Genomic DNA, 470,983 nt, shown 5'->3' with positions numbered 1-470,983 from the left:
TTTCACAAGGTTTGTCGTCAGACCAGGGGCAACGTGTTGGGGTTGCAAAAAGACGCCATCGCATCATTTTTGGGTGCATGTGGAAGGACCCACCTATGAAACGCTGTCACCTTCGAGCCCACCGAGCAGCTGTTTAACTCTTTGCATCAACGGCTCCCAGTAATGATAGAGCGCGGGAAGCGAAGGAGATTATGTCACGTAAGAAACCGCAGGAGGGGGGATTTGAGACGGAGATTACTTGAGCTGGAATCCGGCCAGGTCACTGGGGTTAACCCCCTTGCTGTTGCGAAATGCCGTGGGATCTTTAATGGACGTAAGTGTTGAGGAGCTTGTCTTTCACATCTCATCTGATGGCAGGAGAGCGGGGAATTATTAGTTTACTCTCTTTAACGCTGGGCTTCTGTACTGCAAGTGTCACAAAGGATATTTCTTTGCAGGCAGATGTCGGCTGCCAGTGGGAAGCTGAGAAATGCCAGTTTTAATTAAAAGCTTTATTTTCAAATACAATTCAGAGATTATAAGCGGTAAGAAGGACTTCTCCGCTGGGAGGCTTCAATGTGCGGCCCTGAGCAAAACAGCAGTAATTGAAAGACAAGGCCTAATTCCCCTTCTCCCAGCTGGGTCTAACCACGAGGCAGGGACATCAATCCAGCCCTTGAAGGAGGGCTGGCAGCATCTCGGATTTGTCATTGCCTCTATTGTCGGAGAGAAGGAAGCCAAAGCAAGGCTTTTAGATCTTCCTATCCCTTTTCTCTAAAGTTGGCTTATGAAGAGAAAACAAAAGAGAGGGGCAAAGCTGCTAGAGGAGAAGGCTGAAAGGCACCTATCTATCTGACACATCTTCGTTGCCTGCCCAGATTCCCGTTATAAAATTGTGTTTTCACGTCATTTGGGTGTACACTAGCCTAATCCCGGGCACTTGCACCCACCTTAATCTACCTGAGGATGGTTCTGGGTGACAGGGAGGCTTTTCTGGATTTGGCTTGCTATGGTAGCCTCACCCATTTTCCACCCCAAGCGAAGGCATAGCTGAAAATGGGACAGCACCAGGTATGGGTGCTCTGTGCTGCCTTTACCGAGTTGGCTAGTCTCCAGGGCTTTTATTGGCCATTTTTAAGGAATTCACTGCTTTTAAACAAAAAATCAGCTCATATCAACAATTCCATCTGTTCTACAAATCAGCCTCTCCCTACCCGCCCCGTAGATATTTTTTGTGGTGCCTGCACATCAACTTCTAATCTCTTGATGGTTCTGTTTCATTACTCCTCACACTTAATGAAAGTAAAGATAATGACTAGAGAACAAATTATCTCCTTTTTGGCTGTAATATAATTCCTACTTTCAGTTATCTACACATGATCTTTTTGTGCAGGGACAAGTTTACCAGCAATGACCAAAGTAAGTGTTCTTCGCAGTTTAGTATCATCCCATGCAATGCCTGCTCACACACCAGTAAATTTTGGTTGCCACCATGTGACTCTCCATCTCCATTCTTCAAGTCAGAGCAGAGTGATGCTCACCTTGGGTGTGTCCACCAAGTGGAAATGGAGCTGTTGCCATCCTCTCAGTGGCAGCAACTGTGTCTTAGCTGCTCCTACGATCTTGTAGAGTCGCTGATTCACAGAACCGTTCAGGCTGGAAGGGGCCTCAGGAGGTCTGTACTCCAACCTCCTGCTCAAGGCAGGGTCACCCTTGAGATCAGACCAGGTTGCTGAGGGGTTTGTCCACCCGCACCTTGGAAACCTCCAAGGATGGAGCCTGCACAGTCTCGCTGGGAAACCTCTTCCAATGCCTGACTGGTCTCATCATGACAAAGTTTTTCCTTATTTCCAGGAACCTTTTCCTTATTTCCACTGAACCTCTCCTGCTTCAGTGTCCACTGTCTCTGGTCCTCCTACAACACATCACCATGGTTAAATTGGTCAGGCATGATTTATGCTTGGTAAAGCCATGCTAACCCTTCCCGATTACTTTATTCTCCTTCCTGTCCCCAGAAATCTGTTACAAGAAGAATCACACCATGATTCTCCCAGGGACCAAAGTGAGCCTGGCCATCCTGTACGTCCCCAGATCATCCTTTTGGCCTTTTATATTTTTTGTCAGCCTAATCTTGGTGGAAATTCAGGTCATCTTATCTACCAATTTCCGTTTAAATACGAGAACAGATCTTAATAACAACAAAAGCACGATAACGATGCAGGTTTTACTGGACTGATAAAAAAATATGGATTTGCTTTTAAAGCCATTGTACTTGGGCCAACGCAGCAGGGACATCAAGAGTTAAAAGCATGAACTGCAATGGCTTTTGTAAGACTTACGGATCCTTAGATGAGTCTGTAAGAGGGTCAGATGTGCCGTGGATTTCTGGGTACATACATCCCCAGGTTGTGCTTGCGCTACGCTATACACGAGATGCGTATGACCCTTTTGCCCGAGACCCGGTTCTTAGTTTATAATGGTGTGAATTTGGAAAAACTAAATTAGGGCAGATCTGCAGGGCTTACCCCAACGTATCAACGTGTTACCTGCTTTTCCTCCTTTTTCTCCTCCTTCCCGGACATTTTTCCTTGCCTCTTTCAAGCCCACTGCTCTTGTACTATATCAAGTTCTGTACCTATATTTAAATGTAATAAGATAGATTACAAGAATTGACTTTCCCCAGGGTCAGGTCGATAAGACTGCATAAGCAGGGAATATACAATGGTTCAGAAAGAGCTAGCTGTAGTAGATTAATTAATGATATGCAGTATAGAAACATCCAAGTAACCGTAGCTCTTCTCAGCTCACCTGAGCTATTAGCTGAATCTCTTGCAGGATTGAACGGCTTGCTGCCAACCTAAAATATACAAATTTCTCTCGGAGAAATCACAGCAGTGCCAGAGCTTTTGAAGATCCAAAGGTTACTTCGCCCTTACTCTTTCAAGGAGAAATCACAGCGTGAAGTAAGTAAACTTTTGAATAGCACAGCGCTGACCTGCCTAATCCTTATTGCAATCTAGCAGGGAAAATAAAAAACCTGCTGTAAATTCTTACCCGCTTTTTATTTTCCATAGATATTCAGCTTCTGGAAGCAACAGAAAAAAAAAAAGAGAGAGAGATGCTGCTTTCTGGCAGTATTGGGAAAAAATATATCGGATCATCTGTATGAACTAGTATGTTTTTATTAAAGTGGTCTGATGGTTGGAAGAGGATTAGGAGATGTGAGTCCCGCGTTCCCTTCCCAGCTCTAGGAGACACATGATTTACAGCTGGAATCTAGAGGAGGGAGGAGAGAAAGCTGGGGTACACGCTGCATCTCCCTTACTAAATCTCAAATTCATGTGCTCAGAACCAAAACTGGACGTTGCATACCTAAATCTTTGTGAACGCACTAAGGCCAAGTGTCTTAATGGGTTTGTGGCTCTGACCCAGATCTTATAATCACAGCTTCAATGAAACAGCCTAAATAAATGTATTGTTGTGCCTTCAAAAATGTTTAGAATAGATTGACTCTGTCAGAAAGTGTTCCGTATAACTTTTTTTTTTCCCCCAAGTTTTGTTTTTTGGAAAATATAAAATGAAACTAAAAATAATTTTAAAAAATTAAAATAAAATATGTTCTTGGTGCAATAAAACCAATAAGTACAGTTTCCCAGTTTTGGTGTGTGGGCAACTTTTGAATCTTTTGCCTTTAGTTCTGCTTTTAAAAATACAGTGGAAGATTTTTAAGGATTGGGGTTCAGCTTCTTATTTTATTTAAACAAGTTCAAAACCAAACATCTTAAAAGACTTCTGCAAGCTCTAATAAATATCGTCTATCGGAGAACGTCGTCCAACAGTGAACTGCACTGGTGATAAAGACTTGGGAACGTAATTATCACAATAGCTACAGCAAAGGGTGAGATTTGATGTAAGAAGAGAGGAGCGAGGAGATAAATGGTAATGAGAGGTGGTTCTAAACACCCATAATGACAAGCGCTGAGGGTGGTTGTGTGGGAGCCAAACTGTGACAACCTCAGAACTCCTGGAGAAATCTCTGACCTTTGGGGATCCCACTTAGCTCCTACAAGCTTGGCTCCCAATTCCGTATTTTTTAAACTGTCTTTTCTTTAAAACCTACTCTTAAAGTGCTGCTTTCAATGGAAAAAATGAAGAAATCAACAAATCGTATTCTTTCCTGTTTAAATTTTAAGCCAACATTTTCTCAAAGGTTTTAATTATATTTTTGGTGGCCAGTTCCAGTTCTTGTCTCTACTGTAGCTTTTTCCCTTGGCTGTTTTTTTCCCCAATAAAATATTTGTTTCCAAAGTTTTTGAAAAATTTCCCATAAGAGGAAAAGATGTGGCACTTTTTTAAAGAGCAAAGCATTCTTATTGAAGACATCGCAAACCTCACCAGTAAAAATGGTTCAAAAGTTTTGCCTAACCCAACTCTGGCACGCCGTGCAGTCACCGCAGTTTCAGGATCATTTCCGATTTCAGCAAGGACAGGGTTTAGCAGCATGAACTGGGGGGGGACAGATGGACACAAATGAGCCAGAGCTTTAATACTGGGTTTTCCTACCGGCCGTGATTCAGCAAGCTCATTCACTGAACGGTAAGATTTTCCTAACAGGTTGCTTGACCTTTTCATTACTATTATTTATGGGCCAGTAATGTGCAACACTTTTTGAACTCTTAAATGAGCGCTGCTGGGTGAAGGGTTGATATTTTAAGGGAACTTTCTTCTGCTTAAAGTTTATTATCGCTGAATGTAATGCGGTCGACATCTGACATTTATAGAGTGTGCTTAACCTCTAGTAATCCCTGAATATTTTGCAAATGAATGAGCCAGATGCTCAGCTGCTAGAAGTTTTCATACCTTTGCCAGTATCACCAGAGACATCCCAATTTACACCAAGGCAATGTATGTGGCAAAGCGAGGCAATATCCTTAATCAGAACACCTGATTCATCCGTAGGAAACAAACCTTTGGACACATAGATGCTTCTTTATGACTTTGCGTGATCTCCAGGAGAGCTGGGGACCCCCAGACCTTGCCTGTTTCTTCCAACTTTGCCAGTTTGCCCAACAAATTTATCACCATTCCCTCTCCCTTGACCTCCCTCGTATCCTTAGACCGTCACAGCAGCTCAGCGCACCTAAGATGTATCTCTGAAGCTTCTGCCTGCAGAAGGTTTATGCTTTAGGAATGGAAGTTGCTGTAAGATCCAAGTGTTTCTTCATGTTTGGTGACTGGTTCAAACCGAGAAATAAATATTCTCAGACTCTGGGAAGTGTTGGATATGAATCTGCAGTGCAGCTTGCTGTCCCAAGACCATGTAATTCATAAAATATCAGAATCTTTTTTCCAATATTGATGTGCAAACAGCTCTAACCCTATATAATAAAGCTTGGGAGAGGACTTAAATAGTCAGGCCATTCTCAGCTTTGGGAAGACCATTGACTACTCTGGGGTGGGGTCTGCAATGACATTTGCTACCTAGGAGAAAGTAACAACACCAGCTCCATACCTAGAAAAAAAGTACAGAAGAAAAGCACCAAGATCCACCACCATCCAGCTCCCTCATGAATGCTGCCTGTGGAAGAGGTCCCACCTTCCAGCTTCTGGTTTCCACTCTCTCCTTGCCTGCTGGAGAAAAGGTAAATAAATCGCCCGCAAACTGTGATCGAGCCTTCTTCACCTTGCGAGAATTTGGCCCACCTCACTTTCTGAAAGAAGCTATTGAATCTGATACGGTGGTCGTATATCCTGATACCCTCTGTCTCCCAGTCGAGACTTGACAGTGTTCTTCTCTGTTGGGTTAGCAAGCACAGCCCCGGGGCTGCACTTTCGCCTGATGCCTTTCTTGGCCAGCGCTGTCTGTGCTGTTTGGTCCAAATTCTCCCCACGTTCCCTGCACCTACCCGAAGCAGCTCTGTTTTTCTGATTTCACCCTTTGTGAGCAACAGGTGAGTAAAGAAACAAAAATCAGCCATAGCAAAAGGAGTTTCTTACTCAGACATATTTCAAACGTGTGAAGCCAAGAGCCAAGCAGGGGAATAATTTTGCTGTCACTACTTTCCAGACACAGATTATTGCCAATACAGTAAAACACAGCGCCTTGGAGATATATACAAGCCAGCTATAGGCTTCGCAGATCAAGCACCAGAAGTCTGGCTTTTCAGAGCTGCACTTCACAGGTATGTATTGGGCTCTCCATTGTGAACTCTTCACCGAGCCATGGAGATATACTCCAAATTTTAAAGCATCAAGCTCCTAAAAGCATTTCAAGGCTCGCAACCAAGTTGAAGTGAATATTCAAAAAGGAGCACAGAAATAGGAAGGATGGGGAGAGCGTCTGCGGTGTTCCCGGGACCCATCTCTCAAAGACGAAATATAATGCACTATTTACAAAGCTAACGGGGAGTTCATACAAGGACGCAGTTTGCAGACATGAATTAGAATGCGCTTGTCAAACGTCTCACTGTAAGGCAGATTTTTTGCATTGCTCTTGCTCTTTTCTTTACCCTTATCATCTTGTAACACCCTTTGCAAAGTGCGGACGTCAGAACTGGCTGCAGATATTCAGTAATGGTCGTGCAAATGTCCTACGCAGAGGAAACATTGCCTTTCTTCCATTCCTGCTCCCTGCTTGTGTACTCAGGGATCATATCCTCTCTCCAAGCTATGGCATCACACTGTGAGCTCACCTTCGAGTGAATCTCTGTTTTTGCCTCAAGGTGATTGCGGCATCGCAGATTCTGTCTCCCGTCTTGTCAGCATGACCTGCGCTCTTCAGAGCTGGATGCACGACCTTGCGGTGACTCCATTCAGGGGCAGGCTCAAGTCAGCCCATCTCACCAGGTCACGCCAGCTCGGTCATTATTGACTTCTTCAATTTTGGAGAATTTCTAGAGGCTGGGAGAGCATACCAAGGAAGTCTGTTCGGGTGCTTACTCTCAGAAGCAGGATATTGAACAAGATACACCTTTAGTTTGAGTTGGGATATTTGTTCTCATGTTCCTGTCTATGCACGTGCAAAATTCAGGTCCTTAAATGGGTAGGAAGAGGTCAAGCCGAACCATTTTTCTGCAGTGAAACAACTCATTTTTCCCCATTTTTCTGTGGCTGCTTTAAAACAGAGACCTGGCAATTGAGATACATTTCGTACCGAAGCCAAAGTCACAATTCACAGCCTAAATTGGAGTAACAGGACCACTGGGACGTCTTCCGAATGGGATTGTTGTAGCGCATTTGATGCAGACCTCAGGTTCTTGGTGTAATGTGTTGCTCCATCTAGGAAATGCTCCATTTGTCTTTTCTTCCCAAAGGTGATTTTACTTGGTGTTTTCGTTCTGGGTTTTGAAAGCAAATGGTGGTAGCGTGACATGAAATTCAGCAGCTGCGCGTCCATTCTGGGGATGTCCGCTTTGTTCTGACTAAATTAGTTAGTCCCCAGTTGCAACTGCAAATAGAAAAAAGAAAGAGCTGCTAAGAGAAGAGCTCCATTTTATTTTATTTATTTTACTGCCTTGCCTGACTAAGTGCACTGACATATTGCCACATGTTCCCAGCATGTAACATTAGGGTAACACAGTCTGTTAAGGTGGATCTCATCAGCCTAGGTCATAATGGCATCTAACATGACGTGTTGCAACACAGAGCACTTCATTATACACTGGAGTGCTTAACTTCGCACACAGACGCATCTCCATTTAGACCAGACCACGCTTACGCTGGTTGTGCTATCAACGAGTATTCCTTGCGAGGTATCCGCATCTCCACGTTAAACCCGACAAGCTGGGAAGCTGATCTTTGGTTTCTGCTGTGAAGGAGGAGAAGTTCTCTAGTTTCACCGAACTTCAGCTTCTGCTCAGCAAAGCCCTTGGAGAAGCCAGTCTCTCTCCACTGCCCGCAGAGACAAGTCAGTCAATGTAAATACATCAGCGGGCTTTTTAGTATTTGGATATACGTTGCAGAATAGTAGTATCAAATACGATACCTAAACCAGTATTAGCCAGGCTCAGTATCAATGCAACGAAGAGGAATGCTGTTGGTCTTCCTCCTCCCTCTCCTCATTTCATCTGGTTTATTATACCACTATTATTCTGGGTATCTTAACTGCTTGGTTGCTACTGAAAGTTAAAGTACGGTGTTCGCGTTCATGTACGGTGCACCTGCTGTTTTGCTGAATATATCAAGCATGTCCGTGTAGAGTGCACCTGCTGTGCTGGCCTAATGGCAACAGGATACCACTGACACTTCTGATCCACTCCAGCTGTTCTTGGCGCGCCTCCGAGAAAGACGTCTTTGATGGGTAGACGTTAGAAAAGTTGGACCAAAAAAAAGGCAGGAACGGAGACTAAAATGATCGCAAGGCAGATTGTCTAGGTTACATCGTTATTACTTAAATTACCCACTTGTGGAAGCAGCAAATACCGTTCTGGGAACAACGTGGTCCAGGTGGAATTAAGTATGAGACACCTCCTACACTCAGAGATATCTGACTGTATCTGGATCGAGCACGTGTAGGAGCTACTGCTTTCTGCCAGTTGACATTTGAAATTATTACTACTATTTGTCGCTCTCCTAGTCATAAAACAAGTTACTGAGCGTTTTGCAGAAAAGAGACGTACCTTGCCCAAAATAGATGCACCTGGGACACTTATAATCAAATCAGTAATCCATTACAGGATTGCTTTTCCCTGGCTGAGAATACCAAGCAGAACCAGAAAATTAAGCACATCGTAACCTGCTCTATGGCTTTTGACCTCCCAGAAGTCACAAAAAGCAAGAGAAGCATCTCAGCGTGCCTAGAGGGTCTGGGCAATACGGGACACAGATCAGGATGCTTATGACTGATTAGTGGCTCAGCATCGGTTGCGTATCTCAACATACTTCGTTCCAGGAATAGCATGTGCCTTGTCATCAGTGCTGCGATAGCAAAATTTTAGGGATCAATGAAGCAAAGATAGACGGTGACGTATTGATTTAGGAAAGGTGGGAAGGTAATTTAGCTGTCAGGTCAAATAGGGGAGGGGTGGATTTTTGCAGCATTAAGTAGAATGGGGGAGAAAAGGGAAGTCAACCGTGACCTTCAGTTTAATCAGCCAGAATGCAAGAAAAAGAATGGTGTTATTAAGTGTATTAGTTAACAGAGGCAATAGAAAGAGTTTAGAGGAAAGTGAGTCCTTTGGGAAGCTCGATCTGAATTCTACAGTTTCTGAAGTGCCCCAGTGGAAATTCAAATAAAGTTGTAAACAACTGCAGATGAGTGAAAGGTGAAAATCAATGATGGAATAAACATGGCCCTGACTATGAAATGAGGTCTGCCAAAGCAGATAAATAAGACACCTAATTTGTGCTCCCCAGATGAAATAATATGCAAAATGAGACCTCAGAAAGATGGTGGAAGATGCAAATCAGAAGATTTGGACTGGAGAACAGAAGACAGATCCCTGCAAGCCATTGATTTGGCCCCTCACTACAAGAAGGACGTTGAGGTGCTGGAGCGTGTCCAGAGAAGGGCAACGAGGCTGGTGAATGGTCTGGAGAACAAGTCTGATGAGGAGCGGCTGAGGGAACTGGGGTTGTTTAGCCTGGAGAAAAGGAGGCTGAGGGGAGACCTCATCGCTCTCTACAACTCCCTGAAAGGAGGTTGTAGCGAGGTGGGGGTCGGTCTCTTCTCCCAAGTAACAAGCGACAGGACGAGAGGAAATGGCCTCAAGTTGCGCCAGGGGAGGTTTAGATTGGACGTGAGGAAAAATGTCTTTACTGAAAGAGTGGTTAAACATTGGAACAGGCTGTCCAGGGGAGTGGTTGAGTCCCCATCCCTGGAGGTATTTAAAAGACGTGTAGATGAGGCGCTTAGGGACATGGTTTAGTGGACATGGTGGTGTTGGGTCGATGGTTGGACTCGATGATCTTAGAGGTCTTTTCCAACCTCAATGATTCTATGATTCTATGATTCTATGTCCAGGACAGTTTCAAACCTGCCTTAGACTGAAACGACAAGTCGATGGGTAAAAAAAAACCTGGAGAAGAATTCCAAAATACAGGAAAAAGTGGGAGGAAGAAGGGGATAGCTGGGGAGAGAGAAATACTCAGAGAGCACCCAGAGAGATGACAGTGACGCCAAGTCGCAGAAGCCAAGAGAAAGCAAGAACTCAAAGGGAAAGATCATGAACGGGGAATGAAAATGAAGCAAAGTTTTGGCCCCTCGCTCAGGTAGGAATCATTCCAGAGTGGTTTCCATGGAGACAGAGGATACTGGCTGGAACTGGGGAAATGGGGAGGGAAAAAATGAATACAGGAGAGGTACACAGGTAAAAGGAAGTGGAGAGAGATGGGACAATAGCTGGAAACACTAGCTGGAAAATCTAGGAGAGTGTTTTTCGTGAAGGCAAGAGTGTTTTTGAAAGTGGAATTAAAGTAGGCAAGGGAGAAGAAAATGTTTGTAGAGCAGACTAGAGAGAGCCAGGGAAGTTGGAGCTAATTTTAAGATTTGAAAGTGAGGTTCATGCAAAGTTAATTTAAACCAACACGAGAGATGCACAGCTTCAGAAAGAGCAGGTCCCATTCGCGCACGTCCTATCTGAAAAAAATTAGGAAAAGCCACATCTGCACACAGATGAGATTTCCGACCAAACTGTTTTCAGCTCTGTTCCCATCCGATGTCCATTCTGCAGTAAGCTGACCGTGGCAACGTCTGCTTGCTGGCAGCTGTGGGTCTTTCCGAGTCCCTCTATACTTAAACCGCAGTCCAAATTTCATTTAGAGAGCCCAGATTATCATACATTGCGCCCAGACAGAAAAATTTGCTCTCCTCTTCTGCGTGCATCAAAAAGCAGCAGTGGTTGGGCAGCCACGGAGAAGCAATATCCCCAGGGCCTTGAGAAGCAGGGTATGGATTTAATGTGTGATGGAGAGCAGAGTTTAATGAGGGCTTGTTGGACAACGATGGTCAAGGTACTTTCCAGGGACTGGGAAAACCTGACTGAGCGGCCACCAGCTCTTTTCCCCTGCAACTCACAGGAGCAGATTGCCCGAGGCGTGAGCCCTGACCCTGCGACTGCTCCACGTGGACAACGGCAAGGTCTCTACCCTCCCCAGCCAGGATTTTCCTTATTTGTTTCAGTAAGGACTCAACAGAGCAGCCAGCATGGGCAATATTCATTTCACCCTGTCCCTTCCAAGAACTAACACACTGGTAGTAACTTGCCGGCAGAGAAGCGTCACTTGGTGGCTTCCAGCTGGAGCAGTCTGGGCTGGGGCACGGCCAGGATGAAGATGCAAAAGGAAGAGCATGCCACCCGTAAATCCCATTATACGCTCTGTGATTAAGCCCAAGTGCCAGCAATCAGCAGCGTGAACATGCCACGTCGCTAGCGCTGCCATGACCAAAGCAAGGTGCTAAATTGCTCTGATTTAGCTGAAATCACTAGTACATCTGACTAAAAAAATACATGATTATAACTGCTCCTCTGTGTGTCTTTCCATGTTCATTTGGAAGAAGTACGGCAGATCATAAAACACGGCAACATCCCCCAAGCCCAGAGGGTTTAATGAAGAATTAAGGAGATTGTAACTGCAGAGCTGAAATAATAGGGAGGAAATTGAATTATTCCACCCATATTAAATGCATATATTCTTGAGCATTTCTGCCAAAATTACTTTGCTAACCCAAGGTGTGAAATACAGTCTGTTTTCACATGGGTGCATTAAACAAAGATGCCTGCTACAGTACAACAGCTTTGAAGAGAAGGGAAAGGCATCAGGATGAAAAAGCGCTCCCGACGTACGGTTATATCAGCTCTAAATTGTCTCACAGCTGTTTCTAGCTCCATTAGATGGAAGACTGGGTAATTTATAGAAGTCATTTTTAACAATTTGATTGTTGGTATATATCTGCTGAATTGATTGGCTGGGGAGACAGATCTTTATTTTTATAATAGCAATAACATCCTTTGCAGATTACTGCTCAATTTATCCCTGATGTTAACGGTGCTAGCCAGCAACTATCCATTTATATTATGCTGTTATTTCTTAATTATCAGTCTAATTGTAGAGAAGAGCAGAGCCCAGGATGCAGGAGATTGGCTGGGCTGGACAAGAAACCACAGAAGCTAGGGGTCCAGCTCTTTCTCTTTTGATATGCTCACAGCTCTGGCTGAGATCAGTGGGATTTAAACACTCAAGCTTGTGCTTTTTTTTTTTTTCTTTTTTTGAAGTTCACTAATCCTGTGTGGGGCTAGTGTGATATTTCCCACTGAAGTCAAAGGGGGTTTGCTTACAGACGAGACCAACTTACACAATGTCCCCGCTTTGGCATCTAACGATGCGGGAGGTGATCATCTTGAAAAAGAATGAGCTTCCTATTCAAATCAGAAGTCTTTGATAGGCACATGGCGAAGTTCATAGGTGGCCAGACCAGTGGGCTGTGTAGTTTCTGATGCTGACTTTGAGGGTAGCCGGTGCCACTTGACTCCCAGGTGGCTCAACTGTGAACTGTTGTGTCTTGGGACGAATTCATTCCCGGCCTCTGAGAGTCAGGATGTGGTTTATACCTTGAGGCTTGAAGATATATGGTCTTCTCTGAGCTCTTTTGGAAATGTGCATTTATTGCATCTGCCTATTTTAAGTTGACAAAATAGCATCCACACATTGGAATCACAGAATCATAGAATCATTAAGGTTGGGAAAGACCTCTAATATCATCGAGTCCAACCATCGACCCAACACCACCATGCCCACTAAACCATGTCCCTCAGCGCCTCATCTACTCATCTTTTAAATACCTCCAGGGATGGGGACTCAACCACTTCCCTGGGCAGCCTGTTCCAATGCTTAACCACTCTTTCAGTAAAGAAATTTTTCCTCACGTCCAAATTTGGTTTGAGTTTTGGTTTTTGAGTTTGGTTTGGTTTGAGTCCTCCAAATCTCTGGGCCTCAGCACTATGCTATGGCAGCGAGATTTGCAGATTAACTAAGCAATCTTTGATAAAATACCTTTTTACCTCAACTTTGAATTTGTCACCTCTCAGTTTTGTCCCCCTGTTCTCACGGGATAGGGAACAACTGGAAGTCTCACTCTGCTCTCCACAGGCTTTTTGTTTTTCTGCATATTTCTATCATCATTAGATAGATTATAAATCTGAGGTGCAGTCATCTTCTGCCTTTTTAGTCACTTAAGAGGAGACATCACTCGGTGGAATACATAGAAAGCTCAAGACTTCCCCAAATACCAGGCTAACTTCCTATGTTTTGTGCTGTTCAAACTCCAGTCCTCAGTAGCTGAAATTCTTCTCACAGGTGCCAGTTTCAAAAGCCAAATCCCAGGAATGGTATTCAGTGTTTTCCTGACCTCGGTGAGTGTTTTGTTTAAGCAAGAATATGGTGAGAGAGGGTTCAGTCCTTAGTCTGGTAACCAAGGGAGTCTCTGAAATACTCTGGTTTTATCGGAATGAAAGGATGGAGGAAAGGGGGGAGGGAGTCTGCTGCAGGTAGATAGCAAACACTGAGAATTAATGGATTGAACAATTTTTTTCTCATTTTGGGCTTTGGAAATTTTGAAGCAAGAAGGAAAAGCTACTAAACCAGCAGCTACTTATCCCCCTCTTGCTCGAAGGAGTGAGATAATAGTAGTTTCATAGTGAGCACTTAAAAACAGTGGAGTCATTTACCTTCGGTGCTATTTCTGGAGAGGTCTTATCCCTCCCTTTTCATGTCACACCCAAGTTTCTTCCACTCAGACAGACGGTGACACTGCTAATTTATGTCATACGCTCTTCATGCTCTTTCATCTTTTCCTCAAGGGGTGAACTGTTATGTGTCGGCAAGTATTTTCTTTTCAGAGGTTATTATTAACCCTTAGATTCTTTGAGGATAGTTGGGAGCAGGATCAGAGACTTGTTTTGGTTTTTTTTATAGGCATGTATTCTGTATGTATTAAAAAGAATAGTGTCCACGTCGCTTAAATGTCCCCAAGCCCAGCAGGCTTATGGTGACATCAATGGCTTGAATATATACGTGGGCAAGCTCCCCTGGAGTTTATCAGCGCAGATCAAAACAGTCTCCACTCAGCTGGTAATCCACGGCTTGTAAGTGATACTCAAATCCAATTTATTAAAAACACATTTGTTTTTCAAGCACACCAGATTCCTGATTAATTTCCAGCACCGTGGGTTATTTAATGCTGTAGGTTTCATTGTCATTTTTGATTTTCCACAGAGCGCTTGATTGATAGAAGCTATTGTGAGCCTGTTCTTTGAGCACATTGTTCTTGTCACATAACAATGCACATCTTATTGATGAAAAGTCAGTGTGCCTTTTATATATGGCAAAATCATCATGCAAGCTTTGGGACCATGTGCCGAGCATATGCACAAATGAATGAAGGAGTGGTAAATTACGCCAGGAAAGTTTAATATTGTAGAGGAGTTACCGTGCCAGTTGAATAGCTAAATTCAGCTGGCGTAACATACCCCGGCAATCCTTGACTCAGACGTTAATCAGTGTTAGATGCTCTTTTTATTTTTATGCTACCGCTGAACGTTACAAAATCAAGTGTCTTGTACCAAGAGTGCAAATCAATTTTAAATTAAATTAGCCTTTTGTTTGGAGGGCACTTGGGATTTCTTTGGGTTTTGATAGCTGCCCCCAGCAATGGCTTTGTAAATCGCAGGTGGTAGAGGGGAAAAGAAGACTCTGCCTGGTCTTTTGGTTCATCCCTAGGATTGCACCCCGTACAAAACATCTCCTGTGCCCCTTGGAGAGCCAAATCCCCCCGTGTGCTCCCTCCTCTGCTCTGAGGTGTTGCAAGTGAAGGGAGTGCAAATCGCATCTTACGGAAGCGGTGAGATCCTCAAGCATGAAAACCCGAACTGACAGTGTCTCTGTGCGTCCGTCAAAGTAACCTCGCGACTCCATGGGCTGTGACACCGATTTAACCCATCAGACTGCAGATATAAAGGTCAGACAAGTTGGAAGTGGAGCTATAGTCCAGAGGCAGAGGTTTCTCACATACAGAATAGTGACACTTAATAGTAGAGGAAGTAACATATGAGTATCAATAGGCACCTTCACAGGTCTTCCAGCTAATGATATCGTATGAGCTACAAAAGTAAATATTTACCTTTTCTCCTCTTGTTAAGGATAAACACAGATACATTTTTGAAAAGTTGGTTGTAAACTTTACATCTGTAAAAATGGAAGGCGTGTCAATCATAACCAATGACAGTGTCAGGTTCATCCTAGAACAGGTACAGGGACAGTTTACCTCTTCCTCAGCCAGCTCTCTTGCCCCAGTATAAAAATCCATAAAGGATTATTTCTGTTTTCAGGTCAAACTCTGGAGACACTCATCTAATACTTGATGTTCTTGGCAAGAACAATGGATTCACACAAATAGACATGAAAACAAAATTCAGTTTTCCATCTCCACTCATGTAGGAGATAGCTCACCTTTACCTCCTGCCTTTGCTCATGCACCTTTTGTGGGTGTTCTGCTAAGCAAAAGTCGAGAGTCCTAAAACCAAATCCTATCCTGGCCATTTTGTATCATCATCAGCCTCATCTTCATCAGTCTTATCCTTTTACCATCCTATATCTCTGGCAAGCAAACTGTCCTCTCTTGAGGCGATGTCAGAAAGACTGCCCTGTGCAGAAGGAGCTTCTGGGAGCATTTAGCACTTACTTAGAAATCTTCTTCAGTACCGAGCAGTGTCAGCTTAGTGCAAAGCGAACTCCAATCACAAGCCCCAAGACCATTTCCAGAAGCAATGGTATGGAGCTGTCACTGGAGGAAATGTGATTTAGTTGAGGACAAGGAAGCTGAGAGATCTACTGACATTGAGTTAACAAAAAACTGGGAACAGAAAGAGAGGGATAAGAGAGAATCTTTCCTTAAATGCCTTCTGCCTGTCGGAAAAGGACCTGGGGGTGCTGGTCGACAGCCGGCTGAACATGAGCCGGCAGTGTGCCCAGGCGGCCAAGAAGGCCAATGGCATCCTGGCCTGTATCAGAAATAGTGTGGCCAGCAGGAGCAGGGAAGTGATCGTGCCCCTGTACTCGGCACTGGTGAGGCCGCATCTCGAATACTGTGTTCAGTTTTGGGCCCCTCACTACAAGAAGGACGTTGAGGTGCTGGAGCGTGTCCAGAGAAGGGCAACAAGGCTGGTGAGGGGTCTGGAGCACAAGTCTGATGAGGAGCGGCTGAGGGAACTGGGGTTGTTTAGCCTGGAGAAGAGGAGGCTGAGGGGAGACCTCATCGCTCCCTACAACTCCCTGAAAGGAGGTTGTAGCGAGGTGGGGGTCGGTCTCTTCTCCCAAGTAACAAGCGACAGGATGAGAGGAAACGGCCTCAAGTTGCGCCAGGGGAGGTTTAGATTGGACGTGAGGAAAAACGTCTTTTACTGAAAGAGTGGTTAAACATTGGAAGAGGCTGCCCAGGGAAGTGGTTGAGTCCCCATCCCTGGAGGTATTTAAAAGACGAGTAGATGCGGCGCTTAGGGACATGGTTTAGTGGGCATGGTGGTGTTGGGTTGACGGTTGGACTCGATGATCTTAGAGGTCTTTTCCAACCTCAATGATTCTATGATTCTATGATTCTATGAAATGTGGTACGTTTTAGCCCTAAGCATTTTATTAGTGGGTTTTACTACGTGCCATGTCCTTTCTCTGTTTATCTGTCTCAGGTTGAAGGCTTTTCGTGGCAGAGACAACATTGTTTGCTGAGCTTGGAAAGAATACCCAGAACCTGTTATAGGCAAATAGATAGTAATGGTCTCATGGGATGGTGTTGCCAAAGTCTCCGTAGTTATTATTTCATCAGGTAACAACAGAGATGAACAATTTGTAGGCAGATGCTAATAAAAGTACGTAAGACATCTATGCGCTTTTCATCTTCAAAGGGCTTAAACGTTCTTCTCACTCTAATCCCATGTGATCAAACGTAGGACGGACAACACATTAGAAGGTGGAGGACAGGAATTCAATTCTTTATATTAGAATCTGGGAAGCTGTAGAAACAGCAATATTAACTTTTTCTGTCTTTTTCTGCACTTCTAGCAGGATGCCTCTGGACCATCCTTGCAGGACCAGGGACTTTGCAAGACCAAAGACTTTGCACTGAGAGACAGCACAAAGGACAAGAGCAAAGGTGCAAGGACCAATCTGTCAGGTACTTGAACAGAGCCAAATCATCATCGTGGATTGGCAGTTGTGTGCCTGGGAGAGGGGCTGGGTAGGCTGTTCTGAAATGAAAGCAGATGAAAACACCCAGAGTGAGTTGTGGTGGCAAGCGAGATGGAGCAAGTACTGTATCCCCGGGACAGGCTGGCTGAAAGAGAATTTTGTGATCAAAATCGTTTTTCTTAGACAAATTGTTTTACTTAGACAAACTATTTCCTTAATCTGTGTGCTTAGAGCAGGTCGGGAAATCTTGTTGATCTTCAACCTAAGTCCTCATCCTTATGCCACAGCAAGTCCACTTCATAGGGACTTTTTAATATTTGGTTTCATTTCCATGAGTGGATCTATCTCAGCTTGACCTTCGGCAGTTCTTACTTTCTGACCTCCACGATGAAACTTTCTTGGCTGATCAAGCTGTCCATAGAGATGACAAAAAATTTATTACTTCCACTGCTGTCAGCCGGGGGAGGCACACATTTTTGGAGCTGAAAAGGAGGGTTTGCTTCCCTACTATTTGGGTATGTGAGGGATTTACTGCATCTATTTGCCAAACATGGGTTTGTTAGCAGGATGTCTGAGTCAGAATAAGAAAAATGGCTGGAACAACTCACTACCTATGGAAGAAAATGGCTTAAACCTCATCAGCTACAACTCAGTATCCTTGACTCGGGGCTTAGCTCCTGCGTGCAGATTCTGAACTTTCCCTTATGAATCACCCCCTTTCCACAGCGGCTTTAAGCTTTGACATAAAGTTGTATAAATCTCCCGCTAAAGTTCGTGATTTTCCCAGTGCTGGTAAAGGAAGAACATTAATTACCTGAAATCGTTTCTGCTCCACTGAGGCACAGCATTTGCCTACAGCATAGCTCATTTTCCAGTGTGAAAGCCATTCCAGCAGATGCCTTCCTTTCCTCTTTACTGTTACCCACGCTTCTTAAAAAATCCCCCCCGTACCCCTCAGCATAAACCCCCCAAACTTTTAGATTAATCAAGATATAAATTGCACTCTTGGGAGACAAAAATTTCTCCTTGTCCCGAAAAAAATCCACCCTTGCTACTGTGCTGCAGTCCAGCACCTAGGCTTCAACAGGCATGCAATGAACTAAGACCAAACAGATTGCCTCCTTTTAAACTGAGACACAGCAATGCATCAAACATGCAAATCTGGTCTGGTGCTGCAGCTCCTTTCTAGGGTATTTGCCCAAGGGAGCCGAGCAGCTGCCTGCCAGAGCCTTTGATAGTTTTAGCACAGAAAATCTATTATTCATACACACACACAAACACATACACTGAACCAAGGATTAATTTAGCTTCAAAGTTGTGCAAGGATGTTCCAATACTATTCTAAACAAGAAAGGAATCACCAGCTGAAGTAACAGGGTATGACTGGGGTCAGCTTTTGAGAGAAGCAAAGCGTGATGTCTACCAGGTGCCACTTCCCGCTGGATGACCATCTTTCCGAGAAGCTGTTGGTGCGAGCATGCTGACTGTGCTTCGTTAACCCTGCGACGGAGTGAGATGGAGAGCTGCCCTCTCCTTCCAAACCTCCATTCGTGTGTCTCCTCCTGAGATCCCTAAACCTTTCGCATGTTTTCTCACCCAAGGCACCTTCAGCAGTGCAGATAACACATCTTCACACCAACACAACTGCAGTGTGTCCATCCAGACACAGTTCAGGTGCTTGTATCCAGAGATAATAGACAGTTTTCACACTCCACGGCTGGCCTACTTGAGTATCCCAATGTTTAACCCATGTATTCATACTTCTGCCTTGTATTATTGCCTCCATTTTACAAACAGACACCAGCAAAACAGAGGAAACCACAGGATCACAGAATGGTTGAGGTTGGAAGGGACCTCTGGAGGTCATCTGGTCCAACCCCAGTATCTGAAGTAATGAAGTATTATTGGAGGCCTTTGGCTGAGTAAATGATTACATCCCTGTGTCCTTAGTCATGCTAATGTGAGGGACTCTAAAGGGTCGCACAAAGCTTAATTTTATAACAAGCGGCTTCTTAACAATGAATTATGAGACTATGATGAGTTACAGAGGTTGTTCCCATCATCCTGTCCCATGGCTCCCCAAGGACTGTCCCTGCTTCCTTATACCCCAGAACTCTTGCTCTCCGTCCTTTTTCTTCCCACAATACACTTATTTAGCGTGCTTCCCATCATACAGCTTCCCCTATGCCCCCTTGCTGTCTTACCCTATTCAAGTGGTGGGAGGTGTGGAGCATAGAGGTGGGAAAAATGTGAGCTGGGTCATGAGGGAAGAAGGGTGTGTGAGAAAGGGAGACGTGAAGTACTATCTGAAAGGTACTGAATTTTTCTTGGAGCTGGAAAGGAGAAGGGTGGTGGAGCAGAGCTCCCTCCTGGCAAGAATCGCACTCCATCTGAGCACTGCGAGTTGTTCAGCTGATAACAGAGGGGCAAACCAGGCCAGAGTGATGAGATCAAACGGCCAATACCGCTGTCATGCTGATGTCCTCAAATATGTCTCTCAAATAATCAATGTTCACAGCATGCTTCAGGGCTCAAGAAGTCACTTTGGATGTGCAGCACTTGAGGAGACCATGAGACCCTCATAGCACAAATGAGAATAAATTAAAAAAAGCCTGTGTGGGGTCCTCTAGCCTTGGGTCCTTCCTAAACAGGACAGATGAGGCTGGCATCTTTCTGTAAAAGCTTTTTGACATTCTGATGCATCCTTTCTAATTCATCAATAAAACCCTATTTATTTGATCATCTGAATTTCCCTGAAATCCTGATTTCCCCAGAGCATCTTGCTAAAAGTGCAAAACTAAAGGAAAAAAAAAAAAAGAAAGGAGAACTCACTAGTTCTTTTCTCTTTAATGAGTTCATTTGCTGGCATTCAACTCACAGATTTGCTATTAATGTTAAATTAGCTGGTTAAATTAGCTAATTATGTAAAATGTGTACAATACTCTCCATTTGGGACAACTGGCAAAGAAGGGCTACTCAGCTAAACTGGTGAAGAAATTACTTTTTAGACCAAATGAATTAGAAATACTGGAAACATTCAAATCAATTGGACAGTGCCCTCTGTCCAAAATCCTGATGAATGAAAAGGCCAATGTGTTTTCGAGGGAGCTGGATTAATATGCTATATATTTTCACATTTTTAACATGCATAGCTACAGATTGTGTATATGTTTGCACTTACTCTATACATTTAAGTAAGCAGGAGAGTCCCTGTTAGTCCGGTGCTACGGGGCACTCAGGACTTCTGGATTCTTTTCCTGGCTCTGCCACCACCCTGTGGCCCAAACTTGGGAAAGTTGTTGTGATGTTTTGTGTTTCTGCTGCCCCAGGAGTACTTTCCATTTAGATCATCAACTGTTCAAGGTCGGGCACGCATCTCTGTTTAGGGGACGTCAGCACAGCATGGTATGATGATACAAAGATGCTGAAATGGGACCTTGTGAAACTAGAAACCAGAGCAAGGAGACCTGCATCGGTTCAGCAGGGACGACTGCTAACCCTAATTAGCTCTGCAGAGAAAGGTTATTCAAAGCTAAGACATGCTTACCTGCCTGCATGATGTCATTTACATATCTGTATCTTAGCCAGCAGCATGGATATCTATATCTCACCAAAATGCACTGCTATTATACAAACAATAGTATATTCTGGGCACCCACGTATTTCACTGATGTCTTGCAGATTTTCAGTGGTTCACCTGAAGCTCACATTTTCAAAAAATGTGGACTGACATGAATATAGAACCATAGAATCATAGAATCATAGAATCATAGAATCATTGAGGTTGGAAAAGACCTCTAAGATCATCGAGTCCAACCGTCGACCCAACACCACCATGCCCACTAAACCATGTCCCTAAGCGCCTCATCTACACGTCTTTTAAATACCTCCAGGGATGGGGACTCAGCCACTTCCCTGGGCAGCCTGTTCCAATCTTTAACCACTCTTTCAGTAAAGACATTTTTCCTCACGTCCAATCTAAACCTCCCCTGGCGCAACTTGAGGCCATTTCCTCTCGTCCTATCGCTTGTTACTTAGGAGAAGAGACCGACCCCCACCTCACTACAACCTCCTTTCAGGGAGTTGTAGAGAGCGATGAGGTCTCCCCTCAGCCTCCTTTTCTCCAGGCTGAACAACCCCAGTTCCCTCAGCCGCTCCTCATCAGACTTGTTCTCCAGACCCCTCACCAGCCTCGTTGCCCTTCTCTGGACACGCTCCAGCACCTCAACGTCCTTCTTGTAGTGAGGGGCCCAAAACTGAACACAGTATTCGAGGTGCGGCCTCACCAGTGCTGAGTACAGGGGCACAATCACTTCCCTGCTCCTGCTGGCCACACTATTTCTGATACAGGCCAGGATGCCATTGGCCTTCTTGGCCGCCTGGGCACACTGCCGGCTCATGGTCAGCCGGCTGTCGACCAGCACCCCCAGGTCCTTTTCTGCTGGGCAGCTTTCCAGCCACTCTTCCCCAAGCCTGTAGCGCTGCATGGGGTTGTTGTGGCCGAAGTGCAGGACCCGGCACTTGGCCTTGTTGAACCTCATACAGTTGGCCTGGGCCCATCGATCCAGCCTGTGCAGGTCCCTCTGCAGAGCCTTCCTACCCTCGAGCAGATCAACACTCCCGCCCAACTTGGTGTCGTCTGCAAACTTACTGAGGGTGCACTCGATCCCCTCGTCCAGATCATTGATAAAGATATTGAACAAGACCGGCCCCAAAACTGAGCCCTGGGGAACACCGCTCGTGACCGGCCGCCAACTGGATGTAACTCCATTCACCACAACTCTCTGGGCCCGGCCGTCCAGCCAGTCTTTGACCCAGCACAGAGTACACCTGTCTAAGCCGTGAGCCGCCAGCTTCTCTAGGAGAATGCTGTGGGAGACGGTGTCAAAGGCCTTGCTGAAGTCCAGGTAGACCACATCCACAGCCTTTCCCTCATCCACTAGGCGGGTCACCTGGTCATAGAAGGAGATCAGGTTGGTCAAGCAGGACCTGCCTGTCATGAATCCGTGCTGGCTAGGCCGGATCCCCTGGTTGTCCCGCTCATGCCTTGTGAGCGCCCTCAAGATGAACCGCTCCATCATCTTCCCCGGCACCGAGGTCAGGCTGACAGGCCTGTAGTTCCCTGGATCCTCCTTCCGGCCCTTCTTGTGGATGGGCGTCACATTGGCAAGCCTCCAGTCGCCCGGGACCTCCCCCGTTAACCAGGACTGCTGATAGATGATGGAGAGCGGCTTGGCGAGCACCTCCGCCAGCTCCCTCAGCACTCTCGGGTGGATCCCATCCGGCCCCATAGACTTGTGAGTGTCCAGGTGGCGTAGCAGGTCATTGACTGCTTCCTCTTGGATTATGGGGGGTTCATCCTGCTCGCCGTCCCCGTCTTCCAGCTCAGGGGGCCGAGTACCCTGACGATAACTGGTCTGCCTGTTAAAGACTGAGGCAAAGAAGGCATTGAGTACCTCAGCCTTTTCCTCATCCTCAGTGACAATGTTCCCCCCCGCATCCAATAAAGGATGGAGATTCTCCTTGGCTCTCTTCTTGTCATTAATATATTTGTAAAAACTTTTTTTGTTGTCTTTAACGACAGCGGCCAGATTGCGTTCTAGCTGGGCTTTTGCCTTTCTCATTTCTTCTCTGCACGACCTAACGAGATCCCTGTACTCTTCTTGAGTCGCCTGCCCCTTCTTCCACAAGCGGTAAACTCTCCTTTTTTTCCTGAGTCCCAGCAAGAGCTCCCCGTTCAGCCAGGCCGGTCGTCTTCCCCGCCCGTTCTTCTTACGGCGTACAGGGACAGCCTGCTCCTGCGCCTTTAAGACTTCCTTCTTGAAGATCGTCCAGCCTTCCTGGACCCCTTTGCCCTTCAGGACCGTCTCCCAAGGGACTCTCTCAACCAACGTCCTGAACAGGCCAAAGTCCGCCCTCCGGAAGTCCATGGTTGCGGTTTTGCTGCCCCCCCTCCTTACTTCACCAAGAAGCGAGAATTCTATCATTTCATGGTCGCTAAGCCCAAGACGGCCTCTGACCACCACATCTCCCACCAGTCCTTCTCTGTTAGTAAACAGCAGGTCAAGCGAGGCACCTCCCCTGGTAGGCTCACTTACCAGCTGTGTCAGGAAGTTGTCTTCCACACACTCCAGGAACCTCCTAGACTGTTTCCTCTCTGCCGTGTTGTATTTCCAGCAGACGTTCCGGGAAGTTGAAGTCCCCCACGAGAACAAGGGCTAGCGATTGAGAGACTTCTGCCAGCCGCTTATAGAACGCCCCTTCATCCTGGTTGGGTGGTCTATAACAGACTCCCAGCAGGATATCTGCCTCGTTGGCCTTCCCCCTCATCCTTACCCATAGACACTCAACCGTACCATCATCACAATCGTTGAGCTCTATACAATCAAAACACTCCCTAACATAAAGAGCCACCCCACCGCCTCTCCTTCCTCGCCTGTCCCTTCTGAAGAGTCTATAGCCATCCATTGCAGCACTCCAGTCGTGAGAGTCACCCCACCATGTTTCTGTGATGAAATATGATGTATATGATATATATGATGTATATGATATATATGATGTATATGGGGGAAATGGGTCTCCTAAAGCTAGAACAGTTCCCTCTGAAGTGGGTAAACAGTATTGACAGCGTAGCAGAAAGGGGCTTTTAGCTTAGGCAAGCGTAGCCAAATGCAAGTCAATGTAATTGTTGGAGTTAACACGCTGATGAAAATGACTCACTGTATCCCTCCGTGTCTTTTGCATTCAGGCATGATACAGAACTTTCTTTGACTGGCATTTGTTGACATTTTAGCATAAATTTACACTTTTTCAAGTCTGTGAAAGCCAGCAAATCTCATTAAAAAACGATATTGATACACCATTGTGCCACCTTGCTCAGGATGCAAATCCTGTTTCTCCTTGTTGCCGTACCCCGTTGAGCAAACATATGTCATGGCCTTTGAATATGAAACTGGCAGATGTCTAATTGACCTGAATAAATTTCCAGCATATACCAGAATGGGTCAATAGAAGGTCCTAGAATCCCCCACCAAATTTTAATCAAAACTAATGAGATTAAAAAGGGAATGCAGAAATGAGTTATGTGATGCAGAAAATGCTGGGAAGCTCTGCATCTAGAACCACAGGCAACTAATTCAAACGGAATTTTCTCTTCCTGGAGCTCCAGAGAACTTTGCTGGCTGTGTGGCAGGGAAGAGGTTGAAGCAGGACCATTTAAGAAGTAGACCAGGTGGACCCCATCCTAGCAAGGAGCATGGAAGATTTCTCACTCTGGAGGGAATGGTCCTAGTTAGGAAGAAGGTACTGAGGATAGACCTGTCACGAAGTGAAGTTTCATCAAAGATCGGAGCCCGAAAGCCACTAAACCCTGCAAGACAGAAGTCCTTTGCTAGTGATGAGCTGTCTGCACCCGGAGGAGAGCCAGAACCAGACATAACCCAAATGATGTAGTCAGACTTGGGCTTCCTCTTGCAGCTACCTCCCAGCATGATGGAATGTGTCCTACCAGCCCAGAACGTTTGAATGCAGACGTAGCTGGAATATATATTAAAACATTTGTAAAAGAAGCAGGGCACTGTCGAGTCTCAATAACTGTCCTGGTTTCGGCAGGGATAGAGTTAATTTCCTTCCTAGTAGCTGGTACAGTGCTGTGTTTTGGATTTAGGAGGAGAACAAAGTTGATAACGCACCGATGTTTTAGTTGTTGCTGAGCAGTGCTTACACTAGTCAAGGACTTTTCAGCTCCCCATGCTCTACCGACTGAGAAGGCTGGAGATGCACAAGAAGCTGCGATAGGACGAGAGGAAATGGCCTCAAGTTGCACCAGGGGAGGTTTAGATTGGATGTAAGGAAAAATTTCTTTACTGAAAGAGTGGTTAAACATTGGAACAGGCTGCCCAGGGAAGTGGTTGAGTCACCATCCCTGGAAGTATTTAAAAGACGAGTAGATGAGGCGCTGAGGGACATGGTTTAGTGGGCATGGTGGTGTTGGGTCGACAGTTGGACTCGATGATCTTAGAGGTCTTTTCCAACCTCAATGATTCTATGATTCTAAGCTGGGAGGGGGCACAGCCAGGACAGCTGACCCAAACTGGCCAAAGGGACATTCCATACCATATGACATCATGCTCAGCACATAAACTGGGGAAAGCTGGCCGGGGGGCAGCGATCGCTGCTCGGGGACTGGCTGGACATCGGTCGGCGGGTGGTGAGCAATTGCACTGTGCATCACTTGCTTTGTGTATTATTATTATTATTATTATTATTATTATTATTATTATTATTTTATTTCTATTCTTAAACTGTTTTTATCTCAACCCACAAGTTTTTTTCACTTCTACTCTTCCAATTCTCTCCCCCATCCCACCGCGGGTAGGGGGAGTGAGCGAGCGGCTGTGTGGTGCTCAGTTGCCGACTGAGGTTAAACCACAACAATATCAGACATGGCAGAAAAACTTCTGATGCCGTCATGCGAGGGAGGAATTAGATCCCATGTGTGAGAGGATGGGTGATGGCAGTATTTTCAGTTGCATCCTCGGGAATCAGACAAAGGAGTGCTGTCCAGTGCATTTATTTTTTATGCTCTTAGGTGCTGGCACCAACAGTCCTCATAGCAGTCCTGGGAGACTGGTGTGACGCACAGCCCTCAGCTCTTGGCAATTTGTGTTAGGCAGTAAAACTTTGTGGATGCCACAGTCCACTCAGCGTAAGGGTTCATCAAAGCTGGATGGCATGATTGTCATTAAGGCAATCATCAGCTCTTCTGTAAAACGTTTGTAGCGACAGCATAATACAGGATTATAAGAAATTATGAGTTTGAATATGTGGGCCTGGGGCATCACACCATCTTTTCACCACCTCCCCCTACTTACACCCATCAGCTGTAGATAATTCAGCCAAGACTGATGCTGCTTCTTGTTACAGCAATACCTAGTTGTGTCAGCGCCATTGGGCAAAGCACTGTACAAACTCAGAACACGTTTGCCATTTGCCTTGAAGAGTTTACGGTCTCCATCAGTGACTCAAGGGACAAGTCGGGGCTTTTTGGAGGTACTATTAAGGGCAATGCTACTCTTGTTATCGCACCCCATCCCTGACACCTTGAGTCTGACTCTTGCTATAGCTGGTGGGGTCTATAAGGAAGTAGTAACTGAGCTCAGCACATTCTGCATGGCTTTTATCTCATGAAAATGAGAGTTTCCACTCAATATTTCTAGCTGCCAACAGTGGGTTTTGGTTTTGAAATCAGGCTGAAAGACCTAAAGGAGTAGTTATGTTTTATATTACTTTCAGTGCAGACAACAGTTATGGACGAAGGCCTGCTCATACTAAACCTTAAGCACTGTGTAAATACACAACAAATGTGCCAAAATGGTCATAACTAAGAAACTGTTGAACCTCTGAAGCATTTATTGTTTGGGTAGGTACTCTGAAAATTCAAGATTTCAGTTTGAGGTTTATATCATGTTTAAAAATGTCCTGCCTTTGGACCTTCACCTTCCAAGGAACTCATCCAAGCCATCATATTTTACTAGATAATGTGATTTTAGAGAGGGTAAAATGTTGCAGAGAGAGAGCACGAGAGACAGGAGCAAACATTCATTTCACTTGGCTGTACAGTCTTGTCACCGTGATGAACCTTAAGCGTGTCCATCTGTCTGTTTGACCAGACCTCGTCGGTGGAATATGAGTTCTGCCCCACAAAAAGTTACAGACTGCCTTGTGGTGAGAGGAACCAGACTGCTTTCTTTGCTCCTTCAACAATGACATGGAGGAACAACTCATCAATCCAAGCTAGTTATGGACTGGTGCAGACAGTACCGGTTCATAGCAAGAGAGAAGTCCAGTCCCAAAGAAGTAAGTAGATAATTCAGACAAAAGTAAGTAAGGGTGGAGAAACAAATGAGTGGGGCAATGTAGGTTCTTGCTTCAGAGCCCGTAAGGCAGCAGTACCCAAGTAAGGAAGAGGACCCAGGAGTCCTGCCCTTGAGGGGATGTGGGATGGATCCTGAAGACGTCCCAGGAAGCAGGGGATGACTGGACCAGCACCTCAGCTGAACTCAGGGTATTCTGCATAAAGGGGGAGCTTTTGCCAAATTTCATCAGGCTTAAGTGAAGATAAATTTGCCGTTTCATCAGAGTTTTTCTTTCTGTTGCAGGGTCTTGTGATTTAAGCAAGCAAATGCACAGCAAGGTGAAATGCCCTTTGAGGCTGCTGGGAAAATTTGCATCAACTTTTGACCACAAAGCCTAAGAGCTGCCATGTGACTTGAATGTGCCTTTGGGAAATTTAATCAGATCCTTTTTGTCATGGCTTCCAATGCAGAAAGAAAAATCAGGTGACTGACAGAAATCTTCCAGGTTTGAACAGGGAAGCCAGGAGCTGGGAGAAGGCAAAGCATATAAATGTGGGTGTTTTCTGTTTCCTGCATTATTGCTGCATTAGATGTGTCAATCCAACACAGTAGCTCAGAATGCAGAGAGACAGTGTATTCAGATTTAGCAAAGCCCATTACATTTACAAAGGCTCAGGAGAGATGTCCCAGCAAGACAGTGATGTAATAACTACAAGAAAATGTATTTTCAAAAAGATAGGCCCTTAGCTAAACTGTATGCACCAGGGGATCTCTCTGCAGAAAGCTTCAGTTATTACTTTCTTAAAATCCTTATTACATTTCCAGCTCTATAAAAACTGAGTAATTACTGTCTTCAATTACCTCTTGGCGCCAACTCGATTAATATCCTTTACACCGATTGCTTTTTGAACTGTTGGAGAGAAAAGATGATCTGGGTCAACTCTATAAATATTTTTTTTCAATGTCTTGTTAGCTGAAAAGTAGGGACTTGTGTTTTCAGGAAAGGGTCATCCCTTGATTGCTCTGAGGATGTGTAACGGATGGACTGGAGGGAGCCGGACTTTCAATATTGGGGTCCAAACTTGAGGTGATCCCAGTGGATCAGCCATTCGAAGTGGTTGGTTCTCTCTCTTTCCCTTCAAATGTCCTTGCTCTAAACCCCCGGGATCTAGGCTAGAAAGATGGCACTAAGTGGGAGGATCAATGGTTGTCTACACTGGCTTTAATAATTAAAGCTATTGAGCCATTATGTCTTGGATCAACAAACAGGGCTAACAGGTCAGTCGTCCTGGCCTTGTAAATTGATTATTTTTCTACAGACAATATTCGGGTCAGGGGGCTTGACTGACCCGCTCTCCCAGGTCTTGGTATAAACAACCGCTGGCTGGGACCATCTGGCCACGATTTGGCTCAAGCCATTCATTATTCTCAGAGGGAAAATACTTTCCTCCTCTAGCAGAAGTGAGCGGTGTGTCGGTACTGAGCTGTCGTCTCCCTTGAGCAGGACCCTGCATCGTGGAACGGGACAGCATGTAGGATTTGCTGCTGGTAGTGTTGTCCACTACCGCAGGATCTGATACTTCATTATGATCTTGAATTCTGTCTTCTGGCCCAAGTAATTTTGGGACTTGTGTGCTGTGAATAGCTGGACAAATGCTCTAGGAAACTTTAGCAGCTGCTCATCTCCTGCTTCAGTATCCAATGCTGACACTGATTTGGTGAGGCAAACACAGGAATTTCTTGAACTGCCAGGGAATGATCTGGAAGGGGATGGAAGGAAGGTGGGAGAGGACTGTGGCCACTTGGCCAGCATTGGGGATGCTACTGAGTGACTCAAGCTATCCTATGAAATCTCACTCTGCAACTTGGCCTCCTGCCCCGCGGAGCCCCTTTCCAGGCCCTGTTGGCATTTGGCCAGTCGCTGGGAGGAAGGCTGAGCCAAGCTCCTAAAACAGCAAAGGATTAGGTAGCCTGGAGGTCTGCTGGCTCCTTCCCTCCACACAGCAGGGAGTGATCCATGGACCACTTCCAGAATCCAGGTTGAATCTTTCCCTCACATCGCAATCTTTCTTCTTCCTTGTAAAATCAGACAAGCAATTATCTTACCTTCCTGATCCAGGCTTTTTTGGGGGCCCTTCTCTTCTCCAAAGGTTTCCACACTGCTGGCTGCTTGCTGCAGCTCCAGGGCCCCACATTGGCCAGTCCATCCTCCATAGTGCAGCCACACACAGATGCCTCCAGCTAAGGACCCCACTGTTTTCTGCCAGCTGATTTCTGAGTCACCTGGGTCAAGATCGTCAAAGAAACCAAGCTGCCAGGCTCTTGTTTTAAGCTATAGAGCCAATCACCGCTAGCACGAATTGGAGGGATACTGCGTGCTAAACACTCCAGCATTTCTGCTGTGTCTCAGGCAGGGTTTGCAACAGGCACTGAACGTCACATTGTGGATGCTGCCCTGCTCTCTGTCCCCCCAGATAGCTATTTAAAGCTCTCACGGCATATCTACATCATCTACAGCCACACTCTGATGGCAGCATAAATGTTTCCATTATAATACAAGCCTTGGAGACATATTCCAAAAACCTGTCTCCTCCTCCCACCTGTTTCCACGTGGCAGGAGAAGGTTAGCCTAAAAAGAGTTTTGCAATCCCTGAGGATTAATGTTGTTTTGTAAAGCCAAATCCAGATATGAGTTGGCAAAGATCTTCTTGGTGTAAAGGATTTTCAAGCAGAGACAATGTGAAATTTGCTCCTTGCAGCACGGTAAAACAATCCCCAGCAGAATATTATTCTGTGCTTGGGTTTCATCGTATTATAATTCCACCTGTCTTATTTTGATAGTTGGGTCTTGGTGTTTAACTCAAAGCTCTCCTGTGCACTGGCAAAGTTCTCATTCCTTCATCAGGCCCCCAGTGCCACTTTCCTCATCAAGGCTTTCTGCGTCCCTCGTTCTCGGCCTGAATTTTCTCTCTTTTCCTTTGATACCTGCATGAGTTTGGAGCACTGGAATTTTATATGCCAGATCTTGATTTTTTTGTTAATTTGTTTTGCTCGTTTTGACACAGGACCCTAGTGAAAGGATATGCTACTGACTTTCTGCTCTCCCAATTAACACAGGCAGGGTGAGATCTTCACTACCAGGGATGTCAACCTGGCATATTTCACTGCAGAGAAAAAAATTGTATATTTTTTTAAAAAATAGAAAATGTAAATATTAGGAAGCTATTGTAAAGGAAAAGCTCACGTGCATAACAAGGCATGCTCATGTGCTTTCCCTGTTGACCCTTAATAATGTGGATGGCATTAGTCCCTTCCTGAACCCCGACATCTCAGTTGCTGCTGTGTGTGCAGCCCAGGTAGACACTTCTGAATTAGCTCGCAGTGAGTTATCTCAGCTGCTGACAGCAGCCCAGCGCAAAGTAGCTCAGTGTAAGCTACCGCCCTGAGCATCAAATCAGCTTCTTGGGTGAGTTTTGCAATTCAAAGAACTTCAGGCTGGGACTGAAGAAAACATCTTTTCTTCTCCTGAGCCCTTACAGACTTCAGCGTGGGGTTGGATGTTCCCCAGGAGGTAAGGGGTTTGAAGCACCACTTGAGGCAGGGCAGGGAGGAGTGTTCTTACCCCTGTGCTACCACAGGAGGCCAATTCTTCTTTTGACAGGGGTTTAGACAGTCAGCAGACAACACTTATGATCATCTAGGTGTGCACTGGATGGGTAAAGGATAACAACATCAGATTTTTTTAAGTGAGAGACAGAAAATTGCTTCATTCTGGGTGAGAACAAGGGCAGTGAGGAGCTTTGCTGGGGTAAAGATGCTTCTGAGTTGCAAAATGAAAACTTTATGTATCAAGAGATAGTTACTGGTGAAAATGTAGGCACTTACAGAACCTGCAGGCGTTTTGAAGAAGAGAATTTTGCTGCATCCCCAAGGTCCATCCATGTGCCTGAACTCACACAGGGAGACCGTACAGAGGAGAGAGCTGGACCCATATTATCAGAGGTTTCAGGTGTGTGCCAGTCTCCCTGCCCCATTTACCGTGCTGCTAGCCTGGTGATCCTCGGTGGCTCCAGACTGTTTTCTGTGTTCACTGCTCTTTCTCAGCTCAGGGAGAGCTGAGCATCTGGGAGCAGCATGGAAACACGGGGAAAGTGTGAAGCCAAACAAAGGAAAAAACCTCTGGATTTTGTTTTCATTCTGCAGCATGTTGATTTATATTTCAAGCTGTGGTGGGTATAAAATGCTCATAGATATTCTAGCCCCTTCTTACCTCCATGGCAGCAGGGGAGTGTTATCTTTGTAAGGACTGAAGGCAGAAATACACTGAGGAATATATCTACCCCCGTGGCTTTTCCTGCCATTGCATCCCGGCAACTTCTGGATACACTGGACTAAAACCACTTCAGACAAATGGTTTCTTACTGAAAAGGCAGCAGCAGTTTTCCAAAGGTTCCAAAATTTACTGAGCTTGTAATGACTGCAGCCAGTCGCCGAGACTGTGATTGAGCGATCAAGACGTTCATAACCCAAGGCTACACACTTATTGCTTTTTCCCTTGGAAAAAAGAAAGTGAGTATGCATTATATCTTCTCTGGTTCCTTTTTACCTCGGTGAGAAAAGCACGCAACAAAGGCTGTTCACTGTTCTGCGCTTTTTGACTCTTCTTATCATCTGCCCGAATCCATCGTCTATGGCTGGCTTGTATAATCCCCTGTGAGCCCATGTGCATGGTTGTGGTGGGGCCAGTTCTGCTCCCTGGAATGGTGTCCCACAGTGACCCACGGGGCCATCTTGCTACTAATAAGGAGAATTCCAGAAGAACACAAATCTAGCATGAATATTTGTTCTCATCACATGTCCAGGTTCTGGACATGTGGATAAAGCTCAGAGAGATTCATAGCCAGATTTGTTAAGTCACATGCATTGATTATGAGATGTAAAGAGTTTGCCTCCTACATCCTATTCCTCCAAAGCCAGGTCTGTATTTCACACAGTTGTAGCACAAGCCCCCGTTTTTCTGTGAGTAACTAGGACAGCCAAAAAGGTTGTTGCATGCTGGGGAAGCGGTATACATAACATGAAGGCCCTGTAATGGGTTAACCATTCATTTAGCCTGCAATGTTCTTCACATCACACTGCCTCAGATGAAGTTGTATGAAGGAGTCGCAGGCACAGGGACAGAAGAAGGTTGAGAGGTCATCTGGAGATCTTCTGGCATAGTAAGATCAAATGGCTGAAGGCTTGGGCAAGACAAATGAAAACAGGACACATGGGACACAGTTTTAGTAAGAAGGACAAACTTCTGTCGGAACAGGTTATGATGGGACTGGGTGAGTAGCCCATCAGCAGGTCTTTCTGAGTGGTAGGTTTCTGCAGGACTCACTGCATGAAGTCCCCTGGTCTAAGTTATGCAAGAAGTTCGACAAAGTCATCACGGTGTTCATCTCTCACCTTAGGAGCAATGAAACCAATGTAAATTCCACAACTTACATTTCAACCTTCACTTAGGTGTATTTTATTATCCTGCTTAATTACGCTACATAAATCTCCACTATGCTGAGGTTAAAATGTGGCCTCTGCCCTGATGAGTTTATAATTTAAACAGATGAGACACGAGTTTAAGAAGGAAAAGGATGTAACACAGAAAGCAGCAGTGCGATGATTTGTACATTTGTGTCATTATAATTTTAAAAATATCAATGGTGTTTAGTGGAAGGGATTAGGAAAATGTAAAGATGAAAGAAGAGAGGACATAATGGAAAGGCAGGAGATGAACTGGGGAAGAATGGGGAATGGAAGGTAGTAGTGAAGGGGTAACGAAAGATAGCAAAAGAAGCAGCTGAATGGTCTTCAGCACCTGAATGGTGGTCGTCTGCAGCACTTGTTACAGATATCTATTAGTTTGTGACAGATATCTATTAGTTGTGCTGACCTAATTTTTCACCAGATCCCTGGAGCTGGATGCTCCTTGAAATATTTTTCTTCTCCAAACTCACAAAGATCATAGGAAAAACATGATATTGCATGGATGGTAGGGCCTACCTTTCCTAAAGGGGAATTGTTAAAAGCCAACACCAGTCACACCAATGCCATCTTTAAAGTAGAGATGATAAGACCTTTTAGTTAATTTTATTGCATTACATTTCATTTTATAGATGTACAGGAGGTTGAACTTCATTTTCTTGCTGAGCATTTAATATTACTTTATCAGACTTTAAATGGGAATTGCAAAACCTCTGCTGCATCGTTTAGAAATTACTTACTTACACCACCATCTCTAGGAACTTTTTGGATACAGTGACAGCTTAAATTCCTGCAACACCAGAAAGCAAATCTCCAAGAGACCCATCCTCTTTGTGTTTCAAAGGCCACCTGGACCACACTTTCGTAAGGTTATTGCGATGGACTGGCTCTACGCCACTGACATTTCTTAATCCACTGTCAGGCCTTTCGCTGACTGCAAGATTATTGACGAAACATTACAAGATGCAGTGATCTTCCATCCTAACGTGTCTGTCTCAAACCCTGCACTAGTGGTGATGGAGTTGTGGGGTTCATCTGCAAGTATCTGTCTTGCTGATTTTGTCCTTCTTGCTGACAATAACAGAAAAAATTAAAGGCATCTATCTTCAGCCTTATTCAGGGCCCACATAACACTGCTGTACAATAAAGTTGATTTAAGTCTGATCCTGTAGATTTGGTGCTTCAGTTAGCTCTTTATCACAGTGCTTTCAAAGCTGCAGTGCCTGTAGCTCTCTAAGCATCCTCACTCTTTGACTACCCACAAACACTTCATGACACCAAATATTTGGGAGTTACCATCACTGCCATCTTGCAGATTGGTTACCATTGAACAGTTTCCAATCGGAACTTTGAGGCTGCTTGATGGGCATGTCCAGAGATTTTAGATTTGTCCAGCCTGAGAGTCAAGCCAGTGACCACTTCTTCAGGGCTCATCTTGCCCACCACGCTGGAATAATTCCAAGGTGATGGGCGGTAACGTTTCTGGGCGAGGGCAGGGTCAGCCCTTCTCCATCACTTAAGCTGTGGTCCTGAGTCTGGGCACATCACACTGTCCCAGGCCAGGGCAGGGGGAGGGATAGCAACAGCGGTCAGGCTGGTAACACCAAAGGAGTTGGCTGGCACCGTCAAAGGCAACATGGAGCAAACATTGCCAAAAAACGTAGCAGCAACACCTGACAGATATAGCACCGTTGGTATCATGCACGTTTGAAGCATGCTGCTGCTCTGGTATTGTGGTATTACATTGCAGAAAGCCTGCAGGGTTTTTCATTAAAGGAGCTCCCCAAAAGAAACTCTTTTTCTGACTGATGTTTTGTCTTAGTGAAAATGCAGGACAAGAAGGTGCTGGTCAAACAGTAGGGAGGCTCAGGTTCCTAACACGCAGGAGGGCGTTGTGGAAAGCCCTTTCAGAGGCACCACAGACACTCTGTAACGTCCTTCAACGTGGCTGTCCTTCAAATGCGTTGAACTGTAGGCTGAGTACGGATCATTCCAGTTTCTCCTCCTTCTTGGCAGCAAAACTTTGAGACTGTAAGATAAGTGGGGTTTGTTGTTGAGTGCTTGATTTTAGTATCACTGGGTCACGGTTTCTCCTGTAAAATGGAGGTTATGATGTTTGCCAGTGATATATTTACTTTGTCAAAAGTGCTATAGAAGTACAACAACTGTCATGTTATCCTTCTCTTATATCACTTCATAGTAAATTAAATTTGAGGCCAAAAGGACTGTTCAGCTGCTGAAGCTTATGCCCTATTTTGTGCAAGGGAAGCCTTGAAATTGGGTGCCTGATGTCTCATTTTGGAAGGATTGATACCACTGCTGCTTTTCTTGAAAATACGAGAGTGCATTGCTGGTACTGGGAGTTTTACTTACTTCAGTTCAAGTTCTTGTTGTTTCTCTTGCCTGAAGCTGCTAGTTACACAAAACAGAAAATATCCAAAGCTGTATTCACTAGGATGAAACATTTCTGCAAGCAGTGGAATTCATGAACTCTTATCTCCAATGGGTTTGTATGTCATGCTTGGCTGTCTACAGTTTAATAAGGTGGACCTCTAATCTAAGGGTTTTTCCTGGGGTTGAGGCATTCATTACCTCTCCCTCCCATGTGAATTTGCTGGAATAGACCAGCCAAGTGGTTCCACCTCCCCCTCGGTGCCGGCAGGAATCTGGGACTTTCTTTTCTATCCAGCCACCTCTTTACCCCAAACTGTAGGAACTTACTGGCTCAGATATCAGCCGAGGCAAGTGTTGATGCCCAACACATCCACAAGTCATTACACGGAGACTGATGGTCAGCTAGACACGGGGAACTTAATGGAGCTGGGTTAAAATGAGAAGCTCGTGGATAGGATCTAGAACTCCTTACAGAAGGGCTGGGGAAAAAAAACCATAATTAAGCACAAGAGAGTCAGGATGTGAGTGTTGGTTTTTATGTCTCTTACATGCCTCAGGTTTTCCATGGTTCCAAATGAAGACAAGGCTTAAAGATTTTAATTTCAACCAGCCAACATGCAGCCTGCAGCCATTCGCTTGAACAAGATGAGGAGAGACAGGCTGAGAATTTGGAAGATATCTGAGGACAACTGGATGCCAGACATCAGTGGGAGGTTTGTCTTAGACATAAGATGGAAGGCACCATTGGTAAGTCACATTTAGGCTTCCTAAGCCCAAGGTTTGGTGCATCTACAATACCCAATAATGATGAAAAACCTGATATTCCTCCTATATGTATTGTCACCGCCAGAAAATTCTCCATTCGAACAAAGCCCTCATGCAAAAGTATAGACATGCTTTGCTGAGAAGGCTATGGAATGTGTTCAAGCTCCTGGAAGGTGAAGTCAGGCTCTGGGGCTCAAGCTGCACGCAACTCAGTAACTGTGTTAAGGCGTAACTAGATTAGAAAGCTGCTCCACCACCTTGCAATTTACTGTTTCCCAGGGAATGAGATCAATTAACAAAACAAGCCACGATAAAAGATTATTTCATGGGATCAGTTACGGGGTTTCTATCCCTTTTTCTGACATGCATCATTCTGGCCAGGTCTGAATCAGGTCACCAACTGCGTGAACAAACTGTCTGGTTCAGTCTTGCCCCTCTGTATTGTTACGGATTGCACAATTGTAAAAACAGCATTCCTTTAGTAAAGATAAGTAAAATAAAGGGGAAAAAATAAACCCCAATAATCTGGTTTTTTTAACGGTTTACAGAAGGAGAACAGCTCATCTTCTTTCATAGGGTTTTACCCACCTTTGAAGAGAAACACCTCACACTTCTGCTGTGATTTCCTTCAGGGATTGCATTACCAAAGGTTCTGTGGCTTTGACATTGGAAAAGCAGCAGTACTTTTCCACTTAGCTTAATCTTAGTTACTATTTTTTCTGCAGCAGCAGTACACAGTGCAACTTGGGAAATGTCGGGAGGCAAAAAACAATAAGAAGGCATTTGAATCATATCTCTGCCTTGATTCCCAGCATTAAGCCAGGCAACTTCTTCTCCTGCCCCATGAGTTGCTTACTTCTTATTCACAAGCTGAGAGAAAGAATTAGTGGCAGCTACGTGCTGGGAAGAGATACTGATTGTTGTCATGCAGGAAATCCAAAAAAACAACCTAAAACACCTTTAGCTCAGACTTATGTAACGGTAAATAGGAATAACAAGGTCATACAGAGGAGTGACTAACCATAGGGCCAAATCCTGATGTTTCAGCACACTTTTGTTCAGTTCTTATTCAGGCAGATTGGTGAAGCCTGATAAAGCTTCGTAAGAAAAACAGAATCAAGTATATTGCAAGAAGCAGGGGCCTGGGACCTGGTTCTTTGACCACGGACCAATTTCAGTGTAATGCAGCTGATGCCAGGGTGACAAGCTCTGTAAGAAGAGGTAATATATTTTATTAAACTGACTGATATATGCCAACTGAATTATGCTCGCTTTATACAAGCAAAACTGCTCCTGCAGTCTTAGATGGAAACTCTGGCCTTCACTCTGCTCCCATTTACACTGATGCAAGTCAAAGGTAATTTCATTATAACTAATACAAATGCATTACAGACAAGGCAATTACACCTGTAAGATATTGGTGTGAGCTGAACCCTTTTCTCTGACATTTCTACTAATGTTTGAAATGAAATAATGAGGTAAAATGTGGTATTTTTAAAAATGTTAAACCTGTGGATGAGAGACCCGTGTGTACAACAGCACTGAGCATTGGTAAAGCTGTTAGATTTAGGAATTCACAAGTAACACTTAGAAAATACCAGTGGATTAATTGCGGAAAGGGATTGCAGGTAGAACTTTGTCAGAAAGGGGGAAAGCAATCCCCTAGTATCACACAAGTCGTGTAGGAAAAGGAGCTCTTTTGCCAGTGGAGTTTGTAAAGGCTTCCCAAAGGGAGTAAGCCATATTTGCAAAAGAACTGCTCTGCCTGTGCCTGTTTAAGCTTCTTCTTGGCATAGCTCTCTGCCACTGCGGTGGTCCCTCGGGCAACTGGCCCAGTGGACAAGAAACAGCAGTGTACGTGTTCACCTCCACACCGAGCCCTTTTCTTTTCTTTCCTTTCCTTATGAAGGGAGGATGGGGAGGAGGAGTGAAACCATCCCAGTCCCTTCTGCTTTGGGGTGACCCTTTACTGATCCCCTCTAATATTTACAGACAAGTTGTGACAATGATTAATGCATCATCAAGAAAATTTTTTCGTCAGTTTAGACTTTTTTGGTTTGAGTAGCCAAGGAACCGGACATTTTACTAGATATACCTCATAGTTCTAAAACGTTATGTGAAAGAAATGTGAAAAGGAAAAGTACATTTCTGTCCCCTCATTTCCAATCCATCAGTTTTCAGGTTGAGATCCTTTCTTGCAAGTTATGTAAGGAGAAGACGCTGTTCTCGTAACCTTTCATCCTCATTGTATCATATATTATTAATGAAGAAAGACCTCAGTGTTCATGTGCTGCATCAGCCCGCACTACGCTGATGTTTTTTCTTTTGTTTAAAGAAAACATAAATTCACACCTATAGCTCTGCTTGGGTTGGGAGCGAAGGGAAAGAGCTTGTAAACGAAACAAGGCAGTGGTTTAGCAATTAGAGCCCAGGATTGAAAGTCAGCAAGGTTACAGTTCTGGGGGAGATTTGCTGTTGTTTGTCCTAATGAAGTTCCTCCTAAATGAGGTGATTATTGTAGCTGTCAGGAATGAAAAGGTAGGACACATTGATTTCATCCCCACTGCAATCTCCAGGACGTGCCGGTACAGAGCAGTCAATATGAATTGCCAATTAACAAAAAAACAATATTGGCAAGTCGGCAGTTTGAGAAAAAAAACTCCCTCCAGCCAGTGCATAAAACTCCTGCCATTCAAATCACCATCCTCGAGCAAAGGCATTAGCAAACCTGCCCAGAAAATCAACGAAGATGAGCTTTTTTGGCATAGCTGAATAGCAAACTGTAGTGCTGAGAGCCTGTCTGCACAGGGGAAATGGAGCAGAACAGCTATACAGGAACACTCTTCAAGTGCACACCCTATGTGGAGATAAAAATCACTTTACTTTGGAGTAATTATTCTGTTCTGAAAACACATTGGTTATTCAGGAATAAAGTATCTTTTATTTCAGAATTAAAGTGCCCGTGCTCTTATTTTGCCATTCTGCTAATGATAATAGATACAGCCGTTGATAATAAATAGAGATTCTCCCACAATAGCTACTGTGGAAATCTTCCCCATATAAATAAGCCCTTGGAATACCACGCTTCTAATTACCTTATATTTCAAGTACAGTTTGTATAAATGGATACTGTTGACTTACCTACAGATTTCAGCAATTTTCATGCAATTAAAATTGTTAACGTGCAGCTTTAGGCTGAAGAAACAGCTCCAGAATAGCAGCCAGGAGCAGAGTCTTTGACATGACAGAGTGAACCTGGTTTAGAAAACACCCAGCAGCTATTAGTACCTGACAGTTACTGCACTTGCTAAGGAATTCCTGCCTCTGCAGTAACAAACCTGGGTCTTGCGTGGTGATTTTAACACAAGCTCTCAAAGGACTTGACCGGAGAGGTATCGTTATCCCTCATCTGCAAATGGGGAAAGCGAGGCTGTGGTTGTAAGATGATTTGTTCTACGTTGCCCAGCAAGCTGGTGAAAAACAGCCTTTTGTTTTCTAACCCTGAACACAGTGACATACACCTTTTCTTTTCTAAAGAAGATGATCCTGTGGCAAGAGATGGGAGCACATCGATGGTAAAGCAAGACGGACTATAAGCAAGTAAGTTGGCCTTCGGTAAGTGTCGTGTGTCAAAGACCTGCCACACCCCAGACATTTTGTGCACTCACTCTGATTTGTCACCCCCCGCTGTGCAAAAACCACAATTCAAATGCAAAACTCTGACTAGGTCAGGCTTACTTTCAGAGCCGACTTCAAAGATCACCTGGGCTGTTTCAGCTCAACTCACCTCACCACGTTCCTGGGGAAAACAAGGGGAAAACTATTTTTAAAAACGCAGTAACTTAAAGACATTAAATGATGTGATGCTTCAGCAACCCCTTGTAGACGTACTTGCAACCAGAATCTGCTCAAGGCTGCAGCGTGCAGCTAATATTTAGCATTAGCTAACATGTTCGTAGGACATGTTACTGTAAGTGGCTAGCGCATTTTGTTCATTTTAAACCCTATAAATGTTTAAACCCTTTGCCGTTCAGTCCGGCGAAGGCCCGGGAGCACGTCAGGCGCTCTGAGGCGGCGCGGCCAGGCTCTGCGTGGGTGGCTTCGGTCCCTCACGCTCCCACCCCATTCTGCAGCTTCCAGAGAGAATGACGATGTTTGGGCACAGCCCTCTTGGCAGATGTATCTTGTCTGGTCGGTAATTTCTTGATCCGTTAATCAATTTTAACCGCCTTTCCAAGGCGGGATTGTATCGTCGACGGCGCGTTTCTGTCAACTCTAGGCTGAGACTGCAGCAGGCCGGGGCCGCCGCCATAAAAACTACAACTCCCAGAGGGCCCCGCGGCGCCGCCGCACGCTGCACAGCGGCTTGATGCCGCACGCCCCGCCCCTTTCGCCTTCTATTGGGTCACAGGCCCGCAGCCGCCCGCTTCCTCTCTTCTGATTGGCTGCGTCGCGCTAGCACGGGTGGCTGCCCTGTGTTTGAGGGGGGGTGCAAGATGGCGGCAGGCGAGGCGGCGGGGCGCTACCGGAGCACCATGAGCAAGAGCAAGGACCCTTCGGGGCTGCTCATCTCTGTGATCAGGTAGGGGCGGCGCGGCCCCGCTCCGCAGCCTCCCGTCCCGCCCGCAGGGCCGCTCCTGAGCGCTGCGTGGGCCCCTGGGGGTGCCGACCCAGGGGCGTGTGCGGGCCCTGCCGTGCTGTGGGGGCCTCCCCGGGCCGGGTCTCCAGAGCCTCGGGTCCTTCCAGGGCTCTGACAGCGGTGGGGAGGCCTCAGTGCTGGAGCGGGCCTTCCCCTGAGGGGTGTCCCGCCATCCTCCCGCCCTGCCCGGCTCACTCCCTTCTGTTCCCCTTGCTTTGCTGTGTCCTGGGGTCAGAGGAGTAAGTCCTGCAGTTAGCACTAGCTTTATGCCACACAGGGAGGGTCAAGGCACCATCTTCTTATTGCTGTAGAGTCCATAGTTGACCCCCATCCACAAACACACAGCAGCGCTGAGTAAAATATGGCTGGTTGGAAAAGCTGTAGGACTAGGAAGTCCTGTGTGCAGACTCCATCCTGGTTTAGGATGCGATAGTGGGAAAAGTGCTACTTCTTCTGAGTCTAACTATCTTGCAGGGCATGAAGAGAAAGCAATTGTGTCTAGTTGTGTTTAGACTATTGATTTTGTCTGCCCTTATTTCTGCCCTTATTCCTGCCCTCTCATCTCCTCTGCTAGAGGATGATTCTGTGATATACTTGGAGCTAAGCAAGGTCCTGAATTCACTCCACTGGTTTCCCTCTGCCTTCTTCAGCTGCTTGTAAATCTCTTCTATGTTGCTTATAATCAGTAGGTTGGCAGCTGATTGCCCACGCTGAAGTTTTTAAATATTGGCCTTATGCACACCCTTTAAAGTGGGTGTGGGCAGCAAGCAGTCATATCAGTATGATATTGTGAGTTGCAGTGAACTTTCAAACTTTGGTTTCTACTTCAGTGTCTTTGCCAGAAACTATAGTCATTCTATTACTTTGGAGAAGTTATTGTAGCAATAGCTCTGTATCGAGGACATGTTATGGTTTTAAAATCCTCTATGAATGATAATGTTTAGGATGAAGTTCTGTTCTTCATTATTCTGAAAACTGGTCTTTCAGATCATGCAGAACTTGAGGTAGATGGTGACTCCAAACAAAGCAGCTGGTTCACGGAACTGCTTAGCCTTTCCAGGGTTGTGACTTAAGTTTCTGAATTGTATGGTAATAGGTAACAAAGAGTTACACTGAACAATGAATGAAAGGTGATGTTTGACACAGGCTGCGGTGCCTGACTTTTCAGTTTCAAGTATATGTGGTTCATTAGTTTTGTAAGAAAAACTGTTATAAAACCAGACTTGTTTAGGTTGGAGTTGCATGTGTATATATATATATGCAGATGGAGAAAAGTATACATTGGTATGACCTCATATAAACATGAGGTATGACAGTGGTAGTAGTGTACTTTGGTGACTTTTCATTTTGTATATGACAAATATTGAAAGAGAAAGGGATGGGAAACTAATACCCAAATCTGTGACTATTAAGATGTGTGGTGTTCCTGCAAATTTTATATCCAGGCCTACACACACTCATGGGTGCAATTTGTTCATGAGGTTGCATGGACTCTTTGCATAATAAATACATGCTTAGTTGTGAAAACCTGAACAAAAAAATCAGGCTTCTCACCTGGATCTTGGGTTTTTACGGGGCACTTATACCTTATATTTGGGACAAGGATGAACAGTGTGGATTTAAAGTGTGTTGTGCTTAGTGTTTCTTTATCAGTCTCAAGTTTGAATAAGTTGGAGAGGCAAACATGGTAAGTTGTAGGTAGACAACCTTAATTTACAGAAAATACAGCAATTTGTAGACAGTGGAAGAATGAATAATATATGTGCATTGATTGCTGCATCATTTCCTGTAGTAACTGTCCCTTTTTTTTTTTCATGTTTCCTATAATTTCCAAGAGTATTTTAAGGGCCTCCTCTTGCATCTCTATTTTAATAAACCTGGACTTGTTATTTCATTTATAATATAAAATGAGAGTGAGTTCATGTTACTGTGTTCTCCAAATAAGAAATCAAGTTTGTCTAATAATCTTTGGCTTACAGGCACTGATACCTTGGCTAGTTTAGGTCCAGTGTTTAGACACAACATTGAGGTTATTGACTTTATGAAATTAAAATTATTCAATAGAACAGCCTGATAACTAAACCTCCAGAATTTAATTAGAACTCGGTTTGGATGTAGAGATTCTTTGCAGAGCTTGAAGTGTCATGTTGAGCCAGACCATGAAAACCTGAAAGTAGAAGTGACTTCAAAGGAAGAAAAAAGCGTTTTGTTAATAATATTCACGTTTCTTGGGGTTAGCCAAGTACAAAAAGCAAATAGCATGGAAATGAATTTAGATCACTTTCTTCTGTGTGTTGTTTTTGTATAGTAGCTCAGGTGAGGATGAACTCGCTAAGCAACAGGTGAAATTTATTGCTGGTTTTTATGCTCATAAAATACCATTGCAAACAGATTTAGACCTGGGTGGGTTAAACGTATCTTTCTTATACTCAGCTTCAGAAAAACATTACAAATCTTAACAGTAGGCTATTGGTTTGAAATGTAGCAAAGTTTCCTTTTCTTGATAGCTTTATTTCCAAAACACTTATGTATAGAGTCTTCTGCCAATCCTTGTGGTTTTACACTTGCATTTCCCTGTTTATTGAGAAGGTTATTTATTTCTCTCTTGTTGCTGTGTGAAAGGCCCATAAAAGGAGGCAGCGCATGAAAAGTAGCAAAACTTTGACTACATTCTTCTGCTGTAAACAAACAAAACCAGAGGAGCTTCTTCAAATATTATGATATTTTACTTGGTTATAGCAAAGACGGTTATGTCTTTCAAAAATAAACATTATTTAGGTCTGCAAAATCTATTTAGTGTCATTGTCTATAAAATGCTTTGAAATGTGAAGCTGAAAGGCCTTTTATAAATATAAATGATTTTATTAACGAAGGGATAATTTTTGATATTTGCTCAAGCTCAGTAGTGCCCTGTTGCAAGAGACTGAATAATTTACTTTCCTCTGATACCAGATTTAGGGATTCTTGTACTTATTTCACTGGACTTCCCAGGAGAATAAGTGTCTCATTTTCAGGGAGAGTATTTGGGGCCAGATCCTTGACAAAGTTTAATGAGTTGTAACAGCACTGAAATCAAGTGAGAGATGGTATTTTATGGGAGCTGGGGCTCCGGTCTAAAATCAGGGTGCTACTGCTTCGGGAAAGTTAATTGCATAAATGTCAGTGTAGCGGTGTAGGTTTTATCAGCGTTATTCATCACGGTCTCGGTATAGTTTGGAAATTTTGGGTTGTCCCTAGTCTCTACGGTGTTGCTTTTCAGCAGCTCTGAATGCAGAAAACTCTGAGATGAAAGAAGACCCAACAGGAAAGACCATCCCACTTTTGATCTCTTTTCTGTCCCTGTGAAGTGTCAGTTTTTCCTGTTGTGTTGGGGAACACATTTGTTCTTCAGGAGTTGTTTCCTGTAGGAGGATTCGTGTACTGATCGAATTCACCTTGGTTTTCCGGTTGTTGCCAAGAACAGAGAATAAAGGCAGCCTCAAGTATGGACTAATTTGGAAGAAGTTGTTTCCCAAGTGGAAGGAGATGTGCTGCTCAGTAGTTGAGTACAAAACTGAAAATAAAATCCTGGTGTTTGAGCTGAACCAGGATCTGTTGATGACGATAACCCAAGGTTGTCTGGCTCAGAGGGGCGATTTCTGGCTCTCAAGCCACGTGGTACAGATGTCTGGTGTCCGTGCTGCCCCGTAGCCCCGACTCGAGCAGACTGGCCTGTGTCCACATAGCAAACCACCCAACTCGGGTCTCATCTTGGGATCCTTGTGGTATCTCATTGGTTCCAACACCTGTACATATCTATGAACAGCAGTTCAGATTGTTTACCAACGTAAAACCTGTCTTGCAGCCCACAGGTAGGATGTTTTATAGTGTTATGCTGCAGTTGTGTTTCCTGCCCAGCATTACAGGAGCCACGAGGGCACCAGACCTCCTGGGATATTAAAAAACTGTATTTGGTGGATGGAGCGCGGTACCTGGTGCCTTGCCTGTCCTGCCTGTAGGAACGCTGTCAGGAGTGAACGATGTGCAGCACTGCCCCAGGACAGGATTGATCCGTTCAAAAAGAGCCAGGAGCTACCGGGGAGCTGAGTTATGAGGTAGTGTAGTCATACCCTCAGCAGTGCTGCTGCTGGGTTACACTGAATGCATGGGCACAGTTTCCCTCTTGTTTCTTCTAAAGGAGAAATAGAGGTTTTGGAGGGTAGGTATATTCATAACAATAAATCTTTTAGAAGTAAAGAGTGTTTGGGAAGCTTAATGCATGTTTGCAAAGTCTGCTATTAAAATCCCCCACCTTTGTTGCGGCTCAAGGGAGCCTTCCTTCTTTTCCCTGTGCTTTTAGGGGATATGAGAGTATCTTCAATTTGCCCTTGTCCTCACATTGCTGAGAAGAAATGACCATTATTTGCTACAAGAAGACATAGCTCCTGGGATTGTGACTTCTAGAGTGGGATATTGGATATCGTGGCTTTACAGCTTCTGTCCCCGTGCTTCTGCTGGGTGGTCGAAAGTGCAGCACTTGCGACTCATGCCTCAGCACACCCACTTTCAAAGTATGTGCTAATTCCTTCATGTATGAGGAGGATCCTTCAAGTTCCTTAAATAAAAGGTACTTTGTAAGGTCAAAGTGTTGTCACTGGAGACCAGGAGCTTTTGTTGTAGAAGTCCAGTACTGATCACATGGGCTTTGGCAATGTCTTTTTAAAAAATAGTGCAGAGAATGGGGAAAATTCTGCTCATCTGTTGGAGGACAACTTGGGGAATATTTTTTTTTAATCTTTCAGAGGACAAACGTGTATGGGTATTGATTTTTCTTAACCTTTTGTTTTGTTGGTAGCTGGTTGAAGCAGCTTTTTGTACTCTGAAACAAGCAACCTGGCATTTAGGAAATGCTATTTTTTTGAGAGATCTTGTCAGATTTTTAATTGGTGAATGTGTCTGCCTTTTATTTATTGTTAGGCGTTTTTCTTTCCAATTAAAGGTTGCTATTTTTTAAAACTGGCCTTTAATAGCTGCTTTAATTGGGAGAAAACAAACTTCAGCAGCTGACTGCATAAGACCTTATTGAAATCGTTGTGCTAAGCTTTCACAGAGGCAAACACATACGACAGATGTCAAGGAGAACTACACGTGAGGCAAGTTATAGTGCGTTTCCTACTTTGATGTCTGCAGAAGTTGAAATTACAGGCAAAAAACCTTGAACATATTTTATTTTTCACAAGTGGAATTCTTTTTCTTTTTGATGCTTTTTGGCCCTTATTTTCATTACGTTTACAGTGAACTTTGTTAAATGGATTCTTACTAATGACCTGGCCTTTGGTCTCCTCTTTCTGTCTAAAGCAATAGAACTGATATCCCAGTTTGTGATGTAGAGTGAGAAAGATGGATGTATAGCTGTTGCCCTCGTTGTTACATTTGGGAAATAGCTGCTACAAGAAATAAAGCCGAGTTACTCTGATCTGAATGTACTGTAACGGTCTCTTAAAACCACTTTTATTGCTAATGGTGTTTTCCAGTGTTATAAAGGTAGAGGTTCTTCTACAAGACAAGTAGCTCAGAAATGCATTGAGAATAAGTTGTGTATGGCAGAGTATGGTTTTAAACTATAAATTTTCCTGAAATGATCTTGAGGCACTTGTATAAAATGTATGCATATTTGGCAAGTGTTGGGTTGTAGCTTGATACAGATACCTGGTTACATTTAATAGCAATAATGGGTGAGGGGGCATATGTGAATACACAACCATATGCGAAAGGACCATATGTGTGACTATGCCTCGTTAAAAGCTCAAGGTACTTTATTTTTCAGCTCTTATTTTAGCTTTAGACAATGCACTGTGCTGAGTTGGAGTTTAGCCTACCCTTACAAAACTAGGAAGCAGAAATAGTCGGTTTTGTTGATAAATGATTACAAGTTCTGTGGCTTCAACTCTTGCGAAGACATTGCCTCCAACGGCTCTTCATTCCAGTGCAGTACTGAAACCTTCAGGTTAATAATGAATTTTCCAAAGCCTCTTGCTGATTCATACAGGGCTGCTGTTCTGATGCGGTGTGATTTCAAGGATGGGTTCATAGCACAAGGTGGCCAATGGCTCCGTCAATACTCAATCTTTTAATCATCCAGGTGGCAGGTCCGAGTAGCATTATCTAGCCTCTGCTCTCGCAGATTTGAAAATACTGATCCTTAGGACTTTGGTTTTCTCCTGGGAATGTGGTAATTCATGTAATAGCTGCGTTGGCTTTTTGCATCTAAAGTTAATTACAAAAAAAAGGTAGAGAGTTGGTACCTGTGGTCTCCTGCACACGGAGAGAGTCCTGGACAGGTTCTCATACAGTGGAGGGGTAGCTGAGTCGCTCTGCTTGTGCCTGGCAGCATAACTGGCATCTCATGGGTCTGTCTGCTGTCTGCATCCCTTTTCCAAGCTGGAAAACGGCGTGCCACTGGTGTCATTAGAGTTTTGCCTGTGTGCGGGATTGTTTTTTCATCTTAACGTGCTGCTGTTGGAGACATCTGAAGGAGTGTGACTTCTGTTGAAGTCATCATCTTAAATGACTGCAGTCCAGTCTTTCAGAAGACAGCTGATCACTAGCTATACCTGCATCGTTTGTATTGGTGTGGTGAAATTTGATTAAGGGTTGGTTAATTTAGCAAAATAAAGAACTCTCTGATGATATTTATTTAGGTGGCTGTAGGCCACTCAGCCTTTTCACTGCAGCTATCATGCATACATCTGCAAGTCCTCAATGATAAAGAGATCATCAGCTGCTGTTGAAAATGCTCTAACCAACTGTAAGTGGCATGAAAGATTAATGGAATGTAAGTAGGGGAGGAAGATGTTTTATAATGCTCTGTTTACTTTGTAGGTTTAACAGCATTTTGAAGAGACTCGGTTCTGTTCTTTCTTGTAGGGAAGGAGTGAGTTATTTCTTTGTTTGCACAATGGAGATCTAGTCATCTGGAGGCTGGGTACCTTGTATTCCCCTTGATGAGGATGGAGCGTGCTGGCCTCAGGATTTCACTTTTTTTTTTAAGGGGAAGAGCCTTTATAATTTTATAGTCAGTTTACAGTGATACCCCATTTCCCATGCCTATTGACTTGTACGGTGCAATTTTTTGACTACTTCTTTCCAGCACCTCATTGTCTCCATGAAGGGAGTAGTTTGTCTCCTGAACGTTTCGATGTGTATCTTCAAATCCAGAATTTCATAGGAACAATCAACTAACCTGTGAAAATAATGAGAAGGCATTCAGCATGTTGCTACCCAATTAAATTGTTAAATACCTTTTGGATTTTTTTTTTTTTTCCCTGGCTGGCTTTGTTTCATAAGGAACCAACTTTTACAATGGTTTCAATGAGACTCTGCAGAGGTTTCGAAACATGTATTATCAGATTATATGCTTTCAGGTTAAATAGTGCTGGAAGCTGTAGATCACCCCATTTGGGACTTGTCTTTAAGACAACAGTTTTCAATTATAAAATTCAAATAAGTCCATTTAGTTTATTGAACCTCTGGAAATTTGTAGAGCAGTGTAGACAGTGTGCTGAAGTATAGTTCTTGTCCTAGGGTGCTTTACAAAACTTTTTCCTTGTGCCCTGTTGAAACGCAGCTGCTTGTAAGGTCTCACAGGCTGGCACACAGACTGTGGCACAGCAGTCGGGAAGAAGAAAACCTGCTGAACTGCTCTAGACAGGCTCTTTTCCCATACAAGTTTTTTTTTTACACCCATAAAAATAAGGCTTAGGGAAAAAAAAAACAACCAAACCCTGATTTTCAGAAAGGACCAGATTTTGTTTCCTCACTTAATGTATTCTATTCTGATTAACTCAGAGGCTTAAATACTAGTAAGGTGCCTCCAATAAACATTGTCAAAATGCATGTTTGAGCTTAGGTGTTGCTTGACATTTTCACTACAAGGCCCAGTCCTTGAAATTATCAGGGTCAGACCCATTGTGTAATGTTCTGTTTCCCTCTACAGCTTTTTGGGGAGGAAAAGGTACTAGCAAATTAGTGCATTTTATCATACAGTATTTCTTCTTGCAGAGCACTTATATGCATCTTCCATGCATCTGTGAAGTCAACACTTGATCCTCCCACCAACTTGCACTTCAGACACACTGCTGCAATTCCTGGGATAATTTGCAACCTGACAGTGTCAGAGTAACTGTCTGGTTACAGTTGCTTCTGCTGGACAGCTGAGATGCGGACAGGTGCTCTCTCTCATCTCAGTTATTTTGTTCCCTTTCCCTCGCATCCTGACCTCTTATCTTTTATTCACCTGTTGTTGTTTCTTGTCTATTAGATTTCCTGCCACAAAGAGCTTGCGCCGTTGGTCTGTGCGTCTGAGCGGTGTCTCTCAATGGGGCGGCTGTGTGGTTGGCCTTTGGGTGTTAGTACACTATAAATGTCTAGTAATGATCACAACGGTTTAAACCAAAACTAGAAAGCAAATACTGTAATTGGTGTGTGGCCACGGTCATCAGCAAGAGGTGCCTTATGAAAAGTAGCTAGATTCTAATGGGTTTCTTTTTACTCTGCTTTTTTTTTTTTCCTTCCCCTTTTTAATACTGAAGTCTCCTTGGCACATTGCAGCTATTTCCTGCAGAGAGGAGACGGGTCTTTGTAGACATCCACAGTGGTCTGCTTAAATGATTATTTGTTGCTTCTAGCAACTGCTTTCTTCGTTTAACTCCACAAATCCTTTGTTGGTCAAAAATTGTCTGTGTTGGCTAAGGCCGTGCTTCGATTTTTATTTTTTTTCCTGTACCTTACAGAGGCTTGTTGTATTCTGGTTTGTGTTTTAGGTCCTTGGTATGGTGTAAAATGGAGAATAAATAAATAAATAAACCCCCCTTCTCTAATTTTCCTTCCTGAAGGGTAATTTCAATAATCTTAGTGCTGTACTATTAACTTTATTGTCCGGAGTGATGCAAGTATATATGATAAGTTGTGAAATGTATTCAGGAGAATACATTTTTATAATATTGATATGTATGTAGTACCTACCCAGCACTCTTTATCTGCAGATTTCAAAGACACAGTAAGAATTATTGTTTAACTGTTATCCAAACTGTAAAACATTGAAAACCTCGCCCGATTTCTTCGGCAGGGATGGATCATAGCGTATCCCTTAAACTTTGAATCTTGCCCAAGGCTGCAGCGTGTACTCAAGAAGCTTCTTCTGTTGAACAGATTTCTGGCGTTGTTTTTACTGGAGGAAAAGGTTACAACATAAGTGAGTCCCGTAAGTTGGCCACACTTCTAAACGTAGCCCTAGCTTTCACCAAGACAAGCTTCAAGCCAAGCTGTGTTGTGTGCAGTTGATACTGCAAGCTGTCTGTATTATCAGAGCTAAGAACTGGGAGGCTTAACAAGGCATAGGGTATGGTGCAGAGTGCTGTAGAAACAGGTGGCAGAAAGTTTACTGTGGATTGCTGTTAAAAGTGGAGCTTTGTTTGATCGCCCCAGTGGTTCAGCACTCCGTTCAATTACACTTCACTAAAATGTTCATTTTCCTGATCAGATGAGAAACATTTCAATTTGATTAGCTTGCCTTTTTTTTGTGTTGGTGTTTCCCATGGTCTTTAATGAATATTTTCATTTGAATAAGCGACACTGAGTGAAGGCAAGTGACTTGCATGCTTAAAGAAACTGATCCAGAAGTAATGGAAGATTCTTCCTGGATTTCCAAGCTACACCTGTGCATCATGTAATATTCTTTTTCTGCCTTTAACCACAAATATTTGTATATGTCTGCTCTGATATTGAGGAGCAGAGGAAGAGGGGCTCTACAGGGATATGCAGATGCTGAACACCTACAGCAGCGGTCAAAAGCAGCGGGGACTTCAACACTCCTCTCCTGCAAGAATTGTCTAGCGTGTTGCAGGTGCTAACTTAGCATTAATTTTCTAAGACGCATATTTACATTTGGCACATAGTATCTGTTCTTTCATTTTCGTTTAATAAAAAAATCCACAGAAGCATGATGCTCACATACTGTTACAACAATGTTCTTCCTGTGAAACAAATTCTCTAGTCAAGAAATTGGTAATTAAGACTCTGCTTACTATCCATAGCTTAGCAGTAATCATACTTAACAGGGCTGGCCTTCGGGTAGGTAAAATAGGCAGGCAGTTATCCACCCAGCCTAGCTGGAGGCATCAGAAAAAGCAAATTTGCAGAAATGAAACATTTATTATTCATTAACGTTAACAGTTTTCTCTTAAAATTGACAATCTAATTCTTTTGCCGTTTTATTGGGCAGGTAGGAAGCTAACAGTGGGCTGGCAAAAGAAATTACTCATCTGCCCTGGAAAACAGACTAAAGCCCTTGACAATACAGGCTGTGTGGGGAAATATGAGACTTGTCAGTGTAAACAGAAATTCTTGTTGAGTCTCAAACCTGATTCCTGCTGGAGCTGTTGAGGTTGCTGCCTGTAAATGGATAATCTTAAAGTTTAATGTTAACTTCCTCTTGCCACAGTGCAAAATATGGGGGTAAGGAGGCAACTAAATACAGGATTTGGTAGAAAAAACTCTAGTGAAGGAAATGCAGCGACAGGGTACTAGATGGAGCGGGAGTGGTGTGGATCGCACCCTGAATTCAGGTTCAGAAGACTGAGAGGTTGTGTCCCCTGTAAGGGCATTCAGCACATTGCAAAACAAAACGGTGTTGGACTGTGGGCATCTGGAGCTGAGAAATTCATGGATTTGTCTCTGACTGACCTGTTTTTGTTATTGGCCCTTGTAGAATAAAAGAGAGGGGAAAATAAAGCAGAGTTGCTTCTCTGATGCTTCAGACTGAGGTATGCTAGTTGGACGGCATATGCTAAAACTAAATCTTCACTGTCAAGCAGGAAAATAAATTTGAAAATGCAGATGGAGGATACTCATTCATTCATGCATCCCTTTGAGAGGAACATGAGCGGATTTCTTTAGGAACCCAAATTTTTCCACATTTGCTGTACATGTCTCTGTACATGAACAAAATACTCAGTTGCCTTGAAGCTTTGTGGTTCAGCAGCGCGTATCGCCAGCCTGAGCTCTTTGGCACTGCGGCTGCCTAAAGTACCTGCAATGATGCCTGTTGCTGGCTTTGCAAAGGCTTTTCCTACTGAGTGTCACAGGATGCCCCAGAAAAAGCATTTCTTAGTAACTGCCCTTGTGGCTGTTCTCAGTTTGCGCTAAGCTTGTTGATCTGGGGACTGAGCAAAGAAGTCCGTTGTGCATTTCATTTGCATCAAAGCCTATTTTGTAGTAGTTTGTTGGCGCGGGTAAGCTGGGCACATTTGTGCGAACATGGGTGTTACACAGAATAAAGATTAGTCTGCGGGTGGTGTGCTTTCTGTGGTGCTGGGAGCTGTGATGTTAAATCCTGTTTTGGGGCTGGAGTGCATCTGAAGCTCAACAATAGAGTGTTACGAAGGGAGGTGAATTGCTTCATAGTTTTGCAGCTGATCATCTCTGTATAGCATTTCTGTACTCCTGTAGTTATCTGTTGTGTCACATGATGCGTAGTACAATGGTGTTTGTTTTCTTCTGCTGTTGAATAGCTTAGTAAACATCATGTTCTTTCAATTCACAACAGTGAAAGAAATTTATTAGTTTGTGAAGAAATTATGGCTTGTTTTCTGTCCTTTTACATCATCTGTCTGTTGTTTTTCTTGTGTTGTTTGAATGCTGGAGAGTTGGCCTTTTTCTTTTTTTTCCTTTCCTTCCTCCCCAAATTAATGCATCGCACTGTAGGAGTAAATTTACAGAGGAGATGAGATTGTGTGGTAGTTCTGCAGTCCAGGCACCTGCGGATCTTGGATAGGTCCATGAAAAACATTGATTTGTCAAAACACAAAGAAATAGCCAACACTAAGTCCGTAGTGTGAGAATAACTTGTTGTATAGTGTATGGAGTCTGTCAGTGTTAGTTGTTGCTGGGACTGGATTAATTACACTGGTTCTCAGAGAAAAGTTTCTTTTATCCCTACTTAATGTGTTGCGTTTTCAAAGCACTGTATGTATTTACTATGGTAAGTAGTAGCTATAGTCTGTAGCATTTTCTGCATTATAAAAATGAGACATTGTGTGACTTTCTCAAAGCTCCTTAGTGTTTTAGTGAGAGAAGCGTTTCATTTTGCAGCTCAGAAGAAAACGCTGAGACTCTTAGGTCTGTGGGGAGAAAAAAGTTTTAACGACTCAAGTGGGTTTTCCAACTGCTTCCAAATACCATGTTGAGCATTGTCCCAGTTTCGGCAGGGATAGAGTTAATTTCCTTCCTAGTAGCTGGTACAGTGCTGTGTTTTGGATTTAGGAGGAGAACAAAGTTGATAATGCACTGATGTTTTAGTTGTTGCTAGGTAGTGCTTACACTAGTCAAGGACTTTTCAGCTTCCCATGCCACAACAAGCATTTATAGGTAAGCATCTGTAAGTCAGAAATCTTGCCTCCCAGTGTTTTGAATTACTCTTTAGCTTTTGATGGCTACAGTCTGTTGAACTGCTGTAAAGCAACAGGTGAGGGTGGATTCAACCATACTTTTGGGTCCTAGTTGTGCCAACATGTCTGACACACTTTGTTCCTTCATCTGTGGTGCTGAGGGAGGAGGACTCTGCAGGAGCTGTGGAGTTTGTTCAGTTTTCTAGAAAGGTGCAGCCTCTTGCGGAAATGATAGAGATGGCAATTATATTTGGTCAATGCGAATACATTTTCTTATGCATTTACCTGTGGAAACTAGATATTCCTGTCTTTGATGTGAACTGTTGTAGCAAGCAGTTTAAAGCTTTAGGCGTCTTGCAGAATGACAGTGCTTCAGGACTCCTGTAAAAGTCTTTCCACCTCCTCCCTGTGCTAGTTACTTGAGTTGGATGCTGGAAAGCGGAGATGAAAAATGCTTGTGATCTACAGATCAAATTCTACTGAAATGAATAGTCCCTATGGACTTTTTTTATTAATCTAATTCCAGTGTAAATTCACTGACCTCAGGGGAAGTAGCAAGGTTTGTGGGTTTGTTTTTTTGTTCTTGTATGAAATATGCAGTACATGCCATGGTAAAAACATTTCAGGACTGTGTCTGATCATCTCCTCTATCCTGTCTTGCGTATGTGGAAGTGACTCCAGTGAATTAAGCATTTTGCATTTGTGTAATCTGTATTTTCAACTATGTAAAATCAAAAGTCAATGAGATTTGGCTCAACGAATTTCTGTTTTACTGTAGCATAAAAATGTCTCTTAACAGGCTAACATCCAGTTGGAATTATTCTAATCCTATTGAGCTCTTGCTAATGAGACAGGCATATGCAGCCATCCAGCTGCCAAGTACAAATTACAGGTATCTTACAGGGGAGGCGGATTCTCATTTAGAAAAATGAAAATGAAAAAACAAGTGAACTGATCAGGGAACCCTACTGGAGATCCCCACTGAGTTCATAACCTGCACGTACTCGGTTTCTAAATTGATGTTTCCCCTGTTTATCATGTTTTGAATGCTTTTGCTTTTCAGGGAGTTCTAAAAAGCTAATGTATATTTATCATTGTTTCATAAACCTGTCCTGTTTTGTAATTCCCCCTTCAAAGTTCTTTCTGCAAAGTTCCTTTCCCAAACAATTTTGATCCTTTCTATTTGGCAAACAGTGTGTTGACTTTTCTTCCTTGCCACACGTTTTAATAGAACTGAAACAAGCAAAGATGCCCTTGGCTTACTTTTCTGCAGTGTTAGCAGGAACTTACATAATCTCAAGAATATTAAGTATTCCTTGCTTTGCTTTTTTTTTGTGCAGAGCAAGAAAAACAAATGGCTCATGTACCAAGGGGCTTAGGTAGGAAATTCAGGTGTACAAGGTAATGTTTCAGATTCTAAGTGACATCGCTCCTTTTTGTAGTTACGGATGCTGCTAGACTTGAAGGATTTAATGTTGTGTTTTTGAAGGAGTAAAATACATGGTAATGAATTACTGGAGTAGAGAGAAGGTGGTGAGTTAGTTTTGGTTTAAGTAGGTAAAGTGAGAGCTCATCTGGTTGATGCAGTGGCTTGAGAAGAACATGAGCAGAAGGGTCTTACTGGTGGCTGTAAGAAGTTGTAAGTACTCGTACTGCTTTTGAATATGCTGCAGAAATTTATGTTACAGCCATGGTGGGCAAAAATGTAAATTATTATCTGGGAAAAGGTTTAATATGATTTTTTAAAAAAAAATCCAGAAGAGGCATTCTCATTTTTATAGCACACTCATTTCTGTCAGCTTCACTTCCTCTTATTTATTTATATATTGCTATTTGCATCCATTAAAGAATGGGTTTGCTTTTCTCTAAGTGCTCTTTGATGGTTCTACAGTACATGGTCATGGGATGCACTTCTTTTCTGTTCCTCAGCCATTAATCTAGACTCCCATAATGACTGGAAATAACCAAGTCCTAAAACCAAAACCTTACACTTCTGAAACTCGCTGGTCTTTTGGTAAAATAAATGAAAAAGCAGTCTCTGATGTTGCTTTTCTCCATTTGGATCTTGGGTTGTGATTTAAACTTTTATCCTGTCCATAAAGAAATAATCTACAGGTATTTAAGGCAAACTCACGTGGGTGGAGGGGGGAAAAAACCTGTTAGGCTTAAATTCATTGTTGTTGTGTAGAATTATTTATCCCTTTTGGCATAGCAAGTGGTCCCTTTACTGCTTTAAACTAGAACAGACTAAAGGGCTGTAAATATGGGTACATTTTTCTGGTCAAAATGATGAGTATGATATTTTTAGTGGTGCTTGTTTCTACAGTATTTTCCCAAAACAGGTAATTAAAGAAAACAAGAGGTTCCCAATACAGGTGTTAATTCTGGGAAGATTTCCCAATTGGTGCATCTGACAGAGCCAGCTGGGAATCTTGGAACGTGGCAGTTGACTGAGCCTGAAACTTCCATTGAGTTCAATTCTTTCAGGTTAGGATCACAGGCTGGAAAAATACGTAACGGTGTGTTAATACGGTCTTGTCCTTGGTGAGCGCATCCCTGGGATGTACAAAGCACTGTTTCGCCAAAGTCCGTAACTCTTCCCTTGTCCCCCCTCCTGCTGCCTGACAGCACAGGGGTTTCACCTGGAACTCTGCAAGAATGGATCATGGTTGTCTTGTCTTCCTGTAGGTTTGGATGCTGAAATATCCTGGTAAGGTGAAGGGAAGGCCCCATGTTGGCACTTACTCTGTGTGTATGTTTGTGTGTACGTGCGCAGGAGTCAGGTAACATCACCTCCAGCACCTCCAAAACATTACTCAGCTTTAGGTGGTCTAAATTACTGGAGTCTTCCAGAGGCTAAGACCAAAGAAATGCTCTGTTGACGCAGATTAATGGTTCCTCCTGCCTGGTAGTTTGTCTCCAACAGTGACAATATCAAATGTTAGAGAGATGATGCAGGCCTGGCCACTTGTTCGTGTCCAGTGCCTCTATATTTCCCTAGTGTCTGCAGTTGTTGAGTTAGAGATGTTGGAGAATACGTTCCAGCTAGTTTCTTTCAGTATTTGTTTTGACCTGTTGTCTGCGAATACATTTAAGTCCTTTTTTTGAACCTGCTGATGCTGTGAGCCTCAAATCCTGCAGCAAGGTTCAGGAGTTCACTACCTAAAGTGTAAGTGTGCTTTATCCCTTTTTAAACTGATGTCCTGTTAGTTTCGACAAGTGCCACTAGTTCTAGTAGTGCATGATTTGGTGAAAAACTGTTTTGCATTTATGTTATTCATCTCGTTTCTGACTTCTGCAGACCTCAGTCATATCTCCTTTCAGCCTTTTCCAAACTGAAGAGTCTTGGCCTTAGCGTCTCTGCAGAGAACAGCTGCTTCATCCCCTCCGTTGTTTTAGTTGCCCTTCCAAGGGCAACAGAAGATGGAGGAGACCAGAACTGCACACATCACTCCAAGTATGGGCATAGTAAGGTTTTATACAGCAGCAGAGTGATTCCTTTGTCTTGCTCTCATCTTGTTGGATTCTGGGCTACCTCTGCGTTATTAATCTCATTTTTCAGAGAACTGTAAGTGTAGAAAAAGACTTAATTGGCAACTACATTCCCAGTGTGTGCTGCTGAGGTTCCTGAAGTCAGGTTGGATGGACTGGAGCTTTGAGACCTCTGTATTCCTGTTACTCTTCTTTTTAATATGGGTTGGCAATGTTTTCATGCTACTACTGGCTGTGTTGAAAAGATGAGATCTTTGGAGTTTAGACTGTGAGAAGGTGTGTAATGCTCAGCCAGATGGGCTGTTTTTTTGCCCCCTAAAGCATCTTGATTCTGCTGAAGGTGGCAGCAAATGTGTATTACATATCTAAGCAGACAAATAGCAAAATGACGACTAAAATGGATACTTTTAGTTAGACATTGTCATATCATTTCAGGAGGAATAAGCTTGTAGTATCTCACAAAGGCTTCTGATTTCCAGCTATACTAGCTTTGTCCTTCTTTCGATATGTTTTGTGGTTTCTAAGATACAAGTCCACTTGTGACCTCTCTCTCAGGCTTCATAAACATGTATGTTTTGGCTGTGCAAATTTCTAGTGTTTTTAGCAAAAAATAGTTTTCCTATAGAGTGCAAGTTAAACTAAATTAAAAGGGCAAAAAACAATGGGGCAGCACGGTTTGAATGTACTTAACAACTTCCAGTCACACCCATATTTTTAGGAAGCCTAAGTCGGGCAGGAGCTTGCTGAAGCAGTAGAAAAGGCTTCTGACATGCTCTGACACTACAGTGACACAGTCGTAGCCTTGGAGAAAGATCTTTAGCTTTTGTGACAAACTACTGGCATTGCAGATGGATTCAAGCCAAAGCTTGAACAGCTTTGGCAAATCAAGAATGTTGAACTTGAATTTTGTTTAATTAAAACGAAAAACTTCTCTAGTCTGTGATATAGGCCAATTTGGTTCCGCTTCTACATTGTCGGTAGCAATCCACAATTCTCCTGCAATCCATAACACGGGTTAGAGAGAATCAATGTTTTCATTAACTACCCAGACAAACAATATCCTTCAGCTTCAAACTCAAACAATATGTCAAGTCCTAAAAAGGATATACGTTTGTGTCCGATGTAACTGTGCTGAAGAACGTTCTTCTAGAAAAAATAAGCAATTCTTCACAAAGAAAGCGTATTCATCTGCAAGAGCTCTTAATGGAGGAAGATTTACTGCCAAACACGTTCTTGCACATGCTTTCTATTCATCTATTATAGCATGAACCCAAACTTCACTGCATCTCACAAGTACTGTATGTTTAATACTGTTGCATTAACTGTATGCTTAGCTTTGTTTTCTAGCACATCTTCATACATTACTTTGTCTGAAGTGTTTACATGACCTCTGCTAACAGCGTTGAGTGTTTCAGTAGTACTTAGTGCATGTAATCGCAGTTTGCTTGTTTGAGGAACCAGTGCTGTGTGTTCCCCAGGGGAGAAAGAGAAACTGGGCCACAAGGACACAGATCTGCCTGCTCAGCCCATTTCACTGAAATGCAGATATTTACATCAGGCGTCTGTAGTAGCTACGAGCTGTGTGTAGCTCATGCTCTAGTGTCAAGATGCAGTCTGCAATGTGGGGGAGCTGTAAGCGCGATGTCAGAGATCTGCGGCGGAGCAGAGGCTGTAACCCAGATTTCTTAATTCCAGGCTTATTTTCAAACCGCTGTACTACTCTTCTTACTTTCCAGGCCCTTTTTGCATGATATTAAAGTGCTTTGCATACAGTACAAATTAAGAAAAATATCTTTTTCTTGTGAAAATGTGGTTTAAGGCACAACTAAGAATGTTTGGGAGTAGAATATTAATGTAGTAACATTAGAAAGCATTCCTGTTTCTGTAGCTACCATGAAGCATGGAACTTGAAACGCTACAAATAAATTTTATGCATTGGAAGAAGCTACGCTGTCAGTGGAATGGGGAGGGGGGTCCTCATCTCTGCGTGTTCTTTGTGCAAGAGGAGAGGTGCACCTGCATCCCCTGTAAAATGTGCAGCTCTTGGTATTTGGGAGTGCGGAAGAGGGTGTGAGGCACCCACGCTGATAGTCTGCGGCATAACAAAAGAAAGAGGATCTCTTCTCCTCCTTTCCATGTGGTATCTGTTATGGTCTTCTGCCACTGCCATCTGAAAGTGAAAAGGAGTGTTAAAACTGTGTAAAGTAAAATACATCACTTGGGTACATTGTCTTCTTTTAGGGTGTTGTAGGATATATTTTGGCTGTAATTCCTCTGTCCTCCGTGGTACTTGAGTAGGACAAGTGTGCGTGTGCTCCTGTCCTCCTCTCGTGCCGTGTTCCATATGGTAGTACAGATTTTCTTGCTCACTTGAGTTTTCTTAGCTGCTCTTTCTGGGATCATGATCCCCTGTGAAATAGCTTTTTTTTCTTTTTCTTTTTGAAGATGGAGTCCTTGAGTAGGTGGTACAGCCTGTTGTTTTTCTTTGAAGGGAAGAAAGAGGAGTGAACTAAAAGTTTTGGGTATGTCTGTGTAGACTTTCTGAGAGGGAGGGAGGATTTCTTGTATGTTTGAGTTAAGTTCTGTGTTTACATTTATTTGTAAAATGCAAGAGCTTTTGCACTTGAGTTCCTACTACTTTCCTAATGGTATTGAAGAATTCAGAAAAATCTATCAAATGCTAACCCTTCTTGTGTCCTGTTTATTGTCATTGAAGATACTCTTAAATAAACCATAAGGAAATACGTTTCTCTCCTTTGTTATTTTTCAATGATGTGCAAGCAGTTCTCACCTTCTAACTTTTACTGTAGAGGACAAGTGACTGTTACCGCAAGAAAAATTGATATTTTCTTTCTTACTTGACAGCAGGAGATACTGGTTTTAGTTTGACTGGACCTCGTTGCTTTAACAAATCCAAAGTGAAAGCCATTATGGTACCAGAGAGTGGCAGCAGCGTTCAGCAATGGGTTTTTTGTCTCCTTCCAACTATTCAACCTTTTCCACACAAATAGCTTAAGAAACCCAGAAGAGAATCAAGAAGTTCTCTCTTACTCATGACTGTATTTTTTTCGCAGTCTTTAGGGTTGGAAACAATGGCTTTTCTAGTCTTACTATTTTTATACTCTTTCAGTGTAGCATGCATACCATCTTAAGATGGTGCCTCAGTTCAGTTCAGAGGCCTAAACTGCTGTGATTTAAGTGAAGTAATGGTCTCCACATGTTCATGCTCTATTGGTTGTATTTTTAAAGGCATCTCACTTTCAGCAAGTAGATGCTCTGGATTTCTTTGAAAGTTGCGATTGTTTCATGATGTTCAAGCACATGATCCAAACCAGTTTGTATGCAGTGATTTTTTTTTTTAATTTATTCTAAATATCTTTATTTTTTGCTTATTTTCTCATCATAAGTTCTTTAAAGTGGTTTAGAAATTGTCAGTAGAGCTACAGAATTCATCCCTGCTGGTTCTTAAGGTTGTGATATACCAGTGTTTAAGTCATAACTGCTATAACTGATTCTAAACAAATTTTCTCTTTTTCACCATGAAGTATACAGTTTTCAATGTATTGCTGATTTAAAACAGAAACGTGTATGGACCATAGCTACCCTTCCAAGGATAAAGGAAGAGGAAAAGTTAGGATGACTTTTTTGCAGAAACCAACTTTTTGAGTGCTACCTACTGTAGGAGATAAGAATATGTCTTTTTGGCTATTGCTGTCTCCTGGGTCTTTCTGGTAGCGTGATCGAGTCATTCCAGGTGTGGGCTTCTGGATCCGGTGGCAGAATGGGTCTCAAGAGCGGGTGAGCAGGGTGAAGAGAGAGAGGGAGAAAGAGAAGATTGTATTGATTCTTGAGTAAATCTCGGAAATTTGGAGTGACACCAAGAAACTTTTGTCCCCTGTGTCAGTGTCCTGGTTTCGGCAGGGATAGAGTTAATTAAACATTACCTAGGTAATGTTTACACTAGTCAAGGACTTTTCAGCTTCCCATGCTCTACTGACTGAGAAGGCTGGAGGTGCACAGGAAGCTGGGAGGGGGGCACAGCCAGGACAGCTGACCCAAACTGGCCACAGGGACATTCCACACCATGGGATGTCATGCTCAGTATATAAAGCTGGGGGAAGGAGGAGGAAGGGGGGGACGTTCGGAGTGATGGCGTTTGTCTTCCCAAGTAACCATTACGCATGATGGAGCCCTGCTTTCCTGGAGATGGCTGAACACCTGCCTGCCCATGGGAAGTAGTGAATGAATTCCTTGTTTTGCTTTGCTTGCATGTGCAGCGTTTGCTTTACCTATTAAACTGTCTTTATCTCAACCCATGAGTTTTCTCACTTTTACTCTTCTGATTCTCTCCCCCATCCCACTGGGGGGGAGTGAGCGAGCGGCTGTGTGGTGCTCAGTTGCCGGCTGAGGTTAAACCACGACAGTCAGTTTCATTAAATTTTCAACAGTTTTGTTGGAATCTCAAACTTCATCGATTTAAAAAAAAAAAAAAAAAAAAAAAAAAAATTAAAAATCTTACTAGATGATGTTACTCAGAGGTTAAAATAAATGGGGGGGGGAGGAATAAGTGCCCATGACACTTCTTTGCCGTACTAGTATACTAGTTTGAAAACAGATTGACTATTGCAAGGCATGGGTAGGCTTTTGATGGATTTCTCTATGTACTTGTGATATCCTTAGTGTACTTTTGGCAGGTAAGTAGTAGTAACTGCAACACTCCTAACAAATAGTTGCACTGGTCCCTGAGTCTAAAGTAGAATTTCTTCTTTATAGTTCTTTGTAAGTAATAAATCAGGATATATTTCATATGTTATACTGTGCCCATATTAATGACTCTCTGGAAATACGATAACTAGTAGATAACTTTCCCTTTTCATAAATCCAGTACTGTAGTAAAAAAGCTCTGAAGCATCTGAAAATTGGGGAAGCAATAAAACACAGTATTTGTTTTACTGTTTTCTTGAAGTACATTGTTCTCTACTGAACACCAGAGACGTTTACCAGAAATAAGCTTCACTCAGTGAAGAGTACAGACTAATAAGAGTTGACTGGTTTGCGGTAGGTAGTGCATTTTTTAGGCAAAGGCTTCCTGTTCTTATAGATAATTCCAGAATATCCCTATTTTTGTAATCCTTTTGTCCTTAGGACTTTATCTACCAGTGATGATGTTGAGGACCGAGAGACTGAGAAAGGCCGCCTGGAAGAAGCTTATGAGAAATGTGACCGGGATTTGGATGAACTCATTGTCCAGCATTACACCGAGCTCACCACTGCGATCCGCACATACCAGAGCATCACAGAGCGCATCACCAACTCGCGCAATAAGATCAAACAGGTGAAGTCTAGCTTTGCATGTGTTTGCATCCGCTCGATAGCGTGTACTCTGGGTACGAATCTGTGCACCTCCTCTATCTTTTTCCTGTGTACTGTCCTTTTATTGGTAGTGTAATGTAAGCTCCCATTTTAACCTTTTATTTCTCTCTCTCTTTTCCCAGCTACTTGTCATCATTCTGAACTGAACTAAAAATTGAATTGAAAAAGCACTGTTACCCACTAATTCTGAACTAGGCCTGATTTTCAAGTCGCTCTGTGGCATGGCTAGGAGTGGACCATCCTGTTCTAATGCAGTGGTCACAGGTTATGTCTTACTAGCAACATGTTTTCTATAGGATATCTCTCTGTTGTCTGAGAACACAAGTAATTGAAAAGCAAAACGAGAGATGGATGTGAAGCGCAAAGCTTTGCGGTGCCCCCTGTTCATTTATTGTCTGGACATGTTGCTATCAGGTTTTTGAAGTCTAAGGGCTGCTAAGCTAACACCTTTCCATCTAATCTGTTCATGTTTTGATATGTTGGCCTCCAACCACCTCCTAAATAGTCTGGGTGATTCATCAGCTTGCTTTTTGCTCGGAGAATATGAATTTTGCTGCTATTTCCAAACTCAGTTCTGTTGTGTGAATGTACATGAACTCTGTGCCCCCGTATCTTTCAGTATTTTGAGTGCTCACACATCGGTAGCGTGCCAGTAAATAACTCTGGCGCTCTTTGTTGTGGACTTGTTCCATCTGCTCTCTCCCTGCAGCGATAGATTAGTTCTTTGGACTCCTGTCCTATCTTTTACTTCCTGTATAGTTTGCTATACCTAAACTTTGCAAACTAGGCACCAAATTTATTCTGTGTTTTTTTTTTTTTCCCTGGCTATGTGGAGGTCTCAGCTTAAAACCTTTCACAGCAGTGCTTTAGGAGCAGTAGGCTTTTACCCTTTTGGGGCTATGTACTGACCCTTCTGGCTTTTAAAATTCATTTAGCATTTTCAAAGAAAATGAGACCATTCTGATGTTTTCCAAGGGTAAGAGTTCATTCTAGGATTTATGTACAAAGCTCAGCACTTTGAAAGCAGAGATCAATTGCACTAAATTTGAAATAAACTGTAGCCAGTGGCCTATTTTCACACAGTATACTAAGCTTTGCAGAGGTCAAAACAAACATATAGGGGTGTGACCTTTTGGTCCTGCCTAGAAGAATGACTGTAAAGGTGAAGGACCTTTTGATATTTAGGTTTTCTTATTAGGTTTGGTCAATATGTATTGAAGTAGCTTTGACCTAATCTCATGGGAGGCCCCAGATCTGGTGTGTCATCAATCTGTATTGCACTACCAGACTTTCTTTTGGTGTTCCCCTGTTGTGGAAGGTAGATGATAGCACAGGCATTTACTTGCATTGCGAACTGTGGAAGTGATAGATAGTCCAGATCCCTCTGTGTATGTACCTTTTGTAGTCAATTCTTGTATGAATTCCTGTTGGGAAAGGCTTAGTTTTGAATCTAGCTTTAGAGGTGTTAGTGCTGTAAAACTGAATTGTAAAGAAGAAACAATTTGGCCTACGAAGGGGAGGTTCTTTCTTAAAGACTTGCTGTTCATCCCTTCCCTTGCTCCAAAATGTAGATACAGTTGATTTTCCTTCTTGCAAGGACAGGAGTAGGAATGTCTTGTGAGATTCCTTCTAGCCCCACGATTGTTTTGCTGACCTAATTTGGCTCTATGTAACAGCAGTCCACTGATGGTGGTGTGCTAGGTCAGTGAAACATTTTAAATTAAGGTATTGAAAAGGGATTAAGTCTGAAATGAGCTCTGTATGCAGTTTAGTTTGCCTCTGCTTTTGCAGCAAGTTATAACACTCTTACAGTCGCTTGTCTGTTGGCTGAGGCTGAGGATTTTTCTATGTTATTCTTTTCAGAAGGACATTTCAGAGTGCAATGTTGTTGTATTGAAATCTTAGTCTCTTCTGACTCTGGATGGAGGCTGTCTTATGTAGCTATTGTTAGTTACCGGTTGTCTGTATTCTGGTCCATCTATGTGTGTCACATGTATTTTTTTAAACTGCCTTTAGATGGACAAGGGAGGAGAATGTGCAGCTGAAGTGGGATTTCTGGAGTGCTTTGAAGGCTCATTATTTAAAAATAAATTGAAGGGCCTACTTCTGAGAGTCTCTCTTCATGTGTAATGCAGTGAGAGTTCAGCCTGAGAAAAGGTTGGACCCTAAGTATTCATAACTTATCACAAAAACAAGAGTAGTGTGAAAGCAATGTGTGAAGCTGTGTTGTTAATTGCTTCCACATTTTAATATGCATTATTGATTTGCATTATGCAAGAAATGCTAGGTTATACTGACCTTTCCAGAGGATATCGGGAGAACCTGAAAGCAGGGAACGCGGGCTGTGCGTTTGAGCAGAAAGAATGGAGAAGAAAAACTCTTGATGTTTCCCGAATGGGGTAGAACAGTAGAGACTTTGCCAGAGAGAGAGAGTCTCTCTAGTAGAGACTAGAGAGGATGGCATGAGGCTTGAGAACAAACTGAATGGCAAACACCAGGGTGTTTCTCTGGGTGACGTAATGGCCTTGATAAATAATGGAAATGCTGAATTGAACTGTACCTTAATGCTATTTGTTCTGATGAAACCATATCTGGTTTCACCTGGCAAATTGGTATTGCTCGAGGTATTAGGAAAATGGTTGTACTCTTAGATAGTCAGATTTTAAGAAATGGATACCAAACTTGAAGAAAGGAGGAGATGTGCCAAAAGATTTAATAGGCAGATGGAAAATGTTTACAGCAGAAAAATTAGTAGTAGCTTATTTGCTTTCACTGAAAATTGGATTCTTGCTGTATGCCAAAATACTGAATTGATTTTTGGAAAATGTGCAAATAAGTCTTTGGTCATGGTTAATAGGATCCTGCGTTTGTTCACGTTATGATAGTTCAGTTAAATTTTCACTGGTGGTACAAAACTTGTACTAAAAAACATTTGACTATGAAAGCAGTTCCAGTTTGTATGTACTCTGTGTTTCCCTTCAGCCAAAGGAATAACCAGAAATTTTAAGGAACTTGGATTTGGTTATAGTCTCGTTATATTTTTGGAATTCCTAATAAAGTAAATGTGGGAAAGGGCTGATCTGTGTTAGAAGTGCCAGTTACAGGGACAGATTTAATTAATCTTTTGACATGTTGCTTGTAGGTGAAGGAGAATCTGCTATCATGCAAGATGCTGCTGCATTGCAAGCGGGATGAGTTGCGCAAGCTGTGGATTGAAGGGATTGAGCACAAACATGTCCTGAATTTGCTGGATGAGATAGAGAACATCAAGCAAGTGCCTCAGAAGCTGGAACAGTGCATGGCCAGCAAGCACTACCTCAACGCAACAGACATGCTGGTAAGACATGATACCTCGTACTGGGCCAGAACCCACTGGAAACGCACTGGTCAGCTGTCTGATCATCTGCAGACAGAGCTGCTGTCTGTGTTATTACTTGCTTTTTTTTTTTCCTGCTTAGTTTCTTCTTTCGTCATTTGCTGCTTTCTTATACTGGAATTTCCATTTGGTTTTGTTTTGATCCTTCCTGACTGGACTTAGGGTCACAGTTTCCCATCCTGTTTGGTTAGCTCTTGTCTTTCAGAGCTGTCTTTACCTGTTCAATTGTCGTGATCCTGATGCTTTCTGTAACCATCTAGTTCTTTACCCATTTGATCTGCACATAGGATTTCCTTCTGCTTTGGCAACCTGGTGCTTTATTTTAAAATTAATTTCCCAGACACCTGCCTGTATCATCGTCTTTCTTTATACCTTATCAGTTATTTCAAAACCATTTTTGTTGTGGAAGAGCTATCCTGTTTCTCTCCTATTTCATCTCCCAGAACGCACTCACAACTTTGGTCATTATTCAGAGGGAAGACTGTCTTTCACCGTTTAGGTGTGTTTGCCTCTCATTGTCTTCCTCTAGGTCTTTTACCAGGACTCTTAATCCTTTCTACTTATTTCCAGCTCTTTTTTCATCTTTTTTCTCTCTCCCTTTGGGTGTTCTTCCTTTTCAGTTCCATCTCTTTTATAAGCATGCCTTTCAATTCCAGTCTTGTGGTGGAGGTAGAAGTTGCCTGAACTTGTCTAATAACAATCTTTTTTTCTTTTTCTCTTGTTTCTAAACTTAACAAGCACACTTCCTCACCAGGCTCCAGTCCTTTCTTTCCTGGAACTGTCTTCTACGAGTAATTAAAATCTTCACAAGGGAGGACATCCTTCCCCTCTACTCAGTCCTGACGTGTGGAGTGCTGAGTCCTGTTCTGGGCTCTCCAGTACGAGAAGATGGAGGTACTGGATTGAGTCCAGTGAAGGATCACTAAGGTGGTTAAGGGACAGGAGCATCTCGCATTTAAGGAGAGACTGAGAGAACTGAGACTGCTTCACTTAGAGAAGAGAAACCTCGGGGAGATCTTATCAGTGGTTATAAATGTCTGATGGGAGGGTGCAAACAAAACAGAGCTAGACTTTTCTCAGTGGTGCCCAGTGACAGAAGAGGCAATGGACACAGATTGAAACATAGGAAATTAGTCTGAACATAAGAAAACACTTTTTTTTTTTTTACTGTAAGGATGGTTGAGCACTGGAACAGGTTGCCCAGAGAGGTTGTGGAGTCTCCATCCGTGGAAAATTTTCAAAACCAGACTGGATGTGGTCTTGGGCAACTGGCTCTAGGTGACCATGCTTGAGCAGGGAGGTGGCTTAGATGTTCTCTAGAGGTCCTTTCCAACCTTAAGCAGTCTGTGAGTCAAAAGTGGAGGCAAAAGTATGTCTGTTCATATTCCTCTTTGTGTTTGCCAGAGAACGCTTTTAAGGAAACCTTTTCATTGCCTTCCTTTGTTATTTTTTTTTTTAACTTTACTATCCTTTGTATTTCTCTTAGCTGTGCCTCTTCACTTCTTTTTAATAAGTCGTTATTCAACAGGATAAAGAGCTGGAAATCTTAGTGTTGTCGCCTCCTATTCTTAGAGCCCAGACTTGAACTTTAATTTCCTTCGTTCCTTTTTATCTCATTTTACCTTTACCTGTCTAAAACTTACCTTGTTCCCTCTGAAACATTTTCAACAGTTTGATGTCAGTCTCCTCATCCCTTTCTCTGATGGCATGTGTAACTCTGTCTGGATTTTTGTTGTTGCTGTCACATCCTCTTGTGTGATTTCACTCTGCTGGCACTTTCCTTTTTTTTTTTCTGTTGCTCATGTTCTTTTTTCGTGCCACACCTGGTGCAATCATCTTTCTATAATCTGATCACAATTTTCCCTTTCTTCCTTTATGAAACCATCTTCCAGGAACCCTCTCAATCTTACTCTCCTTAGAGTCTCACTGTCCTTCTAATAAGAATTATTGTCTTATCTTTCCCACCGTATTGTAAGCCGCCTGGGATGGGTAAATGTATCCATTTCTGTTGTGTAATGTAGAGTGGAATTTTTATGATACTTTATAAAATGTTATGTAAAACCTATTAGAATTCCTGAAAACAGATCAGCAATGCAATGACTTGAGGCAGCACATATGAGAAGAGTGCAGTCAGGTTTTGCCAAAACTTTTGTCAGGTTTCTGATATAGGAAACTGGAGCGTGGTGTGCATCGTGATATTTTCCATTATGAGAGATAAAGAAGTAGATGTAAATGAAGGGCGTTCAGTGTAAGGGGGGAAAAACATGGTATTCAGCGTTAACATCAGTATCAATTGAAATGTTGGTGCTTTCTTTTACTGATGTACTTACCAGTTTGTTTGGTTTTTTGTTGTTGTTTGTTTTGTTTTGTTTTTTAAATCCAGAAAAGTTCTTTTCAGAAGGAAATTCCAGAAAAGTAATTAATTTCCTGTCTGGAATATAAGATAGGAAGTGTATGAAGAAAAATAATGATACTTAGGATTTATCATGTAATATGCTTTAGAAATGGTTTGCAAGATGTGTATTTGTGATATCTTACTGGTTTGCAATATATTGTGTGTGCAGGTTTTTATATATACACTTATATACATAAACAATACGTACGTGTGTGTAGGTAAGGTTGCCCAAGGCTATAAGAGAGAGCCAATATTTGACCTTACTGAAGTATGGACTTCTGTAGTATATGATGCTGTTTTTTGTTGTTTGGGTTTTTTTTTTCCCAGAATAGAATATCTTTTCTAAGAAATCAAATGATAATAATATAAAAAGCAGTTGTTAGGGTTTTTTTTTTAATATATCAAGGAATGCAGAGAAACCTCAAGTGAAAATTGAACACACTATTTCAGCTGTTCATTGACACTTGCAATTCTCATTTGAAGACAAGTGTACCTGTAATAAAGAATAGCAACCTACCTGCATTTGGAGGTTTTTCATAGTCAAAAATCTCTGTAGGCTCATTGGCTTTTGCCATCTTCTGTTAACAGTGCCTCTGCAAGGCTGTGATGTTGTAATCACTCACTGGCTGCAGGATAATTCCTTTCTCCTTTTATATGGTATGAATATTACGTAAAATAATTACTAAACTGTCAGGGATGCAGGGATATAGATCTCTCTGTCCTTTTGTTTCATTCCTCAAGGTAAACAGATGCTCATGGCTTATAAAAACCCCAGAGTGATCTGACAAGGAGCTTGTATCCCTCACATTGAAATTGGAGCAGTGATTAATATTGTTGCCTGTAGCCTTGTGATATGTACAGTTGAAATTAGACCTTTGCAGCAGTCGTGTTAGGTTGATGCACGCACTCTAATGGCATCATTTCTGGTTGCTGTATCACATTTCTGCAGTCTGTTCTTTGTATTCCACTCACATTAATTGAAGTAATTTTGCCACTGAAGCGTGTTTCAAACCTCTGCATTTAAATTGAAATTTTAATTCTCTTATTGTTTGGAAAAGACGGCTGAAGATGGCTTGTTACAGGTTTCATTATCACTCAAAACTCTCCAGCTGCTGGTTCTAATGTGCAATGACTGAGTAATGCTGGGAACAATTGTTAATAAAAGAATGGCAGCTTTTCCCAGTAGTATGAACACAATGCAAAGGTATTTTGTGACAGCTTACATTTGTATGAAGTTAAATTTTTTAAGTGGCAGCTTTTTTATTTCTGATTATGTATCCATCTAGAGTAGCACAGATGAGCTTCAGATATCATGTATTCATGTTCTGTGTTCCTCCAGCATCTTGATAATACACACTCCGGTGAGCAGAGCTGGTAGGATCAGGTTTGTTGTTCTGTAATTGCACCTTACACAGGTTGTGTTAAAAGAACCTAGTTCCAACCTCCTTTGAATTGTGAAGCTTTGGAGAAATTAGGAGGGTCCAGAACAGATAGAACTCCTGTTGGAGATCAAATACATCTTGGTTATTGTCAATTTCTGTATACGGTTCTTTTAAAGTATGAGTTTGTACATTTTTCTGCAAAGGACCTGATTTTTCACGCATTGAATTGCTAAAAGTAATGTTCACTTTTATGTGGCAGTTGAGTACACATGCATGCATCTGTGTGTATTTTCTGTTTAACATAAAACAGAAAAAGGAAGCTCAGGGGGGACCTCATCGCTCTCTACAACCACCTGAAAGGAGGTTGTAGCGAGGTGGGGGTCGGTCTCTTCTCCCAAGTAACAAGCGATAGGACGAGAGGAAACGGCCTCAAGTTGTGCCAGGGGAGATTTAGATTGGACATCAGGAAAAATTTCTTCACTGAAAGAGTTGTCAGGCATTGGGACAGGCTGCCCAGGGAAGTGGTTGAGTCCCCATCCCTGGAGGTATTGAAAAGATGTGTAGATGTGGTGCTTAGGGACATGGTTTAGTGGTGGACTTGGTAGCGTTAGGTCTGTGGTTGGACCTGATGATCATAAAGGTCTTTTCCAACCTAAATGATTCTATGATCAGGTGCTGACAGGGGAATTCTGATGCAGAAGGAGCTTCCTAAGAAAAGGCAGTGGGCAGTCTCCAAAAGGGAGAGCAGCAGAGCTGGTGGCAGTGTCGTGGTTTAACCTCAGCTGGCAACTGAGCACCACACAGCTGCTTGCTCACTCTCCCCACCCCTGGTGGGATGGGGGAGAGAATTGGAAGAGTAAAAGTGAGGAAACTCGTGGGTTGAGATAAAACCAGTTTAATAATTGAAATAAGATAAAATAGTAATAATAATAATAATAATAATAATAAAAGAACACACAAAGCAAGTGATGCACAGTACAATTGCTCACCACCCACTGACCGATGCCCAGCCAGTCCCCGAGCAGTGCTCCCCCCCGGCCAGCTTTCCCCAGTTTCTGTACTGAGCATGATGTCCCATGGTATGGAATGTCCCTGTGGCCAGTTTGGGTCAGCTGTCCTGGCTGTGCCCCCTCCCAGCTCCTTGTGCACCTCCAGCCTTCTCAGTCGGTAGAGCATGGGGAGCTGAAAAGTCCTTGACTAGTGTAAGCACTGCTTAGCAACAACTAAAACATGGGTGTGTTATCAACATTGTTCTCATACTAAATCCAAAACACAGCACTGTATCAGCCACTAGAAAGGAAATTAACTCTATCCCTGCCGAAACCAGAACACAGAGGCAAGTTAGGGCTGGGGTATTGCTTGCACTTAGCCTGAAAGCACAAGCTTGGTTGCTGGAAGGCAGGAATACAAATTCTTCTAGAACAGACGTTTTGGATGTGCTACGCAACACTATAGTCAAGCCAGAACTTGAAGCAAAGGGCGCACAGCAGGATGGGCAGCAGTAGGCAAGGACAGAAGCTTTCTTGCTTGGAGGAAGCAGTTCCGTGTCTAGTCTCCCCCAGCACTGGGCTGTGTACTGAAGGGCAGTACGTTCTGCCTAGCAGTTACTTAATTAACTCAAGTATCGTAGAGGTCTGTGGTGTTGATCTAATTGTTCTGGCTTTACTGTTGACCCATGAGGTACCCATAGGGAGAAATTAATATTTTCCGTTTGTTTAAATAATCTAAGAGATGAAATGCTAAAAACAGTTGAAGGCAGAAATAATGTTGAATCAAGTAATTAAAGGTCATATCATAATACGATTAAATGAAAATTGCTTAGGCTACTTTCTTTGCATTTCCTGGCTTTTATGTGTCTAGCTTTGCAATTTTAATGACTGAATACCACTTTGTCAAAGTATATAGAGGTTTTTAAAAAAATCTTTTAATTCCAATAGACCATGAAACACTTACTCTGAACTTCATTTATTAGTGCAGGAGTACAGTTCCTTTGGGGAGGGATTGTATCAGGTAACAAAACACCATGAAACTGCAGAAATATATCCATAGGATAGGACTGAGGATAGCTGCTATTTCCAGTTGAAATTTTTTTTGTTAGGAGGATGACAAGAAGGAAGAACGAAGGTAGAAAGAAGGAAGTATGGAGCCCTCTGAGTAGTCTTCGCTTAAGTGTAACTTCACACTTCCTTGTGTTACAGAGCTAGGAACTGATGTGTATGTGTGTTTTCTCATGAGCACATCCTTTAGCCTGCGTGTCTTTGTCCCAAGAAATACAAAGCTGAAGTGACAGTAACTTGTTTGTCAAGAATTAGACCAGGGAACGCTTCAACACCGACTTTTCTTTCTTTTTCAATATTAAGGACTTCTATTTAAGTTGCCTTATGTCAGGGAAAGAATAATATATGTCTCCTGCTCTGCTTTCTGAAGTGAGTAATAGCTCACTCAGGCTTTTCTCAGAGCTGACCACTTTCTTACTGCAGATTTGCATTGTTGCCAGTTTGTTCAGTTTCAGGAGTCGAGCTAGTGGCTGTTATTGTTGTGGCATTCAATTAAATGTACTTGGCACGGCATCCAGCTGTACAGGAGAGGAATTGGTTTGCAGGTAAATTAGGTCATTTTCAGTTGTGCTGATGCAGCATAGTTAAAGCATACTGAGTTCAGCAGCGGTATCCTTATGATGCATTAAATGTATTTTTCTCGGCTCCATAGACTGTAAGATCTGTATTGGTTTAATTTTTTGAAGAGCATTACTTTGTTGTGAAATCTAACTTTCATATCAGGAAAGTACCAGTCTAAACTAGAGGAGGTGACCAGCTCCATTGTCTGCATGCCAAAGCATTTTACAAAAAAGAGTTTTGTTTTTCCTTTTTTTTAACTGCAGGGCTTTACAACACAACTGGGCTACTTAGTGGGTGAGAACATGGTCGAAGTTGAAGGCGTTTTAGTAAGTGGAAATGCTGTGCAAAAATGATCATAAAGCTACTGAGACAGTCAGAAGGGAGAGGTGGCATAGGAAAAGGAAATAGGCTAACCATGGGTAAGATATTTTGGAGAACAGTGTATGAGGACAAGGAACCTAGCTTGCTGTGGGAAGTGGGAGTCAAACAAGGAGCTTAAAATATTGAAATGTTTTCTCAGGAGCAAAGAGAGAATATTGCTCTGTGTGTGTGTATACGTGCGCATATTTGGCCTCTTCTTGCTCATCCCATAACGAATGTGTCCTCCTCGGTAACAGTGTCCTCTGCCTTTCTAGGCACTTCATGTTAATCCTCTACGAAGGCATTTGGAATGATTAACATCTTCCCAGAAAACATTGGATGTTTGTAGCCCTGGGCACAGTTGTTGAGGAGAGTTTTCATTTTTGTTACTTGAATGTAGCTGCTACCTGCGGCCTTCCTCAATATAGTATGAGGAGAGTCTTTCAATTAAAAGTACCGTGTAGTGAGCAGACTTCTTAGACTATAAGTAGTCTGGAATAATGAAATAAAAAAAATTGTGACGCAGTTCTCGGTATGCATTTTATTTACTGTCTGCCTTTCAGCTGGAACAATGAAAATCAATAAAAACAGTCTTTCATTTTGTTTCTGCATTTCTTATTGCAGAGCTGGGATCAGGTACTGCTGTGGAACTGTTTTATATTTTGGAATTAATGCCACAAGTGGAAATAAGAGACTTTTGTTGGTTTGGGATTCTATAGTAATGCTTTTATTACAAAATTTAAATTTTGGCCCTGCTTGAAATTATCTTTCTTCTGAATTACAAAAATAGTAATATTTTCCCAATGCTTCTTGCCTTGAAGTCTTTCCTCAGCTAACATTGTGTCTCGTCATTGTTGACCTTATTGATTACAAAGAAGCCTTTTAGAAAACAGGATTGAGAAGCTGACACGTCTCAAGGGTTGTATCTCATTTCAGATTACCTACTGAGGTCTATAAGTGTTTATGCTTAAAGGAACTGTTTTGTATTAGTTTTTAATGATTGGCAAACCTTGTGATTTCTGTTAGCTGTATGGTTGAGGTACAGGTGAGAAAGAAGGCAGCTTTGTTTTTATTAAGTTGATGTATACATAGGATATGTTCTAGTGATTCACACATAAACATGGAAATCATGAGCTTTCTTCTATGTGCTGCTCATTCATTTAAAATACTGTACGTTTACTCAGATGCTAGGATTTATTAGTATTATTTGTCTGCCTTTGAGGAGCATTGTAAAGCTTAAGTAATTAAGTTTGGTAGAATACATCTAAGTTCCTTATATGAGAAGCATTGGTGCTACTCATATTTTCTGTATATCTCTTTTTTTTTCTTTTTTTCTCTTTAAATTCTGTTTTCTGATCTCCTTTTTTTTTTTTAAAATAAACTTGCTAGGCTAGCTTTAAAGACATTAGAACGTGGAGAGTTTCTTTCCCTTTGAAACATCTTATTTTTTCCCTCAGTATACTTATCAATAACTTTACCTCATTCTTTTTATCCTGTAATTTCCATTATCTGAGGCAGTCTATTGCATTAAATTGTTAGTGCCTAATACTGCTTCATTTGTATTGACACGTGCTTGACCTCAGCCCCTCCGCTCTTAGTTAATGTACCAACAAGCACTGATATCTCTCTAGAGTATTATCATGTGGCTGTTAGCTCTACTAATAACAACCATTCATTTAAGCCAATGAAAGTTTATTAAATAAGAAAACATGCTGTAACAAAGGTGGAGAAGAGGTGTCTAGCATCTTTTTATGGTGAAAGTAAGCTGCAGCTACGTAACAGACACTGCCCTTAATGAAAGGGAGAGGCATCTGTAACGTTGTGATGTATGCTTTTGGGAATGGGCATTTCTGAACATTAAATTTAATCCTACCTGATTATAGTGTAGAGGCAGTGATGAGAAGTTCTTTGCTCAAGGCAATTGCTCCTGCCGTTTAATGATGCATCCTTTCTTGGCAGCGCTCTCCTAACAGCTTGAGAGTTTTGTGGTTTAGTTTACATTTGCTTCCTTTTTAACTCATGAACCTGGTAGTATTTCATACCTTCAGATGAATATTTCTTTTGCTGTTGATGCTGTTTGTAATTTTTATTATTAAGGTATGTTATGGACTTTATTCTGTGAGACATTTATGCTTTTATCACTTTATCTTTGAATACAGCGGATGTTTTTCTAGTAATCACTGGTTTTTCCATGAATTCTCTTTTAGACTCTGGATTGTAGAGACATAATTCTTCCCATAGTGAAATATTGGAACAAACACCAAGAGAAATTGTTGAAGATAAATTGGGTTATGGGACAATATAAAATAATCTAGATAAATCTGATTGCATTTTTGAAATGCAACTTTAAAGCTAGAGAATGGTGGGTGAAAAGGTGTAATAAATTTAGTTTTTAGTAAAGCATTTAAAACATTTGGCGTGATTTTAGCCCAGAAGTTTCCCACTGAAGTAAACTGATTTATGTCTGGTATGTCTGGCCGCACCTCGACTACTGTGTTCAGTTTTGGGCCCCTCACTACAAGAAGGACGTCGAGGTGCTGGAGCGTGTCCAGAGAAGGGCAACGAGGCTGGTGAGGGGTCTGGAGAACAAGTCTGATGAGGAGCGGCTGAGGGAACTGGGGTTGTTCAGCCTGGAGAAAAGGAGGCTGAGGGGAGACCTCATCGCTCTCTACAACTACCTGAAAGGAGGTTGTAGCGAGGTGGGGGTCGGTCTCTTCTCCTAAGTAACAAGCGATAGGACGAGAGGAAATGGCCTCAAGTTGCGCCAGGGGAGGTTTAGATTGGATGTGAGGAAAAATGTCTTTACTGAAAGAGTGGTTAAACATTGGAAGAGGCTGCCCAGGGAAGTGGTTGGGTCACCTGGAGGTATTTAAAGGACGTGTAGATGAGGCGCTGAGGGACGTGGTTTAGTGGGCATGGTGGTGTTGGGTTGACGGTTGGACTCAATGCTCTTAGAGGTCTGTTCCAACCTTAATGATTCTATGATTCTATGATAAAGTTGGCATAATGCTACCAAGTAACTTTCAAAATGGTTTGATAAAAGAAACATTGTCATGTAGACCTTGAGGAAAACTTATGCTGAACAGCTCATAAATGAAGATGTGTGGACAGTGTGCCTGTTTGAGAAGGAGGCAATGGTTGTCTTACACTGCAGTTTAATACTACCTTTTGTGAATTTATGAGTTCTGTAATAAAAAAAAAAGTTAGTAAATTAATAGGTGAAGAGCTAATTGAAAGGGGTTAAAGATTCCTTTAACAACAGAGAGATGGGACACAGGGAATGTGAAAGACTTGAAATGTCATCTTGAAGACAGCAAGAGAATCATTTTGGGAAACTGCAGGTTTGCATTAAAAGGAAAATCCTGATGTTTTACTTTAATGCATTAAGACCCCATTGTTCTAGACATCATTCATATAGAGAGAAGACTTGGGACAATGGCAATTAAGACTAAATGAGCATGCATTAAATCAGAGACAAAAAAGTATGGAAATGAAAAATGGAAGGAAAAGCCTTCTCTATTATTTTTGCTGCCTTCACAATACCTACAACTGTATTGCTAGTCCATGACAGTGCTCCAGTGAGATTTAATATAGATGTCTGTACAAGGTCAGACCAAAGGTGGTCTTAGGCCAATACCGTGTCTGATGCAGAGGATGCTTAGGAGGGAGAGTGAGGACAGAGCAAGCAATAACAATCCTTTCCCAAAACACTCTGTGAGCTTCCAGCACTTGGCAATATGCAGCTTTTGACGGAAAAGCCGGTGTCTTTTGTGTTGAATAGCACTCGATCGCTGGTTCTTCCTTGAATTTGTCCCTGTCACTTTTTGCACCAATTTAAACTTTTGGCTTCAAGGCTGTCCTTTGGCAATGAGTTCTGTAGTTGAGCTGTCTGACGTGCTTCTTGTAGATGATACTGAATCTTTGATTTGCTAATTTCATCTTACTGCCCAGGAGCTACTGAGGATTCGAGGCACACAAGTATCACAGGTACCAGGGCAATACATGTCTCCTTTCCATCGAGTTGTCACTCTGATGGAAAAAGTCTTGGGCAATTCTGTGATGCCAATAGATACTCTGACGGTCCCATTTCAGGGAAGTCATTTGACCATACTGTTGTTGAAATTGCTCATGTGTTGTGTTGAAGTCCAAGTGAGCAGTTGGGTAATCCTCTCTCATGGTTTTTAGCCACTCTGTTCCTTGAGTGCTGCTTTCGGTTTCAGCACTTTATTACTAGAAAGACATTGATGAATTACAGTGAGTGGAGGAGGAAGTAGAATGATTGATGGGTGACAGGACTAAGGCAAATTCGAAAGAATTAAATTTATGTAGCTGGAGTAAAGGACAGCAAGTGAGGAACATAATTTTATAAATATTTTAAAGTTTGTAGAGGAAAACAGAAAGTAAGATTGGGTCATTGCTGTTCAAACACTTAAGAAAAATAAAGGACATTTGCGCTTTGTGTTAATGTGTTTATAACAGGTTTGTTTTGACGTTTTCATAAAGTAGGAGCAGTAGTCTTATCAGGAAGAGATATAAAAGTAACTTTTGTAAAATATAACATAATTAAGGCAGTACTATAGTGGCAGGGAAATGGCTGTGTCATCTAATAGACCTCCTCCGTACTTGTAACTGATAACATTGAAATTTCTTTTTTTGGGGGGGGGAGAAAAAAGGTAAGACTAGATGGGATGATTGATTAAGAAACCAAAATTGTGGAGTTCGGCTTGCTGGAATATGGTTCTCCGGAAAACACTCTTCTGCTCTGTTAAGGCATTAAAAAAAGAATTGTGTTACTCCTTAGCCTTCATATATACTTTCTTACTGTTGGGCACTGTGCCATATGCCGGCTGCTTGTTTCCTCCTTTTGTAGAAGTGGTTGCATTTCAGTAATGTTGATGACTCTGCTGGTGGGAATCTTAATATAAGGTGCTATGTTTAAGAGAAAACAAATCCCACAAACAAAAAGTAACCCTTTTACACTGTTCCTATTTGTACATTTTCCCTGTCCTTCCCCCATCAAATAAGCTTACACTGACTACTTATCTCAGGATGAACTGTTTTCTTGCAACCCGAGCACTTTTTTTTGTGTGTGTAGCTCAGAATCTTTCAAGCTAGTCTTTCAAACTTCTCCCCCATTCTGCTTCAGTCATCTGTATCAGTATCCCCCTTCCTGCATCATTTGGTCAGCAAATCCTTTTATCTCAAGAAGGGGAGTGACCTTAGCTATTTCCAAAATACTGCAAAGGAATCATCTTCTTTAGTCCTCAGTCTTTTATAGCTCTTTGTTTGCTTTTAGCTTGTTAATTCTTACAAGACTGTTTAAAGGTGAACAAAATTGGTAGCAATTTCTTCCATCATCTTAATATCCAGTATGTTAATCAACACTCGCTACTGTTCATCATCAGTGTTTTACAGCTACTCATTAATCCTCACGTCCTGCGTACCTTTTCTCCTTTTCCTGTTTTCAAGGGGAAAGAGGCAGTGACAGTCAGGAATAGCTATCTTTGATCTGTGTGCTTTTCATATTTTCCATGCTTTTTAGCTAAAGGCTCCCTGCTCTGTGGCCATCTGGGTGTTCTTTAAGTTCAGGGTCATCTCAGCTAGCTCATGTTCACTGGTTTGTCTTGATACCAGTTCACGCTATGCTGTACACTGGCCTGTGGCAGTTTGGTAGCAGACAGTTCCCAATCTTTGGATTTCTTAAGTGCAGCTTGGGTGCAAGTTTTCCATGTGTCCCGTTATTTGGATGCCCCACCCTCAAAGGCAGTAACTTTTCAATTTCATCTTGATTCACCTTGCAACCAAAATAGAGAACAAATTTATAGATGAAATACAGGCTCACTTGATAAGACTTACGTCAAGCTTCTAATTAAAAAATATAAATGCAGTTTAAAAGCAGGCTTAATCGGTTACTCATTACGTGTTTCCAGCCGTGGAAGCTCAAAGTACTCAACAGTCTTCTGCTTTCTGGATGTTAGCCCCTTCCAAAAGGATGAGGAAGGGACTGGAACATCTGTCCTATGATGAAAAGCTGAGAGAGCTGGGACTGTTCAGCCTGGAGAAGAGAAGGCTCAAGAGGGATCTTAGCAATGTGTATAAATAGCTGAAAGGAGGCTGCAAAGAAGACAGAGCCAGGGCTCTGTTCAGTGGTGCCCAGTGACAGGACCAGAGGCAATGGGCACAAACTGAAACACAGGAGGTTCCCTCTGAACATCAGGAAACGCTTTTTCACTGTGAGGGTGACCGAGCACTGGCACAGGTTGCCCAGGGAGGTTGTGGAGTCTCCATCCCTGGAGATATTCAAAAGCCATCTGGACACAGTCCTGGGCAACTGGCTCTGGGTGGCCCTGCTTGAGCAGGGAGGTTGGACCAGACGACCTCCAGTGGTCCCTGCCGACCCGAACCATTCTGTGATACTGTGATTCTCTCCATCATCCATGGAAAACATGGGAATTTTGCAGGCAAAACAGCCTCGACTTCGGGAACTCTTGCATAGTTTATTGCTAGTTAACACAAACTTCTGATCAATGATTTGGGTTTTGAGGTGGGGAAAAAAGAGAACACAATCAAGAACTACTTAAGTAAACATGTTTTCTCACTCTTCTCCAGGTGCAATTTAAGTCCAACACCTTTACTCCCCTCCCTTTTCTCAACTTATTTTTTCCATGGCTTATGTTCAGTCTGTCGCAGTTCCTCTGATGAGACGATGGGTGGCACAGAAAGTCGGTGTTGTCTGTAAGGGTTTCTTTCTGCTACTGTGCTTCTTACTGGTTTCCTCTGCAGCACTTTGGTTCTTCAGGTTTTCCTCTGCTACACTTTTCCTTAGAGTGCCTGCTCCGACATGCGCCACCCACAAACTGCAGTCCCTTTGAGGGAGTCCCTGCTCCAGCATGGGTCAACCCTGTGCCACAGTCCCTCAGAGTGGTCCCCCTCCAAGAGTGTGTCTCCAGCTGCTTGCAGTTGCTGGTTTCTTTAAATATGTTGGAACAGGGGTGCCGTGTGCCACCCCAAACCAAAACGGCCCACTGGAAAATTCCTTGTCACCTGTAATTCAGCATTCTTTAGATACATTTGCAGTGTTAGAAGGTTAGAGGATCAGTTCTCTAATGCATCATCTGCTCTTAAATTTATCATGTGTTAAATTCTTTGAATAGAGACCATCATTTGTAGATATTCTGCCATTTTGCCTGGTGCAAAATCCCAACAGCTGGAGTGTGAGCACCTTTCTGTTTCTTAAGCAAACTTTTCAGGTTAGATCCTTATCTCACGCAGGTCAGGTGTAAATTGAATTCAGTGAACTGCTTGTTTAGATCTGGCTACACACATTTAAGCCATTTTTTCGTCATTTTCCTTTCCTGTACCTTTTGAAAGCGAGTTCTTGTAAAAGCGGTAGATCAATTCTCCTCCTTTTAAATGTCAGCATTGTCTTTATTCATCCAGCAAGGCAGCTGAAACCTTCTAGGTTGCTGCTATTTATTTGCTGTTTTATTCAGAGGGTTTAGCTTTTTTCCTTTTGTCATACTGCGTTTGTGTATGACTTGACTTTTTTTCCTTCAAATTGTGACCTACCACATTGTTTTCTTTTAACCTTCCTCAGTTGTTTGTTCATGTTTTCATATCTGTTGTCTGAACTCAGAATAGGCTGGTATCCCAGACAGAAAGCATTTAGTTTTCTAGTTTGAACAACCATTATTATGATTTTTTTGCTCTGAAGAAGCACCTAGTTGAGGGCTTTCATTTTATCTCTGCTTATAGACTTCCAGGATTGTGGAGGTCTAGAATTAAAAAAAAAAAAAAAAAAAAAAAAAAAGAAATTCCTCTCTGTTCACATCTATTTTACAATGCTTTTTGGAAAACTAAAATACTGTTGAAAAACCTTTTAAGATAATATGTAGGTTTGACTGCAAGCAGATTGGAAAACTTTGGCCAAAGTCAGGAAAGAGAGAAAGAAGAATTTTAACAAATGTCTTTCTAGTACTTAGGTTCTAGTTTGTTGTAAAACGCTGAATTAAAACCTTCCAAATTGGATATTATGATAGGCAAATGTTTAGCTTCATTTTCTTTTTAAGGCAATTAAGCCCTACTATAAACTGACTGTGACCTTTAAACAAGCTGCATAATGGTTCTGGTGCCACAGTTATTTTCTATAAACTTGAGAATTTTAGCTCATACAAAGCAGAGCTCTTTTTTCAGGCTTATTTCATTGATCCTTATTTTCTAAAGGGTCACTACTTATTATTGTAGGAAATAATAAGTACAATAATAAGTAGATTTTGACATCAGAAATAACTGTCAGATTATCTAAACCAAATTCTATGTAATCCAGGCCAAAATTTTTATTATTATTTGACTGAGTACAGTTATTTTGCATTTATTTAAGTATGGCTTTCAATGGGAGAGACAGACTTCTTTCAGAGTTTAAAAAAGAAAAAAAGAAAAAAAAGTGGTGGTGGGGATTACCTACCATTTCTTTTGGTACTATTTGCTCATGGTAAAACAGCTTTTTAAAGAAGGCTAACAAGATGTTTGTCTGATTCACCTTCCAGCTGTTTTCTCTTGCTGTAGCTCCTCTCTGCACCCCAAACCCTGCCAAAAGAAAAATGTTGGGGAGCTCTCTTACCTATAATTATCGTTGTGTCCAGGTACTCAAACACAATGCCGTTATCCACCCCCAGCCTCCTACCCTCAGAAAAAAAACCAACCCAGTCATTTATTCATTTCCATTTAGCTAAGCCAGGCAGGTGTAAGAAAGAGGCTTGAAGGACCCTCAGGTGCTTTTTCTGGACCCTTGCACCACTGGTAGGTCTCTTCTGTACATCTAATTTTCAGGTTCTCTGAAAAAGGCTGCTATTCCATTATCAGTCTTAAGCAGAGTCTTGTCGTGATAACTCTTCCCCTCTATACACAATTCTACACCTATTAGTCCTTCTGTTAGTATGAATAGCACACCGTAGGTAATAGGAGCATTAAAAACCAGGTAGCTACTTGGGAAATCTAGTCTAAGCTGAGGGGAGAGAGGAAAGGGGAGAAAATCTAATTAAATGTGATACCGTTGCGTGTTTTTATAGCATCTTTAATCTTCATTATCCAACGTGCTTACCACAGCGAGGATAAGGAGCAAAAAGCAGGGGTGGTGTATTAATTGCACCCTCAGTTCAGTGTATGTGCAGGGTGGCAATGACAGGGAAAACAAGGTGCAGTTCCCTCGTGGACTTTTTGGATAACACAGTATTGTGCCGAATCACACTGTGTCCTATTATTTGGATGTCCCACTCCTGTATTTGCAGGTTCATAGCCAGCAGATCAAGGCAAGTGACTGTGCACTTGTGAGGCTGCATCTGGAGCACCACATCCAGTTTTGGGGGCCCCTCTACAAGAAAGGTACATACCTTTTCTTGTACGGGAAAGGAAACATACAGTCCAGTGGAGAGTCCCCAGGGTGGTGGGAGTTAGAAGCACACAACGTGTAAGAAGATGCTGCGGTAATTGGGTTTGTTCAGCCTGCAGAAAAGAGTGGTTTTTTGCTGTCTGTGACCAGCTAAAAGAGTTAGAGGAGAAATGGAGCCAGGCTCCTCTCAGAAGTGCACAGTGAACGAATGAGAGGCGACCATCACCAATTTCTGTGGGAGAAACTGGCTGGACGTAGGGACAAAATTCTGCCCCATGAGAAGGGTTAAACACCAGGAGGAAGAGTCCAGAGAGACTGCGAATCTCCATGCTTGCAGATTTTCAAACCTTGGCTGGAGGCCCCGAGCAGCCTGATCTAACGTTGAAGTTAGCCCTGCTTTTGAGCAGGAGGTTGGACTGGAAACCTCTGGAGGTCCCTTCCAAGCTGGATCAGTGTATTATTCAAGCAACGCTATGAATGCTGATTCCTGACTTCCAGAGTTCTTTGACTTGCTCTGACAGAAAATACTGAAGTCTGTGCTTGCTGCCGTTACACATCAGTGTTGACTCAGTGGCCACAGTGTGCTTCTGAGCTACTACAATTATTTCTCATCCTAGTATATGGGGATTGTGCAGTTGTGCATTTGAGATCACTCTTTGCGAAGTGTGGATAGCCTTTGGCCTCACTGCTGTCCTTAATGGCAGGTGCTATGTAAGATGGCTCAAATGCCTTTTAATTTTGATGTACAACAAGCTCTGTAAAGCAGAGATGAATATGGTAGAAGACAGCAACCAGAGAAACTGGGTCGTTCTAGCAACGGGCAAGAGGATGGTTTATGCTACTTCTCCAAACGTAGAGTCGTTTAATTTCCCCGCACTGCTTCTTCTGAAGTGCGTGTTCAAAACACTGCTGGTGAACTGAAAAAATCCAAAACTTGCTATAATGTGCTGAAAATTTTAAAACTGATATGGAAATGTTGTAGCTTGTAAGGTTTTTCTGTTCTTAATTGTTCAAAGTAATAAAATCCTAATAAGTGATACAAATAATTAGAAGTGAAGGGCTTCTGTCTCTCTGAGGACTCCAGATAACTTTGTAATAAATGAGTGGAAAAATAGTAGATACTATTTAAATACAAAATCCCTATTTTTTTAAAGTTTAGTATTCAAGAGGGAGGGACACAGTTGCCTTTTAAGATGTGAAAAGCTTTTTATGGTTAGGAAAGGTGCTAGCAATATAAATACATTCAACCCCCAACACGTAGTTTTCTTTCTAGAATGCACCTTTTTCTTGATTTGTTCTTTATACCGTAAGCAGAGGAGCAGCATCTGCAATAAAAAATAGAAATCCAAAAATAAGGGGTTTTCTCCTAAATTAAGGTTCTCTAACTGGAGGAATCACTACTAACTTGAGGAACAGCAGTACTTTCTTGCAGAGCAGTATTTGTGTTGTACTCTGACCTGTTACTGCTTTGTGCAGCCTGTCTCCCACTCATCTAGCTCCTTTTGCACATCAGGGTTTGAAATCAGAAAAGGCGAAGAACAACTAGTTGAAATGATATGCCCAAGTTGAGTGATGAGTTGGTGACACAACAGTAAATAAATCTCTATGATCTTCAAAGTTGAAAGTATTTTTATCATACATTTGGGTCTCTTGCATAATACGAGTGATGGTGTGTTACTAGCCGGGTGGGGGCATAAAATTCTGGTCTTGATCTAAACTTTGCCAATGATAGACATAATCCCCGTTATGACTTAAATTTAAAAAGTCTTATTTCTTTCTAGTCTTGCTCTCAGTGCTCACCTTATTTTTCTTGGCTGTGCGTGGCATTGGCTGTGCTCTCGGCTGACCCACCATGGTGATTTTCCAAGCGCTTTTGTAACCTCACTGTTTCTCAAGATAGTTGACCATCTTGTTAACATGGCCCAGATGGATACTTGGACTTGAAATAAAGCCAATTGTAAACTACTTCTGCTTTCGCTTCCAAGTAGTCAACAGAGCTGTCATCATTATTACTGCTCTTCCTATTAACTTGCTGCTTCCCTTTCTTTTCCATCCCTCTCTGTCACTCTTTGTCTCCCTGCTTCTGGAGAGCAAAGTCTTTGTGATGACAGTGTAGTTATTTGCTGAAAATGAGTTTTAAGAACTGATCTTTCCCAGGATAGTAGGGTGAAGCACAAGCTTGTCAAGGTTTTTCTTGTAACAGTTCCATTGTTAGATCTATCTGTAGTGTATTTTTAATTTTGTGCATTTTTTGTAGATATCTTTGCATCATTTTAGTTCCTTATGCTACTGCTCTATGGTAGGTTATCCACCACACAAATTAGACAAATCTTTTAATCTCATATCTTGTATTCTGAAATATAATCTGGGGTGCTGCTTTATAGCTTGCTTGCTCCCAGGACTTAAATCATCTAATCATCTTTCTCTAAGTAAAACAACAGAAGGGAAAAATGTTTTTTTTCTTTTTTTTTTTTTTTAGCATAACGTTTATGCTTGTTGCCACCTAAACCAATTGGACACTTTACCTTGACTTCCATGAACTTGGATTGAGCCTGTGGTTACTTTCCAGACCCAAACTGTTCTGAACATTAAAGCTTTGCTCTTGCGCTCTCTCTTGATAATTGGTGGTAATGGGAAATGAAGTATTGGAAAAGAAAACAGTGGTTAAGTGAGGCTTTACTGGAGTGAGGCTGCCTTAAGTTAAAAGGCTCCAAGTGTGCATAAAGTTGAAACTTGCCTGTGTTATTTACCTGTAGAGTTCAATCACTGGGAAAGTGGCATTTATCAAGGACATAACTTCCAGCTTGTCTGACTGCAAATATGAAGTGTCAGAAAGGCCATCAAAAAAATCACCCGACAAACCCCACCAAAAAAAAAAGCAGCTTTTTCCAGAAGAAGAAAGTTCAGTGCATAAGAGTATGGGGGTTTGGGGTTTGTTTTGTTTGGGTTTTGTTTTTGTTTTTGTATTTTTTTAAAGTACAACAAATGATTGACTGTTCCTTTTGCTTTAAATTTTTGTTGCTTGTGTTTTAGACAATACTTTCCCTGTATGTCTTGGAACCTTTTTAATGTCATTTTCTTGCTTGCTTTCAGTTCTTCCCTCACTGTATTTTCATCTCTCAGCTTCTCAGTTTGACAAATGTTGTTCCTGATCTTGTTCTTGCTTTGGTGAAATTGCTGACAGCTTTCAGGGCAGTGATGAACGCCTGCAACTCCCCTGAAGTGACTGGGGGGGTTAAAGCGCCTTTGGAATTGGGAAATTTGGGGTACGTCTCTACCTGCCAAAGGAAGAAGATAAAAATTAGCACTTACACTTCTGCCAAAGGTTTCCAAGCTGTGTCTGCATGCCTGCTGAGCCTTCTCTATTTGTATGTACTCTGGCATGTCAGCTTTTTGGGGAGAAGCAAATTTGGTTTTTTGCTTCATCTGTGGTGTGGTTTTGTGATGTGTTATGGCCAAACTTCCATAACTGTTCCCAAATAGATAGTGGGAGGAAAGAGGATGGATAGTGCTTTGTGTCAAGCAATAGGAACCCTGTAAATGCTGTTGAAGTTGCAGCGTTGGTGGGTTTAGGAGGAGCCTGTTCAGTCCTCTGTGATTAATACTGTGACACAAATTCTTTCTCAAGACAGCTCTATCCTAAAGACTGGCAGCAAGTGCACGCTCTCATCTTCCATGCAGAGAAAAGACTTTCATAGTTAGGGACTTCTTGGCAAAATTTTTTGGGAGGAAGGAAAAAGTGCAGCTTCCTCTTAGAAACCATTCTTAATTTAAAAAGCCTGACTGCCCCAAAGCTATTTCAGGGTCATTCTTGACTTGGAGGCAAGCAAAGTAATACATTGTTGATAGATGTTCTTTCAGTATAGTTAATATTTACTGGTATTAGGGGACCAGACCTTAGCTTGGCTGTCTATTTACTGTATCTCCTTGCTTTTCATTTTTAATGCTTAGCCGACAGGTTTGCTATAAACTTAAATCCTGAAGTGCAAGCAAATATCTTATTTCACTAACAGTATCTTCAGTTATTAGGGAATGATTTCTTTTCTTTTTTTTTAAGTCTCTGTATGCAAAATGCTGTTTCCAGTTTCTTACAACATCAGCACTGAGATTGTGGAAACTGCAGAGGGATGCCATTATTTTTTTTTCTTTTTTTTAGTAACTGTGGAAGTGCTCTGTTAAATAGTTAGAAAAACAAGTAAACTGGGAGAGGTGCAAATTGATAGTGTTGCTTTCATGCACTGATTTGTCATTCCTGGTGTCTTTTGTCCAAGTCTTTTTTTAGGATATAAATGGAAATTAGGTTCCTCAGTCTAGTGCCCACTGGATGGTGGTCACTGTTGAAGTGCTGGTCACTATTGAAGTGCATCAGCAGAGAAATGTTACCTATGGCCTGTTTACGTTACTGCGTGTCTAGATCTCTGTTACTCTGTTGCTTGTATAAAGTTATTTTCCTTAATTTGAGCCTTAATAATCGAGCGTTAAAAAAAACCCCACACTCTTTAGAGTTCAAAAGTACCTTTGAACTAGCAATAGCTTTCATTAATCTAACGGATGTGTTTATTTGAATACTGTAGTTACATGACATAGCAGCTATGTAGGCTAGAAGGTGAGGCCTCCTAAGCTTTTTCAGCTATGTAATGAAATCAGTTTAGGCAAATAAAATTTAAGCCATTTTCTCCCGTTTATAGAATTGGGAATAATGTTTTCTTGGTGTTTCTGTAATGTAAAGAACAAAGACAATCAAACATCATTGTCAATATCTTTTTCTAACACTTCTCTACTTGATAATCCTCTTATTTTGTGATAAACTGTGCTTTGATTTTTATTTAATGAACTGTGTTTTAACTAACTTGTTTTATACATATGCTCAAAATATTTGAAGACTGCTCATTAAATCTCAGTTGTTCGGATACTGGACCCTTTTTATATATTGAATTTTCTTTTAGGAATAGAAATAAAGAAATACTATTTAAACGTTTTCTGCTTTAAAAGGGTTTATGGATAGAATCAACATGGTATTCAGATACTTGCCTAATCAAAGAGAAAAGTCCTGAGAGAGGAATGAATTAACCTTTAAAACTTGTCACATGTGTTCTCCTTCCAGGTGTCAGCGGTGGACTCCTTGGAGGGTCCCCTTCTTCAGGTGGAGGGATTGAGTGATCTGAGACTGGAGCTCCACAGTAAGAAGATGAACATGCACTTAGTCCTGATAGATGAATTACACCGTCATCTTTACATCAAATCAACTAACCGAGTAGGACAACGCAACAAGGAGAAAGGGAGAATAAGGTGGGTTTGGTGTGATGTTGAGGGCAACAGGTCTGGGAGGGAAGAGGACAACATTCTCCCTTTCATAAGTAGAAACTTTCTTGGGAGAGTGCCATCGACTTACACCTCAACCTTTCATTTTTGGCAAGCAAATTTCTCATGCTTATGGCTGTGGAGAGCAGAAAAACTCCAAATATGCTGATGCACGTTCAAGCCTGTGAACAGTCTGTTCTTGTTCTTTCACTTTTGCTTAGTGATTCTGTTGGTTTTTTGCTGCTTCCCACAGAATTACGATGAGGTCAGTTCCTTTTAGCATTCTTTTCCTTCTTTGATGTGTATACCTTTTCTACAAATGTCGTGCTCATGAGGCTCAGGTCAGGCAAAGGGAAGAACACAGGGAAAAATTGCTCATCTTTTCTAACAAACATCCAAGGTCTAAAAGACTTTCAGCTACCCATAAGGTTACTAGCCCGAGACCGCAATATTGAAGTGCCTGAGCAGTGTCTTGGCTGTGTTGTGTTTCTAAGGTGTTTTAAAGATGTTGAAACTTCTTACCTGGTTGGTGCCTCTGGTCGGTGGAAATTCAGCTTAAGTATAAGTGCCTGGCTATTTTTTCCTAACTTTGCGAATTCTAGGTTTGAGGGCAATAGAGTTGCTGGGAGGGAAGGAAGGAAGATAGTGGCTAGAAAAGAGACACACAGTATTGGAAGATAACTTTTGGAGAGTAGGAGAGGTAATAAACAGGGACGGGGAGCAACAGGGGAGCCAGCATATGATGAAGATGCAGAGGAAAGATAAATTAGCATTTTATTATGAGAAGGAATAAAAAATGAGTACCAGAAATACGAGGAGAGAGAATGAGTTATGTTAAATGAATTTATGAAATGAAGGATTGATTGAAGTTGAAATTTCTAGGAAGGAGGGTTGCTAGCAAGTCATCAGTCTCTTCCTTACTCATCCTGTTAATTAAAAACAGACACAAAGCTTTAGTGTACCCAGCCTATGCGACTGCTAATTAACTGCAGTTTTGTACGATTGCTACAGGGACCCTTATCTCTTTCTTGTTTTCTATCTTTTTTCACATTCCCTGTTGCACATCATTGATATTTGATAACGTGAACTCTTGCATCAAGGACATTATTGTTGCTTTGTTTTAGTGTGCTGCCCTAGTCTGGCTGTTGACCAGGATGCAATAATGTTTATAATTATTTCTTGTGTTGGTTTTAAGTGTGTTCTGTCTAACATTGCTAAGATGGAACGCATAGCTAATCCCTGTAAGTGTGGTATCGTAGGTGTTTAGGGAGTATAGGTGGTTCTTATGCAGGATAGTAAGCTTAGCCCTTGTCTTTGCACATTTCTATAAGCATTTTGACCTCTAAGGGAACATGCTCAATTCCATTATAGGAGCCTTCTCCACTTCTTTCTCTTAAAAATGATTTCTTGCTTGCGTTCCCCTGCCACATCCAGCTTCGTGCCTTTCATTATGCCGCTGGGGCAGCATGACACATTTTTGGCAAATACTACTATGTGAATTTATTATGAAAATGACCGAGTAGAAAGTCTTTCCTCTCTGAGTGAGAAGGTTCTTTTGGAGAGGAATGCATGTAGGTGTGCACAGAACAGGAATTTGAAGGGGAGGAAAAAGGGTGGAGGTTTCTAGTGGGAACTAGAAAAGCTTGAAAGATTAAGTAGTTGACAGAAGCCATGGCAGCGGGAGCATCTCTTCTCCTCAGTATGTAGTTTTCCAGAAAGATCTTAACAATTCCATGTTAATTTATCATCGTGCTAGCAGTAGTTAATTGTGCTGGATGTGAGTGTGTCTGTTGGGAAATAATCACGTGCTACGGCAAGCTCCAACATGCCTGTGTCCTGATCGTGTTGCTGTGACCAGTCAGACAAGTCTAGAGTGCTATTAAATTCAGAGAGGCCTTGGGATACCAAATTTTGTCTTTGATATGACAGTGTTCCCTCATCGTTGCTTTTTTGGCTTTTTCCCTTTTCACTTAAATGTGTATATATACGCACCCATTCGTATTCATCTGTGGACTTGTGCTTTAAGTTAGGTTCTGTAAACCTCTTGTATCAAAACTGCGTGTTGTGTATATCTATTGCTTAAGCTTACAAATTTAAGAAATAAATGGATTATTTGTTGTGAACCAAGATTGTAAATGATAGTAAACTGTTTGCTTTAATTCTTTCCGCTCACACAGTTCACTTGTGAAAGATGCCCCTCCTGTACCTCTTATGGATGTTACTAACTTGTCTACACCTCGAAAGTTCCTCGAAACTTCCCAGTTCAGTACTCCTGGAAGCTCCAGCAGTGAGTATTTAAATCACATGCATTCCTCACAGAATTAATTTGTAGATCTTCAGCTGATTTTACAGGAGCAGTAGTAGGCGTATCATCCCCTCTTCATGGATGGCTGCTGATGAGATGTCCTGAGACAAAAAGTTAGGAAGTTATTTGTGCAATGTTATGAAATGAGTGAGTGCTATGTCCAGGGGCAGAACTTGGCCATATCTGCATTTTTCTTTTGGCAAATCATCCTTCCTCCCTCCTCCCCCCACATCAGCTTCAGTTAAATGCACTTAGTTTTCTGCACCTGTTCTGATGTTGATCATGTTCTTGATTTCTTGGGCAGAAGAGATATTTGCAGTCAGTTCGGTTTGCATAGAGGTCTCCTCTACATTATTTAATGTAGGCAGGCAGGTATGTGTAGATGTTGCAGAAGTTTTTTTGCTGTGTTGGAGCCAAAAGGTCAAAGCTTTTCCTTGTGGGAACTTTGTAACTTTGACTAACGGTCTGTCTACACACAGGAATAGTCTAGTGGTGATCTTTGTATACCTGTTACTGCAACAAACACTGAGCAAAACACTCAGTTTCATTGGTGCTTTTGTATGAGGCTTTGGAAGTGCTGCACAGATGGGGAATTAATCCTTGTATTGTTTCCGTAGATTAATAAGTGGGGTTGTCCTTGTTTAACAAATGAATAAAATGAATAATACAGAAGTGACCTACATCTCTCCCCCCCTTCCTTTCAAAACTTGACTGTTTCAGTATTCCTCAACTGCAGAGAATCTTTCCTTCTCTTCTCATCCTTATTAATTCTCTTGTCCTTATTTTTGTCTGCTTGTTTCTGGTTTTTCTTGTCATGCTTGCCTCCTAGACTCTTTTGTTTGATCATTCTTATCTTTGCTCTTGTAGGAGTTTTTGTTATTTAGCCTTGCTCCTGTAGGGTTGGCTAGTCTCTCAGGGCCTGAGGCTGTAGTTCTACATAGTGGAGGTTTGTGAGGAGTCACTTGTGACATGCCAGTGCAAACTTTCAGAGCTAGAAACTGCAGCTTGGTCCTGGAAACCTGGAAGAGAACCACTCTGAAAATTCTGGGGAAAAAACTTAAGAATTCCTGTTCTGTCCCTGTGATCAGTGAGAAGTTCAGTTCAGTTTCTTGCTAAAGATCACATGATTTTGGGGAGCTGAGGAAATAAACCACAAAAAACTGAATCCCAGTCTCACCACTGTAAATGTTAACCTACTTCCTTTTCGGTGAGTTAGTTGTATAGTGTATTTGAATGAAGGTTCTAGGGTACAAGCAACAGGTAAGAACCACAACAGTGGTCTCTAAGAACTAAGTTGTTTATGAACATAAACGGCATCGCTCCTTTCACTCCAAATGCCTGAAAAGAAAGGCTCTGATGGCTTCTTCCTCAACTCTAGTAAATCAGTATAGGTCAGTTGAGAATCTGCCTTAAAAATTCACGCTTCTGCAGATCTGTTCTTGCTCTTTGTGCCCAGTGCACCAGAAAATCATAGAATCATAGACTAGTTTGGGTTGGAAGGGACCTCTAAAGGTCATCTAGTCCAACCCCCCTGCCATGGGCAGGGACATCTTCAACTAGATCAGGTTGCTCAGAGCCCCATCTAGCCTGACCTGGAATGTTTCCAGGGATGGGGCATCCACCACCTCTCTGGGCAACCTGTGCCAGTGCTTCACCACCCTCAAAATGTCTTACCTGGCTCCTCGTTACACTCTGTATTATTCAGTGAAGTGCTGGGCAAGTGTCCCTCAGACTGGGAAAGATGTAGTTTATAATAGAAAACATTTGATCAGCATAACGAATGCATATGGTTTTGCTTCAAGTGCACAATGTACTTATGTATATTTTTTCCACATAATTTTATTTAAAAGTAGCCTTTTCCAGGACTGCAGAACTACCAGAGAATTTAAAATCTACGTGTATGCATAACAAAAGCTGTTTCTGTCTTTTATCATTTAAGTTCTTTGGCTTTTTATTGATGAAACAAAGTGGCTGTGCATATTAATGCATGTCACTATAAAGCACTGACTCGTTCAGCCCATCTCAGCAAAGATGCCAAAATTCTGAGTCCTTTCTGCATTCACTTCCCAAAGGAGATGTTACCTTGTGCTGCAGAATCTTTATAAGGAAATTAAAGCTGTTCCTGCTGTGCTTAAAATAAACAAAACCTTCAGTAATGTTCACCTGAAGATTGTAGATATGTCAGTTTACCAGTAACATTTTCTCTTCGTGCCAGTTCAGAGAAATAAATTCACTTTTAAATTATTTCTCTGCTTGAACTTTTTGTACTCCGAAGAGTATTTATGAAGGTTCCTGCATTGCCAGACTCTTCCTGGAACTATAAAACGTGCTCATCCAGTACACAGCAAACCCAAGAGCACCCTTTCCTGAAAAATTCTCCAGAATACTTTTTAGAAATCCGACAAAGATGAGCTGAGGTGGTGACAATGAGTATTGTTATTGATGGCATATGTAAACTTTATGCTGAACAGATAATATACTTCAATGACACATACTACTCAGCTCTAAGAGAAAAATGTAACTTCTAGATCCAAGCAGTATGGTGGCTTCTAAGGTCAAGTCTAGTTACTGCTCCTGGCTCTGTTTCTTCAAGAACGCAAGTACTTCTGTGTAGGTGAAAACATGTGGAGACCTGTGAACTTGGCCCTGCAAAATACCTGCAGGACCCAGAGCTTTTGGGTCCAACTTTAAAGGTGGCTCTAAAAATGCCATTATGGCATTCTCTGTTTGTTGTCACAGTTGCTTCCACTTCAAACACGCTCAACAAATACATAAAAGATATTTTTTTCCTATTAACCTCACCTGAGGATCTGACACCAGCTGGGTGATTTTTCTGTATCATTTGTACTAAAAACTAAATGATCCCCTCGCTAAACCAGAGTTTTCCTGTTTTAGCTGTTTTGCATTTGTACAAATCCAACTGAGGACTTGATCGGAAGGTGATGGGAATCCAGCGGCGAGTCTGATCTCTCCCGCTATCATTGCAGTGCTGCACAAAAAGCAGTTTGTTTTTATCTCAGGGTAAATTTTTGTGCCTAGAATGTTTAAGAGGAAGTCTGTTCCTGCAGTTTAAGAAGGGTTTGCAACTACACAATAAACGTGAAAGTCTATGAAGTAACTTTTTGTGTGTCTGTTTTTGCAGGACCATGATTTTTCTCACCGATCCTCACTAATGGTTCGTGTTCTGACTTGATGCTAAGCACTGATGTGTGTAATCTGTGTGTGAGTTTGGGGAAGGGAAGGGAAAATTGAGGAAATTTTAGATCCTTATGATGAAGGCCAGAAGGGTAATGCTTAGTCACTCTTCTGTATAATTTCATTAGTTGTTGTTATACGTGGTCCCAACGTAAGGTATTTGACTACTGTGCGCTTATTTTTTTATTTGGAGACTCAGTTTTCATGCTTGTGTGTATTAGGATTTTGAACGTGGCTTACAGAGTTGCTTCATACAGTTTTCTCGGAACGAAATGTTGTTACAATGGATTTGAAAGAGTGGCCCTGTCAAATTAAAATGCCTCTGTTTTTGAAAGACTAACATCCTTAAAACTATAGATGGAACTGTGTGAACAGTTTTAGAAAGAGGAGATTTGCCTTGAGCCTATGAGTTTATTGATCTCTGAGACCCATTTTCTTCTGGGCTTGGTAGTAAGGCAGAGAAGAAAATTACCCAAATTTTTAAAGGACCCATTTCTAAAGTAACTGTCCATTTGTTGCTCATTGTCTCCATGCATGGGTCAGAACAAGGATTCAGCACCAGAAATTAGCACATGACGTTTCCTCAAATCTTAAATTATGCCTTTGGGGCACTATGAACTTGCATCCTTTTCACTAGAAGGATTGAAGGCAGAAAGGGTATAATCAGAAAGGACGTAAATCATGGAAAATAGAACGTTAAATTTTACTAGTTGCCCATAAAAGCACACAGCTAATGAAATCTTCTGTAATAAGTAGAAGCAAAATTTGACCATTCATTGGAATGAAAAACAAGACCCAAGAGTCTTTTCTTTAGCTGCTTTGCTTAAATGAGTTATCAACATCGGCTTTTCTGGGGATCAGGCTGGAGCTATTAAAATGCCTCCTGCGGCAGGTTTCTTTCTTGTGAAATGGCAGAACTGTACAAATGTACATTGGAACAGGCTGCCTGGGGAAGTGGTTGAGTCACCATCCCTGGAAGTATTTAAAAGACGTGTAGATGCGGCGCTGAGGGACATGGTTTAGTGGGCATGGTGGTGTTGGGTTGACGGTTGGACTCGATAATCTTAGAGGTCTTTTCCAACCTTAATGATTCTATGATTCTGTGATTCTAAATGAGGGTATCGTCAGTTGGAACAGATGTTTTTATAGGACATCGTCAAACCAGGGAGCCGTCGGGGAAGTTTCCACCTTTGTAACTATGGAGGTGATGAATCAATGATGCACATGATTCAACTTTCTAGTCGTTTAAACTGAGGGTAGGTTTTTGACTGCTTAAACATGGATTTGTGCGTTTTCAGATGCACCGCTTCAGTGATGAAAAAATTTTTGAAAATGGCTGCATATTTCATTAGAGAATGTGGCAAAGTCATCACTCCTTTAGGTTGTTGTCTTGGGAGGCTTTTGAGAAACCATATTTAAATGTTCTTCTTCATAAGTGGTTGTCAGAGATCATTAGAACAAGAAAATCATCAGGAGTAGTCAGCATGGCTTCACCAAGGGGAATTCATGCTTGACCAACTTTATAAATTTCTACTATGAAATGACTGGCCTGGTAGATGGGGGGAGAGCAGTGAATGTTGTCTACCTGCTCTTCAGTAAGGCTTTTGACACTGTCTTCCATAAGATCCCAGTAGAGAAACAGTTGATGTACAGGCTGGATGAGCAGACAGTGAGGTGGATTGAAAACTGACTGAACGGCTGGGCTCAGAGGGCGTTGATCAGCGGCACAAAGTCCAGTTGGAGGCCGGTAACTAGCAGTGTACCCCAGGGTACACCTGGGGGTCCTACTGGGTTCAGTCCTGTTCAACATCTTCATTACTGATCTGGATGATGAAGCAGAGTGTACCCTCAGCAAGTTTGCAGATGACACCAAACTGGGAGGAGTGGCTGATACACCAGAAGGTCGTGCTGCCATCCAGATGGACCTGGACAAGCTGGAGAAACGGACTGACAGGAACCTCATGAAGTTCAACCAGAGGAATTGCAAAGTCCTGCCTCTGGAGAGGAACAACCCCAGGCACTGGGACATGTTCGGGATCATTGAGCTGGAAAGCAGCTTGGCAGAAAAGGACCTGGGGGTCCTGGTGGACACCAGGTTGAACATGAGCAGCCAGCACAGTACCCTTGCAACAAAGAAGCCTGGGGATATCTTGGGCTGCATTAGACAAAGTATTGCCAGCAGGTCGAGGGAGGTGATCTTTCCCCTGTACTTGGCACTGGTGAGGCCACACCTGGAGTACTGGCTCCGGTGCTGGGCTCTTCAGTATAAAAGAGATATGGACATACTGGAGAAAGTCCAGCAAAGGGTCATGAAGATGATTAAGGGGCTGGGGCATCTGTCCTAGGAGGAAAGGCAGAGAGAGCAGGGACTGCTCGGCCTGGAGAAGAGAAGGTTCAAGGGGGATCTTAATGTGTATAAATACCTGAAGGGAGAGTGCAAAGAGGACAGGGGCAGGCTCTGTTCAGTGGTGCCCAGTGCCAGGACCAAAAGCAACGGGCGCAAACTGAAACAGAGGTTCCCTCTGAACAACAGGAAACATTTGGTTTTTTTTTACTGTGAGGGTGACTGAGCACTGGCACAGGTTGCCCAGGGAGGTTATGGTATCTCTGTCCTTGGAGATACTCAAAAGCCACCTGGACACGGTCCTGGGCAACTGGCTCTGGGTGACCCTGCTTGGGCAGGGAGGTTGGACCAGACGACCTCCAGAGCTCCCTTCCAACTTCAGCTATTTTGTGTGATTCTGTGATTTGGTGTCATCTTTGAATGGAATTAGACCGTGAAAACCACTTGAAAACATGAAGTGGTCCTGAAAGTTAGGTTTCCAAAGAGGTCAGTTTAGCTAAAAAACATTTCAAGTTATGTGTGAAACTGATCTGGAAAAGCCTCGACCAGGCTTCATGCGGTCTAGTATTTCTATTGGTTTGCATGGTGCTATGTACAAGAGTTGATAGCTGAGATGGGACAACAAAGCAGTATGTTGAAGCTGATTTTTTAGCATAAAACTGCAAATTGAAGTTTTAAGGCTTCATTATGTTGGAGAAGGGCAACTGTAATAATTTAAGTCTTAAAATATTTATTTGCTGACGTCACATTTCATTTGTTACACACTCAAGGAGGGAGAGGAAATTTACCACTTGGTATTACTGAAGAAATCCTATGGAGTTCTTCTTTGGTGTTTTCTACCCCTATTATGTTTACTATAGTGAAGCTGTTCTTAATTAAAATAGGACTTTTTTCCTTCTATTCTCTTTGATGAATCACAGAGGAGAAGAGGTTAATCAAATCAAATCTAAATAGCAGACCCACAATTTAGAACCATTTATAAAAATAATCGTTGCAAACATCCATAGGATAAATTAATTTTTCATGGCTTCTCTACATAAAGCAAGTGCTTATGGCATGAATGATGATCTTTCCTCTTTAAAGGGATGTGTGTTTCTACCCGTGAATGTAAGAAGCTAGGAATCAGTTCTGACAGTCTCCTGCTTTTGTCTTGATACAAATGAGTAACAAAATTATTTAAGAGTAAATACAGGGGAAGCTTTCACTTCTGAGAGCTGATCTGTAGGGACATCTTCCTTCACCCGTGGAGCTCCTCTGCCCACAGAATAGCATGTGGGATTGCAATTTTAAAGGTGAACTTCTTTACAAATGCCTGTCTACTTTGATGCCTTCTTCGAAGAGGTGGGGGACAGGAGGGGCTCGTTCCTGGGCCAAAGCTTTGTGGTCAAATAAGCCTTTGATAGCATTAAATGGCAGAAGAGGATGTTTGAAGTGGGGAAGACGCAGGAAAAGGATATCTTCAGTTACCTGGGGTTGGGGTCTTGTCAGATCTTACAGATAAATGGGTCCCCAAAGCTACCCAGGATACCTGTTTAATAGGCAGAATGTGCAGGAAATACGGTCCCTACTGTTTTATCAAAAGACCGGCTCTAACAAAACTTACGTACCAGTGTGTTGCTACTAGATATTGAACTATTCACTTTGCTGTTGTTTGTAAGAGATGTAAATCAATGTCCTGGCTGTTTGAGGGTGTTCAAAATTGGTTTGCTCTTTTGAAAATGGAAGAGCATTCGTCTTCGTGTGCTGGCAGAGTTCTCAGTGAGATTGCTGCCTTTAGTCCCCTTAAATGCTGTCCTCACATTTGGATACAGCAGTATTTCCTCCCTCTTGGGTTTTCATTGTGTAATATTAAGAATAATTTACAGCCTGCTTACAAAGGGGCTGCAGCGTAATGACGGGGACCTCTCCTCTAAAAGGTTGTTTGGGCTGTGAAATCTTTGCATTAAACTTGGAGCAACAAGATATTTGGGGTTTTTTTAAACAATAAGTTAAAACCTTTCTTTCTCTAGCATTTCCAGTGTTGTCTTTTCCACAGCTCTTGTTCCAAAGAGCTCATTTTCTGTGTTTGTGCCTGGCATGCTGTGTTTTTTTGAGAACAACAAGTAGCATTAACAGAGTGGGTAGACCACATACGCAGCGGACAAAGTGCTTTGCAGCCTCGTGGGTTGAAAGGTGTGCAATAGATGAGAGCTTTGAGCAGAAATATGTGTGCATCTGGTTGTTAATTTCTAATTGGTATTATTGCTTATGTGTGTTTGAAGTATCTCCTATATTATCCTTGCTTTTTTTTTTTAAAATCAATGCATTCCAGGTGTTTCTAGGTGTTTGTCTAAGCTAACCCCATAACTTGCCCAAATTACAAGTTTAAATAGACTTTAATTTGGAAAAAAGTGTGTGAGAGAGAGAGTAAAAAAACACTGTTTGACCCCCCTGATGTTGATTACCTAAAGCCTGATGTCATTCTCCATTGCGACGTGTGATGACCTCACAGGATCCATTCTCACCTCGCTCTTACCTGGTAGTGTTGCTGGTGCTCTAGGCTGAAATGCAGGAGCGTGTGAATGATGAGTTTGGTTTGAGCTAGCGGTGCCGTGTTTGGGATTACACTGACGGAAAGAAACAGTCTCTGTTGTGGAGGTTGGTGTAAGCTGACACTGAAATAAGTGTTATCTGTTTATCGTGATGCTATTTATGAAGTGGCACCTTACGGGCTCTTTGGGACATTGTTTTCTTGATCTTGTGCTAACTTACGCGGTGCTGATGCTCTTCTGTTCAGAGTGTCATAGCTTTAGACAGCTACAGGGCTGCATGCTCCTTGTGACATGCCATTTTTCATTTCTGCCATGTCATTTAAATCCTTCTGGTGGATCTTTTGACATTTATTCAGGTTCTTGGATAAGTTTTGATTTAAGTAAAAAATCTGTTGAGCAGTAGAAACCACGGGAGTCATCTGTCAACCAACAGCCCTTATCAGAGTTAAGTACCAGTAAGATGAAACAGCCGTTAGGTTTTAATTTCTGTGCAAGGGTATGGTATGGTGGATGGCACAGCTTCAGCCAGGTACTTTAGTGCTGTTTGTCCGTGTACTGCCACTCCGGCTGTTGACAAGCCGCATGACTGTAGACCTTCCGAGATGCTTTAGTTGAGTTTGCCTTGAAGACAGTTACTTCACATAAGTGTTTGAATATATTTATTAAATGTTTCACCCAGTCTTTAACAGAGACATCCTTTTGTTGTTGCTGGGTGTTATATGTAAATTAAGAAATGCTGATTAATGAACATACTTAAAACAAGCATAGTACCTCTTGCCTTTCTCTTCCTTGTCACTTAGCAACAGAATTTCTCCCTGTGCAATCCCTGTGACTTCAGGAGGACTGTATCTACAATATCCTCCCTAATTCTTTTAGCTTTTCCTTTCTAGAAGCTTTGCTAAAAGATTTGAGTAACTTCATCAGCCTCTTGACAGATGTAATAAAGCAGAATAGGATAACATCAAACAATCATTCACTTTGGCAGTATAAACTTCGCCAAATTCATCAGAAGTCTGTTAAGCTTGATAGTGTTGATAATGAAAATTGCTCTCTTGTGAAAAATATAGTGAAGAAAACCAGCTAGGTTAGAAATTTAGGGCTTTTAGCTCCTTGAAACACATTTGGGGGATTTGTAGTGATATAATTCCTTCTCATTTACAGATATCTTGATTGCACCAGACTTACTCTGTTCCCTAACTAATATGTAACTTATACCATGATCTCTGTTTCTAAATCAATCAAATGCACAGGCTGTTGTGTTTATGTATCGGGAACCCCCCAAGCAAATATCCACTGTTTCCCCCCAAAATCTGAGTGCTGCTGGTTTCCTTGTTTATTCCTTGGTTGCTCAAAGTAGTAGGAGTTCTGTGAAGGCAAAGGAGTTAATATGCTGCTTCTGCATGGTACTAAGTGTTGCTTTTAATAGTTTAAATCTTGGATTATCCTTTTTAAATCTATTCCAGTGCGAGAAACAAGCCTTCTGGAAATTAAAGAAGATACGGAACTGGATCCAGAGGAGAACAGCACTGTCTTCATGGGCATACTCATCAAAGGGTTGGCCAAGCTGAAAAAAATCCCTGAAACAGTGAAAGCCATCCAGGATCGCTTAGAACAAGAACTCAAGCAGATTGTTAAGCGGTCCACAACCCAGGTGGCAGACAATGGTTACCAGAGAGGGGAGAATCTGTCCCAGGAAAATCAGCCTAGGTAAGGATATTTCAACTGTTGAACCTTGATTGCTGCAAAAAAAAGTCTGGAGAAGGGTGTCATATCTGTTAGGTTCAATTTGAAGGAATGACAGTAATGTTTTTGCAGTAGCAGAGATCTGAAATGGTAAAATTTTCAGAAATGCCTGTCTCTCACTGAAAGACTGGTGTGCCTTGAGCACCTGAAAGGCTTGGGAATTTAAGAAATGTATTCAGAAAGGGGAGGCATTGTTGCTTCTCGGCTAAAGATGTGGGAAAGGGAGATGCTTCCTTCTGGGCTTGGCCCTAGAAGAGAATCTTTTGGCTAAACAGATGTTTGAAATGCAGATTTGAGGGTGGAAGCGCAGTAGAAGCCAGCATTATTTAACTAGCAAGAGGTGCATAATGTTAAGCACTTGAATTTTTTTTTTTTTTACCTAACCTTTTGTTTTAAGTACCTTTATAACAGATTGAATTGTAATGCTGTCTCAGATTGCTGGTATGTATGGTGTAAAGAATACTTGGTGCTAAAACAAACACTATCTTCTTGTGTTGCACTGAATCATGGCTTTACACTGGTGCTGATGCCAAAGAAATTTTTAAGTTCCTATGTAGTATGACTTGAAAAGAGAAGATTCAGCTCAGTTATTTATTTCAAGTGTAGCAGAGTCCAATTAAGCTGATGCAGGTGCAAAGCTTTGAAATCATATATGGAACTAATTATATCAGTAAATATATGGCCAAGTTTCTAATTGGTTTGCAGCCCCATTTACATTAATAGCAAGGTGTGGAAGCCAACTGAGCGCTATGTTCCCGCTGTTCTTCAGGATTCACTAGAACTGTTCTTTGGAAAATAGGACTCCATAAGGGCTAGCTATCGCTTCTAGCTGAAATATTAATTTGTGATACTGCCCGTTGTAATGATCACCATCTGAAGGGAATTAATGGTGGAAAAGAAAAATGAAAACAACAACGTGTGTCTTCATTACATGTAATATTTGTAGTGGAAAATCTCTCCCAAGAAAAACTTTAGCTTGATAAAGACTTCTTTTTGAATTCCTATCATTATCATTGCTGTGGAAACAATTATATTTTGAAGAATTCATAGAGTAATGGTACTGATAACTTGGTGAAATTACAACAAGCTTTTTGGGTGGGTCAGAAGGCAGAATTTTAATTTCTGATGCCAAGAAGGAGCATAGCGTATGCTTGATACTTGTTTTATGAACCAGTCTTGAGAGATTGTATGGCTACTGGTTGTCCATTGAAATTGATAAATTGAATCAGATCATATTTTAATGACATTAACCTTTCCAGAGGGTTGGGTAAGTTTAATGGGTTTTGGCATGTGTTTAATAGGAGTTTGTGAGCCTTTAAGATGCTTATATTCTAGAGCTATGGAAAGTGTCTTGAATTCTTGTTGAATAAGGAGATAATTAGAACTGATTCTAAACCTAAATCGCATGTGAAGTTTACAGCAAGCAGGTGAATTCATTTATATTGAAAAGAATAAATTAGAGTATGGAAAGGTATACCACCCCTTAAATTAGCTACAGTTTTAAATCAAAACTAAACAACTTTCCTGCTTTCAAGAAAAAAATAAATCTGAACAACATGGTCCTCCTATTTCAAGAGAGCTCTGTAAGACCCCAAATTTGAGCACGATGCAGTGCCCGAAAGTGCTTAACTATTCATTAGGCTGTCAGCCACAATGCTTACTTGACCTCAGGATTCAGTGAGTAAAATGTTTTTCAGTTCACCTTAAAACTAGTCACACTTGGATGCCTCTTAGTCTCTATCACTGAGCTCATGTATGCAGCTACTGTACTTTAACTGATATCTATAAAAATTGTCACTTCTGGCAAATAAAATGACTAGTAAGATGACAGAGAGGCCTGCAGTGTCTGAGGCCGTAGACTGAACCTTTTGCTGGACAAGTTCCCTGCGGCTCGTTCGGTATGCACAGAACAAGTTGTATGCATTTCTTCATTGCCGTGTGGTGGCTCTCAAAGGTTGGCTCTTATTTTTTCCGTACGAAAAGGATGGCGTTGCCCTCCACTTGAGGATTAGGATGATGATCTGCTTGTGGAGGTTCTGGTGTGACACCTTTTGGGACCCCGTGTAACAATTATGTAGAGCCCTCTCATTGTACAAGAGACAAATAATTTCTAGAACCTGGCCAGGAAAGTTGCAGATCTGATAACGGTCTTTTGAGTCTGAACAGAGCAGGCACTGATCTTGCATTCATCTTTTTTGGGGGGTTGTTTGTTTGTTTGTTTTCCCCAGTTTGACTGCCTTTTGCCTCCTTACCTAGCAAGCGCTTCCATATCGATTTGTGTGGCCACCTTTTCCATTTGTGTATAGAAACACTATTAATTGCTCCCAAATTTTTAAGATCAAGAGTTTGGGTTGTTTTTTTTTTTTTGTTATGACTCTAAAGCAACCAGCTCCCAGGGAGTAATGATGTCTTTTATGCCCCTCCGGGTGCTGCCTTCATAGAGCCAACAGGCTGTGGGCTCTTGGGTCAGCTCTTCAGAGCTTCATGAAGTCTATTTTCTTACATGGAAGTCCTGCAGCCCCTCTAAGCCTGCCAGCAGCAAGTCTTGTCCATTCTATACAAGGTGTTTTGTTTCAGGCTTGTTAATTAGCATGTACATGAGAGTGAGCAGTGATTACAATGTTGATAATGTGTGGCCCATTCTGTCGTGGGTGTGTTGTCCTTTGATCTGAGCACTCAGTCTGGCTGAAGAGAGTTGGTGTGAAATTGGAGGGGCTCATTTGCTGAAGATGGCACTAGCCTGGCTAAGGACCTCCATATAGCAGCAGAAGGATGTTTTTCACCAGTGGGGTCACAAAGAAAAGACTTGCATGGCTCTGTAACACAACTGATTTTTAGGTTTCCTAAAACATGCAACATGGATGCAGTCCTGTAAGATAACAGACTTAGAATAGGCCTAACTAGGAGGAACATCTTTGGCTGTCAGATACTTTGCTATGAATATAAACCCTCTTTACTAATGTGCACTTACCCTCATGAATGATATGAAGATGGTAAAACCTGGTAAAGGGCAGTAGTAGGTTCCTAGTAGTTCCCTGTCACTGGTGGAAGATAATTTTGAAAACTATGCTTGAATCTCACCTAGTTGCAGCTGACCTTGGCTTTAATTTAAGTGGCCTTTTTTTAAAGTCTAGGTAAGTTTTCTAACATTTTTAGATAGCTGGGTTTGGAACAAGTTTATGAAAAAGGGCTTAAATGTAGGAATTGCCATTGACTTTTCCTTAATGAGAGTCTCATTAGAGCATGCCTAGCACCTGCATGTTTAGAAATATGTATCTTGCGTTGTGGAGGACAAGATATTGTAGAAGAGGCCATGTTACGTTAGCTTGGAGTACTGCTATATCTTAATGAACCTGCGGGTCTCTTCTGAATTATGGAAGGTGGTTGAATTTAGAAGAAGAATAATCTGGATATATGCCTACTTGAGGGCCAGATTTATGGGACAAGATTTTGGTAGGGATACATTGCCATAGCTTTACTTTTAGTTGAAAATCTGGCCCAGGAAAAGGAGGTGTATTGACAATTTTGTTACTAAATCCTATCTATTGGATTCAATGCACTTTTCCCTACATGTTCATAATACGCTTCCGGCTTTTTACCTCATCTCGAGGCTTTAAACTAAATACAGAAATTATATACATGCTCTATTATATTACAACACTATACAGCATCTATACAAGCATCTATACAACACTGACCAGGCAAAGGACATTATTGCTGCTAAAATTCATGAATTGTCATTAGCGACCTCATTCAGGTGTCAGCAGTCACTCTGCATCAATTCATTCTCCATTATTGCCCAGACAACAGAAGTTGCTTCCGGGTGTGTGTCACTGTCTCTCAACGTATTTACCATATTTCTCGGTGAAGGGGTTATGAGATTGCTTTGACAAATTGCCTAAGCTGGTCTCCTGTCATTCTTTGTATGTGTTCTGCTTAGGTCACTCAGTGCTGCAACCGCATATGCATAAAATCTAGGTCATATTATTTTATGCTGTTTTGTCTTGTCGGCTGTCTGACACAGACTGTGTCCGTGTCTCTTTTGGGTCACCTTGTTTCAAAAATGACCTGACAGATTTAGAAGACTTTTAGAGAAAAGAAAATTAAGATAAGAGGTGCTGGCTAATTTGAAAACAGGGAGATGTGGAAATATGATGTTAGTTGAGAGTGGAAAATGTAATGGGGTGGTAGTTAGTGCCACTGAAGAACGTGGATTGGGGAGATTTCATGTCTATCGGTCTGTAACATGAGAATAGGAAGATATTGGCATTTAAACCCAAATAATTCTGTTCAGTATAATATTATTTCAGTAATGGCTCCATAAACAAGTTGATAATGTGAGGTGAGGCTCACTTAGGGACAATAAAAATGAATTTGTCAAACTATCCAGCTAGTTCAGTTCTGCAACATTGTACTTTCCTGGAGCAACAAGGAGGTAGATAGAGAACGAAATTTTCATTTGTAATGGGATGTTAGTAGAAGTTGGGCTCGCACTGATAAATTTTCTCAGTAGTATATAATTAATTTGCTCCCATGTTGTTGTCTTTTTTGGCATTTCAGCCAAGGCTGTATGTAAGTTCTTCCAACGTGAAATTCCTCGTCTATCCAAATTCTTCTACATCTGGTTTTCCTCCTATTTTGGTCTGGCTTCTGGCTGACCAGCCACTTGCCCCAACTGCCTCTCTGTCACTTGCTATGAGAAGTTCTAGATATCTCTTAGGGGCTGTTGAAGCAATAGTTGCCTCTCCCATGTGCATGTTGTCATTAGCGTCAATATCCCATGTGCATATTGTCCTGCTCCATGTGCAGCGGGAGAGATATGACTTAGTTGCCATCACAGAAACATGGTGGGGTGACTCTCATGACTGGAGTGCTGCAATGGATGGCTATAGAGTCTTCAGAAGGGACAGGCGAGGAAGGAGAGGCGGTGGGGTGGCCCTGTATGTTAGGGAGTGTTTCGATTGTCTAGAGCTCAACGATTGTGATGATGATACGGTTGAGTGTTTATGGGTAAGGATGAGGGGGAAGGCCAACGAGGCAGATATCCTGCTGGGAGTCTGTTATAGACCACCCAACCAGGATGAAGGGGCGGATGAAGCGTTCTACAAGCGGCTGGCAGAAGTCTCTCAATCGCTAGCCCTTGTTCTCGTGGGGGACTTCAACTTCCCGGAACGTCTGCTGGAAATACAACACGGCAGAGAGGAAGCAGTCTAGGAGGTTCCTGGAGTGTGTGGAAGACAACTTCCTGACACAGCTGGTAAGTGAGCGTACCAGGGGAGGTGCCTCGCTCGACCTGCTGTTTACAAACAGAGAAGGACTGGTGGGAGATGTGGTGGTCGGAGGCTGTCTTGGGCTTAGCGACCATGAAATGATAGAATTCTCCATTCTTGGTGAAGTAAGGAGGGGGGGCAGCAAAACCGCAACCATGGACTTCCGGAGGGCAGACTTTGGCCTGTTCAGGGCGCTGGTTGAGAGAGTCCCTTGGGAGACGGTCCTGAAGGGCAAAGGGGTCCAGGAAGGCTGGACGATCTTCAAGAAGGAAGTCTTAAAGGCGCAGGAGCAGGCTGTCCCTGTACGCAGTAAGAAGAACGTGCGGGGAAGACGACCGGCCTGGCTGAACGGGGAGCTCTTGCTGGGACTCAGGAAAAAAAGGAGAGTTTACCGCTTGTGGAAGAAGGGGCAGGCGACTCAAGAAGAGTACAGGGATCTCGTTAGGTCGTGCAGAGAAGAAATGAGAAAGGCAAAAGCCCAGCTAGAACGCAATCTGGCCGCTGTCGTTAGAGACAACAAAAAAAGTTTTTACAAATATATTAATGACAAGAAGAGAGCCAAGGAGAATCTCCATCCTTTATTGGATGCGGGGGGGAACATTGTCACTGAGGATGAGGAAAAGGCTGAGGTACTCAATGCCTTCTTTGCCTCAGTCTTTAACAGGCAGACCAGTTATCCTCAGGGTACTCGGCCCCCCGAGCTGGAAGATGGGGACGGCGAGCAGGATGAACCCCCCGTAATCCAAGAGGAAGCAGTCAATGACCTGCTACGCCACCTGGACACTCACAAGTCTATGGGGCCGGATGGGATCCACCCGAGAGTGCTGAGGGAGCTGGCGGAGGAGCTCGCCAAGCCGCTCTCCATCATCTATCAGCAGTCCTGGTTAACGGGGGAGGTCCCGGACAACTGGAGGCTTGCCAATGTGACGCCCATCTACAAGAAGGGCCGGAAGGAGGATCCAGGGAACTACAGGCCTGTCAGCCTGACCTCGGTGCCGGGGAAGATGATGGAGCAGTTCATCTTGAGGGCGCTCACAAGGCATGAGCGGGACAACCAGGGGATCCGGGCTAGCCAGCACGGGTTCATGAGAGGCAGGTCCTGCTTGACCAACCTGATCTCCTTCTATGACCAGGTGATCCACCTAGTGGATGAGGGAAAGGCTGTGGATGTGGTCTACCTGGACTTCAGCAAGGCCTTTGACACCGTCTCCCACAGCGTTCTCCTCGAGAAGCTGGCGGCTCACGGCTTAGACAGGTGTACTCTGCGCTGGGTCAAAAACTGGCTGGACGACCGGGCCCAGAGAGTTGTGGTGAATGCAGTTCAATCCAGTCGATGGGCCGAGGCCAATTGTATGAGGTTCAACAAGGCCAAGTGCTGGGTCCTGCACTTCGGCCACAACAACCCCATGCAGCGCTACAGGCTTGGGGAAGAGTGGCTGGAAAGCTGCCTGTCGGAAAAGGACCTGGGAGTGCTGGTCGACAGCCGGCTGAACATGAGCCGGCAGTGTGCCCAGGCAGCCAAGAAGGCCAATGGCATCCTGGCCTGTATCAGCAATAGTGTGGCCAGCAGGAGTAGGGAAGTGATCGTGCCCCTGTACTCGGCACTGGTGAGGCCGCACCTCGAACACTGTGTTCAGTTTTGGGCCCCTCACTACAAGAAGGACGTCGAGGTGCTGGAGCGTGTCCAGAGAAGGGCAACGAGGCTGGTGAAGGGTCTGGAGAACAAGTCTGATGAGGAGCGGCTGAAGGAACTGGGGTTGTTTAGCCTGGAGAAAAGGAGGCTGAGGGGAGACCTCATCGCTCTCTACAACTCCCTGAAAGGAGGTTGTAGCGAGGTGGGGGTCGGTCTCTTCTCCCAAGGAACTAGCAATAGGACGAGAGGAAACAGCCTCAAGTTGTGCCAGGGGAGGTTTAGATTGGACGTGAGGAAAAATGTCTTTACTGAAAGAGTGGTTAACCAGTGGAACAGGCTGCCCAGGGAAGTGGTGGAGTCCCCATCCCTGGAGGTATTTAAAAGACGTGTAGATGCGGCGCTGAGGGACATGGTTTAGTGGGCATGGTGGTGTTGGGTCGATGGTTGGACTCGATGATCTTAGAGGTCTTTTCCAACCTCAGTGATTCTATGATTCTATGTCTTAGAGTGGGTTGGAGATGACACTTGCTTAACAGCGATGGAGGGTGTCTTTCAGGTAGCCTTATCTGCATATTTTCCTGTCTCCTTCACTGATAACATTGGTGATGGGCTAACAGAAGTTAGGGAAGGAGGAAGATGTCTTTCCACAGTAGCAACTTCTCAATTTCACTTGGACAGGATTGTTATTAAGCTTTAGACAAAGCCAAAATAGAGGAGAATGGCTTTTCTTCCACACTGGACTTTCCGGTATTGAAAATGTAATGCTGTTAACAATATTAACAGCTGTCTTTTCTGGTGCTGTCTTTACCATCGTGTCCTGTATACTTCTGTTTATCCCCTGCCAGTGTCTTACTTAAATTTGGAAAGACCTGTAAAAAAGCAGTGTTTTCTCTCTTAGTACCAACAATTTTCTTTAGGCATTTGTTGCTATTCTTAAATATGAAGAAAATTGATATACACCCCAGTTTGTTTTGAGTAAAGACGTGTCTTAGTTCTACAGTCACTTAAGGTATGGCAATATTAATGTCCCTGTGTTTCTTATGAGTACCATGATTCCTAAACACATCCTTATTTTTAATATGACGTACATCTGGCCACTTGACCTGTTCTGCTGTGCCTCACTCTACCCTCCCAGACTTATCCAATGGCTCTTTTTACTGAATCAGGGTGCTCTTCTGCTTAACCATTTGAGCAGTGTAGCTGACATTATTGGTAAGTGAATGGCCCATATGAGATCCCCAAGAAATTGGTGTATAATGCTGTGCATATATATCTGTGTAAGTAAAACTGTAGTATATGAATGAGACACAGTAAGCCGATAGTGGTTTTTTTTTTTTTTTAAACAATAGCCACCTTTGTAGTGTAGTGGCTATAGTCCTTTGCAGACTAGAAGTTCAGCCTAGGATTGCTGTAGGCTCAGGTAGGTGGTTTTAGCCACAACATCATGCCAGGCCACTCTTACTGTCTGGTGGTAACAGCAGCAAATGTGCAACAGCTTCTTCATGACTCCAGTTAACTATCCAGCTGCTGGCTTAAACAGCTGATGAGAGTGGATGTATGCAGATATTCAGCACTCGGAAATGAAGTGGCTGAGGCATGAATGCACGCCTTATTAATGATTGCTAACTAACACAGAAGACTGAAGTGTGTTGGTTAAGGAGTGGGTGCAGCTCCGATTCTGCTGCAGATCTTCTGTCCTGCTCTGGGGATAGCAGCTTCTGATGAGTAGACACAGAAAGCATGTGCTAACTCCTAAGCTGCTGCAGTAAAATGTGATGGAGACTGTCTGTCAGAGCTAGAAAGTGCCTAACATATGGATTTGGGAAGTGTTATCTTCACATTTTGTTGGGGTTACATGTGTACTTGAATTGCTCATTAAGCAGCAGTGAACTTGATCAGAATTTTTTTTTCCCCCAAATAATAAAAAAATGTGATGAGTCATTGGCTTATCACAAAATATTTAGGACTTTGCAAAGGTACGTTACAATAATTGAGCGGTAAGGAAGCCATAGGAGCAGGTGAAGTGTAGTACATTTAGATGAGGTTATAGCTGTAGCACCTTCCATACAGTAGTACAATCTTGATAACTGACACAGTTGATGAGGGTTGATGTTTTAGGTTTCTGATCTTTCGTGTTGTTTAAAACCTTCCATACTACTCATTTCATAATTCAAAATAAGTATCTTATATTCTGCTTGTATGGGTAAGTCAGTCTTTATTGAATTTACACTCTTACTTCTGGAGAAAAAGCAGGTAGTCTCCCTTCCTGCCTGCAACTCTGGGAACTTAAAATGTTTGCTAATATCATGGCACTGAAGTATAGTTACTGTGTAATTACTAATGCATTTCTCTTTCCTGTACCCCCAAGTAGACCACATTAAAGGTGAGCAACTCTGGTATAGAGGAGGGAGTGAAAAGGGAGATCCTCAGGAGTATTTAGGTACCAAACCTGAGCTGCTAACAGCTGAAGTTAGTCACCTGAAGCCCAGAGAAGGTTTGAAGCTAGGTGACCTCCCTGCTTGCACGCAGCATCTGTCACAAAATAGGGTATGAAGTCACAGTCTTCTGCCTTCTGGCCCGCTGCTCTGATGTGCTGCATGACAGTGTGCCTATGGTGCCTTCTGGAAACTGAGTGGAGGTTGTCTTGATGGTTTACAGGTTACTGCTGGAGCTGCTAGAGCTTCTTTTTGACAAATTCAACGCTGTGGCTGCTGCGCACTCTGTCGTCCTTGGACACCTTCAGCAAACAGTGGCCTCTCCTTGCAGCCAGTATGATGGTGATATCAAGCTCTATGACATGGTTGACGTGTGGGTGAAGATCCAAGATGTCTTGCAGGTAAGAATCCTTGAGGTGGGCACATTTTCAGCTTGGAACAGCTTTTATAACCAGGATACCAGAGAATACTTGTCATACTCAAGAGACAGATGTGCTGGAATTTGTCTTGATTTTTGGTAAGCGGTCACATTTATAACAGACTGTTAAACTCCAGAGAGCTTAAATATCAACAAAAAAAATTCTGTGGATTAATCCTTACGGTGTATAGAAAGGTTGATTCCTTTTGCCTACCAAGTCATTTATCAGAAGCTTTTAAACAGTGACATTTTTGTTCTGTGTTACCATGTCATGCCTATCTTATGAAGTGTCACAGCTCTATTCGCTTGTCTTCTCTTGTCGTTATGGCTTGGTTATAGTCAGCTGAGACACTTGCTGCCAGCATGTTTTCAGGGGTTTCTTACTTGGTTCTTATTCTTAACTGTAGTGTACTAAAGCTGTACATTGCTTAGGCTTTATTTTGGTACCATGCCGCTCACCTTTGTATCTGAGACTCTCACAAGCAGCAGAGCTATCATCTGTCACATGTCTGTTCTCTCATTCTTGCTGTGAGGCTAACACATGCACGTTAGAATTTTTTATTTATTTATTTTGGAATTGCCTTTATATATAGTACCCAGATGTAGACCTCACCCAGTATTTGATAGAGGAGGTCAAAGAAATGAGCCTGGCATTATTTACAAGAGGTGGCAAGATTTATGATGGTCATTCCACCTCTGGCCTGTTCATGAAAAATGCTCTCTGTCTCCTACTCTAACACAGTTTTTCATTGTAGGGCACAGGTCTATTTAGCTGTTGCTCTAGAGGCTTGTTTGACTGTGCAGTGATTCACACAGTTTTTTTGCTTACACAAATACAGCCAACTGTGTGCATGGTGTGAATTTAGATACTTCTTGGACATGGTAAATGTAAGGTATGGGCCTTTGATCACATCCGCTGTCTCCTTACCCACTTATTTGTCTTTCTAGAGGGGTTAGTATTTTTATTAAAGAAATCTCGATCAGTTTTCTCTATGATACAAATTTTCACCTCCCTTCAATATTGCTCTTGCAAAAGTTTGATTGGGAATGTCATAGAATCATAGAATCATTGAGGTTGGAAAAGACCTCTAAGATCATCGAGTCCAACCGTCGACCCAACACCACCATGCCCACTAAACCATGTCCCTAAGTGCCTCATCTACTTGTCTTTTAAATACCTCCAGGGATGGGGACTCCACCACTTCCCTGGGCAGCCTGTTCCAATGTTTAACCATAATCCAGGAGGATGGATAACCATGTCCAGCCAGAGGTTAATGATGGGTTTTCTAAACAAAAGAATGTCATAGAATTGAAGCTGTCTGGCCCTGTTAAAGGGAAGAATTAAACTTAAGGGCTTGGCACGGGGTGCCTCCAGCCATCTTACTGTCATCCGTGAGGTCTAGAAAAACTTTAAGAGCTTTGAGTTCTGCAGACTTTGTTCCAGGAGGACAAAGCCTTGGGAGTAAGAATCCTCCAAGATTTTATCTTCAGTGAAGCAGAATGACAAGGCTGGTAATTCCCCCTTATCAGTGAGAGTTTGTGATGGTTTCATTCCTCGTGAGTGGTGAAATTGGGATTGAGTTATACTGGCTATTCCAAAACAACATTGATAAAACTTCTATACAGCAGCATGCGTAGGTGTGCACATACAGAGAGTGAATGTGCTTTCCATGTTGGGGAGAAAATATTTGACCAAGCTTTCTATAAAATAGATGCCAAGAAAAATATAACAATCCATTTGTAAAGGTTTCGTTGCTATTGGCCTGACAGCACAGGTGTCGGAGGGAGTCAGAAAAGCTTCTAAAAGAGCTTTTACAGTTCATAAAAGCAGCACTTTAAGATCCATAATCTCTTGCTGTTTTAGGGCAAGAGATGAGCATTGACTGACATGGAGAGGAGGAAATCTTCCATTTCTTTGTTCCAAATCTTGTGGGGTTTTTGTACGTTAGTTTCATAGGAGCGGATTTTTTTTTTTTTTACCTTACAGTGTAAGAAAACCCTTGATCCCAAGACTAAATTATTTCTATCCTGTTTTTCCGAATAAGGATAATTTTTTGAGAGGAGATCTTATGTTTGTGGCAGGGGGAGCAGAAAACTCAGTTTTAAAAGTGTTTATTTAAATGTGCCTGCTGTTGGGGGAGGATGAACATTTGGAGGAAGCGGGTTCATGGCGGGGTGCGTCAGAGAAACGATGCAATTCCTGCAGATCGTAATGAGTGAAGTTTATTCATCATGCTAGAACAGTATCACATGACTCCGCAATTCACATGGATAATCTTTTGCACGTGTACACTGTGCATCCCTGCATGTGAAATACATTACAACAAGGTTATCTCTTTATAGTTCTGTACAAAAGTAATAATGTGTGCTCACGATGGGCTGGAAATTGTCCTTTGTGGGAAATGTGAGAGTGTTGTTTTCAGCAGCTTGTTTTTGTAGCTGGATTTCTGAATGCTGCCTTATAACTGCACCGAGCACCGTGGTGTAGTATTAGATAGGTGGCACAATGTTGTGCAATGTTTAGATACTGAACATGCAGATATTATATATTTTTGACCTTCTCTGAGAATGGAAGAATTAATACTGAACTCGTCAGGACGAAAACAGAGTGACCTTTTAGAGTTGGGTACCAGAGTGCTAGAAAACAAACAAACAAACAAATCAGTTTGTCAAAATATTAGAGCAGCCTTGTTCAGGAAAACACAGTTTGAAGTTATTTACTTGTACTGGAGCCAGCTTAGCCTGTAGTTGTATTGCCGTACCAGCAGGAGAGATTTGAAACTTGTTTAAATTTTAACTTGGCATTTTGTGCATGGAGCTAATTTAGCTCTTCAGTGTAGGAGTGGGTGGAATATCCTTCTGAAGAGCGTAATGACTGTAGGACCAAGTACTCGGCTGGAGAGAACTGTGAGCTGTGTTACAACGGCAATTAGCGATGTACTGACATGAATAGTTGCTTCAGGACAATGCAGTGAAGGAATTCTGAGTTTTTCTGGCACAATTCAATGTATACGCTGCACCATCCCATCCTAAATCATGAAGGCTATGCTGTGTGAAAGGCACAGTGGTGTACAGCTTTGGAAAAAGGCAGGAGGTTTTGGGTGCGGCATAGTCTGCGTTGTTTTACTTTTTCAGTCTAGGCCAAATCTCCTTAACCCAGATAAGGGCTTTTCTGTCCTGTGGTATTGGTGTCGGGGGAGTGACAGCTGGTGGACACGCTATAGTGTTCACTCATATTTGGTGTGATGGATCTTCCTTGCTGCTATCTATAGCACAGAACTTTTAACAGTTCATTCACCTTTTCTTAGCACTGTTTTTTTGATACCACGATGAGAGAGAGGCATCTGTCCCTGCTGAATAATACCAGTGTTCATTCAGCTGCTTCAGAAATGTCGCCTTTCTAGTGATAGGATGATCACCCTGTCAGCTATTTTGTCTCAGTGCAGTACCCGTCTGCTGGAGAAAATACCAAAGACATTTCCATGTGTACTCAGAATCCTGTTATCAGCTTAGGCTGGTGCTATTTGCCTCCAAGGAAGGGTTGCTCTCTTCTTTTGTAGTAGTAGTATTTGCAGTTGATGGATCTCAATTTTTTTGGGAGTGTTTCTATTTTCTTGCTTCTACAAAAGGGAGGGAAAATCACATATATGCTCTGGGACATATATCGTATCTTTAGCAGCACAAGTATGCAGGCTGTTTGGTGGTCTGTCTACCAAGAAGACACTGACAATTATTACTTTCCTTTTTTTGGGGTCTTCTGTCTAATGCTTTTGGGCGTTTTCCAAAAATGGTGTGATTTAGCAGCCTAAACATTGTTGAAACACCATAAGGAAACTGGGACAAGAGAAACTGAAGCCTACGCTCCGCCTGCACACTACTGTTCTGCTGCTGCAGAGCTGGATATCAGAAACTGTTCATCGAGAAAGCCTCTTTCTTTGCATATGATGCTTCTCCGTCCAGAGGCTGTGTGACATATCCTTCCTTATAAGGAAGAATGACACGCGAATGCGGGATTTGAGCAGGGAGATGGAGTAGTTCTGCGGTACACAGCTAGGTCTGGTGGCCAGCACTGTGAGCGATCTCGCTGAAAAGCTGCACTTAAATTGTGTTTGCTATGCCATACTTCTCCAGGAGTACTGCTAGAGCACTTGGAGATATATTTCACGGCTCTGCTGCTGTAAGCTGAGCCACTCTGTGATTTTCTAAGTGAATTAATGGCAAAAATTATTGGTCATCTTAGGCACACGGATGAGCAGGGAAAAGACAGTGGAGTTCAGCAGTACTCAATTTACCCCACTACATCCTCATGGAAAAGGTGTAGAGGGTTCAACTCCATGTCAGTCTATGCAGATCTAAGCCAGCTGTGCTGTGATGCCATTTCTTCTTCTCCCGCAGCCCAGGATGCTTTCCTTGCTCCGGCAGCGTTGCTCATTTTCCCAACAGTAATCTAATTTGAGGGAGTTGATTTGGCCAAGTATTTTCTGCTGGCTGCGTTTTCTGCTTGCTCAGGTCCTTGAACTGTGTCAGTGTTGGCACAGGAGAGAGTGAGAGGGAATGCACCGCAAAGAAGGAAAGTGAAAGGTTTATCCTGGCAACTGCAGCTTTCATCAGCCTAAGCTGCTGTGTGGAGTGGCACCTCAAGGTACCCGCTCGTGCAAAAACAAGGTGGCTCAGCACAGGTCTGACAGCCGTGCAAAACGCTTGCTAAAATGGCTTGTGATGTTAAGAGCAGGAGCTTAGGAATGATACCCAGTCGTGAGCTCTGAATCTCCCCGCAGCCGTGATGCTGTCTGACTCTTCAGCTAGATAAGTGTGTCCTGGAATAGGTAACCAAATCTCTTTTTGCTGAGCCTTTGCATTTAAAGGATGAATGAACTATTTGTGACACAGTTAATACTTGTAAAGTAAAATAAGATTCTTGGATGAGAGGTGTTTAGTGTTAATATGCCATAAATACTGGTTGAAATGTCAGAGCAATATATGCAATTGCTGTTGCATTTGGGAAGTTCACCAGGCAATATTTTCTACCTAAAGTAGCGTTATTTTTCAGAAAGTCTCTTTACAGAAATTTAATGATTTCGTGGTGGTCCTCAAAATAATGTGTTTGACAGTCTTTCTAGTTCCTTTTAAATGGACTTAAATGTGTGGAACTGATGCCCTTGGACTCCTGACTGGTTTGTCTCATTAATGCTTGTGTCTCATTTAGCTGAGAGGACGATGGTCATGAGAGTGATTTGTCTGCAGCTTTTGAAAAGTATAGTTTCGGTCAATCTTGGGTGCGTGAAGGAGGGAGAGAGAGCATTCTACTCTCCAGGATGCTGATATTTAAAAATGGAATTTAGATAATTAGAGTAGGTTACTTGGTACTTCCCCCCCCGGTTTCTTATTTGAAGTGAACTCAGAGCATGCATTAAGAAACCCAGAGCAGTTAGCGTTACACAACTCTCTTTTTCTGCAAATACGTACTACTAAGAGCATGAGAATTTCTGTGAAAGTTTATGGTCCAGAAAGTGTGTCACCTTTCTGAATCTAAGAAGGGACAAGGTTATTTTGCAGGAAGGTATTTGTTTAAATTTTGGTCTTGCCAAGAAGTTATGTACTATCCCGCCTCCCCTCTCTCTTAAAACGTTTTATAGATTTGCTCCAACTTACCTAATAATTCAAGTCTTCTCCTTACATTTTGAAACAGAAAGTAATTTGGTACCTTTCTTAAGCGCTTAAGAAGGTGCACCTGGAATTCAAGATGGTGGAAATCGCCTTGATAAAGGTGAAAAAGTGTGTTGGCAAGTGCAAAAAGATTTCATAGCATTGGGATGTATTATGCAGCTAGAAGGGTAAAGAACGAGATAGCAATGGCATACCGTCCTTTTAAAAACAAAGAATATGAAGTAGAAATGCACAACATCGATCTGTTTTCTCTTTAACTGGATGATTCTGGCTGAACTGAAGTGTGTTTAAAACTAACTGAATTGCTTTGGTAACAGGTACCTGGAAGAGGTCCAGAGCTGAGCTGGCCATGAACATTGAATTATTGTCTTTCCCAGGAATGGTCCTTGTTAACTGAACTGTGCTATATTAGCATGGTGACACAGCAGAAGTTTGGGCGAATACTACTGCGTTAACAGCTTCTGTTTTGAGAGTAATTTTTATCCTGGAGCTGTTGATCCAATTTATTTCATAAACACTAACGTTTACTCTAAAGTTCAGAGAGATAAAGCCCTGCATAAAAATGAATTGTTTGAGCAGTGTACAGTCACTTGTGCAGTTTATTGCAGAAGAGGTCACCGAGCTTATGGTTTGGGAGATTTTAAAAAAGATTAGCTCATTTGATGAAATGTTTGCAGGTATGTGAGCAAGGAAAAAACTCATCCTCTTCTGTCCGTGCTGTAGAGCATCAAGCTGCTCTGTACTTGAAGGGCTTTTCATTTCAGGTGGATTTTCCTTTTAATAGTTGAGCATAGTTACAAAGTTATAGTTTTAAAGGGTTTTTGGAGTTGATGCCTGAATATTTAAGTAGCTAAATCCATGTGAGTTAAAAGCATGTACTTAGATGGCCTTGTGAAGGAGGAAAAAGGTGCACAAATGCTTGTAAAGAGCCCCATCAGTAAATAATTCCAAAAAGCTGTTTAGCATAGTTGTGAAAGTAGAAGTCAGCTCTGCTAGGTGTTAGGCTGAGAGAAAGTCTGCGCTGAGGAAAAGGTTGGGAACATAGAATGGGGGAATGACATGTTCCCTACTCTGATATTTGGCAGTTGGAATGAAACCTTTGCCTTTTGAGTCCTGGGTCACTGTCAGATGCTTTCTATTTTATACACAGAATTTTTTTTGCAGCCTTTCTTCCAGTGATATCACTTGGAAGCCTCTCTTTTGTGAGCTGAAAGTTTGCTGAGAAAGGCTAAGAAGGTTGTGAAATGGCCGTCACACCTGATGTGAAGTCTGTGTTTCAAATTGCCAACAGGAATATAGGTATTCTAAATAAAGCTTGCAAAATTTCCAGCCTGTAAATTGCTTATTAGCCTTCATCTTCTTGGAACTGTTAATTAATGGGATGACGTAGAAGAAATGGAAACTTGCCTGCAGATATGTGCAGTATCTTTCATTTTAGCCATTTCCCTAATTCTGGAACGGTTTTGTTAGGTCTGATGTGCCTTTTTTTTTTTTGTTATTATCAATGTCCAATGCACTTTATTCCTGCTGTCAGCTAGAATTAGGAGAGACTACAAGCAGTTCTTCAGCATTTGTAGACATGTTTTATAGGACTATAAAACCACGTCTCTTTTGATGTGCTGAGCTTATTCACACTTAGTCCCTGTGTGACTAGCTTTAAAGGCAGTGAGTCGTACTCTTACTAGCATCATAAAAATACTGTGAACGGGAAAAGGCCAAACGCTCATCATGTCCTCACTGCAAGACATCTAATCTGACAGCAGTACATGAGGGATTCATGCAGGCAAATTCCTGCTAATGTTAGAGAGTAGCTGATATCCGAGGGAAATGTTTGGAAACTGTTTTGCTTAAAAGCCTTTCTGCTTCCATGCTGTGTACTTGTTGCATTTACCATGTGTGACATTTACAAAATCGTAAGGTAAATCTTTTTTTTTCCTGAAGGTTACCAGCTCTTGCTGTTTCTTTCCTGATAAGAAATCTCAACTTTGTTTTGGGGGGCCTGCATGCTTTTTTCCAGTAATTATTTGTGACGTAGGAAACTACAGAATTGCATTAGCAAAAATCCTCTCTAAAATTTCTCTTTCCATTATCTTGCTTTCTTTGTGTTTTGCTCATAGACAGGCGTGTTTGCAGATGAGCCCCTAGCAATGAACTCCTAGGACTGAGGTGACGTACGTCAAGAAGCTCAGCCCTGCTCAGATAGAAACTGTCAAGGTTATATCTGTTAGGTTCAGAAGGGGCTGCAAGGGTATTAATTTCCTCTTTGCTTTCTCATTCATTCTGCAAGCCATGCTACTTGCCTCTTGTTGCTCTTCGTTCACACACGTGCATCCCTTTACACTTCTCCCACCATCTTTGTTCCTTCTTTCCCTTTCTTCATCAACGCCACGCTCTCAGCCTTGCTCCAGGGTCCGAGCAAGAAGAGGAGGTGCAGCATTTATGGACGTGCGTATGTGAGGACCTAACACTGTAGGTGGGACAACAGCAGCTCCTTATCACTTGCGAAGGCAACTGCAAGTCTGCGCACATACACTTGGAAGCTGTTGCTGCTGCAGCTCTGGACTCATAGGCACCACTCTGAAATGTGTTGTGTATCACTTGTAGTATACATAAAACATTTTAGGAACATCTACTTCACAGCACGCTTCTCATCATCACAGTGACTTAGTCATCTGATCTCACCAGGGTGATGCCATTCTGTATTTTACACATGGGGGAGCTAACGTTTGAATGAGTGAAACAAACGGAAAGGTTTGGAAGTATTTTTATTATTTCTGGTGTGCCTGGTTCGATGCTGTAGAAGGAGGGGAGTATATTGTGTGAGGCTTTTGTTGTTTTTCGTAAGAGTTTCTAAGGTTTTTTTTTTGTTTGTTTCTCTTGGTGTTATGGATGCTCTGTGCCACTGAGAATCAGGACATGAATATGCAAAGCACCCAGCAAAAACTGGAGATGACTGTTTTGCTGGCGATCTGCGGGCTTCGATATTTTGTTTATTTTGTACTTTTTTTTTTATGGTTGCGCTGACCAGCTGCCTTTTGAATTGGTTTTATTTAGGAAGTCTGCAAATAGCTCTCAGTGATTTTTGAGTAATATGTCATTGGGTTTATATATGTATGTGTTTCAATGGACAGTGTGAACTCTGGTTATAGATAATGAAGACTTGAGTCTGAAGTGGTTGGACTGTGATGCTTGAGGGCATGTACATGACTGGCAGGACATGGTGAGAAAGTGTTTAAGCATAGAATCAGCCTTAATATTTTTTCTTAATTACTTAGTTTGCATTTATTCTTTGGCTTAAGCAATTTCAGCTGTACAAGGCTTTCACCAAGTTTTAGCCAAAGTACTCAGCTGTAAGAGGACATAGGCTCTGCTTCTATATATATCGTGCAAATGCGTACGTACAAACCACCAGCAAGTGGCTGATGATTCACCGGTGATCTCTGGACTGGGAGAGGCTGAAGAGCTCGAAGCCTGCGTGCTTTGCAGGAAATGACAAACTCCCAATTTACGTTGAGAACAAACAACCCCCTCCGCCCCCAAATCCTCCTGTTAGGCTCAGCGGTGTTCTGGTAATGGCATTGTAAGTCAGCATTTTTTGACATCTAAACATGAATTTCAAAAAAACCCAAAACGTCCCGATTGACTTGTCGGAAATAAACTTGGGAGAAGCCGCTTTTTCTCTATTCTGGTGGCTGAAATGGAAAATCTGAATTGCACTTCATACCTCTGTTCTGTCTTGCTTTCTTTGTGGGAAGTGCCGATGTCATGTGCTTCAAAAGTGCCAATATGACACAGACAGACTTTGAAATGGCCTGGTTTTTATTTCTCTATTATAAATGTTCCGATTTCATTATTTTTTTTTTAAATGAACAAAAAAGACTATTTCAAAAATCTGAACTAAAAAAAAAATTTAATTTTGTTTCAAGTAGCTAACAATCTAGTTTTATTTTTTTGTTGGTTTTACGTGCTTTTAGACTCTTTGGAGAAGGTTTACTAATCAGTAACTGGTTTTAGCTCTCGATATGTAAAGGTATGACAGGCCTGCTGATTGGACCTTTTGTCATTTGCAACACCAAAAATCAAGTTCTAAATGTGAAATACGCACTTCTCTGCCTTATCAAGTGGGATACTGATTTGCATGATCATTTATTGGGTATTTCTCTAAGCACATAGCGTGTACATCTACATGTTTTGACTGGCCCAGAGCCAGCAGTAGGTAATGGAAATTCATGCGGGGTTTTACATAAATTCTAAATAACTGTACAGTGTGTTTCTGCAACCCCCTTTTCCCTGGCAGGCTGCGCTCTGTGGAACTCCCAACCCATATGCCTTCACCAAACACGGCCACCAAAACAGGGTTTAGAGAGATCGGGAGAAAATGAGCTTGATGATAACAGAAGAGCCCAAATCCTGAACTTGTGGAAGCAGGAAAAGGGAATTGATGTAGTCAGTGCTGCTTCATTTCAAGGTACATGATTATTTTAATTCTCAATTTGCCCCATGCTGGCCAGTCTCGTACACCGGAGCAGATGCGGAATGGGAGAAGTAAGCCTGATCATTTCCCGATATCAGTGGCCCTACAGGTTTGGTAGACCAAGGACCGCAGTGGGTTTTCCAATTTAAGAGTAAAATTTCAATATTGAAATATGCATTCCCTCTGTTTAAAGATTTAACTTTGAAGATTTGCTTCAAAAGCTGACCACTAGGAACGCTGAGAAATCAGCGTTCAGAAAGCTGAGAATCTTCTGTAACCACCCCATTTCCCCAAAAGAGAGAAAAATAATATTGATGGCACTTTATTTTTGTGGTCATTCTGTCTTCTGCCTGTAGTAAATACCTTGCATCTTTAAGGAGGAGCAACTTGAAAATGTTTTGGTTTTGCTAGATCTGTGTTTCACACTTGTAGTCTTTCCCTTCCCTCCTTTCTCAGTGTTCCTCTTGTCTTGATGTGCAAGCTTCAGAGATGGTAGGTCTCACATTGGTTTCGTGTGCAAAATTGTTCTGTTGCAGTCATCCAGCTTGGGCTTCTAGGCTTGACAAGACTGCTTTTCACTTCCACGCTACAAAATCAGTTTGCCATATTTATGGTTGATCAGTCAGCGATCGAAGTTGGTAAGACTGGATGTTGAAGCTTCCTATTTCATGCAGCAAATACAAGTGGTGGTAGCCCGCCGTAAGGCTGCTGGTAGCTGGTGGTCTGTAGACGAGCCCTTTATTTTTCTCTTCCCTGTCCTTCGAATATGCATTTTCAGCACGGCCCTATATATAGTTTCAAATGTTGCAGTGTTGAAGACCCACCTGAAGAACAGGAAAGACCCATATCTATCAAAATATAGAATACGCATGCAAAAATAACAGCAGTATTTATTCTAGAATCCACATGTTAATTGTTGCTTGTAAGCAAACTACTGGAGAAGACAGTAACTGTGTCCATGCTAGGAACCATGGAAACCCATTTTCACCTGAGAAAAGGGGGAGATGAGGGAATTAGTTAATTAAATGTGGCCTGTATACAGTCGTTCTACTCTTAGTATGTAATTAAATGCCTTGTGAAGCTCTTTGGGGTCCTCGTTTACGGGAAAAGGCCTAAGAAATGTGTGGTTGTTGGTGTACTCTCAGTGAAGCTGTGAGCTGGCAACTGATTAAAATAATAATAAAATCTGTTGCATTGTTAATTCATTCTTTCCAACAATAAAAGCTGGACTCCCTCTGCTTTGCATTTATAGCATAGGCTTGAAAAAACATCAAAGAGCAGCACTAGGAGAAGAGAATGAAAAATAGATGTGTGCTTAGCTTAGACACTGTGGTTTTGAGTGATGTGGCTCTGGTGCTTTTATTTACTGGAGTATTGCCTTTAATTTTTGGTATTACCGTGCGATGTAATGTCACTGATCAATTTTACCATGGTTTCTGTGGGTGAAATGTTGTTTCCCAAAGCTTTTTTGGTGGAAAACTTGGTGGCGGTACCTATTATGCCCAGTGTAGTAGAGGCTGAGGGGGCCCTGTAAAGTGCTGTAAAAATAACTCTGAAACTGTGCTCAACTCAGTACTTGTTTTTCTGTAGTATTTATTGAGCCATCGTATGAATTTCTGTGATGGATGGGGTTTTCCAAAAGAGCCAAAGGCATTTAGGATCTAACTCCCTTGGCAATCCAGTGGGACTTGGGCAACTAATTACTTTAGATTCTTTTGAAAATCCCAGATCTAATTTTGCATTATAGTAACATGATTTTAGAGGGGGGTAAACCTCCAAGAAAAATAACACTTTGTGTAACTTCTTTATTTTTTTTAATAGACAGGGGAACTGTTTGCCTGGCCTTGCTGATGGCCGAGTCTCTCGTGTTGAACCTCCTTTGGAAAAGGCTCGGAGCAGGAGGTCAGATGGAAGCGTGGAGGGTGAAGGGCTGGTTGCTGTCTTTTCTGAGGGCTGACCTGTGGCCTTGTGTGATACCCAAGATGAAAGCGCGAACAGGACTCTTGTCTGCCACTTGGTAGATTCATTTCAATTGCAGAAAGGTTAATCGTGTCATTAATTTTCTCTCCTAGGCTTAAGCGGTTGGAAGTTGCTGCATATGACAGGGAGAATAATCCAAATCAGTTACACCTCCCAGCGGGTCGGTAAATAGATAAATCAGTGGTCCCTTAAGCATAATATCAAAAATCTTTCCCTTTTTACTCACAAAGGACAATGAAATAAACCAGTAGATTTACACATGATTAGCTAGGACATAATAAAAGGATGATCTCACTTTATTACAATGATTTGGTGCTATATTCCCTTACTGTTTAATCAGTGTGTCACATGCCTGGTGCCCTGCTAGAAAAACTGCATTTTCCAGCCACGTTACCTGCCAAAATGATAAACGATGGTGCCTTTGACTTGTTCTCTCACGTTAACCTCTCTTGATAATTTGCCTTAATTCACGATGGTGTCGTTCCTTTAGAGCCCATCTTGGTCCTAATGTGGAAAAATTAAGATGTTACCAAAGATCCGTGGACATGGCAGCTGCGGTGGAGAGTGTTCTGAAAACTTTTGTAAGCTTTCCATAACAGTGCTGCTAATGTCTCCGTGTTAGTCTGTACGGATCCTTGCATTTGACTAGAGATTAAGCTAGTGATGTCCTTCAGTTTGTCTGCAGTGTGGTTTCATAGAATCATTAAGGTTGGAAAAGACCTCTAAGATCATCGAGACCAACCATCAACCCAACACCACCATGCCCACTAAACCATGTCCCTAAGCGCCTCATCTACACGTCTTTTAAATACCTCCAGGGATGGGGACTCAACCACTTCCCTGGGCAGCCTGTTCCAATGGTTAACCACTCTTTCAGTAAAGACATTTTTCCGCATCTCCAATCTAAACCTCCCCTGGCGCAACTTGAGGCCATTTCCTCTTGTCCTATCGCTTGTGACTTGGGAGAAGAGACCGACCCCCACCTCGCTACAACCTCCTGTCAGGGAGTTGTAGAGAGCGATGAGGTCTCCCCTCAGCCTCCTTTTCTCCAGGCTAAACAACCCCAGTTCCCTCAGCCTGAGGGAACCCATGAGACACGCAGTTCAACTCTTGCAATTCCATCCACGGAAAGCAGCGGCATGTGTGTTTGTATCAGTACGTTCTTAAAACTGTGTTGCTTGTAGCTCTTCGCTACTGTGTAAGACAAGCAGTTGTAGATTTTTTTTCTTTTCAAGTTAGCCATATTTTTACTCTAGAAGCTTCAGCTTCCTTTTGTGTTGCAAGGCGAATGCAGTTGGATAACCTTTTGTAAAGGACGCTTTTGTTTCCAGTGGGACAGGTGGTATTTTAAGGTGCCATGTTTTTGAGGCATTCATCTCAACAACACATTGATTTTTCAGTGTCCTGCATGCCTTGCAGTTCTTTGGCGCTTAACATCCGCTGCTTGGGCAATGAGAAGACAGGTTCGTAAGTATGTTTCAGATAATCTGCACTTTTGCCTTCACACTCAGAGGAAGACTGAGCAAAATAAGGATTCCAGGGGATGGGACACTTGTATCAACAGTTAAATTGTGAAAATAATTTTCGGTGCGTGGTTAGGTTTTGATTCTGCTTTTGGTGTGGGGATAGGCTGACGCCCTGGAAAACGTCACGTTGCAGTCTAAATTTGAACGTCCTTCTGATTCAGCTGTGTAGTGGGAAGTAGTACTGAAGAAGAGAGAATTCTGTCACTAACTTCATGCGTGGTGTGGTTCAAGACAGGACTGTCATACCAGCAACTAGTTAGTGCTTTGCTTAAAACAGAACTGTGATTCTCTTTATGCTTACACTAATCATTAATTTGTGATTTTCAAATCTTAGTATGTCAGGGTTGTTTGGAAGGATGAATAAAGCCTCTGCATCTCTGGGCAACAGGTACTTTAATGCATCTGAGTATATGTACATCAGAAGATGTGATTTGTAGAAATTTGTACGGCAACTTAGAAGTTAGTCTTCCCTTGACGGCAGCCTGTGTGATTCCTTTAAATTCTGTGAGGTTGCAGTTGTATAAAGCAGGTTAGAATTTGGTCCTTGTATTCCGAAATCCCACTTTCCTTTCTCAGCAATGATTCTTTCAGCATAATGTTCTTTGGTTTAATATTCTTCAGAGACTGAGTTTGAGAAATGTTCTTTGTTACTTATGCTTCTATCTACTGTTATACCTATATTCCCTTTACTTCATATATACTGCATTTTCTGAAAACTAGCTAGATGTTAATCTGAATTTTTGCATTGACAGGCTTAAATGTATTCTGTAGTCAAACACCAGCAGAAGCAAAATGATTTCCTCCTCCTTATGGTCCACCTAAACATGTATCAACATTCTCTGCAAAGTCATTTGAACGAAAATCCAAACATCAAATACCCGAGTGAAGGGATTCTGGAGGTGCAGGCGAGAATGAGATTATGAGACTTATCTCCGAGGTCACAAAAATGTGTTCTGCCTTTTGAGAAGTCTTTAGTTCATTGTGTGCTGTAACTGGTGCTACACGTTCCCAACAGTTCAGCTTCCTGTGATCAGCGAGAAGCACTAGCCTTGTATTTTCTGTTAGTGCTTTTTTAAGGCCAAGGGTTCAGGTTGAAGGTTTTGTTAAACATTCTTCTCTTTTGCATTTAGTTTTGCTGTGAGCCATATAATTAACAATTTCCTTAAAGATCGAGTTAAAGGTTCACATATTAATTGATGGTATAGAAACACAGTCTCTTGCACAAGTTGTAATAGTTCTTCATGGTCTGTGTAAGATTATTGCGTGATCTATTAGGGACATGTTCTTTTTGATGCATAATATTCTGCTGTATTAATGATCCTGAGAGCTTTTGGCTTCATTCTGAAAGATTGTGTAGAAAGAATGTGAATCCCTTCAACATCTCTCAGCTGCAGCCCCCTCAGAATTGCAACTCGATGTCTGCTAAAGGGGTAAGTTCTGGAAAACAAGAGTAGTACAGTAAGAAAATATGTTCAGGGTAGAGCAATACAGTTAACTTTAGGGGAAATTTATTAATTTAGATTTTTTTTTTCTCCTGACCGGGTAACAGACATTAGTATGTGATTTTTTTGTAGCGTAAACCAAAGACAAAACATACCTTTAATGAGAAAAAGCAGATGAGCTCGGTCTACAAGTAAAGGTCCCTCAGATGGCCCCTATGAGGCCAGCTGCTTTGCAGGACAGATGTTCCAGAGCCAGCCTGAGATGGGCAGTTTCAAGTATTGATTAGTCTATTTGCTCAATATAGTCCCGATTTATAAATACCCAAATAATTCCTGTATCTGCACACCAGTCTGCTACACAGACATAATTTAGAGCTTGGGATAGACTGCTGAAGTATGTGCAACCATGTGCGTGTTTGGCAAGGAAAGAACAAGGGAGTGGATGGTATTTAAGTGGGTTTTTTTGTGTTTTTACTCTTAGAATAACCTCTCTCGTGCTGGATGGTTTAATCAGATATATATGGTACTGTTTGCAACTCTTCCAGCTCAATGCAGAGGTAATTTAATAGTAGTACAGTTATAATCCCAATTCTGTGAAACCCTCCCTAGTGGAATGGGAATGGAGAAGCAAACTTTTTCGAAAAACTATGTAAAATTTTTGCTATCTTGTGGACAAAAGATCTTTTGAAGAGCTCCTCTACTTCTCTGCTTTCCAATTCCTTTCTGTGTTGAACAGGGCTTTTTCACACCTTCAGCTTTCCTGTCATTGTGCATCCATGCATTCCACCTGCTGAAAATGTCTTTTCACTGTAGTCCTGGCTAAGATATTGGAAAGGTAAAACTTAGAATCATAGAATCATTAAGGTTGGAAAAGACCTCTAAGATCATCGAGTCCAACCATCAACCCAACACCACCATGCCCACTAAACCATGTCCCTAAGTGCCACACTTCTTGAAGGTGTGTACAGTATTTAAAATACCTTTATGAGCACAGAATCAAAAATTTTGGAGCTCAGCTTGTTGTATGTCATCGTCTGCTTGAAAAGGCTCTACATGGTATTGAAGGAGCTGCAGTAGCCCAGTGAAAATGCTTATGTTGTACTGACAATGGTTGCAGGGATTGTTGCTCCTTTTGAGCTTCACAGTGCCAATTTTGGGAGTTTTTGGGGTGTTGTGTCTGTGTGACGCTAGGGAAGTGGGGGGAAAAAAAAGCAACGGCTAGCCCATTCAAGGGGAAAGATTGATAGTTTTGGGGTGGATGTGAACTTTTTTAGATATGTGAACTTTTTTAGATGCACTGGGCTGTAATTGAGTTCTTCATTGTCCTTTTCTTTTTTGCTTTACTAAAGAGTCTGATGGTTGTGTTAAAGCAGTATCAGTCCCAGCATCTCAGCAGGATCCTGATGATGCTGGCATTTATGCACCTGCTTAATGTGGTTTTGCAAGTAAGGCCAGCAAGACCGCCTATGAGACTTCACTTAAATTATGTGCTGGCTTATCAGAATAAAGCTGACTTGGTGTACTTAATGAATCTGAAACGATTTCCATGAAGTATTTGCTGAACCTCAGCTTATTTTTGCAGTCTTGAAAATGGCTCATTAATTGATGGGAGTCTGACCATCCCTTTGGACAAAAGAAGTTAGGTCCAAATTACAGTTGCTCTTAAACAGAGCTGACTTTCTCATTTTGATCATCAGTAGAGTGGCCCTGGGTAGTTGCATTTGTTTTAAAGGAGCCTTTGGGTTTAAGACATGCTTTTTTCTTATCTGCCACATTTTGTCTCAGATTTTCACCGAATCACACAAAATGGTTGAGATTGGCAGGGACCTCTGGAGGTCGTCTGGTCCAACCCTCCTGCTCAAGCAGGGCCACCCAGAGCCAGTGGCCCAGGACTGTGTCCAGATGGCTTTTGAATATCTCCAGGGATGGAGACTCCACAACCTCCCTGGGCAACCTGTGCCAATGCTCGGTCACCCTCACAGTAAAAAAAGTGTTTCCTGATGTTCAGAGGGAACCTCCTGTGTTGCAGTTTGTGCCCACTGCCTGTCACTGGGCACCACTGAACAGAGCCTGGCTCCGTCCTCTTTGCACCCTCCCTTCAGGTATTCATACACATTGATAAGACCTCCCCTTGAGCCTTCTCTGCTCTAGACTGAGCAGTCCCAACTCTCTCAGCCTTTCCTCATCTGTGAGGTGCTCCAGTCCCTTCATGAAGTTCATGACCCTTTGCTGGACTCTGTCCAGTATGTCCATGTCTCTCTTGTACCGGGGAGCCCAGCACTGGACACATCACTCCAGGTGTGGCTTCCCCACCCATCCACAGTCTCACCCAAACTTCTGGTTGCTTCTCCCTCAGCTTCTGAACCTGCCCATCCTTGGATTATGATCACCTTTGATAGGTTAATCTGTTCATGCTTTTAGTGATTTTACTATCCATTATATGCTGTACATTGTATATTACTGTAGGGTAAGGTCATGCTCGAACTAGAAATACTCGTGCAAGTTGTATATACAACTGTACAGTGACAAGCAACTTGCTGTTGTTGCTTCCTTGCACGGAATGAGAAGATCTTCTATTTAAATCTTAAGGATACAGCCTGTAAATTGCCCACTTTTCCAAGGCATTAATTGGTGGTTTTAGACTCCTCTTGTCTGAAGAGGGACTTGCTGTAGCAGATAGAGTATCAGGTCGGAGAACAGCGTGAGTCAGTCCCGATTCTGCATTTGGTTTTCTGTACAACCTTGGACAAGTTGCTCGTTTGAAATAAGGTGGATAGTTTGCCTTACAATAATGTGTGCTAAACCGAAGGCTGTGAAGGGCAATGTAAAGGCTATTGTGGCTTAATGTTTAAATTCTCCAGTGTGTTATTTATATAGACCCTTTGTTTTCTTTGGCGGATTTGTTCCTGTAATATCGTTTCAGATCTTTATTCTCATATGGTCTGGTTGGTGAAACAAATAGCCGTGATATTTTTGAGTGTCAGATGGATGCAGAGACTGTTCAGTAGCTATTTTGTTGTTTAGCTCACTTGTTTTCTTCATTCCCCAAACTCCCGTCTTCCCTGAATTTACTGTTCTGGTCCTTCCTTACTGCTGCATTATTGTCTGGAACACTTCCTATTGATTTTCTGTGTTGGTGATGATTTCCTCTTCTGAACACAGTTGTGAAGAATTGAAAGTAATTTGGTCAGAGAAGGTTTTGTGCTTTCTAAGATCTAGAGGTCCACTTAAAATCTTTTCTGTAACCTGATTTGAAGAGGTTTGATATTCTTGTTTGTTGAGTTGTCATTTTATTATGGTCACTTTGTGCATTCCTGTCTCTCTGGTAGGCTTTGTTTTCAGCACAGCGTGAAAAGCTGTTTTGTTTTTTGTTTAGAAAAAAATCTTATGAATTAAATTTAATATGCCATTTTGGGGTTCCTCTACAAACCATTTACTGAAAGCAGAACAGCAAAAGATTCAATTTAGTCATCGTCTGATCAGTAAAAACCTTCTTGTGCAGACTTTAAAGAAAAATGAGCGTTTTGAGGTGGAGAGAGATTTATTTGCGAATATTGACCTGCAAGTTCTGAGTTGCAGAGATAAGTGATTAATCCACGTGCCATAATCTATCAGAATTTGAATGGATTCTTGTCAAATGTTTCATTCCTGAGATAGAACTAATAGTTTAGAAATTATCTGTTATTATCTGGTGTTTAGACTGATAGAGCAGCAGTTGGGAACAGGCTTCAAGGATGCTGCTGGAGTTTTTTTGTCTGAGATTTGCATGTATGGGGTTATCAGTGTTGTCAGCGAGGTCTTGATCTACGATGTGTTGAGCACTTTGGCCGTAATCCAGAAAAGCAATTAGATGTACGGCATGATTGGGACTTCACATGTTTTAAGTTGTGTGTGTGCTTAAGTGCTTTGCTGGCTTACAGCCAGACTGCCCAGCACCTTGCAGGATGAAGATGATATTTTTGTAATAAGCTAAGGTAGAACCTCTTTCAGAAGGTGATTGCAACTGATTTCCATATCTTTACTGGGAAATAGCCCAGCCTGAATCTCCAAGGTTCAGAGTAGCTCAAGGGAGTTTTGTGTGTTTATTGAATATCTCTGTCACTTCTGGACTATGAGGATAATGAATAAAGTTGTCATTTATATTCTGTTATTTGTCAACTTGCAAATGGAGTGATCTGTGGATAACAGTTCATTATCTGTTTAACAAAATCTGTCATGTTGGGGATTAAAAATGTCATTCCTCAAAAAGTGAAGGGGTTGGGTATACTAATGGAGCCAGGCATTTGTGTCAGTGCTGTATTGTTTCCATATGTGAATGGATAACAACATTTTCTCCTATGCTTTCAGCCCTACCAATATTAGTATGCAGTGAAAATGGGGAATTGATTTTTAAGACATGGGCATCTAATTGTTCCAAGAATTTGAGTGTTCTGTGTTCATGCATTATCCTCATCAAAAGCCAGGCTGTCCGCACAGACGCACCGGGAAGCTCCCACTGAAATTGAATTCCTGTCCTGCTGAAGAGATTCCCAAGAAATCACAGTCCTACCTGAAACCTAAATAGAAAAGAGAAAGAACGGGAAGAGGAGCACCCAAGTTGATGTACAGCAAGTGCTCAAATTAAATGGAAGAACATTGAGGGAAAAGTTTGGGGGTTTTTTGTTGTGTTTTTTGTTTGGTTGGGTTTTTTTTTTTTTCTTAAATACGGTCTGATTCTCCAAACTAGTGGGCTCTCCCCCCAAAAAGGCAAGACTTTTCAAACCCAAAGGTTATTCAGCTTCTATGGCATTCATGTTTAAGGCACTTCAGAATTACTCAGCTTAAAAAGCTGAGTTGGAGCATGGTATGGGTTGAGACAATTTGATTGAGATGGAACATTTTGCAGAAAACTTGCTACAGAATGTAAGTAGCAATTAAAGAAGGCATGAGACATCTTCTTGCTAATAAAATCTAAGACAAGACTACTCGGTGACCTAACAGATTAAGGGCACAGAGTAAAGGGTATTTCTTGCTTATTATTTTTCAGAGAGAGCAAGTGGTTTTGGTTTTGTGGTTTGTTTTTTTTTTTTCCCTCCCCCCCTGAAGAGGAAAAAATGAATAATGGGCCCTTTGGGCAAGTAGAACTTAAATATGTGATCTTAAAGATAGTAGGGCAGTTACAAAGAAAACAGTTAATTCTAACATTTTCTCTCTCTGTTTCTTTACAAATGAAAATGTCTAAAATACATGATGGCTCTTCAGTCAGGGGTGGATGAACGGGGTATTATGTAGATGCATCTAGTTGTCATGATAATTTAAGAGGGACTATTTTCTTATCCGTATGAAAATTGGGTGGTGATAGATGTCAACTATTTGTCTTCAGTAGTAAAGTAAATATTTGGTATCTAACTGTCCCCATCAGTGAACAAATCACTTGCAAACAACAACATATTGCAAGAAGGAGGATGCATGAAATTACATAAAAATTAGAGATGAAGCAACTGAATGAAAACAGATACCAAATAAAACTAAAACCCAAGTTAAATAAAAATTAGGTGTTTAGATTCCCTTGTGATGGAGAAAACCAAATTATAGAGTGCGTTATGCAAAGGTGGTGAAATGACAAATGTCAGTGGAAATCTGTAAAGCTGTTTACAGACTATGCACGGAAGACAGACTTTTTGTAGGAGGTGGAGGAACATGGCTTTATTTAAAGAATTCCTCTGTCTAGTGAGATAAAAATTCAGAGTAGAGAGGACCGCATATAGGGACAAAAATACTATGCTGTAAAAATTGAAGTGTATTAGCAGGTTTTATTAGTCTGTGGATTGAGGAATGGAAATGGTGTGTAATTTTTTTTTTTTGTTTATTTAAAAAGATCAGAGACCAGCACTTGTTAACAAAATTGTGGTGGCTGCCATCCTCCATTCCTGATCTTTAAGTTGCGTAAGTGGAAGAGTCAGAACCTGTTGATGGAGACCTTGTCTTTGACTTGTAATGGCCGGTTCAAGAGCTCACGGGAGGAGGGAAGTGTCTTTTAGGTTAAATCTTGGGTTGCTGTCTGACATAGTGTACCATCGCTGGTTCAAAATTAATAATTTGAGCTGCTTAGTAGTAGTTCCTAGAGTATAATTATGTCAAGCATCCAGAGGCACAGTCTGAGTATCAAATAATAAACTGGACAGAAAAGGAGGTAAAGTAAAAGACTAAACTGCAAAATCCTAAACAGGCAAAGGAAGCAAAACTCTTAGTTGGCTGCTGGTTTTCACTTGTCCAGTCTTGGAATTATGTTCCTTTGAACAGAAAGAAAAACAACAAATAGATAAATAGTACAGCTGCCAAGTTTGGAGGTGTGTTTATTTGGCGCAAATAACTTAAAATTCAGACATCAAGCCCTAGGAAAGCTAATAAACGGAAATATTTTTTTAGAGTAGGCAGTAGAAGGGAAGTTGAAGACAACTGTTGTGGGTTATAGGGATCAAATGTATTTGATATATCTTTAGACCATTAAAAGCAAGACGCCTGCAGAAGCCATCGTGGTTTTGTTGAATTGTACAAGATTATGTGTTAAAAAAAGAAAACATTACGGGAAAGCTAAATGATTTCTCTGAAACCAGTCTTTAGTTTTGAGAATGTAGATGAGGAAGCTACCCAGAAACTCAACTCTTCTGATAATGAAGACATACAGGCAGAGCTAGAGGCTTTAGAAGGAACTTTGAAATTAATTTAAGCTCAAAGGCAGTATGCCAGAAGACTTCTTTAGGAAGGAGAACTATGAAGTCACTGAGATGCCAGAAAAGATAAGCAGCCTCTCCTTAAAGCCTCCAGCAGAGGAGTGGAGGATAAGCAGAAATGTTTTATTTACATGTACAAAAGATTCTACAAATTATTTCTGTAGGGGAAAAATTAGCTCATGTGAGTTTTGGTGGGGTTGTTTTGTTTGTTTTTTTTTAAGTTCACTTAGTGCACTCGCAAGGGATAAAGAACTTTTCAACCACTGGCTACTTTCATTTGTTGGAATGCAGGTTTTTGTTGTTTTGTTGCTTGGTTGTTTTTTTTTTTTTAATTAAAAAACTGACCAGGAGATGTAAAGTAACAATCGGTGAAAAAGTACCATAATGGAAAGAAGAAAGGTTAACTCTGTTTTTTCTGATGACCCTCGTAGTTATTGTCAAGCTTATTAGTGGTCTTCAAAAAGGTCTGTGGAGGAGGACAGCAAATTTTGACACCTGCCACAAAATCTTTTGAGTTATTTGGGACAAGAAGGGACTGATGAATCTGCGAAATGTTTAAATAAGTTAGCAAGTGTGTTTTGAGGAGGAAAACAAAATTATTTGTTGAGCTTCCTTGGTTCTAAATTAGCCAAAGGCAGGAAAGTGGGTGTCATTTTTTGAAAGCTCAGTAGCAGTCTACTCTTAATATGCAAACCATGGTCCAAACTAGGAAGATGCTAGGCTGTGTAAAGGATGGATATCAAATTAAATTTTATATTGCCTTTATAGAAATGAATGCTCCAGGCCTCGTCTGTAGGTGTCTGCCCTGAATTGTCTGTGCTCATCTTGAAGGATATTGCAGAACAAGAAGGGATTAGGAGAGGTGCAGGGGTGATCATAGCACACTCACAAACTGCCATCCGAAGAGAGGTAGAAAAATTTGGGTTTGCTTCCTTTAGGAAGAAAATAAATAACGAGGAACATGATAAAATAATGGGTGGGATGGGAAGGGTAGGTGGCAGTTCCTGTTTCTTCCTGCTCCAAGAACATGAAACAAGGGTCTTCAGCACAGCTAAGAGGCAGGTAATGGGTAAAAAGCGGTAGGTTTTTCGTGTGACTGCAGTTCAATGGAGGAACTGCTGCTTGAATCAAAACTCACTCTGCCAAGGTCCATGATCTTCATAATTTATTATCTCTTTATGGGTTTAAAATTTATAACTAGAAATGGACTGAAGAATGCCGGCATTTGGGTAGGTCTTTGGTCATAAAACATGTTGCAAAGGTCCGTCTTTCCCACAAGCTTGTTATGGGCAGATTTACACATGAAGGAAATGAATGAAACTCCTTGTCTGCTCTACCTGACAAACGTCAAATTTAAATAGAGAAATCAAATCCAGGAGTTTTAGGTGCTTGTCTGTGGGTTCCGTTTTCTGCTTGCAGAGAATTTTATCCAAGTCTGTACTAGCTGTCGTCCTACTATCCCTCTTTCTGCAGGGCCATAAATGAGTTCAAGTCTGAGGAAATCAATACTTATCTGAAAAGGTGGACAAATCTGAAGAAAATACTATGAAATCCAGTGGCGCAAGACCATGTAACTCAACAACAAAACATTTTTAATGTTTGTTTAGCATACACCTTCTTTAATGCCACTTGACAGGCACAAACTGAGTAAAGAAAGGTTGATGTGTGGGGAGGATATTGTCCTCTTATAATCTTCATTCTGGAAGGTTAGTACTGAATTAATTGTTAGAGAAGTGGCCAGAGTAAATTTGGACTGTCCAGAGAAAACAAAGACCAAGTCTTAAAGAAAAAAAAATCCAAAATGCAGAAAACATGCTGAGAATAGAAGTCACAGTTTAGATTTGGTGTCATTCTTAGCCTGATTGCCCATGTGAGAGCTTTGCTTTTGTGTTGTCTGAGTTTTCGTTCTCTAAAACCTTGATAATTCACATTTGACTGGCAGATTAAAATTTAGCTTTGGGCATTTCTACAGGTTTGGTGTAGATATGTGACCTGGTTAGTGCTGCTTCTGAGTGAAAGACTATAGGATAATAAACATATAGAAACCTACAGAGGAGAGTGGTACTGTGAGTGACCTCACCATTGGAGGTGCTTCAGCCAGAGCTTATGTTTTGTGATATACATGAGATGAATCAACTGTGAGAACCAGTGCCACAGAAAACCAGGCTTCTCGCATGCCATCTGTTAAGCAGCTGAAAAAGAAATGAATTGTGTATTGTCAGAGAAGTGTAAGAATACGTCGTGCTGTTAATGAACGACAATGCGAGGAGCCTCAGATACAAATCCCAGGCAGAACGTGTAGCAATTATGGGATAACCTTTTTCTGCAATTCAGTAGTTTAAAGGCGGGTTATGTTTTACGACATGAAAAGATACAGTGCTTCCAAAATTCACTGATTTATTCTTTCAATATGTGCCTGTATTTCTTCTTCCCTTTCCCCCCCTTTCTTTGTTACGTGCTCACTACAGACTCCCATTCTACAAGGTCTAACCAAGGATTGAGTTGCAGCAAGACTTTACTGGGCTTTCTCAGTGGGTCTTGTCCAGTCTCCCCTTCCCTTTAAGAACACTGCTGGATTTAAATGAAGGGGTTAGAGGACTTGTGGTATTTTATCTCTGTCTGTCTTTCTTTTTTCCCCCTAACCTGCCTTTGGTCATCATCATTATTCTCCCTTCTGTTCCATGATAATCATAGCATAAGTAACACCTTCATCCAAGGAGAATAACATCTTTCAAAAATCTCAGGAGATTCGGGAAAACCATAAAAAGGAAAATCTAGACACAGCCTTTTAAAAAAGGAGTCAGGGAAGCAGGGGGAGAACCCAGGGACTTCTAAAGCAGTTGTTTTAACTGTGACTTCTCAAAAAAAAAAAAAAAGTAGAAACCTGTAAACTGTCTAAGTAATATCTGAAATCAGAGGAAGAATTACTGTTGCTGTATCTCAAGCGTAAGCTGTCAACTGATTTAATTTCCTTCCGAGAGCTGGTGGCAGGGATTGTGGAGGAGGGAGGAGCAGTGGGTGGCCTATGTCCTGGCGACAGTAAGCCTTCTGCTAGCGTTTCATATGCTTTTTCTCATAACTGACTTGGGGAACTGTAGATAAAACTGTAATGAGGTGGGGTAAACAACTGGCTGGAAAAGGAGAAGTTATGAAGGGTTTGCTATTAAGGGATTTATCTAACGGCTCTTTTGGGGCTTGGTACTGTTCAATATTTTTGTTAATGTCTTGAATAATGCAGCAGAGAATCGTAAAATGTGCAAATATGCTGGAAGGTGGGGCTTGAAAGCATATGGAAGAATACAGCTAGAATTTGGAAGATCTTAATGAACTAAATCTAAAAGGAGAGGTATGCATTTGGCTATTTCCATGTATGGATGTGAAGTGAATAGTTGGGTATGTCTCATCTTTGGCCAAGGAGTTGTGTGGTACACGGAATCACAAACGGGATGTCAATCAGTACCTCACAAAAAATAAAAAGTCAAGTATTGCCCCGCTGAGTAGCAGAGGAGCATGGCCTGCAGGATGTCTGGAAATAATCCCGTTCTAGTCATTGTTGAAAAGATTTCAGGTGTGGTCCTATGTCCTCTTTGACTATGGTCTCAAGGAAGAAGCCAAAGAATAGGGGGGGAATTCAAAGGAGATCAACCAGCATGATCAGAGATTTAGGAAAAAAAATTACTTGAGTTAAAAAGGAACAATCCATGTACTTATAGATGAGAAGACTAAGGGGTGGAGGGAGGCCTTTGCTTTCAAATATATCAAGAGAGTTGAAAAGAAGAGGGGAATCGCGTGTTTTCCAGGATATGGTCGGATAGGAAGAACTGAGCTTAAAGACCGGCAAGGGAGACTTGAACATTTCTTGTCTTTATGTCTAACCTAATGGCTAGTGTGTGTAAGCAGTGAATGATTTAGGAATGTTATATTGCTGTTGTGTAGCATCCTTAAAAACTTCCAAGCATCTGTCAGGCATGACAACATAACTGGTTCTTTGGGGCGTGGGGATGGACTAGATGATCTCTTGAGGGCTCTTCCAATTTTCTGCGATTCCCGGAAAATCACTGGGATTATAGTCCTGCCATCCACAATGATGGATGAAAGGCTAGAGAGCCAATCCACCAGCTTGCCGGTTATCAAAGCTTTGAAACTTTGCCTGTTTGATTTAGTTCTAAATACTGTCTTGCAAGTTGGGGTTTGGAAGAACAAGACATTGCAATTAAATGTAGAATTAACGAAAGGGAGAGGGTATGCGTTGCATTTAACTTCACACTTCTGATTTAAGTGCCAGAATTAAAATCATCAGGTCCCTGTGTGGTCTCCTTATTTGTAAGAATTCAAGTGACATTAAAATTGGATTAGTAATGAGCTTTTGGTTGAAGGACCAATATTAAAATCAAGGGAATCTGAAGGAGAAGGGAGAGGGAGTGGTGGTTTCCTTCAGAAGTCTTCGTTGGCAGTGGCAAACTGTGTGTGTGTTTATATGAATCATAGAATCATAGAATCATTGAGGTTGGAAAAGACCTCTAAGATCATCGAGTCCAACCGTCGACCCAACACCACCCTGCCCACTAAACCATGTCCCTAAGCGCCTCATCTACACGTCTTTTAAATACCTCCAGGGATGGGGACTCAGCCACTTCCCTGGGCAGCCTGTTCCAATGTTTAACCACTCTTTCAGTAAAGACATTTTTCCTCACGTCCAATCTAAACCTCCCCTGGCACAACTTGAGGCCGTTTCCTCTCGTCCTATCGCTTATTACTTGGGAGAAGAGACTGACCCCCACCTCGCTACAACCTCCTTTCAGGTGGTTGTAGGGAGCGATGAGGTCTCCCCTCAGCCTCCTTTTCTGCAGGCTAAACAACCCCAGTTCCCTCAGCCGCTCCTCATCAGACTTGTTCTCCAGACCATTCACCAGCCTCGTTGCCCTTCTCCAGACACGCTCCAGCACCTCGACGTCCTTCTTGTAGTGAGGGGCCCAAAACTGAACACAGTATTCGAGGTGCGGCCTCACCAGGGCTGAGTACAGGGGCACGATCGCTTCCCTGCTCCTGCTGGCCACCCTATTTCTGATACAGGCCAGGATGCCATTGGCCTTCTTGGTCGCCTGGGCACACTGCCGGCTCATGTTCAGCCAGCTGTCGACCAGCACCCCCAGGTCCTTTTCCGACAGGCAGCTTTCCAGCCCCTCTTCCCCAAGCCTGTAGCGCTGCATGGGGTTGTTGTGGCCGAAGTGCAGGACCCAGCACTTGGCCTTGTTGAACCTCATACAGTTGGCCTGGGCCCATCGATCCAGCCTGTCCAGGTCCCTCTGCAGAGCCTTCCTACCCTCCAGCAGATCAACACTCCCGTCCAACTTGGTGTCGTCTGCAAACTGACTGAGGGAGCACTCAATGCCCTCATCCAGATCATTGATAAAGATATTGAACAAGACCGGCCCCAGTACTGAGCCCTGGGGAACACCGCTCGTGACCGGCCGCCAACTGGATTGAACTCCATTCACCACAACTCTCTGGGCCCGGCCGTCCAGCCAGTTCTTTACCCAGCGCAGAGTGCACCTGTCTAAGCCGTGAGCCGCCAGCTTCTCTAGGAGAATGCTGTGGGAGACGGTGTCAAAGGCCTTGCTGAAGTCCAGGTAGACCACATCCACAGCCTTTCCCTCATCCACTAGGCGGGTCACCTGGTCATAGAAGGAGATCAGGTTGGTCAAGCAGGACCTGCCTCTCATGAACCCGTGCTGGCTAGGCCAGATCCCCTGGTTGTCCCGCTCATGCCTTGTGAGCGCCCTCAAGATGAACCGCTCCATCATCTTCCCCGGCACCGAGGTCAGGCTGACAGGCCTGTAGTTCCCCGGATCCTCCTTCCGGCCCTTCTTGTGGATGGGCGTCACATTGGCAAGCCTCCAGTCGTCCGGGATCTCCCCCGTTAACCAGGACTGCTGATAAATGATGGAGAGCGGCTTGGCGAGCACCTCCGCCAGCTCCCTCAGCACTCTCGGGTGGATCCCATCCGGCCCCATAGACTTGTGAGTGTCCAGGTGGCATAGCAGGTCATTGACTGCTTCCTCTTGGATTATGGGGGGTTCATCCTGCTCGCCGTCCCCGTCTTCCAGCTCGGGGGGCCGAGTACCCTGAGGATAACTGGTCTGCCTGTTAAAGACTGAGGCAAAGAAGGCATTAAGTACCTCAGCCTTTTCCTCATCCTCAGTGACAATGTTCCCCCCCGCATCCAATAAAGGATGGAGATTCTCCTTGGCTCTCTTCTTGTCATTAATATATTTGTAAAAACTTTTTTTGTTGTCTTTAACGACAGCGGCCAGATTGCGTTCTAGCTGGGCTTTTGCCTTTCTAATTTGCTCTCTGCACGACCTAACGAGATCCCTGTACTCTTCTTGAGTCGCCTGCCCCTTCTTCCACAAGCGGTAAACTCTCCTTTTTTTCCTGAGTCCCAGCAAGACCTCCCCGTTCAGCCAGGCCGGTCGTCTTCCCTGCCCGTTCTTCTTACTGCGTACAGGGACAGCCTGCTCCTGCGCCTTTAAGACTTCCTTCTTGAAGATCGTCCAGCCTTCCTGGACCCCTTTGCCCTTCAGGACCGTCTCCCACGGGACTCTCTCAACCAGCGCCCTGAACAGGCCAAAGTCCGCCCTCCGGAAGTCCATGGTTGCGGTTTTGCTGCCCCCCCTCCTTACTTCACCAAGAATGGAGAATTCTATCATTTCATTTGAAATATTGAAATATCTTTCATTTCGCTAAGCCCAAGATGGCCTCCGACCACCACATCTCCCACCAGTCCTTCTCTGTTTGTAAACAGCAGGTCGAGCGAGGCACCTCCCCTGGTAGGCTCACTTACCAGCTGTGTCAGGAAGGTGTCTTCCACACACTCCAGGAACCTCCTAGACTGTTTCCTCTCTGCCGTGTTGTATTTCCAGCAGACGTTCCGGGAAGTTGAAGTCCCCCACGAGAACAAGGGCTAGCGATTGAGAGACTTCTGCCAGCCGCTTGTAGAACGCTTCATCCGCCCCTTCATCCTGGTTGGGTGGTCTATAACAGACTCCCAGCAGGATATCTGCCTCGTTGGCCTTCCCCCTCATCCTTACCCATAAACACTCAACCGTACCATCATCACAATCGTTGAGCTCTATACAATCGAAACACTCCCTAACATACAGGGCCACCCCACCGCCTCTCCCTCCTCGCCTGTCCCTTCTGAAGAGTCTATAGCCATCCATTGCAGCACTCCAGTCATGAGAGTCACCCCACCATGTTTCTGTGATGGCGACTAAGTCGTATCTCTCCCGCTGCACAATGGCTTCCAGCTCCTCCTGCTTGCCGCCCATGCTGCGTGCATTGGTGTAGATGCACTTGAGCTGGGCTATCGATTTCGCCCCCGGCATCGGCACGCCACCCCTCGGCTCATCTCTAGCGAGCCTGGTTTTATCCCCTTCCCCCTTCGAACCTAGTGGATGTGCACGCATCTTCTTCCTCTTAAACGCTTTATCCTCATTTCAGCCATGTACCAGAATCTTACTTGCCTTGATTTATAAATTATTTACACTTGGACTGTGATGCATTTAAACTTTTTGAAAATAAAGGTCTATATTAGTCCTCCATTTATGACTGATAGGATCAGGGGAAAAGCTGCAGACTAATGGAAGGGAATAAGGAAGCACTTGGGAGCTGCTGGCTCATACTTGACAGTGATTTGTATGTCTGTAGGTTTTAAAGTGCACAGTGTATTTTAAAATGTGCCCGTTGCCTTTTCTTTGTTTGACTGTGACCTACTCTCACCTACCATCTTACTTTGGGAGGGATTGCATTCGTAGGGGTAACTGTGGTCCTGGATTTTTTTGCCCTTCCTTGGAGCCACATTACAGATGCATCTATTCTCAAAGCCATTTTTATTTGCATCTCAGTAATATTAAGAGACTCCAGCAATGATCAGACCCCTAGTACACTTGACACTGAACAGATATTCAGCAAAAATTATCTGTTAAATGTTGCTTGAGACAAAGAATGTGACTTGAGAAAGAGAAGAAATGAAGGTTGTGCTGCAAACTGATGCATGAACTGAAAATATGCTCTGGATCTTTTTGATTCCTGGTCCAGTAGCTTTGTTCCATCCTCTGTGCTCTCTTCTAAGCCTCCCTGTTTTATCAGTTGTAAATAAAAGTGACAAAATCTCTGTCGTGTTATCCAGCTGAGTGACATAACTCCTTCCATCCTTCGTCTCTCTTTTTCTATCAACTTCTGTGGACTGTTTTTTTAATTTTACTTGTTTTCTTTTTTTTCCTTGCATTTGAAGAAATTCTGTTCACTAGATGCTGTGCACACTAAAAGGAGGAGGGAGAACTCTTTAACAGCTTTTTTTATCCATTGAAGATAGATTGGTGTCACACATCAATAAATTCGTAACTCTCATCGCTGCCAACATTATTAGATTGCAGAAGACAGTAAATTTACAGACTCCCTTGTAAGTCACAAATGTCTCAAAAAAACCTCAAGTAATTATCTGAAATGGAGACAAGTTAATGCAGGTTTTGTCTATTCGTTTCTTCTAGCTCTTGTTCACGGTTAGAAACCATGCAGTACTTTATTTTTTTAGTTATATGTATATATGTTAAATGTACCATGGCATAACTGGACACAGACTTATCTACGATGGCATTACTGAGCCAGGTTTGCATGTCCGACTGCAGTCATGTGCCATGAAGGATGGGCTTTGCAGATTACAACATAATAGGCTTTAAAATGAATGCCCAGCAGCTTGAAATGGTAGGTAGTCCCTTCGTCAGCTGAGCTGAATTTGACAGTCCTCTGGGTTTTTTTCGTGGTGTTACAGGGGATGCAAGAAGGTTGTTTTAATTATTGTGGTAGCATGAAGTGATGGCCGGTGTCTATGCAGCGTTCTGAGTAAACAAATACACTTTTATTCTCTGCAATTTGGGAGCAGGAGGGAATTGGTGCAGGGGGGTTGGTTGAATCTCAAAGGACAGAATTTGCCATGGTAGCGGCAGCTTTTCTTTTGAGAAAGCCAGCGCTTAAATGGTAGCAAAATTGGTAGAGTGCTGAAATTTATGTTGCAGCCATCTGCTTTATCCTGGCTCCACCCAGCGGCATCACCCTGCCAGTTTCACATACATTGCAAGGACTTCTGCGTGAACCTAGGATTTGATGTCAGTACGGGATTTAGTGTTGGCTTTTTTAAGGTGTTGTACAAATGCACTCTGCCTTTTTGCTCCTGTCCCAGACGCTGTAGCTTTTGTTTGGACTTATCTGTCTGAATCCCTATCTTTGATGCTGTTCAATACCATGCACCAGTAAAATGAATATTCAGAGAGATTGGAGCCAGAGCTGGAACCTGAGTTCAAATATCCAGCCCTCTGGACCAGATTGCTTGCTGACCTGATACACTGCTCTGGTTTTCTTTCATTTTTCAAAACAAACAAACAAAAATCCCCACCTCTATTGTGCAGTTGCAGTGCAACTGAAGAATGTTATCATTAAAAATTGACTACATGGCAGTAGTCTCAGGATGTTCATGTGAGCTAGAATTTCAGTAGAAAGGACCAGGTTCTGGGATTCCTGCTGGGGAAAATAAGGATGAATTCACATCCTGCGTCTCGAAGAATGAAAGAGAGGCGTTTTGCAGTAAGGTGGTAAAAGGCTGGATGGATATGTCACGGTGCTGTTCAGGAGGGGCTCCTTTCTGAGCAACAGCACCAGTATATTGTTTGCTTTAGATCCTATAAAAATACAAAGTGGTGTTTTTTGTCAGGCTCTTAGCTTTAAAATGGATTTCTGTTTCTATTGCATTTACACTTCCTTTTGGCAATCTAAAGAAACGTTTTTACTGAAGAAAACAATGACATGCATGATTGGTTTGGATATTGGAAGCCACATAGTGATTCTAGAAGCACTTACGCTTTTCTGAGTAAACAAAAGCAATGGTTGCAGGTCTTGCTGGAGAAATTTTATCTAAAATAATTTGAACACTTGCCAGATCGAATGTGTTTCAACTGGGCGCAGAGTATTCTCAGTGCTGAGAAGTACTTCAGAAATGAAGCTGGGAGGTTTAGCACTTTCCAACCGGAGGCCTCAGGTGGGATTGCAGGCGAGTTGTCCTGATGTGCAGCTGTCGGCAGAGTCCTTATTCAAGAGTCGAATGACACTGTCCGTCAGGACTGCGGAAAAAGCAGAGCTCAACTAGCATTGTTCTTTGTGTGCTTGCAGCCCCCGTGCTGTGTCCCAGCAAGGACCTTTGGCGTTTTTTGCGATGCCACTTGCTGATCTAACTGGGGGGGTCAGATAAGTGGGTGCTGGAGGGTGTTGGGGAAGAAACCGTAGTGCTATACTGGCCATTGCATGTACTGGTTTCAAGTCTGGTGCTTGGTTAAAAATGGCTTTTGTTGAGCCAAGAGCCTTTCAGACTGGCTTTAGGAAGGGTCTGTCTTTTCCTTCTCTGTTCCAGGTTTCATTCTGGTAATCAGTTTGCTTTTTTGCCTGCCATTAATACGGGAGGAAAGACAGTATCTACCTGGGAATTGAAAGCCCCTTGCTTCTCCCTGCCCATTCCTCGTCCCTACGGAGGAATTAATTTCATTGTTCCTACTGTATCCCTTTAAAGCGCGGAGTAAGAAATGTCTTCAAGGTCACATTCCTCCTTGAAACTAATGATGGTGTTTTTCCTAATCCCATTACAAGGTCCCTAGTATCATTAGATGCAAGCGTTACTGTTTAGCTTCATTTGATAAGCTGATGAAAGGGGGAGGAAAAGGCTCCCGGATGCAGAAAGGCATTCAAGTATCTACTGTAATGGAACATGTTCAGAAACGTTATAATCTGCTTAACGTTGGCATTTTGGTGGCCCGGTGCTGTACCTTTTGTAGAGCAGCATAAAAGGCAGAAGGGATAGCGATCCTGACGGGCACTTTAAAAGGCTGGAACGGCTCATGCGCAAGAGCTGTGAACAATTTGAAATTTTTATTGTTTTTTTCCCCCAAGCCTGAAAATGGGAATCTTGTCTATGCTGTGAGCTCCCCCCTCTGGCATCAGGATATTTGTAATAACGTTGAAGACCCTGAAGCGTTACAGAAATATGTATTTCTGGAATAAGGTCGGGGCACTTTTTTTGCTGAAGTGCGATATTAGGCCTCCAAAACCAGACTGCTGACAGCACTGCACTGCTGTGCACTTCCATCCATTTGGGAATGGGAGGAATATAAAACCGTACTTATTGTAAGTTTGACAAAGAGGGTCTCTAGTTCTGATGCCATTTCAAAGATGTCAGTGGCCTTATAAGCTGGGCTTGAAATGGTGGCTGCTGGGTTGATGTCAAAGGGGAATGTGCCCTTTTATCAACGTCTTGGAGTCACTAGGCTTGCTTGTACAGAAGCCTACATTTGCTGCCCTAGTATTTAGCTGCTCTTTTGTATAAACCCTTCACGCAACTGATTTTATGGGCCGTTTCTCTCTGTTAGGTGCTTTGCCTCTGGGCCACGGTTGTAGATTCAGATGTGGTTGGATCTTCAAGGATTTGGTCAACTAGAAAATGCCAACGTGTGTTTGAAGAGTCAGGGAAACATTTTTTGTTAGTCTGGTGCTTGTTAAACAGGGCTGTTTGGTGCTATCATCTTATTAAGACAGTCTGAAAGGCGTGAGATCTAAAAGTCTTCAAGTCAATTCTGACAAACGCAAGAGATGATATATGAATTTACAGAGTAGGCTTTTTTAAATGCGACGTCATTGCTGTTCCTGCGAGATCTGTTTAAAAGCTTTTTATATGTGATGAAGCAACAATGCTGGGTTTAACTATAGCAGACTTCCTTTTTTTAATCCACTTTCGCTCCTTTGCATGCCTGACACTAGTTGGTAAATCACTTTTGTGGGTAATGCCTCCTATTCCAGCAGCATATTACGAAGAGGTGGGTGGAAGTTTCCTTGCTCATCCTCTGTTTTTCAAGTCACCATGATGAAGTTTTTAATTGATCTGAAAGAAGACGAAGCAACTGGTGGCTATGCAGTTCTGTTACTCACTTTGATTAACTTTCATCGTTCCTTACACCATTTCTTGCCCACTATTTGATACCGCTTGAAGGAAGAGTCTGTCTCTACAGCTTCCACTGCTAAATTTCTTTCATGCTCTGGGTTGTAAGTATAATAGTCACCTCCGTGGTACACATTTTTTTCTTGGCTGATTTTTGTGTTTCATGCAGCACTGCTGCAGTGGACTAGCAGTTGCTGTAGCTGCTATATAGCTTACTGGAAAAATATATTCTCCTAGGATTGTAGTTTGTCATTAAAAAACAATTCAGACTTAAAGTCCAGTTTTAAATATTAATTCCGCAGCTTTGTATCTAGTTACACAAATATTCAGATCCTTCCAGTTTTTATGAATTAACATGCATGACAGTATATGAAGATGTGTGCTAATTTGTTTGCTATATAGTCAAATTACTATGTATATGAAGTAGATGGGTCAGTCTCTCTGGCAGCTGATCCCGGTGTCTGTATGACCCAAGGCAAAGGACTCTGGTCCTGACTGATGTCCCTTATTCAGCTTCTGAGATAATCCCGGTTGCAGTTGCTGTTCACTCTGATTAGAATCAGAACCCCAAGTTGGGTGAAATACTTGTTTTATGATATTTTGGCATAAAGTATCCTGTCATGGATCCCACTTAGGTCTGTTTGTGACTGCTATACAGCCCTCTATGCAAGTGCAACAAAATTCATATATCCCTGCAAATGAATTGAAATGGGAGACTGGAATCCTAGTTAATTGGAATAAATAGCAAGTCAGGTTTCAAATGGGGCTAGGACTTCTGTCTGACGTATTCAGTTTTTGAATTTGCTGTAATGAGTCTGTAGGATACGAATATGGGAGGTAGATTAATTACCAGCAGCAGCACGAGAAAGGGAGCATGGGGCTCGAACTGCTCGGTCGATGTGAATGTCCTGGGTAGCTCAGGGTTCAAGTTCAGGAACAGAAAGCAGCACTCCTGGATGCTCTCAGTAGTATTCGACACCAAAACACAGAGCGACAAGCTGCTCACAGAGCACCGTACAGACATACTAAATTTACTCCTGACGAAGAAGTTTTTATACTTTTGACTGGTGATAATTGATGGGCTGTACCCTCTCAGGAAATAAATCTCTGCAAGTCAGATTTATGAGGACCCTTATGTTTATTTGGCAGCATGATGCTTGTTACAGGAATAAATGGAGCAAACAGGAGAAAAGCTGACATGTTGAAAAATGTTGTATCCTATTTCTCAACTGGACTCCTGCAGTTTTGGAGCCATAAAACTTTCCTTCTTGTTGTTTGGGACAAGTGGCTCGGAGAACTTGAATTTGTTGGGGATCTGAGGATCGGGAGACGTGCAGGTGTTTCCTCAGGAAAGAATCCCAAGGCATTTTTGTTCTTCTGTGCTGTAGGGATATTGCACGTTTTTGTCAAGTGCCTGATTAAGTTTGACATTTGAAAATAGAACTTCACGCAGGAATAAGTACTGTACTTCTGAGTATTTAATTAAGATGTTTAGTTCCTGTCAAGGCTGGTAGTTTCTCTTTCCTGTTAAGGGCAATGCGTCTTCAACTGCTGAAATTTCAGAAACCTGTACTTAACCTTTAATCGTCATTCCATTTACATAGAAATCTGATTAACAACTTTTAAAGTTCAGGAGCTGCGAGTAAATGCAATTAAAGCCTTTTTGGAGTCTGTTATTAAGAGCTTGGCATTTAATGAAGACTGAGGGCACACTACTGTTACCATCTACACTATAGCAGGATGTCTTAAGCAATTAGTTGAAGGCATGAAATACATGAAGTGTGCTGTATTATCCATGAGTTAACATGGTTGGTATTTAAACAGCATGCTGCCTTTTCCTCCCTTTGCTGCTGCTGTGTTGTATGTGCCAGTTTGAGTAGCAGAAGCTCGGATCAGTTGGGTTAAGCTTAGCACTGTTTATCCTGTGCATTAGAATTGCACATTTCTTCCCTGGGACAGAGGATGCTCTGAAAGGTGGGTGTATAGCAGACACTAAACATGAGTGAATATATCCTCTTTCTTTGTGACTTAAAAATGTTTAGCTTTACTTCAGTTATAAACAGAAGTTTCTAACTGTATCCTCCCCACCTCCAAAATGCGCAGAACCAGTGAAGCTTAGCTAAATTATAATTGCAGAGCAGAAATCTGCACTCAATTACCTGTTCAACTCTTACACTCCTCCTTGACCTTTTTATACGCTACACGAACAAAAGAAAGTCCAGTCAAACTGAAAGACAGTGTGTTTTAATCTTGCAGGAAAAAAACTTCATTTTGTGCCGTCTGTGAAACAGGTGATAATTATGCCTTTCTGATGAAGTTCATTGCTTTTTGGTCCATTTTAGAATACTGTTGGCTAGTTATCCATCCTCAGGATTGTACTGGACCATATGTATTTTACAAGCTCTCATCAATCGTATCGGAAACAGCATGTGCTAAAGATACCTGTATGTGTGTATATGAGAGTGTGTATATATATATAAAAATACACACATGTATATACACACACATGTATTTATACACATATACACACACTTATGTTTCTATATAGTCATCAAACAGTCCTAGTAATTACAAGTTACTGCCCAGAGGCCAATTGGGTTTACTTGTCAAAAATGGCAAAAGGATTTCTTTTTCTTCTGAAGCATTGCGCAATAGTCAACCAAAAGCCTCCAAGCTGTGTGTCGGTCTCACTGATTCCAGTTGTTGTTGTGCAGATGAAACACCTGCTTTACTATGGAAGCATGCATCAGAACATGGATTTTCTTTGGAGGAAATGAATAATCCCGACTGGGTCCCCATGCTGCCCACCTTCATTCTGTTTTGTTTTGTGTTTTGTTTTGGTGGTAAGGGCCTGATACGAAAGTGAGAAAGCGGCCTTGTTACTTGGATAATTTCTGCTAGCATAATCTGTATTTGCAGAACAGCTGATGTTCCTGGAGAAAATTAAATAGAATAGAATAGAATAGAATCATTTTGGTTGGAAAAGACCTTTAAGACCATCAAGTCCAACCGTTAACCTAGCACTGCCAAGTTCACCACTAAACCATGTCCCTGAGCATCACATCTACACGTCTTTTAAATACCTCCAGGGATGGGGACTCCACCACTCCCCTGGACAGCCTGTTCCAATGCTTGACAACCCTTTCGGTGAAGAAATTTTTTCCTAATATCCAATCTAAACCTCCCCTGGCGCAACTTGAGGCCGTTTCCTCTCGTCCTATCGCTTGTTACTTGGGAGAAGAGACCGACCCCCACCTCGCTACAACCTCCTTTCAGGTAGTTGTAGAGCGCGATGAGGTCTCCCCTCAGCCTCCTTTTTTCCAGGCTGAACAACCCCAGTTCCCTCAGCCGCTCCTCATCAGACTTGTTCTCCAGACCCCTCACCAGCTTCATTGCCCTTCTCTGGACACGCTCCAGCACCTCGATGTCCTTCTTGTAGTGAGGGGCCCAAAACTGAACACAGTATTCGAGCCTGTGCGGCCTCACCAGTGCCGAGTACAGGGGCACGATCACTTCCCTACTCCTGCTGGCCACGCTATTTCTGATACAGGCCAGGATGCCATTGGCCTTCTTGGCCGCCTGGGCACACTGCCGGCTCATGTTCAGCCGGCTGTCGACCAGCACCCCCAGGTCCTTTTCTGCCAGGCAGCTTTCCAGCCCCTCTTCCCCAAGCCTGTAGCGCTGCATGGGGTGGTTGTGGCCCAAGTGCAGGACCCGGCACTTGGCCTTGTTGAACCTCATACAGTTGGCCTGGGCCCATCGATCCAGCCTGTCCAGGTCCCTCTGCAGAGCCTTCCTACCCTTGAGCAGATCAACACTCCTGCCCAACTTGGTGTTGTCTGCAAACTGACTGAGGGTGCACTCGATCCCCTCATCCAGATCATTGATAAAGATATTGAACAAGACCGGCCCCAGTACTGAGCCCTGGGGAACACCGCTCGTGACTGGCCGCCAACTGGATGTAACTCCATTCCCCACAACTCTTTGGGCCCGGCTGTCCAGCCAGTGTTTTACCCAGCGCAGAGTACACCTGTCTAAGCCATGAGCAGCCAGTTTCTCCAGGAGAATGCTGTGGGAAGCAGTGTCAAAGGCTTCACTAAAGTCTAGGTAGACCACATCCACAGCCTTTCCCTCATCCACTAGGCGGGTCACCTGGTCATAGAAGGAGATCAGATTGGTCAAGCAGGACCTGCCTTTCCTAAACCCATGCTGACTGGGCCTGATCACCTGGTTGTCCTGTACGTGCTGTCTGTTTGTTTTATGACCCAGTTACTCAAGTTGACTCTTGGTAGCTTAAATAAATTTGTCATCAGTATTTGTTCCTTTTTTATAAAAAATAAATAAATAAAACAGCAGAACTGCTGGGAAAGCTGGAAGAAAAGACCTCCCAGCTCCTGTTCTCCTTTATGAAGGCCAGATGACTAAGTTTCAGTGAAAATGTCTTAAAACTTTATACGTCACTAAACTGGACATGACCTTCATCGTGTAACTCTGTATGAACTGGTACCAGATTGTTGGTTATATGGATATTAAAGCCACTAAAGTTAGAAAGCAATTGCAAAGCCCCCCTTGAGGACTTGGAAAAGAGGTAGCCCTCTTTCAGCATCACATGCCTGCTCACATCTTGCAGAAGATAAGGTTACCTGCTGTAGTCTCTCAGCAGCTTTTTCTTTTAGCTGCTTATTTTCTGAGCCACAAGTATAAGTCAAGATGAAACTTCTAATATTGATGCGGCACAGGGGAGTGGGTTAAAGTTAGTAACGGTAAGAGGCCTTTTATCTTACGTGTTTGTCAGCGGTAGGACATAATCTGTCATGCTTTCAGAAGTTGAGAAAGTCAGTGGAAGCAAACCTCACCCTGTACCAGTCAGTGATGTTTGTCTCAGTGCTTGTAGTGGGACCAGGGTTTCGCTTTAAATCTGTTCAGTCGGATGTCACAGGGGTGTTGATTCATCAGAGGGTTAATTAGCAAACACCTGCAGAAAACACCCCTATTTAAATCGTTATGTCGGGCATTTGTTACTGAACCAAAGTCCCTTTCCTGATAGATGGGTAAGCTGTTGTGGCAGCTTGCATAGAGAGTGGCAAAATGAAATGAGTGCTGGCCGGCGCTGGCTGGTTTGAGGAACCTACAGCCTGATGTTGATGGCCGTGACACCACATAGCGGTTTCTCCTTTTGCTGTGCTAGCAACTGTGAAACCCATTATGTTAGTATATATGTCTCAAGTGACTTCAGCTCATCCATACACCAAGTAGAGTCAGAGCCTGTGGTGCTAAGGTTATAAAGTCCATGCACGTGTTATCAAAAGCTTGTGAAATGAAAAAGTTCTGGTTTTAAACTCTCCAAAGCAATCCAAGCAGGTGTACGATTCATTGCCAATTAAAACAGCTTTTAAGAAGTTGTGGTTTTAAAGTAGTTACGAGGTTTGTTCCCTCCCTGCCTTCCTCCCTGGAGGTAGACGCACATTCACAGGTCTACAGTAATAGTTGCGCTAATTGACAATTAGCGTTGATAATGAATGTAGTAGCACTGGCAATGATAGTATTATCTAAATAGTTCTGGGGTTATTTTTTACTTTTTCCCAAAAACGAAAGACAAAAGGAATTCTTGCTTCTTGTACAATAATGGAATTGGGCGATGCCTTGAGAGAATTAATTCTGGAAGGGTTTTTATTATTATGTTTCAGTTAAATTAATTTCATGGGCAACAAGAGGATTAGATAAAGCAGGTTGCACAGCATTAAACAGTATTCACGGCACCTAAAAATTGTTTTTGTTCTTTCTGACTTACCTTATTGCTTTGTCCTTTGTCGTATTTGCCATGTGTGTATTTGGCTCCTGTTCTTGACGTGGTACAACTTATGCAGAAAGCTCAGTGCTCTTAGAATTCAATTAACTGTGTGGTTTTTTTTTTTTTTTGTTAAATTCCACAATTACTGCAGGATTTTAATTATTAAGAATTTTGATACCGCAAATTACTGGGTAATTAGCTATAGACTACTGTCTCGCATAGAGTGCCACTGCTTTTTTTGCCTTATTCTGGCATTTTACTAGTAGTTACCTCCCGTCCCCAGAGCTTCAAGAATGACGCCTCATTTCATGTGTTTACAAAGAAGTAAGTGCATGTCACAGTAGTGCATCCTACTGGAACTCCCAGCTTTTTTTCTTTTCCCCAAGATTCATTTGCAGTTGCTTTCATTGCCCCTGAAATCACCTATAGCTGGATATCATCATCTCTCAGGAATGTTGTGCCTTTCCTCAGTGCATGCACCATGGTTTGCTGTCACTGGGTATTTCCGTGCAACCCCATTGAACTAGGGGATGTAGGATGATTTGAATCTGCTGTTCTGTTTTTAACCAACTTTCCTCACTGAAATCCCATTAAGAAATCTCTCTTCTGCTTTGTAATGTCGGCTTCTGATTCCTCCTGCTAGGTCTAACTAAGATGTAACTCCAAAGCTTTCTCAGAGGCTGATACAACTCAGGAGGAGTCTACAGTGCGTCGGTACAGCTGAAACACCAACATTTCTGCAGCTGCCCAGTGTGTCAGAGCAATAAGCTGAAAATAAATCTTGTTTTCAATTGCCTGTACTGCATAGCGAAATACTAGAGACATTCTCAGATGGTGAGAGTATTATTTCTGTGGGTTTTTTTGACACTTACAGTTTCCTCAAAGTACAAGCGAGGTGGCCTTCATTTGTAGTTTCATGCCCAGTGGTTGTGAAAGACAGGTCTGGGTGCGAAGTTTCTGCTAGTGCAAACCCGTTCACCAAACACAAATGTTACCAGTAGCTGTTTTTATTTCCTATATCAACTCAAAATGGTAACTAAAGATGCTGTGCAGCAACAGTGCTTTGAACACTAACGGTTCCTTCATGCAGGAGCCTGAGAGCTGGCACTGAATGGTGCAACAGCTTTAAGATCTGCAGATTATAAGGAGCTGTTGTGATCTTCTCATCTGACCTCTGCGTAAAACAAGCTATGGTACTTTCTTGAATTAATTCCTGTTTGAAAGAGGGCACATGCTTTAGAAAGGCATCCAGTCTTGACTGGGGGAAATAAAAAAAAAAAAAAAAAATCAGTGACAGACAGTACAGTGTAACCTTTGATGTAAGTGGTTAATTATGCTCTGGAAATGTATGCCTAACCGTTCGTCAAAGCCTGTCCAGCTTCAACTTTCCAGCCTTTGGATTTTTTTAAAAAATTCATTAGCGAAGATTTTTTTTTTCATCAGTTCTGTGCCCTCTGTGTTGCATGCTTGCAGACTGATCCAGTAACCCCTTAGCCTTCTCTTTGCTAAGCTAACAAGACTGAGCTCATGGCTTCTTGCTGTTTTGCTATAATTCGTGCCTTCCAGCCTTTTAATAATTTCCAGGCTTCTTTTGTGCACCCTTCCATCCGCTTTTTTCCTGATCTCTCTTTGTTTATGAATACCGGGGTTTCATTTGGCATTCCAGATGTGAGACCAATACAGAGCGATGCTGTAAACTTTTACTTCTGACAAAGCTCTCTGCTTTATATAGCCATTTCCAATTAGCTAATTTATACCCATCGTCACAGTGGGACCTTCTCTGCTGTTGATTATCTTCAATATTCCCAAATTTGCTAGAGTCACAGCTTTACACGATAAACCTATAGATCATGACTTTCATTTTTTTTTCCCTAGATGTAGAGATTTACCTCTGCTGACACTGAAATTCTTACAGTAGATTGATATTATGAAAAATAATAAGAGTAAAAAAGAAAATTATATTATTCTGTTAATGTTCTGTTCACTTTATTATTTACCATTTTCCCCCCAAAATATTATAATTTACAAACCTTCTGTAGTCATTATTTTCGTAGGAATTTGAAATGGGAAAAGTTCTGGCCCATTCAGTCCAGAAAGGGGTTGCTGCAGCCAGTCTCGTATGTCCTTTCATTGTCTGATTAAGCTTCTTCTAATTACTGTTGTTTTAGAAATTAAGATGGATCAAACTTAGGCTGAAAATTAGAAGGTTTCTATCCAACAAAAGAGAATGGTTCTGGAATAGTCTTGTATTTCCCTTGGAATACAGAGGACAAAAGGAAAAGAGGAATTCAGATTTCTGGGACCTTGCAAAATCCGGTATCGGTGGTTTCCTCATTTCTAGTTGTATGTTAAGGATCTTGTCATGTGCCTGCCTGTTTTTCTTTTAGGAGGTCCTGTGTTGACTTTTAGTGTTTTGGCTTTTGTCAGATCCTTGGTGGAAATATAAATTTATCTCTCTCTGTTTCTTTAAAGCTAAATTTGTCATCATCGTAACAATACTGGTTAGCCAAGATCTGTGTTCTGTAAATCCATGTCGCTGGACATGAATTCTATTATTCTCCCTTAATTCTTTTTTAATAGAGTCTTCTATCATCTGTTCTGTGATTTTGTCCCTGATCAATATGAGGTGGAGAGGCCAGTAATTGCCTGGTCATCCCATTTACCCTTGCAGAATTCATGGTATGGTGTTAGTTTTCATTTGATTTTCTGGACCGCCCAAATATATTAAGGCATAATGAAAATTGGTGTTGATGGTGTAGAGTTTGAAACTGTCATGATTTTCTGATGGAGCAAACTGTTGACACTGCAGCATTCATCTTAATTCAGAGTATGTGAGGATGTGAAATACCTATTTACAGCTTTTAATTGATGGAATAGAGCTTATTCAGAGCTCAGGCCTCCTCATAGAATCACAGAATAGTTTGGGTTGGAAGGGACCTCTAAAGGTCATCTAGTCCAACCCCCCTGCCGTGGGCAGGGACATCTTCAACTAGAGCAGGTTGCTCAGAGCCCCGTCCAACCTGACCTGGAATGTTTCCAGGGATGGGGCATCCACCACCTCTCTGGGCAACCTGGGCCAGTGCTTCACCACCCTCAGCGTAAAACATTTCTTCCTTATATCTATCTCCTATCGAAAACCTCACAAGAGGTACAAATAATGAATTAATTTAGCTGTCACCCTGTGGCCAGGCATGTTTTATTGCCCATACTTTGTTCATAGGTCAGTCTTGAGCATGATAAGACATAATGACTTACAGAACTTCTCGTGGGGCTCAGCCAAAGAATATAAATGTGGATCTGGAGAGTCACAGCAAGTGCAAGCAGCAGTCAGACACAGAAGGAAATTTGTTCTTGCCCCATTGCAGTTCAGAAAGTGTAGTGCAAGCTGTTATCAGATCAACGTGATAGACAGGCTACACATACTGATACGACCTTTTGAAATTTGAGAATTCAATTAAGCCTCAAAATCCATAAATATTGCTTTTTTAATAAAACATTTTATATTAATTTTCATTTCCAAAGAGCAGTTGGAGAGAGTGCTTTGTTCTCTTGCTTTATATACGGCTTTATTTGTTTGACATCGATGTAAATATAGTACATGGGTGGCAGAATTCAACCATTGAACAGAAAGTCAAAGCCCTTGTTATAGATGAATGGGATGTTGCAAACTTTACAGTCACTCATAAATCTTGCTGTATGTCCATGTGATTAATGTCTAACAAGGTTTTTGACGGATGGCTTAGCAACTATTAATCAGGTGTTATGGGACCAAATCATGAAATCCCTTACTTCGTTGGTTAAGGAAAGCTCCTGTTCACTTAGATAGGCAGGGAAATGTCTGGTTTTTCTTTTCTTTTAAGTGGATTTTAAAGTTCTAGCTTGCTGTGGCTTTTAATAAGTACACAGCCAGGCCACAATTTCTAACATTGAAATATGATACTTACTAAAATCTTCTACTAGGACTGTGAGAGCAGAACAACCAGGTAACTTTGACTGTCCGGACGTAGGGAATAAGTTGAGGCCGATGACGTTGGTGAAGGCCATGCATTGCACGATGCAATGAGAAATGAAAACTTCAGGCTGTTTTTTGAGGCAAGTAGCTGGCAAGATTTTCAGACTGGCCCACATCTTAATTGTATTGCTTAAAAATTATAAGGGTTCATGCTGCAGTTACAAGACAAATGTACTGTGCGTTGAAGATCTCTCCTGTCCTAGCTTCTCTCCTGCTTGGCTGTGTATTGTGACTGCTCAGCCATGCTTACACTTAATTACTTGATTCTGAAGAATTTGTGTAACTGTTGAATGCAGGGCACTGGAGCAGAAAGGGCTTTGATCTCTCTAGCATAGTTTCTGCTATGCCTGTATTTTATAACTTCAAGATGAACTCTGAGAATAGTTATCAAGACCAGCTATTTTCACTTCTTTTACAGCTTTTGACTTTTTCAAAGCCTTGCGTCTAACCATCCTGCCCTGCCTATCTAGTAATACCATAAATTAACAGTTTTCTCTTCTTTCTCCTAATCTGTGGTGTTTTCAGAACTGTTCTGAATATCTAACCACAAACTCATCTTTTATTTCTCTGTTCCACTTTTTAACCAACAGGGATAATTCATTATGTTCCCAGCTCAAACCTCTGTTGGCTTATTGTAATCTTGGAGGCAAGTGCTGTATTATACGCTTTACATTTCCTAGTCCCGGATAAAAAGTGACACCAGAGTCGTGGAATCCATTATAAATAGGTTTCATCCATAATGGGAGAACAAATTGCTAAGTGTTTTCCTTTTTTCTTTTTTTTTTTTAAACTTGATTAAGTTTGAGGGTTTAATTACATTTTTGTGGCAATTTTAGCATTGTGAATTCCAGTAGAGAAGATGAAATGCAAATACGCGAATACAAATGGATTTGGTAAATTACTGTTAAAAATTAGTGCAGTGACTGTTTTTGCTCTTAACAATAAGCATGCATTTTAAAAGCTTGCGCTCAGGTAAAGTTTTAATTGAGATGTTTTAGGAGTTGAAGTTTCCTTGTGTTTGTATTATTTTTTTTTTCCCAAGCTATCCTGAATTGTTTCTAATTAGGGGCACGATACCATTTGCCTAGATATTTATTCCTATGTAATTTGTTTAAACTTAGACAGCACAGTAGTGATGTATTCCTTTCATTACAGACAACTCTTTGATGGGCTTTGACTAGCTAATTATTAAAATGGAACACATTACTAATAGCCTCCGAGTAGGTAGAGTTTTCTGAAAATAAATAGAGACTCTCTGAATGCACTGACAAAAGTTAATTTTTAAGGGGTTTCTTTCCATCTTCAGACACAAGGAAATTAAACGTGAATAACTTGGAATCTGTTTCTGCTTCTGCAGCGCGGAGTTGCTTAAACAGTATCAAATATCGGGCCACCACTCAGGGCTGCAAGGGTTTCGCAAAGGGGACCCTGGTGTCAAAAAGGGACCCCCAAACCCCTTATTGAGTATACTGGGCTAGAGGAAAATCAATCCTAAACTATGTTGCAGAACTGGCAGCTGTGGGAATTCATATTTTCAATGGTAAAAGAAGCATGTTTGGTTTGGGAGCTATTAAAGGGCAATTTTTGCAGCATTCCCAGGATTTTCCCAACAGCATACGTGACCTGCAGCACGTGCACCCCAACACACGCATGGATGTTTTCTATTTCTACATATAAATATACAGAAAATATATAGGCATACATACGCATATATAAAATATGCTTTTGTAACTGAACAGATCAATATTGCTAACCTTTATGTTTTTAAGAGCTGTGGTGTGTAATCAGTCTGCAAAGGCCAGCCAACAACCCACCCACCATCTCCCTGTTGCTGCTGCTGCTAGAATCAGTTTTGGGAGCAGTGGGGACTTCTTGCAAGATACCTTTGGTAGCATCAGGGTTTTGTAGCAGATTGAGTTGGTCAAGTACTGTAAAACGAGCTTTTACCAAATTGGTGGCAGTGGTATATAAGTCACGAGGATCACATTTCTGAAAATAAAGCTAGGTTTCTGTTAATTAGAATTTTTGAGATTTTTATTAATTTTCCAGTCTTAGAGAGTACCTGAAGATCCTAGACATTATAATGCTGTTTTATTTCGAATGCTGAGCTCCCCTTCCTTCTGTTTGCAGATGCTGCTGACAGAGTATCTGGATATGAAGAACACTCGCACTGCCTCGGAGCCGTCCACCCAGCTTAGCTACGCCAGCTCTGGGAGAGAATTTGCAGCGTTCTTCGCAAAGAAAAAACCGCAAAGACCTAAAAATCCCTTGTTCAAGTAAGTGCTGGGATGATGTTAAAGCTGTGCCTAAGCTGTCTTTGGTCCCTCAAGTACTGCACAACACTGGCTGCTAATCGCAGTTTCACAGTGTGAGAAGAGTGTAAGTTTTGAGATGGAGATTTAACGCCCAAAGCTGAAGCCTCGCTAAGATCTCTGTTACGGATTCATCACTAGTTTTTAGAGTGTAGCTGTTTCCAGGGCTCATCTTGGGACTGGGATCCCATTATACAAGCTGCCGCAAAGCATGCAGTGATACATTATGCCTATCTTTGTCCAGGGTAAATTCAGGACCTGTTAAAGAGAGCGATAAAGACTGGACAAAGAGAATTAAGATAACTGTATAATTACTAGATAGACTAAGTGGTTAATCCTATCACTAACTCCTTTAATTCGGAATTCAGAGTGGAAAGAATTAAGTGGTTGGGAGGAGAGTGAGAGAGAGGGTGAGAGGCTAGGTGGCCAAGGGAAGGATTTGGGGGAACAAATTTGATGTGCAAGAATAAGAAGTGAGGAGGAGTTGTTGGTGAGCAGCCCTGTTAGGAGAGGAGAGATGGTCTTGTCATTACACCTAGATTCAGGGGAGTTGTGCTGAATTTTCATCTCTTCCCATGACTACGTGTGCTGGTCATTCTCTTTGGGCTCTTGAGGATTTTGGGGGATTCCAAAATGTGCTGTTTTGGCAGCGGGTGCTCCAAGTTCAAAGATCACAGCTTCCTCAGCTCTGCCAGCATAACTGCGTGTGTGGCTGCTCCCTAACTCAGTACTGCCAAAATAATCTTTTTTTTTTTTTGCAATGAGATTATTCAAGAACAGTTGGTGAGGGAACAAGCAAGTTTCACGGTATATTCGAGGGAACGGCAGAGTGGAGCCTTGGTGGGGAGTACCAGCAGCTTGAGGCATTGACCTTTTAACCATGCTCAGCTGCAGCAGGAGCAGTGTATCTGATGGGTCCTCAGCACCCCTCTGGACCATAAGCTGCTGCAGGGCTTCGGCTGTCTTTCACTACCCATCTAAGCGGTGCTTAGCCTTACGAGGCTCTGTTCTCTGGAGTTGGGAGAGTCCAAGGCTAAAAAAAAAAATAGTGGAATATTTGCTGGAGGGGGAGCAATTGGAAGTGAGCTAGTGTTTTCACCCTTTGTTTTGCTGGAGATGGGGATCCATGAGGTCTGGGGTTTTTTTTTTAATAAAGAACCCCTCATTTGTGATTGGAGGTAGGTCATTATATGGTGGGGAAATAATGCAGGAACTTCAGTAACGGGAAAGGCTGAGAGTAATCAGCTGTTTCAGGCAAGTGAGAGGGGAGCTTTGTTCTGCATCCTCTTTACAGATTGTTTGTTGTTTGTTTGTTTGGTTTTTTTTTCCCCCAGCTAAAACTTATTTCTTGGTTGTCCAGAACTCCCTGTGCTTTGCCCCATGGGCATGTATATCTGGTGGCTGTATTCTCATATGTCCTGGTTTCGGCAGGGATAGAGTTAATTTCCTTCCTAGTAGCTGGTACAGTGCTGTGTTTTGGATTTAGGAGGAGAACAATGTTGATAACACACCCATGTTTTAGTTGTTGCTTGGTAGTGCTTACACTAGTCAAGGACTTTTCAGCTTCCCATGCTCTACTGACTGAGAAGGCTGGAGGTGCACAAGGAGCTGGGAGGGGGCACAGCCAGGACAGCTGACCCAAACTGGCCACAGGGACATTCCATACCACGGGACGTCATGCTCAGTGCACAAATTGGGGGGGAGTTGGCCAGGGGGGGCCGCTGCTCGGGGACTGGCTGGGCATCGGTCGGCGGGTGGTGAGCAATTGTACTGTGCATCACTTGCTTTGTGAATTATTATTATTATTATTATTATTATTATTATTATTATTATTACGTTGTTGTTATTATTGTTATTATTATTTTATTTCAATTATTAAACTGTTTTTATCTCCACCCACGAGTTTTTCTCACTTCTACTCTTCCGATTCTCTCCCCCATCCCACCGGGGTGGGGGGCGGAGGAGTGAGCGAGCGGCTGTGTGGTGCTCAGTTGCCGACTGAGGTTAAACCACAACACATAGTACCTAAGGCCCCAGTTAGAAATTGAAGTCTTCTGCACTGCCTTCTCCCCCTCTCACAGGATGAGCTGTCTATGTAATCTTCTGTTATTAGAAGGTTAACTGTTGCCTGGAGGATTTCAGAGGTGCCTCCTGCCCCTGTCAACCCATGGTTATTCCCCCCCCCCCCTTTTTTTTTAATGCTCCCATGGCTGTTTGGGTTGAGAATTACATTCTTTGAATTTACTCTGACTTGTATATTGGAGCAAAATAGGGCTGTGTCCTGGTTTCGGCTCACCTTTTCATATTGTTTCTGTTCTTGGGTGTACTTGGACCATTTAAGTTTGAGGAATAAGGATGCTGTGTTTCACCTGCAGCAGTTTAAGGCTGTATATTAGTTTGTCAGCAGAGAGTGAAGGTGGGTATAACTGTTTAAAGTGAAGGTGTGTAACCTCATAGGAACAGCATGTCTCTTACCACTCATGGTCTTGTCACAGAGTCATTGCTGGCACCTCAGTGACAGCAGCACTTATTGGGATCTCTTATTTGGTTATCTGTCTTCTGTCAGCTGTCACTATATCTATGGAAATCTCCATTGAAATGAAATTTCTCAGTCTACTGAGGGATGTACATGTCTGATGGAGTGTTATTCTTGTCTCCTCTCCCATCTTCAGTGCTTTTTGTGCCACGCTGCAAGGCTCTTTTTCTTGCCTTTCCATTAGCTCCGTCCAAATCAGAGGAGCCTTCCACTTGTCATCAGAATATCTGCATTTAATTCCTCACTTCAGAAGTCTCTTAGGGCAGAGCTCCACCTCATGTTTTACTCACAGATGGATGCAGGTGTTTGTGCCGTGTCCTGTGATAGCTGGCTGTAAGCTCATTTTATAAATACTAGGTACTTTTGCTAGTTGTGTGTTCTAGCAATAGACGGAAGAATGAGGACTCTCAATTGTGTCCTGCTGTGTGGAAATCAGTAGCTAACATTTGGAAGAGACTTTGAATCGTTGTTCCCCTATCTTTAAAATGGGTGTAATTTAAACGAAAAAAAAGAAAAAAAAGTCACGATGTATTTAGTTTCATGTTGGCTTATAAAAAAAAAAACTTCAGATGAGAGGTACTTTGGGAATTCAGATAGTTCATGCCATTATAAACCTGTCTGTCTTCCCTTCCAAAAGGTAGCCAAGTGCACGTTTGGGTTGCCATCTCCCTACAGATCAGATTTGCAAGATGGAAATCGGGCATTGGTGGGAAGGGAGTGAATTGTACAAGCAGATATTGAACGCCCAATACGTTAGTCTCAGGCTTGGCTGTAATTATGTGTAATTCTATGTAAAACAAAAATATTTTGAAAGCTTTGCTGTGGGAGGATCAGCATGGGGAAAGGAGTTACAAGAGTAGAGGAGTTAAGTGTAAATAGGAACGTGGGAGAAGAGCAGATCAAGGAAACAGCAGAGGAGGGGAAATGGGAGAGAAACTGGACGGCTGTGGGAAAGAAGTGAATGTGGTGAGATCCTGCAGCAAAAGCCAGCGCAGGGCTCTGAGGAATAATCTGAGTCACTGTCTCAAGGAGGAGACTGAGGTTTACTGCTGTGGTTTGCCTTGACCTGAAGCTTCTGGTTTTGATGCGTGGAGAAGACCTCTGGGCCACGGCGATAATGTTACGCTTAATATCTCATTAGGGGCAAAAGGGAGCACATCATAAATACGGAGCCAAGAATTTACTGTTCGTTTAATTAAAGTCTTAAGTGTTTGTTGTATTTTGATAGATTGTTATTAGTTCAGTTGCAATAATACTAACACTCCCAGTCCAAATTAAAGCAGAAAAGCCTCATTAATAGTAATAACCTTAACACTGTTGCACAAGAAAGCTGACAAATGCTTGCCCCTTTTATCTGGTGTGATGCTCGTGTTTCCAGTGTCCCTCTGGGCGGCAGTAAGGCTGATTCCGTCTTCCTTAGTAGAAGGGTTGAGGAGGGGGCGAGGCGTGTTACAGCAAATCATCAACGTCTTGAGGTCTTCACCTTGAGGAGTTTGATGTTCGTGAAAGATGTCTTCCCTCTAAGTCTTGTATCCACTTTGGCTATTTGAAGATGCTTTGTCCCCACTGCCTGCTCCATTCTCCCTGGTCCCCAGTGCCAGTGGCAGAGCTGCCCAGTGCCCAGCCCGGGCACACAAAGGGCTGGTGTTTGTTGGGCAGTGCCTGCCCGGGGTGGCAGCCCTTGGCCATGTGGGGTGTCCCCAGCGCTGAGCTCAGGCAGGTCGGGCACGAGGCCCTTGGCCACGGGACACTTGTGATCACAGGGACACCCAGCTGAGGGCACGGCAAGCCCAGAGATGTCCTGAGTCCTTGTGGTGTCAGGTCAGTGCCCCAGTCTGTGGCCTTTTACTATCTGTCGCAGTTTAGCCCCAGTCAGCAGCCAAGCACCACCCAGCCGCTCACTCACCCTCCCCCCTGTGGGATGGAGGAGAGAATCAGAAGAGTTAAAAGTAGGAAAACTCATGGGTTGCGATAAGAACAGTTTAATGATTGAAATAAAATATAATAATAATAAATAATAATAATAATGTAATGAAAAGGAAAACAACAAAAAGAGAGAAAGAAGCAAAACCCAGGAAAAACAAGTGATGCAATTGCTCACCACCTGCTGACCGATGCCCAGCCAGTCCCCAAGCAGCGATGGCTGCCCCCCGGCCAGCTTTCCCCAGTTTCTGTACTGAGCATGACGTCCCATGGTATGGAATGTCCCTTTGGCCAGTTTGGGTCAGCTGTCCTGGCTGTGCCCCCTCCCAGCTCCTTGTGCACCTCCAGCCTTCTCAGTCGGTAGAGCATGGGGAGCTGAAAAGTCCTTGACTAGTGTAAGCACTGCTCAGCAACAACTAAAACATGGGTGTGTTATCAACATTGTTCTCCTCCTAAATCCAAAACACAGCACTGTACCAGCTACTAGGAAGGAAATTAACTCTATCCCAGCTGAAACCAGGACACTATCAATGGCAAAAATCATGTTTATGGGGCTACAGCAGTTGGAAAATATTTGTCTCTGCCTCTCAGATTGGTCCTTGTGGAGTATTAGAGCAATACGATAAATACTTAATAATTTTATTGCTCCCTAGTTTCCAGGAGAATGTTAGTTTTTAATTTGTACATATAGGTCAGTTAGGAATTTAGATGGTGCTAGCCTATGGCTTTGGTTTGGATTTTACCAGTTTTTGGGGCCATTCCTACGTAAATGCCTGGGTGCTCCCAGCTGATAGAGCAGAGGAGCATCTCTGTGCTTTGTGGGCAGGTCTGTGTCATGGGTGGCTGTTGCTACAGCTGTATCGATCAGAGGTGGCAGAATGTGGTGCATCAGTGATGGAGTTTTATAGGAAAAAAGTGCTTTTGTCTGCCGTGATAATTTTTCTCCAACATGCAGGGAAGTCCTTTTTGTTTAGAGCTGACTGGTGCTTACAACAAGGATGCTTCTATGGATGGCTAACCGACTGGATTTATTTTTATTTTTTTTTAATTACAGGTTTGAGTCCTCCTCCCATGCTATTAGCATGAGTGCCTATTTGCGTGAGCAGAGAAGGGAACTGTACAGCAGAAGCGGAGAACTTCAAGGTGGGGAAACAGATAATGTGCCGTTTTGGATAATTCTCTTTTGCAGGAGCTTGAATATCCTGTCCATGCTACGTCAGGGTATTAATACCTCTCTACTTTGCCACACAGGCTGTCTGAATCTCTCCAGTTTTTAAGCTCTGTTTATTTATTCTTACTACGTTGTGAAGCAGCAGGGTTTCTCTTTATTCCCTCTGCATTTTCAGCTGGAGGTTGAGGTCTTAAAAGATACTCATAAAACAATGGGTGAAATGCAAACAATCTCACCCACTCATCCACTGCTTTTGGATACTTGGAGCTAATGTCTGCTGCCTTATCTGCAGTTTGTTTCCTTATATCATATGCTGAATGTGATACTTACCCTGGATTGCTTTGGGAGCTAAGCTCAGTCGTCTCATATTTGAAGTTGCAAGTTTCTGTTGTATGGACTAAAGTGACCAATTCTTTGTCTTTTGTATAACACTTGAAGATGAAGAGTTGCAGAGTGTTTGAAAATGCTGAATTTGAAGAGTTGGACTACTCTTGCTGGTTTATATTGCTTGTGGCAAGTGCTGTGTATACACAGAGAAGTGTCCTTTCCTCTGAGCATGGCATCATTTCATGTTTTTTTCCTGAATGGTCTTAATTCACAAAAGTGTTTGTTTTGGGAGCAAAATCAAGGGAAGATCTTAAGGCTGTCATGGTAAGGTATAGCAGGACTAAATTCTTTTGTATCATCTAGTCAAGTTTCTTACTGGGCTAATCATAACAAGAAAACAATATATACTCTTCAAATGTTGGTGATGGACAAGGGTAGAATTTCTCCTTGAAATCTTACCCATGATAATTTTCAGTTAGCTTTTAATAGAGGATGTTTTATAATTTACAAAGAGAATTTTTGGATGACTTTGTGTTCACTTCCTCCTTTTGTAACTTAGTTGTCCTCAGCGACAAGTTAAACCCACAACAGTTGGAAAAGAAGCCTTGAGAGACATACAGTGTTCTTGTGGACAGATTGCTTCACTTAGGTGACTCTACAAAGATGATCTTAGTATTGATGATTACGGATATAACGATTCACTCTATGGTGAATATTCAGATACTTCTGGATGGACTGTGAAGGAAGAATCTGAGATAAAGATGTACTGAAGTTGACAGTTGTCCATGCTACGATCTGACAGCATATAGGAATAAAGTAAAGTGGAGATACCTGTCTTTTAAATTATGTTATCACCATTTACGCACACTCGGAAGGTGTTTAGCTTACAGCTCTTTACCTTTTGAGACTCAGGTTCTCACCTTTAAAATCTGTCGCATGCTCTTGTGCCCAGGATTAACGGAAAGAAGTTACCCAGTTCAGTAGGATGTTGTAAAGTGTAAGCTGTTATATTGCACCATCATTTTCTTATACCAGTTGGCAGTAGGATTTTAAGTAGTTGCTTCTCCACAGTTAATAGCTCTATGTTACAAACTGCATGGGACAAATGTGGGTTCAAAGCCAAGAATTTTGAAGCTGTTGAGAGCACTAAGTTCAGAGCAGTGATGGGGCCATCAGGGAGCCTGCAACACTTCCCTCAAAAATTTCAGGTCTTTTTGGGGTGAGTCTTGTTGCCTTCTGTCGTTTCCAGTTGCATCCACACCCTGACCTGACCAGTTGTCCATGTTGCTTTAAAAACACAGTAGAGAACAGTATTGACTCACTCCACGTCTGTGTCCTCTTCCAGGTACCTTGTGGCTGAGATCTGGGTATTTTTGTGGTTACTGTTGCTGTTAGGCTGAATTGAGGATTTGGTTTTAAATAGCTCCTTTCCTGGGTTCAGAACTCGTTACTGATGGGCACAGCCAGATTTCATGAAAGAGTGATTCCTTATTGATACAGGACAAATCTTGAGGCAGCATTTGTCATCCTTTTCAAGAGAGGAGGATGCAAAAGAGAGCTATGCAGACTTCCAGCTGCTGAGCTAGCGCGGGGTTGGAAAGAACAAAGCCTACGAGCTGACAAAGAAGTGAAGGACAAAATACGGGCATTAGTGTGGATAGGGATAGGGACAAGATTATATTGCCCTTTCTGGATGAATTGGAAGAGCTTGAACATGATGCAATAGGTGACAAAAAGTCAATGTAGGGAGTCAATAGGGACAATAGATGAGATGATTTTGCTGAGAAATCTTTGCAGTTTTACCATCAAGAAAAGTTTCCCTTTGAACGTTATCTTAAAAATGTACTGTCCTCTCTTTCTATTATAAGCTGCTGTTCCCTTTTAGGTACCTCATTCATCTTCCCGAATCCCAGACCACAGCAAGATCTGCATTTTGATTTTTTTTTTTTTTTTTACCCTTTTTAAAGAGAAATACAATTTAATTGTTCAATCAGGTTACTGGAAGGCAGGCATGTGACACTATTCTGTGAATGCCACACAGTTTCTCTTCCTGACAGCCTTATCCACAGGGATGATTTTTCAGTGGCAGCAGGGGGAGGGTGGCTTGTTAGGAAATCTTTTTCCTGAAAGGATCTTCAAAGAAACATATGCATTAAAAAAAAAAAAAAGAACTTATAAAAGTTTGGCTCATGCCAACTTTTTGAAATAAGATTTTAATTTGAATAGCCTTAAAACGTGTGAAGATCAGAGTGGTGCTTTGTCATTAACCTCTTTCATTTGGACTGAAATAGTTCAGTGCATAAGGCACACGTTATCCCTCAGTGGGAGAAAGGGACCTGCTGTAAGTGATTTAGAGATGGAAGGATTAATTCTTGTGTCTTACTCCACTGAAACTGGAGGAGGAAGACTTAGGCCATGTATTTTTCCCTTGAAGTTGGACAGACGAGTTGTTTGACAATTGTCATTAAAAAGCTGGGGGGGGGGAAGCAAGTACATAACTGAAATATCTCCTTCTAGACTAACATAGATGTGGTGCCCCAGGTTGTTATCGGAAGTACAATGTCAGAGGTGGTTTCTTCTGTACAAAACAGATAATGATCATCATTAAGCTTCTAATTTCTTGTTTTCCCCCAAGAGCACGTCTTGGCCATGTGCTGGCTGGGCAATTTACGTTTTCCTTGTTGGAGCCCTCCTGCCATTTGTCAAATATGATGTTCTTTTTATAGACTGTCTTAAATAATGGGGGTATATTTTAAAAACAAGTAAGTTTATTCTATGAGCAGCTGAATGACTGAAGCCTTGTTCATCTCAGATGTGTTTTCTTTTCTCCCTTAACGCCCTTCCTTCATTAGCCACACTTCTCACCATGTCTCTAAACCTGCTTCATCCCCCTCACTTCTCTCTTCCTGGCACCCACCAGTGCCTGCCTATGTCCCCAAACCACGCAACTAAGCAAAAAGCAGCATGTACCATGGCTGGATCAAGCGAAGTACGTATTGAGCAAGCAGCCCCGTGCCGTGGAAGCAAATGGGCTGATTGCTGGCTGGCTGGTTGGTCCAACAGCATGGAGAGCTAACGCGGCCTCACTGCAGCTTTTCCTTCTGTGGAGGCACTCGTTTATCCTGCTTTTGTCTGCACAGCTGTCTGTTTTCATAAAACCTCTAAGAATTTACTGCTTTTAAGATCTGTGCCTCTGCCACGTTTGGCAGAAATCGGCTCACGAGCTCAATTGTTGTGAGGATGGGACAGCCAGCTGGACAGACAGAAGATCAGATAACTCTTATTTTCATCGGAAACTAGGCTAAAATGTTGCTGTATTTCACTGCAGAGGTGGTTGCTTGTCGCTGACTGGTGGAATGAATCCCATGCATGCACCTTATTTCATTCCACTGCTGCCTTCAATTACCAATGATCTCTTGGGAATAAAAGGAAAAATGTGGTTTCTTGCCATTGAGGGAGGTCAAGGACTGCAGGAGGGGACAGTGGATGGTAGGAGGGTGTCACTGGGGCTGCACAGTAAGGCAGGAGGCAGTCTACAGGGGCCTTGAGGTTTTTTTCATTAAACTGAATGTAACTCGTATCTGGAAAACATGGTTTCAAGCAAAAATAAAGAGAGAGACCACTACTATGCTAGATAGTATCTATGCATGTCTGGATTTTTGATTGCGTACTCTGGTAATGTTTTTTAAAAGCACTAACCCGAGTTCTAATTTCATTGTACTGAGCATGCTACGTACATGTTGTGGTTTAACCACAGCCGAAACCAGGACAATACATGATCTGTGCATTGTATATGCCTGAAAGGATTAGTTTTCACATGATCTAGCAGACTTCACCAGCACAGTTCTTGCACAAGTGCCTTGAAATCTGGCTTCCAGGGCTTTACATGTCTACATTTTGTGTGGCTGGGGCTGGAGCAAAGGGGCAGTGGCAGGAACTGGATTCTTGGAGATGCCAGTCAATTGAAAAAAAAATTAATAAATAAATGCAAGCCAACAACATAGAATCATAGGATCATTAAGGTTGGAAAAGACCTCCAAGATCATCGAGTCCAACCGTCGACCCAACACCACCATGCCCACTAAACCACGTCCCTAAGCGCCTCATCTACTCGTCTTTTAAATACCTCCAGGGATGGGGACTCCACCACTCCCCTGGGCAGCCTGTTCCAATGTTGAACCACTCTTTCAGTAAAGACATTTGTCCTCGTGTCCAATCTAAACCTCCCCTGGTGCAACTTGAGGCCGTTTCCTCTCGTCCTATCGCTTGTTACTTGGGAGAAGAGACCGACCCCCACCTCGCTACAACCTCCTTTCAGGTGGTTGTAGAGAGCGATGAGGTCTCCCCTCAGCCTCCTTTTCTCCAGGCTAAACAACCCCAGTTCCCTCAGCCGCTCCTCAGAAGACTTGTTCTCCAGACCCCTCACCAGCCTCGTTGCCCTTCTCTGGACACGCTCCAGCACCTCGACGTCCTTCTTGTAGTGAGGGGCCCAAAACTGAACACGGTATTCGAGGTGCGGCCTCACCAGTGCCGAGTACAGGGGCACGATCACTTCCCTACTCCTGCTGGCCACACTATTGCTGATACAGGCCAGGATGCCATTGGCCTTCTTGGCCGCCTGGGCACACTGCCGGCTCATGTTCAGCCGGCTGTCGACCAGCACCCCCAGGTCCTTTTCTGCCAGGCAGCTTTCCAGCCCCTCTTCCCCAAGCCTGTAGCGCTGCATGGGGTTGTTGTGACCCAAGTGCAGGACCCGGCACTTGGCCTTGTTGAACCTCATACAGTTGGCCTGGGCCCATCGATCCAGCCTGTCCAGGTCCCTCTGCAGAGCCTTCCTGCCCTCGAGCAGATCAACACTCCCGCCCAACTTGGTGTCGTCTGCAAACTTACTGAGGGTGCACTCGATCCCCTCATCCAGATCATGGATAAAGATATTGAACAAGACCGGCCCCAAAACTGAGCCCTGGGGAACACCACTCGTGACCGGCCGCCAACTGGATTGAACTCCATTCACCACAACTCTCTGGGCCCGGCCGTCCAGCCAGTTTTTGACCCAGCGCAGAGTCCACCTGTCTAAGCCGTGAGCCGCCAGCTTCTCTAGGAGAATGCTGTGGGAGACGGTGTCAAAGGCCTTGCTGAAGTCCAGGTAGACCACATCCACAGCCTTTCCCTCATCCACTAGGCGGGTCACCTGGTCATAGAAGGAGATCAGGTTGGTCAAGCAGGACCTGCCTGTCATGAATCCGTGCTGGCTGGGCCTGATGCCCTGGTTGTCCCGCTCATGCCTTGTGAGCGCCCTCAAGATGAACTGCTCCATCATCTTCCCCGGCACCGAGGTCAGGCTGACAGGCCTGTAGTTCCCCGGATCCTCCTTCCGGCCCTTCTTGTGGATGGGCGTCGCATTGGCAAGCCTCCAGTCATCCGGGACCTCCCCCGTTAACCAGGACTGCTGATAAATGATGGAGAGCGGCTTGGCGAGCACCTCCGCCAGCTCCCCCAGCACTCTTGGGTGGAAACGAAAGGAGCCATAACTGAAAAAAATCTCAGAGGACGATAATCTTTATTTTAGAAGGTGTCTGATCTGAGCTAGTGATCTTCCTTACTCGTGGATAGCCTCGTGTGTGCGGATTCAGAAGACCCAGGGTAGGAGAGCTCTGAGAGCACGAGATGTCTTGCCAGCAGCCGTGCACCATGCTGCTCACTGTTGGCTGATAATTTCTAGCACGGTATTACTTTGTCAAAGGGGGTGTCGGTTATAGGCTCCTTCTAGATACATTGGGTATTGTTTCAGAGTCCTCTGGCCATAGGGAATTCATGTAGCTGTATATTGTGCTCATGGTAACCGTGGCCTCAGTTTAGTTTATCAGCAGAAATGGGAAAAGACATTTTTATACGCTGTGAAAATCTGAAGAGCCTCAAGGGTGCTGATCAGCATGGAAAATAGCATCCGGCTTCTCCGTTACCTGTGCGTGTGCAGGCCCTGGTAGTTCATATCAAGGTCAGCTTTGCTGGTATTGTACATCTGGGCCATTTTTAAGAATGAAATGTTAAGTGCTCCCGAGCAGCTGTTGTTCCCATCGATGTTAATGGACTCCACAGCTGCTCAGCGCCTCTTAAAATTTGGGCTTGTTATTTCTTTCACCCTGGAAGCTCAGTGCACTTCAGCATTAATTAAACTTCTCAGTGTCTTTGCAGAGCAGGATTTTATTTGGATTGTAGCTGTGCAAGCTGTGGTATGTGATGCATCGTCCTGGGAAGGATGAGGGGAGCAGAACTGGAGTCAGAATCCCAGAGTCACCTTTCAATCTTTTGTTAGATCGCACTGGTTTGAGTCTGAATACGTTATGGTATTAATGTATATTCATAGAAATGGTGGCTTGGGCACACTTGGCCCAGCCGCGCGTTGAATGAGGTGGCTCTGCAGTCCTGTGGTTGCTGCTGTGCCCAGCCGTGTGCATGCTGCCCTGCGTGGCAGCGGGAGCTCAGGAGGATGCTGCCGTGCGGTGCCCCTTCAGGAATCATAGAATCATAGAATCATTAAGGTTGGAAGAGACCTCTAAGAGCATCGAGTCCAACCGTCGACCCAACACCACCATGCCCACTAAACCATGTCCCTCAGCGCCTCATCTACTCGTCTTTTAAATACCTCCAGGGATGGGGACTCCACCACTTCCCTGGGCAGCCTGTTCCAATGTTTAACCACTCTTTCAGTAAAGGCATTTTTCCTCACGTCCAATCTAAACCTCCCCTGGTACAACTTGAGGCCGTTTCCACTCGTCCTATCGCTTGTTACTTGGGAGAAGAGACCGACCCCCACCTCGCTACAACCTTCTTTCAGGTAGTTGTAGAGAAAATCACTGCCTACAAGTGCTTTTGTGCTTTCAATCAAGAGGATTGAAAGTATTCTTGTGTTGTCATTGTGCCTTTGGGTTTTTTCTTTTCATTAGCTTTTGGGTTTGTTTTTTTTTTTTTTTGAGAAATTGCGTCCTCTCTGATCCTGCTACTTGGACATCTTGCAGATGAGTTTGTGCTCTTATTGTCATTGGAAGGTAGGGCAGTGCTTCTTGTATAAGCAAGGCAGAAAAAAGTTAAGTGACTTCACAGAGAAAGTCCTTAATAGAACAAAGAATGAAATTCATGCCCCAAAAGCTGTGTTACCCCAACTACTGGGCACATTTTGTGTGCTGAACTGAAACAGCAAAAATTCTGTATTTCCTTATGTCCTGGTTTCGGCAGGGATCGAGTTAATTTCCTTCCTAGTAGCTGGTACAGTGTTTTGGATTTAGGATGAGAACAAAGTTGATAATGCACCGATGTTTTAGTTGTTGCTAGGTAATGCTTACACTAGTCAAGGACTTTTCAGCTTCCCATGCTCTACTGACGGAGAAGGCTTGAGGTGCACAAGGAGCTGGGAGGGGGCACAGCCAAACTGGCCAAAGGGACATTCCATACCATGGGACGTCATGCTCAGTACAGAAACTGGGGAAAGCTGGCCGGGGGGGCCACTGCTCGGGAACTGTCTGGGCATCGGTTGGCGGGTGGTGAGCAATTATACTGTGCATCACTTGTTTTGTGTATTATTATTATTATCATATTATTATTATCATTTTATTTCAATTATTAAACTGTTTTTATCTCAACCCACGAGTTTTTCTAACTTGTGCTCTTCCAATTCTCTCCCCCATCCCACCGGGTGGGGGGGAGTGAGCGAGCGGCTGCGTGGTGCTTAGTTGCTGACTGAAATTAAACCACAACACCTTATGAAGTTATTTAGGCAGTTTCAGTCCAGAACATCCCTGTCATGCAGTACACTTTTTACTTTTTAAAAAATTTGTGTAAGTTCCCTTTGCTTCATTTTTCTTAAGGTTTAGATTGTCAGAGGTGATTTTAAATACCCAGGACTCTTGCGTAGTTACTTTTCTCTTGGTGGGAGTAGCAGAGCATTATATAAATTTAATTTTTAAACTCCAAAATGAAAATCTAATGCAAGAATCTCTTGTGGATTCCAAATATGCAACACTCAAATACGTCAGAGTTGGCCAGTAGTTCAGCTGTATATGTCGTGTATACGATTACTTTTTTTGCCAGCTACTGTGTGCAACGTTATCTTTCTTATCTGAATATTTCTTAATATTGTCCGTGTGTTCATCTCCTGGGTTGCAGTGGGTGTCACTAGAATTTTGGACCTTGGCCGAATGGCTCAGGCATAACTGTTGGTGCTCAGAATTACCCGATTTCTGTGAGTTTAAATGATCAAGCATGGTCCCAGTGAATCAGTAGGAGGGCTACAAAACTAAAGGTGTATCATGTCCAGCTCTGGCAAAGGATGGCAAATCGGGCTGTGAAACGAAGGTCTGTTGTAACGAGACAATAGATACTGGTTGTTTTTTTTTTTTTTTAAACCTTATTTCTTATAAGTAGAAACTGAGGATTTTTTCTTGTTGGCCAGGTGATAAATGGAAAGCCCTGAACATCCCTATGATACAAATTTAAGTTTGGGGAGTGGATTTGGGTTACTTGCCAGTATGCTGTTCATCTATTCTCGGTCCAAGCCTGAAAATTTCTTACCATAAGGTTTTAAGTAATTAAGGAATCAAAGAGAAACTCTGCTAATTAAGATTTTGACGCCAAGAAATAGCAGCGGAGGCAAATGCTATCTGATATGACAAGGGCACAATGTAAGGCCAGGTCTGGGGAAAATGCAGTTATTTGTAGGTGCCTTGTTCCATTTGGATTCACCAAAGGGCTGCCGGAGGGAGCCAGCTGTGTTCGCCGGTGACAAAAACGAATCTTGACATTTTGGATAATGAAAATTTGGTTCAGCACCTTTTAGAGATGTGTATGATAATATGTTGTCAGTCAGAGGCAATGAGGAGGGGGGGAAGCAATATAATTCTTGTCTGGTTAAAGGAGATGTCGTGACAAGTGGACAGTCCCGGTTAAAAATACCCTTTAGAAAAGGATGGGGAACAACCAGTTGAAGAATCAGCAAGTTGGTTGTGCTAAGGAGGGGGAAACTGTCTGATGTTATGAATCTCCTGTCACGCGGCTGCTTTTGTCTCCCCGTGATGTGCAGGATCACAGTTTGCTTTGAGCTTGGGGGGGGGGGTGGGAGGGGGAGAAGGGAGAGAATTGCTTTTTTGTGGTTTGACAGTATTAATGCAATCACCTAGTTCAGACCTTGTAAGCCCACTTATTATTTCCTCTGCGTGTGTTTTTTCTGGTTTAGCGGATTAGCTGCACTGTCTCTTCAAAGGCTATCCAATCAAGAAGGGGTTATTAAAACCGGGGCGCTTTATGACTGAGAATTAATTAGAGCAGCATTTTCATGCAAAACATCCAATTTTTTGATTAGCAATGGAGCAGGGCCGCAATTAACACTCTAGGAAGCTTAAATTTCCAGCATTTTGATTCTCAGGAAATGAGATTATCAAACTGGGGTCAGGCACTTGACAGCAAAAGGGGGATTATGTGTAAGAAAATAATTTGTTTCTTGATTTTGCCTCTGAGATTGTTATTAAAGCTATGGCAAATTCAGAGGGAGGCAAAAAGAGGAGGGAGGTACCTAAAAATGGAAGCAGGAGAGACCCTTTGCTTTGTTAGTGCCCTCCTCGCTGTGCAAAGAACTTTCCTCGTCCTGGCGTTAGTGAGAGCACGCTTTGCATTTGATTTACAGCAACAGGTTTTCATTGTTTTCATGGGGTTAGTCCGCTTTTTCCGATCGATGTCTTTTGAGACTCTTGCAGTGGTTTTTTTTTAAATATTCAAAATATTTGTATGCAGGGGAAGGAGGCAATGCAATCATTTTAATAGACACGTCACTTTGTCTCAGTTCCTTTAAGCGAGTATGTGGCACGTGTGTGTTTTAAAGAATTTTTTTTGATCCATTGCTGGTGTCTGAGGACGTATACTACTGCTTATCAAAGGCTGACCTTGGCCAGCCATCGGGCTCTGTGAAAAAGAAGCAGGGCATCTCTGTCACTTCTAGAGAACACTTAAGGGTTTGGAGGGGGTGTTATGTCTCCCAGTTAATTCTTCTCACTTCTCAGGGAGATGTAGGGTGTTGAAAGTCAGGCTTGGGCTGTGAAATCTCTTCTTTGGCTTGTGTCGGGGACTTTGAGCAGGCTGAGGCAGTACAAGTCATTTTTGATAGCCGGTCGATATTTGCTGACTACTGTGAGTTCAGAGCGTGCCAATTAGCATCTCCACAAGAGAGCGGGAAATCAGCCGTCATCCGTCTGCTTTTTAAAATGACCATACAATTCTTCTTATTACTACTTACTTTTGAGTAAAGTTGTTCTTGAAAGCAAATATTGTGAAGTTAATCGTTGTTGGCAGAGCCGTGTTAGCCACATTCTTGGTCCTGGGTCTCACCTGGCAGTGCCCGCAGCAATTGCATCCATTTCAGCAGCAGTCACATTATTAAGGAAGCTCATTCTTAGCTTGCACCTTTAATTCATCTTCACAGGTTGGACCTCAGGCAAGCCTGGCAGCGCACTGCAGTTGTGCTTTGCTCCCTGATGTGGCTTTGACAATGCACTCCAACCTTCAACCATGACAGTATTTTGGTATTTGGTTTTGGGTCTCTGTTCAGGGCTTCTAAATAAGTCCTCGATCTTGACTTCAAGCTCTTCTTGCTTTAGTCTTTGGCCCCATACACTGTTGTCCTCACTTCAGAGCCCAAGGACCTCTAGTAATCCACTACGCAGATTGTCAGATGCCACATGGTCCTTTTTTTAATATGAAAAACAAAAATACCAGGGCATCAAGGGGTTGTATCAGTAGAGGAGCTTCTCAGATAAGGACTGAAAATCAATGGTGATGAAATCAGTTATGAGTTCTGTCATCAGCTTGGATCATCCATCTTCACGACTCTCCTACTAGTGCTAAGCTTTGCTCCTCTATTGATATGAGGAAGCATGCTGAAAAAAGTACTCATTTTTTAAAATACCCCCACAAATGGATGCTTCAGTCTTATTAATATTGTTGGGAGGCTGCTCCGACCAGGTCTGGTTTGCGTTGTTACAGTTCTGGGCAGAGAGACTCTCAGGTTTTCTGGGACTGGCTGCGTCACAGTGCCTTGTTTGGGAAGCAATCACTGATTTTCAAGGTACTTACTTACAGCTTCTTTTCAGCTTTGAGTTTTGGATACTAAAGAATTTGAGGGCTTTGTGGTGAATTTACAAAGATGTTGTGGAATTATCTTGTATTATGAAGATTAAAACAGAATAGGTAGGAAATGTTTATGCCTGTGAACTGTAATACCCTGTTTTGTATCAATTCCTGGAGTGTTTTTTCAGGAGGACGAGGCTTTTGGAGGCCGTCTCAGCTTGATTCAGTGAGATGTTAAAGTCCTGATATCCGTTAAAATCAGTCTGTATGTTTTCATATGTTTAATTTCTAATTGGGTGTAACTTAACCTAAGTGAATATTAAGTGATCTGAATTCAGGGGCGAATAAAAGGAAGCATCTCTCTGTAATGTGACTTCTCTGAATTGGAGAGTATCTTCTCTCCTTTTTCCCTTGTATCATCCAATGCACAGCTCTCTGGGCTAGTCTGCGCCAGGCAGCGGACCGTGCTATGTCAGTGCATAAGATGTGTCCCAGGCTGGAACATAAATTGCGCTTTGCTTTTCTGAAGGACAGTGGAAACATTTCATCAGTACAGCCAGCGATAAAATAACTATGATACAGTTGAACAGGTACTCTTCTTACTGTGATCTGAAATAATATGCTCTTCCTTTCTCTCCGTATGAGAGCTTCACACTCTCCTGGAATTTGTGCTTTTGTGTAAAGTTCAGTAGTAAACCATTTATTTAAAACCGTTCTGTCTTGCTGTTTAGGATCAGGATTCTCCGATGGTATGAGCAGATCTGGTTTCTGAGAATCTACTCTGCTTTGAGGAATATTCGTTGCTGCGCTGGTGGAAGTGGGCTGCAATAACCTGGAAGAGTGAAAAAGGGTCCGTAGGTTATTAAGTGGATGGTACTGCTGTTGTCTCTTCTAAAATTTTAATCATCTGAAGCCAAAGTCCTGTTTTTGAGCTCTGGCTTTCCTTAGGACATTATTTACTGCAGAGCGATTTCCGTCACTTTTAAGTGACGGAAGTTTAAGGAATGATTTTAGGTTGTTTCCGTGTTGGGTTTTTGTTTGCTCCCAGGGCATTCCTGTGTGCCTTTGGTACCCCAGGTTTAGATTCCTACACTTACCTTCCATTATTGTTAAGGATAATAGCTTACAGCCATTTGAATTGGGGTTTGGCAATTGCTAAGTGCTAAGCAACACCATAGAGTTAGGCTGTAAAATGAAGGAAAAAAATATCCAGTGGGAATGCGGATTAGCTGAATACAATTAACTGGCTCAGAATTCGACCCGGTGAAGGTTAGCCACTTAATCCTGTTCTTTCAGAACCTTTAGCGACCAGGTTAGCCAAAACTGCAGTACGTATCCTTCAAGACAATGTCCTGTCCTAAGACAATACATACTTTTTGAAAGAGATTTATATAATGTATATTTATACTTTCTAGAATATACTTTCTAGACTGATTACTTTACTTTGAAATTGCTATGATGGCATTGTATTTTTTTTTTTTTTTTTTTTTTTAATCTGGCCTGTTAAACAGTGTAGAGTCCTAAGATGCTCTTAGGTGCTTATGTTTTATGTTGAAATCTTGCTGACATTTGGATTTTTCAGCAAGTTCTTACTTCTTTTCATACTGAAGTTTGTCCACATCCATTTTTTAATGTGGGTCAAATTCCTGTTTCCTTGTCTGTAATTTCTTTGTTTTCACCAACTTAATTAGCAAGACTGTAAATACATTGCTGAAACATTGCTTTTATTTCTACTGTTTGATAGAGTAGCTAATCCTAATTTAAAAAAAAAAAAAAAAAAAGGTCAAACAGAATTGTCTATGGAGACTGAACTGCTGCCTTGCCTTTTCTGCAAATTTTATACCCTCCAAGCTGAGACATCTCCAGAAAGCAGTTAGATATCAGAGGGCATGGCAAATTACAAAACATACCTTAAGGGTGAGTGTGGAGGCAGTAGCTGTTGCTCTTGCCTTGTCTTGTACCTGTTCAGTGGGTAAAGAAGTGTTTAATCTCTGGCCCTGTCATTCTAATGCCTCTAATCTGTATTTGAAGTCCCTTAAAAATGCGAATCCATTGTTTTTCAGGTAGCATAAAAAATGCACCAGGGACAGCTATATTAGCATTTGGATTTTCTCCTTTGGCTTTGACAGATGGATATATACATTTTTTTTTACACTGAAGAGTTTTTTATCTTGATAAAGTTGAAATGCAACTTTACAGTGACAGAGTAGTGGGCAGCTTTAGAAAGCTCTGCTTTCAAGTCGGGTTAAAGCCATTTAGGTGAGCATGAATTAACATTTCCCTTGTCTTGTAAAGGTCACCCTTTAATTGAGATTCACCACGTTCAGTCCAAAGCCTGGGTTTGAGGAGACCTCTCTTTGCAAAGAAGGCACAAATTGGCAGCATAATCTCATCAGAGGCTTAGGTTATATGGTAATAAATCATTCAATTCGAAGCTAACGAAACTGCCACGGAGCATAAAACACGCCAGATGCTTGAAAGACTTCCGTGGCTTAGAGTTTGAATAACAGTTGGAGGATCTGTAGATGTCTTGAGTTTTTCCTAATAAGGAAGAACTGTTGGGAAGAAAGTAATTCTTACCTAATTAAAGGATTAAAATATTACACATTTAGTTTTATGTTAGCTGCTATTCATTTTGTCTGACATATGAATCGAAGGTGTGTTGTCGCTATCCTGTATATCTGTTTGTGTATGATATTTCAGAAATTATTGCAAAAAAAAAAAAAAAGGCAACAGCTTTTGTATATCCATTATACCCTGCCTTTTCTAGAGAGATAAATGTGTGTTGAAAAGGTGATTCCCTTCTGTAGAATAAAGATGTAACTTTAATCAATAAAGTGATGTGATTTAGAGTTTTGAAGATACAAAGGCTAACAGTTTCTGAAGGGCTTTTTGGGCTAAGTGCATAAATTGTTGTTGAAGTTTTTTCTTAATATATCATGTATGGTATTAGAATATTTTATTATCAGAAGATAGAAACGTGTATATTTTTCAGGTGAGAAGAGTATCATAGAAGAAGGTTTTGCATCCAATGATAATGTGAGTAGGTGGATAAGGAAAAGTGTATTTTTATGGAGGCTGGAGATGGAGAAAGGGAATGCCCATGAGAAGCACTAGACCTTTGAAGCCTCCTGTCAATGGGCTTTTAAATCTCTAATCTCCTGGCTTTTTGTTGTTGTTTTGGAGCTTGAATGGAATTGTCCATTCAGGAGTGCGTGCCTGCTTGCCTGTGTGTATTGCAGCGAATGGTTTGGGATAGCAGCTTGACTGCTGCTTGTACACGTTACAGTGCAGAGACCTGGCACTTATAACTCGTGAAGAAATGTCCCTGTTCTGCTGCTGGTTGACTCAAGACCTGGTCTCTTGTACCCTCCCCATTTCACTGCTTGTTGTTTGGTCTTTTTCTTTTCATAGCAGCTCACCAGATCAAGGCCAGTGTCACCTGTAAGGACCTGGCTAGTGCACCAAATGCAAATGAACCTCATTGCTTTCGGATAGGAGTGGAGAAATCCTGCTTTCCATCTTCCCTGTTGTGCCTGTGTTCTTTCAAGTGGCTAGAGAGATGAGGTGGTGGCATTTCTGGAGTACAGGAGAGGAGCCTCATTGTTTTAATTCTATTACAAGGTCCATCAGATGAAGAAGTTGTAAAAGAACATGGTGTGCATGTTGGATACATCTTTAATAGGAGCTTGTTTTGGTTGTTAGTCCAATTTAACTGACCTCGAAAGTCTGAACTTGGATGTATTAATGGAAAAAAGATTCAATGAACAACCTTGTGCTGAGAAAATCGTACCTTCCCCTCAGACTGTACCCGAGTATCCCTCTGGCCAGGTAATGATTGTGTGATGTGCGCAGGCTCCGTGGGGTGACCCTTGTGGTCAGCTGTGCCGGCTCTTTCTTTGGGACATGTCCTGGGCAAGGCTGTTTCCTTATGTAAAGGTGAAGGCTGGACTGTGGGTTCCCAGGCCTCAACGGTTACTTCTGGACCCTATAAATTTGGTAGTAGCTTTGCCTGTCCTTTCACTGGAGTTTTAGATACTTGGGTGATCTGAGCTTGCAAGCTGCTTCTGCAAGGATATGGGGGGGTTGAAGCAGGAAGAAAGGTGCTTCAGAAGGGCTTAGAGTCTGTTCTTTCCATGTTAACTGTCACCAAAAAACAAGCTTTCAGGCAAAATGAGAGACATTTCTTTGCCTCACTTTTCCTTGGAGTGTTTGGAGCGTTAGGAATTTTCAGGAGTCCCAGGACTCTTGAGGTGTTTTCTCTTCCGTGGATACTTTCTCTCTCCAGTTCCTACCCAGTCTCCTCCTAAAGTTATGAGACTCCCTTTTTGCTTATGACAACTGGTCCCCTTTCATTAGTGGGTTCAGTTTCAGCAAATGCCTAATGCTGTCACAGGATCCTTGGGTTTTGCTTCTCCAGTGGTGATCAGGATCAGATCAGTTGGCTCATTTTGGGAGAGGAGTGCGCATGTGAAGCTTTCTTCCCAAGAATTCATCCTTCGATGATACACCGAACAAAGATTGGTCACTCTTTATAGTTACTAATGTGCCACATTTGTATCTAGTTTCATAAAGAAATGGGACAGGGAGGGTAGCCAAGCTCCATGTTCAAAGTGGCATTTGCAGTTCCTCATATGCATGTGCGCACCAGGGTCTGAATTTAATTCGTGCTCTGTATGTAGATTTCCCCAATTTTCATGCTTCCATTGCCAGTCTCTTGTGCCGTGTAGTCACCACAAAGGCGGAGAAGTTGTTGAAACCAGATTTTTCTATGTGTTTTCTCCATATAAAACTTCTGCAGCTGCCTGAAGGAGGTTGTTCCAAGTTTGCTGGAGAAACCCAGACTGTTTCTTTTTCCTCTAAATATTGGGTACAGCAAATACTCGCTGAAGATCTCATTAGTGTTTTCATATTTCATTGTAATTACTTAATAGTATAATAGCAAAGACTTGATGCTCAGTAGCTGGATTCTTTTACATAATATCAAAAATATTCTAAGTGATTGGGGGCTTAGAGTGCATCTGTGTGCCTCTTTGGGAATTTTAATTGCACTGATCATGTGGTTGCATTTGACTTAATTGTCATCAGTAGTTATTGGATGAGATCCCTTGCATAAGCACTGTATTCACTGTACCTCAATGGCATCTAGAAATGTGTGAACAAATGTAACAAATGGCACTTTCTTTGTCTGCTTAATGAATATGTAAGTGATTTCAAATGGCCTCTTCCCTAGACTCTAACTATGTATTTCTTTCATAATAGGAGATATGTTGATACTATGCGGAAAAGCTATAATTCCAGTAATAATTGGTTTATAGTGCACTCAGTGCTTTTCCCTCAGCAAGGTAAGATGCCAATTTGGCATGACCCCAGGTTAAATAAGGAAGAAGCACGTGCCCAGTGTGTGGTTATACGATATCATGATGCTTGGGGTCAGTTGCCAGCCATGGGAAATAAGCGCTAGTGCCTTTTTAGCTTCTGGGGAAATGTGAGGATTTACCTACAGTTGGCTGAAAGTTATTTGCACCAAATATTTGGTGAAATCTAAAGTCTATAATAGTTTAGGGGCCACGATGTTAAATAGTTTTTGTGGTGCGTGTGCCCAGAAGGGCGTTACTACATTTTAAAGATAATTACTATGCAAAAAGCAATCAAAACTCACTTCATCTGGAAATGTCCCTATTTTTTATGCAGGTTCAGTATTTCAGCCCAAGAGGACCACACGGTTTCTCGGTGACCTTGCAGAATCCTGAAGTAGAGAAGCATTTGGGTAGCACTGGAAGCATTTGTGAAATCCACACTGTTAAAATATTGGGTAAATGGGGAATTTTACAGCTGGAAGGATGAGCATGCAAGATTGAGTTAGAAAAGACAGTGCTCAGTCTTGTAATCTAAATGTCCCAGCCAAGAAACATGCTGTGCCCTTGGGTCATTCGGGTGTCCCTTCGTTGGGCAGGTGGTCATGTTAACATGGTAAAACTGGACATAGCGTCTGTGGAAAGTGCCTCTTCTGAAACATCTTCCAGAAGGCTTTAGGTGTGCTGAAATCGTGCTTATGATAGAGCGTGTCTTGAGAAACCTAATCAGGAGTCTCTGTATTGAATATGAAATTGTGCCTGAAGCTTGGTTTTGATGTCTGTGTTCTTAATATTAAAGTACCTAAAGCAGGCTTTTTGGAGGATCAGGGTTTATGTGCAAAAGAGAAATTTCTTAATTGTGAGATTTATTGGTGTTGAGGAGAGAAGGGAAGAGGGAGGAAAAATCCTCTGACACCTAAATGAGCCTGCAATGTAAAGCTATTGCAGATCGTATAGGAAGCAACCTTCTGTCGCTGGAATAACAGGCTGCATCATTCCGTGCATTGTTTCTATCTTTATTGTTTATCTTATGAATTAATTTGTAAGTGAAACATTGTGGTGCAGAAAGCAAAAATTAAATGATTCACCAACAGTGACTTCTTACATTATTTCCCTCTCTGACTTAAATCATAGAATCGAAAAGACCTTTAAGATCATCAGGTCCGACCGCTAACCTAGCACTGCCAAGTCCACCACTAAACCATGTCCCTAAGCACCACATCTACGCATCTTTTCAATACCTCCATCAACCATTAGATATTTCTAAATGCAACCTGCACCTCAGAATCTGGACAGCAGTGTATTTCTTGCAACCTTTTGCTTTCTAATTAGTTCCCTGCAAGAGAAGCTCTTAGGACTCTATTAGCGGTAATAGCTGGCGCGTGTGTATATAAAGAGGAGATGATGTATTGCAAGATATGTTCCCACGTAACTATCTGAGAATTCTGGTGGTGGTAATACCCGTCTGTTATCCCTAATTGATGAGTTTGGTGCTGTGTTGGGTATTTCACTTACCTGGGGGGAAAAAAAGCTCAAGAAAAGGCCTTTCCTTACTTTGTTGGCTTACTTGATAACTGAAGGAAGTCAAATGTTTATTTAGAGGTGCGATAAGGAGGTATGCTGTGTCTGAATACCCAGTTGCATTACTGTTACAAACACAGATGTCAGGCTATAATTTTTAGTTTCAATAGACCAGTGTCATTATTACATTAACCATACCAGATCGAGCACTTATCTCTACTGTTGTATTGTGTCTGTAATTATATAGTGCCTTACTACCGGTATATGCTCTTCGAGCCTGTTTGGAATGTAGAATAGTGTATTAAAGGTAAAAGCCAGGGGTGGTTTTTACTGAAAATATTTATAGCTTTTTTCCCGTCTCGTTGTTTTAGGAACTCATTTCATGTATAAAAGTTGATATAATTGCTTTAGGTCTTATCTTGGTTAGTGCTATAGTTAAATGCTCTATATTCTTTCTTATTAATAATCATCAGTTACTTGATCCTTTTTCGAAGCCTACGTTTTTCATCCAGAAATAATGACCGGTTCATACATTTGCGTGTCTGAACTATTCAGCTTCAGACCAAGGGGCTTTGTGTTTGCAGTGACACGTGGAGTTTGGGACAGGAATAACCTGAGATACTGGGCTGTGTGTAAGTGGTGCTGTGCCATCTGTGCACCTTAATTTCATTTGGTATCCTGCAGGTAAGTATCATTTGTCTAGCTAAAGGCTTTATTTTTAAGATCATTTTTGTAACTAGAGGATCCAATTTAGGAATTTAACAAAAAGTCGCCCACTGTAGCTTGGCCTTTCCCTTTGTATGACAAAAGGCACTTACCCTATTTCAGATGCTATAACTACAAAGAAAAAAAGGGGAGAATAATTTTATTTTCTCCTGTTGAGTGGGGATAGAGATCTGAAATACAGAGATACACCTGCTTGAGGCAGGGAAAAAATACAGCATCTCTTGCCTGGGAGGTAGAAGAGCAGATGCCCTATTCCCAATCGAGAGATGCTACAAAAAGTAGAGGGAGGATTGCCAGATCTCTGGATTGTGTCCTTCTCTGCCACTGCTTTTACTCCTTTGGAAAACTAGAGTCCTTGCACAGAAAACTTGGTGTTATGTTGAAAACTGATTTTAAGTAGTCTGAACATCTAAGACGCATTGCAGAGTAGGTAATATCTGCTAATATATATCGTTGTAGCATAGTTGGTGATTGACTGTCTGTTTAAAATTTGATATGCTGTCCTGGAAAGAGTTTGGTCTGTATATGCAGCAAGGCGTTAAAGTGAAGGACTTTGTAATGTATAGAGACAATCCTGCCTGGTCTGCTCAAGGAGATTGAAGCATTTGGGGAGTGTGGTAGTACGGCCTTCAACATCTTTCCCAAGGTACCATTTCTGATACGTCTTCTTTTACTTTGTCACAGAGTTTATACACATTCTCCTCAGGCAGAAATGATAAAAAAAAGTTAGTTTGAGTATTATGTTCTGCTGGTTTAATACTGTATCTTCCATTTCAGTTACTAGTCTTGGCACTCATGTAAGAACTATTCCTTTACATCCAGTTTCCATGTTGCTGTTCTTTATAATATATAATATATATTATATTATATATAATATATAATATATATTATATATATTATATATATATTATAACTTTCATAAATATCTGCTGGTTAGGCCTGGTTGCTACACTAGCTCTTCTAGTACGGAGTTATTTACTTGTTATTTATCCTGCAAGTCTTTTTTTTTTCTCTTACGTATTTCCACTAAACGATGCTCTCCTTGAAGTACCTCTAAGACGTGTGCTGTTCCCATGATGTGCTGCCTTTTACACAAATGTATCTGTTTTGGACCTTTTTTGATACAGTAATGCTTACCTACTTTAATGTCAAAACTTTATAATTTCATGGTTAGAAGAGTACAGAAAGCACTGCTTTTACATGGTCCTGAAAAATCCTAGGAAATGGTAAGAGAACTGCTATTTATTTTGTATTTCACACGGAGTCTGGATTAACCGACGCATTTAAAAAGAAAAAAACACAGCAAGAAGTTGCTGTCAGACTGCCGCATGGACTCGGTCGAGTCTCAGACTTGCATGGAAGTGAAAACTGCACATGGCCAGTTGGGAACACATCATCTTTAGTTATTTTGTACACATCACCTTTAGTTATGTTGTGCCGTCGTGAGAAGGGCTGTGCGGTACCGCGCTCGCTTAGCCATACCACTGAGAAATGCTTTAATGTATGTAAGGCTTTTAACTCAGTCCTTCTCAGCACTTGCTAGCTAACAGTACCCAAGTGTTGCATTTCAGGATATGAAGTGGCTGCTTGTGATGGCCATGGGTAACATCATACCGAGGCAATTAGTAACTCCAGTGGACTTGGTCTGGCTGTTGAATAATCAACTTTCAGAGTGCCAGCTAGGTCCTGCCAGAGGACCAGGTGAAAGAAGGATTGAGGAGCCCATGTTCAAGATTTGTGTGACATCTTATGTATACAGCCTGGGTATGATCTTGACATGATTTTAGAAATTTTAGGTTACCCTGGTGCAGATGTGGTTCTCTGTCTTCCTCTAAGTAGAGAAGCAGAGTGCAAAGCTGGAAAAACCTTAATTACACACCTTGCTTTGTTAAATATTTAGATTAGCTAGAGGTATTCTGAGAGCACTGTGAATCCTCTAGTAGAAGACCAGAGAAGAGAAGTTGGAGGTTTTAGTTGAAAATTTCTTTTAGGTTTTTGCATTCCCTGATTGTATGCTATAATATCACAATCCCTATCACCTTAAAAGAGATCTTAAAGTTTAGTTAGTCTAATTTATCCAGGAGACACTTGGTTTACTGCCTTTGCATTACTAGAAAGCAGTGCCAAGCTTTCTTTGTTAGCTGGTTTAGCAGGACGAAGCTGATCTCTCAGGGCTACGCAGAACCAGCTTTGGGTGAAAACCACAATTGATTGTGTTGTTTGGTTTTGGGTTTTTTTTTTATGTTGGCTGTTGACTTTAAATTTAATAGATCATGGAAATCATATATTATTAAGTCACAGAAGGACTATATGAATGAAGTTCCCTCCTCACCCACTGGACTAAATGAAATCCACAGTAGTCTCAGCTGATTTAATTTTTTTCCACTGTTCTGGTAGGTTATGTTGGAAATGTTTTAAGCAAAGAGCTGTTGGTTTTATGCATTGGACCGCGCGCCTGCCAGTTATTTCTCAGATTGTAGGAAATCAGTTGTCTGTTGGGGGTACAACCATAGATACCTTATCCACAGTACAGAAAATGCTTCGTTTTTTTCTTTTTTCAGTCCTTTTTCCCTTACTGGGTGTTGCAGCTTCTGAATTAGTCTAAACCAAGCATAAACCATGTCTTATGCACCGAGAAGAGTCATTAAAACTAAGTAATGCCATACAATTGAATTAAATGTGGGGAAAGAAGATTGAAACCTCTTTCTCTCCATTTTAATAGGAAGTTGATGCAAATGGCAGTGGATAAGCAAATTATAATACATTTTGATGAAAAAGTGGCAAGTTGGAGTGATAGGTTGGATTGTCTATATGGGAAGTTAATGACGCAGTTATGAAGCAGAACGAGGGGATGAATGTGGTGGATGTAATACCAGTAAATTAAGCAGGTTAATTCTAGGCCTTGATGCAAGACTCCATTACTCTGCACTCAGGGTGCAGATTATTACAGTTATCTAATGTGTTTAACCCACTTAATGCTTTCTGATCGTGCTTATGCAGAAAACCAAAGGATGGAAGTGTTTTAACTTCACTTTTTCCCCTTTCTTCTTAGAAATATGGAATTTTTTAAATTGGAAAATAGCCATATATGGTGCATTCAGTGTCCAGTGGCTGGTGTTCCTGTGGCGAGCACAGCAGGGATTTAATCTGAAAGATTTACCTAGAGAAAATTGCTGTGCTTGACTTCCAAACTGTTTTCCAGTATGGTCTTCCTTATTATGTTTGTTACTAAGCTTTTATTTTTCTTTTTTATTTTTCTAACGAGCAAAGTTTGCAGGAACATGTATAATATAACGTCAGTGGAGAGACTTCTGTTTTGCCTCGTGGGTACTAGTCCTCCCTACACGCCCTCCTCGGTTAGCACCAGCTGGATAACATCCAGTCTTCTGCATCCTGTGATGTGACTGTGAGTAAGAGGATGAGGCTGTGTTCATCCTGCTTGAACCTTCAATTAGTTGCTGGCATAGTTTATTCAGCTGCGGGGTCTGCTATTGATACTGGAGCTATGCTATAATTTTCCAGGATGGCGTGTGACTTTGTGCGAGCAGAGTTTTTTAACGTGTGTCATGCCAGTGCCGCTGGGGAAACGAGCAGGACCAGTCCTGTTAACCAAACCCCTGGAAGCCCCTTGCTTTCTGCTTCCGCTGTCAGTGATACCTGCACAGCGCCGTGGCTTTTGGCAGATTTGCCCAGATAAGACAGACTGGGAGTTAATAAGGGGTTGTGCTGGTGTTCAGAAGGAATAGAAATAGTCTCATTTTCTCTTAGTTGAACTGGTTCAGCACGGCTAAGTGACAAAACCAGTGACGGTACGTCCGTATTTGTAGGCAACATCAGTAGGAATCAAAGTTTACCGAAGAACAGGACCGTTAAAGCTTTGCCAGGTTTTGCATAAGTACTTCTCTTTGTAGACCCTGACATTGAAAATATTTTTCTCATTTCAAGTACCATCACTCATATTACATGGAGGGACAGCGTGTTAGAAACAGCCAGTTCCTCTGGAGATTTGGGCAAATAAGATGTAATCTTCTCATCATCTATTTTCCTTAGCTTATTTGGGAAGTTGATAGGACTAAATGCCAGTCCATATCTGTGTTTTAAAAGACGCTTCTGTTATTTCTAAGCTTAAGTAGGCTTAATGTTAACCTTCTATTAAGTTACTGTATTGGGTTTGCGTGGCAAGGTTTTGGTAGCGGGGGGGCTACAGGGGTGGCTTCTGTGAGAAGCTGCTAGAAGCTTCTGCCGTGTCCGACAGGGTCAATGCCAGCCGGCTCCAAGGCGGACCCGCTGCTGGCCAAGGCCGAGCCCATCAGCGACAGTGGTAGTGCCTCTGGGATAACATATTTAAGAAGGGAAAAAAGTTGCTGCGCAACAGCAACTGCAGCCGGAGAGAGGAGTGAGAATACTGAGAGAAACAACTTTGCAGTCACCAAGGTCAGGGAAGAAGGAGGGGAAGGAGGTGATCCAGGCACCAGAACAGAGATTACCCCGCAGCCCGTGGTGAAGACCATGGCGAGGCAGGCTCGCCTGCAGGCTGTCCCCCTGCAGCCCATGGAGGTCCACAGTGGAGTAGATATCCACCTGCAGCCCGTGGAGGACCCCACACCAGAGCAGGTGGATGCCCAAAGGAGGCTGTGACCCCATGGGAAGCCCGCGCTGGAGCAGGCTCCTGGCAGGACCTGTGGCCCCGTGGAGAGAGGAGCCCACGCTGGAGCAGTTTTGCTGGCAGGACTTGTGACCCTGTGGGGGACCCACACTGGAGCAGTCTGTTCCTGAAGGACTGCACCCCGTGGAAGGGACCCACGCTGGAGCAGTCTGTTCCTGAAGGACTGCGCCCCGTGGAAGGGACCCACGCTGGAGCAGTTTGTGAAGAGCTGCAGCCTGTGGGAGGGACTCACCTTGGAGAAGTTCCTGGAGGAATGTCTCCCCGTGGGAGGGACCCCATGGTGGAGCAGGGGAAGAGTGTGAGGAGTCCTCCCCCTGAGGAGGAAGGAGCGGCAGAGACAACGTGTGATGAACTGACCACAACCCCCATTCCCCGTCCCCCTGCGCCTCTGCGGGGGAGGAGGTAGAGAAAATGGGGAATGAAGTTAATCCCGGGAAGAACGGAGGGGTGGGGGAAAGGTTTCTTAAGATTTGGTTTTATTTCTCATTCTCCTACTCTGATTTGATTGGCAATAAATTAAACTAATTTCCCCAGGTCAAGTCTGTTTTGCCCATGATGATAATTGGTGAGTGATCTCTCCCTGTCCTTATCTCGACCCCAGAACCTATCATTATATTTTCTCTCCCCTGTCCGGCTGAGGAGAGGGAGTGATAGAGCAGCTTTGGTGGGCACCTGGTGTGTAGCCAGGGTCAACCCACCACAGTTGCCTGTTCATTTTAATTGTTTTCAAATTACTGCACATCGCTAGATTCTGGTGTGCTTTATTTCCTCCCTTGTGTCACTAGCAAGATGCATTTCTCAGTGTTATTAAGAGCATCGTCTCGGTGGTTATAGCTATCCATAATGTAAACAAATAGCGCTCACAGATGCTGTTTGTAATGTCTTCATTTTCTGGATAATGATAGAGACATTTTATTCATTAATTTCGCAGTGCTGGTCCTTTTATTATGCAGCTCCTCTTGGTGTCAACAAAAATAGGGTAAGTGGATCTAGATCTATTGGTTTTAGGTCACTGGTTGAAGACTGGTTCAAGAGTGACCTATAACTTCTTAGCAAACTTGGGCCACAGTGGGATAGGGCTTAAGTGCAACTATAATCTTTCTATACTCAAATTGTAGTGTGAACAAATAAAAATATAACTAACACTTGAATGCAGGCAGAAAACATTAGTTCTAGAAAGGCTTTCTTTTTCCTTTACTGCAGGTAAATGGGAAATGAATTACAGCAGATGGGAATGAACTGTTGTAACACAATTACGGTGCCATACAAGCTAGACCTTTTTTAATGACTGCCTGCAAAGACGTTCCTTTGCAAAGAGTATAAATACCTATTTTAATAACAAGACAAGCTGCTAGGTGTCAAGGATTAAAAATACCAGATAGTAATGTTTCTTGTAACTGGATGTAGAGTTGTATTTTTCCCCTTACTCCGATGTCAGGTGGAGAAGGCACCTTGACAAAGGCCGTTGTCTAGAATAAGGGTTGTGGTTTTGGAGGTAGGGGGATGGGACGCAGCCTCTCTGATGTTTAATTTAGTCCCTTGTGTTTTCGATTCACCTGATGCCAACAAGTAGCGCTGGAGCCATGTGCTCCCATTATCACCACTTAGACCCAGTTAGCTCCTTGGCTGGGTGGCTTGTATTGTTGCTGTCTTTGGGAGAGCAGCCAGGAAAGTTGGTCTCTTGAGGTTGATGAACAGAACAGATGGACGGACACGGGAGAAACGTAAAGTGATACAACAGATAGCATATTGAGAGCAAAGGAAAATGTCTTCAAAGAACATCGTGCATTAGGACAAAATGCAAGTTTCCTTTAATAGTTATTCTGGCACAGAGATATTTTCTGTCACCTTTTTTTTTTCTTCCTTTTTTGATCAGCTGGTCCCTGGTTGAGAACTTCTTTCCAAGGCTTTGAAAATCATCACTTGGAGAAAGCGAACGAGTCCTGAAAATTTGGATGCGTACTTTTTGTCTTTTTTTCTTTTTTAAAAGTGGAACCTGACTTTCAAAGTCACTTAACTGACCTGTTTTACTTTAAAATACTTCCTCAGTGTATCAGAAATGTCACAAAACACTTCTTATGCTGTGGCTTTTGTGTTCAGGTTGGGCTGAGCCCTTGGTTGCTGTAGAAATGAGGGGAAAATAGCTTTCCTCCTGTTGTGGTGCCTGATCTTTTAAGAAATACAGGTACAGTCTCTGAATTTCACTGAGTGAATCCACTGAGCAGTAAAGCAAAAGTAAAGACTTGAATAATTTTCACCTGAATTTCTAACGTGTATACATCAATTCAAATACACAAGACTGAGGATTATAGAGGGAAACAGATACTGAAGGGAGGTATCTTCTTAAGGGATATACAGGATAGAACTATGAGTTTTTGAGTTAACTGACTGGTGTGTGATGCTTTAACAGACAAATCATAGAATCATCACCGACATGGAAACACCGTCTTAGAGCAGAGGTCCTTAATTCTGTCTTTAGCAGTGGTCAACAGAAATACCCTGCCTTGCCCCTTGGTAAGAAGGGGATGAGTCAAGACTTCTTTCTTCAGCTGTGATGTTCATCAGAGGTCTCTTGCCTCCACCTTCCAGTCTTTTATGAAACTTCTAGCAACTTCATATCCTGGAGGTCTCTGCATCTTTGATTTTGGGGGCCTGAAAGTCATTGTGGGGTGCTGATAGGATTAGGAGACTGGGGTGCCTCGACAAACAGAATTGCATCAGCCTTGCTTTCCATAGAAATTAGCTAAAAATGGAGGATAATATTACAGCTCTTTTACTTAATTAACAAGTTTTATATAAAATATATAAATATGCATTTACTTAAGTTTTTGCCAGCACTCACAGGAGAGAAGTAACGACAAAAAAGAAATAGGTGTTTTAGAGCGAGGGAGGAGAAGAGGTGGCTGCTGGGGCTGGGTTGGTGTGGAATCAGGCTGGCTGCAGAGCTGGTTGGTCATGAAGCACAAGTGCTGTGAAGCCTTTCACATCTTCTGGGGTCTGCTCTGCTCTACTCAAAGAAGTGACCTTAGACACAGGCAGAACCAGATTTCTTCCAACAAAGTGGTTTTGAATTAAATTGATGGGATATTGCTGTTAGGGATTATTCAGGAAAACATATCAGAAAAATGTCTATATTCACAGCAAACTAAGCCACAGGGCAAAGACGGTTTAGATAGCAGCGATGCAGGCTCCAGCCTTTGTCTGTAATTATTTCGGCTAGTGCTGTACTCTGAACACAGCTGTCAGGGGCACCTTAACTGAAACATTTAAAAATAATCTAATCCACGTAGGTGGTGGGGAGGAAACTGCCTGTGTTTTGACCGTGCTGTTTTCTGCTCCCAGTGGATAGCCCAGAACTGACACTTTAATTCACTGGTTGACCATGATCTTTGCTTTTCTCCACATATCAAATTATCAGCTGTTTGGGTTTTGTAGGCTTTCTAACAGGACTTGCCTGTGAGATGATCGGTGCTGTGCTATTTCAGAGAAGTCCTTTGCTTCTTGAGCACAGCTGCTGCTGTTAGGTTAATGTTTTCACAGATCAAATCAGCTGTGGAAAATTATTTCCCTGGTGAGAGCAAGACACCTCAGTGTTTTCAGCTCTGCTCGGAAATTTCAGGGTATTGGAGAGGAAAAAAAAAATATAAATCTGTTCTTTGACAGGACTAGCAAATGTTCCTGGTTTCTGAGAGGCAATAGCTGTATGTATTTGCTTGGACCTTTTCTGTTTGATGCCTGCATCTGACATTCTGGACATTTATGGATGCATTTGCTTTGTCTGGCTTTCTAAGGAGACAGCCATCTGGTACTGTCAGTGTTATTGGATCGCCCTTCCAAAAAGAAAAGGAGACTTTGCTTTTCATCTTCCATTTGAAATAGCTCATTAATTAAAAAAAAACCCAAAACAATTGAGAAACATAATACGTAAGACTCTGTGTGCAGTATAACTTGGGTTGTATAGAGGAGGGCAGGGCCACTGCAGGAGTGAGTGAGGGAAGTTCAAACCTCGCTTGGCAGAAAAGAAAGACCATGAAGTCCTGTCAAACACTCTACATAAATAGTACTGGGGAGAGGGGGCAGGGAGGAGAGATAAAGCTTTCCTTCCAATTCTCTTCACTTATAATCATCTCTACTGTAGCTTGAGCATTGCATCATTTCTAACAGAAGGGCAAAACCCCCAAACCTCTTCATCTTCTGTTTCTCATACTTTCTTGATGGGTCATCTTACTCAGCTGATTGCCTTGACAGCTTCTCATCCAGCTGATAAATGAGGGTTGCATTGTTTTTATTATACTCCAATATGTTGTCTACTGTGTTGTTAATGCTTAGTGGCAGGAGAAATTCCTGCTGTATCTAATGCAGGGAATCATTGAAGTATCCAAGAGGCCCCAGAAGCAGATGTGAGGTATCTGATTTTCTCTGCTTGTTAACTTATGTACAAAAGATAAAAATGAATCTTTTTGCTTCAGAAATTCTTGAGGTTAAAGCTGTGTATTCCTTCTGACAGCTGGCAGAGAGGCTTTGCAAATCGTTAATGAAATTGTGAGCCAGGCTCCTCCAGCATCCCTCAGCTTACACCTTCAGGGTCACTTACAGGGGAACTAGGCATGAAAGTTGGTTCCTCTTGTCCTCATCTGGGAAAAGGACACTCCTTCAGACAGGAGATACAGGAGATGTTTTATACTTCTCTCCCAGTATTTAGGTCAGTGGTGGACACGTGTTTTCGTGGCAAGTCCTGTCATGTATTTCTCTACCACTTGTGTTCTTGCCCCTTTAGGAGATACCTCATTCTGGTAAACCAAGTGCTCAGCCCAGTTCAGATAAACTAGACTTTCTCACAGTTGTCTTTACTTTTGCTCTTGATACTCAATTATTTATCCTATGAATTAGGATAGAAGCTAATTTTCAGCAAAGTGCGTACAAAGGTTTGCAAAGCCAAGGCAACGTTATCCCTGTTTTACAGATGGAAAAAGTGAGCATAGTTAATTGGACCATTCTAGCAGTGCTGATATTATTTAAATTAAGGCACTGGTAGTCATGAGGTGCTGATAATACAGAGCTTAGCACAGGCTCATTTCAGCTGTTTCCAGATGAGTTTTGCAGCCTGTGGAAGTTCTCTACTTCCAGCTGGTCTTCCACTGATGGTTGGTTGAAAATGGGGTTTCTAAATCACTGCACTGTTGTTACTGCAGCAGTGTAGGCATTGTTTTTAAACCAGAAAGATGTTGAAGACCTAGAAAGTAACTGTGTACCTGTCATTTTGACTTCCAGTTCTTTATTACCTGTAAGTACTTTCCCCCTTGCTTTTAAAAAAAAAAAAAAAGGGAAAAAAAGAAAATGCACAAGATCTGCTATGTTTTATCTCACAGTAAATTCAAAAGACTATCGACCTGTCCATTGGTAAAGTCTTGTTCCATCCACCTTTGAATATTTGCCTTTTGGTTCTCCTTGCTCATCTCTACACAATGTTGACATGGGTTGCAGGGTATAACTGCTCTTAGGTGCTGAACTTCCAGTGATGTTTTTCTCCACCTGCTTTGCTATTTAAGTACCTGCTTCCATTTTATTCCTGTGTCAATTGCTGTGACAAGCACAAAGATGTTACTTAGTTCCACTTCAGCTCCTTTGTCAAAAAGGACTCATGGAGTCCAGTGTTGGAGTCAAATTGGTATTAAAAGACATATTGTTTACGTACTTGAAGCTTATCAAAAGGTGTGTTTAGAAGTACACACTCTTATGGCAGTGAACACAGGAAGGACCTTGCTGGGAAGCTCTGTTTTTTTTTTTTCCATTGACAGTGTTCAGTGGACAGAAACAACTCTGTTGTATGTGCCACAGATTTTAAAACAGATTCGTTTCTGTCCCAGGTATGTCAGGCAAACCGGAACCATAAATACATATATCACTAATTGCCGTTTTGACTCTGCTCACCCCACATCCATTCTGGCCTGCTTTTAGTAACGGCTATTGCAAGAACCACTAGAGCTTGGGATCGGTGATTCATATCACCTGAAAGCAGCTGGGAAACCCTGTTTTCACATATTATAAAGCATTAGCCTCTGACCCTACAGGTTTGTGATGTATTAGCTGTTAAAAGCATGCTAGAGCTGACATGTGTAGGGGAAGGAATGTAAGAGAGTAATCGGACTGATGGAGCAATCATATTTCATAGCTGGGGTGTCAGCTGATTTTCAAACAGCAAAGTTCAGGGGCTTATTGAGAGGTTTTCAAAGCTAATAATAGTAATAAAAAAAAAAAAAATTGGAAAGAGGTAGGTGACACCCATGTTGCTGTGTTGTTTTGTGTTCAGGTTACCATGACATTCTCCGTTTTTTAAAGACCTAGAGAATTCAGGAGTCCTGAAAGCATAAAGACTTGTAAAGACCTTCTTGCAGCCTGTCAGTACTTAAAGGGGGCTTATAAAAAAGATGGCGGCAGACTTTTTAGCAGGGCCTGTTGTGACAGGACAAGGGGGAACGGCTTTAAACTAAAGGGGGGTAGATTCAGACTAGATACAAGGAAGAAATGTTTTACACTGAGGGTGGTGAAGCCCTGGCCCAGGTTGCCCAGAGAGGTGGTGGATGCCCCATCCCTGGAAACATTCCAGGTCAGGTTGGACGGGGCTCTGAGCAACCTGCTCGAGTTGAAGATGTCCCTGCCCAGGGCAGGGGGGTTGGACTAGATGACCTTTAGAGGTCCCTTCCAACCCAAACTATTTTATGATTCTATAACATCAAAATCCATAGAGAATGATCTTCTTTCTAAATAATATTTTATATCTACATGGCCAAAGATCTAAGAGAGAACGAAAACACAAAGCTTTTGTCGGGGTGGGAAAGTTGGTTGCTCAGGTAAAACACTGGACTTGGACTTAAGGATTGATTCTGTTTCCAGCTGATGCTGGCTTCACGTTGGATTTCAGGGTAAGTACGGGTAGCCCCCGTACCCCTTGTACCTCTTACCAACATTCATTGTGGGCAAGGCAATTGAATACTGGAACTTGGAGCTTCACCCATACCCAGGCAGGCAGATGCTATGTTCAGTAGCTTGATTTAACAAGCTCCCGTGAGCTTAAGATCTAATTCTGAATTTGTAAAGGGTATTTTAGCAAGGGAAAGCTACAGCTGTATTTCATTGCGGTGCAAAGCCTGGAAATAGCAATCCTGTATTGAAGTGTTTGTGTTAATACTGTAGTGAAAATAGAGACTTAAAGACTTGCTGACAATACCAGCCATTCATAGAAGGAGAAGGTGTCAGGCTATTGGAGGAAACTTTTAAATGTTATCCTATGTTCTCTCCTATAAATATACTTTAAAATGTAGTGCACTACGAATGAATCTTGTCACCAACCTCTAGGAAACATTTCCCATTTTCAGGCAGTGTTTTATGATGTTTGTGGTAACACAGTGTAGCTCAGACAAAATGTCAAAGGAGAGAGAAGGCTTCTGACTCTGGTTGTGGAGAAACAAATTAGATTAGGTTCTTTGCTGCTATCAATCCTGGCTGATGAGTAGAGTTTAAATTTCTGGTTTGCATTGTGCACTCAATATATGAGTGTATATATACAAAAAATTAACCTATTCATTTGAGAAACGAGATTCAGGAGAAAAAAGCTGCTCCGTTTACTTGTTCTATATGCACGTATATGTTTGTATCTTTTTCTTTATGTAGTTCTGTGTTCTGGGACTGTGATTACACTGGGACTGCTGAAGATCTCCAATGCAGTGAGCACAAGTCTAATTATTTTGTTCACTAGAGGCAATAATTGGCTTGTTCAGAAGTAATGAGATAATTCAGATGTAAATTCATTTTTGAGAGGGGAATTTTAATAATGGATAATCCAGGAAATTATATCATGAATGAAAGAATATTTTGTTTATAAAAGGAACAAGTAATGTAACTACAGAAGGTTAGGGCCATTTCAACTAATTCACAGCTGGAAACGAAATCTGGGAGGTTGCTTTTGTCTGCCGTATAAATGCTATATGTTCTGAGATGTTAGCACTGGGTTTTTAACAAGACTATTATCCGGTGAATAAGTAGCTGCAGCATTCGCAGAACTTCTCTGTGGACCGGGTTGGTGTTTGTGGAGATGAACTTTATGATGAGAGTACATGAGTGGCCATACTAAATTTAAACCTTATGGAAATGTTTTAGCGAATCCAGGCCTGAGCAGTTGTGTGTGTTGATATTTTTCCTTAAATTTTTCTTTAGCGTTCCTGTGAACATCCTTCAGGCAGTTTTGATGAGCCAGTATGTGTTTCCCTTTAGAAACAGGGTTTACTGTTGGAATTCTGATTTTGAAAGGGTGGGGTTGGTTTATTTAACTTCATAATTTTATTTTTCTAATTCTCAGGCAGAACTGCTCTGTCCTGTTTCCAGATCTAGTGCTGGCTTGCTTTGGAGCTTCTGATAAGTCTTCATGCCTTGTACTTTCAGTCTTTGGGTCCTAAAGCGAAGTGCTGATGTCCAGTGAAGTCCCTAGGAGCTATAAATGTGAGTACGAGGCAGTGTGTGTAGGTACCCACCTTCTGTCTTCTACATTAACATTTTAACTCAGACTCTTTTGTCTGTTAATTTAGGGATTTGCACAAATAGAGACGTGTTATGAGGTGAGAGACCGTCAAATGGATAGAAGGCAATACATCACTTAATGAACATGTTACATGCCATCTAGGTGGCATGCCAGCTCTGTGGAGTGTGGGCAGGAGAACGGGTAGAGAGCAGACGGGGAGGCAACATCTGGCAGGTGGGACCAAGCTGGGGGGAATTTCCTTGCGCTTCTGGAAAGCAGATTTAAAGAGAGGATACATGGATGGTTTAGTTTTTGTAGGAGCATGCGAACAAATCAAAAATTGATGAATCGAGCAGTGGGAGGAAGGTTTGAGATGATGAGCCTCGTTGAAGGACCCTGGACTTAATCGGAGAACACCCTTTGTTGGCTTTCTTTAGCAGCCTTTTGCTGCTTTCCCCCCACGTTGTCCTTTGCCTCACCCTCTTCTTTCTTTTTGCTTTGGAAGTATCTGAGCTGTGAGTTATATGTCAAACCCTTCTGGTTTGTCCTGTGCTGAAGAGCTGTGGCTAATTTTAATCAAGCCTGAACTGTCATTCCGGTTCATCAATGTCACATTAGCGTCATTCCTGTTCATCAATGTCACATTAGCAGTAAATCCGAACTCCCTGATTATTAAAGTGGATGGAAATCACAGCTCTGTGTGTGGCCAAATAGCTACTCATCAACGGCGTTTTTGATGGGGCCTGATAGTTTAATGCAGGCCTTAATCAAGGGCTCGTAACTGTTTTCTCCGCTGGTTTTTATCCTCATGCTATTGAATTGCATTAACACGTGCATGTATTCCCTATTTTTGTTTAACACACACTATATCAGGACTGGAGCAGAAACCTGGTTTTAGGCGGAAGCATTTGTCATATTAATGGCTTAGGCCCTCAATGTTAATGAGGCAAAATGTTTAAGAATTGGTATTTAAGACTGTGAAGATTAGGAAGGTGGGAAATCATTAAGGAGGGAGGGAGTATGAACTGTATTTAGTGCAGAGAACCATGTGTCAGAGCACTGCCTGTTTTATTCCTGGGATAAATCTTCATTGCATCGTTAACCTGGGTGTTGCTTGATTATTGCCTCTATTTCTTCCCTTTTCCCTGTGCTCTCTACCTGCATCTCTACCTTGCTCACTTCCCCCAAGTCTTGTACTAGTTTTGACCCAAACAAGCGGTCCGGTCATGTTTACAGACTGTAGGTTATGTGTGAATTTGTTTCAGGGTGATTAACACTTTGCTCTGAAGGTACAAGGTGAAGCTTTTAGGTTTCTAGTCCAGCCTTCCCATCGTTACTTCTGTGGGCTCAGAGGACAGACAAGAGTTTCCACAATTCAGCAGAAAGCACGTTTTGGCAGGAGCAATGGTGGGATGTGATTTCAGAAGCAAAAGTGATGCTCGGGTGCGGAACCGCTGGGAGGACCCTGGCTCTGGAACCCAACGCTGATGCCTCCAACCATGCATATGTTTGCGGAAACACAGCCTGTGCCTTGCATTTCTATGTCAAAAGTTGTGAGCTGCTCTGTGCACGTACACATCAAATATCCCCCCATGCCTACAATAGCCAGTGAATGTCCTTGGACATAATATTGTATAGAATAAAAAACTGGAAATGTTTTTTGTGGATTACAAGCATAAGTGCAAAGTCTGATCATAAAATCTTACGACTGCTGTTATTCATCAAATCTTTCAGTGCCCTATTGAATTCAGAGGAGGCACTTGCCTCCCTGTGGGCCCACCACATCTCCTTTAAACAACAATTTGCTTTTCCTCGATTGGTATTTTTATTTAACTGTAGGCACAAAAGGTTCCAGTCCAGTGAAAGGAGCATTCTGGTAATTTATTAGTAATTTGCTGAAATTGCAAGTTAACCAGCAGTGGTGCCCAGTAGCATAAGAGGAGTCAGAAGTGACAGAATGAAGCTAGCCAGGCACCAAATTAAATGCCTATGTAAACCCCTAAATTTCTCCACACTGAGAAAAGTATATTTGTGCTAGAATTATATACAAAGATAGATGTTTGTGCATGCATTTAAGACTCAGTGATGGAATAAGCATTGGGCAAAGGGGTTTGTAATGCATTTTCTGCACTAAAGACCGGGCTCTTTCTAGCTGAAGTGAGTTGAGCAAGGCCTTGCTGAGTTGCAAAGGCATATTTTCCCCAATTCCTCCCTCAGCTTCTGCGTGCAGTGCTTTTTTCAAGAATTTTTGCCCAACTTCTAGTGTTATAATTGAGTCAGTACTGCCATAGCCTTCACTGGCATTAGACTTAATTAGTGACAGACCATGCAAGCCTTGTTAAAGGGAAGAAAAAAGACTGTCATGCGATATTTGTCAGTGGCAGATCTGCGTTGTCGAGGAGAGTTACAGTTAACCTTTAACCAGTTATGAAGGCAGCTAAAAGGTGCTTCCATCATCTTTAGCTGTAATCAGACCCGGTTAAAGGTTAACATCTTGCTTCTGGCACCAGGGTCCTGCCAGGGCACTGTTGTCTTCCCAAGAGCCCACCAGACCCGTGGTCTGATTTCCTAGCTATACCCTCAAAAGACAATGTGAAAATAAAAAAAAAAAAAAGAAAATGCAGGCTCCATCTTAACAAAAACAACAAAGTACGAGGGCACGCATGTGTTGGAAACAACTAATTCCTGCGTGCGGTCTTCATTAGTGAGTCCTGGATTTAACTGGAGTCCTTAAACCAGAAAGCCCTGGTGGCTTCTTTACCCTGGTGTCTTGCTTCCAGTGCTGACGTAGTCGCTGGTCAAAGAAACCACTCTTTAGGAATAAACTCAGTCCCTTGTTTCCTCCTGTGCTTTTCTCTTTTTTGGTCTGTTTGTAGGATATATTCAAAATCACATTCAAATAGTGCGCTACCTGGGGTGGGATTTGTCAGGATTCAGCATCTCCTGCCTTGGAATTCTTCCATCTGAAGAAGCAGATTAATTGAAGCTCTGGCTTAGCAGCATTGGGCGGCTGGAAGAAAATGAGAAAAGGGATGATGGAAGGAGACCTTGTGTTTGAAAACTTGCAGTGCTTAACATAGAGATGGGCTAAATGGAATACAGAGTATACAAGGGTGGCAGAGCCTGCTTTATCCTCTGAAATCTCTGGTGGCAGGGAAAGCCTTTGGTCTCAAGATCCACAGTGAAGGTGAATCGCAGAAGCTACTTGCAAAACCAAATGGACTTTTTAATTCAGGAGTGTCTTCCAAATGGCCATAGCAGCATCTGCAGGTGAAAACTTCGTAGTGGAGCTCAACAGATATAAAGGCAGGTTATAGCTACGAATTTCATGTCTGGTTCTAAAATCAGCTTAGGTTTGGGTTTATCAGCTATTGACCAGCAGTTTTAAGGCTGTAGTGGAGTCTGGAAGGCATAAAAATCAGTGTAACTCTGAGCACAGAGGGATCACCTAAGGACAGATGTATAGCGTGTTCCTTTCTCAGCATGTTTTCTGTATCTTTCATGTTGTGAGGTGTTATGGACTTGTAGTTGTATGAAAATCACTGCTACCAAAGGAAGATTGTTCTTGGAGGACAAATAACGTGTTGGTACCTGTTTGTCTAAGGCTTTAATTGAACCCAGAATCCTTATATGAGTTTTCTGGCTTCTAAATCATAAATGAGTGACATTCTGATACACTTCTTTTTTGTAAGCTGCATCATGCTTATAGATTAAAAACAAAACAACATTACCTTTTTCTTATGATATCCACCTATGGTGGAAAAAAAAATCAGGTTTTGGGACAATTCATTTATCAATGAATTCATTTATCACTGAATTGTTGCTGAGATTTTCCTAGAACCACCACACAGGGGAAATGAAAAGCAATGACACAATTTACAAACAAGAGTAATTTCAGTTGTTTATACACAATTACATCTCTGCTCCCTAAGGAAACTGTTGAAGGAACATTGTGAGTTTAAGAACAGCTTTATTTTTATAAACACTTTTTTTAATTGCTGAGTTGAAGTTGTGTTTATTACCGAAAATTCCCAAGGCTTTTTGCAAGCAGTACAATCTCCTTAACACAGGCACGATTTAGTTACGTTTTTTCATCCTCCTGGTTGTACTCTGTTTTTCTCATCTCTCTTCTTAAACTCATTTAGTCTCTGAGTTCCCATATATTATGCTAACTATCCCTGTTTTCTCTAGACCATTTCCAGCTTTATAAGTTAACAAAACTGAAAGTTAACAGAACACTTTCCTCTTAAATACTGTCCTCCTATAAGGGCTTTTGAAGTATTATAGAAATATTCCTAATCAGTCAGTGTAAGCCTTGTGTAAAGTGACTTAATGTTAAGTCAATTTTACAGAATAATAAAAGAAGGAGCAGAGAAGGCTTTTCCTTTTTTTATGTGCAGTATCAAAGGCTGTATTGTATAGACTGACTCTTTTAGCTGTCTTGGATGTGTCCTGATCCATGTCATCCAAGTGTGTTGTCCAGAATTCATGGTGCATCGTGCAAAACCCAACAGCATCTCTGCATGGGTTAAACTGCTTCCATACTTTGTTGGGTACAAAATCCTTCATTTTGGGGTCGATTACTGTGCAGTTATGGACACTTCCTGCTTGCTTTCTCTGACTTTTGTTTATTCAATTTTTATTCATAAAGGTTCCTGCCTTCTGTGTCTTCCTTTGTAGGCTTTTTGCCTGAACAGTGGAAGAGGATTGAACTGAAGGGAGAGACTGTTTTCTCTCTTCATTCCACCTTGTAGCATTCCTCTCTCTTGCGCCAGCATTTTACCATTCATCTAGGGTCCGAGTTTCCCAGGCAAAGATTAACCTAAACCCCAGGTTAGTAGCAGAGGGAGGAGGAGGAGGAGGATAGTCCAGTGCCACCTTGTAATGCAGCCTCCGCTGCTGGAGGAAGATCCCTGGATATATCTGATCCAACAGGCAGTGAATGGATGCGAAAGGACGGACTCCCCTGACTTAGCACACAATTTCTTGAATTCCCTTTGAAACCTTTCCCAAAGGATTCAGTAGGATTGTGACCTATTTTTGGTATTGCTGTCTTGAAAGAATCAAATGATACTACCCATCAGTAATCTAGGAGCTATTTTATATATAGCTACTAAAAGCAGCTGTGTAGGAAAAGTCAGCAGCTATCATACGCTTTTCTTTCTCGTTTCTGTTCTGTTGCCCCAAATATGGTACTTGGGGAAAAGCTGAGCACAAACCCATGTCTGTGGTCAGGTAAGAATATAGGATGATACCAACTATTCAATTCATTTCAGGACCAGCGGCAATTTCTTAAATCTCGAGTGACCTGAAAAACTAGTGTCTCTTTGTTTTCTCTTCTTTCACCCCAGTCCCTGTAATCCTTTCAACATGTGCATGAACGGATTTCTTGCAAAATGCTTTTTGGCACAATGACCTATCTTAGTGATTTCCACCAAACACTCAGTACCCCTTTGTGTGAAAGCCATTTCCCTAAATTCTCTGATTCCAACATCTTGATTTCTGAGTGCCTGTTTCATTTTTCTTTTTTTTTTCTTTGCCATTAACAGGAATTTCTGAATACAGCTCCTTGCAACAAATTAAATGAGGTTACAGCTCGGTGTCCCATCTGTACAAGGGCTTCAGCTCTGCTTTGTGTCTTGAATCTTTGAACTTTGGCTTTGTCCTTTTGGTTGTTGTTCTCTGAATGCTTTGGCACGAGGACAAAATTAAAAAGCACTTCAGCTGTTGCTGAATGGTAGGTGATGTTGAACCCCGTTCTTGAAATGGAAATTAAAGCCCCGTCTTTTTTACATTCCTTTTCTTAAGCAACAGGATATTGATCCGCTGGGTTGAAGTCTTTAAAAAAAATGCTCTGTTATCTTCCCAGTTTATTTTTCTGGAGGAGCATGTTTTAGTTATCTTTGCGTTTAGCGATATGAAAGAACATGTGGATCAGATTTAGGTTATTAGGGGGATAAATCTTGTGCTTCATTCTGTGCTTTCTTATTCTGCCTTGTACCAGTGATAAAAGCGAGGGGATCTGAAGCCGAGCTTTGTCTGAAAGTTTTTTAGCTGTGAAAAAGGTTCCTGTTAAATGCCCATTTGAGATTAAAGTGAGATGCATGAAAACCATTGATATGTTAAGCCCAAGCAAGTTTAGTTCCTATTTTGAGTTTCAATGTGTTGTATTACAGTTAGGCACAAATCTTTGTGCAGGATCTTTGTCCAAGCACTATGCCAACTCTTCTGCATAGTCATATTGTTCTGTTAGCTGATACGTAAGAGCGAGGTGGGAGCTTGCAAAGTTGGACCCGTTTTCGTGAGTTGTGGTGACTTTAGAGTGGCTGTTCATAGCAGCAAGCCTGAGGTCTAGGAGCTGGTATCTGTGTAGTATTGTGGCAAACGGACTGTATAAGTGCTTACCACTAACAGCATATTAAAATCCTCCATGATTTGGCTCTGTCACTCTCTGCCCAGCTCCGGAGCTTTCACATTAGTGAAAGAGGAAAAATTGGCTCCTCTACCCTTGATGCCTCGTACAGTATTTTGAATGCCTTCTCTAGCATGGGATGAAAATTTAAATACTCGAGGTCAGTTGGAGAAAGAAGTAATGCAGCGTCCCTCGGTCGTTCTGTGATCCTATCCCAGCATTCTGTCACATGCTGATACAGTGCCAAAGCATATGGATCTCCATATGGTGACTGTTTCTGGTTTTCTACCACCTGTAGTCAAGCTGATTTTCAGTCACTGAATTTGCCCAAGAGATAAAGCAAAATAAGTACAGCAGCGAAATAAGATTGCAGTCGTAAAGACTGAAGTTTTATGTGACTTACTGTTGTTACAGTAATTACTAGAAGAAGAAAGAAAATAAACAAATGGATTTAATGAGCATGTCACTAATCCAGGACCAAGTGTTTCCAGCACCTCATTAGTGGGGGTGAGATGGGCTCCATACACTTTCTTCCCTCCAAAAAGACAAAATAATTTTTGTTTTGATTCAGCTTCTGTGAGAAGTTGGAATCAAAGCAGGTTGATTTTCTTTAAAAGTACTACTGCTAACTGGTTTACATGTGTCTTCGTGGTTCAGAAATAACGATGTGATGAATAACATTTACAGTTCTGAATTATAAAAAAGCAAAGAAAAGACATCCTATGAATGATTTGCCGTACTTTTATTCTGTTAAGGCGAGTTTCTTTAAAATACAATATAGAAAATTGTATGTGTATATATGTATATTTAACATCTTTTTTTATCTCGTCTTGTTTTCGAGCAGTTGTGTTACTGCTTTGGATGATGTAAAGACATGCAGTTACATCACAGTTAATTGTTGGAATACTTATCCGATAGCAAGGTGATGGAGTAAGTATACACCCTCATTACGTTTTACTGGGCTTGCCAGTAATTCTCATCGGCAGAGTGTTGAGTAAAGAGGGAGTAATGATAAAACACTCCCGTGCCGGTACGTGCCTCCCCAGATGTCAATAAGCAGATACACGAGGCTAGGGCTGCTTCACCACATCTTTTGAACAGTTTTGGCCAACCCACCATCTGTAGTTTAAAATGTTGTTCTGCAATGCCTGTAGGATGGATTCCTTCTAGGTTTGGGGCCTTCCTCACTGCTATGGGGTCAGATCTAGCTTATACATAAGCTGTCCGGTGGTGTAAAAAGCAGATGCACAGTGTGTAGTTTTGGCTAGTGTGAGCCTTAATCTTTAAATGCCAGAGTCAAAGGATAGAATTTTGGGCAACTTTTCTTCAGTCAAGTGTGTACTCATAGATCTGCTCTAGATAGGAAGACCTGTAGATATCTCCTCTCTTTTTTATTCTGGTACCAGCATACTGCTCGCTCTGCTGCTGCTTTCCATAGGTTACTTTTCTTATGCATGTAGGTTGTTCTTTTGATATTATGGGGATGGCATAACCATTTCATGTTTTTAGGACTGTCTTTTTAAATTCTTCCATTGATAGCTGATAATAATGGTACCATCCAGCTTTGCAAAAATCCTTCCATGTTCATCACTCGCATTTTAACTACACATCTACTCATTCGATGTTAGATCCTGCGCAAAATTGCTTGCAGTTTTACCCGTACTTTAGGGATAAGCAATGTGTTGCCTTGATGGAAAGGACTTTAAGTGGCTTTAGGTAATCTTGCTATATTTACCTTTCCACGCTCATATAGCCAGAAAGAATTTCATTAGCTTCTTTCAAAAGAATTGTGCAGCTGGGTAATCTTGATTGTTTTGAGTGATGCTCCAAGGCTCTGTATAGCAGGGAGCAGACTTTCTAAAGTTCTCATAGGTACAGCTGTGATAACTATAAAGCTTTGGCTGACATTTTGATAGGGAGTTTTGAATGGGAACTTCCCTTGATCCATGCAGCTGAGGTCTCCTGTAGGTAAGAACAAGTTACCCCGTTCAGCAGGGTAGATGTAAACCGCTGTGTTAACCAGCTGTAATTCTCATGTCTCCCCAGTGTCTTTTAATCTGTGCAGGAATTGGTATCTTCCACGCGGATAAGAGTTTGATGTGACTGAATTAAATGAATCTTGGTAGAACTTCCTGCTGCTATGGCATGATGCCATCTTCGCTTCTCACTTGTGACATACTCACTCATACAAGTGAGTATTTAGGCTCTGAAATAAAGAGCCTGTGGGTGCAAGACCTTGCATTTACACCCCAGTACTAGATTCAGCAACATGTTTAGGTGCTCCAGAGAAAGAGACCGACCTTCAGAGTAAGATATAAGCTCTTTGCTTCATCTTTTCCGTAGGACAGTTCCTCCATCTTCATCATCACAACCGTTTACGCTGGCAACTAAAAATCTCTTCTAGTGATTACCCACAGTCTCCTGTGGTGCTTCTTTTCTGTTATCTTTTTTTAAAATTTTTATTTCATATCTTTCCTCAATGGCGGGTATTTATTTTGTGAGCCAGCTTAAATGCAGAAGCTGTGAGAAACTGTATTTTTGTTCAATGAAGTGTACTATGTAGAGTAAAGTGAAGCTAAGCATGTTCTGCCAATAGCTGTCATGGGTAAATATGGTTGAGATGCATTTCTGTCATCTGTTACTGAGATGAGTAGCATCTAACCTCAATATTTTGGATTCCAGTTCTTCTCCAGATCTGTTTTGTTTCTTGTCCAAATGGGTTTTCCTTTGTGGAACCAGGCTTAGAATTGGGATGGACAGGTTACCTTGACTAGAACAAGAGCCCACCCAAGTCCTTATCCTCGGACCCAAAGGAAGCTTGATCTGGAAAGTCTTTGAAACAAGCAGAGGTAAAACTTAGGCCAGTTTCTGCCAAATATATGTCGTTTGCTAACACTAGCAGTTAGGTTCTCTGTGCTGGTGCTGTTACAGCATTGTGGGTGTTGCGCTCGTACAAGAAGTTGAGCGTTGGGATATGATCTGGTTCCTGTCATAGTAGAGATTTTTTTAATATATCCCATATCTCATTTTTAACATTGGGGTTTTTTTTTTACAGAACATCATATGTGATTTTGCAATAATATGTAGTTTTGGTACTGTATTATGTTTCTTAGGTCTTGTTCTGGTGTCTGGATTGCAATGAGAGAGGTGTGCAATGTTTTATAATCCGAGGGAGGAGATCTGAAGTTCTGGTCTCTGCTTTCCAGGACTGCTTGCGGCTGGTGTTTAAATCATGCCACAGATGCTAACTGCGTGTGGCAGATACTCGTCTGTACAAGACCATTTTTAATGTATGTTGGATGGTGTTCAGGCTCTAAATGATGAAGGCAGTTTAAGGAGTTGAATGTAATAGGTAACGACTTCAAGACAAATCAGACGAGATTCTCTTTTGCTATGTCTAGACAATTATTTTGCGAGGGCCTTTCTTCCCAAGTAACTGCATGTGGAATGGAAAAATTGAAATGTGTGCATTTACTTTGTTACCTCTTATTTTATTTAAAAGCCCCAGCTTTTCTGTTCACTTCCAGCTAGAAGAATAGTTTCAGTTACATACTGAAAATACCGTATTTTTAGCTAATTGAGAGATTCTTTATGACTGAGCGTGCTCGAGGTCTTGGGGATCTGTATTTTTTGTTCTCTTTCCAACCAGTGTACCAAATATGCATTCAAGCCACCTTTTTAATGTTCCCCTCGCCCAGCAGTTTGGTGTCCTTACTGTGCATATGGAGGACAGGTTTTAATGCACCAGTCCAGCTTTCACGTATCGGGACATGTAGCTCCACTGCAGAAAAGCAGCAAATTGTTAAATTTCCCAGGAAGAATTTACTGAATGTTTTAGCTGCTCATGATGAAAACAATCACCACGTCTCCAAGGAAGGTACTGGCTGGGGTGATTCTGTAAATGCTGCTCTGTGTGTGTGTACGGCAGCACATAGTTAAGTCATTAAAAGACAGTCAGTTACCTGCACTCCCGAGCTTGCCACCAGATATGTTCTTAATGGATTGTTGTAGCTTTAATGAAATCCAGTCTCGGTGAATCACTGAACTTGCTTCCTCCAGGAAGGCTCTTTACAGGGACCTGACAGATCACCTCTCCAGTGCTTCCAGACGTCCTGGCTCTCTAATTCTTCTCCATAACGAGTTTTGTGCTGCACGATAAAATATTCATGTTAAAATAGGTTCTAAACTAATTATCTGCAGCCAGCAGTTGCCGGTGCAGTCATTTGCTGTTAGCTTGGCTCAAGTTAATGGCTTGTATTTCAGTACAAATAGTCCCTCCTGGCTGTTTCCTGTCACTGATTCTTAGCCTAAATGGAATTTCCATATGTGTCTGGAGCTAATGCTTCTGACGTCCAAAGGAGCTTTCTCCTTCTACTTCTGCACCTTGTTTCTAAAGAAGATGATGTGTTATGTATTATGCAGTCGCTGCAACTGCATTTTCCTTAGAAGCAGTCGTCTAGTAGGTCTTTTCTCTGCACGCAGTGTGGTCATACTCTGAGCTTTCTTTTACCATGTGCATTTTTAGCAAAAATAAACAAACAGATGTTCTACATAGAGTGATCATTCTGTTTGGGTGTTGAAGTCATACAGGGAAAAAAGGGAAGAAAGCTAGTGATATATCATGGGAAGATACCCAGGTAAAATAATCTCAACTTTCATCTGGATGTATCACATTAAACTGCCATCATTAGAAAATCCTGACTATGTTGATTTTGAGCTTAAAAGTGGCCTTAAAGAGGAATATGATAGATGGAGGCTGAATAAAATGGCGCTGAGTTTCAAAAGGCCTAATAACTTTTTTAATTTTCAGTATTAGCTGTATGTGGTAATCAAAACCTTCAAGGTTTTTTCTCCCTCCTTTTCTCAGAGACAAGTTCGTATCAAAAATATTGACAGATTTTAATCTCTTAATATTGCCATATGTCCACATACTGTAAAAATGTCACTAAATGTATGAAAGTAATTTTGACTAATCACATGTCCGTATGCCTAATTGTTGGTGGGATCAAGGCCTGCGAGTACTAACATGGAAATAATTTAGAAATCTTTTTTTTTCTTTTTCAAATTTTCATGTTTATAGCAAGTAATTTAAACAGCTTGCAGGAAAAAAAAATCTGCTCCGGTCTATACTAATTTTCCCACATTAGTCCTAATGGGAGTCTTGTAATCTGACACATCTAAGAAATTAATTTAGACATTTAAATTTACTATAGATTCGCAAGTGTGTATTACAGAAATACAGACAGACTCTTGCTACAGGTATCTAAAGCTATTTGATACCTGAAAAAACTATTCCGTTTTCAATTAAACTTCATCAGACATACACAGACTTCATGCAATCCAGTTGATCTGCTTCAGCTCCCCATGTACCCCACATGGGTGCACCCTCGGTGTGCTCTCTGGGAGCAGAGGGGATTCACCCGAGATCCGTTGGAAAGGAAACTTCTGCAAAATCGTCGACGTTGCAACATGTGCAGAACCTCTCCACAGTCTGCACGGGTCATTCCACCTCGTGTGAGATCCACTTGTTTTCCCATTACTTTGTGTTACTTATTGTGGCATTTCACCATTAAACCAAGGTTATGAGCTTGATGAGGCAGGGCACCATCTTTAGCTTCATGCATCTTTAAGAGCCCCTCTAAGGTCTCTCATTTGTGGAATTTGAGCTTTAGTTCAACATAAGTTTGCAGACGACACCAAGTTGGGCAGGAGTGTTGATCTGCTTGAGGGTAGGAAGGCTCTGCAGAGGGACCTGGACAGGCTGGATCGATGGGCCCAGGCCAACTGTATGAGGTTCAACAAGGCCAAGTGCCGGGTCCTGCACTTGGGTCACAACAACCCCATGCAGCGCTACAGGCTTGGGGAAGAGTGGCTGGAAAGCTGCCCAGAGGAAAAGGACCTGGGGGTGCTGGTCGACAGCCAGCTGAACATGAGCCGGCAGTGTGCCCAGGCGGCCAAGAAGGCCAATGGCATCCTGGCCTGTATCAGCAATAGTGTGGCCAGCAGGAGTAGGGAAGTGATCGTGCCCCTGTACTCGGCACTGGTGAGGCCGCACCTCGACTACTGTGTTCAGTTTTGGGCCCCTCACTACAAGAAGGACGTCGAGGTGCTGGAGCGTGTCCAGAGAAGGGCAACGAGGCTGGTGAGGGGTCTGGAGAACAAGTCTGATGAGGAGCGGCTGAGGGAACTGGGGTTGTTTAGCCTGCAGAAAAGGAGGCTGAGGGGAGACCTCATCGCTCTCTACAACTCCCTGAAAGGAGGTTGTAGCGAGGTGGGGTCGGTCTCTTCTCCCAAGTAACAAGCGATAGGACGAGAGGAAACGGCCTCAAGTTGTGCCAGGGGAGGTTTAGATTGGACATGAGGAAAAATTTCTTCACCGAAAGGGTTGTCAGGCATTGGAACAGGCTTCCCAGGGGAGTGGTTGAGTCCCCATCCCTGGAGGTATTTAAAAGACGTGTAGATGTGGTGCTCAGGGACATGGTTTAGTGGTGGACTTGGCAGGGCTAGGTTAACGGTTGGACTTGATGACCTTAAAGGTCTTTTCCAACCTAAATGATTCTATGATTCTATGAATAATGAGGAGGGCGGAAGAAATAGAGGAAACAAAAGCAGAGTGCATTAAAACTTGAAGCAACTGAGAGACTCGACTTACCGACAGGACAGTGTTACTCTGAGATATTTTTAATGGATTTTTATCATTTTATGAGCCTTAGTCATCAAGAGAGACATCAAATGACAAAAGCCTCCCCCTCGCCCTCCTGTTGCCTTAAAAGAGTTGGGGAAGGTCTGTTGAGGTTTTATGCGTGACTCATGCATCTGATATGAATTTTGTATCACTAAGGATTTGGGAGGAGGTAAGTAAAACTAATCTCATTGTTAGTTTATATGTTTTCCGTGTTGTGCAGTGGTGGTTTGGTGCATACACTTAGTGGGCCTCCAAAAAGAGGGGAGAAAGTGCTCTTTTATCTATATACTATAAAGCTGTGGAAGTTTAATGAAGTTTTACATCGTGTAAATTTAGCATGAGGAAACTTTTACTGCTATCAATCTGTTTCATCTTGATGCTGAATTTTGCACATCTTCAATATTTATGAAATTAAGGAGTAGTTTAAGGGAATCTGTTCTCCCAGCAATGCAGATTAGTATACATGTGATATGTTTCCTTTTCTCCTTGACTCTATTTTACAAATAAACCTTGTCTCTGCAGAATGTGAATATCCAGAACAGCATTAAGTGATGCGACTTGAATCTCTCATGCAAGGAACCACAGGAACGCTCCTTTATAGTGGGACTTGAGGGAATACAAGTTTTTTCCTTTATTATTTTGTATTCTTGAATGCTCTTGTTTCGTAAATGCATAGTTTACTGTATGCTCTTTCTGAAATGCTCATCCCTCTCAGAGTGTTGCTGAAGTGATGATTTTCTGCTACGTGAAAGATGACTGATAGAAGGTAGAGATTGATATCTTGATTGTGGCTGTGCTTTCAGGTATTTGATCACTGGCATATCAATGATAATTTCTTCAATATCCTCTTGATTTGGGAAAAAATAACCCTGTCTTTTTAGAAGCGAGTGGAATGAATGTTATCTTACCAAGAGATGAATGTAGATTTAAAATTCAGTTGATAGCAGCTATATTATGGTTTTAGCTTGATTTTCTAGGAAATGAGTCCTATCATAAAGGAAATGAGTCCTTTATGATTGTTCTGTCTGTCCCTCCCCGCGAATGTGATTGATATCAGCCAAATCTGAAAGAAGCAGAAGACGCAAAGACATATGCAATTCCTGGGGAAAAAAAAGAATTGTGAACATGAGCAGCTCCACAGAGGAGAAAAACAGTGAGGGAAAAGCAGGTAAAACTTGGCCGCTCTGGTTAGCAGAAGCCACTGACCAGGGATGAGACTCAGAGCTTCAAGCCACCCATGTTTGATGGTGTCTCCTGGGCAAATGATGTAGGGAACGTATGGAGATTTATGGATATTGCAGTGTGGGAAGCTGAAGGGACAAAGGAAACACATCTGTTTCTCTGTGTTGATCCTTAAACGGGTTTTGGAACTGGAAGTGGAAATAGCATTTAGTTATTACAAGGCCTTTTTATTATAGACTTTGGGCTTGATTTTTCATCTGTTCAATAGCCTCCACTGTACTCAAAGCAAACTCCAAGCAATAGAAGTGTTCAGCGTGTCTGAAAACGGTGGAACTTTATTTTTCTCAAGTCTGAATGGATTCCCTCATGCACACTTCTTTCTCCCACCCTAGAACCGTGATTTCTCACTAGCTTGTATACGCATATAAAAATGAACTCTTGCTTCTTGAGACTCAGATATCTTGTTTTCAAGAGACTTAACGTGAACAATCCAAAGGTTGCTGAGACTGCACACCATGCTGGCATTCGTTGAAGGACAGGCGCATCCTGAGGACTTCTAGCACCACTGCAGTACCCTTAAATATGCATCAGTCGAGCATTTGGCAGACGATTTTGAGGCTACCTTTTTTCTTTGAGCAGAGCTTAACATGGAGTACAGGCAAGACAAAAGTTGTGTGAATTAGCACAGTGTGGTACTGAGGTTAATTAGCTCTGGTGAGAGGCATTAAACTAGAGTTTGTGTCTTGCTGGCTGCATAAATGTGAGTAATGGGTACTTGTTTAATATGGTTTAGGCATGACCTAGGTCCTCACAGGAGTTCTTCCACCTCCATGTTGTCTCTGTGTGTAGGTATTTAGCTCATATGCCCCCTTTCCATTTGCAATCAATAAGAGGTCTTGCAGGAATAGCCATGCAGAAATAGCTGTGCTGTTTTCTTCGAGATGAGAGCGTCGGTAGAGTGCTTCATCGGGCACTCACCAGTCCAACGTTTGTTCAGGCTGGAGGAGGATGAGTCTTTTACACATGTTACATGGGAAGCAAAAAGCTTTGGCTACATGAAACATCAGGCAAACAAAAGCTGCAGCGGGGAAAATATTCTGAGTTGTAAGGAGCATCAGCTTTGACTTGACACCCCTCATTAGACAGTATGACTTAAAGGTAGTTGAATGTAGATGACTTTGGTATTTAAGTCCTAATGTTGTCTGCTGGAATACGCATGGGGTTGGCAGTTGCTGACCTTTCGTGTCTGTCTTGTCTAACTGTCCTTTGAGAGGAACCGCTCAAGTATCCTCAGCCATAATTTCCTTATCTGTGGAAGAGAAATAATGATGCTAATGACTTATAAGACCTCACTGATTGTGAAGACTGATTAGTTAATGCTTAGAAATCACAGAAAATGCTCCATAGTGTAATATTTATTAATAATGGCTCCTTCTTACATGTATGAAAACGTTGGTCTCACTTGTAGCATTTCTGTAGAAGAGTCTTAAGAGGGAGGGGAAAAAAAATTAAACCCAAGTCGTGGGTTAAACTGAGATAATCCTGGGTAAGTCAGTTAAAGCAGGAGAAATCCCTAGAAAAGAATAGCTGTATTTATACAAAGTAGTTCAGATAGTGCAAGTTATGCTGCATCTCCATTCTCATACTGATCTAACTGCTTAAGGAGTCCAGGAAAAAAATAAAAGCTTAGCATGCCATTATTAATTGTTACGGCTCTTAATAGGGGTTTTAAACTTTAATTCCTTGACTCATCCCTCTTTTTCTTTTTTTTTTCTTTTTTTTTTTTTTTTTTGCTTGCTGGCCCCCCGTGGCCTAAGCAAATACCTTCCTAATTAAATTTAATAATAGAAAGAATCAGGAGTGAGGTGTGTTGTTCTGCTGGGAGAAGGGATGGTTGAGACTGACGTGAACAAGAGAGAAATGATTTCCGGAGTTTCAGCTGAACTTCTCAAAACTCTGACCTGAAGTGATGGAGGTGCTGGCAGGGAAGGGTTAAACTTGAAGTTTGATCTCCTCTTTTCCAGGGAGTGTTTTGCTGGCATACATTACAGTAAAAGGGGCTATAAACTTTATTTTGAGAGCCCTAAAGAAAAATAAGCTTTGTGTACCAAGTCCCAAGAGTTTTTAAGAAAGTGGATCAATTTAGTTAAATTGTGAATGAGTATTCTCCTGTGAACATCTGTAAACTGTTGAGATTAATTGGCCTACAGCTGGCTCTGATTGTAGCTTTGGGGGGATTTCTTTTTTTTCTTTTCCTTAGTATCTCATTTCCTTTTCCCTGTGGTTTCCTGGTGTCATTTGTTCTTTTTTTTCTCTTTTTTTTTTTTCATGTTAAAAAGTAAATAATAACACATACACATCCCCTTCAAAGAGCTCTAAAGAGAAGTGGGCTTATCTGGTAGAGCATCCTTTTGTAGGCGCCTCCTAATGCCTGAGCATCAATGGGTTCCAGCTGCTTGTGGGGATGGAGGCTGGGTGTGAAAGGTGTTTGGGAACTTGGTTTATTAGATTTGTTTGCTTTACATTGTGGTTTTTCCCATTTTTAGATTCTTTTCAGTCTTTTTATTCTTTTTCTGAATGAGTTGACAGGCAACGTTGAGTGGTTTATATAGTGGAACTCTGCTTTCAAGAGTGAGAAGGGAAAGGACAAACTCTTTTCAGCTGACTTTTCTTTTGTCTGGCTGAGATGTGAATATAACAGTGGGGTTTTAGTACTGCTTCCCTCCTCATAGTCCATTGCAAATCATATAAAGAATGAGTTTGGTTGTCACTTTCTTATGGCCTCAATATTGTCCACTGGCAGAGAGAGCAGAATTAGATGACAACAGGATGGTACAAGGTGTAACTATGGCCCTAAATTGACCTGCCAAAGATTCATGATTTCAAAGTACAAAACCCACTGAATGGCCTAACTTGGGTTTTTTTTTGTTATTATTATTTTCTCCCCAGAGCCACTGGTTGTTTTTGCTGGCTACCAATTAACTAACCATTTGTTTTTACCATTTGTTGAACTTAGAACATTAGAAATGGCTCTGCAGATTTATATCTTTTGCTTTTTTTTTTTTCAAGGTAAAGATGTACTTTATATTAGAAAAGAGCTAGATATGTTAACATGTATTAACATTGTTAAAATCATACAATCTGTCCTGGATTTTGCAAAACCTGAATTAGAAAATTTAGTGAGAAGCACCTATAATTATGAGAAATAATATTTTTAGGGAGGATGGGTGGAGATAAAAAGCTGGGGAAAAAGCTGTATAGAGAGCAAGCCAAATATATATTTACATATATTAAAAAAAAGCCTAAAAACTTAATAACATTTGATGGAACATCTGGCAAAGTGTGTGGCATTGTTTTGCCAAAATATTTACTGTATCAAAATGAAAACAAACTTCTGTGCATTTCAGGGGTTGGAATATAATTGCATGACGGAGTAGAATATACTATTATATAAAATAGAAATATTGTTAACTGGTTTCTCTCCTAGAGATTGATATCTCCAATTAAGAATACAGGATTTGGAGGGCTGCCTGCATCACCAGATCCAGCTCCCGCACGTTTCTTAGGCGGCAAAATCATTCAATCCTGCTCATAAACTTGTCAAACTCCGTGGCGGCGGTGGCTGGGATGTTTGTCCTCCCTATTCAATTGGAAGGGTAATGCGGATCCTTGCTGCTCCCAATGGGGAGAAGCTGTTTTCTAATTTCCAGCTGAAACTTGTTAATGACCAGTTTTACTACCAGCTTGTTCTTCTGCCAGGAAGGATTAAGCTGTTTGTGGGAGGGATGAAGAACAGCTGGTGCTTTTTCTTTGGAACCGGCGGGTGATGATACAGGCTGGAGTAGATAAACCTAAATCGAGGGGAAGCTGGCATTACTTCAGTGGAGGAAGCGGTTTGAAGGCATCGGATTAGTAAGTCCAGTGTGCTGGAAGACCGCTGGTCTAAATGGTAGATGTTCACTGAGGTGGGACAGCAGTGACCCCTCTAGCAGCTGGGTCACTGTGGTTGCTGGTTACTCTGATCTCCTAAGAAATTCCCCCGTGCGATGGAGGTTCATGCTTAATTTCGGGGCGTTTGGGTTTAGTCGGTGTTGGTAGGAGGGCAGGTGGCGTAGCATCTAATTAGGAGGCCAGGATGGTCCAGCGGATGTTTACATGTTTTAAGCGTGGCAGAGTAGTTAGATGAAAACAAAAGGAATTTCAAAAAAAAAAAGGGAGGGGAAAATGAAAGAAGTTGAGATTTGATTAATGTTTGGCCTTTTTATAGGCCATGCATTTCTCTTAAGGGGAAAATAGAGCAAGGAAAAGTCAGTGTGAAATGGCTGTTGCAAAAGCAGTTGGTGGTGAGGCATAGGCTTGTGAAATAAATTTGAAAGGGAAGAGAGGAATGACTATGGGATGAAGTCAGGAGAATAAAAAAGATGCAGAAGAGCAGCCTGGAGAAGAGAAGCTGTAAATGTGTTTTAATAGATACAGATGTTTTTTGAGCACCACCCGTGAATGCTCCCAACATGAGGAGAAGATGGAGTGGTTTGGGAAAGAAGGTAAAATATCAATAAGAATGAGATTTATATTTAGCAAATCATCAAACAAGTGATTTGGCTTAACATTATTAAAGGAAGGTGGTGGAACAGATGTCAGAGGAAAAAAAACCCTTAAGAGAGGAAGAACAACATACAGAAAAGGGAAGATACACCAGAACAGGTGACCAGATGTTGCAGATTTCTGAAATCTGGCTAAACTCCGAATGGACCAAATGGAGAAGTGTGAAATGTGGGACGGGAGCTGAGCCAGCCTGTGAGAAACAGAAACCGACTTAATCCTTTTGTAATAATTAGATTTTCTTGGGTTTGGTTTGGAATAATTGCCAAGGCAAAAATTGTAACTTTTGAATGCTCAAACACTGTGAAAAAGAAAGAAGGAAAAAAAAAAAATTAAGTAATTAGTTTAACGGATTTATTTTTGGTTAGTATCTGCTTTTGCTGTATTTTATTTTAACATTTTTTTAAAATACTCTTTGTTTGTTAGCTGCACAGTATGGGAGTGTAGGAACAAATCCACGTTAGGTGACTGGTGGTGTGGAGGACTCCTATTAAGCGTTGTTCCATAGTGGTGAACATCATTATCCGTGTGCTGTGGGAAAACAAACAAGTTAAGCAAAAAATCAGTTAAAATTATTTTTAAAGATATGGGGAAGCTTCAACTAAAATAAGTATGAATATTTGGAATTTGTTAAAAACTGAAAATTGTGTATAAATATTTATGAGGAGGAATGGTGCTAGTGAGGAAGCAAAGCCATCTCAGAAGGCTTTGTGTCAATCAGAACACCCAGATTTGTTCAAGATGATTTAAATTCATAAAAAGGTGGATCACTCAGAATGAATCTTACGTTTGAAGCGACTGAGGGCAGGAAAAAAGCATCAAGGTTTGGTAGAGGGCTTTTTGTGTGTGTGTGCTTACTTGTGGTTTAATACCAAGTGTTGTAGCATCACATCTGTGAAGACGCACGAGGGTGGTGTACGGTGTGAGCTACTCCAGCATGCAGATCATCAGCTCAATGCTTTCTTGAATGGAGAGAAAATGAAAAAAGGACTGCAAATGGAAGACAGTGGCTTACAATTTGATCAAACTGATTTGTTGTATGGTGTCATGGCTGAGAAGAAAAAAAAAAAAAATATTTTTTTCAGTGAGAATAGGCACGAAAGGGAATGCAAGGACATGAACGTGAAACCTTTCACAGTGCCTGGAATAGACACTCCAAGGATGCCCCAAAGATGTCACAGGGGCTCTGCTCTGCCCTGTGGCACTGGGATATTTAAGGGGGTACGCTGTGGGGAACTGGATTTTGATCTTGGCTAGTTGTTTGTATTGACGTCCATTTCTGTCCTATACGTTTTCCCAAATTCAGCCTTTCTGGCCATTAGGGCCAGGCATGCAGGCTACGCCATTTTCCGAACCACAGCAGGGATAAGCTCTTGGATGCTACTGAAGTTCTGCAGGTTTTTTTAAGAACCTAAAAACACATCAGTGTGTTTGGAGGTGGTTGATCACACAAATCACTTTATAACCATAGATCTTGTTTTCGCTGCTGAAAAAACAGCAAAAACATTGTCACAACTTCCACAAACCTTTAAATTCCTGTTTATGTGGATTTGTATGACTTGACCCTTGGTGTGTCTCATCTGCTCCCGTGTGTTTGCTGTAGTCTACAGCACAGGTTTTACGGGAATAAGCTACAGAACTGAAAATCAAATTGCACCAAGATTTTAGAGAGAAAAAAATAATGATGTTGAGCTCCTACCCCTTGTACCTTGAAATGGTGGAGGATTCAGAGTTTTCCTGGAAAAGAGATGAGCTTGTGGCAATAAGCAAAAGGCTGTGGAGTTTGGCTGATGGGAAATGCGCTGAGAGGGACAGTTCTCCAGCCAGGGAAGATTATGACTTTATTTTTTCCTTTTTAAAAGAGGCAAAATCTGCTTGGACAGTTATTAGCTAACGTGTATCTGGTCAGTTGAGAGCAGCAGTAACAGCAGCTAGTGTGTTTTGAAAAGAGAAACTAAACAAGTGCTGGGTACTGGCAGGGATGGGAAATGTTGCGAATCACAGCTGTGTTAACTCAAAGGAGGAGGCAGATTTCTTGATGAGCAGGCTTTTGTCCTAAACTTTTCTCTGTTCCAGTTGAATAAAATGATGATCCTCATAGTCCTAACAACCATAGCTTTCTGGAAATGTAAAATTACCAGATCTCATTAATTCTGGGCTATATCATTCATCAAAGCACTTCTTATGCCTCATGCTGGCTCCTTTTCTCTCCCCCTCTTAATCTTTCTCTCATTATAACGATGTGTCTGCCCTTTGGACCTATCTGCTTCCAAGGAGTTGACACCTGCAGAGATATTATTTGGTGAAGACTTGTTAACTCTTTAATAGTTGAAATGCTGAGCCTCTGGTAGGAGAAACACAACCTGGTGGAAGCCGCTTTGCAGAATGAGCACGGCTGTAAATACCCCGGTAACAAAGACCAGGCAGATGATTGCACACTAAGGAGAGGAAATTATTTGTGTACCTGTGCAGTGCTTTCTTCTGATAAACTATTAGTCTCCTTGTCAACAGGTCGTACAAATGCAGTTAATGGCATCAGCTTTTCTGTTGCAAAGATTTTCTGTTGCTTTGGAGACTTGCTCCCAACCTAATGTGTTTTTCACATGTGCCTTGTGTGCCTGGATAACTCAAGAATAAAGATTTCAAAATAAGCCCAAATGCCATGAAATTAGACCTCGCTGGGGACAAATGCCTTTGACATGTACATGGAAACTAGTCCTCCAGATGATACTAAGAGTTCTGTAGCACCTTTTATCTAAAGAACTAAAGCACTTTGCAAACACTCACATTACAGAAGTGCTGCACTGATCAGGTATTTTAGCCAAATAAATACTGTTTATAAAGGAATTTTCGAAAGAGCTTTCAGAAATACCTGTCACTGTTTCAGCATCTTTATTCAGTGACTGAAGCTCTTATCTCTCTCAGTAGGGGATGCCAATTTACTGATGTACTTTGCAGTTAAAATCCAAGTTCTATAAGGCAGATTAGCAGTGAGAAAATGCAAGTCTCATTGGGGACAAAAAAAAAAAAGTCTTTGAAAGTTGTTTTAAAGTCGATTCTGTAATAAATGAGCCAATTTAGAAGATGTATCGGGTGCCACAAAAAAAGTCATTGGAAGTTGTTAGATCTGTGTTGTTCTGAGACCCCCACCTATCAGGCTAAGCAGTTGAGAGTTACTACGTTCATCCTTTCTACTCTGCATCCATCTGTTCTTGCCTTAAATTATATTTCCTTTGTAAACTCTAGGGGGATCATGTGTGTTTTTGTCATTACACAGTGACGAGCACACTAATGTTCTGATAAACATCTAGACTCGTAGATATTGATACTACAGTTTTTAATTGCTTAATTAAAAAGCATTCTTTCTCATTTAGTATTTGCCAAGCTCCTGACAATATTTTGATAGCTGATATTCATAGCTGATGTATCATAATAGTTGTCAAAGAATATTAGCTTGGAGAGATGTAGCAAAGTTCTGCAGGAATGAGGTTGAATAGAGACTGTTTATTATTTCAGTTAATCATCTCTAAATACAAGAAGGCAGGATTGGAGAGGCTACTTGAGTCATCCAGTCCTCTTCCAGCCATTACAGTCAATGAACCACACAAGTAGAGGAACACTTTTATCAAGCCTTGGTTTTTCTTTGTCCTCCTACTGAGAAGCAGTCCAGAACTTTGCTGCTTTGACATTTATAGACATTACTTTGATAATCTCATCTGGATTTTATTGTGGTCAAATTATATTTCATGTTTTAATAATGTCTCTAAATAATTTCTTCTCTTCCCTTGTGTTTACTTCCCTGATCTTTTTATTTATTTAACCAAACTATCAGTTTTTTCTTGTAAGATGTGCTGATGGTTCTTTTGGCATCTGAACAGGCTTTCTGCCTCTGTTCTGGTTTCTCCTCAACTTGAATTGGTATTCCAGATGGTGTCTCACCAGTTCCTTAAATATTCACGGTACTCCCCTCCTGACCTTACTGGAAATGGTACACCTGCTACATCTTGGATCTTGTTTGCTTTTATGGCTACATCGTCTGGCTGGCCCCTGGTCATTCTGTGATTGACTGATATACTTGAATTTGGCTTCTAAAATTTCAAGCCATGCAGTCTCTACCTCATGGCAAAAATCACCAACCTGATCTCCTTCTATGACAAGGTGACCCGCCTAGTGGATGAGGGAAAGGCTGTGGATGTGGTCTACCTGGACTTCAGTAAGGCCTTTGACACCGTCTCCCGCAGCATTCTCCTAGAGAAGCTGGCGGCTCACGGCTTAGACAGGTGGACTCTGTGCTGGGTCAAAAACTGGCTGGACGGCCGGGCCCAGAGAGTTGTGGTGAATGGAGTTCAATCCAGTTGGCGGCCGGTCACGAGCGGTGTTCCCCAGGGCTCAGTTTTGGGGCCGGTCTTGTTCAATATCTTTATCGATGATCTGGATGAGGGGATTGAGTGCACCCTCAGTCAGTTTGCAGACGACACCAAGTTGGGCGAGAGTGTTGATCTGCTCGAGGGTAGGAAGGCTCTGCAGAGGGACCTGGACAGGCTGGATCGATGGGCCGAGGCCAACTGTATGAGGTTCAACAAGGCCAAGTGCCGGGTCCTGCACTTGGGCCACAACAACCCCATGCAGCGCTACAGGCTTGGGGAAGAGTGGCTGGAAAGCTGCCTGTTGGAAAAGGACCTGGGGGTGCTGGTCGACAGCTGGCTGAACATGAGCCGGCAGTGTGCCCAGGCGGCCAAGAAGGCCAATGGCATCCTGGCCTGTATCAGCAATAGTGTGGCCAGCAGGAGTAGGGAAGTGATCGTGCCCCTGTACTCGGCCCTGGTGAGGCCGCACCTCGAACACTGTGTTCAGTTTTGGGCCCCTCACTACAAGAAGGACGTCGAGGTGCTGGAGCGTGTCCAGAGAAGGGCAACGAGGCTGGTGAAGGGTCTGGAGAACAAGTCTGATGAGGAGCGGCTGAGGGAACTGGGGTTGTTTAGCCTGGAGAAAAGGAGGCTGAGGGGAGACCTCATCGCTCTCTACAACTCCCTGAAAGGAGGTTGTAGCGAGGTGGGGGTCGGTCTCTTCTCCCAAGTAACAAGCGATAGGACGAGAGGAAACGGCCTCAAGTTGCGCTAGGGGAGGTTTAGATTGGATGTAAGGAAAAATGTCTTTACTGAAAGGGTTGTTAAACCTTGGAACAGGCTTCCCAGGGGAGTGGTTGAGTCCCCATCCCTGGAGGTATTTAAAAGACGTGTAGATGAGGCACTTCGGGACATGGTTTAGTGGGCATGGTGGTGTTGGGTTGACGGTTGGACTCGATGATCTTAGAGGTCTTTTCCAACCTTAATGATTCTATGATTCTATGATTATTTGTACCTGAATGCATTGAAATATGCAGTATCAAATTATATTCCGTTTCTCCAGTGGTCAAGGTGTAGAGTATCCGATCTTCTTGTGTGGTGGTAATAACTTCCGTTTCTGGTTTCATCAGTATCTGTTTTTTGCACATTAGCTTTTGTGCAGTTGTGATTAAAGAGTAAGTAGGAATATCTCCTAAACTCGTCCTTAAGGATTTTTATTAGTAACCTTTTTGCAGTCCAGAAGTTCATCTTTCAGCATAAGTAATTATTTTTTCTCCTTTAGTTCATTAACCACTGCACAGTCATGTTACCAATTTCCACCTTCTCCACCTTGGTGGTTGTCTTTATCACTGTATATTTTTATTATGGCTATAAGGTCCATGAAATGTATTTTTTAAGAAACTTGGTTCGAATGTATGTTTTAAGAAACTTGGTCACTGAATTCTTTCAGTTTTGGATCCTTTGTTCCCCAAAACTTGATTTCAGAGACTTCACAGTAATATCAGCTTCTTACAGCATCTCTTCTGGCCCTTCACAGCAGTGCTAGTAGTTCCTTCAGAGCAGTATAGGTTCTTACACCAAATAATTAATGAGGACGTAGATCTTTGGCAAGTTCTTTATTGGGGATTGGTACAGGATGTTGTTGATCACTGTGTTTATTTTGTGCCTAGTGTTGAAGTAATTTATTAACTGAAGCTACCAGACGGCCAGTCCAGTAACCTTGCCAGTACAGGGCTTCAGAAAGAGCTTGATATCCTTCATGTCCTGCTCATGGTTCGCAGAGTGGAGTAATCCCCACCCTGCACCATTTAGCATGTTCTTTTCTATTGTTACCTCGTCATATTTGGTCATTGCTGGGCTGAAACAGTGTCGTGGTTTAACCCCAGCTGGCAACTAATCCCCACCCAGCCGCTCGCTCACTCCCCCCAGCAGGATGGGGGAGAGTATCGGAAGGGTAAAAGGGAGAAAACTCATGGGTTGAGGTAAAGACAGTTTAACAGGTAAAGCAAAAGCCGTGCACGCAAGCAAAGCAAAACAAGGAATTCATTCACTGCTTCCCATGGGCAGGCAGGTGTTCAGCCATCTCCAGGAAAGCAGGGCTCCATCACGCCTAACGGTGACTTGGGAAGACAAACGCCATCACTCCGAATGTACCCCCCTTCCTTCTTCTTCCCCCAGCTTTATATGCTGAGCATGACGTCATATGGTGTGGAATATCCCTTTGGTCAGTTGGGGTCAGCTGTCCCGGCCGTGTCCCCTCCCAACTTCTTGTGCCCCCCCAGCCTGCTCGCTGGTGGGGTGGGGTGAGAAGCAGACAAGGCCTTGACTGCGTGTAAGCACTGCTCAGCAGTAACGAAAACATCCCTGTGTTATCAACACTGTTTCCAGCACAAATCCAAAACCCAGCCCCATACCAGCTACTGTGAAGAAAATTAACTCTACCCCAGCCAAAACCAGCACAAACAGGCAGCAATGCCAGTTTCCACTGTTGTTACGCAGGACCTTTGAGCCAGATAAAAGCAGCTTGTTCCTTTCCAGGCTTTAGGGTTACGCTAATTTAACACCTATATCATAGGATTTACATTTTTAATCCTTTGTCTGCAGTGTGCTCATATGGCTAGTCAGCACAGAGATGCTGCTCCATCCGCTGATTGCTGACAAACAAAATAGGTAAAAAATAGCTATAGCCATGTTAGCCACGATGTCCCCAGCATCCTGGGTACCACATGGACCTCTTGTTGTCTTGATTCACTGTGGCTGCTCTTAAGAGTGCGATCAACCTTTCTCTCATAGTTATTTAGGTTGGAGGGGACTTAAAGAGGTTTTTGGTCCTGCACCCTGCTCAACATAAGGTCAACTTCCAAGTTACATCAGGTTGCTCTGACTTGGTCCAGCTGAGTTTTTAAGATCTCCAAGAATGGAGGTTCCAGTGCTTCACCACTCTGAGATTCCCCACCCTGGAATCTCAGAGGTTCCTGCCCCAATATGAAATCAGAATTTCCCTTGCTGCAACTTGTGACTTTGCCTCTCATCCTTTCATCTGGGAAGAGTCATATATAAGGAGAGCACCAATTTGAAGTTCTCTTCTTTCTAGCTAAGTTTTATGCAACCTGTAGGAGGAGGAGCATAATGTTTCTGAAGATCCTTGATAACTTCTTCAACAAAAGCTAGGAATGGGTTCAAGTAATCACCAGGGAAAGCTTTTCTGGGCGGGTGGATAGTTTGTGCTAACCTATCCTACTAGGCTCTCTGGTAAGAGTTTTAGCCCAGTTTCCTGAGGAATCAAAACTTCTATATAACTACCCAACGATTCATGAGTGTACTTAGGCAATTTTCTGTTTAATTCTGTGGGTATTAAGATTTAGAGAGTGGAAAATGACTACACCATTGCGCAGAATGATCTGGCTCCTTTGTGAACTGTTGTCTGTTCTGACATTGGTTTTGTGCAACCAGTAACAAAATTTTACATGTGGAAGGACGGAGTGTAAACCACTCTTTCCGGAAAGCAGCAACTCTGAAGAAGATTTAAGTGGTCGTACCGATCCTGTGCCTAGACTGCTCTCTGCACTCTTTAAATAATGGTGAAAAATTGGACAGGTACAGGGGAGAGCTAATTATGGTTAAAGAATACAGAAAATACAGTCTCTCCACTGTCTCCAGGGGAAACAAAAATAACGAAAAGAAGATGAAATACCTTCAAAGGGAGAAAATACTGAGTACTGAAAGACTGTTTCTTTCTTTGGTGCACAAAGATGTAAGAAAAAACAGTAGCTCAAAGCTAAAGTGAGATATATTCAAAGTAGATGCAGTCTTTAAACATGAGCTGATGTAGCACTACAACAAAGTTGTAAGGGGAGAGACATGTTCTCTGGCTGGCTGAATCATCTCTAGATGCTACCTGGACATCTAGTTAAAAACAAGCTATTGAGTAAAACTGAACGGACTCTTATAGATAAGAGGCCAGTCTAAATGATCTAATGATCCCTTCCAGCCCTAAGCTCCGTGAATACATTTAGCTTCATGAATTTCCATTAGGAAATGTTTGGGATTTTTGTTCTGTAGGGGTTCAGGAGTTATTTAAAAAGATTATTCTATAGTCTGCTGCATTTTTTTTTTCTCCTGCCATGCTGCAGCTTAGGCTGGTGAGACAAAAATTAAAAGCAATTAGGAATGTCAGCAGTGTTCATTCTTCTTATTAGAAGATTTGACAGTTCTCTGCAGTTACAACACGTCCATGACCGTATCAGTGTAGCTGTGCTGAAGGTCAGGAAGAGGAGGAGTCTATCTGGACATGATTCTGATCGGTTATATTCTTGAAGTCCTTAAGACAAGAGTTCAACACTAAACTTCTGAGTATTGAGCTGCTTTTGCTGCTCTTGGGTGACCTTCCAACACCTTTGTAAACTCTGACCAAATCCTTATTGCCACCATCCTTAAAATGGTCTTTAGCTTTGCCTTTTGATTCTGTGTGGTTTGCTTATCCTCTCTCGCTGGGCAGGGCAGGGGATGGGGCATGAGACACCAGCACGTGTAAAAACGTGGTGGGCAACCTGATGAGCTCCAGGGGCTGTCGCAAGATTTTTGGATGGAGGTTGCTTCCCAGCCACTGCTCACCTTCTCAGGTGGAGCGGTCCCATTACCCACAAGGGCAATCCTGCTTTCATAGTCCTCAGCTTGATTTCTCTTGGCAGCCAAACTGGATGTGGTTGACAGATTATGTCTGAGAAGGGCTTCAGTAATTGCTCGTTCTGTTCGGTGACTGTGTCAATGACAGATGGTCACACTGAATGTTTAAAATGTTCGGGACCCCTGGATGATCCCTAAGCTTATGAACAACAAACTTTGCCAACATTTCTGTTGTCTATTAGCAGAAGAATTTAAAATGTTTCCTTGAATTACTATTTTTTCCCCTGTGTCTTAGGCATGTTTTGTGGGTTTGTACTTTTCCAAAACATTCTCTTTTTTAAATTTTTTTCTTATTAAAGAAAGTCTCAAGATGTTAGTACAGACTGGCATAAGTAAGTGCCAACTGCTCTTGCAGACTTGCTAACAAATTTATTTTTGCCTGAGAATGGCACATATGGCCCAGAGCGGAAATATTAGGGTCTGTAGTCTTTGTGAGGGCTGACAGATACTGTCTTTGAAGAAATAGCATTCGGGCCAGTCGTAAATTTCATTTTTATTTTTATTGCTGGAAGGGCTTCTCAATTTTTTTTTCCTGAAGTGGTGGTCTTCAATCATTTAACAGTCCTGTGACAGCTCTGGAGTTGCAAAAAAGAGGCAGTGGGAACGTAGCCAATTTATTTATGGCATCCCTGTATTGCAGTTTAGTAGCTGCAAACAAGGTAAGTCGGCTTATGTGACCCATCTGAATTTCATGGACCACAAATTGCCTGCAAACTTTGGTTTAGGATGGGTTGGCTGACCTGCAGGATGCGAGTTTGATACTTTTTCTACTGCACACTGCATCATTTTTTACAAGACTCGTAAAACTAACTTCTAAGGAAGACATACTCACTCTTACACACTTCTAATTTTTTCCTGCTTTGAAGCATTTGACATAGTTGTCTTTTCTAGGTAGCTTTTCAATTCCACAAACTCTGAAAACAAAATAGCATGTTCGTCAATGCTAGCGTCTTTCTGCAGATTCCTTCATCCCCCTCTTGCTCTGAAGAGATGTACAATGAGATTTTATGGCACGTTTCTGTCCACGTACAACTGGATTCTTGTACCATTCCTACGTGTCAGTAATATGATGCGTTTTATGTTTGTAAAAAGCTTCTGATAGTCTTTCAAAACACATCCAGGTTCTGGCATAGCGTCTGCTGCAAAAGGGGGAGCGTCAGCCAACGAGCATGGACCAGGATGGGCAAATCTTTTTGCCGCTGTCTCAGATTTTTTTTTCTTGCTCTTGCCGAGCATTGAGGTGAGTGCTGTAATAATCTTCAGGAAGTTTATCACATTGGATCAGATTTGTGTATTCAGCTAGCGTATGCGGCAAACTGGCTTCAAAATTAGTTTCTTGCTGTTGCAAGCCTTTCTGATGGATGTCTGGATAATTGTCCTATCTGCATATGCAAAAAGGAGAAGGAAGTGATTGCATCCCTGGCCTTATTTAAAGGAGTGAAGGTTGTTCTGAAGATCTAGAGGGAGGAGATTCATGCAGCTAGGAGACATTTAAATCAAATCAGTAAATTAATCAACATCTTGTTATGGTTGCGTAGTGAGCTAGACTTAATTAGGGGAAAAAAAGGAACTGATGTGTGTATATATATATGTATTTGGAGGAATAACTCGATATGGCTGGACTATGTGATTGACTGAGATTCATGAGAGAAACAGGCCAGAGGACGGGTAAGTTTGCCACCGCCTGCACCATCTGTCAGTGGGAGATGCAGGTGGATTCAAAGCTCGAGATATCTCTGACCAGAGCACATTGGCAGCTCTCGCTGCTGTTCATTCCTCTGTGTGTTGTTTTGGGATTTTGCTGTTTTGAAACGACGTATGGCTCCGTTTCTCTGTTTCTCACTTAATTTCATTGATGAATTCCTCAGCGCTGCTACTCCTCATCCTTGGCTTGGAATTTTCAGTCCCTCTGTTTATTTTCTTCATTTAGTGGGAAAATATTGGAGCAGGTGGAAGTAATCTTTGGTGCTTCTCTCAGCTGCTTTTTTATTTTTCTTTGAAGCTGTATTTTGGAAGTTAAGGACTTAGATTTCAAAGTGGCTCCTGAGCAAGTGCCTCAGTCCTGAACTGGATACTAAAATCTGCAACAATTGCATCACCTGAAGGAAATCTTGCTGCTGCCAGCCTGGAGTTAAACACACTGAAATATGTCCCCAGCTGGGAGATGGAGAATCTTTTTGTGTTTTCCTTTTCACAACTTTTTTTGATCAGAACAGTTAAAAGTATGAGAGCTTTCCCATGTTAGGGAGTGAAGTGTGCTGTTGAGACGCTCCTCGGTAGATCAGCACATTGGCGTGGCACAGCACAGCCAGGCAGAGACAGCCTTGCTTAGCTCATGGGCAGATCTGGAGGACAGTGTGGACTGGATATGACCATCCTGCTTCTTTCCTGCAGATCCAGCTTGCTCAATACCTTTGTGGGCATCTCTATACCCAGCTGACTTCAGTCGTACAGACATGCCGTAACCCGCTTTTGCACAAGCTCCTTTGCTAAAAGACTGAATAACTCGAATGACTATTTTCATCGCTTCCTCCGAGACTTGTATATGTGCTGGGATTATCAAAGATTATATTCACCTTCAGGGAAAGAAGTGATGTATAAAAATACTCATTTTGAGTAAACCCTGTGCAGGTGTTGAAACCGATGCTTGTTTGATACATGCTGGGAGGGATCTGTTCTTGCGGTACCAATTAGGAAAGCCAAACCAGACACGATGAAGCTCACCAGGAAACGTCTGAGCGTGCCAGCTTCAGCAACGATCACAGGCGTTGGCAAGACGGCACAAATACGCAGCAGCTGTTGGCCTCTTTCCATGGTATCCATGTTAAGCATCTTTGTATTGGAGGAGATTTGAAAGCTCTCTGAACACCACTGGGAAACCCTCTGTGGTTTGGCTGCCTCAAGTGCTTGTGATGCTCTTTTCTTCCCCAGCATAGCTGCTCCAGATTATTTGATCTGCTGTTTTGGATAGTCAGTCATGGGATTGATGGCTCTGCAATAAAGTCAGACTTCCAGCAAAGATTGCTCTGTTTCAGCATGCTGCACGTTGTTTCTAGATAACAGGAGAGATTAATTACTTTTGAAAGTTACTTTTTTTCCCCTCTCTATTGAAATGGACCAAATAAAGCCAAGGAGAAGGAAAAAACGTACCCATCTGGTTTACCTAGCAGGACATCAACATTGTCAAAGACTGCCATGCTCAACCCATGTCGGGAAAGTCCAATAACACCAGTCCAAAGTTGAAGTCGAGTGCTTCAGGTGTGTAGCAACCACCATGACTGTCACTTGCATCTTGGTGGCTAAGTGGTTTTACGTAGAAAGTATTCCAAGTAGGAAGCTCACATTCAGGTGAGCCGAGAGCAATGTCAGGCTTTTAAGCATCTGCTTTTCTCTGAGTGCAACTTGAAGCTATCTGCTGGGATGGAGTAGATGCTCTCTTCACAGCAGTACTGGGTTTTACTGCAGGATTTGTTGCTACCAAACTTCTTTGATTTTAAAACCAGAAGTACTTCTCAGCTGTTGCTTGAGCTTTTTGCAGTGCTAGTGTATTTTTTGGGGATGGTTTCCTTCTGTCAGCAACTGCCCACTCCTATCTGAGGTGCTGAATTGTCCTTCCCTTGCTGTGTTGTTTGGAGTCTCCAGTTCTTTAAGAGATCACGTTACGCAGAATTAGTAGAAGTTGTGTCAAGTATTGTTCTCAAATGATGTTAGTATTTAATGGTGGTCTGTTACCTGATGTCTTTCACTCGCCTCCAGGACTCTGCTTTCTCATTATGTTAGTTTTAGGAAATATTTTAATGACTCACATTCCTTATAGTGGTGGCCACCATGGTGGTGATGATGAAATAACCTACAGAAGCTGGATGACCTTAGGAACCGGAGTAAAAGAAAGGGGATGAAATTCAGTAGCACTAAATGCAGGGTCATGCACCTGGGGATTGAAAACAGAAATTTCAGCTCTAAACTAGGAGCTAATCAATTAGAAATGATGGAGGATAAGAAGTGGTACTGGTTGATTACAGAATGACTGTGAGCTGCCAAAGCGATGCTGCTCGGAAAAAGGCAAATGCGACCCAGGCAGGGTATTTCCAGCAGAGACTGCAAAGTATTAATGTCACTGTACAAGTCTCTGATTAGAAGTCATCTGAAATATTGGATGCAGTTTCTGGCTGCTTATATTGAGGGGAAAAAAGACTATTTCATGCTGGACTAAAGTAGTGTGAAAGGTGATACAGTTGCTTACAAAAGACATATTGAGCACCTAGAAGGGGTGGTAAAGAGCTATTGGCTGAAAAATGGGGTTGCCACAGATAGGAATAAACTGGCCCCCAAATAAATTTAACCTGGAAATTGGAGAAAGGTTTCAAACAAGTAGAGAAGTGAGGTCTGAACAGTGAAGGCAAGAAACTTGATTTGAGCTTGAGATAGGTATGAAGGGGGAGATGCAGGAGGTTGTATTCAGAGGAGCTGAAGGGTGAATTTAATGACCCTGGAAATCCTTTCCAGTTTTTTGTTCTCATTTGACACGCTTCAGGTTTTTTGTTCAGTTTGTATTTAAATGGGGGGATTTCAAAGCAATTACAGGGAAGACTTGCAGGAATCATCCAGAGTTTTCTGTTGTTGGTTATAGCTGCAAATGAAAGAAATGTTATATTTATTTTAGAAAACAGCTACTGCTGTTGTCTCTCGTAGAAACCAATACATTTTTGTTGTTACTGAAGCGTTCTTGAAGTCTGAGGAATGATGAAATCTTTAATAACTTTGTGCTTGCCTGCATTCTCCTGGGCTTGTGGGAAATATCAGGTGTTCGTGGTGCTGTTGAAATTAGCTTGGAAACAGAAGATGTATCATACCAGAAAAACCACCCAAATAAAAATCCTCCGAAACCGCCAAAGTCAAGAGTGGCAGATGACTTCAAAATAGTCCATAATTACTGAGCCTGCAACTGAGAAAGTGCCGTCTGCGTTCAAGAGCTCTAGTTAGTCTAGAAGGAAAAAAAAAAAAAGCTGAAAGAACCAGAATTACATAGATAATGAAAGAGCTAAAAATGCCTTGGTTTTGTAATGTAGATGAAGGCAAGGTGTCATGACAGGAACACATTTACATATTAGAATTATTTAATTATCGTATCTTGTCCTCTAAAGAAGCAAAATGGTCATGAATATTCATGTCTTCAATTAAAATATTAATGGCAGACTGAGACTTTGGTTTTTAGGTCTCCAAACACCCATAAACAGTTTTATTTAAATGCAATGAAGAGTGGAGGTCGAAAAGGAATTGCCTTTTTGTTCTCAGGTTGCAGAGAGGCTGGTGTTCTCCTTGAAGACAGAAGGACGTTATTTGCTCTGCATTTGCTCCGTGCTGGTTTTAGAAAGGAGTCTTGTGGGTACCTCTGCCGTGCCCCCACGTCTGGCTGGAGCTGCTTGCTGCTCCGACAGCATCCCGTAGCCTTGCTGAGGACTTGGGGAAATTAATTTACCCTTAAATGCAGACCCGAAACCCGCATCAAACACATTGCAGTGATGTTTTGTTTGCATTTTCAGTCTGTAGGTGCAAGTTACTGCCTCTGCCTATGATATCTGTGCAACAGAGCTCTTTCTTGCAGCTCCTGGCTAGTTTTGATGATCTGTAGTGTCTTCAACTGTACCCATTTCACCACTTCTCCAGTGTCATTACAACGAGCATGCTTTGGTGTCATCAAAGAAATTAAATTAAACTGTCCTGCTGTCTTTAACTTAAGGAAGTTGAAGGTTTCATTGGTAACTACATCTATCCAAGCAGGCAGCTAGCAAATGTTTCCATCTTGTAAATAGTTCTAAAGAGATTGACAGTCTTAAAATAGTAGCATATAATGAAAGGTTGCTCCACAAGTACTCAAGTAACCCTTACAACTGATTTTGTTAATAAAGAGCAGTTCATTAAGAGTAACCACACAGAAGAGATCCAGCATTTTTTTGTTTATCGGCAGGGAGGAGGGTGTACGTTTCATTTATATGAACAAAAATAATTAAACTGTTCAGGGTAAACAGTTAACTGAATGGATACAAGCCTTCTAGCTGTTATTTTGTGTGTAACTAAGCATACTGTAGAAATAACTGAAAAGGTGCTCTTTTATGTTTAAGTTAGAGGCTGGGGCTCTCTTTCAGGTAAAAACAGACATCTCGGGGGTTGGATCGGAAAGCAGGAGAGGCTCACGTGGCCCCAAAGGCAACAGATTTGGGGTCCGATGCAGCATCCGTAGAGGGTCCATTTGGAGTTATCTCAGAGGCTCATTGGTGACCTTAATGTCTTAAAGGAAATTGTGATAGAGAAGATTGGACACACTGCAGTGTATATTTGGGTTTTGAAATGTGTTGATCAGCAGCTCCACTCCCAGTGTTGAATCTGCATCTTGCTCCCTCTGTTGCGAAAGCCCAGATGCTACGAGGACCGATGCACTAGGAGTACATACGTAATCTATCATATCTTCTTGCTTTAAGAAGGGGAAGCAAATTCTTACGTCTACTTGATTTAGAATTTTATTTTATTTTATTTTTTACTTTTTGTGGTCAATGTTTTTATTTGCAAAAGAACAACTTTAATTCTTTATTGCCTTATGCATTATCTGTTATATAGACATGTACCACTGACAAAGCTACTGAAATAACAATTGTTTTCTTATTTGAATTTGACTGAGTTTGCTAGTACTGCCAGGCAGAAAGTAAGCAAGCCAGAAAGCTCCCTTGGCTGACAGAATGAGATCAGTTTTCTCACCTGGTCGTAGAAGAGGGACATTGAACTCTGAAAGCTTTATGGTCATTATTCTGTACAGACCCAATTTAATATACAAGTTCTAGACTTCTCCCTAAAAAGGAGTGTTCATACTATTGTTAAAGCCCCTTTTCTCAAGAGTGTACATGGAAAATAGAGATATGCCTTTATGGATGCAAATGGATGATGGTGTACGCTTCTGCCCATGGCCTGAGCTGCTGGAGGCAACGCGAGCTCCGGGCTAGAGGTCACGTTCCTGCCTAGCACACTTCTGTGCCTGAGCTAATAACACTCTTCCTCCTGCAATATCTGTATGAACTCATCCATGTAGATATGCCCATAAAGAAATATGTTTTACTTGAGCCGACACCAACTTCTACAATATCTTGCCTTTTATAAGGATTTCATTGCATGAGGTGACTGAAGACTATAGCATTTTGTATAAACGACCTGGCTAGTGAGCAAATGCTTGCTGTTCTTAAAAGTTTTGACTTTTTATAGTATTGTTGCTTACAGTGTAGATCTGGAAGGTGTGAAGCACTGCGATATCAGGAGATTTTGTGCCTGAGAGCACTTGGGATGTCTCCTCTGTTTTACTCTCTTGGTGCGTGCCCAGGAGAGCCCAGGTCCATCTTTGTGAAAACTTCTGTTGTGCTACCTCTTGGCCATGCCGCTGCAGAACAAGCCACAACTGCTTCAGCCACATTGTGTCCCAGCTGTGCTGAAGGCATCTGACAGTGCTTGAAATGAAGGTGATCTCCCACTGTTGGTATCTGGAGTGAAGTGATGCAAGGGATGGGAAGCAACTACTGCGTACTTGTTTTACATCGCCACCTCGACATCACAGCTGTAAATCAGTGTCCAGTTGTCCTAGGTGTAAATAAGTGTGGGGTTTTGGGTTTTATTTAAAGAAAAAGCTAGCAGAAGCATGAGCTGGCACTGGCAAGGATATCAGGGACACTATCCGAAATGGCTGCCACCACAAAGGCTTTTGGAGGATTCAGGAGAGCCTTTTGATTTGCTAAGCAAACTGTTGGGGAGCTTATGAAGAGTGATTCAAAAGGCAGAGGAAAGATGCCATAAGTGGTTAGCACCTAGGAGAACATTGAGATGTCTTGAACTATTTCCATATTGAGCCATTTTGCAGATTTTGGTAGCAAGATTCAGACCTTTTTGCTTGCAAAGAGTTAAATGCAGTTCTTGACAGCTAGGGCATGAATGCTGCATAGACATTCTTGCATTTGTTTTGAACTTTAAAAAAACAACAGTCTGATGAGTTGGAGCAGGTTTTCCCTGAGGGAAGACTGTAGAGTGTAATTTCATTACAAAATATAGTGCTTGGAGATGAACTGGAGTTGGATTTTTTTTTTTTTTTTTTTTTTTTTTTTTTTACCCTAAGGGATTTGACATTTCTATTTCTTGACATTTCTCTCATTGTTAGACTAGCTTCTTTGCACTGCTTTTTTTTTTTTTCCCCCCTCCCCTGGTGAAACTGTAGCTGTCTCCTTGAAGCTTGGAGTGTCTTTTCTTGTAGGTAAAACTGGTAATAGTTTGAATTAGTTCAAAAAGCAGGTAGTTGGGAAAGGAGGCTACACTCTAGTGTGTAAGTATGTAGCACTGGGACATGTGTGATCTATTACCAAAAAAAGAATGAAGCGATAGTCCCTTGAACATGGGTACGTTGAAAACTGTCATTAGGAAAGGATGTTTCGTGGTAACAAGAGATGTAAAAATAGTAACGGGTTACTCAGAGGTTTGGCTTAAGGTATGTTAAGTACGTCAAAAGTAGCACCTGAGACAGTTTTGTTCCTGGAGCCCATTGTTTTAAGACTAATGGGTGCTTGTACGATGTTTTCCTGATTTCAGCCGCTTCTCTTCACCGTTCTTTTCTGCAGACTTTGAGTTAAGTGGTAGCGTAGCAAGCCAGCTCATCTAATGCGTTGGAAGGCTTTGTCATTTATTCGCAGGGGAACAGAGTAGATGTTTTTCCACCTTCATCTGCAATGATCCCATGAAAGGCACGTCACGTTGCGTTCTGGTAATGGGCAATAGTCTTCTGGCAGAGTTGACAGCATTACAGCTATTCACAGCTTTCTGCCAGCACAGTGATGTCGGTTAGGGATGTTAGGGAGTCTTATCCTCTGCAACCGAAGTCCCTGCTGTAATCATAGCTCTACAGGCAAAGCTATAGTTTTAACCAGTTATTGCATGGCTCGCCTTGCTTTAATGGTACAAAGCTATTTTACATTAGACAGAGGTCATCATTTGAGACCTGGTGGTTTCCAGCCTTATTTTGATTCCTCCTGATATTTCACGTGGTCAAGTATGATGGAGTTTTTTTTGCAGTGGGGGGAAAATCTTCTCACCATCAGCTGATGGTGAGAGGCACAGAGTCATCTTGATGCCTAAATCCTTTGATTTTCACTGCTCTGAAAAAAAGCCTGGAAAACTGAGCCAAGCATCAGCCCTACAAAAAAAATCCCATTATTAAAAAGACTATAAATTCCTCCTTGAGAAAGAGCAAGCAACTTTTTGCTGATACTCTTATTGCTTTAATTCATATTTAATTTTCTAGGTTGAAGCATGGTCATTGCGATTGCCAAGCCCATGCTTGTTGGGCTCCTTCGCTTGCTGGCAGCTGCTGGGGTGCAGCGTACACTGAGGGTCTGTGCCTGCTCGCTGCTTGGCGTGCCAGCCGATAACTTCTTGATGCCCTGCAGCACAGCGCCTTGCCTTAGGAGTATGATACGGATCTCAAAATTCGGTGGGAGGTGGGAAACCTTTCAGATCTGCAGCTTCTCCTGTGTTGTGGGACCCTTTGTATTACTGAGTGTCTCTCCGAATAACACAACCCTTTTCCTGTGTTATAGTTTGGCTGCTTTCCTCAGTTGTAAGTAGCCCTTGTAGGGGAAAAATGCAGGGGGGGGAAGTGCTCTCTGAACACTCCCTCCATCAGATAAGGCTTCCTCTGCTTCTGATTTTTCTTGATGAACAGTAGTTTTCAAAGTAAGTTTTGTGGCTGTTTGAAGCTGAAAGGTTAGGACCACAGCAGAGGGGGACCTCTGAACTCAGTAGTCCTTTCAGATGCAGAATGGCTTACATCTATTTTTAAAGAGAGAACGATGGATTTGCAGACGGCAGTTAAAGGTGGTACAACACAGCTTGGAGATAGTGTTGTCCAGATTTTTCAGTGTTACTGCAAGAAGAAGCTTCCACGCTTGGGGAATGTACTCCGAGGCATAGGAATAACTTTGGCTTGTGCCCATTCCTCTGCCTTCTTTTAAAATATGCACTTGATGCCAAGTTTAATTTTTGCTTTTGCCATTTCTAGTTGCTCTGTACTGGTGTGTGCACTTCTGCTTCTTGTGGTTGAGCAAAAGAGCACATATTTAATTGTGAAATTATAACACAAAGTATTCCAAGATGTAGGTAAGACTCCACCTTGCTAGACAGTTACTGTTGATAGAGCCTGCTGAATCAGTAGAAACCACAAATTAATTTTTTTTTTCTGATGAAGCTGAAACATTCAAATCTTGGCTTCTTTAGCCTATGACTGCTGAATGCTTTTAAGTAAAATTTAAAATAAGAAAATTGTTAGTACTTGAATAGTTTTTTCGACATGTACCTTTTGAGCTTTTCTTGTCCTTGATACCTGCATAGCAGTAGCAACAAGTAAAAAGAAAAAAAAAAAGAACTCTCTTAAGAAATACCTGTAAAACAGAGCTCATAGGAGTTCTTGGTCATTGCTTAGGAGAAATCTTAAGTTTCCTGTCTATAGAAGTGTACAGAAACATATATGGAAAGGACTGGTCATTCTTCTTTCTAGAGTTTGTTATATTAGATACAGAGTGATTCTGACATACTGGCTCCTATGAAATTGTGTTTTATTAAAGTCGCCAGGTTACTCTTGTGGTAGCAGTGGCTTTGATTAAGCACTGTATTAGGGTCATATCCTAGAATAACAGCATTTCTAAATCCCTGGCTGCATTTGAAAGAATTGTGATTAAAGTTCTGGCTGTTTTCCTGCAATTGCTAATGTCTGCTGAGGGTTGAGTTACCCTCCTTTTTATTGGCGCTTGAGTTCTGTTACGGCCCCATGTGATTTTGTGCCAATATCAGTGACGGTCTCCGGGGGAAGCAGTTTTGCATTAAAATGCAAGAAGTAAAAGCTGTAGCAAAATTAACACAGGGGTCTAGAATTTCCAGTGTGACTTAATAGCCATGGTGTTGGTTGTTTTCTCAAGTCTAATTCATCTTTGATTGAATTTCAGGCAAAACAAAGCAAGGAGGATAAGGAGGTGGGGAAACCCATCTAAAAGAGATTATGGATGAACAGGTTGAAAAATGCTGCCTGACAGGTCATACTCTGAGCAATCTGATAATTTCTGCTGGCGCAGGGAGTTGTTTTGTGCATTTTGTGCACTGGCATGGACAATCCATTTGAGTTCCCTTGGGGAAAACCCATGTTATTAGTAGGGATCATTCTGCATATTGCTGGAAAATGAATTAATTCACACTAGTGTATGCACAGATGAGGAATAAGGACATTCTTTTGTTGCTATAAATTTATAGAGGCATCACAGTGTTGAATAACTAAGTAGGATTTATTTTGCCTTGTTTTACATGCCAGATTTGTAACGTTTTCAAGACTTGTCAAAAGATTGGCAAATTTATCTTCATTAGAACTGATGCATTCATTAATACGCCGAAAACAAGTCTATGACAGCTTTCTTGGACAGCATGATGGTTACTGTAGTCCCAGCTATGTACAGTTTCTAAATCTTCAGTTTCCTTCCTGTGTGCTCATATTAAAATCTATTTCTGTAGATGTATACTTCTTCTAGAAGACCCTACAACGTTTTACACTGTTTATTTCATTATTTCTCATACCAGGCCCATAAGAGGGGCAATAGCAAATCTGCCCCATCTCAGAAGTGGGTGAGTGGAGATGCAGCCTTGTCCAAGGTCATGCCGTGAGCCTACGGCCTCACCAGATCTATCTTGCCGTAACTACTGATTCCTTTGTCTAAAATGGCCGTGAACTTTTAAGTATTAAAAAGGAAGATGAAATGTGGGAAGTTTTAGAGTTAAATAGTTTATAAGATTATAAAACAATAAACGACTGTATGTCAAGAAATACCTTTGTCTTATTTCACTTGCTTTCTCTGTTTGCTCACTGGGTTTTTTTTCTTCTGACATTAAAACCGAATAGAAAACATGTCAGGAATATAAAAAATTCAGGTAGGACCCATTTGCCACTACAGGAGATAAGATAAAGAAAGAAAGCTTTGAGAAGAAAATAGTTGAAAAGTGAATGCAGTGTGTAATCACAGCTCATTAGCTCTAGCGTGTTTTCTGGCTTTGGATAAGGATTTATGCTGCAGCCATGCTTTGGAAGAGCTTACCTCTGTACACAGTAGTTTTAGGGAAACCAACAAAATAGCAAATATGCAAGCTGACAAATACATTAATCAAAGTGCCTGCTGCTGAGTCGCGTGGCCTGGGAAAAAAAAAAAAAGAGGAGGAAAAAAAGTGTGCATTTTAAACAATTTCTGTAGCTGAAAGGAGACTTTACATATGTGGCTGACACACTGATCAAATGATAAAGTAGTGTCGTGGTTTAATCTCAGTCAGCAATTAAGCACCACACAGCCGCTCGCTCACTCCCCCCCACCCGGTGGGATGGGGGAGAGAATTGGAAGAGCACAAGTTAGAAAGACTCGTGGGTTGAGATAAAAACAGTTTAATAATTGAAATAAAATGATAATAATAATATGATAATAATAATAATAATACACAAAACAAGTGATGCACAGCACAATTGCTCACCACCCGCTGACCGATGCCCAGCCAGTCCCCGAGCAGCGGCCCCCCCGGCCAGCTTTTCCCAGTTTATGTACTGAGCATGACGTCACATGGTATGGAATGTCCCTTTGGCCAGTTTGGCTGTGCCCCCTCCCAGCTTCTTGTGCACCTCCAGCCTCCTCAGTCAGTAGAGCATGGGAAGCTGAAAAGTCCTTGGCTAGTGTAAGCATTACCTAGCAACAACTAAAACACCGGTGTGTTATCAACTTTGTTCTCATCCTAAATCCAAAACACTGTACCAGCTACTAGAAAGGAAATTAACTCTATCCCTGCCGAAACCAGGACAGTAGAGTCAAATTGAACCTCAACCTTTTGTACAGCCTGTGAAAGTTAAGGCACGCTGCCGTTTTTCAAGGCAGATGGAGTGTGAGCAACTAATAAATCAGGTTTTGAAACATTAAAGAGCAACTTATTTAAATGCATATGGTAGTGGATCTCAGACAAGACGGTACAGGAGAGCGTAAAAGGATTGGGCATGGGAACATCAGCAGAACAATATGTCTGCGCACCAGCTATGTGACTGCATCCAAATCAGCTTCTTGTACTGAAGTCCTGCTATGTAGTAAATGAAGGGTAATGACAGTTGGTCAAAAGCAAGCAGGAAAAGCTGTTTCAGGCAGAAATTTCGGGCAGTGTGTGGTGGTGCAGTCAGTTTGGTAAGTTGGAGCCATATTCTGTGTTAAATGGAAAGCTGAAGTCTAAGCATGGCTTTAAGAACTTAAAGAACGTAATGACTTAAGACTTTAAGTGAATAAAACTTTTGTTCCTTTTTGTCTGCAGCACTTCTCAAAATAGCTTTACCAGGGGAAGGCTGGAGTCACTATTTCAATTCCACTTTTGGGAAGCTGAAACACAGAAACCTGATCAGGGTCACAGAGGCCATATTAGACCCATGACTTGAATCCAGATCTGCAGTTGAGCACTAGTAAAAACTTCTGTATGAAGTCTGGGTTGCATGATCTGCATCAGCTGCCTGTTGGTTTCTGGACTGATTTTTAAGATTTTGATAGCAATGTGTATTCTCATGGCTGGGAACTCTGTGCCTGTACAGAACAAAATGCCATACTGCTGTCATCATGGTGAGTAGGACTCGTGCTTGTGCTCCCTTTGAGCAGAGAGGCAATTTGTGGCAGTGTTGCCTCTCCTGCTTTTGGAAATTATTTTTCCTTCAGTATGGTTTGAAGCCGAGTGCATGCTCTACAAACTTGGAACACAAGCTACAGCTCTCTTCCCTTCTTTCCCATTTTTATACCTAGAAGGGATTTGTGATGGTCCAGCCATTAGACTTGACTTAACTTCAGCTGGGATTTTCAGATCATTGTGGTGACTGACGTGGTCCCAACCCCACAGCAAACAGGGTTGGTGCATATTTTGGAAGCTCTGGATTCCTGTGTCCGTACTAGTCCCCCGGCACAACAGCCCCATTGCTCCATGAGGCAAACTGAGAACCAGTGAGGAGCCCTGCCTGAATTTCTGCACATTTGTGTCTTTCCAGTGAAAGCTTGTTAGGTTGGAAAGCTGCTCTGCAACCCGTGTTAGGGCGCATCGCCCCAAACGCTGCTTCTGGGAGAATTGCTGAGATTTTTTCACTTAAGGAAATATTACAGAAATGAAATGTGATGTGCTTTATAACCTTAAAGGTCAGCTTCCTTGTCTTTCTTCCCCCACTTCACATCTTTTTCGTCTTAATTCCCACCCCACCTCTCTGTCAAAGAAGAAAAATGTTTACAAACTAACTGAAAGGATTGAAGTATATGGTCCATGTGGATCTAGGGTGTACCTGTACTTGGCTACGGCAGTGTTGGTATCTCCTGTGCAGAGTTTAGTGCCAGTGACAAGTGATGGACAGACTGGAAGCTGGGAACAGTCTGTTGCCCTTGGAGACAGTTAATCATCTCGGAGCTCCCTTCCTACCACTGCAGAGCCCTCACCCCAAGGACTGACAGCCAGTATTTTGCAAGTAGTTAGCCACCTAATTCCCATTGATTTTGGGTCTCTTGTAGTGCGGATGTCATCATCTCTCTGATCTCTGTTGATTTTGGTAGAAGATAGGGTGCCTATGTGTTTTTCAACATCAGTCCCTTACTCCTGATGGTCTAGTCTATAAATTCACAGCTGCCATGATTAAAAAAAGTGTGTGATTGAGAAGCAAACAAGAAATGCAATCTTTCCTTTGTCAGAAACCTTTGCTAAATTGCTTCTCCCCTCAAGCAAGGAAGTAATCGAGTATTGGCTGGAGCTTATTCTTGTCTATCTTGATAACCTGTGGATTTTTTTTTTTTTTGTCTGGTGCATCTCACCTCTCTCCCTCCTGTTGAGAGAGAGGGAATAGGAGCCCCACGTGCTGTGTCAGCAGGCAGGTAGGTCACTGCCAGAAACAGCAGAAACAGTGCTCGCTCTACTGCAGTTTGTGGGTGAAGAGGACAGAGGGAACATCCTTGCTACGTAGGAGCAGACAGAATAGTCTGCCTAAAATAATCCACTAGATGCCACTAGAAGATGAGATCCCTCATGTCTAGTCCGTGGAATCCTAAAGTGGTTGGTGTTTGAAGGGCTTTCTAGAAGAATTTTGTATCATTCACTTATAAATAACCTTTGCTTTACTTGGAGTGCTGAGTTTCAGTTCCACTTGTATTGGCAGACCCGTAACAGCTCCCGCCCATGGTTCATAGGAGTCCAGCAAGAAGGGAAGAGAACATGACTCAGAAACAGAAAAGCATTAACCCAGAGCTGACCTACGCCAGCAGGAAAGTGCAGTGTTTCGAGGCTGTCTGCCAAACAGTATTCTTAATAAAAGTTTAAGTCTTCAAAGATGGTGTTTGTTCAAAAGGAAGGGTCTATGGATTTGGAAGTTTAATGATTATTTTCTGTGGAGCTGGCCTGGAAACACAGGCTGGTTGAAACATGGGGCTGGACACTTCTGGGGTTTCTATTATATTTGCTCATTTGGATAAACCTAATCAGCTTCAGGGAAGACCTACCTAGATTCTGTCGCACTGCTTATAGGGCTGCCTGTCTAAGGTCAAGGCGCTTGAAGTGCTCACAAAAGCTAATCTTAGGTGCGGGATGCTGGATTCTCTATGTGCTTTGTTCCCCAGTGGAGACTGGTCTGGAGAGTGGACCAGATCCTTCCCCATCCCTTCCCTCTGCCCTGCTGAGGTCGGATGGTGTGGGAAAGCAAGTGCCAGGACAGCTGGTTGCTCAGCCCTTAATTCAAGCATGCGCTGCACCATGTGGGCTCTACTAAAGCAGGTATCTTAGAGCAGTTTGAAAAATGGCCTGAATGCAGTTAAGTTTGGTGATTCAAGACATGCAAAAGAATTTTAGAGAAGATCAATCATGTCTGTTTCCTACAGAAAGAACTTAAATGTGCATGCCAATACGTGGAATCACTGCTGCGAATCAGTATAGTAAAAACAGGACTTGATGCTTGTGTTGTGTGTGGTTTTGTTTAAGCGGGTGCAGTTGTAAGACAATGGAGTCCTAATGTACAAAAAGACGAAAAAGCAGGAGACTTCCATTACAAACCCCCCTAGTTACTGTTCTGTAACAGCGCAGATCAATCGCTCTTTTCTGTTGAGCTCTGTTTTATAATAACCTGCTTTGCTCTCTTTGGGCAGCTGTTGCTTTCTTCCCTTGCATTCTAAATGAAAACTTGTATTTCCATACCTGGAAGGTGGTATACAGGTAATAACTATGTTGTTGATCTCCACATAATCAAGAACTTTTCGGAAGGACCGTAAGGTCTAAACTGGTTCCTTTTCTCCTGTAAGTTTGCTCTGATGCTCAGAGTGGAGGAGGTGGCATTGATTTGCAAGCTGTTTTGATTGCTTGATTGTTGTGGCTTCAAAGCCTGTTTCTTTATTCTTTTTAGGTTGCATAGATTAACGTGAAGTGGCTCACTAGGAAAGGTGCTTTGATCACAGAGAGGTGCCGAAGAATTGTTCACTACGTGCCTGGAACCTGTTTAGCTGAAAAGTTTGCAGTTGCAGAGAGATTAATGAAGTTGTTCTGTGCTAACGCAGGGGATAGGAGGGGAAGAGAGCAAACAGAGGTTTGCCTACGGTCCTCATGGTTTTTGGGTGCTTGCTGTTTCCGTTGAGACCAAATTAATATTTCTTGGATGTTTTGGAAAGGGATTTACTTATTAGCCACGTATCTTTGTGTCTGAAAAAATTTTGTGTCTGATAGGATTTAAAGCATATCGGGGCTGAGGATGAAATGGACTAAGACAAATACAGCTCCGAAACAATTAGGTAATGTGTTATGGTGCTCTGAAGTGACAGTGTAAGAAATCTCACCTTTTAAAAGTACTCTTCTTAGAGACAGAGAGAGCTTTCCTTACATTGTTGTTAAAAAAAAGAAATTACTTTGTTATTTACTATGATTTTAAAAGGTGCAAGGAGCCTCTTACAAGATGCTGAGCTACCTCCTCTCTGATGTCTTCACGTCCTTCAAGGAACAGATCAAGAGAGTGAGTAGTGTGTGATTCCTCTTCAGACGTGTTGTTGAAGAGTAATAAGTTCCATATAAATCTTGGACCTTTATGGAGAAAAAATGTTTCAATTAAAAAAAAAAACCCAACCCTAAACAAAACTCAAAAAATCTAGGAAAAGGAAATATAATCACTGTTATCATCTCTGGGTTTTTTGTGGGGTTTGTTTTTTTTTTTTTTAATTTAGTGGTAGAGAAGTTACCTTGATAAAGGAGGAAATTGGAGGATGTGTCTCAGTGTGATCTTTTTTTACAAAGTAGGCTCAAGCTTTTTCTGTAGACATGGCAGTCCTTGGTCATAGAAGGTAACCAGCATCACGTTAATTGCAAAATTATGGATCAGGAAACTCCTTGCAGTGTGTTCCAGGGTTTTGTCTTTAAGTGAGGAGCCATGATTTGTGTGATGGCATGTATCTAACTTAGGGTTTGCCTTCGGTACTGTTTCAGTACGCAAAATAGGTATAGGAATACCGAGAAGTAGTTTAATTCATGTGCAAAGCAGCCGGAGATGCTTTCTGAAGAATGCTAATCCTTAGCAGTTACGTTAGCAGTAAACCTGGGATATCCACGACAAATATTTAAATTTTTAAAATACTAGGCAGAATGGAAAACTTGAAGCACTCTTAAAGTTTGTTCAGACTTTAAATGTGTGCAGAAATTCTAGTTTTCTTGGTAATCTAATGCTTTTTCATATTGAAGCATGACATTTTAGGCTCCATTTCAGAAACATTCAGCTGCGTTACTAATGGACCCGTCTCTGACTCCCACTCGCAGCGGTATTCAGGTGGGCACACTTCATTGCTAGCACAGCGTGAGGATATCATTATCTGTATGACAAATTTCACTTCACCTCAAAAGTTTTTCTTCTTTTTTTTTTTTTTGGTCTCATATTTTATTACTAGGCAGATTAAATCAGCAAGCCAATGCTCTTAAGAAGGAACGGCTACAACAATAGTACTTTCTGACAGCTGTGGAAGTTTGGGTTTTTTTCCTAGTGCCTATGAAATGTGGCTATTACAGTTTCTTGCCTTATGCTAAAAAAAAAACCCCAACAACAAAAAAAAAACCCAAACCATGCAACCCAAATGAAAGATTTCTGTAGCGTGGCATTGCTGAAGCAATGATGTATACTCGGTCCAGATGGTTATTGGAGTGCTGGGTACATCGTGATGTTGTACATCGGTGAGCATGGATGGTTAGTCCCGTAGTCAGTGCTTATAGTGAGCTGTCATGGCAATAAAGTTGAGCACTTACATACAGTTGAAAATCTTCAGTGCTCACTGGGAATTAGGCTTTACAGCTCCTTTTCCCTAATGAGGCGGATAGTTTTCTTCTCTTGGAGACTGCTCATGTGTATGTGGCATGCGTTCGGGACAGCCCGGCAGTACAGTATTTGCATGCTTAGCTCTGGTTTGAGAGACTATGCAAACTGCCTCTCTGATAATCATCTTGATAAGGAGAAAAAGAAAAACAACGGGCGTTTCTTCCACTGTTCCTTCATCTGCTACCTGTTTTCTGTGGAGCTGCCTGGTATTGGTTTCTTTGGATGAATGATCATTCACCTCCCTGCAAGAGATGCTTTTGGTAGGAATCAATAAGGATGAAGGGATATTCATGGTGTATTTTTATGGACATGTTTGTTGGGTCTCCAGCGCAGGGCATCGTCTGCAGTGGAGGTATCACGTTGGCTGGTCAATGTAAATGCACATTTCAGACCTTGATATAGTCAGGGAGAGTCCCCACTAGAGATTTCCCCTTGAATTTCCACTTGAATATCCAGGCAAAGGCATCATAAGCTCTCTCTGGCTCCAGTTTGGGCTTTTCTCCAACAGGTATCATAACAACGCTGCTGCATTGCGAGTTGTGGCAAATGGCAGCATTTGCTTTTCTGTAGTGTGGCCATGCACGAATGGAGCTGTGCTGATGTCGGGCTGTGGCAACTTAGTTCAGGGTCCACAGAGGTACGATGGCAGCGTCGAGAGAGGTAAAGGTAAGAGGTGCAGTGCAGACTGCTGGCATTAGCAAGAACTGTTGCAGTGCTGGGTTGTTGTTGGTATGTACGGGGCATCATCAGGAATAAGATTTACATCTCGGCGTATTTTTCAAGGTAAAATATTTAAATACAAACAAAATTACTTTTCCTCGTAGCTTACACCTACATGCAGAGCATTCATTATTATTGAAAGCTAAGAGCAGAAAAGATGTAAAAGCATATTTTTCTCTCAGTGCTGGTGTTCTGTTCTTCTGAAATCTTACATAATATGGCCAAGCAGATAAGACAGATTGTTTTATTCCTTGCTATGGAGTTCATCCCAGTCAATAATATTGATTAGTGCAGGATGACTTGATGTAACAAGAATAACACCCCTGTCTTAGTCTGAGCCTGTATTTCCTAGTTCATGCCTCAGTAGTTCATGCTTGGATGAATTCTTCAATAAGTCAGTTAAGACACAGACCCCACTGTAAATTGCAGGGTCTGACATTAATAGGGGAAATGAATAATTTTCTTTTCCTAGAAGTCGCGCCTCTTTTTTCCACAATTAAACTGTCACATTGTGCAAGTTAACTTTTTAGAATGCACAATGAAATTCCTGAACTTTAATTTTTTTAAGAGCCACCTCTTTCTAATTACAATCAGTAAAGCTTTATAAACTCTGTTCTCAGCTGATTCTTTGTGCTTCCCGAGCCCTTCTGTTAGTGTAGGATTTATCAAGAAGCTTCATGTCCTAACGGTGCATTTGGGGAGCTGAGTCAGCTTGTGGAAGTACTGCGACTGCAGATATCCAGAGGATGGATGCATAGATTTCTCACTCCACAGGGAATTTAATATTGTCCCTTTTACCAGCACACCGAAACAGCATCTTTGAATCTACACCAGTGCTGTGAATTCTTGTACAAAACACTCCTGACCTGGAGGGACCGTTGAGGGTATGGAAGAACTGGTGTCACTGGCCTGCTTGGTCCTTGGATGTTGCTGTGAGGTTGCTAACAGGAGGGTCGATTAAATCAAGTCATCGAAGAGCTTTTTTTTGTAGAATGGTTGCAGGTGATGGCCTAAAGCATATAAACTTCACTTTGAAAAGAAGATCGGGGTCACTTACTCATCGGTTGTGTTCTTCCTCTTAGACTTTCCAATTTGGAAACACTCTTCTTGTTTCGAGGCAGGCAGTTGTCAGGGTCAAAAAATTCAATAATCTGCTGGTGGTGTTTTGATTTCAAGTACTTTGTCATTTTCCTGCTTATAAAGCTATCATAATAATGTGATTAGGTTCTGTATTTATTATTATTCAATCATTAAGGAGAGTTCACATGCAAAATGAAAAGGACTTGGTAATATTTGGGATATACAGACTTTGCCTAAGTTCATATTTTGGGTTATTTAAGGTTCTTAGCCAAAAAACTTACTTGGTAGGATTACTTGTCAGATGATAACAGCAAGATGATGGTCTGTGCTTTGTGACGAGGGAGCATGACCAAAATACAAGGGATTATGTGCTGAATTGCTGCTAATTTCAGAATGAGATTTTTTTCTGATGCTGTCATTTGCTTATGTGTGGGGCATCTGGCCTGTTCTCCTAAAAATGTTTTCTTCTGGAAGGGTTACATGGACTTTGTTGCTATCAGGAAATGTGGGGGTTTCAGGAAATTGAGATTTGCCCTCCCCCCTTTTTTCTCTCTCAGTATCCTAATTTAAAGTATTTTGGTGTTAGGGGCTGCCTATGGAAGTAACTCTGGTTCAGATGTAATGACATGCAGGTGGGTGTTTCAGACTGGGCCTGAGGTGTACAAATAATGCTCTCTGAGCTTGTGTTTTACTACCAAGGAGTGTGCCAAACTCAACAAGTTTATTTTTCACGTAGCTGAGAGCCTGTTTGTACGCAACTGGAACTCGGGCAACAGAGACTTCTGCTAGGAAATTACAAGACTGTGTAGGACATGGACTCCTGAGAGATCCAGACCCAGTAGTGTTAAATGTAATAAATAACTTAAAATGTCGTGTCACTGGCAATCAAAACCAAGCTACCTTCCAAGGGATTGAACAGTGGCAGCATCAGTCAGAGGTGCGGGAGCCTTCCATACAGCAATATGGAAACAGCAAAATTCAGTGAAGTGCTGCTTTTAAAACCCTTTCCAAGCGTGATGTGCTTCAAAATACATCGTATCCACATGGACAAGACCTTGAGTGTTTATTACACAAGGTGAAGGCCCTCGTGCTTTTGAGAAAGGATAATTTAAGTGTGTGCTCAGGTGCAAATTAAGAGCTGTTAGTTCAGTTTTGGGCTGTTCCAAAAGCTGCTCAAGTCACTGAAACTTCAGGCTGGACGTCCCCATTTGTCAGTGGGGTGATGCTTTTGAAGAACCGTGAGGCTCAAGTCTCTTAATGGTATCTGGGCATCTCTCATCTGTGAGACAGGTATCATGTTAGCGCCTCCGGGCAGTACATTGGACTTCAGCCCAACGGAAAAATTCATCTCATGTGGCTGGGAAACTCTTCTGTAGTTGAAACTGGGTCCTGTGCTGTAGGAGACCTGCACTTATCAGTCTTTCTGCAATACTGTTGCTAACTACGGAAAGAGGAGCCTGAAGTAATGTATAACTACTATCTGTATTGTTCCTACTGCATTAGGAGTACTTTATCTGAGCAGAAAGAGGATAGAAAGAGCATATCTTCATGTTAATTACTGATCTTTCACCAGGAATGAAGCATTTACAGAGAGACCTAAATGTTTAATTATCACTTACTATCTAAAATTCAAGGGATGTTCAGATCTGTTAGACAACTTGTTTCATGTTATTTTCCAGGAGGACCAGATGATAACTTAATTGAAGGTGGCGGATCCAAGTTTGTCTGCAAACCAGGAGCCAGAAACATCACTATCATCTTTCATCCCCTCCTCAGGTAAGTAAGGCTTTTCTACATAAAGGTGCAAATAATTAGAATAAGTAGAATTAACCTACTTTATGGGCACATTGCCACTTCTGAGGTAACATCCCACAGCAATGGGCTTGCTGTAAAGTTGTTGGTATGCACACGTGTAAAAAGTAATCACTAGTTGAGCTTGTTGCTGATGCTCTTTAATCTTTTTCAAAATTAACTAGCATACCAAGTGGGATTGCTTGCCTGGGTGACCCCTTTTCATTGAACAGTGTAATTTATTATTGACCCAAGTTGGGAAAAGTTTAGTTGCAGCCTGTCACAAATTGTTTATCGCTGGCTGTCCGTTATGCTTATTAAAAAGTCAGAAGGATACTCTATGAACTGCAAGGTAAGTTCGTTCTTTGATAAAACAAGTATGGTCTACGGACTGCAAATTAAATGCCTGATCTAAAGTGCCGTGCCAGTTACTAAAATCTTAGAAATTCACAGCTCATCAAGGACTGCTGGAACTTCAAAACAGAGCAAGTCTATAATAAGCCTCTTCTCACCAAGTCACTCACCTCTGATACTTTAATTTTGCTCTCTTTACTTTGCAGTCTAACAGTTCATCTTCTTAGTTTTGCCAGAATTAAATAATAACGATGTTTTTCTCAGTTCATGTCAGTCTTCCTCCTCTGCTTTTTCCTTGCAGGGTTTTCCTTTATTGTCAGACATGTCCTTTCCTATTCAGTGCTAGCACCTTTAGAGAGCATTTCCCTCCTTGGCTCTGTTTGTATTACTCACTATCATGAGTCACTTAGGCAACAGGGCATGTTTCTCCAGCACTAAAAACAAGCAGTGATAAAAAGTAATTGGAATCTGATCCCCAGCCGAAGGAATATTCTGACTGCCGTCTTGGTAGCTGAGAAATGTGGTCATTTGTGACTTCTCAGGACTTAAAAATGCAGAGGAAAAGTGCGTAAATTCCTCCAAATTTACATTTCTGATGTCATGACACTAGATATTGGAATAATCTTGAGGACATGTTAAAATTTTTTAAGGTTTTTCAGAACTTCCCTTGAAAAAAGGGTTGCGTACATTGTACACTCTTCATTTATCACTAGATGCCCATAATGAAATGGATAATTTCATAAGCGCGTTTTGTTTCAACCTGTCTCTTTTAAAATGGAAGCAATGTGCTAAAAATAAATTTGCCAGAGCATAATTTATAGTTTTCAGCCGTTTTATTATGAGAAAAGATGGACAGTGGTTAAGATGCAATATGCTATTCAAAGTATGACCACTATGATATGGACTTCAATCTCTTCATCTTTAATGAATTTACAGGCTTCTTTCAAGCACAGAGGGGGGCGGTGATGCTCTTATTTTTATTGATGAGGTACTCCACATTGATTTAGAAACTGGTGAAAATACTTCTTTCTTTTTACTTGCCTTCCTGCTTAATTTTTCCCCCTTTTTTTGCCATCCGAGTCAAACATGAGTGCTCTGCTTTAAATAGCACTTCTCACAAACACTTCACTTTCATTACCAGCTTGCAAGACAGGCAGTAGAAATAATTTGCTTCATAAAAAATAATTGCATCAAGATTAAGGTATCTGCGTACAATATATTTTTCATGCCAACCATCTGCAACATCTTAACTTCCTTGCATTGAGTAGTTCATCAATAACTGCATGAAGAGAAAGAAAATACTCCGTGACCCAGCTTACCCTTTTCTCACTGCAGAATGGGGTGAGTTTGGGTGTAGGTGAAGACTGTAGAAACTTTTCAAATGTGATTTTACCTACCTTAGCGATTGACAGAGTAAATATCTGGCATGAGTCATTGCACTCTCAGTTTTAACTCATGATCCTCAACTTCGGCATGCACATGGTGCATGGAATGCGGTGTATCTGGGATGACCATAGGACTGGATTTCTTTTGGTGATAATGATTCCCTACAGGGAATTCTGTTCCTGATGGGAGTAGATAGCAATGACCTGTCCTACCAGCAAACTGGCTTACCCATTGACTCCTGTTAAAATTGGCTGTATGATGCTGGCTGTGGTTGTAAAATTCTGAATATGGTGGATTTGCTAAAATACTGACTTTTGCAATAATTTCTAGCACATCATCTTATGTGTGCATTCCTTGTTGGTTGGATCTTTGTCACCCTTTTCTAGATGTTATTGTATTAAGTGTCAAGCTCTCGAGGACGTAATTGCTGCAGAGGTGTGAAGTTTTCACTTGCTTTATTTTCCATTTGTTGTTGAGATTCTTTATGGCCTGCCTCAATCATCTTTCATTGATGTCGCTTGTACAGGCTTAAAATGAATCTGTTTTGAATTCAAAATTATCAATATTTTATTTAGAAGGGGGGGGTGGTGTTATTTTTATCAAGTTCACATAAACATGTTGACAGAGAAGTTTTAGCACTGTATGGGCCAGCTGATTTTATTAGGAAGCTGAGTGCTTCTAAAAGTATTAAGCTAACTGGATCACTGAGAAACCAGACACTGGTGTGATGATTTAAAGCCTGAGCATTGCGCTAAGTGATGGCTTTAAAACATAATTCAGCACAGTAATGTTAGGTGGCGTGTTGTAACCAGAGCATTCATATTCATCAGTCTGAATTTCTCTTTTTTTGTACTACTGATATGAAAAGTGTCATTGTCTATCACATCAGAGAGTTGCACAATCACAGTGTTAAGTTTACTGGTTATAATAGCCTTTTTTGGGATCCTCTTTTATTTAAAAAATGAGGTTGAGCTTGGCTCCAGAGCCTTTTGAAGAACACAGAGTCGGCAGGCTTTCAGGGGGCTGTAAATTAGCCCCCATATCTCCAGCAATGAAAGTTTGTTTAGAGAAAGTCTTAAGTTACAACCATGGAGAGTGTGAGGGCAAATACATACGAATGGTTTTCAAAGTCTGTCTTCCCTCAAATTCATTTAGAGCAACGAGCCAGAGCTGGGAAGTGAGATGTTACATTGTTTGGGATGTGGGTCCCTAATTTCCACTAGGACAACTGAGACGCACCAAGCCCCAGATTAATTACCAGGACTTAATGACACCACCACACACATAACAAATGAATAGTGAATTTTTGGAAGACAAGTGGGTATTCTAGCGGAGATGATTCCTGGGAATAGATTTTACTAACTACATATGAAAACTAATTGCACTTACAAATTGAAGAGGAATACACATCTGATTTTCCTTAATTACATATTGCGGGAGGTGTCAAAGTATAAAAGTTACCAAAAGAGTCCAGTTGCTTTCTTCATCCTTCGCTGCTAACCAGCATCTGCTTGGATCGTGAAAGCGCTGGTGTTACTGGTCTGTGGACTAACATCTCCCATTGGAGGAAGGAAACATGCGGGATCACTACTGAAGCCCTTCCGTTGTGGAATATTGAACAGCCTGAGTGATGTCTGTTGTAACATTTGTTTGGTGGGGATTTTTTTTTTTTGTTGTTTATTTGTTTCAGCTGGCATTTGAAAGGCACTTGGCTCTTCAGGGTAATAATCATTTTACATATGCTTTATAGAGTATGTTTATTACCAGACAATTGAAGAACAGATGTCTGCAGTCTTGAGGCTTAAGGGGGAGGGACAGGAGGGACCGGAGATGGAGGGGATAATGGTGTTTTGAATCGTGAAAGCATCGCTGATGCTAACTCAGTTGAACGTTGTTCGGATATTGGGTATCAAGGCCGCAAGGGTATCCATTTATTAATATCAGCCACACTTCATTAAGATCAAGCAGCAATTAAAAGGGTTGTAGGATGGAAGAGAAAGCAAAGTGTTCATTGATTTGGAAGAAGCAGTCACTTCTAAGCAAGATAGTGTCCTTGTGAAGAAGTGAACTAGAGAGGCCAAATTGACTTGGCACCCTTTGCCTCTCTATCGAATGGGCCGTGTCTGTCTTAGGGGATCTCCCCCTTTGCCAGATGGGAAGAAGCTGCAACATGTCAGTGATATTCTAGTCGCTGCCTTTGATTTCAAAGTCTGGAGAGTAAGAAAGTGAAAAACAGTGCTGATTTATTAGAGTACCAAAAAAAAAAAGGGAAGAAGGAAAGGCAAAATTACTGATTTGACTCTGCTGATGTTGTCTGAGACGCAAAGACTAAAGTTTAATGCTCAGGCATGTGCACGGTCCAAGGCATTGCAAAGTTTGCTAGTTCTTGGTATTTCAGATTGGTCAGAGTGGGGGGAAAAGAGCAGATAACAATCTGACATTTTAATTTAAGAATTAAATGATTATGTTCATTTATACTGGTCCCCATTATTTAAAGCAGTAGCTTTTTACCTGATAGCATTTTTGGAATTTCCTGTTTCTTTCTGCTTTGTTAATGGTAATAAAAGAGTGATTGCTCTTTTAATAAATAAAATAAATGCATTAGGGAATAATCAAGGACGATAGTAACTTACTTTTGCTGCCTGTTGATATCAGCATGTTCCTCACCAACTGGTGGCAATCAGCTCTGAACTGCTGAAGGTCAAATTTCAGACTCCGCTAGTAACCTGTCCTTGGGAGGGAGGTGCACAACGTACAGAGTATGTACATACACGCAGGTACATATGTATTAGCAGTGATGTTTCAGCTTTCCATGCTTTGGGAATAATCGTGTCAAGCTTCTGTTTAATTCAGGATATGTCAAGATAAAAGGTACTGTATGTAGAATTTAAATCCTCTGTTTATTTTGAAGATGTTGGGAGGGGATGGCAAAGTTGTCATCGGTTCCATGGGGCATCTAAGTCCTTTGCGAACATCAGCTGCTGCTGCAGCTGAGCAGTGTTCATAACTACCTGACTGTAATTGATACAAAACTATGTATATGACTAAGAAACCCGGTGTACCTTGGTGATAATCTCTTTTATTAGTATATATGTACAGCTATAATAATAAACAACTAATTTGATTTTAAAATATGCTGTAATATCTTGTAGTTGTGTACTATAAAATTAATATTTGATACTATGGGGAATGTGCTATTTGGGAAGCAAAAGGAGCGTGAAAATTAGATTAGTTTGTTAGTTACATTTAGTATGTTTAGACTATGTTGAATGATACCAAGTATGTTAAGAAAAATGTGTGGTATTTTATCAGTCTAAGGGGGTATATATTATTATTGAAGTAGATGGAAAATGTCAAATAATCCAGGGGCACAGACAGTGCTAAATAATGAGAGCTGATGTCTTTAGCTTTTTGAAATCAAACCTAAAATACTTGATTTTAGAGAAATCGATAAAACCGACTCAAGCTGGGAGAGGGAACTTATAATATTGACTGCTTAAAGTTTGTATTTCAGATTGAATAATGTTCAGAGGATAAGGGGTTAAGTAAAAAAAAAGTCTGAGATGCTGTTATGTACACAGGAAAACACTATTTGCAAACTTTTAAAGTCAGTGAACCCTTAAAAATATAACCATCCAGATTGCACGAATACTGTTTTTTTAAGTCTTACATTCAGACATATCCCTTATGAGGGAAAAAATATCACTTAGTTAATCTAAATCTTGCTTCTGCAAAGGAGGTGATATATTCCCTTTAGAGAGGGAGGCTATGGAGGCAGGGAGATGGTGCCTCTCCGCAGGCTCGGCGGTGCAGCGAGACAAATGGGGCTCAGATCAGGAGATCTCGACTCCTGCTTCTCGTTACGGTACCGGTAGTCGCCGCGATGCTTAATATTCCCATCTTTATTTTGGAATCGTTAATACTCATCCTTGAGTGTGACAAATGCTTGATGCAACTTTTCATACACTCGCTGTTTACTTCAATTGACCTGAATTGAAATCTTAAGGGAGCAATTTGACACCCACCTACTGAATTCCTGCCCGCCCCTGCCTCCTATCCCCCCCCCCCCCGGTTTAATGAGTGTTTAGAAGACATTTAGTTGACGAGTCCCTTGCTGTTGACATTTAGTACTTTATATCTGTCAACAGTGGGCATGAATGTTTCTTGCTTGGCGAATCCTAACTCTTTGACAAGCTCTCATAAAGTCTGCGCTGCTGAATTATACAGACGCATTTCAGAAGAGCTTGTTGTTGTGACACTGCTAGGAAAAGGTTTACTTCTGACTGAGGCCATCGCAGAAACGGGGCACATGCACGGGAAAGGGATGGGGAACAGCTTCACGTTTTGTGCTTTTTTTTCCCCGATGCTTTATGAGAACTGACAGTCTTACTCTGTGTGTCTGATTAAAGATGACAGTTTATAAAAACCTTAAGGTAAGGCTGTTCATTTTCGATGACAGAAAATAAAGCAAACCCCCCCCCCCCACCTCCCACACAAACAAAAACTCTTACACGCCAAAAAAACTCTTAATATGTGATGCATCGATTTTATATTGTCTGTCAGAGAATGTGCTTCAGCAGATCAGTCAAGTTTTGAGTTTTCAAACATGCTTCATCCATACGGGAAATCAACAGCCTGTCAGAAATTTCACATGTCTCCAGCTCCTCCTTTCCTTCGGATGAAATACAACCTGAAGGAACATAGAAATTTTGACATTTGCAAGAACTGACGCTGAATAGCTGAGAACAGTGTTAATTCAATTCCATGATAATGAATTACTTCTAACCCGTATTATGTTCATCAAGCCAACAAAGTAGTTTTAACTCATTTCTTAATGGAAGCGTTGCTTAAGTTTAGTTCTAGCATTTAACTCAAGTTCTCATGGAGCACAATTAAGATTCCCCACATTGCTGAACACTATTATTTTTATTAGAGTGTAAGCAGAGATTTATTTTGTCATAGGAGTTTTCAGTGACTTATATATGCCATTTGAATACTGCGTCACAAGACATGAGTTGTGTCTTAGAATAGAATAATTCTGTTGGAAGGGGCCTACAATGATCACCTAGTCCAGCTGCCTGACCACTTCAGGGCTGACCAAAAGGTAAAGCATGTTGTTAAGGGCATTGTCCAAATGCCTCTTAAACACTGCCAGGCATGGGGCATTGACCACCTCTCTAGGAAGCCTGTTCCAGTGTTTGACCGCCCTCTCGGTAAAGAAATGCGTCCTAATGTCCAGTCTGAACCTCCCCTGACGCAGCTTTGAACCATCTCCCACTGGATACCAGGGAGAAGAGATCAGCGCCTCCCTCTCTGCTTCCCCTCCTCAGGAAGCTGTGGAGAGCGATGAGGTCGTCCCTCAACCTGCTTTTCTCCAAACTAGACAAACCCAGTAGCCTCAGCCGCCTCTCATAGGACATTCCTTCCAGCCCCTCCACCAGCTTTGTTGCCCTCCTCTGGATGCATTTGAGGACCTTCACATCCTTCTTAAATTGTGGGACCCAGAACTGCACACAGTACTCAAGGCAAGGCCACGCTAAACGCTAAGTACAGCGGGAATGACAGCAAGTCTTGAGAGACACCAGAGAACCTTGTGTAGATCTTCTCATCTGGTTCTTTCCCAAAGAGATGGTGAGCATGGCTGGTGGATGTGGGTTAAGAAGTTGGCAAAAAGTGTTGATTTCATACTGTGCAAAGAATAACCATGGGTTTTCCCACAATTACAGTAGTTGATGTTGGACTGGAAGAAGGTTGTTTTTGACTTTTCAAGCTTGTTGTAGTGTTAAACAAAGTTTTAACATGGGCAAAAGCCAGCATGTCTTGTATATGGACCTGTGAATTTATTGTTAGTCTAACTGGTGTTTTACTAGTCTAATCAATATAGAACAATTAGTAGTAGTACATTTATGGTAAAATCAGTAGAGTTATAAAAATCTGGATTTATAGACCAGATGATCAAATTATTACTAATTCTTTTTAATATTTTAATTAAAAATTAAAATAGTTGAGTCTATTCTGCCCATGACGGTAGCTGGTAAGTGATCTTCATGCCTTTTTCTCGACCCACAAGCTTTTCCATCTTATTTTCTGCCCCCTGTCCTTGAAGAGGGGGAGTGAGAGAGCGGCTGGGTGAGGGTCTGGCAGCTGGCCAAGGTCAACCCACCACAAGAACCTACCCTGATCTTCCCAGGGTCTTACAGGTGCCAGCAAATCTTTGGAGCTAAGAAGGCAGAGGATAAATTTGATGAAATTCATTTAGTGGCTCTTCTCCGTTACCAGGTGTGGCAAGTAGTCTGGGGAATTCCTCTTATATTTCTCACATCACGTCACTGGACCAAATAATTTTATGTTAGAGTGTTTTCTTACCCATCAGCCGGCTAGCCAAGGCCTCTGAAAGTCAGCCCCACTAGCACGTTTTCCAGGCCTAAACACTTTTTTTTTTTTAAATATAAATTGTGTTTTTCCTTAAGAGAATCTAATATACCTGAAATTTTTTGGCTTCCTTTATAGCTCTGTTTCCATGTAAAACTGTGTGTGTTAGCTAACATCTAGCTAATTCTACAGTTTTACAAGGGTGTGCTCGGTTAAAGTACTTCTCTAAGTACTCGTATGATGGCTGCAAATTTATTTGGCAGAATTAAAAAGATCTGGGAAAAAGAGGGGGTTTTTTTTCCATTAATCCACACCTCTCCAACACAAACTTACAGGCAGCAGCAGTGACTGACTGATTTGCTGCCCGTGCTTTACCCAGGCAGGCAGATGAATTGGTCCAGATTATTGTAGTGGGGGCTGGCAAGGTGCGGCAGGGCATGTAAAATGCACAGCTTGCTTTCAAAAGAAACTTGAATCTTGTGTGAACTCAAACTGGCTGTGAATTATGATCGCCTGATGGCACCTTGTTAGCAGGATAGGTGCAAGAAGTTGATTAGAGATGGTGAGCAACCTTCCTTTGTTACCAGAAGGTCATCTTTTCAGATTGCAACTGAGACTGAAGGAAAGGAGCTGGTGTAGTAGAAGCACGGACCAAAAATCACACATCTTTTTTTTTTTTTTTTATTTATTTTTATTTTTTATTTTACTAGTTACATGCTAATCTGTTATACGGAACATTCTGCAAATGTTTGTAGGTGTTATATTCATTAAATGAGAGATTAAGTATGATTGAAATGGGTCTTACATGCATTGAAGTTTATAGATTTTCTTTTTTCTTTTTCCTGTTTCTTCTCCTTTTCTCCTCCCCCCGAAGCATGAGTATTGTGATACTTAAAAACCTGTTGGTCAGAAAAGTATTTAGCAAAACTGGAAGGGAAGAATGGATCCATTTATTTCATTTAACCATCTTAAGTACGAACTGGCTTAATCTTAGAATGCTTTAAGGAGCCTGAGTTACAAACCGAGATCCACATTTAATGCTTTGGCTTTTCAGACGCTATAAATCTCTTCACTCACAAGGGGAGATTCTCCTGTGCAGGAGCTAGTGCCTTTCTAGCAGCTCAGCTGGCACTGGGGACTTCCACAGCAGCTAAAACTTGTTTTAATAGCACCAGCTTTCATTTCAAATATAGCAAGTACTACTCTGACGCTGCAAAAAAAAAAATCTGCAAAGCAACAGAAAAACTCGCAAGGCAAAAATAGAAACGCATCCTTCGTTTTCGTTGTGGAAGAAAATGGGAAAAAAGCTTGACAAATTCTAAGTTTGTAATCTGTCTATGGAAGCTGTTCAGAAAATACATTAGTGAGGGCTTTCCCTGCGTATAATAGGGGGAATCCAAGGATGAAAACCTAGTGTGGCTTAAGTCCAAGTTAGAGTATTATGGCCCTGAAAAACTTTGGAGAGTGCATGTGGTTACTTTCATAAAGCTTTATGAATTTTTGGTTGAAATACAGGAGGGCTGTTGCTTGATGAGAACAGAAAAGGTGATTCCCGTAATTTGTATTTGCTGTTAAAAGCAAAGATACAAAGCCCAGAATGACGGTGCTTCTTGGACTCCATTTCCCCATCTGAAAGGAAAGGTGTTTTGGTTTTGGAGGTGGTGGTGGTTGTTATTATTGTTATTTTTATTTTACGTAAATGTCATGTTGTTTAAGCTAAAGGATCTTCTGGGTAGATCCTTTGGTAGTGAACTGGAGTTCCCTTAGCGAAGGACCACTCCTGTCGGAGCTCTCTGCTTTGTGTTTCAGCTAGACTGTTCTTGCTTGGTTTTTGCAAAGCTATTTAAAACCTTATGTACAACTTAAAATTTTGTAATTTGGGGAAACTATAGCTGTTATCCCAGTTAGAGCACGGAGGTGCATTTCAATCTCCTCCAGGGATACTAAAAGGGAAAAAAAGAGATTTTCAAGTATTTAAATTTCATCTAAGATTTCAAGGAGTGAAGTCTGAAATGCTTATTTCAACTAGTACCCTCTTCAGTTTGCTAAACAGAGCTAAAAAGAGTGATTTTGAAGTTACTTTACCAGTAAGCTGCATTTTCCTGTTCTGCTAAATCCTGTCATGGATATTACAGTGCAGGACCCTCATTTATTCCTGTTTTGTAGACTAGGTTCTTTGGGCCAGACACATCAGATGTGGCTGCACAACCACTCGCAGGGTTTTCATGCTGCCCTAAAGGCGCACGGCTAAAGGAAAGTCCTAGTAGCACCACAGGAGATGCCTTGCAGGGAAGTCAGCCCACGGAAGGGCATGTTTTTCAGACACCAGGTCACACACAGAATAACTTTTTGGTGGAATATTCCTGAGGCGTTTAATTTTAAATTCTGCTAATTTTTAGAGATCTGCAGAATAGCCATAAATAAATTTTGCAGGAAAGGCGTTGGCCTTTATTTTGGTTATTTTGGGTCCCAGGCATCTTGAATACCGGATAGATTCGCAGTAATTGCACATTGTGTAATACCGCTGCTAAGCATTTCTGTATCTCCTTTCATCTGCTAACTTCCAAGCTTTTCAGAGGCATCGATTCATTAACACGTCAGCGTGAAATTGCTCTGTGTGTGGAAATCCTGGTTATGCGACTGCCAGGGATGAAGCCGATGTGGATGAAGCGTCGAGTTGAACGGTCATAAATTCTGTGCAGACTTGGAATAGGCAGAACAGAACTGAAAGTCGTAAATTCCTGCTGTTACTAATCAAGGTCCAGATTTTCCATTTTATTGTAACTTTGTCGCTCCAGGTTTGTTTTTTGTTTTTTAAAATGGGTTTCCTCTAGGGGTGCAACAGGTCGGTGACAGCTTAGCTAAGCTCTGAGAGTCCTTCTGTAGCCTGGTAGCGACGGCTCTGCTGCCTGCTCATACTTGGGTCATTTCGTCAACTTCTGCTTGGGTGATTTAGTCAACTCTGAGGACTACATCTAGCACAAGGTGGTATGGATGCCTTGTGCAAGCTTCAAGTGGCTTTCTTCTCATCATTGCATTCCTTAAAGCCAGATTCTTCTGCTGGCTTTGAAAATGGGAATATTCTTTCTGGAGACCATGTCTGAAATCTAGATGAAATACTGGGAGCCTCTTAGCGCAGGGTTGGTGACCCCACTCCTGCGTGGTAGCAGCAAGGCCAAGTGGAAGCGATCTCAGACCAAGTGTCTGATGCCGTTTAATCACTTCTGCCTCTGCTTCCTTCTCTGTAAATTGGAGATAACTCTTATTCCACACGTCAGTTGAGTAGTTTGTCATCTGTAGATGAATAGCACTATCAGACAACTGACTGGTGGCTGTTTTGTGGTGTGGGCTTTTATGGACGGTTAAGTGCTCCTGCACTCAGGGACAGGCATGAAAAGGAGACTACGAAGCTGTGTTTCTATCGAGGTGGACTCCAGTGAATCACAGCTTGTCTAAGTGTTATGGATGTTTATTTGAGTATATGGGCACCAGTAAATAGTTTTGTTCCTGGAGAAAATCCACAGTGACGTATCACCTGGAATTTAATTTTTGAAATGGAGCTTTAGTTGCAATTGCTGCTCATGATAGTGACAACTTGAGATTTCAGGAGCCCAGTAGGACCAGTTAAAGCCATCGCCTTAGTTCTGTCTGTACCTTCAGATCAGTTGTTTTTTTAATATTTTTTTTCTGTGGAATACTAAAACATTACAAAAGAGCAGAAGCTAACAGCATCTCTTTTTTTCCAGTCTTTATTGTGACTTAAGAACCAATCCTTGCAATAATACTTAAAACTAATGGAGTAGTGGTACCAGGGATGCTAAATGATGTGATAATGCCTCTGAACAAAAAAGCACTTCTTTTTATTTAGGTTTTATTTTGGCTGCCCCAGCTGATTTATCATAAGATAAAAAGACTACAGAGAAGGCAATATACTAGCAGTGCTGTGTATGCTGTAAAATGTAATGATGATCAGGTTCTGACTGAAGCTCTTAGTGGCTTTAATAATTTTTGGTGACTTTTTTTCAGTAAACTCATTATCTCTGCAGTAACAGTAAGAGAGTGAGTGTTTTCAAAGTTAAAAAAAAAAAGTTTACACTCTGTAAGGTCAAATAACATTGCTAAATTAGTGCAGATCCCTCAAAAATTGTCTGTTCCTTCATTTTGGGATACCCAAGTTGATAATTTTTAGTCCTAAGGCAGGTTCAGTGAACATGAGATGTAATTGTTCTGAGTACAAAGCAAAATTGGAGACCTTCTAGAAATAACACTAAATACAGCAAGAAGGGAGAAATATTGGGAAGTGTCAGATTTGGTTCTCTTCTAATAGGGCTCCAGAGCTCTCAGAAGAAAGTCACCGTTCGGCTGCTTTTGGAGGAGGATGAGTGACAGCCATGGAGAGACGTGGTCTGGTGGATGCCCAGACAGTGGAGAGATCACAGCACAGAAAATCAGAACTGCTACACGCAATAGGAAAATTTAAATGCTCTGAAGTTTTATAATACTACAGGGAGGAAATAAACCCATCTTCTTTTGCTACATCTTTACGGAAGGTGGAGACAAGTCTTCAGTCTAGAATCATTCTTCCTTTTATTTTACAGGGCTGTGCAGTTTATCACTGCAATCCATTCCTCATTGTGAAAGTCATCCCTCTTGATACATGCTGTATAATTGATTTTAATGAAAATGGGTCTTGCAATTCACTCTGAAAATCAGACTGGGCCTGCACTACGTGTAAATCGTTAATCTGAACTGAGAGCAAATTGTTGTTATAAAGTAGTAAAAGTTAATTAATTGCAAGGAAGCTCTAGATTGCTAGTTGCTATCTTTTCTTAACATCGGCATTTCTCTCTCTCTCTTTTGCCTGGCTCCTAAATTAGTTTCATCTCCTTCCCAGGCAGCGTTCTTCCTAGTTCTTTAAGTATTTGGAAGTATTTTCTGCTTCCCGTTCATCTGGGTCAATCTTTCTTCTACGTAAGAGGTTCCAAACCTGTCGCTATATGATCTGCTGATAAAACAATTCATCCAACCTCCGCTCATCTGCCTTTTTCCCCAAAGTCCCCACCACTGGCATGTGTCTGGTCACACAAGAGGTACATCCATTCCAGTCATGTGAAACGCACTTTTTTGTTGTCTGATGGGAGGAGATCTGCCTTGTGCATCCCTCGGGAGCCTCCTAAAGAAAATGTTTGGCACCTCTTCCATGTGAAAAAAACAAACAGAAGTTGTCAAGGACGGAGAACTATTGTTCAAGTAAGCAGAATGGGTACTTATTATCAGTTTTAGATACGCCCAGGCCAATAGTTAAGTGGTTTTTTCTGGTTAATTTGATGAAAGGCAGTAATGGGTTTAATTGCTGGTTGTCATTTGTAATGTAGTATATGCATTATTAGAGTTATTCTGATAATGTGTTGTAATTACCTACCATCAAGCGTTTTACAATGTCAAAAATATGATCTTTGAAGTAATGTAGCTAAGTTCTTTGAATTGAAGGCAATAGCTATTGAGAGTACAATATCATTTTAAAATGTCAATCAAGTCAGTTAGATAAACAAAATGAAGGTGGTGGCGTTTTTTCCATAAATTCTTCTTGTGCCCTTAAACCTTCCCGAAAGCTTGGGAGAATAAGCAACATGCCTGGAGGGCTGATAAATAAAAGCTATTTCAGAGTTCCCTGCACACACGCCCAGTTTGAAAAGTATTGTGCGTCTTGCATAAAGCGCTATCCAGAAAGCCTCTTTGTGTTCAAACCCAAAGGGATTACTATTCATTTTGGCTTTGCTATAGTAGGAGAGAAAAACTCTCTTAGGTAGTGTTGCCCCTAATTCTGCGTGAGAAATGATCGTGCTAAATGGTAGGTGGGACAAAGTTTTTTAAAAAGGCAGAGGTTTCAATTTGCATTGACCTTATCTACGCGCACAAATGAATCAACAGATGCAAATGAAGCAGGGGAGGCTGAGCTACCAAATTTGCATGCTTAGTTGCTTTGGTCGTGTGCCTAGTCTGGCAAAGAAAGGGGGAGGGAGAGGAAAAAAAAAATCTGAAGTCTAATAAATAGAAGTGTGGCTCCCGATGACCTTTTACCTACTGTTACAATTTTGATGTAGAACAGCCAAATTTCTGAAGATGTTTAATCAGCAAAGTTGAATTTTGATGAAACCACGTGCCACAGTCCCATTACTGCTGCAGAAATTAATTATAATTCATAGCAATATTCTTGATTCATAAGGATTAACACCAGTGAACTGTCACCTTTTCACATTCTTTCCATCCTCGGTGTCACAAAGCCTAATGTAAGATAGAAGTATCCCACATTGATAAGTCAAACTCCACACCCATTCAGATGTGAAATTTATTTGGGTAACAAAGCATCGAATGAAAGATGAATTAAAACATCATGTTTATATTCTATATTTTTAACCTAGATTTTTGATTAAGAGGTTTAAATTGTTTGCATCTTTTCTGCAGGGAAGCGCATGTACATGTGTAGTCTCAGTGATGGGACTCATATCATGACCCAGAATTTCCCCTAGCCCATGGCATTTAAGAAATGATTGTTCCTCTAATTTAACATATGTTGCCAAAAAAGAAAGATGAAAAGACCAGTGGTGTGACAATAGTGACATTTTTTCTTCTTTCAAAAAGAAGATTAAATAAAATCTTTCGTATAATTCTTTCAAATTCCTGAAGCTCAGGTACATCTTGTCAGAGACATGTCTTGCCTTCAGGTGGCCTGCTGAATTTTAAAGGCAATTCTAAATATGTTGTTTTCCTCTCCTTTTCATACAAAATCAAACTGGGATAACCGGGGCTGACTGTAGATTTTTACAGAGCTTAATAGGCATAAGTCTCTCTCTGGATGGAATTAGCATCAGGCATGAAGAGCCCAGCTCGAGGAGAAGACGATGTCAGTGTCGCTAACGGGCATTTTCTAAGACTTCCCTGTGTTTGGTGGCAAGTCCCAGCAGCTCAACACAGAAAAAAGTCAAATTGTCAAAAGTCATTAGTGGTTGTCACTTCATAGACCTTCACACTGGAGTTCCCCCTTTGGAATTGCAGTGGAATGCTTTTTTTTCTTCTTCTTCAAGTAAGTAGGACAATCAGATGTTGTACAAAACGGCTGGGATTTAACCCATTCATAGCTTTTTGGTTATGGCTGCAAAGAAAGGGTGAATTTAGGAGTTTGAGGTTTAGTTCCATGCTCTGCCAGAACCCTTGCTACTTCTAGCAGGTCTTTTTATACCCAAATCTCCAAGGACACATTTTGAAGCTTGATTTCACCAGAGATGCAGGCCTTTGGGGTATGGGTAGATAAGCTTTGCTGAAACTTGTTGATTTAGGATGTACCGACTTCGGTACATCAGACCATTTGATTCATTGCATTTCTGCATTGTTTCACCTCTGGTTTTTTTTCAGGTAGTCTTCAAGCACTGTTATTTTAGTGAAGTAGCATTTTAAATGAATTGCCTAAGAACGAACTGTAGTTGCCGTGTTTCCATTGTTCTTTGTAAAACAAAACAAGTCAGTGCTAAATGATGCTGTTTGCCTCTGTTTATAAATGAGTGCCCTTTCCACGGATTTATTCCTCAGCTGCTAATTAGGAACTTCTTGATTGTTAGTTGGGACAGTTTGACAAAGGAAAGAGGAGACCGATTAAGTAGGAGGTAAATAAGGTAATATCTTGTAGTATAGGGTTTGTTGCAAGGTCTCTCAACCAGCACCGTCCAGGTAGGAATCCTTCATCACTTGTTGTCTCCTAGAGCATGAGAATTTGGTCTAGCCTTAAAGGCTTCTTCTGCACAGCTATGTCAACATGTGCATTTTCCTTACCCCTCCGATTTAGCCATTCTGGCAAAATCGCTCCAGAGCCATGGTCCTGGCTGCTTCTGCTCAAGGTCCATGTTGAAGCTATGCTTCAATAACACTCTAATTCCATCTCCAGCAGGATGTTTGCTGCTCCAACATAACCACTGAAGGAGAAGTCTGAGAGGGGGATTTTTAAAATATATTCCTTTTCTGTTCCTTTCTCTATGAGAGGTAGATTTGGAGAGCCTTATTTAGACATTTTTTCCCAGATTCTCAGATACAAAGTGGTGCCGCTACCCAAGGGTGTTGAAACTGTGGTTCATAGGGAGTTATTTTTATAGAGTATTTTTTTGCACATAGTCATGCAGAAATAGAAAGGTTTCGGTTTAGTTTATATGCTTTGAATTCCCAAATTTTAAAGGATATATTAGTAATGCTTTGATGTCCTAATTAAATACCTAATTATATTTAGAAGTTTTACAATTTTTGCCAGTTTCTGATAGCTTTTACTGTGCCGATCTTTGCTGTTTGTGACATTTAAAGCATATGTTTGAATTCTTCCATCTCCTGTGTCTTGTCATTTCGTTGCTCTTTTTTAGAACTGATATGTAACTTTTGCAAAATAATTGCACAATAAGAAACACAGTGTAGTTTTTTTGAAAGATACAGAACCAGTAGGTACACCCTCAAGAGAAAGAAAAAGGGAACCATGGTGCAGCTGCAGGTGTGCTGAGAAGGAGGAACCAGCTAGTTCTGTGAGTAGCAGAGTGGTTGGGGGCATGTAAGTAATAATCCTTTCCTTGCAGCTTTTGGTTTATAATTGCGTGTGTGGTATCCCCCTTTAGAGGCAAAATATATTGAAGGGAAAAAAGAAAAGCAAAACAAGAACATGGAAATCACTTTAAACTTGGCCTGGAGGTGCTTTTTACAGTAAATCTTTTGACATTTTTGATATCCATGTCATTACAAAGTTGGGGGAAAAATTCCCACCTTGTATGACAAGCAGAGAGCAGTTGTGTCACAGGCCATTAACGTTCATCATTACAAAGCGTAATGTGGCTTTTTTCTTTGTTCAGTTCCATCAGGATTTATCTAGGAGGTGTACAGAGGTGGCCGAGGGGTATAGCAAGAAGTGAAGTTTCAAGCTCAGGGGCTGTCTGTCTCGTGTAGCATCTCGAAAACACTATTGGCCCAGAAGGCACTTGTACCGAATTGTTGGCAAGGGGTGCGTGACTTCAGTGTCACTTTGCTTTTAATAGGGAACATCGGCTTATGGAGATAGACGAAGCCTGCGTGCTTCAAGGGAGCCTTCTGGGGCAGGAGTTAGGGTTGGCTCATGCTGGAGTGCACCCAGCGCACATGGGGACGGATACGTTGAGATGGTGTCCTCGGGCCTTTGCGTTATCAGCTTCCCTGTGGTGCCAGCAGAGACGGTCAGCGTTCCTCAGCTGGAAAATCACTGCCTTTCACAATTTACTGTACTTCCACTGCCACGCTTAGGGTTTTTTTTCCTTTGTTTAGCTATTTGCTGTGTAACAAATAGCACAGAAACATATAGGCCAAAAAGGTGCGCCCCCTTTTCCCACGTTACTGTCCCTTTTTTTGTGTATTTCTATAGAAAAATTTCTCAGTTGCACTAAGGACGCTATTAAGTCTTTGAAACACAACATAAGAACTATCAGATTCTTTTTATTAGAATGCAAGTCACTGCGGTAACTAAGTGCTGATACAGTCTGCTCTATTCTTAGGAAATCCAGAGCAGGATGAATTAAAAAGACACATGTTCATGGGTTACTAGGAGGTGCTGAGCTTTGTTAGTGTGAGATTCAAACCAAGTTTTTCCTAGAGTCCTCAATCAGCAATACCACGATGTATGCATTGCAAAAGGTCCTTTTGGCTGCATCGTCGGTCCTCAAGGGATACTTGCATTAGAAGACAGAGATGATTTCAGTGAGAGTATCACCCAACAGATGCAGAGCACTGAGGTTCTCCTACCTTCAGTTGCTGCTGCAGAACTGTAGCAGAAAAACAGCTCAGCAAGAGCGACCACAAAAAGTTAGGTCTGAAGGTGTGAATGGGAGCGAGATGCCCTGGAGCAGGTCTGCGGCTAGATCAGCCCAGTTTCACAACTGCATGGAAAGGTTAGATGTTGAGGGTTGGTTTTCTTCTCTCTATTCCCCTTGAGATGTAACCGATGTTCTTAACATTATAGATTACGAAGTAAGACACACAGCTTAAATTCCTGTCTTATTTGTAGCCTATAAGACCTTATCATTGATGCTTTGGGAGTTTGTTTCCCAATCCCCATAATTTTCAGTGCCATGGAGCCTTGCCTGTTAATTCCATGGCACGTCAGCAGGAGAAACCTCATTGGCATGTGTCGCTTCTTAAGAGGATGGACAAAGTGTCAGTCTAGGTTCTGGGCAAGGGCAGTTTTGTTTAAATATCCACAGAACAAGCCTTGTTCACCCTAAGGAAGCAGATGACTAAAACTTTGCAACACTGCTTTAACTGAGGGGTTTTTTAGCCAACTTCGTCTGTCTTACTGAACTTGCCGTCACACCCTGTTCTTTCTCCTCCTGTCTCATAGATGAGGGTCTAGAATCGGAAGTGAACCACGAGTAGTCAGGAGCACATGTCTGTGTAGGTATGAGCCTTAGCAAGGGCTCATCAGGCTGTTTACTGGACAGTCGCATCCTCATCTCGTGCACAAGGACAAAGCTCAACTGATAACGAAATCTGCACATTTTCCTTTAGGATATTTATAACTATGGTGAGAAATTTGCTCTTGCTTTGCATGTCAAATAGATGGGAATATCTATTCCCACAGTTAAATTCCATCCACGGGTTAAGTACAGTCTGAATATACTTTTCCACCTTCTGAACTGCATATAAAGGAGAGAGCACGATCTGATTCTCTGCTTACTAAAATAAATGTCAGAAAGGACTTGACCTAATTATGTTGCTTCCCGTTTTCCATCTACATGAAGTCTCTCAGCTTTGTGGGTGTTTTTTAAAACCACTGATTTTTGTCATTGATCCTAGAATTTCCATAATTTCAGTATACACCAAAGACGGCAATAAAGTATGTATGTGTATTACAATTATGTGATGACATGCAAATAATGTCTCCTAGGTAAAGAGTCAAAGATTCTGATATTGATCAACTTTAAAAAACCTCTTGGGTTAAGCTCAGACTACGTCAGTCCCAGGATTTAAAGTCCCAAGTGAAACATTAATAGATATATAGCATTTACCTCAAACTTCTTAATCCCATTTCTCATTCTGTCACTTCCTTTGTTGCCTCAACACCAAGTTGATGCTTGTAGCTCAAGGGCAAAAAATAAAGCACTTTGATGAGCCAGTCTGCAAAGGGCTGGACATTATCAACTGAAACGTTAATTGTAGGCAAAGGAGCTTTGAAAATGTGTAAAAATTTGGAGGAGGTTTGAAATGTAATGGATCTCATAACATTTACGTTGTCTTGAGATTGTGTGCGTTGTATTTACGTGTGTTCCTTCGAATCATGAGTTTATGTTGTTTATATAGATCTGACACTCTTGGGCTATGAATTGCTATTTAGAAGCTCATCAACGGATTGGTGCAGTAGACATCATGAAAGGAAATGGCCATTTGTCATTAATTTTATCACATGACAGAATTTTCAATACCCTTGAAAACAGAAGCATTTTTTTGGTTTTGTTTGGTTTTGCCATGGCGTAGTGTTGTATGTCTAGTTTTAATGGAACCTACAGTCTTCTTTCAAGACCGCATTGAAGACTCTTACATTCAGTGCCAATTAATTTTTTCATAAGGCATTTAAATATATGGAAATGTGTGTGTCTGTGGAGGAGAGGGGACAGAAGCACACAGAGGAAAAGGTAAAAATCTGCATTAAGCTTTTTATCTCTAAAGACAGAAGAACTGACAATGCTCATGTTGAGTTTACAGCTATCCCTTAGACTTCTCTAGTCAAAGTATTAAAGTATCCAAAAATACTAAGTGACCCTATTTACTGGAATTATTTGGATAATTTATTATTAGAATAATTATTCTCATTATTTTTATGCTTAAATAAATATGTTTTAAGTGGCATATTATGGTGAGGGTGAACTATTTTTATTTCTCTTTGCTGCATTTCACAACAATTAATTAAAACAAGGCTGCTTCTGGGAAGAGGGTGCTGTCAAGCCCTGTAGGGCTGAGACACCAGCGACTCATGTTAATCTTAAGTCCGGATGGACTGCATCCTCATATTGTTGTTTCCCCTCCATTTGAATCTTCCACTGGAAATCTTGTAAGAGAGGATGGGGGTGGGGGTGGGCAGAGAATGTTAGGTTTGAGATCAAATTGTGTGTAGCTGTTAAAGGCTGGTAGGACATTTGCTTTGAAAAGATTAACCTATTGTCAAAATCAGCTAAAGTGACAGCACCACCTCTGTTTCTCCTCTCCCCTAATGAATTTGAGTGTCTCAAGCCTTTGAGGTGTCAGTGAGATCTGCACCATATTTTTTTTTTTTTTTCTTTGCCTTACAAACTCTGATCCTCAGGTTTAACCGATTGGACACCCTCCGTTGACAGCACATGTCATCTTCACCCTGTGACAGTCACTGAGTGATCAACAAAAATAACTCCCTCGTTGAAGACGAATCAAAGCCATTGAAGGGTGAACGTCGCAATCGCAGCCTTTCAGCCTGCGATGTGTGCGTGCGGCGACAAATCTTGAAATCCCTGCTACTTGTCCTTTCTTTTACAGCTGAGCTTCAAAGAGTAGGGCAGTCTGATCCTTGACTTTAAACACACTTTAATAAGAAGTCCTTTCCTTCACTGCCTTCTCTGCCGTTCTTCTGCTGCCTTCTGTGCATCATGCATAAATCGCTGAAATTTCACAATGCTTTTTGGCGTACTTTTCTTTTTTAAGAGCTGTTCAGCTTTGCTGACCATTTTGGTCCAGATCAGTATCACGATTATGCTGAGGATTCGTTTCTCTAACTTTCTATTTACTTTGCTGCCACATCAGAGTGACCAGAGCAAAAGGGGGGGGGGGAAGCAAACCTTATTTCAGTAACTAATGCACTTCTAGAAGAGTTGCAGTTCCTTGTCTCCTTAATGTCAGTGCTGTCCCGCGGTGACCTGATGCCAAGATGTATTTGGTTCCCCCGACCCGTGTTACAGAAAATACTGACCTGACCTTTAAAAAAATTTATTAACATTTTATAAATTTTATTTTACTGTGTCATGTTGGAGAAATTGTTCCAGCTGGACAGGAGGAATGCTTCTACAGTGGCATTGCTTCACTCATTTGTGTAACAGCATATTACAAACACCTCCCTTTTCAGTCCTAAGCTGACTATCCTCCTCTCATCTACCCTTTCACATTTATTTTGTCTGTTCTTGCTGGTCTTTGCAGATTAGCTTTAATAAACTGCTTTTTATGATACTATCTGCTCTTTGTGGGCATCACCTAACACAGATTAGAAGTAAACTTCTGTAGACTGCGGTTGATTTTTGGTGTATTTGGGAAGAAGGAGAAGTTTTCTTCATCATTTCAATCCCTGGGTTTTCCTGGAGCGGCCAACTTCTGATGGAGATATCCTGAGCCCTGCCAGGTGATCCTGCCCATCTGCGAGCAAGACAAGTCATCACAGGAACGTCCTGGCTGTATTTTGGCTCTAAGCTGAAGTCCTCTTCCACAAGAGAAATACAGAATAAGAGCCTCCTCCCCCCCCCCCCCCCCCCCCCCCCCCCCAAACTGTGCAGATTTGGCTCAGTAGTGGCGAACTCTAAATTTCACTTCTTGCCGCCTCTCCTGAATTTAATTAGGAAGCAAAACGAAGTCTGAAGGGGGGGATGTGGTTGCTATTTATAAATATATCACATGAATAAATGCGAAGAAGGGCAACTAGCAATTTGGCCAGTGTTGGCTGAGGAATAAATGGCTGTAACCTTTCCTTTCCATCACTTGGTAAGACACAGTTTGTTGTCTTACTTTTTTCCTTGCTGCTTATTCAGGTATCTGCTGGTAACGCTCTTGGCACTTGTGTATTAAGTTGTTTGGTTTCAAAATCATTTTAATAATACAAATTAATAAAAATGGCATAGGAGACAAAGCAACATCATGCTGCTAGCTCTAAAGGACAGCTCTTCTTAAATACAGCTATGGGATGACTATTTCTGTGGAATAACCTGTTCTGGTCATTCGCTTGGGCACTTCACTTCTAGAGGTCAAAAATAAAATTAGAAGGAAAAATGAAATGTCACTTGTATGGTCTAAATACGGTATATTCCCCAGAGTGGATGGGGAAGAGGAATAGGCATCCCAGTGCCTAATTCTTGGAAGACCAACATTTGTTGAAGTAATATTTGCTTTAAAGGAGAATAACTTGTGTAATGTCTTCGTGCACAGTATGTAGAGCTTTAAATAGTCCATTCCGGGTATAAATTTCACCCTGGTGACTTGTATAATTTAAGAGTAGTTAAAGGAGACCTCAATTTTGCTTTGCAGTAAGTCTAATGCAACAGAAGGACCAAGATGTTACTCCCTCTGCATTATTGCTTTGGATCAGTTTTGGGAAACTGAGTTTATTTTTAATTCATAAGAAGAAATTTTAAATAAGGCGCACGCTTGATGTCAATCAGTTGCTTTAATCAAAAAAATGGGATCCTGCTCCTCCCAGGTCTTAATCACAGATCTCCCACTGATGCCATGTGTACCTTCAGCACAAAATGGCTTTGCTGCCTCTGCTTTGCCTCTCTGCCCCGTGAAGATTGCATCGCGTCCTACCTACTTCTGGTGTGACTAATTGCATCATGATTGCAAAATGTTTTGTGATGGAAATGGTTGTATCACTGCCTGATTTTCACCATGCTTATATTTCCTTCCCGTGTGTAGGATTTTCTGAGCCCATCTCTCCAGCAGCCACGCAATCGTTGCTTAATGTGCATGCTCTAATAATGACTGAAATTAATTTCTTAGAAATGACACTAAAATAATTAATACAGCCCTCTTGGGCTGCACGTGATAGAAGTGATCTGAGGAAGCGGAGATATTAAAGTGTCACTGTCCTTCTCCACACGTGAAATGTCATCATCGGTTCATAGCAGTCTTGCTTTTTTATGGCCATATTAAAATGAATGTTTTGCACATCTTCATAGAGTGCCTATCAAGAGCATTTCCTTGATTTAAGAAATGGCTCCAGTATGTGAATGCAACCCATTTCGATGAATAAATTTAGCACTTTAATGCTATTTATTTACTCCACGCTGTAAAATGTAATAAGATAAATAATGGGTCCCACAGGGGCGTGGGGTAAGTTGGTGATCATCCTCTCAGCAGGCAGATGAACACAGCTCGAGTAAAGAAATAATGATCAAAATTCACTGTGCTCCCTGGGATGCCATTTATATACCTGAATCTAATAAAGAAAGAATTACAATGCTTAACAACGTGCTTAGCGCTGGGATCTGAATGTAATGAGACCGGCAGTGAGGAAGGTACAGGCACAGTAGCTAAATGTGAAGCGTCACGTTGGAGGTGTGGACGGCGAGAGCTGCAAGCGATCTGATGCCCCATCAGTGTGGGATTTGCTGGCTGTCAGGATACCTGCGCTTCCTCCTTTACTGGCTAGCAAAACCCAGTCCAGGGCAAGCTTTCTTCAGAATATCTGAAGTATTCTGCTGAAGCCTATTTTGGGGTTTGGATTTTAAACCTCTTGAAACGTGTTTGGATTTTCTATCCAAACATAGTGCAGGACTCTGGCAGTTATGAGTGTACATGAAGGTTGTAGAGCTGGTCAAGACTTAAATGACAAAATTGCACGAGGCTGGCAAGTGATTGATTGATTGATTGATTGATTTATTTATTTTCAAGAAACTTGATTGATGGTTGGAGGGGGCTCTGAGCAACCTGCTCTAGTTGAAGATGTCCCTGCCCACGGCAGGGGGGTTGGACTAGATGACCCTTAGAGGTCCCTTCCAACTCAAACTATTCTATTCTATGATTCTATGATTCTATCCCTGTGATTACTCAGGTCTGGTTGGAATTGGGGGACACACAAAAGATGTCTTAGTTAGAAAGCCTGGTCCCTGTTCTGGTATAAAAGTTGGGAGTGTTGATCATGGTGTGCTTGGAGTGACCAAGGTGGGCACAGATTACCAGCTGCCACTGCAGCACTCGCACCTCTTCTGGTTTTGCACTTGCTTTTCAGAATAGATTTCTACTCAAAGGGAAATATTTAAGAATTTTACACTTGATTTAGGTTGGATGCCCAGGAAGTCTTAAGAAAAAAATACACATATAAAAGACTTTGCAAATAATTTTTCAAAATCACAGTTCAGATACTATTGGGGTAGTCTAAGCAGTCATACTTTGGGCATAAAAGTAGTAACAACCTGTCTGGAGAATCATCTCCCTATTTCTTGATCAAGCATTTGAAAAGTACAGACACGAATAACAGAGTAAAATGATAATGGAGTGCTTTGTACTTCAATTTTTATGTGCTTTTTAAGCTGACAATAATCCAGCACATCCCATGTTTTAAAGGTAAAATGTATTTTTTTGTAATCGCGGGTCTTGCAAATTAACTCCTTCTGGAGTTTGCTGCTTTCCTTCCCCTCCAGGAGCAAACGATCCTGTCCCCAGTTGTTCCTGTTACAATAACTTTTGTCTCTCCATTAGTTTCTCAGCAATGCCTTTCAGCCTAGTCCGAATCAGTGGGTATATTCAGCCGGGGGAAATAATCCTGGGCTGGAACACAAGAGAAAATGGAGCTTGGCTTTGTCTTTCAGTGATTTTGACTCTTTCAGGCTAAGAGGACGTGGTAAGGAGTCCAGACGTCCTCCAGATGTTGGCAGTGGAGTTGGTAAGATGCTAAAACTTTCTACCTTGTGGCTGAGCCACCATGGATCCTCCACCCAGGAGGATCTGCTCGGATCAAATCTCGTCACGTCATGGAAGACATAGCGTGTCTGGAGACGTACCAGAGAATTAGAAGTAGTAAAAAACGAGGCACGTTGACCCAATTTCCAGTTGGTTGAAATGTTTCTGTTTTCAGGTGCGTGCATTTGTTTTCAGCAAAACATCAGCTTTTCATGGAGAAAATGGATTCTTCTCATGAAAACAAAAACATTTAGTAGAAAATTAATTCCAGAGAAAAAAATTGAAAGATGATTTGTGACCACCCTTAGTCATCAAATCTAGTTGACTACACATGCACGCACGCACAGCAGATGCACTGAACGAGAAAGGGGCTGGTTTTGACTCGGCCCTCTTCCAACTAGGCCCACACACTAAAAGCAAATATAATTTACATATCATTCAGACAGTTGGAATTCCCAGTTGTAGAGGAGAATATGTGTCTTCTGTTCAGTTTCTTTTTCATTCTGGATAAATAAATCCTTTCCCGTGCAGGACAATAAAGCTTCCTGTATGCTTCAGTATGCAGGAGCTGTTTCACATAAGCTATTCACGCAGCGCATGAAAGGCATCTTGCAGGAATAGCCTCAATCGGTTATTTTTAGGAGGGGGAGGATGGCATCAGCAAAACCACTAGAGAGATCTCTTCTGCCGCTGTATACACATCTCTCAATAAAAGCAGCCAGTTGCTGCCTAATGAAAAGAGAAATTGGAAACCCCGCACAGGCTGATTACGGTCACACAGATGCTTTTGCCAAGATTTCCACCTTCCTGGGCAAAATTTGTTCTCTTTTTCTCTGCAGAAAACCTCTGCTACAAGAATTGTTTGGAGAGGAGGAGGGGAATCAACTGCTGGACTAAGTAAATTAGTTCAGGGACATTGCAGGCTTCCCTAATGGCACATTTATGGACGCTGGATGTTTTGGGAGGTACGGGAGTGAGCAAACTCTAATTGCTCCTTGGGAGTGAGGCTGATTTCTGTGTGTCTGCATCTGCCTCATTCTCATTTATAGAATCACGTAACTCTCTGCAGCCCTGTTGTCTTCTAGGTAGGACAACGGGATACAAAGAGCGTGCATCCAGTAAAGATGACTTGCTTGCTCCAGTATCACCTAGACACTAACAGCCTGATCTGGAGTCTGTTGAAGGAAATGCTCGTATTTCCAGCAAACTTGGCTTTGGATGAGGTTTCTTACTGTTTTTTTGTTTGAGAAGCAGAAGGTTGAGGGAGGGAAGAAGGTTATTTGCCGTCACAGGTGGGGTTGCCGATCTGGAAACGAGAGTGGAAGATGGTGATTCTGGAAATGGATTGGTGAGTGTGGGACGCTGCCATAAATGGTCCGTTCTTGGGTGTCTGAGAAGTCTTGAGTGTGCAGAATCTTTCTTAGGTAGCCATACATCATTGTGGGCAACAAAGAAGGTTCCTTGTGCTGAACCAACCTGAACTCCCAAGGAGCAATTAGAGTTTGCTCACTCCCGTACCTCCCAAAACATCCAGCGTCCATAAATGTGCCATTAGGGAAGCCTGCAATGTCCCTGAACTAATTTACTTAGTCCAGCAGTTGATTCCCCTCCTCCTCTCCAAACAATTCTTGTAGCAGAGGTTTTCTGCAGAGAAAAAGAGAACAAATTTTGCCCAGGAAGGTGGAAATCTTGGCAAAAGCATCTGTGTGACTGTAATCAGCCTGTGCGGGGTTTCCAATTTCTCTTTTTTCATGGGTTTATTTATTTTTCTAGAGAGAGAGGGTGACTCTTGGGGAAAAGGACCCTTTTTCCAGTCCTCCTCCTTTCATTCCATTGTTCGGTATCTCTGATAGTCCTCTAATGTCCATATCATTTGTGTTTCTCTTGTATCCCAATTAAAACAAAAAAAATTAAGAGGTTTTATTGTAGCCATTTGCAATTGCATGCTAAAGGAAAGGCTGTCTGGTTGGGTGTTTGTATCACTTTAGGATTAGCTCTGTGTTTAGCTCTTGCTACTTTAATTGGGGCGGCAAGCAAGAAGCGTGTGTGGAGTGTGCTCTGCAGACCTCCAAAAAATAGAAACAGAGAGCGGCAAGAGCTGCGCTACTCTCACGGAGGAGAAATCGGTTTCATTTCTTAGCTTTTCCTGCTCAGATCTAGACAAGCTGGAAATACATCGAAGGTCAAAGATTGATGTCAGAAAAAGGGGAAGCAATTTTGGCCTTTACGTGATTTTCTGCTTTCACCTACTCCTGAAAGTTAGTTTCTCTTTTCTTTAATAATGCTGTTTATTGCTGGAGATGGGTTGTAGACCTCCTAGAAATAAAACTGCAAAGCAAATGAAAACTTTCCTTTTAACAACTTGGCTGAATTGCACCTTTTTGGTTCTGCTTCTAGCAAGAAGCACGTTGAAAAAATCTGACTGTGACCAGTGAACCGTGATGGGAAAACTGAGGCTTTGCTACTTGGTTTCCAAAATATTATCTGGTGTCTTTCCATAGGCGACAAACATCTCATTGTCTTGGAGAATTGGGGTTTGTGTGGAGATAAACGTGTCTGCAGATATGTTTGCAGATACTCTTGGGATGTTTCATGGAGAATATTTAGGAATTTGACCTAAAGCCTGTCCAAATCTACAAATAGTTTTCCATTTAATCCCTTGAGCCTTGAGTCCTCCATACGGAGTGAGCTCTTCTCTGCAACAGCTTACATAGTACAGGCGTGATTTGTAGTCATCCGATTTAATAATCTACACAATTTCTAGGATAAAGTCATTAGTTTCAATGCACGCTCTTCAGAAGAATAAGATGCATTCAGGACTTCGCTGGGATCACCTTTACATTTTGCTGCTAGGAAGAAAAGCTTTTGTCTAGAATTATGAGGAAAACATCCCATCAATCCCTCTGTGAACATCACATTATGAGAGGTGCATGTGTGGGATGTAATGTGCTGTAGTAGAAAACAAAGTATTTGGGGGGAAAATGCATCCTATGGACTTCAGACTTTGAAGCATTAGATGAGAAGTATTTGGTCTGGGAATTACGTTACCTTATACAAATTTTTTTATACAAAAATTTTACAGACTTTGAATAGATTTTTGATGAGTGTTTCTGTCAGTGGAACACATGATCCTTAAAACTTTCTGGTATTTGCTATAAAGTCTTTCTAATTCCTGATCAATGAGGCATCTGAACGTTTTACATTTGCACATGTGTTAAAACATGTACAGATTACCAAGTTTAATATCTTTTTACTACAGATCAAGGGCCGTGAGCTCTGTACACACCATGTGTTGTAGATGAGGAGGGTGAGCAGGGTATGGCAGGTTGCAGAAAAGAGCAGTTGAATTGATCAGGTCCCTTCGTACAAAGACATCTGCTCCTCTTTAGTTATGCAGATTTTCACTAAGTCACCCGTTACCAGGTCTTCTGATGTCTTAATAAATTAAATGTTTTCATGCTTTTTACCCCTGTGTTTTAAGTTTAAATTTTAATTGTTCCAGGGCTGATGCCACCTTGGGTAATACTGTTGTTTATAATATAGAATCATAGAATCATAGTATCATTAAGGTTGGAAAAGACCTCTAAGATCATCGAGTCCAACCGTCGACCCAACACCACCATGTCCACTAAACCATGTCCCTAAGCGCCGCATCTACACGTATGCCATGGGACCTATGAGTGCTTTCCAGTTTTGAAATCAGTCTCGCTGAGTTCCTGCATGCATCTTGCTTATACTTTCCCCCCATGATGATTGATGTTAACTAAATTAACTGCCGTCTATGGAAAAATCATTGTATGCTATTGATTTTATATAACTTTATTTTCTGAAATATTTCACTCGGTTGGAGAAATTGTAATTTCAAAACCCATTTCTTTTGGCCTGATATAAAACTCTTCCCAACCTGTGGGTGTGCAGGGGGGCTGGATCAAATCCTTCAATGCTTCAGGGTACATATGAGTGTAACTACCAGCAGCAGTTCCCAAAATGCATTAAGAGGATCTGATTTTAATTGCTCCAAGCTGGTGATAGCGGCCCTTGCTTCAGCATTGTTTTCTCCCAGCTTTAATTGGCACACTTCAACGTCAGTGTGATGAGAACAGAGTGAAACTGCGATGATACAAATGTGAATCAGCCCCATTAGTATGAATCAAGAAGATGCTTTACCAACGCAAGACGTTAAATGTTGATGCTGCGGGAGTGTAACTGTTTTGACTCATGTAGCTTTGAGGTTCAGTTTGCTTGTAGATGTTTTCCTCCCCTTTTGGGTTTGCTGTAATATTCCATGAAAGAGAGCAAATGAGGAGTTTTATTTGTTGAAGCGTACCAAACTCTTCTTTCCTGAAGCAAAATCCAGAACAAAGAGCTGAGCCTTGAAACCTTCCCTACAGGTAAATAAAAGTGGTTCTGATGGATAAAGAAGGGGATGAGATCTACATTAAGACCCTCCTATGAAATGTACGCTGGCATCAGCTTCCTCCTTCCTAATTTTGGAAACTTACCCATGAACTGCCTTTGCTGACTGCTCAGAAAGAGGAATAATCTTTGTGGTAGTAGGGCTTCAGCTGTGGCTCAGGCATAATATCTGAAATGGAGGCTCTACAAAGAAGAACTCAAAATAGTCATGATAAAATCTTTGTGGATATGCAGGATTGGGAAGGGAGCGTAGCCTCACTTTTCCAAAACACTCAAAAAACAGAAGAAGGGGATAGGAGGAATAATGAAGAGAAAAATGCAAGCCTGAACCGCAGGCGTGCATGCTGTGCTTGGAAGAAATTGCAGTTTTAGGTCCAGTAGGAAAATAGCTGGGGGTTTTTTTACTGTTCTTATAGATTTTACCGGTAACAGTGTTGCTCTTTAGCCTGGGAAATCAAGATCTTCCATCTGTGTATTTCCATCCCTAGATGGGAGCACTGCGTGACACACCAGAAACACAAGCCAACACATCTTTGGTGGCACTGTCCACGTGATGCTAAAGATCCCTTAACGCTGATAATTAACCCAGGGACATTTCTTCCTAATTTAAAATGAGTTTTGATGTCCAGAGTTGCCTTCGGCTACTGTTCGAGTGAATCAGGATTTCAATATTGCCTCGTATTTACTAACTCACAGTAGAATGAACTTGGAGTCAGATCCTCATTTAGTTAAAATAAATGTACTTCCATGGTATTAAACAAATTTAAACCAGCAGATGATTTGGCCTGGGGGAGTATAAGAGGCTGCGTGTTGGATCAGGTTCTGAGTTGCATTATAATGAGTAAGAAACATGTAATGTGGTTGAGTTCAAGAGAAGGGGTTTATACCAGGTTGGCTTTGTACCTCGTGCCTGGTTTTCCTAATGCATAACAGAATGGAAAGAAATTAATATGCCATCAAGTTGGAGGCTGGCAGGAGGAGAAATAGTTGATACAACTTTCAAGTGCACGTTCCTTCATTTCCAGCGGGTAGATGCAGCTTATCTTTTAGGTATTTGGTGTTTGGGCCTTGTGAAGAAAACATTTCAATGAAGAAAAATAGATCAAGGGATGTTTTCAAAGTCAGCACTTCCACCAAAACCTTTCAATCTCCTGGTTCATTTTCTGTACACCGTGACCCTCTTGAATGTCATCTGCTCTTTTCTGACTGTAAAGCCTTTCTCTCTCCGTTCCTTTCCCTTGTGGATCTCCTCTCTTCTGAGCTCTCCTTTTTTCCTTTGTGAGCCTTCCCTCCTCCTCCTCCTCCTCCTCCTCCTCCAGCTGCTTCATTCTGGCTGACACCTTTTGTTAGTGTTATCAGACAGATTAGAGGACTAAGATTCATGGGGGAACTGATGCAAATTCTTCTGGGTCAACAGGTTTGTTCCCGATGATCACACTCTTTGATTGCTCAGTACAAGTGAGATTGATCAATATCAACTTTGCAGCTAAGCCCGAGTTTGAATTTGTGTGGGTTTAACTAGCTGAGTACTGATTTTGAAGGAAATGGGGGTTTGGAAGAAAAGGGAGAGAGGAGTTGGTGGTTGGGTTTTTTCCCCAAACTTTGCATCTCTTGGGGTTTTAATAGATAGTCTTTCTGGGCAAAACGTGGTAAGAAAATCATTAGAATAGTCAAGGCAGATATTTGAAGTTTTGGCAGGGGAGCTCTGTCAGCACCAGCTTGGCTTGTGATTCTTTCTAACTCTTGCAAGTAATTCTGCCAGTCCATCACGGATCCATCCCCATGGCTGGGAGATGCCAGTGGGTTGATTCCACCGTGTTATTTTGTACACTTCCTGCATTTCCCTCTTTTGACACTCGCCAGTGGTTGTCCATGTATCTTTACTGCTGGTGTTTGAATGAACATCCCTTGACCTTACACTAAAGGCCAAGAACTTGCCTTTAGATCTTTAAATTAAATTTAAATTTTTTGGATGAAACTTTCTGATGTAAGTTAAAACCAGCTCTGCTCTTCATCTGTAGTGGCATAAACATCATAAAAGATGTGTGCCTCATATTTTAGTGTAAAACAAAGACATTACAGCTTAGGTTTTGGCTGTTCAAAGCAAGATAATCTGCGCTGTGGGTCTGTCTATTTATGTGTCATTACTGAAACCCTGCTTATTAGCAAAAAAGAAGAATCAAATCTTGTTTGTTTTATCACTTTATTTCGTGCAGCTTAAAAAAATAAGGTTGTTGCAGAATATCATTATTTTGCCGTATTAATGAATGTTTACAGACAGTATGAACTGGATAAAACCGTTCACACTCTATTCACACTTTCATGGCTTGGAATTCAATCTGTGAATCAAGTCATATAATACAATAGCGGCGTCTTCAGGCAACTGTGCAATTTAATAATAGCCCTCAACAAAGTAGGCTTGCATTAGGTCTGTGCCGTGGCTAACCTTCACAAGAGATGTTGCAGAGAAGTCAGGCTATGTTTATCTGTCTGCCTCATTCGTTTCATGTTTCGGTGTTGGTGAGCTTAATAATGTCTCAGAGACTCCTGCAAGAGAGAGATGGATTTTGAAAAGGGAAGGAAGAAAGGGTGGGCAACAGCAAAACAATCTCCCTGTGTATTTTATTCGGAGTCCCAGTGGATTAGCGATAGTAGTTTGCATTAGCAATGACAGTACAGAGATGATTACTCTTCCCTAGAGACTGGCAGGGATAGAAATGGTGCTCCATTATGTTGCTCATTATTATTCTCCGTGCTAAGTGGCACAGTGACTGGGGAGCCAAAGGGCAGAGTTGAGCAGTGTTTTTAAGCTAATAAAGTTGTACGAAGCAGGAGATGGGATTGTTAAAACAGAAGCTTTGTTCCAAGGTGTCTGAAAGTACCTTTTTATTTTCTACTAAGCCGAAAATGTGTATTGATTGTGTTGGCTTTATTCAGTTTGATGGAAAAATGTTTACTTTCCCTTCTATTAGCTTTACTGAAATTTTCTATAACAAACTCTAATTGCATTGTGTTAGAAGACATTTTCCTACCCGATTCAGATTTCTGGTCTTGTTCTCTCCCCTTTATGTAAACTGAAGTGATGGAGAAAGGGCCATTTTGAGGATGGGCTTCTTTAAGAAAGTTCATAATAATCCTCTTCCCTTAGCAAACCAGAGTGACCTTCTTCCCACCTCTGAGAAATAGTTCCTGAAGACTTGTCTTTCCTTTTTGTTTAGTCTTTGCGTGGAAAGCAGGTTTCATGGTCTTAATTCCATCGTTCTCCCCCCCATATCATTGTACAAATGTGTTGCTTGATTATCCTCTTCATGGTTTATAAATTATTAGTAACTTAATTAATCTCAGATGTTGCAAAACTTTACAACTACCAATAAATAACATCTCACTGGTATTTTTTTGTAAGTAGACAATGTTGTGGATAGGCAAAGTGAGACAAAAGACTTAAGTCATGAGATCAGATGACAAAACAGCAGCAAAGTTGGTGAGCTATGCATTTTTGCCTGTCAGTAGGATGTAGCATCTCTGAATGGGCAGGTAATCTGCATATCTGTTGATTTGTGAAACATTAGCTAAGAGAGGGGTCCATTAAAATAAATTTCTTATTTATGTGTTTGTATTTATCTAGAAGTGTATCAGTTCACGTTGTGGTAAATAGAGGGTAAAAAAAAAAGGCTTAGTATCTCCCCTATTTTATGATAATGTATCTCCATTTAAAGCAGAAAATTTTGTTACAATTTGCGTAAAACAGTGGCATCATTTCAAATTGATGTTACCCTTCACAAGGAAAGGCTGACTTCCAGGACCAGGGTTGAACTGCAATGTAACATATAGCTTGATCCATGCCTGACTACATGACATTTGCCAAGATCTCACTGCCATTAGATCTACGAAGTCATCGGTGATTTATTTTGGTACAGCTCTACGAATGTGGTTGTGATTATCTTAATATATTGCATGAAGACCGGGAAATTCCTGAAGTATTTGAAAAAGGGCACCTGCCCATGCCTTACCAAAGGGTGCCTAGTTTGGAAGACACTATCCGGTTTTGTAACTTGTAAAGGTGGTGTATATTTGAAGTAGAGCGGTATAGTCTTCAGGACCCCAAAATTTTTATGCTCCAAGAAAGGAGAGGTAGGGCCGCAGTCCATCCTATGGATCTGTGATGCTGTGAGGTGAAGAAGGCATATGTATATAGGACCCCACTGAATTTTAGTAATGCATTCCTCGTAATAATAATTCACAATAATCTGTGATTTCTTTAAGCCACTGCATACCAAGCTGCAGCCAAAACAAGCAGTAAGGTCCTTAGCTTCCCTAACTAGGCCTTCACAGGGTTGGGGTTGTGGTGATCAATTGACTAAATATGCTTGCTATGCTCTTTCTAGTGAGGTAAGAGTAGTCCCTATACGAGACATCTGAGACATCCCCCACCCAGTACATCCCTTCCCTGTGGTAGATTCATGCCTTCATTCTTGATTGAAGCGTCATATCTTTTTAATGCATCTGCTTTTCTCACTGGGCCTTCAAGTTGCATCCCCTCTCCTGTCTCCTCCTCCCTTTTTAGCAAGATTTTCAGTCAAGCTGCGTGGCCTTATGTCCAAAATGTGCCTGTCGGGAGGAATGCTGGCATTATGCGGTGAGTCTGGAGATCAGGACGGGATGTGTTGAGCACCAGTGCTCCTCTACCAACTGTGGTTGATTGGGTGCACTTGGTCCCCCATGCTCATCATCTACCTCCCAGAAACCGACACATGTATGTTGACCTCTCTAAAGCCAGAGCAGATCTCCTAGTGCTGGTTACTCCTGGGCCGCATTGAGCATGTCTTCAAAATTGTACGAATTAAATCCTCTTTGCTGTAATTAAATAGGAGCTAAAATTCTCATACAGTCAGGGCTCCAGAATCTCAGCTTGAGATATGAAACTGTGATGTTTGCAATTCACGCTTACGCTGTACTTGCTGGGTGAAAAAAAGAGAGAGTAAGAAAGAGTTGCTCTTACTGGCACATTTTTAAGGTTTTCCCAGGTAATTTATGAACTGATTTAAAAATTAATGTATTTTTTTCCTATTCTGTAAAATGTTCCCCCGCTCTCTGGATTTTGAAGCTAACATTGAACTCTCTTGTCCCTCTGAAGTGGAAAGAAATCGTTTAAGTTCTGTACTTCAAAATTCGTGAATATTCACTCAACAGTCAAAGACTATTTAGAGCAAAGGAGCTCTGTTGTTCTTTGCAGAAGCTCTCAACCTCCTTGCTTATGTGATCTATCATCAACTGTGAAGTCTATGGCCGTATTCCCAATCCGATCAGCAAAGCCTAATGAAGGGGCTGGATTTGATTGTTTTTCTAGGTCTCTTCAGGTTGATGGCATTAGCCATCAATCAAAAAGCTGTGAAGGAGCCTGTTGAAGCTATGCCAGCTCCTTTTGCCCCAAACTGTGGGGCGAGCTGCCAACAGCTTGCAGGGACCCGCCAGGCATGCCAGCTCGATAAAAATGCAGATATGAAGACGGTGTAATTGAGAGCGCTCTGGGTGTACTTGGGCAGATCTGGGCAACGCTCATGCTCGAAGTGCAGATTGGTGTTTTCATCGTGAATTACATTTTTTTAAGACCTTATCTGTGGAGTGTCAGATCTCACTAAGTGTCTAAGGTCAGTTTACAAATCCTGGAGCAGGGGTATTTATTTCATAAACAAATTGGGGCTCACATATATAAAGAAGGAAAACCCCACCTAGACATCTGTGTTTGTAGAGACCCAAGTAATGCAGGTTTTCAAATACATTTCAATCCTGTCATTTTTCAGGAGCGTCAATGGGGTCGGCACCCTGGAAGGCAGCCTGTCTTTATTTACAAACTTTTGTAGAGTTGAGAAGTTTGTATTAAAAGCTAAAATGGGAAAAGCTTGCAAAGTCTATCCGATGCCTTTCTAAAACTATTTCTAAAATAAGATTCTGCAGCATGTAAGAATATGAAGGTGAAGTGTATTCTCAATTTGTATTAGACAGTGACTGAGGTTAGAATGAGCACTCTGTATTTTGTTTTCTGCTCTAGCATGTACTTAAAGGGAATTATTACTCTATTAAATCTTTTAACTCTTAAAGTTTATTCTTTGCTTGCTGCAGGTAATGGAATATATTATTGTGGTTAAAATCTTTCTCTTGGTTTTTATAATGTACTATATGCCAAGGTACATCACGAAGGAATAAACATTTTTGATCTAACCCTTATCTGTGGCACAGTTTACATGGTAAAGAGTCTGTTGTGGTGTTAAATGCTCTCATCTTTATTCATGTCCTGGGATGATTCAGCCTATGTGAATTACTGGATCAGGAGCACTTTCAAAACCTGTACTAGCTTATGCTGGCATCTAGAATAAACAGGGGGTTTGTTTTAAGGTCCATATAATATGATTGTACTCGTTCGTTCGGTTTGAGCTGAGCACTAGTGCAACTGGGTTGTTACTGGCTTTAATAACTGTTGGTGAATGCTGTGTTGAGAAGAAACTACAAGGTTTTGGATCTCACAAATTGGTGCTGTTTGTTGAGAGATGCACTCAGATGCATTGATAGCTACCGAGCTGGTACCGTTGCTGTAAAGTCCCTACCTGGATTCCCTAAATCCTGTGTAAAACCAAAATTGGGTGAGATTAGCAGCTCCCTCTGAATGTTGGTAACAGCAGGAAGGCCGGTAACTCACCTCTCTCTCAGCCATGCTAACAGTAATTACTGCATTAAGTTCCTTCTGTTTGTTCATTCTCACTGTAAATTAAGAAGTGAAGATCTGGGACTCGTCTAACATGTAACTTGATGAGGTTTGCAAATAAAGATGTGTCTTCAAAGAGTCATTTAGAGCAATTATTTTAGAGCAGTTCTTTGCTGATGGAGACAAAATAGGCTATTAAAAATAAAAAAGATAAGACCAGTGCAGCAGTTATTTTCCTAATGTACTCCAGTTTATGGCTTTTTAGTCTAGAATCACAAAAATTCTCAGTTTCTTATAACTGTTTTTCTACATTGAGTGATTTTTAATTGCTGCATCCGTTGCTCTGCTCCCCAGAAACCTTATAGCTAAAGGCCTGGGATATGATATCAGTCTATATTTAGATTGATTCTGCTGACTGCAATGGGCTGACTTGAGATCTTAATTTTAACATTTCAGTGTGTATTTTTATTCTTAGAAAGGTAGCTCTTTGCCTTTTCAAGGAAACTTCTTCCACGAGGCAAACCTGGAGTATGGCTGCAGCCACTACGTGTGAAAGGCAGCTGCAGTGGGACATATGGATCCTTCTGCCACGCTTTGATCGCAGGCTGGTGTCTTACTACAGGCAGACTGGACTAGGAGAGATTCAAGACCTGACATGTAGTAATGCCAAAGCTAATGTGATCCCCAGGAAGAGATAATGAATCACAGTGAATCTTTGTGAAGAGACAACAGCAATTTATTTTCATGTCAACTAAATGAGATAGAAATATAAATTCTGTTTTATTTGCTTCCCTAATTAGGGAGGTTGTCCACTCGTCTTTAATTCCCTTTGGGTATATCCCCAAAGGTCAATGCCTTTCAGACTCCAGAAACAACCCTCTGCTGCTCCATGGCTAAGAAGTCATTGCTCTTTGAGGTTTGCACAAAACCGCAATGTATTCCTGAGCTTCCAGGGATCGCCGAGCTGCTCTTTGCAAACAGTTCAAACATGTTTTGTGATGAATTATTACCCTCCAAAGGAGATATTAAATCCTATCTGTAGAGCCATGAGTATCTGTAGCTTTCTGCGAGAGGCTGCTAGCTTTCTTTTTTGTGGTTTTATGTAGTCCAGCCTTGGTGAAAACCCACATTCTGGCTTAGCCGTGCCAGCTTTTCTCGTTCACTGAATTGGTCTCAATGTGCTTAAATTTCCCATTCTAACCTCCATTCCCTTTTCCAGCCCATCCTGTTCATACCAGCTCCGCATTCATTTCCCTCCTAAAGATTTATACATGGCAATAGCATAATATTAAGCCAGTTTTCCTCCTTGCGTGTCTGTTGTTCCTCTCCTGTTAGAAACCGGGTTTTGATGTATTTTCAGGGACACACAAGATGTGTGACCACATCTTTTCTGAGCTAAACAAGTACTGTTGTCCAGAGCTATCCATCCACTGTCCCAAGGTTACGAGTCTTACAAAGTGACAGAAGAAATCTTGAAGGATGTGGGCAAGAGGGCGCTAAGGACTTTGCAGCTTTGACGATCAATCCAGTGTCTGTTCTGTTGTCTCAACTCTACCCTGTTTGCTTGTTAAATAAATGAGGATACCTTTGGGCAGATAAATCTCCGTTCTTTCTTATCTCTGTGCAAAGGCGAAGCAGTGCCTGGAGTGCACATCAGCTGGCTATTGTACAGCAGCGTTCCCACCAGGCTTCCTAGTCCTGCTGCCACCGGGCTCGTGCTAAGGTGGAGAAGGAAACAAAAGCCGGTATTTGTGAATGCAGAACCAAAGAAAGATATTTGCTTTCCTAGGGAATAGTGTGAAAATCCTGGGAGAAAAGGAAATGATTGTTCCAAATGACTTTATAGGTAACGGAGGTGGACACTTACGGTCCCCTGCCACCTAGCTGGGGTGTGTGCTAGGAGTTCGCAGGAGACATCTCATTTTCCCAGGCAGGTTTTTTAACCAAAATAAAAGGCACGCATCTGTACTTTTTCTCAGGTGACTAAAGAAGTGACAAAAGATTTCAGCTGCTCAACTTCTGTCTTCATTCTGCAGTTACAACAGGAGGGGGACTTGAGCCCTGAACTTCTCTCCTCTCTGTCTTCTCTCAAAAGACAGCTGGGAAAATCAACAAAAGCCTTTGGCTGTGCAAGAGGTTTCTTGCTTCATGCGCTGTAGCTTTTATTTCTAATAAGGAACCAGTATACTGCAGATCTCATCCCTTCCTTGAATCCTTCTGTCCAGCTGGTTCTCATTTAATCCCTGTGATGTTCAGTCCTTTGGTATCTGCACATCACAGGAGAAGGACAGTGGATTAAGATGTCTAGAGATGTTGGATGTCAATAGCAAATGTGAGGTCTGGACAGGAAAAGATTATTTCTGCTTGTGTAGAAGTTCTAGTGTTTGGCATCCAAACACTTTCCTCAGGGCAGTCCCAAGAGCATTGTTTTTGTGGGTTTTTTTCTTAATAAAACTGCCATGTTACTCCAAGATCCATATATCATTGTGGTGGGATTCTGGAAAGCTGCTTGCCCTGTACACGTGCCACCAAGCAGACGGTGGCTTTTTCTTTAAACCCTGGCACAATAACATGCCAAGAGCTCGAAAGAGGCTTTAGAGAAAAGTTTGGTATTGGGGGAAACTGCATGGCACTCTTCCTTCTGGGGAGAAACATGCGACCAAAAGTTTCATTTGATGCTAAAGAGCTTAACGGAGATGCCCAGAATTGGGAGGCTTTTTGCAGTGTACTGACTTCTGCTGCGGCACTCAGTACCGGCACCTCTTCTCTGTGGATTTCAGCCTGTTGTTTTTACGGGTAATTTGTTCTTTTCCTTTTTCCTTTCATCTGAATCGAAATTGTAACCCGCCAGTACCCCGCTGCTGCAGTTCATTGTTCATGGTGGCATGCGTTAGCTTGGTCCAAACTAACAAGAGATCCCTGTGCTGCTGAAGAACCCAGATGACCTTCCCTCCAATCCCACCATGTTCTGCAGTGTCCCACATCAGCTCACATTACATTTCGTTGTTAATTAAAACAGAATTTTGAGATTATGATCGTTGCTTTTCTTCTTTGACGCCCTCTACCTAAGTAGTTTTGCTTGCCAGCTTGCATGTCTGGAATTGTATATTGATAGTGGTGCTGCTGCTACCACATTTTGTAGAAACACCTCCGGAAGTTTTACAGACATGGATTAAAATCTTGTTTGAAAGCATGCGTGCAACGCCACATTAACAGTGGCGTAGGACACCAGGAGGGATTTGAATCCATGGCTACAAAATCATAAAATAGTTTGGGTTGGAAGGGACCTCTAAAGGTCATCTAGTCCAACCCCCCTGCCGTGGGCAGGGACATCTTCAACTAGAGCAGGTTGCTCAGAGCCCCCTCCAACCTGACCTGGAATGTTTCCAGGGATGGGGCATCCACCACCTCTCTGGGCAACCTGGGCCAGTGCTTCACCACCCTCAGTGTAAAACATTTCTTCCTTATATCTAGTCTGAATCTACCCCCCTTTAGTTTTAAGCCATTCCCCCTTGTCCTGCCGCAACAGGCCCTGCTAAAAAGTCTGTCCCCATCTTTCTTATAAGCCCCCTTTAAGTACTGACAGGCTGCAATAAGGTCTCCCCGAAGCCTTCTCTTCTCCAGGCTGAACAACCCCAACTCCCTCAGCCTTTCTTCATAGCAGAGGTGTTCCATCCCCCTGATCATTTTTGTTTCGCTCTTCTGGACCCGCTCCAAGAGGTCCGTGTCTTTCTTATACTGAGGGCTGGACGCAGTACTGCAGGTGGGGTCTCCCCAGAGCAGAGTAGAGGGGCAGAATCCCCTCCCTCGCCCTGCTGGCCACGCTGCTTTGGATGCAGCCCAGGATACGATTGGCCTTCTGGGCTGCGAGCGCACATTGCTGGCTCACTTCCAGCTTTTCATCCACCAGTACCCCCGAGTCCTTCTCGGCAGGGCTGCTCTCAATCCCTTCATCCCCCAGCCTGTAGTGATACTGGGGGTTGCCCCAACCCAGGTGCAGGACCCTGCACTTGGCTTTGTTAAACCTCATGAGGTTCACACGGGCCCACTTCTCAAGCTTCTGAAAAAGCAAAGCCTTACTCAGGTAAGCTGCTGTGACAGGAGTTTAGATGTCGGAGCATGTCCTGTGGCTAAGCACAGTGGAAGCTGCTTTCTTGCACTAGCTGATGTGTATAGCCTTCACATGAGTGCTGTAGCATCGTGTTTTTCTTTACAAAAACAGGCCTGAACTGAACACCGCGTCGTGTTACAGGATGTTATTGGCGACTTTTAAAGATGTACGCAGTTGGAGGAGTCATCAGTCTAACGACACGTATCAAAAAAGAGGATAAGAAAAAAATATTAGCTATGTTGTTGATGAAACAATGGGAGATATGGTATATAGCAATGTATCTATTGAACAAAAGCATTCGAAAATGAACTGTATTATTTCTCACTCACTTGTTCTGTCAGTGATTGAGGCATTTCAGAGCACAACCAGGAAAATAATAGGTTGCTTTCACAATGGTAGAAGTTTAACAAATGCTCAATCATTCATCCGACATCTTTGCTGTTGTCAGTGAGAGCTTTAGCGTGTGCTATTGATGCCTTGCTTCATTCTTATTGCCGCTTGCTTTTCGGATTCAATCTCCCTGCAATGGAGGACTGAACATTTCAATTTGCTACCTGTAGAGTTGTACTGAAATGCTCGGGCTAAAATGAGAGCGATGATTTTGTGTGAGGCTGAAAGCAGAGGCTTTGTGGAAGGCATTACACACACAAATCCTCTGACAAGACCTGCATTCACTAGCACATGTCTCCTAACCGTACATGACACAAAGCGAGTGGATGGTGTTTGTAAGTAGAATATTCTCAGTGGGTATTGATAAGCACTTTTGCATTGTGTCGATGTCTAAATCCATGTTAACCTGACGTTCCCTTTCAATAGTAAAGTTTGATTTCACGGCGTCTGTGCTTGGCAGGACTTTATTTTTGGACTTGGTACGCTTGAAAGAGCTTGGCGTAAGCTGTTCATTCAGTGTCTGTTACTCATGTCCACTTGGTTCATCCTAAAGCTTGAAACACAGTGGATGTCCTCTTAATCACTTGCTAATAATTCTGAGCGTTTGCATCTCGGCTGGTTAGTCTGCTGGCATTTAAAGGGGACAGCCTGTTTCTAAGGTGGCTTCTGTCTGAAGATTGTGAAAGACCTGGCAAGTTGTGTGTTTGGAAGGATCCACTGTCCCTTTTTTGTGGATGGAAAAGCAAAGGTGAAGCGCTGAATAACCTGGCACAGTGAGAGGTAAAACTCTCATCTCCTGCTACCCGCTCCCTCCATCTGACCTCTGTAGACCTTCTCCATTGCTGTGTATCTGAAGGCTTCTCAAGCCTTTGAAAACAATCACAGCAATAAGAGAAATAATTTATTAGTTTATACAATGTGTACGAGGGAATGCAGTCCATTAACCTGTTCTTTGTCCGAGAGGTGACCTTTATATTTAGCTTTGAATGTAAAGCTGTTAAAAAAATCTTTCCCTGCCCTATGTCCTCTGGGCTCTGCCTCTTAATTTCTCATGCACTTGTAGAAACACAGAAGCAAGTTTACTTTCGAAATGTGACTATTTAACATGGAGACTGGGATGAATTGGAAGCTGCTTTGGCTGCTGTCCGTGCAATGCTGTCCTAAGTTCTCCAGGCAGTGTGTTGCTCTAAGGGCAGCAGCAACAGCTGAGAGGCAAAGAATTGAGGCTAAGGAGAGGTGAGTGAGGATAGCCTTGATATCACCTTTCCCCAAACTGTTGGAACATTAACTTTTTCACTTCCTTCCGCTCTGATCATCGTGCAGAAGCTCTGACTGCCTTCAGAAAAACTTCTTCAAAGTAGAGATCCATGTCCGTACAGCAAAAGCAGTGGTAATGCAGTGCTCCCAGGTATTGCAGGGGGGCATGGCCAGATTTTAGCCTGGCCCATCCTAAAATGGGCTAAAAATAACTAAAGGTGATCAGCCGTAGAACAGACCCCATTAGGTGCCTAAGACGTTCACTCACCTTCAATTTGGATCCACTCCAGGGTCCTAGAGATTAAAGGCTTGGTGTGTTAAAAACCCATTCATTATCAAGCCGAGACACAGCCAGTCCTTTGAGGCTTGAATCTTAATCACCAACAGCGTAATTTGTCCCATTAGAAACAGTAAATATCTGAGCTAGCATGTGTGGTTCTCTTCAGGGTTCACTTCTGTTTAGAAATTTTGTCAATTAGTTAAAAAAAATGAGCCTTGCTTGTATTTGTCCGGAAATAAGAGCGTAACATTCCCTCTTTGAACAGAAGTTTCTTCTACCTTGATCTCTGTGGAACCCTGAGAGGAATATATGAAATTGTTAGCAACATTTTCTCTTTGTTTTTGTTTTTCCTCATTCTCATTTTTTTCATATTCCTGTGGCTCACTGTGTACAAATCAATATAATAGCTCTTTAGTTCTCATTTAAAATTTTCAGCTTTCAAAGGAGGCATTAAGTTACCTCAAAGAAGCTGTTTCGGTCTCGGTAATTTGGAGACTTGTTGCTAGCAGGTGCAATTTGTACTTTAAAACTTTGCACTTAGTTGCTTTATCCTCTTTCACTGATCTTGCTCAGTGTCTCTCCCTGCGTATTTGTGCACCTCAGTAATGTGGTGTAGAGGCTTTCTCTCAGGATTTTCACTCATCCAGTAGCCTCTGAGCGTTTTCCCTGTTCTGGCTGAGGCCATTGGGGGCTTTTCTGTGGTTTTGTCTTCCCAGGAGTCACTGGCAGCAGAGATTTCGTAGAAAGGTTTGTGCTCCCTTCTGTAGAAAGTAGATGTTGGGGCTGGGCTTTCTTGTGTTTCTTTGCCCTGTGGCTCCGGACAGCATCCTGAGAAATGGTGTCCAGAGCTTTGCACCCAGAGTCCACATTGCAGCCGAGGTCGGGAGCTGTGCTGTCAAGAGGGCCTCTACCATTCCTCTTGAATTAATGCTTACCATCTATATTTACCCTAAAATCAAGCTCATTAATTCCTCATTCTTCTAGCTGAAGAAGGGTGATCCCTGTGAAGACCCCACCTTCTATAAGTAAGTCACCACGTCACAGATGCCTGGGTGTGAAGGTCATAGCTCAGGTGTTCGGTAGATTGATGGGTGTGAACAGACTCCCTCTACTCCCAGGGCTGTCTATAGGTCTCGGAGGAATAATTCTCAGAGCCATCAATGTTAGGGCCCAAGTTTGGCAAATCTGAGGTAAGGTTGCCCCTTCCACAGCATGCTCAGTTAATTTGGGGAAGCAGAGACACAGTAGTTGCATGGAAAGGCGCTGTGACAAAAGCAAGCTGTCATCTGAACAGCAGCAACAAAAAATGTGATAACCTTCTGTTTCCTCTCCCATCAAATACAGTGCAGTAGAATAATCTCATCAGCTGAAGGAGAAAAATTATGGACTTTCCTCTGATATATTATCTGTAGATTGCTTGCCTCATTTGTTATGTCAATATTTTGCCCGCTTGCCGTGGAAGCCTTGCAGAACGTGGACATTCAATTCTGAAGCAGTTTCCATTGGCATTTCTTTAATAAACTCTCATAATTTATAGACTGTGTTTTACATCTTCTCCTCATGCCCCCAGAGTTTGTTCTAGCCGGCTATGAAGAAATGAGATATTGAGTTGTTACTCTTCTTGATTAAGTCAATAAAATGCATTTGTCTTGTTAAGTGAGTAGCTCCATTTGGCATGCTGTGCAATCCCAGATTGTACATTTTGGGGTGAAAAACAATATCCAAGACCAATGGTTAATTATCTGAAAATCAGAACTGACCAGCCAGTACCTCAGATCAGCCATGCTTGCCCACAGCTGTGCCTGTACTGTATTGCTAACGCAGCACAGTGCAGTCAACACGACGGCTTTAGCTGCAATTTCAAGGTGATGATCTGTAATTATTAGATGATGATTGCTCTGAACACTGAAGAACATTCTGTTATTTTTAGATTACAGAACTTATCTTTTTAAAAAAAAAAACGTAGCATCGCTGTGAAAGATATGAGATGGAAAAAGAAACCTGCTAAATGAGGGAGTGGTTGTATTTTGGTTCCTATAGTGTCTTTCATAAGAAGCAGCCTGAGTTCTGCTTCTTCATAGCAAATGGTCGCATTCCTGTATTACAAAGCCCCTGTCTCTTTTGTTCTCACTAGAAGCATTTGAATTTTAGTGAGAGCTTGGTTTGGAAGTGATGGAGATGACTGAGCTGTACTTGAAGCACTTGGGGATCCTGCTTTGCAACTTTGCCCAACCATTCCCATGAGGACTGCAGAGAGAGAAATCTATCCGTATTATAAAATCCTATTGTGCATTCATATTCTGTTTCTGAAGTCTTTGTGTCCTTTTGTATTGATCATATTAGATTCTCGTCGGGTTTTTTCTGCATAACTGCTTTAACTGCAGTAAAAATGACACCTCCAGAAGTAGCAACTCTTCCAAGCTCAACAGCAGCAACCAGTGAGTCCTTTCAGGTGGATTTTGGGGTATGAGCTGCTCTTTGCTACTTTCCTAATTCAGATCAGGATCTCTACCTAGGCTTTTCTGAATGTCAGCTGGTTATGATAAAAATAAATGTTGCATTCACAGTTTAGATCCTTCTAAGCTGTAGACCGCAAAGAAGTACGGAGCTGTTCTTCCAGCTTACCTCGTTGAGCAGATCAATGTTGTCTCATACTCCAAACTGGGAAAATACAGGGTGAGGAGTTTTCACAAGAGTTTGAGTGGTAGCTGTGCAGGTCAGTCATGTCGTGGAGAACCCTGCATTAGGATTTTTGAAGTCTGCAAGCCTTCTGTCTTAAAAATTTCATGAGTTTAAAAAAAAAAAAAAGGCAAAATTCAAGGTAGTATTGGAAATTGTGGATAATGGGCAATGCTGTATGTCTGAAAGGACTGAAGGATAGAGAATCTGTTCAGGATTTGGCCCATGTGCACTCCTTGTCCCATTCCACAATATTTTATGGTGGTTTGGGTTAAGTTTGAATGAACATGAAACCCACGCTTCCTCTCTGAAAATGAGCATTTGCTTTAAATACAGTGAACAGAAGAAGAGGGTTAGTTTAGAGCAACTTGGGGGGAAACCAGGGCACTCCGCTCATTTTGGGACCCCTGGTTGAGTGAGACATCCTACCTGCCTGGCATGCAGAGCTTTTTAAACTCAGACAAAAGCATTCTGAGTTGAGTTTCCCAACACTAGAGTGGATTTGGTAAATGAGGAATAGAAACATCCATAACAAATAAGGAGCACCCATTATTTTCAAGGTAAACTAGCAAAAGAGCAAACCAGATCGAAACTCAGAACATCTTGCTGCCACTTCTTCCCATGCTTTCTGCAGGCTTTGTCTTGGAAGTGGCTCTAATTAAAGGGAAAACGGGGGATGTAGAGGACGAGTAATGCATGAAACCTGTTATCCCCATCACAGAATTAGTGGCGTAGACCCTACGATGGTGTGCGGGCAGGTTGCACACAGCCTGGCTGTCTTCTTGCATCCTGATTAAGAGAGGCATCCTCACTTTGTGCCTTTATTGTCTGCTGTATCACCTTGCAATTTGCTGTTTCCCTCAGCTCACGGGAGTTTATTATAACCCAGCTTTACAATATAACTGAGCCCAGGCTTTTCATTTTTATTTTTGCCTGCTGTGATTCTCAAATTACACCTTAAAGGCCTACTTGTCAAGGATGGTGGTTCCAAATTTAATCTAGTTTAATAATAATAGTGTTTGTCTATTAGCTTTTCATGATCAGGAAGAAAGTTATTAGGCTCCCTCAGGAGAGTAATGGAATAGTATTAAAATCCAGGCTTTTCTAAGATCCCTATCGCTGCCAGTTCCTACTCCAGGTCTGTGTTTTGGGCTTGTTTGAAATCAGTAACTCCCAGAGGTTCGCTTGGAGTTATCTGTGTTTTGGGGTCATCATGAACAGCCGTTGCTAAATAACTCAAGCAGCAACAGGAGCCTCCAACTTCTAACCTTGAGCGAAGGGAAGAATCTCATCCTGGTTGCACATTCTGTCTCAATGCAATTTGGTAGAAACACTTTTCTTCATTAGCTCAATTTTCCCGTCTTCTCTTAAGCCTTCCTTTCAAGCTGTTCTTCTTAACTAATTGCATTTTCAATAATAGTAGTGTTTTCAGTTTCCTCCTGTAAGAACAAGGTCTTCCTGTCTCTGCATGGACCAGACTCGATGCAGCCCCCTCCCACAAGCAAAGCATTGCTTCTGCTGCCACTCCTGATCTGTGCCGGGATGGCAAGGAGGAGCCCAGCTAAACCCGTCAGGATTAGCTGAACTAATTTAAGGCTTCCTTCTCCATCATTACATCATGATTTTAAGACGTGATGTCATACATGCATGCTTAATGCTCTTCTGTTGATATGTCCCTCTACGCAAACTTCAAATGAGTTTTGTATTAATTGCCAGCTTTGGCCTCATTTCTCATTTCCCATTCCTGCCTGCAGCCGAGGTTTGACAGAGGGGTGTCTGCATCTCTCCTGACTTACACAGCTGAAGACCTTATCCACACACAGCTCAATAGATGTAGCCTATATGGGTATCCTTCTGCCAGCAGCATTGAGGCTTTAATAGTTTTTTAATATTCTCTAATTCTGCTGTTGACCAGGCAGGCTGTGTCTGTTGGAGGCTCGGTGTTAGCTGTGCAAGGGGAACAGCGTTCAGCTGGCGCAGCGGAAAGGAGGATGTGGAGGGATTGGAGAGATTTTTATTTATTAGTCTGTAGCAGCAGATTCCTTTAAGTCTTGGGGAGGACAGGGCCGTCTGCTAAGGGAACAGTGCCCCAGCTTTACTAAATAGTTTTTGTCCAGTTTTGAGCACTGCCAAAACCATCACGCAGGGTTGCCAGGAGCAGCAAGGATCTACCTCCTGTTGAGTTACTGCTAGATCTGTTCTGTGCACCGCGTGGTGTTAACAACCCTCACACAAAAACAGCACAGGGAGACCTGCTCTTGGTTGCATCACGACAGTAAAAAGCATAATTTTGGCTGTTCCATGTGATTATTTGACATGAGCCAGCACTGACGCTTCAAAACCGGAAGAGTTTTTGAAGACAGAAGTCCTCAAAAACTTCCTTTAACTTTGGAATGTCTCTTTCAGTGCTTTACAGGGTAAACTCCCAAATCCCTTCTGGATTATTGTGGCTTCAGGGCTGTCATAGTTTGGGTTGGCATTGTTTTGCAGGGCATTTGCAATTGCTGATTCACAGAGCAATAAACCCCCAGGACTTTGATTTTAATCTCTGAAAACAAAGTAGCATATGAGAAATGGATTTCACCTTGCAATGATTAGCTCTCAGCAAGCGCGTGCTGTCTTTCCGGAGACATTTAGAGTCAAACTGCATCCGTAGAGACGATTCATCTTTCTTTCCACTGAAACTGCAGTGCTGAAATTCCATTGTAAATCAATACAAAAATTAGTATTTTTGCTTTAGTGGGAGATTTTACATCAGATTACATTTTTAGAGCTGTATTGGAATAGCCTTTAGTCCTGTCTACTTATTGCAGAGTCACCGTAGCATTTAGCCAGTTTAACCAGTGGTAGGTGGCACAGCAACATCTGTTAAATTGAGATAATTCAGTGCTTTCTCTGATTAGGGAAACTACAAAAGCCAGAGGTGAAGAAAGCGTATTATATTATCCAACCGGTGCAATATCGCTGCTATGTGCATTATGGTAGCGAATCGGTCCTTCAACCTCAACCGGGGACCCAGCAGTGCATAGATGGAATAAAAGAGGGCATAATGTAACTAAACAGGGCAAACAAGGGAGAGAAGAGAAGGATAATTACTCCCATTTTACAGATGGGGAATGAAGACCCGGGAAGATTAAGGGATTGATCATGTAGAGCTCTGCACTCCTCTGGCCTTGATCTAGCAAATAGCATGAGCATCTGCTGATCTTTAATTCAGGAGTAGCCCTGGTGCTTTATGGATGGAAGCAGGAGCTGAACCAAAGTTTCCCAATTCCCTGTTCTGTGTTTTAAGTACAATCCCATCCGCCGACTCAAGAAATAGTTTTTCTCCCATGTTCTCTGCCGTTTTGTACAGCTTTGGTAATGTGTTTGGAGGCAGCAATCAAATATATTTTGAAAAAAAGGCTGTTTATTTCAAAAGGGAGAGAGCACTATTGTTAAAGCTGCATTTAAGTAGTTATGTGTTCTTACTGCTAGTCTGCCTTTTAAGAAGGCTCTCCAATTCAGCTTTTATTGATAATAAACCCGGTGCGGTAAGCAGAGGTGATAGCTGCCGGACTAACACATTTGGGGATACTGAAGTCAAAGAGAAGGGGGGAGATCTATGAACTATCAAAATGTTGCTGGCTTTTTATTTCAAGATCAGCGTAGCATCTCTCAGCACATCACAATGCAAAATGGCGCATAATATCACAGTCCGAAATTGTCCCAAATTATTGCATTTTTAAGCCAAGCTAGCTTTGTTTAAATAATGGCTTTGCCATGGAGACTGTCTCATTGATTGGATTACATCTGTGTGTCATAGCCAGAAAAATGAATTTCTGTCAGGCTGAATTACAGGTTTACATATATTATTTAAGCATTGCTCTTTACTTCTCCCTCTGTCAATCATCATCTCCTTGCAGATTGCTCTATTTTTAATATTTCTCAAAGTCGAAGGTTACTTTCTTCTCAAGCAGCATCTTTAAACCAAATGTTATTTCAGCAATGACGTTAATAGTAATTAATAGTTAAGCTGTTTATAAATGCATGTGTTACCATTCTCCCCCCCTACTCTACCCTCATGAGACCCCACCTGGAGCACTGCGTCCAGCTCTGGGGTCCCCAGCACAGGAAAGACACGGATCTGTTGGAGCGCGTCCAGAGGAGGCCACAAAAATGATCAGGGGGATGGAACACCTCTGCTGTGAAGAAAGGCTGAGAGAGTTGGGGTTGTTCAGCCTGGAGAAGGCTCTGGGGAGACCTTCTTGCAGCCTTCCAATATATAAAGGGGCTTATAGGAAAGACAGAGAAAGACTTTTTACCAGGGCCTGTCGTAACAGGACAAGGGATAATGGTTTTAAACTGGAAGCGGGTAGGTTTAGATTGGACATAAGGAAGAAATGTTTTACGATGAGGGTGGTGAGATGCTGGAACAGGTTGCCCAGGGGAGTTGTGGTCGCCCCATCATTGGAAGGTCAGGTTGGACGGGGCTCTGAGCAACCTGATCCAGTTGAAGATGGCCCTGCTCATTGCAGGGGGGTTGGACCAGATGACTTTTAGAGGTCCCTTCCAACCCAAACCATTCTATGATTTTACTGCATGAAAGATGCCCAGTGTGCACTGAGGGATCCAAGAGCTTGAGGCAACCTACTTTGGTGGTTTATAGGGAACAAGTTGTTTCTTCTCTTTATGTTTACTAATCAGCTGTTTTTCTGTCGCAAAACCACTGTACTTCTTCAATCGGCTGCACCCCTTGCTGTAGGATTACAAAAGAAAAAAGGAAAGAGCAGCACGCAAATGCAACTGGAACTGGAAATAAAGAGTTGGAAGTAACAGAGCTGGAAATTGGGGCTCCTGTCAGCTGTCCTCCACTGCACCTTAGACTGTCCACCTTAGACTTCTACTGTTCCTCATTTCCATGATTTTAGGAGGTCCCCAAAGAGCCCATTCTGAAGTCCTCTGAAGAACCGCATTTCTTGTTCATCAGAAGAGCAATGCTGAGCGGGAAGGAGCTGGAGCAAAAGTCAATACTTACAACTTTTTCATCAAATCTTTAAACGTTACATTAAAAATGTATTGTTTGAGATTCAGGAAGGGGGGTGCAGCAGAGAGGGCAAAGCTTCAGTAAATCTTTAGATAACAGTTTGCAGACCTTACTGCAAGGAGAAGCAATTTATTCCCTTTTGCACAGAAATCATCTGCCCCAGGTTTGTTCCTACAGGGATACAGTACATGTGCTTACTTGCAAGTGGATGGAGCGTGTGCATGTTGGTATACAAGCACGAGAGATTCATTCCCTTTGTCTTTATCTTTTGTCTAGTTTCAAAGATTTCTTCCAAATTAATTTCAAGAACCAAGGGATGTGAGAAGACCTGCGATGCTCTTATTGTGCAGTTCTCCTTCTACGTTTTGGAAAAGGAAAGACGTACAGGAGAAGCTGCATTTTTATTCTGTAGCTGTTACTTAATAGTCAGTAGTGCTTCAGGTATAGCCTGAGGAAAATAAATTCAATATGGGAGGGTAAGAATTTGCTACCACGCAACTGAGCAAGCATTCTAGTGCATAAATAGACATATTAACTACATGCATTAAGTAGTCGCATAGCATTTTTGAGGCTTAATTTGCAGCTTGGAAATTTGGAGTGGAAACTCCAGTCAGTCAACCACTGCCTGTGGCGCTGATGACTCTCTCTTTATCATAACCATTATTTTCATTATTTTGTATTTAATAGTGAAGCCCCAGAACTGAGGCACATGGAGCATCTTTTGGGTTCCTTTTCTGCCTTTCCTATGCAGTAAACCCCTTGGTTCATCATTGGGATTTTACCATACAAGGGCACAGTTGCATTTTTAGGCTGTGTCAACTTCCAGGGTCTCGTGTGAGGCTCAGAAGGAAGTTCTGCACCCTTGGGAAATACCAAGGAAAAATTACACTTTGAGTTTGGGGTGGTTTTAAACTTGTGCTGATTCTCTTCAGGTGCTTGTTTGCATGCAAGTTTATTTCCAGGGCAAATTTCTGAAAAGGCAAATGCCAGTTGGTTTGGGAGGATGTCCGGGAATGGGTGACAGGAGAGGCTGACTGCTACAGCAGCACTGGCCTCTTGGGTGGGAACCATCCATGAGCGTTCATCCAAAGTGTCACATAGTTGTTAAGCCATCGCTATTTCTTAATTGATAATTACTTGTCTAGCAGGTTCAAAACTCTATATAGTACTGGGGAGAAAAAACCTTCTTCAGGGGCAGTTCAAAACTCTAAAACAAGGAGGGTCCGGGGTGATGAGCCTCTCTGTGCTGAAATCAGCTGTCGGGAATGATTCCCCATGGAGTTACAGATCCCACTTCCCATAACATCAATTGTATCTACGCTGGAGGTTTGCACTGTTGGATAAAGCAGAGAAGAAAAGCCCTGCAAAGCGTGACTGCCTCAATATGGAGGATATTCATAGGACGAGCAAGAGCCGTTGAGTTGAGTGCCATGGTTACAACAGAAACTGAATTTTTATATTTTGAATGTCTTTGTTAATACAAGAACACAGGCTCATACCAAGGTTCCACCTTCAGCCCAGACCTACATTTTTTATTAATTCTTGCAAAAAGGTGAGATGGGTAATGGAGCCTGGGTTAGTCCCTGGAGAGTTACTGCAATGTGTGGCAGCTCTTCCAAATGGTCCCTGTTTACCAGAGCAAGAGTATATACGCTGCAGACTTAGTTTGTACACTTCAGCTTTAGAAAGCTTTAGAAAGAAAAAGAATCATGCCCATCTTCGAAAATTTTAACCACAAAGTCATAGAATCATAGAATCATTTAGGTTGGAAAAGACCTTTAAGATCATCAAGTCCAACCATTAACCTAGCCCTGCCAAGTCCACCACTAAACCATTTCCTAAGCACCACGTCTACACGTCTTCTGAATACCTCCAGGGATGGTGACTCCACCACTTCCCTGGGCAGCCTGTTCCAGTGCCTGACAGCCCTTTCGGTGAAGAAGTTTTTCCTAATAGCCGATCGGTTTCATTTCCTTTAAGACCATTTATAAAAAAGTAAATCCAAATCTAGCCGCATTGGATGTAGGATTGTGGTGTTCTGCAAAACAGAGCAATACAGCAAAACAAAACCACCATTAAGGTGGAGATGGTCTTTGCATTCCTGATACCTAAACCTTCCTTCCAGGGACAGAAGTGCAAGACCGGTGTCTGATGCCAGCTGCTTCTCATGCCACAAGGAAGCGATTTGCTAGGGAGAGTTAAAGAGGGGATGTGTTTCTAAAAGCAGCTCTCAAGGATAACACAAATAATCCTTCAATGTTAGACGGAGCAAGGGAGTGTCTGTAGCTCTCTTGACTAAAAACCCATCCCACAACTGCATTTTTGTTGGAAAAGCAGTATGGAGAAATAAAAACAGTTTCGTAGCCTGATGTGCTTCAGCAAAAGGGCTCTCTCCATCCCATGCACAACTGGCATCTTCTCGCAAGGCTGCCAGCTGGGCAGAACTGGACCTGCTCATCAACTGGGATGGAAGGTGGCTTAAAGAATGTATCTGTTATGATGCAAATGGGAAATCACTCCTGAACCAATGCTAAATGGTTGTCTCTATTTAACATTTGGAAATACTCGGATATTAGTGATTCTGTCTTTCCAATTAGAAATGCCGGCAAAATTCACTTTTTTCAACTAAAATGCCCATTATACTTTGAGCAAGAGCAATGTGTGAAAACTCTGCCTGAGTTCCAGTATCGACACGCTCTTTACTTTAGTTGTGCCTGTAGTTTCGACGGCGTGCAGTTGTGTTTGCTCAGCTAACACAAATGATAATCTTTTGTGGTGGATTGTGAAACAACTGTAGGACTTCATTTTACAACGTATTTGCAGAGGGTGAAATTGTTTGTATTGAGCTTGTGTATAAGTGCGGGGGATTTTTTGCAGGCAAAAAGTCTTAAATTGACTGTCCACTTTCCTTGTCCAGTTTCACTAAAAAAAAAAGAAGTTAATACTTGAGTTAAATTTAGTTTTAGTTTGGTTTTATAACCAGAAGGAGCAGGTCAATATTTTGTGAAACAGAGGGGAAAAATCTTCTTGGAAGAATTTTTTTCATCTAAAAGTGTGTTTTATTGTGAAGCTATATTACTTAGAGCTGAATTTAGTGAAAAGTTATAAGCACTGACAGTCCATCCCATCCCATCCCATCCCATCCCATCCCATCCCATCCCATCCCATCCCATCCCATCCCATCCCATCCCCTGCGTTTAATATCTCTGAATAATCCTGGATAGCCCGTTGCATGTGTTAATTACCCCTACATGCATTATTTAAATATCTCACTACACCTGCTGATTTCTCCCCCTGAAAAAACAGTTGGGAATAAATCATTAAAAGCATCTTAATATTATATTGTTTATCGTCTATATCTCATTAACATTTGTTCATCTGGAAAAGTGGAGTATATTTGACCTGTACCATACCCGCCGTGGCACTGCCCTTGCGTGCTGCATCCCCATCCCTGAACACTGAAGTTAGGGAAAAGGCTAATTTATTCTGTGACACAGAACACTGTATTTTCTTAAATAACTCTGTAGGAGATGTTGGTAGTATGTGGAAACTTGATGTTACCACTTACGCTTTGAATGAGAGTATTAAGTGTTTTAAGAATGGTAATTATAAATGAGGATCTTTGCCTCGTTAATAGGCACTCAGAGTCTCGGGCGGTATGTCGTGGTGGTTGGGACCTAAGAAGACCTAAAGTGGTTGGATTCATTGTCCTTTTCTGACCTGGTTTAGCAACCCAACAGTGACCACGTAGCTGTTTGGGCAAGGACAGATGTTGTTCTCATTATTCTGGTTTTTTTAAAAAGAAATAGAAAAGCAGTAGAATAAGTCTGGGAAAGTATTACATTTTATACGGTGGCGTTTAACTGGTGGCCATGATGGGAGTTTTTCACTGCTGTTTCCATACCTCGACAGTTCTCTGTCATCAATGATCCGTTTGACAAGTCTCATTGCTTAAAATGAGTAGGCTCAGTTAAAATCATCCCTTAATTATTAAAAACGGTGCTTTTTTCCCCTCCAGTGATGTAACAGCATATTGGAGTGCTTTTCCCCCATGGCAGAAAAAAGAGAAGTCTCTTATTTGAAAGATATAAAACTAATGTGGAAGTGGAGTAGATTTTTGTTTTCAGGAAGAGTGGCTGCAGTGCAGATGCATGCGTGTAAGAGAGGAACCTGTACGTGTGCGTGTGTATATTTTTGGTAGTTTAGGATCATTATCTTAAAGAAAAGGCAGTCAGACCCCCAGGTGGCTCCCCATCTTGCTGTATTGAGGGTTTTTTCTCCTTCCACCAAGGTAGTTTTGTGTTCATTCACTATATACGGCCCAGAGAGGCTGGAATGAGATACTGAAATGTAGTTGCATCTGATCCTGGAAATTGCCAAAGTTAACAACTTTCAAAACCTAACAATAAGAAAGGGCTATTTTGCAAACCCCATAATTGACGTTCTGTCAGAGCTCGCGTTTTATTTCATTTCTCTGAATTCACTATATGGATTTTTATCCAAAGCATTTACCAGGTGCCGGTGACTCTCTCCCTTTGGCTGATCGAAGATGAACGTATGGGGAGGGAGAGGGAAGAAGGGTGGTAATTTTATTTATTCACTTTTGTATTATGTGAACTGAACTGTGGCCCCAGGACAAAGCCCATCAGCTACTCAGACAGTCCTTGAAAGCCTTTCCCAACTCTCCACCCCTCCTTACACGTCACTTACAGGCTTCCAAAGAAAGAAGAGACTGAACTGACTTTCATCTTCTGTGGTCATTATTGTGTTGGGTGAGAGGAGGGCATTGTATAGATTGAATCTCCCAGTAGGATTAAACAAGAACTGGCACCTTTTAAATGAGGTTTTTGGATGGACTTTACTTGGTAATAATTTACTGTCCTTTCTGCCTATGTGTGCAATTGATACGCTCCATGCACAGTTCTGGCTTCGTCCAAGGACGCAGGTATTGTAAGCTCATTTTGACTGCAGGGGGTGGAAAGATGAGACAGTAAGTTAATGAAGGGTGACTTTTTTTTTCCTTCACTTTTTTTTGGTCATACCCCAGAACTGATTAGCAGAATCCTGACCCAGAATGAAAGCATATGAAAGTCCTCCTTGAAGCACACTGGGAACTCTCTTTAATTGGCTTGAAGTCATTCTTGAGTGGTAGGAACCTTACCTATATCTCATTTATTTAACATCGCTGAGATCATTCCTTGGCCTGCGTCAGTCTTTGGGGTCTGCTTAGTACCTGGATCCATCCACCAGCTGTCTGCTTGGCGGCAATGTGTGGTTTCTGTCCCGTGGAAAAGAAATTGTTGAATCTCCGTTGTTGTTCATCATTCTCTGACCACAGTCGTGCTGACACACTTTTTCATTTCTCTGGTTGTTGATGTCACGCTGTCCTTAAGGCTACCAGAAAAGGAGAGAGATATAAGAGAACCTCCAAATACTGACTCAGTTTATTTGGGGAATCAATGAGTTGTTTGTAGTAGTATTGTACATGGCTGCATTCAGACTTAATTGTAGACAACCATTGTTTTGCTTGTAACAGCACTTTACTACTTAATAGAATCCACATTAACTGAAGGGCTTAGAAAATATGAAAATATCTTCTTTTTCTTTGATCTGCTGTCAAGAGTATTTTTGAATAATGTGTAGTCAAGAAGCCACATGGTTCAGAAGCCACAGTAGCTCTAGCGGTGGTCCGAGTAGGAAACATAATATTAGTTTTAAATGCTAAGAATTCATGTATGGTTTATTTTCTTTTAAAACAAAAATCATTACTAGCTCTCCCTGGAATGGAGCAGTGATAAAGAGAGCGGTATCTGCTAACTCAGTAGTTCTTCTCCACTACTTATGCTTATCATATCTGAAAAAGAAAGAAGAAATCAATTCCTGCAATCCCTAGCCACGTCAAAACAGCGCTTATCAATGTAAGCCTAATGGAAGTTGCCTTGTCTGTTTGAAAGCATATGAATCTCGGGGGTCAGGATATAATTTCTTTCTTCCATTACACGTGCAGATGCTGCTATGGAATAAAGAGTTTTTTCCACTGAATGAGGGTGATAAAAATTACTCATTAAATTGTTCCAATTGAAGCAGCTCTTTAAAAATTATTTGGTGATAAGAACAGAACACAACTAGATGGCCGTTCAACATCTGAAAATAAGAACAAGTTTCACTTCGTTTTGGTGGTTGAAGTAAGTTGAGCAGGTCAAAGAACTAGGTAGATTCAGGAGGAGGAAAAAAGCAACAAAACAAACTAAACAAAACTAAAACAAAAATTCATTTGGCCACAACATATTTTGGATGGATCTGGGTTAATATGGGAATCCATAGTGCCAAGAAGGCCAGCGAAGAAATTAAACAGCACAATAAACAGGAACATGTTACAATGCATGTGATGTATTGCACATAGAGGAGAACGTCCGAGTTCTGAGCTGTGGTTTTGCAAGACAACTGGTTGGGGATTTTGTTTGTATTTTAAGTTGGTTGGCTGGCTTTTAAGGACTCTGTGTAGCAAGGCGTTGTGGTGATTGCAACCTTTCAAGGCAGGCTTTGCTAGGAGTGAAAGTGAGAGATGGCCAGTCCCCCCACCTGAAGATCATTGAAGCCAGTAGGTCATCTAGACTTGGGCTTTGGGTCAAGCCCTGGAAATACGGAATTAAATACAACCACGTTGGCCATGTAGGAAATAAAACACTCACTTTCTCTTGACAAGGACGTTGCTCCCAAGCACAGAGAGCAAGTCTGTGGCAGACTGTGGAAGACGCAAATGTGTGTGTTTTCTTCCAGGCTTTATTTTTCTTTTCTTTTCTTTCTTTCTTTCTTTCTTTCTTTCTTTCTTTCTTTCTTTCTTTCTTTCTTTCTTTCTTTCTAATCCCAAATGTTCAGCAGGATATTGGGTCACCTAATTGCATTTTGTTTTTCACTGGCTGCTGTTCTTATCACAGCAGCGCAAGACTCCGCGAGTTCAGTCAATACTTGTGTATTCACGGGAGGCGATCAATAAAAAAAATTAAAAAGGAGTCATGGTAATTAGGCTAAAGCTGCTGCTTATGAGTTTTCAATAATTACTTTAGCTTCCTCCTTTTCTAACGTCTCAAGAAAATGGTATCTGATTGAAGGAGGGGATCTTGCTTGACTGAGGACATGTCAAAATTCAACAAAGCCAAGTGGGAAGTCAAATTAGCGCTTTTTGTTTCAGCACATGAAGAGGGCTTCACAGGGAGGCAGGGAAAGAATAGTCTTGATTTTTAGATGGTGCCAGCTAGCAGCTGTGCCATTCTCTCTTACCTGTTTGTCCTCGTTTTCATGCCCTGTAACATTAGCTCCCCTGGCAATAACCCAGGAGCTTGCATTTCTCGGAAGAGCTCTGGGGAGATGTACCATCTGGAGGAACACAAAATGTTTTGAGGAATGCAGTGCTCACTTCTCCTTGGCTTTGCCACAGCCATATATTTCTGAGGCCACTTACTTCCTACAGTCGTATTCTGCTATCCAGAAGTGAAGGGGGGGCTCATGGCTTGTCCACAGCAGGGTTTCTGGTGATAGTGCTGCTATTTGGGCTGAGGATGGAAGGAAAAAAATACATAAGCCCATGTGCTTCAGCGCTGAATAACCAGCCATCTCTCCACTAAAAATGTGCCATGGCTTTTTCTGTCATTGGCTGATAACTCCCTTTGCTCAAGCAGGCTTGAATCCATCATGATGGAGAAGGGCCTGAGATCTCTGTCACTGCGTCAGCAGAGGTTTTCTGAGATGGCAGAGAGCAGGGCTGGGGTCAGACCAGGTGCGAGGGTGCCCTGTGCAAGGGGAAAAAAGCTCAAGTGCAACCTTTCGCGCCCAGATCCTGCATCACCTGGAGAGAGAACACTGAACTGATAAGGAGGACAACTGGATGGCTTGAAGACCATGCCATGGTGATGTTAAACTCATTATTAAAGGGGAAGGAAATCCCCCAAGCCCTACTGTGGCTGTATTTAGACCTGATGATTACTTACAGTAAAAATGGCACGAACTGAACGTATGTGCCATGTGTATGTACAAATGTGTGTGTGCCTAAGGGAAAGCCCTTTTGTGCGAGAAAAAGATGTCTCAGAGCATCACACTGATCTCTCCTGAGAAAGATCTGTTTCATCTTTGGTGAAGCATTGGAGAGTCTTTGTATCCACACTGGCTTCACTGTGCAATAGGTAGTCAAACAATGTTTTAACGTAGTGTGAAACCTGGGATCCTCCTGTCTGCTGGGCATTTTCTCCATCCTCTGTCTAGAGACCACATTATTGCTTCTCGGCTTCAGTGTGTGAAAGGCACTTAGTGGTCCTTCCCTGGTGAGACTGGTTAAGGCTTTCTACCTTAAACACACACCTCTGTAGTCATGCAGAGAAAAAAAAATATGTTTCATTATCTTGCACTCTCTTAGCTTCTACATAAATTGACTTGTTACTCCAGGGTTCAAAAAAGGGTCTCCTGTCCATGAATCTCATTTTCCAAACAAGCTGCACTGTAAGAGCAACGTCGTGCTGGAGAGGAACAGACTGATAACTGAACTAATTCAAAAGGGACACAGAGCCCTTTTCATCCTTTCTCTCCATCATTTCAAAGCCATGGAAATGGAGCCTGCGTCTCCTCTGTATTATTCCTGCATCCAGAGGGACTGGAATGGGTCCCACACAATTCTGGTTTGGTCCTGAGCAGCACGTTCTTATCCACCAGAGATCTTACCAGAGTCATTAAAAAAGGGAGAAAGGAGCAGGGTTGTTTTTTTTTTAATAGCGGAATCTATCACACTTTCTTTTATCCCTGTTTCCAAAAGTTCTGCTTTTTATGTGGGAAGTGTTGGAATTAATTTGAAAGTGTTAGTGAGGAGTACTGGTAGACACAGCTGTAAAAGCACTAGGACCTGCAAAAGCCCCCAAAGAGCTGTCAGAGCTTGGCTCTCTGTGGAGAAATGTAAGGGTTTTTTTTTTTTCTTTTTCCAAATGTACAGAAGCTTTTTGTCATTTCTCAAGATTCAAGGCAGCTTTTTAAAATCTCAATTTTCCACGTTCTGGTGGTCTGTTCTTGCTGTGCTGCCATATGGTGGTGACCCAGGCTTCCCTGCTTACTGTCAGTCTTGTTACACTGCAGATTCGTGGGAAAGGAGGTGAAATCACTGAATCGTAATGACTGTATCCAAGGAGTAGCCCCCTTTCACCCTCCTGGTGCACTAGCCAAGGCATAGACCATTAACAGACTGAACGCTTCAAAGGTGGGATTCAAGATGTTAGAGATGCTCAATGTGATTTGTAAGATTTTCACATAATCGCATCCCTTAATTTTCTCCTTTTAATTTATTTTGGAATCTGGAAGCCTTAATAATCAGTCAAGCTTCAGTGCATGTAGATGCTTTCTAATGAAAGAAAAAAGGTGGTCCCTTCTCCCAAACCTTCTAGTTTAGATATATATAGTTTAAGACAAAAGTTGACAAATACTTGGATATTGATGGCCTAGATGAGCCATACAAAGAAATATTGGGTCAATATTTTTTCGTATTGTAGCCACTGATCTCAAGATCCTAAAAGTTTCTCCCAGTTCCCTTTAAGATCATCTTTATTTGCTGTTGACTATAAGGCATGAGTGTAAAGATCATTCTCCTCTGAAAAGTCACTTGTTGCCCGCTGCTGTTGCCAAGACCAATTGGCATTGGTCCATTTTAGAACTGAAGAGAAAGGCAACATCAGTTTTTGTGCTAAGAAAGAAAAGTTTCTCTGAGCTTCCTTCCTGAGAGACTGGATTTCAGGTACGAGAGTTGAAGGTGCAAGAGACTTGAGATGCAGAAACTACTCAGAAAACATTTTCCCTAATGATTTAGTGAATACCTGTAGATCTACCAGATCTACTTGGATGAATATCAAGTTTAAATACAGAATTTGGTTGTATTTTAAATAGCCAGGACTACATTTAGTAGCTTTGGGGGATCCCTTCTAGTCCTGGTAGGATTTAGTAATGCTCTGAGAACAATAGGCTTCTACATGATTATTTTCTGGCATCTCTGGCAGTCTTGCAGGTAACGACAAACTTGAGGAACTTAATCAGTTTAGATATATTGGACATGTAATATTACACCAGTGATAGCCAAGGGTATTATCAGGATCGAATCACTCCTAATTCCGGGATGACTTATGTCTGTTTGAATTGACTTCTCTTTACTTCCATTGACGTAGTAGTCAGTGCACAGAGAGTGGAGCAGAGGGATAGAAGTTGTGCCAGGTGACAGAGTATGATTTGACCCAGACAAAGCAGGACCAAGTCTTGTTTGGGATTTAAGCCATTTGTGAGATGGAGCCAATCTGAAGGTAATCTTTTCACCTATATTAAACTCTGAAAAAGGATCACAATTTTTGCTGTTAAACCAGAGAAGCGGGTAGCTTTCACACTGACCATGAAACCTGGTGTCTCAGCTGTGCGTGATCACAATACCTTGTAGTAGGTGAGCCACAGGGAAGATAAAGCTGTCAGGTTATGGAGATTAGTTACACCTGTCTTCCAAAAAGGTCAGCTTAATTCAGCTTCTGGGAAAACACAGCGGCCTGAGTACACGGCAGGTCAGGTCAAACGGTTGTAATGGTCACTAAGGGCCTCAGTCTTTGTATTTATGTAAAGGGATGTGCAGTTATGAAAAAACTTCAGTTTTGTCCTTGGAAACGGACTGCAGCCAAGCAGGACTAACCCTGGCTTCCTCACAGTGCGGGGGGAGCACTGCTAGTTTTAAGATGATAAAACAGGTCAACCATCATTTTCAATGATCAGTCTAGGTCATAATGTTTTTTAGTTATCTTACCTTTGATAGAAGTATTGTATGTTAGAGACTGGTAAAATATTTCAGTTGGTGATGGTGACAATTTGCAGGTACGGAGACCTGATGAGGTCCTACTTGTTTTGGAAACTAATTTGGATCTCTCTAAGCAAACTTACTTTCAGGCACGTGAATGTTTCTTTACAAGCCCTTAAGCTGATTAATGCTGCTCATTAGGAAACTTGGTGTCTTCAAGGTGTTTCTTCCATGTTGCTCTGCCTGGGGTCGTTGCTTCTAGAGGCACAGGAGTGCTATAGTTTTGTCGTATCTATATATGTTTTTGAGGACACGCATGATAAAAACCCCAATGAAATCATAGAATCATTTAGGTTGGAAAAGACCTTTAAGATCATCAGGTCCAGTATTAACCTAGCACTGCCAAATCCACCACTAAACCATGTCCCTAAGCACCACATCTACAGGTCTTTTAAATACCTCCAGGGATGGTGACTCAACCACTCCCCCAGGCAGCCTGTTCCAATGCTTGACAACCCTTTCGGTGAAGAAATTTTTCCTCATGTCCAATCTAAACCTCCCCTGGCGCAACTTGAGGCTGTTTCCTCTCGTCCTATCGCTTGTTACTTGGGAGAAGAGACCGACCCCCACCTCGCTACAACCTCCTTTCAGGGAGTTGTAGAGAGCGATGAGGTCTCCCCTCAGCCTCCTTTTCCCCAGGCTAAACAACCCCAGTTCCCTCAGCCGCTCCTCATCAGACTTGTTATCCAGACCCTTCACCAGCTTCGTTGCCCTTCTCTGGACACGCTCCAGCACCTCGACGTCCTTCTTGTAGTGAGGGGCCCAAAACTGAACACAGTATTCGAGGTGCGGCTTCGCCAATGCAGAGTACAGGGGGACAATCACTTCCCTAGTCCACACTATTTCTGATACAGGCCAGGATGCCATTGGCCTTCTTGGCCGCCTGGGCACACTGCCGGCTCATATTCAACCCCAGGTCCTTTTCCGACAGGCAGCTTTCCAGCCACTCTTCCCCAAGCCTGTAGCGCTCCATGGGGTTGTTGTGGCCGAAGTGCAGGAGCCGGCACTTGGCCTTGTTGAATCTCATACAGTTGGCCTGGGCCCATCGATCCAGCCTGTCCAGGTCCCTCTGCAGAGCCTTCCTACCCTCGAGCAGATCAACACTCCCGCCCAACTTGGTGTCGTCTGCAAACTGACTGAGGGTGCACTTGATCCAGCCTGTCCAGATCATTGATAAAGATATTGAACAAGACCGGCCCCAAAACTGAGCCCTGGGGAACACCGCTCGTGACCGGCCGCCAACTGGATGTAACTCCATTCACCACAACTCTCTGGGCCCAGCCGTCCAGCCAGTGTTTTACCCAGCAAAGAAAATGACAAAAGTTTATCTCAGTAAGAAAAAAGATGAATCAGAACTTATGTTGCAGATGGCACACTCCTTCCTCTGAGAAACACCATATTGTTCTCCTAGTCCTAGCAGGTACATGTCCCCATGGACGAGCAGACATGATGCAGGACGTACAGAAGACCTGTGTCCGTCTAGAGTGGGATCTGGAGGCCAAAGCAAAGATATCTGAGGGCATCTCAAATAGCACTAGTTGCCCAGGTCTTGGCAACCGAGCAGAGCTTCTAACTTATATGTAGAGACCAAAATTAAGGTCTCTGCATCTGGAGGTAAATCTTACTTCGGGTAACAATTTGGAGTTCCTGGGCTAAATCTTCAATTTTGCAGTTACAGAAGGAGAAAATGAAATGAGATCGCACTCTTAGCCATCGTTTCAGATCTTCAAGGCAGAACTCAGTAATTCCTTTTGCTTTTCTGAGTGAGATTACATTCGTCTCAGTTCCCCCAAGGAATTAATCTTGATTTGGGCAGAGCAGTAGATTAAAGCATTTGGTGCTAAGGCTCCTGCTGCTATACATGTGGTTTGAGAGCTTTGTTCTGGACTATTTAACCTGGTCTCATGTGTTAAACTTTCCTACCACGTGGTTTTGCTTTGTGGACGTCTGAAGGACCAAGCAGCGATTCAGTCCCTGACGTTCTCATTAGCTGCCTGAGTTTGTTTGGTGCAAATCTTACAGGTTGATTTCTACCAAAAGGAGTCTTGTTTGTGCACGCCCAAATAGGTCTGTGAGCAGGACCCACGCAGGGAATGGGGACGATGGGGGATTCACTTCAAAACGGCGTAATGCTAATGTAGACACTTTGCCTTTATTACTGCTTTTCAACATTTACCTCCCTTTGGAGTGGCTATTTGATGCAAATCAGGTTTCAAAGCCTACCTCAAGATCCTGCAGTTTCCCTCTTAATTTAGTGGACATACTGAACTGTAGCTTTGTTGTGCTCTTTGCATTAGTGAGGACATAGATGAAGCCCTTTTAAGCTCGTCTCCAGTGATTCCCCTTTGATGTGTAAAGAGGTTTGTGCAAGTGTTTTTCCCTTGTCTGTTTACCTTTCCAGCCAACTGAATCGCAGCTATAAGTCTGCATTATAACATTTTCCAAATCACACACAATGAAGGCTTTTACTGGCGTCGCACATGGCAATAACAAAATGTGGGATTTCGGAATGCATTTACTGAGAGTGCACTTCTCCCCTCTGCACACATACTTTGTCACATTTACACAGGGAGACATACCTTTTCTCTATGGAGGCGGAGGAGTGGTGCTACCAGAAAAGCTAAAGGAGATCCTTAGCATCGGCTTTTCAAGGTGCAGAGAATACTGTGATTAAATGCCAGCCCAATCCTTTGTATAATATGTCCTGTGGTAAATGCTGTAATGCATTTTATAGATTGCTTTCCCGCTGAAGGTTCTGTAAGTGCTTTGGAAATAAATGTCCAAAACCAGACGATGTCTGAAAAGTTGTAGGTATGTAGGCTAGAATGTCATTTCTTTCAGGTGGCATCTTCTCCCTGTTCAGACAGTCATCCAAACTGCCCAGGGCAGGTGTTGGAGACTGTTGTACTGCCTTGAAATAGCAAGGGAAATACTCATCACACAAACTGCAGTTAACTCAGGTTTTGTGCAGGATACGGCTTATTGCTGCTTCTCTGTAAAAGTGCCACAGCGTCTGTAACGCCTCGGGTTTTATTCCTGTTGGGGCTGTAGAAATCTAATGGGAAATCAGAGGAACGTAAGGTATCAGACTTACATGGGATAGGGATCGCTTTGCTCTGAGATGCCGCTAATATTTCAGTGGGAGTAACTGAAGAGGAATTGCAGGACGGACACTGGACCTGAATGAGAGCAGATGCAGGCTTCAGATGACCAAAGGGCTTTGCAGTCATTTGCAAAATCTGCCCTTGGTGCTTGCAGGATATATTGAGTTCCTCCAACTCCTTGCTTTTCAAAGGAGCTTTTCTGTGTTTGAAGCTGTTAAAAATGTGCTGAACTTGATACTGCTGTGCAGCGACGATTTATTTGTATTCATTTGTTTGCATTTTTCCCCACACATGAACATCTTCTTGCAACTTTGCCATGAGATATGTTTTTTCTCTCCCTACCAATTGTTCAACAGATCTTTGCTTCATCTGCAAATGAAACCATCAAAATGTTTTAAAGGCCGGTTCATCTTCCTGTTTACAAAAAGCCCTTTAATTGCTCCTGCGAAGTATTTTCTTGCTTCTCTCCATCCCAACAAAGTGGCATTTATTAGCATTTGTGTGGTTGTTACTTGTAATTTCATTGCTGTTCCTGATGCCTGCATTTTATAATTAAATCATTTGAGATTGTAGTTACAGTGTGAAACAGCTGCACCAAATTACAGTTGAAAACATATGCTGGAAATATGCAACTCCAATTAGCTAAGTATCTGGGATGCAGCGAGGGCAAAAGACCCAAGCAAACAAGAGGCCTCGAATAGGCTGCGGCTTTCCTGCCTCTGATCTCCTGCCTGAATGCCATTTGCCATCCTCGTTAGTTGCACAATGAGGGAAACGTCCTGATTCTTTGCATTGCACTTGATAGAGCAGATCATAGAATCATAGAATCCCAGGTTGGAAGGGACCTCAAGGATCATCTGGTCCAACCTTTCATGGCAGAAGCATGGTCTAGACAAGATGGCCCAGCACCCTGTCCAGCTGAATCTTAAGTGTCCAATGTTGGGGAATCCACCACTTCCCTGGGGAGATTATTCCAATGACTGATTGTTCTCACTGTGAAAAATTTTCCTCTTGTGTCCAATCAGAATCTCCCCAGGATTAACTTGTACCTATTACCCCATGTCTTTTCCATGTGACTCCTTGTAAAAAGGGAGTCTCCATCTTCTTTGTAGCCACCCTTTAAATACTGGAACATGGTGATAAGGTCTCCCCTAAGCCTTCTTTTCTCAAGGCTGAACAAACCCAGTTCTCTCAGCCTTTCCTCATATGGCCGGTTTCCCAGTCCTTTGATCATCTTTGTGGCCCTTCTCTGGACCCTCTCCAGCCTGTCCACATCTTTTTTGTATAGTGGGGACCAAAACTAAACACAGTATTCCAGGTGTGGCCTGACAAGCGCTGAGTAGAGTGGGATAATGACGTCTTTATCTCTGCTGGTGATGCCCTTGTTGATGCAACCCAGGATCCTGTTGGCTTTCTTTGCTGCAGCAGCACACTGTTCACTCATGTTGAGCTGCTTGCCCACCAGGACCCCCAGGTCCCTTTCCACAGAGCTGCTCCCCAGCCGGGTAGATCCCAGCCTGTGCTGTGCTCCTGGATTATGTTTTCCCAGGTGCAAGACCTTACATTTGTCTTTGTTGAACTTCATAAGGTTCTTGTTAGCTCACTCTTCCAGCCTATCCAGGGTGGCTCTCCCTTCCAAAGTGTGCGCTTCCCCACTCAGTTTGATATCATCAGCAAACTTCATCAGGGTACACTTGATCCCATCATCCACATCACTTACGAAGATATTAAACAGCATTGTGCCTAATATCAATCCCTGGGGGACCCCATTTGTGACAGGTTTGAAAAGGAGCTATTTACCACCACCCTGTGAGTGCGGCCTATCAGCCAGTTCCCCACCCACTGCACGGACCACTTGTCTAGACCATAACGCATCAGTTTCTCTAGGAGGAGGCTGTGAGAATCTGTATCGAAAGCTTTGGAGAAATCCAGGTAGGCAATGTCCACCTCTCGCCCCACATCAACCGAGCAGGTTACTTTGTCGTAGAAGGCGATCAGGTTTGTCAAGCACGATTTGCCCTTGGTGAATCCCTGCTGGCTTTTCCCAATCACATGCTTCATTTGACTTATGGCAGACCCCAGGAATATTCATTCCACAGCTTTCCCAGGGACTGAAGTATGACTGAAGGCCCTATAATTTCCTGGATCCTCCTTTAAGCCCTTCTTGTAGAGGGGAGTGACATTATTAGCCTTCCTCCACTCTTCTGGGATGTCCCCTGATCTCCACGGCTTCTCAAAGATTATGGAGAGCGGCTTCGCAACGGCATCAGCCAGCTCTCTTAACACCAATGTTTATGATCTTTTCAGTCTTGGCTGTTAACTCTTCCATCACCCCATGCAGAAGGGGTGGGTGCCTGGCAGGGGCAGAGTATGCCACAGACATCTGGGTTGCCTTTTTCTTGACCGCCTGTATAGGGACAGTGGGCAGGGAAAAGCTTTTTGGCTAATAACACCGGAAATAGTCATGTCTAGGTCTACAGGGTTGGGTTGAGTCCAGTACAGAGGTTGGATGCAATAGCCAAGTGTTGGCCACATCGTTCTGGCATGATTTTCTGTATGCACCTTGGGATAACCATGGTTGTTAACTGATTGTAAAGCCTGACTTCTTCCCTCTCTCCCTTCCTGGCATTGGTAGGTAGAATGGAGTTGAAATGCTATTTCTTAACTTCAAACCATGGAGTGGACAGGGTACTGGAAGAGGAGGCTTGGCACAGCGCTGGCACTTCTAAGACACCACATGGCTTTGGGGATGGCCGCTCCCCTTCAGCCTGCCTCTTCTTTCTTAGCAAGGCACTCAGCTTGGGACCATGTCTTCTAAAAAGGTATCTTCACGGCTGTGTGTTGAAAATGGGTCACCCAAAGCCCGCAGGGTGGTTTGCTGCTTTCTAAAGAGGACATAAAAAGGAACTGCCTTCTGGGGCCATATAATACACTTGCTGTTCTTTAACACGCTTTACAGTCGTGGTTAATGGCTCTGTGCAGTCTGGTACCGCACCCCATTGCACCTTGCAAAGGCACTGGGTGATAATTTCCTCGAAATGAAGAGGAGGAGATACAGGAGAGATTGCAGATGGGCTCTCTGTCCCACCTGGGTAAGGACTTGGGTCACTGAAAATAAGTGCTACGGTAATTGCATGCATTAGCATAGATTTTTAGATGTCACCATGCTTGTTAAGCAAAATTTCCTGCAAATTTCCATTGTCCTTATGAATTCCTAATCAGATCTTGTTTAGCAAGACTATTAATAGTGAAATACTACAAAAGTTAAGGTATTTATATTTTATCCATCACATCCCTATTGCATTTACTTGATAATGTTCCTCTCCATGCTTCAGTTAAAAACTGTTGTGCAAGCTGAACAGTAAACTGCACTGCTGTGTGTTTATAATGCATTAAGGTTTTTATTGATCTATTATGCGAAACCTTTCACGCTGGTGTAGCTGGATTTCCTCTGATCACGTCTATTGCATCACTCCAGAAAGTGTGCTTTATCTAGAGAAAAAGCCATTTATCCCATTCCATGATCATCTGTTTACTTACAATAGGTAAAACAAAAGGCTAAATGTGTTCCCAGAAATCTTTCGTGCATTTTCTTGAACGTACCTGTGTTAAATTGCCTATCAGAGATTTCTCCCAGTGTGAGCGAGAGGGTAAGCAAGTGTTAACATCCTGGTTTAGCATGGCTGAGGTTGGTCTTTCTTCCGATATATCATGCTTTTCCAGGAAAGGTAGTGGATCCTGGCTTCAGAGTTAGATTGTTTCCAAGAAAGGATTTGATTCTGCTCTAAGTTATTGAACATAATAACACTTTATTGCTCTTCTTAAGCAGCTCAAGATTTCTTGCGGTGGCTTTGAAGGAAGGAAAAGCGAGAAGGAAAGGGTGTAATGAAAGATGTGGCTGAGGGCTGGCCAGGTAGAAGCCACGGAGGAAGAGAAAGACGTGGTGTGTGTTAGACAAGGTGACACTGCCAGAGTGGTGCAGCTCTGAAAAAGGCAAATGCAGTCTAGGAAACATTTTCATTAGGAAATTAATGAGGTATTAGTGAGATGTGTTAATACTGTTAAACTGGGCGCATTTGAAACTTTCCCTGTGATAACTGTGACCGATTCTGATTACCTGTCTTCAAAAAAGGTGCGAAGGAGAAGCTACTAACAGGAGCAGAAACCTCTTTTGCAGGAGCAGAGTAAAAAAAACGTTGACTGGCTTCTGTTAGCGAAACAAAGGCTGGCATGGAGGGGATGGATCTGTGCAAGCTGCAGTCTCCAGCCAGAAACTGGAGAGGACAACTCCAGGCCAAGAACTGCATAGAGACACCACTCTCTGCACACAGGTTGCCATTACTGTGTGCAGTGCCCAAAATGTGCAAATTGCTCTCCGGGGTTGGGGGTATATGTCACAATTTTTCAACACAGTCAACAAAATTGAAATTAGGGTCCATCTGAACCTGCGCCCAAGCCAAACTCTTTTATTTTGAATATTGATTTGTTATGTATTCCTGAATAAATCTTGTTATGTGTAATGATCTTAAGTTCAAGTTCTTAAATTAAAGAAAAAAAATGTCTTTACTGAAAGAGTGGTTAAACATTGGAACAGGCTGCCCAGGGAAGTGGTTGAGTCCCCATCCCTGGAGGTATTTAAAAGACGTGTAGATGAGGCGCTGAGGGACATGGTTTAGTGGGCATGGTGGTGTTGGGTTGACAGTTGGACTCGATGATCTTAGAGGTCTTTTCCAACCTTAATGATTCTATGATTCAGCTTCGCCTTTTAAGCTCTACAGGATAGGATTAAGGTGGGGGAAAGAAAACATCTTCCAAAGGTTATATTTCCATCAGATTGGACGGAGGTTGAATCTTGGTCTAATGTTAATGCTAAATAGCCTACTTGGACTTTCTAATATCATATCTGGTGGAGTTGAAAAAGGATAAAGGAGTTCTATATGATATTTCTGCTGCTGTTTTAGTTTAATTGGAGACGTTTCCCTATAAGGCAGCATTTATTAAATAGCTGCCTTATTGTCAAACCTATTTCTCCTATTGAGAAGGTCTGCGTACATCATATAAAATCAAACCTTTCGCTGTTTTTTAATATCTCATTTCTGTAGGAGGTTTATTTGCAAGACTTCCTTTCTTCCCCTAGACCAAGTTCCTTTAAGCTTTCCTTCATCAGAAACTCCCTGTCACAGCTCACCCCTTTTTTTTTGCTTTTGAAATATGCATCACTATCAAATTCTGAGAATACTTCACAGCGAAACGAACTGAGGACTAAAAGAGAACAATGACTTGGGTGTGTGGGTTATGAGATATCTGTATTCAGTGACTGGGTCTAGTTGTAAAGATACAAGAGTATGACATGGAATGGATGGTCTTGTTATGAGATGGGACTTTGGAGACCTAGATTGGGTTTTTTTATTTGTTTTGGGTTTTTTCTATTGTAAGTTTCTTTTACCAACTTTAATCCAGTAAATACTACTATTTCTCTTTGCCCCTAGTTGTATGAGCGTGGGCTATTTAGCATAGCGGGGTATTAACTTGGAGCATATTGGCTCTTCTACTTGTACCCAGTAGCTGACTGTCGTGGTTTAATTTCAGTCGGCAACTAAGCACCACGCAGCCGCTCGCTCACTCCCCCCCACCCGGTGGGATGGGGGAGAGAATTGGAAGAGCACAGATGATAAAAACTTGTGGGTTGAGATAAAAACAGTTTAATAATTGAAATAAAATGATAATAATAATAATATAATAATAATAATACACAAAACAAGTGATGCACAGTATAATTGCTCACCACCCGCCGACCGATGCCCAGCCAGTCCCCGAGCAGCGGCCCCCCCCGGCCAGTTTTCCCCAGTTTATGTACTGAGCATGATGTCACATGGTATGGAATGTCCCTTTGGCCAGTTTGGCTGTGCCCCCTCCCAGCTCCTTGTGCACCTCCAGCCTTCTCAGTCAGTAGAGCATGGGAAGCTGAAAAGTCCTTGGCTAGTGTAAGCATTACCTAGCAACAACTAAAACATCGGTGCGTTATCAACTTTGTTCTCATCCTAAATCCAAAACACTGTACCAGCTACTAGAAAAGAAATTAACTCTATCCCTGCCGAAACCAGGACACTGACCCTACTACCCTGGAGAAATAAGTTTGCATGGCTGTAAATATACATTGCCAATGACCAAGCAGTAGTTGATCCTGTGAATTAATACCTCGATTTATTAACCCCAGATTTATATGTGCTCGCTTTGGCAGCACATATACTAAAATTGGAACAATACAGAGAAGATTAGCATGGCCCCTGCGTTATGAGGAGCGGCTGAGGGAACTGGGGTTGTTTAGCCTGGAGAAAAGGAGGCTGAGGGGAGACCTCATCGCTCTCTACAACTCCCTGAAAGGAGGTTGTAGCGAGGTGGGGGTCGGTCTCTTCTCCCAAGTAACAAGCGATAGGACGAGAGGAAACGGCCTCAAGTTGCACCAGGGGAGGTTTAGATTGGACGTGAGGAAAAATGTCTTTACTGAAAGAGTGGTGAAACATTGGAACAGGCTTCCCAGGGAAGTGGTTGAGTCCCCATCCCTGGAGGTATTTAAAAGATGTGTAGATGAGGCGCTTAGGGACATGGTTTAGTGGGCATGGTGGTGTTGGGTTGACGGTTGGACTCGATGATCTTAGAGGTCTTTTCCAACCTCAATGATTCTATGATTCTATGATTCTATGATTTGCCTCACAGTAACTTTTCTGGATTTGAGCACCTTAAGACCAAATTCTTCAGGACCAGTATTGTTTCCTGGTGATGAAGCGTGTTAAGACCCAGCCTTATTGGGATTCTGTAGATGTAACACGCAACTGTCGTGGTTTTAACCCCAGCCGGCAACTAAGCACCACACAGCCTCTTGCTCACTCCCCCCACAGTGGGATGGGGGAGAGAATCGGAAGAGTAAGTGAGAAAACTCGTGGGCTGATATAAAGACAGTTCAGTAGGTAAAGCAAGAGCTGCGCACACAAGCAAAGCAAAACAAGGAATTCATTCACTGCTTCCCATCGGCAGGCAGGTGTTCAGCCATCTCCAGGACAGCAGGGCTCCATCACACCTAACGGTGACTTGGGAAGACAAACACCTTCACTCCGAACGTCCCCCTCTTCCTTCTTCTTCCCCCAGCTTTATAAGCTGAGCATGACGTCATATGGTGTGGGATATCCCTTTGGGCAGTTGGGGTCAGCTGTCCCGGCCGTGTCCCCTCCCAGCTTCTTGTGCACCCCCAGCCTGCTCGCTGGTGGGGTGGGGTGAGAAGCAGAAAAGGCCCTGACTGTGTGTAAGCACTGCTCAGCAGTAATGAAAACATCCCTGTGTTATCAACACTGTTTCCAGCACAAATCCAAAACCCAGCCCCATACCAGCTACTGTGAAGAAAATTAACTCTACCCCAGCCAAAACCAGCAGAGCAACACAACTAAAATGGCAATTTCCAGAGTCTTTGGCTTTCAGGTAAGTGTATCTTTCTCTTGCTTCAGTTCTCTGGTGTGTTGTAACTCGGCATGCTTATAGTCATGTACAGTAGCCCTTAATGTCAGCAGCTTTTTACATTTCATTAAATTGCCTACAGATTCTCCAATTCTTTTAATCACAAAAGTAGATGCTGACATGATACGTGTGGCAATCAAACATGAAAAACAAGTTAAAAAGTAGGTAGCAGCAGCTTTCTTCTGCAGATGTCAATATCTTTGACAAGCAAGTGCTTGCGTTGTGACACATGGTAATGGAAAACATCCTGTCGTGGTAAAACACCACTAGCACCCTGAGAAAAGCCTGGTGCCTGCAATACCAAATTACACGCCAAGTTTCTAAGGTCCTTGTTCAACGAATTTGATGCCAATAGGAAGCCTGATCTTCCAGTTTATGATCAAGAAAGAAAAACAAAAAAGAAAGAAAAAACCACCACTAAATCAGTGCACTTCAAAGCCTCCAGGCACTATGGTAATACCAGTAATAAATTAAGAAATAATAACGTGCAGAATAGTGGCGTTCAGCTTTAGGCTGAGAATGGGATTGATAAGCAGAGAGTTTAACATTAAGAAAAAATCCTTTGGGGCTTCAACCTTCCCTGATTGTAAAGTGTCAGGAAAGAAATTAGCATTTTTGTTGTTGTTGTTGTTTACCTCAGAAATTTAGGAAGAGACAGAGAATGAACAAAAGATGCTCCAAGGAGCCCTTCTGGAAAAAGTCCAACCATTGCAAAGTTACACAGATTAATTGATTTAATTAGGCTGTATAATACCACTTCTGCTGCGGCTTTTGAAACAGACTCATAAAAGATATTAACTGATGCATTCTGGGTATTGCGTATTTGTTTCAAAGATGCCCATGACTCTTCCCTGCTTCCTAGGTCATAAAGAGCTCTGCAAAGCATATAGTTTCCTCGTATTCTTTTTCCCTTCGATTTTCTATTTTTACTGATTAAAAATGTCTGTACTGTGGCTGGAAATACTTAAGGGGGGACAGTGGCAAAAATCCTCTTTCCTATGATGTAGCTTGTAGAAATAATTTAGGAGAAAATTACAACCCTGTAGCTCTGTACCATGCTTTAAAAAATGGAGGATGAAACTGGCGTGGTGAAAATGGGATTTTACTGCCCAAGGATTTTTTCTCCTTTGTGGAGGAGCTGTGCCTGTGTTGATGGCCAAGATGTCCACGCAAATATAAGTGAATGTTTGGAGTGGAAGACATCTTCCTTCAGACTCTTGGTGACCTACCGGTGACATTAAACTCACTGAAGTTCGTTCCACAGGTAGAAGAACTTTGTTTCAGAGTATGCTGATCAATTTTGACCATCAGCTTGCTCTTCACAAACGCAATGGTGGTTACGCTGAAAACCCAGGTCTTGATGAAAGTGGAGAGTGAGCTGGGTAGTAGGGCAATTGTAGACACTTGCAAACTTTGATCTAAAGGATACTGAAGTCATTGAAAAACCTGTTCTTGACTCCAGGGATTTGTGGATATCTCATCTAGCAAAATTAGAGGTAGGTTTTGAAAGAGATTCTCTTATTTCTCGTGGAATAAACTGCTTTCAGTTCATCATGATGGTCTGTCTTTGTGGGGGAACTGTCGAAGGATTTTGGGTTGGTTAGAGAGACTTTTTGGTAAAGCACTAATAATACCTTGAGAAGAGCACCATGTCAGCCACACTGTGTTGGAAGAAGGGTTGTAGAATCCTGTTTCATGCAAACGTTTCAGGCTTACTTGACTGTCGGGGGAAAATGCTGGGAAAATCCAAGTTGCTCCGAGCATGCTGCTATAGACTTTGTATCTGCAAGCCTGAAAGTCTTGGTTGAAGTACAGGACATTCCACTTCAACATAAGGAAACACTTTTTTACTGTGAGGGTGTCAAACACTGGAGCAGGTTGTCCAGAGAGGTTGTGGAGTCTCCACAATCCTTGAAGATATCCAAAACCCAACTGGACACCATCTTGGGCAACCTGCTCTGGCTGTCCCTGCTTGGGCAGGGCTTGAACTGGACGATCCTCCAACCTTAACTCTTCTCTAACTCTGTGTCTTGATATCAGTTTACATTTTCCAGGCTGTCAGAACACGATGAAAGGTCAGCGATGACAAGTTTGGCTTTCATATTTTGTTAATTTAGGGAAACAGGAATTCTCCTTTGTAATCCTGAAAGCCAGCACTGTTAAAAGTGTTCATGTATGTCTCTTCCAGGTCATAGAAAATAGGGACGGTGATGGAGCGATGGAGGGAATTCAGCAGACAGTGCAGTCGTTTCTGACATGCTTTGGCTTTATGGGGGTCTGTGCATTTCAGCGGGGCTGCGTAGAGCCTGGTTTGCCACTCTTGTGTAGCCAGTCGTTCAAAATTGCTTTATAATCACCGTGTAAAAACTTTGAAGTAGTAAAGACTACATTGGCAAGACATAGTACAATTACTTTGTTATGCATCTTGTTATGTTGGCATATTTGTTTAATTAAATTCCTTGCTAATTAGAGCTGTATGTACTTGCGTTAATTACTATTTGCTTAACACAATCAACAGTGTAATTCTTTTCAGAGAAGCCGCACACTTTCTAGTTAAATTAAATTACTGATTTTGTGTGCTTTCTGAAAGAAAAGTGCTCCATTTTTGTCAAATGATAGGTTGCATTCTTTAATGTGAATGAAATTCAATTTCGACTAACTAAAACTTAATATGTTATATTTTTAATTGGTGATTAAGCAAGGAGAGGAAAAAGTGGTTTGATTTGTACCTCAGCACAAAGATGTATATTTTTTCTTACTGTATTACAGAATTGGATGGGTCTGCTATTTATCACCCACCAAGACCTTTTTCCATCCAACAAAGAAAAAGTACATTTGTCTTGTTTGTCATGAGGCTTTGGAAGGGAACTACTTTCTCATGCTAGACAAATGTAACCCAGTGGAACTTCTGACCTTTTACCAAGCCCTTAATCACTTTTTAAAATGCGGAGTACTATAAACATATTATACAGCCGGGGCCTATTTGTTTTTTAATACCATGCCCATTAGCTCTAATTTTGATCTGTGAATTTATATTTAGTCCCTAAAATTGTAAGGAAAGTGATAACATAAATATCTTTAATCATGTTCAATAAGGAAGCTAATAACCAAGTATCTAATTGTTTCTGCGACTAGATGACTAGATGCTGCACAGCGTGGGTAGAGTTTGTGTATATACATACGCCCACACCCATATGTATCGTCTCTATATATATATGGCAAATTTACTGCTCTATCTTTATAGCATTGACTTCTGTAGGTTGTTTCTCATTTGAGCAGCGAGCTGCTGATCAATACTGCAAAATGTGTTTAGTATTGGGGGATCACTGAACCACAGTGTATTAATGTATTTAAGTTGAGAACCTTAGGGAAGCGATAAGAAAGAAGCAACTCAATAGACTAATGGGTAGGAGCAGATGGAAGAAATAATTCTTCTAAAGCAACATATAAACATGGCCAGGATTATGTAGCAAGATAGAGAGGATTTGTTCTCATCCCAAGAAGGGTTAGGAATGTTTCTTTGCGTTTTTCAAGACGAAATGTGCCATTGAATGAGAACCTTATCAGTGAAGGAGCAGAATATTAATGAGTGTGGTGAGCCTACAAGGCTCTTCGATGTCTTCATAATCACTGAAATGAAACTGGGCAGATAATACAAACACTCCTGAGGTCTTCCCGCAGGTTACGCAGGAGCCCTATCTGTTCTTCTTCAATATTCACTGGTTGTGGTTAATCATTTTTAACTATGCCACAAAATCAACAGAAAGAAGATTTTTTTTAAAAAGCGAGTGCAGAACTTGGCACACGGTTATGTCCATCCAATTGTAGCATTTGAATGCTGGCCTGTGACTGAGATACCTTGGGAAGAGAGTAGTAAAACCAGTAAGAATCGTGAAGTGTTTCCATGCCGTGTGCTTAAATGCTTTGCAGAACAGCGATACACATTTTCCAAACTTGTTAAAGTGCATCTTTTCTGTTCATAATCACCATCGTTAATCTACTGGGAAATAAGCATTTTAAAGAAATGAGTTATTTACTCCTCCATACAGAGTGAAGGGCACAAGTCCACCATTAGATATTGTAATTGAAAAATCATAGGGGAAAAAAATATGGAAAATTGAAGAATCACAGGAGAAAAAAAGGAGAAGTGGAAGAATCGATAGTAACAGTAATGAGAACTGCTGGAAATGCCTGTTAATGGCTCTGGGCATCACTGTTTTGGGAATCATTTCCAATTGAAAAGCAGCACTATTGCCTTCCCACTCAAGGAGCAACTCAAGAGATGTGAATCCAGTTCCCCAAGACGGACTTGATTCATTAGAGGATTCTGCTTTACAGCAGTACGTTTTCTCTCACAGGTTGTGTAAAACATCAGATCACCCACTCAGTCTCTTTGCGCTTCTGTTGTCCACCTGGAAAAGGGGATGAGAATATTTCACTATTTCAGCGTGAAGGAAAAGTTAAATAAAGATGTTAAAGACTTCTTTGCTGGAGACTTGCTAATGTTACCCTCACAAGGCAGTGACTGCAAACAAGTCCCAGAGCAGGTAGTAACCAGGTCAAAACTTCTCACAGCCATCACAAGCCTGTATGCCAGTTGACTGAATTGCTAAAATAAACATCCCGCCTACCCTTGACACTTCACAAAGCTCTCAAGAGGGTTGAAATTTTCTTTCTTTTCCAAGTCAGGATAAAAATCACAGCTACTAGTGGCACTACACATGAATAAAATTGGGGTGAAGAACCAGATTTTATAGTTTTAAGTCCTCCTTCCACTGAAGTCCATTGCAAAAACCCAATCAGCTTTGGTGGGTCCATGGCTTTTGTGTGGAGTCTTTGATTTGCACTGAGAAGAGTTCAGCTCTGATGGCTTGTACTTAGCAAAGGAGTGGAAATGTTTTAGACTCAGAGATTTTTGCTAATTTGGTAACAGCAGACAAGACAGAGAATAAAGTTAAATATATGGGTGAAAATAAATATATGAGTCAAATATAAAGTGAAATATATGAGTGAGGCAGCACGAGTCAGGCTTTGTGAAGTGGAAGCACAGAGCTATGTTTCCTTTCAGAGAACAGAAACTAAAAAGGCAGATAAAACCCCGTATTATCTGCTAGTTTCCAGAAATTAAAAAATCCCAAGGAGACTGTAAATTCTTTACCTGTCTTGGGACTAAACCTCCTGGTTATATTTGCAAAGCCTAAAACCTTCTTCCAGGAATAGCATTTTTGTGAACGTCTTCTTACTTTTCATGCTTTGTCTAAATATTACTTTCCTTCCTTTCGTTGACATGGCATAAGCAAACAGTTTATCATGGAAAGAACTCAGCTTTTAAAGAGAGGCTAATTAACGTGAAGGCTTTAGGCACACTACCCTGTGTAAAGCACTTCTAGCACCTTCATTTGCTGTATTCTTGGCCCTGTTTTACATCCAGACCTCTAAATTAATATCTTGCCTACCGGTATCTGCATAGATGAGATGCTTGAACCCAGGTCGCTGACATCTTGGGTTGGTCCCATGACAACGAGACCGTCCTTTATGTGGCGTCTTCAGCAAGCTGAAGGAAATGGAGGTACATTTAAATCACAGCTCTGGAAGCTGTAAAATATCTCTGGGCTTCTGCCTTGAGAACAGGGAGTTCGCAAGGCTCTTTTGCAAGGCCAGATGCCAAAGGATAGTGTCTGTCGTAATACTGTTTGGAGCAAGTGCTAAACTTGAGAGATTGCAGGTAGGTTGGATTTAGGTAATCGAGCTCTTCAGTATCAGCCCTTGGGGCACTATAGCTGCTTTTTGCATCGAGCTTTAGCTACAGCAAGGCACTGTATTTACAAACACCAAAAAGAGATGTGGAGCAAGGGAACTTCATGCTTTAATGATTAATGGACTCTCTGATATCCCCTGAGTTGGTATTTTTCATAGATTGGATCTTCCTTTCTGCCTGGAGGCTGTGTCTGAATTTCATTCCGTTTCTGAAATCGGGCTGCAAACACCTGAAATGTACTGCTCTGCTAAGGCACATTACACCATCCTGTGGATCGGGGAAAGTATTGAACATTTCTGTAAAGAAAGCACGTTTGGATGGATTCCGTGCACTTCTATAGGCAAAAGCTCATTTTTTCCTCGAGGGAAAGGCACAACGATAAAATAGCCAGTTTGTTGGGTTCGTTATCCTATTTTGTCCCAGTTAATGCATGTTACAGCCACTTAAGCAGAGTTAGAGAAAATCTAGTTATCTGAGGCAGTGATCATATAGACACTTTAGATTATGACAATAAGACTTTAATAGTAGGAGCTATTTTCTGTGCACTTTTTGTTGCATTATCATAACATCCTCTAATGACACCGTTCTTGTTGGTCAATTTTTACCTCTGGGAAAGAGAAAGAAGGCTAAATTGAGAAATATTCATGGATTGTGGGGTTTGGAGCATCTCATTCCAAAATTGGACTGCCCTCACAGTGAAGGTCATTTCCTAGCCTTTTAGGTATTGTTGCTGGGAATAATCAGCTCTTCATTTTCTTCTGGTGGCTGTAATCCGTGACTGGAAAAGGAAGGTCTACACTGTACAGCCTTCAGGGAAAATGAGTGGTTTCTCTAAAAAATTACGTGGATAGAATACAATTCCAGACTATGTAATTTGTCTGGGATTCTGGGAGTAATATCCCATACGCTCCAGAAGTGCCTGTGTTTCTCCAAGCGGGTTGTGCTATTAACACTAAGGTGGACTCCAACATCAAAATACACTTCCTAGTTGAATCAAGAAATGCCACTTGTAAATAGGTTTATCCAAAAAAAAGCTTCCAAATGAAATCTGACTGCTCTTAAAGCATGACATTTCATTAGGTCACATACTCTGGTGTTGTATCACGAGGGTCATTGCGTTCTTGGCATTTTCTCCAAAATTGGGTAGGGATAGCAGGTTGCTCGCATGTCAATCCACAATAAACTGCTTGTTTCAAGTTGTGCTAAAGGAGGAATTAAAATCCCCTTAGGTGGCTTGTGTCCCTTCCCTTTTACCCCACTAAATTCATGCCTGCCTCCATGCTGACAGTTGTCTTATGTTTGGTGACTTTGTGCAACAGAGGGGTAGATGTCACCAGGAATTTAATGAAGAGGTTTCCATCCAGCTCCTCCACTGTGCTTCCGCACACACATAATGCTTGCAGAAACAGAGATGGCTGAATTTATGCTTGCTCTAATTAATAAAAAAAAAAAAGAGAGAACTAAGGTCTGACTGTGCAGTGTGCTACAGAAAAAATAGGCTCCGCAAGTAATTGTTGTGGTTGTTTAGATATAATTGTTTCATTAGTCATCTAATAGTTCTGCAGACAGCTTCCACTTTCATGTCATATTTGTGTTCTAATCCTTCTCTTTAAGGCTGACTACAGTAAGGAGGAAGAAAAGAAACAGTTTTAATCCATCATTTATTCCAAATACTGAGTACCAAAGAGGAAGGAGGGTTTAGGAATGGGGGGGTAGGGAATGTTTAATAAGACAACAAAATTCATTCACCAGCTTGTTTCAAGGAGATCTTTTAATATTCTGGAGCTAAATTAGACAGCGGATCCAGCATAGGCCCCGGGCTTTGACATGTGTTTTATAATGACAGTTAATTAGATGCTGTCTGCAGCAATCATAGGCTGTCATTCCTAATACATGTCTAGTAACGTGAAGGACAGAAGAACTCCCTCCCTGCTCCTTGCCCTAATTGAAATCGGTTGCCAGAATTAACTATGAATATGTGAGACGGTAGTTTGACAGTTAACGTAGCCTTTCCCCGCATGCCGTGAAGCAGGACTATAACTCCTTCTGTGCTCTACGTGTTTTGTATGTGTGTGGATACTGCAGTGAAGTGAAAGGGATAGGAACATTTCACAATTCCTCCCATCTCCAGCCTTTCTCAAAGATTATTTGTCGGGGAGCCTTACAACATTCAAGAGGTGTCTAATCCTGCAGGTCTCCTCCAGTGGTGCTCCTCTCCTCCTCCACCATTGGGTAGTCATTATCTTAGAAGATGCGGGTCAAGCTCTTAGAAAGAGGTAATTCTGTTGTCACTTCTGCAAGCTTTTATATAATTCAGAAAATCCTGATTCCCAGCAATTTCTGGTGCTCACTGTGATGCTTCGGGAAAATTGGCTTCAGAGTAGCTGTAACATAGAACCAAGTTCTCTTCTTCCCACCTCTTCCTCTCTCTGTGTTCCTCTTTCCACTCTTTCTGCTCATGCACGTGTCCTTCGATTCCTGGTATGTAAAGTGAGGGTGATAGTTTCCGTAGACCACAGGGTGGTTTGAGGATAAATATCGTGGTATTTAGATACTGTAACTTTACACATGTAAAGAACAGAAACCAACTAACTGATCCCGGAAGCATTCATGGAGGTAGCTGAGTGTTGTTCTCTTACTGATGGAGGGCCAGGTGCAAATCAGTTGAGTTATAGCAACACTGGAAGAGAAGTGTTTGCATCTGAGTTAGAGCTCTAGATTGCTGGGATTGTACACGGGCAGTTGGACCACATTATGGTCTCGAAGCTGATATTCCCATGTAGCACAACCTTTTGGACAAACCTCATTTGTTCTGGCCAGAGTGCAAAGACAGTAGATATCAATGTTCAGGAGCTATGAGCCATCCATATTGGCATACAAGATCTTAGAAAGCATCTTAATAAAACATCGTGTCCATCCTCTTTGCCTGTCATGTATCTCTGGCCGTTGCCAGTAGAGCAGGAGGTACCATGTGCCACCATGTGATTTTGGAAGCCATGTTGCTGAGCCACTATTCTGCCCATCAGCTGGGCAGGCAAGACCAAGGACCTGTGTACCAGAATAGCTCAAGTAAAAGCATCCCAGCGTCTGAAGATCATCATCATCATCATCATCATCATGGTTTCTAGATTGGTCCCCTAATTATTGATGTATTGGCCCGTTGCTCAGCTACCCACTGTATTTGGAAGTCCTGGCTTTAAAATGAAGTCTGTTGTTGAAAGGCCATCATTTACGATGTTGCCTTGAGTTTAGGTTATGCATATTTTTTTTCCTCCTTGTCTTACTTGAGCTGAGGGCTACAAGTTCTTTGTCTGGTTTGTATGCTAACATTGATAATAAAGGTTTAGTGGGACATCTTCAGTTGATGTTTGGAAGGTACCAGCATAGCCTTCAGATAGTTCTTTCAGTGAAGCTCAGAGTGACTCTTCGCCCTCAGTTGCTTTGCACAACATAAGTGGAGGAATCTTGGGGGGGTGGGTTGGTTTGTTTGGGGGTTTTTTTGCAATTCTTACTGAATAAAACCCTTTCCAGTAAAGCCAGTTACACAATTCATTTTTTCCAGGTGAGAGCAGTCCTCTCTGCTGTCCTGTCTGATTTTCCCCTTGCCAAGGTCACGGCAAACACTTAACTCTATCCCTTTTATTACCATAGTGCCTAGACAGCTGCAAAGTGTTTTCTCCTCCTGGTTTGCCAACCCTTCTTTCCCATATTGACCACTTTCTGTCGTGATTCAGCAGTGACGTGGAAATCTCTCTCGATCTGTAAGATGCTGAACTGAAAAATCTCTGCTAGGAGTCTTAGGGCTTGGGGCAGGATAATTCACCTGGTTGGATTTCTAAACTTGAGACACTCTCTTGAAAACCACAACTGTTGGCAGGTGTTGTGCTACTGAAGAAAATTTAGAATTGTGGCTTCAAAGCAGTGATGTCGATAAAGCTCGTGTCTTTTTGCATCATTGAAAAAAAACCCAAACCTTCGCTGTAATTGCTTCATCTGATCCCTTATTAGTCTGTAATATGGTTCCTGTCATGTCAGACTTTTTTAAATTTAATTTAAATAAAATGCTAACAATATTTTGCTTCTAATTTATCCCCATCCTGGCTGCTTCAGAGACTTATAAGTAGATTGTTATGGCATTAATTATGATTTCATGGTCAGGCCCTGTTCCTCAGTACAATTTTGCCCCCACTGTGTCTTCAAACAAGGAATCTACAAACAGCGCTATGATGTCTCCCACTGCTTTAGAAGATTTGATATCATGGAGGGATGATAAAGCAATCAAACAAATCCTATTTACGCATCCCTGAGAGTATAATTCATGCATCAGTGAGCACTGTCAATAGAAAATTACCTTTGGAGTTTAAATTTCCATTCCAAAGTTACATTATAATTTTGTTTTCGTAGGCTACAAGCTTTTGCTTTTTCCAGACCGTGAAATTTATATCCAGTTGCCATTTTTACTGTACAAGCCAAAAGCTTAAATACAAAATATTTAATGTCCCTGTCTATAAATTGATATTTTTTAATAGTTCACTCAATGCTGCTGACTTTCACGTTTTGTCTCCGGTTTCTCAATAGCTCAAACTTACCATCTTATATGTGTGTGGGTTTTTTCTTAAATCTAAATAATAAAAACAGCAGCTGGAAATTGATTTTCTGGGGACTGTTCAACATCCTGCCATCCTTGTGTACTCTTTCATCACCATCCGCTTGGGGTTTTATTTGAAAAACAAAAAAGTGTGAAATAATGCAAGAAATTTTAGCCCAATTTTTTTGCTGTCAAGAACTGGTATGAAAATGAGTGCTGTTGTGTGCATATCAGGGGTTGTCTGTCATCTGGCCTCGTGTGAAAGGGTGCCTAGATTTCATTTCCAAAATCAAAGGGAGTTTCTAGCCTAGTGACCTAGGGGTCTGCATAATGAGGATGTCATTCTTGTCCATCCTCTAACTCTGGCTTGAGTTTGCCATCAATTGTATTGTCATTGCAGGAATTTTCTAATTATCTGGCTTTGAAGCTGCAGTTTCTTGTGCGGGCATGCAACATGCTCGAGGTCCGTGTGTTCAATCACAAGTGTAGACTCCAAAAGATAAAAGTTTGGGAGAAGGATGAGGGTTCGTGCATTTCTAAGGAACCAAGACTTCCAGTGGCGGTACCCTGCTAGTGAGGCGCCTGTTATTGGACAAGTGTGGTGTTACAAGGGGAGGTGCTGGGTCTTCCGTGCTTCTGTCTTTGGTTTTTTTCTTATTTTGGGCAGTGCTTAGCGTCTGTGCTGTGTGGGATCATTCTCTGGGTTTCATCCATTCATTAGTTTTTCTAACAGTCATCAATTCATAAGACGTTTTGGAAAGCCACTCAACAATTCGTTCAAATCATGTAGTACCACAGCGAAGGTCAGGAACAGGTTCAAGGATCTTAGTTTTTCCTTCTGCTTTGTTGAATGCATGATGGTTTGGTCTTCCTAAAAGTCTTTATGTGCTGAAGAAACCCTGTTTGGGAAATAGATGTATTCTCTGCGTCTCTGTAGAAGTTCAGGAGGACTTTGCTCAGTCAAACGTGACAAGGGTATATCTGTAATTATGTTCTGAAGTTCCTGTTGAATCTGTCCATGGAAACCACGTACAATCTAAGCATCTTTCATAATGGAAGGAAAACTAAGCTGTGTAGTTGGTTGATCTCCTTGATCATAATGAAGCAGCTTAAACACTGCTACTGGGTTTTGTTCAAGATGGTCTTGTCTGGTTTTGTAATCGGAAAAAATGATGATCTGGTGGTTAAAACTAGACCACTTCATACAATTACTGAGTTTTTTTGGGGGAGGGGGCTTTGGAACGAGGGGAGGTAATACTGCTGGAAATAGTACTGGGATTTTTAGGCAACCTTTTTAAGACAGGGCCTTCCTTACGTTTCAAGCAGTAATAGGGTATGTGTGTGTACAGATAGTTGTAGATCAGCTGCTTTCAGAAGTGGGCTAAGACAGAACATCGCACACAGGTGGACCCATCACTGGAGTCGGTGGCGAGAAGGCAGTACTGCAGGAATGGCTTTCCAAGCAATAAATAGGTTTTCCCTTTATTGAAGTAACATTTTTTGGTATTTACTTAGTTTTTGTTATTTCCCTGTGTTTTATATCTTGATGAGAGGTTGAAAACAGAAGGCAATATAGTAATTAGTTAGAGAGGAGTATAGTTAAACTTAAGATGTAACCAGCTTTACATGGGTACTTTCAAATTTAGCTAGATCCACGAATTGTAATAGCAAACTACACTCCCAACTGGATTTAAATACGTTCATTGGGTTTTCCCTTAATTTGTATTTCCAAGGCTTGTTTCTCCCTGTGCAAACCAAAACGGTGGTGGCATCTCCTGGAAACAAATCTCATAAAGTCCTGGTCCTGCTTGCTTGGGCTGTGGTGGAAGAGCAGTTTTGGTGAAAAGGAGCAGTCTAAGGGACCACAACAAACTAACGAAGTAGTTTTCTAATGATTGTTGTCTTCAGGCAGACTTGTCATGGATTGATTTCCAGAGCCTGAGTGTGAAGGGGTGACCTTGGTGCCACTGCTCTTGCTGCACCATGCGTGGGAATCCTGGGGTGGGAGTGGAGTTTGGGTCTCCCAAAAGTAGGCATGTGCTGCAATCCTTTTCTTTCCATCTTCATCAAATAGCCCTTCAAATCAGATTTGAAATTTGGCCAAGTGCTGAGAAGACATTTTCAGTTTTTCCGACGTGTGTGAGCTCTCATCAGCAAGGAAGAATTAATCATACGACCACTTTTTGTTCAGAGGATGGAATAATGGAAGGAAACAGCTTTTTTTTTCTGAGCATGCCTTTTCTTGCAAGACTTCAATCATCCTTTTTTCTCATTAACTTAATTTTTGGGTCCTGAGTTCTTTAAGGTAAAAAGAAGGAGGTGAAAGAAGAGAGCAGCAAGAAGGATAAAATACAAGGGACGTTATTATTTTTTAATGAACTTTTCTTGACTTCATTCAGACACTACTCTACTGTCAATACAAGGCTTTGTAAATCCAAGGAGCGATGAGCATTTTTTTGGATTGAGATCAAGTGTCAGTGCCTCTTTAATGTTGAATGCATCTTCTGTTGAGCTATAAATCCATTACCTTTCAATATACCATACTCTGATCCTAAGGTAGGGATGAATTAAATGGGTAAAAGGAATGCAGAAGGTTTTCTTTTCTATTGCTTTAATCCAAACCTCAAACCAAATCCGATTTCTTTTCTTAGGAAACTGAGAGGTCCACCACAGCTCCAGGATTCACAGTTTAAGCTGATTTCCTTAGCTGGGTCTTCAACTTTTGCAGTTATTTTTTTAATCAGAGGATCCTTGAGCTACGCATGTCTTCAGTTTTCAGCTAGTTTTGCTCAATACTGTTCAGCACTTCTGGAGGGGGTAGGAGAAGTTGAGAATGTGCTTCTCACAGCACTGTTCTTCTGTTGCTTTGATATATTCTGTATTTTGTATTCTATCTCCTCAGTCCCCTTCTCATAGGTCCAGCATCATGTCCCTTTAATATCTCCATTGGTTTAATACCCACTGTGCTGGAGGACTGTATTTTGTGCTCACTGCAGGATGGAGGCTTTCGATGATTAATAGGTTGTTTCTTTCTCCCATTCATATTATTGTACAGTGCTGCCTAGGGACAAATTCAGGGATACCTCTCACAGGTGATGGATCTATTGGGAAAGACAAAGGCACTGAATACCTACGTCTCTTCACCAAGCCCTTTCTTCCTCCTCTCTGATTTATTTGTTCTCCATAGTCACTGACCGGCAAGTTAATGTTATATTGTCATTCTGTTATTTCTCCTTTTTCGTCGCTGTGTGTCCTGTTTCTTTCCACTTTTGCTTCTATTTAATGCTCTTACTGAAAACCGCATGTCTCCAGAATTACACGCTCGGCTTTTAAAGATAAGCTGATCTCTAGCTGCTTAGGGTAGAGCCTATCTCAAATAATGTGGGTTTGCAATACAAATATATATATATATAAAAATCAGTGAATACATAGAATTGGCAGAATCTTGCATTTATTCAAAGTTTTACATAGGCCTATCTGCTGCTGCATGTATACTTCTGCTTTGCTATCTGTGCAATTACGATTATATTGATAAGTGTGTGTGTGTGTGTAAATATAGAGAGAGAGAGAGGAGCTGAGAGGAGACTAATCTTAAGCTATTATTTCATCAGGGGCTGAGTGCTGCATGCTAATGTTAAAGAGGAAAAAACCAAGGAGAAGCGAGCTATTGGATTCCTCTTTCCAGTCCCCCCTTTCCCCTCGTCGGAGTTTCTGCCTGAGCAATATGGCATAGTTTGTGACTCCATCTGGAGAGCTGACAGCGCAGGCTGGTTGTAATAAAGCTTTCAGCCTTCTTCCCTAAGTCTGTAATTAAATGACATCACGGAGTCTTAAATGCATCTGCTGTAAAAGTCAGAAGGCTAAAACATCCCATTAAAGGGAGGAGAGCGTTTCCGAGTGTTAGAGAAGCTCAAGTGTGGAACTGCTCCAGGAAAGCTGTTTTAAACCTGCTTGAGCATGGTTCGTTGTAGGAAGAGTTGTAGGCTGGTAAGTGTGTTACTGGTTCAAGTTTTTCAGACCCAAAATGTAGTTTTAAAAGAAGCCAGTTGCGCTCAGGGAGATGTAGCTGTGTGTGTCTATGTGTATGTACCCGTGTGTGCGTCCGTAATCTCTGCCTGCCTATTTTAAGCAGTATGTATGGGGGGGGGGGGGTAAGTATTCTGTATATATTGTTTGGGCAGTGGTCCAAAGGGAGTGATTGTTTATGTGTGAGTGCTAAAGGGGGAAACTGCAGAGGAATGAAAGTTGAAATTAATAGATGTATTTTCTTTACAAAGCCTGAGGAGCAGAAGTAAGCACTATGAAGTGGTGATAAGTAATTAGATAGTTTCTCTCTTTCTCTCTCTTCTCTTGAGTCATTTTTGTTGACATCAGAAGCATAACTAAGGAAATGTATTTTAAAAGTAGATTGCTTTCAATCTGACAGTGCCTCCTGGACAGATAAATGAAAAAATTATATGCAAAAAAAAAGTGACAACATGGACTATCAAATTCAGTCATCCCATTGGAAGAATTCCCTATCAAAAATACCCCAATTTCCATGTAGAAGTACTTTTTTTTTTTTTTTTTAACTTCTGGTGCTTCAAAAGTACTCAAGATACCCGAGAATAAAGGTTTTATTCTTTCTTTCTTTCTTTCTCTCTCTCTCTCTCTAACTTTTTAACCATTAGGACTACTGATTTCACAGTTGTAATTTCTAAGTTCCTCCAAATGGAAGATACCTACCACATTTTCTAGCCATGTTGGACCTGTTGGGCAAATAGGGATGAAAGTCTATTTTCAAAGATCAGGCAGGCTTGTGGACTTGTAAGATAAAGACGAGATCTACTGAGTAGGAGGGGGCTGCTTTATCATGCAGGAGGATTTCTGGCTGTAACTGCCCTTCAAGTTTGAAGCACTCAAGGCTTTACCTTATCCTGAGTCGGCATGTTTTCCCCATTTTCTTTAGTGTCCATTTTACCTGGGGTCCTAGAGATACACCACTAAAGTAAACAGATGATAAGGACATCAAAAAAATGTTCAGCAGCCATGTACACAGCCGTACTACTCTGAAGTATTTAATCATGTACTCTTTCTCTCCAGTTACTCTCGTCCCAAGCTGCTTTTCTTTCTAAACTGTTCTTCTTCTCCTGCCTGATTCATCAGAGGCTGCCACAGTCCAAGATGTCAGGAGCTCGCCCTTCCCCTCCACGTGCACATTGCGATGATGGTTTGCACCACGCTGTCCAGCTGCAGGAAGAGTGACTTTAGGCAGGACGACTGCGGTTTATGCGCAGATAAGCGATGGTGACCTGCAGTTGTGGGAAAGGAGATAGCAAATCAGAAGATATCTTAATCTGCTTCGTACAGGGTTAAGTTAAGATTTAAGTTAAGCTTTAGTATGTACCGCATCTATTTTATGCCCAAAAATAGATCAGATGCTCTCCGTGGATTCATTGGGGAAATTATCCCTTATAACTCTAATTTAAAAAAAGAAGGGAAAAAAAAAATAATCCAAAAGCTAAGAAACCCCAGGAGCTGCAAAGATACGAACAGATAAGGTTGTCCCTATTTTCAGCAAAAATGAGTAATTGGCTCATTAAGCGTGGGTATGGGCTCTCTCGTATTCCGGCTTTCCAGGCATCATGCACGCTTGTGGCAAAGACACACTCATTTAAAAATACATGGTCTGAGAAGACTTTGGGGAAATTCAGAGGGCTGACTGTCATTCAGAGCTCAGGTTCTTTGAATCGGGCAGTGCCAACCCAGAAAGGACGGTATGTATCTTGAAGCACAGGCTTCGAATAGAAAAAGTCTTGCCAAACTGGAAATAATGATGGAAAAAAAAAAATAGGATGTACTTCAAAAGCAGCAAACAAAAGGTACAAAACAGCGGTTGTGCACACTGAGAGTTGGTCTGCGCGTGGGTCGGCAATGCCATGTCCTTTAAAAAAGAGGGAAAGTCAAAGTCCTGCTGGGATGTCCTTGTGTTGGCAGGGCCCTCCAAGACACGAGGCAGTTCTTCGCCTTCTTCAGCAATAAGAGCCAGGTGATGTCTTCTGCTCACAGGCGTTGTGGTACGGATTTGCATTATCACCACCAACTCATCATCTAGGAATTTGGGAAGGAGAGGGATGGTTTGTGTCGTCTTCGTTGTTTTCTAGTCTCTATGCCTATGGAAGTCAGCTTGAAACTGTGACCGAGATGAAGCCTAAAGGCTCGTAAATAGGAAAGAAATGAAAAAGAAAGAAGCCTATTTTTTAATTCTTACAATTTTTAGATTGATTCATTTGAGTCTGACTCATTCTTTCATGTTTATGAGAGGCCGTATCGTACGTCTGTAGAGTTGTCAAGTCCAGCTGTGGTGCTGTGTACATAAAACTAATAGCAACATTTATTTTGGGACAAATATTAAAGGAACAAATCATGATACTACAGACTTTTTTTTTTTTTACTTTTTATCTTTTCTTATCCATGCCTGATCTAAAACATCTCTTCTTCTTTTTAATGACTGGAGAGAATAAATGGGATTATTTTTTGTGTGGCTTCTGCTCCAGTCACCAGTTTTGAATGTCCAAGGGAGAGCCTATAGAAGATGTGGCAGACTGCAAAAGTGTGTTCTCCCACTCTTTTTTGTTTGTTTTGCCTGTGAAAACAGTAGGGTTGTTAACAGTAGATCATGTTATAGATGCTGCAGCCATTGTAGTTGTTCTCTACTAGTGGACTTCAGTTTGGGCCAACACCTACCTGTCTTTTCTGGGTCTGTGCTACTTCACAGAGACCAAATATCATCCAATTTTTCAGCTTGGGAGACATCATTCTGTTTTTTAAAAGGTAAAAAACTAATTTAGTACATGGACACATCCCCTCCCCAGAACTGATGTGGTTCCACTAAGCTGAAATGAAATGGTGAGAAAGAGCATCCCAAGAATTGACCCCTCCACACACCTTGGCCTGGATTAACTCATGTCAGTGGGGTCAAAAAAGGCATCTTTGAGCTTTTCTCTGCATAAAATTCTCTGTATTCATAAGGGACAGAGTCCTGAAAAATTGAAAGCCTCTCTGCAATCAGCATTTTACATCAGTGCCGTTCTAGGTCCAAGATGACTCAGAAGCAAGTTGTGGGTAACTGAGCCATGCTTTGAATCTATGGCTTTAGCAAGGGAGTGGGAGGACAGGAGGCAATGAAGGGGCTGTGATCCCTGGTGATAAGCCAGGAGAAGAGCTAGATGTCACCTGGACCTTCTGAGATACCCAGAGTCTCACTAGCACAGGGACAGCGCTTCTCTGATGTCCCTACCCACAGCAGTGGGGTTGGAAGTAGATGGTCTTTAAAGGTCCCTTCCAACCCAAACCATTCTGTGATTGTGATCTCTTTGTCTGTGTTTACGCGAATGTTTAAGTGTTAAGTTAATGCTTCAGTGTAGCATACAGCTGCTAACACAAGATCCTGTCCTCTCCTCCATTCCCTCTTGCTGCTTCTTTACTGTCTCTCCACTTGCTGCAGAACTAGCACCACCAGCCCCTGGCAGACCGTAACGCCCCATTTGTGTTAAACCAGTGTTGACCATGAACATCCTGGAAGACTTTGCATGTTACGAGGCATTTTGGCCAACTGGCTAAATAACGAGTGTTTGCTAACGCAGCTCTTAAATCTGATATTGCTCCTCTGCAGCGAGAGCGATCCCACCTTGGCCGCTGCATTGTGCTAAATCAAGCAACAGCAGCCCTGAGTGCTTGGTTATTGCTGCGGGAGTGGAAAGCAGGACTTCCAGACAGAAGAAATATGTCTTCCAGTATGGACATAAGGAATCCAATCAAGGCAGCATTAGAGAAGCACAAAGGAAAGGCTTGGCTTAAGGCACCTCTGAGACTCCAACTGCCCCCAGTTGAGAGTTCTGGCAGGGAGGTCCATGGACTAAATATTCCTGGAGACTGAAATACACATTCACCCAAAAGGTGTCTTCTTCAGGTCACAGGTGATGTGTGCTGGCACAGGAATGTAGGGAAAGCTTCTCATCTTTCCAGCTGTACTGGGCTGAAGCGGAGCCTAATTATCAATGCTGATAATCTGGCTCTTTGGGGTACAAGAATAAATTCCTAGATATTTTTGCAGTGCGGTAAGACTTATGGCTGCAGAGGGTGAAGTGCAAATGCCATATTTCCAAATACAGCTTTCCATGTCAGGATTTCACCATCACAGTGCTTTAACATATATATTTTCAAATGCCAATGATGATTTGGGGCATTTTAGTTGATGATGTTTTGCCCAGAAAGCTTCATTGTCAAAAAGCAAATTTAAGTACTTTCTGAAGGTAGGGCTCCTTTAAGTTATCTGGTATATGACACCTAAAATTGATATATTCTGAAAATGTATTTCTTTACAAGAATAAATTTGGCATAATAATAAATTTGGAATAATAATAAATTATTCACAGCATTCAAGCACTATTCACATTATTAGTTAGAGAAAAAAAGATGAAATGCAGAGGACTGAAATGATTTGCACAGGCTGGCTGAGTTAGGACAAGTATTAGGATCCTGATTCCTGGTGCAGTTTTACAGTGCAGGAAAATAAAATTTGTGGAAAAAATCTAAAATAAAACTGCTGCAACATCCATCCTATCCATGAAGTTGCAGAATCTGCATTGCTACATTTCCCATAGTTGTACGCATATTTTTTCCTGAAAAATTGAAAAAAATTGAGAGTTGTAAGAAGAGAATGTGAAGAAACTGAGCACAATTTACAATGCAGTTAGCCACAAAGGTAGGATTTTATATCAGAAGAACATAGTCATATTTCATAAGATTGCTGCTGAATAATATCTTCACGGTTCTCGGTATTTATTTCCACCTATTTCGTCTTCCCAAGCTCATAGGACTTGCTCTGAGGTTTGTCATGCCTTGGAGGAATATAAACACGAGGCTTTATTTACAGGGTGACTTTGGAACGCAGGCTGGGAGAACGCCTGCCCCTATTGCTGTAAGAAACATCCTCGTAGCCCAATAAATGTGTGGGTTTTGCCATCCCTAGCAGAAGGCCACAAGCTTTGAGCTGACCCTGTGTTAGTGCTGTTGTAACTGGACTAATAAGAAGTCTTTGCTGGATTTTGATAGATAGTTAAGAGTTAATTAGGCTAACGGCTTCCTGGCTCTGTACAAGTGGTGTGTCCCTTTTGCAAATACTAAGATTCTGAGCGTAACACCACAGCCCGTCACAGTACACTTTCTAGCTGGGAAGTTGAGATACCAGAAAGCTGCCATCCCATTTCAACTGGAGTGATGCTGGCTGGCAGGGCAGGGTGGGATCGCCATGGACGAAAGCCTGTTTTATCAGCCCATCTGTTACATATCCTTAATTAGTGTAATTCCCATACAGTCATAAACAGGAGTTTCCCCATCCTTGCTGAAATTTTATGCACGTTTCAGAGGAGAGTTCCTCTTCCAACTCGTAACGTTGCAGGAGATCTCACAGATGCGGGGAAGCACAGTTCACATCACCTTATGCCATTGAAAATGATTTAACCTGTGCATTTGCAAGCATTGATATATGGTAGTGGGAGGACAAAGTCATCCGCAGAGTCACTGTTAGCGGTGCCGGGCAGTTTGTGTCCCACGTTGCGGGATGGAAAGGCTCTACAACCTCCGTAACATCTTACTGGCCTCTTCCAGCCCTGATTTGTGAGCTTGGTAAGCAGTGCGTCTAGTCGATATGCTGCGTTCAGTTCTTCTGTTCTGCATCTGTGTCTAAAGATAATTTTATCTCACTCTAAAACATGGGTCCTTTGATCTGATAGTCTGTAATGAAGAGCCGTAGTGTGCCTTAGACTGTTCTTACAGCCCCATTTTATAAAATTACATGTTTACAGAATGAAATGCTTTGCTCATCTGTGCAAAGTAATTATAGGATAATAAAACTGACACACATGAACATAAAATGACGTGTACCAGGGTCAGAAAATAGTTTTCCCAATGGCAGTACAGCCCTTATAAGTTTATGCTGTGTTTTACAGCAACTTCACTTACTTTATTAGGCTAATGAATTATGTGTGTTTTATAAGGATCACTCCGTGGACAGAAACCAACTGTCTGGGCAGAAGACATCATCTGTCAGTAATTCCTCGTTTCAATTCTTAAGATCAGGAGTTGAAAAAAATGTCATACACAAATGGAACTACACAGGGAATTAGTTTAACTAGTTAAATTAGCTTAATTTGGAAGAATGTAACTCCTGGTGTCGGAAATTGTTGAGGACATTGAAGCAGATACCCTCACTCTTTTCAGAAGAGGAATGAGATCCTTAATGGAGGTACAGCATCCAATTTGTCCAGATTTGCTGCCTCCAGTAGGACAGCATTGTTGCTCAGGTCCATTGTGATGCAAATCCATTTTCCTCATTAGCTTGGGCCAGATCCTGGATGCCAAATGATGTGGATGATCAGAGGCAATTCAGATACCTGCTTTTCATCTGTATTTACTCTGGAAGCTGTTTCTGTTTTCCCCAAACGCATTCTGCAGGCATCTTTCCTTGTAAAACAAGCCCACTGAGCCTCATCTCAACCCTTCAGAGAAATGGCGGTGGCTGCTGAAATTGTGGTGTAATTTCCCTGCCATAAAGATCTTCAAGGGCATATGGTAAACTTTCCGTCATTTCTTTTTCTGCAGCTCTGGCTCTGTAGACAAGGTGTGCACTTATTAATGACTAGAGCTTGGAGCACAGCTGGTTCTTTGATCACTTTTTCTTGCCTTCCTAAATAGCAATATTAGCGTGCCCCAATTGAGTTAAGTTTTTCTGCCAGTTTACTAATGAACATGATTAGGTTGAAGCTGTGTGTAGCTTAACATCGCCTGGCTTGATTTGTAATCTAGATCTCGAAAGTGCAATATCTTTACACTGGCAGCTATTTATACACAGGATCGTTGCGTTCCTGTGCACGTAGCTGTAACTCAGCAGCACGGACACAGCTACGTTGGGTGCCAGATCTGTGGCATGAAAGGCGCTGAGCTTTCCTCTGTGGTGTTGCATGCCCGAGGTCAGTGAGAAAGTAAAGTAATTGTGCTCAGATTGCACTCTAATATTTGTGTGCTTGCTTACCTGGGTGTCTTGGAGTGAATTGTATTGTGCATACTCTTGTCTCATAATTTTAGTGTGATTGAGTATGGCTAAAACCCAACCCAACTCAGTAGCATCTCAGGTCAGCTCTGTGCTCTACACGATAATCAGTAGGGATCCCCTTCTGTTTTCTGGAGGTTACTTGCACACATTGAGAAAAAATATCCTTGATTTGCATTATTTGATCTCTTAACTGACAAATGTTGGGAGCTGAATTAGCTATAGTAACTGAAATCTCCTCGAAGGTCCCCCTGGGTCAGACAGAGGAGTACCAGAGGCACTAGCGCATCTTTTTATTGGAGGTCAATATATTAATTCTCTCCCTGGGGCTCTCAAACCAACATCTTTCCTCACTTCTCAATTCCCTTTACAGAGCAACAGGTATTCATTACGACAGGCTGATAAGAAACAAGAATCTTCAAAGGAGTCTTCGTATTTATTTACTCATTGCTCCTAATTTTGACGTGGCCCTAGGCTTATCATGTTTGTCCTCAGAAGAGGGAAAGAATAGGCAGATGGGCTTACTGCAGAATATAGTTACTCCCTAATCAGTAAGGAACAGAATAATTTAGAAAAGATGATGATGTACTTAATGACTATGTTGTTTTCCTCAAACCAAGACCATAAAATTGTTACCCTCATTAAAGAGCTCTAAAGTTGCCTGCTTAAAGTGACTCACCACGTTAATGCTTCCCTCCTTCTCCTGCAGTCACCCCCCTGTTCACTACAACTGTGCTTTTATGGGTCCTGGTACCCTCTGGGCATTGCTGTTCATACTGGGATGGCAGAGAGTCTCAAGATCCTGCCAAATGGAGTCGTTATCCTCGGTGATGAGGAAGGCAAAAGAGGAACCCAAGTCATTGCAGCATGGGTCTGGCCAATTCCCTCATTAATAGACCTGACCATTGGGTGGTCTACGTGTTTCTTGGGTCTACCCATGACTTGGCTATGGAGACGCTGTGACCTTAGGAGGCTTTTATGGTCTCGTTTCTAGGCCTGTTGCACACATACATCCTGTTCCTGCGTGTTCAGCAATGGCTAGCTACTCTTTGCCTCAGTTTCCTTACTTATAAAAATCGCCTCTTTTACTTACACTAATATTCTATGGTGTGTGAGTAGACTTGCACCGTTGGTGAATGTGACTCTTACTGAAACACAGGGCAACTTCCTTGATTAGCCAAATATTGTCCCATCCAGATTCTCAAGTCAGGCAGTAAGGTATATGGAAATGATCTAGGATCTGTGTTGTTCTCCATCTGATGTGTTTTAGGGCCATATCTTTGACAGCTTTGGGTACAAGATTAAAAAGTGGAAAGGAGGGTTAAGGATTGAACTTGACATTGACTGGGATAGAGGGACTTAATGCTCTGCCACAGATTTCTGGGGTGATGGTGTCTTATTTCCTACGATAAAATGGAAGTGGTCTGGGCATGTGAAGAGAGCAGGGACGTCCATGGAACTGCATTTCCCAAATACTTGCAAGGACATGGGGCTGTGGCGTGTTACCATCCTACAACTGGCAGTTGGACTGGGCCTCCTGGCCATTTCTCCATGTTGGCTAAAAGGAAAGCCAACTGCTGCAGAGAGGACAGCCAGAATCACTCATCAGCCCTTCACTGTAGATGCCACAGTGTTGCGATGCCTAAGTTAGGTGCCTGCAGCAGGACGTCGAAACTTGGCTCTACGTGCTCCTGGAGGCAGTAGGTCCATCAAGCCCCGATACTCCAGGGCATCCACGGGTGAGCCTTGGGGTTACGATCTCTGGTTTGGGCTTTTCATTTGCCCCAATGTGTTTTTTGGAGTAACCCCTGATTTAAGTGATTTGTCCTACCCCCGGCCGCACGCCGGAGGCTAATCAGTCAGTTGGATGATAATGAAAGATTGCGCCATCTGTCTGCTTATTTAATGGAGTGTCAGCACATAGCAAATAGGAAGTAATTGGATTGACAGACACAGAGCCAGTTATTAGACTGTTTGCTATCTGATTGGGAAAAGCAGAGGAGCGGAGAGGTGTAGCAAAGCTCATCTGATAGTGTCTGTTGTTGTAAGCGCGCGCAATCTGCCACACCAAATTCACGGGCTTTGAAACCGCTGGCTGGTTGGAGTTGTTCCTCGCTGCCGTCCGCTCCAAAGCCATCCCTGCATTGGTATTACAAATCATTATAATGCAATCTAATAAAAAACAGTTTGCATAAAGATGGTGCCCATATATAAAGCTGTCACCACAGCTACTCTATTAATAGAGCCATTTTAAAGATTTATAGTCAGCATATGTTACTTTTTACAGGGGCCAGATTGAGAGCTGTGGGGGTTGAGCACGAAGAACGTACCGCCAGATCAGATTTAAAAATAATATGAATAATAAGTTAATTTTTACAAAGCTGTTGTGCTCAGGAGAGAACGTGAAGTTGAGGGGGGGTATCATTACGTGGTCAACAAACTGAATGTGATACGGCATTAAAGGAAATAATAGGATTTGATAATACGAAAAGCTAAAGTTAGTGAACTTCATATTTCAGATCCCTTTGTGTAATAGGATGACAGTCTATGATGGTTCTGTTAACATCTTTATTGATGCATGATGCTAAAGTGTTTTATACGCATTCAATGAAACCCGACAATATTCCTATGTGATAGGCAGCAATTCATTTAGAATTGACCGTAAAGATTGTTTAAAATTGTAACGCTTTTTAAGCAAGGCTGCATGTATTTTCTACCTTGCACAGTACTGAACTCATCAGTAGTAGTGAAATTGTGTTACCTGCTGTAGTTTCATGGGAAGTAAAGCATTGCCCTTACTTTTACAGTAAGTTAGAAACAGAAGAAGTGGTGGGATCCTGCAGATTTGACTTTGTCTCATGGGCAGAAAGTGCCTCTAAGCGTACACGTGCCCTGGGTTCACGTAAAATAAATACATCGCAGAACTTTGAGAGAGAGAGAGATTGATTGACCATGGTTAGTACATTTATCTTCTGGCTTCTGCAGGATTGGATTTAAATTACAAATGGATCGACAGTGGGTAATTTAGTTCAGTGGTCATTTTGGATTATCATCTCCATCATGAAGCAATCTCGTAACTTTGAGGCAACTGGCAGGCTGTGCTCAACGTCGGTCTAGTTTGGGGCTGGAAGCTTACGGTTTCAGGGACTGGAGCAGAGAGATTTGGTGATGCAGCTTCAGAAGAGCAAAGGGGTGGCTGGTTATAGGAGCTGTGTATATACTCGGTTCGGTATAAACTTAAAACACATAAAATAATTTTTATTTATTTTTTCAATGACAAATGATAAAATAGTAGCTCATCAAAGCTGTGTTTCGGGCTGAAGGTGAAGCGTGTTGCCATGGCTGCTGAGCTGCACATCACAGCTCTGCTGTCCCCATTCGCTGGAGGTGCAGCGTTTTACATTTTCCTCTTCCCTGGATGTGCACAGTTGGGGTTTGTTGGCATCTTCATGATACCGTACCCTTCTGCAGTTTTGACGATCTCTTGCTTTGCAAACAATCATTGCTTGTTGCAGTGATGGGGAAACTGAGGCTCTTCATACCCAAACAGCCCCAAAAAGTTCCTCAATAAATTATGAAGAGACAAAAACATTTGACCACAGGTTTTCTGCTTCCAGCCTCACATTGTAAAGAACCTGTACCTGCTCAAAAGGATTAAAAGGAGGTTCGCGGCGTATAGGGAATAAAGCTACTTTATATTTGTTCTCAAAATGAACTCAGAGGCCTCATAGCGTAGTTAGGAGTCTGTAGGGGGTGAGCAGAATAAAAGTGGAAGTCATCTCTCAAAAGCACCCGTGTAGCTTGGGCTGATACGAGACTGCATTCCACGCTGCTGTGTGTAGCTGCGCACGCACAGACACGCGCGCAGCTCCACCGAAATGCAGCCTTGTGGAGGGGAGCAAACATAACCCGCTGCTCAACGGTGACATCTGAAGAGGTTTTTGTCTCGGTGCTGTGGGGTGAGAACCTGTGTCTTAACAAATATGCTGCAGAGGGTCTTTAGGATCTGAACAAAGCTCTAGTTTTTCAGGTTTGATCTAAAAGATCTCTGCAAAGACGTGGAGCAAACTGAATTCATCTGCTCTAGGGGGATGAAAGGTCAACGCCAAGGGATGGCTTTTGCAAGGAGCCACAGACAGTATGTTGCTTTTACATCCCATACTGTGCTATACGTACCGAAGCCACCATTCTCCGCTTTATGTCGAGGTGCTCTCAGGGAGAAGGTGTGAGTTTATAGATTTCTCTGATGAGATGTACGCCTTGTAGGACAAATAAATCGCTCCAAAGCCCCAGATCCCTCCAGTATTTTTATGGGCTGGGAGTTCAGAAGGAAATGAAGAGGCCAAACTGCAGCTGTATTTTGGTTGTAGAAGACGGGCAAGTCTTCTCTTTACTCAGTGTTTGTTAGTAAGCATTGCCTTCTAATGCTTGTTGCTTAAAATGTGCTCCTTGGGGTGTTTTTTAGATTGATGCTGAAAGTCACGTCAGTGTTCAGGCATGTGCCAGCTGTGTTGTCACCCATAGTTAGGATTCTTGCTTGCTGGTTATTGCGAATAATCAAAATGTCAAGCAGTCATTCTGCCTCGGTAATAAAAAATGATGCATTGCTAAAGCAATGTTACTGATCACTTTTTAAGCAGACAGGCAACATGGGTGGGAAAATGGTATGGAAAGCAGATCAAGGACCATCAGCATCAGGACAGGGCAAGGTGAGGAGAGGACTGACAGTGAATCCTGTATCTGGGCATAGACTTGCAACAACCAAGTGACGATGACTTAGTGCCTACCAACTGCATGTTCCTGGGCCCTTTCTGGATGCCAAATAAACCATGGGTCACGCTTTAATTCCAGGTCAAACAGGGTTGGACACGTCCAACCACTTACCGCAGCTTGGCTGATGAGCCCTAACTCAACGTTGGAGATCATCTCTCCATACCAAGCAGATGGAAGTGCTTTTGCCCACATAGAGTGGGCAAAAAGACCACTGGTCTAGGTCTTTAGACCTTGGTCTAAAGCGGATCAGGTGCATCACGTGCAAGGTACTGCCCAGTGCTCATGGGGAGGGGAGTAAATCCCCAAAACCTCCACCAGCGACTGCTGCCATAGCTCCAGCTTGTGTTGTGTTCCCTGTAGCACTCATGATTCGTATTTCAGGTGCGTCTGCATTAACAGAACGAGCTGATGTGATTCATGCTTGAGTTACTCTTCTTTTGCCTGCCTTCGAAGAGGAGCAGCTGTACCACATCTGCTCTCGGAGGGAGCTGCTCATGGGTCTTCCAGACGTATAAATGCTATATGCAGATTTATGGCGCTGGTAATTGCTCTGTTTCATCTGCAGAAAGGGAAATAACATCTTTGCAAGAATGGTGTCTGGAGATAGAAGAGGAGTAAAGTTAGATTTTCGCTGCTGTAAATTCACAGACCAATGGATTGGTTTTTAACTCTGCAGACTAATGCCTTTAGAAATTTACAATTAGGCTCAAAATCTACCCAGTTTCTATTTCTTAAGTAACGTAGCCCTGTTTCAGTGGTCTGTACAGTGTATTTTCCCATGTTTTGCCCAGGACTGTGATGTTGATACACATTTCACAGCCTTCGTTTCACAGTAACGACTCAGAGTTACGCCGTTTTGTTCCTTTTGAAACTCAGTTTCTCTGAGAGGGACACAAAACTCCAGGCTGCTCCTCATTCAGATTTACCACTTTTGGAAAAATCACACCTGGCTATTAGCTGAGGTTTGGCAGCTGATGGAAATGCAGCCGCTTCTTGAAGTTCGCTTGTGCCCTCGCAAGAGATGAGAGGATAGAGACCACGAGATGCGAGCATCAGTCCAACCACTGCGCCAGAAACCTTCCATCGGGTGGTCTCTCGCTAATGTTTGCCATGCATGAATTACCTTGTGCCAGCTTCGTCGAGGAAATCATTAGTCCTGTAGATGAGATTTACCTCTGACAAGATGAAAATTAAAAGCAAGGAAGAGGCTTTGCGGCGGTGCACCCACTTCACCTCTGCTCAGCTGGATCGGAGCAGAAGGATGTTTTCATTCACGCCCTTGCTGGTTAATGAAGATGTTCAACTACAACAGCAACCCCAAAAGCAAATAAAAGTAGTTTGGAGGCCATGAGACGGGGAATGGAAATGTGGGGTGCTGTTCAAATTATGCAGTTGAAAAGGTTGAAATTAGCATGTTAAAATTTGCCTTCAAGGTTCAGCCTCCCCAACAAAAATCCACTGTGGTTCTGCTGCTGCTGCTCATGGTTCTGGCTCGGTGAGAGGCATCTGACCTGTAGGGTGTGAGATATGCATTTCTATACATTATGAAGCTTTAGATCGAATTAGTTCTGGCTCTGCATCTTACAGTCCAAATACTAGCCAATATTCCCCTCTGGAGACATCAGAAGAAATTGCACCTGGTCTGTCCTGAGGTAGTTGCACTAAGTCAGAAAGTTGTGTTCTTCAGGTGATAGGTGAGCATTAAATAAGCAATATTCTTAGCACGAGATGATAGCTAAATTATAATTTTTTTTTTCTGAGTGTGTGTTGTGTTTGTAGTACCTCAGAGGCAACGAAATACTTATTTTTATATCACACCGGCATGGGAAGGAGGTATTTCCTACCTCAATCTCATGGATGAGCAACTACAACACAGAAATCAATTCTTCAAAGCTCATATTTTTTAGCTACTGTTTAAAAAAAGAAGTTCTGGACTCTCATCTTCCAGCGCTAAAGCTGTCAGCGTTATGGGGACATACTCAGAAGCCTTCACATTAACCAAAAGAGCTATATCAAGGAGTCGAGCTTTTTTTGATGGGGGATTTCAGTTCGGATAGGGGAGGGACTGAAGTGATGGGGACTGACAGTATAATCTGGACATTTGCCCGAAACAGCCCGTCAAACTCAGCTTGGTGTTGCGGTCACCAATCTGGCTGGTACTGCCAGTAACTTGTGTTAAGCTGAAACCTTAATATTTTAGTGAAAAATGCCCAAAACTTAGTGTTTTCTGTTAACAGTAGTAGTTTTGCATTGTCGTTACCTTCCTGGATGTTTTCTATGCTATATAATATTTAAAAATAGCAGAAAATTAATGCTTTTTGTCTGATATTTGCTGGGTTTTTGTCTGTTCTTGCTAAGATTTTAAATGCACTTAGCGTAGCTAAATCTCCATTGAGTGTCTCAGAGCTGTTTACACTTTTTTATGACAATTATAATTTTAATCACATTTTGGGTCACCTAGAGAAGAGCTTAAGCCTTTATTCCTGCTGTTGTCCCCTGCATACAGCTCCCTTTGGACTTACTTCATACAGAAGCAGCTCTATTATCTTGCATATAGCCACAATATTTATCAGCAGTGTGCTCCGCAGTGAAATATCCGTCCTGGGGTAACTGATAATGTAACCAAAATAGTTCTCTGTAGTCAAGTTTTTATGCAAAATAATGTGTTTTCTGTTACTTTTGTACCCATTTGATTGCTCTTCAGTAACAAACGATCTCTGGTCTATGTGCTGCAGTGAATTTTTTAATTTCATTTTATTTATTGTATTCTGTACGTGTGTAATGGTCAACACCTTTTGGTACGGGAGCATCAGTAGGTCTCACTTTGGCAGAGAAGAGAGGAGTCAGAGGATGGGCTAGACTGCGGGACGGATGAGAAGTAGGTTTTAGTCCAACTAGATCATTATGTGAGCTGAATATACTGAAATAATTGCTCAAGAGCAGCGGTACCAGTTTGGTTGCACATAGTTACTGAAATCGCCTCTTTGCCTGGCAACTTTATCACAAGGGTGGTAAATTAGGAATCGGAGCTGTACCTTGTTGGTTATCAAAGAGCTTGGCAGGAGAACATCATCTTTGACTGTCCCTTCTGTTGACCCTCTCCCAAAACGCCCGCTGTTGGGGCGGGCAGGCTTTCTGGATGGGGAATGAACAACCGGGGATCTTCCAGGTGCCTTTCTTAGTTTGAATGTGTCTTCAAACCTTCAAGAACGTATAGTCTTGGATATTTTGTCTCTAATTCAATGGAATCTAAACAACCAGTTTGGGATTTGCCGTTCTGTCAGTAACCAGTGTCTAGTTCAAAGGATTTCTGACATTTCATCAGTATTTCCTTACTTTGTGTAAGCTCACCAAAAGGTTCATTCCAGGTACTTGGACATTTTATGACTAAGACAGAGGGAAAAGAACAGTTTAGGATCATACAAAAATGAAACAGCTGAAAGGTAAACTTGGGCTGAATGTCTGTAAAAATTTTCTTAATAAGGTTTTGGAATATTTTATTTTTTTGCTGTCAATTCATTTTTTTGAGGAGGGAATTTCAGATAATAATATCGTCATCATTAAAAAAGGAATAGTTGATGTTATGCACTTTCAATGACATGTCTTCAGTTTCATTTAATGATATTTTAGAAGACATCTGCTAACAAGAAGACAGAAGAAAGCCTAGGGAAGGTGAGAGTTGTAGGTTTCTAAATCAATCCATATAGCTTTTTTAAGTTTTATGGGTTTTATTACACACTTTCAGCCTAGGTAAGACAGTCCTCGTAGCCAATTAAGTTGTGAGTTAGAATGAATGAAATTTTCTGAAACAGTTTGCCTTCTTTTTTCTTTTTTAATCCAAATGACTGTCATTACCAAAAGATCCTTCATTTTACTGAAAGTGCTTTTCTGTCTAAGGGGAATGCCTAATTGCAGCCGCAAATCACCTCAAATGCTTTCACAGGAGGATAAAACAAGTTAAAAATTATGCATCATTTTGAAAATGCAGGTTCTGAATTCAGGATAAGACGCAGACTTCTATTTTTTTTTTCCTGTCTGCTCTCTTCAAGAACTCCATCCTGGCCAGACATCTCATAAAAGTGTCCTTCAGACCAGTGAGAACCCTACAAGCTTTTTTAGGATTTCAGGCAATTTCCAGGGCTATCTACAGTGACCGTTATCCAAAATCTGGTGACACACCTCGCTCTGCATTTTTATTCAGAGAAAGCATCTTTGCATTTTACAGGTCTGACATATACGGCGGTTATGTTAAATAACTGTAATTGTTCAGCATTAGGGGAATTTTCTATCCTGAATGTTCCACGTGGCTCATTCTCTCGTGTTTGGAGAATACACCCCATGGCATGTTAACCTTTATAGGTTTTCCTTCAGTTTTTGTGTGCCGGTGAGAGAATATTTCAAATGCAGGTGTTGATACTGTTTCAGAAACCCTACTAAATTACACCTGAATGGTTCTTTTTCGAGTAGAATAATCAGAGCAAATGGAAAGTGAATCAAAGCTGTTCCTCCAAGGCCTTCTTTATGGCCCCTTTTTACAGTGAGCCATATCTCAAATTTCACTCCTTGGAGAGTAAAAAGAATATAGTAGGGTATAAAAGGGCTCAGTGACACAGCCTTTCACCATCGCAATGTTTTTTGATTGAGTTTTTTTTGGTCATTTGGATTTACGCACGTGCGGGTGTGTCCAAAACCCGTTCAAAGAATCATGACCAGACCTTCCCTGGTGCTCCGCTTTATTCAAATGCCGAAAAGTTTTCTACACTTTGATTTTTACACGTTTTATATAAGCGTGTCTTTGACCAAAATGTGATTTCTTACCATGTACGCCGGTTCACACACAGACATAAACATTGATCTCTGGGATAGCCATGGGTCAAATTGCTTTTTTGACATCTTAATAGTTACATGGATAGCTTGTATGAGTGGGGTGGGAACATTTTTGGAAAGTACTCTTAGAATATTTTTTTAGATGCTGTTAAACATTTTTTTCTTTATAAAAGCTGAATTATGTTTGAATAAGTTAACCAGCAGTATTTGAAATTTAAATAAATAAATAGCACAGTGTGTGACTGTGAATGTATGTGTATGTGTCTGCCAAGCAGAAAATAGAGAATATCTGTTAGGTCTTTAATGCCACCCAATACTTCCCATTTTGAAAACTTCATTTTCAGTTTCTTGTAATTTGGCTGGTCTTGCATTGCCAACTGGGGCTAAATATTTTTTTAGAAAAATGTGTCTGAAATACTTGTTCTTTCTGGGAATGAGGAGAAGAAATACATCGTACATGTTGGCAAATTCTGGTGACCTTTTCTTTGGCTGGGAATTTGCATCTTCACATTCCTCAGTAAGAACTGTTGTGTAAAGGGTGCACCTTTTGCCCTTCCTCGAAAATACACCAAAATTTGGCTTAGTTATACACCTTTGAAGAAGTGTAGTGCTCACACTCTCATAAGAGGCTTCCAGTTTGCAGCAGTTGAAGTTCCTGATGGGCATGATGCTGCCCGTAGCTAACCAGGACCAAGCTAAGGGCAAGGACTTTGCAAAGGTGCTGGTCCCTGAGGCGAGGACTGCCTCCCCTTGCAACGTTTTTTGGGCTCCTGTACCTGCTGGGCTCCTGGAGGAGGATGCTTCCTGATGTAAGTGCCAAGAAGAGAGGAGAAATGTAGGATGAGCAAGCGGGACTGGGAACCAAGGAAAATAAGAGAACTGGTGGCCAAATTCCCACAAACAGGAGTCATAGGAAGAAATGAGAAGGCAGGAAGAATGAATCCTGGAAGCGATGCAAACGGCCCCATGGGACTTTGTGGCAGAAGTGTCTCACTTGGTGTCACAGTGATTCCCGCGGATGACAATTGGCTGCTGGTGTGTGTTACTCCAGTCACGCGGCAGAGAGTTGTAAAGTCCCAACGCTGTGACATTCACCGTGCGAACACTGACCATCCTGTTCCTAGGACAAGACAAGGATCTGCTGATAAGAGCAATACTGTGCCATTGTGTAATTAAGAATTACACCATGATGTCATGCACAGCAGGCCAAATTAAGGTGGCACAAGCAACCCCAATCCTTGCTTTTGACTTTGCATCCTTAATTCTCTTAAGAAATACATAAAATTAATGTTTTCCATTAGATTAATGTGTTCTTAATGGCATTCTGAATAATCCTCCCAATACAGAACACGCAGGGTGCATCACTGTTGCAATATAATGTGCTAGAAGGATTCCTGATGCAAATCTGCTGTACATCTGTATCTGGAGCCTTGTGATGCTTGCTTGGGCACCCCGGTCGTGTGCTCAGTGGGGTTTTCCTCTTGGTGGGCCGTAGCTTGGAGCTGCACGGTGGCTGCCTCAGGTGCTCCATTTGCAGAGCAGATGTGGAACTTATCCTGACCGGTGAAGACATGGTGAGGTCATCCTTGAACCATAGCAGATTATAGCAAATTGGATCTCACTTGTCCTTCTTTTAGGCTGTACTAAGTGGTAAAGTACTTGTACCATTGGAGTATCAAATTTCTGAACTCTTAGGGCTGTTCCCTACTCTAAGAGATGCTCTGACATCCATACTACATTTTTCTTTACCTTTTCTCTACTTCCATTTCCTTTGGTAGAGATCTTTTGATTAATGAAGACTTCAGAAATTATCCATTTTTCATTACCATTTTCATTTAATCACGCTATCCTTGGACATTCAAATTTAAGGTCTCTCATCCATATCCTTTAGTCCTCCATGCTGTGCACAGTTTCCTTCTTAATAACTTTTTCCTGATATCGAGTTTAAATCTGCTTTCCTAAGCTCTTGGCCATTTGTTCTTTATCACAAGTGTTGCTGAGCACTCATAAAATCTCCTCTCGCAGAGTCATTGCTATCTAGCAGCTTTCTCGTAATCTGTGATTACTTTATGGTTTGTATCAAGTAAAATATGGATATATTTTTGATCCTTACCAGTATTAAGCAAAGCACTGTTGTCTTGTTTATGCTAAGAAATTAAAGCTTATTAGAACATGTCAACCATCAGGACTCAGTTCTCTAATCAAGGTGAACTTTGCTGGAGATTAGGAGAGATGTGAAATGGTGATTAATGCCAGGTACTGGGAATCAAAAATTCTTGATTACACCTTTCGCTAGCACTGACCTTTCCTACGGCCTTGCACAAGCAATTTAGTCTCTGGTATAGGAAACACTTAGAAACACCATCAAGCTATTGCGGGATAAGGAGTTGCCGTAGGTCAGCACATCTGAGCTCTAATAGTTTGCTGCTAGTTTATACGTGACTATTCTCCCTCTAAAAGTTTTCTTCAATTTATGTTGGTTTAGCCATTTTTAAGCATGTGCTGGATTTTAAAAGTGTTTAAAAGTTGTTCCCTTCACTTCACTGCACGTTGCTCGTTTCAAATTCAAGCTGCCCTGCCTCTCCTTTCCCATCTGAAAGAGGTATAATGGTATTTGGCTGCATGGTGCAGGTATTGTAAGAGTTAATTCACCTTTTTTTGTGAGTTCTGTGCGTCAAAAGTGCTGTGTAAATAAGCTTATAAAGAAAGAGTGATTTATTGGCAGACATTAAAAGATATGGTAAGTTAGTTTAATATGGTCCCATCAACCTTGACAATGTTCCCTTACGGACATCAGCGGTTGTCACTCGAAGCTGGTGACATTAGGTCTGTTATTTCAGAGATAAGCTCGGTGGTGGTCTCTCTGCTCTCTTCCAGGATGGCTCCGCTGTTTCCCTCTTTGATAAAGCCGATTCACATTATCGATCTGTGAAAGCCAGGGAATAGAACTGCCATCCTTTGCACTTCTCTCCACGCAGCATCTCTCTTTGGAGAGGCAATCTTCAAACTTAACTGCGAATGGGTCCCCCCGCGGAAGCAATAGCTGCATCGGTCCAAATGTGTCACTCTAGACTGATGGAGTTACCTAAAGTCTGCACCTAGTCTGCACCCTAAAGCAGATGCTTTAGGGAGCAAATTGTTCAGATTTGGAAGGCATCACGCTACTAAAATTGACAGGAGCTCCTCAGTCAGTCCTCTGAAGGGAAGCTGCCTCCTCTGGAGTGCTGAACATGGAGGTAGAAAATTACGGACAATTAAGCAGACCTCGTTGAAGTGTTTGGGAAAATGGTTAGTGGTAAGGCATCTCTAATAAATGCTAACCGCGCTGGAACTGTTAGAAATGTCTTACGCAAAAAAAAAGTCTTTCCTTGTGAAGAAGAGGTGGCTTTCAGGATGCAGAGGGTGTTGCTACATATATTGGGAGATCCAAGGTCAAACACTTGCTTCTGCTGCTGCCGTGTAAAACAAAGATAAAGACAATCCCAGCCTGTCCAGGAGTGGGAGTAAAATATAAACGATTGCAAGGCACTTGCATGCATCGATGAAGAGGGCTGTGTAAACACCATACACATTTCTCCCTTTTGGACAGCATGTCTCAATCCATTATGACTCCTGATACTCAATTCCTTATTATTTTGATATGTACAATTTTGAAAAGAAGACTAATTTCATTGCCTCAGATGTAAGTTAAAGAACTGACAAGGTAATTTCTAGAAGAAACTCCAATGTGTTAAACAGATGGCATCACTGAGATAAAGATATTTTGCAGGAGGAGATGGCAAACATTTTGTGTTAAAATATTCCCAGAATCGGCATGCCGTTCTGCGTACTCAGGAATGGGATCCTAGGATGAAACAATAACACATAATAAAAATATAGCATAATGCAGACATACATAATGCAGTATGATATCAGCATAATACATATGCATTGCTTTTTTCAGTGATATCTCTAGACTTCGAGCTGGAATATACTGCTGTTCAGTTTAGAGATGGGGAACCCATCTGTGGGAATTGAGTGACCAACCCCAGAAGGAAGTTTGTCTTTTCAAAGGGATTTCTGGCATCCTGAATTTTTTTTATGGGGGGTTTATTTTTAAAAAGACATCTTTCCAGTATGTCTCAAGTAGAGCAGTCGGTGATTTTTGGACCGATAAACGCAAATCGTGCCCGGGTTGTGGACTTTCACCAATTCCCCATTTTGTCTGTTCTTCTGCAGCCGTTGAATCTTTGTCTCACCAGCTGTTGGCATTTTATGTAAATTCTGTTTTTGAAGGCTACCTTATAGACCTTTTCTACTCTTCATGCCTCGTGTCGGCGCAGTCTATAGTCATTCCCCCACTGCTGGTCCTTAGCTCTGAGATGTAGGAATGGCAAAGGCAACGCTAACACATTTAGAATAACTACATGGTTTAACTGCATTGCATTCTTCCCCTTCTGTTTTCCAGATTTATCCAGGAGATAGAGCACGCCATGGAGCTTGGCCCAACCAAGCAGTGTCCGCTCCGCGAGTTCCTCACCATGTACATCAAGAACATCTTCCTCAGTCAGGTCCTGGCTGAGATCAATAAAGAGATCGAAGGCGTCACAAAGGCATCTGATCCCCTGAAAATACTGGCTAATGCGGATACCATGAAGATCCTAGGTGTGCAGCGGCCCCTTCTGCAGGTAGGAGCTGAGTGAACTGCTAATACATCCCTTACTGTCCATGTCTAGCCACGACCTGGCTATATATCCAATGAGGAAAGACGTTGTTGGAGCGGGTCCAGAGGAGGGCCACGAAAATGATCAGGGGGCTGGAGCACCTCCCCTGTGAGGACAGGCTGAGAGAGTTGGGGTTGTTCAGCCTACAGAAGAGAAGGCTCTGGGGAGACCTTATAGCAGCCTTCCAGTACTTAAAGGGGCCTACAAGAAAGATGGGGAAGGACTCTTTATCAGGGAGTGTAGTGATAGGACGAGGGGTAACGATTTTAAACTGAAAGAGGGTAGATTTAGATTAGGTATTAGGAAGAAATTGCTGTGTGGGTGGTGAGACACTGGCACAGGTTGCCCAGAGAAGTTGTGGATGCCCCATCCCTGGAAGTGTTCAAGGTCAGGTTGGACGGGGCTCTGAGCAACCTGATCTAGTGGAAGGTGTCCCTGCCCATGGCAGGGGGGTTGGAATTCAGTGATCCCTTCCAACCCAAACCATTCTGTGATTCTGTGACCCACAAAATTTGTCTCAACACTGAGTCTGTAACTGCGATCTGTTCCAGTGTCACTGCTAGTATAGTCTTTCCTCTTCCAGTCTCTGTATGCAGGTGGGTAGGTACACATACATTAAGCGCTCTTATGTTTTGCTTGTGCAAGAGCGTATGTCTCTCTTGGTAAATATGTTAAGCTAACAGCAAACTTTGCATCTTGCCGGGCATGTGCCATTATTAAAGCAGCTTGTAGCCATCGAGAAAAATCGTTACCGGCTTTCTTACCCCCTAACCATAGAAGTTTGTTTTCAAGATTTTCAATAACGGGTGCCTCCTCTAGAAAGTTCTGGGGACATTTGCAAATCATAGAGCCGTGTCATCGGACTAAATACACGTGCCAAACTACCAGGAGGAGCAAAGATGAGGTCTGCTGCCTCCCAAGTGCAGTGTGTTTGTGATTGATGTGACGCTGCTGCAGCGAGGCAGCTGTATTGCTTCCTCAGCCAGACAAGAGAGATTTGAGAGATTCGGCTTTGAAGTTAGGGTATTTGTATGAGAAGTCTTTTTTGAAACAGCTTTTTGAGCTCTAATGTGGAGTAGTGATAATAACAACAAGCACGGTTCTCATCCCAACTACATGGGTAACAGGACAGCGTGGAAGCCCCCCCCAAAGAATTCTGAATTATATGTGTTGCGTGGGACTGAAAGGAATGAACTGACTGTCAGCTCTGACTCTTGCTGTGATTTGGGTCAAGCTCTTTTAATCCTTTTAAATTATTCCCTCTTATCTGTAAAATCGTCTCCTCGGGGATGAATAATATTGGCAATGTTCTTAGGAAGTATCACGCATCTCCCAAGGTTTATATGGCCACTTTCTATCTTAGTTTATATATGTAAAATTTGTGTATATTATAATGATATATAATAATAGTAAGAACTATTGTTGTTATTATTTGGAGGAAGTCGTTAGGATTTTTGCATGTATTAATGGTCACTAACAGCATGCCTGTCTGGGTGCCGTGGGTATGGGATGGTTCTTACAGAGGCAAAGCAAAATTAAATTCCAGCGGAGAGTTTTCAGAAGTCTTTAGAGGGGAACAGCTTCCTTAGAAGGGGGGGAACAGTTTCTTTACATGGTTTAGAAAATCTTCATGAGTTAAAATGGTGTTCTGGAGCGGCACGGTGTCCCTGAACTATTTCATTCCCAAGGTACAGCTCTACCAGCCTTCTCAGAAACTCGGTTATCAAAACCAATGAGTGGAGGAATACAACTCGTTGTAAAAAATTACCAACATAAACATTGTTTCAGCCTCAATGCTCACAGAGGATGCACGACGTAAGATGAGAACAGGGCATCGCCCCAAGAGCAGGTTATGTCTGGGTATCTCATGTTGAGCCCTCTCATGACCTGGAGGTGGATTTGATGGCATTTGTCTTTTTTTTTTTCCCTTGGCACTGCAAAAGTAGTGCCAATCAGGTGTAAGACGTAATAGTAAAAATGCAGCAGGAACGGTCATGAAACCAGAGCAGAGTATTGAAAACGACTTTAACGAGGGCAGAAGGGGTTTTGTCGATCAAGAACTCGAACGCATTGGCTGAGCGGGGATGGCAGGAGCACAGCAGAGAGGGGCTGCCCTGGCGAAGAAATTACAAAGTATGCCCTCATTTTGCAGTTATCTGCAATGCCGGTAATTCCTTACCATTGCGAGTGCCTAGGAAAAAAGAAATATGCCAAATCTGTGACACACGGAGAAGTCTTCCAAGGCTTGATTTTTCAGAACAGGGTTGAAAAAAATAAATTTTAGGGCGGTTTTGGCTTCCACAACAGGAAAAGTATCTGAAGATTGAAACTATGAGTTAAAATAGAAAGCAAAATTCTACTTATTCACGGTCAGAGGAGTCCGTTGAAGATGTTATTTGAAGTTCATTTTGAGAAATCTGGAAATAAATAGGTATATTTTCTGTTCTATTTTGTACTGTTTGCCTTTCTTTTGTTTTCTCTTATGAGAATTAAACTGAGTGAGAACCCAAACTCAGCCTGCGTGGGCATCTGACCTTATTGAGAGCTGAAAATACTTTATGGTACTATTAACACGCAAGCTTTGGAGCAGGACCATGGAGGTTGTTAACCTTACAAATTTGTTTTGGATTCTTAATGCAGTAATGTATTTTTGTGGATTGTGGCTTCATTTGTAGCCATGAAAATGTGTTCTATAATATCAATATATTTTCTTAAAGTTCATTTGGGGTTGAAGAGTCAGAATGGCTTGGAATTTTCTTGTCCAGTTCCTATAATTTGTTTCTCATGATGGATGGAAATCATTTTGAACTGGAATTATTCTTGGTCAAAATGTACATGGTCAGAAGGTCTGCCTGTTCCCGACATTATAGACGGGTAATTTTGTGAAAGAGAAGAAAAATTGCTGCCTCTTTGAACCAAGTCATCCAAATAGCTCCCTAAAATAATTTTATTGATTTTACATTAAAAGAAAAAAAAGGCTATTTCTGCATTGACAGTGCTGGAGCCTGAAATTTTCGCCCTCATCACCTCATGGGTATGATGAAAATACAGTGTGTAGCATGAATGAGCCTTGCACCTCTCTCCCAGCGCTGTGTTACTTTTTCTTGCCTTGTGTCATCCGTGGAGGGGTTCATGGTTCAACCATCCCACTCCTTTCTATCCTGAATATCTTTCTGAAGTTTCTGCGGGAGGAGCTGGCGCTGTGATTTCAACACGACTCAGGAATTTATCAGTTCCCACTGCACAGGCTGATAATAGCTGCTTTTTGATAACTATCAGCACATGTTTGAACTGAATTAGCTTATAGATAAGAGGTTTTCTGCATCCTGTGCCATCATGTCCTCACAGATGAATCATCCATTTCTGTAAAGATAATGCTTTAAAAAAAAATTGCAGCTGCCCTTTGTCAATACTACATTTAAGTAGGAGGATGGTCTTGTTTGCCATTCTTCCATCCTTAAATGTAAAATATTGTAAATCCCTTTCCTTTTAAGAGTGACTGAATAACCATGAAACTAATTTGTCTCAAAATTATTCTGCATTAAACTTCGTGCTGTAATTGTTTAAATCAATACTAAATTAGGCTACAAGCAGCTCGACAGCTACTTATAGCCTGTTCTTGTATGGTTCATGTCGAGGTGATAAATCTTTCCAGCTAGGTGGTCACTACTAATACTGGCCTTAAAAATGTATTGCCCTGTCTCCATCCAACCAAAAAAGTGCAAGTTGCTTTGATCTTTCCACTCTATAGCAGCAGAGTGGGACTTCTCCTTTAAAGCATCAGTTGTGGCCGTTGTTTCTTATAGCGGTATTGTGTAGATGATGGGCGTGACAGTTTTCTGGCCAAGCTCCAGTGGCTGAAAATCCAGTGGAAAAACTCCTTCAGAAGTCAGAGCGTGCAGCTGTTTGCAGGATAATGACTTGCTGGAGCTAATTACCCCATCGCCCGTACCGCTTATCCCATGCATGAAGTCACTCGCGTGTGACTTTCCAAGGAGACATCACTGGTAGCTTTGGCATGTTTTCTTCCCATTAAGTAACTGGTTATTAAGAAGAAGGATGGTCACAGTGAGTGGCATTTAAATGGCTCACCAGTAGTGATGGGTGCATGCTTCAGTAGTGAGTGGATGTTATTATTTATTACTGTAAATGAATTAGTTGTTTTTCCAGGCTGGCTTCCAACAATCAAAATCCATTAAGGAGCAGGCATGGCTGATAATTGGGTTTTTCCCATTCAAGGACAAGTGTGACTTTGGAGGCAGCACCTGTGGTTCTGGTCCTCATATTTCAATTTTTTTGCAGTGACATGGTGTCTGAAACGGTATGAAGTGCTTTGCAGATGTTTTCATCTCTTGTGTGGTCTATCTATTCCCACTGCACAGCCAAAATGTCAAGAGGTTAAGACCCACCGAGCCCATGGCTGAATTTCCAGCTGAATCCTCTTTTTCGGTTTGAAATGAGAGACAAAATTATCTCTCTGTGGGAGTCGTGACTCTCCCTATTGCTTTCAATATTTCTTTAGATAATTTTTCCTCTGGGGGGAACATTTACTGTGGTTACTGCCTTTTGTGGAAGCATTTACAAGGCTCCCATGTAAGTCATCTGCAGATGTGCAAGTTCTCCACTGAGGCTGATTGTGGAGCTGTAAGTTATATAAAAGCAATTGCTAGCTTTAGGCAAACCGTTGTGGCAGTGCTTCAATTTATTTTAAAAATCAAGTTTAACGTGCACATTCAGTAAAGCCTCGGTAGGAGACAGCTTTAAGTTGCATATGGACATACTGAAGCAGCACGCCTTGCAGGCAGAATTATTTTCTTCCTCTCCGGATCTGGAAAAGCAAAGTCAGGTTTCACAAACCATCCCACGGATGTGACTCACGTTTGACCTGAAGGAAACAGTCACACGTTTGAGATCTCTGTAGCCTATTAATCCCTGCAGTCGTAGGGTATCTCTTCCATAGGTATGTGCAGTCTTGCGTTGGAGTCAGCCAGAATCCATATAACCCTTGTTTGTTCAGTGCTGAACCCAGGTTAATATTCCCCATCTCTCATGACCTGAGGCTCAACACCAAGCTGGTCTTGGCCATGTGGTTTCTGTCTAGAACATGTAAGAACCTCTCTTCTATTTAAACAAACTTTTTGAGAGCTGGTAAAATCACAGCTGCTCTACCTGGAACATGCTCTATTAGAAACTAGCACCACAGAGAAATGTAAAAGCCTAGGTCTTGGTTGAAAGCAGTAAGAGGTGGGTGCAAAATGTCTTTGATCATGGTCCTACCTGAGACCACCAACTTGTATGTGTCATATGACAGCAATTTTTGGCCCACACCAACCCAGATTGGATTTGAACTTCATAAATGATGGGTTACCGTTATTTCCAGATCTTTAATAACCATTTTTTTAGTATTTACATCCTCAGTATCATAGGTTTGTAATGATGTTAGTTGGAAGGGACCTCTGGAAGTTGGTCTCGTCCGCCTGAACCTCTGGCCCAAAACCGAAGTCTGGCAAACACCAGATCAGGTCAGTCGTGGCTTTGTCTGAGCGAGTTTTGAAAACTTCCAGAGATGGAGGTCCTCTGGGCAATGGTTCTGCAGTACTCTCCTACTGGAAAGCTTTTTCCTAACCACAATTTTTGGCTGCTCTCCCCTATTATGTCACATGTATGATATGTAGAACGGACCAGGAGTCTTCGTTTAAGTCGCGTATTATTTTTATTTGTGGAAATGTGAAGCCTACACACAGTGCAGCTCTTGCATCTGTGTATGGCACATCGGGTGCAAAGCAGAATAACTAATCCAGTGGCCTTCACACTTCTACCTGTGGTTGTATCTTATTATGGCTGATCTCTAGTTTAAATTATTCCGGTATTATTAAAATATACCTCCCCGTTTTGTGCTACTGGGGTCAGTCTAGCCACAATGGTCCTGACAGTACTAGAGATGAAAGTGTGTATGGAGGGGTTGTGTCAATGAGTCTAATCAAAAGATGTTATGGGTAAAACAGACCAGTTAATAAAAAGAGATCACCCAGTCTTGTGTATCTCAGCAATTACATTGTGCTTTTGATTAGTAACTCTTAAATGTTTTTTCAAGAATTTAATTTAATTGGTAAAAGTTGCTATTCAAAGACTGCCATTCTAACACGGCTTTATCTCTGTATCTGTGTCTGTAGTGCATCAGCCAACATCGTTCCTAGGGTCCAAAAGCTAATACTTCAGGGTGAATTCATGTCATTTGCTTTGCTTGCTCAGGGTTGTGTCTGCCGGGTTATTTTAGAAGACGACCTGAGCCGAGAAAGCTCTGTTTCCAACCTTAAGCTCTGGGTTTGAGCAAAAGCGATGACCATTGCTCTCAATGTCCTTGGGAGCCAGAAGCTTCAGGTTGGAAAAGCACAACCTCCTGAGCTACTGGTGCTGAGAAACCTGGCTGAAACGGGGTCAAACCTTGTGTTTTCAGGGTAGGTTGGAGGGTGCAGACCGGCTGCTGTCTCTTTTGATCTTTCTGCAGCAAGATTTTTTGGTGGACAAGCCGGAGAGAAGTAATGGTTTCTGACACATCTGCTGACAGAGACTGAACTGCGTTAGCACTCTGTCAATCCCATCTTCTAAGAGCTGCCTTTTTTGAGACCTGCTTGACTTTACTGGCTATCAAAGGCATCCTCAGTTTTTGGCCTGCATGGGACGAAGAGCAGGCAGTCAAGGGGGAGACAGATAGCTGCACGACCAACACGAATCCGCCGGGACCAGCTGCTCTAAGGGAGCAGAAGGGGCATTAAGCCCCCACAGTCACCCTGGGGGCTGAAATGGGTGCGAGGAGAGGTCGGCTTTGCCTTTGTGCATTTTCTGTCTCTCTCTGGTTTTTCTGGTCATTAGTCTCATAAGTAGGACTCTAGCCAAAGTAGAAAGAGAAACATACTCCGATTCTCGCACTCTGGAGATGGCATGGCAAAAAAAAGAAAAAAAAGAGACAAATAAAAAATAGCTGTCACTGTCTTCTTGGCCTTGAAGATTGACGTCTCACTAGCAGGTCCTGTCTGTGTCATTGCAATTCCCTGTACAGCTTTTGGATTAATCCTGTCTCCACAGATGCAGTATCTATTGAGCTGGTAGGACTTTTATCCCTTTTCTTTTGCTTCTGAATTAATATGGGATTTTAGGGTGATGGGAGAAACTACATGCATAGTCTGCTTCAGTCGTTCCCATTCTTTTTGACAGGATTTCATTTTTAAATCCTGCGATCATCATGCATGCGACGATTTCTGGCTTGGCCAGAAGTCAACGGGAGTGTGCAACAATTCACGCAGGGGGTCTGTGGGAGATGCACCGGCGTGGTGCTGGGAATGCCTCCGGGATGCTGAGCCCGTCAGCTCCCACTGCTGTCGGTGAGATGCAGAGGAGCATCCACATCTTGCAGGATTAATCCTTTTAAGGGACCTTAGCTGTCATGGCATTTACAGTGTTCACCCTCACCCTGGACTGTGCGGCTGGTTTTCGGTGGCAGTTCATGGAGTAATTGCCTGACTGGTAAAACCACTAAAACTTCCCTGTAAGTTACTTTATTTTTAATTTTTTTTTTTCTTGCGGTCTTTTTTTTTTTTTTCTTCAGGAGTTGGGAGTAAACCACATGTATCTGCCCCAGCCTCGGTCACAGGCCTTGATTGATTATTTTAATTACCAAAACAGCCCAGACAGGCTCCTTCAGCAGTAGTATTGCGCTCATAAATCCTCATTTTGCCTCACATGGCTGAGCCCACATGGCTGGTGTCAGAAACAGCCCCTCTTATCTTTCTGTCCAGAGGAGAAGCCATTTAGCTTGGCCACCCTCCTGTTTGTTTAAAGCTTAAGCTGCACATTTCTCATTTGCAACCTCGTTAAGCGTATCGCATCCGTGGCAGGAGAGCATGTCCCTGGGATGCGGAGGCAGAGCTGGCCTTCTCGTTAACCCAAGGGTGCTTCCGAAAAGTAAGTGTGAAGTCTCAGATACAGCTACCACAGAAGCGACACTCCACCCAGCTCTCCTCTTTCCCTCCAGCTGCCTTTTTTCCTAGGCGTCTTTTAAATTTTAAACCAGTGTTTTGACTTCGCTAGGGTTGTTTCTGTGATGGATGACGAGATCTGCGGTGTCCAGGAGGCTCTTAGCATCCACTTGTGAGTACCCACAAAGGCAGAGTCTGATGAACTGCACTTAAAGGAGATCCGTATCGCTCCATCACCAACAGCCCTCCAGGAGTTTCTTTCATAAATATCTTTTCACTAGGAAAGTTTGTTTACTTGCTTTTTCGAAACACAGCAGTGGTAGAGTTTGGGGTCTTGGTTGGGCTTTTTTTGACTCGCTGTGCACCTATTAGCTGAAGGTTGTGTCTCTCTATCACAACAGCGCAGATATTTTTTCCCTTCCCTCTGCGTGGTACGCTTCGTGAATCCCAAATCCAGTCTGTAACACAGTCTCATGCGACGCGCTTTATAGATGGCTTCAAGAGAAGAAACTTGCCTGTGTTCTTGCCAGGCTCATTGAAAGTCACATTCATGTCTTTTTTCTTTGCATTTGAAGCCTGGGCCCGTTTCATTTAGGAAGAATGACTCTAACTTCTAGTTTTTGAAATGTTTTCCTAATCAGAAGTGCTGTATGAGAAGAGCCATCGCATTTTAAATAATTGATGGCTACCTTATTGAGTTGTCAGCACTAATTCATCCTCCTTTTGAAGTGCTCGGATGTTCAAAGGAGTAATCCTTTTACAACGTGCTCATTTTTTGAAGAAAAGTTCATTTTTATAATTACTTTTTTTTTTCCCCCCACTGCAGAGTGTAATTGTAGCTGTGCAGCGAGGGGGAGGGATGAAGTACCTTCCAGCTCACGCAGGCTCTAAAATGCCTTTATTACTACTTTTGCTGCTAATTTCTCTGCCTCCCTCTTTTTGCAGAGGTTTAATTATACCTGTTTTAAAAGTGCATTTTGAAATATGACACCTAGTTCTCATAGAGAACAAAGGAGAGATTAATCTATTGTCAAAAGGAAAGGTAAAGAAGCTCTGGGGTTTTTTTTTGTCAGGGGCTGCCCCTCCCTGACAAGCAGCATTCGGTGGGAGGGTTGCAGAGAAGTAGCTGGGATTTTGAAGGAAGGGACTTGTCAACAGGAGAATTAAAAAATGCAAAAAACAGATGCAGAGATGCTGCGATCAGAGTATTCTTTCTCTCACGGTGGGTTTCCCCTCCTCCCCTCCACTGGCAGAGAGAAAGGTTCTTGCTGGAGTGTATAAACTTTGCTAGCAGTTTAAAGGTTAATAGCACTCTAAATTACATCCGAAAGAATTGAGAGAAGGCAGTAAATTAAAAGTTTCCCCTCTTGCTGCTAATCTATAAATAGACCCTTTCCCTTTAAAAAAAAATAAAATAATCGTTTCACTCACGCACACAAAGCTGTCAGAATGGTAATTTTTTTTGCAAATGATCTGCTTCTGGGCTGTGATTTTTACTTGCGTGAACTTCACCGTACAGAGGGTAAAAGCTTTTCCCTTGCGTCGCCCATGCAGCGGCACCATAAAGCCGTTGGGCGGTTCCAGGTTCTGCAGCCCCAGTTTTGGTCATTATGGGCCTGATCCAGGACTCGCTGGGGGACTGAAACCGTTGGGATGGGCTCTTTAATTAAAATACTCAGGGACCTTGTGTCTCTGTAAAGTAAACGGCTACATCGAGTGAAAATAGAGTCAAATGATACAACTCTATGGGAGAGCGCTGCCCTGGGCTGTGTTCTATTTTAATTAATTAGGTGCTGATTATAGCTGCTGGAAAAGGTAAAGACAAGAGAGAATTGAAAAGCATTGAATTTGTCAAGATGGTATCCTAGATTCCGATCTCGGCTGACCTTGGAGTCAATGGAGTTATACCGGATTTCTTCCAGTGCCAGTGAGATGAGATCTGTCCCATTAGCTCTAAATAATATCTGTAGTCAGTCATTTTAAACGTTAAAGGACAGAAAAAGGTATGGTCATTCAGCTGCATCCGACTCCTGTTTGCATGAATAGCATCAGCCTCAATAATCTCTTGAGTCGCATACAATTAAAAGAAAAACAGGCTTGAATATGAAGGAAACCAAACATTCAAGCCTCCAAGGGAGCTTCAAGGCACTTCTAGCAAAAGGCACTGAGATTTCTCTGCTTAACTGTATTTTTTCTCATTTAAGGGTGGTGTCAGAAACCGTATTGAGGGCAGGTTGGCGACGGGCTGAACACCCCTCTTTGGTATTAACATGGCATTTCGTATTTGATTCCTGCTCTGTTGTTTTCCATGGCACTTTATTGGCCATAAAATGAAAAATATTATTAATCACCCTTCTCCTAGTTAGACACTTCGAAATAGTGAAGATGACCCATTTGCCTAGAAGTATTAACTGCAGAAATGTGCACGAGCTGGTGCATTAGAGCTCTCACCCAGGTGCTAGTCAAATCATCGATCTGAAAATAAAACTGTGTGTGTTTTGGGTCTTCCTAGAGTTACCTGAAGAACTGTTTCCTGGCCTCCAAGTAAAAACACTTTGGCTTTGCTGCTTGCATTGCCGCTGATACAACAGAGCGCGATCTGCAAACCATCAGGGAATGGTGTCGGGTCCCAGGGGGTGATGTAGGAAAACGGTGCTGTGGTGTAATAGCTGCACTTGCAGGCTTGTAGGGACGTAGGTTTGGAAGAAATGTTTGGAGAAATCCATTCCCACATTGGCACAGGTGATCTCATTGTAGAGACCCTCTCAAAACAAAGCTGCATCTGAAAGGTGGCTCTTCTGCTCTTGCTGGCTTCTCCATTTAAAGCCCTTTTTCTCGTTCCCGGGTTTCAAGGTAGCAGCCAACATTGACCATTTATTTTGCACCTTGGACTCCTGCTGGGTTAAAAGCAATATTTTGACATTCAGATTCGTTCCTTTTAATATTGCTCCTTTAATATTTGGGGATTTTGATTTGATTCCTTGTTCTCCCTGATGAATTTGCGTCCGAGATGTACTTGTTTTCTGGTTTGTAAAGCCAATCACAACCTGCAGGAGTGTGCATAGGAGCAGCTAGAACATCATCCAGACTTCATCTCTGGTGCTCAGTCTGAACTCTAGGAAGAGTGGCAAAGCAAATAATAATAATAATAACAGCAACAACAATAATAATAATTCTTACATTGGTAGGGCTTGGGGAGTAGCCACATGCTTTAGAAAGATAGGTGAATTTTCTTGCTTTTGCGGATAGAAGAGTTTATACCACAACAGAGGTGTGGGTGCTGGGTGGGCTCCTCAAAGAGTTAGCGAAAGGGCTGTCAAAGAGTGACCAACAGCCCATGGCTTCCTAATTATCATTGCCTCTTCAAATCAGTGGACCAAGCTACGTTTAAGAAATGTCCCTGCTCAGAGCAACATCAAATGCTTCTGGCCATGATGACGCTTTTTAGCCCTTCCTATGAACCGCTGGAAGGGACAAGGAACGGGGCTTACAGCAATCGCCACGCCGCAAAGCAGAGACTGTAGTCTGAACTACAAAAAAAAAAAAAAGAAGAGAGGAAAAGAGAGAAGAGGTTAAGATTAAGCAGCTGATGCTCTGAAAATAAGAACCTGCTGTTAGATCAGGGAGGAATATCCATGACAAATGGACTCAGGAAAGGAGGATCTACCCACTGTTGAGTGTAAACCAACAAATAGCTGGAGGGTGTCGGGACTTACTTGGTCTTTTAGGTTCTTAAAAATAATTTGGCAACACTTGCATGGTTTGTCAAGCCAACAAAATCTCATTTAATTGAAATGAATTGCCTGTGTGTATATAAATGCATATTGAAGTTCCCGTATCGTGGCCTCAAACCGGTAATATGGGCCGAGCATCTCTTAATTGCATTCGGCGTTGCATTTCACAGCTGGGCTGAAGAGCGGCCAGAAAAGCCGTTTTCCATCAAGTCAGGTTTCAAGTGAGGGGGGAACAAGTCCTCCTGCGAATTTTTACATTAATAATTCACCAGGACCATAGCACTGGAGATACAAGGAACTGGTTGAAGTTTTGAAAAGGAGAGAAAGACTTTTCAAATCAAAATGTTGGTCTGACAGTGAGCTAATGCAAGGAGTTTAACCCAGGAGTTGATACGCTCAGGCAGGTACGTTTGGGTGTCTGGAAAGATGTGAGCTTCACACATAAACGCCTTTTTTTAAATAATGGGAATAAGAGCTCTTGAACATTAAACAATCCAGCCTTGAAGAGAAAGAAGGCATTTAACAGTACCTTCACTTTTGTTTTGCTGAACATTGGTCTTAGCCTGACATGGTTTTATAACCTTAAAAAAAAAAGAAAGAAATTGCCCTGATGGAGCCAAGAAAGCAAAATCCCTTGATAATCTGCAGCTAAGTTAGTGCTCCGACTCCTTTATACATGAATCGGAAAGGAAAAGTTTTGGGCAGGGCTCAGACAATGATGCCAGATCTGTGGCAGCACGAAGCCTTTCAAAAATGATCTAAAATACATATATCTATTTATTTTATTTTATTTATTTATTTATTGATTGATTTATTTATTTATGGTAGCTTAAGCTTGAGCCCCAAGGCACTGAGCTGTGAACGGTGGAGGAAGGAAGAGGGGAAATGTGTGCTGACGGTATTGACAGGTTGTCGTTGGACTAGACATGACGGTTTGAACCCCCTTGAGATCTTCTCCAGCTATTCGGTGGTGGGCTGGTTTGAGCCACCCTCACTTCTGTGCAATGTGCCTTTCCCCGGGCTGTTCTCCCAGACTCCTCTCTCGGTATTTTTACGTGGGTATCAGCTTGGCTTTTTTTTTTTTTTAAAGTGCATTTCCACCATGTGTCATTTGGCACTGATCCATATTTAGGTAATGAGAGAGGTTGTTTTTCCTCTGATGAGGAAAATTATTTTAAATGTTTTTCTTCTAATAGGTTAGCAAGTGTTGAAATTGAGGTAATGAAATAATGACAGGGGAGCATCTTCCCGTGAGTTTACTGCGGTGGTGAAAAACATGCTTCTTGATAGGCTTCGGGTTTTTCTTCTAGGTTTATTCCCTTGCACTTGCTCTTTTGCTTTGCCTTTAATAATCAAACAGCTCTTGAAGGCATAGGGTGGCCTCAAGGAGATATTCTTTAAGTCCAGTCCCTCTCCACTAGCTGATATCATCCACACCAACCTCAGCTACCGGTACCAGATCTGTACTTGATCGCTTGCTTTTGCAGGAGATGGTACACATCATTGCCTCTTCCCTTCCCCTTTTCGTTCCCTAAACCCCCAGTGACTGGTTATAACTTGTAGCCATGACATAATTTAAGGTTATTTATAGATTATTCCTTACTTGCCTTCTTTAGTTGCATCATTTCTTGCAGATATGGTGGTAGCACAAGGCTTCAAGAGAGATCTGAATGAAGGTGGGGATGACCTGGCGGTCAGGTCATCAATCCTCAAAATGGAGGATTTTCCATGCATAAGAAATCATAAAAATCCTGAAATAATTTTACTGGAGATAGATAAATGACACGTTCAAGGTTAGTGTTGATACCAGAGGAGGACACAACACAAAAGCAGGCAGCGGTGTAGTGGCCGGGATGGAGTAGAGCATGTCTGGCCGAGGAAGCTGTTCAGTTCCCATCCCTACCATTGATTTACTTTGTGCATTCAACTTTTTTAAGAGGCCACTAAAACTCAGCTCCAGGTCCATGTTGTGAGATAACCCTTTCTCTTTTTGCGCTGCACTCTGGAGGAACGGAAGGGAACTTGGGAAACGGCCTGTCGGAAAGTTCATGTCAGCACGGGCAAGGAGCAGGTATTTACAGAGCAGCTTGACAGCTGAGTCAGTCGTACAAGCTCAGGTCAAAACCAGCTTGTCTGGGGGGTTTTTTTGCATCTAATTCAAGGTGCTGACTTTGGGTTGCATGTGTTGCTGGGAAGAAGGAGCTGATTTTGTCCTGTCGCTGATTTGCAACAGGACAAGGGGGAACGGCTTTAAACTAAAGGGGGGTAGATTGAGACTAGAGGTAAGGAAGAAATGTTTTACGCTGGGGGTGGTGAAGCACTGGCCCAGGTTGCCCAGAGAGGTGGTGGATGCCCCATCCCTGGAAACATTCCAGGTCAGGTTGGACGGGGCTGTGAGCAACCTGCTCTAGTTGAAGATGTCCCTGCCCAGGGCAGGGGGGTTGGACTAGATGACCTTTAGAGGTCCCTTCCAACCCAAACTAGTCTATGATTCTGTGGTTCTATGATTTTAGTTTGGTTGATATTCTGACGGTGGCTTCATGGAGCAGGTCAGTGTAGACAAGGTCTAACGCAGGAAAAAAATTGTGGCAGAACTTTGTGGATTTATTTAAATCTTCACTTTTGGAGATTGACATCCACAGGCGATGGGGAGGAGTAGAGGAAAATTTCGAGAGGCAGGAGTGGAGAAAGGCAGTATGTGGGAGCTGACAGCCTTCTGCAGGTGGACTTTCAATGAGAACATCCTCTCCAGAACATGATGTTAGCTATCCAAGGCCTCATGCCTGCCTCATCTCCCACCTCACTGAACATGTCAGACAACGGCAAGTCCACAACTGCTTGCTGGACCCATATCCTTGCAGTAATTAAACATAAAGGTCATTTACTACAAGTGTTAGTTCATGCCCCCAAATTCTTTTTTTCGTTTAATTGCATAATAAAGCAGGAATAGTCCATTTTTAAGCACCTTTATCATGGTAAAAATAGCGGTCAAGTCGCAATTTAAAGTATTTTTCACTTCTGTGATCTGTCCTTTTCAATCAGATAACTGTCCATATCTGCTCTCTCTTAGCTTTCCCATCAGTTTATGATCTCACGAGGCCTCCAGCATCCTTCCTGGTCTATTTTTGTGTACCAGTCTCTTTGGAAAGGAATATGAAAATAGAAGGAGCAGAGAAAACTTGGATACTGTAATTGCTTTTTCAACCAATTTTAGAGTCCTGCTGTAGGAACAAAATGCAAGAGCATTTAAAAACACATTTGTGTTTCCAACTTATTGCAGGAAAATGCTCAAATCTCTTTTCTGCTGTCTTCTAACGTAGTTATCCTTGGTGCAGCAAATTATTAAACGGATAGTGGGAATATTTAGGTAAGGCCGGTGGAAACTGCTTAATAAAAGCATGCTTTCCGCTGACCCTTTTGGGACATTTTGTGTATTTTACTGTAAGTGGATTAGCACCATTTTTCTTGGGTGACTTTTATAAATTGGTTCTGGGCAAGATATGCAGGGTCACAACACAGGGTGAAACCCTCACTTTCTTTATTCAGAGTTTGCTCCACAGTCGCTCGCTGAATATTCCTTTGCTAAGGAGGTCAGCGAAGGCAAGCATCGGGATTTGTCCCCTTTCCAGCAGTCACAAGCAGCTTTGCGTATCGCCAGCATCGGGAAGTGGGAAGGGACGTGTGTGTTGGTGGTGGCCATAGGGCTACGGGGTTCCTGGAACGGAGAGGAGAGGCTTAAAGGTTGTGGTTTCAGTTTAGGGGAGGGATGAGAAGGGACCATATGTTTGTATAAGTGCCTGATTGCAGCCCTGTTCATGATGTTGCCATTTGAGTCTTCCCTATAATAAGGAAATTCCAGGGATGGCTCAAAAACCTTCGTGTTGAAGGTTTCCCAAAAAAAGATATTTTAAGCAAAAATAAATCTTTTAGTGCCATAAGTGACATCTACTTTTAAGGGGTTATTAAATTACAGTTTTAAAAAACCCATTGGCAGAGTGTGCTGGGGGCTGGGTGCTGGTACCCTGGGCAGGCAGGGATAGGGAAGATGCGGTGCTTCGACTCTAAATTGATGTATATTGGGACAGCTTAAGGCTCAAACAAGTGAAAATCCGTAGCTCAGGACTAAGGTGTGTTGGCAGACGAAGGTAAATGAGTCTGGTAGTGCATGCCAAGCAAAGGTTTGCCCAAAGCACATCTGTAAGTAATATTTTCATGAGCACTTGCATCCACATTCATTTAATGCAGGGATAATAAGATTTCTGTGTCTCCTATACATCCTTCACATTAAAGTCAAACATGTCAGCAAAAGAAGATTGAATACATTGTAGTTAATGGGGCTACGTTTTGGGTAACCACAGAATGATAGAGGTGGTTTTTCAGAATTGTGTCATTCAGAGTGATTATTATTTAATGTGTTTACTAACGTGTATGAAATGTAGGTGCAGCTGTTAGAAAACACTTACTTTATGAAACCGTTGATGTTGGGTTTGTGTGAGACAGAATAATGTTTGGTTTTCAGTTTTTCCGATTTTATTAGAAACAAACTAGTTTAGAAAAGCATCTGATGTGGGTTCTGTTTGCATTTCCCCAGAGTGTTTGTTGCTCTGCTGCACAGTTCTAATAATGCAACAGAAGGAGCCATCGGGACTTCTCACTGGGGGTAGGATAACCACTTATCTCCAAGAGGTACCCAATATCGCCCAAGGAGTCTTCAGATCTGAAGGAAGTGTATTCAGGAGGACTTTGGGGGACGCAAAAACACATTCTGCCTTCTTGCAGCAGATTAGGCATCGCTGAGAAGCTGGCTGAGAGCCTGGCCAGTGCGGGAGTGTGCCCTAGCAATGAAAACACCCACCTGCCTGCCTGGCCCCATGTCTCCCCCGCTGGCATGAGGTAATGAGAAAGATTTAAAAAAAACTGGCAAGCTGTAATTCTGTCATATTGATGCTTATGGGCTTTTTTCTTCTTTCTTTCTTTCTTCATTTTTTAGAAAGCCTACTTGAGCAGGGGTGTTTCCCACGGCAGAGATGTCTACCCGATACAATCTTAACGCAGCAGAGCTTCCTTGTTGTCATTCTCACATTTTCTATCATACTGATGTTACTCAGAAAAAATGTGCCTTATATTCTGTTACTTCCTGTGAATTTTAAAATTCAGTATCACTTATCACAGTGCAGATTGGGCCAGTATCTTCTGAAAGCTCTAATAAACATGTGGCAGCAAATTAAAATTACATGGCTGAATGACTTCCTGCCCCCAGCCATCTGCCCTGTCCCTTCAATGGTTGTTGCTGGAAAGGTGAGGATATCTGATCCACTTGTGAATCAGTTGCTGAAAACCTCTAGTTTTCACGATATTTTCAAGCAGACATACCCTGGTCTCGGTTTACCTTAATATATGATGTGGAGTGCTGTGAAGGTTTGGGAGAAGATTGGCAGGTGGGTGAGATATCCCTAGATCATGCTATCAAGTGGAGTGGAGGAGATGGCTTGGCCATCTAATTTTAATCCACCACCTCATCTCTCTGAGCCCCTGAAGATTTTGAGATGTGTGCTCCTACGTGTCATTGGTGAGAGCAGGACACTTGGCTCCTCGGAAGATCAGAGCTGTCGCATATCCCATGTTGAAGATTGTCAGATTTGTGTCCTCCTGCTCAGTCCTCTTCAGCCCCTGAACTTTTAAGAGATGATTCTTTAATCTGGCCCCATGGCTTGGACAGCAGGCGTATTTGTATGGCAAACGTGGTGCTGTAAAGATGTTGTCTACGCTTTGACTCTTTCTAGAAATAGAAATTTGGGGAACGTAAGAGCTACCATATGAAGACTTACCCAATCTTCCCCTCCATCTTGGGAGTGGTCAGCAAGAAGCACTGTTGGAGCCTGCTGTAAAAAATAAATAAATAAAATAGACTGCGGGAAATCTTCCCTATTCATTAGGCTTCATCGTGGTCTCTGATAGTTCGGCTCGATCCCTAAATGCTGCGTGCAATATCCTTTCCAAATCACATTAAGTCTGACAGCTCTGGATTGCCTTGATAGATGTGTAAACAGTCAGCCCTATTGTGACTGCCGCCAAAACCCGTGCCTCCCTGATACCTCCCGTCACCAAATCTTATCACGCGCTCCTGTGTAAATGAATTCTAAGCTCTCATTACGCGAGGTCTATCAGAAAACACTCTCTGCCTTTGAATTCCTCAAGCTGAAGGTGTGTCGGTGAGTGAGATGACTTGTGGGTGAATGGAACACAGGACTGAGGAAGAGATTTATCTGGCATGGGGTGATGGATATGCTGTGCACGTTCTCCTTCTGCCTTTGCTGCCAGGTGTGGTTGTGCAGCACTTCATAGGCTTTGCTGTCTGCACTGAACCAGCTCTCTGCTTGCCCTCTTCACGTCTTGGAGACAAATAAGAGAGAGTGAGCAAGGACATTTAGATTAGACATGACACCCCCTAATACTGGACAATAAGACTGTATTGTCTTTACTGTATCACTTGGGCTAAGTGATTCAATTCATGCTTGTCCATCAAGATGCTGAATTAACACAGGGCATAGGCGTTCTCAGGCTGTCTGAAAAGTGGCGATGGAATAATTTTTTACCTATGTGTTACTGTGTGGTCCACCATCAAGAGTACCCTTCACTGCAGAAGGCCAATCATGAGAACGTCTTCGCAGCCCATGAGGGCCACACTGATGGTTTTTAGGAGCAGAAGTCTTGCACTGGAAAAAAGGTTTCATCCATGTGCCATCCAGGTCTAATCCAGTTTTTGGCTTCTCTTGACATGGAAGTTGCAAAATTTGCCAACGTAGGTGTGGGGTTGGTTTCTTGAAAAACAGAGCTTGGCCTGACTGCTCTCACAGTTGGACATTTCAGGAAAATTTCCTCCCTTTTTCAGACAGGGTGCTCTGTAGCAACAGGCAGTGATTCTGCGGAGAGAAGAAAGCTTGTGAATACAGTTTGGCAAAAAAAAAAAAAATTTCTCAAGGGTATTTAGTTGGCGCTTCACTTGGGGGGACTTAAAGAAATTCCTTTTGGAGAGATTATATAGCCACATCCATCAGCCTGCTTCGTGCTGCTTGAGTGGAAGATGCGTAAATACGAATTGACCCCGTGTTGCAGTAATGTATCTCCCCTTTTAAGCACTTAATATTTAAAACGACTCTTCGCTCTCCAAAAATTCCCATATTTTTTTCCCGGTGGCAGTCCCAAAATGTCTAACTGCTTCCTGCCCTGTACAAACTCCAGATGGGATGATTGTCCCATTTCTTCAACACTTTAACTGCCTCGGCACGTCCAATGTATGTTCCCCCTCAGGCCCGGCCACGGCTTTTTCTGGATAAGAAGAAAAATGTTTCTCCTACATAGGAATGAAACAAAAAGCCAAGCAAGAAGTAACTGAGTAGTAGCTTGGTAGTAACTGAGCTACTTTAATTTGCTCCTTCTACGTGGAACGGAATCAAATCTGCCATTAATTGCAACAACATCTTGATGTCGGAGACAAATTTCTTCTCCGCTCTCTTTGCATTCAAAGCGCTACTCCCAGAGGCAGAGAGACGGCACAAGCGATCTTGAGTGCCACCTGGCTTCCCGATAAAGCTTGCATTTCATCTGGTTCACTTGTCGGGAATATCACTCCTCTTAGCAGCACGGCATTGCCAGAGAGATCTTGCAAATATGACAACATTCAAGAGACAAATTATCTCCATTCGGAGTTAATTTCTGTTTCCCAGCAGGGCTCCGCTGTGACCCTGCTGGGTTTGGAAATGCTGCTGTTTGGTTAATAGATTAATGTTTTGTGGATGACTGTATCTGCGCTCTGCTGGTGCCAAGTTTGGCTTCCTCTGCTCCCTCTCCTTCTCACTTGCAGCCAACATTGCGAGGCCTAAATGGATTTATTCACAGGACAATAACTTGACTGTCATTAGCATGGGGAAAATAATGTATGAGCAAGCGATAAAACAAAATGCTCATTCTCTGCCATCCATAACTGCCTGGGAGGTCTCTTAAAGATGTACTGTAGGGAGCCATCTGCTCGGAAGGGGAGATGGGACTGTCAGGAAATGATACACAAGTTAGAGATGGGAAGGGATGATCTATAGTATCATCCAGACCATTTGCTGAGCGGGACTGCTCATTACTGCTCTGCCCGCTCTGGCTGGGAATTGAACAATGGCATCTCCGCTGTTATTAGACATCTCTCGTAATGAGCTGACCCAGTGGGTCTTTCATTTCCCAATTTGATTCTTTTTTTTTTTTTTTTTCCCTCCTAGAATGTGATTTGGGGGAAAGGACAACTTCTTTTTCACTGCCCTTTTGCTGTATTTTGGAAGCGGGATTTTGCGGTTGCACAGGGCTCTGCATTTCTTTGCTACTACGGAATTCCTGACTTAGGAGCAGATGGTTGCTAAACTGCTGAGTAGTTCATTTAGTTCTTTTTGCTCCTTGCAGGGAGCTCAGAGGAGTAGAAATATTCATCACGTCGTGTGGGAAACTGTGAAGTGCAACAGAATACTTTTCTGCTTCGAGTTTGGTTTGTTTTTTTGGATTAACATAAAGGTCTGTAGGGAGACCGTGATGAAAGACCATAGCAGCATAGCTGGGGTCTTGTCAGCCTGGGTATTGTGGTTGTGAAAGGGGGAGAGGACAAAGTTGGATGAGGTAAGGGTCCCCCTGATGTGTAATTCAGGGTTTATCTATAGGAGTGTTCCTCAACACATGACATTTGATTTTACAGTGCTGGGCAAACAGTGCAGCTGGCTCCTAACACAAATATTTATAGCAGAGCTTGGCCCCCATCCAGACCTTGTTTTATGTTGAAAGGTGTTAGATGGAGCTCTGTGAGAGGTTTTCTTTTTCCATCCCTCTCTGTGTGAATAGGATGGTGAAAGTTGCTTTGGCGGTAGCTGTGCCCCGTCTGTGAGATTCTCTGCAAAGGTCCAAGTGATCCCACTTCCACACTGTTTTGAGCTGGTGTGGCCAACCTTTCCTACTGGAGATGGTCAATCTGAAAGGGAAAGGGCCCTGTAGGCTAACGGCATTTTCCAAATTCATCACTGCTTCCCAGAAAGTGTGGTACATGAATACGGCTTTCTCGGTTTCCATCCTCACACCATGGCTCACGCTTGGAAGCATCCTGCTTCAGAAATGGTCCCACAGTTGGACCTGTCATCAGGTGGGGTCTGAGTCAAGAAGAGGCAAGTAGCTTTGTCCAAGCAGGAGAAAACAGTGTTTTAATAGTGTTTAAATTTTGCACCCAGCCTGCGAGTCTCATTGTAATTGCTACTTCTCTTTGCAAGAATCAAAGGCTGGTGTTGTCTGTTCTCCCATCTCCTGAGCGGAAGAGTTTGTCAGACCTGAATCTCCAGGGGTTTTAAGTGGTCACTCAGTTTTGATTAATGCAGCGTTAATACAAGCTGTCGGATACTTGGAGAGAGCTGCTCACGATCTCCATGCATGAGGAATTTCAAAATAATCCTTTGGGGACATCCAGGGACAGAACTGTGATCTCCTTAGTCTTTGATGTGTAGAACATAAGGCTTAACTTATTGAATAAATCACAAGTGATAGCATCACGTGCAACGTATGAGTTTTCTCCTCTCTGCTTTTCGGGCACAGCGCTTAACACTACATCCTCCCAGTTGGGCTGGCGCTGGACTCCGGTGCTGTGCGAGGACACCCTGAGTTGCCCTTAAATTGGTCAACTCGAAGCCTGCTCATGCCACAAGAGTGAATGCAGAAAAGTAAACAAAGGGAATAAATGAAACTACAGAACTTTTAATTCCTCTGCTTCCTTTTGCAGGAGAAGAGACAATTGATCCTTTTGTAGTTTCCAACTTAGGAAGCTCCGCATAATGCCAAGGGTTTTATAAAATTAAAATTTCACAAGACTAAGGATATTCGAATTCTATTTGTGTGTGTAGACATATATGTGTGTTAGTTTTTCCCTCGAGAACATTGCCTCTCATTTCCTAGTGGCTTTGCTTTTTGCTTACCAAGTAGTACCTGGGAGGAGGAGCAGGGGAAGCTGTTCTGAGAAGAACTCAGCTCTACGAAGGTTATGTCTGGAGGTGGTTGGAAGGCATTTTCTTGCTGACTTGTATTGTGATTTCTCCATACCAGCAATGTATTTGTTTGAAAACCTTTGGAAGCAAAGGATATCAGGGTTGGGGAGTCCGTCTCTCTTGTCCTGGAGAGTCTAGTGAATAGAGCATTGGCCTGTGCAATAAGACATCCAAGTTCAAGTCCTGCCGACTGAATGGTCTAGGAGAAAAGTTTCTCTCCTTTCTTACTGGTTTCCTAACCACTGAGACAGGCAGAGATCAGTTTTGACCATAAACAGCATTTCAGCACGGATCTGTTCTAATGGAAATGTGGAAAAGGCCTAGATTTTGCCCATTCTATTGGGGGCAACCTAAATTAGAAACACCAGAAGTTGCTGTGAAACCAAATTGTCATCCTCTGGCCATCTCTGGCCTCTTGTGTGCCTTGGGGTGTAAATACCCCTTATAATTTTTTTTTTTTTTTCCCCTTTAAAATTAAGATCAACCTTTGCCCTGCAGGATCCAATAGCTCCAACTTGAGAGCAGCCCTCTGAGAGCTGGTGGCTGTTGATGTGGCCCATCAATCACAGCTGTCAATGGTAAGCTCCAGCCCTGCGTGCACAGGGCTACATTACACGTGGCAACAAGTAGGGCCAAGTTTAGGGCACTCATCCTACTCAACCCTCAACGCAGAATGGTGGGCGCTCGTCTGAGGGTGAAGGCCGCGGCTCCAGCTGGGGGGTCTGCACCACCTACCCCAGCGGTGGCCGATGCCTCCACGCAGACGGAACTGCTGAAGGGAGAGGCTGCAGTGCAGACCTCAGGCTGCAGGACATGCCTGGACCTCTCTCCTGGGGTAGGGACAGGCGGCAGACCTGCCTGCAAAAGGTGTGCCCGGGTGGAGGACCTCCTGCCGCAGGTGGCTGAGCTGCAGGAGGCGGTGAGAAGACTGTGTAACATCAGGGAGGCAGAGAAGGAGCTAGATAGCTGGTTCCAAGCGCAGTCTGCAGCGGACCCACAGCCCGCGGCCAAACAACCAATAACTCCCCCACCGGCACACGCAGAAAGGAGCTGGGGGGGGGCAATAATGCAGAAGAATGGACGGTTGCAACGGCAAGGACCAGCAGGAGGAAGAGACTTCCTGCAAAGCCTGAGGTGCCCTTGCAGAACTGCTTCACCGCTCTGCAGGCCGAAGAAGAAAGTCCTGTCGCACCAGGAGAAGCGCTGGAGCTGAGTAATGCAGCCTGATCTGCCCCCCGTATAACAACCAGCGCCACTAAGAAAAGGCGACGGGTGATAGCAGTAGGCAACTCTCTTCTGAGAGGTACGGAGGCGCCCATTTGCCGACCGGACGCACTCTCTAGAGAGGTGTGCTGCTTACCGGGGGCTCGTATCAGGGATGTCACCGAGAGGCTACCAAGCCTCGTACAGTCCACTGACTATTATCCGCTGCTGCTGTTTCACGGGGGCACCGGTGACACAGCCAGGAGCAGTCTGAGGACTATCAAGAAGGACTACAGAGCCCTGGGAGCGGCGGTAAGGGACTCGGGAGCACAGGTAGGTTTTTTCATCAATCCTGCCGGTCAAAGGGAAGGGGTTTGACAGGGCCAGTCGAATCTGGCGAGTCAACAAATGGTTACGGGACTGGTGCCACAGCCAGGGGTTCGGCTACTTAGACCATGGGACTTGCTTTGAGAAACCTGGTCTACTGGGGGCTGACGGGGTCCATCTGCCAGAGAAGGGGAAGAGCATCTTCGGCCATAGGCTTGCCAAGCTGGTGAAGAGGGCTTTAAACTAGAGATGCCAGGGGAGGGGAACCTCAATCCCTCCCACTGCTACCAGTTTGATGCCAGGGCCAGCAATAGATGCCCAGAGCCTGGAGAAGGATCACAGGTCAGCAGGAGAGCGCCTGAAGAGCAGCACAAAGGAACTCCAGCCAGTAAGACAGCTTCATCGGGGGCCCAACTTCAATGCCTCTGTGCAAACGCACGTAGCATGGGGAATAAACAAGAGGAGTTAGAGACGTGCGCACTCCTGCAGGGCTATGAACTTATGGGAATCACGGAGACGTGGTGGGATGGCTCCTATGATTGGAGTGCTGGAATGGAAGGATACAGGTTCTTTAGGAAGGACAGGCAGGGGAGACGAGAAGGGGGTGTCGCCCTCTATGTCAATGACCAGCTGGAGTGCATGGAGCTCTGCCTGGGGATGGATGAGGAGCCGACCGAGAGCTTGTGGGTCAGGATTAAAGGGAGGGCAGGGACAGGTGACATTACGGTGGGGGTCTGCTACAGGCCACCCGACCAGGAAGACCGAGCGGATGAGGCCCTCTATAGACAGATAGGAGCAGCCTCACGCTCACAAGCCCTAGTCCTCATGGGGGACTTCAACCACCCCGACATCTGTTGGAGGGACAACACGGCAGGGCATAAGCTATCCGGGAGGTTCCTGGAATGCATTGATGATAACTTCCTTCTCCAAGTGGTAGAGAAGCCAATGAGGAGAGGTGCTATGCTGGACGTTGTTCTTACCAACAAGGAGGGACTGGTGGGGAATGTGAAGCTCAAGGGCAGCCTGGGCTGCAGTGACCACAAAATGGTGGAGTTCAAGATCCTGAGGGCACCGAGGAGGGCGCACAGCAAGCTCACTGCCCTGGACTTCAGGGGAGCAGACTTCAGCCTCTTCAGAGATCTGCTTGGTAGAGTGCCAGGGGATAAAGGCCTGGAGGGAAGAGGGGCCCAAGAAAGCTGGGTAATATTCAAGGATCACCTCCTCCAAGCTCAGGAGCGATGCGTCCCAACAAAGAGGAAGTCAGGCAAAAACGCCAGGAGGCCTGCAGGGATGAACAAGAAGCTCCTGGACAAACTCAGACACAAAAAGGAAGCCTGCAGAGGGTGGAAGCAAGGACAGGTACCCTGGGAGGAATACAAAGAAATTGTCCAAGCAGCCAGGGACCAGGTTAGGAAAGCTAAAGCCCTGATAGAATTAAATCTGTCCAGGGACATCAAGGGCAACAAGAAAAGATTCTATAGGTACGTCGGGGATAAAAGGAAGGCTACGGAAAATGTGGGCCCTCTCCGGAATGAAATGGGAGACCTGGTTACCTGGGATACGGAGAAGGCAGAGGTACTCAATGACTTTTTTGCCTCCGTCTTCACTGACAAGTGCTCGAGCCTCACTGCCCAAGCCACAGAAGGCAAAGGTGGGGACTGGGAGAATGAAGAGCCGCCCACTGTGGGAGAACATCAGGTTCGAGACCATCTAAGGCACCTGAAGGTGCACAAGTCCATGGGACCCGATGAGATCTGTCCGTGGGTCCTGAAGGAACTGGTGGATGAAGTTACTAAGCCACTATCCATCGTATCTGAGAAGTCGTGGCAGTGTGGTGAAGTTCCCACTGACTGGAAAAGGGGAAACATAACCCCCATTTTTAAAAAGGGAAAAAAGGAAGACCTGGGGAACTACAGGCCAGTCAGTCTCACCCCTGTGCCTGGGAAGATCATGGAACAGATCCTCCTGGAAGTTATGCTAAGGCACATGGAGGACAGGGAGGTGATTCGACACAGCCAGCATGGCTTCGCCAAGGGCAAGTCCTGCCTGACCAACCTAGTGGCCTTCTATGATGGAGTGACTACATCAGTGGACATGGGAAGGGCTACAGACGTCGTCTGTCTGGACCTCTGTAAGGCCTTTGACACGGTCCCCCACAACATCCTTCTCTCTAAACTGGCGAGGGATGGATTTGATGGGTGGACTGTCCGGTGGGTGAGGAATTGGTCAGATGGTCGCATCCAGAGGGTAGTGGCCAACGGCTCAATGTCCAGATGGAGATTGGTGACGAGTGGCGTCCCGCAGGGGTCTGTATTGGGACCGGTACTGTTTAATATCTTCATCAATGACATAGAGAGTAGGATCAAGTGCACTCTCAGCAAGTTTGCAGATGACACCAAGCTGAGTGGTGCGGTCAACATGCCAGAGGGAGGGGATGCCATCCAGAGGGACCTGGACAAGCTGGAGAAGTGGGCCTGAGTGAACCTCATGGGGTTTAACAAGGCCAAGTGCAAGGTCCTGCACCTGGGTTGGGGCAACCCCCGGTATCAATCCAGGCTGGGGGATGAAGGGATTGAGAGCAGCCCTGCCGAGAAGGACTTGGGGGTACTGGTGGGTGAAATGCTGGACGTGAGCCGGCAATGTGCGCTCGCAGCCCAGAAGGCCAATTGTATCCTGGGCTGCATCACAAGAAGCGTGGCCAGCAGGTCGAGGGAGGGGATTCTGCCCCTCTACTCTGCTCTGGTGAGACCCCACCTGCAGTACTGCGTCCAGCTCTGGAGCCCTCAGCATAAGAAAGACACGGACCTGTTGGAGCGGGTCCAGAGGGGGCCACGAAAATGATCAGGGGGATGGAACACCTCTGCTATGAAGAAAGGCTGAGAGAGTTGGGGTTGTTCAGCCTGGAGAAGAGAAGGCTTCGGGGAGACCTTATTGCAGCCTGTCAGTACTTAAAGGGGGCTTATAAAAAAGATGGCGGCAACCTTTTTAGCAGGGCCTGTTGCGACAGGAGAAGGGGGAACAGCTTTAAACTAAAGGGGGGTAGATTTAGACTAGAGATAAGGAAGAAATGTTTTACGCTGAGGGTGGTGAAGCACTGGCCCAGGTTGCCCAGAGAGGTGGTGGATGCCCCATCCCTGGAAACATTCCAGGTCAGGTTGGACGGGGCTCTGAGCAACCTGCTCAAGTTGAAGATGTCCCTGCCCAGGGCAGGGGGGTTGGACTAGATGACCTTTAGAGGTCCCTTCCAACCCAAACTACTCTGTGATTCTATGGTTCTAAGTTCTCAACAAAACCAACGTAGTAAGGGTTTTAGCAAAAGTACAGCCACTGAGTTGCAGAAATCCATCTCAAGTTAGTTGCTGGTAGGTAACCTTTCAAAGCATTTTGGAATGTTTGAGAATTCTCTTCTTTACTTTCTAGTTCCCACATTTAGAAAAGGATCATGTACAAATGCACCCCAAACTCTTGTTTAGGGAAAAAAGGCTTTTTTAACTAGTTGAGGGTGCTTAAACAAGGCTGAGTTGGTCTACTGTTTTTTACAGCTGCCTCTGGAAAAAGGAAACATACACCGTCCCTGTGATTTAACTGCATTTTCATCTGTGCTGGCTTATAAAGTCAAGCCACAGAAAACAATACAATAAATTTAACTGCCAATTTTAATATGTTTTTGATGTCTCAGTAGGAATTGAATCCATTGCATGTGGCTAGCTGGACCCTCTTGTAGGGCCTTTGCACTCTCCTCATGTTTCCCAAGGATTGCTTAGGAAAATACGGAGTTCTTAATCACATTAATTATACTTGAGTTAATGAAGAGTGAGACAGAAATGTGAATTGCAGTGCTCTAAGGTGAGGTTTGAGTGATCTGTGTCTGTCAGGATCCACCCTATATTGGGTGTTACCTTCTAGAAACCCACTAGTGACATTGGTCTTATCGCTCTACATTGTAATTTAACCCCACAAATGAGGCTTTTAGGCACTTGTTCCAAAATCTGACAAATGGTCTTGTAATTTCAGTGAAATGGCCTCTTTCTGATTCTAGAAGCTCACGCTGGGTTAGCTCTTAGAGCTCAGCCTGGTTTAACTGTTAAGCCTTTAAATGTGGTTCATGTATTTATTTGGCGATTTATGTTTCTAGTGATCTTTTGCATTTTCATTAATTCTTGTTGAATTTAGATCCTAGTTACAGTCTTTGCATTGGTGTCCACATGGACACCATAAATCCAGGGGCACAATATCGTCTTCTCTGAGGGGCTCAGTCCTGCTAAGCCATTCTCCATCTATTATTTCCAATTGCTTTTGTTTCTGCATCAGCCAGCTGCCCTTGTTGTGGTCACTGTGTCTTTCCAGGACCACCTCTCCTCCACATGGGGCACGCCTATGCCCTCTCTCTAGCAGGAAATTTTTAACGGGTAAGTATGCTTTAAATGCTGGGGCTCCAAGAACGAAGAAAATAGAGCTCGGAGCACATAGAGTATTCATAAAAATAATACAGATGGGTTTTATTCTCCAAACTGGGCTAGCCATATGAAAACATTTATTAAAAAACGAGGTTCACTCTGCTTCCAAAATTGATGGCCTGCTTCTGAGCATCATTAATTTTATGGTCCACGTTCAATTTGTATCGTGTTGCAGCTGCTAATGATGTTCTAGAGCAGCTATTACAAAGGAGAAAGAAACCTGCCACTCAGTACATGGGAAATAAATTGTCACCTTGCCGTGAGTTTACCTGTAATTGGGAGAGTTGTGTAAAATCCTAAGAAGAGCCACTTCTGGGAATATTCAGGGGGGCTGAAAATGTCAGGGACGAGCTTTTCAGCTCCTGCAGTACAAACCGTGCTTGAAATAACTGGATGTTATTCCTTTTCATTGCAGCCTTGCACAAATGTATATTGATTAATAAAGGAAGAGTGTGGCCTGTGCCTGGCACTTTTGAGTGATAAACAGTTACGCAGCAGTAAAGAGGGTATATTAAAGGGTAAGAGCTAATGACTTTTCTTGTGTATGTAACACATTAAAACCAGCATGAAGCTACAGCTATTTTATCATGCTGCTAATGTCCCTGACAACATTCACTTGGTGAGAGTGAATGAATGGAAATCCATTTAGAGAAGTAAATTAAAATACCTTAAAAAATGCCTTTAATAATAGCTACAGAGCTCAGCAGGATCAGAGAAGTGAGAGATACAAAAGACCTATTAAGTTATCCAGTCCATCTCCCTGCCAAGGCAGCGGTATTCCTTATTATGCAGTTCCTACTGTATCTTTCAGTGAAGATTTAAATGTCTCAAGTGCCAGTGCCTCTGATGGGAGAGTAATCTAAAGGCTGGAAGATTGGACTGTCACAAACTTTCCCCTGTGTGCAACCTAATTTTTCCTTCCCTGCTTGTCTCCTGCACTGCATGCGTGGCTGTGCAATGGGAATAAATGGAGGAGAATCCTTATCCAAGTGTTAACTTTCATAAGTCCTGCTTTTTAAGCTTGTAACAGCGCTGAGTTAGCAGCCTGCTTGGTATCGGGGATGCATGTTTGTTTGTTTGAAGACTATCGAAAGATGTCTCCTCAAGCAGATACTTCTAGTCCCGTGGCTGTGATTTACAGCAGCGTGTTTTCGGAGGTGAGAACCACCTTGGCAGGAGATGCTCAGTGGCTTCTGCTGATGGTCTGTCTCCAGCAGGATGGACCTGCTGAGTCCGATCCCTTTTTTGGCATGCTGGCAAGCTCCTGGGCACTGGCTAAGAGTTGATGTGCTGAGATTTCCCATTTTCTGGGGTATTTGGGAGATTTGAATAGTTACGGTGTCTTTTTGGGGGACAGATTTGCATTGCTAGTTCTGGAGAAGAAAATGCCACTGCTTTTAGGTATTTCTGTGTCAGAGCTTCTGGGATGGCAAGGTGGGGGTTTTTGGCTAGTTGTTTTTAAGCATACCTTGGGCATCTTTTGCCATGGAATGTATTTGAGCTCAAAATCAGAATAAATGCATCTGATCTCCAGTATAATCAGCCATACAAGTTCACCCAGTTATTTCTGCATCAAGTCCATAACTCTGGTTTGAATGCAGCTTATCTTTCAGAAAAGCACCTGTGCTTGATTTAGAGCCTTGCAGAGATGGAGAATCCAGCACACGCGATCGCAAGCTGTTCGTATGGTTAATTACCTTCACTGTTAAAAACCATGTAGCTCGTTTCTGCTCCCATCCGCTGGATCTCGTTATGGCTGGCTTAGAAGGCTTAAATAAAATAAATAAGGAGCTTGAAAAATATTCTAATGTCACAGGCATTCAGAAGGTCAGAAAGAAAAGGGTTTTTTTTTCCTTTTTCTATGCAAATGTCCGAACAGGAGAAGTGTCATGATAACCATCAAGCCTAGTTCATCTGGGCTATGTAGAGCAGGCAGTTGAGCGGAGCATTTCTCATTGGAAAAAGCTTTTCATATGTAGTTACCTAGTCACCTCGTTCTGTCTTGGTGGTGGCAAAATTGGTTTCTGGTGGGACAAATGAGCTGTACGTGAGTGAGCATCAGTCTACAGCGGTCACTAAGGATAGTGAAGAAGAGCTGAATTGCAACCCAGATGTTAAGTCCATGTCCTGCATGACGTGAGAAAGCACGAAGGTAGATGTTGGCTGATTCTGACCTGTGATGCTGTAAAGAAGGGCCTTAGTTTAATCAGAAATTTGGGGAAACCTTTCTAAGAAAACTTCTCCTTGCTGTGAAGCGCAATCTGGAGCAAAAGCCTGTCTCAAATTTGGACAAATAATATGATGAAAAATCCCATCCAGCAATTCCCACAGTCCTTGTGCCTCCTCTCCAGCCTTCCCCTGCTGTGGGATTTGGCCTCACGTATTGCAGAAAAGGCACGTGTGTTTTTAGACTGCGCGGGCTTGTGTTCAAATTGCAGAGCCGATGAGTATCACTTGCCTTTTTTTTAAATCGTTGCAGAGCGTAGTTTGAAAATACTCGTGGCAGACTCCTCTTTCTGTGCTTTAAACAGTTGTGATTGATTGCACGCTTACTGGACTTCAGCAGGGTTGGCTGCGGTTGATGTTAACTTTGTGTATAATAGAGGCTCGTGTGTTCAAGTCATGGACTCTGTGAAATCCTAAATAATGAATGTAGTGTTTAGAGGAAGAAAACAGTTCTTCTGCATGGCCAAAGGTAATACAGTAATAAGCAGATTTTACGGTACATGTTCTCCATTTAAAAAAAATAAATGCACATTTTGCTCTTCATCAATATTCTAGTTCACTGGAGCAAGTGTTTTCTGGATCACACAGTGCCAGGTAAATAAGAGCTACCCAAGACCTTGTTTGTGCGCTCGTTTAGCTGCTGCAGCATCACGTTTAAAGGTGAGAGAGAAATACAGCATATCCTGGGCTCCCGTTCGCATCTGTGGGGGTGAAGGCACTCAGGACCTCTCAGAATAAAGCCCATAAAAAGAAAAATATCACCTGCAGTGAAACAGGCAGAGTTATAGTTAAAAAAAAAAAAAATCCCTCCGAGTTAGGAGCACTTGAGAAGCAAAGTTGTAGTAGGATGTAGTATAACCATAGTAACGGGCAGGATTCTGCAGAACTGATACTGAAATAATGCATTTTGCTGAAAAAAATGCTGTATGAGAAAAGCAGGCTATCAGATTTTGAGACCGTAAAAAGAGTTTTTGCATTTAAACACGTATTTGAATTGATACATACTAAAAACTCCGGCCCTTTGTAAACCCTGGATGTGCCACAGAAGAAAACAAATTGAAAAGCCCCCTTATCGCTCAGTGTGAAATAACCACGAATCAGTAAAACAGACAGTTTAGACTTTTCTCTGTTAGCTAAAGAAAAAATTTTTAGTTGGTTCAGGGTTGGGTTTTTTTTCTATTTTAGTGGGGGTAACCACAGTGCTGATACACTGAAATAGGGGTGCAGGTTGGCTCCGCGTGGCAACGATGGAGCTGGGGCAGCACCCAGCTCTCCTGCCCAGCCCACGCCTGCGTCCCCGGCCACAGGGCTTCTGTTGGCTATTTTTTAGACATCAAGTAGGCTTAAGCAGCCAGCTCATAGCAATATTCAGGGAAAACTGGGTCCCCAGCTCCTGGTTTTCAGTTTTGAATGATTTCCATCTCTAACTCTGCTCTACTAACATGTAATATCATCTAATGAGATGAGAGAATAGTTATGTCAGTGGCCTCGCAAGATATTTGTTAAACTGCTGGAATTTGGGCAAAGGGAGTAAATGCATTTGTGGTTTTTATCTCCCTCTCCCGTTGCCCTTCAAGGCGCTGACAGCACTTGATATTTATCAGCTCACAAGAGCCTGTCCTGGTATTTGAGCAGCTCAGCTGGTAAAGCAAAGCACCTGTAAAGCAAAGCACATGCTGGGAGATCGCTGCAGAGCTCCGTTTCACCCGCCTGCCGAGTAACAAACCGTTATTAATTGATAGCCGAATAACCAAATTGCAACTGGCAGCCTAATGCTGTGGAGCATCGCGGGTCAGAGCGCAGGGGGAGGCAGCTCGGGCAGGATGGGTTTCCTATTTTAGAGCTGATTGCCTTGGGTGTGATTTTGGCGAAGCTCCCGCGGCTGCTGAAACCCCCTTAGTCTCTGTAAATGTCCTAATAATATTAATCATAATATTAATGAATCATAGAATAGAACAGCCCAGGTTGGAAGGGACCTGAAAAGATCATCTGGTCCAACCTCTCGTGGGAAAGGGAGCCGAGATGAGATTATCCAGCACCCTCTCCAGTTGCATCTTGAAACCCTCCAGCGATGGGAACTCTACCGTGTCCCCGAGGAGGTTGCTCCCGTGAATGATTGTTCTCGTTGCAAAAAATGTCTTTCTTAATGTTGAGACGAAACCTCTTCCAGTGCAACTTGTACCCATTGCCCCTTGTCTTCTCCACGTGGCTCCTTGTGAAAAGAGAGCCTCTGTCCTCTCTGTAGCCGCCCTTTAAGTACTGGATAATGCCATAATAAAATTAACCCCAGATCCTGGATCCTAGACACCGGATCCTATATCGTATTCGGGGAATTGCACATTTTTACGCAGAGTTCTGTATGCCAGGCCAATATCTAAGAGCACGTCGAGCTCAGTCCTCTCTCCACAACCCCATTATATCTTATTGCATCCGGTGGCTTTATGGTGGTGTGATACCCGACAGCGGCGATGCTTAGCCAGGCTTCAAAAGTTTCCATCCCCTCTGCGCTCCCACGGGCATTGCTGTGCCGAGGGAAATGCTGGGCAGCCTCTGGCCCCGTTTCAGGCCAAGCAGCTTCCAACCTGAAAGCAGATGAGATGGAGCCGCTGAGCAGAAAGACAGAAAAAAAATCAAGCGACATCCCAGGTGCCCTGGGACTGGTGGGAGCATTTTGCCTAAACCTCCTCTGTTATTTGAACACTTGGGTTGGGCATGGTGTGGGCAGCAGTTTGGCAGCTGCCTGCAAAGGGATTTGGAGAGGTGGGATGGGAACGGCCAACGCTGCAATATGGAGAGTGGGCCCAGAGGGGAATGAGGAAGAGTGAAGTTTTCATATAAGAAAAGAAGCTGAAATGGATCTTTGCTGGATGCTGTTTCCTTGGTTAAAAAGGGGGACTTGCCCGGCGTGCGGCTTTCCCCAGCGCACGACATGGGGCAGGGATGGTACCGGGACTGCACTGGGGCTCCTGAGCTGGAGCATACCTCCGGGACCCCGGGTTACGGCTTGGCGAGATGCTTGAGCCCAACGGTGAGATGCCGGGAGATCAGCCCATGCTTTGCTGGCATTCAGACGGATCTAGAGCCGGCTTTCACCGCGTGCCCATCAGCTTCGTTGCCTCCATCCCAACCTCTGCAAGTTCGTTTTTGCAACTCATCACAGAGTGAGGAATCAGCCTAACACCCTCAGGTACTACAAGAAAGCAACGCCAGCCTTCCCAGTGGGAAAGGAGACACTCCACGATCTCCTAAACCACAACCACCCAGTTTCCAAGTGCAGCCCCCAGCTCTGCACCCCGCCTCCATGGAAGGAACCGGAGCAATCGTGGGGAAGTTTGTCACCGTAATGGATGATGACACGGCACACGGCTCCCGAGACAGGTGAGGCTGCATCAAGCGGAACAAATCTGTATGGATGGTGCGTTCCCGCTGGGGCAGGCAAAGGCTTCCTCCTCTGACACGGTGATTTATATATTTGCGGCTCTTCCCTGAAGAGTAGTGCCCCAGCATGGGTCATTGGAGCCCCTGCTGAATACACCTTCTCGGTGCTGGGAAAGGAGGATGAATAATGCTTTGGAAAGGAAGATGCTGTGAATTTAACATTTTGGCGGACAGCTGAGAAGCTGTAATTTAAAAAAAAAAAAACCAACAAGAAAATGCACGAATAAATGTTACGTGTCAAGGTGTCAGTGTGAGACGTTACCACCGGTGTCCTTTGGAAGTGGTCCCAAACCCGGAGCTGTGGGACAGCACTGAGCTTGAAGAGGTTTGAAGACCTTTCGTCTCTCTTGTCCTGCCTTTAATTACAGCTGTGCTCCGTATAGCACTTTTTAAATCATGGGGTGTCAGCTCTACTCCAGCTTAAAAATTAGATTAGGCTGTATTTATTTTTTGCCTTTAAGGCAGCCACGTCCTGCACTCATCTGGTGCCTTCCTCTGCCAAGGCATCTCGAGGAGATTTTTAAGTGATGGGCAATAATATACTAATAACCGACAACCTTTCCAGTGCCAAGGTCTCTTCCTCCATCTGCTGTGTTTTCAAGAGCTCGTCACATGGTGAAGACATCCCTGTACAGGTACATTCCCATCTTTGCCTTCTTCCCCAGAGAAAAAGGAACCAAGGGAAACGGGCATGGGAGAAGCTGTGATTTCTGCAAAAAAAATACTCAGGGTGGAGATTGTTCCTCTAATCTAAGCGCTCCTCGCCAAGAAGTTAGAGAAAACAAAATGACAGATTGAAAGCCTGAAGGTTTGTGTAGGCTTGACCTGTTGTTCTGAACTTCTGCGTGTTGGGGAATCATTGGGGAACCAGCTTTGCTGTACTGAAACTGCATTTTAAGGGACCCTTGAAAACATACCTCCAGCTGCATCGTTTTACATCGAGCGCCCTCTTGCTGTAGAGGAATTGAGTCATTTTAAAAACTTAGGTGGGGTTGCATGAGGCAATAATCCCAAAGGGATTACTGGGATGACACCTCTGGGTCTGCTTATTCTCCGTCACTCTGGGCTGGTGGAAGCCCTACGGTCAGAGCGTAAGTTATACCTGCGCTGGAGCTGCCTTTACCGTATCTGAAGCTTCAGCACAACTGAGAATAAGGACCACATCAAGGAGTAATGATAAATGTTTGCAAAATACATTAAAGATAAAACCCACGGTGTTAATAACGAGTGGTGCTGCTCTGTTTTATCCTATTACCTCGACAGTAGCTAATGGACAGCAAGTTGTAAGAAGGAATTTCTTTTTATTTTTAGTAGCATTAAGACTCCTTTAAAACCTTCACCCCGATGTGCTGTAGGAGAAATGAATCACACCCTCGGCGTGATGTTAGGATTCAGCACCACGCAGCGTTTTCAGGTGCGAGGAGATGAATATTGTTCTGTGGATGAGTTTCCTTGTTAGTGTGGGTTTTTTTAAAAGGCTTCATTGAAGTGTCTTGCCATAAAATTATGCTTTGATCATATCCATTTGCTGTTAATGAATCCAGATGGGTTAGAGGCAACTGGATTGTAACTCTGATAATACGTGCGCTGCCTTTCATTTTCTCGCACGGAGTTTCAGAAGATCCTGCGCTGGCCCAGCTAACGAATCCAGCTATATTAACGTGGCCTAATGCATCCTAATACATAGTGTCCCCAGAGACACATGCAGATGTGTCAGGATTGCTTTGGAAAAGGTTAAGATGTTACAGAAAAATAGCCATTACGTATCTGGGACTGTCTTCTTTCATATGGTAATTGCCTTTTTTCTTCTTTTATTTTTTTAAATCGTGCAAGTAGCTTTGTATTTGCTTTAAATCAAAAGATCTTATTCTAAAATCAAGATATTGGCAGGAGCTTAGCTGTGATTTTAATGTTGTTGTAGAGGAGAAAGTAAGTGGGAGAAACTACGTAGAAACCAGCAATACCTTCTCTTTTAACATACAGTCTTTGGATTTTTAAGTTGTTTGCTCAAATGTTGAGTTACGTAAAGAAATGGAAATGGAGCAGATCGAGACCAGGTTTGATTCCTCTTCGTGTGGTTGCACGTCCAACACATGAAGTTTGCTGTCACACAAGGATGCCTGGAAGGACAGATCCTTCCCCTGGTAAGCTAAGAGAGATCAATTAATAGCATGGGTCTGCTGAAAATCCCACCCACCTCTCACCAGGGAAATACCAGGGGAAAAGGAAAAGTGTGATTATCCGTGCAAAGAGGAGAAAAATTGCTTTTGTCTTCCAGGTTGCTACATGAGTTAGGAAGGATTTTATTTTTTTCTTCCCTCTGTATAAATGTTAACTTTAATGCCTCACCCTTAAGGATCAGGATCAGCCCCCAGAAGGAGACTTGGATTTGGATTGAAGCTGCGCAGCAGCTTCTGTATTTTCCATTTGTGCAGCCAGAGATGTTCTCGTATCTCACATCAGCAGGTTGGAGAGTCGCCTTTTCCTCTGCTGACAAACACTGGCCATGGGAGCACCTTTAAGCCATCTAGGTGCAAAGTGAAGCGCCTCTGCTTAACCCCCTTGCGCTGATTGTGGTCGTTGGTGCTTGAAGGTTGAAGGACAGCAGCTCCTTCACCAGCCCAAATGCAATGAAGGTGTGATTATGCCCTACCTTTAGCCCGGTGGATCTAACGGAGCTAATTTCCCCAAATTACTAGATAATTTTCCCACCGCATTTATCAGCCCAACCTACGTGGTTTTGAGTTTACTCTCAAGGGAAAGGTGCCAGATCGGTCTCCCATTTTAGTGGCATTTGGGTGGGTTCTTATCCCCGCCAGCAGCCGAGCAGGGATAGCAAAGAGCCTGGGCGACATCTGAATCCTACAGCTAATGAGCTGTGCTCACACCTCGGAGCCCATCAGTATGAAAACAGCATCCGTGGCTGCTGCAGCCTCTCTACGCAGCTGTCTGCTTCGTTTGCTTGCGATGACTCCGGGTTGCAAGTCCTTTAGGGTTGGTTGTTCTCCTCCGTGCGTATCAAGCCCAGGGTGGGATTGAATATTTATTAAAACACAGATACTTGTAATAACAGGAGAAGCAGCATAAACAAGAGCATCTGAGAGGCAGCTACCCCAGACTACACTTTTGTTTGGACAAAATAATCCCAAATTGTTGCTAATTACAATATGAAAGATCGGTTAATTCCTGTGATTTGCTTAAGAGTAAGCTTAATAAGATACAAGAGCAACCAAAGAGAAGTTCGGGTTTTTTCCTCCAAGTACAGTTGCGAGCCAAGGACGTATCAGGAACAGCACAGGCGGTGACTAAGCCTTCATTGAAACCCCCACATGCTAAGGAGTCATGTGTGCTCTGAATGAGGATGAGGTTTGCAGATGCTTTTTTACCAAATCAGGGACAGGTAGCTGAGCAGAATCAATTCCTGTCACTCAGGGATTGCTCTGGAGGAGCAGGATTATGGATCAGGGCGATGCTGCCGCACTTTAATCTGGAAATCAATAGAGAGATGGAAGTTGGGCTTGTGGGGATATGGCAGAGATGATGATTTGGGCTTTGATGAGATTTTGCTCTGCAAACAACTAAGTCACTAACTGCTCTTCACGTCCTGATTAACACAGAGAAAGGGCTAAATTCAGCCTTGATGCAGCTCTCTCGAAGTCCCTGGGGTCCCCCCGTATAATTTGAGTCCAGAATTTCTCAAACGAACCAGGGCTCCCAAATGCTTCAGTCTCCTTCTTTGCCTTTGCACATAGCTGAGGAATAACCCTTCACTCTACCGAGCCTAATATTAATTCAATTTATATCAACCTGGGACTTTGATAACCTTCCTTCTGTCTTGTTTGTAGCAACCAAATTAAATACAGCAGGCAATGTTATAAATACAAACCGCACCAAGTCACCTTGGGGTGCCTCAGGAATTCCAAAATTCATATGGGACTCTTTAAAGCTCAGACGTTATCAGATATTACGGTACCTCCTTCTGCAGGCTGTCCAGACTTGCTCATCTGTAGGATGTGGAGCAGCATTTTCAGTTTACAGATTTGCCCTGTTGTTCCTATGATTGTAACACACTGCTTGGGGTAACAAAAGGATTGTAAGGTGCTGCTTAAACCTCAGCCGCCGGCAGAAAGCTTGTGCCCTGCACATGCAGTTTGTATGAATGGGAGTGATGGGTGAAATCCCCGGTCATTAGGATAGTCTGCAATCTGTGAGTCCAGAGTTATTGGTCAGGCTGAAAGGCTCGAGGTTTGCGAGTCCAAGCAGAGCTCAGCGAAGCTGCGTGTACCTGGTTCCTCTAAAAATCACACTTCTGCATTTTGAGGTTTCATCTAGTGAAGGAAAGACCTGGTGAACTCTGCTGGTCCTGACCCACTGGCTCAGAAGTCAAAACTTTCAGCCCTGATATTCAAACCCCTAAGCCACCCCTCTTCATCTCTTGCATGGTTTCTGCTTTTTCCTTGTTCGTTCTGCTTTACATCACTCAGTGGCATGGACTGCTCCAGCATCTGCTCAGTGTCGGGGAGCATCAGCTGTACAGTTGCATCTGTGACGCTAATTAGCAAAACATGAGAAGACTGAAATTAAGATATACGCCGAACCGCTATTCATACTTGTGCTTTTCTTTCTTTTCCAGAGCACGGTGATTGTGGAGAAGACCGTTCAAGACCTGATGAACCTGATGCACGACTTGAGCGCCTATTCGGATCAGTTCCTCAACATGGTGTGTGTGAAACTCCAGGAGTACAAGGACACCTGCACCCTTGCCTACAGGTACAGGAAGGCTTGGAAACCGATGTATGCTGGAGATACTGCTCTTGGGCTTTTGCTATTTTGACATGAGTAGGAAGGAGTTACTTCTAGAAACCATCCCTGCTGGGACAGTCAAGGATATTTCTTTCTAGGTGGGGAAAAAATCTGAAATAGCGATCATTGGCACGTGAAGAATCTTGGTTTCCCAGTGACTTTGTCCACATCACACTGGTTTAGGCTCTTTTAAGGTGGATGACAGTGGTAGTAAAGCTTAGAAACCGCACAGCTTTTCTCTTAATCAGGCAAAAGGTGACTTCAGGTTGGAGATGGAGAGTATAAGGCATCATCTTTAACATCAATCCCTGTATATAGCTATTGCTTTCTTGTAAAGCAAGTCAGGTCCTTCCATTTGAGTGTTCCCAAGAGATTCAGCTACATTTTAATTCATTATATTGAGGTTTGGGTATTCAGATCTCGTGGCAACGTAGGAATTAGTAACCACAACACACCATATAAAAACACACACACTGGGTTTTGTGAAACTTTCCCAAAACCTTCCTGTAAACTTTTTCTTTCAAGGCGTTATCAAATGCTCTATCCTGAGCTGTCTTTGTTTATCAGCATTTTCGGGCGATCTGTGATCTGCTTCCCCAACCACGGCATGGAAGCTGAATGCAGCGTGGTCCCACTGGGCACGGGGTTATCACGCCAGGATACGGGCTTTGAGTCCTTCGGGTACTTGCTTTATCACAGATTTCCTGGGTAACCGTCGATAAGTAACTTATTCTCTGCACATCCCAGTTGCCCATCTGTAAAATGGCCCTCCCTGGAGAGCGGGGCCAGAAGCGTGCCCCACGCCGCGGGGATAAATACTTGCATTGAAAGCCACTAAAGATGCTGCGGCAATGTGGGCTATAATAGCTGCTATACATAATCTCCTTTAATGGCTAATTGAGGCTGGCGATAGCAGGGGAAGCTGAAACAGCCCCTTGTGTTTTCTGACCAAGAGCATTAAGAAATTATTTCCTATTGCCCGATTTCATTCAGGAGAAGCTTCATCTGGCAAGCGACTGCGTACGGGCTCATTATTGTTATTAATAACACCAACAATAGCAGTGAGCACATATGTGGGCTAAACTTCGTCTGAGCGCTCGTGTAAATCGGTAGCTGTGCGTGTGCCGTTGCCCAAAATGGTCATATTTTATATGAAACTTCACTGGCTTGAGCCAGACAATAGATGTAATTTCTTTGGCTTGAACTTAAAGGTCCTTCCTTCCTTCCTTTGCTGATACCATTCCTGGATTTGGCACCTGCTGAGGAGTAATTAGGACAACCCCAATTTGGCAATATCCTGATTACAGCAGGAGGAAAAACAGGAAACGTTCTAGTTTTGCTGCTAGCAAATGACTGACTGAAATAGAAATCTATATACATTTCAAATGATGCAGAGGAATGTAGCAGCTACCCGGCTTTCCCAGGGCGAGCGGTTCGATCCATGGGGACGTTATGCCCTCTGCAGGGATCTCGTGTCGGTACGGCTCCGCGCAGCCTTGCCCTTTGGACCAGGGTTTTCCTTGGGGGGTTGAGATGGATAAATCCTCATGTTGGTAAAGTTAGTGGAGGAAGGATCATTTATAGCTGCTTAAAATCAGAATAAACTCCCTAGAGCTGTGTATTAATACAATCGGGCGAAGCTATCGAAGCAAGCGGGGGGGTGTCTGTTCTTGAGATGTCAAGATAGTGAGAATTTGGGAAGCCAGAGAGGTGGTTTATGCGAAATTTGCACATGGCATTCATTCGTTCCCCATGTGCCTGTGTTTCTTGAAGGGGAATATGAGCAAACGTGGATGAAATGTATTCAAATACAGGCTCCTCAAAGCAAGGCTGTTTTATTCAGAGTCCTTTGCAGAACAGATAGCTCTGTCAGGACATCAGCGCTCAGAAATGCACAGCTGAGATTTTTCATGTTTGATTTCCATTTGGCTCTGATTTTCTAGTGAATGCAACAAAACCCTGACGGGGCTGGATATGAACGGATTGGACATTTCTATAAGTAGCAACTATGGATTTTCTTGTTTTAATTGATGACAAATTTCGGAAGCGTATTTAATCTGATCTAGGTGAGATGTCTTCTGCAAATTACATGTTTGTAAGAAGTGCAATTTCAATTTGACGCAAGCTGTTTACAAATGTGAGTTATGTTTTCTGACTCGTTTATGAGGGGTTGGGGATTAAAATGAAAACAAAAATGGGAGACAGAGCCACAAAACCTCCTGCTGTGTTGGCGGTGCTTTTCTTAAGTCTTGTCCAGCCCACATCTAGCTGCTGCTTCAGCAAATTTCTATGAAAGCAGCTCTACTCATGAGTTAAGCCTGTTTAGTTAAACCATTTTTGGGAGGCTTTGGGAAATACTGAAAGGCCATAGAAGGAATCACAGGGACAGGGAAAAACCTGACCAGTTCGGGGTAGCTACCCTTAACATGAGTCTTTCTTTTTAGTCTCTTGCCAACACCCTTCTCGGACAAGCCTTGCTGTCTTGAGCGCTAAAACTAATCTCTTTCCATGTCTTTCTACAGAAATTTGCCCCATGTTTAGTTATGTTCACATTGAAGTTGCACATTCTTATTTTGTTGCCCAAGTTTAAGCTCTATCCTGTGTGACCACCTCCTTCTTATCAATCTTCATCCTCTCTCCCTTGAACAACCATCCTCTTGCACATTTTTCAACCTAGCTGAAGAGTCTGAGTAAAGGCACCTGTCACCCAAATGACTCTCTTTAGTCTGTAAAAAGAGATGGACGCCTCCAAAGAGTGATTCGCCTTAATTAAAATGTGCCTAAACTCTCTGGAGGTGCCCAGCTCTCTCCATCGGCTGTGAAGGCAGCTTATGGTGACCAGCCTCCTGGCAGAACTGTCTCAGCTAAATCTGTAAAATTAGGTGGGGTAAAACTGGGCCTAAATCTCTCCAAATGATGGAGGAAAAAAAAAATCACAGTTCCTGCTTTCCAGACAAGCAAAATAAAACTAAGCCCCTTTTTATCGATAAGGAAATGAGGAGCAGATTAATTCATCCAAGGTGTGGGGTCTGCGGTCAAACAGGATTTCTCGAGTCCCCAGGAAACGCTCTTGCCACTCGGTTTACTATTTCTTATTGGCTTCTTCCCCTTCTTGCATTAACCTTTTGGTTTTTAAGTTGTCTTTTTGACTCTTTTTGGGCAGGGGTCTGTCTCCCTCAGACCGTTAGGTACCTGGCACATGCTGAGCACGCTGCTTTTAAACTCTTAGCAGTGTGAGCAGTGCTGAGCATGGAAACATCATCTCGGCCCTGGGAAGAGAAAAAAATTACTCAAAAATACGTTTGGCACACGGCAATGGAGTCCAATTAGCCCCTGTGGCCCCCAGATGTTTTCCTAATGAAAAGCCATGGCCCCCCAGCTGTGTCCAGGGATGTTCCCCATCACTCTGCTCCCAGCTCGGGGCGGCGGTGGTGCAAATCTGGGACCATTACCACCAGCAGATGTTTTCTGGATAAAACCAACTGAGCTGTGGAGGGATGAACCCTCCTCGCTCATGTGCTGTCACCTGTGTAAGTGTTATACCTATTCCCTACCCGCTCCCGGGAGCTGGGTACAAACAGATGGCATTTTCCTTGGCCCGTTGAGCTGTGAATTAATTAGTTGATTATGGCACTGGTGGTAGCAAGTAACCCTATTACAGCAGCAGGAATAATTACATAGGAGTTTGGGAGAAGGGGGGGTGTTTGAAAGGAAGCGTTCTGAGCTGTACTAAAACATGTCATCCTGTCTTGTGATAATTTACTTGAGGACCCGAATTAGGTTGACATTGATAAGAAGTTACGGAGGTTGAAAACTGGCTGAGATGCTAGAAAGAGAAGGTGGGGGAAAAGGATTTTTTAATTGATGGGGAAAGCTGAGCGTCTAACGGAGATCGGGGTATGTACCACCCTATTAACATCTTCCTTCATGAGGGGGTGTTTGGAGTAAAACCAACCTGTCAATAAAAATTAGGAGGTGTTGCAATCATGAGAAAGAATGGGGACATAATTCCAAGGGACGCACATAGTGGAGACAATGTCCCAGCATCGATTAATTTGAAGCTCCCTGTTGATTTCGATGGAGAATTTGGCTTAGGGCGCCAGCGGCTCATGGACCCGTGAGTGCCACATGGTCAAAAGGTGAGAAAAACAGGAATCGTGTGGGTTAGGCTCTCAGAAAACACTGACCCTAGAAAAGCAAGGACACCAAGCTCAGTTTGCAACTTGCTATAGCAGCTAAACAGCCTCCCCTCCCCCAACACCCACTCCACAAAGCAATAGGATTTTTGAGGACAGCAGATAATAAAGATCATAAAACAGAGAGGTAGCTCCGTCCTCTGTATAACTCCATCAGAAGACTCCCAGAGATGACTTGCATTCGTAGACATCTGAAGGGCTATGATAAGGCTGTAAATAATTGAAGAGAGTAAAAGTGGTGAGTGCTGAGGCTGCTGTAAGGGGAAATAACGGAGTAATGGGGTGAAATTGGGTAAAATAAAACGCGAGCACAGTATCAGGATTTTTTTTTTTTTTTTTTTTGTCCAAGAGTTAGATTTGTTCAACTGTGAAATAGACTCCCAAGGGAAGGAGACTATTACTTTAGTCATTTAAATCTGGAGAGGACAAAGCACTGGCTAATATATTCAATGGAACAGTTGTCTTTCCTTGGCATAGAAATGGCCAGATATCATCAAATTCAGTTTTTCCATCTCAGATGTCAGAGATTCTGGTGGAGCTTTTTTTTTCCCCTCGGTTTTCACCGGGGTGAAAAAAGAGACCTTTTTTCGTAAGTGGAAAAACACCAAGTTCTTAACAGCAGCAGAAGGCCAAATTGAAATTTTGACACCGAGGTCTTCTGTGGCTGGAAACAAAATTCATTCTTTTGTCTGTGGCAGATTGAACATGAAATTTAAAGAGAAGGAAAATTTATGTGTAAGTGCATGTGACAAATTCATTTTCACAAATCGTGTGTACTTACTGAGCAGAGGTTGTTTTCTTGGTGGTAGGTGAAAGGAGTGATAGGTTGCTCTGTGCTGGTGGGAAAAGAAGTAATCTGCTCTGTTTCAAGATAGATCAGCGTTGGCTCCTATCTCAATGCCTTTTTCACTATTTTCCTTTTCAAAACGCAGATGCTCAGTGTGTTGTTACCTTTATTTCTATTTATTGACCAAAACATACCTTTCAGGAAATTTAAAACGAGACCGGTTAATCCACATAAACCCCTTAGAAACGTGCGGGGGTCTTTATGTGATCTTGCATGACCCTTCCCAAAATCACCACCTGAATGCTAGTGACAGCTCTGAGCATCTGTTTGCCCCATGCAACATCCTGGCTTGGATCCAGAAGTGTGCAGCCGAGTAAACGAGAGGTTCAGACTGGACATCAGGAAGCATTTCTTTACCGAGAGGGCGGTCAAACACTGGAACAGGCTTCCTAGAGAGGTGGTCGATGCCCCATGCCTGGCAGTGTTTAAGAGGCATTTGGACAATGCCCTTAACTTTTGATCAGCCCTGAACTGGTCAGGCAGTTGGACTAGACAATCGTTGTAGGTCCCTTCCAACTGAAAAATAGTCTATTCTAGTCTATTCTAAATGGCTCTGCAGGGTCCACATTGAGCTGAGATGGGCTGAGCCAGCAGAGATACGTCCATACTGCGGCACCCAGCAACTCCAGTTCTTGGTTGACAGATCCAGTGTTGAATCTCTGCATCTTTTTGATGCACAAAGTTTCCGTCCATGTTGGAGAAGCCATTTCTTCTGGGGGACAGTAACAGAAAAAGATCTGTCTGGCATTTACACTTCTTCAGCCCCTTGCATTGCAGGACACAGCAATGCATTATTTCTAGGTGTCTTGTAGCCTTGTGAGCAAGGGGTGGTGGGTGTTTGAGGGGCAAACACAGGTCCCGGAGCCCTTTCTGTGTTTTTGCATAGTAGAAGGTGATCAGTCTCTTAGCACATGAGGGACATCTTGATTCTGTTGTTAAGCTGCAGCTAAGCCTCTCCATAGGAACAGGACCTCTGAGACCTTGTCTTTTCAGATGCTTCCTTCCTCAAGTCACACTGTGCTGGTTGTTCGGTGGGTTTGCCATGTTCCCATTACAGAGAGCAGAAAAGATCCCACTGCTGCCCATCAGAGAGGTCACCACCATGCTTTTGCTTTGAGTGATGTGGACGGGTGGCACCTGCTTCTTGGACTGGAGAAGCAGTCCAAACTGGTCACCATGCAAGGACCTCCTAGAAGAAGAACCTTCCAGATGCTCACCAGAGAAGGAAATCGGTGATAGGATCTAGAAGGAAACACCAGCAGCCCTAACTCCCACTTGCCTTTTCTAAGAGGTAGAAAAACACCTCCCAGATCCTTGCGGTCTACTGAACAACCCAAGAGTGGGAGGGGACTTTCCTCTCTCTGCTCACCAGTGTGCCAGTGAAGTAGCAAACATTGACGAGGACTATGCTGATGGTTGTTCCTGAGCAATCCTGACACAAAAAATAGGCAGCTAAGTGATTCCTCCAACTACAGCATCCCGTTTGTCTCCTGCAATTGCCAATGAGGATTTCAGATTAGTTACGCTGCCAAAAATATTAAACAGGGAAAGTCTTCCTAACTGGAATATGCTGTGAACAGTTGGACTTGATGATCATAAAGGTCTTTTCCAACCTAAACAATTCTATGATTCGATTCTATGATTCTATGATCTTTGATTCAATTTCACAAATACATACGATTCAGCTGAAATCTCAATTATTAGATGTTTTGGATGACTGGACAGAAGACCCGGGACCCTTCATTTCCTTTCATTGCTTCAGACCTGGTCCCCAAGCTGGGCCAGCTTGTGTGCGGTGAGCTGGTGGCTTCCACCCAGGTCTTCCTGGGCAGGTTTCCACGTTGCAGTCACAACACAATCAGCAGCAGCTGGCGAGCTCGATTGAGATTGCAGAAAACAAATGAGCCACGGAGAAACTACCTTCTCTCTCTTCTAGTACAGAATGACCTCCTCCGGTTGTGTAAATGATTGCAAGTTGAATGATTTCAAGGGTGGGGAGAATATAGCCTTTTTTCCCTTGAAGGACTCTAGCAAAGTACATCAAGAGTTGTGAGTTTGAGAGAATTTTATATCCTGTCCACCCGTGTTGCCGTGCTCTCCACACGAGCTCTTTGTTGAATTCCTCTTTGGACCCCTTCCTTAATGCTTAATGCACATTTGTATGTGATAGGGATTTTAATGAATATGTGCAGAATTGCATGAAAAGTACAATTTGCTTCGCACTGATGTGGTTATTGCTACTTTCCCTGTAGGAGCATCGTGCAGTCAGATGAAAAGCTGGTGATCAGCGCGTCCTGGGCTAAAGACGACGACATTAGCAGGCTCCTGAAATCTCTGCCCAACTGGAGCAACATGGCTCAGCCCAAGCAACTGAGACCCAAAAGAGAGGAGGAGGAAGACTTTATAAGGTAAAATATTGTATGAAGTTGTAAAAGGGTTTCAAGGAGAGTAGCAACAATGGTAAAACCTGCTGGAAACAAAGTAATTACAGTGTTTGCATAGCTGTTGTGTCCCCAGGTTTGAGAAGAGGTTGGGATGTGGTCTTTCCTCAAGTGGAATTAGGAAACTTGAGTCCACGTGCCGTTACGCTGCGTGATTTTAAAGCCAGGTACCAGCTTTGCTGAACCGAGAACTTCTTGTGCGTTGCCTGGATTTGGTTCTGTTGAGAACGAGAAATCGTTAGGGAAATTAATCTGGTTTGGGGATGTTTCAGGGCTTTGCTTATCAGTCGTACGATGGATTGGTGGATAAACCGTCCTGAAGCTCTTTGTCCTTCAAGAGAAAGGAAAAAGCAGAGCTGCTCCTCAGATGCAGCAAGGGCAGATGAGAGGGAGGCCATAGTTCAATAAGGAGGCTTCAGTGGCAGCGCCAGCTTGCTGCTTTCCTGACCTTATTGCTCATTTCTGCTCACTCTTGTTGCTCAGACGTGGATATTTGAAGAATCGTGCTTGTGAAACGAGTCAGGAAAGTGGCTGGGATTGGGGAGGGAAAGGAAGGGTCATTTTTAATTCAGGTAGATCCTTGTCCAGGTTGATGGTGCTTACCCTGATCACCCATGCAATGAAGAGAGCAGCAGTCTGTGACCTATTGGAGGGGCCAACTGGTTGTACTGGGCAGGAATTCCCAGAACTGGCGTCACCAAAGCTGTCCTCCATTTGAGCCATGACCTGGCGGTGTTTCTTCTCCGTCCCAACCCCAGGAGCTATGTAAGGAGAGTCAAATGAAAAATATTGGTACCTCCAGAGGGGATTCTTTCAGAGGCAACTTACTGTGTCCAAAACAGATTGTTTCTACCTTTTCTTTTCAGGCAAGTGAAAGCCTGTAAGTAGGCAGATTGCCTTTCCCTGCACACTGTAAATGGCTTAGTCTGAATTGTTGACGCATCCTGAAGAAACAGGTCCTCTTTGTCATTCCAGCGAGTCAAATAGCTTGTCTGCACATTCCCATCACTATTCATCACTTTCTTGATTGGCATTTGGCTATAAAACTGTAGGAGTAAGTGAAGCTGTTGAAAATTAAAGTCTAATTTGCCCAGATTGTCATTTTACTTATTCACTGAATGCAAGCACAGTAACATAAAGATGATGCAGTCTAGAGAGAGGAACGACGAAGATTATAAAATATGGCTAGTCACAGAAATGTTTGCTCATACTGCAGTGAGGATAATCAGCTTTGCCAGTGTTTTAAAAAATCTTCAGTGATAGTGGAAGGGTGAGGATGCAGAGCCCTTGGGATCCTTGTGCAGTCCGTGGGTTTTTTGAGATTCATGGATTGAGTCCTAGCCTCCATCTTTGCCTTCGCGTTTATCGTTTGTTTCTTGGCACAGAAAGGTGCTGGGATGCCCTCATGGCTCTTACTCTGATTTCTGAGCCATCAGTGTGGGACACCAGAGCTCCCGTGGCTGCAATGCTGGGTACTACTGGCTGAGCGTAACCTGCTAGTGTAAATTCCTGGCCAGGCTAAATCTGATGGCCAAGCTCAGTCTGATGCTAGCAGTGCCAACATTTTGATCCTAATAGGCATTCTATTCCAATATTGGCATTTTACTATCCATTAATTGAAGTATTTTGTGAAATTGTATCGGAGGTGTTGGAATGGAAAGCCTGTTAGGTCATCTACATTGAATTTACTGGGAAAAGCTCCTGTACTGTGCCTTTTTTTTTAGCCTAGACATTAAGACAAAGATCTTCTCCTGGTATCTGTTTGCACAGAGCATCATGTATTAAGCCTCAGCTCCTCAGAGCGCCGTGTGAATGCTCCTGTAGCATTAATTTAAATGATCATAATTGGTCTGGGCCAGTTTTAGCCATTGATGGTAAGTGACATGGCTTATAAACTTCGTCAAGAATCCGTGCATGGTTGAATAGATCTCTCCTGAAAGCTTCAAAATAAAATTAATTGCTTGTCCAACTTTTTTTATCTTCTTTCCATTTAAGCAGACTTTTTTCAGACTTTCTCCTAATACAAAGGAACATGATTTCTCTGCCGCTGTTGCTTCTTTCTCTTCCTCTTGGCGCTGCTGATGAATTGGGAATAATTCTCCCGTAGCCATCACTGCCTGAGCACTGCAGTGGAGCCAAAGGGAAATGGGTCCTGCAGATACCTTGGTTATTAGGGTCATGGCTGTGATGGGAGAGCCCGGGAGAGCTCATTTCATTCTCACTTTAACCATCCAAGATATTTAAAATCTTGATATACAGATATCCACCTGTGTTCACAGACCCCACTCCTCAGCTAGCAGGGACAGGACTAAGCATCCTTTCCTGGAAAGGAAGGTTTAAGCTTAGTGAAACATGGGAGCATGCTCTTTTTGGACATAAAACAAGGCTGACAGCAGTGCTTGAACTACTCGGCAGCATCCCTTTATGAAAGTTGCTAAATTAAATATGTCCTGAAAGTTTACCACCAGTTTTTGTACTGTGGCAGGAAGAGATATCAGTGCACAGTTTTCTTTCCCTCCCCCTCCCCAAGTTTCCTGTAACTCATTTGTGTAATTAAAAAGAAGAATCCAAACGCGATGTCTTTGCAAAAAATCCTCATGCATATCTGTGTTGACAGTGATTGATTTTGTTGTCTTAACCCGCCACTATCTCTTTTGCGAATAGATGTCAAAAGGCAGGGTAAGATACTAGCAGAATCTCCCCATTAATATTCTGGTGCGGTTGGCCAGACAAAGGGACCTGATTGAGCATATTATAGTAGCTCAGAACTTGGCAAGGGGAGAAAGGAAAGAAAAGTCATGCCTCTATTCGTATAATTAGTTTTTAAAGCTCTGAAGGCTATTTGGCACTGGGGTGAGTGTGAAATACGCTGCCCTTATCGCTTTAGAAAGGTTAGCCTTCAGTTCATTACTGAATCAGATACGTTGGTGATAAAATCCAAAGATGTATCATTTCCAGGTTTGCCTTTGGCGAGGAAAAGCAATGTAAAAAGAGCTTCAGATATGGTCGCGCTCGAGTTACAGCAGAAATTCTTGGGTTTCGGTGCAGCTCTGCAGCACAAGGGGTGGCAAGGGGCCCTGTGCACCCGAGGGGAACTATGTCTTCGGGGCGCTGAGGAAGGCGTGCTGGCAAGTCACGGGGCAACACATTTGCCTGGAAATCCCACGCTGGTCTGAAGATCACACCACAGCGCAGATTATTCTGGTTGCCGATCTGAGATACCAAACCTGTGTTAGGAGGGGGATGCTGATTCCCCTCTCACCTTTTGACTCCAGCAAGCTCCTGAACACCGAACTTGGGATCAGATTCTCAGGCTAAAGTTCATGGAGCAATAAAAAAAACACTTCTCAGCATCTCCATGTACCACATGACTTTTCCTTTCACTGCTTTTGTTTTTTTAATGAGGATAACCCTGACTGCAGGGTGCTCCACCTGCCTGCTGCTTCCTCCCCTGCATGTCCTGTTCACTTGCGGATGCTCATCCTCACTTGCTCTGCCCCAAAAGGAGAGGGTGTATTTGAGCAACGTGGAAGGATACCTCTGCAACGGCAGATCCTTCACCAAATCATCCCAAATGGCATTGGTCAGGACAGTTACCCTATCCCTGCTGCTTATTGGGATCTCTTCTCTTCCCTTGGTTTAGTTGATGCTGCTCCTCAGATTGTACTTCCAATGTAAAAGTGGAGCCTGCGTGCAGATGAGGGTCTGCTTTGGAAATGTGTCACTATTGGACAAGACAAAAATGTCAGGCTAAAGGAAGAGAGCAGGGATGGGCTAAAGGGTGTCCCTTCAGAAGGCATGATGGGAGCGAGAAAGGTGCCCTCCGGTTTTGGATATGTATTGGGACTGTGTCGTGGGACCCACTAGCTCGCCTCAGCTCCCTTGGGGCATGCAGCACATCTCACCTGTGCCCTGGGAGAGCACATCATCCACCCAACGGCAGCAAAGACACCGGGGTACCCGCCAGAGAATGAAATCTCCTCTCCTTTCCTTTTCATGGGGCAGAGCGCGCATAGCTGATGGTGGGCGATCAAGCACGTCTGTACTCCAAATGCAAAGCTTTGGTTAGCCCTGGAGCAAGATGCAGAGTTAAAGGAGCTAGTGGTCTGAGGCATGATTTTGCACCGCAGCGAATTAGAAAGGCTCCCATGAGCTCTTCCCCAGAGGGTGCTTGAGGGCAGTAAACTCGGGAGGTTGGTACAGAGCTCCTAGGATCGGTCACAGCTTGAATTACTTCAGCTGTTTCCAAAGGGATCAACATTCTGTAAACTTCCCATTGTGTAAATAAACAGTCTGTGCAAGCCCAGAAAGCAGAATTGGGAATGAGCTGGGACAATTTGCATTGGACCGTCAAGTCCTTCCCTCGGTGCAAAGGGAGAGCCATGATGGCAGAAGCATGGAGTTCAGGTCCTACCTTGGGGTAGGGTGGTCTTCTCTTGTTCCACCTCTCTGGGCAGCAAGAAGGCACTGGCCAAGGTTTTCATCAAAAGCTGAATCTCAGGCTGTTCCATCTGCTGCCTGGTGGGTGGTTTTTGTAGTGTTGGGTTTGGAGCTTTCCATTATTTTTATTCTCTTTTGCTGTCTTAGTGCTTCTCCTGCCGCATGATCCTTTTCTGAAACCTGGATGTTTTATGGGAGGCTTTTCCCTTTCTTTACCTCTTAGCTCTCCCTCCCATTCTCAGTTGTAGCTTTTCTGTCTCTCTTTCCTTGTTTCTTTTTCTCTCAAGTATAAAAGATCTCCCTCCAATTTCTCAGGCTCTATTTATTATATTCACAGTGCTTTTAAAGGGTGAAAGGATGATTTTGGAAGATTGGCAGCAGGCTGTAGACCTTTTTTCCCTCTACTGGGACTATGAATCTGAGCGTACCATAGGTGTGAGTCATTTCCATTTGATGACAGTCTACTCCTTTATGTGAAATGGGTTTCTAGATCACTCTTTTGGATCCTACGGGAAAATGTGCTTCATCGTGAGCACAGCAGATACTAAATCCTATTGCTACTGGGAGTCTCATCTGAGAGGTGTAAAATTGAGTGAGCACCTGGATCTTCACAGGGCACCTCCGTATCCGAGAAGTTTCCCTCTGCCTTTGCTTGTCTTGTGAAGGCAAAGAAGTTTTGGAGGATTTGGGCTGGATTTGGGGTTTTTTGAGGATTACATATATTCTGAACCTGAATCCAGGAAGAATCTCCCAGCTTCAGATTCATTAATCCTACAAATTGCATTGTCTATTGAAATGAGCACAGTGATGCCCAGCTCTTCCACCGTACTTTTTCTGGGTGATGTGTGTGCCCCTAAACTGCGTAGCAGGGATGGAGGGGGAAGGCAGAGCGGAAACGTGGCGATTCAGCTTCTCCACAAAGATTTAATAACAGCTCCTGCTTTAATAAGATTCTGTATCGCTAAATCACATCATTAGAGCTACACAATATACTCCAAGACACTTCCTTGTCTGCTGTGATAAATTGTATAATATAAACTTAACAAGACCAGAATATTCAAATAAATTTAAGCGAGAAGATGGCGTGTGATGTGACAGCTTAAAATTGTCAATTAGTGATGTCTGCTTTTTGACAGTGTTGCGACCTCTCAGCAGAGATTTGGAGCTGCCGGGGAGTGCTGGCGCCGATCGCGCCGGTCCCTAATAGAGATGCACAAATTGTTGTCGAGGCTTTGTAAATCCCGATGAACCTCAAATCTGGGTCATTTTTAGGGTGGGCTAGATCTTCAGTCCTTTAAAGCCGAATACCTCAAGTTGGCGGGGTGAATTTATATCCACTGAGGATCCTTTGCAGCAGCTTTTCATCAGGACTACAATGCTGTTTGGACATGCTGCAAAAAGTGTCCTCATGTGCTGAATTTTTAAAATACCTTCAGGTGCTGAATCTTTGAAACAAGTGAAATGGCATCTTCTGCAGGAAGATGGCTGGGCTGGGTTTTATTGTTCTTGCGGCAGCAAATCATTTCAGAGGGCTTCCCTTTGCAGAAAAAGCCCACGTGGGTTACTTGTTTTGGTGCTTGCACGATTTTGTTATGATTGTTGAACAAATTCTGGTGCAAGATGAAGTGACAAACCACCTTCTCTCTCTTTCTCTATAAATAAGAACATAATAGGAATTTCTTTGAATTTGTCAAGGGGAAATCTGTCTGCCTGGGTAGTTTCTATATGCAGTTTTTAAGCACGGTCTCCAGGCTGACTTGTGGCTCAAGTGCAGGAACAGAAAACAAATGGATTATAGAAATTTCTATATGACATAAATACATAGAAAAATCTACTGATCCGAAAGAATCTGCAAAGGTGCAATGAAACTGATGCGAATACTATCATTATAATCTTTCCATTATAATGCGTATCATGTTTTGAGACTGTATATATAATATACTATATGTATTTTAAGTGCTTTATATTAGGTAGCAGATTGAGTTGTTATACAGCAAGCTTTTTACCCAGTAATTGTTTTCACTAACATTTTCATGGATGTTCAATTTAATGTGGTTTTGATCCAACACCGTGACAAAGCAGTAATCCTTGTTTTGCCAGCTCTTCCTAGAGCATTTGCATCTTTGTCCTGTTCACACTTTAATAGATATTTTTAGGATATTTCCTCTACAGCCACAGCTCTGCCCGCTGCTCTTAGCAGCGGTTTAAATTCATTTTGTTACTTCTCCTCTGCAAGCATCCGACGCTCAGCGGAAAGCATCCCTCCGAGGTCTGCGGTCGAGAGGGTGTGAGAAAGGACAGTAGGTCCACGTTGGGTCAGTGTGTTCCTGGGGGGGCTCCCAAGGGGGTTGCTTGGTGTGTCCCCCTCCTCCTACAGCTCCACGCACCCTCCCAGTGAGCTTTTTCCTTGGCGTTATTTGCCGAAGGGATAATTGACACTAATTTCTTGGCAGAGAAAAGGGAGAGGAGCAGTAAGTGAACGTAAAGCTGCTGCCAAGGGTACATGAGAGACCTCCTACCTCGTTCTGCAGTATTGATGTGGACACTTGGCTGCTTTTCAGCCCTGCTCTGGCACGGTCAGAGTGCCTTAAACGTAGCACAGGTCATCTTGATTTATCACACATGCTCTTCCCTGGCCTTTCTTCCCTCGCATACGAGTTTCCCGTCCTCTCATGTATATGCTGAAATAAGGATGAGGGGAAGCCTTGTATATTGTCATCAGTCCCTCTGCTTCCAGGCAGTTTACCTCAATAGGTTGTTTGATTTTATTAACAGCTCATCCTTTAGAAACTTCATCATTGCTCTTGGTTGCTGGAGGAGAGGAGGGGGAAGCCGGTCTGCCTGCAGAAGACTTCTTTGGGGAACCAGGACACTGGCCTCTCCCCATCCCTGCTGGTACCATGCCAAGGATGCCCTATGCATCCTCTACGGTATCCATGAGACCTAAAGCGGATGCATTGCTGGTCACTGTGTTTGGAAAGTAAAAAAAAATATAGAAATTAAGATGGTTTAACAAAGGGAAACAAAATGAGGTGCTTAGTTAATCCGACGATTAAGCTAGCGCAGCCGGCCTGCTCTGACAAAGTGGAGATTTAAGAGTGAACCCTATTGCAGTGCATACAAATCCCGTGGGAACGGAGGCTAAAGGGCAATGAAGCGGTGCGGCACCAGCATCAGATATCGGCATAAGGAAGGGTGAGCTCCCACAAAGAAACAGCTGGACAGTGAAGAAAGGCACTTGAATTTGCTTTATTCACAGTGTAGTTGATATGCACTATTAATCTCCGTCTTGAGCGTGGGTATATGCACAGCTGAATTAATTGCAGGAGAGTGGAGCGTTGCCTTTTGTTACAGTTCTGTAAAACACTCTGTTATGAACCACTTGGTTATGAGGTTTTCTCGCTTTCTAAAATATATCATCTCCGTTACTGGAAATTTCCATCTTTGGGTGCTCACCAAAAGTTGCAGGATCTTTTACTGTTCTCAGACGCTTTGGCAAAGTCCAAAGCAAATTTCATGGGTAAGGTAGGATGGGATTTAAGTTTTCAAAATCGTGGTAATTCAAACCAAGGGTACCCACTGAACCATCAGAAACTCGTAAATTAAACGCAGAAGGTGGCTGCAGATCTCTTTGTGCTGGCTCTTGTCTTAGGTACACACAGATACAAATGTGACAAGTATTGGCTGAAACCTGTATGGGAATCGAAGGTCTGAAGATGCCGTTTTAATGCGGGTATTCAAAAGAGCAGAGTTAAGGTTGGATATTCAGTTGATTTGGTTTTTTATATCCTTCCCGTTAAGTGTTTAGCCTTGCAAATTTATTAAAGACAAAGGCATGTAGTGAATATTCTCTCAAGCAGGCATCCAGAACACGAGCAAAAATTTGCTTCAGGGAGACATTTGCTGACAGCAGGTTTAAATTGAAATTACAGGAATCCACCAGAACTCTTTAAAGTTGTCTTCTAAAAGGGAGTTACTTGCTGAAGGTTGTCTCTATTATAGGTTTCAGTTTGTGCGAAAGAGTGAATTGGGGTTTCTGCAGTCAAGGATATGTACTAAAGAAAACAACTGAATATATTTGCTGCCCTTTTGATGCAAACTTCTGTTGGTTTAGAGCGAGTGGCAGAATCGCATTGATCCCAACAACATTTTAGAGTATAGCTTCCCGTAGAAGACCTTATTTGTATTCCTCCCAGGAGCAAAAGTAGGAAATACACCCTGCTTTGTATTATATAGATTTTTCCCAGCCTGACTGAAAGCACTGTATTATTCATGCACAGGCTATCCATCCAAAGTGGTGCCAAAACTGTTTCTCTTTGCGTGTGGGAAGGCAGAAGAGTTGTCCCTGCAATAAAAACAAATTTGTAATCGCGGTTGTGGGCAGTGGCGTGGTAGTGACTCCTCATTTAACAGCTCTCAAATTGTGGTTCCCAAAGAAGTGCTTTTTCTGTGGCATTTTGTATTGCAAAGCCGTGTTAACGAAGGTAGAAATTCACCAGATGTTTCATTTCTTATTTTTCTGAGTGATTATCATAGAATCATACAATCATAGAATCATTTAGGTTGGAAAAGATCTTGAAGATCATCGAGTCCAACCGCAAACCTAACACTGCCAAGATTGATGCAGTTGCCAGTGGGATTTGATAGTCTAAGTCAACAGGAGTGGTTTGGTTAGAGGGGAAAAAGCATATCTATGAAAAATCTTTGGCTCCACAGGAACAGGTGAGGATATCTGAGTGTTTGTGGGTGGGTAGAGCCAAGTGAAGTGTTTCATGTTTGCTGTAGAAGTCAATAACGTGTTTTACTTGAAAGAATGATCGTGCTCTGCCGAAAAAAAAATGGTCTAGCCCGGCTATGAGCTTGTCCACCCGGTTCAACCTTGTATTCACCTTCAAACGCCCATTTGGACTTTGGATGAGTCGCTCAGCTGTCCTCACTCTCCAAAGTTTTGTAGCCTCTTATGACTATCTAAGAAATGCCCAGTCAGGGGGGCTTGTTAAGGGCTTTCCTGAGGTTCAGAAAGGATTTAATCTATTTTCAATAGCCAGAGTGGATCAAAGTTAAGCCCATCTTACAGAGAGGAAGAACAGCTGAATTACCACTGCCATAGTCCACTGGAGTTGGAGATGTTCCTCTGTCTCAGTCCTCAGACACAGCCAACAGATAAGGATTCCTCCCAAGCCATAGCATGCGGGATACAGCCTAAGGCAGCATATTTTTTGTTGTCAAGCTGAAGAAAATCCTCGAAGAGACTTTTTTAATGAAGGCTATTTTTATTTTTTGCCTTTGATGAATTCAATTGAGCAATTTAAAACCATTTCAGGGTGGTGGTTTTTTTTTTTTTCTCCTCAAGTGACAGTGAAGTCCCACAAATCTAGGGAGACGCTGGCAATAAAACTACTTAGATAGTATATAAAATGCCACTGATGGGATTATTTTGCTGCAGCTCGTTGCAGCTATTATGCTCAGCAGCATGATTCCTCATTGTAAGTTCATAAAAGAGCTAATGACAGGAAGTGGAGATTTGCAAAGTTGAATGAAAGTGGAATGCAAATTCATAACAAAAAGAGCAACTAATGATGGGAAGAGTGTACTGAGGACCATGGCAAATGTGCTGTCACTTAGAGTCTTTCAATGAAATGCACTTGGTTTCAGCCAGGAGCTATTGTAATTAGATGTAGAAACCGTGTCCTGATTTTCTCCATCCTGATGGTACACAAAAAGTCATGCCGGAGTCTCCTCCTTTACCTGCAAAAGCAATGAGAATATTTGCCATGCAAATACTTCTGGGATAAAACCAAACGTGCTCTTCATGGAGACAAGTGTCAGGAAAGCTAAGTCTGAATGCAAAAGATGGAACGTGACAGTGGAGTGAGCAGTTACACACCTTGAAAGAACTTTTTTCAGCTTTTTGGGGGTAAACACGTTTGTCTTGGTCATCATTTTTCACGGTGCTATCTCTGTGCCGGTAAAATAATGCACGGACTGATATTCAAAATCATTTGTTTGTCACTTTGTCATGATAAGCCATCAGGTTTCACAGGAGATTTCTTTTGATAGATGTGTGAAAAAAAAGTGAATCAGCGATTGGAAGAGCTGATTTACAAGGGAAGATTAAAAGTACTGCATGTGCATTATTTATACGTATCCCAGGGTGACACGGAAAGCACCTGCATGTCTCAGCAAGGTGTAAATGCTGGGTGGGGCGAAGAGGTGTGAGAGCTGATTGGGATGACGTTTGCAACTATGAGGAATGAAGTGAAATTCAGAGATTGTAAATGCAGGGAGAAGGACAGAAAAAAACCTCCCTGAGATAGAGGTGTTATTCACTGTAACAAGACTTCAAAAACTCCACCAGACAACGTTCTTGAGACCCCACGCTGGAACAGTTCTACATTGGCTGGTTTGACCTTCTCCACAGTGCAACTCATGTCTTCCCCTTGCTGTCCTGTGCTGTATTTCTGAGGGTGGCTTTGGTTTGCATTTCAGGGCTGCTTTCGGCAAAGAGTCAGAAGTTCTCATTGGCAACCTGGGAGATAAACTCATCCCTCAACAGGAGATCCTGAGGGACGTCAGCGACCTGAAGGCCTTGGCCAACATGCACGAGAGCCTGGAGTGGTTAGCAGGTCGCACCAAGGCAGCCTTCTCCAACCTCTCATCCACCCAGAGTAAGTAGCTCCCACAGGAGAACCTTTGTCTTGGAAATGGAAACCAGCATAAATCCGCGATTTTAGCAGGAGTGGGCATCTTTTGTTCTCGATTTCAAAGCGGCTTTATGTCAGAGGGAAGTAGAAAGCAAAGCAGTTCCATCTCTTTCTTCCTAGTCAATGCTGTGGTGTGACATCTGCTCAGACTGTGGTGGGCACCACGTGAGGGTGCCAGGAGCATCACTTCTGGTATAACCTCTGACGGGTCTTTCAATGCTTGAGCTTTTCAGCAGTCCCTGCTAATGATATTGCACAGGAGCAGGTGTCAGTGCCAAGACAGGTTTCATTTTCTTTAAAGCATCCTAGATTGCTGAATATTTAAAAATATATGTGTATTATAAATTCAGTAGAGAAATTGAACAGATCTTAATGAGGAATGCCCTAACGTGCACGTCACTGGGGCACAGATGCTCAGCCTGCAAAGGCAGAAGGAACCCTTGGTGAACCGAGGTGCCAGGAAGGCAGAGACAGGGGAGCCTGGAGACACCACTTCTGTTCCTGGCTGTCTAGGATTGCCTGCACTACCTTTGTGAGATCATTTCGCTTCTCTGTGCTTCAGTTTTCGTTCCTTCCCCTGGGGAATAGTGATTTTTTCTGTCTGGAAAGTGCTAGAGACGTGATTAGTGTTTGCTTCTCTTCTTATCGCTGTCATTGGCGTTGTCTGCACGGGGTCGTGTTCAGAGGACGGTTGTGGCTGTGCCCCAGAAGTAGAGCTCGGCATAAACAGACCTCAGCTCTGCTGCTTTCCACTGATGCCCTTCCACTGTTACTAACTTGTGAGGAGTCACCTGTAGCTCAGCTGACATGGGATTAAGCTTCTCCTAGGACCAGGAGTTTGGGTCTCACCTGCCTACCAAGACATTCCCAATAGCTATTCTGTGTCACAGGTTGACCCTGGGGAGGTGGCCGTGCATTTGTTAGAGCACTTCATGTTGCCCTAGATCCCTGTAATAAAATACTGTGTGTTTTACAAATATTGAACATCCCCTGTTGTCTAGGGGTTATATTAAATGCAGCTGCATCGGGTGTGGAAGGAGGCATCTACGCTGTGCTGTAGGTGAGGAGCAGAGGAGAAGAAAAGCACCGCGTAAAAAAATCCGCACAGCTTGGTGGGATCCCAGGACACATGGGGACGTAGTGAGGATACATGGCATTTCTGCAGTTTGTCTTGCAAATGGGGAGCAGAGTCCTGGGGGAAGGTACCCACAGGGGCGCAGGACTGTGGGCAGCCAGATCTTCTGAGCTCTCGTGGGAATTTGGCATTGAAAATCACCTCAGCCTTATTTTCTGGGAAGTGATGGGGGAAATTTGCTGGTGCAAAATAAAGTCATAGTGTTTTATCGCCGTTAAAATAATTGTCCCTCGACAGCAGAGCATCTCTGGTTGACTGACAATCCTTCCTATGGTTTATAACTCTGCTCTAGAGCAGGACCTTTAAACTGTTTACTCCAGCTGTCCGCGATCAGTTTGTTGCGATCCAGAATCATAGAATCATAGAATCATTGAGGTTGGAAAAGACCTCTAAGATCATCGAGTCCAACCATCGACCCAACACCACCATGCCCACTAAACCATGTCCCTAAGCGCCTCATCTACTCGTCTTTTAAATACCTCCAGGGATGGTGACTCAACCACTTCCCTGGGCAGCCTGTTCCAATCTTTAACCACTCTTTCAGTAAAGACATTTTTCCTCACGTCCAATCTAAACCTCCCCTGGCACAACTTGAGGACATTTCCTCTCATCCTATCGCTTGTTACTTGGGAGAAGAAACTGGATAATTAAGATTATACAATCAGCTAACAATTAAAGACCCAAAATACTACGGGTAGCTTTAATATTCCTGTAACCCATACTTTGAGTTCTCAATACCTGAGTGACAAGAAGAATTGCTGTGCTCTCACAGGGTGTACTTCAGAAGATTATAAAAAAAAATAAAACCCAATGGAAAATGCTATCAAAGTTCAGTAGCCAAATATTTATTCACAGAACTTTAGTTACCGGGAGAGTTCTTGGGGCTGAGGAGGTGTGCTCTGACAGTCAAAGATGTTAAAAATAAAAACATCATTTATAATTTCAGTTCTAGTTGAAACTCAATTTTTTTAATAAATCAGTATTTTCCAAACATAAAAGGGCATAAGCGTGACTTTCAGGCTTCTGAGAGGACATTACATGCAGCAGTGAATAAACATAAAAGTACGAAGTGTAATATTTCACTTGGCAGCGTCCTCCTGACAATAAAAATTCATCTTCCTTTGTAATAACTTTATACCAATGCACTAAAATGTCTGTACACAAATGCCAGGAGTATCTGAAACAAGAGGAAGAACGAGCAGTGTTAGAAAATGATAGAGGCTGTTGACCTCATGGTTATAAATGAAACCTGGTGGAGTATATCTCATAAATGGAACATCAGTAGAGCTGACTGCAACCTATATGAGAGAAGTAAAAGTGATGCCGTGGGGCAGAGGTGGTGATACAAGTCAGATGTATTTACAAATCCAGCAAGCTACGATGACATACAGGGGAGTGCAATTCTTTTGGAGAAGAATAGGAAGAATAAACAACAGAGGAAAAATGAGATGAGATGTCTCTTTCCATCCCACCTGGACAGGGGGAGAAGAGCAATGCAAATGTGCTCGGACTGAGCTGAGAGGAGGAAGAATTAAAACGACCTGTTGGTTCAAAGATTCATACCATGTTAATGCCATAATGCTCAACTGTCATACGAGTTATCTTGTTCTTTCCTGTCGCGGTTTGATCATCTGAATTTCTGAGTATCTCATTGCTGGAAGCCACAGCATGTTAATGAGCATCAGGGGGAGGGAGGGAGGAAGGGAAATAACTGACCAAAAGTAAAGCTAAAGAAAGGGGGTTTCTGCCACGCACTGAAGCTCACCAAATTCAGATTCAGATCACCATAAGTGCAGCCAGCTTTGTCACTTCAGCATCGGTAACTTTGACTTTAAGACATGCCCACGTGAAACCCAAGCGTTCCAGGTCAATGCAACTGGAATCCGTGGTTCATCATATGCAAGTCAACGGGCCGTTAGTCACCCAGCTCGCTTTTTGGGTAGCTGACTTTGGGCAGACGGCAGTTGTTACACTCCTTTGAGCAACTCTGTCTTCTGCTTTATTTTTCTCCTTGGACTAGATGCTACATTGAAGTGTCTATGCTTGAACAAGAGCAGTAATGCCATTAACTGGTAGCGGTGGTGGGGTTTTATCTTCCGTGCTTACCACATGTTGGGCCAATGCATGATGAGAACACACGTCCAGGTCTTTGATGGTTTCTTTTTTCTGTCCCAGCAACTTGAGATTAAATCTTGGTCCCACTCAGGGCATCATCAAAGCTCTTGGGGAGCGATTGGGACCAGAATTTTCGGTGCAATGCCAGAAATACTGTAATCTCCAACAAGTCCATGACATGGTGGTGGTGGCCCTGTATTCCTTCCCTGTAGAAAGTCAGTAGCTTTTCCAGCAAAGCTTCCTTGGCTGCGAATGGGCAATTTCTAGGCATAGCTATAGGTATTCAGAAACGACAAGGTGGAGTTGGGCAGGTATGGACATGTTTTGGGAAATCCTAAAAAGGGGGCTACCTGTTGGTGGCTTTTTGGTTAGGCTGTCAAAAGGCCCCTTCCTAGAGATAAAAATTCAACAACCGTTTGCTGCGGATGTGCCACAATTATCACTCATTTAAAAACAGTCTTGCTAATAGAGTGTTTTATCATGCTGGGCAGTCTCTGCATTCTTCATTATTTAGTGTTTGCTAAGCTGATGGCTCTTCCATGGCTCTTCCCTTATCTGCACTCCTTCAGAATTGGATTTTATATTTTCTGAACCAGTCAGATATGACAAAGTCATTTTCTTTTGCTCTTGTCTTTTGAGGGAATACAAACTTCTTTTTAACAATAACCATTTAAGGATTAAAGTTGCTGGAAGAAGATGAATTAACTGAGGAAGTCAAGTAAATTTTAAATAGGTTTTCTATGAAAGTGGAAGTAGGGTGTCCTCTCCTCTTCCTCTCCTGCTTCTCTGCAGATGCAACATACACTCATCCTTTTCCCTTGCCAGAGCTTCAGCCTTCTGAAGCCCTCTGAATATTTTACAAAGAAGGAATTATTATGCACGATGAAGGAGTTGGGACAATCTTTACATTTTTAAGATGGTTGCATGCTGTGTGTAGGTAGGAAGATGAAAGATTAGCCATTAGCTTACTGAGTTGCAGCTACCCTTTTAAATTCAGCCAGCTGTTGGCATCTCATAACTTCAGATCGTTGTAGTCAGCAGTTCACAACTGACTGGCTTAAACGTTGAATTTGAAATCACTTTCTCATGGAGCTCACATAAAACAGGATTGTCTTTCTCTTCTAGATGGCTTATTGGAAGTAAAGTTTTTGCATGTGTACCATGTGTCCACGTATGTTTATAGATCAGTAGATACTCTTGCGTCCACCCAAAGGTTTGCTCAGTGTATCCATGTTCGCTTTCGGTGTGTGCTTTCTCTTTCTTGTCCTTAATGAAGAATAATACCATTTTAGCACCTTAACAGTTTTATCTAGAAAAACAGGACTCGGGCAGTAGTCTCAAGAAAGACACCTCCTCTCCTGCCATTACATTCTCCACACACACAAAAAAATCTCTTTAGAAATGGATCCTGAGGCTCAATATTTAGGCAAAGTAGGGAGGTGCATCAAAGACTCCCCCCGAGAGGAAGCATTGGGTCAGGAGGGTATTGAAATCAAGACAGAAATGGAAAAAAACTCCGAGTGTTTTTATTGTGGGCTGTTTGTTGGCTTTATGTAGCACCCCAGGTCCTGGATTCATGCAGTTGGGTGAGGATCTTCCTGTATTTGAAAACCACACACATACACGCACACTTACCCTTTTCCTTGGAGAAAAGCTTCAAAAGCGTGAAGGACTCAAAACACTGTTTTTTAAAACCAGACCCAAACCAATGATTTCTTTGACAGTTGTCAAAGCTCTTGACTTTCAATACCAGCTCCTCCCTGTCTCCTAGTGTCCCTTGGAAGTTGGCACTGGAGCAAAGATTCCTCAAAAAGCAAAGATTCAAAGTCTTTGCCACAAACCTGGCTTCAAATAGACGTCAGACTGACCCTGTTTCTGCAGTGGCAGAAACTAGAAGGTGAACTCTCAATAACTGAGGAAAAATATGAGTACATATTTGGAATTAACCTCTGCAGCTCAACCCTGCCTACTTATGGGGGAAGCACCCCAGTGTTAGAGGTGGTGCATGGAAGACCTTCTCCGAGGGCTCACTCCATCGCTGGGACTGCCGTGCCCTTGAGGACATCTTAACCCTGCTGCTGTCAGCAAAGCTGTACCCGCAGCAGAACAAACAGGATGAAGCCGTTTCTCCTCTACCTGCTCGTCACTCCACAGACGTGAATTGCAGTTGCTCACTGGCAGAGCTGGGTCTCCACTCCGGTGATTTGCGTTAGACACGGAGCTAATTACTGTGTTTGGTTAAGCCAGCTGCATGCACGTTTGATGAGAAATGTGGAAACACCACGCTCCCTTTCCAAAGGAGGGGTTTGCACAGACCGTTGGGAGAATGTGGCTTTCCAGCTCTCCCTCCTCATTTCACACGAGCCGTATTCGGGGGGGGGGGGGGCAGAAAGACCCAGCTCCAGGCAGGGCGCTGCCTGCCCCCTCCGACCGTGGCCTGCCTGCCCCCACCTCTGCCATCAGTCCCACCGTGACAGCCATAAGCAGGGTGTTTAAGTGGTGTTGATACTCAAAGTGATGCAGATGCCAATATGCAGATTGGGAGACAAATCCCTCTTGTTCTTCCCAAGGAAGTCCTTTCCCATTGGATTCTTATCTCTTTTTTTTTTTTCCCCCCCACCCGTCCAAGCAATTGAAATTGTACCTTGCACCATTGTCGTGGTTTAATCTCAGTCGGCAACTAAGCACCACGCAGCCGCTCGCTCACTCCCCCCCACCCGGTGGGATGGGGGAGAGAATTGGAAGAGCACAAGTGAGAAAAAGTCGTGGGTTGAGATAAAAACAGTTTAATAATTGAAATAATATGATAATAATAATAATAATAATAATAGTAATAATAATAATACACAAAGCAAGTGATGCACAGTACAATTGCTCACCACCTGCTGACCGATGCCCAGCCAGTCCCCAAGCAGCGATGGCTGCCCCCCGGCCAGCTTTCCCAGTTTATGTACTGAGCATGACGTCCCATGGTATGGAATGTCCCTTTGGCCAGTTGGGGTCAGCTGTCCTGGCTGTGCCCCCTCCCAGCTCCTTGTGCACCCCCAGCCTGCTCAGTCAGTAGAGCATGGGGAGCTGAAAAGTCCTTGGCTAGTGTAAGCATTACCTAGCAACAACTAAAACATCAGTGCCTTATCAACATTGTTCTCATCCTAAATCCAAAACACTGTACCAGCTACTAGAAAGGAAATTAACTCGATCCCTGCCGAAACCAGGACAACCATACAAAAAGCCAGCGTGGAGTTTGTTCCTGTCACAGGCTTTATCCGGGAATGCAACCATTTTCCTGTAGCACTCTTCATTCCCACTGCCACATTGCACTGTAACCCTGTGGTTTCCAAATTAGAGGCCGCAGTCTCGCGTGGGGTTGTGAACCAGAGGGATTTAATTGCAGAAACGCTGAGAAGTAAAATCACAATGAGGACACCAACAATAAAGCTTAGGAGTCGTTGGCTCCACCTGTTTGTGTTGCAGAAAGAGCACAGCTCTTCCCTGGCAGCTGGGTCTGGTTAGGAATGCTGTCAGGATGCAGTTTGGTCTGTTAGTGTGTTTTTGAGGTGTTATAAAATGAGGAGATTTATTTAGGGGCATTGCAGGGTGTGCAAGGACAGAGTTTGGCCCTTCTGAAGTATCTAAAAGGGCATTCAGCCTCTTAACTTCTTCATCCAGCATGCTTCCAAAGCAGGTTATTTTCTCCCGTTCAGGGGTGCTGTCACCCCAAAATCAAAAGGCAACGTGTGGAAGACACCTTCACCGCTTCTTCTGCAGAGGGGCAGCTCTTCACCCTCCAGACTTGCAGCATTTCAGGTGAGCAACGACTTCATTCAAAAGCAGGAGGGAGAAAAAAAGGTTTGTGCTACAGCTTTTTACCAAATACTGCAGCTAACTGTCACTAGCTCTCTGTTATTAATGATAATGCTGAGCATTTGCATCGCGTTTTCCAGCCATAGATCTCAAAATACTTTGAAAAGGTTAGTGAAGGCCATTACAGGATCAAGACTATCTTGGACCACTTTGCACCCGGAGGGTCAGCCTCCCCTTTTGCCTGGCTCTGTATGCCTCCTCGTACTGAAATAGGCTTTGATGGCTAATAGAAAGCATCCTGCAACACTCGAGAAAGTGATGCCTTTTAAAATTGATGGCGGAGCCCCTTTATACCACTCTGCCAGAGTAAAGGAGCTACAATTTACAGTCACTTGAAGGCCCCTTTCTGCTGACAGAGTGGTGTAAAGGGGTCTCAGTACAAATGAAAATCAGGCCCGATGCGGTGGTAAAATTGATGCCTTTCATTTCGTAGTCAGGCCACACAGCGGTGGTGAACTCAGACGGGTCTTTGTGTTTAACCCCGGTGTTTCTAATGAACTGAATTCAGCTCTTAAATGGGGCTATATTTCTCTCAAGTTGGAGCTTATTTTTTTTCTGTCACTGAACTTGTAACATGTCTTGCGGTATTGATTGCTCACGGGGAACTTTTTTGTAGAGATCTATTAATAGAGAACCTTATTTAAAAGCCAGATTAAAGATGATCAACACATGCCTGACCTCGTGCAGGAGAAGGCCTTAGTGAATGCTGTTGCTTTATTATTGCAACAAAAGTAAATTTATTTCTAAAGCAGAAAAAGCTGCAAATTTCTAACAAATGCAAAACATCTGCCATTAACTTAAGAAGATAAATCTTGAGTGCTTGTATTATTTGAGGAATATCTGTTGCTTCAATATAACTTAGGCTAAATGACAGCTTTCCATTTTAGCTTCTTAAGCAGTCTCATTTTCCAATACTTTCTTTTTTTCTGTTCCACTAACTGAACAGTTGGTGCTCTTCTGCAAATGCTCAAAACGTGATCAGATCACCTGCTCAGGTGCTCTGAACCTTCATAATGCAATCATCCGTAATGTCTTTTTCCATCTCATAGCTCTGCACGCATTGTCCGAATGGAGATCCGGTGTCCTGGGGTGATCCCCTTCCACCTCTGCCTTGCAGCCTGTTTGATCAGGATCATGTTAACTCACTTTGTGTCTACGGGGTGTTTTACAGATAAACGCAAGTTCACCCTGTCCGTGCCCTGAGCTGACCACAAGTTACCTGAATGTGGGTAGTCCTGAAATAAGCTCAAGGTGTGAAGCCCTGCACCTGGGTAGAGTGTATTAATTTGGCCTGGGAACGGCTGGTTCAAAATGGTGTTGGACGTCTTCATTCAGATCTGGTTGGTTCAGAGGAGAACCAGAGGAAGCCAAAAGGAAAAGGTCTTCTTGGGCGTCTTATCTGCATCGCCGTGGCTCATATCCACACAGGTGCCTCTTGTCAGTCCCACAGCTCAGCCTGTTCCTGTGCTGACATCTCTGGGATGCTGCAGAGATGACCAATGTCGTCTCCTTGCTGCTACAAACCCCACCATTGTCCACAGTGTGCTTGGGGCTGGTATTTAATCAAGAAATGAGATACCTGCCTTGAGGCATGGGTTTCCCCAGGTGGGACTCCCCTTAAGCAAGGACAGGGGAGCTTTGCCGTCCTCAGCCACAGTAAAATGTGGATCTGTGAAGTCCAAACCAAACCATCTGTGATCACCTGCTAATTAATCGCCATTTGTAGTTGTAATAGAAGCTACAAAATGTACTTACACTTACGTAAAGCTGCTACAAACAGGTTGGAGACTCCTAGCTAATATTTAGACCTTGGGTTCAGCAGATACATCGTGTCACCTGGAGTTACTCCATCCTGAATGGTAAAAGCCTAATGGGGGAACCAGTGTCAGAGTGCAGAGGCCTTTCAGAAGACATTTGGAGAGGAAATGTTAAGCATCCATCGGTATCCTGACTTAGACCATTTATGAGCCTTTTATCAATGACTCCAAGAGCCATCAGCAACACTATGAAGGTGTTTTCTCCCAAAGAGCCTCCAGATTGAATGGATTGACTTTACTGAAAGAGTGGTTAAACATTGGAACAGGCTGCCCAGGGAAGTGGTGGAGTCCCCATCCCTGGAGGTATTTAAAAGTTGAGTAGATGAGGCACTTAGGGACATGGTTTAGTGGGTGGTGGTGTTGGGTTGACGGTTGGACTCGATGATCTTAGAGGTCTTTTCCAACCTCAATGATTCTATGATTCTATTCTATGATTCTATGACTTAACATATCAAAATGGGATTATTTTTTTCCCCTCTAAGTGCCAATTCAGCAAAATTGTCTTGGATCCGAAAGCAAAGCTGTGTCTGTTGGTCTCTTAACACCAACTGAAGCTGACCAAGAGCTGAGCAGAGCAATTCAGGCAGTAGACAAGAGTCCAGCTGGTACCATCTTAGCTGAGTTGGCTTTTGGAGGACTAAAACCATGGAAAATTTATTTGGGGCAGCAAAGTGTTAAGACTAACCGTCAAGACCAGCAGGGAACTGCTGACCTCGTGAAGACAAAATGGCTGTTTTGGTAAACCTGAGCATTAAGAGATTCTTTTGGTTTGTTTTATAACTTTGGTGATAAAGTTTCATAGCTTAAATATGTGTCTGCTTTGCTGGATCTCAGGGAATGAAACCACACAGTCATCAGTCAACTAAAAGCTCTTGTTTTCTTGTCAAAGTGATCTCCTAATGCCTTTCAGTGCCTTTTTTCCCTTGAATGTCTGCAGTGAAGCTGTTCTTATGGATTAGTGGTTGCAGCTTTCCCCAGCCTCAATGCTTTACATCAAATATTTAATGGTTAGAAAATGAGACGTTGTTTTTCTGACCTGGATGCTCACCATTTATGGTTCTTTATCTCGCACAATAGGCACACCACCGTGATGCAGTCCCGTTATTGATCTGGTGCCATGGGGTCAGCACTTAGCTTACCGTCATGATTACGCTAATTACTCTTGTTCCATCTTTCTTTCCTCCCACCCACCAGCCTTAAACGCAGGGGATTGTCATGTAAATAAGTGACCTAATTAGCAGTGCTTTCAAACCATTTTACAATGAGGATCCCTCATGAGTAATACCAGCAAATCAAGGTTTTTATGGAAATAACTCCAAAGAGCCTGCTGTCCACTCCAGTTGGTTCAATGCATTAGGATCTGTTTATCTCTTCTGAAGAAAATGACTCACTGGTGTCAAAGATTAATAGCAGCAAGTCCACCTGCTTCTCCTTGGCTTGTTAGAGGTGACAGTTTACTATAGTGTGGAAGGGGCAAAATCATTTTCAAAACTAGGTGACCGGACTCAAAAGTGTGGTCGATCGTTGACGTCACCAGTGAGTCACTTTGCCACGGTGCGTGGGCCATAGGATCATTCTGATCTAACCAGCATTTATATTCGTATGGGACTTGGGGCAAATGACTCTTAAATAAGCAGGAATTGTGGAGAAGTCAGACTATGAGTCTGAGCAGCTGATGCAAAATGTAACTAATGTTCCTGCTGACGTTAAGGTCATCTTTGTGCTTGTCTCTTTTCCTGTGAGTGGATTCTGTGTGTTTCCGATTCTTGAAGCCTACGTTTGAAAACCCTTTGTAGTTCCCATGGATATTCATATTCACACCTTCCTCTATATCCTCCTGGACAAGACTCAGTCATTCTTGTTTGTCTTCCAGCACAGACCTCCCTGCTGCTCCTCCTCTCGCTTTGCAAACCAATCTATTAAAAACAAACAGCCCCCAAAACACTTCTATCTATAATTGTCAACAGTCAAAAAAAGGATCCTTAAGCTATCTACTTAACTGTATTTATTTTCACTTCACTTTCTTCACCTTGTCCCTGCTTCTTGCAAAGAAGAGCAGTTTTGCTCTTGGGCATCAGGACACCGATTGACTTCAGGACTTCTGTTCCTTGCTCTTCCAGTGAGTCCAATAGACTGGGAGGTTTAAGGTCCTTTTAGAAATACATCCCTCTCAGGACATCTTCTACCCAGAGGAATTTTGCAATGATGTTTTGAGGGCATTTATTGGCAAGGTGCGGCTCAATATCATGGAGGACACTGAGGAAAGAAAGGAAAAAGTTAAATTTATGCTTGTGTTTGCAAGGAAAGTTATGTGGAATCTCAGATGGTTTGGAGCGTCACCCCCTTTGCTGGCCCAGTTGACCAGTCCCTTAACAAAACATCTTGATCCCTCAGTTTTTAGTTCAAGGCTCAGTTGTGCTGCTTTGTAAGTGTCCTAATACCAATCACTGATTTTTCTTTTCTAGTTCTGAGGAAGCCTTATGTGCAGGTTGGCAGCTCTTTATAAGGTTTGGGGTTTTTTTTTATATTAGTCCAAGTGCATGGCCACAGCTCATCTTCCTTATTCTTTTAGCTGCCAAAAAAAGAATCGTTTCAATTCATGTAGGACACATCCTACCAGCGGTGTGGAGAATATTCCATGAAGTCGGTGCATAAATGTCTGTTGTTCCCCTCTGCCTCGATTCACACGATGTGAATTTTTCTGTAATTTTCACAAATGCCCAGCGTTCCTGCCCGATGCTCGCCAGTGAGTTAACGGCAGAGCCGGCATGATCTGAGTCAGATACCATTGAAATATCATCAATTTGATGTTACGAACATTATGTTTATTCTGAATGCTGTGAAGCATTCTTTATTAACAGTTGAGCTAAAATCATCTCCATCAGCTCTAAGGACATGGCGCCTTGTACGAAGCAGCTGGCCTTGGGGTTTTCTGTTTTCCTTCCACTCATTTTTGCTCGCTCATTCACAAATGTTGACAATTTTTAAAAGGTCTTCTCTGCCTATTGAAACCAGTGACAAATGGGTGAAGTTGTTAGTTTGAGGGTGAATTTTTGGCTCTGTGTTGGTTGATGGAAGTGTGTCTGTTGACTTGACTGGAGCTGTGATTTTGCCCTGTCTGTAATGAAAATGAGGTGAAGCACGTGGCTGGTTTTGGCTAACCAAGCACAGAGAAGGGTGGGAAACACCGAACAGGCAAAAAATACTTTCCAGAACTCAAAAGCAGATGAATGGGTTTTTACTAAGTTTTCTAAATCAAGTCACTTTTTGCCCTGCCCCGATAGCTCGGAGACACCTTTTTTCCCCCCCGATAATCCCTTTCCCGAGGCTGCATATTTGCAGAAAGTAACGGAAAACAAACCACTTTTAGAGGAGTTACTGCCTTTTTAAAAGTGCTAATTTCCTTGTGAAATTTATGCCTGCCAGCAGAGGCAGACGAGGAGCTCCGCAGGCAGCTCTAACGAGACAATTCATTAACTAGCGAGTGTACACACACCATAAAAAACATTAATTCACAAAATGAAAAACTAATAGAGTGTTTAGCCTGTTCTTTATCACCGGTGACAGTCTGTGCTCTCCTCATCATTAGTGTTTACTGAACTGATGGGGACTGCAGCCCAGCCTGCTTATCACCGCTCATCGCAAATGAGGTCGCGATGCTTTTTTCCAGCACGGCTGCCTTGTCCCCTCTCCCGCACTTGAATTTTAACGTGGAGTGAAGGGCTGAGAGCCATGGAAGGAAGCTCTCAATGCCAGCCTTCAGTTTTGCCTTGCTTTTCACAAGTTTTGGGCACAAGTTCTCCTTCCTTCTCAATCCTCGTCAGAACCTCAAGGAGATTTGCAAGGGAAAATCCCTTCCTTAAGTATCTTCCCCTACGGTCCTGGTTGCCTTTACTAGAGACCAGGATTCATTAGTAGGAACTTGCTATGAGTAATATTAATGAGAAGCTCTCCCTGAGCTTGCTTTCTCTTTACTTCTGCTTGTCCTTTAAGTGTTGGCATAACTTTGCCCCTTCAGCACCAGTGAGTGGTTTTGCCATTGATCCCAGTAAAAGGTGAGCCGGACCAGCGCTGAGTATTTAGATAATTCCATCCTCCCATCTCTTGTTTGAAAGGTTGCGACCTCTCAAAGTCTGTCCTTTCTTGGTATTTGTTTTGTTTTAACAAGAATCCCTGTTCTCAGCTGTGCGCTCAGCCCACATGCGCGTGGTAAATGTTCTCCATATCTCAGAGCTTTGCAGGGGTCAGGATCAAGGAGGAGGGTTGCGGCCATTGCATGGGAGACTCGGTGCTTGGCTTAGGTAGGCACTGACTGTCGTCACCTCTGCTCATCGGCTCCCACGCTTGTCTGTAGAAACAAGCGTCTGCAGAGACAAGCTCGTCTTGGGAGTCAAGAGTTAATCTTACCCATCGTTGTGGAAGTGAAGGTCAGAGCACTGATGTGCAGAGCCACCATCCTTGCCAGCTGCATGGGCTAGGGAGCTGCCTTTGGGTTTGAATCCTATGTGAAGAAGACAGCTGACATCAAAAATCAAAGTGTTAGATGCCAGATACGTTGGAGTTTGGACTAGATGACCTTTAAAGGTCCCTTCCAACCCAAACCATTCTATGATTCTATGATCTTGGAAGTCTTGAGAGATGTCATTGCTCTTATTGATTTTCTTCTCCATATTTAAAATCTAGAAATAGAACAATTTAGGTAAAAAGGAGCAATGCAGCGATATCTGCATAAATATTTTAAGTATCCTGACATATATGAGGCCTAAAGGTTCACACTTCTGAAAAGGAAGGGGGAGGATGTCAAACCCAAAATCTAGCTTTGGTTCCTGAATTTCTGTAGCTCTGAAATGAACCTCGTGAACTTTGGGAGAATCAAAATCCAGCTCCAGATTTTATGGCTCCTTCCAGTCCTTTTCTATAAAGCTGCAGCTCTGAGATACCCAAACAGACCAATTTAGAGGTAGGCAGTCAGTGATCTATGCCTTAGAGCTTCAAATAATACTCCTGCAGCCAGAAACTGGTCCAAGTGGCCATATGGGTTGCGTATAGTAGTTGTTGTTCATTATTTCTCGAGCACCACAGGTGTTCAGAGCACTTTGCAAGAAGATAAAAAGAGAAGGTCCCTGCTCCTCGGAGGGTTTACACTCTAAATTAGATCGAGATGGCATCTCGAGAGCGATAAGAGATCAAAGTGGGAGGAAAGATGTGTAACCACGAAAAGAAAAGCGGCTTGGGAGCAGGGTCCTGGTATTTATTCCCACAGAGAGAAAACCATTTGAGTTGATTTGCTTTGTCTGGTTCTCTTTGGTTATTTAGACTTTTTAATCTCCAGCAAGTTCTAACATATCTCCTAGCTCCTGTGGCCGAACGCAGCCATCTCCATACAGCTACGTGGAGGCGATGCCCCGTGCCTCTTGTGTCACCTTTCGGTGGGGCTGCGGGCATCTCGGCGACGTTCATGTCACCCCGCAAAGCCCTTGCTCACCAGCATCACCACAGCAGCAGCTTTCCTTTACTCGGCTCTGGCCCAGGTTGACAGACCGTGGCTTATCAGAAAAAGAGGTGTTTTTTTAATGGTGACATTTAAAAAAATACTAGTTTCCTCCTGCTGTTTGGCTTCAGAATGTTACCGTAAGTCGGCAGATGAAAAACTCTCTAAGACTCAATTTGGAGTTTTAGAAAGCAGGCATTCTTTATTATGGCGCCGGGTGCTAGGTGGAATTTCCACAAATCAAGCACACCCCATGCCGATTTCACCGTTACATTTATACACAAAAACTGCAAGGTAGTACACTCCCAGTTACAATGATTGGTTAGTGATTTGCATATAATTATAATATCGGTTATGTCATTCTCTTCTGTTACTACGCTTGCTCAGGGGAAGGGTCTTCACCCGAGCAAGGGTCTTCTTGACCTGTGGGTGTGTTTTTTAGTATTATAATGAAGGCAGTTCACTTCAGGACACCTTAAAAGTAGGTTTTGTTGCCAAGTTGGCCAGCTAGATATCTACCTTGCCAGGCTGTCAAATAACTCGTCCTATACACAACAGAACCTCGGGGCTCTGGTTATGGTCTAGAGGGTCCAGAGAATAGGGACTTCAAGCAACACAGCCTCGGATAACAAGTAGCACAGCAACCCATACATAACGCTAACATAGAGGCTAACTTCTTGAAATCAAGATGTTATTATAGTTGATTATTTCACAACCAAACACAAAATATAGAAAGATTCAGTAAAACTTAAGATAATCTTCAACAAGAAGACAGAAGTCTCCTGGCATATGTCTTCCTTCAGAAATCTCACTGAAATTAGTCCTTGATGTTGCATCTAATGTTCACATTGTACTGCCGTACTTTATCTCCTCTTAAAAAAACCCACATAATCATGTATCTAATTCTTCCCAACCTCACCCAGTGCTTTTTCCTTTAAATAACCAGATATTCTTCTTTCTCGTTGGTGTTAGAGGAGCGGTTTTGTCTCCCAATGGCATCATGACCTCGTGATGCTAAAAGCTGTAGGAACAGGAGATGCGGAGAGCTCAGAGTCAGCTTGAATGGCAGCGATGGATAAAAACACATTATCCAGGTTTTACACGCTGGGAACTAAAGCATAGAAAGATAAAGCGGTGCATGAGATCCCCAGAAAAGTCTCCAGCAGAGAGACGAGTTAACCCTGAGTCTCTAAAGGCGTAGTCCAGCACGTAACCCATAACAAATTTCCTTTTCCATGTGTGTATTTGCAATTATTTTAGAGCTTCCTTTTCTGAAGATGAAGGGAGGAAGAAATTAAAATTTAAAAAGCTGTGAACTGGTCCCTAATGTTACCTGTAGGGCACAGCAAGCATTTCATACTGCATCTCTTTTCCAAATAAGAGGTTTTCTTTCCCCAACAGAGTTGTAAAATTTCTCTGCGAGCCTTTCCCCTTTCTCCTGTAAAGCAAATTCGTGTAGTGCTGTGTAAAGCCTGAGCATGTTAGAGGTTTATTTCTCAGGTTCAGGTTGCACCGGCCCTGAGGCAGAGCCTGTAACCTTAGACTGATTTTTCTCCTTGCGCTATTAAATCATTCAAATCTGTTAGCAGTCACTCTGCTCAATCAGGGAGCGGGCAGGACGCGCTATTGTAGACCTTGATTGGTTACAGAGGTTTGTTTATGGGCAACACCACAGGTTTTTTTTAATATTCCAGAGGTCTGGTAATTTACATCCATCGATTTACAAGGCACAATCTGTCAAGAGGCACCAGCGTAGCATTGAATTACAAAATGATGGAAATCATTGGTGACAACGAGTGTGTTAAGTTTATTTTTCTCAGGTTTGCTGGAATGAAATGTTCTTTGGAGTGAGATATCTTGGCTGTGCTTACAGCAAGCTAGAAGAAATCCCAAACAAAACCGTAACTGTTATCCGGCATCACGGGAAGATCACTTAAGACAAATGAAATTCATCTGTTTAGGCTGCAAGATGATAAGGGCCAATGGAGCAAGGCGTTGGCCACTGCTTACCCAACCGTTGGGTATTTTGTTGGCCAGGAGGGCTCATGTTCAGCTTGGTGTAAATGGGTTATGAAGGAGGAGAAGGGGAAGAAGAAGTGGATGGCTGCTGATCTGCTGTTTCGCTTTTCCAGCATTTCAGTTGGAGATATCTCCCTCTTTAAGCAGAGAGCGCAGAGTGTGCTCTGGTGGGTTGAATGTCCATGCAATGCAGGGTCACACTTTGCCCAAAGAACTGGCCAACTCCTTTAGGCTCTGATTATTTTTTGCTGCTGCAGCTCCTTCTGTGGGTTCATGTTGCCAAGGATGATGGAGTAAAACTGTCTTGAGTGAGACTTAAAGAAATGGGATTTTCTTGTTGACTGTGAGATGGTCCTTTCTGGATGCCCAAAGAAGGAGAAAAGAAACTTGATGGCCTCTGAAAGGCTTCCTTTGATCTCGAAAAGCAAAAGCACATTTCAGTGTCCTCATCGTGCATGGGAGCAATCGGTATGCATCCCCCAAACCAGCACCTGACCCCCCTCCCCGCCATGAGGGCTCTGAACACGCAGAAGGACTTCAGTGCTCTGGCTTTAAATAAGGAGCAGATTGTCCCAGTCTCCCTTCTCCTCTTATCTCCACTGACAAATATAATTACAGCTTCACTTAAATTGCTGTAAATGAATTCTGGAGAGTAGAAAAATTGTGCGTGTATCTCTCCACTGCAGAAATTAGCTGACTCTTGCGTTTCGGATGATGGGTCCATCCATCTTCACCGCTTGCAGGGAGGCATCGCTGGAGCGAGCTGGCACGATCAAACCAGAGGCTGCAGCCCTGCACTGCTAAAGAGAGATGATTCTTGCAGTGAATCCATCTCCAGGAGTGAGGCTGATAGAAGCTTCTCAAAATGTAGGGATTTTTGACTAAAAATAGATGGGTTTTCCCCCACAATAAAGGTGAGGTTTCCTGCTTTCTACTGTGACCAAATAAGCACCCCTAGACCTGATCCTGAGCCAGAAGTCCTGCCACCCTCCAGGGAAACAAATGTCACTTGGAGGTCTCACAGCCGAAAGGTGGGTGGCAGCTGGACAAACAGCTCTTCCAAAGCGCCTTCCGAGAGTCATCTCTTAACACCGTTATCTGGAAATTAGAGGCTGTGTAAATAAGCCCATCACCCCCTCCCTGACAATTTCATTTTCTTTGTGGGAGAGACCTCAGTGAGCAGGGAGAGGCTTGGAGAAGTGTCGGCGTGTGCTAAGGAGGGGACGTCCTTGTTATTCCCATTCACCCTGGGTGGCTTGTCGCTCTCATTTCCCTCTTTATTTCTCTTTTACACTCCAGGCCAGTTAATGATTTTCAGCAGTATTTGCCAGGCCATGAATTTCTCTACCATGTTCCTTGGTGAAAAAAAAAAAAACTTCATAAATATTGCTGTGACTGCAGGAGTTGCTGAAGGAGGCTACTTCCAGGAGCCGTGTTTTACATGGCTTCATCCGTGCACGCTTTTCTCTGTTGTAATTCACAGTACATTTAGATGCACAATTAGGCGCTTTGCTGTGTGCAATCTTTTCCGTTTGCTTTGCCGCGCTCCTTTAATTGTACAGTTCTGTCTTGTATGTTTACCTCTGTTTCAGTTTGTTTTGCACAAAATAGATTGGGGCTTTTTATCTCCTCCTTTTGTTTTTTTTTTCTTTTCAGACTAGATCTGAAGGTGTATTTAATTTTAGGAGCAAATCCAAAGCTCGGCGTAGGTTCCTCTTTCAAAGGAGGTCTTTGGCTGTACAAACAGCGGCAAGTGACATTTACTTAATCAGTCTCCATCAAAATGAAAGTTTATTGTTGACAGTTCCTTGGTGATGTACAAATCCTTTCTGTGCAGAGTTGCGTTGGTGTCTGGCTAAGTGATTTATCGTGTAACGAACGGTAGTGCAAGAAAAGAGAGAAGGAGGTGTTTCTTAAAGCCAGCAGATAGCATACCTCCATTATTCAGGTTAATCACAGAACAACTATGAGCTGACAATGTGAAGCAACCATGAAAAGAAGCAGATATGGCAGAGCAAAAGAGTATTCCCGGGGGAGACAGGAAAGCTGTAGTCCCGTTGTGGCACCAGGTACAGCTCAAACACAGCACACAGCTCTGGTTACCCGTGTTCAAGACAAAGTAAATGAAACCAGAAGGGGTGCAGAGAGTTGCTTTTGTCAAGCATTGGAACAGGCTGCCCAGGGAAGTGGTGGAGTCCCCATCCCTGGAGGTATTTAAAAGACGTGTAGATGTGGCGCCTACGGACATGGTTTAGTGGTGAACTTGGCAGCGTTAGGTTTACGGTTGGACTCGATGATCTTAAGGATCTTTTCCAACTTAAATGATTCTATGATTCTGTGAAGAGGGATGGCAGGGATAGAGAACTCCATAAGGCAAAGAATAATGTCGGCATATGAAGAACCAAATACAAAACATCAGTGAATAAGTTTAGGCTGGAAACTAGATTCCAAACCTTAACTTCGCTGTTAGAGAAGTGCTGTTTTGAAGGAGCCAGCAAGGGTAGAAATCTGAACAACTTTAATATGGCACACAGGTTTATGCTCAAGGCCATGGGACACAGGGCTTGTGGGGACTGGATCCAGGAGATCCCTTGCAATCCCATTATTTAAATCAAGTGGAAGTTGTCTAAGCGGGGCTGCCTGATTTCAAACATTGCTAATCACCCTGCGCAGGGAGTCACTTCTAAAGTGCTGCTTGAACGAGGACTTGAACTCAGATATTTGGGATACGCTTTCTCTAATTGGGGTGGAATATATGATAACAGTGTGTTACTCTTGTTAGTGAAGCTACTTCCTTAGCTCGAGTGGCAGCGATTTGTGTCACAGGGGAGAAGGTTCAGGATTCAGGCACTGTGATAAAATATAAGGGATGAAGGCTGTAGAGTTATAGCTGCATTGACACCTCTCCAAGAGAGACGATGCTCTCGTGGTTGGGATAAACTCAAGGTGGTTTTTTAAAGAGGTCTCAGTGGGAGGGAAACAGTTGGTCCATGACCAACTCATACCTGTTGCCTGCTTTTTAATTGCTTTACTGCCTAAGAGCTGTGTTTTATTAACAAGAATAAAGCAAGCCTCCCAGATGCCTCTGAAGGGATGGGGGCAGGCAAAGACTCATCTGAGATTACATGGGAAAGTCTATGGTGACCAAAAAGGACCATCTTTCCTGTTGGTGCCGTGCTTTGGCTCCTGGGCAGCTCTTTTCTCACTCCGAGCAGAGCAAGATAAACGTTCCTCGATTCTGCAGGTACAGAAATACTCGTCGCAGAGCAGTATCTTCCCAAGCAAATGTATTCTGGTGGTTGATTAAACCCCTCAGGTTCACTTTGGAGTTTAATCAATTGCAGAAGCAGTTTGTTGCTTCATACGCTCCCAAATTACAGATGTTACTGCTCAGCCAAAAGTGGGAGAGAACACACATCTTTAGGATGGAAGCAGACAAGATGCTGTGGTTGCTAAAGCTGAGCGGTATTGATGAAGTATGTCACAAATGTATACTATCTTCTCTTGCTAGCCATGTCTCCTGGCCAGGACAGCCATGCCAGTATGGAACACCTTCCTGCATCCGAACAGATCCTGCAAACCCTGAGTGAGCTGGCCAGGTCTTTTCAAGAGATGGCTGACCGCTGCCTGCTGGTTCTGCATTTGGAAGTCAGGTAAAAGCCCTGAATTCGGGTATTGTGGGTGAGCTCGGGAGGCTATAGGTTAAGATTGTGTCCAGAGTACATATTATGGCACCTGAGACAGATATACTTGCCTGCTGTAGCATCAAAGGTCAGTCCAGACATGCCAGAGCCCATCACCATGGATGGCCAAATGTGGGATGGAGGCAGGATACCAAAAGTGGAATTTCTTGGGGAGGTCTGTGTCTTATGCGTCAGAGACTAGGAAAAATGGGTTTTCAGGGGCTTTGTCCTTAGAAAATTGCACAATGATGTTTTAATAGTCTAACAGGTGTCTGCACATTTATTAGCCACTGTGCTTTGGAGCTTTTCGTACTAGTTTTTCAAATAGTAACAGAAACTGGGAAACCAGCTGGATTTTTTTGAAGGGATGGATAATTTTATGATATCTCTGACTTCACATGCAAAGATCAAAGGCAGCAAATCCCTTTCTTCAGGCTGCCAGCTGTCCACTCTGGGGCTGGGAAGACATTTTTCCCTTATGCATCGTATCGGCCAGGTGTATTTTCATTGCTTCCCTTTTCTCTGAAGCATCAGATAGAAGCGGATGTCAGAGACAGGCAATGGGACTTGATGGACCATCAGTTTGTTCTGCCGTGACATATCCTGAGCCATATTGTGGCCTTGTGTACATTGGCAGAGCTCTGGTGAAGTCAGCATGTAGCTTTGAAAAAAAAATACACGTTAGTTATTGTCAGCAGCCCTTCAACCTGCTATCCATCATCTGCTGGCCACGTGATTGCAGGCATCACAGATGAGCTGGGTTTTGAAGGATTTGAGGAAAAGGTTGTTAGGGTATGGAAATGGAGCAGCTTTCCAGCTGCGATGTAATGCGAGGGGATGCCCGAGCTAACCCGGACTCGTGGTATGGGCACCAGCCTAAATGGGTTTCTGGCCTCAGTCCTCTGTGGCTTTCCATCACACTTGGGTTAAGCAGAAATAAGTGCAAATGTAATTCAGGAAAAACTTTCGCTGTCATTTTAGAGCAGACCATTGCCCACCTCCTCTAGTGCTTCTAACAGGAGCCCCAGTTTGATGCTGTAAATACACCAAAGCATGTTACTCTGTGCAACGGGTGGAAAGGGTTGAGAAAAAGAGATGCTGACAACCAGGAAAATCCGCAGCGGGGTGGGAGCTTCCCCATACTCATCACTCTGCATTTGCAACCTCCTGCAGTAACTGAGAAAAATCCCAGTCCCTCTGATAGCTGTTACTAGTGGGTTTCTCTGAGATTCCTACGCCAGCTCCCCGGATCCATGCCATTGCCAAGGTGCATAGCACAAGGTATATTCATTCCCAGAAACGCTGTGCTTTAAACAGGCACTCAGAGCACATTCGTGAAGAGCCTGGGAATTTATCCGGCCTCTTGCTGTTACAGGTACAGTCTAAGAAAACACCAGCAAACAGCAAAGCAGATTTGAGACGACGCAATTATCCCCTTGTGTTTCTCCTCCCTTAGGGCCCCCCATTCGTTCACAGCTCTGCCAGATGCAGGTTGGCACCAGCCCGGCGTTGGCTTCTCCTCCTCCAGTACCGTGCGGGCATGCCCTGAGGACAGTGGTCACTGAGATCCTGCTCCTTGGATTTATATCTGCGTCCTTAATGGAAGGTTGTTCCAAGGAAGTCTGTTGGCGCTCATTAACCATTTCTTTTGTTACAAATAACCATGGAGTTTTACATTACTTAATGTCTGTTACAGTATTTTCCTATAAAAAGCCCTATATAGAATTATATAGGAGCAGGCACTAAAGAGTACAAACAGAAGTTTGTGCTCTTGGAATTGCCCTAAATTGAACTTGCTTGTGATGGCCACCTCAAGGATGTTTTCCAGGAGGACAGGGGACATGAAAGCCAGGACATACCCGTCACAGCTTCTCCCACCCCAACACAAGTCCCCGCTCTTTGGGCCAGTCTGGTGTGAACTTTTCTGTCTCAGCATGCTGATCCTGAGTTATGCTTCGAATGCGGGGGATATTTCACCCAGGCTGTGATTTGGCCGTGTTTCCCTGACAGATGAAATTCAGAAGAACCCAACCAACCCCCTGTCCCCATTGAGTGATGTGGGTGAAACCCAAGAATTACAAAAGTAGAAGGAGTTTTGCCATCGACTTTGCTGGACATAGCACTTTCCTCTATAGGTTCGAGAGAAAGGACTTAATTACAGTTTTTTGCAGAACCCTAATAGGTGATTTGAATGTGCAGAATTTCTCCTTCGATGGAGGGATGATGGTTGGGCACGTTGCCTACAGCCCTACCAGGCACGTGAACAGAAAAGAAGAAGGTTGCAATAGTGTTAAATGCTTGGGAATAGGCACCACCTTGGTCTGCTAATTATCATTTCATGTTCCCTGGCTCGCTCCTTCTGCCAGTTGTAACTGTTATTAGGTCTTTACGGTACGTAGAAGGAGTTCTTATTTGAGCATCAGTATGGAAGTGCTGCTGAACCAGCATGTGTGAAGTTGGAGAACCTGGTGAAAAGGCACTTGGCCATTTTACTGGGATGATGTAGGTCAGATCTGTTAATGAAGGGTCCTCTGTATTCACCTCTCAAGATGGGACAATGACATGTCAAGAGGAGAATGTGTTTAATGCAGACGTAACCACCCATTTCTTAAAATTATTGTTAGTTTTTACTTGCTTGAACACTGGAAGGAAAATAAGAAGGCAACACTTTGCATACCCACCGATATTTTAACGTCAGGGTTGTTGCATTGTAACATCTCTCTCTTCTGTCTCACAGAGTTCATTGCTTCCACTACCTGATCCCACTGGCTAAACAAGGGAACTACGCCATCGTCGCCAACGTGGAGAGTATGGACTATGACCCTCTCGTTGTCCGGCTCAACAAGGACATCAGTGCTATCGAGGAAGCCATGAGCGCCAGCCTGCAGCAGCACAAGTTCCAGTACATCTTCGAAGGTCAGGCGTTTACCATAAGAGTTTGGTTCTTAGGAAATGATTTTCATTCTCATCCCAAAGCTCAGCAGTATTCCTTCTGGGGGTAAGGCAGACTGTGGTACTGTTGCCACCTACAGCAGACTGATAAGTGAGACCCATGCAAACACAGGGCACTCAAAAACCCTGTTGCCTCCATACCATTTCTGAGCGTATCTGGCTGAATAGGAGAAACGGGCCCATGCAGAGCAGGAAAGCAGTAAGTTGATGTACGTGCAGGACAATTCTTCCGCGGGAAGCCATAGGGCATGTATATATATTACAAGCACAGCTCTGTTATGGCGCAGTTCCTACCCGAAGTGTAACCATTCCATTTCTAAAATTAAATTTAGAGAACATTAGCTCTTCTGATGTCTCATCTGTCGTGATTACCTTGGAGAATATAAATCATGTCTTGGTTCATCTCCCCTGTATTTATTTGTGGCGCTGACGCACAGTTCTCTTGCCTGCACGCCAGGATGCGTGTCCTTTTATGTAGTGGTTGTTCAAAGTCAGGAGAAGGTGGGGACTGGAGATGTACCCATTGCCCAATATGATATGTCAGCAGGGATGAAGGCTTTGCCAGCCTGGCTAGCCTTATTTTGGCCATTGCTTACTGGTCCTAGAGAAGGCTTTCAGTGTCTCTGTACTTCCCCCCTGTACCCATGTAGCTACTGATGGAGCATTTTTTAATCAGATGTTTTCTGAGCTGTGTGAATCCGTGGCAAAGTGAGTGATCACCAGCACATTGTAGATCTCCTCTTACAGCTCAGGTCTACTGTGTCTGTTCGAGGAGACAGTGAAACGGCTCCAGAGTGAGCCATGGGGACTGTTCGCATCTCGCTAAGCCATAAGGTTGAAATTCATACACGTGGTCTTCATGAAACGTAGTCACCTCTTAAGCCCAGTTTGGGGATTTACATATACTCTGGGCTGGTTGCCTGTACATGAACATATTTTCTTAATTCAGACTTTTAATCCATGTCTAGTCTTGTACAGACCTGTGTACTGAGTGAATTAGGCTGGGTTTTTTTTCTGTTTGGAATGCGACATGAATGGATGCATCATTTTGGGGGTGGCTGTGACTGTTAACAGCTGGCTATGTCCTTCAGCAGCAGAGGAAAGATGGAGACATCGTTCAGACCCAAGAAACTGTTCAGGACTGATCAGAGAGAGGTTGCGCATCAAGTGCATTGAAATGCAGATCATTTCTGCTCTTGTGGACTGTGAGTTTACCAGGGAAATTTTTCCACCCTTGCTAACAGACTAAAATACTATCATTTTGTAGGAGCAGTCCATTGCTCTGCCCAGACAGAGAGAGGGTCTGAAAGGGACATTATGCAAAGCCTGATTATAAACCTGGAAGTGCCCTGGAAATATCAATGGCTATGATAAAGCAACATTGAGGTTTTGTAGTGTTTGGGGGTGTTTCTGTATTTTTACTGAAGAAGGAAACCTTGAGGAAAGTCCTCCTGAAATGCACAGGGAAGATATTGAGGGCTGTTTCCACATACAGTCCAGTGTATCTCCTGTTCCAGTTCACATGTACCATTTAACAGTGCTGATTCATGGGTTTGATGATGAGTTATTGTCACTAAATGTCTTCCTCCTGTGATTTTATTGGGTTTTTATTTAACTCTTGCAGGTTTGGGCCACCTTATTTCCTGCATTCTTATCAACGGCGCCCACTACTTCAAGCGCATCAGTGAATCTGGCATCAAGAAAATGTGTAGGAACATCTTCATCCTCCAGCAAAACCTGACGAACATCACCATGTCACGTGAGGCTGACCTGGACTTTGCAAGGTGAGCAGAGAGCCCCATGTTGTGTTTGTTACTATTTTGATGTCCACATGTACAGAGGTAGCTCCTTCCAAAAGTTTCACCACTCGTGCGTGCAACTGGATGGATATCAAGTTAAACCCATCGAAGTGTTAATCGTAACGTTCACTTTCCCCCTTGTTGAGCACCGTTCAGAGCAACATGGATCACTTGAGCTCAGCATGAGCTCAAAGTGGAGGTCTCACCAAAGCGTCTGTGCTTGGGGCTTCCTGTTGGTGTGGTTCTCCTAAGACCAAAACCCAGGCAAGGAAAAGCTTCTAGATATAGGTCTTGGGTGGAACTTAAACTGGATGAATCTGGGGCCTGGCTTCATGCCCAGGTAAGTAATACTTTGGTTTGTTGAAGGCTTAAGCTTTTATCAACTCACAGGAACAGTGTGTGTGAACCTCAGGGATGCCACATGCTGTCTCCCTTCAAGTTCTGTTGCTCTTAAAATAGTAGTAATAGCAAAATCAAAACAAAACTGGACATGATAGATCCCCTGCAAGTTTCTCACCAGTCTTGCTTCTTTATTCACTAAAGGGGGGTCATTTGAGGAATAAGCAAACACTAAACGGTGTGTGCTTTGCACATGGACCTAGGATGCTGACTACCAGTAGCTGTATTGGCTGATTCTTTATGGCAGCAGCTGGTTCAGCAACAGGCAGCTGAGCCCAAGAAACAGCCAAAGGAAGTGTCTGGAACTTGCAGGTTAAGGCATGTAGATCAAACGACAGAGTTTTGCATGACACTTGGATATGACCCACCACAAACACTGGAAATAGTTGGTGTCATCATTTGGCCATCGCTCTTGGAGATTGAATTACGAGAGGAGCATGACTCCCTCAGATGAGGGAGAGTAGGTATGACTGAGTGCCTCATTTACTTGGGCTCTCATATGGGGAATGATCTCATTATTGAATTAATTTCTTCATAATAACATTGACATGGAGAAGTTATGAATGCTGAGGCCTGGAGGAGGGGGAGAGAGAAAGATCCATTACTAACTCTCTAAGGAATAGAGTTCCCAAATTCAATCTTTCCTTCTTTAAATGATTTTTTTTCCCTGATCTGTTGAAATGTTAAATAAATTAGCCCAGTTTTTTGGCAGGCAGAACAGAGCTTGAGCATGTGCTGACAGCAACTGGCACCCAAATAATGAAATGCTGACCAAGCGCTGCTGGAGGCTGGCACGGTATGGCTGGCCAGTTTTCTGGAGAGGTCTTTGCGGTAAGGGTTGAATAGCCGTGGAGCTCTGACTCGTAGCGCTGCATAATTTGACGTGCAGTTTGAAGGGAAGGGCAAGGAGGGAACGTGTTCACCCCTCCCGATCTTGCATGATGGGTGATATGCCAGACCAGCGGTTTTCACAACATCGAACACATACCAGCCGTCTTCATATACGAGTTAGGTGGCAAATAGATTTTCTCGTGCGCCATTGGAGCTGCTGGGTACCATCATCGACAGCTGTGGAGCTCGGAAGAGATACCTGAGCTTTCTGCACAGCAGCATCAGCTGCTTTGTGGTACCTGTGATGCAGATTTCTTCCCATAATATAAATTCAACAACATTTCTTTTTAGCTTTCATGACTGCATCGCTTCCCTCTCTCTTTTGGGGCAGATTTCTGTGATCTAGAGAGTATGTTTTATTCTTTTGTTCTTCAGATGACTCCTGAATGCTTATTATCCAGATTCTCCTTTTACATAAACAAGGCGTCTCGTGCATCTAAACCCTGCCCTGCTCACCTGAATTTACAATTACCCGAGCAAGTTCTCACGTTACCCCAGGGACTCCAGTTACCGAGGTCTATTCAAACCATAAAATAAACATAACAGTTCACCCCCAGAAAGCATAAAGTAACATCAATGTAGGATAAAAGTGATTTGTACTTCTGTGATATAGCTCATATAGGAATGTGTAAATGCTTTGCGCAGTAGCTAACTATCAGTTTTGCCTTTTTAAAGATGAGAAACGGAGAGCAAGTGGTTATTTCATGTACGGGAGCAGTGGCAGAGCTGCTGGAGAAATACTCACTCACCTGCTCTTCCTTCCCCCCCTGCACCTCCTGCTAACTGGGGTAAATTCCCTCCCTGCTTCACTTTTCCAGGGAACTGGGTGATCATTACTGAATGGGAGAGAAGATTTCTGAAGCGGGTCTAACCCAGCTTGGGACTCACTGCCCCATCTCTGGTCTTTGCATTCGCCCTTGTGCAAAATAATTCAACATTTACTCCGATTTCTTTAAGGAACTTGATTAGAAGTCATGGGCTCCTTTGATCAGGGAAAGACGTAATAGGGTTTTTAATGTGTTTTTCACACACAGAGAAAAATAGATTTTCTCAGGCAGTTATGGAGCTCTTTGCCCTCCAGGTTGGATCTAAGCCTCATCTGAAGCCAACTGGCTTATCCTTCCCCTAGACAGTCAGTTCGCTGCCCCTGTTGCTCCCTTGCCCTCTTGATATTTCTTTGTCCGTGAGAGTGTGACGCTCAGGGTTGAAGAAGCAATTAGCCGCAATTAACGACCAATATATCAGTCTTCATACGATCACTCTTCATACGTTAAGTTTTAATTCTGGAACAGGTCCTGTGTGGTCCCTTTCTGGAAGTGAATGCATTTCAAGTCTGGTGTGCTCGAGTTTATAGGAAAGACTGGACCATTTGAGAAAGGGCCAAAAGACTTTCAAGATGTCCCTGGGTGTCATGCTTTTGATTTTGGTTTTGGTTTTATTTTTCACCTTTTATATATTCTTCAAGGCTTTCTATGGGCCCCAAAGAGCAATGGGCATTCCCGTTCTTCTCTTAGTCAGTGCCTTAGGCAGTAGAAACCCCAACCAGGGAAGCCGGAGGGGGAAGATCTTTCTCCTCTGAAGCCAGAATCACGTAGAGGATTCACAGCAAAATCTTAACCCATGTAACACTCGCTGGTTTTGGTGAGACTCTTGCTGTTTAAACCACATTTTTCAGAAGATCTGTAACCTGCAGGTGACAACAGCAGGATTTGCTGCTTTGGGAGTAGTACCATGGCAGGGGGAAAATTTGTTTCAAATGAGTTTTGCTTTGAGATTCTCAGTTCAAGGTAGAGCGGGGTAGGGAAACTCTCTGCAGAGCATCACGAGGCAGAGCCAGAGCACGTTTCCATTGAAAAAAATAAATTGCCAAGTTCTGCGAGCTCTAGCAAGGAGTTTCTCCGCTGACAGGAGAATGGGTAAAATAGGCTGGTTCTGGCTGCTGAGGTGTCGCAGAAGGATTTGTAGCATTTGCTAAATTTCCTGCAAATATTAATAGGTTTTTCCCTTATACGTGTGTTCAGTATCTAGGCCAGCAGAAATGCAGTCAGTCATTAGGGCATCCACTACTATATTAAAGGAAAAGCAGTATTTCCTTCCCGTGTATAATACCTAGGCGTATACTGCAAAGTCTGGAACTGAGCCTGACTTCCAAATACCTCCGAATTTTGGAAGTTTCAGACCCAGAATTAGATTTGTGGCATTAGAGGGATAAAATTCAGCTTCAGGTTTGGATTCCAGTTCAGATCTTTTCCCTTGTGCCTTCTTTCCTACTCCCCCTCTATCCCCACCAAAAATTGCACTTGCATGTTTATGCAGAGATTTCATCAGAGGTCATAAGAAAAGGCTAGGTTTCTGCTTCAGACTTATCCTTAAATAAAATATCATTCAACTCTTAGATGTTCATTTTTCATTCTTAAAAAAACTTTTTCAGACATACAGCAGTGATAAAATTGCCCTATTCTTGAAAGTTAATTGAGGTGGTTGCAAGGGGAAGGGAGAGACCAGTGATGAAATGTGAACATTTCATACAACACAGTGTCGTTCTGACCTCTGAGATAAAGGTTTTTGAGTGGTGCTACTCATCGTTACTGGGTCTGAAAGTGTCCTTCATCCCTTAAATGGTTTGCAGCATAGAAAAGCAGAGGTGTCTGTACACCTAAGAGTTAGATCGGAGGTTTCCCTGCTGCTGCCATTCAGGTTAGCAGTTGCTACACCCATCCATCCCGCGGGGACCAGGAATCTCTTTTCCTGCTGCTAAAGAAGGTACCAGGGCCCTTGGCTTTAGCAGATGTGGCACCTACATTGTCACTGCCAGCGGATCCCAGGCACTCCGGAGAAGTCCCCAGTGAGAAGGCATGGGGAGAAGCCATCAGCATGCCGGACGGTTGTTCACAGGTTGGCCATGAATAAGCCCTTGAAATGTAGTTCAGACACCTGTGATCAAATCTATCGGTATACAAGGGCTGCTTGAATTTTTATCGTTCACAAAAGAGAATGACCTTTGCTTCCGCTCCCCGGCAAAATACAGCTGCAGCTGCTGCTCTGACCTTGTTCCTCTGCATCTGGGCTCTGCCGGTGACACCCGTGACGCTATGATGTACATGTACTTGCTTGTATTCTTACATTCTCGGGGCAAACACCTTCCCTCCACCCATACAGTCCCCTGCGGAGAGTCAGGAGAGGACGGCACCAGTCCTCGTACTGGTTTCAAAGTAAGTGAGAACTGCCAAGGCATTTGTAGGAAGCAGTTACAATTAACACCAGTTGCCCTAAGTGGGTCCTGGAAACACACCCTTTACCCAAAACCCGTCTTCATTTAGGTGGGGAAGGTAAGAGCATAGATGCAGGAGGATGCAGCTGGAGCTTGAGTTTTCTTTCCAACCAGTGTCAAACTGCCGCATCATTGGTTGGGTTGGATACCAAGGTCAAGGTGCCAATGTGTCTGCACGAGGCCACACAGTGTGATGGGAAGAGACGAGCGTGGGTTTGGGAAGCAGCAGATCTGCCTCTGCTCTCACACCTAATAAGCACTCTATTTTTGCTTGTAAGTTTGAGCAAATCACAGCAGCAGAGTGGATATAGACCCTCCGGGTATAGGAGTAGCTCAGTCGGTGACAGGAGGCAGAGATGCCCTTGTGCCACAATTTTCCAGTGCAAACAGGCCCATTGCTGTCAGCACAAACATCCGCGGAGGTGACAGGGTTGTCCCGTCTGGCTCCAATTATTGCATGGGGACAATTGGAAAACGCCACCAGGAACAATCTCCGAACTGCAGCAGCGGGATTTCAGAGGGTGCTTTATTTCAGAGCACAGTTCTGGTTCGGACGCTCAGCATTCAAGGCTCGTCTCCAGCTACGACTGGCAGGCAGGGGATTTTTTTGTTTGATTATACAGGGGCAGGAGAGATTTGTGCCTCTTGCCTAATGCGCAAGGCTGTCCCAGACAGGAGGAATAAGCAATAACTTGCTGCCATCTGCTGGGTGCTGCAGAGGGAAAGGGAAGCCAGTGTGCGTTAGAGATTCCTCAGACATCCCCGTGCTCTGAAAGAAGTCCTTTTCATTGCCAAATGTTATTTCTCTTTCTGATTTCAGTCTTGATAGATAGAGAAACAGCAGGCTGTGTTTGCTGCCTGGGTGCCCAGGTTGCCTGAGGATGTAGCTGGTCGAGGGAAGCCTCCTTCAAGAGCCATTCTTGATGCTTGACTTGTGTGTGTTGAACCCCAGGTCCAACAGATCCTGACCTGGGTCCCCTTTGTTTAGTGGCAGACTGCTATTCTGCTCTCAGGTGCCTCTGCAGTGCTCCTGTACTGCTCCTCTGCTGCCTGTCTTCACTTGTGGTTCAGAACTGGATGAGAAGGGTATCTCAGATGTTCTACCTTGGGGCTGCTCTCAAGCCAGGAGAAAATTTGGGGTGTTTTAAGATCATTCAGTTTGAGTAAAACCCACGTTAGTTGGATAGACAGCTTGGGTACCAGGCACTGTAACTTGTGTATCCTCCACAGCACTGAGGATATTCAAAAGCAAATGGAGCAGACCCCTAGAAAGGATACTGCAGGTAGTATCTTTCTACTGCAGGTAGAACTGAGCTTGAGCCGGGGTTGAGCATGCTGCAGATCTCTTCTTTCTTCCCTCCCTGTTGCTGGAGCCATTAGACACGCAATAGTCCTGCTACTTCAAAGTTTCCTTGCCTGAAAGCCACATCTTTCTGCCCCTGTGTTAGGAGCAGCCTGCCCATGGGGGCTGATGTTCCCAGAAAGCTGCTGGGGAGATGCCGTGATGCATTCAGTATCATGGGGCTCAGCTGCAGAGAAAAGGGGGCAAACTGCAACGAGTCGTGCCCGCGGCTCATTTTCCATGAAATATTAATCACTGAGTACAGGATAATATGTGGAGGGGCATGGGCACAAGCGAAAGAGTAAAGTAGCTGAGATCTAGCTGTGGTCCAGGAGCTGCTGGTGACTCCTGGGTCCCTGTTGACCTCACCCATTACCTCTCCCGCAGGTCAGGTGTGAGGATTTTTGGTTCCCAGGTGCAATGGAGCCACTTCCATCATGAAACGGCTATGACGGTCTCCCAGATGTTCAGTCGCTATTGATGGGTGTCAAGATTGAGGGTGAAATTTCAACACATGAAATGTTTTTTCTCTGCATGGCAGGGACGGCAGATGACTGTCACATATATATCCTATAATGTCTTGTCAGGGCTAGACAACCCAACAGACTGAACCCCTTCCTTTTGCAATCAGCTACCAATGGGGTTTTTTGATATCCTGATGTAGACAAGCTGGTCACTGAGCCATCCCCTCTCGTCTCTGTGTTGGAGGGAAAAACTCTTCCTTGTTCATAAAAACTGCAAATGTGTTAGTCTGGAGGAATTCCTCTCCCCCCACTTTATAACCCGAGGTTCTCAGTGCTGTGGAAGGTAAAAGTCTCCAATGCTTTGCAGTATGGATCCTAGGAAGACCCTTCCCTGTAGAGGAGCCAGAAGCAGAACAGGCTCTGGAAGAAAAGCTTCTCTTTGCTGACAGCGTGGGAAAGGCGTGTTATCTCCATCATGATGCTGGCCTCATGTTGTGTATCTGTGGAGCATGCCCTCATTTTGTTTTTGCTGCTTTTAATTAACAAAGCTGCTTTAGTTTTCAATTAAGGACTTGGTTACAACAAAATCCGTATTTTCTTTTCCTTTCTTTTCTCTCTTGTTTTCTCCCCCCTGTAGTTTCCACTGAGCTTTGATCTCAGTGCAGGTTTAATTAGCTGTAATTAGTAGTTTCACTGCATTAACCAAAAATCCCAACCACAGAGGATTAAAAAACACCCCTCAGCTTGATGTCCCCTCCCCCTTCCTTCCCCCATGTGCTCTGGGGGATCAGAGACTGGGTCCCCGTACGGTCCTTCAGCAGACGGGTGCTGCTGGGTGATGCCCCGTGCATCCCAAACAGCTGCCCTGTTACGCTCTCATTAAAACTACGCTGGAACAAATCACCCATCCGTGTAGTTTAATTTCCAGTTAAATCTGCAGCTGCTATGAGTTTTAGTAGGACACCAATTTATGCCTTCACAACATTTCATAGAGCGCTTCTTGGGGTTTCGACTGCTCTCCAAATTACAGTACATATACAGCAAGGTGCCTGCTGGAGACTTCCCAAACCTGCAGCTTATGCAGTCCTCCAGGAGCTTCTGAAAGCCATGTCATGGCCATGTCCTTTGCTGGAGCTGCCCAGCTCCTCAGCACAGAAGCAAGAGGGGTTTTTGGAAGACGTGACTCTGATCTGGGGAAATCCAAATCACCGGTCTGCTCTCCTCCATGGAGGTGCACAGGGAAATATCACATAGTTGGCTGCACAGTTCATCTGGTTGGTCACAACAGAGAAGGAAGAAACCAAAGAGCTCGTTGAGCTGGTTAAGTAAGAGCAGTGCTGAGAATCACGTCTCCATCGAGATATCCACTCGACACTTGGTAGAGATCAGCACACCCCACACCGAGCCCCACCAACCACTCCTGTGTTGGAAGAGGTCTCGGTTCCTCTCACCGGCTCAGAAGCTTTATGGATATTTATGGAGACAACACTGGAAAATGCAGCATTCCCAGATAGCTCACCTTGATGCCCAAGACTGGAGATCTCAGATGGGCCCCAGTTCACCGTGGGTGAAGCGTTTCTACTTACCACATCTGTTGCCAAATTTGGCTGTTTTCAATCATCTCATGCATGTACCCAATCTCCTTGCAGTGCCAGGAACCAAAAGACTCTCCTTGTCCCTTCCTCAGTTCTCCAGGACAAGAGGTCGGTGAATCAGATCTAAGCTTTACATCCATGAGTGTTTTAGAGAGGAATTTGGCCAGCCTTTGAATCACTGGCGCGTGGTGCCAAGATGTACAGGAAAGGCAACACCCCTGTCCTGAAGCCTGAAAATCGTTCTCAGGTCATCTCGGCAGAGCAAGGGGGACCCATGCTCTGAATCCCATGTTCCCCCAGGACTCAGAAGCCATCTCTTGCTGCCCCAGGTTTGTCATTTTGGGAAGGGAACCCTTCCCAAGGCCAGGAATTGCACTCTTCTTGCTGAGCTGTGACCATCCCCTCCAGGTATTTCTTCTTTGCCACAAAAACAGACTTCTTTGTGGAGCCTGATGTGTCCTGGCACATTTGGAGATGGGGTCTTTATGCTATCTCCAGCTGATGTCTCTCTCCTGAAGTCTGAAGGCTTAAAATTCCTTTTAATTCACTGTCAGTCACTGCAGGTGGTAAATTTATTCCCAGGATAATCTGTATTAGGGCTGTGCTCTGGCCAGTCTTCTTGTTACCTGGGTCCTTTCAGCCCTATCCCCTTCTGCAGGGTCAATACACCCGAAGTCGATCAGTTAAATCAGCTGCTGGAAGGACTTTGTTTCTCCAATCTTCGGGCATCCTGATGGACCTCGGATGTGAGTAGATCCAAACACCCCTGGTTTGTGCAGGGCTGAAATACTCCCTAGAACAGCACTTGGTGCTTTATCTGCCTCATCTGGAAAACTACCCCCAAAGCATACTGTATTTTATTTGCTATGCAAAATGTGTAGTCGGTACACAGCGAAAGATCAGCAGCTCTTTACAGCGCGCCATCATATTAGGAGGAAAGCAGCATCCAGCTCTGAAGGCTCGGTGAGATTGGGCTTGCATATACCCCGCGATGCCGACACCTCAGCAAATGCCGCCTTCCTCTTCTCGTTCTCTGCACAGCAGGCCCTGATGCGACGCAGTAAATTAGAGCGGGGAAACAATCCAGCTTGGGGGGAAGGGCTATGTTGTGGGTTTTGCATCAGCTTTTTCTCTTTTTTGGCAGGATCAGCTCCCGGGTCTGGTTCGCAGCGGGCCTTGCAAACAGCTGTGCTGGCACAACTGAAGGAGAGGGAACAAAGAAGGAAATGAGCTGTAAGGGTCTGACATGACAATGTTCCTGAAAATGGAACTTTATCTTAAGTTAGGATAAGACATCAGGGGTGAAGAAGGGAATTGCTCAAGGTAGGAGCAGAGGGGAGGCAGGAGGAGTGAATATGTCCTTATGCAGAAGACACTGCTCTTCATGCACCATCTTTGGGCCATTTGGCCTCACTCCAGCCCAAGGTTGGACAACTTTTGTTCTCAGGTTTGCTGGGCGGCAGATTTCTTACTCATTGCGTGTGTCTGGGAAATGCCTTGCCTGCTGCTGATTCTCCACGTTAGGAAGAAACTCCAAAAGGCCCTAATGGTGATATACCAGATGTTCAGAAGCAAAGAGCCTGACTCTTGGGGGATGACATTTCTCGTGTTTGTCCTTAAGTAATTTTCACGTAATGAGAGCACTTGAGCACATGAAGATGGAAAGAAAGTGGCTGAACCACCGGGTAATGACAGCACGTCACTCCCCTTCCTTTGGTGGCTGCATGGATTATAAATTCCTCAAGGAGGGGGTTTTGCTGGCTTTGTAATTAAAACACACACCAGGCATTTCGCAGACACGTGGGCCATGGCAGCCCGAAGAACACGCACTCAAGTCCAACAAAGTATTTAAGCCTGAGTTTAACTTTCAGATATATGCATTGACCTGTTGAACCAAGGAATACTTGCTTTATAACTAGAGGTCCGCCACAGTCATGTCTCCATCAGAGCTGGTTGCCCTCGGTTCCCTTTACAGCAAGTAGCGAGAAGTGAGCATGATTAGAGTGCGATTTTCTGAATTGGTTTAAATTTTCTTTGAAATGAGATGAAGGGCCTCGTAGGAGTGCCTGTTGCTTTCTCACGAGGATCAGGGAGCAGAGGTGACCCGCTTGGGTGGAATTATCCACGGCAGACGTCTATCGCTATGCAAGATGAGCTCCTCCTTGGCTGTCTGGGGTCAGGAGTTGACTTTGCAGGTGGGCAGATCAACCCGTAAGCACCCTCGATAGGTCTTTACACCCGGTAGCAGCCCCGTATTAACTGGATTAGGGGGCTGAATTCATTTGGCAGTTCCTACATCCCTAATGTCCGAACACGCTGCGATGTGTGAAGTCACATAGCATCCACTCTTCATCGGTATCGCTCCATATAACGGAGGAAGCATCTTAAAATATCAGTCGGTACTGGAAGGCGCCGGTCCTGCCCAGGCTTTCCACTGTTGACTCAACGGTTTTATTTTGATCAAGCATTTCAGTTTTTCCCGGAGGCGCTTTCAATCTTCACACTGTAACCTTTAAAGATATAGGTTTTAGTAGCCTCTGTAATGATTTTCATTGCCTGAATGTGGATGTCTGAGTTGCTCTGAGTAAAGAGATTAATTCAATTTTCCTAAACTGGAAATGGACTGAAAAACTGAGAGGCTTCATTGACTTTCTTTGCTTGGTTCTTGGTGTGTTAGTGAAACAATCAATGGAGGTGAACTTCTCAGCCAGCAGAAACCGGCGTTCACATTTCCAGGGACACAAACTCAGGAAGATGTGAATAAACATTTTTAAGAAGTGTTTTTGGCTGTTAGACTTGGCCAAAGCACGTTCCTATTCTGCATTAACAACATCAGGTTATATTCTCCTGGAAATGAATTACAAACAAATTCCTCATTTATCCCTGAGGTGACAGTCTTTTGCTGATATGTGCTTTCTTGAGACTAATAAGTTTTGAATGTCGGTGGGGAAAAAAAAATCAAAAAGTAATTACTTTGTGTTCCCAAGCTCCTTATTTGTGTAGGTGCATGTGTGTTTATCTCTCTCTGTCATGCTGCATTGCTAATGGTAATTAAAGGGAAGGGATTTTTCTGGTTAGAAGTTTTTCTTAATTTCTACCTTTAGTGACTTTGGCCTCTGTGATGATGCTTAGCCACTGACCAGTTACTTGTCGAACTGCAGTTGCTTTAATATAAGGTCTAAGTTTAGGAAACTCTAGCTGTCCAGCTGGAATTGGATCGATTTGTTTATCCAGGTCTGCAGTACGTAGGGTGGGTGTTGGTTTTCTTTGCAGACCAGGTTTTGAAAGCACGTCCTGTGGGTGTGAGTCCTGGTATTCACTATCACCTTAGAATCATAGAATCATTGAGGTTGGAAAAGACCTCTAAGAGCATCGAGTCCAATCGTCAACCCAACACCACCATGCCCACTAAACCATGTCCCTAAGTGCCTCATCTACACGTCTTTTAAATACCTCCAGGGATGGGGACTCCACCACTTCCCTGGGCAGCCTGTTCCAATGTTTCACCACTCTTTCAGTAAAGACATTTTTCCTCACGTCCAATCTAAACCTCCCCTGGCACAACTTGAGGCCGTTTCCTCTCATCCTATCGCTTGTTACTTGGGAGAAGAGACCGACCCCCACCTCGCTACAACCTCCTTTCAGGGAGTTGTAGAGAGCGATGAGGTCTCCCCTCAGCCTCCTTTTCTCCAGGCTGAACAACCCCAGTTCCCTCAGCCGCTCCTCATCAGACTTGTTCTCCAGACCCCTCACCAGCCTCGTTGCCCTTCTCTGGACACGCTCCAGCACCTCGACGTCCTTCTTGTAGTGAGGGGCCCAAAACTGAACACAGTGTTCGAGGTGCGGCCTCACCAGTGCCGAGTACAGGGGCACGATCACTTCCCTGCTCCTGCTGGCCACACAATTTCTGATACAGGCCAGGAGGCCATTGGCCTTCTTGGCCGCCTGGGCACACTGCCGGCTCATGTTCAGCCGGCTGTCGACCAGCACCCCCAGGTCCTTGATGGTGGTTCTTGCAAATCACAGAGTACTTGTCAACATTTGCTGTATTTGACTACACAGAATTTGGTATGTGGGTGATCACAGCAAAAATGCAGAGCAAAACCAAGTTGTACATTGTCAGCAATGGTGTGGTGTGGATTCAGTGGGTGGGCCAAGGAGTTCTGCCCGGTTTCCAGCCTTGGGTGTCTATCTCACCCAGGGGGGCTTCAGTCTCTCCTTGCACCTTGGTTTTTTTCATGAAACGTGAAATACATGGGCCGGAAAGAGGCCACAGGGCTTTCCCACCAGCTCCCCAGGCTGCACAGGCTGCAGACCAGGTCTCAACCTGGATCAGGAGACCAAAGCCGCAGCCCCACCACGGTGTCCAGAAACTGCCTAGGTTAATACAGGCTTTCTCATACCATAGAAATATGAAGACAAATGTGAAAGCTCATTTCCAGGTCCACATGAGGCATAAAACACATGTGCTACACCACTGGCTTTAGCTATGAAGGGGCGAGGCAGGCTTTTGTGTGCATAGAGAGCAGCTTTATTTGTTTGCTTGTTTTAAAAGTGCCATAGGAGCATTTTAGCAATCCTCTTCCCTCAGTCGAGTCCAAGGACCTTCTCCTCCTGCCTCCCCTTGGTCCCCTGCACTTCCACAGCTTCAGGCTGTGGAAATCACATCAAGCATCACACAAGGTGTTGGGCTGCAACTACGGCTGCACTGGAGACACTGAGGCAGCAACGTGCGGGGATGGCAATGGTGATCTGAGCAGAGCCATTAAAGGTGGAGTGAAAATATGCTTTTCACAGCATACCTCCTGAAACAGGTGTTGTATTTATGGTATTGGGCACTGCTGGGCACAGCTTAGCGGGTTGAAATATGAAAGACCTACATGGCACTGGTTGGAGACACAGCAGTTGGGATGTGAAGGCAGGCAGGCCATGCAAGCATGGAAGATGAATGGTTGGTAGTAACGATCTTACTAAAAGCTTACAGCCTTGAAATGGATCCTGAACATCATGGCAGACCCCCGGTCTCCTGAGCGACCTGAGAGAGATCAAGAAAAGGGAAGACCATTCTGTGCTTCACGATTCCAAGGGGCAAAAGTTGATTTCTCACAGGCAGAGTAGGGCTGAAATGGAAAGCAATGTCCTCATCCATCCCCTGTTAAGGGCCACAGCCTTCTCCGTTCCCACAGCCCCGCAGCACATCTCGCTGGAACCTCCTGGTGCGATTCATTGCATCCTGACTCTCACGTTGGTGGGGAATGGCTGTCTTTCAGTCGGTGCGGCTGTCACCTCTGTGCATGCAGCCGGTGGAGCGGTTCGGCTCTCCTGCAGAGCAAATGCATGCTGGTTTCTAATTCAAAAAAAAAAAAGCAGAATGGCCAAAAAGGAGGGGTGGGCATGTAAAGCTTTGCCTGCAGCTCTCCCTCCAGGAATTCGGTGGGCCAGAAAAGATCAGGAGAGTTGGTGGCAGAGATTTCTGTGGTAGAAAGAGCACGGAGGAGGGATGGAGAGGGACCTTTTACCCTAGAACCTGTGTACCATGCAGAGCTCGAGGAGAGGGGTGTTCAAGGTTCTCTCCACCCTCGTGGGAGGCCACAAGCATGTTTTTGTACCCATGGATGTGCAATAACATCTCTAGCTGGATTTCTTTATGTATTTAAATTCCAATTCGGTCTTTAATTATTTTTTGTGATCATTACTGTTTTGCAAGTGATTGCTGTCCAGGGAGAAGCGAGGAAGAAGAGGGAACTCGGTTTTGCTTTTAGTTTAAGGGTTTTTTTCCCTCTACAAAAGGGAAAGTAAAGCAGCAAAAAGTAGCAAAGAGTGGCACCTACCAGCACAAGGAATGGGCTTCAGTGGATCCTCTGTTCTCTTTGGAGCAGGGTCCTCCATGCTCACCTGTGAGCGATAAGAGCTGGCTGGTGTTACAGGGAAGCTTTGTCAAGGGAAGGTGGAAGGGATGGGAGGAGGATGGCGATTTAAACACTGTTTAATTTGCCACCCAGATGGGAACGTAACAACCATTTACGTCTTATAGTTCCTAAAGGGTCAAATAACATCATGGAGATAGTTCTAGTTTGAGGTGTCTCTGTCATCTAGCCTTGGACTGCCTTGATTGACGCTGTTCAAACAAGGTCAAAATTTAGCCCCAGACTCCAAATTGAGCCTGAATAAACACCCAGAGTCATCCCACGGGAATGGATACCCCTGTGAGTGTATGTGAATGTGAACTCCATGTCTGAGCTCTCACATAACCTGCTTGGAGCTCCTATTTGATCTAGAAATTGCTTTCTGCTCCCACGTTTAAAGGTGGGCTCTGCCTGTGCTGAGTTCGTGTGCTGAAGGTGTGGTAGCCTGCTGGGACCTTCTGCTTAAATGCACAGCAAACAGAGCTGTTAGAGGAAGGACAGATTTTTTTAAGAAGGGAAGCTGCCGTGACACGAAAAAAAAATTGCAAAGAAAGGGGGAACCATCAGTGTGTGAAGAACAACCATCCCAGGCATTTGTCTGCAGCTGAAATAAAGGTAAATATCAGATTGTCAGCTTGAAATGCATCTCTATTGCCTAGCACCAGCCTGCAAATGGAAGCAATTAGAAAAATGTCCTGCCTTTTTCACAGTAGGCTGCATCTTTCTAGCACAAGCCCCACAGATAGAAAGACACATGCAAGTCCTTAAGTAGCAGATTGGTTTACCCTGTCAGTCAGATCTCATTAGAAACTGCAATGCTTCATACCCAGTAATCTGCTAGGAAATAACAGATATTGGTGCTGTGCGATACGTTTTTAAGAGTCACTGCTCATCACTTTTCTATGCACTAAAGTTGTATCTTTCGCAGAGGTCTCTCTCTCAATTAGATTGAGCCGGGGAGCGGAGCATTTCAACCTGCTGATGCAATGGCATCTGGGAATCAGAAATGTTTCACTTGGAAGGTGTAGGCAGGGCACGGCTGGTAGGGTGTAAAATACCAGTGCTAGGACACAAGGGGGACAGGTGAGGACGTGGCCAGTTCTGGGAAGGGTGCTTTCAAGGTCACAGTTGAGGACAGGAGAGAGGAGCAGGAGGTGGCAATGGCCCGGGGGCAGTTCCTGCTAGAACGTAGAAGGGAAGAGGGAAAATGAGCAAAGGACAGAAATAGCACAACTGAGAGGACCGACAGGGTCACGCCATGACATAGCATTAGGGTTAGGGCAGAGCAAGGTATCTGGACAGTAGGGTCTGGGGCGGGTATAGCCCAGGACAACCGTACAGCAGAGCCGGCCAATTTTCCAGCTCCTTTAAGTCATGTACAGAAATCTCTCCACAACCAGGAGCCCCAAGATGTGTAGCACGTACCCATGGAGATGAGAGCACTTCTCAGGGTGTCTCAGAGGCATCCCTCTGGCTCAACGAGTCCCCAGTAGCTGGGATGGTGATCTAGAGAAACATCGCTGTCCTGCTCCTCTCTGGGCAGGTGCTGTTGGCCACAGTCAGAGGTGGGACACCAGGACATGGACTTTTGGTGGACCATGGTGTGGCCTGGTACAACCATTCTTGCGTTGCATGGCAGCTCCCTGGCTGCTTGTCTTCCACTGCAGGGAGGAGCAGACCCCAGGATACCTGCAGCCAGCAGCCCTGTGCCAACACGTTCCAACATACACACGTGCATACTCATCACATGCACAAGCACACGTGCTCACCATGGCACATGCTCCAGGCTTGGCAGCAATGCTCAGCTGCTTCAGGGCTGAACACAGCTCAATGGCCTTAGGTTGGCTCTACCCCCCATGGTGCCAGCCCAGCATGGCCTTTGCTCGGGGTTAGCCCATCTCCGAGAAGCAGATTGGCATGCTAAAGTGGCTGAACTACTTCTGCTACTTAAAAGCTGGCTTGAGTAGCTCTCTGACCCTCCTGGAACAGGCTCTGTTCCCAGATTTACCAGAGACTTGCTAAGGGCGTGATTCACTTTCCTAAATGTAGTGCCATTTGAAAGACCCTTGAATAGCGTAGGTATGTGAGCAGGGCTGGCAGGTGTGACGCAGGGGTTACAGGAGTCCCAAACCCCATCTGAAATGGCTGCACTAGACACCTGTGTTTAGGCAGATTGAGATACATTCCTCCATTTCCCTCTACAGTTAATTACTCTCTAACCAGCAAGATCCTTAATTCATTCACTTCTGGTCTGTTTTGGAGTTTTTGGCCAGCTCAGGGCTAGTAGTGAGTCCTTCTGTTGCCAAGCCACATGTCCTCATTGGTGTCCCTAAAGAGGATTTCCACCAGCTGCATTGTGCAACCAGTAGTTTCATTCCACCTGATGAAGATTGGTGCCTGAGGATGTGCAGGTCATTCCAGGTGATGGGTCATTCTTGGCCGATGGGATCTGTAAAACTCAGAAGGGTCGCGTGGTGTCATCAGGATTTCTTTTCCTGTGTCACATGCTGCATCTGAGTTGGCCAAAGAAAGTTCAAAGATGGTCGTTCCACGTTTCAAATGCTGAGAGCTGGGACTGATGCAAAGGTCTTTGCTAACTGGGGCACCTGGGAACCTTCCTTTCTCACTGGTGCTGAAGCATTGATGATTAGGGCAGTAATTTGCCCTCGTGCTAGGGAATGTTCCCACCTCCAGCTGATTTCCTATGGATTTCCACACTGCCTTCCTCTAGAGCAAGGGATCACTGATCGGTACCCAAAGGAGCCACAGCCCCACACAGAGAGGAGACCACCAATGAGCCCATCTCCTGGCTCTGGGATCTAACCAAATTCTTGCAGGCTCCATGGAGCCAGCTGCTTCGCGTGGGGACAGGTTGCCATTCAGCAGATTCTGACCCATGGAGGAGCAGCTTCACATCATCTTCTTTCCCCCCCCTCCCGCCCTTTCTTCTCTCCTCAAGGTCATGCAGTAGCATCCTATTTTTGGTATTCAGCCACCCCAGTGTTTTTCACCGTGAGCTTTCCCAGAAAAGGTGTGGTCCATCTGAGTTGGATTTTGGATGCTAAGGTGCGATTGTCGTAATTACCCTCTGAATTCCATCCTTGAATGAGATGAAAATGCTGCCCCAAAAGGGAAGGTGTGATTTTTTGCAGCTAAATCAGTAAAAAACTGAGTAAACTGAGAGATGATTCTTCAGCTGCAGAAGGCGACTGGCTCCAGGGCACAAAAGCACACAGGCTGAATGGGGAATGCCGATCAGGCAATTCCTGTCTATCCAAGGTAGATCCTCTGGTGAGGCTGACATTAAAAATTCTGACTCAAATGCAGGAAACATGGAGTTAAGGAGGTGAATTATTGATGGAGCGCAAGTATTACCATATCTGACAGATGGAGACTGTCTGAGAACATTTTGCAGAGTGGCATCTGCACCGTGCCTGATTGGCGTCCCTGAACTTTCGCACATCAGATGTAGAATATCAACACACAAACTCTGATGTAGCAATTAAATCTGTCCCATAATGAACCTGGGCTTCGTAGCCAAGAGAAATCCATACACTCAGGTAAAGACCAAAAACCTCGGTTCTTGTATTTTAAGAAGATATTAAAATAATTACGTCCAGACCACTGCATTTGAATATACACATACGATGTCAACATAATACAGGTAATCTCTTACAGGGATTTTACTGAAGGCTGTAAAGCTTGCCTTGTATTTTACAATGTGTATTCCAGATCTGAGATCAAATAATATAGAAAAGATATAAAATTCAGATGACATCTCACATCACCTAAGTGCATTAACATCTAAAGCTGAAGTCAGTCTCTCAAGTGCATACAGAAGTCATATATCAGATATGTATGCCACGTTGTCATGTGTGCAAAAACAAAGAGAAGAAGACAAGAGGTGCAAATAATAGCAAGTTTTATGCTTTCATGAAGAACAGCTTGTATTATGAAGAAGCAATATGTAAAATACGTCTTTTTTAGTAAGATTCAGTGCCTTCGTATTCCAGGTTGTTTTCTTAAGCCCAGCACAACTTGGTAAATGATTGTAATTTTTTGCCATCTGTTAACTGTTTGGTGCGCTGTGTGAAATTCATTCTTCCTTCACTTGTAGCATGCAAATGTGCAGATTCTGAGAATCATCAGGAAAATGTGCTTTTTGTCCCTGGAGGGGGTTCAAAGGTGGATACCAGCGGGGAAGCTGGCCCTGGGAGGTTACTCAGTGAGTTCAGCATGGAGATGGCTGTAGCCAGCCCATTGCACACACAAAGGCCTTCACTCTGACCCCTTAATCTCAACGGACCTTCATTTTCTCAACTGCAAAGCTGCCTTTTGAGAAAACGGAGGAGTTCTGTACGTGATGTCTAAAGCGCTTTAAGATGTACAAATGGGAATTGAAAGAGGAGGTTAATAAATTAATACAAAAAACTACAGGTTCAGTTCTCACAGCAGAGTTCTTCTTGATAGTCTGGAGGTTTTGTGCAGTTAGAGGATGTGTTTCTGGAATGAGATAAAAATAGCAGTTCAGAGCAATTTCTCTGCTTTTGATAGCTAGGACGTACTCCATCAGTTTAGAAGCAGTGCTGGGATTCCCTTCTCACTCTACAGGGACCAACTTTGTTTCCAAGGAGCCACCGTCACACTGCAGTGGAGTCTGTCTGGGGTTTGCAGCCTGTACGTAAGGAGTGGTGAGCAAAGGGATGCATCTCCGAGATACTCCATCAGTAAGACGACCAGACCTGGCTTTTCCATGCAGTGGAGAATGGAGATAGAAACCACGTCTACGGCTGTGGGTCTTATCCTGCACTGACGTTGCCTTGATAATGTTTTCATTTTAAATGCTAAGGGTTTGTGCTGTCTGGCAAAAAATGTTGTAGTGCAGATCTGTTGGCTCAAAAAGTTGAGATCTTTGGAGCTAAAATTTCACCAAGAATGGCCAGAAGAGGCCACAGTTGTACTGCACACAGCAGTGTCAGTACTTGCTCTGGCTTACGTGAATGTTCTTTCAGGAGCAGTATTTTTCAAAAGGAGCAATTAAAAGTGGCCTTCTTGCTTTGCCTACTACAACAATACCTTAGAGAGGCAATGGCTTCCCTCTGAAAATACATCTTTTGCCCTAAGTACACTAGAAAGGGAAAAGCAATTTCAACCAAAATATTGCTACAAGAGCAGACGAGTAGCAACTGGCCATAAATACCTCTAGCCTGCAAATATGAAGGTTTCTAAGCATCAGGAGAAGTACTGAGACCGGGCATATTAGGTGTGATGAAATGGTCATCTGGCCAGTGGCCAACAGAGAAGGCATGGAGCGTTGAAGCTCTTAAGCAGTGACTCCTTCATCCAGGAGACCAATAGTTCTATGTTGATGTCCCCTACTTTCAGCCATCTAAAAACTTGGCATTGAATCCATCCTGGCTGCCTGGTTTCTTTATGATAAACAACCTCCACAGGGCACTTCAACCCACTATAACTATCTATTTTAGTGTAGGATGAATTGACTTTGCCCCATTTCTTCTCCATTCAGAGGCAGGAGATCATGGCAGTCAATCCCCCTGAGGTCTTGGTGGTGGTGGTGGTGGTAACTGGTGATGGTGAGCCAGTGGGTAGGGTTTCAGGCTGCTGCACCATTTTGTTTTCCTCCTGGTTTGGATAGGTCTGTGCGCAGTGCTGAGCAAGCGGGGTCACTTCCCCAACCTCAGAGGTTTCTAGGCTGTCACAAGGTAATGACACTGGACAGTACTACCAGAAGAAATGATGGTGCCATGAGGCAAGTGAATCCAGTACAGGGCTCTTCCGTGAGAAACAGCAACCTGTTCAACAAAAAAATGATAATAAACCAAATTTGGTGTCAGCACGTCCACAAAAGATCTCGGCTCCCTAATTTCTGAAGCCACTGCAGCATTCAAACCAAATGAACAAAGGTAGCCAGAAGAAAACATCAACTGGAGTTTTCAAGAATTTTGGGCCATTTGCCTGACTCCAGCAAGTGGTTCAAACCTCCTTTGAAGCACCGAGGCCCGACCACAACCTACTACAGGCAGACTTTGACTTGACGGATGTTGTCATTTCCTACCGTAGTTCACGTGTCGCAGCCTGTTCTGCCCACTAGCAAGCAGATCCCATCAGATGTGTCCTTCACCCATCGGTAGCTACCAAACATTCCCGGTTTTATTAAAAATCAGCAAACTTGCACCACTGAGCATCTCCCCAATTACAGCATTGGGTTTTTGTATCCCGTTCCAAGCCACTTGATCCTAAATAAGGCTGGGGCTTTTTGCCACAGTAATTGTTCCCGAAGGGTAGCTAAAATTGTATTATTTTTTGCTGACTGGAGCAATCTTTGCTGTACTTTGCATCGAACTGCTGACTCTCTCTTCTTTCGGGATACATTCGTTTCCACATTTCCTCTCATTTATGCATGAGGCAAGGGGAAACATTGCTTAATATTCTTTATAAACTGGCATATGGTATAGATAATTTTTTTCTTTTTACTATATGCAGTAAAAATGCAAATGCGTGTGGCTTATTTGCAAATGCTGGCATTAATAACTGATATTTAAACAGGCCAGATTAGCACTTTTACTGATATATTAAAAAGATTTTTTCCAATCATTTGCACACTCAAAATCAATTTTAATACAACATGTAAATTGAATTTAATTTTTTTATATGAAATTGCATTTATCTGCTTGAACCATTAAATTTACTATTTAATATGTACTTTCCAGCTCACTTGGTTAGAATGTCGTTGCTCTTTATCTGTATAAATTTAATTAGCCTTGATACCATCAGTATATTATAGAACTAATTAAAGATTTAGATAAGTGCTGAGGGTGCTTATTTAATACCCTATAAAGTTCCATTTGGAGAGCGAGAAATTCCATCCTTCGTTATATCAGCCAGTATGGAGCTACAAGGAGTGTCTCAGACATTGTTTTTGAAAAATTATTTAATGGGTTTTAATGGATTTATCCTTCCTTTGAAAAGCCGTGTAATTACTGTGTATCGCTGCACAGTGCGAGGGTGGTTGGAGTTGTTCGGGGAATGGGTTTTAAATGCTACGTGCACGTGTTCCCCTCCGTGATGACGCCGCCTGATGCACAGAGATCCCCACGCATCACGTGTTCCCAGCAGGGCAACATCGTCCGAGTCACGAGTGACAAACCACAGGAGGAAGGGAAAAGGAAATAAGAAGGAAATATTAAAAAGAAAGTAGTAGCTAGGGTAGAGCTTAGCAGGTATCAGGATGAAAAGGAGAAGAGAGAAAAGGAGAGATCTTTTGGAAGAGTAGTTACGGTCTGCACGTACCTTACCTTTTCCTTTGCTAATTAGCTCCGCGTTTTACAGGTGATTTATCATCTGTGTTTTACAAAAAAGATTTGCAGTAGAGAGAAAACCAAGTGCTTTAGTGACACAGAGCTGCATGTAGCACCCAAAGGTGGTGGCTGGGGCTTTTTTCCAAAACTAGCCCTTAAAACAAAGCTGCTTAATCTGTATAGAGGCCAACGCATAGGTGAGCTGGTTTGTCTGTAGTGTTTTGTACGCTGTCTGTGTGGTTTAAGTTTTAAAAAGGGAAGTAATTGTTTTTTATAATTTGGTTGTCTTTAATTAGAAGCCTGTACTTACACCCTTTTGAATAAATACACCTACTTTTCTTGCCTGCCTCTTTACCCTGTTCAGAATCCTGTGCGCTGCAGTCCCAAAAGCAGGTACGGTACTGATCAAGGGGCGAGGGCTTCCCATCTCTGATACTGTTTTCTACCTTGGACAAATGACTTAATTTTTCTCTCAGTTCTTCCAGCTGTAAAAAAAAGTTAATACTGTCCTTACATCACAGCCCTGATTATTTATTAAGGGCTGTGATTTGCAGAGGTACCACAGGAGCGTGAAGCACCATTATATTATAAATTCACTTTTATTTCTTCCTCTCATGTTTTATTTTCTTTCGCAAACCATTTCACATCTTGGGTGTTTGCACATTTTAGCTTTTTAAGTGCTTTTTACTTTCTTGACATTCTCTTCCTGTAATAACACAGCTCACAGCCATCTGCGCGTCCTGCCCCAGATTGTGCCGCGTGTTGCAGTGTGTGGTGATGGGGCATCTGCCTTTGGGCTTCCAAGGGGCTGTGAATGAGGCGGTCTCTGGTGCACCCAGAGAAGATGTAGAAGATGTAGATGTCAGAGAAGATGTAGAAGATGTAGATCCTGTGGCCAGCAGGAGTAGGGAAGGGATCGTGCCCCTGTACTCGGCACTGGTGAGGCCGCACCTCGAACACTGTGTTCAGTTTTGGGCCCCTCACTACAAGAAGGACGTTGAGGTGCTGGAGCGTGTCCAGAGAAGGGCAACGAGGCTGGTGAGGGGTCTGGAGAACAAGTCTGATGAGGAGCGGCTGAGGGAACTGGGGTTGTTTAGCCTGGAGAAAAGGAGGCTGAGGGGAGACCTCATCGCTCTCTACAACTCCCTGAAAGGAGGTTGTAGCGAGGTGGGGGTCGGTCTCTTCTCCCAAGTAACAAGCGATAGGACGAGAGGAAATGGCCTCAAGTTGCACCAGGGGAGGTTTAGATTGGATGTGAGGAAAAATTTCTTTACTGAAAGAGTGGTGAAACATTGGAACAGGCTGCCCAGGGAAGTGGTGGAGTCCCCATCCCTGGAGGTATTTAAAAGACGTGTAGATGAGGCGCTGAGGGACATGGTTTAGTGGGCATGGTGGTGTTGGGTCGACGGTTGGACTCGATGATCTTAGAGGTCTTTTCCAACCTCAATGATTCTATGATTCTATGATTCTATGATTCTATCATAGCAGCAAGCAGACGTTTCTGGCTGATCTAGCCTCATTCTGGGTTCCCTCTACAGTCCATGGAGACAAATAGGTGCTTTTCAGCCACAGTTCATCTCACCCCAGGCAGACATGAGCGGTGTCCATTTCTTGACATGGTTTGTAAGAGGAGCTGAGGTTGACTAGCACAGCAATAACATCTCTGATGTGGACATCTGAAGCTGTGTGAATTCCCCAAAGCACTTCGGGTCCTTCTGGAGGCAGAGAATGGGCATTCCTATTGTTGTCCCCAGAACTGGTCCAGGTTAATTAAAAATCAAGAAAGACATCTTAAGAAATTATGATCAGGATATACATTCCCCTGTGGAATAGTGTTCTGAGGGTAATGATATTCTCTGGCATGTTTTACAGAGGACTTGAAGGATGCAGTTTTAAGACGAGCAGCGGTTAGAGAGCGGATATACGATGTAGCAGACACCTTCCATCACTAGTTTCTACTTTGTTATCATAAGCTCCCAAGATGGATGAATAACCAGCATCCGTACTTGCAGACTCTTGCTTTAAAATGCTGATCACTGACGCATGTATGCAAACATCATTGCAGTCTTCATGAGGTGTAGAAATTACAGTAATTGCTGGTTTATGTGGATTTTCCTTTGCTTGGTATTTCAAGTCTTCAGAACTTGCTTTGCCAAATCCTGCATGCTAGAGCTCATCTCCCCTGTCCCATCTCCAGTACCCTGTAACCATCAGCTCCGTCCCCATCTCTTTCCCTTTCCCACCTCAAATGTCTCATGCTCCGTAGACAGAAAAGCCCCATGGGCTTCTCTTCTCGGTCAAGCCAGTCCTGAAAATCCATTTCTCCTGCATTACATGAACTGAAGTTACCTCATTTCTTGCGGTATCTTCCCTTTTTGCACTCACTCACCTCCTCCGTATACTTAAATGTAATGGTTCCACTGAGATCTGTATGTATCAAAATTGAGTGACTTTATAACTGCAGCTTTGGTCGTTTTTCCTCTTCACTTGCATGCTCGTTGTTCTGTCTTGTGGTTTTTGTCTAGATTTAGTCTGTAAGTGCTTCATATTTAACCTTTTTTACTTTCTTATTAGAGTACCTAAGATATTTTTGGGTGCTATAAAAGTGATTCCCTAATCCCCAAAAAGGGGGGTAGATAGATAAGGTACAGAATTTTTTTGTTCCTTTTGGGTAAGTCAGCACCCAGATCTGAGTTCTTGCCTTGTGAATCTGTTTCTGTCTGCACTACTAGAGAGTGGGCACCCAGCTTTATAATGAAGGAATATTAATATTATCTTAAAGTAAGATCCTCTATTCTGAAACATCACACTGTTCGTCTGAAGGTCCTTCTCTTAAGAAGAGATCAAGTCATTCTTGGGGAAGTTGGAATTTAATTTTGAATTCACCTGGCCATCTTTTGAAAAACTTTTTTGTGTGCAGGCCTTGGGTTATAGGTTAATATTAGCATTTAAATGGAGAACAGTATTAATAGCCCTCAGAGGAGCTTGTCTCATCCCGATTGCCTTTCCAGAGATTTTTTCTAAATGAGAAAGCCTCTTATTTTTTTTCTCTTTCTCCAAGAATGGAGTTCAAGAGACCATCTTTTTTGACATATATATACTCAAAATGCATCCTTGCAAAATGGGTTCATTGTTGGTAACTTGATGTTTTGTTTTAAAACTGATATTTAAAAAAAAAAAAAAAAACACAAAACTGTTTTGTGTGTTAATTGGCTTCTTCAGTTTTGGTTTGCCCATGGGACGTTTTTTCTTTCACCTGTGAACCATTTCCACCAGTGATATTTATCCTTCCCTATCTGCTCTTAGTACAGAGATGTTCTTCAGATGATGGTAGATCTTCCCGGGCCAATTCCAGCCTGCTAAAGTGAGCAGAAAGAGTACAGTTGTATTTGGGCTTTGGATTAGGCATTATTTGCTCTAAGGTATGTGTTTGTCCTAAAAAAATGCCCAAAGAATTCAAGGGTTAGTTCAGAAACTCTAAACCCAATCCCATTGCCAATAGTCAGAGGAACAGGTCACAGATGTCTAGGTTGGTTGACTTGCGGGGATGTCAGATAATCACATGAAGGAGCATCGTAAGGATGGATTTTATTTTTTAAAAAAGAACAAATCGTTATCATACAAGCCAACAAAACTAGTTTATCATCCTGTATGAGCAGGATAGTAAGGACTTCGGACACCTTAGACAGTCCTTTGCTCCCCAAAAATATGGCTGTCAACACTGAAGCTGAACGTAAGTGGAGAGTTTGGCCAGGTATTTACCATCCTAAAGAGCTAAAGGCTTGGAGCCAGATTCATGTTGCCTTCCCCTTGTAAAACAGCAATTGTTGGTACTTCCATAGCAAACCGGGCGAGATGCTCTGTAAGAACCTGTACCACGTTTATGTGTAAAAAACCTATTGTATCAGGTCAACTCAACCAGGTCCGTCTATGCTTTTCAGCATAACACAAATAAATAAAAACTGTGTGAGTAAGCATACAAAGAAAAAGATTTCCCTGATGAGGTGAGTCACCCAGGTCACTTTGTTCCCATCAGCCGCATTCCTGACTTCATAGTCAGGTGAGTAAAGATCCGTGAGTTCAGCTTTGATCTGTTCTCTTCTTACCCCAAATATCTCACCGCTGAGCACTGGGAGGATCTTACTGCCCAAGCTGATGATCTGTGTAGGGTAAATCAGCTTACGTGTGCTTAGCTGTGCTCACATGGAAGCCGACGGAAGGCTTGGGAAGCTAAATTTGCTTTTTGGTTAGGTATGCTAATCTGCTATTATTATTTATTAACCTATTTGTCAGATGATAGAATCAGCTTTTGATAAATATTAATTCTTCTCTCTGGTTTTAAATCTCAACTTTAAAAAAACACAGCAGTTTGCCAGCATTTCACTGAACAGAGATTTCCCTCACCTGTCGTCCATTTATTTCCCCCATCCCTTACTAACTTGCTTTTCTCAACCTCCTCTTGATAATCAAAAAAGCATTTATAATGGCAGGGACAAATACACTTCTGAAAACAAAATGAAGAGCCTAAATAAAAAATCACAGAACAAGAGGCTCATCCCACTCACTCTTTCATATTTCATTATTTGATAACATCAGAAGATGAGTCCATCAGAGCTGCTTGGGCAAAGGCAAACAGGAGTGTGTCTGATCAATATTTATTAATACTTTCAAAGACAAGGGAGGCAAAGTTGAGCAGACTTTGTAATGGAGTGAATAATTACTCATGCAAATAGGGTTTGGCCAAAGGCAATGCCATGCCAAAGCGGCAGTTTTTTAATTGCACCCAATTAAAAATGCATACCTTTCGCTCACTCGTACTGTCTCGCTTGCTCTCTTTTTTATTTTGTACGAAAATTTTAATTAAAAAATAATCTGATCCTGAAAAGAGTGACAGATGAATCCTGTGTTTATTAGGTGCAGAATTCTTCAGTAATCCAAGATTTGGGACAGGCTAAAAAGGCAGGCGGCTGTAAGAACATGGAGTAAAGATGGGCTTGCATTGCTGAGCTTGTCCGGTGATCGGTCTGGGCTGCAGACGGAACGGCTTCGGTTCTTGCTCCTTCTTCTTTTAAGGTGCTCTGTGACACTGGGAAGGCCATGAGTCCTATGCTTTGGAGCAAAGACTTGCCATCTCTCAGAGAGATCGCCCCATCCAAGATATCCTCTCTGTTATTTTGTTGAAAACCCAGCCAGAGCTGGCAAAGATAAAAATCTCATCTCACATCTGCTCAGCAATAAATTCCCTGAAGGTGATCAATGTTTCCTAAATCTTAGTGTTTACCTTGGCAACCTTACTGTTTTTTTCTACCCATTGTGTGTCTAACTGTACTTGAGATATTGCCAATACTCTCAAAGTTAACGTTATATTAGATTTCTGACTGTGTATTGAAGCATCTTGATAAATACCCAAATCTTCTAAAACATCAAGGCTAACAGCAGCTTCTGGACACTCAGTGAATGAGCCACACATCAAGGTGCCAGAAGGATGCTATAGAGCTGACCGATAAATAGCTGCTGTTCAAATTTGGGATCTTACTTTCTGCAAGACCCCAGATACAACTATTTAATTATGCCAAGTTCAAGCATAAACGTTACATAGAATCTTAAAATCATAGAATCATAGAATCATTGAGGTTGGAAAAGACCTCTAAGATCATCGAGTCCAACACCATCATGCCCACTAAACCATGTCCCTCAGTGCCGCATCTACACGTCCTTTAAATACCTCCAGAGATGGTGAATCAACCACTTCCCTGGGCAGCCTGTTCCAATCTTTAACCACTCTTTCAGTAAAGACATTTTTCCTCATGTTCAATCTAAACCTCCCCTGGCGCAACTTGAGGCCGTTTCCTCTCGTCCTATCGCTTGTTACTTGGGAGAAGAGACCGACCCCCACCTCGCTACAACCTCCTTTCAGGTGGCTGTAGAGAGCGATGAGGTCTCCCCTCAGCCTCCTTTTCTGCAGGCCAAACAACCCCAGTTCCCTCAGCCGCTCCTCATCAGACTTGTTCTCCAGACCCTTCACCAGCTTCGTTGCCCTTCTCTGGACACGCTCCAGCACCTCAACGTCCTTCTTGTAGTGAGGGGCCCAAAACTGAACACAGTATTCGAGCCTGTGCGGCCTCACCAGTGCCGAGTACAGGGGCACGATCACTTCCCTGCTCCTGCTGGCCACACTATTGCTGATACAGGCCAGGATGCCATTGGCCTTCTTGGCCGCCTGGGCACACTGCCGGCTCATGTTCAGCCGGCTGTCGACCAGCACCCCCAGGTCCTTTTCTGCCAGGCAGCTTTCCAGCCCCTCTTCCCCAAGCCTGTAGCGCTGCATGGGGTTGTTGTGGCCCAAGTGCAGGACCCGGCACTTGGCCTTGTTGAACCTCATACAATTGGTCTGGGCCCATCGATCCAGCCTGTCCAGGTCCCTCTGCAGAGCCTTCCTACCCTCGAGCAGATCAACACTCACACCCAACTTGGTGTCGTCTGCAAACTGACTGAGGGTGCACTCGATCCCCTCATCCAGATCATCGATAAAGATATTGAACAAGACCGGCCCCAAAACTGAGCCCTGGGGAACACCGCTCGTGACCGGCCGCCAACTGGATTGAACTCCATTCACCACAACTCTCTGGGCCCGGCCATCCAGCCAGTTTTTGACCCAGCGCAGAGTACACCTGTCTAAGCCGTGAGCCGCCAGCTTCTCTAGGAGAATGCTGTGGGAGACGGTGTCAAAGGCCTTACTGAAGTTCAGGTAGACCACATCCACAGCCTACAGGACTAATTATAGCTAAAGAGGGGAGCTGAAATTAAAACTTGGGAGACCTATCCTTAGAGCACTGACCCACAGGGCTTTATCAATCTCTGCCTGTATCTAGATGTCCCCTTACCTGCTTTAGGTGAAGAATGAGCTGTGTTTTTCTGGCTGGGAGAGAGTTTACGGTAGTGCCAGTGTTATCAAAGAGGACGAGTCTGAGCCTCTGCTGTGCCTCTGTCACCTGCCACTGCATTGCCGCTTCTGGAACTGCATGAGATCTGCTATTTTTTGGTTTTTATGTGTCTACCTGCAAGAGGAGCCAAGATTTACAGAATATCCATCAGCATGGCAGGAGGTAGATTGGACACACGGGCCTTACCGTGATGTGCTCCTGAGCCAAGTCTTGTTTTTCCGTACTGAGAGGTTCTCAGGGAGTTCTCCGTGCGTGTCTCAGGAGAGTGCTGGGGCTTTGTCATGTCGGGATTACAGATCAGCCTTGCAAAATGCTTCTTGTCTGAGCCACATAGGTATTTTCAATTCCTGCATTAAACACTGGCCTCATTCAGCATCACAGTCTGAGTGAACAAGAGATGTAAACGTTGAGAGGAGCATAGCAGTAAATCATATCATGTCATGCGGTGGCACAGTAGCTTCTGGGGGACCACGAATTGTGCCATTGGGTTCCCCGTCATAGGCACAGGAACTGAAATCAGTAGCTGACGCAGGGTGAGTCAGTGTTACCCAAACCTGATGAGTTTGTAGCTTGTAGGAATTACCCAAATGCCTTCTGCAAACAGCAGCTGATACAGGGATGTAGTAAGTCAGGGGAATTTGGGGTTCTGTTACCAAGCCTGTTCTCAAGTGGCTTGCACGGTTTCCCTTTCTTTTCTAAGGGAAATACTCTCATTGAGACAGTTGTCTGCCTCATTTATGTCCTGCTTCTAAGGGAACAATGCATCCTTGTAGCGGAGCCCACCTCAAAGTCCCCTTGGGCAGTCTGCGATGCTGGTGAACTGGTCCTCCTTCAGCTCCAGGAGTTTCACAGCCTGCATCTCAAATGTGTGGAGCCTAACAGCTTGATTGTTTTTTCAGCTTATCATTCATCCCCAGAAGCTATTTTTTATCTGTATCTTGTGCCTTCTACATGTATCCTTCCCCAATCACACACACTCTCTTCTTTTGACCACACAGCCCAAATCCTGTCAGTCCTTGTTCTCTGAATCAATGATTTTGGAGTCCTCTTCCTCTAGCCACGAGCCCTTCCTCCCACCTGATTTCAGCTGGCCCCCGATACCAGTTATGTTGGTGCAGACTTTCAACCACAGGAGCAAATTCTCAGGACACAGGAGCAGGCGATGTCTTGAAGGAGACAGAGGAGATAAAAATGCAGAGCTCTGAAGCCCGGTAGCCTGGCCACGCTAGCAGAGGCGAGACCCGAGACACTCCAAACGTGTGGTTCTGCTACAGCTGCTTACAGTCATTGCTGCAGTGATTTGCAGTCTGGCAGCATGCTGGATGCTCTGCAAAGGCCCAGCTAAGCCAGACCTGAGAGCCTGCAAAGTAAAGAACAAGAGAAATTTAATATGCAGCTTTGCCATGTTTGCCCTGATTGCTATTTTAATGTATTCGAAGAGGAGAGAAAGGGAGGGAGGTGATAACTTTTCCCGGAGCCCCTGCTCTTGGGTTTTAAATAATTTATTCCACCAAGAGCTAAGGATTAGACTGCAGCCTGCCCTTGTCCTCCTGCAGAAGCGTGGAGGAGTCATGCAGGGACCTCCTCTTCAGCTGCCCCAGCCCGTTTCTGCCTTGCAGAAAGGTATATATGCAGAAAGGTATATAAGATCTGTATGAAGCTATAAAGTTAACCAGTTCCTCTAGAAAAAGGGTTACTTTCCATCCATGCACCACTTTTTTTGTTTTTGATACCCCAAACAGGCCTAAACCCACAGCCAAGCCTCACCACTTGCTGGAGCTTGCTGCAGTGGAGTCATATGTGAGAACCTTCCCCTTATCCCTGACCTTGAAGGGTCTGCCCAGGATCGGGAACCCCTCTACCTAAAAAAGCTTTGTAAAGCCTTATATTTTCACAGCTCCCTCTAGACAGGGTGCTTTGTCTTTGTGATCTAGACCACAGACCCCTGACACCAGATCTTACCCCTTGGTACAGATGGGGAAACTGAGGCACAGAGCGCAGCTCTGTGAATTGGAAAGGCCGTGCCAGGAATTCACAAAAGTGCTATATAAAGGGCACTAGAGTCCTGATTCCCCTTCTGCTCCATGACCTCTAGGCAGTGCTCTCCCAGAGTCACACACTCTTCTCCCGGTTTCAAACCTTAATCGGTTTGTGCTGTAAAGGAAGGAGGGAAAGAACCAATCTCAGAGGACCCCAGCAGCTGTCACTAGTTTTACCTCTTCCACCTGGGCTGTGGAGTCAGGGCAAATAATCCAGTCCCACGTCCAGTCCCAGCCCATTTTTTTGCAGTGGTTGGATTGGCAGCTGCCAGAATTTCCCCACTGCTTCCTTGGCCCGTGACACATTTTCCCTTCCAATAAGTACTTGCTTAAATTCCCTTCCTTGGAAATCCATTCTTTCACTAATGCCGCTTTACATTAATTTAAACCAGCCTGCACTGCAGCCTCTATGTTATGCCTTCTCTTCAGATGATCTTTTACTTATTAAAAGAGGCACCTCGGCTCCTGGCTCAAATTTTATTTTGCATTATTTAATATTTTTTCTCTCAAACTGTGTGTCTCAGTAGCATTGGAGGTCTCTGGAGTTTTGGGCTTGGAGTTCTTCCCATGCTCCCTATTAGCATCTCTCTGCAAGAGGGGTTCATTAAGGGACAAAAAACTCCACTTCCCCTACCCCTGTGAGTCCTTCGCTTTCCGGAAGACTCGTGTTCTTGCAAGCTGAGTGACTAGACACACATCTGTACATCACCATGTATATATATCTTTATGCATCTGTATCTATATACTGCTTTCTATGTGCCGGATACCAAATGGTGACGTCTCGGCTGACGGTAACTACTAGGAAAGAGGAGCCCTCAGTTCCCCATAGTTTGTGTTTTAGCTAGGTGTGTGTCCTGGTTTCGGCAGGGATAGAGTTAATTTCCTTCCTAGTAGCTGGTACAGTGCTGTGTTTTGGATTTAGGATGAGAACAATGTTGATAATGCACCGATGTTTTAGTTGTTGCTAGGTAATGCTTACACTAGCCAAGGACTTTTTAGTTTTCCATGCTCTACTGACTGAGCAGGCTGGGGGTGCACAAGGAGCTGGGAGGGGGCACAGCCAGGACAGCTGACCCAAACTGGCCACAGGGACATTCCATACCATGGGACGTCATGCTCAGTACAGAAACTGGGGAAAGCTGGCCGGGGGGGCCGCTGCTCGGGGACTGGCTGGGCATCGGTCGGCGGGTGGTGAGCAATTGCACTGTGCATCACTTGCTTTGTGCATTATTATTATTATTATTATCGTTATCATCATCATTTTATTTCAATTATTAAACTGTTTTTATCTCAACCCACGAGTTTTCTCACTTGTGCTCTTCCAATTCTCTCCCCCATCCCACCGGGTGGGGGGGAGTGAGTGAGCGGCTGCGTGGTGCTCAGTTGCCGACTGAGGTTAAACCACAACAGTATGGAAGAGTGTGGGGAGTAGATCTGTGAGATTTGCTCCCCTGTGCATGTACATGCCCACTTGTCATCTCCTGATGTTCAATAGGAGTATGTTTGTGTTCTCTTTGTACAGCGTCTGATGCAGCCTTCTCTGCTCTTGGCGCTGCTGAATAAAAGTAACAGTTGATGGTATTCTACAGAAATAAAGGTCTGGAGCATCAAGTATCACTATTCACCAGAGTGGGGTTTTTTTGTTTGCTTGCTTTTCAGGCAGTATTATGAGATGCTCTATAACACAGCAGACGAGCTTTTAAACCTCGTGGTGGATCAAGGGGTGAAGTACACAGAGCTGGAATACATCTACGCCCTGAACTTACTGCACCGGAGCCAGACAGGTGTGGGAGACCAAACCACCCAGAACATGAGGTTGCAGCGGTTGAAGGAGATCATTTGTGAGCAGGCTGCTATCAAACAGGCCACCAAGGACAAGAAAATCACCACCGTGTAATCTGCTCTGTCGCTCATATTCACTGAGCAGCGGGGGCTGTCAGATTGCAGGTCCAAGCCTCTGCGTTTCTGTTATAATCAAAGGCAAAAGTGCGTATCTTCTGGGTGGCATTGTACTAGTGAGAAGGGAAATGTCATTTGGGATTTGGGTTTGGGGTTGTTTCGGGGGTTTTGCTGTGTAATCACATAATGCTTCCTTAATGTGTTCTCCCAAGAGTGATTGCACCGCAGGAACAGGCATCCTGGTAGAGATTTGGGTGGGATATTTGGCTTTGCTCTGTTGCTGCTGCTTTGCCTTGAGATGTAAGGCAAGCTGCTATCTGGCGGGGTGGGAAAAGAGAAGATTTCACACTGGGTTAGGTCAGAGTCTTCAGTGGAAGTTCAGACCCCAGTAAAGTAAACAGCACCGTGACAAGTCAAGCACAGACCTCTTGGTCACATGTGAGATCTTGATGGTTTTGAAGCCATTCCAGCAGCGTTGCTGTGTGGAGCCTGTTTCAGCTCTGCCAGTACTATTCTCGATGGCAGTTGTAGATGTGTTAAGTTTTCTGCTGTTTCCACTGCAAAGAGATCTATTTGCTTATTCCTTCAGATAGCGATAAGCCAATTCTCGTAGTGGGAGGTAACATGGGACCATTTGTTTCCACTTCTACTTTTTCATTATCACAGAGCCATATGGCATCGGTTTCTACAGCGCATACTGCGCTGGATGATGGTGGATGTAGGAGAAAATTGCCAATATAAGGTAATAGCAAAACTTAATTCTCTTTTTCTGAATATATCTTTTGAGTCTCCCCAGCTGAAAAGGTATTTTGTAATCGTCATTTGATGTACTGGAAGGGCACGCAGGCTTATGTAGCTCAGCACTAATCATCAGCAAGGGCAGGAGGAGGGCAGACCCCAGCTCTGCAGTCTGAGGTGCACTCAGGTCACCATTTCTGCCCTGCCTTGACCATATAAAGCCACCTGGTAAAAGGTTCCTTATTTATGGAGGCTGAGGAGTTTATACCATCCCTCCAAACCGAGAATACACTGTGCTTGTATTTGTCAAGTAAATTGTCGACCCAGCTGGGTTTCACGTCCTGAGATAGCTTCTCTCTGAGCTGTGTAACTGCTTGTGTGTCAGTCTTGAAACTGCAAAATTAAAGGATGTTTGAAGACTCCTCAAAGGCTCTGGTGCTTTGTCTGGTTTTTTTTTAAGGACTGTTATTTTTGTGGTATTTAAAAGATTCCCTTCCAGGTCCGAATTCATATGGTGTCCTCCAAGGTTACATCAGTGAGGAAGTGGTCTTCTGAATCATTCAGTCTAATCCCCAGCTACCACAGGCCAACTGGACAACAAGCTTCTTAACCTCCATGTTAAAAGCAGAACCCAGTAGTTCTAGTTGTTAGGAATCTTCTGGTTTCTGTTCTCATTTTATTCATGAACCCAGTTTTTCTTAAGCCAATATTGGCCATTAACTACAAGAGTTCCTTCCTTTCCTTGATGAATTGGCATGAGTGAGGGTGGAGAACACCATCACGGTAACATGTATGATGATGTGGGGTCTTTCTGGGGGTAACACATGAGATCTTTATTCACCTGCTCAAACATCTAAATGTGCTGCGGTGTAGATACAGGAAAGCAGGCTATTCTGTATCCAGACTTTGGAGGAAGGTAAAGAAGCTGCTTGGTACATGTAAGACAGATTTCAGACCCTTTGAGGTACAGAAGTGATGTGTGAGGAGCTCTGAATTCAGGCTGGGCTGCTGTGGCCTAATGTCAGACTATTTTTGATTTCTTTCATCTTTAATTGCTTAATAATCTGAGGCTCTGCCTCGTCTTCACGTGCACGTGGTTATCTCAAGCTTTGCAGTCCACATTTTCCGCCCACCAAGCAGCTGCGCTGGTGGGTGCCATGACAGATTGCATGAAATCAAGAAAATTTCAGACTTGAAGTACGTTTGCTTCCAAATCAAATTATTTAAAAGACTCTTCTTGTAAAGATAACTGCACCTCACATTGTCTGTCACACCGCCACAAGATGTAAATACAAAGCCCTTGCCCATGTCTGTGCGCTGGCCTGAGGTGTGAGAAGGCACTTGCTGGATTGCATGGCACAAGAACACCGTGGCATGACCGTGGAGTGAAGGCAGTGACATACAGGGACTTACCTAGAGCCTGGTAAGTCTTTTCTTTCCTGGAGGACAGAAAAGGTTTTGCAATTGAGGTAATTACAGTATATAATTAGCTTGCATCTCACTCCTCAAGTGTTCAGACTCTCAGGCCTCTCCAAACCTTCACAAGGGAAGTTAATATTCTCTCTGCGTATTAGAGTGGTCACACCAAGGGCACAAAGGGAGTGAGGGTTGCCAGAGGGCACAGAGAAAGGCATGAGCAGCACGTGTCATGTAGGAACCCAGACCCTGAGCACCTTATTTCAGCCACCCATTGACATACGCTGCACAAGCTTTCTTGCTGCATCACAAGATGCTGCCAGAAAGAATCCTCATCAGCCTTAACAAATCCTTACTGAATATTTTTTCCTGGAAAGGTAGCTTTTGAATGCACTGTGTTTTCTTGCCAACAGGTGTTTCAGAAGTATAACATAGAGAATGAAGATTATGATTTTTGAAGCGTAGAGGTCTCCAGATAGCTCATGTTTAGGCAATGTACCTAGTTTCGTGTGCGCATGTGTCGGTTTTAGATCACCCACTCTCCCTGCTGCTTTCCAAGAGAGAGCACTAAATAATCAGCAGGCCCATCCTCTGCACAGCGCTGTTACACTTTGCTAAACCATCTCCCAGTAAGTTTCCCGCTGCATGTGTGTCTCCAGATAGCGCTAATGGCATGGCAGCAACCCACTTGCTACAGAGCACCTGGACAATATGAGCAATGAGGGGGCTATTTTGGCACCAAGCCTGCCTGGAGAAAGAGAGTCCCCTTGCAAGGGGTCTGGCTCGTGTGTTGGTGTTTGTTGCAAATCCTCGCTCGCTAATAGGGGATCGAGTGGGTGGGGGAGAGATCTTTTGGGAACATTTTTTGTTCATTAAGCTGTTATTGTGGGTAGAGACAAGCTGTTATGTTTAATAGTAAATAACTATTCAGACAACATGCTGGCTTATCCACTCACAATGTCCACACACACACACTCAGAAGCACCCATCTGGAGCCACAGTTGGGAGGCCCACCCCAAAGGTGGTTGGAAGAAAAGGGTGGTACTGACACACCAGTGGCTTCTAAGCAGGTGTTTGGAAGGTCCCTTGAGCGCCCATTGTCTCACCCAGGCGTCTATGTAATCCTGTACTCTCCATATAGCAGCCACCACCCTCCTGGGTATGGTCCGAGTCACGCAGCGCCTTATTGCTGCTCGTATGTGCTCATGGTCTTGCGCAGATTTGGCAGGCGCTGGCTGTCCTGAATTTATCAGTTCGTATAGAGTCAACAGAAGCACAAGTCTCCCGAGGGAGAGCCCTTGGGAAACTTTCTGACGCTACCTGGCCAGCATTTACTTTTCCTTTCTTCAGCGTGTTGTTGTCTGGGAACTATTTCTCCACCCCAACCTGTGGAACCCGGTCACACAGATGGGGCATTTATAACACATTCACAGCGGAAGATGGTTTCCCAAAGAGAACAAACCACGTGAGGGTGTTGCAAACTGTGCAAGGACCCAGGAACCCCCTTTATCTTAGATCTGAGCTACGCGCAGCGCAACTTACCCCACTTCTGCCCCGAAGGAGGGACCCAATCCTCAGTTTGGTACCTTCTTACAAGACCACAGATAACTTCTCCGGTTCTGTTCTCTGCACCAGTTCTTGCCTACAATGGTTTTGCAGTCCTGACATAACCCTGCAGGACACAACGGTTTATGGACAAGGCCTAGAGATTTTGTTTTGTAATGCAACATGAAATGCTGTCAGCTCCGCCAGTGCTGAGAGAGTAATCGTTATATGGATGTGGCCCTTTGGTGCTTAAAGAGACAAGGAAATACTTCTCCAGACCGCAAAACGAAATATTTTCATGGGGGCTGTAAAAGTTCATGAGGGTTTCACAGTTTCCTCTTTACAGCCTCATAATCTTTACTGGATTTTAATTATCACACTATTTTGAAGCCTGTGCCAGACACAATAGCAGAAGTGGAAGGTAAAGCAAATTGCTCTGGTTCCTTTCACAGTTTCACAGGGAGTGCCTCTTCCCTCTTGACATCCTCTTGATTAAGGATGATATAAACCTGCCTGTCTGACGGATATACATACAAATATATGTATGTACACACACGTGCATAGATAGATAGATAAAGCCTCACAGGGATATCATGGTGTGGGTCCCCCCAGCCTCACAATCTGCCATCCATGTGACGAGCACAGCCATTCAGAGACAGCACCGGCTGGAAAGGTTTGCGAGGAGTCGTTCCACTGAGACTCTCTTTTTGCCTTTTATTGGCTGCGTTTTTATTTTATTAGCATGAGTCATAATTGCAAATTTATTTTTGAATGTGGTAGATAGCAATAAAGAGGAGGGCACTCAGACAGGGAGCGGGGGAGAGCTGCCAAGAGGAAATTAGCATTGCAGTAATGTTGATTCAATTGCTCTTAGACAAGCGGGGAGCTTTTCTGGGGGGGAAAGAGAGTCATTTTACGGAGCTGAGACATGGAGAAGTCACATGAATGGTCACTTGCGCACTGATCCTTAGTCCTGGGGATTAATTCCCCTAGTGGAAACATATTACGATACACAAGCCCTGTCCATCACTGCAGACCTTGGCCACAAACCTGACTGTGCTCTAATTTCAGGAATTTATTACCCAAGGATTCATCCTACCGCACTTTAAATACCCGGTGACCCACATCAATTATATCACAGCAGCAACCTGAGCCTCGGGCAAGGCTGGACGTCCACCGCTGTGTATGTGCATAGCAGGGGATGTTCTGCCCTGAAGAGTTAGCACTCCAAACAGGCGTGATGGATGATAAACTCGAAAGCAAGCTGAGATGCAGGGAAGTCAAATGTCGCTCTCCAGGCCGTGGTCCCCGGTGTACTAGCCCTGCTCTCTCATTACTGGGCAAAGCCATCTCGTCAATCCAAGCTGGAGCTGCCTGTGCCCTGCAGTTCATGTTGTAGCTTTTTGTATCGAATAGGGAGCGTGCTCAGAAATGAGGCATTTTATTTTATTTTCTGTTCCTTCCTTTGCTGATTGGATCTAACAACTGAGCCAGGAAAAAAAAACCAGGTAGCTGCGGCCAGCATATAATCATTAAATTTGCTTTTGGATGACCTGTGTGAAATTCATCAGGAGCGATTTATTGGGAAGTTCATTGCATCGGTGTTCATTATTTACTCTGTTAGGCTTAGGCACAGTGGCAATCAGTGGAGAAAATTGGACTGTTAGGGCCTTGGATTTCAGTGTTTGTAATTTCCTCTACCGAGTTGCAGTGTGAAATATATTTGGCACAGACAAATCACTCCGTCCCCTGCTACAGCTCACGTGCTCATCTGGTGGCGCCCAGCCATCATTGTGGCTCTGACAACTGGAGAGGTGAAAGCAGGTCTGGGGAAAAGAAAAGAGGAATAGAAAGCAGCCTGAATCCCATCCCTGGTGCTGAGCACTTCCAAAGGCCTGCAGTGACTTAAATGAGTATCACGGTTATTTTTCATGCCTCTGCCACCCAGCTGAGGCAAAGCTACTGCTCTGGCTCCTGGTGAAGTCCCCCCTCCATCGCGGGACTCTGATAAGCACAAGCAGGCCAGACCTGAGCTGAGCGGTAGAGGGACTAAAATCCAGGGGATCCGCAAAAGAGAGACTGATGGAGAACTGGTGGTATTTGTATTATACAGATTGCGTTTTCCTGGTCGTCAAGAGGAAGATGCAAGAGGAACCGGCCTGGAGAGGAAATACCTCTCTGCCAGTCTCTCCTTCCCTCGGTAGCTGTACTGTTTGCTGGCCCCCTGCCCTATTAGAGACCTCGCAATGACAAGCAGCGACACACAACATTGCAGTGGCTTCGCGATTCTGAATATAGCCAACTCCGTCAGCTCTGTAATAACCAGACATCAGCTCTCTTGTGGTATCTACAGTGCTTCTCCAGCAGGATTGGCTGTCAGAGTCTTTGTCCTAAGACAAAGGGACAGTCTTCAAGGCATCTCTGATCCCCGCCCCCAGTGCCTTTTCTGTCCCCTAGCTGGTGGCACATTCCACCACCACCAGTGAGGGACCAGAGGAGAGCAGAGTTTCTGGGACATGAGGGGTTGGGTGCAGACAGGGCGTTGGACTGAAGTAAGGGAGATCTCATCTCCTGGTTGGGACAGAGATTAGGAGGGGGGTCCACTGCCACCTTACCCTCATGGGCAAAGGCCCCAGCGGGCTCAGACTGCCAGAAAGACAGGGAGCTGATGAGAGAGAGGGAGACCTGGGCTTCCCCAAGCCCCTCTGACCCCTCATCCAAGAATTTTAAGACTATTGCTTTGCTCATGCAGGGTGCTGGCAGCTGTCCCCACATGGGGACTTCTCCAAATTCAAGGCAGCCAGCTCTGATGTGACACACCCCCCCCCATGCAACTCCCCAGTGGCAAAGCTCAGGGAGGTGCAGCAAGAAACACAAGAGGATCAAGTGGAAATGAGTAAACCCAAGCCACTGGCTGCAGGGAATTGATTTAGGGAGGTTGGCTGTGCTCCCGGCGGGCTGAATGGCAGTAACACAGCCATAGGAATAAGCTGAAGGGAAGGTGTTGAATAGGACGAGAGGAAATGGCCTCAAGTTGCGCCAGGGGAGGTTTAGATTGGACGTGAGGAAAAATGTCTTTACTGAAAGAGTGGTTAAAGATTGGAACAGGCTGCCCAGGGAAGTGGTTGAGTCCCCATCCCTGGAGGTATTTAAAAGATGTGTAGATGAGGCGCTGAGGGACATGGTTTAGTGGGCATGGTGGTGTTGGGTTGACGGTTGGACTCAATGATCTTAGAGGTCTTTTCCAACATCAATGATTCTATGATTCTATGACTCACACCTCTGCCCCATCACCATGAAAACTAGGACCTGCAAAGCTGGGTTAAGCACGATTTGAGCAGCATGCAAACTCCTGCTGGGAGTCTGTTATAGGCCACCCAACCAGGATGAAGAGGCAGATGAAGCGTTCTACAAGCGGCTGGCAGAAGTCTCACAATCGCTAGCCCTTGTTCTCGTGGGGGACTTCAACTTCCCGGACATCTGCTGGAAATACAACACGGCAGAGAGGAAGCAGTCTAGGAGGTTCCTGGAGTGTGTGGAAGACAACTTCCTGACACAGCTGGTAAGTGAGCCTACCAGGGGAGGTGCCTCGCTCGACCTGCTGCTTACAAACAGAGAAGGACTGGTGGGAGATGTGGTGGTCGGAGGCCATCTTGGGCTTAGCGACCATGAAATGATAGAATTCTCGCTTCTTGGTGAAGTAAGGAGGGGGGGCAGCAAAACCGCAACCATGGACTTCCGGAGGGCAGACTTTGGCCTGTTCAGGACGTTGGTTGAGAGAGTCCCTTGGGAGACGGTCCTGAAGGGCAAAGGGGTCCAGGAAGGCTGGACGATCTTCAAGAAGGAAGTCTTAAAGGCGCAGGAGCAGGCTGTCCCTGTATGCCGTAAGAAGAACGGGCGGGGAAGACGACCGGCCTGGCTGAACGGGGAGCTCTTGCTGGGACTCAGGAAAAAAAGGAGAGTTTACCGCTTGTGGAAGAAGGGGCAGGCGACTCAAGAAGAGTACAGGGATCTCGTTAGGTTGTGCAGACAAGAAATGAGAAAGGCAAAAGCCCAGCTAGAACGCAATCTGGCCGCTGTCGTTAAAGACAACAAAAAAAGCTTTTACAAATATATTAATGACAAGAAGAGAGCCAAGGAGAATCTCCATCCTTTATTGGATGCAGGGGGGAACATTGTCACTGAGGATGAGGAAAAGGCTGAGGTACTCAATGCCTTCTTTGCCTCAGTCTTTAACAGGCAGACCAGTTATCCTCAGGGTACTCGGCCCCCCGAGCTGGAAGACGGGGACGGCGAGCAGGATGAACCCCCCATAATCCAAGAAGAAGCAGTCAATGACCTGCTACGCCACCTGGACACTCACAAGTCTATGGGGCCGGATGGGATCCACCCGAGAGTGCTGAGGGAGCTGGCGGAGGTGCTCGCCAAGCCGCTCTCCATCATTTATCAGCAGTCCTGGTTAACGGGGGAGGTCCCGGATGACTGGAGGCTTGCCAATGTGACGCCCATCCACAAGAAGGGCCGGAAGGAGGATCCAGGGAACTACAGGCCTGTCAGCCTGAC

General features: G+C 43.0%; 1 protein-coding gene and 1 non-coding gene across 2 annotated transcripts; both read left to right on the top strand.

The window, feature by feature from the left end:
- The first annotated feature begins 40,162 nt into the window (after positions 1 to 40,162).
- On the top strand, positions 40,163 to 463,887 carry EXOC4 (exocyst complex component 4). Its single transcript, XM_076346465.1, has 18 exons — positions 40,163 to 40,275; positions 61,395 to 61,584; positions 64,765 to 64,959; positions 86,246 to 86,430; positions 88,620 to 88,729; positions 98,281 to 98,524; positions 108,122 to 108,299; positions 154,089 to 154,234; positions 159,784 to 159,872; positions 241,950 to 242,046; positions 348,672 to 348,891; positions 386,980 to 387,116; positions 394,445 to 394,600; positions 405,563 to 405,741; positions 425,730 to 425,871; positions 428,639 to 428,817; positions 430,478 to 430,637; positions 462,482 to 463,887. The coding sequence occupies exons 1-18, from the start codon at positions 40,190 to 40,192 to the stop codon at positions 462,717 to 462,719; spliced, it is 2,931 nt and encodes a 976-aa protein (XP_076202580.1). The 5' UTR covers positions 40,163 to 40,189; the 3' UTR covers positions 462,720 to 463,887.
- LOC143155975 (U6 spliceosomal RNA) lies at positions 311,903 to 312,004 on the top strand. Its single transcript, XR_012994530.1, has one exon. It is a non-coding gene; the product is annotated as a U6 spliceosomal RNA (small nuclear RNA).
- Positions 463,888 to 470,983: the final 7,096 nt, after the last annotated feature.

This window comes from Aptenodytes patagonicus, chromosome 1 (assembly GCF_965638725.1).
Source record: "Aptenodytes patagonicus chromosome 1, bAptPat1.pri.cur, whole genome shotgun sequence".
Classification (NCBI taxonomy): domain Eukaryota; kingdom Metazoa; phylum Chordata; class Aves; order Sphenisciformes; family Spheniscidae; genus Aptenodytes; species Aptenodytes patagonicus.
Note: the sequence above shows the minus strand (reverse complement) of the source record. Positions and strands in the feature narration are given on the sequence as shown.

Coding starts and splice junctions, on each gene's coding strand:
- EXOC4 (XM_076346465.1), top strand. CDS start 40,190: ATGGCGGCAGGCGAGGCGGCGGGGCGCTACCGGAGCACCATGAGCAAG. Junction 348,892..386,979: donor TGCAGCGGCCCCTTCTGCAG/GTAGGAGCTGAG, acceptor TTTCTTTTCCAG/AGCACGGTGATTGTGGAGAA. Junction 428,818..430,477: donor GTTCCAGTACATCTTCGAAG/GTCAGGCGTTTA, acceptor TAACTCTTGCAG/GTTTGGGCCACCTTATTTCC.